We start from the raw sequence: 417,500 nt of genomic DNA, 5'->3' as shown, positions 1-417,500 counted from the left end.
TGAGTATGCAGATAAAGTATTACTCCTAAAGAAAACAGACATAATTGACATCATCCTATGTTGTTAGATAAGGTCTGCCAATGAACACGGTGTGTTGAAACCTGGAGGCGTTATCAAGTGGAAGCTGTGTGTGTGTGTGTGTGTGTGTGTGTGTGCGCGCGGATGTGCATGTGTGTGTGTGTGTGTGTGTGTGTGTGTGTGTGTGTGTGTGTGTGTATGTGTGTGTGTGTGTGTGTGTGTGTGTGAGTGTGGTTGGAGGGGGGGGGTTGGTTGCTGAAAGGTTCCCATTGCTAATTCCCAGAGTTTTCCATCTCTGCTCCATGTTCCCTGTCGTTGTCTTTATCTCAGGTCATGATATTAGCAGCTCCCTGGAGCCAGCCAACATCGACACCAGTATCCTGGAGGAGTACATCAGCAAGGAAGACGACAGCACAGACATGTGAGTGGGGACTCTGAACTACTGTTTCATCAAAACAACAAACGGCAACCACATCAGTTACAGAGGAGTTTGTATTCCTGATAAGACTAATCCCATATATCAAAACTCCATTCTCCCCAGCTGTTTTTCAGAGGTCCACAGCGCCCCGGTACCCAATTACTCATCTCCCCAGGCGGGACTGTCCTCCTCCGGGGGCCTGGTGTGTGGCGTGAGCCCCCCCATCCCGCTGCGCCAGGGAGTCCCACCGCCTGGGCCCCCTAACTGTCAGAACAGCTACTCCCCGGGGCCGCCTCTGGGTCTCCTCCGACACAACTACCCCTGCCTGGGGCAACAGCAGCAACATCAGCAGCAGCAGCAGCAGCAACAGCAGCAACAGCAACAACAGCAGCAACAGCAGCAACAGCAGCAACAGCAGCAACAGCAGCAGCAACAGCAGCAGGAACAGCAGCAGCAACAGCAGCAGCAACAGCAACAGCAGGCTCACGTCAAGCCTGAGCATAGGGGCCACTACGCGCCAGGGTGAGCACTCCGTAGGAGAGAGAGGAGGGAGAGGAGGGAGACGGAGAGAAGAGGCGCTCAGAGTAATAGGCCGGGTGTCGTAAGAGCGATAAAAATAAATAACACTGAAGCAGATATTGTGAAATACATGACTAGTTGAGCTTGTCTGTGATTTATCATGGAGCTGTGCTTGTGCTTCCCTGAATACATGCGATATATGAGCGACTTGTGGAAGTGTTCATTTGCGGGGGGGCCTTTCGCTGGAAACGCGGCACCAGGCAGAAGTGTTCTAGGTGACGCAGCAGTTCTTCTTGATCACTCATCGAAACCAGACACACACCCTACTTCATGTCTGTTATGCAATCGAGGCTTGATTAAACTTCACTTGGACAAATAAAGATCTGCTGGGCAGGAGGGGAGGGAGAGTGATATCAGAGGGGGGAAAAGGGTCAAATTACTTCTAGTAAAGGGTCATCTGCTTCCTTTACTATGATGGTAACTGTGTGGAGTTAATTGGGGGGGGGGGGTGACTTAGGTTGGATTATTGAGTTCAGCATGGTACAGTTTCAAGATTTCTGGAAGAATTCTATCATTTGTTACTTGATGAGTGAATTATCATTCTTTCACTTTCCATTTCTTTCAGGGCGCTACCGGAGTCTCCTCCAGACTCCAGCTCAGAGCCTTACTCCCCCAGCAGGTGAATGGTAAGTCACCTCTCCTACTTCTCCCTATAGAGATAGATAGAGAGGGAGAGAGGGAGGGAGAGAGAGAGAGAGAGAGAGGAGAGGAGAGAGAGAGAGCGAGAGAGAGCGAGAGAGAGAGAGAGAGAGAGAGAGAGAGAGAGAGAGAGAGAGAGAGAGAGAGAGAGAGAGAGAGAGAGAGAGAGAGAGAGAGAGAGAGAGATGGAATGCAACATAGAAATGGTTGCAGCAGTGCCTCCTAGACCGCAAGCTCAGTCAGACATTGAGTCAGAGAAGCCATATCGCAGCCATATCTGGGTCAGGGCAGGCAGACAGGCACAGAGATGGATGATTATTGATTATAGTATACAGTATATACATTAAACGGCACAGGAGGGGCTTGAGCTGAAGACAGTCACGGATGGAGAATCCTCATACAGGTAGGTGTGCCGTGGACTCTGTCCAGACTTCCATCCTGCTCAAATCAATATCTGTTACTAATCTCTGGGATATTTGAATTAATTGAGACCAGGTCCAATGAAGTTGGTGAACAAATGTGTGAACAAATCAATACGGTCAGTACACTAGACTTCATCTTAAGTTTCCATTGTATTCTACCTGGAAGCTGAATTTCATTAAATTGATTCAAAAAAGAAGATTTTCTCCAAATGTCTCTGTCTCAGTTTTATTTCTCTTGTGTGCACAATACATGGCTGACTGTATGTCTTGGCTTGTCTCGACATTCCAACACAACCTGAGCACGGTCGTCAAAGTCACAGTGTACTGTCCCTGCCGTTCACTCACCTCTCACACCTGTGTTGGTCTTGTCCATTAGTGAGAAAGGTGTGGGATCATCTTATCTGATTGGCGTCCCTCCAGTTTGAAACAATGGAGAGAGAGCTCCATTAGCCAAGGGTGGAGGAAACTGGGACATATATACTGGAGTCTGAAATAATGAAATGCAAATGTGTTAAGATTGATATACCATACTGTACTGTAGGTCCCGAGGAGGAAGAGACGTTCTGTGTTGGATTAAATGTGACTGCAAGCAAAACAAATACTTTTATATTGACCATATTCTCACGGCGGCCATTTTGCTCTTATGTCATGCTCAGGTTGGTATTTGCTCTTATGTCATGCTCAGGTTGGGATTTTGGAATCCAACCTTACATCACATGAGAGCGAAATGACTACTGTGTGAATATGGTCAATGGTTTAGCACAGTATCCACTGTTTGTAAACACGATCCGTTCATAGTGTTTCCATCATATGTTCCAGACCCTCACATGCTCCGGACCATGACACCAGAGAACATGTGTCACATGACTCCCCCGCCACCCCTCCCGCCGCACGGACACTATCCCACCATGCACCGGGACATGTACCTGAAGCCAGAGCCCATGATCTCGCAGTACACCATCGGTCCGACCACGAGTGCGAGCGGAGACATGCAGCAGAACCAGATGCTCCATCAGCTGCTGCAGCTTCCTCAAGGACAGGAGTGAGTGATATACAGGGATGAGGGGAGGAGGAGGAGAGAGGGAGGAGGGGAGAGAGAGGAGAGAGAAGAGGAGAGGGAGGGAGGAGGAGAGAGGGAGGAGGGGAGGAGGAGAGGGAGGAGGGGAGAGAGAGAGGAGGGGAGAGAGAGAAGAGAAGAGGGAGGGACGGACAGCATCCTCAGGTACAGGAGTGAGTGATATACAGGGATGAGGGGAGGAGGGGAGGGAGGGAGGAGGGAGAGAGAGAAGAGGGGAGAGAGAGAGAGAGAGAGAGAAGAGGGGAGGGAGGGACGGACAGCATCCTCAGGCACAGGAGTGAGTGATATACAGGGATGAGGGGAGGAGGGGAGGGAGGGAGGAGGGGAGAGAGAGAGAAGAGCACAGGAGTGCGTGACAGAGATACAGGGAGGGAGGAGGAGAGAGGGAGGAGGAGGATAGAGGGGAGAGAGGGAGGGGGAGAGAGGGAGGAGGAGAGAGGGAGGAGGGGAGAGAGGGAAGAGGAGAGAGGAGAGGAAGGGAGGGACGGACAGAAGAATGGAAAGTGGTTTATGGGGAAAGACTAAAGGATCAGAAAATGAAGAGAGCATAATTGTAGGGTGTGAACTTGAAATTATAAATGTTAAATTATAAAAGAGGATGAAACTTCTTTATATCACTGGGAGACAAATGGCCTGGTAAGAAGTAGCTATAGCATTGTCTCCCAGTCCTATGTGACAATGTTGGGGCTGTGACCAAACTGCTTGTTATAATTCTAGGTGTAAACAAGGAAGTAGCCTTACTCTACCCCCCCCCCCCCCCCCCCCCCCCCCCCCAAGGCGTATCCCTGGAGCACTCCCAGATGCAGATATGATGTTTTCTCCCATGTGAATGTTTGCAGCCTGTTGTGTGCTAATGTGTGTGTGTGTGTGTGTGTGTGTGTGTGTGTGTGTGTGTGTGTGTGTGTGTGTGTGTGTGTGTGTGTGTGTGTGTGTGTGTGTGTGTGTGTGTGTGTGTGTGTGTGTGTGTGTGTGTGTGTGTGTGTGTGTGTGTGTGTGTGTGTGTGTGTGTGTGCTCGTACGTGCAGTGGATCCGCTGCCCACCAGGCCAAGAAGAGGAAGCACTCCGACTCTCCAAACGGCTCCCTCAATTCCCAAATCCTCACAGGTATCATCAAACAAGAACCAGGTAGGAAGGCATCCTTCCTCTCGCTTCACTGACTCTCTCCCTCTCTGTTGTCTTCTCCTACCTTCCTTTAACAAGGAATTCGACCCCAAAACTCACCTTTTTATTTTGGTTGTTGTTTTTGGTCGTCATGTTGGTCATTTCCGTAAAAAACGTTTTTTAAGATCTTTTTTCCACCCTTTCGTTTTTTTAGTGATGAGCTCTCAAGATCGAGAAAAAAACAATCAGGCATCATGGATTGCATTGTCTTATAAGGTTGAAAGAATGCTTTACGAGCAGTCATGTTCCTGTAACCATATTAAAGACCTACACCCCCACGTAATTCAAAATGCACACTATTGACCATATATATTGTGAATATGATCAATAGGTTCAGGAAAGATGACTGTCCATAATATTTTCTCTCAACCATCTTAATCCAGTACATTTCAGTGATGTAATATGATTGCAGTATCTCTGATGCTCAAAAAGGAAGGGAAAAAACTTCAAAAACTTGATAGAAGAGGGGAATTCCTCAAGGCCTCAAATGAACAGCTCCCAGAACTCCCTCGCTTAAGTAGAACACGGATTGTGGCCATAGGCCTAGGATTACTGAACGCAATCTCTCTCTTTGTTCCAGGTATAATGCAGGATGCAGACAACAGCTACTTGGACCCCAACTACCAGTGTATAAAGTGGCAGCCCCACCAGCAGAACAAGTGGACTCCCATTTACGATGTCAACTGCAAAGAGCTGTGAGTGGAGGAAATCATTTTTGGCACATCGGTAGATCACGGACGTTGGGCGGTGAAGGGGGACTCTCAAAAGAGAGTCTGGGTGCTAAGCGGAGGAGAACAGGGCCATAATAGGGATGGTTTCGGGCCACAGGAGGAGTGGTAAGAGGAACAGAGGATTGCGGAGGTCTTCAAATTCCTCCGAGGTGAGCGATGTGGGGGAGTGAGCGAGCGCCGGGTTTCGGTTTGGAAAGAGAACACAGGGAGGAGGAGGAGGAGGAGGTACAGGGAGAAACGGCCCGACGCCTCCTCCATGCTACCGCCGTGCCAAAGTGTAAAGTAGGGAGAGAGGGTTGAAAATAAACTCAGGAGATCTTATTAAGACCTGTAGTTTGTTTTCATCACCCGTTTGTTGTTCCTCATGACTCACCGCACCCAGTGAAGGAGTCAGGTGGCTCAGTTGCACACCTTTTCCATCGACCCCTGAAGTGGGGTCTTCAGAAGGTCCTGATGCTAAGTGTAGCAGAGTCTCCCCCTGGTGGTGAATAGTGAAACTGTGTGATCATGACATTTTGGATCAGTTTGGCTTGCCCATGTACTTTACTGTGGGAGTGTGTGTGATGCACAAACAAATCTCCCCTTCGTCTAACCTCTATGTCCCCCGTCTTCAGGCCAATGCCCACCTACCGTGTTGATGCCGACAAGGGCTTCAACTTCTCCCTGGCCGACGACGCCTTTGTCTGTCAGAAGAAGAACCATTTCCAGGTCACGGTGTACATAGGCATGCTGGGAGATCCCAAGTACATCAAGACCAATGAGGGCTTACAGCCCATCGACTGCTTCTATCTCAAACTCAACGGAGTCAAGGTGGGGGAAGGGGGAGGTATTCAGACGGGTACAGCCTCAGCTCATTACTGTATTCACCTGTCTGAGTGACCACAGTTCAATCTTCAAGCATACTAGGACCGCTACTCTTCCTAATTTATGCAAATGACATGTCGTCAGCCTGTGACTGCAACTTGTTCCTGTTTGCGGACGACTCAGCCCTGCTGGTCTCTGACAAGAACAAGTTGCAGGTTGAAAAAACCCTCAGCTCTGAACTAGGCAAAATCTGCATATGGCTCGCTGATAACAAACTATCATTACACCTGGGCAAAACAGAGTCCATTCTCTTCGGTTCAAATAACAAACTCAGCAAGACCGACGGCTTCTCAGTTGCAGTGGGTGACAATATTGTCACAAGGAAAGACGAAATTACCTACCTGGGTTCCATCCTAGAGGCAAATCTTTCCTGTGACAAAATGGCATCCAATGTAATAAAAAAAGTCAACCAACGAACTAGATTCTTGTACCGGATCTCCTCTCTGGTAAACAAGAATACCCTTATAATGCAGGACCTGTTCAGAGGTCTTTAATTGGCATGCAATTATCCTCAACGTTTAGCGATTAGCACACACGGTTAGCACACACACACACACCTGAATACCTGAAGACTCTGGCAGGAGCACTCATTCAAGGGTACTACGACTATGCATGCACCTCATGGTACCAAAGCACCTCAAAGGCGCTTAAAACAAAATTACAAACATCACAAAACAAACTGGTCAGACTACTACTTGACCTTACCCCCAGAACCCACCTCACCCCTGCCCACTTTGACAACCTAGGATGGCTTAGAGTAGACGACAGAGTACAGCAACTTGCAATGGGCCTGGTCTACAAGATACACTATACGACTAAGGTACCCATGTACATGTCAAAATACTTCCCAAAGGTCAGTGAATACCACAACCACTACACCAGAGGAAGCTCAACAAATCACGTCAAACCCAGATTCGGCTCAAACAAGGGACTAAATACGTTTCGCAATCATGCCACATCAATGTGGAATGCCCTACCTAAAGCTGTAAAGGAATGTGAATCCCTACCCACATTCAAAACCGCTCTTAAAGAGCACCTACGGGAGGCTGCAATTTGAAACTGGCCACCGTAAATGCCCAAAACCCCCACCACCTCCTAATAGACAGTCTCCTCCCCACCGCATGTATATATTCCCTCCCCGCCGTATGTATATTTCTCTCCCACCCACCCACCCCCTCCTAATGTACAGTCCCCTCCCCATAATATGTATATACTCTGTCAGGATCTAGGGGTAACTGTACTGTATATTTGAATACCGTTTATGTCACAAATGTATCAGTACTAAATACCTATATGTCCCTATGCCATAAATGTCATGTATGTTGTGTATGTCATAAATGTCTATATGAATTGAAAATGGGGGACCCTGATGGAAACAAGACAAACGTCTTTCTCAGGTCTGCATCCCCTTAACAATTGTGTGTATAGAGCCGTACTGTATTGTACCCATTCTGCAATCTGTTAAATAAAGTTTTCATTCATTCATTCATTCATTCATTCATTCATTCATTCATTCATTCATTCATTCATTCACCTGCGGTCTGCCTTGTCTTCCAGCTGGAGGCCATGAACCAGTCCATCAATGTGGAGCAGTCCCAGTCTGACCGCAGCAAGAGACCATTCAAACCAGTATTGTAAGTCAGCAAGAGACCATTCAAACCAGTATTGTAAGTCAGCAAGAGACCATTCAAACCAGTATTGTAAGTCAGCAAGAGACCATTCAAACCAGTATTGTAAGTCAGCAAGAGACCATTCAAAACAGTATTGTAAGTCTGGAAGCCCCCACAGTGGTGCATAATACAGTGATACTTGCTAGTCCTATGCACTGCATGCGAATACTGTGTGTGTGTGTGTGTGTGTGTGTGTGTGTGTGTGTGTGTGTGTGTGTGTGTGTGTGTGTGTGTGTGTGTGTGTGTGTGTGTGTGTGTGTGTGTGTGTGTGTGTGTGTGTGTGTGTGTGTGTGTGTGTGTGTGTGTGTGTGTGTGTGTGTGTGTGTGTGTGTGTGTGTGTGTGAGTGTGTAATGTGAAACTCCACTTGGTGTTGATTATGTCTTTGCACTATTGACAAAATCCCTGTACATTCACTGAATAAAGTGTTTCTGCTTCCAATTGTGATTCTTCAGTGAGGCTAGAGATGCCATACTGCCTTGAAATGGAGATTTATACACGACAGAGACAAGTATGTGTGATTTTGTGTATTGGGGAGACAGTGGCTCAGGAGGAGGTAGAGACGATCGTCTGGTAATCGGAAGGATTCCGGCTCTTCTCTGTATTCGTGTTGAAGTGTCCTTGAGGAAGACACTTAACCCCTTGGCACCTTACATGGTTGTCTCCGCCGTCGGTGTGTGCATGTGTGAGTAAATGGGTGAATGTGAGGTTGTGACGTGCTCTTGGATGAAACCGCTATATAAATGCAGTCCCTTTGTGTTTCCCAGGGTGACCCTGCCCCCTGAGCAGGTTACCAAGGTGACAGTGGGACGGCTCCACTTCAGCGAGACCACGGCTAATAACATGAGGAAGAAGGGCAAGCCCAACCCAGACCAGAGGTAGAACACACACCGTAATCCTACTTTCGCACAGGACTTCGTACTTTCATCAAGCCATCAGACTCATGAACACTATTTAGTCATTCCGATCTTATTGTATGTATTTATGTAATTGAGTATTTTAAAAGTACTTTACGTAGATTATTTTTTTATCACATTTTATTTTCATTTGACAACATCAACATCAACAACAACAACAACAACAACAACAACAACAACAACAACAACAACAACAACAACAACAACAACGTCAACAATAACAATAATAATAATAATGACAAGATAATAAGAAATAATAAATACAGACCAAAACTTAACTAATAAATACAAAATACAAGATACCAAGTAAAAAATAAAAACACCACAAACAACACAAAAGACATTAGACGATAGACATTAGACACCCCCCCCCCCGATCCCCCAGGACCAACACCCCACCCCCACTCCGCCGCTACATTGTGCCCTTGACCACCTCGGCCGCCGCGGTCCACAATTCAATACCTGCCTGTCCCACCCCAACCACACAAGCAGTCGAGATCTCCAAATAAATAACATCCAGCAATGTCAGGGACCAGTTAATTACTCTGAGTTTCTCAGGTTCTTTCCATCTCATAGTGATAAGCTTTTTGCTGTAACGCCTGCCAGAATAATTATTTTCTGTTGTATGGATGTTGGTAGTAAAGATATATCGTTTAGAAGTAATGTTGCTGTCGTGAGTGGAATTGATATATTACAGATGCTTGAGAGTTTAGTTGCTATAGATTTCCAAAAATGGGCCACTGGTGGGCAATCCTAGACCATTATGCACATACAAAGTGCACCGGGAGTTGGCCACCAGTCCCACAGCAAACAGTCTCCTAGGTGTGAGATATGTCCCACGAACATAATCAAAATGAACTTGCTGGTGATTAGGGCTGCGGTAGGCTAATATAGCATTTGTCCAAACGTCGTCCCAGTCAAACTCAGGGTCTAACCTGGTCGTCCCCTCGCCAGACTGTATCTAATGTAAATCTTTTATATGTGGATTTGATTAAACGTGTATACAAATCTGAGACAAACCCTCTTGTGGTTGTCCTGTCACCGATAAGCCCGACAAAAGGGTGTGGGTGCAACGCCTGAGCCCACGGTACACCGTGGGCCTTGAGCGCTGGCCTTAGTTGTAGGTAAAGGAAGAATGATTCGCCAGGTATATCATAAAACTATTTTAGGTCCTTTATCATATATATCTTCCAGAGTATGAACTCCCCTCCTCTCCCATTAAGGAATATTAACAGGTTTGTGCCCAACAAGTAGTTGCTGGTTATGAAAAATTGGAGAGTCGAGGTGCCACAGGCATTTAACCGCACAGGACCTCTCTACATTACACCACGTTTGAATCACGTGGGATATGATTGGTCCATATCTTAGCTGGCATTTTTATATAGGAATAGTGGAGTATACTACATCCTGTAGTCTTTGTGGTGAGACCGCTGCTGCTTCTAAGGAGCGCCATGACACAGCAATTTCAGGGTCCAGACAGTTTATCAGGGGCCTCAGCGAGAAGGACCAGAAATATAACTTAAAATCGGGGATTGCCAAGCCCCCATTGTCTTTTTGTGTATTGTATTGTTCTATTGTGTATTTTATTGCCATGCTGTAGGTCGAGGGGGCAAGACCCAAGAATCTTGCTCTTTTTTTGTATGAGAAATATGACAAAGATGCAACAATAAAGCTGAATCTGAATCTGAATAATCACACACACAGGTCTCTGTGGTCTGTGTCACATCTACTATACATCTACATACTGATGCCTGTGTCTCCTCCCAGGTACTTCATGCTGGTGGTGGCGCTGCAGGCTCAGGCCCACAGTCAGAGCTACACGCTGGCGGCTCAGGTGTCTGAGAGGATCATCGTCAGGGTAACCTCTGTCAGTCTGGCCATGTCTGTCTGACCCTCCCCCTCCTCCAATCATATCCCTTGTGAATGTGATGTCTGTGTGTGCATTTGTCCTGGAACAGCACCTGGACCCACTGACAACCACTCTGTATTGATCTGTTTATCACCCCCCCAACCTCTTCATTGTCTATCATTTCACTCTGTATTGATCGGTTTACGCCCCCCCCCCCCCCCCCCCCCCCTCACCTCCGCCTCCTCTTCCTCTCTTCAGTGTCTATCATTTCACTATGTTTCACTTGTTGAGCTGGTGATCGTTAACACAAAACCGATAAAAAAATTTATTAGGACTCTTACCCCCAAGCCAGTTCAGGAGAATTGCAATAGCTGCGAAATTAAGTGGATTCAGTACAATTATATACATATAGGGCAGTAGAAAATGCAGCTTGTGTAGAGGACAGTTTATTGCGTAACTAGACATAGTGCTTGTTGTCTCTCTCTCTCTCTCTCTCTCTCTCTCTCTCTCTCTCTCTCTCTCTCTCTCTCTCTCTCTCTCTCTCTCTCTCTCGAATTAGCTCAGAGCTGACCTTGTTGTAAATCATTTCAGTAACTTATACTTATATTTATTATTGATTTCAGTCACTTACTTAAATCTCTCCTATAATCTCTATTAGAATGCAAATCATAATAGACCATGTTTGTGTTAAGACGTTGATTTGAATTGTATATATTACAGCTCTCCTCACATCATAGTGCATCTAATATCTGTCCGTCTAAATGTCTGTGTGTCTGTGCATCCTGTCCCTTGTCCCCTGTGTTCCAGGCGTCTAACCCGGGTCAGTTTGAGAGCGACAGCGAGGTGCTGTGGCAGCGCGGCCAGCTGCCGGACTCGGTCTACCACCATGGCAGGGTGGGCATCAACACTGACCGGCCGGACGAGGCCCTGGTCATCCACGGCAACGTCAAGATCATGGGCTCTCTGGTGCACCCCTCTGACATCAGAGCCAAGGAGAACGTATACGAGGTCAGTACCAGGCTCAGTGTGTGTGTGTGTGTGTGTGTGTGTGTGTGTGTGTGTGTGTGTGTGTGTGTGTGTGTGTGTGTGTGTGTGTCTGCCTGTTTGTTTGCATGATTGTGCATGCTTGTCATCACGAGTCACGACTCATCCAGAATATTCCTATTCATTGTTTCTGTGGATTGTGTGACGTCAAGTGATTCAAGGACCTATTCAAAGTGTGTGTCTGTCCATCCCCCCGCGGTCCGTACATTTCCACCCATCACATGAGTGTCACGTCCCCACATCTGCATGATGTCACTGTCATCCTGTCTGTGTAGGTGGACACCACAGACAATTTGAAACGGATCTCTCAGATGAGGCTGGTGCATTATCAGTTCAAGCCTGAGTTCGCTGCCACCGTGGGCATAGAGACTACAGCCGAGACGGGTAACATATATATGTAGTGCAACCTCATAAATAATCCTTCCATCCTCCCATTCATTTGTGACTCTGTTTAGAGAATATCTGTAAATAATAATAAAATAATTTGATCTGTTGTGTATAGATGCATGCTTATGTAACACTTATGTTATGTATTCATGGACCACTTCTCTTGATGCTTGTGTGTCTGCCCTACCTGTATAGGAGTGATCGCCCAGGAGGTCCAGAAGATCCTGCCAGAGGCGGTGAGGGAGGGAGGAGATATCATCTGCATTAACGGGGAAATAATTCCCAAGCTGTTGGTCGTCAACAAGGTAATGGAACCACTCGTCTTTCAGATAATCTGTGGTTGATGCTGTGTTCCTGTGACACACATTTAAACCATGTCTTGATATGCATGTCCTCATAGATTATATACTCAGACCTTTCAGTTAAGTATGCACTCAATTGACTTGATCAGGTTTGAGTGTACAACACAATTAGCCATGTTTAGCCATTTGCCATCTGAACTATTTAAAAAAAAATGAGGAAAATAATAATAATCCTCAAAAACTGTGGAAGTCTTTAAAAACACTGGGTCACAATAATAGACTCAAGACTAAAACCACAAATCTCAACCTGAAAATAGATAACACGATCATCTCTGACAAATTGAGTGTGGCAAATTGTTTAAACACCTTTTTCACAACTGTTGCTACCACTTTGGTGAACAAACTGCCGATCCACTCTGGCCAATATGGCATAGAGCACATCCAGGCCTTTTATAAGGAACTGGGTGTAGATGAAAATGATTTTAAATTGACTGAAGTAACTACTGAAGAGGTTATGAAAAAGCTCAATATGCTGCAGCCAACAAAAGCCACAGGCCATGACAATATTCCCACCAGATTTCTCAGAGACTCTGCTTCCATCATAGCTCCCATTGTAGCCCATATCACCAACCTCTCCATCAACCAGGGTCACATCCCGCAAGAACTCAAGCTTGCTAGGGTAACCCCTCTATTTAAAAAAGGAAGCAAACTGGATCCAGGTAACTACCGCCCCGTTTCTATCCTTTGTTCCATATCAAAGGTAATTGAGAGGCTGGTATATGAGCAGATAGACAACTACCTGACTGAACGATATATTAGTATTGGCTGAGCATCCCGCTCTGAGCCTTACGAGATACCTCCCATCTCCTGGGATACCTATTGTATCTCCCACGAACAAATTACATGCACCCCACCTGTATGGGGCCCCGCCCCTTATGGTGGCACAGCCCATATAACCATGACTCTGGTCATGAAACACCCTTCCTCGCCAAAACCCGTCCCAGGAAAAGATCCCTCAAGAGGGAACTCAAGGCCGCGCAGAGCGGGACGCTCAGCCAATACTAATATAACTAGGTTATCTACATAACCTATCGTTATATAACGTATTTGCTTTCGCGTCCCGCTCTGAGCCTTACGAGATAATGGGGAAGAGCGGGCGCGAGACCCAACAGATGTACCCCCTGAGGACCCGTAAGCCCACATCAAGGGGTGCGGGGAGCCCCGTCACCCCATCCTTCCTAACGAAGGGGGGGCGCAGTCAACTCCACCTGAATGCGAACAAGAGGGAACTAGAACCCCTTGAACACACCGTACAGGCGGAACCACGTGTGACTCAACACACTGGCCCATACCCATACACTCCTGCTACCCGACCAAAGGACGGGAAGCAGAAAAGGCCACAGACCCCAGAACCGCCTGGGAGACAGAACCCCCGGTCATGTCCATGAGGTAAAACCTTACAAAGGGGCCCGGTGAGGACCACGAAGCTGCAGCACAGATGTCCTCCACCGAAGCCCCACCCAGGAGAGCGGCAGAGGCAGCCACCCCACGAGTGGAGTGCGCCCTGACGCCCCCAGGGGGATCCTGCCCAGCCAACGTGTAGCAGAGAGGAGGATTCAAAGGGCATTCCCGTCGCCATATGTGAATATAATCCCACAGCGCCCCCGCCGTCAACTGACGCTGGGCCGCAAGGAACAGCAGATAATTGGCCCGGTCCCCCCCGTCGTGCAAAGCACCCAAGGGGGGACCCCGACAGAAAGGGCCGGTTTGATACGGGAGGAGCGGTCATCAAACTTGTGGACACACACTCACCCCCTGAACACCCCTCCAGCACACGCTGAGGAGTTGTTCCGCAGCCAGACACGCAAGGCCTGAGGACCCCATGGGCTCCTACACGCCGAAGCCCTGCAGTGATATTGCTATCACTCAAATCACGCTCGCCTCTCCTTTGCAGACCACTGCCGGTTTGACGGGAGTGGGAGGCAACAGCGCGACACCCCGCCTGGCGAGGGCGAAGCCGGGGTAACCCCTGCTGAGCATTCAACAGAAGAGGCACCGAGTCCCCCTGCTGACCACTGGAGCTAGTGGCAGCTGTAACACCAGGTTCCACCCACCCACAACCTGCGGTGTAGGAACCACGCGACGACGGAACATTCTCACGGACAGACCCAGGCTCAGCCATCAACTGGGTGTCAGCCCCTGTCTCCATGAGAAGCGAAGAATGGGGCCGCATACGCTTCAATGAAGGTTTGCGGCCCGCAGCCAAAAGAGAACGCTCAGAGCCCCGCTTCTGGGGGTACCAGAGAGAGGATTGAACGGGGAGCGGGCTGCTCGCGGCAAAATGACGACGGGTTGGTTTACCAAACCCGAAATCACCCAAAATGGCCGATCCCTCGGCCGCCAAGACTGTCGGCCTTGCGATACCCTGTCGATTCTCCAACCAGGGCACCACTGGCGGGGGAAACATGGCCGCCTGTCGAGGATCTCGCCACAGTCGTTGACGAGACCGTGCTCCCACCCCTGGCTGCACAGCGTGAGGCGGTGTAGGACCCGGATCAATAACCGCCTGCGCCTCCACAGAACGCCCAAAAAGACTATCTGTGGAAAAAGGAGTCGTGAGGAGAGAAAACCTATCCTCTTCCCCAAGAGGAGACTGCTCCAACCAAACATGCCTAACAACCAAAGTCGATAGCATCCGAATCCTCCCCGCAGTTATAGCTTGCGACTGAGTCAAGATCTCTATAACACCACAAACATGAAACACGTTCATAGTGTCGGTTGGACCCAAAGACCTACAACCCGACGCCATCTTGGATAGGAAAGTAGCCAGCTGAGCCAAAACACTGGCCGCCGCTAAATGCCATCCTGCAGCAGTATACCACTCATTCGTCCATACTGCCACCCTCCGAGCCGACATGCTATCAAGCAACGGCCGGGCGGAACGTCGTTCATCCCCGCCTGGGCACAAAAAAGAAGCTACCTGGCTACTTAGCCAAGGTACCCCCGGCCTGCACCCCGTCGTCAGCCCCTTCACCCGCAAAAAAGGTAAATAGAGCTCAGCGAACCCCCCCACATCCACCACCGACTGACCTTCATCAATGAAGCTGGCAAGAGGAGGGAAAAGCGGAATCCCGCGGCGGGGATTATTAGACATTCCAGCGTCAACATCAGCGTCAGCAGAAAAAACAGCAGTAGCATTAGCGTTAACAGCATGTTCCAGGATCGCCAGGACATCGCCCACTACAGTGGAACGATCGCCAAGCCGCCCCGGCCCTGGTGCCGAAACATACTCCACAGCACGACCAACACCGACATTGATGCCTACTGACACAGACCTCACCTTTGTACAAGCCGACCCGTTAGCCAAACCTTGTACGCTGCCCCTCGGTCCGTCGCCGTCAGCCGAGGAACCACCAGCACAGATCTCATGTGTCGCCGAAACAAGCTCCGGAGAATCCAGGGAAAAACAACTCTCCGGTAAGCCCTACGAATTACGAATCTTCCTTAATCTTTTCATTCCGCTAGTCTCGTATGGTGCACGCATCCAATACGCTGGGACGAAAATAGAGGAAGGGTGTTTCATGACCAGAGTCATGGTTATATGGGCTGTGCCACCATAAGGGGCGGGGCCCCATACAGGTGGGGTGCATGTAATTTGTTCGTGGGAGATACAATAGGTATCCCAGGAGATGGGAGGTATCTCGTAAGGCTCAGAGCGGGACGCGAAAGCAAATACGTTATATAACATAGACTGCTGTACCAGTTCCAATCAGGTTTCAAAAATCACACTCCACTGACACCTGTTTACTGTACCTGACCGATTATATAAAACGTGAGATGGACAAGGGGAACTACTGCGGGATGGTAATGTTGGACCTGCAAAAGGCGTTTGACACGGTCAACCACTCCATCCTACTAGAAAAATTGAGAGCGATAGGCTTTGATAGCAAGTCAGCCAAATGGGTCAAGTCCTACCTGGAGGGAAGAGAGGTAATAGACATCAATGGCACCTTGTCCTCGTCCCTTCCAGTGACATGTGGGGTCCCCCAAGGAAGCATTTTGGGGCCTCAACTGTTTTTAATATATATTAATGATATGAAATCGGCATGCGATTGCAACCTGTTCCTGTTTGCACTCCTGGTCTCTGACAGGGATAAGTCTAAAGTGGAAAGTGTCCTGAGCAGTGAAATGAAAAAGATCTGCTCTTGGCTCAGTGACAATAAATTGTCTCTACATCTGGGAAAAACAGAGGCCATACTCTTTGGGTCAAACGCCAACCTAAAGAAATATCAGGGTTTTAAAATTAGAGTAGGTGAAAACATTATTGAGGATAAAGCCCTACCTGGGCTTTATTTTAAATAACAAACTTAACGAAAAAATGGCACAAAAAGTGATTACTATGGTCAATCAAAAAACCACATTTTTATTTAGAATTTCCTCGTTCATAAATAGGAACGCTCTGAGGACCCTAGCTGGAGCCCTCATCCAATGTCACTTTGACTATGCTTGCACTTCATGGTACAACAACATATCCAAACAAATGAAGACAAAGCTCCAGACCTCCCAAAACAAACTAGTGAGACTCCTGCAGAACCTTCACTTTAGGACTCACCTAACGCCAGCCCACTTTAGCAGTCTGGGATGGCTTAGGGTTGAGGAAAGGGTAAAATGCTACTGGTTTTTAAAGTACTGAAAGAAACGGTCCCCAAGTACCTAGTAAATTATTTTAATAAAGTAGGAGATGTCCACAAACACGCCACAAGAGGGAGCCCCACGGACCTGGTCCCGCCGAGAGTCACTCAGGACATGCATGGGGAAAGATGCATTTTTTTAGGGATGCTCGATATTGGCTTTTTTACCGATACCGATATACCGATATTGTCCAACTCTTAATTTCCGATACCGATATCAACCGATATCAACCGATAACGATATATGCAGGGTTTCCCCCCCCCAAAAAATTTAATAACTTCAGGTAATTAACATTACATATCTCTTCTTGTGGAATTACCACAGCATTATGTGTCAGAATGCAGGTAGGTGAATTCCAATGGGTGAAGGCAATCACAGAGTGTTTACTCTTGAACAGGTTCGACTTTAATAGTAAGAACACAGAGTAAATTCTAAGAGAGAACAAGTGCTAATAGCACAAGTGTAAAATAAGGTAAATGGGAGCTTATTGGAGGTCCAGAGTAGAACCGTCCGCGTTATCCCCGAACGCAATTAGTGAAGACCTGACAATGGACAAGCAGAAGAGAGGTATGTTACATAGAGACAAAATACCAACATTCCACACACACCCCTGTGACAGCCAATCAGGAACCACCCCTAAGTGACAGCACTAATTGACAGGGAAATGACAGGTGACAAGCCCAGTGACATATGCCAGGAATGTGGGTGGTCACCGACCGAGGTCGGTGTCCAGAACGTAACAGTACCCTCCCCCGACGAACGGCACCAGACGTTCACCTAGGAGCCTCGGGATTCAGCCGCCGGAAATCAACGATCAGGCTGGGATCTAAAATATCCCTTTGAGGCACCCAAGAACGCTCTTCTATCCCGTACCCCTCCCAATCCACCAAGAACTGAAACCCCCTACCCCTCCGCCTACAACCCAGTATCCTCCGCACCGTGTAAATGGGTTGACCGCCAATAAACCGGGGCGGAGGAACCACAGGCAGTGGCGGGGCCAAGGGCGATGAGAGGAATGGCTTCAACAGGGACACATGAAACGTCGGATGAACCCTCATAGAGCTCGGAAGTCGTAGCTTGTAAGCCACTGGATTAACCCGATGAATCACTTTAAATGGTCCTATAAAGCGAGGAGCCAGCTTCTTGGACTCCACCCGGAGAGGGAGATCCCGGGTGGAAAGCCAAACCCGCTGCCCTGGACGGTAAACTGGAGCCGGACGACGCTTACGGTTAGCCTGCCGTTGGGTACTAACCGAAACCTTCTGTAGCGCCTTCCGAACCTGTTTCCACGTCCTGCGACAGCGAGCCACATGTGCCTGGGCCGAGGGCACCTCCGCCTCCTGCTCCTGCTCGGGAAACAGAGGAGGTTGAAAACCATACTGGCACTGAAAGGGAGACATACCGGTAGAAGAGGAGAGAAGGGTATTATGCGCGTACTCAGCCCAAGCCAACCTCCTACTCCACGTTGCCGGACTACCGGCAACGTAACACCTCAAGACCCCCTCCAAATCCTGGTTGACCCTCTCCGTCTGCCCGTTCGACTGTGGATGGAACGACAGACTGACAGAGGCGCCGAGGCCGGCGGCAAACGCCTTCCAGAACCTGGAGGCAAACTGAGGACCCCGGTCCGACACGATATCTACTGGCAGCCCGTGGACCCGAAAGACATGCTGTATAATTAAATCAGCAGTCTCCCGGGCAGAAGGAAGCTTGGGGAGAGGGACAAAGTGAGCCGCCTTAGAGAACCGATCCACCACCACCAAGATGGTGGTGAATCCGTCCGAAAGGGGAAGACCAGAAATAAAGTCCAGAGATATGTGTGACCAGGGTCGTTTAGGAATAGGAAGTGGTCGGAGGAGACCCGCCGGTGCCCGTCGAGAGGTCTTACTACGTGCGCACACCGGACAGGCCGCCACAAAGGAACGCGTATCCCCCTCCACTGTCGGCCACCAGAACCTCCTACGGATAAATTCCAGGGTCCTGGTTGCCCCTGGGTGGCTGGTGAGGGATGACGCATGTGCCCACTGTAGCAAGCGTGAGTGCGCCACCTTGGGAACATACGACCGTCCCGGAGGACCCCCACCAGGATCGGGCTCCCGCGTTAGCGCCGACCTTACCACCTTTTCTATGCCCCAAGACACGGGTGCCAAAATCAAGGCCGGTGGAATAATGGGATGGGGCTGCTCCTCCCGCCCAGGAAGATCAAACTGGCGCGACAACGCGTCAGGTTTGATATTCTTGGAGCCGGGTCTATAGGAGATGGTATATCGAAATCGTGTGAAGAACAACGTCCACCTGGCCTGGCGAGCGTTAAGGCGTTTAGCCCCTTGGATGTAAGCCAAGTTCTTATGATCAGTCCAAATAATGAAAGGATGTGCCGCCCCCTCCAACCAATGTCTCCACTCCTCCAGTGCCAATTTGATCGCCAATAACTCCCGATTACCCACGTCGTAATTACGCTCGGCTGGTGACAGACGGCGAGAAAAAAAAGCACACGGGTGCACTTTCCCATCCTTTAAGCATCTCTGAGAGAGCACCCCCCCCACCGCGACGTCAGAGGCATCCACCTCCACAATGAACGGAACCTCCGCGTCATGGCGGATCAATACAGGAGCGGATGTAAAACGACGTTTAAGATCGCAGAAGGCTGACTCAGCCCTAGGCGACCATTCAAAGCCAGGGAGAGAGGCCTTAGTGAGAGCTGTTAAGGGATTGGCTAAGGCGCTAAAATTGCGAATAAAGCGCCTGTAAAAATTTGCAAAGCCCAAAAACCGTTGTAACCCCTTGAGCGACGAAGGCCGTGGCCAGTCCAAAACTGCACTCACCTTGGCTGGATCCATGCGCAGATCGCCCTTCGTCAACACAAAGCCCAGGAAGGACACGGTGTCCGTGTGAAACACACACTTCTCAGCCTTAACGAATAGTTGATGCTTGAGGAGACGGTCTAGCACCTCCCGAACGTGCATTTGGTGTTGCACCATATCGCGAGAAAAAATCAGGATATCATCTAAGTAGACAAACACCGACACCCCAATCAAGTCTCGCAGCACGTCGTTAACCAGGGCTTGGAAGACTGCCGGAGCATTAGCCAAACCAAAGGGCATGACCAAATACTCATAGTGCCCATTGGGTGTGTTAAATGCAGTCTTCCACTCGTCTCCCTCTCTAATCCTGACCAGGTTGTATGCATTACGTAAGTCAAGTTTAGAAAAGACCTGTGCCCCCTGTAAGCACTCAAAGGCCGTGTCCATGAGGGGTAAAGGATATCGGTTCTTGATGGAAACGTCATTCAATCCCCTATAATCAATGCATGGGCGCTGATCCCCATCCTTTTTATCAACAAAGAAGAAGCCAGCGCCGGCAGGGGAAGTGGAAGGGCGTATGTGCCCCGCAAGCAATGCCTCCTCTATGTAGGTGTTCATGGCCAAGGTTTCGGGGCGTGAGAGAGAGAACATTCGCCCGCGAGGCGGGGAGGTACCGGGTAGAAGATTAATGGGACAGTCGTATGATCTATGAGGCGGAAGTGCTTTAGCACGCGTCTTGCTAAAAACGTCCGCCAGGTCCCAATAGATCTCAGGCACCCCTATTAAATCGGGATTAGAGGGTAGATCAGAATCTGCCACGCTCCCCACCATCCTGGAGAAAGAGGGAGGAGACAAAAGAGAAGAGGGGGGGGGGGACAAGGGTTTGGGCAAACTCCCGCTGACGATCGACTTGACGTCGGCCGCCGTTGAGAGTTCGCCCGTGCTCCAATTAATGACACGAACACATGACGACAACCAGGGATGACCCAACACCATGACAGAATAGGGGGAAAAGATGACAAAGAATGTAACCCATTCCCACTCCCCACCCTCCACCCGGATGTGTAAGGGAACTGTGCGCTGGGTGACGCTCCCACTGCCCAGAGGCCAGGGCATAAACTGGTAAGGGAACCCCTAAATCCTCCACTGGGGTTCCCCACTCCTTCACCAATCCCACGTGAATAAAATTGCCCGCCGCCCCTGAGTCAATGAGAGCCTTAGTTCCCCTAATGTCACCCCCACAGTTGATCGCCACCTCAAAAAATGTACGAGAATCCGTGGTTTTGGCAGGAATGAGCCCACCTGCTGGCGCCTTTTCGAAGCCCGACGGCGCACCTTCCATCCCCGATTGGCGCCGAGCCGATACAGCCTGGACCCGACAGCTGCCGAAGCGGTGACCGGTGCGGCCGCACCGGAAGCAGCGTCGCTCTTTGATGAAGCGCTGCCTCTCGTCGTCCGAGAGCGACAGCGCTCCAAGCTGCATGGATTCATCACCCAGTGGCCCACTCGTGTAATGCATGGAATTATCAACACCAGGAGAAGAGGGAAAACATACCTGGGGCTGGGTGTTGTTGACATGCTCCTTCTCCCTCTCCCGGTGCCGATTATCCATCTTGATGGTGGTGTTGATCAGCACTTCCAGCTGCTCGGGGATCTCACGCGCGGAGAGAGCATCTCGCATCCGCGCTGAGAGTCCCCTGACGAACAGAACCACGCAGACGTTCTCCGCCCAAGCTGTCTCCCGAGCCAAGATCCGAAAATTGATAGCATAAGCTGCGACCGTGCGGAGGCCCTGCCGGCAGTCGAGAAGACGACCACCAGCCTCGAAGATCGAGAGTACCCGGGAAGTATCGAATACTCTTCTCAATTCCCGGGTAAATGCGTCCAGACTGTCGCAGATTATCGCCCGTGCCTCTAATTCCGCCGTAGCCCAGGAGAGAGCTTGACCGGTGAGCAGTGTGATAATATACGCTACCTGCGCTGTCTCCGATGGAAATGGTCGTGGTTGCAGCCGGAAAACGAGTAGACACTGGGTGATGAATTCCCGACAACCATCCGGTGATCCGTCATAGCGAGCGGGCGCCTGCAGATGTGGTTCGCGGGACCGCTCCTGGACCCCGAACACCCCCCGACTCTCCTCTGCGTGGAGCGCTGCTTCTCCCGCCGCCGACTGAACACCAGCCACTCCTTCTTGGGTTTGTCGGGCTGTGGCCAACGCCGACTGCGCCACCGCTTGGGATGATCCGACGACCCCATTGAGTCGGATTAACTCGGCACTGACCAGCTGCTGATGTTCCTCCATCCGTGTCTGGGCTGCTCCCTGCGTCCGGAGCATCTCCATGATGGCCTCCATGGAATTCTGATGGTCAGGTCTTCTGTCAGAATGCAGGTAGGTGAATTCCAATGGGTGAAGGCAATCACAGAGACAGAGAGTGTTTACTCTTGAACAGGTTCGACTTTAATAGTAAGAACACAGAGTAAATTCTAAGAGAGAACAAGTGCTAATAGCACAAGTGTAAAATAAGGTAAATGGGAGCTTATTGGAGGTCCAGAGTAGAACCGTCCGCGTTATCCCCGAACGCAATTAGTGAAGACCTGACAATGGACAAGCAGAAGAGAGGTATGTTACATAGAGACAAAATACCAACATTCCACACACACCCCTGTGACAGCCAATCAGGAACCACCCCTAAGTGACAGCACTAATTGACAGGGAAATGACAGGTGACAAGCCCAGTGACATATGCCAGGAATGTGGGTGGTCACCGACCGAGGTCGGTGTCCAGAACGTAACAATTATGCATACTTTTGACAATAAATCAAATCAGAATTTGTTCTTACTTGCTTGCCTGGGTAAATAAAGGTTATAGAAATGTAAAAAAAAGAATAGAAAAAAAGAATTGAAAACCGATACCGATATTTTCCGATATCACATTTTAATGCTGATATCGGCCGATAATATCGGACATCCCTAATTTTTTTACTCGGCTACGGTAATGTGGAATGCCCTGCCAACATTCATAAAACTCCTGATCTCCCCTCTCGGATTTAAATCCGCCCTAAAAACATGGCTCAGTCAGCAGCAACTCAAATTGGTCTTAATATGTTTTTTAACTTGGTTTATTTCTTTTATCATGAGTTGCTTTTAAGGGTTTGCGGATTTTCTTTTAACATTAGTTGACTGTATGAGTTGTCAGGTTAGGTGTTTTTGTAAAAAACTTTAGGATGTGTCCTGTCTAGTGTACATGTCCATTTGTGTTTTTGTGCCTTTTTATGTTCCATGTATGGACCACAATGGAAACAAGCCTTGGCTTTATTGTGTTTTATCCATTTTTGACCAGCGTGTTGACACTGTTATTGTTTTGTCTTTTAAATGTTTTGTCCTACGATTGTGTCAAAATAAAGTATTCAATCAATCAATCAATGCCATTTACAATTAGGCAGATAGCACAATAACCTACAGTTGCACAGTTTCCCTTTGATTTAAAATATATATATACTTTCCTGGCAATTTTGGACTATGAGGATATAATATACAGCTGCCTCCACATTCAGACCCTTAGATTCTGGTTACCACTCAGCCCTGAGGTTTATTACATTTACAATTACATTTACATTTAGTTGACTCTTTTATCCAAAGCGACTTACAAATTGTGTACAACAAGTCAGCAGGAAGGGTACAACTCTGGCAGCAAAGGGTCAGTGGCATTGTTTGTCTAGCAGTGCCGAGTTTGAATGTTACACTTTGAGTGCGTTGACATAATATTATTAGCATAGTAGGTAGTTTATAGTAGCATCGTACGTAGTATAGACATAGTAGTAGTATAGACATCATAGAAAACAAACCCAGAGAGCTTTGGAAATTACTCAACAACCAACTAGGCTGCAGTAAGAAACTGAAAACCAGATTTACAAACATCAACATTAAGACAGAAAACACTCTCATCACAAACAAGCTGGATATGGCCAATTACTTAAACATATTCTTTACAAACATAGCCACAACACTGGTTAATAAACTACCCTCCCACTCTGGGCATTTTGGAGTAGAACACATCCTAGCCTACTACAAAAACCTAGGGGTTCGCAAAGATTACTTCAAACTCGAAATGGTAACAACGGATGAGGTGTTCAAAAGACTGAGCGCCCTCCAACCTAACAAGGCCACTGGCCATGACAATATCCCGTCCAAATTCCTCAGAGACTCAGCAGCCACCATCACCTCAGTCATCACCCACATAATAAACCTCTCCATAAAACAGGGACAGGGAAATTGTGAGAGTGACCCCCCTGCACAAAAAAGGCAGCAAATTAGACCCAGGCAACTACCGCCCTGTTTCTATTCTTACCTCCATCTCGAAAGCTATGGGGAAAAAATTCTATGAAGAGGTAGAAAAGTACATTGCGGAAAAAAAGCTAATCTACGAATCTGGCTTCAGAACATCCCATTCCACTGACACATGCCTTCTCTATTTGAACGGCCACATCAAACACGAGGTGGACGCGGGCAAATACTGTGGCATGGTCATGCTGGACCTCCAAAAGGCTTTCGACACTGTCAATCACTACATTCTGATTGATAAGCTAAAAGCAATTGGTTTTGATAGTTCATCAGTGAGCTGGATGCAATCCTACCTGGAGGGGAGAGAACAGATGGTGGAGGTGAACGGTACACTGTCCCCCCCCCCCCTCCCAGTGAGCTGTGGTGTTCCACAAGGAAGCATACTAGGACCGCTACTGTTCCTAATTTATGCAAATTACATGTCATCAGCTTGTGACTGCAACTTGTTCCTGTTCGCGCACGACTCAGCCCTGCTGGACGCTGACAGGGACAAGTTGCAGGTTGAAAAAACCCTCAGCTCTGAACTCTGCAGAATCTGCACCTGGCTTGCTGATAACAAACTATCATTACACCTGGGTAAAACAGAATCCATTCTCTTTGGCTTCTCTGTTACAGTGGGTGACATTATTGTCACAAGGAAAGATGAAATTACCTACCTGGGTTCCATCCTAGAGGCAAATCTTTCCTGTGACAAAATGGCAACCAATGTAATCAAAAAAGTCAACCAACGAACAAGATTCTTGTACCGGATCTCCTCTCTGGTAAACAAGAATACCTTGAAGACTCTAACAGGAGCACTCATTCAAGGGTACTACGAGTATGCTTGCACCTCATGGTACCAAAGCACCTCAAATGCCCTAAAAACAAGACTAGAAACATCACAAAACAAACTGGTCAGACTACTGCTTGGCCTTACTCATAAAACCCATCATGATCTCACCCCTGCCCATTTTGACAACCTAGGATGGCTTAGAGTAGACGACAGAGTACAGCAACTTGCAATGGGCCTGGTCTACAAGATACACTACACCACTGGGATACCCATGTACATGTCGAAATACTTCCCAAAGGTCAGTGAATTCCACGACCACAACACCAGAGGGAGTTCCACAAATCATGTTCAACCCAGATTCGTCTCAAACAAGGGACTAAACACATTTCGCAATTATGCCACAATAATGTGGAACGCCCTACCCACAACCGTGAAGGAATGTGAATCCCTACCCTCCTTCAAAACCGCTCTCAAAGAGCACCTACGGGTGGCTGCAATTAGAAACTGACCCCCCCCCCCCCCCCCCCCCACCAATGTACAGTTTCTTCCCCTTCGGATGTATATATTTTTTATGATCTCTTTTTACTACACAGTTCTGTATATCTGTATGTCTTGTATGTCATACAAGAATACATTTGTCCTGATGAATTGAAAATGGGGGACCCCGATGTAAACAAGACGAAAGTCTTTTTCTGGTCTGCATCCTCTTAGCAGTTGTTTTGTATTGAGCCGTACTGTATTGTACCCATTCTGCAATCTGTTAATAAAGTTTTCAATCGATCAATCAATCAATCAATCAATAAGGTTGGTTGGTCTTCTCTGTCTGTCTGATAGGTGCAGTAATCATTGGTATCTGTATTTATAAAGCCCTACTCAGTACGTTACTACCTCATATCTCATCTATGCTGCTCTGGAACACCGGTGCGCTCTGCTCATTGTATAGTTCTTCAGGTACCTCATGCTAGAATTAACCTTAGAAGGACTGCTTTTTATATTGATGCAGCGGAATCATGGAATCTCCTACAAAGTGCCCTAAGCCCTAACTCTTTTTAGATTTTTAAATAATAACCATCCTACGTCAACTTGTAATTGTCTCTGATGTGCTATTGCATATGACCTGTATTTATTTATGTATTTATGCTTTTTTTCTTTTTTCTTTTTCATTCATTCATGTATTTATTTATTTATGTATTTATTCATTTATTTATTTATTTATTTATGTAATTAATGAATATTATGACTGTGTGTTGGTGATTGATTTATTGTATGTTTTAAATTGATTGTGTGTGTTTTGTAAACTCAAATGCCATGTACACTCTGCACCACTGAAAATGAGGGTCTCCCTCAAAGAGGTTAAAGGAAGTATAAATAGATATTCCCACAGACAGTGACAGTGACTCGTCCCCTCAGGACCGTATCTTCATGGAGAACGTGGGGGCTGTGAAGGAGCTGTGTAAGCTGACAGACAACCTGGAGAATCGCATCGACGAGCTGGAGCGCTGGAGCCGCAAGCTGGCCAAGCTCCGCCGTCTGGACAGCATGAAGAGCACCGTGAGCGGGGGCACCATCAGGTGGGACTGGAGGAGTTAGTGATGCAGTAGTCGTCAGGTGGGAGGAGTTAGTGATGTGGTAGCCTTCAGGTGGGAGGAGTTAGTGATGCAGTAGCTGTCAGGTGTGAGGAGTTAGTGATGCAGTAGCCGTCAGGTGGGAGGAGTTAGTGATGCAGTAGCCATCAGGTTGGAGGAGTTAGTGATGCAGTAGCCGTCAGGTTGGAGGAGTTAGTGATGTGGTAGCCTTCAGGTGGGAGGAGTTAGTGATGCAGTAGCCGTCAGGTGTGAGGAGTTAGTGATGCAGTAGCCGTCAGGTGGGAGGAGTTAGTGATGCAGTAGCCGTCAGGTTGGAGGAGTTAGTGATGCAGTAGCCATCAGGTGGGAGGATTTAGTGATGCAGTAGCCTTCAGGTGGGAGGAGTTAGTGATGCAGTAGCCGTCAGGTGTGAGGAGTTAGTGATGCAGTAGCCGTCAGGTGGGAGGAGTTAGTGATGCAGTAGCCGTCAGGTGGGAGGAGTTTGTGATGCAGTAGCTAACTATCAGGTGGGAGGATTTAGTGATTCAGTAGCTAACTATCAGGTGGGAGGATTTAGTGATTCAGTAGCTAACTATCAGGTGGGAGGATTTAGTGATTCAGTAGCTAACTATCAGGTGGGAGGATTTAGTGATGCAGTAGCTAACTATCAGGTGGGAGGAGTTAGTGATATAGTAGCTAGCTAGCAGGTGGGAGGAGTTAGTGATACAGTAGCTAGCTATCAGGTGGGAGGAGTTAGTGATATAGTAGCTCGCTATCAGGTGGGAGGAGTTAGTGATACAGTAGCTAGCTATCAGGTGGGAGGAGTTAGTGATATAGTAGCTATCAGGTGGGAGGAGTTAGTGATACAGTAGTTATTAGGTGGGAGGAGTTAGTGATACAGTAGCTATTAGCTGGGAGGAGTTAGTGATACAGTAGCTAGCTATCAGGTGGGATGAGTTAGTGATACAGTAGCTATTAGGTGGGAGGAGTTAGTGATACAGTAGCTAGCTATCAGGTGGGAGGAGTTAGTGATATAGTAGCTATCAGGTGGGAGGAGTTAGTGATACAGTAGCTAGCTATCAGGTGGGAGGAGTTAGTGATACAGTAGCTATGATATTCCACAGAACAGCTGTGATGTATGTTGAAAAAGAGCACACTGCAAAGACCTCATTCTTAACCTCTTTAGCCCGTCGGACCGCAAATGACATCACGTCATAAATCAAGCTACAGACTGTCTGACAAAATTATCGTTTAATTTTTCAAACATATTCAAGTATAAACATCATAACCATGTCACAACAGCAGTTATAATGTATATTATCATCAATACGTTAGTTTACCAATAGGTTAAAGTGTTATTAGTTCGATTTTAGTTTTCGTTTTTCTGTTGTGATCGCAAAAGTCGGTCATTTTGAAAAAGTGACCATCGGTAATTGTAGTAATTCTGACGCCATTTTGAAGAGGACATCCAGAGCTTTCAATGAGCGTTGGATTTTTTTTTTAAATACACTTCACAGAGGCCTCTAGGTCAACAAAAAGCAAATGACTTCTGTATGAATTTTTTTTATATCTCTTATTACTCGGGAGTCGGGATAATATAGCACAAAACTGAACGTTATTGGCATATATTGTAGCGCAATTAGTTTGTCTCCCCTATTTTGAGCATTTAGCAACAATCAGATTTTAAATCAGTTTCAAAATGGCGCCACTCTGGCAAGAATAAGAAACCTACTGTACATACAATAGATTTCATTATCTGTTCTAATGCACGCCTGGTGATACTAAATCCAAATTTATTTGAAAGATAAGATTTGGCACAATCCATAAATGTGCGAATTGGCTATAATAAGGTAATTTATAAGCCTGCTATTCTATATTCTATAATAATATTTCAAATTGCATTGGTCCGGATGGGAGAATTCAGTACTGTATCTACAAAATGTTCTGTTTAATCATCTTCCCTTTATTCATTTCCTTAGATTTTTTGTACACGTGATATCAAGAAGGTACTGAACGAGCTCAGTGGCAGTTTTTCATGTCTGGTCATTTTTAGCATGGTGTTATTCACTATCAAAGATGCAAAGAAAAATCATAATTCATATTCTCCTTTGTTTCATCACAATTTAAGCAAGCCTATAGTAATAGACACAATATTTCTGACACTGGGAATACATTCACTGAGGTCCATAGATGTCCCTAGATACCAAGAACATGCAAATGGACCTTGTAGAAGTGGAGCAATATTCCATTTACTTAGGTATGTATTTTAGGCGGATTTTCAGAAAATAGGGCTCCGGGCTTAAGAGGTTAACAAGTAATTTATTCTTGTATTGAATCGTATGAAGTCGTATTTACTTAAAACAATCGGCCAATGCGGTGAGGTAATTTCACTTGTTCCAATACAAATTAGCTTGTTTGAAAGATGTTCAAATCAAGCCAAATCATCTTGAAACTGGGGTGACCTGCTACATTTTAAGATACAGTATTGTTGTCATTGTCATCAACACCACACAGCCATGTACAGTATAAGAGAATAATCAAGATGGGTTGAAAGTGTAGAACTTTGAGTAGAAGTGAATGAATGAATGAATGAATGACATTCATGATTCTTGTCCATCTAGCCAATCAGGAAGTCAGTTCAGCAGGACAGGAAGTGGCCCACTGAAGAAGAAGATGGTCAAATCTGGGAGCAAGGTCTGTGTTTAACCCTATCCAATTCAAGGACTATGTTATATACAGTATGTCGAACCAGTGTATGAGTATGAGTAGTATTTGTATTTCACCTGTGCATTTGTTGTCATTACAGAGCCCATCTCTAGACCAAGGCTGCATCAGCCAGAGGTTCATGCAGGGGACTATCCTAGCGCTGGTCATCGTCATGGCCTTCAGGTGAGAGAAGTCTGTTGGATGAAAATGAGACGAACACAGTCATGATATGGTGGTGGTTTTGTTGTTAGAGAGACGTATCAGGGGTGCATTGTCCTTTTTATTTGTGGAATAAAGTTTATCCACACTGTTTGTATTATTCTTGACGCCACTTATGCTAGGACTTGGCATGGAAAGACAGCATCATGGAATCGCTGGCAACATAAAAACTTGTTCCCTTGTCTCTCTTGGAAATTTTTCTCAATGGCCGTCTGTTAGGGTGGCGTCTAGTTTGGAACCCAAGAGCAGAACACAAGGCACAGGAGAATGAGGCGGTTTAGGGTATTTAGGTACCAGGCAGATGACAAGGCAGATAGTGAAATGTACAAAAGGGTGAGGAAGGTCACTCCATGTGACCCCAGGCAACGTCCAGTCTGGTGATGTCCACGGGTGAGGCGCAGGCCTGGGGTGTGCAATCCTACACACAGAAGAGCAAGGTTAGAGCAAGGCAGGTACAGAGACAGTGGAAGCATATGTATAGAGTCCTAGTACCATGGCAGGTGAAGCAACACTCGGACGAGGAGTGGCAGGAGTGCAGGCCTCATATCCAGGCTCGGTGATGACGTGATGAGTCTCAGGTGTGTAGGATGACCCAGGTAGACAGCGTGGTGATGAGGAGTCAGGAAGCAGCCCATATATGGGCGTGGGGACCTGCTGCCAGACAGGAGAGAGAGAGGCCCTGGCTGTGGTTGTAACAGTCCACTGTCGACCTGTTTTGCTTGATTCTGTTCTATTGTATATGCTGCTACTACTGTATTTATATTTTTCTTCGGCTGTAGAACTTCTCTTTGTTAACTGTTTTTTTGTGTGTGTGTGTGTATGTTTGGATTTGTTGATGCCATCTTGTAAACTCTGCATTATTGAAAATGAGGGTCTTGAAAATGAGTTTAAATCAAATACAAAAAGAATATTGAATAATTTAATGAATGCATGCATTAATTATGCATTACATACAGTATATAGTAGTATCACACTGGTGTGTTTATTAGAAAATCAGAGTGGAATTGATGGTTTATAGCCAGTGTCTTATTGTATCACTACATCAGTATAACGGGGCATTGTCTCCCACAGCATCATCTCCATGTCCATCCTGTATGTGTTGACTCTCCACCATCGAGGAGATGCTTCTGAAAAAGCCGGGTATGTCTCCGTTTAGGAACACAAGAACTCAGCTTTCACCTTCCTCCTTTACTGTGTTTCCAACCTATCTTCACGTCTCCACTGTCCTTTCCAGCTATGTGTCCTCCTGCATCCTCTACGTCTCTTGGATGCCCTTCTTCTCTGCAACTGTCACTTTCTGTCCTCCAGTTTGTCCATGGTATGCTGTCTCTACTTCTGTCTCTGTTCTGTCCAGTTTTTGTTGTCGGTTTTTTTTGTCGGTTTTTTAAACCACGTCTTTGATCAGTTATTAGAGGTTCTCCCAGCTGCAAGAGAGGCTACAGAAAGAAAGAAACATTATTTCTAGCACCTTTCATAAGAATTGGCTTCAGTGACAAATGGCTTCACAGCAGTAAAATATACATCAAATGAGCATAGAATAGACAGAACTATAGCAATACAGACCATAAGAAAAATGGTAAAAGCAATGTGGGTAATAACAATACAAATATTGACTCACAGTTTAAAACCTGAGTCTTCCTCATTAGATGGTCATAAAAAAACACTTTAGTTTGAAGTTACTTGATAATTGATTGATGATTGATTATCCTGTCATTAATTTAGTGTGGCATACTGAACTGAACACCAGGGGAGGAGACATAGCTACAGACCCCAATAACACCCTTCGCTGCATGTGGTATAGAGTGGAACCAGAGCAGGTGGTGATCGGACCTGACTTGCAGGCAGCAGCAGCAAAGCAGTGGCACAACTGAATTATAATCAGCATACCTGTAGATACTATATCTATATCTGTACACATATCCCTACTCTTACTAGTTATACCGCTGGCCAGTATGACTTACTACCACAGTGTCTTTATACCTGTATCACTGTACATGATAATAGTATAACACTGTACATACATCTGATTAGCACTATTACTCAGTAGTACTCATACTTATATATTGTATATCCAGTTTAATCACCTGTACATTGTATATTACTAATGCACTTTACTGTTACATTTGCACTCAGGTTGGATGCCAAACTTATTTTCATTGTACTGTACTGCAATTTATGTATAGCCTGTTTTTTTTCAATATACTGTATATATTTTTTTTTCTTTTTACAAAAACATTCCAACATACTGTGGTTTCTTGCCAAAAGTATTTTTCAACAAGTTCAAGTTTCAAGTTTTGTTTTATTTGTCACATATAAGGTACATGTACATTATATTGAAATGCTGAAATTGTGCTTCATACAGTAAAGAGTAAAGGAGTAAGAGACCAAACACTATACAAAATATACAATATACAAAACAAAAGATTTACAAAAATGCTCAAATGCAACACAGTAAAACGGTTGATAATAAGTAATGTGTCATTATTTAAACCACCCACACCTCGTCCTCACAGGTCCAGATCCTACGAATCCTCAAACAAGGGCTCATACCTGCCTCAGTCCACCACCTCTGCGCCGCAAAGTGAGTGTCTGTCTTTACCAGAGCCGACCTGAAGGTCACACCTCACTGTTTGTTGTTTAAAATCACAGTAGCTCCGCCGGCTGATTCACTAGTGAATGTCTGTTCTGTTTAGACGCAGTGCCGTCCTCTCCTTCATTGTCCAATCTCGCAGATTGTTGTCCCCCCACAATTGCCACAAACAACCAATCAGCCACAGTTCTTTCACCAAGTACCAACCAATCCACTGCAGGTAAAACAAGAAAGAATGGCAGATTATGCATTGCACTGTTTCCACTTTATTATGACATTTATCCACAATACATTTCTGACAGACCAGTCTGATTTGCCACAAACATAGTATTTTCAGTCCATTCAAAGCACTAATGTTTGGTCTTTCAGATATTGAGCGTCAGGCTAAGAATGCTAGTGGAAGTCAATGAGGGGCATGAATCATACATTTTGCTCAGTAATATAATCCTCCATGCTCCCCATTGACTTCCACTAGCGTGTTTAGAATGATAATAACCAATGCAACAAGTTCAAGTTCAAATTCAAATTTTTTATTTGTCAAATACACAACAATACAGGGGCATTGCAGGTAAGCTCAGACTCAACATTGCACAATTGTTGAAAGTTGAGTTTTGGGTGGACTGAAAGGACAAATCATATGGACTTCTTAACAATTTGGACTGCCTGTCTATTAAAATTGCCCATATTCACACAGTGACCATTTTACTCTTATGTCACGCTCAGGTTGGCATGACATACGAGTAAAAATGGCCGCTGTGTGAATATGGTCCGTAGCTTCAACAGTCATTTAGCCTGGTTGCCAGATTGTCTAAAATTTCACATTCATTTCTGAAAATAAATATGAATGAGATCCAAAAAAACATATCTTTATTTCACGTCCTCCTCCAGATGTGAGCAGCCTGGTCCCCACGCAAGGCACCATGAGTAAGAAGGCCAAGTCAAGACCTATGGACAAGGACGGCCGTAATAGGAACCGCCTGAGTCACACTTCTTCACCCCTGTACTTCGCCAAGTCCAAGAGGCCCAACCCTTCAAACGTGGAGGGAGCTACCAACCGCCTCCCCGGGGGGCAGCAGCCGCTGCCGCGCAGACAGCGCAGCATACACACAGAGGGTAAGTGGACACATACTTTACCGTACACTTTACTCACATACAGTGTGCGATATGCAAACACATTGAAGCCCTTTGTTGACTAATCGACTGTGACTGAATGTCACAGTGTCGGCTCATACTGTAATTATTTTGTCACAGGAGAACGGTCAGCGCCCTCTCTGACTGGGCTGCACGTCCTGGAGACAGACCAGCAGATCACGGCACAGAGGTGTCCCACACCTGAGAGCTGCAGGTGGGAGCATACCTTGGTGTTCAGCTGAAATCAAGACGCTCTTTAGTGTTTCAACTTGTTTGAGTTCAATTGAATTAAATTGTTTTTCTCTTCATGTTGACTCTAGCTACACAGTATCCCTCCATGGAAACAAGAACTCCTCCATCTCACAGATAACCTTCTACATGACGTGAGTACACACAGCGGAACCTCCAGCACATGCCTGTCATGCAAACAAAAGGTTATGCGACTGCATTCACGTGTAACACTTGCTATAGACCCGTTTCTCTACCGAGACGTGATGTCATCTTTTTTTTTTGCTGATCTGCAGGTCCAGCTACAGCGTGTGGGTTCAACAGTGTGGAGCCACCAAAGGACGTTTATGTCCTGACCACACTGAGACAGAGCTCTATGGTGGACAGAGTACATCTACCAAGGTACATTACTAGTAGTCCATCCAGGGTAGGACACTAACAGGGGTTTGGGGCAGTTATTCCTCCAAGACATGAGAAAATGCTCCTAAATACTGAAAGATATCCCCCATAATGTGTTCACCAGAGGATAGACAACATAGTCATAACAATCATATCATCAAAACATATTTATCAAATGTCACATTATAGCCATTTATACTGAGCTCTCTCTCTCCCTCTCTCTCTCTCTCTCTCTCTCTCTCTCTCTCTCTCTCTCTCTCTCTCTCTCTCTCTCTCTCTCTCTCTCTCTCTCTCTCCCAGGGAACTCATCACCTTTGGTCAGTGCCAGTGCTATCTTTCCAGGACATCACCTATCACTTCCGTGTCTCTCTGTCTGTGAGTAAAGACAGTAGGATTGTCCTCCTTGACTAAAGGATTCTTAGTAGACTAATAGTCACTAGATTTAATTGATTTGTTGATTTAATCAGAACATCTGCAAACGTGTATTTCCCACATGCAATCACACAGAAGGTTTATCTTATCAGGTTTTGCAGGTTTTATCAGTTGTTATGCTCATTTTCAGGGAATAACCTTTTCAGCATGGGAAAAAAAGACAAATCAACGAACAAAGTCTAAGACCAAACCCATCAATGAATAAACTAATTTACTACAGGCTGTTCAGATTGATATAGTAAAGCATACATTTATTAAAAAACATTTGGTTTAATACAGTTTTTTTCGATTGCTTAAGCACGATTTTGAAAACAGGGCCCAGTGTTTCAAAACACTACAATTAGCACAACCACACACACAATTATCAGAACACCTCAGATCCTTTGCAAAATGAAACACTCTTGTGCTATACACTAATTTATAAAAACTAAATTTTGTTACCATATGAAACACACACGTTTAATATGACTTAATTCTGTTTTAACCAGTTACACACTGCTGTGCTTAACCTAAAACACATTTAGCAATTCTACTTCTCAGTGATTAGAGTACTGTAAGTGAAGTACACGTAGAATGTGCAAATATACAATACATTCAACAAACACTACACAAGACTAATGCTGTAGACTGATGAAAATATCATTTATTTATCTCCATATACCCAAATCAATGATGCAGACTGATGAAAATATACATTTTCTCTCCATATAACCAAATCAGTCAACATTTCAACATGGAGAATCACAACAAAACAGTTTTCATGCTACAGTGTGCATAACACTGTAAGCTCAGCAAATATCAGACAAACATAAAATACTGTATCCAGTACAGGTTAAAATTACAGTAAAACGGGCGGTCAGGTGGCGTAGCGGAGATTGCGTTTGTTACCAACGCTGGAGACGCTGGGTTTGCGTGTTCGAATCCAGCTCCCGGCGTTGTCACCAGCTTGGCTGGCCGTTCACACTAATATAATTGGCAGTATTAGGGGGTGGGGAAAGCTGGCGGGTGGGTCTTGGGCGTTGTGGACAGCAACCCCTACAGTTCGGTCGGGGCGCCTGCTCAGCGAGGGTAGGATCTGGAGAGAGGTAGTGCGGCCTCCCACACGTTACACTCTCCCAGTGAGAATCTGCGCGGCGCTGCACATGCGTCGGAGGAAAGCATGTGACAGTCTCCGGCCTCTCGGACCAACAGTAGGGGAAAGTGCGCAACAACCAGGAAGGGGGTTGGGAATTGGCATAACGACTAACGACAGGTTATGTATATAACCTAGTTATATGAGTACTGGCTAAGCGTCCCACTCTTAGCCATACCGAGATATACCTCATCTCATGTACCTATTGTACTCCATCAACGAATAAAAACCAAAATACACCCACCACCTGCCAGGCCCCGCCCCTTTAGGGCGTACTATAAAGTACTAGGCGTGGTCACCACTCACTCTTCCTCGGAAAAAATCGTTTCCAAGGGAACTCAGGGCACGCTAAGAGCGGGACGCTTAGCCAGTACTCATATAACTAGGTTATATACATAACCTGTCGTTATATTTCGTATTGGCATCGCGTCCCGCTCTTAAGCCATACCGAGATATGGGGATATGGGGCCCGACAGATGCACCCCCTGAGGACCCGTAAGCCCACATCAAGGGGGAGGGGAGTCCCGTCACCCCATCCTTCCTAATGAAGAGGGGGCGCAGTCAACTCCACCCGAGTGTGAACAAGAGGGAACTAGAACCCCTTGAACACACAGCACAGGCGGAACCACGTGTGACACAACACACTGTGGCCCATACCCACACACCCCTGCTACCCCACCAAAGGACGGGAAGCAGGAGAGGCCACAGACCTCAGAACCGCCTGGGAGACAGAACCCCCGGTCATGTCCATGAGGTAAAACCTTACGAAGGGACCCGGGGAGGACCATGAAGCTGCAGCACAGATGTCCTCCACCAAGGCCCCACCCAGCAGAGCGGCAGAGGCTGCCACCCCACGAGTGGAGTGCGCCCTGACGCCCCCAGGGGGAGCCAGCCCGGCCAACGTGTAGCAAAGGGCAATGCCCTCGCACAACCAATGGGACAGTCGCTGTTTCGATAGTGCCTTACCAGCACGAGAACCACCGTAACAGACAAAAAGCTGATCGGTAGCCCTGAGGCCCTGAGTACGGTTGAGGTAAATCCCCAAAGCCCGGACCGGACATGACAGGTGAAGGCCCGCCTCCAACTCACTAGCGTGAGGAGGTGGATGAAACACCTGAACCACAATATCCCTGGAGCGGAAGGAACTCCGGATATTTTTAGGCACGATTAGGCCGCAGAGTGGCACCGCAATCGGAACGAAAAGACAGACACTCTGGTCGTACCGAGAGAGCACAAAGCTCACCCACGCGTTTAGCGGAGGTGACGGCCAGCAAGAACGCGGTCAACGACAGCTGTTCCAATGGCGCTTGCTCAAGAGGCTCAAACGGGGCCAAGGACAACCGACCGAGGACCAATTGAAGATCCCAACTCGGAGCCAAAGAGCGTTTTACCGGCTTAACGCGTCGAGCGCCAAGCAGGAAACGCTTCACAAGAGGGTGGCTGAACAAAACATCACCCTCAAATCCCTCATGATAAGAGGATATAGCTGCTGCATATACCCTCACTGTCGAAGCCGACAGTCTATCAAGGAGAGACTGGAGGTAAACAAGGACAGCATCCAGAGGGCAGGACACCGGGTCCCTGCCCCCCGCCTTACACCACTCTTGGAACATACGCCATCTGCCCGCGTAAAGCGTGACAGTGGAGGGAGCATGCGCATTCCGGATGGTATCAACCACAGAAGGGTCCATCCTCTCCAGATGTACCCTCTCACCAGCCACACCATCAGATGTTGGCCCAACACCGGGTACTGAAACAGCGACCCGTGTGCTTGAGAGAGGGCCGTCGCCGACCAAGGAATAAGCCATGGCGGAGCTACCAGTAGCTGGATCAGGACCGGGAACCACACTGCCGTGCCCCGGTCCGGCGCGACCAGGATCACCGTCCTGCGCTCCCTCCGTATCCGCTCCAACAGCTGACCCAACAGATGTAGAGGAGGAAAGGCGTACAGAAGGCCGGGCGGCAATGGAAACATCGAGAAGGCATCCACCCCCAAGGGGGGATGATCTGCCCGACTGACCGAGAACCACAAGGGGCACTTGTGAGAGCGTCGGCTCGCAAACAGATCCACTGAAGCCTCCCCAAAGCGATCCCAGATCTGCCTGACTATATCGTGGCGCAGTTCCCACTCGTCGCAACGAGGACCGCCCTGAGACATCATATCCGCGCCCACATTCTCCATACCAGGGATGTGGAGCGCCCTCAGACTGCGCAGCCTGCGAGATGCTCATAGCCAGAGTTCGACCGCCGCCCGGTGCAGGGGGATGGATCGAGTCCCACCCTGCCTGTTGATATACGCCGCTGCCGTCATACTGTCCGTTCTGACCAGAACGTGCTCGCCTACCACCAGGTGGACGAACCGTTTGAGGACCAGGAGGACCGCCCTCAATTCCAACACATTGATGTGCAGGGTAGACCGGGCAGCATGGACCGTCCAGCTGCCCCCGACTGCGTTGGTCCGACACGTTCCTCCCCAACCCGTGAGAGAAGCGTCGGTGAAGACCGTGACTTGTGAGCGCCTGCTGCCCATGGGGACCCCAATGGTGAGGATACCAGGCCTCCTCCAATGGGCGAGATCTCCCCATATCGACAAAGGAACCGTCAACCGTTTCCATTTGTCCCTCACCGAGTCTATTCCCATACTGAAGAACCACCTTTGTATCCTCCTCATGAAGAGGAGGCCAAGAGGAACCACCGTGTGAGCAGATGCCATCATACCGAGCAGGCGCATCACTTGCAACGCTGTGACCGTCTTTCCAAGACGGAAACCCCCGAGCGTGTGTAGGATAGACACCCTCCGCTGCTCCGAGAGGGTTACAATCATGGGCCTCAACCTCAACGTCAAGCCCAAGTACTCCACCTGTTGACTGGGAAGAGGCGTACTCTTCTTCCAGTTCACAGCAAAACCCAGCCTGGTGAGGAATTCCACCACCAGCCTGGTATGAGACCTGGCAACCTCCTCCGATCGGCTGAGGAGTAGAATGTCGTCGAGATAGAATAGAATCCGTATTCCCCGACGACGTAGAGGCTCCAGCGCAGTCACTACGCACTTGGTGAATGTGCGGGGAGCCAGAGAATAGCCGAACGGCAACCTCTGGTACTCGTACGCTACGCCCTGAAACAGGAACCGTAGGAACTTCTTGTGAGGAGGGAAAAACGGGATGTGAAAATACGCATCCTTCAGGTCTATGGAGGTGAACCAGTCTCCCCTTCTGACAGCAAGCAGCAGGAGTTTGACGGTCAACATTCTGAATGGTCTCGCCACAATCAGACGATTGAACGCGGACAGATCCAGTATAGGTCTGACCCCTCCCGTTTTTTTGGGCACCAGAAAATAACGGGAGTAGACGCCTGACATCGCGTCCTCTCTCGGGACCACGACTATAGCCTGCTTCGCCAACAGAGATTGAATCTCGTCGGCCAGGGCTGTCACTGCTTCTGACCCTGACAATAGGGTCTGCACCAAACCTGAAAACGGAGGGTGGGGTTGTGCGAACTGCAAAACAAGCCCCTCCCTCAAAGTTCTCTCTATCCACCCCTCCAAACGGCATTCTTGTCGCCATATGTGATAAAAATCCCACAGCGCACCCGCCATCAACTGACGCTGGGCCGCAAGGAACAGTAGATAGGTGGCCCGATCCCTCCCGCTGTGCGACGCACCCAAGGGGGGACCCCGACAGAAAGGGCCGGTTCGATACGGGAGAAGCTGCCGTCAAACTGGTTGACACACACTCCCCCCCTGAACACCCCTCTAGCGCATGCTGAGGAGTTGTTCTACAGCTAGACATGCAAGGCGTGAGGACCCCATGGGCTCCTACACACCGTAGCCCTGCAGTGATATTGCTATCACCCAAATCACGCGCGCCTCTTCTTTGCAGACCACTGCCGCTCTCACGGGAGTGGGAGGCATCAGCATGATACCCCGCCTGGCGAAGGCGAGGCCGGGGTAACCCTTGCTGAGCATTCAACCGAAGAGGCCTCGAGTCCCCCTGCTGACCACTGTAAATAGTGGCAGCCGTAACACCAGGCTCACCCATCACACAACGTGTGGTGCAGGAGCCACGCGACAGCACAACATTCTCACGGACAGACCCAGGCTCAGCCATCAACTGGGTGTCAGCCCCTGTCCCCATGAGAAGCGAAAAGTGGGGCCGCATGCACTTCAAAGAAGGTTCGCGGCCCGCAGCCAAAGGAAAACGATCAGAGCCCCGCTTCCGTGGGTAAAGGCGCTCCCATAGTCCAGCAGACTGTACACAGAGCAGACTCCGCGGAGGTCCGCGCGGCTCTTTGAGCTTTGATCTCAGCGGACAGCAGACCCACAGGTGCGAAGCTACTATTTTCTGACGCGCGGACATCCGCGCCGCTGACTTGGTGTCACACAAAACGCTGCTCAGCGTTTTGGTTGACATCGAACTGCATTTAATGTGACGCCGATCTGCATTTTACTCTGAACACTCGCTCCGTGCCAAGAGAGATGTTTGAATGGCTTTTCTAAATGAAGTGTGTAAAATTGCCAGTTTTATTTCGAAATATTGGAAACGGAGATAACATAACATAACATAGAATGTTATCTCCGTTTCCAATATTTTGAAATAAAACTGGTGCTTTTATTTCATGCAATGCGTGTCTTTTCAGCACCACGCGCTGTCCACCTCAAGCCTATACGGTACATTGCATCTCGCTGCCTATATACCTGTTATTCAAGTGCGTAAAACTGCCCGAAACGGAGATAACATACTCTTTATTTTGACATCGGATGACGACGACATGACAGAAGTTGAACAGCGTGGGGACAATTGTGTAAACTGGCGCGTGACATCTAGGAAATTGGTCCACGGAGGTCCGCTCGACTATGGAGGCTCAAAGAGTCCGCGCGGACCTCCGCGGAGTCTGCTCTGTGTACAGTCTGCTGGACTATGGGAGCGCCTTAACGGAGAGAGGAGTGAACGGGGAGCGGGCTGTTCGTGGCAGAATGACGACGGCTTGTATTTCCCAAGCCGAGTACACCCAAAATGGCCGATCCCTCGGCCGCCAAGGCTGTCGGCCTTGTGGGCCCCTGTTGACTCTCCGCCCAGGGTACCACTGGCGGGGGAAACATGGCCGCCTGTCGAGGGCCTCGCCACAGTCGCTGACGAGGCCGTGCTCCAACCTCTGGCTGCATAGCGTGAGGCGGTGTGGGACCCAGATCAACAACCGCCTGCGCCTCCGCAGAACGACCAAAAAGTCCTTCTGTGGAAAAAGGAGCCGTGAGGAGAGAAAACCTATCTTCTTCCCCAAGAGGAGATTGCTCCAACCAGATATTAACAAACGTTGATAGCATCCTAATCCTCCCCGCAGTTATAGCTTGCGACTGAGTCAAGATCTCTATAACACCACAAACATGCAAAATGTTTTCATCGTCGGCTGGTCCCGTAGCCCCACTACCCAACGCTAATGTGGACAGGAAAATAGTCAGCTGAGCCATAACACTGGCCGCCGCTAAATACCATCCTGCAGCAGTATAGCTCTCATCCGTCCATACTGCCACCCACCGAGCCGATTCGCTCTCAAGCATCGGCCGGGTGGGACACCGTTCCACACATTAGCTACCGACTGACCTTCATTAATGAACCGGTTGAGAGGAGGGAAAAGCGGCAACATCCCACGGCGGGGAACATTAGAACAGTGACCCATTTCAGCATTAGCATTAGCAGTAGCATTAGTGTTAGCAGCATGCTCCAGGATCGCCCGGAACCCGTCCACTTCAGGAGAACGTTCACCAAGCCATCCCGCCCCCGGCGCCGACACACACTTCACAGCATTACTAACACTAGCATCAATGCCTGATGACACAGGGCCTACCTGTGTGCAAGCCGGCTCGATAGCCAAACCTTGCACGCTGCCCCTCAATCTGCTGCCACAAGATGAGGAAACATCAGAATAGGCCCGACGTGTCGTTGAAACATGCCCCGAAGATTCCAGGGGTAAGCAAACCTCCGGTAAGCATTCAATATTACGCAATTTCTCTAATCTTTTCATAACAACTAGTTGCATAGGGCGTCTTGCATCCGCTATGATGGAAACGAAAATAGAGGAAGAGTGAGTGGTGACCACACCTAGTACTTTATAGTACGCCCTAAAGGGGCGGGGCCTGGCAGGTGGTGGGTGTATTTTGGTTTTTATTCGTTGATGGAGTACAATAGGTACATGAGATGAGGTATATCTCGGTATGGCTAAGAGCGGGACGCGATGCCAATACGAAATATAACAGTGGGATGGGAGAAGAATCGGAAAAAGGAGGGGGAAAAAAGATAATCAAAAAAACAAAACAAAATTACAGTAAAACAAAAACAAATAGAAAAAATGTAAATAGAGTACAGAAAATACTAGACATTATCTCTTTACCTAGCTGGTGTATCTACAATTAAGCAATCATGTGTTTGTGCATCTGATGGCTGTGTTTAACCAATTGGCTCATATATATGTGGTAATTTGACATTCTGTGTCTAATGTAATGCAAGTGTGTTTAGTGTTTTGCAAATCACTGTGTGTATTGTTTTTCAAAAAGTGTGAGGCTGACATTGTGCTTATAGTGGTGCAAATCTGGGCCTATGTTTTGCTCCTTGAGTGTAAGGTTTTGATAATTGTGTAATACTTTTGATTTTAGTGTTTATGCAATTGAAATAATATAGTAGTTGCTGACTGGACTTCATAGTTAGCCACCTTTTTATTTGTGGTTTATTTGTGACACAGGTGTGTTTGTTTGTGACATGGTGTGTTTGTTTGTGACATGTTGTGTTTGTTTGTGACATGGTGTGTTTGTTTGTGACACGGTGTGTTTGTTTGTGACATGGTGTGTTTGTTTGTGACACGGTGTGTTTGTTTGTGACACGGTGTGTTTGTTTGTGACACGGTGTGTTTGTTTGTGACGCGGTATGTTTGTGACACGGTGTGTTTGTTTGTGACATGGTGTGTTTGTTTGTGACACGGTATGTTTGTTTGTGACACGGTGTGTTTGTTTGTGACATGGTGTGTTTGTTTGTGACACGGTATGTTTGTTTGTGACACGGTGTGTTTGCTTGTGACATGGTGTGTTTGTTTGTGACATGGTGTGTTTGCTTGTGACACGGTGTGTTTGTTTGTGACATGGTGTGTTTGCTTGTGACATAGGTGGAGGGAGAAAACACTTTCAGTAAGTTTGTTTTCCACACTTTTTCCACAGAGTGAAGTGAGTTGTGCCCCTGAGGAACAGAACGAAACGGCCCTGTCATTCTCTGACTACCATTTCCTCATTCAGAGCAGCTGTATGTGAGGAAAAAGAGGAGGAGGAAGAGGAGGGTGACCTGCACCCAGTACCTTTTAAAACAAACCCCCATTTCTTCTCCACAGCTCAAGTTTGTCCCACTCTGTTGTGACGGGAATGGATAGTGTCCATCACTCGAACTTGAATTTTATTTTTGAATTTTATAGAAAACTATCCACCACAACTCCTTCCTCACGTACTCATGTGTATGAAAATTCAGACAGCTCGTTTTGATGCAAGGTTCACCGGGCTTTGAACACACTATCTTTAAGTCTTATTTGTTTTGTATCTGTATCACTGTATGGCTTCTCACTGGACGCCAGTCGAAGTCGTTGTAAATGACAACTGTAGTATCTCACTATTAACTACTATTGCAAGCATATAATGTCCCATGGCTATATACTGTAACTTGCTTTATCGCTGATCTCACAAAGTCTTCCGTACTTAACACACGTTTTTCTTCCTTTCTATTATTCTATAAACTGTACCGTTTGTAGGCTACACTGAAACTAGTATCAGCAGAAATTTCAAAAAACTTTTATACACTGGAAAGAAGATCTTGTGGCTTCTACTGACGGCCTCAGTGAATGCATTGCCTACCTATATTCATAATATACCTCAAAGGTGCACACTTTATTATCGTTCCCGGCTGTTGTAGCCTGTTAGTTAGACTGAATATCTCACTGTCTCCTTAAAAGGCTCCTAACTATACACTAAACAGAAGAGAGAATACTCTGTGGTATTTAAATATCAAATACAACATGGTACATAAAATTGATTAAATAAAACTGGCAAGCATATACATATTGGTATGCTAAAACCCCCAGTTTAGAGGTAATTCTGAAAGACGTAATCTTAATTTTAGTAGCAGTTTCACTGGAAGACATGGAAAGACTGGATACAGAACCTAATAGTTACTGGAAGCAACGCACAGAAGTGTAGAAACACTGCAAGCGTCTGTTAATGGAATTATATGTCCAACACTGGCAATATTTCAAGAACACTGGAAAGCTTACACTGTATCTTGCCAACTGGATGGACTGCTGGTATAAGCAGATAGCATATCATTTCAGGTGCATGCATGGCCAATCATTTCTCCTTACAACAAGATGTCTGGGCGCAGCAGAGGCGACTCAAATACTGCTCAGGCCTCCACTATGGAGAGTACAGTTTATGACTCTGTCATACACTCTGCAGATATGAATGATCTTATACACTGGACTATTTCATTTATTTCTCTGGATATTTCAAACTACTTGTCTGCACCAACACAAAAAAAGAGTATGTTTCGTTGATATAACAATTTGAACTGTGTATAGTAGCCTATTCTTTTTGATGATCTTTCCTTATTGTTTACCAAGTGATACTCCTTCTGTGCGTCCACCTACCATGCAAATGTTTAGCGTGTTTTGTTTAATGTTGTTGAGGTGTGACGCGAGTGTTGATATTAAGAGTTGATGTTTGGATTCAGAATGAAAGCTCCCCTCGTATCAAATATCACTCATACTGTACATCAAAATTTCATTTGGTGAAAAAAAGGCCATTAGCCTCACCTATTTGTATTGAATTGGTCAGAAATAAAAATGTTAACATTGTACAATGCTTTCAGTACGATAGTTATAACTTTCATGGGTAATGTAGGTACTGTTTTAGCTTATTTATAATGCACCAGCTAGCATAGTGAAACCAGCATAGCACTTTTTGCACTGTATATATGAACTTCTTTAGCTCTTACCAGTGGATCCAACTGGTTTCAAACACTCTGGTAGAAAAATGCATTAAATGTTACTGTATAGCTTAATTTTGTAACAGTCAGTGCTCATTTTTACGTCATGTGTTTTATCATATTATTTTTATTGTTCATACTTTTGTTGTGTTATCAATAATATGTCATGTTAATATGGAAGCCAGTTTCAATCAGAAATGACTAATAGGCACTTAATTGTGTCACACGTTACGCAAACACACACTTTCCCCCCTGAACGTACGATTTTTTTTCTCATTACAAACCTTTGCCAAGTGAAACACTAAAATATGTTGATAATTTTGATAAACTCACTAGCACCATTACATTAATCTATTGTTCTTACTCGTTCCCCGACACCATTCACATCCCTGCTTGATTGTGTTTTTAATTAGCACATGATCATTACATTTTCGACGTTTTTTGTTGTTGTGAAGAACATGCTGTCATAATATGAATACATGTAGTAAATAAATTTTTGATTGAATAACGTGTGCATGTGTTTGTGTGTTGATTATCTGGAGGATTCTAGCAGTGAGGGTAAGGACGATTTTTTATTTGATTTTATTTTATTAAGGATCCCCATTAGCTGGTGCCATAGCAACCCGCTAGTCTTCCTGGGGTCCACACAAAAAAACATACAAAAACAATTATTGTTGCAAAACAAAATTATTAAATGTCAGTATCAACACACAATGCATAATGAAGCTAACAAATAAGATAGCTAAAATTACACGTGAGCAAAGAAACAAAACTAAACAAAAATACTTTACAGTGTTAAATACAATTTAAGATTTTTTTTAAAGTTAAATTATGTAAATGCAGCAGGTTTTGATACAGGTTATTCCAAAGAGTCAATGATCTAAAAATAAAAGATCTCCTTAAAGCGTTGGGTTTTGGACCTGGTAATTCAAGCTGCCCATTACTGGAACCTCAGTGTAATGATCATGTACAGTAAGTATTACAATCTGTTTATGTATAAAAACATGAGTTTTACTGCTCATGACCAACTTGAACAGCACAAGTGTATTAAAAGACAACCTATTATCAACTTTAAGCCAAGAGAGGCAGGCATGCATACGGCTCACATTAGACCTTAGTGAGCAGTACCAACCGTGCTGCCCTGTTCTGGACAACCTGGAGCTTCCAATCCTGAGGTCACTACTGGCAGCAGATGACCACATCGTAGAGCAATAGTCAAGATGACATAAAACTAAACTTTGAACTATCTGACATAAAAGGGGGACAGGCAAGAGCGGCTAGGTGGTGTAGTGGGCAAGGCACTCGCCAGTCGCCACCAGTGTGGAGACGCTAGGATTCGCGTGTTCGAATCCAGCTCTCCACATTGTTTTCAGTTTAGCTGGTCGTCCGCAGTAATACACATTGGCCGTATTACGGGGAGGGAAAACTGAAGGGTGGGGATCGAACGTCGTGAACAAGCGACTCCTACAAGTCGGTTGGTGCGCCTGCGCAGTAGAATCAGGAAGTGTCGGGGGCAGCGTGAGCCTCCCACGCGTTACTCCTCGACACTGAGAGATCGAGCTGCGCAGGTGAAAAGATGCGACTGCTGTTACCTCAAGTACCGGAGGGGACTTGTGCTATGTATGACTTAGTCCACATTGCAGCCGGCTTGTGGGAGGCAAGAAACAGCGTTCGTGACAGGGGAGGGTTGAATTGGATGATACGAAATTGGGATGGGAGAAAATATAGAAAAATGGGAGAAAAAGTGGATAAAAAAAAAGGGGGACGGGCAACAAAAGAAGCACATTTCCTGGAAATATCAATTGCTCTTCCCATTTTCAAAACAATATCAAATCAAATCAAATTTATTTATAGGGCCCGACAACACACGTTAATGTCCCCATGGGCCGTACAGGTCTTCTTTAAACAAGTCAAGAAGACAACATAACAATAAGTCAAGAACAGAACAAGAACACCATAAGGTCCAAACATTTTTTAGATGAATGCAAATAAATGAAAGAATGCAAGCACTCCCAGACATACCCCACGCGAAGGTAAGGAAAAACTCACTAAAACCTAACAATAGGGAAAAAAGCTCCACAGGCAGTGTGGAGGAGAGAAACCTTAGAAGGGCCATTCAAGGGGGGATCTCCCTTCTTAGATGTTGGTGATAGTAGTGTTGCAGACGGACATATAATATAATTAATATGGTGAGACCAAGACAGAGTGCAATCCAGCATCACTCCAAGGAGTTTAGTACTTTCAACTTGTTGAACTGCCGAATTACACAAGTTTAAATGAAGTTTTGGATTTGTAGATAACCTGTGCCTTGTTCCCAGCACAATACATTTAGTCTTGGAGGATGTTAAGGACAAGTCTATTACATACTAGTACCCAGTCATGCACAACTTTAAGTTCTCTGCTCAAAACTTCATTAAGTATATTGCATGATGGTGCAGACGACAAGTCTGAGTGACTGTCATGATTAGATTAGATTATTAGATTTTTATATCTGTATACCTGTGTGTATGTTGTGTATGCCATATGAATTGAAAATGGGGGACCCTGGTGTAAACAAGACGAAAGTATTTTCTCTGGTCTGCATCCCCTTAACAATTGTGTGTATTGAGCTGTACTGTACTGTACCGATTCTGCAATCTGTTCATTAAAATGTTCAATCAATCAATCAACCAATCAATCAATCAATCAATCAATCACGTAAAGCTCTTCTACAGTAAGTAGGTGTGTGGTATTCTAGTTGCTGAATGTGTCCACTAGATGGGAGCAAAGCAGTAGTATTTTATTATACCATTATACCAGTATTTGATCAGAACACATGACCAATTAACAACCTAAAATATACCAAAATTGTGAAAACGCGTACAGATGCAATTTAATTTGTTATAAAAAACTATAATTGACAGAAACATTGGAACAAAGATAAAACCAGCAAAATAGGGGACGATTTCAATAGTATCCAATTGCAGAGCCGCAGAGCCAGCGGCGCTCTCAGGTCCGGCGGTCTGGGGACCGCTCAGCAGCGCCACCCACCCAATGGCTGAATTGCCAATGGCTGAATTGGGTATTGCACTGTGCGGGCACAGCTGTGAGATCCATTGGGTGATTCAAGATATCTGCCGCTGGCTCTGCCGCTCTGCAGATGGATGCTTCTCGCCGATTTAGGGAGATGCATCCAGCTGCAGAACCACAGCACCAGCAGGCTGGGGTCCCGCAGGCTGAGGTCCCGCAGGCTGAGGTCCCACACGCTTCCATTGGCTGATTTGGGTCACGTGACCGTCCCATCCAATGGCTGAATTGGAGTGTTGCACTGCAGTCATTGGCTGATTTGGGTCACGTTGCACTGCGGGATTGATTGATTGATTGATTGAAAACTTTATTAACAGATTGCAGAATGGGTACAGTGACCGATTGATTGATTGTTTGATTGATTGATTGATTGATTGATTGATTGATTGATTGATTGATTGAAAACTTTATTAACAGATTGCAGAATGGGTACAGTGACCGTGACAGGCCCGGATTGATTGATTGATTGATTGATTGATTGATTGAAAACTTTATTAACAGATTGCAGAATGGGTACAGTGACGTCACAGGCCCGGATTGATTGATTGATTGATTGATTGATTGATTGATTGATTGAAAACTTTATTAACAGATTGCAGAATGGGTACAGTGACGTCACAGGCCCGGATTGATTGATTGATTGATTGATTGATTGAAAACTTTATTAACAGATTGCAGAATGGGTATAGAGGTGTGATAGGTGTGATAGGTGTGATAGGTGTGATAGGTGTGAGAGGTGTGATAGGTGTGAGAGGTGTGATAGGTGTGATAGGTGTGATAGGTGGGATCGGTGTGATAGGTGTGATAGGTGTGAGAGGTGGGATAGGTGTGATAGGTGTGAGAGGTGTGATAGGTGTGATAGGTGGGATCGGTGTGATAGGTGTGATAGGTGTGAGAGGTGTGATAGGTGTGATCGGTGTGAGAGGTGTGATAGGTGTGATAGGTGTGAGAGGTGTGATAGGTGTGATAGGTGGGATAGGTGGGATCGGTGTGATAGGTGTGATATGTGTGAGAGGTGTGATAGGTGTGAGAGGTGTGATAGGTGTGATAGGTGGGATCGGTGTGAGAGGTGTGATAGGTGTGAGAGGTGTGATAGGTGTGAGAGGTGTGATAGGTGTGAGAGGTGTGATAGGTGTGAGAGGTGTGAGAGGTGTGATAGGTGTGAGAGGTGTGAGAGGTGTGATAGGTGTGAGAGGTGTGAGAGGTGTGATAGGTGTGATAGGTGTGAGAGGTGGGATCTGTGTGAGAGGTGTGATAGGTGTGATAGGTGGGATAGGTGTGATAGGTGTGAGAGGTGTGATAGGTGTGAGAGGTGTGATAGGTGTGAGAGGTGTGATAGGTGGGATAGGTGTGATAGGTGTGATAGGTGTGATACAGTGACCGTCACTGGCCCGGATTGATTGATTGATTGATTGATTGAAAACTTTATTAACAGATTGCATAATGCAGTACAGCTCAATACACACAATTGTTAAGGGGATGCAGACCATGCAGTACTGTTACATTTGTGACATACAGTAAATATATACAAGGGGGAGGGAACTGTACATTTATGATGAATTGAAAATGGGGGACCCTGATGCAAACAAGACGGAAGTCTTTCTCTGGTCAGCATCCCCTTAACAATTGTGTGTATTGAGCTGTACTGCAGATATATTTCAATTGCCTTACTTATTTACATAAGTATTATAGGCCTACAGCAGTATTGTACAGACAGTAACTATAGAGAGTGTGCTGACCTACGGTGTGTCTGTGTTCAAGTTCAAGTTCAAGTTTCTTTAATAGTTGTCATACAGAAGTACAGAATACTTTTATACAAAATGCTTCTTACTGTTACGCTCCAGAGACTGTGCAAGACAAGATAAGTATGAAATAAAATAACATAGTATAGCATGTAAATTAGAAGTAAAAAAAAATGAGGTTCTCCAGCTGCGCAAAGGCAGATCAAGAGGCTCTACAGAGGGTGGTGAAGGCGGCAGGCAGGATCGTCGGGACTCCTCTACCAAACATCACCTCCGTCTTCATCTCCCGTTGCCTCCACCACTCCAAGTGTATCATCAAGGACCAGTCTCACCCAGCACATCACCTCTTTCAGCTCCTTCCCCCAGGGAGGAGATACCGGTCCATACATGCCAAGAGTTCAAGATTTAAGAACATCTTTTTCCCCCAAGCAGTCAGACTGTTAAACGCTCATTGACTGTCCCCTCACGTGCACCATGCACTTACCTGGACTTGATAATCACTGTTACCACTCATCATGCACTTTATTTAAAATATTCTGTTATGTACAGTGTTATATGTGTTGTTCATGTATGTATTGTACTACAGTCTGTGGGAGCTCCCCTGAAATTTCGTTGTATACTGTGCAATGACAATTATTCTATTCTATCTTGAATGAATTAGTTTATTTATTTCGAACATAAATTGAAAATAAATAATAATAAAAAATAAGTAATAAACAGATGAAAAAAAACAAGCAGTTCATGTATAATATTGTAAAATAGCTTAGACATAGCCTACTTGCATATAATAGTCATGTATAATAATTCCGTATTTCATGGCGATCCATATTTATTAGGAAACTGGCACTAGGGCGCCATATGACCGATGACATGTACTGTGTGGTTTGTTTGGTAATTTAGATCCCCAGTATTTGGTGGCTTAGCCAACTGCTGCTCTCTGGGGTCAAACATAAGAAACATTTAATTGAGAATAGAATAAAAAGTGCAATAAAATAAAATAAGAATGTGCGGGTGACTTCAAAGATTTGTGAAGCCCCATCTACAGTGTGACATCACAACCCCCCAATTAATTAATAATAATGGTAGTTTTCTCAGAAAGGTTGTTCATCACTGGGTAGCTCATCTTCATTCTCATGCTTTTAGCAACCCAGCACAATATCCAGCCCAATAATAATAATAAATATTTGTATAGCACATTTCATACAAGAATTGCAGCTCAAAGTGATTCACAGCTGTGTAACGTTTATGAGATTTTAAATGTCTTTTAAATTTCTTTTAAATGTGTTTTATAGCTTTTTATGGGTTTTCTTGCTAAAGCTTGCTTGATATTGCCTTCAGTGATATACTGACTGGATTTAGTCTGGAAATCTGCTTGGATTACCTGCTTGGATAAACAAACAAGCCTGCTAGGAGCAGCCAGCTAACACCAGGCCAGGCCAGGCCCAGGCTCCAGCAGCAGCCAGCTACCACCAGGCCAGGCCCTGCAGCAGCTCAGGCCAACCGGGCTGCCTGTAGCTGTTCCGCAACCGTTCCTACTTCCGGGGTAGGCCTGATTGGCCCCGACAGGCACGTGACCCGCCGCGGCCACGCCCCGCGGCAGCCCCAGGAGCAAGCGCGCTACTGCTGGAGTTCGCTTCGCCTTTCACATCGCTGCCGTTGGCGAAAGCAGACAAATGAATGACTAATTCGGTCAGAAATAACGTAACTAATAACGTTAGTAAGCACTGCTTATATGCTTATTATGTCTGCGGGGTACAGTAAACGTTTCTCCCGGTACATTCTGAAGAGCACACCGCTGTATGTTGGAGAAGGAGTTTGCGGCGCCTTTCACTGTCATCAGTCATAATAATATCATCAGTCATCTCTAATAATATTAATCACTGTTCAATGTACTACCAGCCATCACCACCAGGCCAGGCCAGCCCCAGCCTACCAGCTACCAGCCACCAGGCCAGCCCCAGGCTACACCATCAGGCCAGGCCCAGGCATCACCAGCCCAGCTAACACCATCAGGCCAGGCCCAGGCTTCATCATCAGGCCAGGCCCAGACATCACCAGCCCAGCTACCACCATCAGGCCAGGCCCAGGCTTCACCATCAGGCCAGCCCAGGCTTCACTTACTTAACTGTGTAGAGGGGCATTTCTTGTACTGAAATACCGCACAGGGATAGCACACTGGATCCTTCTGAACAGCTGTTTCAGCTGGAGCATTTTATAGACAAACATTACGACAATATCAACATGTCGCAACAGAAGCCTGTGAAACTTAACATTCAGACAAAGTCACAGAAGATTACAGACTATATTAAGCCCAAACTGAGTAAAAGATCACGTTCTGACATTGAAGATGCAGAGGAAGCTTCATTGGAGGAAGCGCTGACAATAAGAGAGGTTGACATGAATCTAACATTACAGGCCATCAATAAGAGACTTGATAAACTGGATATGTTGGACTTGATGATGCAGGAAATTAAGAGCCTCAAAGAAAGCTTGGAGTTCAGTCAGAGACCAATTGATGAGCTGGTCAAGGATAATGCTGAGCTGAAAGGAAAGGTGGAATACATGGGAAACAAAGTAGACATAATTGAGATAGACAACAGGAAGTTGAAGGAATCTCTTCTGGATGTACAGTAGGTCTATGCAAGACAATCTGGTTTTTACAGGGATAGCAGAGAAGGAGAGCAAGGACTGTGAAACAGTCATAAGGGAGTTTATGTCAGACAAGCTAAGACTGCCTAGGGACACTGTTCAGAACATCACCTTCTCTAGAGTACACAGAATGGGAAACCCCTCAGGGGACAGACTACGGGCAATAGTGGCTCATTTTGAGCATCACCAGCAGAAGGAGCTTGTCAAGGGTATGGTGCAGGGAGTTAAAGAACACCACCTTTGGCATGAACGACCAATTTCCTCCCGAGATCAATGGAAGACGTAAGCTATTATATCCTATCATGAAAGAACATCGAAGCCTAAACAAACGTGTCGGTGGATAGACTATATATCAACAACCAACTGTTTAGGGACTTCAGTATCACTCCCTGGTTATTCTGAAACCCATTGAGACTATTGCTTTATGGTCGGTAGGCCTACTGATACTTCCTGTATTAAGCTAGGCTTGCATAAGGGTTTGGTTATAGCTCATATCAATGTGTGTAGCCTGAGAAATAAGTGCTATGAAATTGAATGTATGGTCAAAGCTAACTGGATTAATATCCTTGCCATCTCTGAAACGCACCTTGATGATTCCACCTCTCACACCTATCACACCTATCACACCGATCCCACCTATCACACCTCTCACACCTATCACACCTATCCCACCTATCACACCTCTCACACCTATCACACTTCTCACACCTCTCACACCTATCACACCTCTCACACCAATCCCACCTATCACACCTCTCACACCTATCACACCTATCCCACCTATCACACCTCTCACACCTATCCCACCTCTCACACCGATCCCACCTATCACACCTATCACACCTATCACACCTATCACACCTATCACACCTATCACACCTCTCACACCGATCACACCTGTGCGGGAGCTTAGAGGACTGTATATAATTATCACCTTAGGGGGTGTGGTAGGATGCCTTAACTCTTAAACTAATTGTACCAAATACACAACTGAGTGAATAACTTAAAATGGAGTCACCTAAACTAGAAAGAGCGAGGAAACTGTTTGAATCATAATGCTTTTATATAAGCAAAAAATGGGAAAAAAGATACATACAAAATATTGTTATCACGTTACACAATGCCTAATTAAATACTATTACTAAATTTAGATGGGCGCCCAAATAGTTCTATTAAAGTGTTCTGGCCAAACGTTGCCGCGGTTACCAATGTCAGAGGAACAATTCCCTCTGCAGGATGAGAGAGATGGAGAGAGTTAATAATCCTGGGGGTGAGAAAAGGACCCGGATGAGTTCTGTGATGAGGAGTAGTAGACCGCTGCGTGGTGATGAGGGCGGGAAGACGTTGCCCGGTCCAATAGGCGCCACCAGTCTGCTCCTGCAGACCAGATGCTCCGCTGTGGTGGATCCGAGTGTCTCGCTCCGCTCCGTGGTGCTGCACGGCGCACGCCGACAGCTGCTGCAGACACGCTGGTCCCCTCTGTACCACAGGCTACTGCTATGGCTACTTCTTAGGACTAGTTGTGTCCTTTTACAGCGACACAGACCCTATCTAAATGTTCTCTGGTCTGTGTTATATATCGACTGATATGTCCAGTATAGAGCAGCTATCGAAGCATGAGCCGAAGCTACTTTAGGTATTAGCGCCGAGCTAGCTAGCTTCGGCTAACTGGTAACGATAGATGGGGAATACTATAGTCCGCTGTAATATGCTAATCCCAGACGTTTACTAAACATCGAATTAGCTGGGTACTAAAACTCACTCTCTCTTGGTGGTATAATGTCCGCTTGGTAAGCCACTTTACATACTTGGTCACCGTCAAACTATAACGTTAACAAGAGCAACGCTGGGTGTACGTTTTCTCTCTAACGTGTCCGGTCAAGTTCAACGTCAACAAGCTCATAGAGGAAGTGACGTATTTACGAGGGAACACTAAACCACCTCTGGCCCACTAGATGGCAGCACCGTCATATAACCTGAGATGCCATAAGTAGGCACTAGGCAGACAGTGTAACATTATGTGGTAAATAATAACTTAACTCCCACATATTAACTTAAAGGGGGATTATTTTAGGTCTAATTTTACCTAATTGCAGACCCTTCAGCACAACACCTATCACACCTATCACACCTATCACACCTCTCACACCTATCACACCTCTCACACCTATCACACCTCTCACACCTATCACACCGATCCCACCTATCACACCTATCACACCTCTCACACCTATCACACCTCTCACACCTATCACACCTATCACACCGATCCCACCTATCACACCTATCACACCTCTCACACCTATCACACCTCTCACACCTATCCCACCTCTCACACCTATCACACCTATCACACCGATCCCACCTATCACACCTATCACACCTCTCACACCTATCACACCTATCACACCTCTCACACCTATCACACCTCTCACACCTATCACACCTCTATACCCATTCTGCAATATGTTAATAAAGTTTTCAATCAATCAATCAATCAATCAATCCGGTCCTGTGACGTCACTGTACCCATTCTGCAATCTGTTAATAAAGTTTTCAATCAATCAATCAATCAATCAATCCGGGCCTGTGACGTCACTGTACCCATTCTGCAATCTGTTAATAAAGTTTTCAATCAATCAATCAATCAATCAATCAATCCGGGCCTGTGATGTCACTGTACCCATTCTGCAATCTGTTAATAAAGTTTTCAATCAATCAATCAATCAATCACTCAATCAATCAATCAATCAATCCGGGCCTGTGACGTCACTGTACCCATTCTGCAATCTGTTAATAAAGTTTTCAATCAATCAATCAATCAATCAATCCGGGCCTGTCACGGTCACTGTACCCATTCTGCAATCTGTTAATAAAGTTTTCAATCAATCAATCAATCAATCAAACAATCAATCAATCGGTCACTGTACCCATTCTACAATCTGTTAATAAAGTTTTCAATCAATCAATCAGGGCCTGTGGCGGTCACGTGTATCCATTATGCAATCTGTTAATAAAGTTTTCAATCAATCAATCAATCAATCCCGCAGTGCAACGTGACCCAAATCAGCCAATGCCCGCAGTGCAACACTCCAATTCAGCCATTGGGTGGGACGGTCACGTGATCCAAATCAGCCAATGGAAGCGTGTGGGACATAAACGTCACGAACAAACCAGGAAATAGTAATCAGTACGTGGCCTTTTCCTCTTGGATTCATAGAAGCAGGAGCATCTCTGCATTACAAAATGGTATCGTAACAGAGTGATTTATTGTTTGTCTAACTACAAGACTAATATACCACCGCACGTCGTTTAGTTGTATACCGTTGTTTGTCTTTTCTTCACTAAAACGAGTTGTTGTGCAAAACTGTCAATTGTGTGGCTACGCAGGCCTACCCAAATTAGCTAGCATCCACCACACTCATTCATTGATCCACACTCATTCATTGATCCACACCAACACGAAACCAAACTTCCTTGCCAACTGTCAACGTTGTTGTTGGGTCAATTAGCTGACGTTCAATTATGTTTGAAACGACACTTGACAAGAGTAGGATTTAGGGTCCGTGTAAAATCAATGCATTGCAAGTAGTACGCTGGACCAATTTGCCTTTATTATGGGACACTCGCTCATTACACTACTCTACACACAACAGCTAACAACCACACCGTGTATGACGCTTATGGACGGTGCTGTGAAAATATTGTCTAGTATTATTACATGTAGTGTTATGTGTAGCTAACCGCCTGTAGTAGTTTGTACTGTACGTGATATCCTGTTGTCGTTGTCAGTGTGTACTTAGCCCCTTTCGTGACTGATGCACCGAGTGAATACACAGTCCCTCTCTGGTAAACAAGAATACCCTGAAGACTCTGGCAGGAGCACTCATTCAAGTGTACTACGACTATGCTTGCACCTCATGGTACCAAAGCACCTCAAAGACGCTAAAAACAAAATTACAAACATCTCAAAACAAACTGGTCAGACTACTGCTTGACCTTACTCCTAGAACCCACCTCACCCCTGTCCACTTTGACAACCTAGGATGGCTTAGAGTAGACGACAGAGTATAGCAACTTGCAATGGGCCTGGTCTACAAGATACACTACACGACCAAGGTACCCATGTACATGTCAAAATACTTCCCAAAGGTCAGTGAATACCACGATCACAACACCAGAGGGAGCTCCACAAATCATGTTAAACCCAGATTCGGCTCAAACAAGGGACTAAACACGTTTCGCAATTATGCCACATCAATGTGGAACGCCCTACCCAAAGCTGTAAAGGAATATTAATCACTACCCACTTTAAAAAAAACACCTACGGGAGACTGCAATTCGAAACTGGACCCTGTAAATGTCCTAACACAACCCCCTCCAATGTACAGTAAATGACCCAAGTATGGTCTTGTCAATATTCCAATGTACAGTTTTGCTTGTACAGTTGTACAGTGTCCCCCTCCTACCCAACCTCCCCCCCACCCACCCAACCACCTCCAATGTAGTCCCCCCCCCCCCCAAAGAACACCTACGGGAGACTGCAATTCAAAACTGGCCCCTACAAATGTCCTAACCCAGTTGTACAGTAAATGACCAAGTATGGCTTTGTCAGTATTCCAATGTACAGTGTCCCCCCCCCCCCCCCCCACCTCCAATGTACAGTTTCTACGTCAAATGTATATACACTCTTTTTCTGGACACTTTTTGTATCTCAAACGGTACTGTATTTGCAAATCTGATATGTCATAAATGTATAGATGTAGCAGTACTGTCTAGTCTATCTGTATTGTCATGTATGTTATGATGAATTGAAAATGAGGGACCCTGATGTAAACAAGACGAAAGTCTTTCTCTGGTCTGCATCCCCTTAACAATTGTATGTATTGAGCTGTACTGTACTGTACCCATTCTGCAATCTGTTAATAAAGTTTTCAATCAATCAATCCCTTATTCCTCCATAGGAAAATCCCACAATTAACTCTGAAGAACTGGTCCTCCGCGAAACGCTCGTAGTATCGCAGAGACATTTCAAAAGCTCAGCGTTGCTAATAAACTTTTTTTTTAAATTATTATAAACTGGTCAACACAGCTTTATTTCCGGAATTGGGTACCTGATGCACATACGCTGTGATCACCAGTTGACCAGTTTATAAAAAATATTTAAAATGTTTATTAGCAACGCCGAGCTTTCAAACCATTGCGTTTCTCTGTCCGAAACCCTCATGCAACTGTGAGTACCTTTGACATTTCTCTGCGATACTTGTACTAAATAAGAACGATATTCCATTTGTTCCATCCAGTTTAATAAGGGATGATGACAATATATAAACAAGTCTCGGACGACTGCAGGTGTATTTACAAATAGCGTCTCCGGTCTGTTCCGGTCACTGCGCTACTGTGCAGGGCCGTCTATTATAGATTATATTATATATTCTCTATGTACAACGAGCGTTTCGCGGAGGACCAGTTCTTCAGAGTTAATTATGGGATTTTGCTATGAAGGAATAAGGGACTGTGTATTCACTCGTCCAACACTTTTGGCGTGCATCAGTCACGAAAGGGGCTAGTGTGTACTGTATTGTCTACAAGTATTTACACAGTACCACCAAGACAAATGCTTGTACAGTGCATTGACAAGCAAAGATATTGTTTTGTTCTGTTGCAGGAACTGGAGGCCATGACCAGATATACCAGTCCGGTGAATCCGGCTGTGTTCCCTCACCTCACGGTGGTCCTTCTGGCTATTGGGATGTTTTTCACGGCATGGTTCTTTGTGTATCCTTCTAACTGTTATAGTGTAGCACTGGAGATAGCTAGGTTCCTCTTGTGCCATATCCTACCTACACTGTGACGTGACGTCTCTCCTGACCATATCAATTACTTCACATACTGTAGCAGAATATACACTCCTAACTGAATTTATGTTTATCAATATGCTCTATTTTTACAGTAAAAACATCTTGTATAGAGTCGGTAACAGTGTTTACTCCATAACAGCAGTCAAAACGGATTCTGTCTTCAGTGCTCCCATGGTGAGAATTCAGGCAAAGATTGTATGCCTCATAGCCATTTTGAGACCAAACGTTAGAACTTTTAAAGGATGAGGCAGACGAGGCTAAATGTGTCCAGGTATGGCAAACAAGCATTGCATAAAGATGACAGCATTCCTGCATAGCGCTCTTATATAATTATGAGAGGAAAATGTAAAATAAATCTAGCTATGCACATTGCCTATATGGGTGGAATAGAATTGCAGATCTGTTGGAGATTTACATTTTGATGCGGGATTCGATCCCACTGTCTCTGTGGTGGTAGACAGACGCTTAGTCCGCTGCACTACACGGCCGCCCTATTAACAAACATTTTAAAATGGCACTTCGTATCAAAAAGGTTGCTGACCAGAAGGATAGTATCCCGTTAGATATGCAACATATGCTTACATTACAGATGGAGGTTGGCATCATGTAAGCAAGAGGTGAAATATTTCTCCCATGCCATATGTACGTGTATATAGGCATTTAAAAAAAAATTAAGTATCGTTTAATTTCCATGTCTGTTTTTGTTATGTCTGTCTTAATTAATTTGTTTTGTATGTTTATAAGAAGAAAAGACAAATTGTTAAACTGTTTGATGGCACACTGTTGAAACATTTTAATAAATGTAAGATTTGTGCAAAATCATGAATTAAAAAAAAAGGTTGCTGACCCCTGGTCTATATCATGACTTTGATCATGTCTTATAATTTGTCCATGGTTTAATTAACTTGTTCTTCTCAAGGCAAAAGTTAAAATGTTTCATATCAGGGGCGGCTAAGTGGCGCAGTGGGCAAGGCGCTCGCCACTAACGCAGGATATGCTGGGTTCGAGCCCAGCTCTCGGCGTTGCTACCAGATTGGCTGGTCGTTCATACTAACACAATTCCTACTAACACAAACAACTCCTACAGTCGGTTTGTGCGCCTGTACAGCAGAATCAGGAAGCAACGGGGGCAGCGTGAGCCTCCCACGCGTTACTCCTCGCCACAGAGATAGCGCTGTACAGGTGAAAAGATGCGACGGCTGCCTCCTCGTGTACCGGAGGGGACACGTGATGCAAGGCTTCGTCCACATTGCAGCTGACCAGTGGGAGGCATGGTCTAGCAACGTTCGAGACAGGGGAGGGGAGAATTGGCGAGGCGAAATTGGGATGGGAGAAAAATAGAAGGAGAAAAAGTGGATACAAAAAATATATATATATTCATTTCACTAACTCACTGCACATATTGAAAAGGTGATGGCGGTCTACAATAACTGAATCCAAATATACAAATGAATGGATGGATTTCCATTCCACATCAATCCAACTCCCAAGTTTCCAAGTGCTGTGATGCATTGCTGTATTTTTTTTCTTCCAGAATTGAGTGTTAAGACCGGTACAAGTTAGTCTGCCCTGTATACACATACGTTTTGCCCTTAACGCTTTCTCAGCTATGAGGTAACTTCGACAAAATACACCAGAGACATTTACAAAGAGCTGTTGATCTCCCTGGTGGCTTCACTCTTCATGGGCTTTGGTGTGCTGTTCTTGCTGCTATGGGTCGGCATCTATGTATGAGGGTAAGATGGTGTAATAGTGTCGTTTCCATCCCTGGAACTATTTTGTAATTGTGACAAATTATTAATAAATTATCTGACTTTTTGTTTCTCCAGTTTCAGACGACTATGTAAACAAATGTGACAAAACATTCCAGTGGAACAGATGACATAACACACAACAGGAAGACTGCACTGACGAGGGTGGAATCATGTAGGCTGGGGTTTCTTTTCACCAGTAAAGAGGAATTTGTAAAACTTGTTGTCTGGCGTCTTTGCTTGGTTGAGCTTAATTGTGCCAGACATTTGTTCTGATTGATTGTGATAGCTGCAGTGGTTGCAAGTAAGTTTTTACTCGAGCACTGCACTTGAAGTAAAATTCAAAGGTACTTGTACTTTACTTGAGTATTTTCATTTTAGGGAACTTTGTACTTTTACTCCACTATATTTCAAAGGAAATGTACATTTTACTCTAATACATTTACCTGAACCCATCAGTTACTAGTTACTTTGAAGAAAATATTTTGCATAGACAACATGGCAAATCTATGGAAGATAATAATATACCTGCTTCAAATGTGAAGCCTGACAACTTCAAAGGACATAATCAGAGCAGCATAACTGGACCACATAACAACCTTTAGAGGTATGAATATTGAATGTGTACTTAAGTACATTTAATATCGAATACTTCCCAACTTTTACTTAAGTAGTCTTATCTGGGTATTTCCACTTTACTAAAGTAAATTAACTGTACTTCCACCACTGGGATATCTGTCTTGAATATTTTATTAGCTTTTGCATAGAGAACATGATCGGTTGTTACATGGGTAACAGCTATTTAGAGTATTTCACCAGTGGTGCTTTAAACCTCAATCCCAGATTAATCATTTGAGTTAAGAATAGATCAGTCCCTTCTATCTACATGACCACCTTGTCTCCAGGATAATACGCTTACCTACCATAGTAATGACAGGCAACACATGGTTGTTCGTAATGTTTATTTGATTTAAAAAATAAAATACAAAAATGGCTAATTATAGAATAAAAAGCAATTAGATTAACAAACTCAGAATTGTCATTAAAACAATGGCGTGAAAAAAGCACATACTAGCCTCACATAAGGCAAAGTGAATAAAACATGTTTTATGCGATAAAATAACTTAATTTATACACCTTTGACTACAGATTAAAGTAATTTATCACAATTTTTTGTAAAGACCTTGCATTCCATAGGTACAGTAGTAATGCCTGCCTTTTCAGACATTTATCCATGTGTCATTTATACAAGGTTATATCATCCAAGACTTGCCTCTATACCCACTGCCATGTGTCATTTATACAAGGTTATATCATCCAAGACTTGCCTCTATACCCACTGCCATGTGTCATTTATACAAGGTATATCATCCAAGACTGTTGCCTCTTTACCTGTTGTCAACATGTCGTTCAAGTTTGTTTGAATTTCCTTAAAGGCCACAGATTAACCTCGACTCAAGCCTGATCAATACAATACTACTACGCAAGCCACAGTTGGCTTACTCGCCACATAAACCACTTAACTGATTTCCCAGACACTCAACAGTGTCTTGTTGTGAAGGCATCGTAGCACAATGGTGTGTCTCTCCAAGTGTCCAATTTCTGTTCAAACCTTTTTTTCTCTCCTGTAGCTTATGGTCGTGGCCAGTGTCTTTTTGTCTAAAGGGCGGTTCTTGGTCTGACGCTCATTATGTCCATGTAAGGCTGTCCCTTCTTCCTGTACGCTCACTGCCGAGCCCTGGCAAAAGCCTCCCGCAACCAGAGAGAGTCCTCATAGAGCCTCGGGTCCCCCATGTGTTCGGCTGTGCGTTTGTAGAAGTAGTAGTACAACACAGCAGCTGGATACACAAGAGCAGTCAATGGTGAGATTGTGTCAGAGTAGATTAGAGACAATCTGTGTTGGATCATTTACCCTAAATAATAAGTACCTGTTCTCTGGAAAACAAAGAGGGATTGAAGGCCATCTGTCCAAACAAATCTGTTAGACTCACTCCACCGTAGGTTCTGCAGAGAAAAAAACATTAAAACACTGATTATTAGACATTACGCCTCTTTACGAATTAACACCCGATCTCAGATATCCACTTTCTCACTGCGACAACACAGCAGTTGTTGGCTTTTGTGGTGAACAGTGGTCTTCCATCATCCATTTGGAAGTAGTACTTTTGAATTAAATGTATTGTCGCAATAAGTGCACCAGAATAAGCTCAAGTGATTTCATTATCAACATGGCAAGGCAACTAAAAATGACAAGTGAAAAAGTTCTCATTAATGGCCATTTTCATACAGATATTTCACATGAATATGGCCTCTTTCTCGTAGATATTTTACAATACACATATTCCATATATGTTTTCTGGTCTTCCTTTACACAATCTGTTTCCTCCTGTCCATGTCTTGACACATACATTGCAAAACCTTGCCGTTGCAAGCCTATAATTCGTCCCAGTTATAGCACAGCTATCACACAACTTATTGTGTGACCGGTGGGTCGTACCATGATCCAGCAGTGGAAGCAGATGCTGAGCGTCAGGTAGAGGGCAGAGAACACCAGGAGGGCCCTGAAGCGCTCCAGCAGCGGGTCGACCAGCCCTACCTGGAACACGTAGGTGTTGAACATCATCAACAGGATGATGATCACGTTGAACAGGATGGCGATGTCCTGGATGCTTTCAAAAGTGAGAAAGAGAGGAGGTGACATTTAAAGGAACACGGCAACATTATGGGAAATGTGCTTACCATCTTCTCCAGAGTCAGACAAGAAGATGGATACCAATTTCCTCTCTGTGCGTTCAGTAGATGCAGATAGATACAAATACAGACCAATAGCCTAGCTGTTGGCCAAAGACATCTCTCCCAGTTTTAAGCTAGGCTAGTGGTCCGTATCTGCTCCATTCATTTGTGCTAAGCTAGGCTAGCTTGCAGCCAGATTGCGTTTAGGAGAAACCTATCTGGATTGGTATCCATCTTCTTGTCTGACTCTGGAGAAGATGGTAAGCACATTTCCCATAATGATAAGCAGAGCTGGACAGATGTAAACAACTGCTTAACAGCGCAAGTTTTCATCACAACAGCAGTAAAACTGAAAATGCAGAAACAAATAAAGACACTTCGATCACTTTCAGAATTTACTAAATTGGATTCCCGTAGAAACTTTTTTCTCTCTTGCAAATAATGATTGTGACCTTGTGTTTGTTTATGCCAAATAAAGAGAAAACTGAAAATAAGTACAATGTGTTAACTTATCACCCTCATTCAAGGGTACTACGACTATGCTTGCACCTCATGGTACCAAAGCACCTCAAAGGCGCTTAAAACAAAATTACAAACATCACAAAACAAACTGGTCAGACTACTACTTGACCTTACCCCCAGAACCCACCTCACCCCTGCCCACTTTGACAACCTAGGATGGCTTAGAGTAGACGACAGAGTACAGCAACTTGCAATGGGCCTGGTCTACAAGATACACTATACGACTAAGGTACCCATGTACATGTCAAAATACTTCCCAAAGGTCAGTGAATACCACAACCACTACACCAGAGGAAGCTCAACAAATCATGTTAAACCCAGATTCGGCTCAAACAAGGGACTAAACACGTTTCGCAATTATGCCACATCAATGTGGAACGCCCTACCCAAAGCTGTAAAGGAATGTGAATCCCTACCCACATTCAAAACCGCTCTTAAAGAGCACCTACGGGAGGCTGCAATTCGAAACTGGCCACCATAAATGCCCAAAACCCCCACCACCTCCTAATAGACAGTCTCCTCCCCACTGCATGTATATATTCCCTCCCCGCCGTATGTATATTTCTCTCCCACCCACCCCCTCCTAATGTACAGTCCCCTCCCCATCATATGTATATACTCTGTCAGGATCTAGGGGTAACAGTACTGTATATTTGAATACCGTTTAAGTCACAAATGTATCAGTACTAAATACCTATATGTCCCTATGCCATAAATGTCATGTATGTTGTGTATGTCATAAATGTCTATATGAATTGAAAATGGGGGACCCTGATGGAAACAAGACAAACGTCTTTCTCAGGTCTGCATCCCCTTAACAATTGTGTGTATTGAGCCGTACTGTATTGTACCCATTCTGCAATCTGTTAAATAAAGTTTTCATTCATTCATTCATTCACACACACCACTGGACAATGAAGTAGACCTCTCAACTATGAACCAGCCAAGACAGAACCCCCCCACACACACACCCTTACATTACATTTACATTTACATTTACATTAGTGACTTACATGAAAAGCACTAGCTGGATGACAGACGCTCCCCTCAGGAGTTCACTGAAGGAGTTGACAAAGAGGTCGAACGCCAGCAGTGCCAGCTGGATCAACAGAACCAATGAGTAGTTGCTTGTCTGGAGCATCGTTGGAGGCTGGTCAGGTGCTCGGTGGAGATACAGGTTCCTTAAGTGTCTATTTGCTCCTCAACGTTCCACGGGTTAAATGCAGACCCCACGCACTGTGGGGCTCTGACGACACAACCCCATTCACTTTATCAGATTGAAAGAACAAGCAAGTTCGTCCACTCCTAACCCTCGACACGTCCCAAAGGCTGTAAACTAATGTCCGACAGTTTACAGGCGCAGCAAAACGGTAGGCAAGGCACCCTGGTCTATAAATGCAGGCTTCAATCTATGTTGTTTAGTCTATCTGTTCAGTACTGCTCAGCACTGTTTCAAGATGCATGACATCATACTGTGACCTCACAAATGTTCTAGAATGTTTGATTATGACATCATACTGTGACATCACAAATGTTCTAGTTTCAATGTTTGCTTATGACATCATACTGTGACATCACAAATAAGACGGTTCAATGACTATCTAAATCCAATCAATATTCCTAATGCCGTTTCAATGTAAGGTTATAAAAATAAACATATAAACATTCATATAATACAATAACCTAAATATATAGCTTTGGCTCCTCAACAGTGTCCATTAAAACAAGTCTCGAGTCAGAATACTACATCTGCTAAGAAACTTCCGTTTTGTGTGTATTCTCAGGAAAACAGTATATTGGTCGTCATCAGGTAGGTATTCTTAGTATTTCCAAACGTGTCATGTTGACATCTCTCTGGAATACCTTCGTGTACATCCTGTGGGAGAAATGAGAAAGGTCACCAGTAAACAACAGAGGTCAATTTAGGCCAACAGTCCTACTCACAGCTGCGTGTATCATGTCTTCATTCCTTGTATCTCTGCTCCCAAAAGTAGCCTTCACCATAAATATGACTCTAAATATGTTATTCTGACCATGAGGAGTTGCGACTTGAGTTACCTTACCTGTGTGTGAGGCAGCTTGATTGATTGAAAACTTTATTAACAGATTGCAGAATGGGTACAATACAGTACAGCTCAATACTAACAACTGCTAAGAGTGAATGAATGAATGAATGATATGAATTAATGAATGAATTAATTACATAAGGCTTCTCCATTTTCAATTCATCAAGACATTTATGACATACAAATATACAGTACTGTGTAAGAAAAAGATATAAAAAAATATATACATCCGAAGGGGAGGGAACTGTACATTGCTAGCTATGTTAGCTAAAATAACACCACACATGTATGTAACGGGCTAATGCTGTTACACAGGCAGGCTTGGGAAAGCTAGGAGAGGATTAGAGATTAATTTCAATTAGGCATAACTACGCCACTCACTGTTTTGATGTTTTGTTGTTGTTGATAATAATAATGGTGATGGTGATGATCAGCAGCACGCACGATACACACGTCTAGCGTTAGCTATAAAGTCGTGACTGCGATGTACTCTGCCGTAGAAATAAGATCGCAGACAGTCCGGTATGTACCCAGCTATCGTTATCCACAAACATAATCACATCGCTGGCACGGACACAAGACACACAGTGGCTCGTTAATCGGATGCACACGGCAAGTCCAAGGAACTCACCACCATACCAGCCACGTTCGCTAGCGACTCTGTCTGAGCATACATTTATATATTTCCAAAAAAAAAACACCACGAAGCCAAGCGAGGACCCTCTATCAAGAAAATGAATACACTACTTCATGTAATTTACGTTACCTGGATTGCACAGGCCAGACGAGAAATTGTTAACATGTCTGATTCTGGTCGCTATATATGTTGGCCATATCCGTGGCATTTTTCATATAACGTAAGTTTCAGCGCTAACTTGAGCATTTCCATGGTAACACTGCTTTTGCCACATTACTCTTAATAGCAGAGCACGATCTCCCTATAACACATTGCATTTGCCAGGTTTAGCAATTGCGATGTATTGTAAATCTTCAATTACATCATGTATATATATATATCTAAACTGAGCTTAAAGCATCTCGTGTGTGAAAATAAATAAGCAAAATGAAAACTTTAGAATGACTGGCTACACTGCGCTTTACGGTAGCAGTAACAACAACGTGCCTGTACTGCCACCAAGCGGCACGAGTGAGTTTTGCACAGTGTAAACCGAGTTGAGTCAAAGTGACTGATGTCCAAAGGTGCGTCAGTTAGTGAGTTAGTTAGTTAGTGGCACCTGCTGTGTTGTGTCCCACGCTGCACCGCTGGTGAGTCGTTACAACTTTGGTTCGTTGACATTCATTCTGACAACATTAGTTATTTCGAAATAACGCATTTGTTGGTTGTTCTTCACGCTAGAAGAACGACAAAATAGCCCGTCTGTTGAGTTGCATGGGGTTCTCTTCAATAATGGATATAACTCTTGACTCTTCTTGAGAGTAACCTAGCTAATAATAATGTTACACTATATCTGTTGGATCTGGTTTGCAATGGCTAGATAGATTTATCCAATGCAAACTAATTAATATGTAGTCACTAGTCACTATAACTACTAACTTATATGTTCCGTCTTTGAATCATTCACTATTCACTCTTACAAGCATAACACGTCAAGGACATATTTTCAATTGCTGTTCTATATAGCCTTGCATGAGGCGTCCAAGCTTCTAACTCTACTGGTAACAGTACTACCTACCCGTACCTAAAAAATATGCTATCTCAGAATTACGTAATGGATTTCTAATGTTTGACCCATCACGATGTATAGTATTTGTTTAAATTACACTTTCCCTGTCTGTGCGAACCACCACACTTATTGCTGTGCACGGATCTTGCAGTATCACTTATCAGGTGTTCGCTAGATGCAGTTTTATTTTGTGGCAAATCCTCATACTTGGCTGTTGTTGGCTATCAGGGAGTCTGATTTGATACAGAATCTTTAACACATACGACGAATGTTTATACAATCCCTTATCTGGAATCTTGGCCTACTTCTTGACTTATCACATGGTTTGGGGAGATCAACAGACTACCACCACCAGTGTTATTTTATTGTAAACATTTGATTTATTGAGATTAACCATCATGTGTTATTCTGTAAGGTACTGTGTGTACCTCCAGAAATGGTTATATAGGCCTATACAAATATGTATTAAAGGGGCACATTACTGAAAAAACGACACCAGTTTTTTTCAACAGTCCTGTGATGCCATCAGAGGACACTGAAACCTTGTGTTGTTAATTACAGCTCAATGAAATGATGTAGATGAGAAAATAGAGATGGGGATTGCTATTTTTTATTTTTATTCATTGAGCTGTAATTAACACAACACAAGGATTCAGTGTCCTCTGATGACATCACAGTTGGAGATATTCAAACTCATTAACTAAATGAATGTGTGCAAAACAGTTTATAGCCTTGGGATATATGTGAGATTATGTGCAAAATCTGCATTGTTTTTCGGTGAAGTGCCCCTATGTCATAAATTGATTGATTGATTGATAACTTTATTAACATATTGCAGAATGGGTACAGTACAGCTCAATACATACAATTGTTAAGGGGATGCAGACAAGAGAAAGACTTTCGTCTTGTTTACATCAGGGTCCCCCATTTTCAATTCATCAGTCAGTGTACATCCATGCAGCGTCTGCTCCATGACAAATAACAGCCTGAAGTGAAATTGTTTGCAGTTGTTATAGTTATGTGAATGCAAACAATTGCAAATGCTGTATTTGCATCTCCTCTCCCCACAGCCATCCACCCTTCCATCCCGTGGCACACGAGGGCTCCCATCACATGACACCATCCTGTTGCTTAGCATCGACATCCTGGTGCAGAGTCAAGGCCACCGCTGGCAGCCCAGGAAGACACGCAAGGTATGTCCATCGCAATCACAATCACCACGGACCAAGTGTTCCCAGAGAAATTCCCCAAATGTCAAGATGACCGGTTGTGTTGGCAGTACTGGCTGGCTAAGCCTGGTCTAGGTTATCTGATCATATTACATTTGGAAATGTCTGTCTTTGGAATCGTTTGGGCCAAAAACTGTTCTATTTTGTGTTTAAATTCTTGTTAGAAGTGCTGGGTCTCTAATATTGGATTTCCCCAACAAGTTGTAACGTTTTCAAATGGTCTAGAAGTGGACTGCACCCGTTCACAGCAGCTGGAGATAATGTGTACAGTCACAGCTCAGTTTACTCTGTCTCGCTCTCTGTGTTTGACTAAGGAGGACTTGTACACTTGGCTTCACACAGTATCACACACACAATATTAAGAGCGTAAACACAAAGTGTCTTTTGATCTCCCAATTCATCCATAACCGGAGGGGGTGATTTCTCTCACAATTGGGGGACACTGTGGACCTTTTTTTTTTTTTTTTTTGCTGAGCAGGCTCTAGGAGTTATTTCCTAGTAGGAATGACTAACTTCAGATGAATGGGTATCTTTATTTAAACATTAAATGAACACACATAACCCCCCCCCCCCTACTGAAGTCAGTGAGGCTCACCACTAAAGAACAAATTAACAGTTAATTTGACTTTAGACTTTCACCATCACTGTCCACCCTCCACCCCCCTGCAGTAATGTCAATGTGGCTGAAGGACAGTGAGGTATTGGTGGGGCAGGGTAGCGCTGAGGCGTCTCCATGCACCCCCGGACAGAGACGCGTCCCGGCCGCTAGTCCCAGGCCTGGGCGAGGAAGACGTGGCGGTCTGGCGGCCTCGCCCACCAGTGCCACCACCAGGGAGGGAACATGTGGGACCGTGCAGCCAGAAACCATGGGCAAGGCCAGGGAGCTGTTTGTACTGTGTGACAAAGAGGGGAAGGGATTCATCACAAAGAGGGACATGCAGGTGAGCGGCTGGTGGACGAAGAATAACACACACTTAGGGTAAAGGATGTCTTAACTAGGGTTTTCTAGAAGTGCCTCTACATTGGCACACTAGTAAAAGTATGAAGGATCAGAGGAAAGCCTTTTGACACTTTTAGTCTAGCTTCAATTCCATTTCATAGATACTTTCAATTAGATTAGATACAATGTATTGCCATTATACAGCACAAGTACAGTGCAACAAAAATAAGTTTGGCATCCAACCATAGTGCAAATGTAACAGTAAAGTGCAATAGTAATATAGAATGTACAGGTGATTAAACTTGGTATAAAATATATACATTAGTACTACTGGGTGTAGTGCTAATCAGATGTATGTACAGATTTGTAATATTAATATGTAAGTGAGTGATACAGGTATAAAGACAGTATGGTAGTAGACTTGGTCACACTGGCCAGCAGTGTAACTAGTAGAGTAGGCAGGGGATATGTACAGATAGTATCTACAGATATGTATGGATTATTATGCAGGTATATATAGACAGGTGGATATATATATATATACAGTAAGAATATATATATATACACGGTATATACAGCATTATTGTACATGCTATTATACAGAGTTATATGGGTTATATGCAGGTATATAAGTAGGTATATAGGAGGATTATATGCAGGTATATTCAGACGGATATGGGTATATATATATATATATACCGGTATATATATATATGCAGTAATAATATATATATATATATATATATATATATATATATGTGGTATATACAGCACTGTTGTACATGCTATCATATAGAGTATATGGGTAGACTATAGTATGAGGTGGGTAGATACGATTATTATTATTACTATGATTACAGTATGATACTTCTGCCACAGATGGCCAATTGGCCACAGATCATTGTATGTCTAAATAGAAACAAGGGTTAACAATTAGCAAACAAAAACTCTAGAAAACAAAGTCATGGAAAGTAAATTATTAAAACAAGGAAAACAACACTACAACAACACTACCTACATAAATAATGCATCTGGGCAACATCATCAGGAAGTATGATGATACTTTGCAAACAGAAAATAACTGACTAAGGTCTCATCAGGTCTTTTATCAGTTCAGGTGTGTCTCGTTAGGTTGAGGCTCCGCCCATCCAGGACTGGGCAGGATTTTCTACACTAATTATTTTCACATGAACTATTGTTTATTTATGGAACAGACAGACAAGACAAGTAGGGCTAATTCTGAAACCTTTACCCCTCCATCTTATCTTATTTCCTTTCCTTTTTGTCGTTAGAGACTACAGGTGGAGATGCCTCTGTCCCCTGAGCAGCTGGAGGCAGTGTTTGAGAGTCTCGACAGGGAGAGTAACGGATTCCTCACCCCCGCTGAGTTTAACACAGGCCTCGGTGAGTATGAGCCTGGTTGATTTATGTCACAATATCCCATAATTTACTGTAGGCCTACTTTATTGACGACGCACCTCACAGTCTTCTAGGGCAAATGATTGGTTCGTGTTCCGTTTATTGCCACATAGCTACGCTGGTGGTGGGATTGATTTGAGCACACGGATGAAGATGACTGACATTTACAACGCCTGAAAGACGTTAGTGCAACAGTGAACATAAACGGAGTGATAGATAGGAAAGTAGATAAGAAAGTGCAACTGTGCTGTGGACATTATAGACATGTCCCTCCTCTCCCACTGGACCACCACAGGACTAGGGATGTCACCATATGAGTTTCTGACGGTATGATAACCTTCAACTAAAACTTGAGGGTTATCACGGTATAACGCATGTGTGATTTAGACCTAATTCGTTGAAACGAAATGATCCATTATGATATATATATAATTCAATTAACTTATGATCTGCACAGGTATAAGTAGAGTTGTTCCGATACCGATACCAGTATCGGAAATGCCGCCGATACTGCCTAAAATGCTGGTATCGGTATCGGCGAGTACCCTCTAATGTTGCGCTCCGATACCATATGACGTAATTTATCAACAACACTGCGGACGTTGGGCTCTGTAGATATACCCTACTCGCTGAGTGAGCATTATAAAACAAACGTGTGCTTAATCTACCGTGAATTAAAGTGCCAATTGCCATTTGTCATTTTAACAGCAGAGCAGATACTTTCTTAAAATGCCATCGTCCCGACAGAGCGCTGTTGACAGGGAGCTCTGATGAGTTCGCTTGGTGGCTGGTGTTATTAGCATTGAACAGCTAACCGAAAGCTAGCTTTGACGTTACCTTGGCTAAAGTTGGGGCTATTCATAATCCAGCAATAATGGCTGCAGACCTGCAAGCAAAGTACAGCAAGTTGGCAAAGGAGTATTCCAAGTTAAATCACAATGTCACCAGTAACGTTACAGTCTTCTATGGTCTTCCCATATACCGGTAGCTCATGCTAGCTAGCCTAGCTCACGGTAACGTCGTCATTGCACGTCGCGTACACAATTAATGACATGTTGCGGACAGCCATATCGGCGACAATGTTTAGCTTTTAGTGCCAAATGATAAGAGTCTGAGGCGGAGTCTCAAAAGAGAATGTTGAATATTTATTGTGCAAAAATCACAACAGTTCCTCTGCTACTTCAACGGAGCCTTGTAGACTGAGTAGGGTATATCTGCAGAGCCACTGGGTAGCGAGTGCAAAGCGAGTGGATCATTGGAGTAGGGTATATCTGCAGTGCTGCAGCCCCATACTCATTGATTAATGATACTAATACAAATCTATACAATCACCTGTTGAATAAATACCATTACTTTCTAGTTATTACTAAAAAACTGTATATATAAAACAGTATCTGTAAAAAAAATATATATATATATATATATAATTTATATACTTTTTTTTACTTTTTTTTTAATGTATGCACTGGTATCTGATAAGTATCGGTATCGGCCGATACCCAAAGCTTAGGTATCGGAATCGGATCGGAAAGGAAAAAATGGTATCGGAACATCTCTAGGTATAAGTACACATATTCTATAATGAAATATTAAGACACGTTTATATAGTTTAAAGCATAAACAATCGGTACTCAAACCTTTAACTGGTAGTATGAGTAAATGTGTAATTTATGGCACAAATCGAACGGGGTCAAAAGGTTATTTGTCTCTCGCCGTTGACTACTGTACGTATTCTTTCTGTGGAACAGTTTAAATTCTTGCATATCTTCCCGGACATTTTACATCTACATTGTACATTTTTACTGTACATTTTACTGTATATTACTGTATATATTTGGCTGTATATCTTAGAATGTATATACATATTTTAGAATGTATATATTTGACTATTTTTATTTTTATTCTTATTTAAAAAAATTTTACTACAAAAAGTCAACAAGAGTAAATGTTTATTGTGAGCAATCTGTGGTGCTGAATTTCCTTCAGGATAAATAAAGTTCTTCTATTCTATTGGTGATTAGCGGAAGGGGAGGGGCTTCACCTCTCTATGTTCCAGGTTCACAGGACAACTAGTCAACAGCTGCTAATTTACAAAGACCTGCTGTCCATTTCCTGTGTGTGTTTCTCACTGCCTGTGTCCCAGGTGAGTTGATGGGGGTTGAGGAGGCCCCAGAGCAGAGTCTGGAGGAGGCAGAGAGGTATGAGGGCCAGGTTGACTGGACCCAGGACCCCAGAGGAGTCAGATTTGTACAGACACTGATGGAGCTAGGTGCTGACAAACTCTTCAAAGAGTAAGACTACAGCTTGTGATACAATAGAGTACCATATCTAGCTATACCTATATCCAGCTGCACTATATCTATTATGTCCAATGAGGTATGAATATAACTAGATGTAAATTACATTGAGGATGCTTGTTGTACTAAACATCATCACTCTCCAGTCTCCACATTCTACTGCTACATAGTGTTATTGTGCTGTTATGAAAATGTTCTACTGCTACTTAGTGTTATTGTGCTGTTATGAACATTTCTTACTGCTACTTAGTGTTATTGTGCTGTTATGAACATGTCTTACTGCTACTTAGTGTTATTGTGCTGTTATGAACATGTCTTACTGCTATGTAGTGTTATTGTGCTGTTATGAACATGTCTTACTGCTATGTAGTGTTATTGTGCTGTTGTGAAAATATCTTACTGCTACTTAGTGTTATTGTGCTGTTGTGAAAATATCTTACTGCTACTTAGTGTTATTGTGCTGTTATGAAAATGTTCTACTGCTACTTAGTGTTATTGTGCTGTTATGAACATTTCTTACTGCTATGTAGTGTTATTGTGCTGTTATGAAAATGTTCGACTGCTACTTAGTTATTGTGCTGTTATGAAAATGTTCTACTGCTACTTAGTGTTATTGTGCTGTTATGAAAATGTTCTACTGCTACTTAGTGTTATTGTGCTGTTATGAAAATGTTCTACTGCTACTTAGTGTTATTGTGCTGTTATGCACAGTTGCCCTCAGTCACTCTGTCCGTTGTATTGTGTCGTGTTGTCGTACTGTGTTGTGTGTCAGTCATTGGGAGCTGTGTTCTCTGTGGTGTGAGCTCCAGAGGGACAGACCAGAGCTAATGATGGTCCTGGAGGATGTCCTGGCTCACTCCGTGTCCCAACTCCAGGACTCTCTAAAGGAGAGAGACAGCCTGGAACAGGCTCTACGCAGGTCTTTACCATCTCGTCTTGTGCATATCATGTCCAATATCAAAACCATGCAACATCTGCAAAGGGGTTTAAAATGGTTAACTGTTAGTATCTTCTTCTGCTTTGTGTTCCTGTCAGACGAGAGACTGAACACGATCAGGTGGTTCAATCCTTGTACGAGGAGATGGAGAGTCAGGTCCGAGAGGAGAGAGAGAAACGTCTGGCTCAGGTACAGATAACATGTAGAACTGCAGACGCTGTGCTGCCTCACAGCTGTTCTTCTAGACATGACATCTCCACTCATTCCTGTCAACTCAAGGACAGCATTCGACAGTGGGACAGACGGCTACAACTTCAGGAGGAACTTAAGAAGCGGGAGCAAGAGCTGGACAGTACATTAGACGGTACACTGGCCAAGCAGCGAGAGGTAGGCATCCCAATACAGTACTGACACGGGAAGTACTACATGCTGACCTTATGGAAGTGAGAATTACCTGCCTTGATGTGGACTTGATATTTGGGCAGGGCAATTTAACCGAGTTTCAATTTCAATTCCCGTCATGAAAACAAGATAATTGTCAATCAATTATCTTGTTTTCGTGACCGGAATTGAAATTGAAACTCTTGTGCCGCGTGCCTTGTTACTCTCATTTAGTCACTTGTCGTAAATGCAGCGCACCCTTCCTTCATAGCGGTACACTCTGCTCTTTCCCCTCGAGCCCAAACAGTAGTTGTAGGGCCAATTTGCCTATATCTACGCCAGGATACGTCTTGAACGTGCTCACAACACTTGGACTTGGGCTGTCTTGTTACTCACTGTTTGATGTTGTTGATTGTTGAGTCTTGATGGATTCGAACCGGTTGATTTTATGGAAGGAGTTGTGTAAAAGTTTCAAATAATAATGGGGGCAAACAACGAAACAAGAACAGGCTCCAGACTTGAACTAAAAGGTTTCAAAACAAACAGGCGCAGCAAAGGGGTTCAAATAAACTCAAAATGATTCTAAACAAAGTCTTTCATTCAATCTTTCGTTCAATCTGCGCTGTGTGTGGAGCCAGCGGTTGAAAATCTGTATCTCTTTTGACGTGCTTCCAAACACAGCTGTCGCCTAATTAATAGAGGACCATGGTGACCAGTGGGGGCGCCATTTAGTCGCCATTTAGTCAAAACTACGCGTAGCTTGTTAGCCAGCGCGAATGCCCGATGTAGAAGGCATCTCCTCCTTGTATACCCTTGTCCTCACAAGTATTCTGCCAGGGTACTTATGGACACGACAATAGTATTTATAAGGTGTTTGATCATTGTGTCGTTGTACATTGTGTATACACCGTTGCGTTAGAAGCTAACGATAGCTGCGAGCTAACTAGGCTACAAGCTCAAACACCCTACAACCCACCACTATTGTCGCGTCCACAAGCTCCCCCGGCAGAACACCCGCAAGGACAAAGGCACACAAAGAGGAGAGAACCACCCCAAATCGGGCACTCATGCCGGCCAACAAGCGACCTGCGTCTATGCCTTCTACATCGGGCATTCGCGCTGGCTAACAAGCTACGCCTCGGGATGTTGTTAGCACAACAATAGCTACCAGGCTAAGCTGCGTTAGCTTCTAACGGTGTATACACAATATGTACAACGACACAATGATTTACATTATTACATATGGTAACGTGGTTGTGGCTTTTACAAATAGTGGTTAGCTTTAGAGATGGATGGCTATGATCACGGAGCAATAGTGCTGTTAGGTGAAACAGATAGAGCTTCATTCATCACTCGGCTAGGCGTAGCAAGGCTCACTAGCTGTGTGTGACTCTCAGGCGTAAGCGGGGTAAGGCGGGCGTGCCAGCGTAGGGTCACGTGGGCTTAGTGGCCAATCAGGCCAACCCCGGAAAAAAAATCCGTTGCGGAAGTGGTACACGCGTCCGGGCGGAGAATTTAGACCAAGCCAAGTGAATCGCTTCATCCGACCACTTCGAAACGCGTTCAGCACACTTGAGGCATATCTTGTGCCACTTCATGTCAGGGACCAATACAGGATCAATACTGGAAATCGCGATCAGACAATTGGAATATTCTTTATGGGATACCTCCTAGTAAAGGTAAGGACTATAACATCAATCCTACTGTGATCCAACAATGATTTCATGTAACATACTCCAAAACGTATGCCGTTGCTGACGATCAAAGCATCAAAAAACTACCCCCCCCCCCCTTTCAGGCATTCATGATGAAACACAATGCCCATTATATACCTTTGAATTGGAAATAGTAGCGTGTCCAGGCGAACAACATGAACGCTTTTAGTAAAATTCACATATTGCTCCATAACAGTTACCAGGAATTAGGCAGGATCACTCTGAAACGATACAATATTCACCACGGTATAGCACGCGAACGTATACATTTTTTAATTCTTTTTCACATGTTGAAAGAGGGATAGTTGATGTCAAATGAGCCATAGTATTGTCTCCATAGCTATAATATAGACTATAGATATAGCCCTGCAAACACAGCGACGCACAGTGAAAATCCCTATCCATTACAGCGGTGGCACACTGAGTACAAAGATGGCTAGACCGGCTGGCGCCCAAAGTGTTAATTGTATTTGTTTGTTTGGTGTGTGTTTTATTATTAAACATTTTCTTTTTTCTTTTATTTCAAGAGGTCCTTTTGTCCTCCAGCCAGGCCGTGATTGTAAATAAGAATTTGTTCTTAATTGATCTGCCTAGATAAATAAAGGTTAAATACAATTAAAATAAACAACACATCGGTGAACATTCCCAGCAGGTAATTCTAGTCTAGTAAATAGGGCTGTTACCGAATGGTCCGTTAGTTCTAACCCTAACTAACCATACTGTCATGCACTTGTCCTAATAAACTAACCTACACTGTAGCACTCAACACTTTGATGAACATTGTTACTCAGCTGATAGAGTTGTGCTCTTCCTGATGGCTTGTCGTACAGAACTTGTAAGTCGCTTTGGATAAAAGCGTCAGCTAAATGACTAAATGTAAATGTAATGTAGTTCAATGAACGACACATCCTCTCTTTTTACGCTAAAGCTGGAGGCCAGGGTCCAGCAGCTGAACGGTGAGCAGGCTGACATCAAGGACCAGAACCAGCAGTTGCAGAAGCTCAACCTGAATTTCCAGGAGCAGCTGGAGACCAGTAGAGAGCAGCTCCAGTACGCCCTGACCCAGCTCAACTCCATCCAGTCCAGCTCCGCTCAGGACCACGTCGCCACGCAGAGGTACAAGGATGAGACGGGAACCATGATGGGGTGGACTGGTGTTGAAAACTAGCACTCGTGCTATAAACACGCAAACAACACATCTGGTCTGTCCACTGTAGGGCTGACCCCTATTAGTCGACTAATCGATCGAAAGGAGCCGTAGTCTACTGCCAACCTCTTAGTCGAATACAAATTATATATATATATTTTTTTAATTTCAAATTTTTTTATCATTCTTTCCAAAAGAAAAGAGGCCTAGAAGCGTGGCTAACGCTAATGGCACGCATACCAGAGGCTAACTGCCTAAGAAAACAGGCCCATCTAATGAACACACTAGACTCGACAAATATCAAGATGTATCCATCAGTGGACCAATTGCATGCTTTTGCAGAGGACAAGAAGCCTTCAGACATTAAGCACCCCCCACAGCTCAAATGGAATGATAAAAAAAAAAAATTATACTTTTTCTTTTCCAAAAAAAAGAAAGAATTTAATAGTCGACTATCGGCTAATTTCGGCCAATCATAGTCGACTATCCAAATCCTTAGTCGGGGACAGCCCTAGTCCACTGTGACTGGTCCAATGTAGCTCTGTGGTGTCCATTTTAAATACAAGTTTTCATTCATTCATTCATTAGCTGGTCTCCACTGCATTCAACTTATAATTTAAACTTTAACTTCAGTGTCCTCCATGTTTACGTCCATCATCATTATTGTTCATTTGCGCATGTGGGTCAGTTCAGGAGCGTGGCCAGTTCACACTGGAATCTGATAGTGGCCACATGTATTAAATATATATATATATATATATATATATATATATATATATATATATATATATATATATATATATATAATAATAATGTGAACAGCCATCAGTGAACATAGCCTTTGAGTTTGTTCTACACTTGGCTCTGGGTAAGAGAATGTGCTGAATGCCTAAAGTGATATGGAAAAAGAAATGAGATTCTATTTATCACAATGTTTATAGAATGCATACGGGTTAGATGCTGTACTCATCACCTGCGGAATCACGGGAACCTAATGAGTCTGGTCTCTTGCTCACTTTAGAAACGTGCAGAAGGTGTCTAGAAACATGCAGAAAGAGAAGGACAGCCTCCTGAGACAGCTGGAGTTATTGAGGTAAGTCTGGACACTGCACTGTACAGACAGGTCAGTACATCGTCTGATAAATCTGAAGGTTCTCTGTTCCATTCCGGCTCCTCCCCAGCAGTGTACCAAAGTGTCATTGAGCAAGACACTGAACCCCTAACTGCTCTCGACGCGCAGGTTGGCACTTTGCATGGTTGCCTCCGCCGTCGGTGTGGGTGATTGTGAGGTATAATTTCTAAAGCACTTTGAGTGGTCAGAGGACTAGAAAAGCTCTATAAATGTAGTCCATTTACCATGAAACACAAAGGGGTATCATCTATAATATATTTTCATCTATAATATAATTCACTTTTATTTACCAGGGTAGGTTCTCTGAGCACAAATGCTCTTTTTCAGCAATGCCCTGCTTCACACTTGCACAGTTCCATTCACACCTAGGAGCTGCCCAGTACAACCACAGTCTGACACTGTTGACCACTAGGAGCCACCCAGTACAACCACAGTCTGACACTGTTGATCACTAGGAGACGCCCAGTACAACTACAGTCTGACACTGTTGACTATTAGGAGCTGCCCAGTACAACCACAGTCTGACACTGTTGACCACTAGGAGCTGCCCAGTACAACCACAGTCTGACACTGTTGACCACTAGAAGCCACCCAGTACAACCACAGTCTGACACTGTTGACCACTAGGAGCCACCCAGTACAACCACAGTCTGACACTGTTGACCACTAGGAGTTGCCCAGTACAACCACAGTCTGACACTGTTGACTACTAGGAGCTGCCCAGTTCAACCACAGTCTGACACGGTTGACCACTAGGAGACGCCCAGTACAACTACAGTCTGACACTGTTGACTATTAGGAGCTGCCCAGTACAACCACAGTCTGACACTGTTGACCACTAGAAGCCACCCAGTACAACCACAGTCTGACACTGTTGACCACTAGGAGCCACCCAGTACAACCACAGTCTGACACTGTTGACCACTAGGAGTTGCCCAGTACAACCACAGTCTGACACTGTTGACTACTAGGAGCTGCCCAGTTCAACCACAGTCTGACACGGTTGACCACTACGAGCTGCCCAGTACAACCACAGTCTGACACTGTTGGCCACTGAGCAACTTGGGGCTTAAGTGCCTTGCTCAAGGGCACTTCAGTGGTTGGTATTGAAGGACGGGAGACAATTATTAATTCCGGGGGATGGAACCGGCAATGCTCCAGTCATAAACCCGCTGCTATAACCTTTCGTCCACTGCTGCCCTACAGGGAAGGCGGTTCTCAAGGAAGTCTCTCTTTTTCTCCCCTCAGGGATATGAACACAAGGCTGCGAGATGAGAAAGACGCCCACCAGCCTCAGACGAGGGTTAGTCACATCAGACACACTGTCCTCTGTCCTCTCCAGCTTCCTCTTTACCCCAACGGAGAGCCTAGCCCCCCCTGCTGGACACAGCCAGTTTACCCATACTACTGATGAGTCCTCCGATGACCTCTTCCATCATCAGGTCAAGCCTTGGCTTTGCATAGGCAGCTCTGTTTTGTTGCCGATAGTTGTTGTTGTTGTTGTTGTTGTTGTTGTTGTTGTTGTTGTTATTATTGTTTTGGATTGTAATTATGTTCTTGCCACTGTTCTGCCTCCTTTTGTAAGTGATTGCTTTGACATTATTTTGTGAAGCCGTGTTAACTCGGATGTGGTCCGTGAACTGAAATATTCTGCTGATGGGTCATTTGTTCTAAATCCTTGTCAACTTTTAACACATTAATTGCCAAGAACGAGCTAACTCGTGATTGCCTGCCAATCGAATATCGCCAACAACGAGTAAACTCGTTATTGTGATTGTTATTTCTTTTATTCGCTATTTCCATTCATAATTCATCCACCAAGGCTCTGGGAAACTCTGACACTCTGTCTGCGATTGCAACGGCCCGATACCGCCGCCTGGTGGATTTCGGCCGATGTTGCACTTACTTTTCTACAGGAAGTATGACTCTGTGCATCGGTGAATGTCGTCCCGGCGCAGTTTTCTTGTAACGTGAATCCAGATGAACAGTCGAGCGCATTGAATCGCCTTCGAGACGCAAGAATCATTATGCTGTTGGAGTTTATGGTGTCGGCCAAATGGATATACGATCTAGCAGATGGCAATCAAATAATTGGAATATTTTTCCTCCAGTATCATCAGCCAGAGGTAAGGGGAATCTAACGTTAATCCCAGCTCGATCTTCCATTTCTTTCATTGCAATCCATCTGATCAACGTATGATGTTGTACTAAAGAAAGCCGTTATTGACAATCAATTAATCAGAAACGACCCCCCCCCCCCCCATTTCCTTCATGCATGATGGAGCATAATATATACTGATCATAATATGCATTTGAAATTTTAATTGTAGCGTGTATAGGGACTAAATGCCAATCGATTAAGTATAATATGCATCGGGGCCTATAACTCACGTTCTAGGAATTACAGCAGACCACTCTAAAGACATACTTATATTGACGACGGTATTAAATGACAATGTATGAATGGAAAAATATAACGTTCCCACATCCTGAACGATGGATACCCGATGTCGAATGGGCCATAGTAATGCAGATATAGCTATACTATTTAAATAGTTATAGCCCTGCAAAGAAGGTGAGCGACTCCATAGGCTTACAGCGGTGGCGTCAGAGCTATAAGATGCTCATATTGTGTGGTGGGGATTGTGTTAAAGGTGCACAAAGGAAGATTTTTCAGTCATTCGTAAAGGGGGACCGTGTGTACACTTAAACACACCCATCTCAAACCCGGCCTCTTCTCTAGATCCTCCAATCGCAACTGTCTTTGTCCGAGGGAGGCGACAGTTGTGATTTGGAGGATCAAGAAGAGAGGGCGGGGCTTGAGACGGGTCAATTATGTGGAATAAGTACGTTGTTTAGTGGTCGACTGAGTCTACAAGGTCCTTGTTGTCGGCCCGATGGAATACGGACTGCCTAGACGCAGCCACTAAGTTGCATGTTGATTCCATGTAGTGCCTTGTCTCCATTAGCTTTGTTCAGCCTGGCTGGGGCTAGCCATGGTCTAGCATGGTATGGTATGGTTGGGTTTGTGTCTCCATTAGCTATGTTCAGCCTGGCTGGGGCTAGCCATGGTCTAACATGGTATGGTATGGTATGGTTGGGTTTGTGTCTTCATTGCGTTTCCTGTAAACTCTCCGGTTGCTAAGCAACCTTTCAGAATTCACACCACCAACTGTGGTACACAAGCTAAACCATGATAATACAACAGTCCCAGACGGCTTTGTCCAGGTCTGACCAGGTTGTGAAAGGTGGCTGTCTCAGTTGGGGTCCAGCCAGGTTTGGCAAAAGTTCTAAAGACAATGGAGAAGCTGGAGGGCGGCTGGGTGGCGTAGCGGAGATTGCGCTCGTTGACACCCATGTCGCAATTTTAGCGATGTTTGTAGACCCATCGTGTGTTCTGTATTATAGCTATGGAGGCAATAGTATGGCTCATTTGACAGGCATTGTTCATAGTCCATTACTGACTAATTAGTTAATTTCTACACACTGTAGTTTGTTACACGCTACACGCTAAACATTTCCCCATTTCCAGAATAATCCAGTCTTTTTCCATAGATCGCGAGATATGACACATTATATGCAATAAGCCCAAATCGTTCTGGTTGATCGCCTGAAGCTCCAAATACTCCAAAATCAAAGGTATATACCATGTACATATGGGCATTCACAAAATCATCAAGAGGGGGGGGGGGGGTCGTTTTTAACTCAAAACTGTGATTGTGTTTGTCGAGCATGTTTTACGTCCGGTAAAACACAAAACTGTGATCGTTACAAAAACATGTTTCAGGTTCAGTAAATTAAAAGTAAATTTAAATTCGCGATTACCAGTGTATATGTCTATACTCGTTTATATGGGAAATACGCTTCAGGCAACAAAATTGAGGCGATCGCTGTGTCTATCTGTTCAGGCAGGAGGAGGAGCCCTTGCCAAAAAAAGGTAAACGTGTATTCCACACCAAGCCATTCCAGTTCAAAGGTAGGCGATACTGCCACCTGGTGATATTTGATCGTCATTGCAATTCATATGAATCAGAGACACCTAGATGGCTCTGGCTGACAGTATAGAACGGGGATCAAAGGAAAAGAAGAAGGGACCAAGACCAGAGAAACGCATGGCGAGATAACCCGAGAAATCTATGGTATGGCAGAGAGAGTTAAAGCAAATAGTTCTGTATGATATCTAGTGATTTTAATTCATTCAGATCAACTTGTTTCGGTAACTGAACAAATCAGGGGTGTAAAGGTACATATATCTGTACCGAACCGTTTCAGTACTGGACCTTAGGTTCAGTACGGCTGTGTACCGAACAAATACAACGGTATGTTAACCACTAACGACCGCCCACCGGGGGCTGTTTTTTTTCACAATCTAATATAAATCTTTTTTTTATTATTATTAATTTCAATATAGAATATTCGTTGACAGCCCTACAAGTACAATTAATTGCTGCACACAACATAGTTTTTAGTTTTTTTTTGTATAAGGAAGTTGCATTGTTCATTTCAATACCTGTAATAGTACAGTAGTCCACACACGCATGCACATGTGTGCATTCAGTTAAATTGGAATATGACTGTAATACAAACAGTTCAGTTTATGGTCAGGTACATGCAACACAGATTACAGTGTCGACGCCTGTCTGCTTGAGAAAATCCCATTTTCTGCAATAAAAATGATTGAAGTGAGATGAACAGACTGAAAATATCATATCGTGAGGCCTCTTGTGATTCCCACCCCTAACACTACATCACCCCTGAGTGGAACATGGAAAGCCAAACTTTCCCGCACTGTACTGAAAACCCATACCGAACCTTGACTTCAAAACCGAGGTGCGTACCGTACCGTGGTTTTTGTGTACCGTTACACCCCTAGAACAAATGCATAATAGTCTTTTATTTATTAAGCCTCTCGGAGTATTCAGTGACTACAGTAGTTCCCCTTGACCTTCTCAGTCGTTTCAAGCTTGAGAAAATAGATATGTGAACTTTTGTTCAAAACGTTGTTATTGTAAGAAAGCCAAGTACTGCAGATATACTTGGTGCCTATAGACGGGTTCCTGATTTATAAACCTACCATGTTTGAGCCAATCAGTAATACCTGCTGAATCACGTGACTGAGTCATAGATGCGTGAGCTGCTGCACTAAAAAAGTACAACAGTGTAATGGAGCTCTATGGAGAAACCATGGCACTCTCCTGACTAAAAGTATAATGGAGCTCTATGACACTCCCCTGGAGAAACCATGGCACTCCCCTGACTTGTTTCAAACGAAGGGCTGGATGTCATTTAGCCAAATCAGCATGGTTGTAATTGTGTCTTTCACCTTTTACATATCTAGCTTTGGCATGGATTGATTTAGATCAGTAGCATGGCTAACAAATGCAAATGTGGTTTGCCCTGTTGTTCTGACCAGGATTATGTTAGTCTTTGCCTCCTTGATTTGCAGCACACTGAGTCTGACGTGGATGAGAAACTGTCTATAGGCCGATTTGTGGATTTGAACTTGCAAGAGTTCTTGAACAAGATACAAGGGAATTATACTGACCGTAACACCAAGTCCTGTTGTATAGAATTCATGTTCTGTTTTTGTTTTGCGATTTTCATTTGAGTGAAATTTCAAAGTGTATTGTTGATTGATGACTCGGCGACAAGTATGATGTTCAACTACTTTGCAGTAGAATAAAAGACATCAAGTGTGTGTTCTTTTTCTTTTATGCGTGCATACCCAATCGATTTAACAGACATGGAGCGATTCACATTCCTTCTGAGGGGCATTCCATATCGATTCATATTTCATACAAAATTATCATAGCACAGGCATTTATTGGAGACTATAAAAGAAATCTTTATTTATTTATATTTTCTCTGCCTCATTACCCCCCAAACCCTTTTCATCAGACGATTAATGTCACAAAGCCTTTGTAGAAGAAAGGGTCAATCATAGGTGACTACTTACTACAGGACAAGCCTATGAGGTCAGTATGATCAGTTACTTCTATACTGTATATACAGTACATACTGGAGGGTTTTGTGCCAGAAGAGGAAACTCATTTATCGTGTTATTGACTCAGAAGATGGCTGAGCTCATCCAGTCAGGTTTCAACCTCATTCACGAGGCACCAACCTTCAGCCGATAGTCAGGTGTGAAAAGGGTGAACAGACTCATATTCACCTGTACTGTCACTGTCGCATCAGAATGGACCAATTGCTGATGCTAGAAAGAGAGACCTTGTATTTCCAATGTAACAACATTTTCATGTTTTGACTTTAATTGAAAGGGTACATGGTTCTCTGTGTTGTGGGAGCAGGATTCACGATGGGTGTCAAATCTGGGTTTTCTTATTTCCAGAAAAGTGTACCCTTTCTGGAGAGATGAGGTTTTCACCCGACAACAGTGAAATATTGTTAACTTAGTTTGTTTGCATTCTGTAAAACCATGATGGGTCTCGGACTTATGAGATATATTGTTTGTGGTAATGGTTCTAAATTCTATAAAAGCTGAGATTAAAGAAAAGAAAAACAGCAGCAGCTGGTTTGGAAACAGCACGGCACAGGACAGGAAGGCACTCCAGAGAGTGGTGGGCTCAGCAGAGCGTACTACGGGTATTGCACTACCACCCCTGCAGGACTTGTATAACAGGAGGTGCAAATCCAGAGCCTGCAGAATTATGAAAGACCCTCACCACCCCAACAACAGCCTGTTTAAGCTGCTGCGGTCAGGCAAGTGCCTACGGTCACACGCTGCAAGAACAGAGAGACTCCGGCTCAGCTTCTTCCCCCAGGCCATCAGAACACTGAACTCTCCACTCACAAGTACACATGAGCACACACAGACACACACACACAACACTCATGCGGCAACCGCTAAAACAATCACTTTAAACAAAATGTCACTTTAAAAAATGGAAAGTCACTTTAAAGGAAGGGGGTACTGTATAGTATAGTTTAGATACATTAAGAGTTAAAATTGTATATTGTATAGTAGTGTACATAGGAACCAGTTTCTCAGGAACTTAGCATGTATTTTCTTATCATGCATATCTTGTGTCTTACCTTTTTTTTCTATGCCTATTTTTATTATTGTATTTTGCACAATCAATGCGGGCATGACCACCCGCATTTCACTGTATGCCCTGGTATGTATGTGACAAATAAACCTCTTGATTCTTGATTCTATAGTTGAATAACAGTAAACTGTAATATCCTGATTTTAGACCAGACTCGTCAGTTCCCAGCGGCTCTTCAAGGTGGTGTTCCTGGGTAACTCCGGGGTGGGCAAGACCTTCATAAAACGCTACTGCACAGGGACTCCAACACAGTGAGCACCACTGTCGGTAAGTAGCTCTCTAGTCAGGACCTCGGCACAATAATGAATAAGCCTTTAACGTGTATCTAAAGCAGTGGTCACCAACCTTTTTAAGCCCAAGATCACCTTTTTTTTTTGGTGAAGGCAAGATCTACCTATTGAAGCGTTGAGAGAAAAAGACAGCCAAGATTGTACTTTAAACTAAATTACTTTTATTTGCCTGTATTCTCATTACATGCAATGCTTTGGTCCAACATTAAAACGTCAAAGTAGAACTATTATGTACTTTCTCAGTCAGTGCTAAGTGCAGTCATCTTATGCAGCATCACTTTTCACATCAAAACAAAAGTAGAACTGTAATGTGGACTTTCTCATATTATTAACATTGACAAACATATTTACAATTAGCATTTTATAAAGTAGAACTGTAATGTGTACTTTCTCAGTCAGTGCTAAGTGCAGTCAGTGCTAAGTGCAGCATCAGTTTTCACATCGGAACAAAAGTAGAACTGTAATGTGGACTTTCTCATATTATTAACATTGACAAACATATTTACAATTAGCATTTTATAAAGTAGAACTGTAATGTATACTTTCTCAGTCAGTGCTAAGTGCAGCATCATTTTCACATCAAAACAAAAGTAGAACTGTATGTGTACTTTCTCAGTCAGTGCTAAGTGCAGCATCACTTTTCACATCAAAACAAAAGTAGAACTGTAATGTGGACTCTCGGGGTAAGATCTTAAAAAAAAAAAAAAAAAAAATCATGGAAAGATCTACAGGGACAGTCTCAAAGATCGACCAGTCGATCAAGATCGACGGGTTGGTGACCACTGATCTAAAGGCACTGATTCAGTACAAGACTTTTAAAGAAGACTGTCCTCTTCCAGGTATTGACTTCCAGATGAGGACGGTAGCTCTGGACGCCGGCTAAGTGCTTCAGCTCTGGGACACTGCAGGACAGGAGAGGTTTGACATCCTGAAAGTTATTCTCCGGCACAATGGCCGTCTGCTTTTGTCTTTACAGATACCACAGGACATCTGTAAGACTATCTCTGGTCTCTGTTCATTAACTATGATTTTATCTAATGGTGTAATGTTTTGTTTCTATCCTTTTGATTTTGTTCCAGGAACCCGTGTCTGAGATGTTTTTTGTTGTTGGATATGAATGTGCACATAATTACATTACTGTGTCCATACTGTAGGCAGGGAGATGACAATGGGGATATGAAAGCTGTGATCAGAATGGTCATTTTCAAACATTATCTCATTGTTCTAACTTCTGAATAAACTACTCATTTTACTGGGGACCTCCTGGTACTCTTTGAAGGACCCCAGGTGATCCTCTGCACACACACAAATAGCTTTCACTCATATCTACATTATTCCCAGTCATATCTATCTACACACACCCTCTCTCTCTGGTCTAAGCCATATTCTTATATTCTGTACATCATATCTATAACTCATTATGTCAATGCTCCACTTGTTTTCGTCACTTGTTCTCCGTGTTGCAACATGTCATTCTGTCAGTCAACTCTATACTGGGGACCTCTTGGTACTCTGAAGGACCACAGGGGGTCCCCAGACCTCACTTTAGGAGTCTCTTCTCACTTATGCCTAAAGATTCCGTAGTATGACCCAGCAGTACTACCGTAAGGCTGATGGATTGCTTGCCATGTATGACATCACCCACTCCCCCTCCTTCACAGCAGTGAGGGGGTGGCTGGACTGTGTGCAAGTAAGTGGGCGGAGTTGTCATGGAAGGTTTGGAACGCAAATAAAGGATTTGAAGCATTTTGCATACACTCCTATGATAAGGTGTGGGCAACAAACAACAGGAATATCTCTAGGCACTCATTAACACACTGGTTTGCAAGAAAACTAATTATTTTGTCATTCACAGTAGAGATTATAAATGGTAAATGGTGCATTTATATAGAGCTTTTATCCAAAGCACTTTACAATATTGTTCCTCACATTCACACCGATGGCGGAGGCAACCATGCAAAGTGCCAACCTGCACATCGGGAGCAATTAGGGGTTAACAGACGACTGCTCTACCTCCTGAGCCACTGTCTCCCCCTAGATTATATTATGTAGTATCAGATTGATGCAAGTTACATGGAAATGGTAATAGTATCTTTTTGAGGAAATAAAACAAAATAATATTCTGAAATAATATCCATAGTGTATTTTTCTTTAAATAATATATATATAGCTGATTATTAGCATTACTGGAATCAACTACATAGTGTGTGTGTGTATATATATATATGTTTGTGTGATTATTGGCATTACTGGAATCATTACTCGCCTTTATTTTATCACTGCATTACTGAACAGAACAGAATAATATATACATAATGATACTATAAAACTGTACACATCTGATTGCCACTATTACTCTGTAGTACTAAATTATATATTTTATATACGGTTTAATCACCTGTGATTGTATATTACTATTGTACTTTACTGTTACATTTCCACATGGTTAGATGCCAAACGGAGGGGTGGGTGGGGGACACTGTACAACTGTACAAGCAAAACTGTACATTGAAATATTGACAAAACCATACTTGGTAATTTACTGTACATTGGAGGGGGTTGGGTTAGGACATTTACAGGGGCCAGTTTCGAATTGCAGTCTCCCGTAGGTGTTCTTTGAGAGTGGAGGTGAGGTTCCATGTTTAAATCCCCCAGTGTGAGTTCTTCTGAATGTTATCATGTTGGTGTGGAACCGCTCTGTCATCTGAATGAAGTAGTGTCACTGTGTTCCATACTGCAGCAGCACCAGGCTGTGTTCCATGAATGCACCGCCAAGACTGGTTCCATCATGGAGGAGTTGATGACTCAGCTGGCAGGGTGTGTGCATCACTGTTTTACTATACAATTTACCTATCTCAAACCCCGCCCTCCTTTCTTGATCCTCCAATCACAGCAGACATACATCTCTCTTAACTCATTGGTGGCCAATAACAAGTAAACACGTTATTGCCCGCCAACGCTTGAGCGCCAATAACGAGTAAACTCGTTTTTGGATCCTTTGATAGTTTTCCTTTGATCCCCGTTCTAAACTATCATCCGGATCACTCTAGCCGTCCCTGGCTCATTTGCCTACGTTGGAATTGCAATGCCGATCGAATCTCACCAGGTGGCAGTATCGCCTACCTTTTTTTTTAATCCACTTTTTCTCATTTTAAATTTTTCTCCCATCCCAATTTCGTATTGCCAATTCTCCCCTCCCCTGTCTTGAACGTTGCTAGACTATGCCCCCCACTGGTCGGTTGTAGTGATAATAGAAGCCTTGCATCACGTGTCCCCTCCGGTACACGAGGCAGCCTGTCGCATCTTTTCACCAGACAGCGCGGACTCTCAGTGGCGAGGAGTAACACGTGGGAGGCTCACGCTGCCCCCGATACTTCCTGTCTCTGCTGTGCAGGCGTCACCCAACCGACCTGTACGAGTCGCTGTCCACAACGTCCAATCCCCACCCATCGACTTTCCACCCGCTGACTCTGCCAAATGAGCCAGTACGACGGCCGGCCCAAGTCAAAGGCAATGCTGAGACTGGGATTCGATACCGGAGTCTCTTGCATTGGTGACGAGCGCAATCTCCGCTATGCCACCCAGCCGCCCCCGTATCGCCTACCTTTTGAACTCTGATAGAAAGGGATCAGTATAGACAATGAATGAAGTGGACTATCAAGACTCGCTCTGAGGGGGAGGAGCTCTTGCAAAGCAATCGCTAGCAGATCTGCTCGCCTCAAAACCTATAGTTTCCCGTAAACACGTGTAATTACATATAAATGGGTAATCGCGATCGCAGATGGGATCATTGGAATTATTCTTTTTGGAGTACCTCCTGGCTAAGGTAAGGACCCCCTATGTCTATTTTACCGAACCTGAAACATGTTTCTGTAACGATCACAGTGTCTTACTTTACCGGACCAAAACCAAGCGTTTTCTAACGATCGCATTTTCGGGGTAAGACTACCTTTGGAAATGGGCAATGTTTAGCGTGTAATAAACTACAAACTACAGTGTGTAGAAACAAACTCTTTTTTACATGTTGGACTAGAAATAGTGTTCGTCAAATGAGCCATACTATTGTCTCCATAGCTATAATATAGAATACAATAGCTCCGCAAAGATCGTGAAATATCGTGAAAATGGTCAAGAAAAGCTGGCGCTAGTCAGTGCAGATGGGGAAAGGGGCGTGGCCGTCAATGAATAAAAAAACGGAAAAAAATGTATTACATGTATAATAAATGCAGGGGTATTGACAGGGAGATTGACCAACATACTTCTCTTTCTCTCTCTCTAACACACACACTATCTCTCCTCTCTCTCTCTTTCTCTCTCTCTCTCTCTCTCTCTCTCTCTCTCTCTCTCTATCATATGTGCACACACACACATGCACAATCGCATACACATAGCATTCACTCATATCTCTACATCATTCCCAGTCATACTGTTTCTATTTACACACACACTACTATGTACACACACAGCCTTCTATCTACACCATTCCCTTATACTCTGGCAAACTAACATTCTATAGAACTAGGCTATATATATAGGAGGTCTCTGTCAGTAAACTCTTATCTTGTCTGCCCCGTAAATAATATCTGGTCAAATTATTCCACATCAGGTATCAAAGAGGAACGTTTTTTCCCTCAATTCCTTAAAGGCCTAATCCATCATTTTCTTTACACCATACCAATGTGAGAATTGTTCACATACTTTCTTGAATAGTTTGATTTGTAGATGGAAAATTTGCTACTTGGAACTTTCTGAACACATTGCAAATAGGAATATAAATCAGTTTTACTGTATAAAACATTGGCATTACCAATGTAAACAAACAGTTTACAGCCACAAATACAGTGAATAGAATTATAGGATAAGGATAAAGTAATTATTACACCAATTAATTAATTATATATTATGACTGATAGGGCATACATACCCTCATCTGCACCGAATTGCCCCAAGGGGATCAATTAAGCAACATCTTATCTTATTTAGTTTTTCTTATTGTCAACATAGCCTATGGAAAGACCAAAACCTACAAAAGCATTTATTCTACTTACACGTACAGTCCGTCCAGCCAACACCAGATTATAGCTCGTATCCAGAAGTCATTGAACTTGTTGTCCAAAAATGTGTTAAAACAAATCACAGAGCCATATACTGTTAGATCGTACTGTGAGTAGAATAAATGCGTTGTTGGTTTTGGTATTTTCGTAGGCTATGTTGACAATAAGATACAAATAGACAATTTACATTATCTAGTGTTGCATCAATAGAACAGCCAAGCAACTAGAGACTGAAAACATGTCTCCATTCCGATTATTTTTGGTGGTGTATTTTTGGTCATAATGGCACAAGGAGTTCTTACTATTATGTACCTTACCACTATGTACTATGTTACTAGTATCCTTATACTACTACCTATCATGTTAATATGTCTATACTACTATCTACTATACTAGGTTACTATCCTTATACTACTACCTATCATGCTAATATGTCTACTACTATCTACTATGCTAATATGTCTATACTACTACCTACCACTCGGAGTGTAACGTTCATGTTTGACACAGTTTGACGAACAATATCACTGACCCTAGCCGCCAGAGGTGGACCCCTCCTGCTGACTTCTTGTTCACAATTCATAAGTCGCTTTGGATAAAAGTGTCAGCTAAATTACTAAATGTAAATGATGATGGCGTATATTCTAATCAATATCTAAGGTTATTCACAGTACAATGAGGTTGCTACCTGGAAAGGAAGAAGGATCATAATGATAGTAGAATGGTCTTCTCTACTGAGTAGATAAATAAACTGTGCAGCCCAGACAAAAGGAACTATAGTTCAACTCAACTGATTTATTTTGCCAAAGGGCTCAGAGTGAATTAGAAGGTCGTTGTTTACATACAAGGATTATTTCATATTACATCAAAACATGTTGTACAAAGGATTAATAAGGTTTGCACATCAAACCCAGTCTGTACATAAAACAGTAGTCATGTTAACATCAATGAAATAGAGAATCTTACTGAGCATTACACATGAGTAAATCTGGTCGACAGATAAGGGATCTGTATTACTCTAACCTAAACAACAATGGTTTTTCCCATGATTTACTCTCATGCAAGACAACAGCATTCTTCTGGATGGGCGGTGGTAGAGACGCAGACCCTCGGGGGTCTGGCCTGCTCTCTAACCATACGTTCTCATTTATACTCTGGCCTCAGCCAATAATAGCAGTCTAATATTTTAAAGTGGTCCAATCAGGTTTGTCTTCTGGGGGCTGGTCCGCCCCCTGTCTTCCTCCTTGTGTGGGCTGGTCTGTGGCTTCTTGATGAATGGACAGTTTAACACTAAAACCTTTTCTAATTTGTACCTTAAATGTAAGAAGTTACATATATATTCAGCATTAACCCAATGTGGAGTTTGTCTATATTTTAATACCAGATTTCCTATATAAAGTATCACAAGCCTGCTTTTTCCAGACTGAATTTATAGTTCTAAGGTTTAGGTTCTAGCAAGCTATACAACCAGAGTGAAATAGCACTATTATCTTCATAATTAGTTTGACATTTCTAAATGACATTCAAATACCTTTTATCATGATTTTGTCTTTGAGTGTTTACCTAGTAATCTGTGGATGATTTGAGTGTGGTCTGTTTTTGTCTATGTCTTTTGATTTCAGTGAGTGATTGGGGCTGTTGATAGCAGGTCATAAATAAACAAAGCGTTAGGTGAAATACAGTCGACTGTGGCCAGAAAACCGGCAGGTCGTAACACGATTCTGTTATCTGGTGAAGGCCTAACAATAGACAGGATGTTAGATCTTGTGTCAGGATCAAATACCAGCTGTGAGGACCAGCAGACCACATTTAGTATTTGTTAAATATATAGTAGGAATGTTGGCTTGTCTAACAGAATAAGAAGGATATCGAAACACTTGGTTTATAAAAAATAGAACTGGAATTATTATCGCTTATCATTTCATATAATTTGTTTGAATGAACGTTTATTTTGTTTCTTATTTTAAAGGGGGTGTGGTAATTTTGATTTTATTTTCTTTCATTTGATTTTATTTCTTTTGAATGTCTTAGAAGTTAAAGTCACTGCTTGAGAACTCAGTATACGTATGGATGATGTATTGATTTCTTTTCTTTCTAAGAGCTGAGTAGATGGGTTTTATGTTTGTTATTTTTATTCTGTTTAACGTTTTTAAATATGCGTGGATATTTCACAAGTGGGGATGCCACAACAAATTGGTGTGTGTGTGTTGAGATGTATGGCTTTGTTTAATTTCTTTTTTGTGTTCAACTATCTTTTCATGATCTGGGTGAGAGGGGAGAGTGCCATGAGGGCAGAAGCTGTGAGACGTCGAGAACAGGATGTCTGAATGAGCTAAGTAGTGCATTGCACATTTGTGTGGATTTGTCAAAATGGCTTCTCTTACAAATTGTTGAATTGTTGTGTAATTAGAATTTGCATATGTGCTTTTGTCTCCTCACAGCTCGGTAAGGGAGGGAATGCAGTACAACCCAGAGGACACATGATCAATACATTACATTAGAAATATGTGGCACGGTAAAGTGGGACTTCAGTTTGTTTCCTGAATCTTTTCAGTCCAATGGTGGTTAATTACCAAATTGTGGTGAGAGGATTCTTGTATACATTTGCCCCCGTCTCTACAAAACCCCTGAAGGGGGGCCAGGTTGAACTTATGTGAACAGATGTGGTTTGGAAAAAGTCCAGGCTAAAAGAACAGTCTGTGAGTCTGACGACAGGTTGTCATGGGATAAAAGATGACTAGACCGGAGTCATGTAACCTGGCCTGAAACATGGCTGCAGCTGTTAGCTGCCAAGCTAAGGAGGGGGCGGAGCCGGTCTGAGGGCTGAGCAGGATACGTGTGAGCAAGATCCTCTGGGAATTGTGAAATTTTGGTTGGGCTGTAGGAAACAGGGAAATAACTGAACGGAGCTACTGATGGTCTTTGTTTTGTGCACATTTGATTTGGTAGGACGCACAAACAAAGGGCGGATAGATTGAGACACAACGCAGGGATGAGAAATGACATACACATAGATTAGGGAGTTAAACGCTAGGAAGTAGTGTAAAAAAAATTTCGCCTTGGTTGTTTGTCTGCCTTTCCCTGCCCATGGAGCTGTGGGGACGAGGTGGTAATTGTATGACCAGGGTTGGTCATAAGGGGGGAGGATAGATGAGAAGCGCAATTGATGAATTATGCAAATGTGATTGTACTATTTTAAGAAAAATTATCAAGAATTTTTTTTTTTATCTAATACGTCAGTTTAATTAATATGATCTTGTTTGTGAATTAGTTTCCATATAGCTTAAGCTATTCTCAGAAGCAGTTTAGGTCTGTAATCAGACCTCTGTTTCTCTGCCTGTAATCTGCTCAGCTGTCTGCTGCTGAAATCTGCTCTCAGCTGGGTGTGACTTTTTCAGTTCCTTTGTTCTCGTGTTGAGTACATCTGTTTAGAGTGGGGGTGTGTTGATTGTCTCCTGAATACAGTTCAACAACATTCATTGTTTCATAGGGGCTCAAACTGTTCCTGTCACGCTAGTATCACCCCTTAGGGCACACCAGACTTTTGCATTATGGTTTTTCTAATTATACACACATTTATTATGAAATGCCAGTCAAGGATACCACAATGACATTATTGTTCTCCTCCAACCTCAGGTTGTTAGCTGCCCAGCAAGATCGACAATGTGAAGACACACTTGTACTGACTGAGACCACTACTAGAAGAGGCTGCTGTAAATAGACGAGAGAAGTCTTTTCCCCACTGAGACCGGCGGGAAGGATTTATAGCAGTAGGTTCCCAAACTTCAAGTTCAAGTTTCTTTATTAGTTGTCATACAGAAATACAGAATACTTTTGTATGAAATGCTTATTTCTGTTTTGCTCCTGAGAGTGTGCTAGATCAAATAAAAAGATAGTATAAAATAAGTATAATATAAGTATAATAGAAAGTCAAGTACGTAAACAAGTGTAATCAAAACAAAAATGTTCAATATACATATATACAGTATATACAATGTATACACAATGCAAGTAACTGAGTTACAACAATATACAATAGCTTAGCTTGTGGTGCCACCTTGTGGTGAGGTGCAATGAGATATGAGAGATGTGCAAATCTCTTATCAATAAATATAAAGTGTGTTAAGTGTCTAAGGTGAGTAAAGTGGGTGCTACAGTGAGTTGTTTATTTAAAGTGAGTGTGTACGTGTGGATGTGTGTGCTGTGGGTGAATTTGATGGTTTGTTACATAGTGTTATTGTTCATTGAGCATCCTGATGGCCTGGGGATAGAAGCTCCTTCTGAGTCTCTCTGTGCTTGCCATGAGACTCCGGTATCGCTTGCCTGACCGCAGCAGTTCAAAGAGGCAGTTGTTTGGGTGGCTAGAGTCTTTAAGCCTTAGTGGGAAGCCCACCTCCAATTGTGTGTTTGGCTGAACGGGCCACTCTCTGTAGTCTGCTACGGTCTTGTGCGGTGCTATTCCCAAACCAGGAGGTGATATTGCCAGTGAGGATGCTCTTTATTGTGCATGAGTAGAAGTTCTTAAGGATCTTCTGACTCACTTTGAACTTCCTTAGGCGCCTAAGGAAGTATAGGCGTTGCCGTGCATTCTTGATAACACTGTCAATGTGTGTGGTCCATGTCAGGTCCTCGGATATGTGGACTCCCTCGGTACTTAAAACTGTTCACTCTCTCAACCGGTGCCCCGTCGATGCTGAGGGGGCTGTAGTCCCTGACCCCCGTCCACAATCATCTCTTTTGTTTAGCTGACATTCAGGGAGAGGCTGTTCTCTTGACACCAGGTAGGCCCTCTTGTCGTTTGCAGAGATCAGGCCCACCACTACTGTGTCATCAGCTAATTTGATGATTGTGTTGTTGTTCCACTGTGCCACACAGTCATGTGTGTACAGGGAATAGAGGAGGGGACTCAGAACACAGCCCTGGGGGGCCCCTATGTTGAGAGTGATGGATGAGGAGGTGCAGTTGCCTGCTCTCACCACCTGGGGTCTGCCCGTCAGGAAGTCCAAGTCCAAACTTGGGGTTGTAGCCCTATAGGGGATCCTTTGACATGACCGTTGAGTCCCTAGCAAAATGTATAATAAAAAAATAGTGACTTTTATAACATCAGTCATTTTGAACTGGAAAACTACAGACTGCCAACAGCTCATGGACTGCTCTGAAGCTAGTGAGAGAGACATGCAGCTTTGCTAGCCAATACACAGACGTTGGCACTTAACCAGCTCACAACAGCTTCTGTCCTCCCGAGGAATGACTCCGTAGTACTACTATGTATAATTATCTGTAGTACAATGTGTACAACTCGTACACATTAGTACAACGTGTAACCGGTACATATTATTAGTACGATGTGTAAAAGAACAAGTTACAGGTTGAAAAAACCCTCAGCTCGGAACTAGGCAGAATCTGCATATGGCTCGCTGATAACAAACTATCATTACACATGGGCAAAACAGAGTCCATTCTCTTCGGTTCAAATAACAAACTCAGCAAGACCGACGGCTTCTCAGTTACAGTGGGTGACAATATTGTAACAAGGAAAGATGAAATTACCTACCTGGGTTCCATCCTAGAGGCTAATCTCTCCTGTGACAAAATGGCATCCAATGTAATAAAAAAAGTCAACCAACGAACTCGATTCTTGTACCGGATCTCCTCTCTGGTAAACAAGAATACCCTGAAGACTCTGGCAGGAGCACTCATTCAGGGGTACTACGACTATGCTTGCACCTCATGGTACCAAAGCACCTCAAAGGCGCTAAAAACAAAATTACAAGCATCTCAAAACAAACTGGTCAGACTACTGCTTGACCTTACTCCTAGAACCCACCTCACCCCTGCCCACTTTGACAACCTAGGATGGCTTAGAGTAGACGACAGAGTACAGCAACTTGCAATGGGCCTGGTCTACAAGATACACTACACGACCAAGGTACCCATGTACATGTCAAAATACTTCCCAAAGGTCAGTGAATACCACGATCACAACACCAGAGGGAGCTCCACAAATCATGTTAAACCCAGATTCGGCTCAAATAAGGGACTAAACACGTTTCGCAATTATGCCACATCAATGTGGAACGCCCTACCCAAAGCTGTAAAGGAATGTGGATCACTACCCACTTTCAAAACCTCTCTCAAGGGACACCTACGGGAGACTGCAATTCAACACTGGCCCCTGTAAATATCCTAACCCAACCCCCTCCAATGTACAGTCATTTACCTAGTATGGTTTTGTCAATAGTCCAATGTACAATTTTGTTTGTTTGTACAGTGTCTCCCCCCCCCCCCCAATGTACAGTTTTGCTTGTTTATACAGTGTGCCCCCCCCCCCCCCCCCAACCACCTCCAATGTAAATTACCCAGTATGGTTGTCAATATCCCAACGTACCCAACCCCCCCCACCCAACCTCCTCCAATGTACAGTTTCTACGTCAAATGTATATACTCCCTTTTCTTGACTCCTTCTGTATCACAAACAGTACTGTATTTGCAAATCTGGTATGTCATAAATGTATAGATGTAGCAGTACTGACTATCTGTATGTCATGTATGTCATATATGTCCTGATGAATTGAAAATGGGGGACCCTGATGTAAACAAGACGAAAGTCTTTCTCTGGTCTGCATCCCCTTAACAATTGTGTGTATTGAGCTGTACTGTATTGTACCCATTCTGCAATCTGTTAATAAAGTTTTCAATCAATCAATCAATCAATCAATGGTACAAATTATTGGTACAATGTGTAACTGGTACACATTATTAGTCAAATGTCTAACTGGTACACATTATTAGTAGGGATGTCCGATATCTCAACCGATACCGATTTATGCGGGGCCCCCCCCCCCCCACAGGCTTTTACTATAACGGTTGCAAACAAGGATACACGTTGAAACGGTTACAAACAAAAGCAAACTGTAAAACCCGGAAATAAAACTCAGCAGAGCTGGAAAAATGTGGACTAGGGATAAGGAACGGACTCACGGGAAAATACAGGAGTGAACAGAGTGAGTGACCGAACACAAGGTTGCAAAACAAAACAATGACAATGGCACGACAAAGAATGTGAGAAACGGGCAGGAATAAATACTGCCCGTGATTACTAATGAGTGCCATCTGGCTTAAGGCCAGGCATGGCCAAGACAGGTGAACACAAAATATTAGTAAAGAGAAATCTCACCCTATAAACAAAAGCATGTGTAAAGGAATTATCTTACTGGAAACATACATATAAAGAGATAACCTTTTCTGGAAACATATGTAAAGGATTAACCTTTTCTGGAAACATATGTAAAGGATGAACCCTTTCAGGAAACCTATGCAAAGGATAAACCTTTCAGGAAACATATGTAAATGATAAACCTTAATGGAAACATATGAAAAGATAAACCTTTTAAACACAAGCTAAAACGGGGAAACACAACATGAATAGAGGCAGCACAGCATTAATCATAGTATTAACACTTTAATCGCCGAAAACGCTGGAACTCGTCTTTCCCCGCCATGCTCATTCTGCCGAAGACGCCGTAACTCGTCTTTGATATCAATATTTTAAAAATCTGTGATCGAAATCATATTTCTCCTCCGGGAACCTGAGATATACTGCTGATCTCCACTCAACTCTAACGGTTCAAGAGCGCCATCTGGTGGCCGATCGGCAGATCGCCCAAACAGCAAACAGGAAACTGGTGCTCATCCAAATTCGGTCCGACCACTCGCTATAGCTCCCGGGACTCCATCTTGACACACTGGATAAGCGATCGCTCACCCTAACTCAATAAACAACATGATTTGGACGTATATACTATTATACGACCTGGAAATGGATCCGGTATTTCTCCATCCCATAATAGAAAAAATTCTGTTCCACGCTCATCCCCCAACGGCGCGAGGAAGCCACGGTGAGTTTCAGCGTTATTTTCTAACGTGTTCCATATAAACTGCTCTGATGATCATATGACCCACACTAGATGAATGATATAACGTTGCCCACGGAATTATAAACGACCCCCCGCCCATCCGGTCAACATCAGATGATACGTAGTAACTTCTAGAAGTACCTCCAGTTGAAATTTTTTATCTGGCACCGATTGCTACCAAACTGTATTTGATCATCAATATAATGCATTTGGGGCTATAAATCAAGTTCTGGAGAAAGCTGCAGAAAACGATAAAAACATACTTATACTTTAGACCATATTTTAGTATGAATATGTGAATGAAAAAGTATAACGTTGCTACACCCTGAACAATAGATATAGGACATTGAATGGGCCATAATAATGTCAATTTAGCAATAGAATTAAAAAAGTTATAGCCCTGCAAAGAAGTGGAACTTCTCCATAGACAAATAGAGCTGGCTAGGGATGGTAAATTATGAATTTAACCATGGCGATCAAAGTGTTAATAGTATCCAGCAAACCTAGGAGGTTAAGTATCTGGAGTTGCTGCGTTTGGCCACCAGAGGGCGGCAGAAAACCACTGTTCATATTGTTCAGGTAGGGTCCCTGGCTGGGACCATGACAATATCGGTAAAAAAGCCAATATCGAACATCCCTAATTATTAGTCAAATGTCTAACTGGTATTATTATTATTAGTACAATGTGGATGAACAATGTAAATGATAAATGGTGCATTTATATAGCGCTTTTATCCAAAGCGCTTTACAATTTGTTCCTCACATTTTACCCATTCACTCACACATTCACACACCGATGGCAGAAGCGACCATGCATGGTGCCAACCTGCACATCTGGAGCAATTAGGGGTCAAGTGTCTTGCTCAAGGACACTTCGACACGCTGCCCGGGAGGAGTGGGAATCGAACCGGGAACCTCCGGATTCCCAGACGACTGCTCTACCTCCTTCTTCTTCTTTCGTGTAACGTCAGAGGTTTGTGTAATTGTTCAGTCTTCATCAATGTTTTTAAATTAAAAGCCCAATCCTCCATCACAAAGCAAACAGGCAGCCCCACTACTGAAAACCAATATATGGTAATGAAGGAATTCTCCAAATCATTTGAAGGCGCTCTTGATACAAGGGGATGGGTTACAAAAATTCCAAAAAAAGGAAAATTCCCATCTACAAGTCAAAGTCGTCAAGGGAATGTGTAACGTGCTACATAATAAAAAAGAAAATAATAATAAACACCTGTCATACAAGAATTGCAGCCCAAAGTGCTTCACAGCAGTAAAATAGACATAGATATAAAATTTGCATTTTATTCTTGACAGAATAAAAGCAATACAGAGAGTAGGAAAAAAGTTAAAGAAATGCATGTAATAACAATACATTATGGTTAATGAATTAACAGAATATCATCTACACCTGTGGACTAGATTAGCAATTTATTCACAACCAATCCTGATTGGATACTTATACGTTGATACATATACCCTACATTTATTTGATTATTTGAATCTGATTCAGATTGTTCTTTTTTGGAAATCACGTCATGTGCGTGGGAGGCCAGCTGGTGGCAGCCATGCTCTTTATATAGCTGATGCCGTGGCTCTGCTAAAAGGGGACCAGGAGGCTCTGGGTCTGTCAGCTGAGAGGCTCTCACTTCTCACTGTGGCTCATAACCTTCAAGGAGAGCAGCACATAGAGTTACAGGTTACTGGGTTTACTCTTGGAACTCTTCACTCTCATAAACTACATCCATCAGGATCTGGCAGGGCAGGTATGAGTCTTTTACTTATAGGGATGAGGAGGGGGAGGATTTGTTTTTTGTATGACTGTGCTTTAAAAATAACAATTTATAAATATGAGCTTGTGAAGAGACTTTGTTTTGATTGACTGTCACATTCATGCATGGCAGTGCTGTATGTAATCATGAAGCGCTGCGTCATGATTATTATATCTTATTACCTGAAATGTAAAACCACCGTATTGTCATGATGGTGAAAGTCATAACTTTTTCTGTGCACTGGAGCTGAAGAGAGATCAGGGGGTTAGGTGAAATCAGCTGTGACTAAATGGTGAGGTTAAGACAGAAATCTTGAACTGTATTCCTCCCATGTTGTTTCGACATGTACGAAGACCAGGTTGAGTTACCGGGACGGCAGACATTTATAACCGTCTCCAGGCTGGCATGTGAGACAAGTAGTAAAGTATTTTCCCCACAACGTATTTTATTTCATGAGTACTAGTAGGCTCTGTCTTCATTGCTCTGTGCCAGGGGGGAGCTCGGTGCAAAAAAGCCCTCAAAAAGTAACACCCCTGAAATAGTGATAACAGGTGCTTTTAGATGTCCCTGGAAAAAAACATGACAAAATGGATGGGTGTCATTATTTTATAGTGAAAGTATCATAATTCTCACATTGTGAGATTGCCTCTTTTTAAACGAGGCTTTAGAAGAAACAATGAGAAATATCTTAATCCCAATGACAAGAAAGCCCCCTGTAGAGAAAGGGGGCCATGCCAACTATTTAGACTTTTAGGAATGCACCAAATTGTCTCCTCTTCCAATCAGAAAAAGAACATACTTTCTAGAGTATACCATGTCTATGTCAGACACTTACACTTCCCATAAATCACTTGTTCACACCACTCGAGCATAGCTAGTGCGCATGAAACTAAAACAGAATGTTTCTCTGCTTACAACCTGACTTCATAGCGACGAGGAATAACTTGCATGACCGTTCCCAGTCAGGATGGAGCTGTTAATAGGCTTAACGCACTGTCCTGCAAGCATGGAGGGAGGAAGTCATGCGATGATAATCTGCAGTCTATATGACAGTCTATATGAGTGTTGGAGGATATCTGGGCAGCTGTGAGGACATTATGTGCTCACTTCCCAGACTAGGAGTCAGTATATGGCATCTGTGCATACAAATTTTTGATTGTTTTTTACTGATATAGTCCCCTCCAAACTCATAGCCAAGCTCAGGGACCTGGGCTTGAACTATGACCTCTGCCAGTGGGTCTTGGACTTCCTGACGGGCAGACCCCAGGTGGTGAGAGCAGGCAACTGCACCTCCTCATCCTTCACTCTCAACATAGGGGCCCCCCAGGGCTGTGTCCTGAGTCCCCTCCTCTACTCCCTGTACACACATGACTGCGTGGCACAGCGGAACAACAACACAATCATCAAATTTGCTGACGACACAGTAGTGGTGGGCCTGATCTCTGCAAACGACGAGAGGGCCTACCTGGAGGAGGTTAAGGTTCTAGCGGGATGGTGTCAAGAGAACTGCCTCTCCCTGAACGTCAGCAAAACAAAGGAGATGATTGTGGACTTTAGGAGGTTGGGGGTCAGGGACTACACCCCCTCAGCATCGATGGGGCACCGGTTGAGAGAGTGAACAGTTTTAAGTACCTCAGAGTCCACATATCCGAGGACTTGACATGGACCACACACATTGACAGTGTTATCAAGAAGGCACGACAACGCCTCTACTTCCTTAGGCGCTTAAGGAAGTTCAACGTGAGTCAGAAGATCCTCAAGAACTTCTACTCATGCACAATAGAGAGCATCCTGACTGGCAATATCACCTCCTGGTTTGGGAATAGCACTGCACAAGACCGCAGCAGACTACAGAGAGTGGCCCGTTCAGCCGAACGCACAATTGGAGGGGGGCTTCCCACTTTCCAAGGCATTTACAACAAGCGGTGCATGGGCAAGGCGAAGAGAATAATCAAAGACTCCAGCCACCCAAACAACTGCCTCTTTGAACTGCTGCGGTCAGGCAAGCGATACCGGAGTCTCATGGCATGCACAGAGAGACTCAGAAGGAGCTTCTATCCCCAGGCCATCAGGATGCTCAATGAACAATGATTGCTCAATGAACAAGATTCGAACAATGAACAATCGTAACAACCATCAAATGCACTCACAGCACACACATCCACACGCACACACTCACTTTAAACAAACGACTCACTGCTGCACCCACTTTACCCACTTTAGAACACCTAAACACACTTTATATTTATTGGCAAAGAATTTGCACTACAACCCATACCTCATTACACCTTACTGTAAATTGTACCTAAATTGTACCTCATCCCATTTCTGCATTGTACTGTATAGTATATAGTATATTGTTTTCTTTTATCCACTTTTTCTCCCATTTTCTATATTTTCTCCCATCCCAATTTTGTAACATCCAATTCAACCCTCCCCTGTCACGAACGCTGTTTCTTGCCTCCCACAAGCCGGCTGCAATGTGGACTAAGTCATACATAGCACAAGTCCCCTCCGGTACTTGAGGTAACAGCAGTCGCATCTTTTCACCTGCGCAGCTCGATCTCTCAGTGGCGAAGAGTAACGAGTGGGAGGCTCACGCTGCCCCCGACACTTCCTGATTCTACTGCGCAGGCGCACCAACCGACCTGTAGGAGTCGCTGTCCACAACGCCCGATCCCCACCCATCAGTTTCCCACCCCCTAATACGGCCAATGTGTATTAGTACGGACGACCAGCTAAACTGAAAGCAAATGTGGAGCGCTGGGCTCGAACAGGCAAGCCCAGCGTCTCCAGATCTCGTGGCGAGCGCCTTGCCCACTACGCCACGTAGCCGCCCTAGTATATAGTATATTGTATTGTAACTCAGTTACTTTCTACTCTGCATTGTATATATGTATATATTGAACACTTTTTGTCTACGTACTATTTTATACTTTTTATACTATTTTATACTATTTTTTTTTATCTAGCACAATCTCTGGAGCAAAACAGAAAGAAGCATTTTATATAAAATATTCTGTACTTCTGTATGACAACTAATAAAGAAACTTGAACTTGAACTTGATACTGTGTCTTGTGTATAGAACCCGATGATGCAAATTAGTCATGTGCTCTGACAATGTAAACTGTGAATTTGTCTTTTACAGAATGGACACGCGTGGTGAAAAAACAAACAGTTGTGGGACAATTTGTCTGAAATATCTACTTTTTGTCTTTAATGTCCTTTTCTGGGTAAGTACATTTTTAATACTATTAGGGAGATTGTCCTCCTGACATGAGGAATCATGGTGATTATGAAAATGATTCAGATGATGAATGTTTCATTCTGGAATTAAACTCTTCAATGTTCTCCTTTGCTCAAGGCGTAATTACAATGTTAATGATCATTGATGGGGAATAATCCTGTTAAACCTAAACAGATGGGCCCATTGGCCAAATTTCTTATTCAACCAATTGTTGAAACTGAAGCCAGCTGAAGGAGGAGGACCAAAGCATCACACATTTTCTCAAGGGTAGAAATTATACTAGTTATCATCAGAGTTGTCTGGGAGTAGGGTAACACAGCCCTCTGTCAAGACTATCAAGAGACATTTCCTGCTTTCGCAGTAGTCTATGTTATTTGTCATTACTAGCTAAGAGATTAAATCCCTTAATTGTTTTGTTTGCAAACCCTGACATGGTATTGGTAATACTGTCAATGTGGTCAGCTAGACGGGTCCTACACCCCATTTCTCTCCCAATGATGCCCTCCAATGATATGATTACCAATGATATGATCCCCAAGGATACCCTCCAATGATATGATTCCCAATGATATGATTCCCAAGGATACCTTCCAATTATATGATTCCCAAGGATATCCTCCAATGATATGATTCACGGTTATTGAACTCAGCCATTCCTCTCTAATTTCTTCTGGGGGCCTTGCTGTCTTGTAAGAAGATGAGTATGGAGCTTGTAGGGCTGAATAGCAACACCCTGTCCAATAAGTGGGTGAGTAATAGAAAAAATAAAAACTAGTAGAAGAGATGAGAGATGAAGGTGTTGTGAGAGACCGTGTCATTTGATCCATCAGGGTTAGTGAACACTTTATTTTGTATGGAAAGGTAAGGCTTACAAGCAGAGTGGCCCATGAATGTATCGGGGTTCTGTCAGAAACGGTTGGCAGGCAACATGGTGGGGTAAACATACTGCACACGTGCAGGAAAAGAGGTGGACCGAGGCGGGGATTGAAAATCCTTGGTGTAAGTACTGCTAAAAGGTAGGGGGAGAACCTACAGCTGTGATTGTTCCTAAGGAGTTGACAAAAGGCGGTTGGATCTTTTGGTTCTCTGGTGGTGCGGTGTCGTGAACAGTGGACCCACTCTTGTTATCCTTCAGGTTTAATTGCTGTTCTGGTTGTCAGCAGGACCTGATGGGGTCGTGTCCTTAGGGGTTAAAGAGACTTTGTGCAGTGATTTGAGCATTACATCTGGGTAGAAGGGATGCATCAGATGGTTATGGCAGTGAGGAAGTTACTCTGTGATAGTGCTTCCTTAGAACTTCAGCATCTAGCTACATGAGTAGAGCTCCGGACTCATGATTGGAAGATCACCGGTTCGAGCCCCGGTTAAGGCTGTTGTCGGAAAGTGGTGTTGTTGTCCAGCAGGGGGCACTCTGTCCTCCTCTGGACTAGTCAGTAACAATGCCCCTGTTACGGTGATAGGGACACCGTATAGCTGCGCGTGCCGTCCTTCGGATGAGACTCTAAACCGAGGTCCAGACTGAATCTCGTCGTTAAAGAACCCAGGACGCCTATCGCAAAGAGTAGGGGGTTCCCCAACGTTCCTGGCCAAATTCCCAATCGGGTCTCTGACATCAAGGCCACCTAATCATCCCTTCCCCTTAATTGGCTAATATCAATCCCTGTCTCCTGAGCCGTTCAGCCATTGTGATGTTTGCCTGGTGCCAGTGTATGGCAGCCATTGAGCCTGCGTAGCCCAAGGTTGGGTACTACCAGTGGTGGTGAAAAAAGGCAATTTCCACCCTACATTGTGGGGAGCGCTTTGAGTGTCTAGAAAAGCCCTATATAAATGTAATTAATTATTATCTACAGTAGTCTTATCACGTATGTAGATCAGTGCTGTTTTTAGCTACAGTCATTGGTGCTGTTGTTGCTACTGACATGCTTCTTCCCATATGCCATGTGGCGAGAGTTCTGTGGTTGCATTTGGGCCACTTATCACAGCAACAAGCACTAAGGGGAGTGGATCAGGCCACTTGAGGACTGATTCTGAATATGTTTACGTTTGTTTCACTTTGAGTTTGTCATTCATCTATTCTACCTGACCACTAGCTTCTGGGTTATAAAAGGTACATGTAGTTGCCTATTGATCCCTAAAACCTTTGAGAGCTGTTTCACTATGTCAGCTGTGAAATGTGTTCCTCTGAATTTGGGGTATTCAATATCGAGGAATCGCATATTTTCACGAGTGTCTTCCCAACTGTGGCTGCATGGCCATGTACTGTACATGTTTGTCTGTGTTCTTCTTGTTATGTATGTTTGCTGTGTTTTTTTGGAGCTCCTATTTATCTGCTGTAACATGAATTGCCCAGTTTGCGACATACTAATAAACTGTGAGCAGTGTTTGGTGGGGAAAGCTTCAACCCACTTTGAAAACAACGATAATGAGTACCACACTAACCTCCCATCAGGGTGTTGATTGATTGATTGATTGAAAACTTTATTAACAGATTGCAGAATGGGTACAGTACAGTACAGCTCAATACATACAATTGTTAAGGGGATGCAGAACAGAGAGACTTTCGTCTTGTTTACATCAGGGTCCCCCATTTTCAATTCATCATAGTCACGTGTCACGTTGAGTTTTAGGGTGTGTTGTAAGGTTCTGAGTCAGTTAGTTCCTGGCCTTCCTAGATTTAAAGTGCAATTTTGAGGCACTTGAGTATTTAAATTTTAGGGCACTTTATACACTTCGACATGCTGCCCGGGAGGAGCGGGAATCGAACCGTGAACCTCCGGATTATCAAACGACTGCACTACCTCCTAAGCCACTGTCGCCCCCAGCTGACAAAACCCCATGATGTGTGATGACAACATGTTATGTTGCCCTAATGAAATAAAGAGCCCAAATATTAAATATATATACATTTACTATGCTATGTTTAAAAGTTAGCCTGTATCAAAGCGGACAGAATCCATTCTAGCATGCATGCACACAAAGCATGTGCTTGGAGGTTTGGAAGTGATCTTCTGTGCATCTGATAAAAGACCTCTTGAACCTGAAGCGGGGTATAAGGGCTGCGTTCGTGGCTCCAGTGTTTCGGCAGTGCCAGGTGCTCCGTGGTACTAATGTGTTCTGGTGCCTCCTCTGTACAGTCATCATCTGGTTTGAGTTGATCTGATAACGGCGTGTTCCTCCCAGCTGGCAGGCGGGGCTGTGCTGGCGGTGGGAGTGTGGACCGTGGTGGAGAAGAGTCAGTATATCAGTCTGCTCAGCTCCAGCCACTACTCAGCCTCAGCGTACATCCTGATAGTCGCCGGGGCCATCGTGGTGCTGACGGGTATCATCGGATGCTGCGCCACTCTGAAGGAGCTGAGGAGTCTTCTGATAGTGGTGAGAGAGGTCATCTGCATTTACACAAGCACCCCCCCTCCCCCTGTCATGACTTCAAAATAGCCTGTAGTAAGTTGTCCTGTGGCTATGTGAAGTGATGAGACCAAAGTAACAGATAATATTAAGATAAGATGTTGAATAAGATGAGATGTTCCTTTATTAATCCCTGTGGCGAAATCCAGGGATCATAGCAGCACGAGGGAGGGGGAGGGGAGGTACAGGCAGGGTAATAGAAAAAAAAAAAAAACATGAGAATATAAAATATAAGCATAAAAGGTAAAGAACAAGATGAATGAATAGTTTATTTCAATCAATAAAATTATCAAGAAATAACAATGAAATAAATACAAAGATAGTTTTCTGTGAAAGATAAATAATAATGTAAGATAATATCACAAACAAACACACCAGTATCTTATGCTTATCAGATCCTACCCTGTATTGCAATAAACCCTTAACGGGTTTGTATTTCATTTTGAACTGTATGACTTTAAAATATTTTGGATGTTGCCAGGAAGTCAATTGTTTCTTGCTTTGTACATTATTTGTGCTGTTTTAAAATCAACCAAGTCCATGAATGTGGGAGCATATGGATTTAGAAGCAGTGCATTGGTGTGCTCATGATAACCTACACTAAATACTGCCCTTATTGCTTTTTTTGAAGTGTGCATATTGTTTGTAGGGTGCTTCTGTAGGTGGTTCCCCACACCTCCATACAATTATTCAGATATGGTAACATGAGAGGACAGTACAAATTGTATAATGTTTTATGGTTCAGAATGTGTCTTATTTTATCTAAAACCTTTACCTTGTCAACTTAGAACATAATATATGTCATTTATATGTGGTTTTCAGCAGAAATGGTGGTAATATCACTCCAAAAGAAATATTCTCATAAACTCTTTCTAACATAAAATGTCAATCATCACATCCGGGCCGGCGAGCACAATGGATTCTTCAGTTGGCCTTGACGGAAAAGTAAAATGAGGAAACTGCCCCCCCCCCCCCCCCCCCCCCCCTTCGTCAGTCTAAAGTAATGGGGTGCAGATACACAGGGAGAGACGATAGGGGGCGGTATCTTCCCAATTGAGCTCAGAGAGAGTCTGCAACACTAGCGTGAGGCTCGATTGATGAAATATGAATTAAAATCGCCAATAAAAAAAAATACGACAAACAAACGCTATATAGCGTTGGCGGGCACTCAAAGGTCGGCATGAACTAACGACAAAAAGCGTGGCTGGCATTCAAAGTGTTAAAAGGGACAATAAGTAAATCAGAACCAATACCAATAATGGCCCTGTAGATCAGAACATACCAGTGATGAGTCAACGTGCACATAAGGCCAGTTCACTTTTAAATATAAAACACAATGGTGAGTAAGAGATCCACGGTTTGTAATAGAGCCCCAGAGCCCCATGATACACGCTATCCAGCATGTGGAGACAGTGAGCAGAGGCGTTCATGTATAACACATCACCATAATCACTCACAGGTAGAAAGGTAGACTCCACCAGTTTCCGTTTCACACCAAAAGAAAAGCAAGACTTGTTTCTAAAGTCAAATCCTATAAAAGCTTCAGGTTCTTTGTAACATAATGAATATGTGCCTTAAAAGACAAGTGGTCATCTATTAGAAACCCTAGGTATTTAAAAGTAGATACCAACTAAATTTGTTGACTATTGCTGGTGACAATTTTCTTGGACAATGTTGAACTTACTGTTTTAGAATTTGAGAAAAACACAAGTTTAATTGACGGAGCTGTGGTTGTATTTTATCAAATGCATACTGAATGAATGAATGAATGAATGAATGAATGAATGAATGAAGTTTATTTTTCGGTCTTGTTTACAGACAAATCAAACACACCCGTGTGGACTTGCAAAAAAAAGAAAGAAAAAAGAAAGAAAATCACAAATGTACATATTCAAGGCAAGCTCACACAAAATCCAAAATCAACGACCGAAAAAAAGGAATAGGCTGAAGCACATGCTTATTTTTGCCTATCCTTTACAAATTCTTAAAAACGAAGTATATTTTGATATAAGAAAGAAAAACGTATAATATGCTGCAAGATATAATCTTTTAAAGAAAAAAACAAATGTTTGATGTTTTACTCAAAACTGTACTCCTGAATTATTTTATCCTTTAAGGCTTTTTTAAATCACCCCTGAGAAGTACACAACTTCAACCCGTCACTAAGGCTATTCCATAATTTTACTCCCAAAATTTAAACACATCTAGCTTTTACATTAGTTCTTACCTTTTTACATGTTTTAAGAATATACATAACCCTCTTAAATGATACTTTCCTTCTCTTGGTTGAAAGAGACATTGAATACAAACTGGTAGGCTTTTACTCTTAGCACGAACAATTATTTCCAATGTTTTTATGTACACCATATCTAAAAAAAATTATGTGCAGGACTTTATGAATAATGGATTTGTCGATTCAAGGTAACTAGCTTTGTTTATTATTCTAATAGCTCTTTTCTGTAGTTTAATAATAGGATCTATATTTGTTTTATAAACATTCCCCCAGACCTCAACACAATATGACATGTATGGCACAACAAGTGAAAAATACAATAGGTATGCAAACATTTCTGATTTAACAGCTCCCTTATTTTGTACAGAATGCCAACAGATTTGGCTAATTTACCTTTGATATATTGTATATGTGGCTTCCAACAGAGTTGGAAGAGTTGAAGATACACAAAAGCTTTAGCAGGAGTAGGTGTAAAGCAGTAGATGACGGTATCATCAGCATAGAAATTAAAGACTGCGTTTGGAGTATTCTGTCCAACATGATTTATATAGAGTAAAGAATTACAGACTCAGAACAGAGTGCCTAATTAAATACATTGAACAGTTTCGAGCATTATACAAGTGGGGTACTCATCTGTTTAGAGACTAAACCAACCATAAATCCATTTCTCTAGAAGAAAAAACAAAAGAGAAAAGACAACATTAGTGATAAGAGCTTGTGTTTATATACACACAACCTTGTTTGAGTTTTCCAGTGTATTAAAGGCTCAGCCAGGGTGACCTTTTTGAATCCTTGTTGATCCTACAGCCTGCGCTATGTTTTCTACTGTATCTCATTATGTCAGAAATATACGACATATATATACATGTGTCAGACAGACATGATGGACAGAGTAATGCAGAGTGTATCTTTAAGAGGTTACATTTGGAGAATGCGTCATGCCAGAGGAATGAGAGGCATTGCAGGCGTGTGCCTCGACTCCAGAGTGTGAGTGAGACAGACGGATAGAGAGAATATCCTAGAGGCGGTAGTGTATAGACATAAGCTCTGTGAATGTTATTTCAATCTGCATATTCCCATTGAATGTTGTCAGGAATAACATGCCTCTTCAGTGACTCCCTTGTTTGTGTCAGTACAACTGAAGTACATTTCTAATGCTTATTTTGAATGTCATATTTAAAGGTGCTATAAATAACATCTTTATGTAAAGAAAACATCCACAGAGAAATGTGCTGAATAAAAGTATTGATTTTCCCCCAAAATGATTATTGATGAATGAATTTATCATTTAAACTTTTTTGGCGGGTCCAAAATTAATGTTGTTGTTTACATGTTCCCTCCCTATTTCCCATTTCCCCACGTGGAATGCATCTGATTGGATAAATGACATATGGTGCCCTAGTGCAATATTTTGTGGCTGAATGTTACTTATAGCACCTTTAAGTATATTAATATTCTGAAATACTATAACCGGGAATATCTATATAACATTGAGATTCATGTTTTCAATGTCGGCTCATTCAAATCTGTCTTCTGCTTTTTAGTTTTTTGTTTCGTTTAAATATCCCCACAGTACTTGATCCTGTTGTTGTGTATTTTCCTGCTGGAGGTCATCGCTGGAGTGCTGGCCTACATTAAATACCAGGAGGTAAGGTTTTTGGGTGCACAAAAATTACAGTTTTGGATGCCAAGAGATACTGTAGATAAACAAAATTACAGTTTTGGATGCCAAGAGATACTGTAGATAAACAAAATTACAGTTTTGGATGCCAAGAGATAGATAGACTGGTACTTTGTTAATCCCTTGGGAGGGAATTTGTGGCACAAACGCACAGAGAACTATAGATCTACAGTATGTAAAGCTACAAAGAACAATCAAGATATATGTCAAAACAAAAACAAAAAGATACATATTTATATAACAATGACAAATGGTTCAAGATTGCCCATTCACATAATGAATTGACTGATTCTTGGATGTTTGTACATATTTTCAACTTCATGGCGAACAGAAAAGCACAAAAGTGAGACTCCCACCTCTTTGGCAGATGTACAGATTATGTTAAAAGAAAAAAGAATTACAAACCAAGGCCAAGATGTGCAACGATTCTGATCTCATTCCACATTCTTTGTTTTGCACCTGTTAGAAATGTTAAACACCATTCCCGGATGATCTCAGTCAAACACCCTCCCTATTTATGGGTCAATATACACATATCCTTTAACATTTTTTTTTATTTCAGCTAAAAGTGGTGTGGGATTGTATTAGAGACATTATAGACTTTTTACAATCCTGCCTCAAGACCCATATTTTCTCCATTGCCTTCTCTTAGCCCCTCCCCCCATCCATCCTTGTGTGTTTGTGTTATGCTTGTCTGTTGTTTGTCTCTCTACCGCCACCCCTTAGTGTAAAGCGACCGTTCACACTGTAAGCCTTAGTGCTCAATTCTGATTTATTGCTCAAATCTGGTTTGGCTGTTCACATTATTTTTTAAATATGGTCAAGATTCCAGTGTGAACTGGTCACACTCCTGAACTGACCCACATGCACAAATTAACAATAACAAAGATGGATTTAAACATGGAGGACACTGAAGTAACAGTTTATAATTTCATTTATGAGTTGATGCATGCAGTGGAGCTAATTCATGAGCAGATGATAATGGGGGCGAGGAGGAGATGAATGAGAGCCATTTCTTCTTTCAATTTGCTTTCAAACATATACTGGTTATCACAGTATACATACATCCCCTCAAGCTTGTACAGAAGTGTCACCCCAAATACTTCAATCGACTTATAAGGTAAACACTGTCCCTCCACTGATTACCTCCATCACAGCTGTCTTCCTTGTTTGTATTCATCAAATTACTCACACCAGCACAGAATTGTGATTTATTGTTATTATTATTATTACTACTAGTGTGGTGAACTTCTTCTCACATGCATGTCTTGCATGCTCTTCACTTGTCTGTTTTTCACCCTTTTCACACCTGTCTTTCTTCCCCCTTGTCCCACTCCAGTGTTTCCCTTTCTGCTCTCAGGTAATTTCCTTTCACCTGCCTCCTCTCTTGCTCTGGTTTTGTATTCATTAAAGGATGTTGATGCCTGACAGCATGGACATTTACATTTACATTTACATTTAGTCATTTAGCTGACGCTTTTATCCAAAGCGACTTACAAGTTCTGTACGACAAGCCATCAGGAAGGGCACAACTCTATCAGCTGAGTAACAATGTTCATCAAAGTGTTGAGTGCTACAGTGTAGGTTAGTTTATTAGGACAAGTGCATGACAGTATGGTTAGTTAGGGTTAGATAATTTTTCTTTTTTTTATTTAATTTATTTTGAGGTTGAGATGTGGCATGTCCTGGTATTCTGAGTTTTATATAGACACTGAACATGTCCTGGTATATTCTGATAATTATATATAGACACTGAACATGTCCTGGTATATTCTGATAATTATATATAGACACTGAACATGTCCTGGTATATTTTGATAATTATATATAGACACTGAACATGTCCTGGTGTATTCTGAATTTTATATAGACACTGTACATGTCCTGGTATATTCTGATAGTTATATATAGACACACTGAACATGTCCTGGTATATTCTGATAGTTATATATAGACACTGAACATGTCCTAGTATATTCTGAATTTTATATAGACACTGAACATGTCCTGGTATATTCTGAATTTTATACAGACACTGAACATGTCCTGGTATATTCTGATAGTTATATATAGACACACTGAACATGTCCTGGTATATTCTGATAGTTATATATAGACACTGAACATGTCCTAGTATATTCTGAATTTTATATAGACACTGAACATGTCCTGGTATATTCTGAATTTTATACAGACACTGAACATGTCCTGGTATATTCAGAGTTATATATAGACACTGAACATGTCCTGGTATATTCTGATAGTTATATATAGACACTGAACATGTCCTGGTATATTCAGAGTTTTATACAGACATTGAACATGTCCTGGTATAATCTCAATTTTATATAGACACTGAACATGTCCTGGTATATTCTGAATTGTATACAGACACTGAACGAAGGTTATCCGATAACCCTAGTTATATGATTGGCGTAGCTTTTCTGCTTCGCCTATGGGATGTTCTTGTGTGCCTATTGTGCATCAACTGAAACTTTTCACATGCACCTTCCATCTGTCCGACCACGCCCACCTCCGGCCAGCTTATAGCCCAGGTGTGGCGCTCAACTCCCCCTTCCGAGTCTGAATTTCAACGAAACACAGCCAAGGGTCTTCAGGGCTGCGTGTAAAGCAGAAAAGCTAAGCCAATCATATAACTAGGGTTATCGGATAACCTTCGTTATATTTCATTGGCTACGCTTTTCTGCTTCGCCTATGGGACAATGGGCGAAGCAGGGCTTGTAGCCCTGACAAATGCACCCCCTGAGGTCCCCTTCAAGACCATCAGAAAAAACATGGGGTGGGGTCCCGGCCCCCTCGCCCCTCCTAACGAGGTGCGGGGGGTAGGACTCCGGCCATGCGTAGTGGGGCGCAGTTACCCCAAAACGCACAAGGTGAGTAGATCATGCGGAAAATCGCTGTCTACCTCACCATGCACCCCGCCAGCCACCCGGCAGCGGGATGCAGAAGGGGTTCCAGCTCCAATGGCCGCACCTCTTCTTTTCAGAGGCGGGGCCCCCGGCCACGGCCGCGAGACAGAACCCCCCCAAAGGTTCCGATGAGGACCAAGGCCCTCTCCCGGATGTATGACAGCGTCCTACCTCCCCCCCCCAGGGCCACTGCGCTACCTATCAAGCCGAGCGCCGAGAGAGGGAGTGCGCACGTGCTTGACCGACGAGTCACAGAGGGTGCCATGGGGGCCAGCTGTCCAAAACAGCTCCGCCGCGGCCTAACCCCCGGGTGGACCCCCCCCCCTGTGACGGCAAACCTGCCCCACCCATTCCCACACCGGAAGCTCCGAGGCAGCCGCCAGTGAGCCTCCTGGAATGCTGGGGCCTACAGGTGACCAGTACAGCAGAGCATGGCTGACACCTGGTGGACACTAGGTTAAGACCGACCCCACCCGGCGCGGCCAGGATGAGTCCTGTGTCCCCTAACGCAGCTGCCCCCCGCAAAAACAGACAGGGGGTGTGCGTTTTGGCCATAAGTCACAGGGGCGCTAGAGGGACTGACCGCCCGAGAGCAGCATTCCACTGGCCCACCCACTGGCCTGCCCCATTACCCTCCCTTGGGGGTCCCTGGCTGCATCTAACCAGACGAGCCCTCTCACAGAGCCCCCCATGGGTTACAGGGACCTACAGGCTGACCAATACCTTAGTAAGACCAGAGCTCGATTGTCTGCCTGGAAAGAGGGAAACCTATTTAAAAAAAAAACTTCCCCATCTGTACGCATAGAAAACGCCGTTTCATGCCGTTCCGACAGATCTGGGGGCGTGCCCGGTTCCCAGCGGCAGTGTTGACAAACACCCGGAACCCGGAAGCACTGACTTGCAACTACCAACACGTCAAGCTGTAGGGGGGCAGAAATAGGCCCACTACCCCCCACCGTATTGGCCCGGCACCCCACGTTCAAGGGGAGTCTGCGAAGTCCGCTGCGTGAGATGTGACACAACCCAGTGGCCGAGGTCCCACATCAATGATTGACCCCAATTGAAAATAACTTTTCCATTCTAACTTAACAGATTGGAGAACGGGTACCACACCACACACTCAATACACACAACTGTTAAGAACGATCAGAGATGTGGAACTCAGTCTAAAAACTCTACTCGCCATCCAACCATACATGAGTCGGGGGGAAAACACAGCACAGTATCACTGTGCGTTCTTCCACCCCATATTTGGATGACAAGCAGGGCCACAGTGAGGGCAGACGTCATCCCCCTTTTCAGCAGGAGGGGGGGCTGTCTAACAGCCCACACCGAGGATGGGAACCTTCACCATGTCTCCTCTTAAAATCAACCGATCGGGAGACACGTGTGGTACGGGTCTGAACCTCCCCCAGACCCTCTAACCCAGGGGTCAGCAACCTTTTTGACATGGAGTGCCTGTTTGAAATATAGTTGTAACTAGTGTGCCTCAACAATATTCCATGCATCGTAATTTTTTTCCCTCATAATCAGGTCTTTTTAATGATAATTTTTACATTATTACATCATTATTGTTATTATTAACAATATTATTATGATGGTTGTATCAACCCTAAATCTGAGTTGGGGGGGGGAATGCAATGCAGACAAACAGCTGCATACAGTGCGACCATTTCACTCACATTTGCCCATTCATTTTTGGACACATCACACACCATCGGTGTGTGTACTGTACGTTTACATTTACATTTTACATTTAGTCATTTAGCTGACGCTTTTATCCAAAGCGACTTACAAGTTCTGTGCGACAAGACAGCAAGAAGGGTATAACTCTATCAGCTGAGTAACAATGTTCATCAAAGTGTTGCGTGTTACAGTGTAGGTTAGTTTATTAGGACAAGTGCATGACATTAAGGTTAGTCGGGGTTAGATTTTTTTTTTTTTTTTTTTTTTTTTTTTCTTTATCATTTCAGATAATGGTTGAAGAAGTGAGTCTTTAGTCGACGGCGAAAGATTGGACGGGATTCGGCTGTCCTAACTGGGATGGGTAGTTCATTCCACCATTGTGGGGCAAGGACTGAGAATAGGCGGCTTCTCTTTGATGACCCTCCGGGAGCTTGGATAGGAGTAGATCTGAGGCGGCCAGAAGACGCAGAGCGTAGGGGTCTTGAGGGTGTGTAGTTAGAGACCATTGACCGGAGGTAGGCGGGAGCGGTTCCCTTTGCCGCACGGTATGCTAGGTCGAGGGCCTTGAAGCGGATACGTGCAGCAATGGGGAGCCAGTGCAGGTCCCTAAGAAGTGGGGTGACATGGGCTGACTTCGGTAGGTTTGAGATCAGGCGGGCCGCTGCATTTTGAATGAGTTGAAGAGGCTTGGTGGCAGTGGCCGGGAGGCCAGCTAGCAGTGCGTTGCAGTAGTCGAGGCGGGAGATGACTGTTGATTGGACGAGGAGTTGGGTGGCTTCTTTTGTCAGGAAGGGGCGTATCCTTCTGACGTTGCTCAGGAGGAATCTGCAGGTTCTGGTTGTCGCTGCGATGTGAGCAGAGAAGTTCAACTGGTCGTCGAGGACAACACCAAGGTTCTTGGCGGTCGGCGACGCGGTCACAGCTGCATTCTCGACTGTGATGGAGAGGTCGGTCAGGGGGGAGGATTTGGCCAGCAGGTGGAGCAATTCTGTTTTGCTTAGGTTCAGTTTGAGGTGGTTGGTCGTCATCCAGGCGGAGATGTCGGACAGACAGGCCGAGATCCGCTCAGAGACGTGGATATCTGAGGGAGGGAAGGAGAGGAAGAGTTGAGTATCATCGGCATAACAATGATATGAGAAGCCATGAGATGTGATAATGTTACCCAGTGATTTAGTGTAGAGGGAGAAGAGAAGGGGTCCTAGGACCGAGCCCTGGGGGACACCCGTCCGGAGGGGGCGGGTGGCCGACAGAGTCCCTCTCCATGACACTTGGTAGGAGCGGTCATTGAGGTATGATGTCAGCCATGTCAGCGCAGATCCAGCCACTCCCATTCCTGCGAGGGCCGCGAGGAGGATCTGATGGTTGACTGTGTCGAAGGCTGCAGATAGATCTAGGAGAATCAGGACAGAGGAGAGGCCTTTCGCTTTTGCTAAGTGAAGTGCCTCTGTGACCGCAATGAGGGCCGTTTCTGTGGAGTGGCCAGTCCGGAAGCCAGACTGATTGGGGTCTAGGAGGTCATTCTGTAAGAGATAAGCAGTAAGTTGGTTGGATACAGCACGTTCAAGTGTTTTAGAAAGGAAGGAGAGAAGAGAGACAGGGCGATAGTTGGCTATGACGGTGGGGTTCAGGGTTGGTTTTTTTATGAGGGGCGTGACTCTGGCTTGTTTTAGGGAGGTGGGGACCACCCCCGAGTTGAGTGAGGAGTTGATGGTTGCAGTTAGGAATGGGAGGATGTCCGGTGCTATGGTCTGGAGGAGTGGGGAGGGTAGCTGGTCCAGCTGGCATGTAGTCGGACGGTTCGACGTTACCAGTGTCAGGGTCTCGGCTTCTGTAATGGGAGAGAAAGATGACAGAGTGAAGGATGAGGTTCTCGATTCAGCGTTTGGAATGGGTGGGGGTTGGGAGAAGGAGCTGCGGATGTTCTCCACTTTTTCCTCAAAGAAGATCGCAAAGTCTTCGGCAGAAAAAGATGAGGGAGGAGGAGGTGGGGGGGGAGTGAGGAGGGAGGACATGGTAGCATGCAGTTTGCGAAGATTCTTGGCAGAGGCCTCGATCCTATGGTGAAAGAAAGAAGCTTTGGCATTAGTAATGGTTTTGGAGAATGTTAACAAGAGGTTGTGATATGTGTCGATGTCAGCAGTGAGGCGTGACTTTCTATACTTCCTCTCAGCCGCTCTCAGGACCTGTCTTTGTTCTCTCACTGCATCCGTCAGCCATGGACTGGGTGGGGAACGGCGGGCAGGTTTCTCAACGAGGGGACAGAGCTTGTCGAAGGAGGTTGCAAGGGCTGAGAGGAGGGTGGAGGTTGCCATCTCTGTGGGGAGAGCAGAGAAGGTGTCACTCAAAGGTAGAGCGGATATTATGTCAGAGGAGAGGGTGGAGGGGGATAGGGAGGGCAGGTTGCGTCTGAGTGAGACGGTTTGAGTTGGGGTGAAGACTTTTCGGTTAAGCATGAGAGTTAGTGAGAAGGATATGAAGGAATGGTCAGATACATGTAGGGGAGTTACCGTGGTGTTAATGATGCTGGAGTTACGGGAAAATATGAGATCCAAGGAGTTGCCTGCTTTGTGGGTGGGAGGCATGGCAGTGGGAGTCAGGTCAAATTGTTGTAGGAGGGAGACCACTGGGACCGACTGAGATGAGTCAGGCAGGTTGAAGTCGCCCAATAGAAGGAGCGGGGTACCATCTTCCGGTAAGGAGCTTAGAAGCATGTCCAGCTCATCTGTGAAGTGATCGAGGGGACCTGGAGGGCGATAGAGTGTAACAATGGTGAGATTGAAAGGATTAGAGACAGATACTGCATGATATTCGAGGGAGGAGAGTGACAGTTCTGGGAGTTGCGTTAGGTTTGTAGCCCATGAAGGAGATGTCATGAGGCCAGTGCCTCCACCCCGTCTGGAGGGTCGAGGTGTGTGAGTGAAGTTATAGTTTGTAGATAATGCTGCAGGTGTTGACGAGTTATTGGGGGTTATCCAGGTCTCAGTTAGAGCCAGGAGCTGCAGATTTAGACTATGGGCGTAGGCAGTAATGAAGTCAGCTTTCTTGACTGCTGATTGACAATTCCATAAGCCTCCCTGTACTGTGACAGGTGTATTAGTGGCTGTAGGAGGGTAGGAGAGATTAGCCGGGTTGCTAGCAAACTGGCGTGGATGGGTTGATTCTGTTCTTGAGGAGCAGATTGTGGATATAGGTATGAGGCACATTGTGGTGTCAAGAGTGGTAGGAGGAGGTTGAAGGGGCTAGGGAGGAAGCGAGATAGTAGGGAAATAGCAGAGTGGGACGGGAATATGGGATTATGGTGTACTTAGCACTGGGTGGATCGGTGGATCCCTCTGCGGTGAACTCCAGGAAAACTCCTCCTCTTTGTCCCTCTTCGTTTCTCGACGCTTCGCTGACGCTATGCCAGCAAGTCTTTAAATCACTATCACTAATTACTGATGAGTGACACCTGCAGCAAAAGGCCACACCTCCAGTTTCTGTCAGCTGGGTGAAACTAATTACAAACAATTTCCACAACACAATTTAGTCACACACTTCAAAATGATGTACACAGTATTCAGTTAAAAGAGCCTACCCTCTCTGCTGTTGTCCTCAGAATGAATCCAACAGAGAAAAAGCTGGTATTTAAGCAGAAAAACTGTCACAAGTGCCCACTTAACTACATGCACAAAGGCCACACCTCCAGTTTCTGTCAGCTGGGTGAAACTAATTACAAACAATTTCCACAACACAATTTAGTCACACACTTCAAAATGATGTACACAGTATTCAGTTAAAAGAGCCTACCCTCTCTGCTGTTGTCCTCAGAATGAATCCAACAGAGAAAAAGCTGGTATTTAAGCAGAAAAACTGTCACAAGTGCCCACTTAACTACATGCACAAAGGCCACACCTCCAGTTTCTGTCAGCTGGGTGAAACTAATTACAAACAATTTCCACAACACAATTTAGTCACACACTTCAAAATGATGTACACAGTATTCAGTTAAAAGAGCCTACCCTCTCTGCTGTTGTCCTCAGAATGAATCCAACAGAGAAAAAGCTGGTATTTAAGCAGAAAAACTGTCACAAGTGCCCACTTAACTACATGCACAAAGGCCACACCTCCAGTTTCTGTCAGCTGGGTGAAACTAATTACAAACAATTTCCACAACACAATTTAGTCACACACTTCAAAATGATGTACACAGTATTCAGTTAAAAGAGCCTACCCTCTCTGCTGTTGTCCTCAGAATGAATCCAACAGAGAAAAAGCTGGTATTTAAGCAGAAAAACTGTCACAAGTGCCCACTTAACTACATGCACAAAGGCCACACCTCCAGTTTCTGTCAGCTGGGTGAAACTAATTACAAACAATTTCCACAACACAATTTAGTCACACACTTCAAAATGATGTACACAGTATTCAGTTAAAAGAGCCTACCCTCTCTGCTGTTGTCCTCAGTACAGCGCACTGTACGTGTGCTGTCATAGCTCCACCTACAGGCCTAATGGAGAACACCAGGAGAACACCAGGATGTGAATGGAGGGTTAATGTGAGGTATATCGTGTAAATAAGTTTTGATTGATCGCAAGACTACACTGTAAAAAATAAAATAATAATAAGTTACCAGAACTTACAAATATTGAGTTCAGTTACTGTGCATTAAGGTTTTCAGTTTTCAATCCATAATAAGTTAACAGAAAAATAAGTACACAACCACATTATTTCAACCTAATACAACTATGTTTATTGTCATTGTTTTAAGAACACAAGTTGACTTGGTAATACTCACACATTTTGAGTAAAAAAAATGGCTTTTAACATGTGCAATGTTCAATGAAATAGAAAAATAAATAATCAAATTTGTTGATTAATCCCACTGGTCACAATGGTGACCGTAATAATGTTTTTGTTATAAGGCTCTGCAAATGTTACTGAATGATGTAGCAATGTATTTCCAGCTAAATTGAAATAATAAACAAATAAAGGGTCTCAATTAAATATGTGGTAGTAAAAAGAACCTGTGGGAGGATTTCAACAAGATAAATGCGACAACAGCGCAAAATATTTCACTATAATATTTCAAAGCAAAAAAAAAAATGCGATTTTTTTTTATAATTTTTTCTTATGCTGCCCCCTGTGCCTATGGAAATGCCCCCGCGTGCCTATGCAGGCACGCGTGCCTAGGGTTGCCTACCCTAACCAGTTCCCATTACTGGGACCGGAAAATTTACCTATTTTGCCAACAAAATTCAGAATGAAACCGATTTTGCTTGGCCGTCGCAGCTGCGACACCTGCTTCATCATAGCAGAGCCAGAAACAGCGCGAGACAAAAAAGAGCCTTGAGTAAAAAACTCGAAACCGGGGAAGTGCGCACGCAACTCCCCTGGTTGCTAATGCCAGGGCTAGCAAGGGTCCCCATATATCCGCCGACGGATAGCGGGGAACCCCCTTTATGCAAGAAACAGATATGTAAATACAGATATGTAAATACAGCCCAGGCGCCAAACACGGCGGCAGGCCATCCTGCCTGGGTGGGACTTCTACGTACACGTCACTACGTGAGGAACGTAGCGACGTCCCTCCCCAGTTTAACATACAAGTGACACCTGAGTTACACTTGCCACCATGTTTAAAAACGCGAGGCTCTGCCACGCCGAAAGAGAAAACACCCCCTTAGAGAGCTTTCTCTTCCCAGACAGTATCATATCACAATATGTACGAACAGACTCAGGCGGTTAAAACCCCGCTGAGTCGAGAGACATACAATACGTCACCACCTACCTCCTCCCAGTGGGAGCGGCAACGCGACGTCCCGCTTGGCTCATCACATCAGGGCCCTATTCCCTGTACCTGGTTCAACTAAGTCGATCAACAGTCCCATTATCCAGATTCAATTAACCCGATGTTTGAATCCAGGCTTTCCCTGTTCCTCGAACGCTGATTCAGTCTCGTTAATTCGAACCAGACTTGATACTCAGGATAATTGCTCGCGGCCGCCTCACCTGAAAAGACAGCAGGTGTCGATCGCAGAAATCCTGATTTTCTAACTGCATTGATTGATTGAAAACTTTATTAACAGATTGCAGAATGGGTACAATACAGTACGGCTCAATAGCCTCGCCGACAAGTTAAATGCATAATCTATAGGCAAATTTTAAGTCCCTCATTACCCCAATCAATCAGATTATATTTCTTTAAATGTGCCTGCTGGCAGTAGGCTTAATGGAATGAATAATCAAATGAGATCTTGCTAGCGAAAAAAATAATTAGTTAAACTCTTTCAGAATAAGTAGACAAAAACAAGCCCAAAGAGTATCTAATTGATACGAATGAATAGATACTTATGAGGATATCTGTACTGTATGTGCTTAGGTATCATGTAAATACATGGTTCCCAAAGTTTTCAAGGCGCGACCCCCGAAATAACGTGTCAGAGAGGCTTGGAGGCTATACAGTTTCACTATTAATCAGGTTTTAATCTGTTTCGGACATCAGCCATACATGCATTGAATTGATTAACCTTTGGTTTATACCAGTGACACCAGTCATGTTAATCACCTACTTGTTCATCATCAGATAACACTAACAGTGCTTGAACAGAAATGCATTTTCTCAAATGCATTCATCAAAACGTCAAAGGCTTGCAATTGCTGATTCATTTTCTCAAGTCACATCCACTTCATCAAATCCGTCAAACAGCGCATCTCCTCAAACATTTTAATCCCAGTTACAATATCACAATAACGTGTGAGTGACACAATTCAACAATCCACATATTCAGATTCGTCGTAATTCATATCCACAATCCACGCATGAAGACGCTTCAATTTATGCTTGAATGAAACACAATCCGGCCGCAAATACATCCACAGCCGAGAATATGAAACTAATCAGAGCCAAGCGCCTGTAATGGGAAATATTAAAGGACTAAACGATGAGCCGTTTACAAATCATTCTGAGTCATTATTAATAATAATAAGAACGTTTATTTCACCGTGGCCACAAATGAAAGGACAGTTTATAGTCAGAGACAATATGTTAACACATTAGCGTCTGGCCATAGACTGACCCAGAGCGCTGTTCAGACATATGTTAAATACACAGTTGTCAGACATAACATAATATCAGATATGATTATGAAGATAAACAAAAATGGTTCTCAGTCACTGGGAGCAACAACAAAGAAGTTATGGCTGGGGAGATGTCGGAGTCTTGTTAAAGAGACATACACACATTAACCAGTCAAGCTGGTCACACTGAAAGTCACGCTGTATAACATGATGTCTCAACACAGATCTATAAGGACATGATAATATATTCCACGACAACTCCCCCGTTTGATAATTAATCACAATCATTATCACTTCATAAAGACAACAAAAAATATTATCATCGTTAAACCAAAAATAACACAAATTATAATAACTCAGCACAAACTATTTTATTATCTAAAAACAAAAGGTCCTCTGGATTGACCCTGTCACGTGCAGAAGAGAAGTTGCCATAACAGCCAACCATCATTAGTGTCTCTTTGCAAATGTCCAGACGGTGGTCGAAGGACTCAACAATACAATGTCCAATCCTGGGTCTGTCAAGGCCGGAACAGCTGCACCATATTTCCTCTAACCACCAAGCTGAAAAATAGAATCACAAAAAAAAACCAGGAGAGTATCTCGCCAAAAAGAGCATTTTCCATACAAACTTATTCAAAACAAACAATTCCCATAAAACTCTTTCAGTAGCGAAGAACAGATAACAGCAAGAAACAAAAACAAAATGTGCAGACTCTTCACAAAGAATGAAATATAATCTCAGGGAAGTCACACATAACCCAAGTTTACCATTGCAATGTACAGCACATTCAAAAACATCTTCATTCTGAACCAAGTTCAGTACATTATTACCTAATATCTTTTAGGATGATCCGTAATATCTGTATGTGTTTGGTTCAAACTTGCCTCATTTATCATCTGTGACGAATCCCGGAATGGTCTCTCCTCCTCCCTCTGCCCGCAGTCCAAACACCCCCCCTCTGCAGTCCATGGCTCTGATGCAAGGAGCGGCCCGGTGAATGGCCCAGACCGGCTGGCTTAGATCTTTGTCATCAGCTGATGCCCAATGAGTCTGGTCGAAAGCCTGATGGAAGCCGTCTCTTAGATCTCTATCTCTGGACCACCGATAATATCAGGCTGGGGTCAGCTGTCAGTTGATGTTCTTAGCGTCCCATCAGCTGGGTGTATGCGTTCACCAGCCGATAGGCCTAGTTCTGCAGCAGACTGGGACAGCTTACTTTCTCAGAAATCAGTTCAGTAGAATAGCTGTCTCCCCGTGCTAGAGCAGTGGGCCTCAGCTTCCTCTCAGTGGTCAGCTGGCCCAGCACATGCCCCCGGTCCGAACCGTGGGCCTCAGCCTCCTTTCTCAGTGGTCAGCTGTCAGCAGTGTCCTAGCTGCGTCCCATCAGCTGGGTGGGCATTTGGACCGGCACAGGAGACTGAAGAGAGACACGCCCAGCGAGAACTCACAAAAGAAAAGAGAGAGAGAGAGAGAGAGAGAGAGAGAGAGAGAGAGAGAGAGAGAGAGAGAGAAATAAAAATAAAAAAAACTGTCCGGTAACCTTTCAACTCAGCTCCAATGAGCAGGGCAGTTTCCCAAGTCATGACAACAAAAACAAATGTCCCCTAGAGCCTCGTTGGCCAAAAAACAAACCATATATATATAATATTGAACCATGACACATTCCCAGTGACTCGATGTGGCCCGACAGTGGGTAATGTACAAGTTAACATCTTTTGCAGTTAACATATTTTGCTTTGAAATCAAATAACAATCTCACAATGCAATGTCCCCTCTACAAATATATTTGCTTTTCCTCAAGACTTATCTAATTGCATTAGTGACAACTTCTCCTCTCCCTTAAAGCGTGCAAAAAATAAAAATAAAAAATGTTGCTCGTTATCACATTTCTTTCCTCCAAATCATACAGTGCAGCAATGTTGCTCTGAAACGTTGCCAAACAGTTCAAAAGCCATCTCGACCCGTGTATGGTATCCCAGTAAAAAAAAAAACATGACAGTCTTAAAACCTGACAGCCTTGAACATGTACAAAAACAATAGATCAGAGGACTCTTATTGAAGATCGTCTGGTGTATTAATCAACCTGACTGTTCGTGTGAGTGTCATACTCCTAATATATCCAAAACAAAAATTCAACAGGTTTTAAGTAGTCGGCCATACTATTGTTGGAATACGCCTAAGGCAAGAAAGCAACCCCTGGTACTCTATTTAATTAACCTGTATATCAATATTATTATTATAATAGATCCACCCGAATCCCCTGGTAGATTCTAGACTTTAATCACTCCCCCACTCTGCCACTAGATGGTAGTACAGACCTATCTTCAAAAATGTGCATGCATTATCCCACTGTCCCCCCTAGATGGTGGCAAACTCAGTCTAGAGTATTTTAGCTGACGTCACTCTCCGACTCTAATCCGTTAGCCTCCTCGTGGTTCTGCGGCCATCTTGTCTTGGTGCAAATTTGTTGACATTTCCTCTCATCTTATCTCATCCTCCTCGTGGCTCCTTGCAGCCATCTTGTCTCGCTCATAATCTAATGGCTACTCTTTCTTGGAAGAGTGTTGTTTATATCGAATGGTGTTCTGGCTAGGAATGTAAATATTCTGCCCTGCTAACACGGACTTCAAAACAAACACTCTGCCTGCCTCTCACTGTCTCCTCTCGCCATAGCAACGACAGGCCCCTCCTGGTTGTCATGTGCTGCTGCCATGACAACAGCCTTAACCTTTACCCACATTAAAACGCAGTTTCTACTGTCCAACCCCTCTGCGCGCTGCTGTCTCTGCCTAGCTTATCTCTTGTCGATGTGCTAGGGAATTCAAAACATTCTGGTACTCACACTAACACCCTGCTCGCTCCGAAACCACAGTCTATCACCGTTTGCTAAGGCAAACACATGCACATTTCGATCTCTCTAGATGCTCTCATCTCCCCCCAATCTATACATCACATACATTGAAAAACACCATTTTCTCTCATTCGTTAGCCTCCTGACCAGATAAGGTGTGGTGCAGTTCCCTTTCTATTGAAGAATAATGCTAGTTCTCCACATTTTGATGCAGTTCCCTTCCTCACAATGAAAAAGAGTTGGGGCCTCCTTTATCATTTATCTTGGAAAAGAAACAATCACAAAAGAGCTCAAGTCCTCCCATCTGTCTGTCACATGTTTTGACAGGCATATGTGAGGGCAGGGCTCTGACATGCTGTAAATCTCCCTCTGCCCCAGAGTAAGCTCCACCTCCATTATGCACCTCTGATTATCATTTATCTTTCACCGCTCAAACGGTCATCTCCCCCATATATATATATATATATATATATATATATATATATATATACATACATACATACATACATACATACATACATAGGGGGTACCAGGACACAGTATAGGGCCAATACAGGAAGTAGAGTGGTCACCTTCCAATGACTGTTTTGTAAAGCTTAGTTGATATAACACAAGCAAATTGTCCTGTAATTTATGTGGCTTCTTGTTTTCATTCCTGTGTCTGATAAGATAGGCTCCCTCACTTAAACAAATGAAAAATAGAATTTAACCCTTAAAACACTGCATTTCTTCACCGGCCCACAAACTGCCTCTCTTTGTCAGTGTTCCCTCTCGCCTTTTTAAAAGAGGTTTTTGATTTTAAGTCAGATGGCTTTTTTATTTTTGTTTTGGTGCATGCTTGTTTAAGTTTCAGGAATTTTTCCAACTTCTTTTAAACACGCTAATACAGCCGCTAATTCTGGTGATAGCTACCTCATATCAATTCTGGTGATACTGGTACTGGTAATCATACTGCTTAGTATAAGTACATGGGGTTACTATTAAATATACTGCTTAGTATAAGTACATGGGGTTACTATTAAATACACGGCAAACTGTATTTTAGGACCCTTTCTCGCTTCTTTTCAAGCCCCCTCCTCTGAACTGAACAACTACATGATGCCTCTCATGTATGAGTTCTCCTGTGTTTCTTCAGACCCCCATTCTGACTGAACCCTTTACCACAAACTGAACAACTAGATGTTCTCTCCCCTGTATGAGTTCTTGTGTGTGCCTTCAGATTTCCACGTATGATTCATTCATAACTAAACCTCTTTACCCCCTAGATGGTGGCAAACTCAGTCTAGATACAAGAGGGTGCACCACTAATACTTTGAGTACTTGCTGATACAGAGTGTCACTATGAGTTTGAGACCCCTGGTCCATCCCTCCAAAAAACAATGTACTTTTACTTTCCAGCACTTAAGTACACTTAAAAGTAGGACCTCTTGACTTTTACTCACAAGTGTGTTTTTTTCCCTTCCCAGCTACCTTGTACCCACCTATACACCTGCATACCACTGTATGATAGCACGCACAATAACGTCTGTACACACCCGCACATAATTCTCCCTTACATATCTGTAGATACTATATCTATCCCTGTACATATCCTTTACCTACTCTTACTAGTTATGCTATTCTGGCCAGTATCACTGTACATGTTAATACTATACTCTGTACATACATCTGACCAGCACCATTACTCAGTAGTATCCTGTACATATCCAGTGGGTCTTTTTAGACCTAGTGTTATCTCATGGCTTGAGTGTCTGTATAAAAGAAATATGTGATACGTGCTTGTATCTCTGATCATATGCCTGTTTTATTTTCTGCTGTTGTCCCATGCTCTGTAGCTGCTATTCGTCCTCCTGCACACCGTTTCCGTGCTCTAAATACAGACCCTGCGCTGAATCTCCACACAGCTTTTAATGACTTTGTGCTTTCTAGTGTGAACGGGTATAATGCCCTAAATGTAGAGGAGCTTGTTGCACTTTTCTTTTACATAATAATATCCCCATTTACTCACTTGTTACACTGTATATTGTCAATGTACTTTACTGTTACCTTTCACTCTGACACACTGCACTTTACTATTACATCTACACTCTGTTTGCCACATTTATTCCCACTGTACTGTATTTGTGCTGTATAATGACAACACATTTGACTCTAATCTAATATCACCAACCTACACCCAGGTTTCCCCTTCTGTTAGACTTCGTCATAGTACTGAGACTGCTCTTTTTTTTAAATGTCCAATGACATTATTTTAACTGTGGACTCTGGGTGTGATGCCATCATGGCAACACTGGATTTTTGACTGCTTTCTCAGATTTTGAGACGGTACCCATACTTTCACTTAAGTATAATTTCTGGGTACTTTTACACCCCAGGTAGGATAGTTCTATGAATTGATCACAGACATGTAGGATAGTTCTATGTAATGATTACAGACATGTAGGATAGTTCTATGTATTGATCACAGACATGTAGGATAGTTCTATGTATTGATCACAGACATGTGGATAGGTCTATGTATTGATCACAGACATAAGTGTTAATTTATGTAAAGAGAAATGTCCATCGTCACTAATTTCTGAGTACTTTACACCCCCACTAAGAACTCCTACAGAAATATTGATGAGTATTTTGGTGGCCGGTACAATGTGATGATGAGCAAAAAAAAACAGTCCAGCTCTTTAGTTCAATAACAAGATACTAGAATGATGTAAATTCACCCATGCCAATGTCATCACATACTAATGATGCAGATAAAATAGCTAGAATTGTTTATCCCTTTTCATAGCGTGCATGCATGTAAACATGTGTGTGTGTCATATACTCTGCCTGCTACATCATGTCCTCCGGTCGATGCCTCCCCGCAGTGCCGTCCAGTCAATGCGCTGCTGGCTTTGTCCCGCCTTGCAACTCTGCCCTCCACTGCGCCTTCTTCCGCTCAAAATCCTTTTTATAGGCACAGTCTTTATACCAGTGATCGTTCTGGCCGCATATAAAACAAACACCAGCAGGTTTGCGCTGCCTCTTTCTCTTTCGTCTCGGGATGCTCTGCCCAACTGAGTCGTCCTTTGCAAGCTGTGAGACAGTTCTGACCAGGGCTAACTGTGATTGTCCGACCGTTTTTATCAGTGACAATTGTGACCGCTCCATCAGCTGTTGAGCATGCAGACTCAGCTTCCCTAATTGCCTGGCCATTTCATCTGCTGCTATTGATCCAGCCCCATGTGTGGCCGTTGACACAGGCCAGACCGTTGCGGGTGGTGGTGGTATACAAGGCCTATCTCCTCGCTTCGGAGTTGATGGTCGTCGGCGAGGCAGTTGACGTGGCGGGACTGCCGGTAACACACGGAAAGGCACCGAGCCCAGAGTCCACTGGAAGCCCCGGACACACCGCCGTGGGGGAAGAGAAAGAAAACAAAATGTTATCCTCTGCACCGTCTGCAGGCAAAAGTTTCATCGCCCTCTTTCCCTCTCTCCTCTCTGCCTCTCTCTTCCATAGCACTAAACAAGCTTCCTGCTTCTCTAAATCCTCTATAACTTCTATCTTAACACGCTTCTTTTCCCTCAACCGACTTCTCACTTCCTTCAATGCTTCATCTAGCTCTTTCAATTTTCCCAACGAGAAAGAACCCCCCATCGGAAAATTGTTCTCCTTTACCCACAAGTCTACATAGGCCACAGAATCTGAGCCATAAGTGCTTCTCATATACTTCACTTTTCCACTCTCCTCCTCCTGTGGCCCCGCCAACCTGCTCCTACCTCTACCCATAGCGCAAATAAAATAAAATAAAAATATAACAAAACAAACCAAATAAACAAACCCAAAATAAAACTAAACAAAAAATAAAAAATAAAAACCACAATAAAATATGTGGCAGACAAATAGTTTCCTCTAAACACTTTGGAGAAAAAAGCTCTGTGAACAGCGTACTAACAACGCCCCTATCTTATTTCTATTCAGAAAAACTGCAGTTTGACCAGATAAGGTGGTAGAAACTAATCATACAACAAAGCACCTGTCTCCTATCTCTTGGTATTCCCCACGCACGGTCAACTTCCCGCCTGTCTGTGAAAGAAAAACAACCAATAAAAACAGAATCAGTGCCTAAAAGATATTAAACCCACGCCATAATTTCGGGACTATTGCATGAACTAAAGTAATTTCCACCATACCCACAGTACCCTTTGCAACCCCACCTTAATTTCGGATACAAATGTAATTCTCGCCTAATTATCGGAACGTACCTTTTAATTCCAAGTGTTCAGAGGAAAACAAGAGGGTACCCACAAAAAACAATACTATGTTCCAGTCCTAGACAACATCTGGACTCAGAGACCCAAAATAACTTCAAACTCCCGCACGCATCCACATGGGTTTACCTGCCAGAGTTGACAAGACAGTCGGTAGACAGGCGTCCCCCTTCTCCTTGACTTTCCCGGAGGATTGAGGCAAGGGATAATAGTTCTCCCCTGGATTGCTCGTCGGCAATGCACCACTCTGTGTCATTCGCTGTCTGGTCACCCTAATCTAATTGTAACATAACTACTTTATAGATTCAAAAACAAAAACGCTTTAAACAGAATGCCAACAGCTCACCGAATGTTCCCCACGCGTTCCCAAGGTTCAAGCCGGAGGTAACAGCCAAACGGACGGCGCAGACTGTACTCTCCCCCCCCCAGTGCGCGGAGGAGGTCGAGACAGGGCAGCGCTTCCCTGGAATCCCAAGATTCACCCTGTCTGCAGAATCCGTCCCGCGGCCACCTCGACACCCATCGCTTTAAAATCTAATAAACTAGTTAAAAAAAATCCCATAATTTCACTCGTCGCCATCTGTAATGGGAAATATTAAAGGACTAAATGATGAGCCGTTAGTCATTATTAATAATAATAAGAGTTTATTTCACCGTGGCCACAAATGAAAGGACCGTTTATAGTCGGAGACAATATGTTAACACATTAGCGTCTGGCCATAGACTGACCCAGAGCGCTGTTCAGACATATGTTAAATACACAGTTGTCAGACATAACATAATATCAGATATGATGATGAAGGTAAACAAAAATGGTTCTCAGTCACTGGGAGCAACAACAAAGAAGTTATGGCTGGGGAGATGTCGGAGTCTTCTTAAAGAGACATACACACATTAACCAGTCAAGCTGGTCACACTGAAAGTCACGCTGTATAACATGATGTCTCAACACAGATCTATAAGGACATGATAATATATTCCACGACATGCCCTAGAACAAAGTAAATCCATAGGCTGAATATGATTTATTATCAGCATTTTAGGTTTTATTATTATTTTACATTTCAAAAGCCCCCTCTAGAAAAACGAAGCACAAAAACATAATTCAGAATGGTATAATGGGATCTAGACTGAGAATTATTTCAGGAAGCGAGCTGCATTTCTTTGCAATCTTTTTGATCTGTTGCCATAGTGATTTAGAAAATCGTACGTCGGGGAACCGAAAGGTCTAGTTTAAGTCAAGTTATCCTGAAAATTATCCGGCTAACTCAGTTTGCCAGGTACGAGGAACAGGGCCCAGGCCTTCTCCCGAGGGAGAGGACTGAACCGTCATATAACATATGAATAGATTGTAAAGGACCCCCTTTAGGCATAACGCTGGTCCCAATTTGAAAAAATGGGACCAGGCACTGCCCGCCTGCCTCCGGGCTGAGCGCCACCGGAAACAGCGGCTTCAATGTCATTATAAATAATACAGACCGCGGGGTCACTGAACAATCTAGTACATCAGACACAGTCAGAAAAAAGACCCATTGATGAAAAAAGGCACAGGACATGCTACCATTGTACCTCCCCATAGGGGGGGTAAAATGTCGTTAAGCTGTCGGGAACCATACCAGGTATATACTCATGGGGAATATGACTAAGATGACATATCACAACACACACATGATTAGGTTCAGGGACCCATTTTTCTTTTCCGAAAAAGGACCCGCTGACGGAAAAGGCACGCCACCATTTTACCTCCCCCAGGAGAGGTAACATGGCGCCAAGATGTCTAGCATCATATCAAATCAAATCAAATCAAATGTATTTGTAAGGCCCGACAACACACGTTAATGTCCCCATGGGCCGTACACGTCTTCTTTAAACAAGTCAAGAAGAAACATAACAATAAGTCAAGAACAGAACAAGAACACCATAAGGTCCAACAAATTTAAAATACATGCAAATAAATGAAAGAATGCAAGCACTCCCAGACATACCCCACGTGAAGGTAAGGAAAAACTCTCCACAGGCAGTGTGGAGGAGAGAAACCTTAGAAGGGCCATTCAAGGGGGGATCTCCCTTCTTAGATGTCGGTGATAGTAGTGTTGCAGACTAACAGTTGGTAAGCATGCACTCAAGTGTGTAGTGAAACACAGATGAGTGCATGCAATAGCAACTGAACATTTTGAAAGATTAAAGATAGAGCTGATAGCGATAGCAACTGAACATTTTGAAAGATTAAAGATAGAGCTGATAGCAAATCTATTTGAGGCACAGGGGCGGCACAAAGAGGGTCGCGTCCTCCCCGTCTTAATCACGGGACATTCAACACTCCGGTCATTGCTCCGAGACAGCCGGAGACAGGGAGATAGGGGGCGGCGCAGAGAGGGTCGCAACCTCCCCGACATCATCGCGGGACGTCCAGCACTCCGGTCACCACTACGAGACCGCCGGAGACAGGGAGACAGGAGGGCACGCAGAGAGGGTCGCATCCTCCCGGCCTTCATCACGGGACGTCCGACACTCCGGTCAGCACTCCAGGACAGCAACTCACAGGGAGACGGGACAGGCGTTAGACAGCTTGCGTGATTGTAGTGGACGGACATAGCAATAGATACAAGTGGTAAGCATATATGAGAATAGAGTAGATATATGAAGTAAGCATATTATGTGAATAGAATAGAAGTACTTAACCCAGCAATGAAACCGCATTGACAGGCCAGTTGACAGACCACGGACAGACCACGGTAAGTAGCTGATCCATGGCCTCGTGGTGCATGTAGAGCAGTCACTGCAATCTTGGCCAAGACCCAGAGGCATCCATCACCTTAGTCAGCACTAGGAGACAGGCACTCAGAGAGATGGGGGAGGGGGGGGGAGGAGTTAGAGAGTTCCCATGTTTGTGGTGCTGCAAAAAAGCAGACATGGGGGAAAATAGACATCCTAACTAAACTAGACAGATTAATCTAAAGGTCAGTCCCCGACCAGGTGAGATCAGGGTAGGTTGAAGGAGAGAGAGAAAAGATGGGTCTTAAGCAGGGATTTAAAAGCTTCGACAGAGCAGGCGCCCCTGATGACGGCAGGTCATTTGTTCCACAGGTAGCATATCAAGCATATTCCCATGGGGGATATGACTAAAACCCATTGTCTGGCACCACATCAGACATGGTAAACGGTTTTCAATCTACCATATATATATATATATATATATATATATATATATATATATATATATATATATATATATGGGGTGCCCCAGTGGCGAACATAACACGCTGAGTCGCGGCACGGCCGACCCGGGTTCGATTCCCGGACCTGTCTTCCCCCCACTCTGTCTCCCGTTCCTCCTCTCTCTCTCTCTACTGGACTGCCCAGTAGTAAAAAGCGATAAACGCTAAAAAATGTATCTTTAAAGAAATATATATATTAGTGCTGTCAGGCGATTAAAAAAATGTATCTAATTAATTACAGGATTTGTAATTAATTAATCTAATTAATCGCATTTTAATCGCATAACAATTTTATGCCTGATATTCTATATTCTATAATCATATTTCAAATTGCATGTGTCCGGAAGGCAGAATTCAGTACTGTATCTACAAAACCTTCTGTTTAATCATCTTCCATCTATAAAGAGGATGAGAGAGAGAGAGAGAGAGAGAGAGAGAGAGAGAGAGAGAGAGAGAGAGAGAGAGAGAGAGAGAGAGAGAGAGAGAGAGAGAGGAGAGAGAGAGAGAGAGAGAGAGAGAGAGAGAGAGAGAGAGAGAGAGAGAGAGAGAGAGAGAGAGAGAGAGAGAGAGAGAGAGAGAGAGAGAGAGAGAGAGAGAGAGAGAGGAGAGAGAGAGAGAGAGAGAGAGAGAGAGAGAGAGAGAGGAGAGAGAGAGAGAGAGAGAGAGAGAGAGAGAGAGAGAGAGAGAGAGATGAGAGAGAGAGAGAGAGAGAGAGAGAGAGAGAGAGAGAGAGAGAGAGAGAGAGAGAGAGAGAGAGAGAGAGAGAGAGAGAGAGAGAGAGAGAGAGAGAGAAAACACACACCACAGGGTTATACAAGCATGCACACACCTGGGGCTGTTGATGTACACCTGCCGCTGGTCACGCGCCTCTTTTTCCTTGAATGAAGGCGCCAAGCTCTTCGGACGGTTCTCCACAAAACACGTACAAATGACACACGTCCAGCGGCGGTGTCAGGCTGTCGGCGCCGATGTTTACACGTAGAGATGCCCGGTCAGAGCACACACGCGTTTCTGTCTCCATGTCGCGTGCTGTTCTCTCTGTACATGGCGAGGGCGGGGCCCAGGGAAATCCCCCTGTGTCCGGGATTCCCTCTGACGCGCCTCTCTTGAAGACGCGTTCCACCACGTCCAGCCTGCAATTAACCCTAGCACGCCGTGCAGGGGTAAAAAAGCATTCGGAGGGCAGCACACCAGGGCTCGAAACCCTTCCACCGACCGCGCCATAGCATACCAGCAGTCCCCGACGAGGAATTGCCGGTCTGCCAGGAAAACTCCATAACGAGCAGCGGTACCCAAGCACTTCGTTTTCCGAACACGCCGGGGGAAGTCCTGAAAAAGGACTTCGGTGGAAATTCCTTACATCTCCTACCTAACTAACTAACTAAAATTCTGTTGCAAAACTGCCGAAGGCCTGTGAGCACAACGTTTCGTTGAAACAATGAGGTAGGGGGAGTGTGACCGCCACACCTGGGCTATAAGCTGGCCGGAGGTGGGCGTGGTCGGACAGATGGAAGGTGCATGTGAAAAGTTTCAGTTGACACGCAATAGGCGCACGAGGACATCCCATAGGCGAAGCAGAAAAACGTAGCCAATGAAATATAACATATCCTGGTATATTCTGAATTCTATATATAGACACTGAACATACCCTGGTATATTCTGAATTGTATACAGACACTGAACATGTCCTGGTACTGTATATATTTTTTGTTTTATATAGACACTGAACATGTCCTGGTATATTCAGAGTTTTATATAGACACTGAACATGTCCTGGTATATTCTGTGAGTTTTATATAGACACCAAACATGTCCTGGTATATTCTGATAGTTATATATTAGGGGTGGAACGGTTCACAAAATCGACGGTTCGGTTCATATCACGGTTTTAGGTTTACGGTTCGGTATATGTTTTTATTTTTTTTTAACACTCAAAATACCATACATCAACATAAGATATATAGCCTAAAAATAATCCAACTTTTCAGTTATTCTCAAGGACGTAGTCATGCAAAAACTGAAAGAATGAGGCCATTTGACATCAGGCACATTATTTTGACAGTGACGGTTAGAGCTAGGAGAGATTTTGGTACAGCAAAGATAAGAGATAAGATAAGATATTCCTTTATTGATCCCCTTGGGGAAATTCAGGCATCATAGCAGCATGGGGGGAGGGGGGGGGTACAGGTAGTAAAACAACACAGTATACAGGTAGTAAAAAAACAACACAGGCAGTGTAAACAATTTGATCAATATGGTCAATATAATTTACTATCTGACTAGCTGAGGAATATTCACATTATTCACAGTGTCACATAAGGTGCAGTATGCATGAGGTAGTGTTATAATTTACTATCTACTGAGTATACATTATTCACAGTATCACGGTATCCACTGAAATATACATTATTCACAGTATCACAGTATCCACATAGGGTGCAGTAAGCCTAGGGTAGTGTAGGTTGTCCTCCTTGGGTTCCTATAAGTCCCAGGTCAATGTCTGGTAGCAGTCGCTGTCGCTGCCCCCTGTTGTGGAGCCTGGAGGCTGCTAGTCGCTGCCCACTGTTGTGGAGCCTGATGGCCGCTGGTATGAAGGACTGTCCGAGGCGGTTAGTTGAGTGTCGGGGGGGAATGAGTCTGTGGCTGAACGAGCTTCTCATCTTGACTAGCTCGTCGTAGAGGGGGTGGTAGGGGTTCTCCATGATGGCAGCCAGCTTCCTTATCATTCCCCTCTCTACCATCACCTCAAGTCTAGGTAGCTCGGCTCCCACCACGGAGCTAGCCTTCCTCACCAGCTTGTTGAGCTTGTTGGTGTCCCTTGAGTTGATGTAGCCTCCCCAGCATGCCACAGCATAGAAGAGGATGCTGGCCACAACAGACTGGTAAAAAGACTGCAGCAGTTTGTTGCACACATTGAAGGACCTGAGTCTCCTCAGGAAGAACAGCCTGCTCTGTCCCTTCCTGTAGAGGGCCTCTGTGTTGTCCGACCAGTCCAGTTTATTGTTCAGGTGTACCCCAAGGAACTTGTATGAGTCCACCATCTCCACATCCACCCCTCGGATGGAGATGGGAATCGGGGGGGGCCTCTTCTTGCCCCTCCGGAAGTCCACCACCAGCTCCTTGGTCTTACTGGTGTTGAGTTGTAGGTGGTTGCTGTCGCTCCACCCCACGAAGCTCTCCACCAGGGCTCTGTACTCCTCCTCATCATCGTCAGTGATGTAGCTTACGATGGAGGAGTCGTCTGAGAACTTCTGCAGGAGGCACCCGCTTGAGTTGCAGCAGAAGTCTGAGGTGTAGAGGGTGAAGAGGAAGGGTGACAGCACAGTTCCTTGGGGGGCGCCGGTGTTGCTCACCAGTACGTCAGACTGACTGTCCTTTAGTCTGACATACTGTGGCCTCTCAGTGAGATAGTCCTTGATCCAGGCCACCAAGCCGTGCTCCAGCTGCATTGCGGAGAGCTTCTCCGCTAGCAGTGACGGCTGGATGGTGTTGAAGGCGCTGGAGAAATCAAAGAACATAATCCTCACTGAGCTGCGCGGCTTCTCCAGGTGCGTGTACGCTCTGTGGAGCATGTAGATGATGGCATCCTCCACCCCGATGTTTGCCTGGTATGCAAACTGCAGGGGGTCGAGGGAGTCACGCACCAGGGGCTTGAGGTGTTGCAGGACCAGTCTCTCAAACGTCTTCATGACGTGTGACGTCAGAGCGACTGGCCTGTAGTCGTTGAGGGTGCTGGGACGTCCCTTCTTGGGCACCGGGACAATGCAGGAGGTCTTCCAGAGAGGGGAGGCATTGCTGATTTAAACATGCTTCTCATTTATTTGGTAAAAAAAAAGGTTTACCTTTAATAATGTTTGGCACACAAAGACCGAACTGACTGAAAAATATAGGCAACATTTGTCAAAGTATTAACTCGTCAATATACCCCCCTTCCCCACTAATCGAACTGGTGTCGTGGAGTCACTTCTCTGTGAGCGTTTCCACGGTTAGCTTGCGGCTAACATTAGTTAGCTTGTGGCTAAAGTTAGTTAGCTCGTAGCTAACGTAACTTTATAACCGAACAATACACACATGCCCCGAATGCGTACCGTTCGGTACGACCTCCACGGTTCGGGGCATGTGTGTATTGTTCGGTACACGGTTCGAATGCATACCGTTCCACCCCTATTATATATAGACACTGAACATGTCCTGGTATATTCTGATAGTTATATATAGACACTGAACATGTCCTGGTATATTCAGATAGTTATATATAGACACTGAACATGTCCTGGTATATTCTGTGAGTTACAGTATATATAGACATGGAACATGTCCTGGTATATTCTGTGAGTTATATATAGACACTGAACATGTCCTGGTATATTCTGTGAGTTATATATTATAGACATTGAACATGTCCTGATATATGTGCAGATAATTCTGCAAGAAAAGGAGGGGGGAAACGTATCCATGTGCTACATTTCAGTATCTTAATAAATAAATTCGAATGAAAACATACAGTAGTGCATATGATCACCAGTCTTCTCCTAAGTGCTCATTCCAAGTCCTGCTCTTGTCTCCAAGTTGGATGAGGACCTCCAGCAGAACCTGAGGGACACCATGGTGCAAAAGTACCAACAGCCAGGGGAGGACAGCATCACACAGGCTGTGGACCAGCTGCAACAGGAGGTATCGGAACGGGCTATTCGCCAGTTACAACAGGGACCATCTATTCAACCTTACTTAAAAGTAGTCGAACTGTTTCAAGAGATTAACCAAAGCCTGTAGAGGAATGACCATGAGCCCATCTTGATCTAAAAAAATAATGTAGTTACTAATATACTTGCATTGCACTTGCATAGTACTGTATATCACTCAAACTTAATCTGAAAGTGCACAATTTCTGCTGTCTAACTATGAATGCATGGGGGACTTTAATGTAGACCTAGTTTTTGGTAAATGGTTATTTAAGGATTCGGTGTGAGAAAATAGCAATGACTTTAAAGGGACACTTCACCAAAAAAACAACGCTAATTCATAAAATTAAATGTCCCCGATGACATCACTGGTGATGGCCATATTCAAACCAATTTACTCTCAATAACTGTCAAACTAAATGAACGTGTGCAAAACTGTTTAGAGGTTTGCTAAATAAATCGGCATTGACCCTTCAATAGGATCGGAGCAAGCTACAGATTACTCTTAATATAATATAAGTAAATGTACCCTATTAGGCAGCAAATAAGCAACTAATCAATCAATGTTGCACTGAATATCTGCCCCATCTGTCATCTCTGCTCTTTCTTCTGTGTTGCCAACTGTTTCTCAGTTTAAGTGCTGTGGCAGTAACAGCTCCTCAGACTGGTCGGAGAGCGCGTGGATCCAGTCAGAGAATGACAGGCTGGTTCCCGATAGCTGCTGCAAAACTCCCAGTGACCTCTGTGGCCGCAGGGACCATCCCTCCAATATCTACAAGAACGAGGTATGCTACTCAACAGAGCAAGGAGAGAATCTGTGTGTATTTGACAAAAAAGAATAGAGTAGACTCAGGGGAAATTCATACCACAAATGCGCAAAGGAAAGCAATAGGATTCGGATGAGGATGCGCACAATCATTCTCATGGAATGGAAATCCAACAACCCCCCCCCCCCTTCAGGAGATGGATACAGGAGGTGCTGTCTTTGCTGCAACTTGAAAAAATAAGACATATGCTGAATGGGTCCTATGACCAAAATATGTTCACCAAAATATGATCCCCCCTTTTTTTTTTTTTTTTTTTTTTTTGATATTTTTGCACAAATCTTACAAATATTCAAAGATATATTTCAACAGCATAATATGCAAATTCCAAGATTTTTTTTTTCTTTTTCGTATAGACATATAAAACATACAAAAGACTTATACAGACATACCAAAAACAGACATGGAAATTATAAAAAATACTTACAAAAAAAAACATTACTATATGTGCATATATAACCAAGATGCATATACGTTAATGCATATACATACATAATACAATATAAAGTATAGGTACCATCAGGTCAGATCCAATTTTTCACCTTCATCATTGATAATACTGAAACCCCACCTTAATCATTCATCCCCAGACCGTTCAGTCAGGTGTAGAAAACTGTCCCATACCTTAGCGAAGATATCCTCTCTTCCTGCGACTCTATATGTCACCCTTTCATATGATGCTGTCCGGAACATTAGTTCCATCCATTCTTTAAAAGTAATATCAACAGGTGATTTCCAATGTCGTAATGCAATTCTACATCCTGATATCATGGCCATTCTATACCACATTCCCCGGTATTTAGGCAGTTTAATCCCTTTCTGTACTATACCCAAAACACATTTATTTATCTTCACATTCAGAACCTTACTTAGGAATATCACAATTTGATCCCACATTTTCCGGACCTTCTCACATTCGTATAGCATGTGTAGTAAAGTGCCTGTCTCCTTCTCACATCTCCAGCAGATGTCACTGTCCCTTAATTTCAATCTGGCCAGTTTACTAGGCGTCCAATAGCTTCTGTTCAACACTTTGTAAAAAATAAGTTGTGATTGCGCCTCCCGAGAGAATTCACCCCATTTGGACACCAGCTTCTCCCACATTTCCTCAGTAATATCCTCACGTACATCGTTCTCCCAGCTCAGCCTCAGACCCGCCAACTTGGGTGCATTGTATTCTCTTATAACATAATAGAATCTTGACGCACCGCCTTTCCTACGCCATCCTTTATAAAATATTTCTTGAATTGCAGTAATCGGGCCACACTTTGGCCCTCCCATTGATGATGATATACAATGTCTAATCTGTAGGAATTTATAGAAGTTTTTATTATCTATACCAAAATCCTCTTTAATATCCTCAAAAGGTAAAACCCCATCTTCCCCGATATCACCTAGTACATGTATCCCCCTTTTAATCCAGTCGTCCCATATGACTGATTTCTTACCAATCTTTAGTTTTTTATTATACCATATAGAGGCTCTTGTAGTCAGATATGGGCTATCACCAGTCAGCCTGTGCGACTGATTCCAAGTTTCCCTGGCAAACGCCATTAGAGGGTTCTTAAGAGGTATAGGTCTGTCTGATTGTGTCAGAAAGGATTCCAGAGACGAGGGATACACCATTTCCTCCTCTATCTTGACCCAAGCAGGTGCCTCCTCAGTCGAGTGATTCAATTTGGAGAGCTGGGAGAGCGAGAACGTATAGTGATACCAGTCTAGCTTAGGCAGGGATAAGCCGCCATTTTCCTTTGCTGCATACATTTTGGCCCGACCAAATAGTGGCCTTTTGCCCCCCCCACAAATATACATTAATGACTTTGTCATACTGTTTGAGTAACTGGGTCGGGAGAGTCAGCGGCAGCATATATAGGATATAATTTAATTTGGGAGCCAATATCATTTTTACTAAGTTTATCTTCCCCAGGAGGGACATATTCATCTTGGCCCAATTCTGGGTCAGAGCACTAATGTGTTCGATTATAGGGGCAATATTGGCTTGCATTAACTCTTTCAGACCTGGGATCAGCTTTATTCCTAGGTATATCAACCCTGACGGCATCCATCTGTATTGCCAACCCCTCCTGATAGCAGGGGGACAACATTTAGAGAGAGGCATTGCTTCTGACTTGCTCCAGTTGATTGTGTATCCAGATATTTCGGAGAAGGACTCGATAATAGTTCCAATGACCCCAGCTGCTGTTTGGGGATTGCTGGATATCAATAAGATATCGCCCGCATATAAAAATAATTTATGTTCTACCTGCCCCGCTATTACCCCTTTGATGTCTTGATTAGTCCTTAGTGCGATAGCAAGTGGTTCGAGGAAGAGCGCAAACATTTGGGGAGAAAGCGGAGAACCTTGCCTCGTCCCCCGCCCTAGATTAAAGGGCGAGGATACGATCCCGCTGGTCAATACTGATGCCATCGGATTTGTGTATAACAGTTTTACCCACCCAGTAAACGATGGTCCGAACCCGAAGCGCTCTATCGTGTGAAATAAGAATGCAAATTCCACCTTATCAAAGGCCTTTTCGGCATCCAATGAGAAGGCCACTGTAGGTTCTGTATCATTCCTGACCTTCCACATTATGTGTAGGAGTCTGCGGATATTATCAGCTGAGTTTCTCCCCTTCACAAAGCCCACTTGATCTGAATGCACCAAAGTTGGTAGTACATCTTCTATTCTATTCGCAAGTATCTTTGCCAATACTTTTTCTTCCAAATTGCTCAGGGATATAGGCCTATAGTTTCCACAGTATTGAGGGTCTTTGCCCTTTTTCTGTAGTAACGTAATAGTGGCCGATCTCAAGCTAGTGGGCAATCCCCCTTTTAACAATGAATCTTGATATACTTTTAATAGTCTCGGAGCGATTATATAACTGAATTGTTTGTAGAAATCGGGAGTAAACCCGTCGTCTCCTGGTGCTTTACCCAATTTAAGGCTGTTGATTGCCGCGTGTATTTCCTCTATCGAAACCCCCCCCTCCATTGATTTTACTTGTTGTTTCGATAACGACGGTAATTTGATTTTGTCGAAGAACGCGTCCAGTTTTACCTGATCCACCGCCTTCTGTGGGGTATATAAATCCTGGTAGAAGCACCTGAAAACATTATTAATTTCCTTTTTGTCTGTAATAATCTTGTCATCTTTATTACGAATTGAGGATATAATATTTTGATTTTGCATTTGTTTAACCCGATTCGCTAGTATTTTACCCGCTCTCTCCCCTTGTTCATAATATCTTTGGTTGGTCCTAAATAACGCATATTCAGCCTTCTTTTGATATATGTTGTTCAATTCGTATTTGGATTTGTTTAGGTTTCTCCACGTTTCTGGGTCTGGTCTCTGACTGTGCTGTTTCGAGAGTATTTTAATTTCCTCATCTAACGCTGTCATTTTTTGTTTCTCTGCCCTTTTTAGTATTGCACCGTATTGTATGAGTCGTCCTCTCATGTAAGCTTTACATGTGTCCCACATTATGCCACTATCATCTATTGACCCTTCATTAAGTTCCCAGAATTCCTTAAATATAGTTCTAATGTATGCACACGATCCTTCATCATTTAACATCAGGTTATTGAATCGCCATCTCCGAGATCGTTGCCCTTCCTCCATGGATGTGATCACTAAATCAACCGGAGCATGGTCAGATATTACAATGTTCCCTATCCCAGTATCTGCTACTTGTTCTACCAGTGCGCTAGAGATCAGGAAATAATCTATTCTAGAGTATGAGGAATGCGGGTGAGAGTAAAACGTGTAGTCTCTTTCCTGTGGGTTCATAACCCTCCAAATATCCACTAGACCCAATTCCTCCATCAGTACACCAACCGCCAGTCTCCCTGCGTTGTCAGCGGTCCTGGGTTGATACGATTTGTCCATTAAGGTGTTTCCAACCAGGTTGAAGTCCCCCCCTATGATTACGTTGCTATTCCCTATTTTTCTGATCACCTCACATACTTCATGGAAAAAGTCTGAGGACGACCCGTTGGGCGCATATATATTAGCTAAGGTAGTCCTCTGTCCCTCTAAATCAGCATCCAGTATAACCCATCTTCCCTCATCATGTGAGAAACTATTGTGCACCTTTATGTCTATGTTTTTTCTCACCAATATTGCCACCCCCCTCTTCCTAGAAGAGAATGTACTATAGAATATTTGTCCCACCCAATCCCTCTTAAGCTTGGCCGACTCCTCCTCATCCAGGTGCGATTCCTGAATTAGTGCAATATCCGTCTTTTTTTGTTTCAAGAACGTCAGTATCTTTTTTCTCTTAATGGGATGATGACATCTGTCTATATTCCACGATACTATTTTAATCAGCCCCATATTCCTCGTAATGTATCTCCCCTGTGCAATCCAGGACGTAGTACCTCTATGTCTGGGGCGCAATCTCCCACATTTCTATATCTAGAACCTGAAGAAGATATATATACAATAGTATAGTACACAATGAAATAAAAAAGAACATATAAAAACATAAATACATTCCCCCCCCCCACATTTACCCAAGCTACGTTCGATAGGACCCCAGATAGAACAATTGTACCGAGGGTGAGATCGATACTCACCCGTGCACCTTGGTCCCCCTCGACTAACAGAGGAGTGCATATGGCACAAGGCAGGTTGCCCAAAACTGTGCCCCTACTATTTTGTATACCCTGATGTAACGTATGGCTCACACTGTAATCTATATACAGTGCGATCAATTCAACTGAACTTGTCAAAACGGTAACGTTCCCCCCCCCCCCCCCCCTCTTCCAACAATTAACATTTGTATACCTCTTAGATATATATTGGTACATTGTAACTTCTATGACATAGCCATAATGGACTGTGGTTCATTTCGTTATACTTTTTCTTTATCCATCCGGGATATTTCCCCTCCCACATTTTTAGCATACTCTCCATTCATTGCCCTCTATTCTCATTTCACATCTTTCTTTTCTTTATCATTATTTTTTTTTTTTCTTTCATATACATATTGGCATTTTGTGATGTTATTTATTCTATGACGATGCCCCTGTGACTTATCTGTATCTATGCGCTTCATGAACTTTATCTTAATTGTCCGCCTCCGACTGTCCCCGTCTGAATCCCTGTAGTTTCTCCCGGTATCCGTGATGTCCATTGCCCTGCTGTGCGGGGCCTTCAGTCCCCGTCGCCTGCATGTCGTCCCCCGGTCCCCGTTTTCTTCCCACTGTCTGCCAGGTAGACAGCCGCAGTATCTCCTCTCGATCCGGGTCGGTAGTCGGGTTCACCGCGGTGATCTTGAATCCACGTTTTGCCATATCCGCCGTCGCCTCCGCTGCGCTCTGGTACAGGCGGGTGCCATCCTCGTAGAATACCCTCATCTTCGCTGGATACGGTGTCTGGAACTTGAGATTCTTCTCCTTCATTATTCTCTTGGCCTCGGCATATTCTCCTCGCTTCTTCAGTATTTCAGTGGGGAAGTCATGGTCGACATAGAAGCGTTCGTTGTCACATGAGACGTTTTTCTTCTGCCACGTTCGGCGTATTATCTCTTCCTTCATTTTGTAACTCCCAAACTTAACCACGATTGACCGTGGCTTCAGCTGCGGGTTGTTAGGCCTTGGGGCCAATGCCCGGTGTGCTCGTTCGATACGAAGGTCCATGTCATGAGGCAGGCCGAGTGCGTCCTTAAACAGGCCGTCTAGAAATCCATGCATGTCCTTTCCCTCTTTCTCCTCTGGGATACCATACACCCGCAGGTTCTCTCTCCTCGTTCTGCCCTCTTGGTCGAGCAGTTTAGCCTCCATGTCGGCCTGCCTCTGTATCAGTTTCTTGATTAAAACCGTCGCCGCATCAAGCACATTTTCATTTTCTCCGATTCTCCCCTCCGTTTCACCGAGCCTGTCGTTCATTCTGTTCATATCATTCTTTATTTCCCGAAATTGACGCTCATTGTCTTTTCTGAAGTCTTTGAGCTCCTTGTATATGTTCAACAGCGTGGCCTCTCGTTCACAGTCATCGTCGCCATCTTTTCCTCCCGTTATGTCGTCATTCTCTGCCATTCCGTCGTCCTTTTCAGTTGTAATCGTGTTCGCCCTACGTCTCGTGATAGCCCCTTCTTTCATCCCTATTAAATATATACCCTGGTGCTGTTAATAAATGTTTTCCGGGGCTATATCATTTTGCTGTCGGGGAGCTCGCGAGTTAAGCAGCCATGTTCTTCCGCGGTCAAACCGGAAGTCCAATATGATCCCCTTTTAACACTTTGATCGCCATGGTTAAATTCATAATTTACCATCCCTAGCCAGCTCTATTTGTCTATGGAGAAGTTCCCCTTCTTTGCAGGGCTATAACTTTTTAAATTCTATTGCTAAATTGACATTATTATGGCCCATTCAATGTCCTATATCCATTGTTCAGGGTGTAGCAACGTTATACTTTTTCATTCACATATTCATACTAAAATATGGTCTAAAGTATAAGTATGTTTTTATCGTTTTCTGCAGCTTTCTCCAGAACTTGATTTATAGCCCCAAATGCATTATATTGATGATCAAATACAGTTTGGTAGCGATCGGTGCCAGATAAATAATTTCAACTGGAGGTACTTCTAGAAGTTACTACGTATGATCTGATGATGACCGGATGGGCGGGGGGTCGTTTATAATTCCGTGGGCAACGTTATATCATTCACCTAGTGTGGGTCATATGATCATCAGAGCAGTTTATATGGAACACGTTAGAAAATAACGCTGGATCTTACCGTATCTTCCTCGCGCCGTTGGACGATCAGCTTGGAGTAGACAGTTTTCGATTATGGGATGTTGATCTAGATGAACCATTTCCAGGTTGTATAATACTATATACGTCCAAATAACGTTGTTTATTGAGTTAGGGCGAGCGATTGATTATCCAGTGTGTCGAGATGGAGTCCGGCTAACGATCGCGAGTGCCCGGATGAAATATTTCATTTCAAACCTTTATTTATACTCGTGAAAGCACTGAGGTTTCCCTCATTTACAGTGATGACGAGTTAACAAAGGACACAAATATCATAACAGTTAATAATTACAATGAATTACAATTACTACAATGATGGATTAAAAACAATTACATGATTCAGTACATAGGTCAAGTGCAATGCCTTTAAACTCCATGAATGACGGGAATGTTCCGAGCTTTAGAGTCTTTTGCAGGGTATTCCATGTGTACGGAGCATCGTAGGAGAAGGCAGACTTTCCAAGCTCAGACCGAACTCGAGGCACCCTGAGCACAAGCCGATCATTCGAACGAGTTTGGTAGGTGACAGCACTCCAGACCAACAAAGATGTAATATAAGGTGGAAGTTTGCCAATAATTGCTTTGTAGATAAAAAGATACCCATGATAACTACGTCGCAACGAGAGAGATGGCCAGCCTACCCTCTCATACAAAAGACAATGGTGAGTATCATATTTGTCACCCGTAATAAATCTTAGCGCGGAGTGGTAGGCAGAATCCAAAGGCCTTAATGTAGACACAGACGCATGCCTGTAAATGACATCACCATAGTCCAATATTGACAAAAAAACAGCCTGTACAATTCTTTTCCTACAGAACATAGGAAAACTAGCGCGGTTACGGTACAAGAAACCAATCTTTTGCCGTAATTTTGTAGCTAGGTTATCTATATGGAATTTAAAAGAAAGTTTATCATCCAGCCATATACCAAGATATTTATACTCACTAACTCTTTCAATATAAATCAAATCAAATCAAATTTATTTATAGGGCCCGACAACACACGTTAATGTCCCCATGGGCCGTACAGGTCTTCTTTAAACAAGTCAAGAAGACAACATAACAATAAGTCAAGAACAGAACAAGAACACCATAGGGTCCAAACATTTTTTAGATGAATGCAAATAAATGAAAGAATGCAAGCACTCCCAGACATACCCCACGCGAAGGTAAGGAAAAACTCACTAAAACCTAACAATAGGGAAAAAAAAGCTCCACAGGCAATGTGGAGGAGAGAAACCTTAGAAGGGCCGTTCAAGGGGGGATCTCCCTTCTTAGATGTCGGTGATAGTAGTGTTGCAGACGGACAGTTGGTAAGCATGCACTCATGTGTGTGGTGAAACACAGATGAGTGCATGCAATAGCAACTGTACATTTTGAAAAATTAAAGATAGAGCTAATAGCGATAGCAATTGAACATTTTGAAAGATTAAAGATAGAGTTGATAGCGGATCTATTTGAAGCACAGGGGCAGCGCAAGAGGGTCACGTCCTCCCCGTCTTAGTCACGGGACATTCAACACTCCGGTCGTTGCTCAGGGACAGCCAGAGACAGGGGGAAGGGGGGTGGCGCAGAGAGGGTCGCGAACTCCCCGACATCATCGCGGGACATCCGGCACTCCGGTCACCACTACGAGACCTCCGAAGACAGGGGGGCACGCAGAGGGGGTCGCAATCTCCCGGCCTTCGTCACGGGACGTCCAACACTCCGGTCAACACTCCAGGACAGCAGGTCATAGGAAGACAGGGAGACGGGACAGGCGTTAGACAGCTCATGAGATTGTAGTAGGCGGACATAGCAATAGATACAAGTGGTAGGCATATATGTGAATGGAGTAGATATATGAAGTAAGCGTATTATGTGAATAGAATAGAAGTACTTAACCCAGCAATGAAACCGCGTTGACTGTTAATCTGTTAACAGTCTGTTAATCAGTTGACAGGACCACGGACAGACGGCGGTGAATAAAAAAAGAAAACCATTTGCTGTTGTTAGGTGTAGCATGTCATAATCTATAACCCTGGCTCTAGAAAACATCATAGATGGATGAGCACTTCCTGCTTGGCGCGTCACTTCCTGTTGGCCGATCTGCCGAACGGCCACCAGATGGCGCTCTTGAACCGTTAGAGAGTTGAGTGGAGATCAGCAGTATATCTCAGGTCCCCGGAGGAGAAATATGATTTCGATCACAGATTTTTGAAATATTGATATCAAAGACGTGTTACGGCGTCTTCGGCAGAATGAGCATGGCAGGCAATGACGAGTTACGGCGTTTCCGGCGATTAAAGTGTTAATAATAATAATAATAATCTTCATTTATATAGCACCTTTCATACACGGAGTGCAACTCAAAGTGCTTAACAGAGACACGTCTTCTTTAAACAAGTCAAGAAGAAACAACACAATAAGTCAAGAAAAAACAAGAATACCATAAGGTCCAAAAGATTATAATAAACTCAAAATAAATAAATGAATGAATGCATGCATGCAACACTCCCAGACATACCCCACGCGAAGGTAAGGGAAAAACTCACTCAAATCTAACAATAGGAATGAATATGTAAAGGGTTTAACTTTTTGATATAATATCAAACCTGACTGATGGTTTTATTCGGTTCACAACTGATGCCAATATTACGGATCCCCTTTCTGTGTGTGTATACATATATATATATATATATATATTGTGGCAGATATCCCCCGTCCCATGGCTATGTGAAGGATGGGAGATACTATTGCCACGGGAGGAGGATAATCAATTAGGCAGCTGATTAGGACTGATAGAACACACCTGTGCACCATGAGATCACCCACACCCCACACACACACACACACCAGACACCCATAACATAAAATACTAGGACAGACAGAGTATTGTTGAGCGGAGGTGAGGTAGGAGCGGAGTACAGAGAGAGAGATTGAGATACGGAGTTTTGTAAGGTGAGAGGTTGTTGAGAGGTGAAGGCGAGAAGGTGTTTGTAGTATATTTCTACAGAATCCTACAATAATCTAAGGTTATTGTACAGTACAACGAGATTGCTATCTGGGAGGAGGAGAAAGGGATCATACGTGATAGAATTGTTGGCCTCCTCATCTGACTTAAGCAGATGAAGAATAAACGTGTACGCCAGACAACCAGAACTGTAGTTCAACTCAACTGATTTATTTGAGCCAGGGCCAAGAGTGAATAAAAGGTTGCCTTTCACATACAAGGATTATCAGAAAACATTAACATGGCTGCTGTGTACAGGAATAAACAAGGTTTGCATCTCAAACCCCAACAGGTACATAAAACAGTCACTCGTTAACATAATTTGAACATACATTGACAATACTGTAAGCCCTTTTTGTATATAAGTAAGCCTGGTTTCTAAGCTAAGTTACATTCTATTCTAACCAAACATCGTGGTTCCATCCGGCTTACTTACATAAAAACAGCTCAGTCGTATCTCTGGTGGGGAGGGGTGGAGCCGCAGACCCCTGGGGTTGGTTTGGTCTGGGCTCCAGAATAACACTATGTTCGCCCTTATATACTATAATTTCTGGACAATAATAGCACATTTTACTAATATAGTTGGTCCAATCCGGCGTCTTCTGTGGGGGGTTGGTGCTTGTCCCCGGGTGGGTGGGTGTCGTCTTCCCTCAGTGATCAGAAGGGGGGGTCTTGATGGCCCCCGTCATGGTCTTCCTGTTGGGGACAGAAGGGGGGTCTTGATGACCCCCCCCCCCTCCTTGGTGTGGCCAAATCTCCTCTAAATGAATCTATATGGCTACAGATGTCTAATATCATCCAAGTACAGTCAGTGCTTTCTCAGACTGATAAAAGACATCCTATGAAACCCCACAACCTTTATTCACCAGACTGACACGCTGTCTATCTGTGATAGATATACCAGGCTTCCATAACAAGAGTGTAATACCCCTTGTTTCTCTGCTATTTAAAGTGGGCCTGTTTACTGTGGGGTGTGACTTCCCCTGTGGCCTTTTATGACCGGCAACTGTCGTTCTCTCCACTCCAGTCTAGAAGGGGGGGTTTGTTTGGACTGCACTTTTGGCTAAGCCCTGTTTTTACATTATGGATTAATTTCTTTTATTCACACATATTAGTTATGGAATTCAAGGTCAATATTTACCACATTTCCCCACTTTGACAATTCACATTGTCATATACTGTATATTGACTTGATTTTCTATACATACTAACCATACAATATAATAATAAAAATAATTTTTTCAGATTTCTCAATTTTTTCTTTTTTCTTTGGTACATATCATCAATGAGTTTTTTCTTCTTGAGGCTCATTAGCCAGAGGCCCACCTTTTAAACAACAACTTTTGGGTTTGTTGAAAACAATAAAACAATTCAATCTAATCATTATATCTTAAAATAAAACACATTTTTAAAAAAAAAACCATTTATCTCAAGTTACAGCACTTTTGATTCCACATTCTTTTATAAGATCTGGGGGAGACAACATCCATTAGTATTCATTTTTACATTCATTTGTTTTTTCTCCTGTTAATTCCTTTTCTAAGACAGCACAATCACATCTGCATAATCTTTCAATTGGTCTTCTCATCTATCCACACCCCCCTTATGACCATATTATGGTCATAAAACCTTACCACCTCGTCGTCACAGCACAGTCGGGCAGGGAAGGCGGAGAACCACTCAAGGAGAAAAAAATAATAATTACACCACCTTACTTTGGCCATAACCTACATCTAATATTCTACCTATGTGAATGCGTCTAGTCTTCTTACCCCGCGTTGTGTCTTACTCTATATCAGTTGCTACCGTTCAGTTACCTCCCGTCCTCCATACCAATCAAATATCACATTCCACAGAGGCCCTCGCTCATCTTTCTTGCACAGTCCCCGACCGGCTTCGCCTCCCCCTTCTCCCCATGTTGGCCAGCCTCAGCTGTAGCCACTGTTCGTAGGCCTATGATCCTGTCATATTCTGACCTATGACCTTCCTTCCTTGGATTTACAGACGACTCTCTCAGTCTGGACGTTTTCCCAAACCTGCGTCTGTTTTGGCCTGTGTCCTCGGGGCTATGATGAAGGAGGGGCTAGCGTCCACAAGCGACCTCTTTTCACAACCTAATAATTTCCCACAGGAGACAACTGAACAGGTTCACTCCTCTGTGTCGTAATCTAATGAAATGTATTTCTACCCATCATCTATGACTCCTCTACACGTGACGGTCCGCCTCCCCCCTCGACTGAATCTGCGAGGGAAAAAACACAAATCAAATCCTTTTCACATAATATGTCAAATATTTTCAAGAGAAGCCAAATGTTAATCATATGCAAACGTGATAGGCCACTTAGCTTTTGTTGACATTCCGCCCTGACGCCACTTCCTTCAGCCACCAGCTCTCTCCATTCACCATTCACACCCAGACCATAAGATGAGAAATAAGAAACAAAAGGCAAATAATTAAAAAAATATCCCAATAGACCACACCTTTCAACCACTTGTTCTGCACCATCTACATGTGAAATTACCATTCATACCTAAAACAGTAAATCAATAAAAACAACAAGCTCCAAACTTCACCTCAAAGGTTATTAGAAAGGAAAGAAAAACCAAAAATACACCAAACACTCCCTCCTCACACAACTGTTCCATTCAAACACATTCAGTCCACACAATCAAAAATTAAAATAGACATATGTACCGACAAACCAAATATCTCACAGTTTCACAACACATTCAATCCTGAACATTAGAGTCCTCAGAAAAGAAAGAAAAACAAAACCCAATCAAACATCACAATTCAACCTCATCCATACATTCAGATCATACCACAGTGGCTGTTAACCTAAAAAAACAACTCTTCCATTCAAATGATATGCACTGAAATCAAAATGACACAGCCAAACCCAACAGCATCCCATTGAAATCAAGACACCCAGACATGCACTCACACGCCACTCAAACCATCCTCACATTATCAGGTAACCATTCAAAGACACAGCCATTCACGCTTGCCCCACACATGCATACCACCTGGCACACAACCATCCACAGTCACTCTGATCATTTGAACCACCATCTTTTCCCAACATACATCACTCATATCATAAACAAACACTTTCACGCTTCCTCTCATCCAACTCGTTAATCAACCAACATCCTTAACAAACAATGTTAGTTTGTTCCTCCCTCTTCTGCTCTCACTTCAGGCTACCACAGTCTATACTCACATCTGCCCCTCTTCCCTCACTTCAAAGACGGACTGGAATCCACCTTTAATTCAGACCTATCCATGCCTTCCAGTGCACAGACAGACCCAAATATTCCCTTACCAAAACAGTTATCATTCATAAGTCATAACCCCAAATGAATGCCTACTTTGATTTCCTACGCTCACTCTCCAACTGTTCCCTGACAAGCCGCCAACTGTCTCACCTTTCTGTCACTTCCTGTTGTAAAAATAACTGTCAACTGTTATCTCACTTTGCAACTGTTCTCTGCAATCTTCACCTCTGACCTGTCTTCCTATTGCATCTAATCTTACCAGGCCTGCTTCGTCATCCTGTCATAAAAAAAACAACAGCCATTGTAACAGCTGCCCATCTCGACCCCCCTTGGGCCTTGTGACCTTTTCTAAATAGCTTTACCACCCCCGACCCTCCTGAAATTCAACAAAGGGTTAACCATCACACACAAATCATTTATAATAACTGCAAAAACAGTCTTATATCAAAGCAGCATCTTAACAAGTCCCCTGTCACTAAATTATCCTATTGTGACCCCAGGACTTGCAATCAATCTTAATATAAAACATCAGCCTACGTAATCCAATGGCATTAAAGAAAAACAATCTCTTCAACTCCTGTACTCACAATCATAACCATTAAATCGTTTTCTAACACAGACAGCAAGCCTCCACCAATAAATTATAATCTCCTACAAGTCTGAGGCTTGTGTCAACATATTAACAGTGTATTAATGATTTACCTCCTACAAGCATAAACACTCTCAAAATAATTATCATTCTATACAGATATTTCCTATACAGATTTTAAAATCACATATTTGTACAACACTAATCATGCACAACACAAATATAAGCATTTCTATCACAAATATAAGCATTTCTATCAACCACCACTCATTAGAAATTAAACATTATTATTAGTTAAGTTCCAATCATGCTAAGACTCAAAACTGTAAACAGGATATTCTGGGAACGTTAGCCCTGTATATATGTGACATGTGATTATAATGTAGATGTATTAATCAAATATGACTCAAGCGATATGTCTTTTTCAGTGTAGAGCGCTCTCCCAACTCAGCCCTCAAACTCCACTTGGTCAAGACTCCCCTTGTGTACCATATATTGCCCATTGTTACAAGTACAATGTGTATCTGGTTTATGAATCCCAGTTTAGTTATGGGCATGTATATTAAATCATCTACTCTTTGTTTGATAGTCACACTGCATTGTTTGCAGTCCAAGTAAACCTCTCCTTGACTATCATCCCCTGTCTAATCATCACATGCTGCACCTAAAACACCCTATTTTGCCACACAAACTTGTAGTAACACACCCAAAACCACTCCCAGAACATTGTTTACAACCCACAGAATGCACAACATACAAACACAACCATTTTACATAATGCAAAATATTCCCTTACCCGTTATTCATCCTCTGAGCGAACTAATATGAATGCATTGATCCGCGTTGTGCCGCGCCTGCGCAGTAGCGCAAACGGCGCACACAGAACGATGTATCGCGACAAAGCATAACTAATATCATAAAACACTCCGTTTCAACTCAACACAATGCCACGACAACCACTGCGTCCTTTAACCCTTCCTGTAACTGAGGGGTACAATTCCCTGACTGTATTAATCAAGTATTGGTATCATTAAACCACTACCGTATTATGTACATTACTGGCCAATACCGTACACAGGTATATGATGAGAACTTCTCCACAATAACACGGTTTCCACACAAATACTCGTTTAGAATATTTATTACAGCAAGAATATGATATTACATTACTTTGGTCACTTTAGATGCGCTTATAAGGCAAAGAATGTGCAGGCAAATCAATAATGAATGTTAGGAATTAGATCTAGGGATATTCTGGGAAGGGGGGTGTACTACCGGTTGTAAGCCAGCAGGGGGGGGCAATGCTCTATGCAAGTCAATGGTTCCAAAGGGAGCTTCAATAGGCACCTGGAGACGGTATATTGCTCCCTGAGTCAGCGGGGAAAGGCAGTGGTAATCCCAGGGTGCGCGCCGCGCAGATGAAGCCGTGGAGTCTCTGCTCCGACAGAGACGGGCTCGAGTGATGTCCTCACGGGCATATGTAGATCCCACAGCAGTGGGTGTAGACGGTTCTCTGCTCCAGCAGCTTGGTGAAGAATGAAGAATAATACTAGTAATCCTGCCGGAAAGTGGCTCTGCAATCACCGGTGTAGGTATCCTCCGTGGTGCGCGGTGGTTCACAATTGAACTTGACGTTACTATCCTATTAGCACGCGGCAATAAGTGCTCTATGTAGACACACAATTACACACTTCACGTGGTCTTTGACTCGTAATGAAGGCTTTTACTATTAAGGAGCAAACGATACGTTAAACAAACGTAGTAGGATAAACACGACTCTATTTGAGGCAATACGAGCCTACTCTACCGCACGTTGCATGGTGGGTGAGACGTCGCTTGGATAACTGGAACTGAACGAGACTGAACGGGACAAGGGACTAAGAGGAATTCTACATTTCTTGCGCCATATTTATATACACGGTGGACAAATAGTGCCGCTCTGCTTTCGGTAGCCGTATTCCTGCGCGGAGCCGGGGCTAGTAACGACATGTTCGTCGGCACCATTGAACTTGACTCAAGGGGGCCTGTCTGCTGGCGCCAGGTCCTGGTCCAATGAGAGAATGAACTATTATGGGCTATAGTAACTACTAGGTTAAAGGGACATTCCGTGTATATGTACAAAGAATATACAAGGGATATCAAACGATATACAAATACTATGCAATATATATCAATCAATAAATACATATATTCGGTTTAATCTGACCCTTTGTAACAGCCGCCCCCTAATTAGTCCCACCTAATTAGCTAAGCAGAGACAGATTAACCGCACTGTCCACTACTCAATGTCCGTTGTGAGGGGTCGGTCAGTTCACAAAGTCAGGGGTCATGGTCGTCATTAAGCGAGTCGGGGAGCCTTGGCGACTCTATCAGCCTCACCACGGGTCGGTTGTAGGTCCGCCCTTGGCCGAGCACTTCTGCCACTCTGACCTTTCCGTCGGCACCAGTGGTCACTTTGCTTACGCGGCCGGCCGGCCACGCAGCTCGGGGTAGTGACTGGTCTATGGTCATGACGACTGGACGGGATGAAGGGGGGCTTAGGAGGAAGCGGGCCTGAGACTGCTTTGATCTGTGCTTGGCTGTGCTTTCTCCTCCTCCGTCTGTTTCTCTTGTTTGCTCTGTACCCCATCTGAGGAGGGGCCGGTCCCGGCCGCCCCGTCAAGGAGTCGCTTGGGGTGCTGGGTTCGAGGTCAGCTACGTCTGGAGCGCAGCTGAGGGGGGTGGAGTTCCGAACTCCCTCTGGTACCCACGGTTCTCTCACGGGCCTCTCGCTTAATGTCAATAGCCTCTGCTGTACAGGGGAGAGGCCGGTGTCGCTCGCCTCTGTGTGTAGGCAGCGTGTGGACGTGGGTTGACTGTCAAGTCCGTAGAGGGGGCCCTGGAGCGTCCATCCCAGTCGGGTCTGAACCGCGACTGGGCATCCTTTGGGTCCGACGTGGGCCGCCTCAATTGGGAGAATGAGGTCCGCGTGGTCGGAGCCGATGAGCAGGGTCGGTGTGGCGCCGTCGATAAGCGGTATAGGTAGTTGACAAAGGTGCACATACTTAGCCATCAGCTGTGGGATGGGGTAGGTGTACTGAGACAGGCCTATGTCGTGGCTGGTGAAGACGTTGCTTATACTATACTGCTTCTCGGGCTGGTCCACCGCTGCTATCTCGAAGGAGACCTTTTCACCTTTTATGGTCTTCTGGTCCCTTCTGATGGTGCGTATGGTCATTGTATCTTTGACACCTCGCAGGCCCAACTGGGCTGCTGCGGAAGCGAGGAGGAGAGTCTTTTCAGACCCATCGTCCAGGACGGCGTAAGTGTCCAGGACCTTGTCCTCGTAGCTCAGGAGCACTCTGACCACTTTGAGGAGCACACGGGGGGTCCCGCTATGCTGGTCAATGTGGAGCACTCCTGTGGGTGGTGACGTAGAATCTAGATGGTGCGAGTCGCACCGTGGCTCCCAGTGTCTGCCGTAGCAGTCGGGACACCAGGGAGCGGTCTGGTGGAACTTTGGTGCTGGTGCCACCGCCTCGGCATGGTACATTACCGCGACGGGCCCACTCTGTTGTCCTGGCTGACGCCTATTGATGTCATGCAGGACCTCCAGGTGGGTGCCACCGCACCTGCTGCACTTCTTCTTCAAGCGGCACTCAGCTGCCAGGTGGCTGCGCGCGCAGCGGAAGCAGCGGCGGTGGTCCTTGACCCACTGACTCACATCATCCGTGGTCAGCTTCTTGAAATCTTCGCACTGATACAGCCGATGTTCTCCCTCACAGTACTGGCACTCAATCTTCCACTGGTCCTCTTTCGTCGAGGGGGTGTTGTGGTTCTTGTGTGGTACTGATTCGGCTTGGTGCATAACGGTCACCAACCGGCGGTTATCCGTTTGTCCCCGAGGTCCGAGTCTTGGGCTTGGTCCACTCCATACGAACGTGTCGAGTCGTAGGCTACTGACCTCCCTGGCGAGGAACTCAGATAGGTCTAGGAGGGATGCCTCTGGACCGTTGGGGTCGCGGTAGTCTCTCTGCCGCCTGAAGCGCTCTTGTCGGGCGGGAGGGAGCTTCTCTAATATCCTCTCTACGTTGGAGTTAGCGTACAGTTCGTAGATACCCTTTTCCTTTTGGGACCCCAGCATCCCTACCAGGGACTGTACCTTGATAGACAGGTCATCTAATGCTCTGTTGTCTCTGGCTGGGGGGAGACGGTCAATGTCTCTTATCTCCTGTATCACGTAGTCCCATACGCGTCCATACCGTTGGTCGAGTGCTGCTAGAGCCGCTGTGTATGGGGTAGTAGAGTTGGCATAGGCCAGCGCTATATTGTGCGCTCGGGGCACCTTGAGGTGCTTCAATAGGGTAGCATACTTGTGGCGTTCATCAGCTACATCAACCATCATTGTCTCTAAGCACATCCGTAGCTCCGTGTACTGTGCTCGGTTCTCATGGGTGAAGTCTGGAAACGTCGGTGCGCCAAGGTACGATGTCATGGATGACTGGCACATCGGTGAGCGTTGGGGAAGAGGCCTCCTAGGCAAGTCTCCCCGTGCGTGTCGTCTTGGGCTGGTACTTGGTGGGTACCGAAGGTCGGGTACCCAGGTGCTGTCCCTCGGGGCTGGCGGTGCGTCAAACTCACCCGTGAGTTGAGTCGGGGGTTTGTAGCGCAGGGCCTCGGGGCTGACTTCTGGGCTGTACTGGACCTCCTGGTCCAGAGTACGTTGCTGCTGGTCGGGGCTGTACTGGGCCTCCTGGGCCAGAGTACGTTGCTGCTGGTCGGGGCTGTACTGGGCCTCCTGGGCCAGAGTACGTTGCTGCTGGTCGGCTTGACATTCCTCCTCTTCCTCCTCCTCTCCCTCTGCTAGGACCTGGAGTCTTCTGTTCAGTCTCTCGGCGTGGTCCGATTCTTCCCGGTTGCTGGGTCTCGTATGGACCGGCTGGGAAGGGGGTTCGGAGACGTGGACAGGATCCTCCTGTTGGCGGAGTCCCGGGTCGCTTTGTCGGGTAGGGGAATGTGTCCTAGACCCATGTCTTGACGATCTCTGAGAGCTCCGTGCGGAGTGAGGGGGTGTCGCCATGGCAACCAGTTTGTCCATCAGCTCCGCCTGCAGCCGGTCGCGCTCTGCCTCGCGCTGGGCATGGGCTGCGTCGCGCGCTGCTTCGCGCTGGGCATTGGCGGCGTCGCGCTGCGCATTGGCGCTGGCCTGGGCGGCGTCGCGCTGTGCGTTGGCGGCGTCGCGCTGGGCATTGGCGCTGGCATGGGCGGCGTGGAGCTGTGCATTTGCGACGTCGCGCTGTGCATTGGCGGCGGCGTGCTGTGCATCGGCGCGACTTCTCTCAATGTTCTCTTCTGTCTGGAGGCGTCTGGTCTCCAGTCTTATGCGGTCGTCTTCACTCCTTTGTTGCGCCTGGAAGCGCTCTCGCTCGCCTGCAAACTGTTCGCGCTCGCGCGTCTGTTGCGCTTGAAGTCGATCGCGTTCGGTGGAGGCTGCCAGGGTGGCGATGAGTGCTTGCGCCAGCATCTTGTCCGCCGCGCTGGGGGAAGACGCCGTTCGGGGCGATCGGCTCCCGGCAGTACTTGTTGGAGACCCGTTCTCCTGTTGCGTACCGAGGAGATCCATCTCCTGGGTGCGCGTCTCTTCTTGTGGTGGGTCGGGTTCCATCCCGGGAGGGCTTTCTTTATCCTGGAGCGCTCCGGGGACTACCTCGTCGGCGTTGTCAGGGGATAAAGTCGTGTCAGTTCCCTCCTGGTCCCCACCGTGAGCTTGGTCAGTTACATTAGAACCCACTAGGGCCTCTGTTGGCGGGGTAGCCTGGTTGGTAGGGTCGGACATAATTTTACTATCCGCTTTAGTTATTTTATCCGTATCTAATTTCCCTTTAAAGCTAGGTATTGGACTGACAGCGTATGCCTCTAGATAGGGAGGTGGCTGTCGTCTGCGCTGCGGGCGATCTAGCTTAGGAGAACCGTTTGTGGAGTGTTCGTCATCGGCCATGTCAATATTAATATTATATTAATATTACGCTAATTATTATATCCGGGGCTCGAAGGACCAATTGTAACTGAGGGGTACAATTCCCTGACTGTATTAATCAAGTATTGGTATCATTAAACCACTACCGTATTATGTACATTACTGGCCAATACCGTACACAGGTATATGATGAGAACTTCTCCACAATAACACGGTTTCCACACAAATACTCGTTTAGAATATTTATTACAGCAAGAATATGATATTACATTACTTTGGTCACTTTAGATGCGCTTATAAGTCAAAGAATGTGCAGGCAAATCAATAATGAATGTTAAGAATTAGATCTAGGGATATTCTGGGAAGGGGGGTGTACTACCGGTTGTAAGCCAGCAGGGGGGGGCAATGCTCTATGCAAGTCAATGGTTCCAAAGGGAGCTTCAATAGGCACCTGGAGACGGTATATTGCTCCCTGAGTCAGCGGGGAAAGGCAGTGGTAATCCCAGGGTGCGCGCCGCGCAGATGAAGCCGTGGAGTCTCTGCTCCGACAGAGACGGGCTCGAGTGATGTCCTCACGGGCATATGTAGATCCCACAGCAGTGGGTGTAGACGGTTCTCTGCTCCAGCAGCTTGGTGAAGAATGAAGAATAATACTAGTAATCCTGCCGGAAAGTGGCTCTGCAATCACCGGTGTAGGTATCCTCCGTGGTGCGCGGTGGTTCACAATTGAACTTGACGTTACTATCCTATTAGCACGCGGCAATAAGTGCTCTATGTAGACACACAATTACACACTTCACGTGGTCTTTGACTCGTAATGAAGGCTTTTACTATTAAGGAGCGAACGATACGTTAAACAAACGTAGTAGGATAAACACGACTCTATTTGAGGCAATACGAGCCTACTCTACCGCACGTTGCATGGTGGGTGAGACGTCGCTTGGATAACTGGAACTGAACGAGACTGAACGGGACAAGGGACTAAGAGGAATTCTACATTTCTTGCGCCATATTTATATACACGGTGGACAAATAGTGCCGCTCTGCTTTCGGTAGCCGTATTCCTGCGCGGAGCCGGGGCTAGTAACGACATGTTCGTCGGCACCATTGAACTTGACTCAAGGGGGCCTGTCTGCTGGCGCCAGGTCCTGGTCCAATGAGAGAATGAACTATTATGGGCTATAGTAACTACTAGGTTAAAGGGACATTCCGTGTATATGTACAAAGAATATACAAGGGATATCAAACGATATACAAATACTATGCAATATATATCAATCAATAAATACATATATTCGGTTTAATCTGACCCTTTGTAACACTTCCTAAACATCATTTTCAAAACTCGAATCATACCATACGTCGCCCGCAAACTCACAAAACAACCGCACGCAAGCTAACTAGCCTAGCCAGCCCCGACGCCACGTCCAATGTGCCACCGGGCTCCGCGCTTTACGTGCTGTTCGAGATCCGTACATTCATTCAATCCGCTCAGTACCAATCTAACTCCAAACAACTTACACATGTCTAAACAACCACCTACTTTAAAAGAAAAGAATCTTTAAAACATTCTCACATACCAACGCCGCATACACAGGTCAACACGAATCATTTCTCCTACCCTTTCTCCGCCCGGCTCCGTACACAGTGGACGTTTCACACTCCCCATTCAACTTCCATGACGTCATCAAACAGCGACTTCTTCCTCCACCACAATACCTTACACAATTGTTACCGCATTAAATATAACCCTCAAAACGGCCACAATCTCCTAAACTTACGCCTCGATTCGCTTCTTAACAACAATTACCGCCACAGTTTTTCGTCAATTTTTCTCACATCGTCGCCGTAACGTCCCTAGATTTACCGCGGCTCTTCCACAGAGCTAAGCTAGTTAGCCCCAACTCCAATATGATTCGCTCCAGACCCATGGTTGTTGGTCATTAAAATTTCATAATAATACAACAATAAGCTCTTACGTTTCGTCAATCATTCCTAACCATAGCCATCGTTCAAACATACCTCGCGCGACTATTAAAAACGAGATCAAGTGCAATCGTACACTTTAACTATACTGAATGTTTAAAATTACAACCAGACTTTCAACCGAATTGCTACCAAGTACTATATCAGTCTTTCAACCGAATTGCTATCAAGTACCATTGTTCGCCCTTTATTACAGCGGACGCGCCTCATAATATGTCCTGGAGTGTGTACGTACTAAAAAGGATCGCCTTTGACTTTCGGGTTTTTGTAATCCACAAGCTCAATTTGTCGACAACCCTGCTCGCCATCCTGATCCGTTCGAATATGTCCTAAAGCGGGCATTTTTTCTTCATTTAGTTCGGTCGATATTTAACGCAGATACCACGCTTCGTCGAATTTGACGTCACAACGCTTATCCCAGAAAAATATGTTACAACCTCGTCCCACCAGCTAGCCCTCGCTCACATTAATTAACTCGTTTCATTCCTGTAATCGCATAACGTGTCCCCTATTTATCACACTGATCTATTTCGCTCTTAGTCATTCTGATTTACATGATCCAAATAATGTTGAATTTGTGTATTAACGACCCCATACCTCGTCGATGGACCAGTCTCCACGCCGGTTCGCCGTTTGAGTCACGGTACCAGGCCCAGATCCTGCTCCATCAACCTAGTATAGACACATAATTCACTCATCGCCTCGATATGTAAAAGAATTGCCACCTCATCCGCGCCCAGTTCTAGGTCAAAATGAAATAGGTGTTTTCACTACCCAAAATGCGCCCAGTCGAACTTGCCACTCCAGATATACCGCGTTCACGATTCAATAAACGTTTCATCTACTGCAGTTCAACGCTTTGATCATGCTGTTAAAACAGTTGTTATGCCCCCACTGCTTCTTCATATTACTACATGAGGTATTATCTTGTCAACCCCCTTGGTCGAATAGGCCGGGAACGGCCTCCTGTGTCTGAATAAACATACAAACATCAAAAGCACATGTTTGTATGTTTACTGCACAACAAGCGCGATCCCTATACCTTTGGTTGTTCTAACCTAAACTAACCTAAACACCACTCCCCCAATCCTGTACGCAAAAGGCCATATTCACCGTGGGTCCCAACTAGTGGCGTACACAACCAGCCTTCATCCTGTCATTCTGTCCTCCATCCAGACAGCAAACCCCTGCCCTGCAACTATCCTTATTAAAACGCAACAACCCCCGGCTCTTTCCCTGTACGTCCCCAACATACAAGCAAGGTCCTGGCTCTGAGCAGCCAGCCACATAGACCTTACCGCACATCTTCAGGAGGGGGGCACAACAGGGCGGGTGGACCGGCACCACTTCTGTAGTATATTTCTACAGAATCCTACAATAATCTAAGGTTATTGTACAGTACAACGAGATTGCTATCTGGGAGGAGGAGAAAGGGATCATACGTGATAGAATTGTTGGCCTCCTCATCTGACTTAAGCAGATGAAGAATAAACGTGTACGCCAGACAACCAGAACTGTAGTTCAACTCAATTGATTTATTTGAGCCAGGGCCGAGAGTGAATAAAAGGTTGCCTTTCACATACAAGGATTATCAGAAAACATTAACATGGCTGCTGTGTACAGGAATCAACAAGGTTTGCATCTCAAACCCCAACAGGTACATAAAACAGTCACTCGTTAACATAATTTGAACATACATTGACAATACTGTAAGCCCTTTTTGTATATAAGTAAGCCTGGTTTCTAAGCTAAGTTACATTCTATTCTAACCAAACATCGTGGTTCCATCCGGCTTACTTACATAAAAACAGCTCAGTCGTATCTCTGGTGGGGAGGGGTGGAGCCGCAGACCCCTGGGGTTGGTTTGGTCTGGGCTCCAGAATAACACTATGTTCGCCCTTATATACTATAATTTCTGGCCAATAATAGCACATTTTACTAATATAGTTGGTCCAATCCGGCGTCTTCTGTGGGGGGTTGGTGCTTGTCCCCGGGTGGGTGGGTGTCGTCTTCCCTCAGTGATCAGAAGGGGGGGTCTTGATGGCCCCCGTCATGGTCTTCCTGTTGGGGACAGAAGGGGGGTCTTGATGACCCCCCCCCCCTCCTTGGTGTGGCCAAATCTCCTCTAAATGAATCTATATGGCTACAGATGTCTAATATCATCCAAGTACAGTCAGTGCTTTCTCAGACTGATAAAAGACATCCTATGAAACCCCACAACCTTTATTCACCAGACTGACACGCTGTCTATCTGTGATAGATATACCAGGCTTCCATAACAAGAGTGTAATACCCCTTGTTTCTCTGCTATTTAAAGTGGGCCTGTTTACTGTGGGGTGTGACTTCCCCTGTGGCCTTTTATGACCGGCAACTGTCGTTCTCTCCACTCCAGTCTAGAAGGGGGGGTTTGTTTGGACTGCACTTTTGGCTAAGCCCTGTTTTTACATTATGGATTCATTTCTTTTATTCACACATATTAGTTATGGAATTCAAGGTCAATATTTACCACATGTTCATTGTGTACTGGACCCTAGACTGGCTGAGAAACCCCCTTGTGTCCTGACCCTGGACCGGAAGACAAACTCTGAGTATTGAACAATCCCTTTTTTGTACGAGAGCCTGTTTTTTGACCTTGGACTGTATTACGACTACTCTAATTGCCCATTGGACTGGATTTGCCTTATTCAATAAATATCTTTTATTGATTGAAATTGTGCTTGTGTGGACAGTTGAATTTGTTTGTTTTTGAACCGTAACGAGTCTGAACACCACCAGGCTCGTCACAATATGTATGTGTATATATATATGGATATGTACCGTTCACTTTTTTATGAGTAACTAGTATGAATACTTTTTAATTTTTTGCTCTCTCCATTTCCTCTTCTCTGAGTGTGCTCTTGATCCCAGGGGTGGTATGGAGGGATAAGGGGTGGGTACAGCAGGTCATCGTCCATGTGTCTTCACTGTACATTTGTGTCTCCGAATAATTTTTACATGTCTTTATATTTTATATGCCTGTTAGAATAATTGGGTGTCTACATTTATGTCTGTACATGTATGTTAGTTTGAATAATTGAGTGTCTCTAATTTGACTATATGTATGTTTGTTCAAATAATTGAAAAATCTTACAAATAAAGGTGTACATTTTTCTTTTCTTTTCATCTTTTTCCTCCGATTTTCTCCCATCCCAATGTTAGTCGTTATGCCAATTCCCAATCCCCTTCCTGGTCGCTGCGCACTTACCCCCCACAGTCGGTCTGGGAGAGTGGAGGCTATCACGTGCTTCCTCCGAGACACGTCTAGCCAATCAACCGCTTCTTTTCACCGCGCTGAGCAGGCGCCCCGACCGAACTGTAGGAGTCGCTGTTTACAACGACCCGGACCCACCCCGCCAGCTTTCCCACCCTCTAATACTGCCAATTGTATTAGTGTGAACGGCCAGCCAAGCTGGTGACAACCCCGGAGCTGGGAGCTGGATTCGAACAGGCGAATCCAGCGTCTCCGGCGTTGGTGACGAACGCAATCTCCGCTACGCCACCTGACCGCCCTTAAAAATTTTTTTAATAAAGAGTATACTAACACCAGCTCAGTGTGCATTTTACTAAAAGAGTACAGTAGACAAACGCAAGCTGTGTATATCTCACTATATAATATTAGACTAACCCCAGATCAGTGTGTATTTGGTTTCAAATGTACCCTTACAGTCAAATATGCATAGATTTGTGTTGGTAATGTATGCAGTCCAGTTGAGTATCTCTGGATTGCAACAATTCATCAATCTCTCCTCCTTTTGTTGTTTTAAGGGTTGCATTATGAAGCTAGGAGACTACATGCAGAGTCAGCTGCATATCCTCGGTGCAGTGGGCATTGGGATCGCCTTTCTCCAGGTAAAGACCTACCTGGATTAACCACTGAGTGAAAGAAGTGTTTGAAATGTTGCAAACTTCTAAATCACAAGCAGTCTCTTCTGTGCAGTGTGGCATTATTACCATGTTTCTGATGTCTCTCTTTCAGCTCGTGGGGATGATGTTTACTTGCTGCCTTTATCGAAACTTGGAAGATGAGCCTTACTGAGTTCGGAGCTTCTTCTCAAATCGAAATGCATCATATCCAAATATTTCATCATTTTGCTATCCCCGACATGCACATTTATAGAATGGACATTTGTGAAGTGATCATTTTAAAGACAGTGACAAGTTTTACTACAAGTCTAGTATGCAGCCGTGCTGCTGGACAGCGCTGCTTTGTTCTGTACGATATTCCATTGCATGCCTTCTTCGTTGTTTTCTCTCTTTATTGCACATCTAAGGCTGTCTTCAAGATGATGTTAAGATGATATTGTAGACTGGTGCCAAATGATCTCGTCTAAAGAGAAGGGTAGATTCATATTCTTCTTCAAAGTCCAGTTTAATATTTGCCCATGTTTTATTTTAATTCAAGAAGAGTATACATTGTAGGCCTATCTTACTTACATTTTAAGATCATCATATGTTTGTTTTTCTCATTTCAAATATACATATTTTGAAATATATTTAATGCCAAATAAATACATTAAAAAAAATCACTGTAGCCCATTTATATTATTTACGATGGCTTCCATCGAACTATTATTTTGAAAAACTCCAGCGGATGTTGTCAGCTGACGGTACTTCCTTTTTCTTTCATACTTGGAAACGTTTCTTTGATTTCAACCAACAAACGAAACGACACCAATATTGTATCTGAAGGTAACGGAGATTTAGATGAAATGTCTGCGAAACCGACTTGCTTGATAGTGGCAAGTGCTGCTCCACAAGGTAGGTTTAATTACTTCCAGCAGCAGTTACACGATTAACCTATGCTAGTGTCAATGACCAAACCAATTACAACTGTCATAAACTGGCAGTTGCTCCACTTTTCAGTATTTCATCACCCAGACGGCTCAGCTGTATTTCAAAGGAAACCACAGCACCGTGTCGGCACATAATAACGTTAGCCCAATTTGGTTCCACATACAACGTTAGTTAGGCTAATTTATTTGACATCTTTTGAGAGATCAGGAAATGTTCTTATTGTAGTTGCTCAGCTCTAGTACATAGCTACGTTATAACTTAGCTAACTTGATCATGCATTTTGTATTAAAGGGGTGTCAGCGAGGTCATTCCATCAAGCCTTCAGTCTTTGCAGTTCAGTGTTCAACCTGCAAACAGCTACACCAGGGGTGAGCCTATATTTTCCCTCAGGCTCTCGCCTGTGTTCTAGATTAGATTAGATTCAAATGTATTGTCATTATATACAGCACAACGAAAATAATTTTGGCATCCAACCAGAGTGCAAATGTAACAGTAAAGTGCAATACTAATATACAATGTACATTAAACTGGATATAAAATATATAAATTGGTACTAGTACGGAGTAATAGTGCTAATCAGGTGTATGTACAAGGTTGTTGTGATGATAATAATAATAATAATAATAATAATAATAATAATAATAATAAGTAATAGATATAAAGACATTATGGTAATAAGTCATGTTGGAATTCCTGTCACAGCTCATTTTAAAGTAATTATTAACATTTGCATTGCAGGGGAAGTCCATTGACTTTGTTGGGGTTGATGAGAGTACTGCCAGATGGGTGCAGGACTTCAATGTGAAACCGTATGCAACTCCAGCCAAACTTGAATCTATTGATGGTGAGAGAACAACCTAAAATATCAACCGACTTCATGCCTGTTTAGTTAGAATGTGTTTTGCGGTTGTTCTGTGAGGATTCAAGGTCATGTCGTGATGATCTGTTTCAGGTGCCAGGTACCAAGCACTGCTCATACCGGACTGTCCCGGGGCGCTGAGTGACCTGGCTCACAGTGGCTCTCTGCACCGAATCCTCACGCACTTCATCTCTCAGCAAAGTGAGTCTGGATCTGGAACACACACACACTCAGTAATACTGAACCAGTAATATTACATATTTAACCATCCACCAAAGTATACTTACCATATAGCCTATATATTTATACACATGTCTGTATATACCTGCATATAATCCTTTTTACATACCTGTATACTCTATCTATATATGTACATCCCCTACCTACTCTTACTAGTTATACAGTCTTTATACCTGTACATATTAATACTATAAAACTGTACATACATCTGACTAGCACTATTACTCAGTAGTACTAATTTATATATTTTTATATCCAGTTTAATCACCTGTACATTGTATATTACTATTGCACTTTACTGTTACATTTGCACTCTGGTTGGATGCCAAACCTCTTTTCATTGTACTGTACTTATGCTGTATAATGGCAACAAGTTCATGTCTGGTGCAGATATATCAATCAGTCGATGATGCGAGATGTCTTGTATCTTGTGTCCAGAGCCGGTCTGTGCAGTGGGACAGGGAGTGTCTGCTTTATGCTGTGCTACTGAGGGACAGACGTGGATCTTCAGTGGCTACAGTTTAACAGGGGTTAGTATCTGTGGCTACGTTCACACTGCAAGCCTTAGTGCTCAATTCTGATGTATTGCTCTACATATGAAAGTGGCCCAAAATCTGAATTGAAAAGATCAGATTCCATGTGTAATAACCGATACTTACCGTGCTCTGTCACAGCCGTCTGTGTTTGAGCTGGTACGGAGCCCGGACTTTGCTAACCTGCCGCTGGTGGTGGAAGACTTTGTGAAAGACAGCGGCGGCTCGTACACAGGTGCGCTTGAAAAAACATCTGGGACATTTAATCCAACTGTGTTAATTACAGAATTGGGGAATAATGTAGATGAAAAAATAGATATACCTTGTTTTATAGGGACTGCTACCTTATCATTTCATTGACCTATAATTAACACAACACAAGGATTCAATGTCCTCGATCACTGGTGGCCGTATTCAAACTCATTTAGTCTAAAATAAATGTCAAACTAAATGAATGTGTGCAAATCTGTTTTAAGAGTTTTGGGATGTGTGAGATTATGTGCAAAATAAATTAGCATTGTTTATTTGGTGAAGTGCCCCAACAATCTATTTGACATTTGCTCTTTTTCCCCCCCAGCGAGCCAAGAGGACGCCATGCATGTAGTCATAGACAGACACTTAGTAACCGGTCAGAACATTCAGTCCACGTCAGTTGCTGTTAATAATCTAATTTTGCTCTGTAATAGCAAGTAAAACTGCTATACACCAAGTTTACAGCCACTGCACTCCAAATGAAGAGAACACTGACCTGTGGAGCATCAGGGAAACTATTAGGAAGAACACAGTCAGTAGTTTGGCAACATTGTAAATTAGTTAATTGTCGAGGTCATACTTACAGAACTGATAAAAAGTTATTTAATGCACTCATTCATGATTGAAAAACTTGGCACGTCAGAATCAGACACAATCTGAGGGTCCTCACAACAAGACAGAAAACGGAGGCTCGAAGACATCCATCCTGAGTGAAAATGAGTGCAAGATGAACCCTCAAAGCAAGCCAAACTAAAAGAAAAAAAGCAGTAAATGGGCAGCTGTGAACATCTCGACAGAACGATTCCACTGATCCCAGTTCAGTAATAGGGACCAATAAGGAGGTGAGGTGATGGATTACAAGGCATATGGACTAAAATGCACATTTGTCATTTAAAGCATTTTTTTTTTATTATTATTCTTGCCTTGATCATGCAGGTATTATTATGTAAAAGTGAAATGTGTGACACTTATCATTATAAAACAATGTGAATGAATGATGTTTTGAGCCTCGTCAATGAGAAAGAATAAATCAATACTTCAAAGGATCTCTGGTTTGTTGCCAGTGTCTCTCTCCCAAAGCAACAATACCTGTTTTATTCATGTGGTCGGTAATTACTCATTTTTACGTGACCTTCTGAAAAGCCCCTGGCCAGCAGATGCACAGGTTGAGTATTAACTACCCCAGTCAGTGGTTGGTTCCAGAGTTCAGTTGAGTAATTCAAAAAAGATTTTTGGCATGCCACATTTTGGATTTTAGAGGTTGGGTGAATAGACAATTGGAAATCCCAATGCTGGTGTTGGAAGGGTCCACAGTGGCCATGAACTGGTCCTGTTGTTTCTCCTCATAGAAGATCATAGAAATAATCCAGTCCTTGTCCCAATTCCCACATGGAAACTCCTGTTCCCAGTTCTGTAGCTAAAGAGAGCCGTAGGTGGATCGACTGGAAAGGAATTGAAAAAAGGTTTAATCTCACTGTGAAACTCTCACTTTGCATAGGCATTTCAGTGGTGTTGAGGTACAAAAAAAAATCGTACAAGTCTATACATATGAACAATTTATAGCATTTTAAGTTAAGAATAGATTAACCATTTGATTGCATTACTCTAACAATATGTAGTTGCATTATTCAGCAAGTTAATGTGTGTGTCCACCAAAAAGCTGAACGCAAATATGAGGGCTTTACCTTCAGTGTTGGGTAGTACACTACATGCTTGATGCCATTATTCCTAAAATGTAAGAGAAACAGTGAATGCAGTTAATTTGTTAATTGATATTTAAGGTTGTCTGTTATAGTCTGTTCTCCAAAGTAACAGTCACTACCTCCTGTAACTGAAGTAGTGCTCCCCAGAATATTCATCCCAAAGAAGTTTTGGCCTCAGTTCCCGCAGAATCTCAACGTAACTGCAGAGGATAAAGGGTGAGATGTGAAAGACTTAATAGTACAGTATACTGCAAGGATGTAACAATACACACATTTTAAGATTCTATACAAATTCTGATTTCGAGGTCACTTCGATTTGATTTTCAGTTTATGCATCAGACAAATCTTTTAAGGCTAATTTACTTTATTAAATAAATTTCTCCATTTCTACAAGGCGTATATTTGCATATTCTTGGTATCTAGGGACATCTATGGACCTCAGTGAATGTATTCCCACCCAGTGTCAGAAATATTGTGTCTTACTAGGCTTGCTTAAATTGTGATGAAACAAAGGAGAATATGAATTATGATTTTTCTTTGCATCTTTGACAGTGAATAACACCATGCTAAAAATGACCAGACATGAAAAAGTTCAGTACCTTCTTGAGATCGTGTGTACAAAAGGAAATCTGTATTATGGCAGCGGTAATACGCATACGTCTGTCTCAAAGAGTCCTGCATGTATAACAAATGCGCATGTTGGTGAATTTATGACTGTGTGCCATTATTACTATCAATGTAATAATTGTGGAATATTACTATAATGAGCTGTATGTGTATGAACCAAGCATCCTTTGTGAAGCACTTTGGTTGACAAGTGTCATGTTTAAATGTGCTATATATATAAATAAATTTGATTGATTGATAGATGGGAAGATGATTAAACAGAAGGTTTTGTAGATACAGTACTGAATTCTCATCCAGACCAATGCAATTTGAAATATTATTATAGAATATAGAATAGCAGGCTTATAAATTACCTTATTATAGCCAATCCGCACATTTATGGATTGTGCCAAATCTTATATTTCAAATGCCAGAGTTCAATTTGGATTTAGTATCACCAGGCATGCATAAGAACAGATAATGAAATTACTGTATGTACAGTAGCTTTTTTATTTTTATCAGGGTGCCACCATTTTGAAACTAATTTCAAATCTAATTGTTGCTACATGCTAAAAATAGGGAAGAGAAACTAACTGCGCTTCAATATATGTCAATAACGTTAAGTTGTGTGGTTTATTATCCCGAATAATAAGATATTAAAGAAATTCATACAGAAGTAATTTGCTTGAAACCTCAGAGGCTTTTGGAAGTTTTGGGAAGTGTCGTTAGGAAAAATTCCAACACATAAAAAAAAACTACAATTCCCGAAATAGTCTACTTTCGCGAACTATACAAAACAAGCGTAAATGAAAATCTATCTAATAACACTTGAACCTGTTGGTAAACTAACGTATTGATGATAATATACATTATAAATGCTGTTGTGACATGGTTATGATGTTTATACTTGAATACATTTGAAAAATAAAACAATACTTGTCAAACTGTCTGGAGAGATTGATTTATGACGTGATGTCATTTGCGATCCGCCGATGGACCGCACAGGTGGAAGAGGGACTTTAAATATTCATTATTTCACAAGAAAAAAAATACATTTATACCAAAGGTTAACATAATGTATGTATATCTTCTCGTGACCCCCTTGAGGGTCCCAACCTCCCGGTTGACTACCACTGGGGGGGAAAGAGGTAGGGAAGAGAATGAGAGCAGGAGTATTGACAATACAGTTTGAATTTTTAATGCACTGTATTGAACGTACAGCGCATTGAAGATTCTTTTTTTTGTGACCAACTTTTTATTTGATCTTTTTATTTTTATTTAAACAAGTTCAGAGGAAAGAGACATTTACATTCACAGTTCATACAAATTCCCAATGGCATACAAAAAGTGTCTTTTCAGTATATAGATTGTCCCTCAGTATAGTCATGTACTGTATAGCCCAAAAATAATTTATTAAACCACATATTGAAGCAGAGGGGTTTGTGATCATGGTTTTATATAGTCTCTATAGGATAGTGGAGTATTGCATTTTAGCGTGTGTAGGTGCCGTAATGGAGGTCTCTTTATTATGATTCAGTATTCTAGTTTTGTTGTATTATTAGTTGTACTGTCACTTTAGGTGGTGGGCGTGCTCACAGGGGTGTGGCGCTAATGGGAGCGTCTTATGGAATTTCATTCACCTTTTCACGTTGACAGTTCACAGAGGTTGACAGCTCACGGAGAGAGGGGGTGAGAGTTAGGAGAGCATATTATCTTTTGACCGCAATACCGCAAAGTGCAAATCGTATTTTGTTTGTCTCATGATGAAGCGAAAGAATAAATGCCTTAAAAGTATTTCCTGGACGTGGAACGGAGTTATTTCATGTCGCGCGTCAATTGTTTGAACTCCATCGCTCAGCCCCTCGGCACTATCTGTCTATGACAGTCTACTGCCGCAACAGCGTGTGTTGAAGATCATTCCAAAAAGCTGGTGCATTAAAACAAAAGGCTGAGATTTCCAAATTCAGTCTGGAGACCTTAAGCATAAACTAGTAATTTGAGCAGGTCAGATAGGGTCCATAATTACAATCTAACAACATTGTGATATAAGGTGGTCATTTTCTGGCAATGGCCTTAAAGATGAACTGATATACCAATGTTTATTTCGCCTCTCTGCCAAAGACGACCAATCCAATTTATCATACAGGATGCAATTGCCGGGTTTGAGTAGGAGCTAGTAATTGGGTCTAAATAATGTTTTATTTGGCTTGTCTAAATGACTGCATGAGTGGAAAGGACCTCCTGAGTGTCTGTCATGACACCAGGCACTGTTCGTTTCTTTAAGCAAAGCTGACAACTTGTGTGAGAACCAGGGTGTTATGGTCTTTTATTCTTATTTTTTTTAAACTTAAATTTTTATTAACACTTATAGACAAACAGCACTTACAAAAAAAAGAAACTAACAACACAATAAAAACAAACAAAAAAACAGTGCACATAAATGGTTACATGGGTATCATGGTTAGTTGTCTGGTTCCACTACAGTTGTTTTCCAGGTACTTAATACAAAGGCTGATTGTGTACCTCCCTTAAACAGGTATAAAAATATAATTCCTACTCAAAGATATTAAATACTGACTAAGGCATGCATGTGTGATATGGGTCCAGAGACCCTCCTTGAGCTTCTTTCTTCCCTTATCCTTCGTCTTTTTTTTTTTTATATTAACTTTCACTTTGCCTTTTGATTCACCCATACACAAACCACATCATCCCTGAATATTAATATAACACTGTTAAACAGACATAAATAATAAAGTATAAAAACATAAAACAATTGTAATACCCCAAAAAAAATAGAAAATACTAACTAAAGCATAGGTGTGTGACATGGGTTCAGAGACCCTCCTTGAACTTCTTTCCTCCTTTACCCTTCGCCCTCTTGTGTTGCATTTGGTTCTTCCTCTGTGATGTCGTTTTCGTTCCCTTTATAATCCTCCCACTTTCCCCATCTTTCCCCAAATTTCTCTTCCTGTAACCTCAGCATGTGTGTTATCCTCTCCATATCCTGTATTTCTTCCACTATTCCTACCCATTGTGCTATTGTCGGTGGGTCTTCCTTGTACCACAGTCTCGTTATTGCTTTTCTGGCCGCTATCAACATTATCTTTATTAAATATTTGTCCCCCCCTTGTATTCCCTCGTGTCAGGTCTCCTAAGTAAAGCACCAGTCCTGTTTGTGGTAACCCGTATCCTAATATTCTGATCATTGCCTCCCCTATCTCCTCCCAATACCCCTTCAGCTTCTGACATCCCCAGAATATGTGCGTGTGATTTGCCCCCTCCTTCCCACACATCCTCCAGCATGCTCTTTGTGTTGGTGCATATTTTCCCTTCAGCTCTGGGGTTATAAAGAATCTGATTATGTTTTTCCATCCAAACTCTTTCCATATCCTCGATCCTGTTGTTGAATGTTGCACCTCGCATATGTTCCCCCATTCCTTCCCTGTTATTCCCATCTCTAGTTCCCTCTCCCATTTCTCCCTTATATAATCGGTTGTGTGTCCCTTGCTGGTCATTATAGCCCGGTACAGTGCTGATATTACCCTTCCTTTCCCTCCTTCGTATGCCCTTACTATCATCCTAATTATTCCATTCTGTTCTTCTTCCTCTAATCTGTAGATATCTGAAGTGGTCCTTGTTTTCTAGTCCAAATTTCTCCTTTAATTTTTGTAGTGTTTGCATTTCCCCCTTCTCTATCATTTTGCATATCGCTGTTGCCCCCCCCCCCCCTCTCCCACCTTCTGAATCCATGGTCTAACCTCCCTGGTTTGAATCTCTTGTCATGTGCTAGTGCTACCCATCTCAGGACCCCTGACTGCTTCTCCAATTTGTGTGTTTTTACTACTCTGTTCCATATGGTCAAGGTGCATTTGGTGATTGGATCTAATAGTCCCTCTTTTTCTTTAAATAGTTCCCTATCTCCCACCAGAGCTTGTACCTTGTATCCCTCCCCTTCTTTTTCAATGTCTTTCCATCTTGCCTCATATCTGTCGTTACACCAGCACGTCACTGCTCTCAGTTGTGCTGCATAGTAATAATCTTGTAGGCTGGGTACTGCCATCCCTCCCTCTTCCTTTGGTAGTTGTAGTGTTTTATATCTGACCCGTGGTCTTCTCCCCGCCCATATGAATCTCGATATCAGTCTGTCCCACTCCCTGAATTGATTCTGTGGTATTTGTATCGGTAGTGACTGGAATAGGTACAGCAACCTTGATAGTTCATTTTAATGACCTCTATTCTTGAATTGAAGTCCAAGGGTATTACTGTCCATCTCTCTAAGTCTCTCTTGATGTTCTGTTTTATCTGTGTATAGTTCGCCTTAAACAGTTTCTCCAACCCTCTCGTGATGTTCACCCCTAAGTATTTAATCTTGTCCATGTCCCATCTTATCCCGTACTGTTCTCTAATTTCCGTCGTTGGGGTATAGTTCCATGCTAAGGTCTGTGTCTTTGTCACGTTTAGTTTGTATCCTGAGTAGTGGCCATATTCCTTCAGTAGATCCATCAGTGCCGGGAAGCTCTTGCCTGGTTGCCTCATGTATACTATCACGTCGTCTGCAAATAGGCCTAGTTTATATTCCGTTCCCTTTATCCTTACTCCCTTAATGTCCTCGGTCTGTCTGATCAGTTGTGCCAGTGGTTCTATGAAAACGGCGAAGAGCGTCGGTGAGAGACAGCATCCCTGTCTGGTAGCCCTCTCTAATCTGATTCTATCCGTCAAGCTGCCATTCACCTTAACCCTCGCTGTCGGTTCTTGATATAGCGCCTTGATCATCTTCATCGCCCTCCCGTTCAGTCCGAACCTCATCAATGTTTTATATAAAAATGTCCAGCTCACACTGTCGAATGCTTTTTCTGCATCTAGGCTAATCAGTACCGCGCTACCCCCTTGTTTTTGTATCTCCTCTACTATGTGTAATGTCTTTCTCACGTTGTCCTGTGTCTGTCTCCCTTTAATAAATCCAGTTTGATCTTCATCTATAATGTCTGGCATAAACGTCTCAAATCTCTTTGATATTATCGATGTATACATCTTGTAATCCACGTTGAGTATGGACACAGGTCTGAAACTACTACATAATTCCCTATCCCTCCCTTCCTTCGGTATCGTGGTGATTATGGCTTCCTTCCACGAGGGGGGCATTTTCCCCTCTTCCATCGTGTGTCTGAACGCCGCCCCTAACATGGGTGCTAATTCAGTTCTAAATGTCTTGTAGAATTCCGATGGGAATCCGTCGCTCCCCGGAGACTTGTTGTTTTTAGCTCTACTAATTGCCTCTTCCAGTTCTTGTTCCGTAATTATTTTATTTAATTCTTCATTCTGTTCTTTCCCTATCGATGGTAACTCTAGCTTCTCCAGATATGCTTCTATTTCCTCTTCTCCCGCTGCTTTTGGCTGTGTGTATAATTTCTCATAGTATTCTCTAAATGTCCTCTCTATTTCAGCTGGGTCCCTCAATATTTCATTAGTCTTTGTATCCCTTATTGTGTGTATCGTGTTCAACTTCTGTTGCGTCCTAATTCTCCTAGCCAACAGTCTGGTCGCTTTTGGTCCCCCTTCATAGTACGTTTGTTTCATGAACCTCGCTTTCTTTTCTATCTCCGTCAATAATTCCCTATTTATCCTGGCCTTTACTTCTTTGATTTCTCCGAGCGTTTCCTGTTCTTTTGATATCTGGTGTCTCCCCTCTAGCTTCTTCAGCTTCCCTATCAGATTGTGATATGTCTCCGTTCTGGCCTTCTTCAGCATTGCTGTCTTCTCCATCAATTTCCCCCTTATCACCACCTTCAGTGTGTCCCATAGAATGTTCGGATCTACCGCCCGTTGTCATTTTCTTCCTTATATCTGGCTATCTCCTCCTTGATCTGACTCACCACCCCCTTGTTATTTAATATTCCTACATTTAGTCTCCAGATCGTGTTCCTCCGTCTCCCTTCTAGATCTACTGTCAGATATATGGCACTGTGATCCGATATGTCCGCTACTCCTATTCTGCTCTCCCGTGCCCTGTAACTGTCCCCCGTCGTCATCAAAAAGTAGTCTATTCTCGCATATGTCACGTGCGGGTGTGAGTAATGTGTGTATTCCCTGTCCATGGCGTGCATCCCCCTCCAAACATCTGTAATTCCCATTTCCGTCATCTGAATATTCATATATCTACTGATGGGTGCTCGTCCTTTTCTAGTACTCGTGGTGTCTAGGTCGTGATTCAGTACTACGTTAAAATCTCCCGCGCATACCAATATCCCTTCTAGTTCCATCACTATCATATCAAAAATGGTCTCATATAAATCCCTCTCACTCTCTGGGGGTGCATAAACATTCACTAACGTAACCATTTGGCCCTCCATTTTCCCCTTCACCAGAACAAACCTTCCCTCCTTGTCTCTTACTTCCTTGATCAATTCAAATTTGACTGTTTTTGATTAACGTGATTACTCCTCTCCTCGGGTTCCGTTTAAAGGAACTATAGTATGCATTTTCATATCCAAATCTCTTCAGTTTCTCATGATCCTGTGCTACCAAATGTGTCTCCTGCAGAAAAATCACTTCCATCTCACTTTTTTTACATTTCAACATCACTTTGCTCCTCTTTATCGCATTATTCATTCCATTAACGTTTAACGACATCATTTTTATACCTTTAACCATTGTCATCTTTCGTCTGTCAGTCCCCCCCATGTCACATTCATTCCCCCCTCCGGTTGGAGCCTCTGCTCTCTTCACCGAATACATATAATGATTAACATAAATAAAAAACATAAACTTTACATAAAGTGCTCCCAAGGCGTTCGGGGGGTCCCTGTGTCCCCCCCTGTCCCCTGCTGGTGGGTGAGGGGTAATTGCTCTCCTAGCGAGAGGCCCCCTCCTGACGGCTTGGGGGTTTGAAACCCTTACCCCCAATCGCTCGTCATATTTGTCCAGCTTTCTTACTGTTTTTTTTTTGCTGTCGAGCTCCTGGTCAAAAGCGCTCTGTCCTTCCTTCTGACCAAAGACCCTCTTTTCCTAGGTCCCTCTCAATGTGTCTCATATGTTTCAATGTCCCTCCTTCCTCCCAAACCTGTGTGTGGTGTCTCCTGTGTACCCCTTTTTACTTTCTTTTCCTCCCCTCTATTTTCTATGTGATGTCCATTTATCCCCTTAATCCCTTCCAACTGTTACTCGCAGCGTGTGTCTATGTATTTGTTTCAGTATGTTCTGTGTCTCGTCTATCATACCTAGTTATATTTCCATTTATTTCCTCCATCAGCATGTGTATTATGTGTCCATGTATACGTTATGTTCATTTCTATATCCTGCCTCTACCTGGGAATGTGTGTTTATGTATATGTTATTTCAGTTTCTATATTTTGTCTCTATTTGGATAGTTTTTTCAATCTCTTGTGCGTGTACTCATCCGTTCGCCTCCTCCCGCCTCCTCTCCCCTCCTTCTCCGTCTCTGGCCTCCTCGTCCGTCTCCACCCTCTGTCTGTCACGTTTCACCTCGGCCTTCTCCTCTCTCCTCCCTCCTCTCCCTGGTTTCGGTCTCCTACTCTGGTCCATCTGCGTGCCCCCTCCAATCTCTGCTGCAGGCTCCGCGTCTGGTCCTCCTGTCTCTTTCCTTCTCCGTCCTCCGCCATCTGCATCCCCCGTCGTCTCATCTCCTGCGCCGCCTCCCGTGCCGTCGCGTACGTCACCGTCCCTTCCTCCCAGTGAATCCTTAGCGAGGTCATGGGTGATTGGAATCTCATTCCGTTTTCTTTCAGAATTCTCTTCAGTCCCGCATAGGACCTGCGTGTTATTGCTACCGCTGTCGAGTAATCGTGATCAAACGATAGTCTTTTCCCTTCGATTTCAATCTTCTTGGTCCACGCGGTTCTGAGTATCAATTCCTTAATCTCAAATCTCAGAAAGTTAATAATCACCGCTCTCGGAGGTCTGTCCGGTTTCGGTCTCGGAGCCAACGCCCTGTGGGCCCTCTGAATCTCCATTTTTTCCAGTCCCGTCTCCTTCAATTGCTCCTTGATAAGCTTTTCTACATAATTGGTCACCGATTCCCCTTCGACTCCTTCTTTCAATCCCCATATTCGGATGTTATTTCTCCGTGACCTCCCCTCCATGTCTGACATCTTTGTCTCCATCTGTTCTTGTTTCTGAATCGCACATGTTAATACCTCGTGTATCTCTGTGTTCCATTCCTCCGCTTGCGCCGTTCTAGTCTGTAACTCGGTCACGTTTCTGTCCTGTTCCGCCATCTTCTCCTCCACCCTTTTGAGTTCTGTATTCATTTCACCTCTGAAGTCTTCCTGTTCCTTCCTCAATTCCTCCCGTAGCTTCCCAATATCCTTCCTTATCGTGTCCGTGTTCAGTTTTATCGCCGCTGTTATGTTCTCCAATATCCCGGCCTGCATGACCACGGCCCATCCTGGCATTCCCGTGTCTCAGCGGGACCTCCCCCTTCTTCCGCCTGTCTCTTCTCGGCTTCGCTTCGGGGATTCTGTTTCTTCAAATTCTCCTCTTCTCGTGTGTTCTCCATTTCTCTTTCCTTCACAATCGTTGTCTCTTCCTTACTTCTCGTGTGCATTTTCATTTTTAATCACTTTTCGGGTCCTTTTTTATCCGTTTTTTCGCTCATTTGACCAGGAGCTCTATCGCACGTGTGTTACCCGTCTGCTCTCATACCGGAAGTCCTCCTTTTATTCTACTTTTTATATATATATATATAAATGGTGCGTGTTTATCAATAACTAAAATAAAGAAATGTCCAGTTAAAATGTCAGTTAAAAAGCTTGATCACTAAAATGTCTAAGATTTCTAAAGATTTAGTCTTCTTTAATTGCCTATTTCTGACACAGTGATCACTAAATCCTAGCTCAAAGACACCGCAGGTAATGATTTTGTCAACCCTATTGGAGAATATAAGATAAATTAGAGTAGGCCTAGATTAGAACAATGTCTCAAATTTGGTCTAGTGCAGTGGTTCTCAAACTACGGGTCGTGACCCAAATTGGGGTCGCAGGTAGGTGACAGCACATTGGTGTGGGGTCCCCAAAAAAATCCTAAATAAAATGGGGTTGCGGTATGAAAAAGGTTGAGAACCCCTGGTCTAGTGGGTACTGTTATCTACCAGCTACCACTAACGTTAAGATAATTGGATGCATCATTTAGCCAATTCAGGTTAAAGTCACCCACAACAATCAAATCAACCTCAGAATACTGAGAAATTAGATCCGCTATTGCGTTAATGGGACCTAACGTAAATCTAACCTCCCCTCCCAACTCTACATACGGGTCATTGACACTTTTCTTTTAGCCAAGATTCACTCAAGACCGACATTAGGATCAGTCTATAGAACTAAAACATTAATATGATTCAATTTCTGGAGTAAGTTTCTAATATTTAATTTAATTATTCCTAGACAGTTTATTTTTAAAGGTAGATGGGTTAAATGGAGATTATGGTGTAGTGATAGAAGGCTGTAGGGGGATAGTCATTAAATTAGAGACGATAGCGGCACAATTAGAATAATGAAAAGGATATCTAGTTGTGATTCTAGTACAATTTGAATGAAAATGGTATCTAGTAGTGATTCTAGTATCATTTGAATAATGAAAAGGGTATCTAGTAGTGATTCTAGTACAATTTGAATTAAACAGGTATCTAGTAGTGATTCTAGTATCATTTCAATAATGAAAGGGGTATCTAGTGATTCTAGTATGATTTGAATAATGAAAAGGGTATCTAGTAGTGATTCTAGTATCATTTGAATAATGAAAAGGGTATCTAGTGATTCTCTAGTAGTGATTCTAGTACAATTTGAATAATGAAAAGGGTATCTAATAATCTAGTAGTGATTCCAGTAGGAATGATCGGAGGAGTGGGACATAGCTCAACGATGTGGTGTAATAAAAAGAGAAAATTCATATTCAAACAGCCCATCCCTGGGCTGTGGGTTGAAGGTCTGAACAGGTTCTGAAATCTGATAGACTGGGAGGCTTGGACTTTAATTACATCAAATAGAGGGCATATTGGTGGCTGGCTCGCACACGAGTGTGTGTAGTGTTTGTAGCATGTTTGAGGAAAGTAAATTGGCTCCATCCATATTTAAATTAATCCCATCCCCTTTAAAACAGTGCTTGTCTGTTGCAAAACTGCCATTACATACAGTAACCCTTCAGCAGAGGCAGCTAAACTTCATACCTCCACGTTTATCAGAAAAGGGCAGTGGACGTGAGATAATGATGTACTTACCAGTGTCCCTGAGAGTGTCAAATAGTGGGCAGAGATCATTACACCCCTAGCAATTACAGCCTAATGTTATCACATAATCATACCTGCCCCCCAGGATCGGTTCTGCTCCTTGACTCGAGAAGTCTAGACCATACAGGTTGAGTCCCAGCAGGATTTTCTGTCTCCATTGGGTGTCTGGTGATAGCTGGAGCACACAGTCCCTCACCCAGGACAGAGGGGAGCTGGGGCCCGGTCTACTAAAAAAAAGACAGAAACATCCTACTACTTTGTACGCCAAAGGAAACCTCAGACTTTAGTCTTGATGACCACTTAGTCATGTGTGCCTAAATGCCATGCCATTCCAACCAAAATATTGGTCTGTGAGAGAGTCTCACCTTCCAGAGTTGGAGTAGTCGTACGTCATGAGACTGAATCCGTCTACCGCTGGGGCCAGCTCTTCAAACTCCTCCCTTCCAAACATACCTGGCTGGCCTGAACTGATCATAATGGAAAGACAAACAAAGAGAATGGTCAAAAGAAGTCAGCATTACTGTCCGTTCAGTCAGTAGCATTTTATTAGTTCAAAGTAAACATTCCATTCACCTCGTCACAGCAGGTGGAATGACGAGCACACAGTCTAGTTTCTTGGCCTTTAAAGTCTCACATATGTGTTTCACCAGGTGAACCAGCTCCCTGCATGGAAAGGAGTTAATCAGTGTTAGGATGTTTGTGTTGTACATTTGATACCGCCGGAGGAAAGACTGGCAAAAATAAAATTTGTTTTATAACTCACTTCCTCTTGTTTCCTCCTAGTTGGCTCCACAACTCCAATGTAAAGCCATCAAAGCCTTCTGTCTGTAAGGCCAAAGCTGAATTAGATGTAAATATATTGTATCTTAGGAATATAAATTATACAGTAGCTGTGTTTGCTAAGGGTGGGGAAAAAATAATGATACAGCAATATATTGCGATATTTGAAGTACAGCAAGTATCGATATAAAAAAATATATATATATAATTTCTTTTAGCCTGAAAATCCCTTTTTACTGCAATAAGAATGGAATGAGGTGAACAGACAGAAAACCTTATCTTAATAGATAAAACAGATGATGTTTATAAATATTTATTGCAGATGTTAACAAGGTTTTCCATTAGGGACATACATTTGCAGTTGAAAAAAGATAATGAATCGCAATATAGTGATATTACAATATCGTGACTAGTATCGTGATAATAACGTATCGTGGGGCCTCTGGTGATTCCCACCCCTAGTGTCTGCCTGCAATGAATTACCTTTGCAACATCCACCAGCTCGCTTCCTAGCTCTTCAATTTCATCCTCGCTATCGAGCACGCTCATATAGTCCTGATAAGACCATCCATCGAATAACAGGCGAGGCACTAAGAGAAAGGGAGATGGAACACTTGAGCGCTCGACTCAGAATGATCAACAATACAGGCTCAGGCTGATCTTACTGACACTGAGCCAAATTAGCGGTGTCAAGTGGATTTGTAGTCACTGAGGATAAAGATATCTACTCACCCATCCTAATCTTTCTGTTCGACTTCCGCAGAGCCTTGACCCAGCCTGCAAAGAGAAAGGTATAAGTGCCTCACAGATTAATTTACCTGACGAGATGTGTTTCTCTTAAGATTCATAATTTCAAGAATTCACACAATATCCCCCCCCAGGACATGTCAGTCCATATGTGTGAACTGAACATGCATCTCAAAAGCTAGAAATCACAGAGAGAACCCTTCAGTTTGTGTCGTCAGACTGATGACCTGGGGCTCCTCCTATCAACAAGAAACGGGGAACTTGAGCCAATGAAATGTTTGTATGACTTGCGGTCCCAAATGACGTTTCAATTCTGGTTCAGATCAAGTACTAGAATATTAAAGTGAGAACCCAAACGTGACATTTTATGGCTCTATAAACGACAGTCATTACCTATGAAGCGGCCCCAGAATTAACATCCATCACAAGCTCAAGGGTCTTCTCTTCGTTTGTTTTATAAATTTAGAAGACAGTGGTGCAATGTTCATGTTCACAAAATCTGACTAGACCAGTGGCGGCCGGCCGATAGAGGGCACTCAGGCGCCGCCCCCCCTGGTGAGGAGAGAAGGAGAAGAAAAAATTGTGTTTTTTGATTTTAGATTTTTGGACCCCTAAAAAGAAACTAAACATGTTTAAAATGAATAATAATAACTCATTTTAAGTATGTTTGTGTTTCAAATGCACAATAACGTCAACACTGAGTGCCAGCAGGGGGCGCACGATTTAGCGCTTGAGTGCCACCACCCACTTCAATGATAGCGCTCTCATATTTGCGAACGCATAAACTACATCTTAAATTATGGCTATGTGTCTAATCTGGCCGTCGCTTATCAATGACTTGTTTGCAGTCAACAGTCGAAACAGATTTTTTTTTTAATCTGTTCATTTCCGTTTTATACCATTTTGAAAAACTCGTTTTTTGAAAGTTTCAGGAAAATATAAAGATTCTGTGATAAATGCACTTTACTAGAATATTCTGGAATACACAAAAAACTGTCATTTTTCGGCCTATTTATGAATCGTTTTCAAATAAACGCTAGATTATCGATAGTATATGTGTACTTATACACGCTATAGAAGCGGGCTGAAAAATCTATTATCTCATTTCCTGATCAGCACACACACATAGGGCACACGTTGATATCTCTGTGGAAAAAAGCTCTGATTATCCTAAGACTGGTCAAATAGATTCCTTACCTCAGATCAGATGTTCTCCAAAAAGATTATTCCAATTCCTGATCGCCATTCCAAATATCAATCGCGTTTATTGATCAAACGCTGGGTACTGGAAATATGTATTCCACGCTGTTCTGGGGCTCTGCAATGAATCCGATCGTCTCGGGTGACTTGCCTGAGAAGTAAATGAGGAAGCAGGATTTCCCCCCCCCCCATGCGTTTCATTCAATCCATTCCAAAGGGGTGCAGTACCACAGGGAGAGACGATAGGGGGCGGTATTTTCCCAATGGAGCTCAGAGAGAGTTTGCAGCACTAACGTGAGGCTAGATTGATGAAATATGAATTCAAATCGCTAATAAAAAAAAGAGAAAGAAAACGAGATTTCTCGTCCGTGGCACTCAACGGTCGGCATGAAATAACGAGAATTCTCGTCCGTGGCACTCAAAGTGATATATCAAATATAAATCATCGATTTGTACGTGATTCACGTCACTCTCTCTCTCCTGATAGAGAGTACCTCCAAAGCTGGGCGCATAGACGTAACACGCACACTGTATCATTGCAGCTAGGCCTGCCACGATAACACATTTTGCTGGGCGATTAATTGCCCCCGAAAATATCGCGATAAGCGATATTATTGCGACCGGTTAGAGAATTTTTTTTTTGGAGAAATTTATTTCCCAAAACTTTTATTTTGAAGCCCACCGCTCCGTCTTTTCCGGTGTTTTAGACTTTTATTTTGAAGCCCACCGACCGGACCGGAAGTATTGTTGCGATTATCAGGTACTTTGGGTACCAGAAAAGTCACGTGAAACACTGCAGACCACTGATTGGTCAGAATAGAGACGCGTCTCTAGGATTTCATAAGCATTATGTTTGCAGCAGGCACAAGTGCAATAAACAAAGGATACAGTCACTGTGTATTCTGCCTCATTTATTGATTAAACAAAACCGACATCAACACAATTTGCCACCGAGCGGAGAGTTTAGTCTCGCAAAAAGATCGCTGACTTGTTAAGGCTTGTTGTTAGGTTAGGTGCTAATGTTGTGCTAGCGCTTTAGCATGGCTATCGTACATAGCGTGATCAATATAACTCGCTATTGATTGTTTGTATGAGTAACGTTAATGCTAGTAGAATAGACACAACGTGAGGTAATCACCATCCATTTTAAACCGGTTATTACCTAATGCTAACGTTAGCAAATAGACGCGACTGGTAACGTTACAGCTAACGTTAACGCTTGTAGAATAGACACAATGAGAGGTAACGTTAGCGTTAGCAGAATAGACACAACGAGGGTCTCGTTAATGTTGTTATTGATTGATTGATTGAAAACTGTGTTTACTCTGTTTGTATGAGTAACGTTAATGCTAGTAGAATAGAAAGCCAGCGGCCCGCCTCCCAACACGGACAGTGACTGACAAGGGGCACTGGGTCCGCCTCATTAAAACAAACGCGCAAATAGCAATTAATCGCGCCCGTCAAAATCATTGCATTCATTTTAATTATCGCGGCAATTAATCGATTTATTGCTTATCGCGGCAGGCCTAATTGCAGCCAATGTAAATAGAAGAAGCAAATACATTTCGCCTATCAGGGTCTTCAAATATGATGTCTCGGGCGCGTTTTCTAGCGCTCGAAGCAAGCTCTGCGCCACTGTACTCGTCACATCGTCAGTCATCAGACAGAAAATAATGCTTGGAGGAGGAGCCAGTAGTATTTTCATTTCAGATTGTGAGTTAGCTTAGCTAGGCTTGTGGTTTGGTAATAAGAAGTGTATTCTCAGGAGTTGGAGAGATCATCACGAGATACTGTACATTCAGACAGTGTTGGATCTAACAAAAGGATTTATATGGACACTTTTTATGATGGAAAGTTCAAGCCCGGACCACAAAAGCTTCTCGAAGGGTTAACGAGACAGCTCGAGGCTTGTTCCAACCTGATGCAACAAAACAACAAGTGTAGACTTTAATATTTTTTTTTTTATCTAACCCTAACTAACCTTACTGTCATGCACTTGTCCTAATAAACTAACCTACACTGTAACACGCAACACTTTGATGAATATTGTTACTCAGCTGATAGAGTTGTATCCTTCCTGATGACCTGTCGTACAGGACTTGTAAGTCGCTTTGGATAAAAGCGTCAGCTAAATGACTAAATGTAAATGTAAATGATATGGTCTGTTCTGTAGTTACTGAAACTGATTGAATATGGCAAGATTCAAGAGGTTTATTTGTCACATACATACACAAGGCGTGCAGTGAAATGAGGGTGGGCTGGCCTCTCTCTCTCTCTCTCTCTCTCACTCACCAAAAGTGACTATTGCACAATTTATTTGACAAAAAAATCTAGGCAGATTCAACTAAGTGATGGGATTTTCTTTTACCTGGGTCGTGGTCATGGAGCCCAGTGACATCAAAGCTCTCCGCTCCCCTTCGGCGAAGCTGGAGCCACACTGGAGACACTGACGTTAGCTTGCTACCAAATGTCTTGGCTATGTCATAGCCATGGGAGTTCCACTGCAGGGTGGAAGAAAAAACAAGACATGTGGATATTGTGTCATTGCCATAGTCAACATATCTATGTAGGACATTGTTGTTTTATTCATAAAATGACTCACTGGCATGTTGGACAACAGAAACACAATATGTAGTAGATCATTGTTTGATGTGTACTCACTGGTGTTATATATCCAAGCACCTGTCCTTGGAATGTTCGTTTCACATGAGTGCAGTATCTCTTTTCTTCCTTCACTATGTCTTTCCATTGTGGGTCTGACACAACCAGGCCTCTCTCCAACACAGGCAACTCTGTGACAGATGTCTTAACGGTACAAATAACATTATGTTTAAGACAGATTAGTCCACTCCATTGACATTTCTATATTATGACTGTTTCATGATAACGTTATCCACATACACTGATGGTATCAGTGTGGCTGGCAATAACAGTATGGCAAAAGTCATATTTGATCATCATATCAATCATGGGTAGAAGCTGAAGCTGGAAGTGGGTCACTGGGACTCACCTCAGTCTCGGCGGCCACAGTTTTGTGCGACTTCTTTGCGTCCGTTTTTGACAGCGTGGCACTGACCATCAAACAGGACGAGATGGTGTGCAGCAAGATTAACGTGGTTTTCATTTCCATTCAGTCCAACAGTGTAACCGTGAAGCGTCAAATAAATAAAACCGGCTTCTCCAGTTCGATGCAAGCGACTTCTTCCTGATTTGAGTTGAAGCGGGTGAACTTGGAAGAAGAATAAGCATGTGGGCACATCGAGTCACAATATAGACCTACAGGGTGGGTACGTTGACAATAGTCAACCTAGCGTTCTAGCCAACTGGTCCCCGAATGTAGCATGTTAAATTTAATACATTCTAAATCTATCTACATTACACTCTGGCAGTATATACTGCATGCTCTGTTGTTTTGACAGCACTGTTCCATTCAACTGGTTTACGCACCAACGAAGAAGATTATTTCATAGTTCTGTGTCTTTCAAACATTATGCTTTCAAAATAAAAGTTGTGACTGTAGCTGCTAGCTTCAGATGCGCCCTCTAGTGTCTGGTCCGAGAAAGTTGCACGCTTCAGGAAGTCATCTGAGTAACTACAGATAGATGGCAGTGTGGTTTCCTTTTTCCGTCATTCACGCCGTAGCATTGCCAACTGAAGAAGAGAAGAGTAGCTACTAGCTAGCCTAGGTACAGTAACAAGCTAGCTATTAGCCATATTAATATTAAAATAATCACCATACACTCACTGCTATAAATGTAGCTAACTAATTGCCACACCTCTAACGTTAGACAACTATTCCTGTAATCTCCCATTTAGGTAAGTGTAAGGTAAGGTAATGTAATGTGTGTAAGTGTTTCTTTAATTTGCTAGATTTGCTAACGTTCGCTAACTTTGGTAACGTTAGTTTGCACCGGCTAATGTTACACACTAACGTACTGACATCAAATTATTTCATGGTGTAAATGTCAAGTTAGCTTTGCCATACCACCACCAGGCTATAGATAACAGCCATCTGGCTAAATTGATCTGTGTCCATGTGTGTACTAATCTTGAAGTGAGACTGTCGAGCTGGACTGTATTTTGACTGTTAGTGTTATTGTTTTTAGTGAGTGATGGAAATTGAACAATTTGTGTCCAAGACACTTGAGCTTCTGCAGGAGGAGAGAGAGGCTGAGATAGAGGAAGTCAGGTACTGTATGAGTGCCCATCACACAAGTAACTTTAAAAAGAAAGAAAGAAAGAAAGAAAGAAAGAGAGCCATTCACCCATACATGCATACATCCATCCATCCATACATACATTCACTATGAATTGAAAATGGGGGACCCTGATGTAAACAAGACAAACGTCTTTCTCTGGTCTGCATGCCCTTGAATGAATGAAAACTTTATTTAACAGATTGCAGAATGGGTACAATACAGTACGGCTCAATACATACAATTGTTAAGGGGATGCAGACCTGAGAAAGACGTTTGTCTTGTTTCCATCAGGGTCCCCTTAACAATTGTGTGTATTGAGCCGTACTGTATTGTACCCATTCTGCAATCTGTTAAATAAAGTTTTCATTCATTCATTCATGTTTTGTTTCAGCCTATGGGTCACTGATTTTACAGAAAGATTTCTGCTATATGTTCATTGTTTAGATTTGATTTACAAAGTAGTCCAAAGTAGTTTTTATTTTCTTCTCTTTCTTGGGGGGATATGTGAGAGATTGTGCATATATAAAGCAGCGTTCGTTTTGAGAGAGTTGCCCCTTTTAACTTTTGACATTTTACCAAAGAGAAATTATGTTTGTTATCAAATAAATACACCTAACCTTTCCCAACAATATAGTAAATGACAAAGAATACACCAGTATTATTGTGTTTGATATCTGTCACTTCAGTGTAATGTTGATATCTGACATGTGTTTTGTTTCTCCAGGGTATGGCAGGAGAACGTCTCTCTGAAGGACCTCCAGAGCAAAGGAGTATGTCTGCTGAAGCTTCAGGTAGCAAGTCAGTCCACTGGAATGTATGGGCGGACACTAGTCATTCTAGAGCCAAGGAAATACCTTGGATTTTCAGTTCTTCCAAGCAACAACTTTGGACCTGGTAAGCAAGCTGAATATATACTACATCTCTCATTAAACCAGACCTCAATGGTCACATCCAGCCACATATGAAAGGGTAACACTTTATACAGCAGTAATGCATTATAATGTGTTGTAACATTGTTTGAGTTATTAGAGGCTCTTCTTAACTCGCTAATAACTTGAAATGTCTCTTTATGTAGAAAAAGGAAACAGAAGATGCCCCATCATGGCTATAATTAAGTCTAGGTATTGATGAAGGGAGATACAAGCCATTACACGTGTTGATAGCTACATTATAATGCATTTAAAGTAGTTATGAGTGTGGTTATATGACCTTATAGATATTTGTGTTAAAGGGGCACATCACCAAAAACAATGCTGATTTATTTTGCACATAGTCTCACACACATCCAAAAACTCTAAACAGTTTTGCACACATTAATTTAGTTTGACAGTAAATTGAGAGTAAATTTGTTTGGATATGGCCACCAGTGATATCATCAGAGACATTGAATCCTTGTGTTGTGTTAATTATGTGTGTGAAATGATGTGCAAAATAAAGCAGTATTGTTTTTTGGTGAAGTTCCCCTTAAGTAGTGTAACCTATAAGTAGTATAAGCTAGTAAATTACTGCCCTTTCTGTACAGGGGACATAGTGGGTTTGTATGATGTTGGTGGATGCAGTGGAGCCTCCCAGCTTGGCACAGGAATAGTGACACGGCTCAAACAGGCGTCTATAACTGTGGCATTTGAGGACACGCAGGATGGTCTCAGCATTGACTCTGATTCCCTCTACAACCTCATGAAGTTGGCTAACGATGTCACCTACAAACGAATGAAACGGTCAGTAAAATCTTAAGATATAGCACGCCGCTCTGCATGTTCTGTATCGGTCAAAGTGTAACAAAACTATTACCCTGCCTGGGCACAGACCAAAAACCATAGCATGAATAAAGCGGAAGGTCTACACTTAATACGCTGACGTGTTCATTCTACTGAATTTGAATTATAATGTACAAAGCTTAAAAACAGAGGAGGAACATAAACAAACCATACAGACATATTACAAGGATACATGTAAGCAGACATTGCAGATGTTACTGCACATCTACACATTTAGGCTATAACCTCACTCATGTGTGTATTCTGTTAATTGCTATGCCTTACTGAATAAACAGAAAATGCCTCTCTCCTCTTGTGTGGATTCAAATCAGATTTGAGTGTTACCACAACATTGGGTGAGCCAGCCTCTCTCATAGCCATCTTGGATATAGTGTTCAGACTTGCCACAACAATGGCACAAAAGTTATTTATCTATTATTTATTAGCCTTTTTTTCTGAAATGGGGTCCCATGGTGGTCCAGCGGAAGGGGGGAATTTGTCTCTATTAGATCTTCAATAATTCTTTAGCAGGTCCCCCCCTCTCCATGTGAAGGACGATAAAGTAAACTGTTGGCTTGTCAGGTCATCATCAGTGCTTGTTGGATACCTCTTCACTTGAATAAAATAATTCTTGGAAGAACTATCTACCTCATTGCAAAGCTCCTACCTCTATTCATATACAAAAGGTACAATTGAACTATGAAAACCTTGAAACAACATGTTCTTTTGCCTCCAGTGCCTTGAATGCTCTGAATGGATATGGCAACGGACCGGCCTCCAGTCTGATAGGCGTTCTCTTTGGATCCTCAGAACCTGCCGCTCACTCGCAGCCAAGTAAGTTGGCTGTGATTTTACAAACCTCTCATCCTTTTGGAAACCAGACCTCTGGTCATTTCAAATTCCAGGATGTGGCAATTAATAAACAGACTAGAATATAGCATACTTTAAATTATGGACCTGGATAGACCACCGCACACCCGGAGGAAGCTTAAATAAGGTGTTTAAGATCGTCAATGCATGAGAGAACTTCACACACTTACTCCACTGCAAATGTCACTTTATTACATAGGCTTATCAGGCTACTGAGCTTTTGGAAAGACGCCTTCACATCTACACATGTCTCTTTTGTGTCGTTCAGATGCTGTAGCTTTCTTTAACGTGGGCCTGGATGAGTCTCAGAGGGAAGCCGTGTCCTTCGCTCTGTCTCAGAGGGAGGTGGCTGTGATCCATGGGCCACCGGGTACTGGGAAGACAACTACAGTGGTGGAGGTCGTCCTGCAGGCCGTCCAACAAGGTCAAAAGGTACCTACATACCAGTCTAACGCCCCTCATGACGAGAGTACGTGTCTGTCTCAGCAGAATGTGGGTCACGTGCTGGTTAGTTTATATGGATTATGTGTAAAACTAAGTCATAAGTAAGTCATACAATTATTTCACTGAATACTAAACTCCTTAGTCATACCGCTGGCCAGTATGACTTATTATTACCATAGTGTCTTTATACCTGTAATCACTGTACATAATAATACTATAACATTGCATGTACATCTGATTAGCACTATTACTCTGTAGCACTCATTTATATATTTTATATTTAGTTCAATCACCTGTACATTGTATATTGCTATTGCACTTACTGTTACATTTACATTTACACTCTGGTTGGATGCCAAACGGGGGCGACAGTGGCACGGGCGGTAGAGCAGTCGTCTGGTAATCCAGAGGTTCCCGGTTCGATTCCTGCACCTCCCGGGCAGCGTATCGAAGTGTCCTTGAGCAAGACACTTAACCCCTAATTGCTCCCGTTTAGCAGTTTGGCACCTTGCATGGTTGCCTCCGCCGTCGGTGTGTGAATGGGTAAATGTGAGGAACAAATTGTAAAGCCATTTAGATAAAAGCACTATATAAATGCAGCCATTTACCATTTTTCGTTGTACTGTACTTGTGCTGTATGACGACAATACATTTTAATCTTATCTTTTATCCTGTCTTGTTAGTGTCACTGGTATCAATGTTTTTGTGTGTTTGTGTAGATCCTGTGCTGTGCGTCCTCCAACGTGGCAGTGGATAACCTGGTGGAGCGGCTGGCCAGGGGGAAGGCCAAGGTCCTGAGACTCGGTCATCCCGCCAGACTACTGGAGTCCATACAGAAGCATTCACTGGATGCTGTCCTTGCCCACAGTGACAACACCAACATCATCGCGGACATCCGCAAGGATATCGATAAAGCTTTGGTAAGTGTGTTGTAGGGCTGGGCGATATGGAAAAAAATCATATCGCGATAACGATATGATAATGTTATCATATTTCTCGATATCGATAATTAGCGAATTGTTATACGTATTAATTTTTTAATTTCTTTTTTTTAAACAGATGTATGTTTATTTTGCAGCAATTCTTTGTCATTGCCGCCATCTTTAGTGTTACATCCCCTCACACTCCAGTTCTCAGGCTGCAGCTGGTTTAAAAGCTAAAGTAAACCGGCTTCTCTGCTGGCTGTGGCTCCAGGGGAGTTGAACAGTTCTGGCTCTGCTCGTTTATTTTCGATCTTTTGGCGCTTTTTTGGTGGACAAACCACCGCACATGTGCACCGTGACTCGTGACTGGAGTCTAGTTCTGCTAGCACACATAGCCTACTGTGTACAGACGGTTTCAAACTGTATTTTAAATTAGAAAGCAAACAAAATAAATGGACAAGAGAAAAATAAATCTCAATTTGGTCAGTATTGTCATTTGGACAAGCAAAGCCATTACTTTAAGTTGCAGGCAAGAAAGACAAGTCTGTCCACCACCTCTGGTTTTAAAACTGCCCTGTTGCAGGTCAAAAAAAAAACGATTTTTCGATTTTTTTTTAATTTCGATATTCGATATCGATTATTAAAATATATCGCGATATTTATCGTTATCGTTATATCGCCCAGCCCTAGTGTGTTGGATGAATGTGTGTTCACAGTAGGACAGAAACCGCACACCTGGGTTAACGGGGCACTCGCCACAGATAATGTATAGAAAATGTTTCAAACCTTTCATTTCAAACCTTTATTTCAACTCGCAAGATACTGAGGTTACCCTAATTTACTGTGACGATGAGCTTACAAAACAAAGACCCAGTTTATCAGCAAATTCATTCATATAGGCACAACTAATAAGAATAAACAATACAAATCTGCTACAACGCATTGACACGCATTATTCTCATTTTCAATGAAAAATATATAAAAAAAATTAAATGACCATGGTGGGATTTTTGTGCGGATCTGTACCAAAGAAAAATTTTTTCTGTAGAATATGATATGTAGGCCGGGACAGATGGACAACACTTCCTTTCGAATGGTATTTTGATAAAATCTTTGTCATTTGCAATTTGGATATTGCACTTTGGCCATATTTTGATACAATCTTCGATGAATTGTTCTGCCCTGGTGCAGGTTTGCACTGTTTGTAATGTTTCTCAAATGTTTTGTAAAAGATCAAAATGAAGAAGGGGGACAAAGGGGACCGGTTCAACTTCAAGCGGGAAGTAGGAGAGCTACGAAAGGAGCTGAGAACCAGGGAAGCCACGGCCATCTCTCAGATCCTGAAGAGCGCTGACGTCGTCTTATCCACTAACACGGGTCAGTGACGGTCCCTCTGGTCTAGTGCACTGGTTCTCAACCTTTTTTGGGTCAATGCCCCCCTATCTGATGTCCATTTTCCATAACACCCCCCCCCCTATCTGATGTCCCTTTTCTATAACGTCCCCCTGTCTGACATCCATGTTCCATAAAGCTCCCCTATCTGACGTCCATGTTCCATAATTCCCCCCTATCTGACGTCCATTTTCCATAACGCCCCCCTATCTGATGTCCATGTTCCATAACACCTCCCTATCTGAAATCAAAGTTCCATATGGCCCCCCTATCTGTCATCCATGTTCCATACCGCCCCCCTCAACCTCCTATACCCAATGGGAATATAATTTGGCTCTCAATTATGATTATTTTCATTAGTTTATCATGGGTATCTATGATTATATAAAAGGCCATTAATGTTTCAATTTGGCTCAGTGTGTTGTGTCAAATGAAGGTTTCTAACAATGGGACCAAATAAAATCTTCATTATTATACTTTTTTTTATTTTTATTTTTACTTATTATACTTTTTACTACCATGTGTGTATACTTTTTTTTAAATGTATATTCTTTTACTAAAAACTGACACTTTCCCTGTTTCTAAAGTAGGGGTTTGTATTTTGGTTGTGCTCACTGCATGTAGGCTCCTCTCTGGTCCCATTCAAGTTGTTAAAACAATGATAAATAAATATATAAATAAAATAAACTAGCAGCCCTTTGAACAACCCCCCCCCCCCCCCCTCTCTCAACAATTCTGCACCCAGCGACCCCCCCACCCACCTCAATGTTCTCTGAACGCCCGTTGAAAAACTCTAGTCTCACGGATGTTGTTTATAGCGGTGGTTATGTTAACTCTCCTCTCCCCAGGTGCTAGTGACGACGGGCCTCTGAGGCACCTACCGGCGGACCACTTCGACTGGGTGGTGATAGACGAGTGTGCCCAGGCCCTGGAGAGCAGCTGCTGGATCCCCCTGCTCAAAGCGCGCAAGTGCATCCTTGCCGGAGATTACAAGCAGTTACCACCTACAATCAAATCACGAACGTAAACGCCTCCCTTTTTCCCCCTCTCATTTGAATAGATGAGAAAAATGTACTGTCATGTTTGTGTTATTCATTCATTCATTTGTGTTATTACTTATTAATCATAGTTTATTGAGTATAAGTTGATGAAAAATTATTAAAGGAACACGCCAACATTATGGGAAATGCGCTTACCATCTTCTCCAGAGTCGGACAAGAAGATAGATACCGATTTCCTCTCTGTGCATTCAGTAGAAGGCTATCCGGCTGCAAGCTAGCCTAGCTTAGCACAAATTAATGGAAGTGGATATGGACCAGCTAGCCTAGCTGTTGGCCAAAAACACCTCTCCTGACCTTTTAAGCTAGCCTAGTGCAGCTGGATAGCATTCTCCTGAACGCACAGGAAGAGAAGAGAAAATGTTTATCTATCTTCTTGTGTGACTGCAAGACGGTAAGCACATTTCCCATAATGTTGCAATGTTCCTTTTTAACTTCCCTGCTTGTTACATGCTTATGATAGCTAGTTCTGTTTTGTTCTCTTGGGTTCTGTGTCGTACAGGGCTGCATCAAAAGGCTTGTCTGTGAGTCTCATGGAGAGGCTCATTCAGAAGTACGGGGACTCCGTGGTCCGGATGCTAACGGTACAGTACCGCATGAACAGCGCCATTATGGACTGGGCCTCCGAACAGATGTACCAGGGGAGACTGACCGCACACAGCTCTGTGGAGAAGCACTTGCTAAAGTGAGAACTAGTTGTTATTGGTTATGAAAATGTCTCACTGAAGATATGTTCAATAAACTAAGAGCTTAAATAACATAAGCGTTCCCCTCTGGGCAGAGATCTCCCAGGAGTAGCCTGTGTTGACGAGACCAGTACCCCCCTACTTCTCATCGACACAGCAGGCTGTGGGCTGAGTGAGATGGAGGTCACGGACGAGCAGTCCAAAGGGAATCAAGGTTAGTCCAGTTGTGTTAATGATTAGATTTAACATTGATTCATTTTTATTCTGATTGTTTAGGGAAAGATTCAACTCAACATAAATATCTTCCATTTGATCACAGTACGATTAAGTGTTATTTGATTAATTTAGGTGTTCTTTAAAAAGTATAATGGACAAATGTTATTAGACTGATCCAGTCTGCAATAGGCTAATTGAATATGCAAATACATGAATACTGCTCATCAAGTCACAGCATTATGTCCATAAAGTTAAAACACACATTCATTTTCATTATCAACTTTACGAATCAATTTCATTGGATCCCCACAATCAAATTGATGCGTTGATGATTATTTACCTACTTGCATGCTTTATGCCTACAGGCATGTAGGGCAGCAACAGATCATCTCCACGCTGTCCGTTCAGGGTGAACATTGGATGGCCTCTTCCTCGAAAAACCGGCTTGTTTTTACTTGAGTTTGTCTAGTAGAGTCTAGTAGACAAACTCAAGTAAAAACAAGCAGGTTTTTCGAGGAAGAGGCCATCCAAATGTGCACCCTAAACGGACAGCGTGGAGATGATCTGAGCTTCTTTTAATGATTACCTTTGCAAGAATCTTGCTTGGTATTGACAAAAGGGTGATTCCACGGCAGTTGTCACATTACCATGTATCATTAGACGGCCTTTCTGATATCTGTCCCTTCCGTTTGGGGGAGCTTGTGGATGTCACAGTGACACGGTTGTAGGTGGTACAGAGTTATTTTTTTTTTACTATCTTTTTTCCCCCTCCTCTTTTTCGGATTTTTCTCCCATCCCACTGTTAGTCGTTATGCCAATTCCCAACTCCCTTCCTGGTTGTTGCGCACCCCCCCTACTGTTGGTCCGGGAGGCCGGAGACTATCACATGCTATCCTCCGACACATGCGCAGCCAGCCGGCACCCAGCCGGCAGCCAGCCTGGCAGCGCAGATTCTCACTGGGAGAGTGTAACGTGTGGAAGGTCACACTACCTCCCTCCAGATCCTTCCTTCGCTGAGCAGGCGCCCCGACCGAACTGTAGGAGTATTTTTCTGTTTACAACGCCCAGGACCCACCCATCAGCTTTCCCACCCTCTAATACTGCCAATTGTATTAGTACGGACGACCAGCCAAACTGAAAACAATGTGGAGAGCTGGGATCGAACACGCGAACCCAGCGTCTCCAGCATTAGTGGTGAGTGCCTTGCCCACTGCACCACCTGGCCGCCCTAGGTGGTACAGAGTTATAACAGCCTCTCTCCATTTTCATTCATGATGCCCACTGCTCCTAACTAGTTGAGATGTGGCAAATGCAGAGGTCTGATTTCCCCACAGGGACTAATAAAGGTTCAGATTTAGACTCGATATAGCTCTTGATATGATATGATACATTTATTTATATTGCGCCCCTCAACCAATAGTTACATCGGCCCGGGGGGGCAGCCCGGGAAAAAAGAAAGACAGGAACAATAGGGGACATTTTTTTTAAAAATACATGCAGGCCAACCAAGCAGATAGAGAACGGATGGACATAATACACCAGTCATACTACAATACAAAACTAGCTCATGGATTTTTTATTTTTTTTTATCAATTTTTTTTTTGGTAGATACACAGAAAGGCCTGGGAGATACCCCACCTGGGTACCTGGCAACGCGGAAACCTGGTCCCCAAGCGGGAATCGAACCCTGGACCTTCTTGCTGTGAGGCGACACCACCATGCCTCTTTATGTAGGCTCTTGGGATCATTGAGGCACGCAAGCCCCCCGACCACCACAAGGTGGCAGTGCTTCAAGGTGGATGATTATTTACCTTACTATTGTCATTTCAACAAGGACACACAGTCTCATAGATGTGAAGCATTCTTGTATAGATTGAACTGGTCTTAGACAGAATGCCATGCCGGTGAGTTGCCACTAGGGGCAGAGTGGCCAAGTGTGAGTGAGATGAAGAACTCTCGAGTTTCTCAGAACTTAACAAACTGTTATATTGTATCCCCCCAGGTGAAGTAGACATCGTTGAACTACACATAAAGGCATTGACTGAGGCTGGACTGAGAGCTAAAGACATAGCTGTTATCGCCCCTTACAATTTACAGGTAAGCCATTTGATTAATTTGAAGAAGTGCATCATATCAATTTCAGCTACATAGAAGTATTAAGATACTATAATATTATCATATTATAATGATGGAAACACCAGTTTAAACACAGGATTCCTATTTACATTCAAACATGCAGTATGTACAGCAGTATACAGATATCTACATATATGTTCAGTTATGTACACTAACACTACACAATGACCAGCAGTGAATCCTATTTAAATTTACAACAGTGCAGTTGAACAGAGATATTATATTTGTACTGAAAATGTGGAGTATATAGAAATATATGCTATGACTAATCTAGTCATCTTGACTAATCTTACAAAAGTTAAATCATGAAAACATTATTTAAAAGAAGGAAGATGAAAAGCGCAAAGAAGATGTAAAACTATAATTCAGAAACGTATATAAACACATTTTGGTGAATTAATTAAGACAGATTTTAGCTAAGCTTTATCTTCTCAGAACTGATTTCTCCCAAAACCAAGGGTCCTGGATGGGAAAGGCCCTCTGAGCTGGAGACTAATGCCTGTTTGTTTTCATCTCTACAAAAGGTGCATCTTCTGCGTGAGAGGCTTTCTGCCAGGCATCCAGAATTAGAGATTAAATCTGTGGACGGTTTCCAGGGCAGAGAGAAGGAAGCTGTGGTGTTGACATTAGTTCGATCCAACAGAAAAGGTAATTTTATTTTATTTGATTCACACACGTAAAAATATACAATACAATATTCATAAAGTGGATGTGCAGGTGAGGTAAGAAACCCGTCAGGGCTTAAGTTAAAACCTCACCACAATTTAACAATTAAAACGTAAGAAAAAGGGGGGGGGGGGTAAAGACAAAACAAATACATTTATAAATTAAAAAAGAAACAAATAAAAAGTAAAGTAAAACACTATAATATAATTGATACTATAACTATAATACTACGTGGGGTTAAGAGATGGTCACTGAGCAGCTGCCCAGTAGAACCAGTGTCTTGTACCGCTGGTCACTGAGCAGCTGCCCAGTAGAACCAGTATACCAAGAGCATCTCTATGGTAGCTGCTGAGGGAGAATAACACTCATTCACTTCCTACACACAGGTTTTCTTAGCTAGTGCAGAGATTAAAACCATCTCTTAACCCCACGTTGAGATGCTCAAAGGGGGCGCTAGTTTATTTGATTTATTTATCGTTTTAATATCAGGACAACAACTTGACTGGAACCAGAGAGGAGCCTACATGTAGTGAGCACAATCAAACCCGTTTTGATTGTGCTCACCACTTTTAAAAAAAAGTTTACTTATAATGTTTCATTTATACACACTTGGTAGTAAAACCTGCATTTCATTGTATACCTGTATGCCGTGACAATTAAAACTCTTGACTTGACTTGACTTGATAATATAATTGATAATAAATCAGATAAAAGAAACAGCAAAAATTATTCATTTTTTAATTCTTTTAAATAAATTTTTTAGGGCATTTTTTTAAGTGCTTTTATTGACAGGACAGATACATTGGGAGAGAGATGGGGAGGACATGCAACACGGATTCGAACCCAGGACATTGCGATTATGCTGCAAGTGTAGTTACGTGGTGCGCCACCAAGGCGCCCAGCAATAATTATTGATAGAAGGCACCATAAACTGCAATGACCATTACATTTTTTGTTATAAGATACGATATTCATTTATTGATCCCCTTGTGGAAATTTGGGGCGTCATAGCAGCATGGGGGGGGGGGCTACAGGTATGGGCAGGGTAATAGAAAAAAATACATAAATATAGGCAATAAAATGTAATCTGAACATAGAAATATGAGAATAATAAACTGTAAACAATCAAATGAAATCTGAATATAACAATACAGTGTAAACAATATAATTAAATCTGAATATATATATCTGAATATATTTTATTTTATGTATTTAACACACTTATTTAGAGCTACATACAGTATATGTTGGATATCATATGATGCTGGGAGCTGCCCAGTAGAACCAGTGTCTTGTACCGCTGGTCACTGAGCAGCTGCCGAGTAGAACCAGTGTCTTGTACCGCTGGTCACTGAGCAGCTGCCCAGTAGAACCAGTGTCTTGTACCGCTGGTCACTGAGCAGCTGCCCAGTAGAACCAGTGTCTTGTACCGCTGGTCACTGAGCAGCTGCCCAGTAGAACCAGTGTCTTGTACCGCTGGTCACTGAGCAGCTGCCCAGTAGAACCAGTATACCAAGAGCATCTCTATGGTAGCTGCTGAGGGAGAATAACACTCATTCACTTCCTACACACAGGTTTTCTTAGCTAGTGCAGAGATTAAAACCATCTCTTAACCCCACGTTGAGATGCTCAAAGGGGGCGCTAGTTTATTTGATTTATTTATCGTTTTAATATCAGGACAACAACTTGACTGGAACCAGAGAGGAGCCTACATGTAGTGAGCACAATCAAACCCGTTTTGATTGTGCTCACCACTTTTAAAAAAAAGTTTACTTATAATGTTTCATTTATACACACTTGGTAGTAAAAAATATAAGTACAAATCTGAATCCAGAAAAAACACCTGACAGGCTTAACTGACCCAACAAACTGAGACAAATAAACATTCTTTTGAGAATTAATCTAGAATCTGATAATTTCATAGATACCAGAAAAGAATCATAAGCATCAACATTGAGAACCGAAAATGTAATTCCCATTGGGTGTAGGAGGCTGAGGAGGACGTTATAGGACCTGGACGTCAGACATGGGGGGCGTTGACCCAGAAAAGGTTGAGAACCACTGCTCTCGGCCTTCATCTCTCACCACAACCTGTTCCTCAATTTACAGTGTTTTTATTTTTTTACGTTTAAGGTGAAGTTGGATTCCTCTCTGAGGACAGGAGGATTAATGTGGCCGTCACCCGTGCCAGACGCCACCTTGCTGTGGTGTGTGACACACAGACGGTCCAGACCCACGCTTTCCTGAAATCCCTCATCAAGCACATGACCGAGCGGGGAGAGGTGCGCACGGCCTTTGAATACCTCCAGGACATCGTGCCCCAGAACTACACCCGTGACCACCGAGACACCAAGGCTACTGCTGCTACTGCCAACAGCTGCTCCTCTAGCAAACACAAGGTCAAAGGTCAACCTGCAGACAAGGCAGAACCAGGACAGAAGAAACCCACGGGGAGTAAGGGAGATAATGGCCACACTTCGGCGTCTTCAGCGATCACAGAGGAGGAGCAGACAAAGAAGAAAGAGGCTGAGATCAGGGAGAAGGTGGAGAGATTTCTGAAGGACCCAAACCGGACCGAACTCCAGTTCCCATCACACTTCAACTCCCACGACCGCCTGCTGGTCCACCAGATATCTGAGGAGCTGGGCCTGGAGCACGAGAGCCGAGGGGAGGGGAGAGACCGGTGCATCTGTGTGTCCAGACCGCTCCGCTCAGGACCCACTCAGGAGGCTACAGCCGAGACGCCCACAGAACCAGCGGAGGAGAGGGTCCTAGAGCCTCCGGAAAGGCCTACAGTAGACTTAAAGAATGTACATTTGGAGCGAATGAAGAGGGAGCAACAAAAGAGGGAAGAAAATGCCCGGCTGAAAAAGCAACAAGATGGCGTTCGCCCTGGGCAGGCCCAGTCTGCTAACAAGACCAAAGCTGCTAAAGGTTAGCATTAACACTACTGTTCCTTTTATAGTTTATACAAGGAATTTACAAAGGGACAACTGCTCTCTATATTAGATAATAATAATAATAATGGATTGGATTTATATAGCGCTCTTTTGTGACGAGACCCCAGAGCGCTTACAGAGTCCATTATTCGTTCATACACAGTCATACCGGTGGTGGTAAGCTACAATTGCAGCCAGAGCTGCCCTGAGGCAGACTCACGGAAGCGTGGCGAATAATCAACGCCTACGGCCCCTCCGACCACCACCAACATTCATTCACATGCATACACATTCATACGAGGCAAGTAGGTTAAGTGTCTTGCCCAAGGACACAACGGCAGTGGGATGTACATGGGCTTGAGCGGGATTCGAACCACCAACCCTTCGATCATTGGACGACCCGCTCTACCCCTGAGCCACGCCGCCCCAGATAGATGATACACTAGGCAAAAGCTCACTTATACCAAAGATACTGCTTATACCGACTTTAGCACAGTCCGTGTCTCGGTTGTCTTGGTTACGCGGTCGTTTCAGGTACTACAACCACACAGTCAGAGCTTCAGAGCTGTGAGAATTGGTGTTAGCATTAGCTACGTAGCCTGAGTAGCGCAAGTTACTTCATAGATCATGATAAATGTGGGACCTTTGCATCACTGGAACATGATTAAATTCTCCATTTAATAGAAGCAGGTCTGATGCTTATCCTGTGTCTGGATCCATCAGACATGTGTTGCTTTTCTGTACTTGGTACACAATCATTGTGACTGTACCCTAATTTCTTTCACAATCATTGTGACTGTAATTTCTTTCACAATCATTGTCTCTATAATTTATTTCACAATCATTGTGTCCATCATTTCTTTCACAATCATTGTGTCTATCATTTCTTTCACAATAATTTTCTTTGTGTCTATCATTTCTCTCTCAGGAAAGAGTCGCACCAAAGCAGGCGCCTGTGACATTGCTGCCGCCGCAACTGTGGACGATGACTTTGACACTCTCATAAACGCTGTGGTGAAAGCCGAGCGCGTGTGCAGTTTCATCAAATGCAAAGCGTCCGTGTTAATGATGGGCCAACTCTGCCTTTTCTGCAACAGGCAGTATTGTCTAGGTCACCACATACCTGAGGTAAGATAGCTATGCTGTCGTGCAAGGAAGCAGCTTCATTCTAATGCCCCTTCATAATAACAAAGAAATTGTTGTGTTCGCCTTTCCAAAATCATGTGTTTTTGCTTGTTAGGTTCACGGCTGTGGAGACCAAGCCAAGGCACACGCACGCATGAGGATCAGCAGGGAGGGTGTTCTCTATGCCGGCAGTGGGAAGAAGGACAAGTCCATGGACCCAAACAAAAAGGCCTACCTGCAAAGAAAACTGGACTCCAGACTCAAAGATATGGCTTCTCAGAGGAAAACAAAAAGCAAGGAGAATGATAATTAATGCTTCTATTATATTTTTGGAATGAATACGAAATTAGGAATGTTCTATTGTTGGAACGAGATTAAATAACCTATTGATCAGTGACTGCATTTTGAAGCCTTGTGCAATAAAGTAGAAGGCTCATTAATACACTTGTTTTCCTTGACGTACAGTTTGTGTTGGATGTCATAATATGCTGTAGGTCGTTACTGAATACAACATGGAATAATTACGATGCAACCTAGAAACCTTCACTCGCTTCTTTTTTGAACTATTTTTCTATCTGTGTAAATTTGATGGCCTTTTAAAAGGGGAATATCACCTGAATTAAGAATTTGGATGTGTTATTTCCATGGCCTAGGAAAGTTAAATAATTATTTGTGAACATGAGCTATTATCTCCCAAAGCCAGAAACCAGAGAAATAAGAATCAAACCTGTGATGTCATCAGGTATAATGTCTGGAGCTGCTCCACTGACTATGAATGGGAGACCCACATAATCTTTGTTTAAATGTCTATACTGAAACTAGCTTTATTCTATGGTAGTGTTTTCCTGAAACAGAAAATGTATCTGTATATACACACAACATCCCCCTGGGTGCTCTCAGTATAACCTTTACCATCTTACCCAATTCACTGTCTGGAGCAGCTTAAGACTTTATACTGGATGACATCACAATGTGATGTCATCCGGTTTTAGCACTCTAGTTATTGGATTAGGGAGAGAGTTTGTCCTATCTTTGGACTGTCTTAGACCATAGGAATCATTTGTATGATTTCTTAAATTGGGTGTAGTTCCTCTTAAGTTAACAAACACAGAGGAACCAATAGCCTCACCCAACTATTGGACTACTTGCCAGTTTAACTCTCTTGTACCTTTATAGATATCGTCAGTGGACAAATGGCCAGTGGGCAGTGGTTCATACCAGGGGCAAAGTAGGGGAACATCCTCTCTGTGAACCTGTCTTTGAACGTATGTATTGGTGTTGAGTCGACGGTGTTGATGAACGCCACCTTCCCCTTCTCATAGTCCAGCTCCACTGTGATCCTCTGGGGCTTCCTCTTCACCGCTAGCTTGGTGCGAGGGGAGGTCTGGGCCCAGTAGGTGTCCCCGTTACACAAGCCTATTACCCAGAAGCCCTCTGCCGGGTTGAGGAAGATTGTAGTCTTCCTCTTGATGGACTCCCGCGCCACACCGACGTACCAGTCCCTGCCGTGTCCCACCTCAACGACCCACCTGTGCTTCCCGGAGACGAACCCGGTGGCCCCCAGCACGCAGATCCGGCTGTTGCAGCGCTCTGCGTTATCGGGGAGAAGCCGTCTACTGCCGTACTGCACGCTGGTCAGTTCATCGGAGAGGATCAAGTTGGATTGGGCCGTGTTTGGGTCCAGAGTGAAGGGAACTGCAAGCACAAGTTACAGTAAGTTCAGTGGGTTGAAAATGTCTATATATAGTGAACTGGTGACTGTAGACCAATCGTGTTTAGTATTTGTACTAAACTCACCACACTGAACAAGTTCAACCATCTTCCTCCAGATTCTGAAATTGAGCAATCCCAGATGGTGGGCGGAGTCTATCAGAATGTCTCTGATGTACTCTGGCTCGTTGAAGTCACACGTGGACCTGGAATGGATCATGTTGAAATCATGAATAGGTAGGTTTTTCTTTCTCCAAGTAGGCTATGAACGCCTCATTCCCGTTCCTTGATCCTCCAATCGCAACTATCACTTTCCTCAGGAGAAACACGAGGGGTTTGAGATAGGTAAATTGGTTACACACATACCTGTTTTTGATCCGCTTGTATTCCTGTGGAGAAGCAGTTAGATTAATGTCGGCAATAAATAGAACAAACATATGGCAGTTTTATATATAACTTCAAATGTCTGCGTGTGAATAATGGTTCTTGGCAAACCTGTAAGAGTGTCTCATCGCCTCTGCTGATGGAGCTTTCCATGTCACTGATGATGGAGGAGAGGGTTTTGATCTTCTCCTCAATGAGCTCCAGCTTGACACTCATCAGCTGGGTCCGCTGTTTTTCTTCCTGTCGAAGCTCTGTCACCCTGACCCTCTCCTCCTCCCATAGGAACTGGTGTAACCTCTTGAACTCCTCCTTCATCACCTTTTCATTTTCATCAGCTTGGGTCTGTGATTGAGGCGTGAGCATACATTAAAGGAACACGCTAACGTTATGGGAAATGCACTTGCCGTCTTCTCCAGAGTCGGACAAGAAAAAGCTATCGGCTGCAAGCTAGCCTAGCTTAGCACCAATGAATGGAAGCGGATATGAACCAGCTAGCCTAGCTGTTGGCCAAAAACACCTCTCCCATAGTTTTAAACTAGGCTAGTGGTCCGTATCGGCTTCCATTAATTTGTGCTAAGCTAGGCTATAGCTTGCAGCCAGATAGAAGTCTACTGAACGCACAGAGGGGAAATTGGTATCTATCTTCTTGTCTGACTCTGGAGAAGACGGTAAGTGCATTTCGAATGATGTTGGTGTGTTCCTTTTAATATATAAATATACATTTTCAATATATGCATGCAGTGTAATGAATAGTTGTGATTTATTTTTACCTTTACATAGTTTTTGGTTTCCGCCCATTGCTCTTTTGTCCTGGTCAGTATTTTCATCTGTTTCTGCAAGGACCTTAGCTCATCTGAGATTTCTATCTGAAATATTGAGTGACGATGTATGAAAGTGTTTAATATTGCACCTCGCCATTATTGTGTGTATGTGTTGCCTTTTCATGGATCTCATGTAACCTTATCTAACATGTTTTATACACTGAACAAAAATATATAACATTTCGTTTTTGTTCCAGAGTTGAAATCAAAGATCTTATCTAAGACTATGTATACAAAAGGCCTATTTCTCTCAGAATTAGTTCACAAACTTAAATCTGTGTTAGTGAGCACTTCTTTGCCGAGATAATACATCCACCTGACAGGTGTGGCATACCAAGATGCTGATTAGACAACATGATTATTGCACAGGTGTGCCTTAGGCTGGTCACAATAAAAGTTGTGAGGCCGGTTCGATGTACCAGTGGAGGTTATTCCATGATGACACGTGAAACACAAATTCACTCATAATTATTAGTAATTTACATATATATATATATTTTTTTTTTCTTTTAATTATTATTATTATTATTATTATTTTTTTTCAAAAATGGTCAAGCTCTCTGAGCTCTCTGATCAGGCCTGCAGTGCTCACATAACTGCAGTAATGCAAGCTGTCAATCACTCAAGTGCAACTGTCCCTGCACGGGTTGATCTTTTTATTCTATTCAATCAAAATAGGCAATTTGAGTCATCTAAGCCCCGCCCGTGCAACTTTGCGCACGCTACTCACGAACGCGGGTTGAATGATTGACAGCCCTCAACGGTCTGAGACTCAATCAGAGAGGAGCTGCGCGACATGGCATAGACCACTGCACTTCCGCGTTACATGGAGCTCATGAGGAGGAGGGGGGCGGGGGGATGAGAGCGTGAGGAATCAAATGAATGCGCTGCCTTCCCCCCCGAACCTCCCATGAGCTCAAAATACCGGAAGTTTACACTTTCCATGGGATAAAAGAACGTGTCTCGACTCGAGTCGGACTTATCACGATGGAGAAGGTGCAATATTCAATGGAAGATGAGATCGGTCACTGCTTTGGCTGTTGTGTGGTATTGAGTGGATTTAAAATATATATATATATATTTTACAGTGATTATGAATTCATTGGCCCGCTGTGGCCTTGCGTGTGTAATACACCAACACGGTTCCCGCGGGCACCAGGTAGCCCCCAAGGACCACATGAGTCGCCCGCGGCAAGCCTTGCTTGCGTTTCTAATCAAATATTAATATCGCTGCGGGGAGGGGGGGGGGCATAATCCCACGGGACAATGCATTGGGATCTTGTGTCCCCAACACTCCTCCTCTCCCTCTCCCTCTCCTCTCCTCTCTTAGGTATGAATTGAAAATGGGGGACCCTGATTAAAACAAGACGAAAGTCTTTCTCTGGTCTGCATCCCCTTAACAATTATGTGTATTGAGCCGTACTGTATTGTACCCATTCTGCAATCTGTTAAATAAAGTTTTCATTCATTCATTCATTCATTCATTGTCCTTGTGTTACATAAAACCCATCTGTGGCCTCGTGCAGAGGAAGGTGGTAAATACATGTTAGATATTCCAATGTACAGTTTTGCTGTACCATTGACTCAGAATGGTCTGTTTTATTGAAATCGTCACAGCAGTAGTTTGTTTATACTTCAGAAGTATGATATTTTTTTAAATCTTTTTTTTAATTTCTTTATTACAGGAAAAAAAATATTGAACATTTACAGTTGTAGATATTGTACATTTTCCATCTTTTTTCTTTTTTTCCCCTCTCATTTCCCCTTCCCCTCCCTCATTCCCACCCCATCCCCCCCACACTGAGGTTGTTGACAAACACATCTGCAAAACATACAAACACATAGCATAGATGTTGCTGGGAAAGAAGAAGTATGATATTTAAACATGGTCCCCAAAATGAATGGAAGCGAATGAGGAGCCTGACACCTGGGAGGAATGGGGGTGTTGCAGCGTTGGGGATGTTTAAAAAATATAATTTAATATATAATATAATGTAATAATTTTGTGCTTCACCAAGAAATTTGGTCAGCAGCCACCACTGCGATGTACTGCCAAATGATCAGAAACAAATTTGTTTTGAGACGGCTTATTGTAGAGAAATGAACATTCATTGCCAATAGAGAGGTGTAGTGGTTACGTCATTGTTGTTTCCGGCCGGTCCACCTCGCTTGAAATGGCTATGTATTTCCAATGGACACATTTCTAAATCATCTACCCGTAATTCCTCTAATAGTAACCCCGGCTTGTATTTGTTTCAACTGTAGCGGATACCAGGCTTGTATTAGGAGGAGGCATGTATAAGAGAGAGGCCTATATTTCTAATTTTCAAACGGATCATAATGAATAAATCAACATTTTGTGTCAGTTTGAACCCAGTAAAATGTACTGGGTTCATTTATTGAAACAAAGTACTGTATGAAATACGGTAGTAAACAGTGCAATTACAGGTGGTCAAAAAAAGTAAAATAAATTAAAATAGTGCAATCACAATACTGGTATAATAATAATAATAATAATAACTTCGTTTTATACAATTCTGAGGTAGGCTTACTCTCTTGGTAAACATTAACACCATATGGTATTTACTGCACAGCCAGGCCAGCATATAACAACAATAACAAAATATATTGCCTATGGTAAATCCGTTGAGGGAAATACCGTAATTCCTCTAATATACATGAAACCCGGCTTGTATTAGGAGGCCGGCTTATAATTGCTTAGCTCAACAGCGCACCCGGTCATTAATAGAGACCCGGTTTTTAATTGAATACCGGTTACTATTAGAGGAATTACGGTAGTTTAAAACAAATAAAGCATGAACATTGGCATGGTGTACCTTTCTGTGTGTATTCATCCACAATCTATAGCTCAACATGAAACAATTCGCAATTAATCGTAAAATAATTGCGTATAATTTAATTTCAACCAAAAATGCCTGTTAAGCCGTAAGGTCCCCCAATTGGGGGACCCTGCTTTTCTTTATCATAAATCGATCAATAGAGACCGTATTAGATCCCCAATTATCATATCATGGGGTATCATTGGAAAGCCACACTCATTTGCTACAACCCTGTCCAAAAATATTCAAGATCGCCAAATGATTGACGGAGCTAGAGCCCCCGGAGGTCGGGGGTGGTAATGTGTACTTTGGCGCACGCCTCACATATCGGCATGTAACTCGAGAACCGCTGAACGGATTTTGTCACCTGAAAGGGCAATTGACAGGCAACAAATAGGGCTTTAATTATATCTATATATTGTATTAAAAGAAATGCACACCCGAGCCGCTAGAGGTCGGCAAAGTGGCGCATCGCGAATCGTCCTCATGAGGGCCCACATGTGGGCCCTTGGATGTTAAGGTTTATTTTATTTTTTATAAAAAAAATTAGCCAAGAGTAAAGACCATAACCCTATCAACAGCAGTCAAAGTGTCGGAAAATGCTAATTATATCTCTTTTATCGTAAAACCGTGAGGAAATGACTAAATCCAGATTTAACCCTGTCATTGGAAAGATGAGCCTTTTCCCTATCCAATAAGGTCAAGTTCAAGGTCAAATATGAATTTATAATTAAAATCGATTATCATTTATTACTGTATCTACAAATCCTTCTATTTAATCATCTTCCCTTTATTAATTTGCTTAGATTTTGTACACTTTATCTCAATAAGGTGGTGAATGAGCTCATGGAGCGAAATCTCTTTGTTACAATTGTAACATGGTGTTATTCACCGGCACAGATGCAAAAAAACAGCATAATTTATATTCTCCTTTTTTTCATTACAATTTACTCAAGGCTAGTAACAGACACAATATTTCTGACACTGGGAATACATACCCCCAGGTCCCTAGATGTTCCTAGATACCAAGAACATGCAAATTGACCTTGTAGAAGTCGAGCAATCTTCCATTTACTTAGGCATGTACCTTTAGGCGAAATTTCTGAAAATAGGGCTACAGCTTAACGGGTTCTTAAACAATAATGTTAGTGATAGAAGGAAACTCATTCTTTTTTTTTTATGGAAATTAAGCTTTCCAATGTTCATGAGGCAGAATTATTACAATAGCCGATAATATATTTTCCCAATGATAAAATTATGTCAGACTACACCTCCCTAATCACGCTCGCTCAAAACTAGTTTGAGAGTAGGTGCGAAAATGTGACTATAGCTCGGTTGAGAAAGTGCAGATCGTCTTGGGATTGGTCACCGTGTTCAGGAGACTCATGTGTATAAAAGTATATTGGATTATGTCTCCAGCACCCCCACAGCTGTATAGCTACAACCACTTAATGTCAAGGCTCTCATCCACATTCATTCATTTCCTCCCCCCACTCTCTCCATGAGCTCAATGTTACTGGAAGTGCAGTGGTTTCGGGTCTCAAGATACAAGACGAAATATCCAGTGAGTGTCATTTGACAAGCCGTTCGGTTGTGACCAGGCAGTCACCGCTGATGCCAAAAATGATTGACCACCTTGTAGCCAAAAGGGGCAGAAGAAGACCAACAAGTTCTGTTTCGACTCGCACGTCTGAATGAATGGCAGCGGACCAGCCAAACCAGCAAGCTCTCACGCCTATAGACCACCGCAACACTTCCGGGATTCTGAAATCACGGAGGAGATAGCGGGGGGAGCAAATTAATGAATGTAGATGAGAGCCTTGATGTACAGTAAGTGGTTGCAGCTACAGCTGTGGGGGTGCTAGAGACATGATCAAATTGACTTTTATGCGCCTGAGTCTCCTGAACACGGCGCGACCCATTCCAAATCGATCGGAACTTAATCGGCCGAGATAAAGTCCCTTTTTCAGCACCTACTCCCATACGCATGCGCAGATTGCCAACGTATTCTGACGGCACGCAGCGCGAAACCGGGTTAAGACGTTCCATCAGAGGGGGGAGCTTGTGCCTGCTTTGGTGGCCAGTGCAAGATATACCCTACTCGGCCAGTGTCCTTTCAGCGAACAGGATAATGGAAAAATGATCCCACTCAATGGCCAGACGCGTCTTATGGCGACATCTACAATTACCTCATTGAGTCTCCAGGTGGATGGATGGAACTGATGGAACATTCTAACCCGGTTTCGCGCCGTGTCGCGTTCCGTCAGAATACGTTGGCAATCTGCGCATGCGTATGGGGAGTAGGTGCTGAAAAAGGGACTTTATCTCTGCCGATTAAGTTCCGATCGATTTGGAATGGGTCGCGTCGTGTTCAGGAGATTCAGGCGCATAAAAGTCTATTCGATCATGTCTCTAGCACCCCCACAGCCGTAGCTGCAACCACTTACATCAAGGCTCTCATCCACATTCATTAATTTGCTCCCCTCGCTATTTTAATTGAGAGGCTTGACTCTTATTTTAGTCTCCCACACCAGCTTCTCATGCTGATTTTAAATGTCCTCACTGAGAGGGTCCAGCAGGTCTTTGTCAATGGGCAGATGTCCAACATGTCGATTTCCAACACTGGCTCCCCCCAAGGTTGCGTTTTGTCTCCCCTTTTATTTATTATGTACACGGACAGCTGCAGATCGCTTCATGACCAAAGACATCTGGTTATCTTTTCAGATGACACTGTCCTTGTATCCCTACTGCAGCGCTCCGAAACTGATCATGGACCTGTACTTCACGACTTTGTGAAATGGTGTGATGAGAATTACTTGGACCACAATGTCTCTAAGACTAAGGACATGATAATTGACTTCAGACACAACCCTGATCATCAAGCCAGTGTAGCTAGTGTAATTCACGATGAGGACGTCCAGATTGTTGAATCATACAAATACCTGGGAACTGTGTTTGATTGGAAACTGAAGTTCAACTTAAATACAGAGTCCATTGTCAAAAAAGGTCAGCAGAGGATCTACCTGCTGAGAAAGCTGAACTCTTTTAATGTTAGTGCGAAGATCCTGAGCACTTTTTATAGTTATTTTATTGAAAGCCTCCTAACTTTTTCTTTTATCTGCTGGTTCAGTGGCCTGTATATTAAAGATAGGAACAGCCTACAGTACATTGTGAAAGTGTGCTCCAAAATAATTGGAGTAAAACAGAGAGACCTATGTTCTCTCTGGACGGACCAGGTGGTCAAGAAGGGGACGAGCATCACTAATCAACCTCTCCACGCTCTGTCTCAGCGGTTTTCACTGTTGCCTTCTGGCCGCCGTTATGACGTTCCACCAAGTAGGACCAACCGTTACGCCAAATCTTTTGTCCCCTCGGCTATCAGACTTTTAAACACAGACAGTAGTCATTTTTAAGTAGCCTTTTACACTTAGTTGTCTGTTTTTACTTTGACTGGATTGTGTATTACATGGAATGTTGTTTTTGCCGTGCTGTCATTGAGATGTTTTGTTTTGTTTGTTGTTTTTGTTACTTGTTACGTGTGAAGCTACAAATATGAATTGCCCCTTGTCAATAAAGTTGTCTGACTCTGAATCTCCTCCGTAATTTCAATGTAACGCGGAAGTGCAGTGGTCTATAGGGCCACATAAAATGACGTGGCGGGCCACATTTGTTTTCGGTTTCAGAAATGAAAACACTAAGAATAAAGCTTTCTCTATATTTTCTAATTTCTCTATAAAGAAAAAAAAAATAATTTTTTTTGTATCCACTTTTTCTCCTTATTTTCTATTTTTCTCCCATCCCAATTTCGTATTTCCAATTCTTCCCTCCCCTGTCTTGAACGTTGCTAGACTATGCCTCCCACTGGTCGGCTGTAGTGAGGATAGAAGCCTTGCATCACGTGTCCCCTCCGGTACACGAGGAGGCAGCCTGTCGCATCTTTTCACCGCAACAGCTCGAACTCTCAGTAGCGAGGAGTAACGCGTGGGAGGCTCACGCTGCCCCCGATACTTTCTGTTTCTGCTGTACAGGCGTCACCCAACCGACCTGTAGGAGTCGCTGTCCACAACGTCCAATCCCCACCCACCGGCTTTCCCACCCTCTAACACTGCCAATCCGGTAGCAACGCCTAGAGCTGGGCTCGATACCAGCATCTCCTGCGTTAGTGGCGAGCGCCTTGCCCACTGCGCCAGGTAAACATTCTATGTTTCTCTGAAACTAAACTGGATTCATCAATAACAGACCCGGAAATAGAATTGGAGAACTATTCAATAGGCCGTAATGACAGGAACAGGCATGGAGGTGGTGTCTGTATGTATATTCATAAAGACACAAAATTCATCAACCGTACGGACCTAGATCATGAGGCTATTGAAACTGTATTTGTATAAATTCAATTTGAAAGGGCTAAATCTGTTCTAGTCGGCACAATTTACAGACCGCCAGACCAAAATGGCTTTTATGATGTGTTGGATGCGTGCTTAGCTGGAGCTGAGGATGCAGAAAATATTCGTATTGGGGATTGGAACACGGATATGCAACAAAAAGATGCACCGTCTTCAAACCTTCATTAGGTTTTGTGATCTGCACGGCCTCAGCCAGCTAATCACCCAACCCACACGTGTATGTGAGTCAACTCAGACTACCATTGACCATTGACCTCTGACAAGTCCAAGATCTCCAATAAAGGGGTTATAGCATGCGGGTTAAGCCCTTCTTAAAAATGCATGAACATTCACTGATAATTGGTCTAGTGGAGTCTACAAGATCTACATTGCCGGACCATGTAGAATCCGGACCTTGTAGACTGACATAATTCTGTGCATAGTTTAGTCTACACAGGCCATATTTCAAATAATCAAAATCTTACTTCATTCATCTTAAACATTATTGATTTGGGGGATTGGTAGTTCCCATGAAATCTGAAGTTGTTCAAACAACAACAGCGATCCACCTTGAATTAAATCACACAGCCGCGTGAAACCTTGTTGGCTGCGTCACAGTCACGAAAGGGGCTACTTAATTAATTAATCCAATCCACTTTATTTATAGAGCACATTTAAAAACAACTAAGTTTACCAAAGTGCTGTACAAGTCCCACAACATAAGATAAAAAAAAAAAATAATTATAATTATTAAAAAAAAAAATTAATAAATTTTTTTCGAAGCTTCGAATTAAAATCGAAGCTCGGCCCCGAAGCTTCGATTGCCAAAAAAAGCTTCGAAGGTCAGCCCTACGATGATGGTATCAAAGCACCTCAAAGGCGCTAAAAACAAAATTACAAACATCTCAAAACAAACTGGTCAGACTACTGCTTGACCTTACTCCTAGAACCCACCTCACCCCTGCCCACTTTGACAACCTAGGATGGCTTAGAGTAGACGACAGAGTACAGCAACTTGCAATGGGCCTGGTCTACAAGATACACTACACGACCAAGGTACCCATGTACATGTCAAAATACTTCCCAAAGGTCAGTGAATACCACGATCACAACACCAGAGGGAGCTCCACAAATCATGTTAAACCCAGATTCGGCTCAAACAAAGGACTAAACACGTTTCGCAATTATGCCACATCAATGTGGAACGCCCTACCCAAAGCTGTAAAGGAATGTGAATCACTACCCACTTTCAAAAACACTCTCAAAAAACACCTACGGGAGACTGCAATTTGAAACTGGCCCCTGTAAATGTCCTAACACAACCCCCTCCAATGTACAGTAAATTACCAAGTATGCTCTTGTCAATATTCCAATGTACAGTTTTGCTTGTACAGTTGTACAGTGTCCCCCTCCTAGTTTTAAATCAATCAATCAAACCACTCAGCCGCCTGAAAAAAAAAAAATTCTGTGGGTCCACCAAATCAAGACTCATTCATTGTCAATGAAGCAGCTCCAGACTTGATACCCAATGACATCACACGTTTCAATCTTATTCCTCAGAGAGAGAGAGAGAGAGAGAGAGAGAGAGAGAGACATGTCTTACCCTCTTCTCCAAAGCTGCCTCCTCAATCGGACAACAGTCATGAGTTTTATGCTGCCTTGACGTTTGACAGACGATACAGATTGGCATCTCGTCGTCCCGACAAAAAAGCTTAAATTTCTCGTTGTGTAGAAAGCATTGTTCTTCTCTCTCCTCGCACATCCTTTGCTCTCGGAAACAGTCCGCGGCTATCTTTAGTGCCAGATCAATCGGGGGCTTCTCAGAGGTGGACCGTGTGTGACACACGGGACACGCTCGAGATCCCCCACGTTTCCAGAGTTTCTCTAAACAAACTTTGCACGAGTTATGGCCACATTTCAAGCGGACCGGGAGGTTATAAACGTTACAGCATATGGGACAGCGCAGGTCCTCCTCGGACAGTGAAGTGTTGGCTGCCATCGGATCAGGTCCCAGACTCCCAGGTGTTCCCGTCACTTCTCTCTCAAGACCACGGTTTACGCGTTGTTACCTGTGTACAGTAAATCCCGTCACTTCTCTCTCAAGACCACGGTTTACGCGTTGTTACCTGTGTACAGTAAATCCCGTCACTTCTCTCTCAAGACCACGGTTTACGCGTTGTGACCTGTGTACAGTAAATCCTGTCACTTCTCTCTCAAGACCACGGTTTACAGTAAATGTCGGCAGACTAGTTGAACCGGTTGAGCACACATGACAGTAGGAAGTATTGCTTCGATAGTAGTACCTACCATCATAGTACCAACACATTACTGTATATACTACCATGTTGTAATGTAAACAAAAATTACTTGAATAACATGTTATATTGAATACAATTATTTATTTTACCAATCCATAGAAATATGCATGTACAGCAAGTACACAGTATTTGCAGGGTTTTGATCAATTCACTTCCAATTCAAATTTTAAATCATGAACCGCTTTTTACTTCCTTATGACTTGTCAAATGAGTTGGTTAATACAACCATGTCACGCTAAAGGTTTTCCAGTATAGGTGAATTTTGAATAAAATCCAAAGTGAATTGATCCCTCAAGCTTGGTTTCACAATTTCATTTTCCAAGATAACATTTATTTTATACTTAAGGTTAAACTTGACTCAGATGCACGGATAAAGATTAATGCATTAAGCCTACAGTCAATTTATCCTTTTCCTTAAGGATTATGTTTCAACATGTTTTTTTTTTTTTTTTATATAGAAATCCCACAATTATATAAGGACTTAATTAATCTTGTATATTTACTGCATAAATCCTCTGAAGAGGGAAGACTCGGAGGAGAAAAATTAAATGAGCAGAGGTAGTTTAAACCATTCAAATGATCGGCGATAGCAAACATATCAGGTGGAAAGTTTGTCACATTAACAGATAGAAAGTAAGTTATAGTAAAACATTCTAAACGTGATTCTCTACAAACAAAACCGTTATCTATACCGTATTAGTATCAGTAAATAGGTGGTACATTTCAATCATAATTGGGGTAAAAACAAACATAATTTTTTTTAATGAGTACTGACGGCCCAACAGGCAAAGTGCTGCGGTTTAAAATAGAGCATGAAGTTGCGTTCTACTGTCAACAATATAAGTGCTTGTGCAGTATAAGCAAATGTATTGGTCTCTTTGCTCACGCTGTCAACAGTGCAGTATGTCACACGTGTTGTATGGACAGTGGAAGAAGACAACGTTGTATTACATTGAGGTTTCATGATCTTCTAATACGTCCTATTTTTATAGTTTTTCCTGTGATGAAATTAGTTATTCTGTGTGAAATTGTACAATTGGATGAAAGGGGTTTGCTCCTGCAGTACTGAGCGTTTAGCCTGCTTTCACCATATCAATGTATCGATATTTCACATTGACATTAAGAACGCTTAAAAATATTAAATGGTCACCACTCTTTCCTTAAAAAAGTTTAGCAAGCAGTTTTGCATTTTCTTTAAGGGAATTTCTGGCAAACTCCCATCTAATCCTATCGACTCAGTCTTACATTGACTGAAGAGGCCTGTAGTGGGAAAATAAACAACACAAAGTATACTGGATGATTGAGTGATGAAAGTTATTTACATGGTAATAACAATTTTGAATATTGAGATCAATAATATACCATTAATCTATACAGTTAGTGATCATCAACATCAATTGGCGTAATCTATCGCTGAACATTGCAAATAGAAAAGAAATATGGTATTTCAGTTCCTTTCCTATGTTGCTCCTAAATAAACTCAAATTCCACTGCCACCCAACCTCCCAAGAAATAACCTACATTTTACCACTGAGATTTAACCTCAATCATATTTACATTTACATACAACAAATGTCAAAGCACCACAGAAACACATGAGAAAAATAAATATCTCTTGCAGTTAATTATTTGACATGCAAATAATTGGTCAGATAAAATCATTACCCAATAATGCATAAGGCTTCCCTTCTCAACAACCTTTTGACTTAAGTTAAAAGAACACGCCAACATTTTGGGAAATTAGCTTGCAGTCTTCTCCAGAGAGAGACAAGAAGATATAGCTTTCTACTGAATGCACAGAGAGGAAACGGGTATCTATCTTGTCTCTCTGGAGAAGACGGTAAGCTAATTTCCCAAAATGCTGGTGTGTTCCTAGACGCCAACTTTTTGGTAAATCAGCTTATTTGCCATCTACCCTGGAGTTAGACAAGCAGATACATACCCTTTTCTTCTCTGTGCATGCATTAGACTTAGGGAACAGCCGCACCGTTAGCCTAGCTTAGCGTCATTCACTGGAAGTAGGTGTGCCAGTGTAGCCTAGTTCCCAACAGTCACGAAATACACTCTAAATACAACTCAAACGTTCCTGTAAACATGTTGTGACCTGTGAATTTACCACGTGGAGAAATATATATATATATTTTGACATTTTCTAAGCAGATATATACTTGGATTTGAACTATTTTTTGCTGAACCACTGCTGCCTGGGTGCAGTGATTTCATCACCTCAAAAGCCCTGTTTTTTTTTTTTAAAGTGGGCTTTTGAGGTGATATCACTGCGCCCAGGCAGCAGTGGTTCGGCAAAAAAAGTCAGAGTATATATCTGCTTAGAAAACGAAAATGTCTAATTCTTTATTTCTCCATGTGGTAAATACACAGGTCACAACATGTTTACAGGAACATTTGAGTTGTATTTGGAGTGTATTTTGTGACTTTTGGGAACTAGGCTACACTGGCACACCTACTTCCAGTGAATGACGTTAAGCTAGGCTAACAGTGCGGCTGTTCCCTAAGCCTAATGCATGCACAGAGAAGAAAAGGGTATCTGCTTGTCTAACTCCAGGGTATATGGCAAATAAGCTAATTTCCCAAAAAGTTGGCGTGTTCCTTTAAGTCACAACAAATGATTCGGTTAAATGTCAGACTTCAAGGAAAATATTTCCAGAAATAAACGCTGAATAAAATAGGAATTTATATGAATAACACAATGTGTGTTGAACTGTTCCTTAATCACTAAGAATAAGGAAAAGACTGCGGAACCCCTGCTTAGTAAAGACGTGTTAGTAGGTTTGTTAAGATTTTAGTTAGTTTCATAGGTTTATAAAACTCTTAAATTAATCAAACCATTAAAATGACTTAACATTAGAATAGTATGTACATGAATCTCTTTATAATAATAAATACACAATATCTGAAGATAATGAAATGCCTTGATGGCAGCAGTGTATATTACATACCCTGAAATGACAGTACTTCCAACAGTTAGTTAGAACCTTTTGATAAGAGAACTGTTCCTGTTCAAAGAATTTCAGACTCACAGTTGCAGAACATTCAAAATCCACAATGTGTATCTGGTCGTGGTACGTGTGGTGAAAAGCAAATGTTGACGTTTCAATAACGAACTCTGTGGCTAGAAGATCATTGAAATGATAAAATTATTTAAAAATATATATATTTTCATGACATGCTTCCACTGAAATCCTACTGTTCATATCAGCAAATAGACAAGTTATAAAATATCCTTTGACGGATTCACATCCAACTTTCAACTAAGCATGTTGCAAAACAGATGGTCAGTCACAAAGTAGAGACCAGGTAGAGTTTCTTCTTCAGCTTATACTGAGGTGTCCCAGACACACCTTCCTGAACTGTCCCTTACAGATGGACATCTGCGTGGGGGGTGAGTCTGTCCTCAAGAGAGCTTCACCCTCTGGGGGCACCTTCTGCTCTAGTTCAGTCCCGTCCGTCAATGTTCTCTGAGCAGAGGACTGAGTTAGTAGACTCTTTAGTCCCAGCCAGCGCATCTAGAAGAGGCAGCCTGCTTCTCTGAGGTCAGTCCAGAGTCTTATGTGGTTGAGGTTGGAGGGCATCCCGCTGGGTCCTGCAGATCTCAACGCAGCAGGAACGTGACCTCACACAAAGCCAGGCTTCAGGGAGGACTGGCGACATTTAGGACAGCCCCTCGTCCCGTTTGTCTGCAGACACCTGCGGGGACATGGAACAGAAATATTTTAATGATAAGATTCTATAGGTTTTCTGCCTTACATTATGAAAGCCAGGTGTGAAAAGTTACCTGTATTATTATTATTACATGACACTGTTCACATCTCTTGCACAATACTGCACAGCTCTGTTACATATTCTATTCTACTGTATTTACATTTGTTCTAATTTGTTATTCTACTACCATCCTGCAAAATGTTACAGCCCTGTCCTATATTATATAGCATTTTATTCTAATTTAGTTTATATATTCCATTTTATTTGATTCTACTTTAATTGTCTGTTAATGTTGATGCACCAAATGACCAAGAGGAATTCCTTGTATGTGCAAGCTTACTTGGCAATAAAGACTTTTCTGATTCTGAAGTGGCCGTGGCTCAGTTGCATATAAATTAGGTTTTATTTTCTAAATCAGATCTTTTGGATTTTAAGAAAATAAGTCTTTGCTCTCGTAATTGTTAAATAATGCCAAATACACGAGACAATGACTACTTTTTAAGCTTGTAATAGTAGAATGACAATCTTTGAAGCCCTGTCCCCCCCCAAAAAGCTTGGTGATAGCCAAATCACCAGCTAGAAAGCTAAGAATCTATCTTTTCCAGTAGTGTTATGATTCTCAAAGGCTACGTTCACACTGCAAGCCTTAGTGTGAACATTACTCAAATCAGATTTTTTTTTGTTTGTTTCACATTCTTTTTTAAATGTGGCCAATATCAGATTCCAGTGTGAACTGGTCACACTCCTGAACTGACCCGCATGTGCAAATGAACAATAACGAAGATGGACGTAAACATGGAGGACTAACATGAAGTCACAGTTTATGGTGTAATTTATATGTTGATGTGCAGTGGAGGCCAGCTCATTTGTGAGCAGATGATAACTAGGGGGTGAGGAGGAGGCGAAAGAGACATTTCTTCTTTCAATATGCTTTCAAACAGACTGGTTACGATACTGTACATCCCCTCAAGTTTTGCATCACCCCAAACCACCTCACTGTCCCTCCACTGACCACCTCCATCACAGCCGTCTTCCATGTTTGTATTCATCGAGTGACTCCCCAGCCAGCACAGAATTGGGATGAATGTCAATCTAGAGTGACATAAATTTAGCATGAATTTTTTTTTTATCTACTTTTTTTTCTCCTTTTTCTGTGATTTTTCTCCCCATCCCAATTTACCTCTCGTGCCAATTCTCCCTCCCCTGTCCTGATCGTTGCTCGCATATGCCCCCCACTGGCCGGTTGTAGGGAGGATAGAAGCCTTGCATCACATGTCCCCTCCGGTACATGTGGAGGCAGCCTGTCACCTGCCAGCGTGGACTCTCATTTTGGCGAGGAGTAACGTGTAGGAGGCTCACATTCCCCCTGCCATTTTCCTGACTTTGCTGTGCAGGCGCCCCAACTGACCTGTAGGAGTCGCTGTTCACAACGACCAGACTACCACCCTTTGACTTCCCACCCGCTAACTCTGCCAATTGAGTTAGTATGACGGCCGGCCCAAGCCGGAGGCAACGCCGACAGCCGGATTCGAACCCGGTGTCTCTTGCATTTGTGACGAGCGCAATGTCCGCTGCGCCACCCAGCCGCCTAATTTAGCATGAATTCTGATATGACTGTTCAGACTGAGGTCACATTGCAAAAAATCTGACCTGTATCTGATTTAGGACCACATATGAAAGTGGCCCAAATCAGAATAGAAAAGATCAGATTCAATGTGATGCTGTGCTGTTCACAGCGTCTTAAAAAAAATATTATAATTCTGATTTGGGCTCCTTTTGCCTGCAGTCTGAACGTAGCCGAAGTTAGTTTCTGGGTCAACATGAGTGAAAATGACAGCTGGCTCATGTGTTGAGCGTAGAGCACCCACTTGAGGTGAAAGATGTGGGAGCAGGGCAGCGCCTGGAGCTGCTGGTCCCTCTCCCCGATGGACTCGCCACACATCCCACAGTACAGCTCCAGCTCCTCCACGCACTGCAGGAACTTCACCACCTGCTCCCTGAGCTCCTCCTGCTGCTCCCGACTCCGGTAGATCCCCTCCTTCAGGCAGTGCACCTTCAGTGAGCACAGCTAGGAGGAGCACACAGGAGGAGTCACACAGGAGGAGAGTCACACAGGAGGAGAGAGTCACACAGGAGGAGAGAGTCACACAGGAGAGAGTCACGCAGGAGGAGAGAGTCACGCAGGAGGAGAGAGTCACACAGGAGGAGAGTCACACAGGAGGAGAGAGTCACGCAGGAGGAGAGAGTCACACAGGAGGAGAGTCACACAGGAGGAGAGTCACACAGGAGGAGAGAGTCACACACAGGAGAGTCACACAGGAGGAGAGAGTCACACAGGAGGAGAGAGTCACACAGGAGGAGAGAGTCACACAGGAGGAGAGAGTCACACAGGAGGAGAGTCACACAGGAGGAGAGAGTCACGCAGGAGGAGAGAGTCACACAGGAGGAGAGTCACACAGGAGGAGAGAGTCACACACAGGAGAGTCACACAGGAGGAGAGTCACACAGGAGGAGAGAGTCACACACAGGAGAGTCACACAGGAGGAGAGAGTCACGCAGGAGGAGAGAGTCACACAGGAGGAGAGAGTCACAGGAGGAGAGAGTCACACAGGAGGAGAGAGTCACGCAGGAGGAGAGAGTCACACAGGAGGAGAGAGACAGACAGGAGGAGAGAGTCACACAGGAGGAGAGAGTCACACAGGAGGAGAGAGACAGACAGGAGGAGAGAGTCACACAGGAGGAGAGAGTCACACAGGAGGAGAGAGTCACACAGGAGGAGAGAGTCACACAGGAGGAGAGAGTCACACAGGAGGAGAGAGACAGACAGGAGGAGAGAGTCACACAGGAGAGAGTCAGACAGGAGGAGAGAGTCACACAGGAGGAGAGAGTCACACAGGAGGAGAGAGTCACACAGGAGGAGAGAGTCACACAGGAGGAGAGAGTCACGCAGGAGGAGAGAGTCACGCAGGAGGAGAGAGTCACAGGAGGAGACACACAGGAGGAGACACACAGGAGGAGAGAGACACACAGGAGGAGACACACAGGAGGAGAGAGTCACACAGACAGGAGGAGAGAGTCACGCAGACAGGAGGAGAGAGTCACACAGACAGGAGGAGAGAGTCACACAGGAGGAGAGAGTCACACAGGAGGAGAGAGTCACACAGGAGGAGAGACACACAGGGATGCTAGTCCCATTATGATCATAGGCTACTACTGAACGTCAACAATACACCTGTAACATTTCATAGAGGGCTTAAAATACCTTGTTTCCTAAACCCTCTGCCAACTCCTCCGCTCGCAGCAAAGAGTCAATCGACTGGGAAACAGGGAAGCATAGACAGAACATTATGAAATGCACAATAGTAACTGTTTTGCATAGTATATATAGTATAATATTTTGCCATATTCAATTGTGTGGCTAAAATGTTTATATTGTGGTATAAGAACCTTGTCATATTCTTTCTGGAAAAGCCAGCACTTTCCAACTCCCAGATAGATCTGTGCTTGTCCAACACGATTTCCAATCTCTGTCATGATACACATTGCGGATTCATAGCGAGGGAATGCTTTCTGGACAGAAGAAGAAAGACATTCGATTAAATCAGAGACAGCTTTCCATACTTTTGTTAAAGGGGCACTTCACAAAAACAATAATGCTGATTTATTTTGCACATAATCTCACACAAATCCCAAAACTCTACAAGACTATTACAGCTCAATTAAATTAAATGATTAGATAGCATTCCCTATAATACAAGATTGGCTATTGCCCAATTTCATGGAGCTGTAATTAACACAACACAATGATTCAATGTCCCTGATGACATCACTGGTGGCCATATTCAAACTCATTAACTGCCAAACTAAATTAATGAGTTTTTAGATGCGTGTGAGATTATGTGCAAAATAAATCACCATTATTGTTTGTGAAGTGCCAATCATTGTTACTTTAACTGGGTAACAATGTTGCCAAAGACATTTCTTTATATTAGATGACATTTTTTTATTCAAAATGTATATTTTGACCAAGAGGGAACCAATGGGATTATGAATGAAATGCAAATAAAATATGTAGATGTAAACGCAAATACTGTGAACCTAGATGAGCTTGTGGGAACAGTGGCACCTTACATCAACGTCGTTCCGGCAGCGGTGAATATCTGCAAAGTTCAGTAAGCACAGCGCCTGAAGAGGCCGGTCACCATGCTGCAGAGCTATCTTCATGGATTCCTGGTGGAGACATGAAGTTATGGCTACAGCATCAGCTAAGCCAGTATTTCTAACTAGCAAGGTACATTCTTGATTTATCCAAACGTTTTAAGGCTTTGAAATGTGTTATCCATATGCCCTACGACAGTTTGGGTTGTATTTTTTGAACATTCACAACTGTATTCAATACATCTAGTAATTTAGCTGATGCTTTTATCCAAAGCAACAAATTGTGAACAAGTTAGCATGAAGGTTACAACTCTGGCAGCTAAGGGTAAGTAAGATTGTTCATCAAACAGTATCGAACTTGAGTGCTACACTCTTGAGTGCATAGTAGTATAGACATATTAGCATAGTAGGTATTAGTACAAGGATAGTAACATAGTACATAGTAGGTAGTAGTATAAGGATAGTAACAGTACTGTACATAGTAGATAGTAGTATACATATATTAGCATATGTAGTATTAGCATAGTAGATAGCAGTAGAGACATTAGCACAATAGGTAGTATAAGTATAGTAAAATAGACAATAGTAGATAGTAGTATAGACATTAGCATGATAGGTAGTAGTATAACGATAGTAACATAGTAGATAACAGTAGAAACATTAGCATGATAGGTAGTAGTATAAGGATAGTAGATAGTAGTATAGACATATTAGCATGATTGGTAGTAGTTTAAGGATAGTAACATAGTAGAGGGTAGATAGTATAGACATTAGCATGATAGGTAGTAGTATAAGGATAGTAACATAGTATATAGTAGATAGTGGTAAAGTACATAATAGCAAGAAAAAAGCTAGAGGAGTTTTCCCAGTTCCACACCCCTTATCTGATGTCATGCTGATGTACAGCAAATAGGAAACAATGGGAAACATGTCTGACAGTGGAATTTCTGGGGACACTTCTGGTTCACAACTGTTAGTTCCACCATAATATAGCACTAACATGATGATATAATGCCCTTTGTGTGTAAATGTCAGGCAAATAATGCAAGAGTAGCCCACCACAAGATCCGCCTCCTATTCATACCCAGTAGCGGAGCTCCATGTGTCATAGATCAATCATAGATTACCGTCTTGCTTCTCCCGTCTCTTTGGACTATTTTTCACAATCATATAGACTGTCTATATGGACTATTACATGAATTCTTAAAGGAGTTACTGGTCTATAAAAGCTTCCATTAATTTGAGCCTGCAGTGCAGCCATATAGCTTTCTACTGAATACACAGAGGAAATTGGTATCCATCTTCTTGTCCGACTCTGGAGAAGACAGTAAGCGCATTTCCTATAATGTTGGCATGCCCCTTTAAATGTAATGGTATTCCTCTTTAAAACTATAATATACCAATATTTCACTTGTGCCTTTGAGAATTTTTAAGGTATATATACAATACAATACAGTGGTAACACTGCTTGCAGCATTCTAGAGAACCGTAGTATGGCTGCTTGCAGCATTCTTGAGAACCGTGGTATGGCTGCTTGCAGCGTTCTTGAGAACTGTGGTATGGTTTTTCCTAAACCTGGTTAGTTGTTAAAGTGGAACCACGATAACAGTCTGCCTCTGACTCGGGGGTGGTGGGGGCAGGAGGCCATTCCAGCTAAGACATATCTCCTACACAAGGTTATAGGATTTCCTCATAGGACTGAGGTTAAAGTTGCCGGGCAACCAGGGACGACGTCACAACAATCGATACGAAAAAAGGGGTCTCTCTTCTAGGGGATAGGTGAGGTTGCTAGGCGACTTCAGATAGTGGGGCCGGTCACGTAGCAACATAGAGCTACATTCCTTAAAAGATAAGTGACAGAAAAGGGAGTTGTAGATCGTTCATTATGTTCAGTTTTTTCTTGCTACTGGAACAGACAAACACAGAAAGAAGGGGAAAGAGTGAACCACGAGGAGAGAGCGGCCTAGGAAGGAGATAGGCCACACAACCAAGAGATAGAACGGAGCCTTATCAATCTAGTTTGTTTTCTTAAACCTTTTAAAAGACTTTCAATTCATTCATGCTGTATGAGAACCTTTGTTTATGGTGAATAAACTATCCTTTTGATATGAATGGATGACTCAAGTGGGGCGGCTACGTGGCGTAGTGGGCAAGGCGCTCGCCACGAATGACGGAGACGCTGGGCTTGCCTGTTCGAGCCCAGCGCTCCACATTGCTTTCAGTTTAGCTGGCCGTCCATACTAATACACATTGGCCGTATTAGGGGGTGGGAAACTGATGGGTGGGGATCGGGCGTTGTGGACAGCGACTCCTACAGGTCGGTTGGTGCGCCTGCGCAGTAGAATCAGGAAGTATCGGGGGCAGCGTGAGCCTCCCACGCGTTACTCCTCGCCACTGAGAGATCGAGCTGCGCAGGTGAAAAGATGCGACTGCTGTTACCTCAAGTACCGGAGGGGACTTGTGCTATGTATGACTTAGTCCACATTGCAGCCGGCTTGTGGGAGGCAAGAAACAGCGTTCGTGACAGGGGAGGGTTGAATTGGATGATACGAAATTGGGATGGGAGAAAAAGTGGATAAAAAAAAAAAATGAATGGATGACTCAAGTTACGTTTGTTTACGAATGCAACGGGGGAGAAGAGATAGGTGTTTTAGCCAGTAAGATGTGGGAGGACAGAATTCCACCGAACGATTGCCTCCATGAAACAAACAATACACAACGCAGAGATGGCCAGGAGAGGCGATGAAGGCTGATAACGATCGACGACCAAGCTGAAACGACCGTAATCATACAGCTGCTTGAAGCGTTCTCGAGAACTGTGGTATGGCTGCTTGCAACCGCTCATCTGATCAACTTCACACTCGACACTGCACTCCCTTGGGTCCTCAACAATAGTAAGTTCATCGGACCATCAGCCAGCAGTTTGATCCCACCCCCTACATCCACAAATAGGCAGAACACACACAACCCCCTGTCCACAACCCCCCCCCCCCCCCCCCCCCCCTCTAAACACACATACACACGGCACTTTGTTCCCTGTTCCCATCCCCCCAAGCAAAACAATATTTTCCCTTAAGTTACAGGCCAAAACATAAAGTTTGTTGTTATAGCGCCACTATTTGGCCAAATGGCACCATATTCGACACTCCACCTTGGGTCCTCAGCAATACACCGGCCAAGTGTGAAGTCGATTGGATGACCGGTTCTTAAGATATGCATAAAGTTTGTTGTTATAGCGCCACTATTTGGCCAAATGCCACCACTCAATACTGCACCCGCCTGGGTCCTCAGCAATACACGTGCCAAGCATGAAGTTGATCGGATGAGATATGCGAAGGACAGGAGAGACACGCACGCAGACAAGAGATTCCTCCCTTTATAGTTATATGACAGGATGAATAAATTGTTTGCCCAAACACATTTCGCACAAGTGATAACTCTGGCGCTCCGAAACGATGACATCCAAGTTATTTCTCTCCGCCCGGTACATAATTAGACCAGAGTGAAGACTAAAAAGAAACCCTCTTCATTAACACGTTTTAAACCAGCACCTCCGTGGGCATATTTGTGTCAGGGGTCTGAGGCCCGGTACAACAGAGCAGCTGGCATCTGCACCTGTCAGCAGCACAGTGGGAAATCTGCAAGCTCCCGCACACAAACGCAGGGTCGGAACACCAAGGGTGGGATAGGAAACTCAACTGGTTACATATGAGCTCCATTACAGCCTATATACTGATATAGCCTTGTCTTTGAGGTCCGGTCTTATCTGTGGGACAATAAAACCATACCTCACAGCATTCCATGGCGTCCGGCAGGCGCCCGAGCTTCCTGTAGGCCACAGACATGTGGTACTGGCTCATGGCGCGGTACTTCAGGCTCCAGATCTTGCCGTAGTCGTTGACCAGCTCAGCTGCCTTGCAGGGGAAGAACAGGGCTTTCTCGTAGTCCTGTTGGTGCAGTCATTTGAGTGAGACCTTTGATGTCACATTCTTCCAACCCACACTATATAGTTTTGGGAGGGGACATTCTGATTGATTGATTGATTGATTGAAAAGTTTATTAACAGATTGCAGAATGGGTACAGTACAGTACAGCTCAATACATACAATTGTTAAGGGGATGCAGACCAGAGAAAGACTTTCGTCTTGTTTACATCAGGGTCCCCCATTTTCAATTCATCATAACATATATGACATACATGACATACAGATAGACAGTACTGCTACATCTATACATTTATGACATATCAGATTTGCAAATACAGTACTGTGTGTGATACAAAAGTGTCCAATTTGTCGTAGAAACTGTACATTGGAGGAGGTTGGGTGGGTGGGGTGGGGTTGGGTGGGGTGGGTGGGTGAGGGCTGTACATTGGAGGTGGGGGGGGGGGGGGGGTTGGGTAGGGGACACACACACATTTTACACTGTACATTGGAATACTGACAAAGCCTTACTTGGTCATTTACTGTACAACTAGGTTAGGACATTTGTAGGGGCCAGTTTCGAATTGCAGTCTCACGTAGGTGTTTTTTGAGAGTGTTTTTGAAAGTGGGTAGTGATTCACATTCCTTTACAGCTTTAGGTAGGGCGTTCCACATTGATGTGGCATAATTGCGAAAAGTGTTTAGTCCCTTGTTTGAGCCGAATCTGGGTTTTACATGATTTGTGGAGCTCCCTCTGGTGTTGTGATCGTGGTATTCATTGACCTTTGGGAAGTATTTTGACATGTACATGGGTACCTTGGTCGCGTAGTGTATCTTGTAGACCAGGCCCATTGCAAGTTGCTGTACTCTGTCGTCTACTCTAAGCCATCCTAGGTTGTCAAAGTGGGCAGGGGTGAGGTGGGTTCTAGGAGTCAGGTCAAGCAGTAGTCTGACTAGCTTGTTTTGAGATGTTTGTAATTTGTTTTTTAGTGCCTTTGAGGTGCTTTGGTACCATGAGGTGCAAGCATAGTCGTAGTACCCTTGAATGAGTGCTCCTGCTAGGGTCTTCAGGGTATTCTTGTTTACCAGAGAGGAGATCCGGTACAAGAATCGCGTTCGTTGGTTGACTTTTTTTTATTACATTGGATGCCATTTTGTCACAGGAAAGATTAGCCTCTAGGATGGAACCCAGGTAGGTAATTTCATCTTTCCTTGTGATAATATTGTCACCCACTGTAACCGAGAAGCCGTCGGTCTTGCTGAGTTTGTTATTTGAACCGAAGAGAATGGACTCTGTTTTGCCCATGTGTAATGATAGTTTGTTGTCGGCGAGCCATATGCAGATTTTGCCTAGTTCCGAGCTGAGGGCTTTTTCAACCTGTAACTTGTTCTTGTCAGAGACCAGCAGGGCTGAGTCGTCCGCAAACAGGAACAAGTTGCAGTCACAAGCTGACGACATGTCATTTGCATAAATTAGGAATAGTAGCGGTCCTAGTATGCTTCCTTGTGGAACACCACAGCTCACTGTGAGGGGGGGGGATAGGGTACCGTTTACCTCCACCATCTGTTCCCTCCCCTCCAGGTAGGATTGTATCCAGCTCACTGATAAACTATCAAAACCAATTGCTTTTAGCTTGTCAATCAGAATGGTGTGATTGACAGTGTCGAAGGCCTTTTGTAGGTCCAGCATGACCATGCCGCAGTATTTGCCCGCGTCCACCTCTTGTTTGATGTGGTCGTTCAAGTAGAGAAGGCATGTGTCAGTGGAGTGGGATGTTCTGAAGCCAGATTGGAATTCGTAGATTAGATTTTTTTCCGCGAGGTACTTTTCGATCTGTTCGTATACTATTTTTTCCATGACTTTCGAGATGGATGTAAGGATAGAAACAGGGCGGTAGTTGCCCGGGTCTAATTTGCTGCCCTTTTTGTGCAGGGGTGTTACTCTCGCAATTTTGAAGTCCTTGGGGACGTGTCCCTGTTTTATGGAGAGGTTTATTATGTGTGTGATGACTGGGGTGATGGCTGCTGCTGAGTCTCTGAGGAATTTGGAGGGGATGTTGTCATGGCCAGTGGCCTTGTTTGGTTGGAGGGCGCTCAGTTTTTTGAGTACCTCATCTGTAGTTACCATTTCCAGTTTGAAGTCGTCTTTGTGGACGCCTAGGTTCTTGTAGTATGCTACTATGTGTTCTACCCCATACTGCCCTGAGTGGGAGGGTAGTTTGTTTACCAGTGTTGTGGCTATGTTTGTGAAGAAAGTGTTTAAGTAATTGGCTACATCCAGCTTGTCTGTGATGAGCGTGTTGTCCGTCTTTATGTTTATGTTTGAGAACCTGGTTTTAAGTTTTTTACTGCAGCCTAGTTGATTGTTGAGTAATTTCCAAAGTTCACGTGGTTTATTTTTGTTTTCCTCGGTTTTGTCATTGATGAATTTTTTTTAGCAGTTTTGATCATGGAGTTTACGTCATTTCTTAGTCTGTTTCTTTCTAGTTTGAGTTCAGTCACGTGGTCTTGGAGTTCACTGCTCGTGCTTTTGGTAAGCTTTGACTGGCTTTTACGAAACTCAGAGCATTTTTTGTCTCTGGCTTTCATAGCGGTCAGTATTTCAGTGTGCATCCATGGCTCAGCGCGATTTTTTACCCTGGTGGTTCTTAGGGGGGCCATGTTGTTTATTATTGATGAAAATTTGGTTTTGAAGCCAAGCCAAGTTTCTTCAACCAGTGTACCATTGAGTTCATCTGACCAGTCCAGACTCTCCAGTTCAAGGTTAAAGGCCTCGCTAGAGTAGGTTTTGAGGTCTCTAGATGTGACTGTTTTGTGACAGCCAGCCTTTTCAAGTTATTCTAACTTGAAAAAGATGGTATTTCAGAATTTAATCATCCATCGTCAGAGGAAAATTAGAGGAACACTGTTTGACACAAGAAGACCCACTTTCAGCCATATTGTTCATCAGGCATCATACGGATTTATTCTACACAGAATCTTGTCATTTGGACCACAAGTGAGCAGGTTGTGTTTTCCTGGGTTCTCAGGTTGGCTACAGCTACTCAATCCAAAGCACAACAGTCAGAAATGTCGTCAAACGCAGCCAAAAATGCCTTTTAACTCCGACATGACTCTAAAGCATATGTTTTGTATTTTTTTGTAACATTCTTTGTTTGTTGTCCCTGACAGCCAATTCAAGCAACCAGAAAAACATGAGTCGCTCATTCATCGTCCAACTTGCACAAATTCATGGAGTCATTGAGAGTTTGTTTTCATGTGATGTCAAACAATGACACTGGACGTGTTAAATATAGTTCAATGAAAGGATAACAGTCTAAAAATAGTTTTGCAATTTAGTAACTTGTATATTAATGAGTACCTAACTATAGACCACAGCAATATTCTTTCTTAGAAACCCAACTACACTGATGACTGGGGTGTATATGTTATACACCTTTAAAAAGGGGCACTTCACCAAAAAACAATGCTGATTTATTTTGCACATGATCTCACACACATCCAAAAACGCAGTTTTACACGCTTTCATTTAGTTTGACAGTTATTGATAGTAAATGAGTTTGAATATGGCCACCAGTGATGTCGTCGAGGACATTGAACCCTTGTGTTGTGTTAATTACAGTTCAATGAAATGATAAGATAGCAGTCCCTCCCTACAAACAAGGTATTGCACATCTTTCACTACATCATTTACATAATTAATACAACACAAGGATTCGAATGTTCACTGGTGGCAAACACTCTCGATAACTGTCAAACTAAATTAATATGCAAAACTGTTTCGAGTTTTTGGATGCGTGTGAGATTATGAGCAAAATAAATCATTTTTTTTTTTTTTTTTTTTAGTGCCCCTTTAACTGACTTGATGACATGTAATGCGCCTCCCGTCCCTTTTAACCTTAGCTGTTCATACAGAAGAAAATGGTTCATGAGGTACCAGTGAGCGTTTGTATAACTGGGTGCCTATTAGGGTCTTGTGCGCATTCTATTTTTTGTTTCACAAAGTAACGTGACATACGAGTGCATTCTTTGAACACCACCTCATCACAATTCCATTGAAAGCAATCCTCCCTGGGAAGCCAGGGGATTACTCTTACAAATCTCTGGTGTCAAGGGTACCCCACTGGCCATGCCAGGCAGACTACCTTACTCAATCAGCCTTAGTGTAACAATACATATTGTGTGCGCTAGCTGTTGATGATATTAGCTTGGATGCTCTGCGGCGTTATCATACTGGTGCGCCCGGTGACATGCATTTCGATTAACTTATTGACTCACACAGGGGCATTGACACATTCTCTCAAAGCAACTAGCGCGGCAAAAACCTAAACAAAAAAATAAAGGTTTTTGTGACTGTTTCCATGTAAACCCATGTTTGGATTATTTTCAATAAAATAAAATTCCATATTTTCAATAAAATAAAATCAGTCAAATATAATGCAGAGCATTGATGACACACCCTGAATACATAACAGAAGCCAGGGGGCCCTCATCAAATAAAAGTGATTGAATAAAAGATTATCTAATCTCTCCTCACACACAACGACCGGTACAGTACGTGGTCTCAGATGCGACGGTACCTTGAGCTGGATGTAGAAGTTTCCCAGACTGCAGCAGACTCTACACTCCAGCATCTTGTCGTCATTGTTGTGTGCGTAGCGGAGGGCCTTCTCGTAGCTCTCCAGGGCTTTCTGGAAGACACTGAGGCCCAGGAAGGCGTTGCCCATGCTGAGGCACACCTGGCCGTTGAGCTGCAGACTGACCGTGGTGCCCTGCATGTCCAGGCAGGTCTTACAGTAGGACACTGTGCGCTGGAAGTCACATAACTTCTCGTTGCTGCGTGCCAGGTTCAGGTAGCCCTCGGTCAGGTAGTCAGGGTCCTCCATCTCCCTGGCCGTGTCAATCTGAGCTAGGGCATACTGCAGGCAGAGGGCAAGGGAGAACATGGCGAAGATGGCAAGATACAGGAAAATAACAGTAGGCCTATACTCAGTAAATGCTACTCTTGCATCTAATACAGTATGGAATGAAACTTGAATAATGGATGAATTAATTTGATCAAAATTGGGAGTCAATTAAAGTATCATTCAACATCTTGGTAATCGCAGAGCGACCGTAGCCAGTTTGGGTTCATGGTAACTTGTTAATGAAGTCTTCACTAAACTACGGGTTGGGGAGACTGTGGGTGCTGGGCGAGTAAGGAGGATTATGTCAACAAGACGCCTCACAAACGAAGCTCGGATTGCAAGGCGCTCATTTTATCCCACATCCTGTGGAAGCCACAAATTAACCCATGGTCGTCTGAGGGAGACCAAGAGGTGACCTTTGAACTCCCCCTATTCTCATTTGGATTTTGCTGAAAGGCCTCCGTCTGTAAAGTGACGGGATGAATCGTGGCTCTCTGGTAAGCATTATGACTTCCCTATGATTAGTAGAAAGAGTTGTTGAAGCAGTGTTCCTATCTGTTTTGGATTACGGAGATGTGATTTATAGACATGCAGCGGCTTCCACTCTTAAGCCCTTAGACTCTGTTTATCATTCAGCCATTAGATTTATCACCGGTGATAGTTATGGTACTCACCATTGTATCCTATATAATAAGGTTGGGTGGGCCTCTCTGGCAGAGAGACGTAAGTTGCATTGCAATCTTTTTATTTATAAAGCCATAATTAGAGATTGTCCAAATTATATTAGTTCTTTATTGGAATGGACCACTGGACCCTGTCGTACACAATCCAGTTTTTGGCTTACACTTAGAGTGCCTAGAGTTTGTACTGAACTTGGTAGATGTGCTTTTGGTTTTTTTGCCCCTACATCATGGAATACCCTGCAGGAAACACTGAAACTAGACACTCTAGTGTCTATGGGTCGGTTTAGAACCTTAATGACCAATCAGGTCACCACAATATGGAATTGTTTTTAAATTATTACCTCTTGTTTTAATTTTTAGCTATTTTATTCTTTTAAAACGATTTTTTTATTTTATTTTTTTAATGTATTTTAAAGTGTGCTCTTAATTATTCCGATTGTCTGATGTCTTTATATTTATGAACACACTGACACTTGTGTATGTAACATCTCGACGGCACTGTAAATGAGTTTAATTACTCAGTGTATTATCGAGTATAAATAAAGATTGAATTGAATGATGTACGTCATTAACGAGCTACAGTAGATAACTAGGCTGCCTTGTACACAACCTCAGACACAACCCCACTGCAAACTGGATTTGCTGGATGCCAAGTGAAAACGTATCGTATGCTTCCAATTGTAAGTCATGCGATATGATCACACAATAGTCAAAGATAAAGATACCGTATATGAATAATAACTCAGTTATTATCACCATATCATTACCACTGTTCAATGGAATCGTGCTGCTTGTACACAAAACCTCACCATGTTCATCACTTCCATACAGTCAACAGGAACATACATTCATGACATACTGTGTGAAGTGCACTGGTCTGGACACTAACCTTGAGCATCTCTTTATATTTCCCCATCTCCGAGTGAGCCGTGATCAGACATCCCAAAACCCGAAACTTGCCCCCGGGGTCCGAGGTCTTCTCCAGCACCCGGGTCCAGACGTGCATGGCTTTGTCCGTCTGGTTGGACTGGTAAAGCTTTAGGCCCTTCTCTATCTGCTGCTTGGTTTGGTCCTGGCCCATCTCTGCTACAAGGCGCCTCATAAAAATATTCATTCGTTTAGGTGGAGCGATTTCAGCTAGGGAGCGGTACAGTGGGCCTCCAAAAGACGATCCTCCTAAAAACGTTTCCCCCCCCCCCCCCCACGAAGACGATCCTCTGAGAACTCAGTGCCAGGAGGCCTCCCAGATCCAGCCCTGCTCAGCTCCGGCCGTGAAGAGATGGAAAGGAAACCGGATCCTCCGCGGTAGGAGAGCAACAAACTGGGAGCATTATCACCGACACGCTCGAGGGGGAAGGAGAACAGCTTCCTCCCGTCGCCCAACAATGACCCCCTCCGTCACCTGTTAACCGTTCACAACTTCTCCCTCAGATTTCCCCTTGAAAAACACCAAAGAAACATGTCTCCCCCCTGGCAGTGATATCCGAGAATATCTCCTCGCTCCACACCCCAGCAAATGGAATTCTCAGCACCCCCTGTGTCCAACCAACCCCCCCCCCCCCCCCCTCCCAGTGCTGGCGCTACAGCAGTTGGCCTTGTCACTCCAGACCATGTGTCCCTGCAGGAATTCTGTTCTGCTCCGGGTAAGCAGGCCCAAGGTCACAATAGCCTCTTAAAACAAACACTCACACAAAAACCACAACTCCTCAGACAAACACAGGACCAAATCACATCACAGCCCTTTGACACGGAGAGGGGGAGGGAGAGAGAGCGAGGGAAAGAAATCAACATCTACAAGTGGATCTGTCCTGATGGGTGTTGCTCATGCAAGACAGCGAACTGCAAGAAGGAGTCTATAAACAGAGTTATTTCACAACATTGTGGGGACGGCACGGTGCTCGTAGTGGTAGCCTGGTCCTATTGGTGGTCCTTATGGAGGCGCATATGTTCCCCTCACAACCCCCACCAGCCCCCTCACCTCGATGCTTAGAATAGTTCCCAAAGTCCAGCATGTTACAGGGCTTGGGTTTCATCTACACAGACTCCTGCCACACATCAATGGGATCAGAGCTGGTAGTGTAGCTTTCCTCTCCTCTAGTCCGCCCCCTTACCCTGCCCAAGGATACAAACAGGCCTGTTTAAAACCTCTCCATTCACAAGACAGGTTACCTTACCTCAATACAAATCCCTTAACCCTTTCACTACCACACTACAGAAGGTTAACCCTTTACTATCACACTACAGACGGTTCAGTCTGTAGTGTGATAGTAAAGGGTTAACCTTCTGTAGTGTGGTAGTGAAATGGTTAACTCTTTGTCGTGTGGCAGTGAAAGGGTTAACCTTCTGTAATGTCGCAGTGAAAGGGTTAAGGTTAAAGGTTGCGCCTGTCTTGCGTCACAATCGGAGATTCTTGATGTCGAATCCAAGTGTTGTATCGTTAAGAAAACACTTATAAAAACATCACCCCACTTTGATAGAACATTAGTAATAAATGCGGGAATATAAGAGAAAGGAAATCTTCACAATCTATGCCAGAAACCACAGCTATCAAAACAAGGGCCCTTTCCTGTGATATAATTATGATCACATTCAATAATATTATGGTTACATAATCAACATTTTGATAGTAGTTTAATTTTATTTTAAAGGTACATGAACACCTGTACAGCAGCAGGAAAATACAATCTTAGAACAAGAATTCATGAAAAGTTAGTAACAAAAAGGGTTAGAAAACATCCTCAATTATCATGTATATATATGCACAACATATTATATTTTACGCCTGAAGACAATAAGCTACACCATCATGATATGTTTATTCACAATAATAACTAGGCCTATACAAAAAGACGGATGTTTTGTGTTAAGGGTACCTTGCCATATTGAAGCTGTTCATGAGTGTCAGAAACTACTACGGACCACACAGAACACAGTGATGATTCATTCAGTTCTGGGTTATGGCATTGCCGCCAAATGGGTTCGACTGTAACTCTATCCTTAGGGAGTAAAATTAAGACACATTGTAATACAAGCCAGTGAGACAATGCTGTTCTTATGAGGACGAGGATGGAGTGTGAAATCCACAAGTCAGCCAAGTTGATCCATTCATGGGATAAGCCATTACACAGAATGTCAGACGTGTTCAGTAACAGTTTGCAATGCAATCTGTGATTTACAAGAGTATGTGGATGCGTCTCAACTGCACCAGACAATGTAAATAAAACTATAACAGTACTAATCGACTGCAGGAAAAAAGGTACATAATGTATGTTACGTTATAGCCGTACGTAATATATTTACTTATTGTATCTGCAAAAGAGTTTAACCAACAGTCATCAGTCACAGGGCGAGTACTCTCATCGCTATCCAATCCAACTTTATTTGTATAGCACGTTTAACCCTTTCACTACCACACTACAGAAGGTTAACCCTTTACTATCACACTACAGACGGTTAACCATCTGTAGTGTGATAGTAAAGGGTTAACCTTCTGTAATGTGGCAGTGAAAGGGTTAACCCTTTGTCGTGGCAGTGAAAGGGTTAACCATTTGGTAGTGTGGTAATGAAAGGGTTAAAAACAACATGGTTGACAAAAGTGCTTCACAGTAAAAACCATAATATAGTAAAAAAAACACAAACACAATACAAAGTACACAGAACTACAAACAAAATTACAGCAGCAGACAATTTTTTTTTAAAGCTAGGGAGAACAAATGTGTTTTAAGATAGGACTTAAACACTGGGAGCGTTGGGGCCAGCCTAATGTGGGGGGGCAACTCGTTCCAGTTTGGGGGCTGCAACCACAAATGCACGGTCCCCCCTTTTTTTTTTTTGCCTGGATTTAGGGACACCAAGGAGGGACTGGTCAGCAGACCTCAGAGACCGTAATGGGGTGTAGGGGTGCAGGATCTCGGTAGGTATGATGGGGTAGGATGGGGCCAGACCATTCATTGCTTTATAAGCAAACAGCAGGATCTTAAAATGTACCCTAAACTGCACAGGCAGCCAATGAAGGGAGACGAGGATAGGAGTGATGTGCTCCCGTTTGCATGTCCCTGTCAACAGCCGAGCAGCAGCGTTTTGGACCAGCTGAAGACGCGACAGCGAGGCCTGGCCAACGCCAATGTAGAGCGCATTACAGTAATCCAGCCACGTTGTCACAAAGGCATGCATAACTCTCTCAAAGTCCTTAAAAGAGAGAGAAGAGGCTTGACCTTGGAGAGTTGCTTCAGCTGGAAGAAGCTGAACCTAACTACAGAGGTAATTTGTTTGTCCATTTTTAAATCATTGTCTATTTTCAACCCCATGTTGGTGACTATGGGTTTGACACATGAGTCAAGGGGGCCCATGTCTGGAGGTGCGGTACCAGGCCCAGGCTTGGTCCAAACATAATGACCTCAGTTTTCTTTTCCATTAAAATCTAGTTAACATTAAAGTTCAGAGCCAGCCAAGCTTTAATGTCACTGAGACAGTCTAACAGGGGTTTTAGAGTGTTGGGGTCGTCACGCTTTAAAGGCAGGTATAATTGTAGGTCATCTGCATAAAAATGGAATGAGATGCCATGGTTCTTGATAATAGACCTAAATAGGGGAGCAGAACTATTATTTTAGTTAAGGTAAAGACATAAAGTTAAGATTAAGGTTAGGGTTCGATCCCCCAGCAGGGGAACTTAAAGGTTCTCTGAAAACGTAAAAAGTACTCATTGCATTATTTGACCTAACACCGGAGAGTATCGCTATATCTACTGGGCAATCTAATGCCATGGCCTTCACTTCGCTCATTGCTAGACGCCTCATTCTAAGGTAGCCACTCGCCCCCCACATTTGCATTGGATGTTATGTCTTTTACACAGACAATTTGATTCACAACACGAGGCCACACAGATAATCTTTCAAAATATGGCAGACCTTCCTACTTTCAAAACTCATATGACTTAAGTCTCCCCCTCCTTCCAACCCCCTGATCCCATGGCCCACTTCCTCCATTTACCTTTCTGGTATTTCTTGACCATGCATGGCTGAAGAAATGGCATAATGTGATGGTTTTACTACCGCTGAGGGTGTTAATTAAACTTTTTATTTGATTATTATTTGGAAAACATACTATTAGAATAGAATGTACTATTTCTTATTTAATTTGATTATTATTATGATTTATTTATTTTTTGTTTGTATATATGTATGTGTGTAATATGTATGTGTATACATTTGTTGCATTTGTTGCCACTCATGGGTGGCGCTTTATTTTAAACAAATTAATAACACGTCAACTTTATAAGGAATAGCAAAGGGGACAAAAATAAATGAGAATAGTTCATTCATTGACAACTTGTTGCTATTTGTGAACACATTTCATAATATTGACCCTCATGTCGCAACTTGTTGTAATTTGATGTTACCAATAAAAAGATTATAAAAAGTTTATATAAAAAAAAAAAAATTATATGCAATATATTCACTTATTTGTAATGCATACACGTGTTACATTTGACACAATACGTAAATATATTACTTATGGCTATAACATAACGTACATTGCGTACCTTGTTTTCTGTGGTCGATTAGTACTTTATTTACATATTTTAATGAGATCAGGCTGGCCTCAGAGTCCCAACGCCCCATAGTCTTTAGGCCAATACAAATTGCCAGTTAGTGAGGAGGATTTTGATACCCCTTATGACCGAGACCACAGACGTGGCAGGGTTAAACTTTAACGTGTTGGCGTCTCCTTTTTTGCACTTGTCCCTGAAGACGTATATGCAGCCGTTGCAGCTGGCCACCTTCCAGAGGGACGGGACGCAGCTCCACACCTCTGGGAAGCGTAGGCGGGTGAAGCTCTCCAGCAGGGGGTTGTAGCACACCAGGGAGTCGCCCTCGGCCACCACGAAGATCACGTCCATGTGGGCGGCGGCGTGCATGCACCCGGCAAACGGCAGCATGTAGGGCTTGATCTGGCACCTCTGAGCGGCCGTGTCGAAGCACTGGATGAGGCGTGATGGCTTAGTGAAGAAGTCCATGTCGTTCTCCTCCCCCCCAAGCAGGTAGATGGTCCCTCCCAGGTTGACCCCCGCAGCCCCGGACACCGCCGTGTCCAGTTGGCTAGTTTCCGTCCACATGTTGTCCTTGACCGTGTAGTAGATGACGGCGTTGGACAGGGTGTCTTGCAGGGTCTTGCCACCGAGCGAGTAGATGGCGTCCTCACCAGGGACGGACACCATGGTGTGGTGGAGGCGGTCCCGGGGCAGTGGGGCGCAGCGCTCCCAGTCCATGGTGTGCATGTTGCACTTCCACATCCTGCGGGGGATGGAGCCGCCCACCACGTACAGGTCGCCCCCGTGCTTGCAGGCCGCCGTGATCTGGTGACACAGGCTGTTCTGGCCACTCACGCTGATGGCGTCGTCCTCGTCGCAGTGTAGGGACACCGCTAGAGAGTGGGTCCGTGTCTCCTCCTTCCCTATCAGGTAGATGTGGACGTTCTCACCGATTTCCTTAAAAAGAATTATAGACAGAAAGAAGACATTAACACAATGCCGGAGCTATATGGCGAATATAGGTCTAGATGGCCACCACTTTAATCAATGGGAGGACGGGGGGTTTGCGAGTGCTTAAAATATATCTTAAATTATGGCTATGGGTCTAATACACCAGTCGCTTATCAATGAGTTGCTTGCAGTCAACATGTACAAAACGGATTGTTTTTTTCATCGGTACATTTCCGTTTTATACTGTTTTGAATAAGAGTATAGTTTGTGATTTCTAGTAATTCAGAGAAAGACGCGATAATAGCCCTTTAGTGGAATACACAAAACATGTAGTAATTTTTCGGCTGATTTATGAATAGTTTTCAAATGAATGCTAGATTATCGATAGCATTATGTGTCCTCATGCACGATACAGAAGCGGGCTGAAAAATCGCTTATCCGTGCCTTGGTCGGCGCCAACGGCACGCACACACACACGTTGTGATCGCTGTGAAAGAAACATCTGATCAACCCAAGATTGGTAACAGAGTCCTTACCTCACATCTGATGTCCTGCAAAAAGATTAATCCAATTCCTGATCGCCATTCCTAATATTGATCACGTTTATTGATCCAACGTTATATATCCAAAACACAATCCATGCTGCTCGCCGAGTGTCCCCAGTCAATGTGGTATAACGATACTGCATGCCCGAGAAGGAAAACCTGGACAGAATTTTTTTTCCCCCAGCCAATCCAATCCAATGATGTGCAATACCATCTGGGAGACAATAGGCAGCGGTATTTGCCCTTTTGCGAGCTCAGACCCATTCCCAACGATAACATCAGGTTGGATGGATGAAAATGAATGGATATCGCTAATAAAAGAAATAACGATTAAAACCCGACTATACTCGTGATTGGCGCTCAAGCGTCGGCGAGTTAACCCGACTATACTCGGGTCTGGCGTCCAATGTGTTAAGAGACAAAGAATACAAACAGATCACTGCAGCAGGCACATTATGAGAGCAGCCTCCTCATAACATTAACCACAACCTCCTCTTAACCTCCTCATAACGAAGGTTATCCTATAACCCTAGTTATATTAATACTGGCAGAGCGTCTCGCTCTGCCATATTGAGATATCATCTCCATGCACATATTGTGCATGTGAAAAAGTTGACACATGCATGTCACTTGCACGTGACCACGCCTACTCCTGTGTTTCCCTACAAAACACAGGAAGTGGTCACGCTTACACCCTTCCAAGTCTGAATTTCATGCGTGAAAAACATCCAAGGGTCCTCAGGGCGCTGAAGAGCGAGACGCTCTGCCAGTATTCATATAACTAGGGTTATAGGATAACCTTCGTTATATTACATCTGGCTCTCGTCTCGCTCTGCCATATTGAGATCAAAAGGGGCAGAGCGGACGAGTGGCCACGTCAAATGCACCCCCTGAGGGCCCATAAGCCCCTGACCAGGGGGGAGGGGAGTCCCGTCCACCCGCCCGTCCTAACGAGGGGGGGGGAGGCAGTCAACTACAACCAACGTGCGAAAAAGGGACCAGTCACCCTAGAACGCACAGTGCAAGTGGGACCGCGTGTGACAGAGCACTCCGCGGTCCACACCTGCTAGCCCACCTGATGGCGGGGTGCAGGAGAGGTCCCGGCCCTCAGGACTGCCTGGGAGACAGTAAAACCTAACAAAAGGACCCGGGGAGGACCAGGAGGCCGCAGCACAGATGTCCTCCACCAAGGCCCCCCCCAAGCAGGGCAGCTGAGGCCGCCACTCCACGAGTGGAGTGTGCCCTGACGCCTGCAGGGGGAACCTGTCTGGCCAAAGTGTAGCAGAGGGCAATGCCCTCGCATAACCAATGTGACAGACGTTGCTTGGACAGCGCCTTACCCGTGTGGGAGCCACCGTAACAAACAAACAGTTGATCGGTAGCCCCGATATCCTGCGTGTGGCTAAGGTAAACCATCAGCGCATGGACAGGACACAACAGGTGAAGGCTCGCCTCCAACTCACTAGCGTGAGGAGGAGGGTGAAACGCCTGGAGCACAATATCCCTGGAGCGATAAGAGCTCCGGATATTCTTTGGCACAAAGGCCGGATTAGGCCTCAGAGTCACACTGTTATCAGCCTGAATACAGGCACTCGGACTGCCCCAAGAGAGCACACAGCTCACCCACGCGTTTAGCGGAGGTGATGGCCAGAAAGAACGCGGTCTTGAAAGACAGTCGATCCAATGGCGCCTGCTCAAGAGGCTCAAACGGGGCCCCCAACAGCCTTTCCAGGACCAGTTGGAGGTCACAGCTCGGAGACAGATCACGTTCCACAGGCTTGAGACGCTGTGCACCAATCAGGAAACGTCTCACGAGAGGGTGGCTGAACAGCGTTCTGCCCTCAAAGCCCACATGCCAAGACGATATAGCTGCGGCGTATACCTTCACTGTTGAGGCCGACAGCCTATCCAGGATAGACTGGAGGAAGGACAGAACAGAGTTCAGGGGGCACGACACGGGGTCCAGGCCCCCAACCTCACACCACTCTCGAAACATATGCCACTTCCCTGCGTAAACCGTGGTAGTGGACGGAGCGCGCGCGTTCTGGATGGTGTTAACCACAGTAGAGTTAAGATGCATCCCCTCCAGATTCACCCTTTCAGCAGCCAAGCCATTAGAGGCTGCCCCAGAATAGGAGGCAGAAACAGTGTTCTGCGTGCCTGAGAGAGGGCCTGCGGTGACCACGGAAGAGGCCACGGCGGGGCCACCAAGAGCTGAATCAGGGCCGGGAACCACACCGATGTGCCCCGGTGCGGCGCGACCAGGATCAAAGTCCTGTGCTCCTGACGTACCCGCTCCAACAGCTGAGCTATCAGGTGTATGGGGGGAACGCATACAGAATCCCGGGGGCGGCCACGGGTACATCGAGAAGGCATCCACTCCCAGAGAGGGGTTGTCCTTCCGACTGACCGAGAACCACAGAGGGCACTGGTAGGACTGACTACTTGCAAACAGGTCCACCGCGGCCTCCCCGAATCGGTCCCAGACCTGTCTGACTGTCTGGACGTAGTCCCCACTCGTCTGGGTGGGGACCGCCCCGTGACATCACGTCTGCACCCACATTCTCCCTGCCGGGGATGTGGAGAGCCCTCAGGCTGTGCAGATTGAGAGACGCCCATAGCCAGAGTTCGACCGCCGCCTGGTGGAGACGGGGGGAGCGTACTCCTCCCTGTCTGTTGATATACGACCAGTGGTGCAGTCGTAATATGGGAACTGGTTACACGCCACGCGCATACATGTTCCCTCAGTTGCGCACAGAACAGATGATTATTATGCATAACAATGGAGATCAAGCAGCCCCCGACCTTCTCGTAGGTTCCTATTATTATGCAAAGTCTAGGTAAGAAGTGCCGGCCGCCGGCCGGGTAGCTTTCTACAACGGCCGGGTACTTATCATTGCACGCACTTCTGCCCTGAGTGACCTACTAATAACACGCCGTGTAACCGCGTGTGTGCACGACTGCACCCCTGTATACGACGCCGACATCGTGCTGTCCGTCCTGATCAGAACATGCTTGCCCACCACATGATGGCCAAGCTGTTTGAGGACTAGAAGCACTGCCTTCAATTCCAACACATTGATATGTAGTGCAGACCGGGCAGGCCAGCTGCCCCCTACTGCGTCGGTCCGACACGTCCCCCCCCCCCCATCCCGTGAGGGAGGCATGGGTGAAGACCGTGACGTGTGATAGCCTGCTGCCCATGGGGACCCTGCAGGTGAGGGCCCCAGGCCCCCCCCCAGTGGGCGAGGTCCCCCAGTACTGACGTGGAGACCTTCAGTCGCTTCCACTTGCCTCTCAGGGTCTATTTTCATACTGAAAAAAGACCTCTGTATCCTCCTCATGAAGAGGAGGCCAAGAGGGACCACAGTTTGAGCAGATGCCATCATACCACAGACCTTGAGCTTAGAATTAAGCCCAAGTACTCCACCTGTTGACTGGGAAGAGGAGTACTCTTCTTCCAGTTCACAGCAAAACCCAGGCTGGTGAGGTGTTCCACCACCTGCCTGGTATGAGACCTGGCGATCTCCTCTGACCGGCTGAGGACCAGAATGTCGTCTAGGTAGAATAAAATTCGTATCCCCTGACGATAAGAGGTCCCAGCGCGGTCTCCACACACTTGGTGAAGGTGCGAGGAGCCAGAGAGTAGCCGAACGGCAGGTACTCGTACGCTATTCCCTGAAACAGGAAGCGTAGGAATTTCCTGTGAGGAGGGAAGATCGGGATGTGAAAATACGCATCCTCAGGTCTATGGAGGTGAACCAGTCTCCCACTCTGACAGCGCATAACAGGTGTTTGACGGTCAACATTCTGAACCTTCTCGCCACAATCAACCGATTGAACGCGGACAGGTCCAGTATGGGTCCGACACCCCCCGATTTCTTGGGCACCAGAAAATATCGGGAGTAAACGCCACTCATCGCGTCCTCCCATGGGACCACGACAATGGCCTGCTTCGCCAACAGAGAACAGATCTCGTCAGCCAGAGCTGTCACTGCCGCGGACTCTGACAATAGAGTCTGTATCAAACCCAAAAACGGAGGGTGGGGGTGTGCAAACTGTAACACAAGCGCCGCCCTCAGCGTTCTCTCCATCCACACCGACATGGCACTTCTGTAGCCATACGTGGTAAAAATCCCAAAGCGCCCACGCTGCCAACTGGCGCTGGCCCGCTAAGAATCGTAGATAAGTGGCCCGGTCCCTCCCGCTGTGCATTGCAAACCCTGGTTTCGCCAACCGCACGAGCAAGGTATCTCGCAGAGTCGGGATTTCGTACCTTGACTCTACCAACGAGGCAATTGCACCCAAGGGGGGACCCCGACAGAAAGGGGCGGTCTGACACGGGGGGAACGACAGTCAACACTCCTGGTGAATGAGGTAGTTCCCCCACTGAGCATTGTCCCGTTTTTGCACAGAAATTAACTTGCTGGACATGGCCTGCTCTGCGGCTGGACATGCATGGTGTGTGGTCCTCACGCTGTCTAGGGTGAGCCCCTACACACCGTAGCCCTGTAGTGATATTACTACCACCCAAATTACGAGTGCCTGCCCGCTGCTAGGATTGGAAGTCCGGACGGGGGAGGCACTAACGTAATACCCGGCCTGGCGAGGGCGGGGCTGGGGGAACCCACGCTGCGACCTCCTGGGCCTAGGGTTCCCACTCTGACAAAAAAAATTAGATACAGGGAACCCTGCTCCATCGTCGCATACAACACCAGGCTCACCAAACGCACATGCAGGACGTGTGGTGCGGGAGCCTACCGACAGTACAGCATTCTCAATAGACAGACCCAGGCCTAGCTAGCAGCTGGGTGTCAGCCCGTCTCCATGAGAAGCGATATGTGGGGCCGCTTGCGCTTCACTGGAAGAACGCGGCCCGCAGCCAGAGGGGACACAACAGAGCCCTGAATCCCGTAGTGTAGTGGGGGGAATGAACGGAGAGCGTGCTAAACACAGCTAGATGGCGACGGTTACTCCTCGCGGAAGCGTGCCCATCTAATTCAGCCATCTAATTCAGCCGATCCCTCGGCCGCCGAGGGCTGTCGGCACCGTGATAGCCTGTCTCTTCGTTTCCAGGTTATCTCAGGCGGGGGACACATGGCCACCGGTGGGGGGTCTCGCAGCAGCCGCTGGCGAGACCGTGCTCTCACCTCTGGCCGCACGGTGTGGGGCGGTGTGGCGCCTCCGTTGACAAACCAAAAAGTCCATCCACGGAGAGGGGGGCCCTGAGGAGGAGAATTCTCCTCTCCTCCGCCAGGGGAGACTGCTCAAACCACAGATGTCTGTGAATAAGAGTCGACAGCATCCTAACCCTCCCTGCGGTTATAGCTTACGGCTGGGTCAAAAGCTGAATAACCTCAAAACCCCACGCAATGGTTGACGTCGGCTGGCCCTAAGACCCCATCACCCGACACCATTTGACAGAAAAGCAGCCAATTGAGCAATGTTATTAGTTGCTGCTAAATTCTGTACTGCGGCGATATAAGCCTCATCAGCCCACTCAGCCACCTGCCGGCCAGCTTCCGGGCAGGATACCGCTCTACCGTGTCAGGGCAAAGGACCGATGCCACCTGCTTCTCTAAGCACGGCACACCTGTCCTGAGCCCCGTCGTCAGACCGTCCACCCATGTAAAGGATAGATAAGCCTCAGCCAAACCCTCAACATTAGACACCGTTTGACCTTCAGTAATGTAATGGTTAAGCGGGGGGAAAACTGGACAGTCCCGGCGAGACACATGGGAGCGGCGTCCCGAAAGCAATAGAATTAGCAGTAGCTGCGCGCGCCATGATAATTGGAAAAACATTTAACAACATTTCATGTTGACCACATTCATCTAAATACACAGCCCCCCGCGCTATCACACCGCCCGGTCGTCTCACGGGACAACGAGCAGTAGTGAAAACGCTAGTACTATGAATTGCCGATGACGGCCCTACCCGTGCGCGGCGTGGCTCGACCGCTGAACGCCGCGCGAAGTCCATCGGTCCACTGTCAGGAATCGAGGAAAGTTCAGTATAGGGCCGCCATCCGTCTGGACACGCCGAAGAGGATCCGGGGGCTGGGGAAACTCTGGCGAAAGTCCAACATTCTTCAATTTCTCCCTTCGCTTCATAATAACGTTCCACTGGTTGAGAGTGCATATGAACAAGCTCACGCATGGAAAAAGATAAGGAAGGGTGTAAGCGGTGCAAGTGACGTGCATGCGTCAACTTTTTCACATGCACAATATGTGCATGGAGATGATATCTCAATATGGCAGAGCGAGACGCGAGCCAGAAGTAATATTTTTTTTTGATTCACTTTTTCTCCCCATTTTCTATTTTTCTCCCATCCCAATTTCGTATTATACAAATCATCCCTCCCCTGTCTTGAACGTTGCTAGACTATGCCTCCCACAAGTCGGTTGTAGTGAGGACAGAAGCCTTGCATCACGTGTCCCCTCCGGTACACGAGGAGGCAGCCCGTCGCATCTTTTCACCACAGCAGCTCGAGCTCTGTGGCGAGGAGTAACGCGTGGGAGGTAGGGGTGGACGGTATACGGTATAAACTGTATGAATTTGAGCTACAGTATGGATTTTGACTATACCTTGTAACCGGTAGAGCAGCTCTAAAATAGCAATGACGTCATGTAACCACAGCGCGACTATTTCACTCGTATTTGCCCCTAAAAATAGATCAAATTAGTCATAGATAATAGATATGTGCGAACTGGAAAAAGTAATTTAGGAGCACAGCGGCTTCGCGCAGTGGGCGTGTCAACACACAATTGTCATTTCATAATAAACACAGAAGCACACTAGCTCTTCCGCCCTGCGTTTGAAGGCTGTGTGACAACTTCTCTCGCAAGTCGAGCAGTTTCTATGTGTAATGTAAACTCTGCGACGAGTCCAATGGTCTAACATGCTTTGCATCCCCGCCATTCTGGAATGCCCACGTCGCGCTAAAACCTTATGTAATGTTAACTGTCGATGTACTAGTAGCCTCAGCAAGCTAACGTTAGCTGGCTCCAGTCCACTAGCAGCATGTCGATGTACTAGTAGCATCAGCAAGCTAACGTTAGCTGGCTCCAGTCCACTAGTAGCATCAGCAAGCTAACGTTAGCTGGCTCCAGTCCACTAGTAGCATCAGCAAGCTAACGTTAGCTGGCTCCAGTCCACTAGTAGCATCAGCAAGCTAACGTTAGCTGGCTCCAGTCCACTAGTAGCATCAGCAAGCTAACGTTAGCTGGCTCCAGTCCACTAGCAGCATGTCAATGTACTAGTAGCATCAGCAAGCTAACGTTAGCTGGCTCCAGTCCACTAGCAGCATGTCGATGTACTAGTAGCATCAGCAAGCTAACGTTAGCTGGCTCCAGTCCACTAGTAGCATCAGCAAGCTAACGTTAGCTGGCTCCAGTCCACTAGCAGCATGTCGATGTACTAGTAGCCTCAGCAAGCTAACGTTAGCTGGCTCCAGTCCACTAGCAGCATGTCGATGTACTAGTAGCATCAGCAAGCTAACGTTAGCTGGCTCCAGTCCACTAGCAGCATGTCGATGTACTAGTAGCCTCAGCAAGCTAACGTTAGCTGGCTCCAGTAGCAGCCTCCTCCCTCAGTCTCTCTCTCTCTCTGCTAACAATCCTGATTCTATTCTTGAACCTATTTAATTAAAAAGGAAGATATTGATGGACATTAGCTATAGTATAGCTCAGCAGCTGTAACAGAATAACAACTGCCATACCAGTGTTTTACCCCTTCAGAAGCATATAGACATTTTAATATAAGTTAATATACCGTGATATATACCGTTACCGTCTATGCTTCAAATTATACCATGATATACATTTTAGACCATACCGTCCAGCCCTAGTGGGAGGCTCACGCTGCCCCCGCTACTTCCTGCTTCCGTCGCACCGGCGTCACCAAACCGACCTGTAGGAGTCGCTGTCCACAACGTCAAATCCCCACCCACCGGCTGCTTTCCCACCCTCTAACACTTGCCAATTGTGTTAGTATGAACGACGTCATAAATGTATAGATGTAGCAGTACTGAATATCTGTATGTCATGTATGTCATATATGTCCTGATGAATTGAAAATGGGGGACCCTGATGTAAACAAGACGAAAGTCTTTCTCTGGTCTGCATCCCCTTAACAATTGTGTGTATTGAGCTGTACTGTATTGTACCCATTCTGCAATCTGTTAATAAAGTTTTCAATCAATCAATCAATCAATCAATCAATTTTCAATCAATCAAAACCGGCCAGCCGGTAGCAACGCCGAGAGCTGGGCTCAAACCCAGCGTCTCCTGCGTTAGAGGCGACGCTCCTGCGCCAATCAGCCGCCCGAGCCAGATGTAATATAACCTTAACCTCGTCATAACCTCTTTAACACATTGCCCGCCGGGGGTTATGCACATCTCATGCCCCTCTCTGCCAGCGCTGTAAGCCTCTGGAGATGTTTACCTTCTTTGCAGGGCTATAACTTTTTAAATTGTATTGCTATATTGACATTACTATAGCCCATTCAACATCGATTATCTATCGTTCAGGATGTGGGAACGTTATACTTTTTCATTCATACATTGTTGTGTTAATACCTTCTAGAATATAAGTGTTTTTAATCTTTTCTGCTGTAATTCCAAAAACGCTAGTTATAGGCCCAAACACATTATATAGATTATCGATTGCCGTTTCCCCCCCCCCATACACGCTACACCAAAAAACTCAAATGTATATGATCGGTATACATTATGCCTCATCTTGCGCGGAGGAAAGGTGGGGGGTAACTGCTTTATGTAGGTTGGGTGGATATATTGATCAGATGGTTTGCAAACAAGGAAATGCACAATCGGGTTGAAAATAACGTTATATTCCTCTTACCGTGGGCCAATGAGACTGGCGGTGAAAGATCCCAATTATACGACGCCGATCGCCTAGGTCCATTTCCGGTTTGTATGGCGCAATAAACGCCGAAATCATATCGATTATTACGTTTAGAAAGCGATCCATTGTGTACATAGTGTCTGTCGGGAGTCCCGTAACGAGATGTGACTGCTGGATGATTTTCATCGATGCACTGATGGCACATCCTGTTTGCGAGTGTAACTCGCCCGACCATCAACCAGGCGGCGGTATTGAGCCATCGTTGAAGTCACATCTAAGGTCCATCTGCAGGACCGGGGGTGGGTATATGAATTATAAATGCCATAGCGAAAAAATTAAATATTGATCTCAAAAACACTGTACAGCGATCCTGGCAGACAACGCATGGCGGCCATGTGTTAACCTCCTCATAACCACTTAACTTCCTCCTAACCCCTTAACTCCTCCTAACCTCTAACATTTACCTTAAGGTTTTCCTGGAGGTCACAAGAGAACTCCTCTCTCTCCACCTTATTGTGATTTATCCATGACTCAATAGCCACTGTTGGATTCTGGGAGCTCGGAACACCATCTGCAGTATAAATCACAAAGTCAAGCATGCCCAGTGTGCATTGTGACATGAAATCTATATCCATGTATGTATTTATGTGTGTACTGAGAAATAAACTGCTTCTGCACCAATGTCAAAGATAAATTATGACTAAATAAATAGTTATTTAATTATCACTAATAATTATGATAAATTATTTATTGCAATTAGTAAAAGACGTGTTTCTGATTCTGATTCATGCCAACAGAAGTACACCTTGGTACCTGGATATACAATCATATATACATATATATATCTTTATCCTACAGTCTCTATATTGAATAAGCTACCTTTGACTATATCCATGAGCAGGCGATAGGGCAGGTTGAGGAATTCTTCTGTCTGATGCAGCTGGACAAGGTGAATTTTAGCACAATGCTTGGCGGCAGTGTACAACTCCTGATCGCTGTGTCTGTCAGCAAGCCACATCACCTGGACAAAAAGAAGTTATGACAACTAACACCACATAATTAGCATTGAATAATAGATATTGCCAGAACTGTGAAGCTTAAAGAAACATGGCAACATTATAGGAATTACTCATCATCCTGTCCAGAGATAGATACCAATTTCACTAGAAAACTATCCGGCTGCAAGCTCCAAACTAATGGAAGCGGATATGGACCAGCTAGCCTAGCTGTTGGCCAAAAACACCAAGTTTAAGCTTGGCTAGCTGGTGAGAGGAAATTGGTGTCCATCTTCTTGACTCTGGACAAAACGGTACAGACACATAATGTTGGCGTGTTCCTTTAAAATCAGTAAATCACCTGCAGGCAATTCTTGACCTCCACTGTCCGTGAAAGGAAGCGAGAGCATTCCTCGAACAAGGCAGTCAACTGGTACATGTCTGCCATCTCATACGTGTCCTGGAGGTCTTCCACCCTCAGTTTAATGGTCCCATGGTAAATGTAGTTGACAAGCAACTGGAAGACCGTGGCGCCAACATCCTTCAGCTGAATGCAGCGGTTGTGCGACTCCTTGAGGTTGGAGGTGAACATGGAGCGGAAGTAGCTGCTCTGAGCAGAGAGCACCAGGCGGTGCAGGTGGAACTCTTTGCCGTCCACGGTGATGGTGACGTCTGCAAACAGACTGTCCTCCAGGCACAGGTCCATGATGCTCTTCACCACCCGACTGGAGTGGGAGTGGTCGGTGAAGGTGTATCCCAGGAAGTAGTTCTCCTCTCCCACAGAGCCCCCCTCCTTGCTAGACTCCATCTCTACTGTTTGCCTGAGAATCATCAATAAGCACAGTATTCGTTTAAGGCTATAGCTAAACAAAAAACGCTGGTGAAAAGCCGTAAGGAAATGTATAAGAACAGCTTGATGACAAGACTCGACCAATATCATTTTTCAGAATAGACTATGTGGTGTAATTTAAAACCCAAGCATTGCATCAGATACTTGATTGATGTACTGAAGCTATAGCCTACGTTAGAGTTTCGGCAATTATACAAGTGATCCTAAATGACTGCTGACTGGTCAGTGACTAATTACGATTGCCAGCTGTTAACGATAGTGCGTTGTATGTTTTGTGATCATACATAATATGTATGAGTAATACAGGCTTAGGCTAGTTAATCTATGCTACATTAACATCGCTATCGTTAGCTAAGCACGTTAGCATTTCGCCATTATAGCAGCATATTGTTACGGCAGTTAATCACTATTCGGTGTAATAATTCACCTGGACGGTAGAATAGTCATGTTTAACAAAACAACCAATAAACTATCTGATGGCTTACCTTTCCTCCACTATTTTATCATGCAGAGATGGACTGGAACAATTCTCCGGATGTAAATAAACTTCTTCCTCTTCTGGTTTGATGGCGGTCGACGTACAAAATGTTGCACTACTGCCCACTACTGGATTTTTACTTTATTACATCATTCTTCAAATGTCAAATATCTAGATTCAGCAAAGGAGAATATACTGTAAGAATTACAGGATGGGTTACTTGCACCAATAAGGATACATTTTTAAACTGGATTAAATCGGGTTATAATTTAATTCAAAACTAAGTTTGAATTAAAACTAAGTTAGTTTTGAACTATATTGTTTACACTGCCTTTTTTTTTTTTTTTTTACTTTTCTACTGTACTATAATTGTATTGCCTGTATTTATGTCTTCTACTATTACCACAACCATACCTGTACCCCCTCCCCATGCTGCTATGATGCCTGCATTTCCCAAGGGGATCAATAAAGTAATATCTTATCTTAATTGAATTTTGTTAACAATTAAGCAGCACTGAATCTAAGCCTCTTTACAACTGTTTACTTTTTACGTAGATTCATCTTAATGCTGTTGATCCAGAAATGTAAAGTCCAATTTAAAGGATGCCAGTGTAAACCTTTTTCTTCTTCTTCTTGTCTGGATGTAACAGTACTGTATATCTGTATATTGTGTGTCATAAATGTCATGATAATTTAAAATGGGGGACCCTGATGTAAACAACACTAAAGTCTTTCTCTGGTCTGCATCCCCTTAACAATTGTGTATTGAGCCGTACTGTATTGTACCCATTCTGCAATCTGTTAAAGTTTTCAATCAATCAATAGTAATTTAATGATTATGAATCAATACTAGTTACAACATGTCAAGTTTTGTTTCAGCTTCAATTAGCACCTGGACAGGGTTTTACATTGATCAATCTTTTGTTTGTTTGTGTGTGTGTGAGTTTTATGAAGTGTTAAACCCACCCAGGTTCTGCCTACTGTGGACATACGTAATAAGAAGAAAACTGCCTTTAGAGCCAACTGGCGTTTGCTCCTTTTTTCCAAGAGGGAAAAATGCATGGCATTCAGTCTGGGTTGCCGTTGTCTGGATTTTCAAAGGTTGCTGAGGCAAAGCAGAGAGAGGGATACTGCTGCAATATCTGGGAATCGCAATTAAATAACAGAATAAGAGAAAAAATTGACATCAAATTTCCACTTCATATCCTCCTCAAGATCCTTCTAGGGCTGTGTTTTCAGCATGTATTTAAGGGTGAGTTGAGATTGCAGGCCTAATAATACTAGTGATTAGGAAGCAGTTGGATGCTGATTTGACAACATGCATGTGCATCGACAAGGTGTTCTATAAAGAGTCTGTATTAGTCTCATTATGATCTCTGTAATCTTCTCCTACAAAGTAACTGTCAGTTTGATCCTATCGCAGATGCGGCAGCAGCTGTGTACGACGGCCCGGATTCCCAGATGATCAGCCCTTCAGTCCATGATGCAAACCTGATGTTTGAGGTATGTTCTTCCTCAGGTATTGGAAGAACACTAGTTCTTCCTCTAGTGTTGTCATGAAAAGCTGCGGCTCTCTGGCCATGGTCGTTTAATGATAATCACCTGTTACTCGATTACAATCACCTGTTTGCCAACCACGATGCCGGGTGCACTGCAGATGCATTGCACACGGTATCTTCCGAGATTTTACTTGTCTAAGTTGAACCTTTATTAATCCCCTTCGGGAAATTCATCCTCTGCATTGCCATCCTAACTATTTACATTTAGTAATTTAGCTGACTTACAAGTTCTATTCTATTTAGGAGCAGTGGGCAGCCACTCAGTGTGGCACCCAGGGACCAACTCCAGTTGTAATGACCATGCCTTGGTCAAGGGCACTGGCAGGAAATACCAAGCATGCATGTCTTATGGTGAGGGAGGAAACCCACGCAAACATGGGGAGAACATGCAAACTCCACACAGAAAGCCCCCTGCTGCAAGCGGGCAGAAAAGTGGCAATTCTTTAACTTGACTGCATACTTTTTTTGCAAACCAAAACATACTTTATACTTATAGCACATGCATGAGCCTCACTTTTAGTGCTAATGTAATAGAGTAACATAGGTCTGAACTTTAGTTGTAAAAAAAACTTGTTACTCAAGTTTTTCTGTAGTAGTTAGTAGTCCAGAGGTAGTATTTCCCCAGAAGGTGGTATGGCTTACAAATCCAGACGGAGCCATAGCCTGAAGCCTTATGTAGTACATATCCAAATTTCATAAAGATCCATTCAGAAAAGAGTGATTAGGAGTGATTTTGGTAAACTGTGTACAAAGAAAAACAGTTTTCTCATAGACTTCAATTCATTCGGCTGTTTTGCTCTTCCCGTTTGTTTCTTCGTTTTTTTTTTAATTTTATTTAGATCCCCATGTGGGGTATCATTGGAAAGCCACACTCATTGGTTACAACGATCCACGATCATTTTCGAGATCGGATCTAGATTGACGGAACTACTGCAGCCTGAATTGGGAGTGGTATTTTGCGCAATATGTGTACTTTGCACAAGCCTCAAATACCGGCATGTAACTCGAGAACCGCTGAACAGATTGTCGCTATCGACAGGCAACAAATAAGCCTTCAATTCGATATATATATTGTATTACAAAATATGCACACCCAAGCCACTAGGGGTCGCCAAAGTGCCAGTTGCAAAAAATCCGAAAAACGTCCCATATGAGGGACGTTGCAGTTTAAGATTAAACCCAGGACCTTCTTGCTGTGAGGCAACAGTGCTAACCACTGTGCCACCACACCGCCCTGCTAAATGACAGGCGTTTTTCTTTACTTGTGTGTGCAGTTCTTGCTGGGTGGGGTCGACATCGACCGGGACAACAACATCATCTTGCTCGACAAGGAGATGGCGTCTTTGAGGCAGGGACGGGCTTTCCTGGCTCGGGCAAATGACAACATTCCCAAAACCCTGCCCTCCATGGAACAGATGCTGGCCGCACTGGAGGGTCAGAAGAAGCCTCTTTCTCAGAGCCAGTTCCAGAGTGTGGTCCTGAGCTCAGTCTATTGTGCACAGCAGACCCGCCGGCAGGAGCGAGAGAAGGCGGCCTGGGGCGGGGTGCTGCTCCGACTGACCAATGTCACCGTCAAGGACCTGCGCGGACAATATCTCATCTCTTATGATTAATAACTTGATTTTTCAAATCTGTATGAGATCATTAAACATCCAATAAATCCTGTAATGAGCTTTCATTGAATGTGGATTCATAATCTCTTTTCACACACACGCTCATAATTCTGTTTATGAATAAATACTTTTAAAGATTTTTAATAGTTTCCAAGTCATATCCCACCATGTGATGTGAATGAAATCCAATCAAATTGTTGGGTCCATTTAAGGAAACAGGAGTTCTACCTATTGCCTACATTAATGTCTTTCTTCTATTCCATTACTTCTATACCTGTACCTGCCCTCCCCCCTCCCGCCATGCTATGATGCCCGAATTTCCCCAAGGGGATCAATAAAGGAATATCTTATCTTTATTTTTCGAGAGCAATAAAAGGGTCACAATATGTTACAAGTAGCAGGTCTATAAAACAGCTTCTGAAAACATGCTGACATTTTGCACAATGCTTCCATTAGAGTACCTGAACTTGGAAGCATTGAAATTATCACAGAGGTAAGAAAAGAAATTGCTCAAAATATACACATCTTCCGCCTAAGGCTTACAAGTATATACATACATAATATATAATATCCCAAAGGCTCAGTTCCAGGCCCCACTGTTACTCCTCTGATCCTACGGAACCTGAAACCGGCTGCCCACGCGGCGCGCCTGGCACTGCACGCTTACAAAACCAACTGGGTCCCTTCGCCAGGGATTTATCAATACGCAGGCATTAAAGCGTTCCGTCTCCAGACGGATTTCCGTCCATTTGATTCGGAGTTCCGTCAATTTGATTCAGAGTCTGACGGAATTGGCTACCTGGTATAATATGATTTGTAGATGCATACAGATTGAAACTAACTTTTTTCATATATTTTTATTTTGGAAGAAAGGCACAGGTACAGGCATACAATGCACATAAAACATAATTTAAATTATTTGCCAATTACACGCATTGGCTTGCCCCTTGCCTCATTTAAAATAAAAAAGCCTACCCCCTAACCCCTGCACCACCCACTGTTGACAAAAAATATAATAATAATAATCCCCCCCCCCCCCCATAGGCCTGAGAAGAAAAAGAATTGAGCAAAGATTTCAACAAAGACCAAAAAAAAATAAAGGGAATTATACAGATATAATTAGTTATGTCCTGCTAGTTATATAGTAGAGGTCCTAACTTGATAGAGAATATGGTTCCAGCTATCTATTGTTTGATAGTTTGCACCATTTAATCTAGCTGTAGAAAGCTCCATTGTTACAACATCAGCTAATAACTTTCCAGTGATTAAAGGGCAGAGAATGTGGAGCTTGCCATCGCAGCGCCAATTTGTTTTGCAGCAGTACTTCCTGCCAGCCAAAATTGTCTCTGAACAATACTTAAAGCTAAAGAATCATCATCATTAAGGAGCAGTAATTTGGGACAACAGGGAATATGTTTTTGTAATACTTTAGATAAATAATTAGTTATATCTGTTCCCAGAAACGTTTGACTGTGGGGCATTCCCACATCATATGTGTAAAAGTACCAGTAGTATTTAGAGAACAAAGTGTACAGTTTGGTGAAATAGCACGTCTCATTCTATAAGCTTTCTGGGGGGTTAAATATGTTTTATGGACAAAATTGAAATTGAATTGAATTGAGAGCCAATCAGAGGCGTCAAATATCATGAAAAAGGGATTTTTTTTCTATCGTGGCGCGGCCGCGCCAAGCAGTCATTGGCGAGCTGCGGAGCAATAATGGCAGGACTCAGCGACTCGAGAGACAAGATTACGCTAATAGTTCGTCGTCGGAAATGTATAATAATCGCAGTGTTGGATCTAAATAAATGGATTTATGGACACATTTATGCCCGGACCACAAAGCTTATTGAAGGCACAATTGAGGCGCGACGGCTCTACCGGAGCCCATCAGCCTGTTATATGAAAATGTAATTGTGCCGTCAGACCCAGATACGGGTTGTCTTTTCCTTTTAGCTAACGCTATTAAATATAAATATACAGTGGAGGTTAAAATAAGAATGACTTTGCCTGGGGAAAAAAAAAGTTTAGTCAGGAGATGTTTTGAGATGACGCACCCCTGCGGGAATCTACTTTACCATAAATCATAGGCTGATATAATACACTACATTCTCTTTAAACATAAATGTTACAGGACAAAAGTAATAGATTTAATCACTTTTATTCTTTTAAACATGGTCTGACCGACCTTCAGCATAGACCATGAACAGGCAGTAGAAACGCATGTCAGAAAACACTGAGTCTTACGCCTCGCGTGTCAAAATCTCTCTCCTTGTTTACCAACGTCACATCCACCACCTGCTTATGTACCTGCTTGCACTTAACGTTATGCACGCCTGCTATACCGATTAGCTAACGTTGGCATAATAACGTTAATGGAAGGAGTAAGCCGGCCACTAAAAAGAAAACCCACCGCGGTGTTCAGACGAAAAGGATAAGCGGCACCACCTAATAAAAGAAAGTTTCAAGAGTAAGTTTGAAGAGACTGGCTAGGGCCTAGGCTACTGGGGGCTGTCTGTAGTGGTGAGTTGTTAACTTGTTCCGTGTGCCGCAACTATGTCAAAAAGAAAAACAGAAACAACACATTTGTCATTGTCGTGTTACTTCACAGTACAAATACGTGAGTCCTCTGCTGTGGTTGTTGTGAGTATCCTTTATTAGCTTAACTCTGTAGCAATATCACACAGGTGTATCTGTAGACAGTCTCCTCCCCACCGTATGTATATTTTTTCTCCCCACCGTATGTATATTTTTTCTCGCACCCACCCCCTCCTAATGTACAGTCTCCTCCCCATCATATGTATAATCTCTGTTAGGATCTATAGGTAACAGTACTGTATATTTGCATATCGTATATGTCACAAATGTAACATTACTATATACCTGTAGTATGTCATGTATGTCCCTATGCCATAAATGTTGTGTATGTCATAAATGTCACTATGAATTGAAAATGGGGGACCCTGATGTAAACAAGACAAACGTCTTTCTCTGGTCTGCATCCCCTTAACAAGTGTGTATTGAGCTGTACTGTATTGTACCCATTCTGCAATCTGTTAAATATTGATTGATTGATTGTTATTAACAGATTGCAGAATGGGTACAATACAGTACAGCTCAATACACACAATTGTTAAGGGGATGCAGACCAGAGAAAGACTTTCATCTTGTTTACATCAGGGTCCCCCATTTTCAATTCATCATAACATATGACACACATGACATACAGATAGACAATACTGCTACATCTATACATTTATGACATACCAGATTTACAAATACAATATTGTTTGTGATACAATAAGAGTCTAAAAAAGAGTGTATTTACATTTGACGAAGAAACTGTACATTGGAGGAGGTTGGGTAGGTTGGGTGGAAGGGGAACTGTACATTGGAGGTGGTTGGGTGGTAACTGTACATTGGATTATCGACGAAACCGAAACAAGTAGGCTCCCTTAAAACGCCGTTAAGCCTTAAGGTCCCCCTATAGGACCCCCTGCTTTTCTTTATCATAAATCGATCAATAGAGACCGTATTAGATCCCCAATTATCATATCATGGGATATCATTGGAAAGCCACACTCATTGGCTACAACCCTGTGAAAAGATTTTCGAGATCGCCAAATGATTGACTGAACTAGAGCCCCGGGAGTGGTAATGTGTACTTTTGCGTACTTTGGGGCACGCCTCACATATCGGCATGTAACTCGAGAACCGATCAACGGATTTTGTCACCTGAAAGGGCAATCAACAGGCAACAAATAGGGCTTTAATTCTATCTATATATTGTATTAAAAGAATTGCACACCGAGCCACTAGAGGTCGGCAAAGAATCGTCCACATGTGGGCCCTTGGATGTTAAGGGGTTAATGTTTTTAAATATTTTTTTTGTAGCAAAGAGTAAAGACCATAACCCTATCAAAAACAGTAGTCAAAGTGTATATTTTCATTTTACCGATGTTTTATATGATTTATCGGAAATACGAATTTATCGGAAAATGCTAATTATCGTAAAAACCGCAAAGAAATGACTAAATCCAGATTTAACCCTGCCATTGGAAAGAGGAGCATTTTCCCTATCCATAGATGTATGATTTGGCCATAAGGTCAAGTTCAAGGTCAAATATGAATTTATAATTAAAATCGATTATCATTCATTACTGTATCTACAAATCCTTCTGTTTAATCATCTTCCATTTATTCATTTGCTTAGATGTTTTGTACACATGATCTCAATAAGGTGGTGAATGAGCTCAGTGAGCATTTTCTCCTACCCATATAAATTTTTTATCAAAGATGCAAAAATCATAAATCATAATATTTTCTCCTTTTCTTCATTACAATTTACTCAGCCTAGTAACAGACACAATATTTGTGACACTGGAAATACATACCCCCAGGTCCCTAGATGTTGCTAGATACCAATAACATGCAAATTGACCTTGCTGAAGTGGAGCAATCTTCCATTTACTTAGGCATGTACCTTTAGGCGAAAACGGTCTACAGATTAACAGGTTAAACAAAAAATACAGTGGAGGTTAAAATAAGAATATGACTTTGCCTGAAAAAAAGTTCAGTCAGGAGATATTTTTTTACTTTAATCCCTGAATACGGGATGCAGAGACAACTGCAGGTAGATCCTGTATTACCACAGCCTCATGTCACAGGGACCCGCCTCCCCTCCCCTGTGGCGACCTTAGTTACACTGACTCCTACCATGGCGAAGTCGGACCCGCCCGGCCGCGTGTATCGCTTCCGCAACGGAATTCGGTTTCCGGGTTCCTCTGATTGGCCGCGACCCCCACGTGACCCGCCCCCCTATCCACCGCTCTGCCGCTGCAGCGCGATTGTTTACATCAGGGTCCCCCATTTTCAATTCATATAGAACGACTACGCCGTAACAAATCATTAAAAAAATATACCGTTAACTGGAATATGTTGTGCCTTTACACATATGTTGGATTATGTAATTGGTTTGTCATGACAAACAAATAAAAAAAATCGCGATTTACCAGCTGGCTACAACATGTGTGTTGATGTTGTAGCCACCTCCTCCGCGGCAGGAATACTAAGCTCCCCCTTAAGCTCCAGGAGAGAGGGGAGAGGCTGAAAACCTGCAGTTCTTGCCCGCCTGATGGGAGCCGAATCCCCGCATCCGATTTGTCTGATGAATACCCCCAAACATGGAGGTCCCGAATGCATGGAAATATTGATTGCGCCCTAACAAATGATTAAAAAAAGATACTGTTAACTGGAATATGTTGTGCCTTTACACATATGTTGGATTATGTAATTGGTTTGTCATGACAAATAAATAAAATATCGCATCCGCCGGCTGTCTCTGGCTTGCTCCAGCGGACACCAGAGCTCAGCTCTGGCTCTGACTACATGCAGTCACTGAGTGTTGTGTTGCTGTAGCCAGCGGGTAAATCGCGATTTTTTTTATTTGTTTGTCATGACAAACCAATTACATAATCCAACATATGTGTAAAGGCACAACATATTCCAGTTAACGGTATATTTTTTTAATGATTTGTTACGGCGTAGTCGTTCTATATGAATTGAAAATGGGGGACCCTGATGTAAACAAGACAAACGTCTTTCTCAGGTCTGCATCCCCTTAACAATTGTGTGTATTGAGCCGTACTGTATTGTACCCATTCTGCAATCTGTTAAATAAAGTTCTCATTCATTCAGTCAATACTTCCATGCGTATAAATTGAGGAAGCGAGCGCGTCCGCTCGCTCTGCCGACTGCCGCGCGTGGCAGCGGCAGAGCGGTGGGCGGGTCACGTGGGGGTCGCGGCCAATCAGAGGAACCCGGAAACCGAATTCCGTTGCGGAAGCGATACACGCCGCCCGGCCTTCCCCGGGCCACGTACCCCCTCCGACCCCAACCGCGGGCCAAAGGTTGCAGCCGAAAGCCGCAGTGGGGATCCGGACACCAGTCGGGACAGAATCCTAGGTAGACTCGTTTGGGACTAGTTTTCGGACTCACCTGGGCTTCCGACGACTCGGTTGAACCAAAAGTCGCAGTAAGGGGATCCAGACACTGGTCGGGTCAGGGTCCTGGGACTAAGTGTTTTCGGACTCGCCCGGTATTCCGGGCCGGGTACCCCCTATGACCCCGACCGCGGCCCGAAGGTCGCAGCCGTGAGCCGCAGTGGGGATCCGGACACCAGTCGGGACAGGGTCCTAGTACTAGGTTTCGCGAGACTTCAAGTCTATATTTAAGGAGAGGCACCAACGTGACTTTTTTTTATACTCATACCTTGACCTTTGACCCCCCCTCCCATTTGGTGTTGGATGTTATTTTTAGCACAAACCACACTACTGACATTTTGGATTAGATGTTATTTTAGACGTTTCTGGGTATTTTAGATGTTTCTGTTCAAATAAAATCTTATGTCCAAAAAATTCATGCAGTTACATTGTCCAATTACCTATATTTATTACTTTTTGGGTGGGGGCGCGAGCGCTGGGATTTTTGGCTGGTGAAAATGCTGAGTGGCTAGTGACTTTGGAAAACCACTAGCCACAGTGGCTGGTGAGCCAAAAAGTTAATGTCAAGCCCTGCATACATACATACTGTACATACAGATATATACCAATATTCATACCAGGGTTCGAAATTAACGCGGGCTTGGGGCAAAATGCCCGTGAAAATGGACAAAATGCCCTCGAAAATCAGATAAGGGGGGCACAAAATGCCCCAGACAGTTGACTAATTATATATATATATTCTGTTGAAGTCCGACATATTTAAATATCTCCGGTCATAATGTCCTGTGAGAATGATTCCCTCGCGACCTGTGTTTTGCTGATGAGAATGGCGGTGCGGCAGCTTGGTGCTGGATTAGCGAGAGGCGTGCAGCTGCGGAGCCGCAGAGCTCACAGTTGTGCCCGCACAGTGCAGTACTCCAATTCAGCCATTGGCAATTCAGCCATTGGGTGGGTGGCGCTGCTGAGCGGTCCCCAGACCGGACCTGATAGCGCTGCTGGCTCTGCAGTTGCATACTATTGGGATGAGTTTATCGCTTCGTTGGGAGGCGGAGGTTGTCGTTGGTTTCAGCAATCACGCAGCGTTGGACCCCGCGATAATGTTGCCGTCTCCCTCTGCCAAATTTCTCAGTTCTTCGCTTGATATAATTAATACAAATGTCCAATATAACGGAATTCGTTAGCTCATAAAAATGTGATTATAACAGACTGCTGTTAATGTCGGGCCGACTGCCCACAGATACCCATTTGATTTCAAGTCAGGAGCAGCACGGAGGGATTTATTTATTTGGAATATATTAATGACTGTATATACGCAAAAGTAAAAAGTATAAAAATATTATAAATCAGGGGCGCCCCAGTGGCGAACCACATAGCGCGCTCAGCCGCGACACGGCCGACCCGGGTTCGACTTCCGAACCCGTCATTATTTGCCGAATGTCTTCCCCCCACTCTGTCTCCCATTCCTCCTCTTTATTGCTACTGGACTGCCCAGTAGCAATAAATCGATAAAACGCCAAAAAATACATCTTTAAAAAAAAAATATTATAAATCTACATGCCTTGAGGATGTCATTCTTTATATAGCCTGCCTATCAATTGTTTTTAAGCTCAATAAACTGACCGGAATTTCTCACATTTGTCCGGGAGATTGAAATCTTCCAGGACACGGAGACCGGCCCCAGTATTTTCTAACGGAAACCCTGATGGAGACATTAACATTACGTTTTGTTTAATTTATGTGAATAGTTTATTTACAAGTGAACCAAACTTCTCCTCCATTGCAAACACTGCAACGCTCCCAGCTGTGACACAATGTCACCCGTGCGCACTGACAGCTATGCATTCTCGGCTTCCCTCATGTTAAGGGGGGCCGGGGGGGACAAAAAGCCCCAGACAGTTTACTAATGATATATATATATATGGAGACATTATTAATGTCATTAACATTACGTTATCAAACATATACAAATTTATATTACTATTTATTTAACTGACGAGTGAAAGACATGATTTATTAAATCTGTAGTATAAAAATGAATATTACTATTTATTTAACTGACGAGTGAAAGACATGATTTATTAAATCTGTTTTGATCAGACGCCGATGTCAACGTCACTCTCCCCACCCTCTCACATTAGCAGGTGAGCAGCTCACCAGCATTTGATGGTAATTTGAAGACAGACAAGATGGAGCGTTTTTTATCAAATTATAAAAACACGAAGGAAAAAGAGTCTGAGAAGCAGATTCCCCAGGTCCTCAAATAAAAAAATGTAAAGCGGAGTACGATGGAGTCGTGGGGATTAGACTGGGTAGGGGTTGAGGAGGATGCTACCGGTCAACATATCATTTATTGCAAAGCTTGTCGTGAGACTCCGGCTGCAAACACGGCTAGTGTTCGAGGAGCTTGTGTGAATCTTTTTGTCCGCGGGACGAAGACTGTCAAAAAATGTGGATGTAAGGATGTTTATAACCGTTTATCATAAAAATTCAGTGCCCCCGAAATACAAAAAAAAATCCCCCGAAAATCAATTAAGAGGGGCAAAAAAAGCCCTTGAAAAAAATGTCTAACCCTGATTCATACTATCTACAGATCACTTCCTCTTGCGTTCAGTGCCCCTGTGTTCGGTCTTGGTCTTGCGTCCCCAGCAGGCCCTCTCCTGTCTCTGCCTCGCTGACCTCCTCTTCCCGCTCTGGACCCGTCTCCTCTGGCCTGCCTCGCTGACCTCCTCTTCCCACTCTGGACCCCGTCTCCTCCGGCATCCCTGCTTCCTGGCTCCAAATGAGTAGGTTGACCCCTGTGATCGAACAGCAAGAGGCTTTAGCAAAGATTAACAACACGGTCCATTTCACTCTCTCTCTCTCGTAGACATTATTCAAATGTGTATTAATCACAATCTAGGCTGGGCCCTAATCACATTATTTCTCCGAAATAAAAAAGGTGAAACTGTGTTGAGTCAGGTATTCGCAAACCAATCACTACAGCACATGTCCATTGGGTCAGCAAACCAAACCAATCACTACAGCACATGTCCATTGGGTCAGCAAACCAAACCAATCACTACAGCGCATGTTCATTGGGTCAGCAAACCAAACCAATCACTACAGCGCATGTCCATTGGGTCAGCAAACCAAACCAATCACTACAGCACATGTCCATTGGGTCAGCAAACCAAACCAATCACTACAGCGCATGTTCATTGGGTCAGCAAACCAAACCAATCACTACAGCGCATGTCCATTGGGTCAGCAAACCAAACCAATCACTACAGCACATGTCCATTGGGTCAAATTAAAACTAAATATCCAGCTTGCCAAATATTTTGATAACTCACCCATTCCAGATGCCAACACATCGCCCAGTGGGTTGAATTTGTTGACCTGAAAATACATTTGTGTCCAGGGATTAAAAACATGTTTCCATATCTTAGGTTTAGGTTAGGTTTACTTTATTTGATCAAGGGGGACAGCGTACATTAATAAAACATTTTACAAATGTAAATGCCCCAATTTTAGCCAAAAGGCTTATTTCGATTGGCAGTCCCCCTGCCAGAAGGTACAGGCTAAAATCCTGTGTGAAAAAGGGTTAGCAATAAAAACAGAATCAAATCAAGATAAATAACATTAGAATAAAAACACAACAAAAGCACAGACATACGATAGGGATACAGGTCACAATACAGTCATGGACACAAGGACAGAGCACATCATGACATATTAAAAGACCCAGACAAACGCACCATATCCACACACACACGCACACACCTCAGTGTTGACAATGCTGGTTTTCAATGAGCCATTCCCTAACCCTGCACTTGAATGAATGAATGATATGGACACTCTAATTGTTTGAGGTATTGAGTTCCATTGGTGGGATGCTCTATATGAAAAGACGGCCTGGCCAAATATATATATATTTTTTAAAGGGATTGTACAGTCCCCCCTTGCCGCACCTCTAGTGTTCCTGGTTGAGGCAGACTTGAGGTTGATGAAACCGGACAAAGGAGTCTTGAAGGTATTTATACAGTGTATGAAATGTACTCACAGGTATAATTCCAGGGGCATTTGGATCTTGCAGCTGACACACAAGCTCTTCAGAGTTGGAATCAAATATGTCAATGGTCCTCAGGTCATTGGGGCAAACCCTACTAGGGTAACGGCCAGCCACTATCAGATCATACACCGGGTGCCAGGTAGCCTATGGACAAGTGGATATTACACAATGTAACCCATTTGAGTTATGGCCTGGTAGAACACAGCTCCATCTGCAAAAGAATGACATCCATTCTGTGTGTAGAAACATCACTGACCTTGATGGGTGTGAGGTGCTGAAATTGCCTGTGTGGGTGTTTTATGATTTGCTGTAGCTTCGACCAATCAGGGGAGGAGTAGATACGAATCTGGTCACACTGATCTGTGGTAAGCAGCTTTGAGCAGTCTGATGGGTTGAAGTAAGCTGTGTGGAGAAGGTAACGGCATCATTAATTAAAGGTGCTGTAAGTGGTATAAGTCGTCTACATGTTAAAATAATAGCTCTACATTCTGATATGGAGTGTTTGGTCAGTAACATGAGTCTCCCAGTCCATCCACTCTGCAGTAAACAGAAAATAAATGTTCTGGTATAAGCAAATAATGTGCTTGAAACAAGTAAAACAATCTACCAGTGCAGTGGTATATTAATGTGAAAATCCTAATCTTCATAAGATTTCCTTTACCAGTCAGCACATGGTCGTATTCTATCTGTTTGAGAGTTTTCTGAAACCCCTGTCTTTTTCCAAAACACAGCCCAAAGCAGACATGTGGCTGCAAAAGAAACAACTCTATGTTTCGTAAAGACAGTCACCAGAGTAGACAGGTGTGTCGTGATACATTTCATGGAGGAAGCTCTTCTCGTCTTTGATGTTCCTAAGGTCCCACAGTCTGACAGTGTTGTCAAAAGATGCTGTCGCCAGCAGCCAGTCACAGCGAGCGTTGAATTCCACATGGGTTACTTTGTGTCTGTGCACCTTCTCGTCAAAGATCTACAATATAAAAAAGAGAAACACGTTAACCATTTCACTACAAAGGGTTAAAGGAACACGCTAACATTATGGGAAATATGCTTACCGTCTTCTCCAGAGTCAGAAGAGTGAAGAAGATCAATACCAATTTCCTCTGTGTGTTCAGTAGAAAGCTGTCCGGTTGCGAGATAGCCTAGCACAGCAATTAATGGAGGCGGATACGGACTCTGGAGAAGACGATAAGTGCATTTCCCAAAAAAAGATAAATCAACCTATCCACCAAGTTTGAGTCAAATCAGATATGACATGTGCAAATTATCTAGGCTCTGTTCTCTCTCTCTCTCTCTCTCTCTCTCTCTCTCTCTCTCTCTCTCTCTCTCACACACACCATAATTAGACAGATACAATTCCAGTCGTCTTTTTGTTACTGCAATCATTACGCATTGCTTATATTGTCATCGTCAACAACAGGGTTCCCACGCTCACCTTGAAAAATTTTTCCATGCTACCTCCTGATTTTCCAGGTACCATATTAAGTGATGATCTATAGGCCCCTGAAGCTTTCCGGCCCCATCCGCGCCCCCCTCCCCTCACACACAACCCCCTAGGACACCTGACTACTTACTTGATTTAAAAGATGTGCCAGTCAAGTCTACATTGTAAATGCTTAGAGATGATGTCTTATTGATAATATCAATGCATGAAATAATGCAACAGGCTGTAGATGAACACAATTTATTGAACTGGAACTTTGAAACACATGAGCACTGGGATTGATTATGTTCTCTCTTCCACTCCTCTCCCATCTCATCCTGTCCTCTTCTCTCCACACCTCCCCTCTTGTGTCTGCTCCTGTCTTCTCAACTACTCTCCACTCTTCTCCCCTTTCCTCTGTCATCCTCTACTCTCTTCTCCTCTTCTTCCTCTTTCATCTTCACCCCTCTTCTCTTCCTCCTCCCTCTTTCCTTTATTATTAGTCTTATTAGATTATGAGTCTTACATAGAAGGGGTAGTATGCCTACTCTTCTTTTGTAAATCAAACTAATGAACCTAAAAGGGAAAACATAAGGCTGGTTCCCCTGTGGTTCCTCAGTACAGCAACCCCACTAGTAAGCTTAGCTTAACAGTATAGATGTATAGAATCAGTCTAGGCATGATCAATGATTTTTCAAACATGTCTACTCTCACCCCAAATGTTCCTATTTAGTAGTATAATCGTTTTTAAGAAGAAAAAAACGAAAAATCACAAAATAGCTAAAAGTAGATATAAGATTGAATGTTACAAAATGTATCAAGACTAGACTATTCATGTCAACTAGTATAGAAGTAATGTCACAGCCTAATGTGAAAATGTATTGGTAGTTAGCTAGCAATGCAAGCTAGCCAACACTAGCTAGTAGCTAGTTAGTTAGCAAACTGAATGTTGGCTAGCAAGATTGCACTCAAGTTGCTAGCTAGTTAGCAAGATTGCACTGCTTACTAACTAATGTTGATAAACCCAGGTTTACCACACAGTTAAAACAGCTACAGTACTTACATTTGAGGATAAACTTGCATAAGAAGTTTCACTGTAGATGTCAAGGCTCCCGTGTTGGCTGGGAAATGCATGCATTTGACCCTTCTATTGAGATCACGAGTAACGTTATTATTCCTGAAGTCCACCAATCCGAAACTATACTTTTAAAGTCCATATCACCAAGTTGCCTGCATCAAATTCCAACATACCATATAGGATGCCAAGAACATGCTCTACAACATTTAATATTTCCCCCATCCTTTTTCCTGCGTTTTTCTCCCATCCCAATGTTAGTCGTTATGCCAATTCCCAATCCCCTTCCTGGTCGCTGCGCACCTACCCCCCACAGTCGGTCTGGGAGAGTGGAGGCTATCACATGCTTCCTCCGACACATGTGTAGCCAATCAACCGCTTCTTTTCACCTGGCAGCGCGGACTCTCACTGGGAGAGCGTAACGTGTGGAAGGATCACACTACCCCCCTTAGATCCTTTCCTCACTGAGCAGGCGCCCCGACCGAACTGTAGGAGTCACTGTTTACAACGACCAGGACCCACCGGCTTTCCCACCCTCTAATACAGCCAATTGTATTAGTGTGAACGGCCAGCCAAGCCGGAAGCAACGCAGAGAGCTGGGCTCGATACCAGTATCTCCTGCGTTGGTTGCGAGCGCCTTGCCCACTGCGCCACCCTTCACATGTAAAGGGTTTTTATAAACTCATCTTAATTTTGTGCTCAATAGTTTCATTTTATTACTATTTTACACATCATCCAATACAATTTTCCAGGACAACTGTTTCTATTTCCATGTAAGTGTTCACTTTTGCTCAGTTTCCATGACTTTTCCATACTGGAAAATGAAAAAATGTATTCCATGTTTTCCAGGTACCGTGGGAACCCTGAACAAGCCATTTCAGATGTATATGAAAATATGACTTTTGGAGTGAATCCATACCTACCGTACACTATTTTACTCTGTCTATTCTATAAATTGCCATAGAATCAAACTATAATAAAAGAGGCCTATTAAGATGTTAGATCCTAATATGAAAAACTATGAGTTAATGCTCTATTTCACTGCTATCCATTTTATGCTTGTTTTATAGGGGTGTACCGACTCGACCTCACAACGATTAGATTCGATTACGATTCTTCAGGCAACGATTCAATGAATCATGAAATCTCTTAATTTGACCACGATACGATTAAATTCATTTTCTATCAGTTAATTCCTCAAAATTGGAATACACAAATGTGGCTGGGGGCACTGATTCACTCAGCATGAATGGACTATAGGTCAATAAAAATATACAAAACCAATTGCTTTTAGCTTGTCAATCAGAATGGAGTGATTGACAGTGTCGAAGGCCTTTTGTAGGTCCAGCATGACCATGCCGCAGTATTTGCCCGCGTCCACCTCTTGTTTGATGTGGTCGTTCAAATAGAGAATGATGTGGTCGTTCAAATAGAGAAGGCATGTGTCAGTGGAGTGGGATGTTCTGAAGCCAGATTGGAATTCGTAGATTCGATTTTTTTCCGCAAGGTACTTTTCGACCTGTTCGTATACTCTTTTTTTCCATGACTTTCGAGATGGAGGTAAGAATAGAAACAGGGCGGTAGTTGCCTGGGTCTAATTTGCTGCCCTTTTTTGCAGGGGTGTTACTCTTGCAATTTTTAAGTTTTTGGGTACGTGTCCCTGTTTTATGGAGAGGTTTATTATGCGTGTGATGACTGGGGTGATGACGGCTGCTGAGTGAGGAATTTGGAGGGGATATTGTCATGGCCAGTGGCCTTGTTAGGTTGGAGGGCGCTCAGTTTCTTGAGTACCTCAGCTGTTGTTACCATTTCTACTTTGCGGACCCCTAGGTTATTGTAGTAGGCTATGATGTGTTCTACCCCAAAATGCCCTGAGTGATGAGAGGATAGTTTGTTTACCAGTGTTGTGGCTATGTTTGTGAAGAAAATGTTTAAAGGGGAACTCCAACATTTTGGGAAATTAGCTTATTTAACATCTTCCCTGGAGTTAGACAAGAAGATACATACCTTTTTTGTCTCTGTGCGTGCATTTAGCTTTGGGAATAGACGCTCCGTTAGCATAGCTTAGCTTCATCACTGGAAGTGAGGCAGATCCGTAGCCTTACAGTGCCTTACAGTGTATTGCAAGGTCTGACATTGACCAAACTTGATATGCATGACCTTGGTGGGCTCTAGGTCAACTCCTGAAAAGGGGGTCAATGTCAGACTTTGCAATCAAAAGTTAGGGGGCTAATAACCCTTGCCATAATTTCAGTGCGCCCCCTAACTTTTGATTGCAAGGTCTGACATTGACCCCCTTTTCAGGAGTTGACCTAGAGCCCACCAAGGTCATGCATATCAAATTTGGTCAATGTCAGACCTTACAATACACTGTAAGGCACTGTAAGGCTACGGATCTGCCTCACTTCCAGTGATGAAGCTAAGCTATGCTAACGGCGCGTCTATTCCCAAAGCTAAATGCACGCACAGAGACAAAAAAGGTATGCATCTTCTTGTCTAACTCCAGGGAAGATGTTAAATAAGCTAATTTCCCAAAGTGTTGGAGTTCCCCTTTAAGTAATTGGCTACATCCAGCTTGTCTGTGATGAGCGTGTTGTCCGTCTTTATGTTTATGTTTGAAAATCTGGTTTTAAGTGTTTTACTGCAGCCTAGTTGATTGAGTAATTTCCAAAGTTCACATGGTTTATTGTTTTCCTCAGTTTTGTCATGGATTGTCTGATGAAATTCTTTTTTGCAGTTTTGATTCTTTCCAGTTCGAGTTCAGTCACGTGGGCTTGGAGTTCACTGCTCGAGCTTTTGGTAAGCTTTGACTGACTTTTACGGAACTCACGAGCATTTTTTTGTCTCTGGTTTTCATAGCGGTCAATATTTCGGAGTGCTAGGGGTGGGAATCGCAAGACCTCACGATACTTGCGTCACAATAGTATCTAAATATACTAAATATATCGCGATACGCTGAGTATTGCGAATATATATATATTTTTTTGATCAAATTTTATTTATTACCTTTTTTCAACTGCAAAGTAAAACTTGTTTTATCTAATAAAATAAAGTTCAGTCTGTTCATCTCACTTCAATAATTTTTATTGCAGAACATGGTATTTTCTCAAGCAGACAGATGTAAACACTGTAATCTGTGTTGCATGTACCTGACAAACTGAACGGTTTGTATTACAGTCATATTCCAACTTAACTGAATGCACATGTGTGTGTGGACTACTGTACTATTACACGTATTGAAATGAACAATGCAACTTCCTTACGACTAATTAAATATCGATACATGGCATCCCTGTATCGATACAGTATCGCCACGCAAAGTGATACTACTACGTATCGATTTCCCCCCCCACCCCTAGCATCCACGCCTCAGCACAATATTTTACCCTGGTGGTTCTTAGGGGGCCATGTCGTTTAGTATTGTTGAAAATTTGGTTTTGAAACCAAGCCATGTTTCTTCAACCAGTGTACCATTGAGCTCATTTGACCAGTCCAGGCTCTCCAGTTAAATTTTTTTTTTTTTTTTTTAAGCATTTTTTACAGCTTTATTGGTCACGCAGGACCGACAGAGGAGAGGGCGAACGGGAGGAGAGGCGGGGGAGACATGCGACAAATAACGACGGGAGCTGGGATCGAACCCGGGTCGGCCGCGTAGGTGCGCGAGGCACTATGGTATGCGCCACGAGGGCGCCCCCAGTTCAATGTTAAAGGCCTCGCTAGAGTAGGTTTTGAGGTCTCTAGATGTGACTGTTTTGTGATAGCCGGCCTTTTGTTTTAGCTTTTTGTGGGTACAGAATATCATATAATGATCACTTAACGGTTAACCCCTTTATTGGAGATCTTGGACTTGTCAAGAGGTCAGGATGAGGTCAATGGTAGTCTGAGTTTATTCACATATACGTGTGGGTTGGGTGATCAGCTGGCTGAGGCCGTGCAAATCACAAAACCTATTGAAGGATTTGAAGACGGTGCATCTTTTTGTTGCATATCCGTGTTCCAATCCCCAATAAGAATCTTTTCTGCATCCTCAGCTCCAGCTAAGCACACATCCAGCGTATCATAAAAGCCATTTTGATCTGGCGGTCTGTAAATTGTGCTGAATAGAACAGATTTAGCCCCTTCAAATAGAATTTCCACCCATACAGTTTCAATTGCCTCATGATATAGGTCAGTACGGTTAATGAATTTGGTGTCCTTATGAATGTACATGCAGACACTACCTCCATACTTGTTTCTATCATTTCGGACTATTGAATAATTCTCCAACTCTATTTTAGGGTCTGCTACTGATGAATCAAGTTTAGTTTCAGAGAAACATAGTATGTTTACCTTACCGCTAATAAACAGTTGTCTTATTTCAGCCAGCTTATGTCTTAGGCTGTTTACGTTCAGATGAAAAATATGTAGTCCGTTTTTACTTGATGTATTGTCGATGTCGTCGAGTTCAAGGTAGCTCTCTTCTGTTTTTCGGTCTGTGGTGAGGGGGCTCTGTGTTGTCCGGGGGGGAGTGGGGGATCCTTTGATGCGTCTCTACATTTCGTAGCCGCATTTCTGCAGACCCCTCTCTGATTGGCCGAGCAGAGCGCGCATGCGCATGAGCCGCGACAAGCTCATCTAGCCAGGAGTCAAAACTCTGTTAAGCTCCAGAGAGAGAGGCTGAAAACCCACAGTTCTTGCCCGACGGATGGGAGCCGAATCCCGGATCCGAGTTTTCTGATGAATAGCCCCAAAACATGGAGGTCGCGAACGCAATTTATACGCATGGAAGTATTGATTACGCCATAACGAATCATTAAAAAAATATACCGTTAACTGGAATATGTTGTGTGTGCCTTTACACATATGTTGGATAGGCTTATGTAATTGGTTTGTCATTAAAAACCAATAATAATCGCTCGCCGGCTTCGCTGACCAGAGCTCTCTCAGATTCAAAGTTTTAATTGCAGCCTGGAACATACATGTTTCGGAACTAATGTGTAACTAGACAGTTACAATATAACATTTATATTAATTAACCCAGTTAATGCCTTAAGAGAAAGAGTCTGGTGGTCAATTGCTACGGAAATGTTGTGTCTTACTAATAATAACTAATTCCTTGGTCAATAGAAGTCTGATACTTTCTGAATATGATTTGGGAACATCAAATGGGCAGGCCGCGAAATAACATAACGTTACAATGTACAGTTTCTGACAGCTGGCTGTGTTGTGAAATGTGCATAATGTTATGAATAAACCGCGAAGTCACACGAAATAACGTTATACGCAATTGATATGATAACATTACATCCGCCTTTTACTGCGTGACGAGCTAAACCAATCAGAGAGGGGCTTCGCTCAACCAATCAGAGAGGGGTCTGCAGAAATAGAGTTCAACCAATCAGAGAGGGGTCTGCAGAAATGCGGCTACGAAATGTAGAGACGCTCCTTTGATCAGGGTCGTTTGTCCTGCGACGGGGGGGGGGGTTATTATTTGGTCCGTGTGTGGGTAGGTTGGGGGTGGTCCTTTGTCCTGGGTCCTCTGCTAGCGTCCGTGTTCCTCGTTGGTGTGAAAGTCTGTGATGAGGGGGGGGGGGGGGGGTCAGGCTGGTTGTTGATTACAGATGCGTCTGGCGGTCTGGGTGGCGGAGGGGGGGTGATACTGCCTTGTATCCATGTTCATTGTGGGGGAGGGGGGGGGGGGTGGTTCTGTTCTTTGTCCTGGGCCGATTAGCCTAGCTAGCAGGCGATTTGACCGTGATGTTGTCAGGGTGCTTGCCATTTCATGTCGTCCTGGTCGGCTTTGAGTTCGTTGGCAGGGGCGTTAGGTAAGCGCCGGTTCTTCTGCTGCAACCGCTGGTTGCGTTGTTGATTTTGATCGCGACGGCAGTCGTCGCTATTTGTGGGAGCCTCTGATTCATCGCTTGCCGTTGTAGCCGTGTGATAACCGGGCCCGGGTTTAATTTAATATCTCCCGTGAGGAGTAGATAAAGGATGATTATCGTCCTTCGATCTAATTTTCCTGATCGGGGAATTTTCTTCCGCTCCGGATTTGCCATTAGGAACCTGTGGATAGCTGCAGTTCCAACGGATAGACGTTTATGCTCCGAGCCGTCGAGGCAGTAGAGCCATGCTTGGCCTTACTCCTAAAACCCACCTTACCCCTGCCCATTTTGACAATCTAGGATAGCTTAGAGTAGACTACAGAGTACAGCAACTTGCAATGGGCCTGGTCTACAAGATACACACACCACTAAGATACCCATGTACCTGTCAAAATACTTCCTAAAGTGAAGTCCATGACCACAACACCAGAGGGAGTTACACAAATCACGTTCAACCCAAATTCGGCACAAACAAGGGACTAAACATGTTTCTCTATTATGCCACAATATTCTGCAATCTATTAATAAAGTTTTCAATCAATCAATTGTCATTATTATTACCTTCTGACCATCCATGTCCATCAGCAGGAGGTTTCCCACATTGTCTCCGCTCACAAGCATCCGTCTGCTCAGCGACACGTCCAGACAGCACTGCCAGTAACTGTTGAAGAAAGCACACATGACCATGACCACTGGAAGATGAAAGATGTTATGTATCAAATAGCAGGAATACATAAAGAATTGTAGGGGTGGGGGGGAAAAATCGATACATAGTAGTATCGTGATACTTTGCGTGGCGATACTGTATCGATACAGGCAGGGCTGTACGCTAAGCTTTTTCACTAGAGGCACACTTGCCCCTAAATGAGAAATTTAGGGGCAAAGAATATTTTTTAGGGGCAAATTTTTAAATAACTATTTTACCATTATAGTAGGGCTGGGCGATATGGCCTCTAAATGATATCGCGATATTTTGACATTTCCTCTAAAGCACTTAAAAATGCTTGATTTAACCCTTTGATGCATACAGTCACGCCAATATGATGATTATAATAAGTCCCTGCAACATATGTTTGCATTATTAAACCATGAAGATGCTTTAAAAAATAATTTAATGAAAATGTACTAAGAGTAGTCTACTGACACACTAATAAAAAAAATTATTTACATCCAAGACAATTTATATAAAAACTCTTGGGTGCCTTTTACACAGTACTGTGTTTTCTATCCACTTTAGCCAAACACACACACACATATATATATATATATACACACACTACTGTGAGAAAATAATAATCACACAGACTTAATGATTTTAGAATATTTCAGATAATGAAATTAAATGTTTATATCATCAACTATCCAGTTAGTATTTATACTGTGTGTAACATTTGGCTACTTTAAATCATTGAATGTAGAGAGAGAGCGAGAGAGAGAGAGAGAGAGGGGGGGCGAGAACGAACAAGAGAGCCAGCCCCTCCCTTTGGGTTTTGTTCTAGGTTCGCGTTTTGATCGTCTAAGCCAGGGGTTCCCAAACTTTTCAGGCCGGGGCCCAGAAAATAAGGCGTCAGAGAGCCGCGGCCCAATGCACATCGTCTGGCTTTTTTTTCTCTTTTTTTTTTGTCAGGCGACCGATTTTTTAAGCCAAATATCACTTCAATCCTATTAAGTTAGTTCAAGTTAGTTATTCATTTATATGTGCTATTTATGAGAGGGCTAACTTGTTGCAAAATAATAATGATAATAATAATAGCCTCATTAAAATACTATTGTTGCTTCGGTTGTTTTCAGCGTTTTATGTGCATAATCTGTTATTTAGTTTGAAATGTTCGTTGAAATAAGTAGATTTTTCGTTTTTGTTTATTTATCAAGTTAATATAAAACCATATAGTCACATTTTAGAATACAATAGAATAGAATTTTAGAATACAACTAGAAACACTGTCCTGGCCTGCTTCTAAGTTCAGTGGCCTGACAAAAAAAAAGAAAAAAAAAAAAAAATGTAAATCATCTCGCGGCCCATCCGTGGCTGCTCGCGGCCCACCTTTGGGTCGCGACCCCGACTTTGGGAACCACTGGTCTAAGCTGCCGTAGGTGATGACGTCACACTCGAATGTAAACAGGAAGAGATGGAGACACACGGAGATCGAAATTGAATGATATACAGAAATGAATAACCAATAAATATGAAGTTATGTTTAAACTTCTGTTGTCAAGCGTTGTCAATATAACCCACCCCCTTTCCTCACGAATGGAACTAGTCTTGTGGAGTCCGCTTTGACCGTTTTCCAGGGTTAGCAGAGATCGCTAGTTAGCTTAGCATAATCCTAATGGATACCTTGGTTAGAAGCTACCGTTAGCTCATTGCTCGTGTCAATTAAATTGCATGTTATTAAAGGTCCGCGCTGGTCTGTCTAATGAAATGACAACCGCAACATTATATTGCACTGTACAGCCCTGGTTGTAGGCTAATGTTTTACTACAATTTGTATGGATTAATTTAGGAGTGAAATGCGAATGAAGGGTTGAAATCACCACTCGCAAGCTTGACCCCAGATATTATTTTAAACTCGCACGGACCAAATTAGGGGGCAATTTGCGATCATATCATCGCACTGTACAGCCCTGACAGGGACGCCAAGTATCGATATTTAATTATTTATCTATTAACTATCGTATCGTGACGCAAGTATCACGATAGTATCGTATCGTGATGTCTCTGGCGATTCCCACCCCTAAAGAATTGTATAGGACTAGGGATGCTCGATATTGGCTTTTTTACCGATATTTCCGATACCGATATCAACCGATACCGATATATGCAGGGTTTCCCCCCCCAAAAAACGGAATAATTTCAGGTAATTAACATTACATATCTCTTGTCGTGGAATTAACACAACATTATGCATACTTTTGACAATAAATAAAATCTGAATTAGTTCTTACTTGCTTGCCTGGGTAAATAAAGGTTAAATAAATGTAAAAAAATAAGAAAATAAAATAAATAAAATATTTGAAAACAGATACAGATCATTTCCGATATCAAATTTTAATGCCAATATCGGTAGGCCGATAATATCGGACATCCCTATATCAGGGTTTCCGTTAGAAAAAATTGTTGCCGGCCTCAGTGTCCGGTAGATTTCAATCTACCGGTCAAATGAGAGAAATTCCGGTCAGAGTTTATTGAGCTTAAAAACAATTGATAGACAAAAGAATGACAACAAAACAAAAGAATGACATCATCAAGGCATGTAGATTTATAATATTTTTACTTAAAACTAGGCTACTTTTGCGTATAAAGTCATTATATTCCAAATAAAATAAGTCCCGAGACTCGTGCTGCTGCCGACTTTAAATCAAATAGGTGTCTGTGGGCAGTCGCCCGACATTAATAAACAACAGTCTGTTATAATCACATTTTTATGAGCTAACGAATTCCGTTATATTGGACATTTGTATTAATCAAGCTAAGAACTGAGAAATTTGACAGAGAGACGGCAACATTATCGTGGGTTTGCGTGACGACTCTCTCTCTCTCCACCTCCCAATGACTTATTTGCGAGAGTATGTCGATGCAGAGCAGCAGATTCAGCTGTTATTGGCTCTTTTCTGGGGACCGCACAGCAGCGCCCCCCACCCAACATTGAATTGAAAATGGCTGAATTGGAGTACTGCTGGAGTACTGCATTGTGCTGCTGCTGCTCCGGCTCTGCAGCTTCACAAAAGTTCGCACACCCAGCACTAAGCTCTCGCTTTATTAGAAGCAACGATGAAACAAATGTAATGATTGTTTCGTTCATCGCATAGGCTATTTAATTTTAGACTATTTTAATACAATTCAAATAATCGAATTGTGCTTAGACTCAGGGAATTATTTTCACCGGACATTAAGACCGGAGAGATTAAATATGTCGGACTTCAACAGATTTTGCCGGTCAAATACCGGTAATTACCGGCTAAGGGAAACGCTGCCCTATATAGGACATTAATTGGATGGTGATGATTGATAATCTTGCTCATCAACACAACAATGACCCCTTTACTAAACGCAGCTGTAATCATAAGAACTCCACCCTATAATGCTACAGAGCATGGGACACATTACTGTATGTGCTATAAATCCTGTAATCCTACTAGGGATGCCCCGATCACATTTTTTGCCACCGATACCGATCACAGATAGTCTATGAGCCATATCGGCCGATACCAATCGTTTTTGATTTTATAAAAAAAATATTATATTGTTTAATAAAATATATATATTATTTTTTTTTTGATCAAATTTTTTATTGACATTCTCACGAAACAAGACAACACATTAACCACAATCACAATACATAGAACTTCACAAGAAAATAACAAAAACAATAATAATAATGACTAACAATTATACAGACAAAAGAAAAGAAACCAGAGTTCAACCTACTAAATTAATTCCAAGGGGTACTATCTAATAAATGGTCTTTCCCAGTGTTCAGTCCCGATTCCCGGCCGTGTGACCCCATATTAATAAAACGTACATCTCCAACCCACCACAAGGACCATTTTTTGGGGGAACACGACCTGAAACCAGAGCAATGAACCTTCATGAAAAAACAAAAACCTGTAGAGGTGTTCCATAGACTCACAGAGACCGTGTAAAAGTGGCCAAACAGTGAAGAAATAGTTAAATAGCTGCCCCCCCATAATATCCCCAGCTAAACTCAAGATGACAAGACAAAAGACAAGACAGACAAAACATTTCCTCCTCCCCCTCCCAAGAGACCGCCGGACTCACCCGAACACGCACCTCAACCCCGCTCAGCCGCACACTGCGGTCTTTACCTTCTCAGCTGTTGCGAACCATAGGTCAATTCCAGCCTGCCCCACCCCAATCACCCGGGCTGTGGATATCTCAAGATAAATCACATCCAATAGAGTTAGGGACCAGTTAATCATTGTAAGCTTCTCAGGCTCCTTCCATCTCATTGCTATTAGCTTCTTCGCTGCTGTGACGCCCGCTAGGACAACCCTTTTCAGTTGTACGGACGCGGGTAGTGTCGTTATATCGTTCAGGAGTAGCGTAACAGCTGAGAATGGGATAGTTAAGCCACACAGATCTGAAAGTTTGTCCGTTATTGACCTCCAGAAGCGGGCCACTGGTGGGCAATCCCAATACATATGCATATAAGTGCCAGTGGCCTTTTGAGAGCACAAAGTGCACCGAGAGTCGGTTATCAGTCCCATAGCAAATAGCTTCCTAGGTGTAAGATAGGTCCTATGAATATAATTAAAATTAATTTGCTGGTGATTGGGGTTGCGGGAAGATAATGCCACATTTGCCCAAACATCATCCCAGTCAAACTCGGGGTCCAACTCCGGGATATCCACACGCCAGATTGTATCCAATGATAAATTTTTATACGTGGATTGAATTAAGAGCGTATAAAAGTCGGAGACAAACCCTCTGGATGTCGTCCTGTCCACTATGAGCCTGAGGAAGGGGTGTGGGTGCAAGGCTTGAGCCCACGGTACGCCATGCGCCCTCAGTGCTGACCTTAGTTGAAGGTAAAGAAAGAAGGACTCGCCGGGAAGATCATAAAATTCTCTTAAGTCCTGAAACGCACGGAGGCCGTTCTTATCATAAATATCCTCCAGAGTATGCACTCCCCTCCTTTGCCATTGAGGAATATTAACCGGCTTGTGTCCAACAAGTAATTGCTGGTTATTAAAAATTGGAGAGTCCAGGTGCCAAGGGCATTTAACCCCACACGACCTCTGTACATTACGCCACGTTTGGATCACGTGAGTTATGATCGGTCCATACCTCAGCCGGCATTTCGCAATAGAGACAGTGGAGTACACTACATCCTGCAATCTTAGCGGAGACACCGCCGCCGCTTCTAAGGAGCGCCACGATACAGCCTCTACAGGGTCTAGCCAGCACATCAGAGGTCTCAGTGAAAAGGACCAGAAATAAAGTTTAAAATCAGGGATTGCGAGGCCCCCATCTTGTTTCCTACGTTGAGTAGTAGCCCTTTTGATTCTCGGGCGTTTGTTATTCCAGACAAACTTAGATACCATCGATTGTACCTTGCGCCAGTGGTCTATTGGAGGGGGCAGGGGGAGCATTGAGCTAATAAAATTTATCCTAGGCAGGATGTTCATTTTGATTATGGAAGCCCGGGCTTGTAAGGAGTTAGGAAGGGACGACCACCTGTCTAGATCCTGGCGTATTTTATCATAAGTACCCGTGAAGTTGTACTTAGTAGTTTGGTTCAGCGTGGGGAATATCTCTATGCCCAGGTATTTAAAATGTTCTACTATGGGGATATCAGCTGGTAGTCGTACCGCCTTGGCCAGTTCATTAAGAGGTAGGCAGGCTGATTTGTTCCAGTTAATCTTAAAACCTGACAATTTACCAAAGTCGTCGATTATCCTCAATAATTTTGTGGCCGACCGGGAGGGGTCGTCCATGAAAATCAGCAGGTCATCCGCATAGAGAGCAATTTTGTGTGGAGTATTGTTGACCATTATGGGGACGATGTCCTCCGATTGCCTAATAAATTGGGCCAAAGGTTCGAGGGAAAGCGCGAACAGTCCCGGGCTCAGAGGGCAACCCTGTCTAGAAGATCTGGAGACTGGAAAGAGTGTGGAACAGTTTTTGCCTGTCAGTATCATCGCAGACGGCGAGGCATACAGGACTTTAATCATATGAATAAAACTCTTTCCAAGACCCATGACCTCAAGTACCTTCCACAGGTATGACCACTCAAGTCTGTCAAACGCCTTCATGGCATCCAAAGACAGAACTGTGGATGGAGTTGTATTGTCTTTACTGTTATCGATTACATGCAACAGCCTCCTAAGATTATCTGCAGCCAGACGCCCCGGGATAAAACCAGTTTGATCGCAGTGTACCAATACAGGCATAAATCTCTGCAGGCGACGGGCCAGCACCTTGGCAAACACCTTTAAATCGGCCCCGAGAAGACTCAAGGGTCTATAGCTACCACAATCATTGGGATCTTTGTCCTTTTTGAGAAGTAAAGAAATCAACGCCATATTGACATCTCTTGAGAACTCCCCTTGTTCGATAGCGTAATTGATCATATCGAGCATCAATGGACCCAGTTGGTCCCAGAAAGCTAAATACACTTCGGGTGGAATACCATCCCAGCCTGGCGCCTTACCCCTCTGCATTTCAACAATAGTCTCCCTCAATTCTACGAGAGTAATCGGTCTCCCCAGTTCCTTGGCCTCTTCCTCAGAAATGTGGGGTATCTCAAGCCCGCCGATGAACGATTCAAATCTAGAGTCATCCAGATTACCCTCTGAGCTATATAACTGTGAGTAAAACTCTTTAAAAGTGTCATTGATCTTTTTCGAATCAGTAGTGACTGCACCCTGGCTCGTCCTAATCGAGGGGATATCTGAGAAATGATCATTTGAGCGTATTTTCATTGCCAATAGATGGCTAGGTCTGGAGCCGTGAAAATAGTAATTTTGTCTTGTCCTATGTATCAAAAACTCAGACTGTTGTTTAAGTATGGAGTTTATTTCTTTTTTGACTATCTTACGTTGTGTGTTTAGTCGTTCATTATAGTCAGTTTGCAAGGATGCGTATAGGTCCGCATATAATGATTCCAGTCCTTCTAGCTTTTTTGACCGGGATTTTCGCAAATTGGAGGCAAATAGTGTGACATGACCCCTGATGAATCCTTTCAATGCGTTCCACAGGACCCTAGGGTCTTCTACTGTGCCAACGTTGATCTGCAAAAATTCTGCTAGTTTACTCCTGAACTCAGAACAGAAGTCATCGTTCTTTAGCAAGGTCGAATTAAAACGCCATCTGGGAGCTCTTGCGGAGAGCCTGCCAAAGGTTGCCGTAAGGAAAATCCCCTTGTGGTCTGAGAGAGCCAAGGGAACCAATGAGACATCGAAACTATCAAACATATTAGGGGACGCGAATGCATAGTCAATTCGAGAGAAGCTTTTGTGTCTGGCTGACAGGTGAGAGTAATCTCTGAGGGTGGGGTTGCATAAGCGCCAGAGGTCTGAGAGCCCCGTGTCTTTGGCCCACATCCTGAGGGCCTTAGAGGCCCGTTTCTGGTCGCTCGTTTCAGAGGGCCCAGACCTATCCATCTCCGCATCCCAGCACGCATTAAAATCGCCACCCACAATGAGAGCGTATCCATTAAGTTCCAACATATTCTTCGTGATTGTATTATAGAACGCTGAATCAAATGTGTTAGGAGCATACAATGCTATTATAGCCATCTTCCTATGCAAGAATTCAACTTTTGCTATAGTAATCCTTCCCTCCGTGTCCGACCATACATCCAAGATTTTGATATCAAGGTTACGTCTTGTAACTATGACTACTCCTTTCGTCTTATCATCGGCTGAGGATGCGGAGATAACGTGATATTGCCGATTTGCCAGTCTTGACACGTCACCTACCATTAAATGCGTCTCACTAAGGAGAGCAAGGTCAATATTTCTCCTCTTCAATAGCCAAAGGACACTGGCACGCTTGTGTGGGGCGTTAAGCCCTCCTGCGTTCCAAATTAAAATATTCAATTTAGCCATGGTCGAGCTTGTATAAGTGCGTAGAGAACATACCCGTGCAGCCAGGCTGAGTACAGAGGTGCCGATCCCGGCGGGCCCGGACGGTCAATCCCAGGAGTTCAGAGGAGGAACACTTACACATATATAAGACAACAGTACATAGAACACATAAAAATACCACCCCAGCTACAGCCCCCCCCCCTTCTACTCTAAACCCTAACCCACCCGTCCTACTATAAGTTCCTCTATACCCACTCTCCAATCCCCACCCTATGCCCCACCCACTGAGGATGGTCATCTTCCTATCACTTCCCACTAGAGACATGGATCAATAAGACGCTTCCCACTCCCACCCCCCTCTAGTTAAACCCCTGAGTAAACCCCCACTAGTCCAATAAACACAAATAATAATAAAAATTAAATTCAATAAAGATATCGGTCGAAAACCACCTGAGCACTGGCCCTAACATAAGACAACCATAATGGTAAAAATAGCCATTATTAAATAATAACTCCACATCAACCTGCAACCATCTATTTCCGAATCTGCGCTTCAACGTCGCAATGTTATGGCCCAAATGGGTACAGGAAAATTCAAAACAAAATTAAATTAAAGCATCCCAGCCGATAGTCTAAGGCAGGATCGGGTCACAGGTTAATTGTGCAAAATTGTGTGAACAATGTCAATTAAACAATGACAAAAATAAGAAAGGGAAAAAAGGGGTTATGGTTAAAGTGCACCCCTGAAGCAGTCCCTCTGATCAGGCACAACGGCTGACATGACATAACCTATGTAAGAATCGACAATAATAGGAAAAGGAAAAAGAGGGTTATGGCTAAAGTGCAAGCAAAGTTAAACTTGACCCAGCCTGTTATCACATATTTATGTATATTCGTTCGAGAGCCAACATGAACCTTGGCCCTAACATGACAGCTATAATGGAAAAATTAGCCATTATTATATAATTACTCAGCATCAACCCTGTGACCAACTACCTCGTAGTCTGCATATTAATGTTGCAACATTATAGTATAAATGGAAAAAGGAAAATTCAAAACAAAATCAAAGCATATCAGCAGTTAGTCTAAGGTAGGATCGAATCACAGTTAAATTGCTCATTCAAATGCCATTAAAACAGCGACAATAATAGAAAAAGGAAAAAGAGGGTTATGGCTAAAGTGCAAGCAAAGCTAAACCTAAGCCAGCCTGTTATCACATATTTTATGTATATTCGGTCGAGAGCCAACGTGAGCCTTGGCCCTAACATGACAGCTATAATGGAAAAATTAGCCATTAATATATAATTACTCAGCATCAACCTGTAACCATCTACCCTGGAGTCTGCATATTAATGTATCAACGTTATAGCATAAGTGCCTCACGGAAAATTCAAAACAAAATTAAGGCGAGTCAGTAGTTAGTCCAAGGTAGAACCGGATCACATTTAAATTGCTCATTCAAATGCCATTAAAACATATAGGAAAATTCAATACAAAATTAAATTAAAGCATCCCAGCCGATAGTCCAAGGCAGGTTCGGGTCACAGGTTAATTGCTCATTCAATTGCCCTTAAAACAGCGACACTAATTATTATATAATTACTCAGCATCAACCTGTAACCATCTACCCTGGAGTCTGCATATTAATGTATCAACGTTATAGCATAAGTGCCTCACGGAAAATTCAAAACAAAATTAAGGCGAGTCAGTAGTTAGTCCAAGGTAGAACCGGATCACATTTAAATCGCGCATATAGATGACATAAAAACAGCGACAATAGGAAAGAAAACAAAAAAAAAAGGAAGAGAGGGTAATGGCTTGAGTGCAAGCCATATAACCATATAGCCATTAAGTGCAAGCCATACCCGACCCAACCTGTTATCAAATATTGTTTATGCATATTCAACCGACCTTGGCATCTACTTTGGATCACCAAAGCTCAAAACAACCTGGATATAAAAATAAAAAGCATACCAGAAGTTAGTTAGGGACTCGGTCACTCTTGAACTGTGCAAACCAATGTCCCTTTGAACAGCAACAGCAACCAAAATACGTAACCATTAACGAATGTCTCAGCGCAGACCATAGTCGAAGCCCGCTGGCTAGCCCGAGGCTAGCGCGTAAGCTAGTGACGAATCCGGATAGCACGTTAGCCTACTATGTACATTGTTCAGCTAGCTCGTTAGCTTCCAAAGAGGCGATACACAAGTACGACCATGAGGTCAGCTTTAGCAAGTAACAGAAGTCATTGGGAAGCCCCGCTAGTTGGATGGGCAGAGGACAGTTAGCATGTCTGGGCATGACAGCAAGTGTTTGTGAATAGTCGACCTAATCAATGTATATAGGCCCAAACCGCCAAGTCACTCACCCTCCATAGATATCAAGCAACAGACTCGGGTGTCTTCGCGAGATATTCCTTCGCTTTAGCCAACGACCAAAACAAACGCTGACCACCGACCTTCTCCAACACAGATAGTTTCGCGGGAGCGAATAACGTGGGCCTCAGGCCTAGTCTCCATAGCTTAGTCAGGACCACCTTGTACTCGGCTCTCTGAGCTTGAACCTCCGGTGTAAAGTCCTCGAAAATGGCCACTTTGTGATCGCCAAACCTCAGAGTACCCCTTCTGGTACGAGCCGACCGCATGATGATTTCTCTCTGTTGGAGTCTGTTCAGCTTGACTATGATGGGCCTCGGTTCTTTGTTCACGCCGGGAGAAAACCTGCCCGCTCTATAGGCCGACTCACAGATAGGAGGCGAGGGGAGGACGTCCGTCCCTAGTATCTTCTGCAGCAGTTCGGGCATGGTCTCAGAGAGACGGCCTTCACCGCTGGTCTCCGGTACTCCAACAATCCTGACGTTGTGGCGTCTATCCCGGGACTGCATCTCCTCCATCGCCGACTGTAGTTTGTTGACTTCAGCCTGCCTAGCCAGCAGGGCGGATTCAAGACCCGCCATCTTCTCACACTGTGATGATACCTCCGTCGTTAGCATGGCTAGTTCGTTAGCATTAGCCGATGAGGCAGCGTGAATCGTCTCCATCTTGTCTGTCAGCGGGACTACCGCCAGCCGTATTTCTTCTGATATCTCACGACGGAGGCTGATACAGAAATCCGCCAGCACTTGCTTCTGTGCTTCAGCGATGCGTGCCTCAGAGTCTGCGTGTACTTTCTTCTGTGCTTCAGCGATGCGTGTCTCAGAGTCTGCGTGTAGCTTGGTCATGACCAAGAGCACAGCTTCGCTTAACTCCCCGACAGCGGGAGACGGTACGGCCATGCTCGGCGGTGTCGGTGTCGTGCCTAATTCTTTCATGGCTCTGGTTTCCACCCCCGCCATCGTAGAAAGTCGAAAAGTTGATGAATGTATACTAAACACGACGACCTAGCAAACAGATAAAAAACAAATAAAAATAAAATAAAGACTAATGGGGAGAAACGTATATTCAGCACGGTAGAAGGGAGCTCATGTGAAAACACGTCTACTCCATGATCGCTCAGCTCCGCCCCCACCAAAATATATATATTATATAATTATACTTGTAGTTGTATTATCTGCGAGACATCGGCACCACGCAACAAGTCAAAATGCTCGCTATCTGCAAACAGCTCCACTGTCTTGTGTGTATACTCTGCTTTGGTCAAATCACATTCAGCATGCCCTCAGCAGGGTCTGCGGCTCTGCAGATATACCCTACTCCCTCAGCTAGCCCCTCACTGCGATGCAAGCCAGGGGCTCGAATACGCATCGAATCAAAGTTATAAGACATTGATATCAGGAGCTATCTGTAGCTACTGCTAGCCGGCTAGATAACGTTAAGACAACGCCTCAGTGAACTATTTAGTTTAATGGGACATTTCGTTTTGAACAGTGAGCTAAGGTGAGCTAACGTGAGCTAACGTGAGCTACCGAGCTAACGGAGGTATCATGCACTACTAGACTATTGCTGGAGCATTTGTTGATATCAGGAGCTATTAGTAGCTAGCCAGTTAGACAATGCATCATGTATTAAACTAAAGTGAATAATTGACTGTGTAGTTTACTTTTGTTTAAACAGTAACGTTAGCTCACAAGCGATTGGTAGTTAGCCAACTCTACCCAGCACTTGCGAAAACGAATGCCAAACTGTCACGTTGATATCAGGAGCCATCAGCAGCTATATAACATTAGACAACGCCTCATGTATTAAACAAAAGTGAATAGATGACTGGGCCATTTTGTTTAATCCTTGTTATGTTGAAAGAGGAGCTCTGCGGTGCTCATGCACTCGACTCGTCTTGCCGAGGGTTTGTTGACATGACACGGGTCTGGGAGGGGGAGGGGGAGGAGGAGGGGTAAGACGTGCAGCAGCAGAGTGTGGCTGTGAGAGAAGAGCGAGTGAGAACTCCGCTGAGAATTGGATCATGTTTTCCGTGTCATCGATCGGTTTTCACGATCGGCGAAAATAAAGCATTATCGGAATTCACCGATCTCATATTTATACTGAATATCGTCCGATACCGATCGCTGGCCGATCGATCGGGGCATCCCTAAATCCTACTTTTACCTTTACGATGATATATAAAAGGTTGAGACTGCAGCCACGCCTCCTCGGTTGAGGATCGGTTGAGGCACTAAAAACTCTGCATCCTCACCTAACATTACATTGGCCACAGGCTCGGGTTCCGGACAGGATGGTCGATGTACGATCCTCAAAGCTCTGCACGGTCAGCGTGCCGTCGTCGGAGGCCACGTAGACTTTGGACATGTCCGTTGGACAAAACTTCATCCCTCCGATTGAGTCTCCGGCTCCTTTCTGCGCAAGAAAAGACAAATGCAGGCCTATCACAGCAGGACAGCTACCAGCCTCTAGACCAGGGGTCAGCAACCTTTTTGACATGGAGTGCCTGTTTGAAATATAGTTGTAACTAGTGTGCCTCAACAATATTCCATGCATCGTAATTTTTTTCTTCTCATAATCAGGTCTTTTTAATGATAATTTTTACATTATTACATCATTATTGTTATTGTTATTATTATGATGGTTGTATCAACCCTAAATCTGAGTTGGGGGGGGGGGGGGGGGGAATGCAATGCAGACAAACAGCTGCATACAGTGCGACCATTTCACTCACATTTGCCCATTCATTTTTGGACACATCACACACCATTGGTGTGTGTACTGTACATGTGCTGTCATAGCTCCACCTACAGGCCTAATGGAGAACACCAGGATGTGAATGGAGGGTGAATGTGAGGTATATCGTGTAAATAAGTTTTGATTGATCGCAAGACTACACTGTAAAAAAAATATAATAATAAGTTACCAGAACTTAAAAATATTGAGTTCAGTTACTGTGCATTAAGGTTTTCAGTTTTCAATCCATAATAAGTTAACAGAAAAATAAGTACCGGTACACAACCACATTATTTCAACCTAATAAAACTATGTTTATTGTCATTGTTTTAAGAACACAAGTTGACTTGGTAATACTCACATTTTGAGTAAAAAAATTGCTTTTAACATGTGCAATGTTCAATGAAATAGAAAAATAAATAATACAATTTGTTGATTAATCCCACTGGTCACAATGGTGACCGTAATAATGTTTTTGTTATAAGGCTCTGCAAATGTTACTGAATGATGTAGCAATGTATTTCCAGCTAAATTGAAATAATAAACAAATAAAGGGTCTCAATTAAATATGTGGTAGTAAAAATAACCTGTGGGAGGATTTCAACAAGATAAATGAGACAACAGTGCAAAATATTTCACTATAATATTTAAAAAAAAAAAAAAAAATTATAATTTTTTTATTTTTATTTTTTATGCTGCCCCCTGTGCCTATACGCGTGCCTAGGGTTGCCTACCCCTGCTCTAGACCAATCACAGCACTAATTCGACGAATGCCATTCAATAGTAGGATTGATCGAGTAAACCTACGACCTCAGTTTTATGTGACCCTGGCTTTTGTCTTAAAGGGGACATGTCTCGCTATTCCTTTCACTATTTGGGCAACTTTACACAATTCCTGTGAGTCTATGGAACACATCTGTAAAGTTTCTCAAAAAAATTCATTGTTTTGTATTTCTAATAGAGTACCCTAAAGCAGCATTTTTCCACTTTTTTTGGGCTGGGCTCCGCCCATAAGCGCTTTGAGTGACAGTCACCCACAGTCTGCACTGCCAGACAGAGAAATATAGGAGGGGGATACTAATTAATTTTGCAGCGGGGGGCATACTCCCACGGGACAATGCATTGGTAACTTGTGTTGTGGAATATATTATCATGTCATTAGACAGCTTGACTGGTACACTTTTGACCAGCTATATAATGTGCTCAGATATGGCAGACACTACTGTCTCTTTAAATCTAATTTTCAGTTAGCAAGACTGTTTAACATTCCAGTTTGGAACATCACTGCCTAGCCAAGGTTGATTCTCCTAACTGGGCCATTTTCATCATCATAACTGATATTATGTTACGTCTGACAACTGTGTATTTAACATACGTGTGAACAGCGCTCTGGGTCAGTCTATGGCCAGACGCTAATGTGTTAACATGTTGTCTCTGACTGTAAACTGTCCCTTCATTGTGGCCACGGTGAAATAAACGTTCCTATTATTATTAACACTATGGTCGCCAAAACCGCCGTACGACGTCTTTCCTCGCCATGCTCATTCTGCCAAAGACGCCGTACCAAGTCTTTGATATCAATATTTCAAAAATCTGTGATCGAAATCATATTTCTCCCCCGGAGACTTGAGATCTACTGTTGAGCCCCTCTCAACTCTCCAACGGTTCAAGAGCGCCATCTGGTGGCCAATCGCCCAGGGCGGAAACAGGAAATGAAAGCTGGTGCTCATTTCAATTCGGTCCGATCACTCGGTAATAGTCTCAGGACTCGAGCTGATCACAACGGATAGCAATCCGTTACCAATAACTCGATAAACAACATGATTTGGACGTATATACTATTATACAACCTGGAAATGGATCGAATATTTCTACATCCCATAATAGGAATATTTCTGTTCCACGCTCATCGCCCAACGGCGCGAGGAAGCTACGGTAAGATTCAACGTTATTTTTCAAAGTGTTCGATACTAACTGCTCTAATGATCATATCACCCACACTAGATGAATCATCTAACGTTGGCCACGGAATTATAAACGACCCCCCCCCCCCATCCGGTCAACATCAGATCATACGTAGTAACTTCTAGAAGTACGTCCATTTGAAATTTTTTATCTCGCGCATATTCCTATCAAACTGTATTTCATCATCAATATAATGCATTTGGAGCTATAAATCACGTTCTGGAGAAAGCTGCAGAAAACGATAAAAACACTTATACTTTAGACCGTATTTTAGTATGAATTTGTGAATGAAAAAGTAGAACGTTGCTACACCCTGAACAATAGATATAGGACGTTGAATGGGACATAGTAATGTCAATTTAGCAATACAATTTAAAAAGTTATAGCCCTGCAAAGAAGGGGAACTTCTCCATGTTAAATAGGGCTGGCGAAGGATGGTAAATTATGAATTTAACCCTGGCGATCAAAGTGTTAATAATGACTCAGAATGATTTGTAAACGGCTCATCGTTTAGTCCTTTAATATTTCCCATTACACTTGTTTCAAATGACAATATATACCCCTGTGAATATTATTGCACGGATCGGAATACAGGCGCACGCGTGGGAGCATGCGCAAAGATATTTTGACAGTGATATGAGAGTGCTCCTGACTGCGAGGGAGAGAGATAGAGAGGGAGAGAGAGAGAGAGAGAGACACAAGCATTTACACACACAACCTCCCGACGTTAACATTCAAATTCTAAATTTGAATTTTTTATTTTTAATAAAAAGATTAAATCACTTTTATGTGTCTATTCATTCTGTTTAAACCAATGGGGTTTTTCTTCAGGGTTGCAGATAAAGATTAGGCTACACTAATATTATCGTATAAAAAAAACTGCTAAGTTATTCATTAAAGAAAGTTGATTTAATAAAAAAATAAACTAATTTAATCAGATTAATCACTTTATTCAAATTGAGGATTTAGTTTGAAAAAATGTAAAAAAGAAATAACATTTTCTTTTTTTTAATGAAGGTTCGAAGGTTCGTTCGAAAAACCCTGACGAAGTTCGAATCCCAAAAACAGGCTTCGGGGACAGCCTTAACTCGAGACTAGACTGATTAGTCAAAATGAGAATTAGGCTGCGGTTACATTAGGGCCAAAACTATTCGTTTCAGTTTCGTTTTTCAGAACGCTACGTAATGGCAGGCAAGTTAGATGTTGTTTTGTCTCCTGAGCACCGAGTGATGTATATACATTAGGCTTGGGCGGTATGACTTTTTTCATACCGTTATACCTTGATTACCTAATACCCCGGTATACGGTGTATGACGGTATGACTGTCATTATCATCAGCGGGGGGGGGGGGGGGGGGGGGGTGGCAACCCCTGTTAATAATAATAATAATAACTTTATTTGTATAGCACTTTTCATACAGAGGTTGCAGTTCAAAGTGCTTCACAACAGTAAAAAATAGAGGCATAAGCGAGCATAAAAAGATAGACAGGTAGAATCGCAGTGTTTCACATTAGGATCTAGCATCCCAATAGGCTCTCAGCTTACAGTTTTCAGTAACACAAATAGTAAAAATAGTTTAAAATGATTCAGTTTAAAAATAGTAAAAAAAATTATAAAATAGAACGGACATAAAAAATACAGGCATGAGCGAGCATAGCAAGATATGGCAAATCACAGTGTTTCACATTAGGATCTAGCATCCTAATAGGCTCTATTCAGTAATACTCCTGTAATTGCCAACATACTTCCCATTACATATTGCTGTAACTTTAGTGATATTAGATCACAGGGACACGAACCCACACTGTAACTTTAGTGATACTAGATCACAGGGACTCGAACCCACACTGTAACTTTAGTGATACTACCGTACTTTTCGGACTATAAGCCGCGGCTTTTTTCCCCATTTGTCGACCCTGCGGCTTATATAACGGTGCGGCTTATATGTGGACAAAACCAGAAAATCGAAATATTGCTTTTTTTACTGCATTGAAATGTTATTTATCTGTTCCCTTATTTGCTAAACTTAATACAACTTGTAAATGAGTTAATGTTATTTGTCCGACAGTATTGTGTCCCAATGGGAGTCATTCTCTGTAGAGGTGGGAACTTAAAGCTCAATATAAGAACGGCCATGCACCACCACTCACAGAATCGAGAAAGAGCAATCAATCTGTCAATCCTTTCCGTGTCCGGGCCGGGTGAGGTTTCCCGTGTTGAGTCAAATTAAGCTGCAGGCTCCACTCCTTACATATGGTAATTAAACATTAAAACACATGCGGCTTATAGTCCAGTGCGGCTTATATATGTACACATCATTCAATTTAGCTGCTGCGGCTTATAGTCAGGTGCGGCTTATAGTGCGAAAAGTACGGTAGATCACAGGGACTCGAACCCACACTGTAACTTTAGTAATACTAGATCACAGGGACTCGAACCCACACTGTAACTTTAGTGATACTAGATCACAGGGACTCGAACCCACACTGTAACTTTAGTGATACTAGATCACAGGGACTCGAACCCACACTGTAACTTTAGTGATATTAGATCACAGGGACTCGAACCCATACTAAATAGTGGGACCTATTGCATGAACAAATAATCACAGTGTTTCACATTTGGATCTAGCAAATAATAAAAATAGTTTAAAATGATTCAGTTTAAAAATAGTCATCAGTAAGAAGCAGTGTTGTGCTAGTTACTGAAAAATAGTAACTCAGTTACTTTACTAGTTACTTCATTTCAAAGTAACTTCGTTACTGTACTAGTTACTTACACCCAAAAGTAATGAGTTACTGTGAAAAGTAACTATTTAGTTATTTAAAAAAATAAATAAAAAAAAAAGATTGCTCCCGAGTCCCATGCCCCAGATAGTATTCAAAATCGGTTGATCAACTTGACAGTTTCCATTCACATCACCGAACTCTGCTAAGCAATGTGGTCTAGATACAAAGACAAATCTGACACAAACAAATGTTGTCCCGAGTCGATATAATAAGAAGTGCGGCGGTTGAAGGAACAGCCTTGATGTCGCCGGAGCGTTTCATTATAACCATTATAATTCAAGGGTACTTGAACTGTACTGCTGTACTGTACTGTACCCATTCTGCAATCTGTTAATAAAGTTTTCATTCATTCATTCATTCATACTACGACTATGCTTGCACCTCATGGTACCAAAGCACCTCAAAGGCGCTTAAAACAAAATTACAAACATCACAAAACAAACTGGTCAGACTACTACTTGACCTGAACCCACCTCACCCCTGCCCACTTTGACAACCTAGGATGGCTTAGAGTAGACGACAGAGTACAGCAACTTGCAATGGGCCTGGTCTACAAGATACACTATACGACCGGGGTACCCATGTACATGTCAAAATACTTCCCAAAGGTCAGTGAATACCACAACCACTACACCAGAGGGAGCTCCACAAATCATGTAAAACCCAGATTCGGCTCAAACAAGGGACTAAACACGTTTCGCAATTATGCCACAACAATGTGGAACGCCCTACGGGTAACAGTACTGTATATTTGAATACCGTTTATGTCACAAATGTATCAGTACTAAATACCTATATGTCCCTATGCCATAAATGTCATGTATGTTGAGTATGTCATAAATGTCTATATGAATTGAAAATGGGGGACCCTGATGGAAACAAGACAAACGTCTTTCTCAGGTCTGCATCCCCTTAACAATTGTATGTATTGAGCCGTACTGTATTGTACCCATTCTGCAATCTGTTAAATAAAGTTTTCATTCATTCATTCACCATCTTGCAAGTTGCAACGTTGTTTAAGATATCAATCAAAGCATTGCAACGTTAGAATAGTTAGGATATCAATTGTGCATGAAAGGACTATTTATATTGTTTGATTAGTATTATGAGATTCCCTGGCAGATTTCGTACAGTCAAAATCCGTTGATCAACTTGAGTTTCAGTTGCACTCACCAAAGTCTGCGGTGGTCGAGATGTAGTAACGTTACGTTAGTCGACTCCAGCAGCGCCTCAAACATGTTCTTTATCTCGTTTCCATGTTGTATATTAATTATCTCTCCAAGTAGTTGCTAAATGGTTTGTTAGTTTGTTACTGCGTTCTTTTTATGTGGATTAATAGCGAGCGTTTGTTTTGTTTACAATAGAGAGGGTCTATTTCTTTCCGTAGCCGCATCTGGTTTGCGCACTTCTGATTGGCCAGTGGCCAGACTCGCCTCGTATCATTCTACGCGTGCGGTGACGAATGCGGAAGCATTTTTGCACTGCTTGCTTGGCATTAACGTACAGGCGGTGGGGATGAGGATAATAATAATCACTACCGCTCGCTATCAATCTACGCCGTATATAACGCAAATAACGCAGTGACGAACCATTCAGTAACGTAAGTAGCGTTACTGAATTTCAAAAGTAATGCGTTAGAGTACTAGTTGCGGCAAAAAGTAACTTCGTTTCTGTAACGCGTTACTTTGTAACGCGTTAGTCCCAACACTGGTAAGAAGTAAAAAGTGCAATAACCGACACATTACTGTTACCAAGTAAACAAATCACGGAGATGGCCAGTCCTCCCGCAGCATCTAGTGCTAACGTTAAGCTCTCAGAATGGTAGCAGTCCTCCCGCAGCATCTAGTGCTAGTAACGTTAAGCTCTCAGAATGGTAGCAGTCCTCCCGCAGCATCTAGTGCTAGTAACGTTAAGCTCTCAGAATGGTAGCAGTTAGCCCGCAGCTCTAGTGCTAACGTTAAGCTCTCAGAATGGTAGCAGTTAGCCCGCAGCATCTAGTGCTAGTAATGTTAAGCTCTCAGAATGGTAGCAGCTCGCCCGCAGCATGCTAGTGCTAACGTTAAGCTAGGGCTGGGCGATATGGAAAAAAATCATATCGCGATAACGATATGTTAATTTTATTTTATTTCTCGATAATTATCGAATTGTTATAAGTATATATTTTTTTTTTTTTTTTTTTTTTTTTTACAACAGATGTATGTTTATTTTGCAGCAATTCTTTGTCATTGCCGCCATCTTTAGTGTTACATCCCCTCACACTCCAGTTCTCAGGCTGCAGCTGGTTTAAAAGCTAAAGTAAACCGGCTTCTCTGCTGGCTGTGGCTCCAGAGGAGTTGAACAGTTCTGGCTCTGCTAGTTTATTTTCGATCTTTTGGCGCTTTTTTGGTGGACAAACCACCGCACATGTGCACTGTGACTCGTGACTGGAGTCTAGTTCTGCTAGCACACATAGCCTACTGTGTACAGACTGTTTCAAAATGTATTTTAAATTAGAAAGCAAACAAAATAAATGGACAAGAGAAAAAGAAATCTGAATTTGGTCAGTATTGTCATTTGGACAAGCAAAGCCATTACTTTAAGTTGCAGGCAAGAAAGACAAGTCTGTCCACTGTCTCTGGTTTTAAAACTGCCCTGTTGCAGGTAAAAAAAAAAAAAAAAAAAAAAAAAAAATTTGATATTCGATATCGATTATTAAAATATATCGCGATATTTATCGTTATCGTTATATCGCCCAGCCCTACGTTAAGCTCTCAGAATGGTAGCAGCTCGCCCGCAGCATCCTAGTGCTAACGTTAAGCTCTCAGAATGGTAGCAGCTCGCCCGCAGCATGCTAGTGCTAACGTTAAGCTCTCAGAATGGTAGCAGCTCGCCCGCAGCATCCTACACACAACAACACACACTCGTTACCACAACGCTTTACGGTATTTTCACAGCACTGTCGCAACATTACCGTAAAGCGTGAACACCGTTGTGATCATACACAACACTACAGTTAGCTCTCAGAATAGCCAGTTAGCCCGCAGCACCAGCAACGGTAAGCGTGTCTCATTTAATTTCACTCACTGAAGCGGGGTTCCCCCTCCTCCTGTGTGTAGAAGACAACCAGCTCTGCATGGCTCGCCCCACTAGTGAGGACTAGTCTCGCCCTCTGCTGGCGCGTGTGTGCACTACAACAAAACTCTGTTTAGACGGTATTGATTTTCAATACCGTCGGTATTTCGAAATACCCCGGTATACCTTAATACCGTCATACCGCCCAAGCCTAATATACATGTAGTACAATGCCAAAGCAGTGGGTGGCGATGTAGTTCAAACATGAAGGCCATTTTCAACCAATCAGAAAGGTTGAACGCACCACTACACTTCCTGCTAAAAAATCTTTAAATACCTCACGTGAGCCATTTAGCAACGTAGCATTTATTTTTCAGCAAGAAACAAAGTGCAATAAACAAAAACGGATACATTCACTGTGTGTTCTGCCTCTCATTTGTTGATTAAACAAAACCATCATCAACACAATTTACCACCAAGAACGGATAGTTTAGTCTCACAAAAAGATCTCTGATGTTGTTAGCTACATGCTAATGTGAATGGCATTCTCCATGTATATAATTAGCATCGAGGCTATTAACACATTGGGCGCCAATAACGTCGTACAACGGGTTTCAAGGTCATGCGAATTCTGCCAAACCATGGCGTACAACGTTATTGATATCATATTTCATTTTTCCGCCATGGTATTCATAATTCCCTCACCCAGCCTCGGCTGATACAGTGGGAGCCTGCACAACTCTGCAACGCTTCAATACTGCCGCCTGGTGGATGATCGGGCGAGTTACAACCGGAAATGGATCTCTGGTGATCTCCGTGCATCTGGGAAATGCGTCCGGCACTCACATATTGTTGCAGGACTCTAGACACACATCCGTGTATATGGATCGCTGCCATAACTCAATAATCGATATGATTTGGGTGTTTATTATTATTATACAAACCGGAAATGGATCTAGTAGATCGCCGTCAAATAAGTGGGATCTTTTTCCTCCAGTCTCATCGGCGAACGGTAAGAGGACAGTAACGTTACTTTCAGCGTGTTTGTTTATTATTATTAATGCAAACTGCTCTGATCAATATATCACCCATACTACATAAAGCATTTACTGACTATCACAGAATTATAAACGACCCCCCCGTGCATGATGAGTCATAACGTTTAGGATCATGTACAGTTGAAATTTTTTATATAGCGTGTATCGGCAACAAACGGCAGTTGATAATCTATATATGCGTTTATGCCTATAACTCACGTTCTAGGAATTACTGCAGAAAACGATAAAAACATGTTTATATTCTAGACGGTATTTTCGTATGAATCTATGAATGAAAAAGTATAACCTTCCTAAATCCTGAACGATAGATAATCGATGTTGAATGGGCCATAGTAATGTCAATTTAGCAATACAATTTAAAAGGTTATAGCCCTGCAAAGAAGGTGAACATCTCCATAGGCTTAGAGTGGTGGCAGAGAGTGGTATGAGACGGGCAAACTCCGTGGCAGTTAATGTGTTAACGTAACGTTAACGCTAGTAGAATGGATGAAAACTGTCTATTGGACAGTGGAAATGTGTGTGTGGCTGCGAGCCTGTGTGTGCGCGCGTGCGTGTGTGTGTGTGTCTGTGTGTGGACTGCGAGCTCTGCGGAGGCGAGTTGTTCTATTGAAGCCGATTACCACCATCCTCTCGCTAAACAACTTGTACACCACGTTATATATATATAATAATAACAATATAATAAGCCGCGTTTTTTCTTCCTTCTTCCCAAGATAGATAGATAGATGCAGTGTGCTTGTTTTGCATTGAATGCTGAGAGCAGTGGCACTGGTAATAATAAGCACTTCCTATATTTGGTTCGTGTTTGGTCCGATGAAGCGAACCGAGACCTACGTTTTCAGGCGGACCAGAGTTCGCCTGTTTGGTCCGGCGGACCGAGTTCGACCGCATTCACACAAATCCGAAAAACCGGACTATCGAATTCTGGTCCGATAATCCGGACCAAACAGCCCCTGTGTGAAAGCGACCTTAGAGACAGTCACAGACCACATTGATATAAACCCCCATTGCTAGGAAACAATGCTAAACACTGGAAAAGGCCATTTATAAGACACCTTTAACACTTTCAATGCCCAAAACGTGATAAGACGTTTTATCAGCCCAATGCCTGAATGCCCACGATGACAATTATCGTTTTATTTTTTTATTAGCGATCTGAATTCATATTTCATCAACAGAGTCTCCCGTTGGTATGCAGCCCCTGTAGGAGCTCAGATGTGAAAAAACCACCCCCTATCGTCTCCCAGATGGTAATGCACCCTTTTGGAATGGACTCAATGAAAATGGACGAGAAAAGAAAAATCCGGAATCCACATTTAACTTTTCAGGCATGTAACCCGAGCCGATCAGATTCATTGTGGAGCCTCAGAACAATGTGGAATACATATGTACAGTATGTAGCGTTGGATCAATAAAAGCAATCGATTTTTGGAATGGCGATCAGGAATTGGAATGATCTTTTTGGAGAACATCTGATCTGAGGTAAGGAATCTATTTTACAAGTCTTGGGATAATCAGAGTTGTATTCGCTGAGATCTCAGCGTTCGCCCTATGTGTGTGTGTGTGGGCGATCGCTTTGAGGAAATCAGAGAATCGATTTTTCAGATCGCCTATATAGCGTGCATACGTACACATATACTATCGATAATCTAGCGTTTATTTGAAAACGATTCATAAACAGGCCGAAAAATTACAACGTTTTTTGTGTATTCTAGAATATTCCAGAAAAGGGCGATCATCATGGAATATTTATATTTTCCTTGAAAACGAGGGCTTTTCAAAATGCTATAAAATGAACAGATAAAAAACAATCTGCTTCGACAATGTTGACTGGAAAACGAGTCATTGATAAGCGACGGGCAGATTAGACACATAGCCATCATTTAAAACATAGATTAGGCGTTAACGGCTAACGCTAACATTGAAGTGGATGGTGGGCATTCAAGCGGTAAATCAAGATTAAGCTTGGGCTCTGAAAGTGTTAACAAAAGGACTTAATTTGACTCCAATGATTCTGTGTTGGCAAACACGTTAACATGTGGGGTGAACAGCTGATTGGGTTCAACTGGTTAAACCTCATGTCTGTAAGTGAGTCTCCAGCTCCCATCTGAATAGAGAACAAATATGAATGGGCAGTCGAGGACCCTGTACCAAGGTATCACAACACATCTAGGCTAACGTACACAACTTTCATCGATTCCCTAATGTTTTTTTTATCCACTTTTTCTTCTCCTGTCTTTTTCCTCCCATCCCAATTTAGTCGTTATGCCAATTCCCCCCTCCCCTTCCTGGTCATTGCGCGCATGTGCCCCCCCACTGGTCGGTCTAGGGAGCCCTGAAGTCCATCACATGCTTCCTCCGATACATAGGAGACAGCCAGCAGCTTCTTTTTCACCTGACAGCGAGGATTCTCATTGGTGAAGTGTAACGCGTGGGAGGTCACACTACCTCCACCATTTCCCTCCCTCGCTGTGCAGGCGCCCTGACCGACCTGTAGGAGTCGCTGTTTACAACGACCAGATTGTGAAACTAGTTGGCGACTCAGAGGATGGTGTTTTAGGAGATTGGGTTGTAGTTCAGGAGTGGCTGGAAGGTGAAGTAGGGAAAGTGAAAAAATTAGGATCACAAGGAGTGTCTGATAATTGCAGAGTGTGTGTCTTTGTGTCAGCAGAGACCGACCAGGAGATTGACAATACTAGGAGAATGTCAGCTCCAGTCTTCTTCCTGAGGGAGAAAGAGCCCCAGTGAAGGGTGTTATTTGTTCTATGCCAATCGATCGGGATGTCGAGAAGTGTTTTTCGTTAAGGGTAGTGGTGTTTGCGGAGTGAAATGTCTGACACTGTACAATAATGGACAGAGGGAGCAGAGCCTGTCAGTGTTGCCGAGTTCTGAATGGGATGAATTACCGAGAGAAATACCAGCGTGGAGGCCAGACGTGAAGGAAGAATTCAGACTCTTTGTGCCGCTGTGCTGCAGAAGATGCCAGACATTTGGACACAGGGCTTCAGTGTGTCGGGATGAAACGGTTAGTTTTTAATGATAACCGGGGTAGAATTCCCCGACTGTTAGTAATACCATTCAAATTTGTATTAGTTAAAACCGCGTTCGATTACAGTGTTTTGAAAAACTCACGGTAAATACTGTGCAGACTGTCCAGCATCAACCATAGACATTAGCAACAGTCTCCCAGACGCAGGCAGCATGCAACTGTATGAGTTTGTTTTGCAATGAAAACATGGCGGAATGTAGACAGAGCTCTAGAGATTTTACAGCCTCTGCAGAGGGAAACTTGATCGAAGATATATTTTTGTAAATTTTCAGCACATTTTAACAATACCGCAATAATACTGATAACCGTGATTATTTTGGTCACTATAATCGTGATATGACATTTTCATAGCGTTTACATCTCTACTTCAGTGTGTAGGAGATCTCTGTCGAGGTGTGTTAAGTGCAGCAAGATGGCATGCGATTCAGAGCTGTGTGAAGAACCAGTTAAATCAGGGGTTCGCAAACTTTTTCAGCTCGAGACCCAAAAGAGAAATTTGGTGTTTCCCCGGGACCCAAACTTACAAAAATAAATCATGAATTGCCATAACATACATTTATAAGGCGGCCGGGTAGTGCAGCGGACTAAGCGTCTGTCTACCACCACAGAGACAGTGGGATCTAATCCAGCTGTGTTGCTTCCGGGTTGGCCGACCGTCCATCCTAACACAATTGGCAGTGTTAGCGGGTGGGAAACCCGGCGAGGGTGGGTCCTGGTCATTGTAAACAGCGACTCCTACAGTTCGGTCGGGGCACCTGCACAGCAAGGGAAGGATCTGGGAGAGGTAGTGTGACCTTCCACACGTTACACTCCCCCAGTGAGTCCGCGCTGCCAGGTGAGAAGAAGCGGTGGGCTGGCTACACATGTGTCGGAGGAAGCATGCGATAGTCTCCGCCCTCCCGGACCGACGGTAGGGGGTAGAGTGCGCAACGACCAGAAAGGGGATTGGGAATTGGCATGACAACTAACATTGGGATGGGAGAAAAAACGGAAAAAGGGGGGAAAAGATAATAATAAAAAAAACATGAATTTCAAATGTATATGAAATGTATTTATTTAATTATAAAAGTACATCACAGCAATAATCAGAGTGTAATGTTAAGTTGCTCACCACCTCATAACATATGTACATACAATTTAACACTTTTAAAAACGTCTACTCTCCTTTCTATTTCTCACCCCTTTTTCAACTCTCCATTTCTTACCCCCTCCCTCAACCTTAAACCCCAACATTGAGCAACATTGTGATTCATTTGTACTGACTTATTTAAAAATTATATAATATAATATTTCATCTATGGCACAATGAAATCTAATGAGAGGTATGTGGCTGGTTGAAGTTTTCAACCAGCAGATCTATTCTGGGCTTGGTTTTTGAAAGTGCTATTCTGAGGTCATGCTGAGCATTTAGTATGTTTCTGTATTTGTTTTTCAGGTATGCTAGAGTAGAAAACCCAGATTCACATAAGTATGTGGTGCCAAACTGAATCAACACATCTACAGCTAACCAATAAAAACGGGTCAGCGACCCATTTTGGGTCGCGACCCAGAGTTTGGGAAACACTGAGTTAAATGAACCCAACAAAATCAGGGTAATTGATAATGTGTCATGTGCTGCTGAGGCAGTGAAGATGGTGGAGGACGGGGAGTCCAGGGGAACAAGAGGAATGTGGATCTGGATGGAGAAAAGGCAGCTCTTGGGATTTATAGCTATGTAGTGCGGTGGCTTAGCACCAGATTTGAGAAGGATGTGGACACGCCGGACAAAAGCACCAAATTTTCCCCACGTGTTCCTCATCATCATAGCTTTCATTTTGGGGTAGGGGCCACGTCATCATGATGGATTTCAAGATGGCCGCCATGTAAAATCTAGGGGTGGGACAATACATCGATCCAGATCGATATATCGATCTATTATCAATAATCAAATAGGATCGACGCAACGTAAAAAGATCGATTCATATTGCGATACTCTTATTTTGAAAATCCCCGCGAGTCATATCCGCCGGCGCCCAGTATTGTGAAACTCCGTGTAGAAATTACAGCAGTGTTTGCGTCTGCTGTAAAGCACTACAGAGCGTCTATTTTGCGAGCCGATATAAGTCTGTGCAGTTTTTTCCCCGCAACGGGTCAAATGCATATAACAGGCGTTGCATCGTCGCCATTCCTTTATGCCAACGTCGCGTTAAATATCTAAATGAAGGTCGCGTTGGCTGCTAAAAGCTAAGCAGCTAACCGTGAGAGAGAACAGGAGAGTGGAAAGGGGACTTGGAAGGAGGAGGGGTGGGGGCTGTGGGGGACTGTGTGTGTGTGTGTGTGTGTGTGTGTGTGTGTGTGTGTGTCTGTGTGTGTCTGTGTGTGTGTTAAAGCTCAATATATAAAAACAAAAGTGAACAGGAGGTCTATTTGTATTAAAAACAATAGATTGTTTTTCATTTAAATGTCTGGAAGAGCTCAAAAATAAATACATCAATTGATATTTCCGTAGCCTTTTTTTAGTTGATCTAAATGTGACTGATTGTGTTAAATGGGCACATAATATCGCCTCATATCGATCGCAGACACCTGAATTGAATCGTATCGTATCGTATCGTGGCAGACTTTGTGATATCGGCAAATATCGTATCGTTGTCCAAAGAATCGATATCGTATCGTATCGTGATGAAACTGATGATTCCCACCCCTAGTAAAATCAAGGTTCTGCCCATTAATAAATATCTTGGTCCATAGCGGGCTCAATATTTGAGCGAACACAAAGGTATTGGTATCCCTGTAAACTAGAGAAGCTAAGCTTTCTATATTGGTATCATTTTCATTAAGCCCAACTGTTGGGAAGGGGGTTTTAATAGGCAATGATTCAAAATTATGTAAAATTTTCGCCTAGAAAAAACTGCCATGCTCATCTTCCAAAAGGTCCCTTGGATATTCACATGAATATATCAGAGTGCACATTGGTTTTATAGGTACCCACAAGCCTCTTCTTTCCAGACATACCCACTTTGTCCAACTTGCATGCTATTTGGGGCAATAATCAAGCAGGTTTGTGCATGTGGTACAAATGTGTCGAACATTCTAACAACTGCCAAAAATGTGAATGTTGGGTTAGGGTTTGTCGTTAGAATGTTGAACATAGGTCAATTTTGGTGTCAAACTATACATTTTCTGGGTCAATAAATGTGTTAATGCTATTAAGAATGTCACCAGATGAATATTTGTACCATTCTAACAACATATTTACATAATTTACTTGTTTAACAGTCAGACATGCATGAATCGAATAGACATTTTATTAGGATCACTCGTTACATTTATTATTATTATCATAACTCTTTAGCCTGTATAGGCGCATTTAACTGTTATGGAGATATTTTCGCGGGTCTTGTGCAGTGGTCTCGTGCCCGCGAAAATATCAGAATGTTTCATAAAAGGTCCCGCGGTATACTGGCCAGCTCTCAGTGCGCGTCTCGTGACAGCTGTCGTGGACAGCGTGATAAGGGACATGTTTAAAAAGGCAAAACATAATATAACAGGTAAGTCAAGTGTCATTACTTTAGTTATCAAAGCTGGAATCTCTGGACATAAGCAATAGGGATGGGTACCGTTCACATTTGAACCGACACGGTACCGGTACCTGTGAATCGATACCGGTACCCAACGATACCCTTTTTCTGTACTTTAGTCTCTAAAAATGTAATCTACCTACCTCAGTCGGAAAAAAAATATTCAAACTTCAAATAACTACACTTTCGACCGTTTTCGGCTTGCCATTGCCCCGACTGCTTTGTTGTTGAATCAAGTCAAATCCTAGGTAAGTGTATTGTAGAGGAGCCAAAGCTATATATTTAGGTTATTGTATTATATGAATGTTTATATGTTTATTTTTATAACCGTACATTGAAACGGCATTAGGAATATTGATTGGATTTAGATAAAGTCATTGAACCGTATTATTTGTCATAATAGACCTTCTAGAACATTCGTGATGTCACAGTATGATGTCATAGTCAACCATTCTAGAACATTTGTGATGTCACAGTGTGCTGCCATAATGGAACATTCTAGAGCATTCTTGATGTCACAGTATGCTGTCATAATCAAACATTCTAGAACATTTGTGTATCTATATATATTCAAGTGTGGGCGAAGCAAGAATTGTGGAGGGCAGTAATACGCCACGATGCGTCTACACTGCCGGAAATTCAAATAAGAAGAAGAAGAAGAAGAAGGTCTCATTCGATTTAGAGACTGGTGGCGATGAGATGGAGGGTTCCCCCTCTTGGGGGGGGCCCTCCAAGAGCGGAGATGATGTTTGTATTGTGATTGTATGACAAGAGGAGCAGAGAAGAAGGAGACAGAGACGATAGAAATGTGTTTTGAAGATGAGAAGAAGAGGAGTGTAAACTTTCTCAAGTGTGGGCGAAGCAAGAATTGTGGAGGGCAGTAATACGCCACGATGCGTCTACACTGCCGGAAATTCAAATAAGAAGAAGAAGAAGAAGAAGAGCTCATTGTGCATCTTGAAACAGTGCTGAGCAGTACTGAACAGATAGACTAAACAACATAGATTGAAGCCTGCATCTCTCAACCAAGGTGCCTTGCCGACCGTTTTGCTGTGGAAAGAGCCGGCAAGTTGATTTACGGCTTTCAGGTGAGGAGGAATTTTCATGTGTCGAGTCGGCGGTGATTTTGGAGACGGGAAAATACAGTTTTCTTACCTTGTAGTGACGTGAATATTTAGGAAAATAGCTTTAGGATCACTTCTCTAAAACCCCCCTGTAAAACCCCCTTCCCAACAGTTGGGCTTAATGAAAATGGTACCAATGGAAAGCTTAGCTTCTCTAGTTTACAGGGATACCAATACCTTTGTGTTTGCTCAAATATTGAGCGCGCTATGGACCAAGATATTTATTAATGGGCAGAACCTTGATTTTACATGGCAGCCATCTTGGAATCCATCATGATGATGTGGCCCCTACCCCAAAATGAAAGCTATGGTGATGGGGAACACATGGAAAAAATTTGGTGCTTTTGTCCAGCGCGTCCACATTTTTTTGCTAAGCCACCGCACTAATGGTGATTAACTGCACTGGGGAAGTAACAAAGAACAGCCAGAAAATAGAAGCTCAAAAATATCTTAAAGTGAAGGACTTCTCAGCACAGCAAGGAGGAAATACTGAGATGATTTTCCGTGGCCGTTTTTGTTGCATTTGGTTCAGTTTTGTGCTCTTTTGTTCTGTTAATTATGGAATATTTGGGACTTTATTCATTGATAGGATTTAGATCATGAATTCCATATGAAATATAACACGACACAGTTGGTAGCGATAATGTATCTGCCTGGTTGCAATTTGACATTAAAACAGAAGAAGATGAAGAGGGGTACCATCTTTAAGGATAGGCTGCTGTTCATTAGGTATCTTATGCTATTCATTATGGGTGTAACGATCCACACATTTTCAAGTTCGATACAAATAAAAATGTTTGAGGTCATGCTTCAATTTGATTTTTTTTTAATTTAAATATATTCATACTTTTGTGTGCGTGTGTGAATAGTGTACCTCCCCTGTCCAACTCCACAGAACACGCAATTATAACATATATATATATATAGGGCAGCCGGGTAGCGCAGCGGACTAAGCGCCTGCCTACCACCGCATAGACCAGGGGTAGGCAACCCTAGGCACGCGTGCCTGCATAGGCACGCGGGGGCATTTGCATAGGCACAGGGGGCAGCAGTATAAAAAAAAAAAAAAAAAAAAAAAAAAAAATATATATATATATATATATATTTTTTTTTTTGCTCTGAAATATTATAGTGAAATATTTTGCACTGTTGTCGCATATATCTTGTTGAAATCCTCCCACAGGTTCTTTTTACTACCACATATTTAATTGAGACCCTTTATTTGTTTATTATTTCAATTTAGCTGGAAATACATTGCTACATCATTCAGTAACATTTGCAGAGCCTTATAACAAAAACATTATTACGGTCACCATTGTGACCAATGGGATTAATCAACAAATTTTATTATTTATTTTTCTATTTCATTGAACATTGCACATGTTAAAAGCCATTTCTTTACTAAAAATGTGAGTATTACCAAGTCAACTTGTGTTCTTAAAACAATGACAATAAACATAGTTTTATTAGGTTGAAATAATGTGGTTGTGTTCTTATTTTTCTGTTAACTTATTATGGATTGAAAACTGAAAACCTTAATGCACAGTAACTGAACTCAATATTTTTAAGTTCTGGTAACTTATTATTATTATTTTTTTTACAGTGTAGTCTTGCGATCAATCAAAACTTATTTACACGATATACCTCACATTCACCCTCCATTCACATCCTGGTGTTCTCCTGGTGTTCTCCATTAGGCCTGTAGGTGGAGCTATGACAGCACACGTACAGTACACACCGATGGTGTGTGATGTGTCCAAAAATGAATGGGCAAATGTGAGTGAATGTGAGTGAAACAGCTGAGTGTATGCAGCTGTTTGTCTGCATTGCATCCCCCCCCCCAACTCAGATTTAGGGTTGATACAACCATCATAATAATATTGTTAATAATAACAATAACAATAATGATGTAATAATGTAAAAAGTATCATTAAAAATACCTGATTATGAGAAAAAAAAATTACGATGCATGGAATATTGTTGAGGCACACTAGTTACAACTATATTTCAAACAGGCACTCCATGTCAAAAAGGTTGCTGACCCCTGGCATAGACACTGGTATCGAATCAAGCTGTCAGCGGTACCTCCGGCTTGGTCGGTCGTCCATACTAACACGATTGGCAGTGTTAGCGGGTGGGAATCCGGTGGGGTGTGTATCCTGGTCGTTGTAAACAGCGACACCTACAGGTCGGTCGGGGCGCCTGCTCAGCGAGGAAGGTAACTGGGGGATGTAGTGTGAGCCTCCCACGTGTTACGCTCCCCCAGTGAGAGTCCTCGCTGTCAGGTGAAAAGAAGCGGTTGGCTGACTCCACATGTATCGGAGGGGACATGTGATAGTATCTATCAACCCTCCCCAGACCAACAACGACCAGGAAGGGAGGGGGGAATTGGCATAACGACTAAATTGGGATGGGAGAAAAATACAGAAAAAGAGAAAAGTAGATAAAAAATAAAACCTTAGAAGATCTGTACTGCAGTCAAACAGCAACCCTGAGGCAAAAATGCCACTCTTGGTATTGAACTTTGTTTCCATTCTTTTGGTTTTGGTTCAGTAATAATTAATGTGGATCCTGCGGTGCGGTGCGTTGGTGACAAGTTCGAATCCCTTACATTTTTTATTTTTTTTAACATGCATTCTTTCGCCGGTTAAGTTTAGGCATTGTTTCGGAGTTGATTAAGGTTAGGGTTAAGGTTAGGCATTGTTTCGGAGTTGGTTAAGGTTAGAAGGGTTAAGTTTAGGCGCTGTTTCGGAGTTGGTTAAGGTTAGAGTTTGTCTTAGAGCATGGCAATATTCTTTCGGAGTTGGTTAAGGTTATGGTTAAGTTTAGGCATTGTTTCAGAGTTGGTTAAGGTTAGGGTTAAGGTTAGGCATTGTTTCGGAGTTGGTTAAGGTTAGAAGGGTTAAGTTTAGGCGCTGTTTCGGAGTTGGTTAAGGTTAGAGTTTGTCGCAGAGCATGGCAATAGAATGCAGCCTATTTCCGCACTCTCGCGCTGCCTCGGTCACATGGGCGCCGTGGCCAATCAGAGAAACGCTGAACACAAGTTGGTTGCCTAAAATATTGACGCGTTGGGGATAGTTAGGAGTGGGGATAGGGTCAGGGATGCGTTCTTCAAAGTTTTGTGAGCAGACAGGAATGCGCTTCACTCGCCAACTCGCTATAAGTACCCCACCTGGGCTACTTTGCATATCAATAGCACCGGTCGTCAGGTGTGTTAAAGACGTTCTCGGATACATTCACACAGAACTTGTGAATGAAGTGCGTTACATTCCATTCGTAGAGGCAATTAGGCATTGTCTTTAGTCTGTGCCAGAGCCTTATAATCTATGACTCTGGTCTGTGCTTAAGCGAGGGAACATTTATGCGCATGCGCCGGGGAGCATACGTGCACGTGGCGTCATTAGCGTGCGTGCAGCCAATGTTGATAAGAGGAACGCAACTCTGGATAGGGGGAGGGGTTGATGTTGGGGATAGTTGAGTGGGGATAGGGGGAGGGGTTGATGTTGGGGATAGTTGAGTGGGGGTAGGTTCTGCCAAGAGGTGTAGAGAAATTCACAGAATAATTAGTTACTATATATAGCAATAATATGGTATATATATATATATATATTATAGTGTTTCCCACAGGATTTTCAGAGACTATGGGGGGTGAACCTCCGACCCTCTAGGGGGGTCCGGGGCCATGCCCCCCCGGAACTTTTTTTGCGTGTACATTTTAAAGTTAAATGCATCAATCTGGTGCACTTCGAGAGCAAAATAAAGAGGCTAGATCTATGATGAACTTTGTGCTCAAAACACAAAATCGACTAGACTAATGCTTCCCAATCCTCTCCTCGAAGCACCCCAGCCCTTCAATGTAGTTGTTAAATTCCACCACCAGCACACCTGATTTAACTTAACTAGCCCTTTATTAGTTGAATCAAGGTGTGCTGGTGGTGGAATTTAACAAATACATGGAACGGCTGGGGTGTCTCGAGGAGAGGTTTGGGAACCACTGGACTAGAGCATACATTTGAGCCATCAAAGAAATTAAGCAAAAGTGGTTACCTGTGTTGAACTGGTTTATTTTTTAGAAAATTTAAAATATAGTAGATTACTATTACGACTACTACTGATACATCCCTATTGGCAAACTTTATATTTTAAAAAAAGTCTAGGTAATTAACACTATGATCGCCGATGACGAGTTAAGACATCATTCCTAGCCATGCTCATTCTGCCGAAGACGCCGTAACTCGTCTTTGATGTCAATATTTAAAAAATCTGTGACCGAAATCATATTTCCCCTCCGGAGCCCTGAGACACACTGCAAAGCTCCACTCAACTCTCTAGCGGTTCAAGAGCGCCATCTGGTGGCCGATCGGCAGATCGCCAACCGGAAATGAGCCTTTGAACCGGAAGTGCTCATCCGTATGTGGTCCGGGCACTCGCTATCGTTAGAGAGACTCCGTCTTGACACAGTGAACATCGATCGGCGCAAATAACTCGAAAAAACAACATGATTGGACATATATACTATTATACAACCTGGAAATGGATCAGGCATTTCTCCATCCCATAATAGAAAAAATTCTGTTCCACGCTCATCTGCCAGCGGCGCGAGGAAGCCACGGTAAGATTCAGCGTTATATTCTAACGTGTTCCATATAAACTGCTATGATGAACATATGACCCACTCTGGATGAATCATCTAACGCTGCCCACGGAATTATAAACGATCCCCCGCCCATCCGGTCATCATCAGATGACACGTAGTAACTTCTAGAACCACGTCCAGTTGACATTTTTTATCTCGCACCGATTGCTATCAAACTGTATTTCATCATCAATATAATGCATTTGGAGCTATAAATCAAGTTCTGGAGAAAGCTGCAGAAAACGATAAAAACATACTTATACTTTAGACCATATTTTAGTATGAATATGTGAATGAAAAAGTTTAACGTTGCTACACCCTGAACAATACATATAGGACATTGAATGGGCCATAATAATGGCAATTTAGCAATAGAATTTAAAAAGTTATAGCCCTGCAAAGAAGGGGAACTTCTCCATAGACAAATAGAGCTGGCGAGGGATGGTAAATTATGAATTTAACCCATGGCGATCAAAGTGTTAATGGGAAACCCTGATATATCATCATCTAATTATGTATGGGAGAATACACAAGGTGAGCAGTTATCGAAAAATAATGCAGGGCAAATTATCCCACAAGGTGTATCCAAGTCAGCATCTGTAGGTGAGTTCCAGATATTTTAGCTACTGTAGACCAGCTGATACAGAGGGCCCTGGTTGCCAGTGTACAAGCACATTCATTTTGAACTGCGATGCATCTCCAGCCATGTAGTATATCTGCAATTAATGAACACACCTCTAGCCAATCAGACTAGAGTATTCACGCTAGGCTTGGGCGGTATTACGGTATACCAGGGTATTTAGAAATCCCGCCGGTATTGGGCGGCTACGTGGCGTAGTGGGCAAGGCGCTCGCCACGAAATCTGGAGAGACGCTGGGCTCGCCTGTTCGAGCCCAGCGCTCCACGTTTGCTTTCAGTTTAGCTGGTCGTCCGTACTAATACACATTGGCCGTATTAGGGGGTGGGAAACTGATGGGTGGGGATCGAGCGTTGTGGACAGCGACTCCTACAGGTCGGTTGGTGCGCCTGCGCAGTGGAATCAGGAAGTGTCGGGGGCAGCGTGAGCCTCCCACGCGTTACTCCTCGCCACTGAGAGATCGAGCTGCGCAGGTGAAAAGATGCGACTGCTGTTACCTCAAGTACCGGAGGGGACTTGTGCTATGTATGACTTAGTCCACATTGCAGCCGGCTTGTGGGAGGCAAGAAACAGCGTTCGTGACAGGGGAGGGTTGAATTGGATGATACGAAATTGGGATGGGAGAAAAATATAGAAAATGGGAGAAAAAGTGAAAAAAAAAAAAAAAAAATCCCGACGGTATTGAAATACTGTCAAAATCACAGATGCGTTTCAGTTTCTATTACACTGAAACATAGTTTTGACAGGGACGGCATTGGTTGTAGTGCACACACAGCACGCGCCAGCAGAGGGCGAGACCAGTCCTCACTAGTGGAGCGAGCACACGCAGAGCTGGTCGTCTACACCAGCGTTTCCGTTAGAACATATTCGTGCCGGTCTGAGTGTCCTGCAAGATTTCTATCCCCGGACATATTCCTGAAATTCCGGTCAGAGTTTTAAACAGCAGTCTGTTATAATCACATTTTTATGAGCTAACGAATTCCGTTATATTGGACATTTGTATTAATTACATCAAGCGAAGAATGAGAAATTGATTTGCAGAATCAAATTACTATCTCTCGCTTCCCAAGTTAGTGCGATACGCTGATCCAGCATCAAGCTCCCGCGCCGCAGGCTCGCACTGCAGCAGCTGTCACACGCACCCCCAAATGAATCTCGAGTCGACATCGCTTCACCTCGTTGTATCAGACACGTCACGCATATCATAATGTTCAACTTCACACACAGCAAACTGTAGTTGATCATCACATTGCCTCGTTTGCATGCAGAGAGCGAGAGGACGAGCCACATGCTCGTAATGCGTTTGTTGATTTCATTATAGCCTACATTTAGTTATAATCAATTATATGCATTACTATGTGACACGGCAGTCAACCAACAGTTGCATTATGATTAAAAAATGTCAACACTTACTCACCCCATCTCGTTCTGCCTATCCGTTTTGTACCTGCGACTAGATCCCCATTGCATTGGAACAGTAGAGCCATATGAAATCCGTTTTATTTTTTTCCAAATTCCATTTTATTTTTTTCCAAATTCCGTTTTTTCCGTTTTAATATTTCAGAATTCTGTATTTTGCTTTGTACGCTCATTTTACCATCAGAAATAGTGTTTAATAAGTGGGAATGAATAAATGTCCACAATTTAATAAGATATAACAGTCCATTTAATAGGGCTGTCTTAAATACTTTGAAGCTTCAAAGCTTCGTTCGATGGGCATGGGATTCGAATATGAAAAAAAAATTTGATTAAAAAAAAAAAAAAAGTATATATATTTTTGCAAAATCAACTCTGCCTCTCTTTGTTAACTACAACAAGCAATGCTGTTTGTTATTTAAGATGAGGTTGGACTCGGCACTGACAGATTTGTGTTCATTGTGCTGCTTTTATAAAGCCTCAAATGACGGCTTACAATATTTCATGAAAGCAAAGTGTTTTGTTTGTCTAAGATTTTAAAAGGTTTAAACTTTACAGCACTGACAAAGTTGAACAAAGTGCTGTACAAGTCACACAACATATAAAAAAAAAAAAAAATAAAAAAAAAATATATATATATATATATTTTTTTTTTATTTTTTTTTTTTATAGTGGATTCCATTTTTATTGCTCAATTCCGCGATTCCGTGATCGCGGATTCCATATGGCTCTAGAACAGGTGGACTTCTGCGAGGCTCGCAACGGTAGCAGCAGACTGGGGATGCTCTTTGTGGTTCAATCAATAAAGTGTACTTTGTGTACGTTCAATCAATGTTATCTCTCGTACATCATAGACGCTAGACTACTAGACTATAATGTCGTACCTCAGCCAGGAGAATTTAACTTTCCACTCGGGCCGCCGCCTGAACGCTCGACATTTGTTTATTTTCCGCGGGAGCATCAGCGGTCTCTGTGACTTCAGAAGACTCATCTTCGTTGTCAATGTCATTATTATTAGACCTGCTTGTGCTTGGTTTCATGAAATATTTGTTAAGTTTAGCTTGTTTGGCCATCTCTCTCTCTCGCTCGTATAGCTGTTTGTCGTTATTATGGTGGCCAGACAGGCTCAAAAAAAGAAAAAAAAAGATTCACATCCGCGCGGCGCCATCCGCGCTTTATTAGAGCGAAGCACAATGAAACAAATGTAATGATTGTTTCGTTCATCGCATAGGCTATTTAATTTTAGCCTATTTTAATACAATTCAAATAATAAAATTGTGCTTAGAGGAATTATTTCCACCGGACATTATGACCGGAGATATTTAAATATTCGGACTTCAACATATTTTGCCGGTCAAATACCGGTAATTACCGGCTAACGGAAACGTATCTCATTTAATTTCCACCACTGAAGCGGGTTTTCCCCTATCGATTGCGTCCTCCTGTGTGTAGACTCCTGTGTGTAGACTCTACACACAGGAGGACGCAATCGATAGGGGAAAACCCGCTTCAGTGGTGGAAATTAAATGAGATACGCTTACCGTTGCTGGTGCTGCGGGCTAACTGGCTACCGTTCTGAGAGCTAACGTTACTAGTACTAGGGTGCTGCAGGCTAACTGGCTACCGTTCTGAGAGCTAACGTTACTAGTACTAGGATGCTGCGGGCTTCTGGCTACCGTTCTGAGAGCTAACGTTACTAGTACTGTCTAGGATGCATTGCTGCAGGCTTCTGGCTACCGTTCTGAGAGCTAACGATAGTAGCACTAGGATGCTGCAGGCTTCTGGCTACCGTTATGAGAGCTAACGATAGTAGCACTAGGCTGCTGCAGGCTTCTGGCTACCGTTCTGAGAGCTAACGATAGTAGCACTAGGATGCTGCAGGCTTCTGGCTACCGTTCTGAGAGCTAACGTTACTAGTAGTAGGATGCTGCAGGCTTCTGGCTACTGTTCTGAGAGCTAATGATAGTAGCACTAGGATGCTGCAGGCTTCTGGCTACCGTTCTGAGAGCTAACGATAGTAGCACTAGGATGCTGCAGGCTTCTGGCTACCGTTCTGAGAGATAACGATAGTAGCACTAGGATGCTGCAGGCTTCTGGCTACCGTTCTGAGAGCCAACGATAGTAGCACTAGGATGCTGCGGGCTTCTGGCTACCGTTCTGAGAGCTAACGATAGTAGCACTAGGATGTTGCAGGCTTCTGGCTACCGTTCTGAGAGCTAACGATAGTAGCACTAGGATGCTGCGGGCTTCTGGCTACCGTTCTGAGAGCTAACGATAGTAGCACTAGGATGCTGCGGGCTTCTGGCTACCGTTCTGAGAGCTAACGATAGTAGCACTAGGATGCTGCGGGCCTCTGGCTACCGTTCTGAGAGCTAACGATAGTAGCACTAGGATGCTGCGGGCTTCTGGCTAACGTTCTGAGAGCTAACGATAGTAGCACTAGGATGCTGCGGGCTTCTGGCTACCGTTCTGAGAGCTAACGTTACTAGCACTAGGATGCTGCGGGCTAACTGGCCATCGTTCCCCCCCCCCCCCCCCCGATGAAGAAAATGAAAGTCATACCGTCATATACCGTATACCGAGGTATTATGTCAGCATTGTATGACGGTATGAAAAAAATGATACCGCCCAAGCCTAATTCATGCAGGCCACGGTATAAAGATAGAGTTATACCCTTCTTGCTGTCTTGTCGCACAGAACTTGTAAGTCGCTTTGGATAAAAGCGTCAGCTAAATGACTAAATGTAAATGTAAAATGTAAAGATATATAATAACTTATACTGTGAATTTCTCCAGACCTCTCTTGGCAAAGCCTGAGGTGTGGCCAGCAGTAGCAATCCCTCCCTCATATCCCCACTAAACTCCAACATCAAACCAAAAGAAAAAGAAGATGTAAACAAGGTGGAGGAATAACATTGCAGAATGGTCTCTAACCTGAACAACTGGACCACAATAAACGCAAAGACAAAAGAGGAATAGAGAGCTCTTTCGTGTGTAGATGCACAGTCTGCAGCAACAAGGTATTATATTGAGCTCTTTGGCTGAAGGACGCATTACAGATTCTACCTTTAATTAAAAGACATTGTATAAATGCGTTAACTCACATTTGGGCGATGTAAGATATATCTCTGTTCTCACCCCTTGAATTAAAGTTGTCTTTTGGAGCCCATCAAAGTTCCAAAGAGCTATATCCCCACCCTTGGAGCCGACAGCCAGTGTGGTAGGGTGAGTGGGGTGCCATTCCAGACAGGTGACTCTGAGGTCGAAAGGGCTGGAGGCGCGATTGAGCTCGTAGTTGGACAGGGAGCGGAGGAAGGGTTCCTGGAGACACTGGGGTGAAAGCATTACATGTTAATATCTCTGGACATGGACTGCTACCATTTGCTGGAGAGCTTACAGCTGGTGAACTGTAAGGACTATCTGACTCAATAATAAACACTGCACCGACTCTGGTGTAGTGTGTTTAGAGCTGGGCGATATGGCCAAAAATGACATTGTGATAACAATATCATATCACTCGACATTGTTATAAGTATAAAAAATATATATTTTTTTTTTTAAACAACAGATGTATGTTTATTTCGCAGCCATTCTTTGTCGTTGCCGCCATCTTTAGTGTTACATCCCCTCACACTGCAGTTCTCAGGCTGCAGCTGGTTTGAAAGCGAAAGGGGAGTTGAACAGTTATGGCTCTGCTAGTTTCTTTTCCATCTTTTGGCGCTTTTTTGGTGGACAAACCACCGCACATGTGCACCGTGACTCGTGACTGGAGTCTAGCTCTGCTAGCACACATCTCAAATTGGTCAGTATCGTCATTTGGACAAGCAAAGCCATTACTTTAAGTTGCAGGCAAGAAAGACAAGTCTGTCCACCGTCTCTGGTTTTAAAACTGCCCTGTTGCAGGTCACACAAAAAAAGAAAAAGGATGCAATCTTTTTGTGTGTTGATATCGATTATTAAAATATATCGCGATAATTATCGTTATATCGCCCAGCCCTAAGTGTGTTACAACGGTTTGGACCATGTATACCATCATCACTATTACTACCGTCTGATTAAATCCTGCCACTCACTACTGTTCACTACTACTGTTATCATTACTACTTGCACTTTGTTCTATTATTATTAATACCTGTACCCCCCCCCCATGGTGCTATGACACTTGAATTTTATTTAATTAATAAATCCTTGACAGGACCGGCGTTGGCCAATAAGCTTACTTACCTGTCTCATTTGTGAATGGGAGCTTTGCCCCAGGGTGCTCTTGTAAGTGTAATGCACGATGCTCCTGTGACCTCTTCTCTTTTGGATTCCTGATGGTTTATAGAATTTGAGAAAAGGCCTCGAGAGTTAGTAAGTTATAGAAATCGAACCTAGTGCAGTCAGCTACCCTCGCATGCATCAATTTCACACACGTCCAACAACTTAATTTAGTTTGACAGTTATTGAAAGTAAATGAGTTTGAATGTGGCCACCAGTGATGTCACCGAGGACATTGAGTCTTTGTGTTAATTACAACTCAATTAAGTGACAATGTCAATCAGTCCCTATTTTCCCCATCTACATCATTTCATGGAGCTGTAATTAACACAACACAATAGATGCAATGTCTTCTGTTACCTTGTTGCTCCAGACTGGCATTCCTGGGCCCATAAGCGGAGTGCGTTGCGGTGGCGATTGAATTTAACTCAGTTGACACAGTTCATCTTTAGCCTCATAGGCATATTTATTTATCAGGCGAGAGAGATGCGGTCGTGCTGCCGCTATTTATATCAACAACAATCAAATAACAAATAATAAACCGGAACAGGTAATGCAAAGGTAACGTCAGTGACGTCACGTACTGGACATACTACATCACCCTCTGTACTAGAACACCAGGGTTTCCCATTAATTACCTAGACTGTGGCGGCCAAAAGAAAAAAAAGTTTTTTTTTACTATTTTTTTTATAAATATAAAGTTTGCCAATAGGGATGTATCAGTAGTATTGGCAGTGGTAGTAGTCGTAATAGTAATCCACTATATTTTTTTATTTTCAAAAAAATAAACTAGTTCAACACAGGTAACCGCTTTTGCTTCATTTCTTTGATGGCTCAAAATACATGCTCTAGTCCAGTGGTTCCCAAACCGCTCCTCGAGACACCCCAGCCGTTCCACCACCAGCACACCTGATTCAACTAATAAAGGGCTAGTTAAGTTGAATCAGGTGTGCTGGTGGGGGAATTTAACAAATACATTGAACGGCTGGGGTGCTTCGAGGAGAGGATTGGGAAGCACTAGTCTACTCTTAAGTCGATTTTGTGTTTTGAGCACCAAGTTCATCATAGATCTAGCCTCTTTATTTTGCTCTCAAAGTGCACCAGATTGATGCATTTAACTTTAAAATGTACACCAAAAAAAATAAAGTTCCGGGGGGGGGGGTGCTCCCGAACCCCCCTACAGGGTCGGAGGTTCACCCCCCATAGTCTCTGAAAATCCTGTGGGAAACACACACTATGAGTAAGGGCGCACATAATAATAATACATTTAATACCCGATGACATTACTGGTGAACACATTCAAACTCATGTAGTGCAGACCTTTTGACGTGTTCATGTCCATCTTTCCTCGTAGCATTTTGGATAAAGTCTGCCCAGAGTTATCTCCCATTATTCCTTCCGGGTTAACGCTAGCCTTTGATTTTGATTAATTTGCTTGTTTCTTCGTCCTCGTAATTTCTTTTCCTGCAAAGGTAACGACATGTTTGTTACAAAACATTACGGTGACGATATGCTGGTAACTGACTGGTCATTCAAGACTATTATTACTAGCAAGCGACACATGGAGCCACAGCTTCACAAGTCAAGTACATTTTATTTATATAGCACATTTCCAGGCAGCAGCAGCTGGCACCAAAGTGCTTCACAGGCAGGTTGATAAAAACAAAATAATGTGATGCAAGATATAAGATTAGTAAAGCAATTAAAGTAATAAACAGGTAGGACACAGTAAAACAAAGAGGATAGAAGGGCCAGGGGTCTAGTGGCGTAACGTTACCTGTGTGCGTCAGTGCTCCAAAAATGTCACTTCATCAGTTAAAGTTAATGACAATAGAAATCCTCGTATTGCATTGCATGTTATATATAAACCCATATATATATCTATGGGTTGGACGATGTTCGCATGCGACGGGTTGCGACCCGCCATTAAAGTAACCCCATAGAGGAGGAAGAAGGCGGGACGACGTCGAGGTGAGAGGCAGCAGCGTCCGGACGTCATTACGCTTGTTGTCGACGTGCAATGCTATTGGTTGATGTGGAGTATTTTTTGAAAAAGCCATTGGTTTGTTATCGAGGCAGAGGGAAGTTCAAACCGGAGAGCGACGCGAGACAGAGCCCGGAGTCGGACGAACGAACTACAAGCCACGATGAATAGACCTAACGTTACGTGAGTAACCTTAACAGTTGTATTATCATAATCGAACAAACAGTAAACGTTAAGTGGTTATTATGCCCTTAACGTTACTTTGTGTTGATATGGTTGCAACGGTTAACTAACGTAGGTTAGCTAGCTAACCGTAATCACAGTAAAGCTAAGCTAATGTTACATTGCTCTTGTAGTTTCGGTGGCGTTAGCTTCCTAGTTGGCGTTAGGATAACACGTTGGCTAGATGGAAAATAACTAATGCCAGTTTGCTAACTTTTACGGTACCGACTCGTATACATTGTTAGACTCGCTTGGATGCATTGTCATTGCACACGTAGAGTACAACAAAGTGGAGTTGGCGTCTAACCAGAGTGCAAGTAGCAGCAAAGTGCATTGTAGTGTAGTAACAGTATAGCATGTGGAGCATAATATGACGAAATCACGCATTATATTGTTAAGCTAATGTATGTATATTATTAGTATATACAGTGGTTTAAGTTAGCCCCTTTCGTGACTGATGCAAGCCCTGCTTGAATATGCAGTCACTGGTTCCCATGTTACTAGCCATGTTAATGTGCACCTCAAGCACTGCTTAAAAGCGAGCGGTGGGTCCAAAATATACCATACATTTCAAAGGTACTCACCGTTGCATTAGGGTTTCACACACACGCGCGGCGGGGTTTGAAAGCTCGGCGTTGCTAATAAACATTTTAAATATTTTTTATAAACTAGTCAACGCTGCTAAAAAAAAACTGCTGTATTTCCGTATTTGGCTGCCTGGTGCGCCTGCGCTGTGATCACAGAGCATGCGCATCATGCACCCAACGCCGGAAATAATGCAGTGTTGACCAGTTTATAAAATATTTAAAATGTTTATTAGCAACGCCGAGCTTTCAAACCATGCCGCGCGTATGTGTGAAACCCTAATGCAACGGTGAGTACCTTTGAATATGTCTGTGATATATTTTGGACCCACCGCTCGCTTTTAAGCAGTGCTTGAGGTGCACATTAACATGGCTAGTAACATGGGAACCAGTGACTGCATATTCAAGCAGGGCTTGCATCACAGTCACGAAGGGGGCTAGGTTAAGTGTGACTACAATGTGGTAATAAATCATACTAGATATTTAGTAGTAGGTATGGATATATACAGTACACATATAAACATCGAACAAATGGTTTGGAAATTTGTCTTTGGTAGATAATTTCTCTGTTGTAACGATGCTTCTCGGCGACGGCAATACTATTGTTATACCTTTGGACAGGCAGTTAAATGGTACCCCATTTGTTAGGAACATGCTTTTGTGGGATGAGCAGCAGATCTGAGTATGTGGGTTGCGCCTGCCCATAAAACTTCTTCAATCAATATCTGAAATGAAAGGGGAAAAAACCTTACTGTCATGCACCTAGTAATATACTAACCGGCACTGTAGCACTCAACACTTTGATGAACATTGTTACTCAGCTGATAGAGTTGTACCCTTCCTGCTGACTTGTACAAAACTTGTAAATCGCTTTGGATAAAAGCGTCGGCTTAATGAAAATGTAAAAAAAAAAGCCAAATCTTCAATGCGAATGGGTGCTTAACCTTAGAAGTCAACGGGGCCTATTGCTCCCGTGGGCGGAGAACAAAAGAATTAGAATCTCTCACAAATGCTCAGGAAGTCCCGTTTTTCAAACATCTGTAAAAATAGCACAAAGACAATTTCGAGTGCATAATAGTGTAATCTATATGTATCCTTACTTGCTAAACATAATACGACTTGTAAATATGTTTAATTCTTGCTCAATTGTATAGTTCTAAATATCCCTGTATTCCCCCGAAACTACAACGCGTCACGTACATGCACGCGCGCACACACACACAGCGCATAGGTGTTAATCACTGAGTGATCTAATATGCATATTCTTCAGCGCGAGAGGGGGGGGGGTTGTGTTTCTCACTGTCTGTCGTTGATAATAATAGTCCTGCAGTTCGCAGTTCATTCATTCACGGTGATGACAGCTCTCTAGTCTAGAGTAGAGAGGTGGCCTGTTACTGTTCCATGATTAAGGGAAATAAACAGGCTTTCCAACTGTATAAAATCAACTTTTTGTTTGATGTTTAGATAAATATATAGATAGTGTGATATGAATAGCAGACCTCCTAGCAGACCTTCTCACCCCCTATACCAACGCCAGGGCCCTCAGATCGGCTGATAAGGGTCTCCTAACCACTCGTAGGTCCAACTTCAAGTCTAGGGGGGGGACGTGCTTTTGCGGTCGCAGCCCCTGACCTCTGGAACAGCATCCCCATGTCCATCAAATCTGCCCCCTCCATCGAGTCTTTTAAATCAAAACTCAAAACCCACCTATATCGCCTGGCCTTCCCTGACTCACTTTGACTCTTGCCGTACTTGTTGACGTGTTGTTCTGTTTTTCCTTTGTCTATCCGTTGATTTTATTTTGTTTCTCTGTTTATTTTATACTTTTCTTTGTACTTAGCTTAGCCATGTGAAGCACTTTGGTTGACAAGCGTCATGTTTAAACGTGCTATACAAATACATTTGATTGATTGATTGAATAGACTATGGGTTGGATATACTGGTATAATGTGGGGATAGTAAAGGCTGGGCGATATGACGATATTATATAAATATCGGGTACAGTTCATTAACGATACACTTTTTCAACGTATCGTGGATATCGTGATGTTTTGACCAAGAGGATTGTGTTGCGTCAATCTGTCCACACGTTACTCGTTCATATCTCAGCCCGTGCTGAGATATGCCCATTCCGCGGTCTGTTAATAAAGTTTTCAATCAGACAGATGTATGGAAAGGCTTTTATTATAACATTCGTTGTAGTAAAATCATTATGCCTCATTTAGTCATCCTGTGGAGCACTGGTCTCCTACTCGACGGCCGCGGGAAGCCAATGTTGGTAGCTTTGTTGACGTTGTTCAGCACACAGGACATTCAGGAAGTCAAAAACTAGTAGCGCTTGCCGATTGGTGCTAAGAACAGCAGGGCGGGTGCACGCGCTGTGACGTAATTGGCAGACTCGACTGTCAATCAAAATAATTATGTTTCCGTCAGAATGAATGAGTGAAGACTTTGTTAAAGGGTTGCAGAATGGGTACAATACAGTACAGGAGGATGAAGACCAGAAAAAGACTTTCGACTTTTTTACATAAGGGTCCTCCATTTTCAATTCATCAAAACATTTAGAGACATACATATATACAGTAGTTTCATAAAAATGCTAAAATGCTATTGATTGATTGATTTAAAACTTTATTAACATATTGCAGAATGGGTACAGTACAGCTCAATACATACACTTGTTAAGGGGATGCAGACCAGAGAAAGACTTTCGTCTTGTTTACATCAGGGTCCCCCATTTTCAATTCATCATATTTCATATCTAAATCATATAATATCTCATTGCTAAATATATGCAATATATATCTAATATATAATATAAAAATGCTAAATGCATGGGTATTTTTATTTTGTCTTTAATGTTAGCTTGCAAAATCAAATACTGTCTTGGTAAGCCTCATAATGAATTGTTTGGGGTAAAAAAGAAAAACATTGTGATGTGTATCGTGTATCGCCGAAAGGTCAGAAAATATCGTGATATCATATTTAGGCCATATCGCCCAGCCCTTGTGAATTTGTCTGTTTTATAATTTCATTTATTTTCCAGGAAGGTTAAAACCCCCCGTAGACCAGCCAAGAAACCATCCAGCAACCAGAAAGATCCAGTTGGTGTGAGTATTAAGAACATGGAGCTGCTAACCTCACAACAAGGGAGGTTAACTAACATTGGACCGCATTACTCCTTTGTATTGCCTTATACAGCACAAGTATACAACGTATGTAACGCACGTTAGTGTGTTGTTGCTAATAAACTAGATTTATAATATGTTATTAAATATATAGCCTACATGAAAGGAATGGGTTGTGCTGAGTAGGGCTGGACGGTATGGTCTAAAATGTATATAACTATAATTTGAAGTATAGGCTATCACGGTATATTCATTTATCTTAAAATGTCTATATAAATGCTTCTGAAGGGGTAAAACACTGGTATGGCAGCTATTACTGTACTCTTGTATTACTAGGACATATTTCACACAGTACAGAGGTATTTTAAGAACATTTATTGTGCAAAACTGCAATAGAAAATGCAAAACTTTTGCTGAGGCTACATCAACAGTTAACATTACTTAAGATTTGGCGGCTGGGTGGCGCAGCGGACAAGGCACGCGTCACCAACGCAAGAGACACTGGTATCGAATCCAGCTGTCGGCGTTGCTTCCGGCTTGGCCGGCCGTCATACTGGCTCGATTGGCAGAGTCAGCGGGAGGGAAGCCGGTGGGTGGGTCTGGGTCGTTGTGGACAGCGACTCCTACAGTTTGGTCGGGGCGCCTGCACAGCGAGGGAAGGTTCTAAGAAAGGTAGTGTGACCTTCCACATGTTACACTCTCAGTGAGTCCGCGCTGCCAGGTGAAAAGAAGTGGTGGGCTGGGTACACATGTGTCGGAGGAAGCATGTGATAGTCTCCGCCCTCCCAGACCGACGGTAGGGGGTAGAGTGCGCAACCACCAGGAAGGGGATTCGGAATTGGCATAACGACTAACATTGGGGAGGGGGGAAAAACGGAAAAAGGAGGAAAAATTAAAAACATTACATAAGATTTTAGCGCGGCGTGGGCATTCCAGAATGGCGAGGATGCAAAGCATGTTAGACCATTGGAGCCGTCGCCGAGTTTACATTACACATAGAAACTGCGCGACTCACGAGAGAAGACGTTGGCGCACAGCTCGTTTACTTCTAGAATTGAAGGTCCGCTCTGTTCCATGTCTATGATATGACAATTGCGCGTTTACACGCCCACTATGCAAAGCCTTTGTGCTCCACACTGTGGTTACGTCATTGCTACTTTAGAGTTGCTCTACCGGTCACAAGGTATAGTCAAAATCCATACCGTAACACAACTTCAGACCGTTTATACCGTACACCCCTAGATGAGAGCAGAATCTAGATGTGTCCATTCTATATCTGCGTGATTATGTATTTATCATTTGCAGTGTTTGTGGGGCTTTTATTTATCCGAAAAGCTTGTAAGTGCAGTTACAATGAAATTAGCTCACAACTTTTCTCGTAAGTCCGTTGGTGAATGAGCACCATTATCCTTAAACCCCTTTCACACAGAAATCCCACAATGGATAATCTCCATTTTCTACCAGCTTTGGGTTGTTCACTTTGAACCAACCAAAGACGGCATAATGCTGCCATCGTGCGTTGGTGGTGTCTGTTTCAAAATACTACAGGAAGTGCATTTTTTTCGGCACCGAAAGGGCCCAAAAAGCCAATGATTTTTTTGTTTGTTGCCTTGCTGCAAAAGATTATAGGTTCAGAGAATCGAGACCTGACTGTAATCTTAAATTGTCCATGTGTTCTAATGAATGAACAACAAAAGTATCAAATATGTTCTATGTGGGGTCCACCAATATCGGTTCTAATGCACGCCAGGCATTATCCCTGCCGGCATTAAATGTTCTTTCACATAGCTTACATTTCCATGTCCCAAAAACCAAGTCCAGGACAGCCAGTTGATGTAACATTTTCTGTCTTCTCATGTTGCAGATTCTTTTAATTTGACATAAAACATGTAGCCTATCATTATATCATGTGCTCAGCCTTTGTTCTATCCCACCTTTAATGCGACAACTGATGGTTAGACGAAGCAATATTCTGCAGGTTGGTGGTGCAGGGCTAGTGTCATGGCAGCGCTCCACACATGATGGTTATGGTCATGAATGATATTTACCTACAAACTAACCACCACAGAATTAACCACATCATCAAAACATCACACCTCTGTCCCACAATGCCAGGTAGTCCCTTTCACATAGACTCTGGGGCGAACCCACCCTGGCAATTTCTCTATATACCCCAAGATGGCATACTGCTGCATCAAATTTGACCCCATTCTGTGTTCGTACCTTTCATACAGATCTGCATCGTGGAATAATTGATTAAACTACCCGGCTTGAACAGGCTGTGTGAAGGGGCTTCAACCAATCTGCACTAACAACTTCTGTTCAGGTTGCAGCTGACTGCGTTCTATCTTTTTCAAACCAGGTGTACTGCCGTGTACGACCTCTAGTTGTGGAAGATGAGGAGTGCTGCATTGAAGTGATCAGCAACACTATGATCCAGCTGCACGCCCCCGATGGCCTCAAAGCCAACCGGAATGGAGAGTTCAAAGAGGTATCTAAAGTTGGTTTAATAGAGGCCTTGCACTGAATGTTTGTATAGTTATTTTTCTTCCAGTATGGCTGCCTTTAACCATTGGTAACCATGTTCAAAGGAAAATGCCTAATTTCTGTGCAGTTGTAGAGTAGGTAAAACGCTGGTAAAGCACGATATTACTGTGACTTGTTTAGTAATAAATAAGACACCAAATTATTAGGGCTGTCTTAAATGCTTCGAAGCTTCGAACGTTCGATTCGATGGCACAAGCTTCGAACACTAAAAAAAAAATCGAAGTTTAAAAAAAAATCCCGTCGAATCTTTCGCCGTCGACTAAAGACTCACTTCTTCAACCATTATCTGAAATGATAAAAAAAAAAAAAAAAAAATCTAACCGTGACTAACCTTACTGTCATGCACTTGTCCTAATAAACTAACCTACACTGTAACACGCAACACTTTGATGAACATTGTTACTCAGCTGATAGAGTTGTACCCTTCTTGCTGTCTTGTCGTACAGAACTTGTAAGTCGCTTTGGATAAAAGCGTCAGCTAAATGACTAAATGTGTGTGTGTGTGTGTGTGTGCGCGCACCTTGTAGAATTCCACACATAAGAAAGAAAGATACTGGGATGAATAAACAAAATGGGAAATAAAATGTAGAAATGCATGCAATACATAAATAAATATGAATCTCCATATATGAAATATAACATTTAGATAAGGTGCTACTGAGATGTTTTGGTGAGTTCTTTGTATATATATAAGATATAAAAAAATAAATATTAAATTTTTTTTTTTATTTTTTTTTTTTTTTTTTTTCGAAGCTTCGAATTAAAATCGAAGCTCGGCCCCGAAGCTTCGATTGCCAAAAAAAGCTTCGAAGGTCAGCCCTACAAATTATGTTTTTGTTGATATATTTCTCATATCAACATGTAGCAGCAATATGTACAAAAGAAGAAAGAACTAACATCCAATGCAAGGTGTAGAGCTGGCTGATACTTGATGTTTTGGAGTTAATAATTTAAATATCGATATTCACATTTTTTGCAAGGATCCCTCAAATTTGGTTGTCAAATAGTTGTGATAAATATATTTACTGGAGACGGGATGTTTTACAGTGGAATACACTTTATTATAGTATGTTAGTCAGTGTTTTCCCTACCCTTGGCGGGGCGGCCCGCCCCCCCCAACGGGACGCCCCGCCATCCAGAAAAAAGTATATTCAAAAAAAATATATATATATATATTTTTTTGCTTTAATCACAGTAACGTTGGCGGGCTAGCTAAATTATACATGCATCGGTTTTCATATAAATCAATCTTCACTAAGACTTTAAAACTGTGGTGCGGCACGGTCTACGGAGACGCAGAAAAAAGCTACTAAATCCATTCTGAGACTGACTAGCATCGCGTGTAACAAGTATCAGTCTCTCTCTCTCCTTCAACTAGCCAAACGTTACACTATAAAAACGAACTGGATAGTTGATATAAGTTGATATATGAACTAGAGAGAGAGACTATTAAATGCAACAAGTTTCTTTAATAGTTGTCATACAGAATACTTTCATACAAAATGCTTCTTACTGTTACGCTCCACAGACTGTGCTAGACAAGATGGTATCAAATAACATAGTATAGCATGTAAATTAGAAGTAGAAAATGAGGTCACAGTGTTCAGTATAGACATGTACAATGTTCGATGCAGAATAGACGTAACTGAGTTACCATATACTATGCAGTGTACTAATGTACAATACTATATAGTGCAAAGCAGAAATGGGATGAGGTACAATTTACAGTAAGGTGTACGAGTTGTAGTGCAATCCTTCATCAATAAATATAAAGTGTGGGGAGTGGGTGCTACAGTGTTTGTTTAAAGTGAGTGTGTGCGTATGGATGTAGGGCTGCAACGATTAGTCGACATAATCGACGATGTCGATTATGAAAAATCGTCGACGAGATATTGTTGCGTCGATTAGTCATTAAAAACAATAACACTTAATAATAAGTAACTGCAATGCGCAAATGTAGCTACATTAGTTAGCCAACAACCAGCCAGGCAGCGCCGTTATCTCACGGGACGAGTAGCTACATTAGTTAGCCAACAACCAGCCAGGCAGCGCCGTTATCTCACGGGACGAGTAGCTACATTAGTTAGCCAACAACCAGCCAGGCAGCGCCGTTATCTCCCGGGACGAGTAGCTTCATTAGTTAGCCAGCAACCAGTCAAGCTAACGTTAGCTGGCTCCAGCAGCTTGTTGATGTCGTCGGGAGCATTTAGCCTGCTGGCTACCTAGCTCCACTTCAACCAGCATCGGGAGATCCAGCAGCTTGTCGATGTGCTAATAGCCTCAGCTAACGTTAGGTTGCTGAGGCTATTAGCACATCGACAAGCTGCTGGAGCTCCCGATGCTGGTTGAAGTGGAGCTAGGTAGCCAGCAGGCTAAATGCTCCCGACGCTGAACTGCATGCGCCGGTCTGTCTGTCTTGTGGAACGTCTGCATTGCATTTATTACAAATAGCAAGCGATCTTTTTACTCTGAAACTCCGAGTACCGACGCGGCCATCTTTGTTGTTAACGTTAACTTGCGTGGCCACGTCACAGCCAAGAAAGGGAGCGCTGGATTTGTGTAAAACGCCCTGTTCCTAAACCACACGCTGTCAGTCGTAGCACAGTACTGACAAAACGGGAGGAGACTTTAATCAAAACAAACGCACTTCATTCCAATTGCACTTGACTCAATGCACTGACTGACTGTATTGTTCTTGACTTCAACATTTCAAATACATTTCATTTAAAGTTGCAAGATCCAAATTCAAATGTTTCATGAGTCATTATTTTAATTTGCTATGGGATCATCATGTTATGATGTTGTTGTTTGGTCCTGACAAGAGTCTCAAAGTCTGGGGTGATGGTAGACAAGCAACTCTGAGGTCATGCTCAATGTCCAATCTGTTCCTCTGCTCTGTCTTCAGCTGGACCAGAGCTGAGAAGCCACTTTCACAAAGATAGGTAGTTAAAAAAGAAAAAAAAAAAAATATATATATATATCCTTGTGCACCCCTAGTCGCTTTTTCTACTTTTTTGAAATATTTTGTGTGTGTGAGCACAGCGGTGTCTGTGTTTATTATTATTTCATGAAATTGGGTAAATATCTTAATTTTACATATATGTTCATTGTGTGAAAAGCTTATAACATGAAACACTCTAGAAATAGTAGAGACAGATTTAGTGACTCGTTCACCCCTAGTTACTTTTTCTACTCCTATCCACTTCAACGTTAAAACGGCATTTTTAAGCATTTTTAAATCTGCTCTTATTCGTTCAATTCTCTCTATATCTTGCCATCCTTTACATATTCCACGAGATAAGGACCTTGCAATTGCTGGGATGTGCTGTTACCGATGTAAAACTCATGGTGGCGTCATTGCTCCACAGATAACTTTGCCACAATTCAGGGGGAGGTGAATTAGGCTGTGGCGGGCTGCTGGTGATTGAAACTCGGCACACTGTTTTTGTGGTGGTGGGGGGGCGGGGGGCGAGTGGATTTTCAAGACAGAACCAGAGGCGAATGGACCGCGCAGTCCGCAGCGCGCCACACGCCGAAAAACAAGACCCCCATAGCCGGCACGCGCCAACGAGGAAGTGTACTGCGCGGATCACCTCTGGTCCTTGTTTCACCAGCGAGCCGAGCCGAATATTCCGGCCGGGGCAGTACATCTAAGCGCCCGGAGCATAATGCAGGTCAGTCGACCACTTGGTAAAGTTTCGCCTCAACTCCGTTTCTGGTCGAACTAGTGAGCGAATCTTTAATATTATTTTTGATTCATATTCAGAGGTAATTCGTCGAGATATTTCTAATTGGTATTTATCAAAAATAAATATTAGAAATATGGTCAAACAACATTTCGAACCGCTGAGCGCTTCGTAACGTTCGCCTCAACGCCGTTTCTGGTCGAACTAATGAGCGAATCTTTAATATTTTTTTTGATTCGTATTCAGAGGTAATTCGTCGAGATATTTCTAATTGGTATTTATCAAAAATAAATATTAGAAATATGGTCAAAAACAACATGTATCCGTTTCTTTTGAACCGCACTCGCAGTTGACCACTTGGTAAAGTTTCGCCTCAACTCCGTTTCTGGTCGAACTAGTGAGCGAATCTTTAATATTTTTTTTGATTCGTATTCAGAGGTAATTCGTCGAGATATTTCTAATTGGTATTTATCAAAAATAAATATTAGAAATATGGTCAAAACAAACATTCATCCGTCTTTTTCGATGAAAAACTCTGTGGTGGTGGGGGGGATGACTCGGGGAGCGAGTGAATTTTCAAGACAGAACCTTCGCCTCAACTCCGTTTCTGGTCGAACTAGTGAGCGAATCTTTAATATTTTTTTTGATTCGTATTCAGAGGTAATTCGTTGAGATATTTCTAATTGGTATTTATCAAAAATAAATATTAGAAATATGGTCAAAACAAACATGTATCCGTCTTTTTCGATGAGAAAACATTTTTTTTTCAATAAAAACTGACGTGGTATCAAACAAACACTAATTTAAGTGGTTAAAATTCGAAAATATGTGTAATTTTTTACAGATATCTTGAGAATAGGCTATGAATGTTAAACATGGGTAAAAAAATGTTTTAAAAATAGTAAACAGTTAAAATTATATGGCTTTAAACATGATGTATCTTTTCCTCTCCCTTAAGCCCAGTGAGCTCCCTCATCGTTAGGACAGCACAAGGGTTAATTTTTTTTTTTTTTTTTTTTTTTTTTTTTTTTTTTTTTAACATTGGTTTTCGATTAGTCGACTAATCGAAAAAATTAGCGGCAGATTAGTCGACTACCAAAATAGTCATTAGTTGCAGCCCTATATGGATGTGTGTGCTATGTGCGTTTGATGGTTGTTGTTGTGTAGTGTTCATTGTTCGTTGAGCAGCCTGATGGCCTGGGGATAGAAGCTTCTTCTGAGTCTCTGTGCTCGCCTTGAGACTCCGGTATCGCTTGCCTGACCGCAGCAGTTCAAAGAGGCAGTTGTTCGGGTGACTGGAGTCTTTAATGATTCTCTTAGGCCATGGTTAGACTAGTGTATTTGTGGTGTTTTTTTATACGTTTTTGAATACGTTTCATGTCCCTATTACACAGAAATGCGTTTTTTTGTGGATACGGCTGAAACGCAAAATTGTGTTTGCGTTTTGGAGAAACGCTAAAAAACACGCAGACAACAGCGTGTAGTCTGCATGAGCCGTTGTTGCGAAAACGCCCATGCGCAGTAGATACCATCTGCGTGCCCTTCCGGTGACAGAGAGCTGTCCCAAACCAAATAGCTGCAGCTACTATGTGTTGTCAAGTTATTGTTATAAGGACCCCAGTCCAAGCTACAACAGTCTGCATTCCCTTAACAATTGTTTGTATTGAGCCGTATTGTATTGTACCCATATGCAATATGTTAAAGAAAGTTTACATCCATTCATTCTGCTAGCATTACCGATTGGCACTGCCACTGGATAACATGAGCTAGTGTTAGCTATCAAACCCTGTTAGCTCAAAGCTCCTCTTTCAACTTAACAAGCATTAAACAAAATGGCCCAGTCATCTATTCACCTTTGTTTAATACACACAGCGTTGTCTCTAATGTTATCTAACCACTGATAGCTCCCGATATCATCAGTTTGGTGCTGGCTAAGTAGCGTGAGCTAACCTTAGCTTCTAGCCACAATGCTATACTGTTATAATGGCAAATTCCATTGACGTTAGCATGCAGCTAACAATGCTACCGATCGTTTTTTAGACTAAACTATCCGCTCTTGGTGGTCACTTGTGTTGATGTTAGTTTTGTTTCATCAACAAATGACAGGCAGAACACACAGTGAATGTATCCGTTTTGTTTATTGCACTTTTATTAGGCTTTGCTGAAAAAGAATTGCTGCATTGAGTAAATAGGCAAGATGGTGGCGCGGCATAGGCGCCTGCCTTATTGACATTTTCTTTGCTGGAGCTTCCAGTAAGTGTATTGGCACATTCAAGTTCTGATTGGTTGAAATTGCCTTCATGTTTGCCACCTACTGCCACCTACTGCTTTGGCAGTGTACTACATCAGTGTGCTCGGGTGACAAAAACGAAGAAAAAAAACGAAAGTGTGACTCGAGGCGCACGACGTCGCGGCGAAACGCATATGACAATGATACGAAAATGAAACGAAAGGTGTAACCGCACCCTTAGCCTTGCCCCTGCACCGCTTGTTGTAAATGTTCTGGAGGGTGGGGAGCCCCCCTCCAATTGTGCGTTCGGCTGAACGTGTCACTCTTTGTAGTCTGCTTCGGTCTTGTGCAGTGCTATTCCCAAACCAGGAGGTGATGTTGCCAGTCAGGATGCTCTCTATTGTACATGAGTAGAAGTTCTTAAGTTCAACAAGGTCATAGACAGATATTTCACAGCGAGAACCATGGATAGTAGGACGACCGGTTACGGCCGCAGCGGCACCCCCTCCAGCGGATTCCGATCTCAGTCCTGGTCCCGGACAAGCCCTGGCTCCACGATGACCACCTCTTACAAGAGCCACCACCGCCTGGGAAAATGCGTATTGCACACCTGGTATTAGAAGAAAAAAAAAATATCCCCCCCCCCCGCGACGTCACTGACCATGCCCCCTAATCTGTCCCCCGCACCACTAGCAACAGAGTTACGCCACTGAGTGGATACATCACTCTCTCCCTCACCACTGGGATTTTCTTCACTGTCGCTCATTTCTTTCTTTAGCTTGAAAATGTTTTGTCTTGCTCGTTCGACACGTGCCGTGTTATGTGTGAGCTCAGCTGTTTACTCAGGCCCCGTCCACACGAGTGCTGGATTTAATATAACCATGATTGTATGTGCGCAGTTGCACTGTTCGGCCACACACAACCGGGGATTTGCTACACTACAACCGCGGTCTTGAAAACCGGTGGCCAGGGTGAAGTTTTGCCGTTGCGTGTGGGTAGCAACCGAGGTTATTCCCAGTGTTTACAGCAGAGCTGTCGCAATTATTTCCCATGTTCATGGCAGACCGCGGGGTAGAGAGATTAGAGTAGAGCCAGCTACACCAGTGTTTACAGCAGAGCTGTCCCAAGTAGCGTTATATGAAAATGATTGTAACAAACTTTTGTTCGAAACGTATCGTCTGTGTTGAAGAGTGTTGTGATCGACTGATGTCTGTTGTCGCATTCCTGACCTGATGCTCAGAGTAAACGTGTAGCTGCGGCTAAACTAAACTCATGTGTTAAGTTATTGTTATAAGGAACCCAGTCCAGACTGCATCCCCTTAACAATTGTTTGTATTGAGCCGTATTGTATTGTACCCATTCTGCAATGTGTTAAATAACATTTTGCATCCATTCATAGCGGTAACGTTACCACATTACGTTAGCATTTAAGCTATATACTATACATATAGCCATTCACATTAGCATGTAGCTAACAACACCGGCGGTCTTTTGTGAGACTAAACTATCCGCTCTTGGTGGTAAATTGTGTTGCTGATGGTTTTTTTTTCATCAAATGAGAGGCAGAACACAGTGAATGTATCCGTTTGTTTATTGCACTTTTATTTGCAGTTTCTTTCTTTGCTGAAAAATATATCCTCCGTTGGCAAAATGACATTTAAAGATGGCGGCAAAACAGGAAGTGTAGTGAGCGTTCAACCTTTTTCTGATTGGTTGAAATGGCCTTCATGTCTGAACAACATCGCCGCCTACTGCTTTGGCATTGTATTACATTGTACTACATGTATCGGTTGCTGATTTCCCAGCCTGCCGTGAGTATGCAGTTATACACGGTTGTTCACCTGTGTGGACAGAGTTTTATTTTTTTTCAAACTTCGGTTATATTAAATCCAGCGCTCGTGTGGACAGGGCTTCAGCTGAGTAGCCTGGGGGGAGGGCAATTGTGGGGAGGGCAGTGAGCGCTGTGAGTGAGGAAGAGAGAATAATAGGAGTGTTTTTAATGCAATTGATCTCCATTTTGACGCAACGACATCAGAATCGCAGTCATTTAGAAATGAGATCGCATAGGTCTATGAATCGAGATCACTGTCTTTTTATGATTAATCGCGCAGCCCTAGGCTGGCTACACATGTGTCGGAGGAAGCATGTGATAGTCTCCGCCCTCCCAGACCGAGGGTAGGGGGTAGAGTGCACAACGACCAGGAAGGGGATTGGGAATTGGTATACCGACTAACATTGGGATGGGAGAAACTGAAAAAGGAGGGGGGAAAGATAATGCAAAAAATATATATATATATCTGAGAAATCCGAAAACGGGGAAATTAAAAACGGAAAAATCCGAAAACGGGAAAAGATAAAAATGGATTTCATAGGGCCCTAGTTAAGGTGAGTTAATGCATTCGCTCTGATAAACTGACTCTTTGGTCAGAGCGTCAGTGTGCACTCTGAGCCCTCAGAATCTCCAAATCCGTGACACGCGAGCCCTGTGAAAACACTAGTAGTTTTGGGGGCCTACCACCCCCCCCCCTGAGCAATCCTAGGGGAAACACTGTTAGTAATATAATAGTACTGCATGGTGTGGGTCTAAATCTTCACAGAACTGGTATAATGGCTGTATATAGGAGACTTGTGTGGTTTTATTCAAACAAATAGTAGGTGAGAGGTCATGTCCATTTCCATTCCCCCACATCAACATGTTGATCTTTGTTGATGAGCTAGCATGACATGGCTTGTATCTATGGATTCTCCCGAGATATCTGGTTTCATATGATGGCACTATCATAGCTTAAAAAATATATACTGTAAAGGGCGGCTAATCAATCAACGGCATATCGGTAACACTCCAATACTGATATAGTGGTGATAAGCCAATACTGGCCGACCTCTAGTGGTTTATTTAGATTTTATAGATTGCCAAACCTGAATAGCCTAATCTAATATGTTATTTCCTTTCCTTCACAGTTGCAGTATACCTTCCATAAGGTTTTTGGAGTTGCAACGTCTCAGATTGAATTGTTTGAGGAAGTTGCCAAACCTATTGTGGACGACCTCATCCATGGTAAAAATGGTAAGATAAAACGGCCTGGCAAGATATTCAAGGCGTCGGTTACACAGAGGGTGTTTTTCGTTTCGTTTTCAAAATGAGTTTCGCTTTCCCGGTCGCACCGTAGTGGCAGCCGAGTTAGACATTCGTTTTGCAACCTGAGCACTTTCGTTTTGCCTCCTGGGCACAGTGATGTAGTACAATGCCAAAGCAGTAGGTGGCGAACATGAAGGCAATTTTCAACCAATCAGAACTTGAATGTGCCAATACACTTCCTGCAAAAAAATATCAACAAGCCGCCATCTTTAAATGCCTTCATGAGCTATTTAGCCACTGTAGCACTTATTTTTCAGCAATTAAAGTGCAATAAACAAAACGGATACATTCACTGTTCTGCCTCATTTGTTGATGAAACAAAACTAACATCAACACAATTGACCACCAAGAGCGGAGTTTAGTCTCATCTGCGCTGATTTTGTTAGCTTACATGCTAACGCGATAGGAATATGCCATTATAACAGTATAGCATTGTGGCTAGCAGCTAACGTTAGCCAGCCAGCACCAACTGATATCAGGAGCTGAGCTATCAGTAGCTAGATAACATTAGACAACGCCTCATGCATTAAACAAAGTTGAATAGATGACTGGGCCATTTTGTTTAATGCTTGTTAAGATTGAAAGAGGAGCTCTGAGCTAACAGGGTCTGATAGCTAACGTTAGCCAGCTGCTAATGCAATCGTTAATGCTAGCAGAATGAATGGATGTAAACTTTATTTAACATATTGCAGAATGGGTACAATACGGCTCAATACAAACAATTGTTAAGGGAATGCAGACTGTTGTAGCTTGGACTGGGGTCCTTATAACAATAACTTGACAACACATGGTAGCTGCAGCTATTTGGGACAGCTGTGTCGTCACTGGACGTTGGTGAGGGCACGCAGATGTCGGTATCTACTGCGCATGGGCGTTGAGCAACAACGGCTCCGTGCCGATTACATGACACGTTGTCGACGAGTTTTGGCGTTTTTCCAAAACGGAAACACAATTTCAGCGTTGTCAGTAGGGCAACGCGTTTTCCTGCCAAACGGCATTTCTATTTAACAGGGACAGCAAACATATTCATTCAGCAACAAAACAAAAACACCTAGTCTAACCATGGCCTCAGTTCTATATCAATCTGCTTGACTGGTTTCTAGTGGTGCACGATATATCGGGCGCCGATATAACATTTATTTATCATGTTTTGGTCTTAAATTGTTTCAAAATATCAGTAATTTCTTAGAAATTATGAAAGTAAAAAAAATAATAATAATGCATTTTGGAAAATAGCTCTTTATTTGATTATTATAAAAGTGTTTTCTATACAGAGATATCGACATCTGTAAATATCGTTATCGGCCACAATTTTCACATCGGTGCATCACTACTGGTTTCCATACCCAGGCTTATGCAGCAGATTTCCCCCCCCTGGTAGATCCTAAATCCCATGGGGTGGAAGAAAATGTTGACATTTATTTAAAATCTTTAGGTAATGAGAGTGGTTAAAGGAATACGCCAACATTATTTGAAATAAGCCTGCTGTTTTCTCCAGAGTCTGACAAGAAGATGGATACCAATTTCCTCTCTGTTCATTCAGTAGAAAGCTATCCGTCTGCAAGCTAGTCTAGCTTAGCACAAAAAAATCTAAGCAGATACAGACCATTAGCCTAGCTTAAAACTCCAGGAGGTGTTTTTGGCCAACAGCTAGGCTAGCTGATCTGTATCTGCTTCCAATTTGTGCTAAGCTAGGCGTACATATAATCTTTTGATATTGGATACATGCAGGGCTTGACGTTAACCTTTTGGCTCACTAGCCACTGTGGCTAGTGGTTTTCCAAAGTCACTAGCCACTCAGCATTTTCACCAGCCAAAAATCCCCACACACGCCGATCATAACCCAACAATGGTAATAATGTGATTATTAAAATTGTCATGTGAAAATGGGCTCCAGACTCACTTTTTTCACCACCATGATGAATGAGAGACTACCTCCAATGTACAGTTTATATGTCAAATGTATATACACTCTTTTCTGGACACTTTTTGTATCACAAACTACTGTATTTGCAAATCTGGTATGTCATAAATGTATAGATGTAGCAGTACTGTCTATCTGTATGTCGTGTGTGTCATATATGTTATGATGAATTGAAAATGGGGGACCCTGATGTAAACAAGACGAAAGTATTTCTCTGGTCTGCATCCCCTTAACAATTGTATGTATTCTGCAATCTGTTAATAAAGTTTTCAATCAGAGAGAGAGAGATCAAGGGCAGCTGTCCTTGGTGCTGAATATTTGCGATGGGCTGTGTTAGTCTGGAGCCCGTATGCTTCTTAATGTTAAATGAATGTGGCTAGCTAAGTTAATAAAACACCGTAATATTGGTTTAATAATACACGTTACATAATACATGTTAGTTTGTCTAATACTTACTCGCACATCCACAAATAGTCGGTGAAGGGTCTTCCTTTCTTCCCGATTGCGTGAACGGCAGAAAAGCAGCTTCAACTTGTCCATCTGAGCTGATTTCATTGAGACCAGGGATCTGACTGCAACACTCTCCTCTAACAGACCAGTCTTCGCCCGCTTGGTAGCTAGACTATGTATGTGACCGTTTGATATTTCATGATCCTTTATCGTTTCTAATTTTAAATTTGTTGTGCCAATAACAAACGACAAGCTTTTGGACTTGTCAGTGCCATACACACGATAATCAATGCAGAACATTAGGGCTGCAACGATTAGTCGTCGATTATAAAAAATCGTCGACGAGAAATTGTTGTATCGATTAGTCATAAAATATATATATATATATATATTTTTTTTTTTTTTTTTTTTTTGCTGCACACTACCTATCTTTGTGAAAGTGGCTTCTCGGCTCTGGAACAGGGTTCCAGACAACATCATAACATGATGATCCCATAGCAAATTTTGGATATTGAAAACATTGTTCCCCTGCAGCGGGCGGCTACGCGGCGTAGTGGGCAAGGCGCTCGCCACGAATACTGGAGACACTGGGCTCGCCTGTTCGAGCCCAGCGCTCCACATTGCTTTCAGTTTAGCTGGTCGTCCGTACTAATACAAATTGGCCGTATTAGGGGGTGGGAAACTGATGGGTGGGGATCGGGCGTTGTGGACAGCGACTCCTACAGGGCGGTTGGTGCGCCTGCACAGTAGAAAGTGTCGGGGGCAGCGTGAGCCTCCCACGCGTTACTCCTCGCCACTGAGAGATCGAGCTGCGCAGGTGAAAAGATGCGACTGCTGTTACCTCAAGTACCGGAGGGGACTTGTGCTATGTATGACTTAGTCCACATTGCAGCCGGCTTGTGGGAGGCAAGAAACAGCGTTCGTGACAGGGGAGGGTTGAATTGGATCATACGAAATTGGGATGGGAGAAAATATAGAAAATGGAGAAAGTGGATAAAAAAAAAAGACAACATTGTTCCCCTGCAGGAGATGATCAGACTAGACACAATACATTACACACGCACTTCTCTCACTCACACACAGCGATCAGAGTAATACACACACACACAAATTACACAGTACACACCTCACTCACACATTGATCAGAGTAAGACACACGCATACACAAATTACACAGTACACGCACTCCTCTCACTCACACAGCGATCAGAGTAAGACATACACACACACGGACTCCTCTCACACACAGCAAACAAAAGACCTAGAATCTGTCTGATCTGACTCATCCCCCTCTCCCCTTACAGCTGTTCCACGTCACCCTCCTGGTCCTGGACCAAGTTACAGCCCCATCAGCCACGGTGCTGGGGGCAGATGCTGCTAGTTATTTATTTTTTATAATTTTTTTTTAGTTATTTAAAGTACACTTCCACTTTAATTTGTATTATTTAATTTATTTATCTTATGAGTGATTGCTGTATTGTTCTTCAAATACATTTTCATTTAAAGTTGCTTAAGATCCAAATTCAAATGTTTCATGAGTCATTATTTTAATTTGCTATGGGATCATCATGTTATGATGTTGTTTGGTCCTGACAAGAGTCTCAAAGTCTGGGGTGATGGTAGACAAGCAACTCTGAGGTCATGCTCAATGTCCAATCTGTTCCTCTGCTCCGTCTTCAGCTGGACCAGAGCTGAGAAGCCACTTTCACAAAGATATTATAAAAAAATATATATATATTTTTTAAAATATATAATTGATTTTCGATTAGTCGACTAATCGAAACAATAATCGACAGATTAGTCGACTACCAAAATAGAACTTCTGCTGTGGATAATATCCTAGCCACTCACGACCTGAGCGCCACTTTTCAATGAACACCTGCTTTCTTTTATTCGCCTCCTCTACTTCACCGGGTCTTTTCACACCCACAATATACCGCCACATTGTAACGTTACGTTAGCTAACTGTCTGTATTGTAACCAGTTGAGCTATTAATGTTAACAGCATTAGTTCAGCTGCCAGACACACAACACGGAAGCAACACAACGTGTGCGATAGGGGCCGGGCGAAGTGGATGGGCCAATGAATGAGCACACTGTGCGCACCCAGTCCTGTGGGAGTTGTAGTATTATATAGTATGAGCTGGATTGACTTCATTATTCCAGATGCCCTTTGTAGACTACAATGTTTTTTTTTTCATAGAAAAAAAAACCACCCGCCCCATTGGCGGGAAGAATGACTCGGTTACCCGCCAATGACTAATTCTACCCGCATTGGGCGTGTGGGCAGGTGTCAATGTCAAGCCCTGGATACATGTGTAGTAGGGCTGGGCCATATGACTAAAAATAAAATCCCTGATTTTCTTTTTAAAATCCGATTTACGATTTGAATCTTCTCTTAAACTAAACGCCAAGGAAATCATTCGAATAACCTTTGTTTTATTTGACACAAAATAATTATCAAACTAAGATGAATTTCCCTATTGGGATTGAAGTGCAAACCTAACTTTCACCAATCTTCCCTTAAAAAAAATTATATATATATACCGTATATAAAAGGTTACTCTTGATCAAACAAAGATATATATGCCTATTGGAATTAATAGTGCAATAACTTGTGTTTTCGTCAAACTTCACTTAAAACAAATAAAAGGTGCCTCTTGATCATCAAACAAGAATGAATTTCTCTATTGGGATTGAAGTGCAAACCTAACTTTCACCAATCTTCCCTTAAAAAAAATATATATATATATATATACCGTATATTAAAGGTTACTCTTGATCAAACAAAGATATATATGCCTATTGGAATTAATAGTGCAATAACTTGTGTTTTCGCCAAACTTCACTTAAAACAAATAAAAGGTGCCTCTTGATCATCAAACAAGAATGAATTTCTCTATTGGGATTAATAAAGTGCAAATCTAACTTTCACCAAACATCACTTTTTGTAAAATAAAAGGTGACTTGGAAAAAATTATTTTTGAAAACCGATTAAAAATTTTCAAAATCGTCCTAAATCATTAATTCGATGTGTAGGCCTCTGGGCTCATGATTGGAAGGTTTAGGGTTCATTTATTTTGATCAAAATATGCTTTTAACATTTGTATTTTATTGCAGGGCTGCTCTTTACATATGGCGTCACAGGAAGTGGGAAGACTTTCACTATGACTGGCTTCCCAGGCCAAGGAGGACTTCTCCCTCGCTCCCTTGACATGGTCTTCAACAGCATAGGGCCTTACCAGGCCAAACGATATGTAAGAGTTCAACATTGCCTCAAATCTTTAATTCTTGTTATTAAAGGACCAGTATTCATTGTTTAGTGAATTGAGTCTCTTAACACGTTCCTGTTCTTTCTTCAGGTTTTCAAGACTGATGATAAAAATGGTTTGGAGGTACAGAACCATGTTGATGCTCTTTTGGAGCGGCAGCGACGAGAGAACCAGCAAGCTGTTCCCAAGACGCCATCCAAGTAGGTCTGAGTGATGTGATTTGATATGCTTTGAGTGATAAACCTGAGTGATATAAGCCTGAGTGATGTGATATGGTATGACTGAGTGGTGTGATATGATAAACTCGAATGATGTGATGTGCTGTGACTGAGTGATGTGCTATGACTGAGTGATTATGGTAAGAACCAGGATCAGAACCACAACATGTATGTGGCTGGATGCACTGAGGTGGAACGGAAGTCAAGTTGACCGAGGAGGCCTTTGAGGTTTTCTGAAGAGGTAAGCTGCTAAGATCTGCACCGACCCAAGCCAGTTGGAACACTGCCGTGATGAGTATAGACGTGACTGATTTGGCATTGCTGTCCTCTGGGACCGGCTCTGGCCAGGGAATGACTTCGGTTAATCTTCTCTCTGAGCAGGCCTGGTACAGGTTTAACTTGATATCAATACTAATATCGGTCAAATACGAGGCTAAATCTGAGAATTACCCTGATACTAAAATCTGATTCCATGAAACTAGTCTAACATGCCTGAAATCAAAAGTGACAGATTCTTTACACATTTATTATATCTCAAGTTCAAGTTTCTTTAATAGTTCATACAGAAGTACAGAATACTTTTATACAAAATGCTTCTTACTGTTACGCTCCAGAGACTGCAAGACAAGATAAGTATGAAATAGAATAACATAGTATAGCATGTAAATTAGAAGTAAAAAAAAAATGAGGTCTCAGTGTTCAGTATAGGCATATGTACAATGTTCGATGCAGAATAGACGTAACTGAGTTACCATATAATATACAATAATATGCGCTATGCGGTGTACTAATATACAATACTATATAGTGCAAAGCAGAAATGGGATGAGGTGCAATTTAGGTACAATTTACAGTAGGTGTACGAGTTGTAGTGCAATCTCAATCAAATTTGACATTTTAATCTATGTTCTGTCACTGCATCGATGCAGAATCGTCTACATCCGTATCACGATGCATCTTAAAATCGAGAAATGTCCACACCCCTACTGGATAGTTGATGATAATAAACATTAGCTGAAATATTCTAAAATCATTAAGCCATTCTCCCTTTCTGTGTGTTTGGAAAGACCAGATGAGGTCAGAGGAGTTTGATAGTATTTACTGAGGATGGCCAGATAATATTGATATTTAAACATAAAAAATATAATACATAATAAATGTATACGATCATGCAACAAACATGTTCCAAACATGTTTACTTAGTTATTTCAAGTTTAAAGCTCAATATATCAAAATGTGGCACTTTACAGTGAACAGGAGGTCTATTTGTATTAAAAACAATAGATTGTTTTTCATTTAAATGTCTGGAAGAGCTCAATTTTATTTTTCAAATGATATTTTGGTTGCCTTTTTTGAGTTGATCTAAATGTTACCGATTGTGTTAAATGGGCATATGATATCGTCTCATATCAATCGCAGGCACCTGCATCGTATCGTGGCAGACTGTGATATTGGCAAATATAGTATCGTTGTCCAAAGAATCGATATTGTATCGTGATGAAACCGGTGATTCCCACCCCAGTAGACTCCATACATCAAACACCAAATCCCATAATTCCTTACACGTAATGTGTCTGGCTGTGTGACAGCACCAGGATAGCTTAGCGCAATAGATGAACACAGACATTGTTGGTTTTAGGGTTTGGCACAAACAAATTTATTATTTACAAAAATATACAATAAGGACTATGGCCATACGATGCCTGGTCATATGGCATTATTCAATATACACCTATATTAAAACAACTACTAGCCACATCGTTACTAGAGAAACTACTATAACAAGTTGACGCTTGACGCAGCTGTCGGACATCAGGTGGAACAGGAAGTGAAGAAGTCACTGGCTCAGGTTAAATCAAATTAAACCTGTAGCTACATCGGGTACAAACAATGGAGCACCACTTAGTGACCAAACATGGCACTGCAATTAAATAACAACACAAATACAATAGGCACATTTGTGACTGTTACAAATATAACATGTTTTATACTTGTGCTACAAGATTTTGGCCTGTGCTACAAAACTATCAACCTCTGTAGCACCAGTGCTATGTGCAAAAAAGATAACGTACAGCCCTGTCCATGGTTTTTCGTTTGGAAAGTTTTAATGGTTTGTTGTTGGGACAATATCCTCTATGCTATGAGTGATGTTTATTTATTTATTTAATTCTTTATTTGGACAGAACAATGCAAAATTAATGAACGAGGCTAATTTCCATCAGTTGTCCCCAACTTAAAAACAGGACTCATAGAAACAGTAAGAAATGTACAAATTAGGGCTGGGCGATATAACGATAACGATAAATATCGCGATATATTTTAATCTATATCGAATATCGAAATAAAAAAATCGAAAAATCATTTTTTTTTTTTTTTTTTTTACCTGCAACAGGGCAGTTTTAAAACCAGAGACAGTGGACAGACTTGTCTTTCTTGCCTGCAACTTAAAGTAATGGCTTTGCTTGTCCAAATGACAATACTGACCAAATTCAGATTTCTTTTTCTCTTGTCCATTTATTTTGTTTGCTTTCTAATTTAAAATACATTTTGAAACAGTCTGTACACAGTAGGCTATGTGTGCTAGCAGAACTAGACTCCAGTCACGAGTCACGGTGCACATGTGCAGTGGTTTGTCCACCAAAAAAGCGCCAAAAGATCGAAAATAAACTAGCAGAGCCAGAACTGTTCAACTCCTCTGGAGCCACAGCCAGCAGAGAAGCCGGTTTACTTTAGCTTTTAAACCAGCTGCAGCCTGAGAACTGGAGTGTGAGGGGATGTAACACTAAAGATGGCGGCAATGACAAAGAATTGCTGCAAAATAAACATACATCTGTTGTTAAATTTTTTTTTTTTTTTTATACTTATAACAATTCGATAATTATCGATATCGAGAAATAAAATAAAATTATCATATCGTTATCGCGATATGATTTTTTTCCATATCGCCCAGCCCTAGTACAAATACATAAAAACAGGACACATAAAAACAGTAAAAGAATTTACAAATACATAACAGCATGTCACATGTGTTCTCATGACTGGTTGGTCTTCAGCCATTTTTTTTAGTTGGCCTCTAAGGTCGCTTTCACATATAGTTTTGGTGGACTCGGTGCGGTTCTGGGGGTGAAGTTCCAACATTGTTGCATTCTTCATTTGGTTCGCCTGCGTTCACATAGAGAAATCTGTCAGCGGACCGAGACCTTCTGAACAATGTCACGCGGTCGAAAAGGGCGCTTGTCTATTGGACAGTGGAAATGTGTGTGTGGCTGCAAGCCTGTGTGTGTGTGTGTGCGTTAGGGTGCATCAAAATACACATTTCCAGCGTATTGATTTGTCTGGGTGTTAAAAGTGTTACCATCCATGTAAAAACAATACATGCAAAATATTTTTGCAATACGAGGTGATTTAGAGGTGGAACGGTACATCAGTACATGCTGTCCTCCCCCAACATGGCCTGCTGTTAGTGTCTGTGTGTGTGTGCGCGCGTTAGTCTGTGTGTGTGTGTGTGTGTGTGTGTGTGAGTTGCAACATTGTTACATCTCGCACCTGAAATTTTTGGGGGGATGGGCGATGGGCCTATAAATAGCTTTGCCTGTGTGGCTCTGCATAGCAGTTTATTCAATTCTGGTCAGTTCTGGTCAGCAATTCATCAGTTTACTCAATCCCTCAACGGAGTCAACGCCACCATCACCCACCACAGGATCCAGCTCTCACAAGATGGCGTCGCCGCCCTTAGGCTCCCGCCAGAGCAGCCGCAGCCTGGTCTTAGGTCTGGGCGCCAGCATAACCAATGCAGATGCCGTCATCACTGGTGCCAAACTGCCAAGTGGTTGCCAGATCTTGCGGTGCATGCTGTACAACTGCGACACGCAACTGCATGCCAAGCGGCCAGGTTTGACCGGAGCCTTGTCACGGTTCCATGCGGCTAAGGACGTTTTGGAGCAGGTGCGGCCATTTTATGGAAAGGCCAATATTCCAATGGTGAGTGATCGTCGAGCATGCGTCAAGATGGTAGCGCTTGTCGATGCTAGCAACAAGCTGCGGCACATTCCAAAGGCCAGGCGCTCCAGTGAGGCTACAGCTCGACTGGTGGACGCAATGGAGCACAAGCTGGATGCCACATTCCCGCTGTGATCTCCAAATGCAGAGGAGCTGATCTGTGATCCAGAGGACATTGCTTTCCTGGCCAGCATGAAGGGCGACAGAGTGGCCACATTTGGAGCATTGGATGCCAATCTGCAATCCAAGTTGAAGCGGCGACAGGAGCGTGAAGCAGCGCAGCAGGCATGCTTTACCAAGGAGCAGCAGGAGATGACTGCGAGGTCCAGCATGGCGGTGGTGTTGGAAAGCGAAAGTGATGAAGACAGCAATGCAGATGAAACAGCTGCTCCACCGGCTGAGAACACACCCACCCGTGAGCGTAAGAAGACTGGCACCACAGCCTTCATTCCATCAGACATTCTCAGCCGGCCGAGTCTTGTGTCACTGGCTACACGGTTGAAGATCGCAGCAGGCTGCCTTCACGCGCGGTCTGATCGAGGAATCCGGTGGCAATTCGGCAAAGGTCTCCACATCCTACGCAACAGCAGACCGAGCGCACCGCCACGTGTTGCAGGCCATCAGTGAGGACCAGCAAGAACAGTGGACACCACCTCCCATGTGCACCTTGCACTGGGACAGTAAGTTGACGCCAATGCTCAACAATGTGCGCCGGTTGGAGGAGCGTCTGACAGTGGTGATCGGAGACGCGGAGCGGCTCAAACTGCTTGGTCTGCCAGCATACATGAAGGGGACTGATGAGGCATGTGGAACAATCATTGCCCGGCTGACATGCAAGCTGCTGCAGGACTGGTGCTGCACCGATCAGGTTGTCAACATGGCATTTGACACCACCGCGTCAAACACTGGCCATCTCACGGCAGCCTGCATTGCCATCCAGCTCTCACTGGGTCGACCACTGCTCTGGTCCGGGTGCCGGCACCACATCGGCGAGGTGCTCCTCAGCCACATCTTCACTGACCTCAAGGTGGAGACGTCACGCTCGCCAGAGGTTACATTGTTTACACGTCTGCGTGACAACTGGAACCTGTTGCCACACAAGGACAGCGGCCCATTGGCCCGCTACATTCCTGGCGATGCCGAACCACCGTTCTTGGGCAAGTTGCGTGCTGAACTAATTGTGTGCGCTGCAGGAGTGCTCGACTACAAGCGAGGCGACTATCGCGAGTTCGTGCAGCTATGTCTTGTGTATCTGAGTGCAGACAGTGCAGAGCACACTCCAGTTAACTTCCAACAACCGGGAGCACTGCACAAGGCGCGGTGGATGGCTAAGCTGCTCTACACTCTCAAGCTGGCCTTGATGGAGCAGCACATTACCTTGCTTCCTCAGGGGACCATCACTACACAGCAGCAGGTGCTGAAGATTCTGGCGTTTGCCAACTTCATCACGCACATCTACGCAACGTGGTGGTTGACCTGCGACACGGCCGTAGATGCGGCATGAAATGACCTTACACTCTACCACAACCTGTACGCATACAAGTCTGTTGACGAGGGCATCGCAGCATCAGCGATTAAGGCGCTGGAGCGGCACCTTTGGTACCTGTCAGGCGAGATGCTGCCCCTGGCACTCTTCAGCACCAAGGTGCCAGTTGGCGAGCGGCGCGCACTTGCAGATGCTATATTGGAGCACAAGCCGGCTGATATATCCATGCAAGCCCCACAGCTCCGCTTTGGCACTGGCTTCGGCAAGCCAAAGTTTCCAACCCTCTCGCCGACCACCAGCTTGGCTGACCTTGCCAACCGAGACTGCTGGTTCGGCATGCACCTGCTGCACATCGATCCCGCGTTTCTTTCACTGGATGTAGAGGATTGGGTTACCAGTACAACATTTCAGATGGGTGCAGTGAATGTACGTACCATCAATGTTGTGAATGACTGTGCCGAGCGTGGCGTCAAACTGACGTCAGACTTTGTGGCAGCAGCCAGGAGCGAGGAGCACCTGCAGAATGTGCTACAGGCAGTTGAGCATGACCGCTCAACACGGTCAAACCTTCGCTGCTGCAAGCGCAAGCTGGACCAGGTCTAGGACTCTAGGATGCTTGAGACATGTTTGAAAGACTATTTCAATGTTGTTATCAAACATTTTGTTCTTAAATGTTAGGGTTAATAAATGTTCTGAAAAACTATTTCTTGCCGTTTTTGAAATTGCCTTGTCATGTTATCTAGTAAAACGCCCAAAAAGGCCCATTTTCATATATTTCACATGCTGTGTGCTACCTCTAAATCTCAACGAATCTTTCCCAAACTTTGCACAAATCATTTTTATGTTTGTCCGAACAAAATGCAACCCCAGATAGATTGATATGTTGAGATACAATTTTTGCATTGCAATTTGATGCACCCTAGTGTGCGTGCGTGCGTGCGCGCGCGCGTGTGTGTGTCTGTGCTGTCTGCGAGTCCTCCAGATCAGCTGAGCGAGTTTTGACATGGCATTGTTCTATTGAAGCACATTACCACCATCCTCTCGCTAAACAACTTGTAGACCAATAATAATAATATAATAATAATAATAGTATTGACGTGGCATTGATCCATTATTAATGCCGTGCGCCTCGGTAATAATAATAAGCCGCGTGTTTCTTCCTTCTTCCCAAGATGCACAGTTAGATAGATAGATAGATAGATAGAGAGATTAGATGCAGTGTGCTTGTTTTGCAGTGAGTGCTGCAAGCAGTGGTAATAATAATCACTTCCTATATTTGGTTCGCATTTGGTCCGCTGAAGCCGAACCGAGACCTACGTTTTCAGGCGGACTAGAGTTCGCCTGCTTGGTCCGCGGACCGAGTTCGACGCGCATTCACACAGACCAGAAAAACCGGACTATCGAATTCTGGTCCGAAAGTCCGGACCAAACGGCCCCTGTGTGAAAGCGACCTAAAAGAAGCAAGGGTGGGGCTTTCCCTTATGTAAATGGAGAGACTGTTCCATGTTTGACTGCCTTTTATGGATAGGACGTTTTGGCCAAACGTGGTCAGTCTACGTTGGACCATGCAGTCACCTCTGGTGTCTGACCTGGTGCAGAGTCCAGTGTTTCTTTTTTTGTAGATGAATTCCTGTACAGGAGGGGGAGCTAGTCCATGTAGGCATTTGTAGATGAAACGAGAGCTTTTTAAGACTTTGAAATTTTCAAAGCTCAAAAAGCTATATTGTTTCAAAATAGTGCAATGGTGGTATGCCAATGGTTTCCTGGCAAATACCTTGATGGCTCTATGATAAAGCTGTTCGATGTGTTTCATGACGGTGACACCAGCAAATGACCAGTTTGTGAAGCAGTATTCAATGTGAGAATATCATGCAATGAAAAGTTTTTGCAGCATCAACTGTTAAAAAAGGCCGGATTTGTCTAAAATTAACTAAATTAAAATGAATTGGCATGTGATATGACATGACTGAGTGATGTGATATGCCAGCGTCCTGTTGCAAAACGTTTGATAAGCGCCTCTTTCTTTTCATCCTTCTACCTGTGCTAATTCACGACTGACTTTTATATTTTCAGACAAAAACCTGACCCAGAGTTTGCCGACATGATCAGTCCTGAGGAGGCCTGGAAGGCGGAGGGCGTGGATGAGGACAGTAGCTACAGCGTCTTCGTCTCCTACATAGAAATCTACAACAACTACATCTACGACCTGCTCGAGGAAACTCCTTATGACCCAATCAAACCCAAGTGAGTTCACTGCATCGTAATCTCGAGGAATTTCCCCACGCGTGCCGAAATGATGCAACAAGCTGCATTCAGTTTTGCAGGTTTTGTCCAATAGTGAAGAATTTGTGTTCTTTGTGTAGCAATGTTGATATTAGTTTTGTGTCTGGTAGTGTTAGATGTCAGATAAATGTTTTGTGTTTTGTTGCTAGGTGGAATGGTGGCACACCTGTGCGGCAGAACACTGAGTTTGTGTACGTGACTGACCACTGCATCCCCACAGCTCGGCAGTAGTGTCTGTAGATTGTAGATCCCCATACTAGCTGTATGCATCACAGCATTGCTTTGGAAAATATAAATAAACTGAAAACACTCGTCACTGCCAGAGACGTCCTCAAAGTTATAGTATTAAAGGTGCTATAGATAACATGTTTACGTAGAGTAATCATTTATATAAAATAAAGCATCCGGTGTGAAAAATATTGCCCCCCCCCCCCCCCCCCCCCCCCCAAGAATGATTGATGCATTTAAAAATGGTTATTTAAAAGATTTTTGCGGGGGGGAAATGAATGTTGTTTACATATTGTGTGCATGTATCCCCCTTCTTCCCATTTCAATGGATAAATCACTGGATAAAGGCTGGTGCTCTCTAGTGTGACATCTAGTGGCTGAATGTTATCTATATCACCTTTTAACTGTGCAGCCTTCTCTTGGAAAAAGAACATGTTAAGGTAGTACATCAATTGGATCACTTTTTCTTCTCTTGCATATAGGGATGTGAAAGAAATGTGAGTACAACAATTTGACAATGATGTATTACATTGTTAATCAATCAATCAACAAGCATGTCTCAGGTGATGATGGGTGTTTCTTGAGTCCAGAAATCCTTAATCTTCCCCTGCTGCTTGTGGCCTGTGTCGTGGCAGAGCCCCAGAATGTCTTTGTATCTGTGTTGCTGTGTGTTGTGCTTTATGATTGTGGCTGATCTACTTGCTTGTCATGGCTTGAATCCGGCAATGCAAACGTTCCCCACTCCCATCCAAATGTTTTGTCGTTCCTCGTCCTGATATTTACCGTCTCTTCAAAGCTGTGCGTTTTCTGACTTGATTATTATTTTTTCAATCTAGACCACCTCAGTCTAAAATTCTCAGAGAGGATCAGAACCACAACATGTATGTGGCCGGATGCACGGAGGTGGAAGTCAAGTCGACCGAGGAGGCCTTTGAGGTTTTCTGGAGAGGTAAGCTGCTAAGATCTGCACCGACCCAAGCCAGGGTCCCGTTGGAACACTGCCGTGATGAGTATAGACGTGACTGACCTGGCATTGCTGTCCTCTGGGACCGGCTCTGGCCAGGGAATGACTTCAGTTAATCTTCTCTCTGAGCAGGCCTGGGACAGGTTAGAAAGACCATTTTAACTTGTATTGCATCGTGGTGCAAAAATATCATTGACAAACGCTCACATTTGTGTGACGTTGTTGGTAGTAAACCACCAATGTTGGCTGCTCCTCGTCTTGCCTTCTTGAACGGGACGATGCCAAACTCTGGTGAATCCCAGGAACTGGCATGGTCAGACAGAATTGCCTCTTAAATTTGAATTAGGGATGCACCGATACTGGTATCGGATATCTGTCCAATACGAGGCAAAATCTGAGAATGTCCCTGATACTAAAATCTGATTCCATGAAACACGTCTAACATGACTGAAATCAAAGCAAAGTGACTTACCGTATTTGCTAAATTTGACAGGTTAACTCTAATGGAGAAAAACGTATTACATTTTTGAAGTCTATACTGTTCATTAAAAGTAATGAATCCGATCTGTACTCTGTATCGACTTATATCGGACTGAAAAAGTTGGTACATCCCTAGTTTAAATTTGTAGATTTTATTTTATTTTATTTACAGTCTAGCAAATGTGAAGCTACGCAAGCTAAATGTACGACATCACTACGGATAACTGAGATGGCCAGTGCTGGGTTGTAACTAGGGATGGGCATTTAAAAAAATCCAGATCAATTGATCGCATGCTATACTCTATTGATCGTGTATTACTCGAAGTGTTTTTTTTTTTTTTTTTCTTTTTTTTTTTTTTATAATTATATATACTTTTGTTCATTTACGTATATATGTTTAAGGAAACCAACAAACTGTTATAATTTTACGCATACATGTGAAAAGATATGTTAAAAAAAAATCATAAACATTTATAATTTTGATTTTTTTCTCATAGCTACGAGTCACGCCCATCCCTAGTTGTAACTCATAGGGTGCTTATGCATGTTAACTGTTACTAGCAATGTGCCAGTATAGTTTTCTGGGCCAATATCCCATTATTTTCCTACCCATGTTGGCAGATACTGATTGAAGAGAGTGGTGGTATTTTTTTGGGCACTCTTATAAAAATAAAGGAACACGCCAACATTATGCGATGTGCTTACCGTTTTCTCCAGAGTCGGACCAGATGATGGATACCAATTTCCTCTCTGTGGTTCAGTAGAAAGTTATGTAGCTGCTAGCATAGCTTAGCACAAATGAATGGATGTGGATATGGACCTGCTAGCCTAGCTGTGGGCTTGTTGCCGGATAGCTTTCTACTGAACACACAGAGGAAATTGGATCGATATTGATGGTGATGAACAAAGTTTGTCAGAGGGAAGCAACAGTTGTGATTGGAGGATGAAGAAGGCAGGGTTTGAGGTGTGTCAATACTGATTGTCTGCCGATATATATCGATGCATCCTGTAAACCTTCTACATGTCCAGTGTCATTGTAACATGCTTTAAGTAAAGTTTGGGTAATGTTCTTCCAGGCCAGAAGAAGAGGAGGATCGCCAACACTCAGCTGAACCGGGAGTCTAGTCGCTCCCACAGTGTTTTCATCGTCAAACTGGCGCAGGCTCCCCTGGATGCGGATGGTGACAACATCCTTCAGGTCTGTTGAACATGGATGGGCTGTAGAGTTCAGGGGCAATTCCTTCTGGTCTCAGAGCTGGCTGTACCATTCAGAACAGTCAGGAATGTGTGCGGCACGTGGTGTAGTGGTTAATACTGTCTCCTCACAACTAGAAGGTCCTGGGCGCAATTCCCACTTGGGGACAAGGTTGCCAGTTACCCAGGTGGGGTATCTCCTCTGCCTTTCTGTGTGGAGTTTGCATGTTCTCCCAGTGCTTGCAAGGGTTTCCCCTCCTGATGAGAGAAACCCAATGGAAAAACATGCTGAACAGATCGTTAACGCTGTCGCGTCCCTGACTCGGTGCATGACACTGCAGTGATGAGTATAGATGTGACTGACCTGGCATTGCTGTCCTCTGGGACCAGCTCTGGCCAGGGAATGACTTTGGTTAATCTTCTCTCTGAGCAGGCCTGGGACAGGTTAGAAAGACCCATTTAACTTGTATTGCATCGTGGTGCAAAAATATCATTGTCAAACGCTCACATTTGTGTAACTTTGTTGGTAGTAAACCACCAACGTTAGCTGCTCCTCGTCTTGCCTTGAACGGGACAATGCCAAACTCTGGACGAATCGCAGGAACTGGCATTGTCAGACAGAATGGCCTCTTAAGTTTTAATTAGGGATGCACCGTAGGGCTGAGCCCGAACGTTCTGACCTTTGTTCGTTACGTTGGCATTCGAATTCTAAATCAACATTCGAATTTTTAATAAGACATTTTTAATAAAAGACATATATATTTTTTCTGTCTATTCATTCTGTTTAAACCAATCGGGGGTTTCTTCACAGTTGCAGATAAAGATTAGGCTACACTAATATTATAGTATACGACTCATCATAAAAATTGAAATAAAACATTTATCATATCTGCATCCGCTTGGCACTCGGCACTCCATCAAGACGTCACCATCACTTTCGTACAAACTGTGCCATTATTGGATTATTTATGTTGACGAAACTGAAGCGTTATATTCATTAAAGAAAGTTAATTTAATAAAAAAAAATACTATTCAAATTGAGGATTTAGTTGGAGGATATAAAAAAAAAAAGTATTATATATATATATATATATATATAAATAAAAACGAAGGTTCGAACATCCTTTCGAAAAACCCTGACGAAGTTTGAATCCCAAAAACGGGCTTCGGGGACAGCCCTAATGCACCGATACTGGTATCGGATATCGGTCCAATATGAGGCTAAATCTGAGAATTTCCCTGATGCTAAAATCCGATACCATGAAACACGTCTAACATGCCTGTTCTCCCAATGCTCGCAAAGGTTTCCCCATGCAGAACGGATGACTAAGATGGGCCGGAGCACTTGGATTGGTCCCCATGTCTGCTCCGGCTGACATTTAATTGGCGACTCTGTGCATGCGTGTGTGTGTTCCTGTGGGTTGCCCATCTTGTGTGTGTGTGTTAATCTGCATGACAAATAAAGACTTCTGTTATGGATTCAGCAGCATGGAAAACAAGCACATAAAAGGCCAAATTGATCAATTATAAAAATACATGACATGTTGTGTCCATAATGGTATGCCCTCCAGGATAAGAGCCAGGTGAACGTCAGTCAGCTGTGCTTGGTGGACCTGGCAGGAAGCGAGCGGAACAGTCGGACCGGGGCGGAGGGCAGCCGTCTGCGTGAGGCTGGTCAGTCTCTCACCAACCAGGGACTTTCTTTTAATTGAGACTTTTGTGTTGCTCAGAATCATTCACATTTTCATTCAACTATTTAATTGCAGGCAACATCAACCAGTCCTTGATGACCCTGCGAACCTGCATGGAGGTTCTTCGAGAGAACCAGATGTATGGCACAAACAAGGTTTGTATATTTTATATATATTTTAAGCAAATGGCACAGTCATAATATTCACTGAAGCAACAAAGTTCAGTCAGCTGTGCAGAATGTTTAGTGGCACCAGGCGGCCGGGTAGCACAGCGGACTAAGCGTCTGTCTACCACCGCAGAGACGCTGGTATCGAATCCGGCTGTCAGCGGTGCCTCCGGCTTGGCCGGTCGTCATACTGACACAATTGGCAGTGTCAGCGGGTGGAAAGCCGGTGGGTGGTATCCTGGTCGTTGTAAACAGCAACTCCTACAGGTCGTTCAGGGCGCCTGCACAGCAAGGGAAGGAACTGGTGAAGGTAGTGTGACCCTCCCACGCGTTACACTTCACCAATGAGAGTCTGCGCTGTCGGGTGAAAAGAGGCTGCTGGCTGTCTCCTATGTATCGGAGGAAGCATCTGATAGACTTCAGTGCTCCCTAGACCGTCCAGTGGGGGGCACATGCGTGCAACGACCAGGAAGGGGACGGGGGAATTGGCATAATGACTAAATTGGGATGGGGGAAAAATACAGAAATAGGAGGAGAAAAGTAAAAATAAATAAATAAAGAGTTGGCACCGCCCACTGCTGCTTTGGCGTTACAGTGTGTTTTGTTTGTTCTGTGCTATATCTGTGTCCTGTCTGACTTCCTACACAAAAGAAGATCTTCTGCACATCGGGTGTTCAAACCCACCGGGCACTTTCCCAACACTACTCACCCGTTCCATGGATTTATTGGATATTCTGGTTAGGGCGACCGTGTTCTTCGCCAGTGCTGTGCGTTGGATCAGAAGGCAACAGGGAAGGAGAGGTGGCTGTCTGGTTCGCCTCCGCCGGCGCCCTACACCCCCGCTTCTCCCCCCACCCCCTCTCTCTGTCTCAATGACCGGCTGTTTGCGAATCCCCAGAAGGTGGCCGGCCCGGACTCTGTCTCCCCCTTCTGTCCTGAAGCATTGTGCTGACCAGCTCGCCCCGGTGTTTAATGCCTAGCTGGGGCTGTGTCACGCCCCAGTGTGCTTCAAGTCCTCAACCATCATTCCCGTAAGGCTGTCCCCGAACCCTGTTTTTAGGGTTCGAACGTTCGCCAGGGTTTCGAACGGACGTTCGAAAGTTTTTTTATTAATACATTTTATTATTATAGATTTTACGGGGGGGGGGGGGGGGGGGGGCGGCATTGCATAGTCTATCAGTGATTTTTGTTTTGTTTACAGTGGTGGCTGTTCATGTAAACAAAGCACTCAGAAGAACATAAAGGGAAAAGACTGCAGTCAAACATAATATCATATAACTCACTCACTTTTTGTTGGGTATGCCATACGCGCCAGCCACTTCACCCAGGCGTTGCGCGATGTTTACTCCAGAATGTTTTATCTCCAGTTCTTTTGTTTCCAAGCCATATCCCAGTAGTTCCCACTCGTTGGAAATAAAATGACAGGTGACTGCCATGTACGCCTCCATCGCCACTGACATCCAAGCGTCTGTTGTGAATGCCACAGCGGCATGGTCAATGTAAAAGGAGACTTTCTCCCGCACGGCCCCGTACTTGTTGTTGGAAACGGTGGATCTTTTGGGCATGGTGTAACCTGGCGCCATCATTCTTAAATGAGCAGCCATGTTGGATGTGCCACCGTGGAATGCCAAGTGCTTGTCGCACATTTGACACACAGCCTTTGCCTTATCCTCCGTTAATTTAAAGTGTTTCCACACCGGTGACGTCTTCCCACTTCTTGCAGCTGCCATGATTGAATAATTGAGCGAGCGCCGCGGGGACGCGCCTCCTCACCTCGACTCAACCCTGTGCGCCTCTTTTTTTTTTTACGTTCGAACCCATTAATTAAAATCCGAATGCCAGCGTAACGTTCGGGCTCAGCCTTACATCCCCGTCCCCAAGAAGGCCAAGGTCACAGGCCTTAATGACTACAGACCCGTCGCCCTGACCTCTGGTGATGAAGGTCCTGGAGCGCCTTGTCCACTCCTGGCCCACCTGAAGCTCATTACAGATCCTGTGCTGGACCTGCTGCAGTTTACATACAGAGCCAACAGATCCACGGAGGCACTGTGAACATGGCTCTGCACTACACGCTGGAACATCTGGACTATGCAGGCAACTACGTCAGGATCCTGTATGTTGACTTCAGCTCGGCCTTTAACACCATCCTTCCACCCATCCTGGAGCACCAGCTATCCCTGCTGCAGGTGCCAGCCTCCACTCAGGTGGATTACGGACTTCCTGTCCAACAGGTCTTGGTGGGTGAAGCTGGGGAAGAGCATTTCCAGCTCTAGGTCCATCAGCATCGGTTCCCCGCAGGGCTGCGTCTTGTCCCCACACAAACAGCTGCGTTTCTCTCCACCCCTCGGTCAAGCTCCTAAAATTTGCAGACTACACCACCCTGGTGGGCCTCATCTCCAGGGGGGGGACGAGTCTGCCTACAGGAGGGAGATTGAGAGGCTGCAGAGCTGGTGCAGCTGCAACAACAACATTGAGCTCAATGCTCTAAAAACAGTGGAGATGGTGGTGGATTTCAGGAGGAAAGCAGCCCCGCCCCTTCCCATCATGCTGGGAGGCACCCAGGTGGCCTCCGTGGAGTCATGCAGCTTTCTGGGCATGACCAATCTCCCCGTATCTGAAGTGGGAGCTTAACACCATGGCCCTGTTGAAAAAGGCCCAGAAGAGGATGTTCTTCCTCTGGCAGCTGAAGAAGTTCAGACTGCCGAGGACCATGATGGTCCAATTCTACACAGCCATCATTGAATCCATCCTCACTCACTCCATCTCCTGGTTCCCTGTCACAGCGGCAAAGGATCTCGCCAAGCTGCAGCGGGTGATTCACTCTGCGGAGAGGGTGATTGGCTGTCCCATGCCCTCCCTCATGTCCCTCCACGACTCCAGGGTGCTGAAGAGAGCAAGGAAGATCATGGCCGACCCCGGCCACGGCTCCCGAAGGCTGCGGCTACCGAAGGCTGTGAAAGCCTGACACAGACTGAGCTTTTTCCCCTCAGCCGCCAGGCTGATCAATGACTCAGGCCCCCCACCCCCGAGTGACACTGGCAAAATGCTGCACTGGTCTAACTGGAACTCTGCACTTTACACTTTATATATATTTATTTATATTATTAATCTTCCACTGCACTGTTTTTGTCCTGTGTTGTTGTGATTTTTTTGTAATAATAATGCATGCACTGTAATGCCGCTGCAACAATTACCTGTTTAACTTCATATTCCTTTATTTAGTAATTTGTGTAAAGGGGACATGCATTGCTATTCCTAGCACTATTTGGGCAACTTTACACAATTCCTGTGATCTATTGAAGACATCTGTAAGCTTTTATTCAAAAAAATTCATGGTTTTATATTTCTAATCAAATTCTCAAAAGCCACATTTTGGATTGTTGGCCTGGCGCCGCCCATAAGCACTATGCAAATGAGTGTGCTACTGCGTCACCGCGCGAGGTCCAGCCCAGGTGGTGTGTAAATGAGCATGTATTTATAATGCATGTCCCCTTTAAATATGAATATGCGTTTTTCCCCACAGATGGTCCCTTACAGAGATTCTAAAGTGACTCATCTCTTCAAGAACTACTTTGATGGAGAGGGGAAAGTCCGAATGGTTGTGTGTGTCAATCCCAAGGCTGATGACTATGAAGAAAGTCTGGTGAGTCCATCTCTCATCATCTAGAAAGTCTGCAGCTTTTTAAGGTATGGGGAAATATGAGCTACGGATGGGGGTGGCAGGATGACTTAGTGGTGGAGAGGCCGACCACAAGGTTGCCGGTTCAATCCATGGCACCAACAGGAGGCTGTATTCTAATTGTGATCCAAGGGTGGCCCGTACTATGATGCTCCATCTATCCATCTATGCCAAAGAGCCCTTGAGCAATGGCACTGACTGAACCCCAAACTGCTCTAGGGTCACTGTAGCGTCCCTGACGCGTCTATTCGAAAGGCAACCGGTTTATGCGTTGCGAATATGATTGGCCACTGACGTTTCTGGTCATGTGACATGTGCGCCCAATCGTGTGACGCGCCCATTTCCGCCTCGACCAGCAGCAAACTACCTAACGCCTAGTTTATCACTGGTTAAGCTTAGGCGACTCTTTCGAAGTTGGTTAAGGTTAGAGTTTGGAATCAGGGCTGGCGTTCTATCGCCCTGCTCTAAGACGAACTCTAACCTTAACCAACTTAGAAAGAGTGCCTAAGCTTAACCAGTGAAAGAACTTGCCGTCACACGATTGGTGCGACCAGAAACGGCAGTGGCCAATCGGAGCGCAGAATGCGAACGCGGAAGCATAAATCTGTTGCCTTCGAATAGACGCACCTCTGAAGAAATGTTGTATGTGACTAGGGCTGTCCCCGACTAAGGATTTGTGTAGTCTACTTTTAGTCGCAAAAATTTGCTGATAGTAGACTATGAAAAAAATAATTTTAACTTTTTTTTATATTTATTTTTTTATTCCATTTGGGCTGTGGGGGTGTGTAATGTCTGAAGGAGTTGATGGAAGGCAAGAAGCCTCTGTGAAAGCATGCAATTGGTCCACTGATGGATACATCTTGATATTTGTCTAGTCTTGTGTGTTCATTAGATGGGTGAAATACTCTTTCAGTGCCTCTGTGCCTGTTTTCTTAGGCAGTTAGCCTCTGGAATGCGTGCCATTAGCGTTAGCCACGTTTCTAGGCCTCTTTTCTTTTGGAAAGAATGATAAAAAAATATATTAGTGCTGTCAGGCGATTAAAAAATTAATCGCATAACCATTTTATGCCTAATATTCTATAATCCTATTTCAAATTTCATGTGTCCGGATGGCAGAATTCAGTACTGTATCTACAAAACCTTCTGTTTAATCATCTTCCATCTAGGTCTGGTAAATTTGAGCATAGTGTTATTCAGTCAAAGATAAAAGAAGAAAAATTATTGGTATTCTCATTTGGTTCATTACAATTTACTCAAGCCTAGTAACAGACATAGTATTTCTGACACTGGGAATACATTCCCTGAGATCCATAGATGTCCCTAGAATCGGATACCAAGAACATGCAAATGGCCCATATAAAAAGAAAATTCTGTAAATGTGTATTCTACGTTCTTAAGGAAAGAATGAGATTTAAAAGAAATATTTAAAAATAAAAAGGCTTTTTTTGTAATTAATTTTCATAACGCGATAATTTGCTGTGTATCTAATTAACGCGATAAACTGACAGCCCTAAAATATATATATAATATACCGTTATATAAAAAAAAAATTGCATTCGACTAAGAGGTTGGCAGTCTACTACGGCTCCGACTAATAGGGGTCATCCCTATATGTGACACAAACTATGTGTATCAATTTCTTTGTGTAATTTAATGTTGTTCTTTGTGAGGAATGTCTGAGTACAACATGTTCTGTCTGTCCAGCTGGTGATGCGCTTTGCAGAAATGACCCAGGAGGTGGAGGTGGCTCGGCCGGTGGACAGGCCTATCTGTGGGTTCGCTGCGGGCCGGCGGCAGAGAAACCAGATCTTCAAGGAAGAACTGTCTCGCAAGCTGGACGAGCGTGGTGGACCTATAGGTACGACTGGTATGTGTAAAAGGTTAGGGTTCAAAATGGAACAAATCAACCCAACATAATGGTAACATTTAAACTAGTGATGGGTATCAATTATATTTATTAAAAAAAAAAAGTTTATGCAACTATCGTTTAGTCTTAAAATAATATATTTTCCCTTGTTTTTACCAGCACCTACACTGTGTAGTGTATTGAGAGGGACCCCTATTAACTACTGAACGGTATGCTGGGTACAGCTCGCTAGCTAGCCAAGTAGCATAACAGTCTATTAACAGCTGGGAGAATAGAAAAGAAAGATGAACGAGAGACTGAGGATGTTACATTGTTCACACATTTCAAGCATCGGTGATGTAACTTTCGGAATGAATGCTTTGTTCCCGGAAATATTGGGCCTCATTCACCAATTCTCTTATTATTTTTCTTTTTTCTCTTAAGAAAAATGATAAACGCCACCCCATTCATCAACCCGTTCTTAACGTCCAAATCTGTTCTTACCCAGGTGTGTTGAATGATTAATCATTATTTTTTTTTATCAATTTTTTTTCTCCCATTTTCTATTTTTCTCTCATCCCAATTTTCGTATCATCCTATTCAACCCTCCCCTGTCTTTGAACGCTGTTTCATGCCTCTCACAAGCCGGCTGCAATGTGGACTAAGTCATACATAGCACGAGTCCTAGGGATGGGTACCTTTCACATTTGAACCGGTACCTGTGAATCGATACCGGTACCCAACGGTACCTTTTTCCGGTACTTTAGTCTCTAAAAATGGTATCTACCTACCTCGGTTGTAAAAAAAATAAAATCCAAACTTAATATTTTAATAAATAATGTATTATTATTACTTTATTATTATTTACATCTTACTAATGTAAAGTATTTTACAACTGATTAAACAAACAATCTAGCAGCAATGAACTACTTTGCTGCTGATTGAGTATTCTAGCAGTTCTTTTTGCTCCACCCCCGCTTGGAGAAGACCCGCTCTGCTGCGGTGTGTGTGGCTTGTTTACCGACGTCGCATCCTCTACTCATCTGTCCCGAGTTGTGCCGGCTTGCACGCGTCTCTACAATTCGTAGCCGCATTTCTGCAGACCCCTCTCTGATTGGTTGAGCTCCATTTCTGCAGACCCCTCTCTGATTGGTTGAGCGAAGCCCCTCTCTGATTGGAAATGTACTACCAGATTCGCGTATAACGTTATTTCGCGTGACTTCGCGGTTTATTCATAACGTTATGCACATTTCACAACACAGCCAGCTGTCAGAAACTGTACATTGTAACGTTATTTCGCGGCCTGCCCATTTGATGTTCCCAAATCATATTCAGAAAGTATCACAGACTTCTATTGACCAAGGAATTAGTTATTATTAGTAAGACACAACATTTCCGTAGCAATTGAACACCAGACTCTTTCTCTTAAGGCATTAACTGGGTTAATTAATATAAATGTTATATTGTAACTGTCTAGTTACACATTGGTTCCGAAACATGCATGTTCCAGGCTGCAATTAAAACTTTGAATCTGAGAGAGCTCTGGTCAGCGAAGCCGGCGAGCGATTATTATTGGTTTTTAATGACAAACCAATTACATAATCCTATCCAACATGTGTGTAAAGGCACACGCAACATATTCCAGTTAACGCTATATTTTTTTAATGAATCGTTATGGCGTAATCAATACTTCCATGCGTATAAATTGCGTTCGCAACCTCTATATTTTGGGGCTATTCATCAGAAAACTCGGATCCGGGATTCGGCTCCCATCCGTCGGGCAACAACTGTGGGTTTTCAGCCTCTCTCTCTGGAGCTTAACGGAGTTTCGACTCCTGGCTAGAGGAGCTTGTCGCGGCGCATGCGCGCGCTCCGCCAATCGGAGAGGGGTCTGCAGAAATGCGGCTATGAATTGTAGAGACGCGGCTTGCACTGTAGCCCTAGGAGCTAACGTTATGTCCGACGGTTAGCTTAGCTAACGTCGGCTTAAGAATGTTAAACGGGTTACAAATATGTGAAACTATGGAAGGAGTAAGCCGACCGCTAAAAATAAAACCCACGTGGCAGCGCGAGCACATGGCAAAAGAACGCTTGGAGATGGTGGTGTTTCAAGAGACTGGCTACAGTAATATGATGCTGGGCTGTAGTGATCAGTTGTTCCGTGTGGCGCAAGTATGTAAAAAAAGAAACGGAAACAACACGTTTGTCATCTGTAGTAAATAAATTAAGCTGGAATCCATTCGTGACCATGAACAGAGCCAGTGTCTCATTGTGTCCCGGATTCAATCTCCTCTCCTCTAAAGACTCTCCGTGGCTAGGCTAACAGCCATGTCAGACAGAGCAGATGTGGAAACTGAGTTACACTTTCTAACAACCTGCCCACTACCAAGATAGATATCAGAGACATATACTCCCCAGTCCCCATGAATTGCAAACACCCAAAGAGAGTTTGACAACATGTATTGTGCCTTAACGTGCGGTTTCGTTTTTGCGGTCAACAAAACGTGACGTCATCGGATTTTTTTTTCTTTTTTCGCATAGTACCGAAAGTTGGCACCGGTGGATCTCACGTGAATCGATACTCTAGTACCGACGTGTTTCGTTAGGTACCTTTTTAAAAGTACCGAATTCGGTACCCGTCCCTAACGAGTCCCCTCCGATACTCAAGGTAACAGCAGTCGCATCTTTCCACCTGCGCGGCTCGATCTGTCGGGGCTTTGGAGGGGCCCCGTCGCTTCCTGATTCTACTGCGCAGGCGCACCAACCGACCTGTAGGAGTCGCTGTCTACAACGCCCGATCCCCACCCATCAGTTTCCCTCCCCCTAATACTGCCAATAGGGATGGGTACCGAATTCGGTTCTTTCGAGGTACCGAACCGAAACACGTCGGTACTACAGAGTATCGATTCAAGTGAGATACTTTTTTTTTTTTTTATTATTATTATACTTTTTTACCTTTTTTTTTTTTCTTCACGTCAACGTTCACACGCACAATATATGCTTACCTAGGATTTGACTTGATTCAACAACAAAGCAGTTGGAGCAATGGCAAGCCGAAAACGGTCGAAATTGAAGTTAGGATTATTTTTAGGTAGGTAAATAAATTTTTTTTAGACTAAAGTACCGAAAAAAAGGTACCGTTGGGTACCGGTACCGTATCGGTTCAAATGTGAAAGGTACCCATCCCTAACTGCCAATGTGTATTAGTGCGGACGACCAGCTAAACTGAAAGCAATGTGGAGCGCTGGGCTCGAACAGGAAGGCGTACCTGTTCGAGCCCAGTCTCCAGTATTAGTGGTGAGCGCCTTGCCCACTGCACCACGTAGCCGCCCCTTCTCATTTTTCAATTTTTTCTCCAATCCCAATTTCGTGTTTCCAATTCTCCCCTGTCTTGAACGTCGCTCGCATATGCCCCCCACTGGTCGGTTGTAGGGAGGATAGAAGTAGTGATGCACGATATATCGGCCGCCGATATAATATCGGCTGATATGGCAGTTTTTTGTACACATCAGTATCGGTCCGATATCAAGATGGGGCCGATATAATTTACATGTTTGGCCTTAAATAGTTTCAAAATATCATTTCTGAAAATAAGTTACAAAAGTTTAAAAAAAATTGTTTTGGAAAATAGCTCTTTATTTGATGATCATAAAAGTGTTTTCTATACAGAGATATCGACATCAGTAAGTATCGGCCAGAACAGCAATATTGTTATCGGTATCGGCCACAATTTTCTAGGGATGCACCGGAAATTCGGCTAGGAGAGGCCTTTCGCTTTTGCTAAGTGAAGTGCCTCTGTGACCGCAATGAGGGCTGTCTCTGTGGAGTGACCAGTCCTGAAGCCTGACTGAATAAAAAAAAATATATCTAACCCTAACTAACCGTACTGTCATGCACTTGTCCTAATAAACTAACCTACACTGTAGCACTCAACACTTTGATGAACATTGTTGCTCAGCTGATAGAGTTGTGCCCTTCCTGATGGCTTGTCGTACAGAACTTGTAAGTCGCTTTGGATAAAAGCGTCAGCTAAATGACTAAATGTAGTTCTGTTGCATTTCCAATTTATTTATTTAAATTATAAATTGATCAGGTATCGATAAGGGAATCGATAAAGAATCGAATCGATAAGCAGAATCGATAATGGAATCGTATCGATAAAATCCTATCAATTCCCATCCCTAATGACGAGTTCATACTACACTACACGTATGAACTTGACATAACGTTAACGTTACTCCGTTTAAATGAAGTGTTTAATTAGCAGCAATCTGTTGTTGAAAATGTATTATCGTTAAACCGGAAATGGAAATGCGAGGACAGGAAGTCGTCATCAATCGTTGTAGTCTTTTAGTCTTAAGGGGAGACACTGCAGGTGAATAGGGTAAAAAAATTAACTAATAGATATCACAATGAAACTTCCCCAGTTGATTACTTATATTCAGGGTGTCCGCGGATCCTTAAAAAGTCTTAAAAGGTCTTAAATTTGTTTATCAATAATTAAGGCCTTAGTTTGTCTTAAAATGTCTTAAATCCATTTTCAGAGGTCTTAAAAATGTCATAGAAAGGAAAGATAAAATGCCATATCATATGTTTTATTATGAAATCTGGGGGAAAACGGTTAACGGGAGATAAAGTTTGACTTTTCATTGACCGTGTTGTAGAATCACGCAGACCGGAATGGGGCGGAACCAACACAACTCCTTGTGTAATGTGTTGGCCGGGGAACCATTTCAGCAACGGAGTCTAGCTAACGTTAGCAAGGCGAAGCGATAACGCTAACGTTACGTTTAGTTTAGTTTAGCATTTGCACTCGTTAATATGGGAAAGTGCCAATTTAACGAGAACTGGCTCGACAATCCACTGTTTGCGCAATGGTTGGTCCCAGTCAAATACCATTACAAGCCCCGCTGCAACAAAAAAAAAGAGCAGTCGCGTCGCACATGCTGAGCGCTCTGCAAAAACCGCCTGCAAACTACTATTTCGCATTTATTTTCGGCCCCGCCTGCCTCCACACCAGCTGCGCCATCTCAGGTAGGACTATAACATCTGCACCAACAGAAGTCCGGATAACATTCGGCTCCACGCCAAAGCTTGAAGCTGAGGTCTTAACTTGAAAATAATCTATTCACGGATGTAAACAAGGACACGTTTGTGTTTATGTTCGATGAGAGCTTCACCCACTATGTATTTCTTCCTCCCACCCACCCCTCCTAATGTACAGTATCCTCCCATGTATGTTAGGATCTATGGGTAACAGTACTGTATATTTGCATATCGTATATGTCACAAATGTAACTGTACAGTACTATATACCTGTATGTCCCTATGCCATAAATGTCATGTATGTTGAGTGTGTCATAAATGTCACTATGAATTGAAAATGGGGGACCCTGATGTAAACAAGACAAACGTCTTTCTCTGGTCTGCATCCCCTTAACAATTGTGTGTATTGAGCCGTACTGTATTGTACCCATTCTGCAATCTGTTAAACAAAGTATTCATTCATTCAACCAAAACCACAAAAACAAAACGACTGAATGAATGAATGCAGAATGGGTACAGTACGGCTCAATACACACAATTGTTAAGGGGATGCAGACCAGAGAAAGACGTGTGTCTTGTTTACATCAGGGTCCCCCATTTTCAATTATAGTGACATGACATTTATGACATACTCAACATACATGACATCATGACATTTATGGCATAGGGACATACATGACATACAGGTATACTATATAGTACTGTAGTGTTACAATTGTGACATATACGATATGCAAATATACAGTACTGTTACCCAGAGATCCTAACAGAAAATATATACATATGATGGGGAGGAGACTGTACATTAGAAGAGGGGGGGGGGGGGGGGTTGGACATTTACAGTGCCCAGTTTCTAATTGCAGCCTCCCGTAGGTGCTCTTTAAGAGCGGTTTTGAATGTGGGCAGGGGTAAAGTGGGTTTTAGGAGTGAGGTTAAGTAGTAGTCTGACCAGTTTGTTTTGTGATGTTTGTAATCTTGTTTTTAGTGCCTTTGAGGTGCTTTGGTACCATGAGGTGCAAGCATAGTCGTAGTACCCTTGAATGAGTGCTCCTGTTAGAGTCTTCAGGGTATTCTTGTTTACCAGTGAGGAGATCCGGTACAAGAATCTTGTTTGTTGGTTGACTTTTTTGATACCCTGGGGAGGGTGGTAATAGTTATGTGTTCTGACAGTGGCTGTTGCACTTGCTGCTTGGCCCCTGGTATATTTTGTATAGCTATATTTGCTATTTATGTTTGGTCACCCCTTTGTTGAAATTCATCCAATCCAATTACTCCTTTAAGTTCAAGATTTTTAAGTTTCCAAGTTATGTTTTAATAAACATCTTTGGACCAATGTGTCCCTAAACTTAAACTAATTGGTGTCGTTGCATGATTTTTGTTATTGTGAAATTGGTATTAAATTTAATTCTGAGTGGCATTAAAAAGTCTTAAAAAGCATTCAATCTGACTGGGCTAAACCTGCAGATACCCTGATATTAAGACAAGACTTTTTTGTATTACAAGTTTTCTGAAATTGTATGTTTAAATATGCAAATGAGGCATGATCTACTTAAATATGCACTAATTTGCATATACTTCCAGGACAGAAATCTGAACATTGGATAAAGCCATTTTCAAAATTATAGTTTCATTTTGTTAACATATTAGAGCCAAAGGTTATTACAGAGGGAATTTTGGATATCTCTTTTTATCACTACATAAATCAGAAAATACTCCATTCAGTCCATTTTTATGGTAAAATTCCATATTTCGCCATGTTTTTAGGAATAAAATGTGATATAAATCAGGGTATGAATGCGATATCAACAAACCCTTCTGTAAATACCTTCAGAACATAGATATGAATAGAACTGGAAGGTTTGGTGTATGTGAGTGCTACTGAAGTGGAGATTTCTGGCTCAGAGTATGAGGAAAAACTCTTAAAACTCATTTTTGGGAAAACGCCTTCAAAGTTCTGTATTGTAAAATGCCATACTTTTTTTTTTAAACTGATATTTACAAACACAATACCTAATCAAACCATTAGTAATACACAACCTAAACACATGCCTGATAACTGAATAATAATAATAATGATGTTATTGAACTGAACAGAACTACACACAGGCTACAAACAGTGTAGTACAGTGTAGTACCCCCTAATAGGCAAAACATATTTGAATAGATATCACTATGAAACTTTCCCAATTTGTTATGTACATATAAACTAAGAAAAAATATATTGAAAGTTTTCTGAAATGTATGTTTATATATGCAAATGAGGCACTTCCCCATTAAATATGTGCACATTTATGGATGCAATAAGGCAAAATGATGTAAAATAAACAACTAAATGTGTGTTGATGTTTTATTGTCACTAGTTTCATAGAAGACATGTTTAGGAAGCAAAATATAACAATCTCAAAATCAACAAAAAAAGTATATTTGACTATTCACCTGCAGTGTCTCGCCTTAAAGGGGAACTCCAACATTTTGGGAAATTAGCTTATTTAACATCTTCCCTGGAGTTAGACAAGAAGATGCATACCTTTTTTTGTCTCTGTGCGTGCATTTAGCTTTGGGAATAGACGCTCCGTTAGCATAGCTTAGCTTCATCACTGGAAGTGAGGCAGATCCGTAGCCTTACAGTGCCTTACAGTGTATTGTAAGGTCTGACATTGATCAAATTTGATATGCATGACTTTGGTGGGCTCTAGGTCAACTCCTGAAAAGGGGGTCAATGTCAGACCTTGCAATCAAAAGTTAGGGGGCGCACTGAAATTATGTCAAGGGTTATTAGCCTCCTAACTTTTGATTGCAAAGTCTGACATTGACCCCCTTTTCAGGAGTTGACCTAGAGCCCACCAAGGTCATGCATATCAAGGTTGGTCAATGTCAGACCTTGCAATACACTGTAAGGCACTGTAAGGCTACGGATCTGCCTCACTTCCAGTGATGAAGCTAAGCTATGCTAACGGAGCGTCTATTCCCAAAGCTAAATGCACGCACAGAGACAAAATCCCTACAAATCCCTACAATTTTCACATCAGTGCATCACTAGATAGAAGCCTTGCATCATTGTACAGCACAAGTACAATACACCATCCAAACAGAGTGGATAAATCCTCCATGAATAAATACATATAAATAAACGGCTTAGCGAGGCAGTCTCGGCGCACGACGAGTGCACACGCATACACGTATTGTAAAATGCTTTGCTGGAACGATTCATTTCTCCATCACCTCAAATCCGCCCCTCAATTAATATTGCCGTGGGGTGCATAATCCCACAGGACAATGCATTGGGAACCTGTGTCCCACGACGAGATCTACTCCCGTGAATATTATTGCGTGGATCTTCCCACATTGCGCCCTGACCTTTTCCAGACGTTTTTTTCGCTGATGGAAGTGCCTTGAGAAGTCGTGCCCCCCGTCGAGATCTACCACGGGAGAAATCTCTCATCGATCCACTCACTGACGCGAGCATGGGAGCTCACGCAAAATCACGCAAATGTTTCCACGTCGTGCATCGCGGAACTTTGCTCTTGTCTCACTGACTCAGAGTTGCAGTGTCAGGTGAGGTTACACACCAGATTACAATACACTGAAACAGTTAAGCAGCCACTCATCTGGCTCTGCAAATCTAGACTATCTTTAATATGCGTACGGCCTCGGCGGCCAGAGCATCTAACTGTTCTAACGGCAATAATCCATTTCAGAAGCACGCAATAAGTTACTATAATACCGGTAATAATAATTATTAAAGTCATATTTGGGGGCAATTGACCAATGGTAGCCTTTTTTCTTTTTTTATAAATGTAAATTTATATTAAGTTTCTTATCTGGGTAAGAGTGCTCTCGACCACTCTTAGAATTTGGTCTTGCCTAAGGGAAAAGCAAAAATAAGAACATTTCTGAATCCCAGGTAAGAACAAAATAAGAAGAAATGTTAGTTAAGAACAAAATAATAGGAAATCTGTTCTCATATCGCTTCGTGAATGAGGCCCACTGTTAGCCTGGTCCGCTAGTGTTAGCTATTAGCAATGACAGCAGCCAGCTAGCTATCTTGTTGGATTATCTCCCGTTCGGCTGGTATTGCACTCACTGGGAATGGTATCGTTTTTTTTCTGGGACGATCCAAGCCGTGCGGGCGTGGTTTAAATAATCAGGCGAGGTAACCTGATTTCAAGGATGGATCTGCGAGGCTCTGACCTCCACGCCCAGTACTTATAATGGCGATCAGATAATTGGATTATTTCTTTTGCATTACATCAGATACAAGGTAAGAACATTATATATAAATTTTATCAGATATGTATTTCTACCCGATCGATGCTGTATGTGTGGCTGTTTTCCGTTGGGTGGGAGGAGGGGGGGGATTGGCGCGCCGGTAAACAACATTGCATGCGTGCACGAGGAAGGATAATAATTATGATCTAGCGTTGATTTCAGGAAGATTCGATAATCAGCCGAAAAATGACCGTGTTTTGTGTATTCCACTAAAGGGCTATTATCGTGTTTCTCTGGAATGACTAGAAATCACAAACTATACTCGTATTCAAAACGGAAATGTACTGATGAAAAAAACGATCCGTTTTGTACATGTTGACTGCAAGCAACTCACTGATAAGCGACGAGTGTATTAGACCCATAGCCATAATTTAAGATATTTTAAGCACTCAAATCTCCCACTCCTCTCATTGATTAAAGAGGTGGCCATCTAGACCTATATCGGGCATATAGCTCCGGCGCTGAATGAGTTAAGTAAAAACAACCATACGTTAACATCAAAGCTCAGACATTTCAAGCATCAACAATGTACTTTCGGAATGACTACTTTTGTTCATGGAAATAAAGCTAGCTTGCTGCGTCCCCTAAATATCTAGCGGTTTGTTTGATTATCTCACATTCGCTATTAAGTGAAAACAAATGTGGGTAGTTTATCTTCAATTAGTAGTTCCCAGTGAATATCGAATAGCAATTGTGAGTTTTGCCAATCTTTGAACATGGATGCTGTCAATCTTGCATCTGTGGTAACCCTAAGGTAAACTAATTTACTACAGCATAGCTCTGCATGCCAAGTAAAGCATATTCACACATTCTATTTAGAAGCACTCATGGAAAAGTGCCACAGACTGAGGACTGAAGTGTGTTCCCCTTCCATTCTTTCGCTTCCCAAAGACATTAAGTTTAGAGAGGCCAGTTCTACACAATGCAGCCAAAGCGCTCTCACTGTTAACGTGCCATTAGAGCAGGGTTTCTCATAAAACGACTCTATTTATTTAAGATTTCTTTTGGTGACCCCACACTTGATGTATTGCGTAATTTCAATGTGAAAATAAGGAATATCAAAATAAAAGCCCACGTTGAACTTGATCATGCATATTTATTAGAAAATGAAATTACAGCACTGTTATCAATGAAATTAATGAATATTATCAACAAAAGCAACGGAATTGTTTCTGTATACACATTTATAAAACTAGGCATATTTAGCCCAAATATGTTGCCAGAACATAAAAAAAGAAAATGCGTTCACATGCGCTTTTTCAAGAATAAAAAAAAAACTAGACTTAATGGGACGGTTGTGCTTGTACATTTGAACAGTTCCATAATACGTGGCTCCCTTGTGCTGAGAGAGGCGCAGATCCGCTTCTACTCTGAGGCGCGATCTGTCTTTTTATATATGTCTGCTGAAAATCTGGCCTGTCCAGTGAACTTTACTTTCTTGACACACGAAAGATCAATTTGCGCCTCCTGCTCAGCAGTGGGTGGCCCAGGGTTTCCGTTAGTCGATAATTACCGGTATTTGACCGGCAAAATCTGTTGAAGTCCGAATATTTAAATCTCTCCGGTCATAATGTCCGGTGAAAATAATTCCCTCTAAGCACAATTTGATTATTTGAATTGTATTAAAATAGGCTAAAATTAAATGGCCGATGCGATGAACGAAACAATCATTACATTTGTTCCATTGATGCTTCACCAAGCAGGTCTAATAATGACAACGATGTTGTCAGCGGGAGCTTGGTGCTGGATTTGCGAGAGCATGCAGCTGCAGAGCCGCAGTACCCACAGAGCTGTGCCCGCACAGTGCAGTACTCTAATTCAGCCATTGGCAATTCAGCTGTTGGGTGGGGGGCGCTGCTGAGCGGTCCCCAGACCGGACCTGAAAACACAGCTGGCTCTGCGGCTCTGCAGCTGCATGCTCTCGCAAATCCAGCACTGAAGTCGTTGGGAGGTGGATATAGTCATCACGCAAACTCACTATAATGTTGCCGTCTCTCTGCCAAATTTCTCAGTTCTTCACTTGATATAATTAATACAAATGTCCAATATAACGGAATTCGTTAGCTCATAAAAATGTGATTATAACAGACTGCTGTTTATTAATGTCGGGCATACTGCCCACCGACACTTTAAGTCGGCAGCAGCACGAAGTCTCGGGACTTATTTTATTTGGAATATATTAATGACTGTATATACGCAAAAGTAGCCTAGTTTTAAGTTAAAATATTATAAATGCCTTGAGGATGTCATTCTTTATATAGCCTGCCTATCAATTGTTTTTAAGCTCAATAAACTCTGACCGGAATTGATCCCATTTGTCCGGTAGATTGAAATCTACCGACCGGCAACAATTTTTTCTAACTGAAACCCTGGGGAGGCCTGTTGCGTAATGAACCGATCTAGGATCCAGTTGTCCAAATTGTCCGTGCTCTCCGTGTAATAGTTCAGAAATTGTTCAATGAGCCCTTCTATGTGGCTACAGATGATGGTCTTCAAAATAATTTTTTGCAACATTCGGTTCCTCCAAAAAGCCATCAAGTTGAGTAAATGCCCCCAAATCTCCCTTTGTGGCACTCCAGGACAATCAGCAGAGTTCTGAGTCCAAACAGGTCTGTCTCCTGACCTTGTAGTCCCAGATTCAACGCATTGGGGCAGGAAAATCTGCGCTGCTTCTCTCTCCACGCTTCTGACAACAAACCTATCCATTGCGAGTGTCAGGGTTACACACAAGATGAGATGTGGTCTCTGCCATTATATATGCTCAGGATGTAGTGAGATGTGTATTTGAATACTGTGTCGGCCTCCATTGATGAAGGGACGAGACATGACAAATACAAACAGCTGCCAGGTGGGCGCGTTGTTTTTTTTCTCTTATTTCATTCACCTACCCGCGACCCCACTTTGTGTCGTGACCCGTAGTTTGAGAACCGCTGCATTAGAGGCTAATTCAGAAAACTCCACCTGTTTTCTACCCAGAGGACAACGCTGCTGCTTCCTCATTTGTGATGGTTGGAATGCTGAACTTTATGCGTTACTGCCACTTATGGCCACAGTATACTTGCTTATAATGATGTGTATGAGTAGACAAGCGACTGTGCAGTGAAAGGCATACTTGCCTGCGTATCTTGCAGGTACCTGGAGGTTTTTAAAGTCTATCCACTAGGGGGCAGATCAGGGCCCAATCCTCTCTGGCCAGCATGTAGAATTTTATATATAAGAAAATCTTGTGAACAATCAACTGTCCAGATTTGTAAGGCAAACATAAAACATGGCGACACTCGAGAGTCTCTGATCTGTTTTCATTTATTTTCGCAGAGTTTTACACATCCACACTGCCCCCACTGTTGACACAATTCATCACACCTTGGGGACACGGCGTACATTTCTGAGGACATGTACAAAGTACGCTCCAAAGGAATGCAGGATACGTGGCTCCGCCCTCTTGCGCATGCAAACCCACGTGTAAAAGCAAATGTACCGTGGAAATAGTGATGGGATCACTAACCTCATTACAGAATAAATCTGCCTCTAGGTGGCAGTATACAGTCAGTTTCCCCTCCACACATTGTAGAAGATCATCTGAACATACACATGTGAAATGGTGTCATTTATGCATGTTCTCTTCCTAGACAACTCCGCTGCTATACACCAGCTGCTGTTCAGCTTGCCCACGCTGCCCTCCTGTGAGCTGAGGGACCCTCACGATGACATCACTCTGCCCAGGATCATCGAAGTGCTGGAGGAGAGGCAGAGAATCAGGCAGATGGTCATTGAAGACTACAACAAAACAGGTTGAATACATAGCGTTGTTATCTTTCATGGTTTCCATTCGTGTTTTTTTATTTTATTTTTTTTAAAGCTAAATCTGTTGCTGGTTGACGTATTTACCTCTTAAGCCCGGAGCCCTATTTTCTGAAAATCCGCCTAAAATACAAAGTAAATGGAATATTGCTCCACTTCTACAAGGTCCATTTGCATGTTATTGGTATCTAGGGACATCTATGGACATCAGTGAATGTATTCCCAGTGTCAGAAATATTGTGTCTATTACTAGGCTTGCTTAAATTGTGATGAAACGAAGGAGAATATGAATTATGATTTTTCTTTGCATCTTTGACAGTGAATAACACCATGCTAAAAATGACCAGACATGAAAAACGGCCACTGATCTCGTTCAGTACCTTCTTGAGATCACGTGTACAAATATTCTGAAATTAATAAAGGGAAGATGATTAAACGGAAGGTTTTGTAGATGCAGTACTTAATTCTCCCATCCGCACCAATGCAATTTGAAATAATATAGAATAGCAGGCCTATAAATGACTATTATAGCCAATTTGCATATTTATGGATTCGGCAAAATCTTCTTTCAAATGGCAGAGTTCAATTGGGATTTAGTATCACCAGGCGTGCATAAAGAACAGATAATGAAATCTAATGTATGTACAGTAGGTTTTTTTTATTCTTGCAAGAGCTCTGCCATTTTGAAACGGATTTCAAATCTGATGGTTGCTAAATGCTCAAAATAGGGGAGACAAACTGAATGTTATTGGCATATATTGGAGCACAGTTAGTTTTGTGGTATATAATCCAGAGTAAGAGAAATTAATTGCAGAAAGCTAGAAGCTGTTGGGAAGTGTAGTTTAAAAAAAAAATCCAACGCTCATTGAAAGCTCTGGATGTCCTCTTCTCAAAATGATTCAAAATGCATGCATTAAAACGTTCCGTCTTGAGATGGATTTCAGTCAATTTGATTCGGAGTCTGACGGATTTCCCGTCAATTGGCTACCTGGTTATAATATGATTTGTAGATGCATACAGATTGAAACTAAATTGAGCCAATCAGAGGCGTCAAATATCATGAAAAAGGGCATTTATTTTCTGCCGCGCCAAGCATAGTCATTGGCGAGTAATAATGGCAGGACGCAACGACTCGAGAGACAGGATTGTGCTAATAGTTCGTCGTCGGAAATGAATAATAATCGCAAGATGCATTCAGACAGTTGGATCTAACTAAATGGATTTATGGACACATATGCCCGGACCACAAAGCTTATTGAAGGGTTAGCCTGTTATATGAAAATGTAATTGTAGTGCTGTCAGACCCTGATACGGGGTGTCTTTTCCTTTTTAGCTAACGCTATTAAATAAAAAGATACAGTGGAGGTCAAAATAAGAATATGACTTTGCCCGTAAAAAAAGTCAGGAGATGTTTTTTTATATGACACACCCCCGCGGGATTGACTTTACCATAAATCATAGGCTGATATACGCTACATTATCTTTAAACATATACAGGACAAACGTGATATATTTAATCACTTTTATTCTTTTAAACTTGGTTTGATCGACCTTCAGCATACATAGACAATGGAACAGGCAGGTAGATCCAGTAGAAGAAACGCATTCACACCATTAGGCTATGTCAGAAAATGTGCACAAATCCTGCATTAGGCCTACTTTAGCGGACAAAACTCAAACAAAACTAATTTCTCACGCGTTGATCTACCTCTGATACTCATCGGAGCCCATATGAGCGTGGAAACTTGATTTCCGTTTAGCTAGTAATGCTATAAGCATGGACGTGTGCATACTAAAAAAAGGCACATCGTAGGTAGAATGCGTGAGAAATAAATGGAGATGGGCTTGTCTCTACGAAATTGGGTATGATAACAAGCCTTTTAGTTCATGGTGCAAAAAACTAAAAGCCAGGTGTGTTTTTGCAACGTATGCCACAGGAAATTACATTATGGCAGTAATGGGAAAAGGGTGCTAGCTCGCCATCAATCAGAAGCTAGCCACAAGACTTGCATTCACGCTCTCCAGCACACAGCCTCCCTGCCTGGCGTGACAACTACAACGGTAGGGTCACAGTCAGGACAGTAGGCTCTACAACACAGTGGTCTGTAGTCACAGTCAGCACAGTAGGCTACAACACAGTGGTCTGTCTGTAGTCACAGTCAGGACCGTAGATGCTACAACAGTGGTCTGTCTGTAGTCACAGTCAGGACCGTAGATGCTACAACACTGGTCTATAGTCCAAAGACTAGAAGAACCTCTGGATGCAGAAGACTTGTGGATTAAGTACAAGATGCATACATTTTAAATCTATATTTTATGTTATGCGTGCATAAAACCCTGACAGTCAGTCAACCCTTGTAAAGTATCAGTTTTATTTAATGAATTGAAAACTGAATTGATATTACGTAAAAGCAAACTGTCAATAGAATAGATGTTCAAAATAATCTAGTTCTCTTAAAACGCTAACGCTATTAAAAACATATATACAGTGGAGGTTAAAATAAGAATATGACTGTCGGGAGATTTTTTTTTGCTTTAATCCCTGTCAAAATTACTACATTCACCGACGGCCGGTAATTCAAAATGGCTGATTTCCACGACCACAACAACAAACATTTTTAAACTAAAATCTCACTAATAACACTTTACCCTATTTGTAAACAAACGTATTGATGAAAATATACATTATAACTGCTGTTGTGACATGGTTATGTTTATTCTTGAATATATATATATATATATATATATATATATATATATATATTTTTTTTTTTAATCTCAGACAGTCTGGAGAGCTTGATTTATGACGTGATGTAATTTGCGGTCCGGCACCGGACCGCACAGGCGGAAGAGGTTAAATCTCTCCGGTCATAATGTCCTGTGAAAATCTGTCCCCCTTATTTTGGATGCCAAGTCATTTATGTCTACTAAAAGTGGTTGTTTTTAACACTGAAACAAATCGAGCACAAGCGGAAGTCTGGTTCTGAAATCCCTTGAGGCATGTGTGCGTTTAGCTTAACCTCTTAAGCCCTGGCCATATTTTCAGTAAATGGAAGATTACTCTACTTCCACAAGGTCCATTAGCATGTTCTTGGTATCTAGGGACATCTATTCTAGGAACTGGTCAGGGAATGTATTCCCAGTGTCAGAAATATTGTGTCTGTTACTAGGCTTGAGTATTTTGTAATGAACCAAAGGATAATATAAATGTTTATTGTTTAAATTTATTTAAAACTATATATATATATATTTTTAATCATCTTTGACAGTGAATAACACCATGCTAAAATTGCCACTGAGCTCATTCAGCACCTTCTTGAGATCACGTGTACAAAAGATTGAAGCAAATGAATAAAGGGCAGATGATTAACAGGAGGTTTTGTAGATGCAGTACTGAATTTGAAATATGATTATAGAATATCAGGCCTATAAATTACCTTATTATGGCCAAGTCACGCATTTATGGATCGTGCCAAATCCCTTTCCAATGGCAGAGTTCAATCTGGATTTAGTACCACCAGGTGCAGGGGTGCAGTGGTAATTTCAGAAGTGCCTCTACTCCGTTTATAATGACGTCACGTGCACGCGCGCTCCCGCGTGCATGCGCATACATGTTCCCTCGCATGCGCACAGAACAGATGATGATTATGCATAAATAGTAGGAAACATTTTATTTAATTTATTAGTTTATATAGGAAATTACTAGTTTTATGTAAATATTGCCTTGAAATAGAGAAGCTGAAAAAGGTAGCAGGATGTAACATTCAATATAAAGAAATGATATTGTCAACATGCAGATATGGTTGAAAAACGAACAATGTTTTAAATGTAATTGTAGATACAATATTGTAGTTACAATTTATTTAATTGAATTAACTTAAACTAGAAAAGTAAATTTAAACTAAATTAACAATGTAACTTACAGTTTACAGAAGGACGGTTTCCTTCTGAGGCACAACTTAAGAAATGTCTCATCCTTCCAGTCGGGACCATTGTAGCTTAGCGCTACAAGTCAGATGATTGACAGGGGCTGGCGTGACCTGGGAAGTCTAGTTATTTTATTTTTTTTATTCGAAAGCCCTGGGTCTCTTCTCTCAAAAGACTACACTCAAGTTAGGTTGCGCCAAGTCCTCACGTCAATAAGCGCCTTTTTCTGACTTGATGTGCTGAGATTTCTTTTTTTTTATCCACTTTTTCTCCCATTTTCTATATTTTCTCCCATCCCAATTTCGTATCATCCAATTCAACCCTCCCCTGTCACGAACGCTGTTTCTTGCCTCCCACAAGCCGGCTGCAATGTGGACTAAGTCATACATTGCACAAGTCCTTTCCGGTACTTGAGGTAACAGCAGTCGCATCTTTTCACCTGCGCAGCTCGATCTCTCAGTGGCGAGGAGTAACGCGTGGGAGGCTCACGCTGCCCCCGACACTTCCTGATTCTACTGCGCAGGCGCACCAACCGACCTGTAGGAGTCGCTGTCCACAACGCCCGATCCCCACCCATCAGTTTCCCACCCCCTAATACGGCCAATGTGTATTAGTATGAACGACCAGCTAAACTGAAAGCAATGTGGAGCGCTGGGCTCGAACAGGCGAGCCCAGCGTCTCCGCATTCATGGCGAGCGCCTTGCCCACTACGCCACGTAGCCGCCCTTTGTGCTGAGATTTCTATAAACTGGGTTTGCGTGACTACTCTCTCTCTCCACCTCCCAATGACTTATTTGCGAGAGTATGCCCCACCCAACAGCTGAATTGCCAATGGCTGAATTGGAGTACTGCACTGTGCCGCTGCTGCTCCGGCTCTGCAGCTGCACATGCACTCGCAAACCCAGCACTAAGCTCTCGCTGACAACGTCGTTGTCATTATTAGAAGCAACGATGAAGCAAATGTAATGATTGTTTCGTTCATCGCATAGGCTATTTAATTTTAGCCTATTTTAATACAATTCAAATAATCAAATTGTGCTTAGAGGGAATCATTTTCACCGGACATTAAGACGGGAAAGATTAAATGTCTGACTTCAACAGATTTTGCCGGTCAAATACCGGTAATTACCGGCTAACGAAAACGCTGTTTCCCCCCCAAAAAAATGGAAGGTTATAGAAATGTAAAAAGACTAAGACTGAACAGAATGGGTCTTAAACAAGACTCCAAATGCTCCTTATGTACAAATGGGGACGAGGGGACATTTATGCACAATGTATTGGGACTGCCCACCAGTTAAGATATTCTGGGAAGAAGTGACCCAGCAATTATCAAATCTCTTAATTCTGAATATACCTGTACACCCCTCTATATTACTGCTGAATGATGTTTTTGAATATGCAGTACCTATACAACAAAAGAGATTGGTTTTATCTGGTATTACAGTGGCTAAAAAACTGATAGCATCACAATGGTTTCAACCGGAAAAAATTTGCCGAAAGGTCTGGATTCTTACATATCTCGATGTGATTTATCTAGAAATATCTACAGCTAGAATTTTGGGTCTCAATGAATCCAAATTGACAATGTGGTTAGAAGTGGTGGAGAGAATAAAAACTAGCATTTAATCGTAGTGTTTGGTTGGGAGCGAAGGATAATGGATGGATTATCCATGGGGGGGTCCAGGGCGGGGGGTGCGAGCAAGAGCATACGTGTGTAGGGGAATAGATAGCAGGTATTAGGGGTATATCTTGTATAAGACATTTATCCAAACGATGAGTTAACTGATGTACACTGTTTTACAATGCTTGTATATCTAATCGTGTGTCGTCATGTTTGTTTATGTGTTTGTTTAAAAAATAATACAAAAAAAATTTAAAAAAAAGAGAAATTGAAAACCGATACCGATATTTTCCGATATCACATTTTAATGCCGATATCAGCCGATAATATCGGACATCCCTACTAATGACACATAAAATCATTGGTATTTTACAACTTGGATTATATATATTTATTTTTTTATGATGAATGTTGACACTGATATGCAAACATTAACTAAATGGGTTGTTTCTATATTTATTTTAAAATAATGATAATTTGCTATGGCAAGTAATGTACTCTGTGGATGCCTGAACACCGGTATTGTGACAAGCCTAGCGGAAACCCTTTTACTTTGCTCACCCAGAGCAGGAAACTAACAACTTACAATGTCAAAAATGTCCCTAGCATTTGGCTGGTTATAACTTCCAACCCTGATCATACCTCTCTTCCCTTCCTTACTCTTTTCACAGCAAACATGATGAAATCCCTGCTGCAGGAACTGGACAACAATCTTGTCGGCAAAGAGAACTACATTCACCAACAGAACGGCAAACTGGTTGAGAAGGACAAGATGATTCAGCATCTGAAGACTGAGGTCGACCGCATCGAGAAGAAGACCAAGATGCAGGAATGCAAGGTAAGAACCCAGAAGAAAAGGAGCTAAGACGGTTGGTTTACGGACCTTTAACTATCCAGTAAACTTAAAACTGCTTTCTAGAATATCAAAGTACATTGGGAGATGATAAATAATTTATTTCCAGAACTTTAACAGTCCTGCAAATTTTGCATAAAACGCCTGTTGATTGCATACTGAAAGAAAATTGGACAGTATTCTGGAACCACTTGTAGCGGATGCACAAGTCTGGCCTCTTTTGAAAGGAAACGCTGATTTATTTTTTATTTTTAGATTTTTTTTTCTAAACTGATGCCTGCAGATCTATCTACTCGCTGAAAACACTGCCGGGCCATAGCCTGAAGTCGATAACAATATCACAGAAAACGAGTGTTTTACACATTTCACTTTATGTAATGGTATGTTTAGGCGTTTTTCCAAAAAGGAGTGATGAGTCAACACTACCTCAGTCCCCTCTCCCCACTAATCTCTTGTCACATACCCCACCCCTTCCCTACACATACACAAACCCTCAACCCCCAGAGGAGCGACGACAATAGATCAGTGCAACTTGTGCTCCGGAGAGAGAGGCGTACATTCATACTCTTGCTTACGGTGCTCTTTTACTGCTTCTCGGTCTTAGAAAACCAACTCAAGTAAGATGTCATTCTTTTCAGAATTTCATTGGCTACACAAACGGTCAATCATTTTTAGCGTCAGTGGTGATTTGTCCGGTCATTGAGAGGCGTAACCAAGGGTGGTCAGTTTTTTTTAAACTGCCGCTAGTTGGCTGTTTGGTCTTATAACCCAAGATTGGAAGCACGTAATAGGCCAAGCGGTGTGTCAAACAGTGGCCATTTTGTGACTGTCTGGATGTTGTTGGCTTCGATGTTTTGCGTTGAGTGATGAACTTACGAAAATGAAAATCATACTCTTGTCTGTGTCAAATCTCTTTGACGTGGCTTTTTTTGTTTCTGTCAGATCGACGTCCTACAGAAGACTACCAACATTTACGAGGAGGACAAGCGCTCTCTGCGGCAGGAGCTGGAGACCCGGGAGCAGCGTCTGCAGAGGGAGATGATTGAGAAGAAACGCATGGAGCAGCGCATGCAGGGCATCGTCTCCGACACCCAGTACAAGTGGGAGAAGGAATGCGTGAGTAGCTCTACTTCTTCTGCATACTATCCATGTTTTATACTTTGTGACCCAACAACCTGTTCAAACAATGGAGACTAGGATATTTAGCAAAAAAATAGTCAATTATTCCGTTATGAAATTCAGGTCATAGCAGCATGGGGGTACAGGTAAAGTAGGTAGTAATAATTATATCAATATCATCATTATTACTTTGCACTTTGTTATAAGTAGAGTGGCAGGATTCAATCAGACAGTAGTGATGATGGTATACATGGTCCAAACCTTAAAGGGGACATGCATTATAAATAGCCTTTTCCAGTGTTTAGCATGTTTTCCTAGCAATTGGGGATTATATCAATGTGGTCTGTCGTTAATTATCTTATTGACTCATCAGCAGTGATGCCACAGAATACTTGTAAAAGTAATCTGATTACTGATTACTCCTTTAAAAAGTAATCTTAGTTACTTTACTGATTACTTGATTATCATAGTAACTTAGTTACTTTGAAAGTAACTAGGTTACGAAGTCGTCGTCCCTGCTGCTGCCACAACATAAGAATGACAAAAAAAATGTAGTCAAATGTACTCAGTTTGAGTAAAATGTACTAATGGGGCAGGTAGGCCTATCTATAGATCTATAGATTTCACAAAAGATAAATGGTCAATAACACCACATGTAGGCTGATATGTAGCCTACCTTTGAGGCCTGCCCCATTCAGATATGGTTCTAATGTTCCTAGTGAAACAGGGGAGAGGGGTGAGTAAACCAGTGATTATATCTCAGTAACAGAATCTTCTCAAACCTCTTGTCAGAAAGTCTGTTCCTTCTAGGCGTGAGCACCAACCCTCCCAGACTAAAAAGCCGTTCCACAGGAGCACTTGATGGGTTGGAGTGTTATACTTCAAGAAAATGTTCTTTATGTTTGAAGGTCTATCCAGTATCTGAAGCTCATGCTCTTAAAAAAACAGTCTATTAAACGGTACTGCTCCTCCTATGCTATTATTTATTATTGTGTGCTACTGACAACCTACATACTGCAGTATGGTGTTCCATGTTCATGAATAGTGCAATGCAAAAGATGTTTAACTCAAAGGTGGAACATACTGTTTGGCTGGTGCACCTCCGAGTCCTGTAGAAGTCGATGGTCGTGCTGTGCTGTATATTCCATATGCGGTAGACAGTATTTTGTTTCCTCCGCAAAGTGAATGTTTTTTTCACCCGGCTTAGCTGACACAAACGTTAAGTAGACTAGTGAACTTCCAGTGCAAGAAAGCGTTACCAGCGCAAGCGTCTCCCTGCTAGCTCGCAGTTTAGGTCAGCCTGATAATAACAATAACAGCCGTGCCCACCAGCATGGATCAACACGCGAAGTTGCGTGCTGTGACGTCACTCCCCAATACAAGGAAAAGCTCTCCAAACGTATATGACTGTCGAAAATGAAAGAAAATACTGCATTCCGCCTGCATTATGATGAGATAGTAACGAAAGAGTAACGCACAGCCACTTGGACAAGTAACTGCAATCAGATTACTGGCTTGTAAAGATTAACGCGTTAGATTACTATTTTCGGGGAAAAGTAATCAGATTACAATAACGCGTTACTTAGTAACTCGTTAGTGGCATCACTGCTCATCAGTCTAGTCTCGAGTTCACGAGATCCTCCCTCACTCAACTAAGCTGTTCTGATTTGACGGTATTGCTGAGGTGAATAGGGTACTGATTTGCATAACCAACCAAGGCACGAAATTAACTTTTTGACTCACCGGCCAGTGGCGGGTAGATGGGAAAATTCTACCCGCCAAGCATATTTCTTACCGGCCAAAAAAAATACGCATTTTTGTGTCTCGTATCAAAAAAATTCAGTACATTTCAAGTAGATAAGCTATTACGTTGAAGAATAGACACTTAAAGAGGCCAGAGTTAAATTTGTTCTCTCTCTCTGAAGTGACTTCTCGCTATCTGCAAACAGCTCCACTGTCTGTGTGTATACTTGGGGCCCTTTCTCACTCACTGCTCTGTGTCGAATCAGACCCGGCTCGCATCAGAAAAGGGTGTCTGTCTGAGTGAGAACGCTGTCCCCCGCCCCCCGCTGATTCGTCCTCGGGGGTGCTGAACCTGGACCGCTGAAATAGGTGGTCTCAGGTGCGCGCTAGTGGGGGCGGTTAGGCCTGGCAATTTTGTTTGCCATTGCTATGTCTATACATTGTTCGAATGCATTTATTTCTATTAGACCAGTGGTGCCCAACCAGTCGGCCGTGGTCGACCAGTAGATCAATGACATTCAATATAATGCATATAATCGATGCAGCAATGTTACTAGTAAAGGCTAAGCTAACTAGCGTTTAGCCGTTAGCTTAGCGCTATCGTTAAAACGCTCAAAAGCGGACTCTACAACACCATCCATTCGTGATAAAATAGGGTGGGTTATATTGACAAGGCTTGACAACAGAGGTTCAAATATAACTTCATATTTATTGGCAATTTGTTCATTTATATCATCATCCAGTCTCCGCAGTAGTGTTAAGACACTTCCTGTTTACATTTTCGAGGGGGGGGGGGGGGGGGGGGGGGCAGTTCGCATCAGATTCGCAACGGGGCCAGAACGGAACGGAATAGAAACGAATAGGTGAGTGAGAAAGGGCCCTTAGTAGCCTCCAGATGCAGCCAGGAGTCTCCGGCGCTGCAGCTGGACCCTATTGGTATACTGTGCTTTGGTCAAATCACATTCAGCATGCCCTCAGCTCGAATACGCATCGAATCAATGTTATAAGACATTGATATCAGGCAGTGGTGTCAAGTGTGCTCCTCTGCGCCGCTGTCTGTTGGGGTGGTAATACCACGGCCAGGGATACCAGACGGCTGGATAAGCTGGTCAAGAAGGCTGGCTCAGTGGTGGGGAGGAGACTGGACCCACTGGGGACCGTGGTGGAGAGCCGCATGCAGAGCAAGCTGCTGGCCATCATGGGCAATACCAACCACCCTCTCCACCACACCCTGGTGGGGCAGAGTAGCAGTCGCAGCGGACGGCTCATCTCCCTGCACTCACGGACTGAGCGGCACAGGAGGTCCTTTGTCCCCACAGCCATCAGACTGTACCACAGCGTATTATAGTGCGGGGGACATGACCTCTGACCCACACACCTGTTTTTACACCTGTTTTTATACACTGTTTTATACACCTGCTTTTATCTAATCACGCTCCTATTAATATTGATGGGTATGATTTAATTGAATTTTATCATGTACTTATTTTTAATTCATGATGCAGACATAACGTGTAATAACTGTATGGGAACGGTCAATGTCTGTATACTGTTGTGAGCTGCGAGATACCCTGAATTTCCCCAAGGGGATTAATAAAGTATCTATCTATCTATATCGGGAGCTATCTGTAGCTACTGCTAGCCGGCTAGATAACGTTAAGACAATGCCTCGGTGAACTATTTAGTTTACTGGGACATATAGAGCTAACGTTGCCTACCGAGCGAACGGAGGTATCAGTAGCTAGCCAGCTAGATACCGTTAGACAATGCCTCATGTATTAAACTAAAAGTGAATAGTTGACTGTCATTGTTTAAACGGTAACGTTAGCTCACGGAGGTCCGCACTAGACTAGAGCCTCTGTGTTGATACGAGCAGAAGCACGGACTGGGGCGGATATGACTCGTTGCCACAGGTTTTTTTCAAAATAAAAGTATCATATGAACCGAACGTTGCTAACTGCCGGAGCCATCGATATTATGACTGGAGCTGCGCTTGGGGCGGAAATGAGACCCGCACAGGATTTTCAAAATACCGTACTTTTCGGACTATAAGCCGCAGCTTTTTCCCCCATTTTTCTACCCTGCGGCTTATATAACGGTGCGGCTTATATGTGGACAAAACCCGAAAATCGAAATATTGCTTTTTTTACTGCATTGAAATGTTATTTATCTGTTCCCTTATTTGCTAAACTTAATACAACTTGTAAATGAGTTAATGTTATTTGTCCGACAGTATTGTGTCCCAATGGGAGTCATTCTCTGTAGAGGTGGGAATTTAAAGCTCAATATAAGAACGGCCATGCACCACCACTCACAGAATCGAGAAAGAGCAATCAATCTGTCAATCCTTTCCGTGTCCGGGCCGGGTGAGGTTTCCCGTGTTGAGTCAAATTAAGCCGCAGGCTCCACTCCTTACATATGGTAATTAAACATTAAAACACATGCAGCTTATAGTCCAGTGCGGCTTATATATGTACACATCATTCAATTTAGCTGCTGCGGCTTATAGTCAGATGCGGCTTATAGTGCGAAAAGTACGGTAAGTATCGATATGAACTACACGCCAGGTGGCGGGCAGACCTCTCATTGTCACTCGCCAAACCGAAAATCTGCCCGCCAATGGCGGGTGGCGGGCTCCAATTTCATGCCCTGTAACCAACACCCCCTCTATGGTTGACAGCGACAGCAGAGCGAGTGGAAATGTTCTGATACCATTTTTTCCTTCCCGATTCCGATAAATCGGCCGATACTGATCCGATACCAGTGCATACATTAAAAATATATATATATATAAATTGTACTTTTTTTATTATATATATATACAGATACTGTTTTATATATACTGTTTTTTTAGTAATAACTTGAAAGTAATGCTATTTATTCAACAACAGGTGATTGTATAGATTAGTATCATTAATCAATGAGTATGGGGCTGCTGCACTGCAGATATACCATACTCCAATGATCCGCACGGACGTTAGACGGTGTTGCACTCGCTACCCAGTCTGTTAGTAGCAGAGGCTCTGGCTAGTATTAACGTTCATGTTGTGATTTTCGATGCAAAATAAATATTCAACATTCTCTTTTGAGACTCCGCCTCAGACTCTTATCCTTTGGCACTTGGAACTTGCTGTACTTTGCTTGCAGGTCTGCAGCCATTATTGCTGGATTATGAATAGCACCAACCTTAGCCACGGTACCGTTATCATGCTAAGCTAGCTGACCTAGCTCGTCTTCCCCGCATTGGCATTTGATGACGTTAGTCAGCTAACGCTAGTCAGTAGCTACTTGACTTAAATACGATTCACCGTGGGTGCATTATTGTTGATAGACGGACAGTGTCAGGTCCTGGAGAAAGACAGGCGATCATCTGATTTGATGTAACGTTAAAGCGGATGTTGTTCCAACTAGCTAGCTTTTCAGCTAATGCTATCATAACACCAGCAAGCAAAACGCATCCCGTCCGAGCTCCCCGTCACACCGCACTGTCGGGGACAATGGAATTTGCTGTTAAAATGACAAACGGCATCACACTTTAAAACACGTTAATTTTATAATCCTCACTCTCCGCAGGAGATAAATGATGTCATGGGATCGGAGGCTAGAATTTACGTGTACTCTCCGATACCAGCATTCTAGGCAGTATCGGCAGCATTTCCGATACTGGTATCGGTATCGGAACAACTCTTTCACTTCCTCAAACAGAGCGAGGCAGAGAGAGGGGCTGCGGTGCAGGAGTGTGTGAAACACAAACACACACGCATTTGACGCACACGGCTTCTCCCTGGTAGAGAGAACGGTACCGCGGTGCAGGAGTGTGTGAAACACGCACGCATTTGACGCGCAGGGCTTCTCCCTGGTAGAGCGAGAGAGGGGGACCGCGGTGCAGGAGTGTGTGAAACACAAACGCACACGCATTTTACACACAACCTGGACCGCGCGGGGGAAGCAGTGGAGAGAACTTTATGCTCTGTGTCCCTCTCTCCCCCCCCTCTCTCTGTCTGCCAGTCGCAGACTGTGGGTGACTCTCACTCAAAGCGCTTATGGGCGGAGCCCATCCAATAACAGCCTGAAATCCTGAGGCTGGAAAATGAGGATTTTTTTTAGTACTTCATTAGAAATATAAAACGATGCATTTTTTTATTTTTTAACTTTCTGACGTGTTCAATAGACTCACAGGAATTGTGTAAAGTTAGTATAGTGCTAGCAATACGTGCATGTCCCCTTTAACACACTGCACCAGAGTCTGTGCAGTCTTAACAGTTCTTAAGTTGGCTCTCCAGCAATTGGCCGCAGTCCATGCCCACGGTTGTGGAGCCTGGCTACTGGCTCGTAAGACTGGCCGAGGTGGCTTGTGGTGTGTCATCGAGGGATATGTCTATGGCTGAACCAACATGCTACTCATCTTGGCTAGCTCCTCATAGAGGGGGTGGGAGGGGTTTTGCAGTATAGCGTACAGCTTTTTCCTTGTCCAAAAAGAAGAACAACATAGTTCTACATGTTTTTCCAAGAAACACACGAGTAGTTTAGTTACTCTACAAACTACAACCTGCAGCCATGTGGCAATGTCATGTACATCATTGCTAGGTAGCTAGCCAACCTTCATGCTAACAGTCTACTGGAGCCTAGCTTGGTGTTAACTAAAAGTATCAACAACTAAAAATAAGCTAACTTAGCTAGCGGTTAGTTGTTAATACTTGAAGGAGTTAACAACCTCTTGGGAAATGTAGTCTATTGGTAAACGTGTCGAACTTTCAGCCTTAAATTAATACAGGATTATCATTATGGGCAGCAGTTGTATTTACATTTAAAAGATAATACTTACTGTAGGAAGAAAGGTATTGCACAATGTTAAATTGAAGGTATTTTAAACCAGGGTGTTGTATTTTAACAATGTTGCCCAGTACATTGTTCTCTTCTCTTTGTACAGTTTATTTTATTCAGTCACCAAATGAAAGCCTTGCGCAACTATTTGTACCGTACGACTTCATTCAAACATAAGTAAACCAGCCTTGCATTGCACATTATGTCACACAAGCACACTGTGACCAAAGCCGATCGAGCACCGTCTCCACAACGGGTCAACCTTAAAAAGCCGACCCAGGTTGTCATCGTTGGCCCGTCTCTCAACCTGGGTCGTTGGCCCGGGTCAGTCATGATTGGACGACTCATCTATACTGACTGCTGACTCATGTTACTCCTGGCATTGCATCGGTGTAAAAGATTAGGTGGCAGTTTTTAGATCTGATTTTCTCAGACTGAATGTGATTTAAACTCAAATGTTGTGTGTCTGCTTGAATGTCATTAAGATAAGTGTGTATATATATATATATGTTATTAATTCTGATTATGTGTTTGGTGCAGGAGAGGCGTGTCAATGCGAAGCAGCTGGAGATGCAGAACAAGCTGTGGGTGAAGGACGAGAAGCTGAAGCAGCTGAAAGCCATCGTGACGGTGACTGACAGCAAGCAGTCGGACCGCCCAGAGGTCCCCCAGCGTCAGACGCAGCCTCAGACGCAGCCTCGGGCCCAGCCTCAGACCCAGCCTCAGACCCAGCCTCAGACGCAACCTCGGTCCCAGCCTCAGACCCAGCCTCGGACCCAGCCTCAGAGACCCTCCAGGGAGAAGGAGCGCGTTCCTGCCAAAAGATCTGCATCCCCCTCACCTATGCCTGTATGTAGGGTCGATGGGCACTTTTCCTACCGAGTTCTGACTGAGGGGACATGACCATGAGGTTTCAGTGATGTCATGCTGTCCATGTTGATTGACTGTTTGATCTGTATATCTTAACAATCCCTTGGCAATGCATGTTCCTCATCTCTGCTGTGATGTTTGTCTACTTTGCATGCATGTGTGCGTGAATGTGCATGTAACACTGTGTGCAGATTCCCCAGAGTCTGCAGGTCAGACCAGGGTCAGTGTGGCCACACGCCCCAGAGACTAGGCAGGGCTCCCCCACCCCTAGTACCTGTAGCTCCATCTCTGTGTCTTCCTGCGTCTCTGACTGGGAACACTGGGCCCGGCGCAGCAGGCAGGCTCACCAGTTCCCCAGTGAGACCACTAGTTCCCGCTTGGAGAGAAGGAGAGGTCGGTGCAGGGCTAGGGAGGAGGAGGTCCGGCCCCCCTCTCCTACCTCTGATGTAGACGAGGGAGCTTACAGGGTCAGTGCTGCTGCTCCAGCTGTGCAGGTGGCGTGTATATTTTCCCTAACGCAATTTCACTTCCGCGTTCGGGATGCGCGATCTGATTGGCCACTGACGTTTCTCTCAGCACCAATCGCGTTACTCCTAACAATCGCGCCTAACTTTCAGTTCCACAGCCCAAGTCCTTCAGTTCCACAGCCCAAGTCAGTATATTGACCTAACTAGCTATTCATATCAATCGAAATAACGTATTGTTTTCATCTCTCTATATTAACGTGATTCCATCAACGCAACATAAATGTTCACGATTTCATTATTGCACGTCCTACGTCCACCCACCCTCGTGCTGGAAGATGGAGGATCACTGCTATTCAGCCAAGCTAAAATAAATGCCCAGTCTTGTGCTTTGTCGCCACCTGTCAATCTGTTCCGTTATTAGCCTACACCAAGGTCCATGATGGATATAAGTTGATATAGACTTTATTCTGTCAACCTTGACAATGTATGGTTAATGCTATTGATGTAGACTCATCAAAGTATTTTTAAATGCTTTATGTCTAATAAACTAGACTAAATATAGCCTATAGAACAGATTTGTACAGCCTAATCTAAAACAGATTTTTTTTACACATTGGTTCAAACATGATCTCACGGAAGGTGACAACCCTAACATGTCAACAGAATGAGTAGGTGAGTGTTAGGCCTACAGAAAGTGTAATCTTTTGATCGACTTGCATGACCTAGTCAATTCGGTAGAAGAGTCTGGTGGGCGAGATTATGCATGACCAGCCTGTGATCTAAAGACTCCTGCCTGTGGCTGAATAATGAAGCCCAAATTCGCGTCACATGCAAGAGCATATTACCTACAAATAGAATGCTCATGCTCAACGTAAACGGAGCAGAGAAGTTTCAAATCACTGCAAGATCGTGCAATAATGAAGTTGTGTTTTGAACATTTATGTTGTGTTGATGGAATCACGTTAACACTTTGAGTGCCGACGACATGAATTGTCGTTTTTCTTTTATTAGCGATCTGAATTCATATTTCATCAACAGAGTCTCCCGTTGGTACAGCAGACCCTCTGAGCTCAGATGGGAAAATACCGCCCCTATTGTCTATCCCTGTGTAACTGCAGGCCATTCGATTATACTGGTGGATCCCTGTGGGGGGAGCCAACTGGCTCCATTATGCTGGCGAGGGATCTGATGAGGGAAGTGATTGCGAGTTGGAAAGCGGTGTGGAATATATATTTACAGCAGCCAATAATCAATCAATAAACGTGATCGATATTTGGAATGGCGATCAGATCAGATGTTCTCCAAAAAGATTATTCCAATTCCTAAGGTAAGGAGTCTGTTACCAGTTTTAGGATAATCGGAGCTGTATTCACTGCGATAACAGCGTGTCCCGTATATGTACACGTATACTATCGATAATCTAGCGTTTATTTGAAAACTATTCATAAATAGGCCGACAAATGACAACGTGTCATTCCAACGGCATATTCCAATAAATGCCGTTATGGGGGAATCTTTCTATTTTCCGGAAATTTTCGAGAGAACGATAGCTTTTCGAAATGCTATAAAAAGGATCTGAACCGATTATTAAAATAAAAAATAAAAATCCGTTTCGACAATGTTGACCTCAAACAAGTCATTGATAAGCGACGGGCTGATTAGACACATAGCCATAATTTAAAACATGGATTATGCGTTTTTAACGCTAACATTGAAGTGGGTGGCGGCATTCAAGGGGGTAAAAAGGAAAACACGGCCGGCACCGACGAGTGTTAATATAGAGAGATGAAAACAATACGTTATTTCGATTGATATGAATAGCTAGTTAGTATATTGATGTGATGTCGGACTTGGGCTGTGGAACTGAAAGTTAGGCGCGGTTGTTAAGGGGTCCCCACACGGCGAGCGATTTTAGCCAGGTGACCGATTTTTTTAGCGAGCCAACCGACAGAATTGTATCGCCTCCATTGTTATGAATGAGAGAACACACACGGCAGGGGATTTTTAAGCGACGGTCGTCAAGCTATTTCTGTCGCCTCGCTAAATATCGCCTCAATCCTATTTTTTGAGGCGACGGCACATGGACAATGAGGAAATAACATGACTTCTACAGTAGAAGTATTGCAGAAGTTTTACTGGTGTATCATTTGTACACCTTTAATGTATCAATACATTGATCAATAACCTACGTATTATTACCATGCTACTTATGTTCATTATTATTAACGGGAACAATTTAAATAAATAACGTTAGTTTGAGAAGCTATAGTGGCCGCTTGTCATTAACTAATAAATGAACAATGCGCCACGATGCACCTACTAGTGTTTTAATACTCGGGTAACGAAAGAAGTTGTGGATGTTGATGAGAGTTTAATGTCCAGGCTGCAGCTGATGTAGTTTGTAAGGTTTATTGTCCAAAGAAAATGATGGTTGAGAACAAAACAGTTTGCGTCTTCCGTGAAAAAAAACATTCTCTTTCAGCAGCTGCATAACAATACTTGTCCAATCGGTGATAATGAACGTATCGTAGCGATCAGGCATGCAGTAATGTCAGGAATAATGAGAGGTATTCGTATAGTGGTTTAATTCCAGCTCAATATGGGTTTTACAGGTTAATACTCCCTCGTAACGCACAACACAGCTACCTGCTATTAAATACGCTCGCTTCACAACAACATTATTATAATAATAATAATGCAGGACCTGTTCAGAGGTCTTTAATTGGCATGCAATTATCCTCAATGTTCAGCGGTTAGCACACACGGTTAGCACACACACACCGGAACACACGTATGCATTGTCTTTTGTAGGATCGCCGATGCGATTCATCTCTGCGATAAACCCATCCCGTCGTCATTCCCCCCAAGGGCAGCCGGGAGCAGACAGGCGTCTGCGAGGGCCGCGCCAGGGGACCAATCCAAGTGCTCCTGCCCGTCTTCGTCAAGGACGCCACAGCGTTAGCGATCTGTTTGTTGTGCATGTTTTTCCATTGGGTTTATTTTATCGGGGGGGAAACCCTTGCGAGCACGGGGAGAACATGCAAACTCCACACAGAAAGGCCTGGGAGATACCCCACCTGGGTACCTGGCATCATGGAAACCTGGTCCCCAAGCGGGAATCGAACCCTGGACCTTCTTGCTGTGAGGCGACAGTGTTAACCACTACACCACCGTGCCGCTACTTACGGGTCAGTCCTCCTATATCTCCCGGGGGTAAGCAAATAACCACACCCCCAGCTAGACAGAGCGACGGTCGCCCCTGGTGTGGAGGGGCAAGCGATTGTCTTTGAGCAACAGGCGATCGCATCGCCAGGCGGGCGATGTGCAGACCACTTTAGGAGTAACGCGATTGGCGCTGAGAGAAACGTCAGTGGCCAATCAGATCGCGCATCCCGAACGCGGAAGTGAAATTGCGTTAGGGAAAATATACACGTGTGCAGGTGTTATAGAGCTGTAAGAAAAGGTTCATGAAGGGCAGCTGGGTGGCGCAGCGGACATTGCATTCGTCACCAACGCAAGAGACACCGGTTTTGACTCCGGCTGTCGGCGCTGCCTCCGGCTTGGGCCAGCCGTCATACTAATTCAATTGGCAGAATTAGCGGGTGGAAGTCGATGGGTGGTAATCTGGACGTTGTGGACAGCGACTCCTACAGGTCGGTTGGGGACGCCTGCACAGCAGAGACAGGAAATGGCGGGGGTAGTGTGAGCCTCCCTCACGTTACACCTCGCCAATGAGAGTCCGTGCTGGCAGGTGAAAAGATGTGACAGGCTGTCTCCTCGTGTACCGGTGGGGACACGTGATGCAAGGCTTCTATCCTCCCTACAACCGGCCAGTGGGGGGCATATGCGACCAACGTTCAAGACAGGGGACTCGAGGGAGGGAAGAATTGGCACATTGGAATTGGGATGGGATAAAAATTGAAAAAGTGGATTAAAAAAAGAAAAAAGGTGTCTCACTGTGAATACTTGTTGTTCTGCTGGCGGCCATAGTTTCAATCGGGTGGTAATGTGTTCTGTGTCGGATGTGCCCACATCCCCGTTCTTCACTTCGTACTAAAATATTTTCTTACTCCAATCATCTTGCTTTTTATCGCATGACTTTATCAAAGCAACGCAAAGATTACGCTTGCTATGTTTTGTTTCTACAGTATTTTCATTTTTGTCAATCAAACTGCTAAATCAATCATTTTCACGAAGTTTGAATGTAATATCATTGGAAGCCGTACATGTTTTGATCACTATTGGCACATAATTTACTTCATGTATATCAAAGTTGTTTTCCTTCCCCTCTCCTGTCTGGACCGTGCAGACCATGACACCCGTGCGGCAGATGCACCGCCGGTCCCACTCCGCCGGCGGGGAGAGGTGGGTGGACCACAAGCCGGCCACCAACATAGAGCTGGACACAGTGATGCAGCCCAACATCCCCAAGTCGTCCATCAAGGTGTCCGCCCCCACTGAGAAGGCCCTGTCCAAGTGTGACAAGTACATGCTGACTCACCAGGAGGTTGCCTCTGACGGGGAGATCCGGACCAAGCTGATCAAGGTAGAAGCACGCTGTGCCATGTGGCCATTCAGGATCACACGAGTAGTCCTGCACGGAATCTGTTTTTAAAAGAGCACTATCTTTAAACGCTATCCGCCCTTCTTAGACTACGGTCAATCTTCTAGTATTAAAGCGAGGATGTGTAATTGTGGCGCCCGCTGGCTGGGAGTGGTACTGCCGCCTTGGTGCTTACAATACATTTCCCTTGACAGGGCTCCAGACTAACTTTTTACATTGGTTGCACCAGTGTGCCTAACTTTTTCATTTAGGTGCACCCAAAATGTTTCACCGCGCCTTTTGCCGCTGCAATAATACATTTTAAGCATTACCTTTACCTTCCCATACACATTAGTAATTTCTTAAGATGTTATGTATAAAATAACATTGTATTACAGTTGGCTCACAAAGTCCAATCCTTCACTTTTTTATCTCTATTTTAACACATTCAGCTCAGCTCCAGTTAGAGCTGTCCCCAAGCCTGTTTTTGGGATTCGAACATTCGCCAGGGTTTTTCAAACGAATGTTCGAACAATCATTTTTAATCATGCAAACAATTTGCTCCTAAATAGGGAGGTGTACGATCAGGACAGGGGAGGGAGAATTGGCACGAATGGGATGGGAGAAAAATCACAGAAAAAGGGGGGAGGAAAAAAGTAGATAAAAAAAAGGTAATCGTCAACAGCGAGTGGGAAAGAAACGGCGACAAAAGGCCAAAGTAGACTGAAGAGAGCGTCATAAGTGTTAAGTTCATTAGCATTCATATCATATGTTATTACAATATTGTTATTAATGTATATAGTATACATACTTTTCCTTTGCACAAAGAAAATATCATCTTGTTCGTTCCAGGCATACGTCTGGTATCGCAAGAAGTCTGACCAAGCTGGTCCTGCCGGACCATTTGAGGCTATAGCTGAGAAAGTGGGCCGTGTGTTGAAGCACTGGTGGTCGCTAATAAATTTATAGAAAAGTTACACATTTTGCATTTTTTAAGTGATGTGAACAAAAATGTGCACATTAAGTTGGGCTCTCCACGAGAGTACACTGTACTATAGAACAGCTGTGGTGTTGGAGATCATTCAGGGCTGATTATCTGTATAAAGTTCCAAGTGTGATGTTTTTATACAACGGTTGTACTATAATGCTATTATCAAGTAACTTGTGAAAATAATTAAAGCAACAGACCAACATTATGGGAAATACGCTTAACGCCAGACAAGAAGATGGACACCAATTTCCCCTCTGCGTTCAGTAGAAAGCTAGCTAGCTTAGCACAGCACAAATTAATGGAAGCTAGCGGACCACTAGCCTGGCTTAAAACTCTGGGAGAGGTGTTTTTGGCCAATAGCTAGGCTAGCTGGTCTGTATCGGCTTCCATTAATTTGTGTTGAGCTAGGCTAGCTTGCAGCCGGATATCTTTCTACTGAATGCAGAGAGGAAATTGGTATCATGTTGGCGTGACATTCAATTAAGAAATATTGTTTTTAATTCAGATATATTTCTTGAAATGATCACATTGCTATGTAACAATAAACAAAACAAATAGTTGGCTACATGCAATGTATCAAATTGAATGTAACACCACAAATGCTATTCCATGGGGTCTTTTTAAACGGTGTAATAAAGAAGCCAGTGTTGTGAAGAGACATGCTGTCTAATCTAAAATAATCTATGCTCTTTCTTGTTTACAGGGAGAAGTGTTCAAAACTAGAGGTGGAGGACAGGCTGTCCAGTTCACTGACATAGAAACCCTTAAACAGGAGCTTCCCATGGGACAGAGGTTGGTGTCTGGAGACAAATCCATCACTTGCTGCAGCATAATGGTGTGTAGAGGACTGACCATATGTCTTGTTTTTTTTCTCTATGAAGCCGTAAGAGGAGGTCATCGGAGGGCAGCCCCAGCAAGAAGGACGCGCCTACGAGTGAAGACTGGACTGATGTGGAAACAAGGGTAAGAAGATCTAGCCTGGACCCAGACCCATGCAGCGCTCAAAACTCTTATAATAATTATATGATTTGGTTCAGGCGCTTCAGTGGTCTGGCTCTGCTCTCCTCTCCTCCAAGTCTCATTTCCTGACTTCAGATGTAATCTGCCACGGCAGTGCTCATACAGTGTATACATGGCAAAAGGCTAAAAAGGCAGCACTACCTTTCTTCACTTGTGAAAAGTACAGATTCATTAATTGAATGATCCATGAACCTTTAATGAACCTTTCAATGGTTTGAAAGACCTACTAATAACTAGGGGTGGGACGATACATCGATCCAGATCGATATATCTATCCATTATCAATGATCCAATAGGATCATGCAACGTAAAAAGATCGGTTCATATTGCGATACTCTTATTTTGAAAATCCCGTGGCGAGTATCCGCCCAACAGCACAGCAGTAGCGTCTGAAACTGAAGCGTCTATTTTGCGACCGAAGTAAATCCCTGCCGTTTTATTCCGCAACGGGTCAAATGCATCTAAAATGCTTTGCATCCTCGCCATTCCTTTGTGCCCACGTCGCGTTAAAGACCGAAATTAACGTTACTTTAGCGTAAGCTAACAAGCTAACCCTGATCAGAGCAGCAGAGGTCCATTAGTGAGGACTGGGGAATGGGGTGAGGGGCATTCTCCCTTTCTGTGTGTGCGTTTGGAAAGACCAAATTAAGTCAGGAGTATATTATATTGATAGTAAATTTACTGAGGATGGACAGATAATGTTGATATTTAAACATAAAAAATACAATACATAATAAATGTATTCATGATCATCATGCAACATAAAACAATTGTAGGAACGGTTTGGGAGAGGAAGGGGTTTTAGGTTGTGAGTTCCAAAAAAATTTACTTCAAGTTTAAAGCTCAATATATCAAAACGTGGCACTTTACAGTGAACAGGAGGTCTATTTGTATTAAAAACAATAAGATTGTTTTTCATTAAAATGTCTGGAAGAGCTAAAAAATGTCATGATATTTCCGTTGTGTTTTTTTGAGTTGATGTAAATGTTCTTAAATGGGCATATAATATTGTCTCCCATCGATCGCAGGCACCTGAATCGAATCGTATCGTGGCAGGCTTTGTTATATCGGCAAATATCATATCGTTGTCCAAAGAATCGATATCGTATCGTGATGAAACGGGTGATTCCCACCTGGCTAACTAGCGGACGGTGGTCAGTCAAGTTCTTTGAAGTGTGACGCTAACATTTCTAGCTTCATGCTGTGAATGAATTAGAGCCCTGTGGTATTGAATGTAAAAGATTAGTTTTCTGCTGATATCGAGTCCTCAAATGTAACGTTAATGTTGTTTTTTATGACTAACTTTTAGTCCTAGCAGGAGACTCTGGGTTCAAGCCCAGCTCTCTGCGTTGCTACCGGCTGGCCGGTCGTTCATACTAACACAATTGGCAAGTGTTAGAGGGTGGGAAAGCCGGTGGTTGGGGATTTGACGTTGTGGACAGCGACTCCTACAGGTCGGTTTGGTGACGCCGGTGCGACTGAATCAGGAAGTGACTGGGGCAGCGTGAGCCTCCCACGCGTTAACTCCTCGCCACAGAGTTTGAGTTGCTGCGGTGAAAAGATGCGACAGGCTGCCTCCTCGTGTACCGGAGGGGACACGTGATGCAAGGCTTCTGTCCTCACTACAACCGACCTGTGGGAGGCATAGTCTAGCAACGTTCAAGACAGGGGATGGAAGAATTCGATATACGAAATTGGGATGGGAGAAAAATGGAGAAAGTGGATTTAAAAAAAACTTGACCTGCCAACATTCCACCTGCTTAGTTCATACAATCTTCTTGTAATTAAGAGATTTGCTGGAAAGAATTATCGCTTTTGTGCATAGATCACTAGATTTATTGTCTGTTTGTTGTGCAGTCTCCAAATGAAATGCCATGAACATCAACATGGGCGGATGTGTGTAGTGTACAAGAAGATGAACACTAATTTCCCCTCTGTGCGTTCAGTAGAAAGTTAGCTAGCTTAGCACAGCACAAATTAATGGAAGCTAGCGGACTACTAGCCTGGCTTAAAACTCTGCGAGAGGTGTTTTTGGCCAATAGCTAGGCTAGCTGGTCCGTATCAGCTTCCATTAGGTGGTGGGGGTCGATGGCGTTCCATATCCGGTTCAGTATCATGCGATTGTACATCTTTGCAATGAGACACGTCAGACTTATGCCACGGTAATTGTCTGGCTTCAGAGATCTCCGGACTTAGGCACTGGGATGATGTTAGAGAGAGACCACATATCAGGCTGGTTGTTTGTCATCGGGGCGTGGTCGCAGAACTCCAGGATGATTTTGTCACAGTTCTTACAGACCTCTGGGGGAATGCCATGTGGCCCAGCAACTTTCCCTGCTTCAGTGTGGATTTCACTTTGGTAAACTCCCTGGCTGTGAAGGGACCATCGTCAATAGTGAAATTTGTGAGGTCGGGTATCATCTCCTCAGCTTCGTCCACTGTCGAGTGTGTTCCCAGGAGATTTCTGAAGTGAGTGAACCAGGAGGTCACACTCTCCTCTGGGCTGTTGCCCACCACCTGTCCCTGCTTCGACCTTTTCCTCCCACTCATCTCGTCGATGACCCTCCATGCCTCCCCGTACTGCTGTTCACCATGCGCTGCCTCCACTCTCTGCACCTTCTCCATCATCTCCTCCCCCCTTATCTTATCGTAGGTATCGAACAGAAGTCGTTTGGCCTTGTTCAGTACCTTGCGATTCTCTGCAGTCTGCTCGTGCCCGTAGCCTCGGCGTGCCGCCTCCACTCTCTCACACGCCACCATGACCTCCAGATGCCTGGACCTCCGGGAGACCCCATTCCTCTCCACCACTGGAACTGTTCACATCCTGGCCGCCTCTTCATTCGCAGCAATGAACCGCCTGTATTTGGTATTAGGCTCCTCTTCACCCAGCAGCTGAAAGCGATTCCTCATTTCCACTGCATACCTGGTTTGAAGGCCAGGGTTGACTGAGGGGCCTTTCTCACTCACCCATTCGGTTCCATTCCGTTCTAATCCGTTCCGAGATCTGATGCGAACTCCCCCCCCCCCCCCCCTCTCCCCCCTCTAGTTTGTGTACACACTCAGTCTTGGTGCGCTCTGGGTTTTGTTTACGGTTTGTGTTTTGAGCTTGTAAGCTTGCTGTAGGCGATGATGTCACGCTCTAAAATGTAAACAGGAAGACACGGTGGAGACTGGATGCTGATATAAAATAAAACAAATAACCAATAAATATGAAGTTATATTTGAACCTCTGTCAAGCCTTGTCAATATAACCCACCCCCTTTTCTCACGAATGGATGGTGTTGTAGAGTTCGCTTTTGAGCGTTTCCCAGGGCTAAGCTAACGGCTAACGCTAGTTAGCTTAGCCTAGTACTTATTTTTCAGCAAAGAACGTGCAATAAACAAAACGGATACATTCACCGTGTTCTGCCTCATTTGTTGATGAAACAAAACTAACATCAACACAATTGAACACAAAGTGGAGTTTAGTCTCATAGGTGCTGATTTTGTTAGCTTACATGCTAACGTGAATGGAATATGCCAGTATAATAGTATAGCATTGTGGCAAACGCTAAGCTAACGGCTAACGCTAGTTAGCTTAGCCTGTTCAGAAGCTAACATTATCCCATCGCTCGTGGCAATTATATTGCATGTCATTGATCTACTGGTCGACCACGGCCGACTGGTTGGGCACCACTGGTCTAATAGAAATAAATGCATTTGAACATTGTCCAGTTGTTGCTGTTTTATCTGCCCAAAATTCAAGCAAGCATGAAGCATGACCGTAACGACGCTGTGTGTCGGCACGTTGATACAGAAGCCTCCCGTGTTTTGGTACAAGCTTGTACACCACGCCCCCCGCTCCCACCGGCGCGCACTCGAAACCACCTATTTCAAGCGTCCCAGCTTCACCGCCCCCGGGGACGAATCAGCGGGGACGGGGGTGAGCGTTCCCACTCAGACAGACGCACCCCTTTTGGGCGCGACCCGGCGCTCATTCGGCCCAGAGTAGTGAGTGAGAAAGGCCCCTGAGAGTGCCTTCCAGTGATACAAGATCTTCAGGCTGATCACCGCAAGACCGCAGTTTCTAAAAAAAATTTGTTTATTGTTTAGGCTTGTTGCCACACAGGGGGTTATGTGTGGTGCACCAGGTTATGAGGCTGTACCTACCTAGGCTACACGCTGAATAAATCCCATACCCAGTTTGGTAGAAATAATTATAACTGTTGTCTTCATCTGTATATAAGGACATACTAAAACATGGTGCGGTAGTGAACCTAGCCAGCGAAGTATCGTGAGCAGCAACAGTTCAGCGGAAGGGAAGAGATACATACTAGCATACGTTTCCCGCGACATGGAAGGAATAAGACCACCACAAACGTTGTGCCTGGACTCAAGTAATCTTTCACGGACATGGAAGACATGGAGGGACGAGTTTGTGCTAGGGCTGCACGATTTTGGGAAATAATCTAATTGAGATTTTTCTGACAGATATTGCGATTGCGATTAAATTAGTGATATTTTTTTAAAGCAGCCCCACAGAGGTTTATTGTAAAATGCGGCTTGCATCTGGCCTACGCGGTGGGTCTTTTCGGGACGCCGAGCCTGAAAATGTTTCTTTTTACCTGGGAATCGATACCGGTACCCAACCGTACCTTTTTTTTCTGTACTTTACTCTCCCTCTCTGAAGTCTAAACTTCACAACACACAATCTAAAACCCCTTACCTCCCTCTCCCAAACCAATTTTGTATCTCAATGGGACTTCCTGGTTAAATAAATTTAAAAAAAGAATAATTGCGATTTAAATTTTTTTATTTGCTAATTGCATCATTCCAAATTTCGATTTAAAATCGATTTAATCGTTCAGCCCTAGTTTGTGCTCTGTGGATTTATCAGTTGGCGGTGAGTGGTGACCGAGTGCAACTTTTCTGCTATCTGGCTGGCGAGAGTGGCTACGCTGATGGGTGATACCTGGAAGTTAGCTGACATTATCAAACTGTTTGATAAACACTGCAATCTCGCCATTAATGAGACTGGAACGTTATCGTTTCTTTACAAGGGACCATGGTGCCAGTGAAAATATGGACAGCTATGTCACGGAACTTAAATTGTTGGCGAAGACATGCAATTTTAACACATCCAGCGCCGGAAACGCTTTCCAGCGCTATTTCCCGCCATGCGTTGTCTGCCAAGATCGCTGTACAGCGTTTTTTAGATCAATATTAAAAAAAAAATGCCACGGCATTCATAATTCATCCAGCCAACCCCCGATGCCCTAGCTGGACCCTAGGTGTGACTGCAACGGCTCAATACCGCTGCCTGGTGGATGGTCGGGCAAGTTACACTCTCGCAAAAACCGGAAGTGCCATCGGTGCATCGATGAAATTCCTCCGGCAGTCACATCTCGCTACGGGACTCCTGTACATATGGATTGCTTTCTAAACTTAATAATCTATATGATTTCGGCGTTTATTGCACCATACAAACCGGAAAGGGACCTAGCTGATCGGCGTTGAATAATTGGGATCTTTCACCGCCAGTCTCATCGGCCCACGGTAAGGGGAATATAACGTTATTTTCAGCCCGATTGTTTATTCATTTCACTGCAAACCATCTGATCAATATATCACCCATACTACATAAAGCCGTTACTGATGATCAATGAATTATAAACGACCCCCCCCCCCCTTTCCTTCACGCATGATGAAGCATAATGTATGCCGATCATATCCATTTGAATTTTTTAATATAGCGTGTATGGGAAAGAAACGGCAATCTATAATCTATCATATGCGTTTGGGCCTATGACTAGCGTTTTTGGAATTACAGCAGAAAAGATTAAAAACATACTTATATTCTCGAAGGTATTAACACAACAATGTATGAATGAAAAAGTATAACGTTCCCACATCCTGAACGATGGATAATTGATGTTGAATGGGCCATAGTAATGTCAATATAGCAATACAATTTAAAAAGTTATAGCCCTGCAAAGAAGGTAAACATCTCCATAGGCTTTTAACGGTGGCAGAGAGGGGTATGAGATGGGCACAATGCCTGGCGGTCAATGTGTTAAGAGACGCACTCATTATTTAACTTCCATCGGACGGCGTGGCGGCGGTTAATATGTCTAGGCCTCTACGTTTCTATATTAATATGCTATGCATGAATGTTGTGATGGCTGCCGCGGTATTGATTTTTTCCTTACCGCACAAATTTGCAAAATATTTCCTACTGCCGCGGTTGCCGCAAAAAAGAGTTTGAATGCATTTTTTATTTTTAGTGGTCTACTCTTTATAGCATATAGCCTGCCTCTAGTCTAAATGTCAATCTTAGAGGATGACTTTGCAGCATGAATATTGTTTGGGATTCGGCAAGCACGCATTCGTTATTGAAAGTGAAACACTGATTCGAAGTCTCCCCTCTGGTCGTGCGCCGTTCACTCGGTGTTGCGGGCAGCGGTGGTACCCCCCCCCCCCCCCCCCCCCGACCCTTTCTTCTTATTATTATAAAGTTACTACTTATGATTAACAAAGGCATTCGATGTGTGTTCTATTATGATGTGTGTAGTGTTCTGATAACGACTATTGGTGAAGCGATGTCGAGATTCATTTGGTTTGGCAGCGGGAGCTAGATTTGCGAGAAGCATGCAAGTGCAGAGCCGCAAGAGCTGACAGTTGTGCGCGCACAGTGCAATACTCCAATTCAGCCATTGGCAATTCAGCTGTTGGGTGGGTGGTGCTGCTGAGCGGTCCCCAGACCGGACCTGAGAGCGCCGCTGGCTCTGCAGTTGCATACTATTGGTATGTTCTTCATTGGGAGGCGGAGATATAATAGTAATCACGCAACGTTTATATTTCACGATAATGTTGCCGTCTCTCTGCCAAATTTCTCAGTTCTTCGCTTGATATAATTAATACAAATGTCCAATATAACGGAATTTGTTAGCTCATAAAAATGTGATTATAATTATAATGTCGGGCCGACTGCCGCGCATTGCTTTGGTTGAGAGTATTATTATAAAAAAACAGCGGTGATGCGGTATTCAGCTAAACTCTGCGGTGGGCGTGATGTAACAGCGATACCGCGGTAACCGCGGCAGCTCTAGTTGTGAGCGTGTTTGAATGCAATATGTTGCTGCTGTATAAATAAACCCTTTGAGCAAACTAATGCATTTGTTGTTTGGTACATTTGGTATTTTTTGTTGCACACACAAAATATGAGCATATAAAAATCTCCACGCATTGCACCGGAAAACAGACGATTTAGACGCGAGAAGAAGCACTCGTAAAATTGTGTCTTAAGAAAGAGGAGACCCAGGGCTTTCGGTCGACGTAGACATTTTATAAAACTACACTACCCAAGCTCACACCAGCCGCATTAAACATTTTTGTGATTATATCTCACAGGTCGAACAAACCTGAACGTTATTGCCATAAAATACAACGTATATTGTTTTTTTTTTTTTACCTTTCTGTGAACGTCTAGAAAAAAACACGCCACAATCCGGTAAAAAATGGCAGAGCTATGGACAACTGTGCTTACAGTCGATTCCATTCGCGGTCTTTGCTGCCTTCTAACGGGCGCCTGGTGGTACTAAATCCAGATTTAACTATTCCATTGGAAAGAGGAGATTTGGCCCAATCCATAGATGTATGACTTGGCCATAATAAGGTCCGGATGGCAAAATTCAGTACTGTATCTTTTGGTTCATGTTAGCATTTACGACGCTGGGAATACATTCCTTGAGGTCCATAGATGGTATGTACTTTTAGGCAAATTTTCTGAAAATATGGCTAGGGCTTAAGTGGTTTTAACTACTGATTAGTCAGTGAAGAGGATACAGCCCTCCTAATAGACCCTTTAGTGGTTGTAAGCAATGGTGATGTTTTAGCTCTGGAAGTCTCCACAGCCGGTCCGGATGAAACTATGAAACGTCCGACCTGTGTGTTTGGTTACCTGCGCCTTGTCAAATGATGTCATCCAGAATGTCCCTTAGGTTTTTCCTGTGACAGCAGAGTGCAATAATTGTCTGGTATGCACAGGCATTAAATGCCAAAGATCCTGAGCCAGCTTTAAGGCTGTGATCACATTGGGCACTTTTTTTTAATTTTTTTTGATCAAATCTTTTATTTGGCACATTTTTGAACGCACCTGCGCCTTTAAAAAAAATTTAAAATGTATTATTGCTTTCAATGGTTGTCGAAACTACTCTCCTCACGTTTTTGAAGCAGCACTTTTTCGGTTCCCTCAGTTGAAAACGTTTAAACTTTAGCCATGAAGCGCACCAACATCAGTGTCACCTTCTTGTCGACGACCAATCAAATCAACTGAGGCTAGGGATTATAAATCTGAGCTAAATCGGCAAATAAAAACAATCTATAATGGAGGACAAGCTCATTTTGGCAGTTTCCAATAAACCTTGTTTGTACGACCAGGTCTTACCACGACTGAGGTATGAACAGCAACACCTGGAGGGCTGCTAGTAGTAATGTATGTAATATTAATGGTAATCGGTGGTATCGCTCACTTTCGATTTTCTATGTACCGGTACACCACCATGCCTCGCCAGGCCTAATGTTCACCACAGCAGAGAATGAGTCGTGGCGACATGTGCCCATTTCCTGTTTTGAGAGCCAATTCTATGATTTCAACTTTCATTTTGGACACTGAGGCAGAGTTTTGCCTATACCATGTTGAGGAGAAAAGGGCCCATTCATAGGTGTACGTGTGTTACCATCGGTCCTAAACCTCTCTCTTGTCCCCAGTGCTCTGTGGCTCTTGAAATGAGGGCCGGATCAAAGATGGATCCTGCCTACCAGCACCATGGATTCACCAAGTAAGTTGCATTCTTCTCCTGCAGCTCTGTGAATCGACAGATCTCAAAATGTCACATATCGGCCAAATTAATCTGTTGACCACTATTAAACTCGGATGGGCACATGAAGTAGCCGAGTTGACCTTTTTTGTCTAATAGGTTGGGTGTTTAGTAACTTATCATAGTGTGAATTTCTCCAGACCTTTCCTGGCAGAGTCTGAAGTGTGGCCAGCAGTAGCAAGTAGCAACCCCTCCCCCTATCCTCACTCAACCCCTCCCCCTATCCTCAACTCTAACATCTTACCAAAACTAAAAATGTAAACAAAGTGCAATTTCAAGAGGGACTCTTTTTGCCTAGAGGGCACCGTTTTGACGACATCACAGATTATTTTTAAGTGCAGGGTTTGATTGACTTGCGTTGTGTCTTCCAGGCGCAGGAAGCCCTGAGTAGGAGCTGACATCTGCTCCAGTCATCACTCCCTGCTCTCCTCACATCGGCTGTGAGCTGACATCTGCTCCAGTCATCACTCCCTGCTCTCCTCACATCGGCTGTTGTGCAATCAGAAACACTCTGGATTTTATATATCTAGCTCTAGAATGACTATTTAAATATTTTATCTTTTTATAATGCATATTTTGTATGTGTGTGTGTGTGTGTGTGTATATATATATATATATGGTTCACCAAAGCTGTTGTGTAAAATATTTTCTATCTTGTTATAATTCTAAAAGCAAACTGTTTCTTACCTAGCCAAAGAGAAGGCAAACACTGGTTCACTTGGCCGTGCTGTGGTTCACTTGGCCCTGCTGTGGACCATACTGTTCTGCCTTTGGGGGATTTGATCACATTTAGTTTCTTGGCACATTGTAGGATACCATGTTAAAGGGATGGTCTCTGTTTTAGAAGCCTGTCAGATCTGTCTGAAAAGACAAAAGATATGTTAGCGATGCTAGTGGATGGTAAAACTCCATAAGTCATTGACCATATTCACACAGTGGCCATTTTGCTCTTATGTCATGCCCGGATTGGGATTTCTTTCCCATCCTGAAAGTAATCTCAATCGTGAGCCAATCGTGAGCATGACATAAAAGCAAAATGGCCACCATGTGAATATGGTAAATTCCCCTATCGACTTCCACTAGCATTGCAGACGAATGCTAACATTTTCCTCAAATATCTCGGAAACAAAAATCATGTTTGGATTAACTGCAAGGACGGTTTGTGACGAATCATATAGGTTTCTTAAACATTTTGACTCCATACTGTCTTATTTTCATAACTTGTGTAGTGGCATATAATTAAGAGCTTTGCGCTCTGATTTTGAGTTAGCAGGTGTTTTGTTTTTATATATGCATATTTTGCTGCTCGTGTGAAGAATTGCTTCTGGCTCTTAACAAACCTGAGCACTGCACTGTAAAAGCTCCAAAATAAAACGCCTCTGAAGCAACACTTGGACATGTTTTCTTCTATAAATTATAATTCCTATGCAACAACTTTCCTTATTTTTATATAAATCATGAGAATCATAGTTTTTGGGAAAGGCCTAGCAATTCACCATTATACCTTGCTCTTCAGTTAGACTGCCACTAATAACCAAAATTAAGATCTGGAAAAGTATGAGCTTGTTAAATGGAGAACATGTATGAATGGGGTAGGGCTGCAGGAAATTATTCTTTTGATAGATGATACTATTGCAGAGAGTTGTTTCACGATATTGGAGCGAAAATTAAAGTGATTTGTTTGTTGTTGCAGGGATCTGTATTAACATGTAACCCTAGTGGAGCTGCCGACAGGTCCAGTTGATTAGCTGTCTTTCACTGGCTTTAGTGGCTTGGTTTTTAAGCTGGAAGGTAGTATCGTATGAAACCATAGATCTTGAGAAATCCATAGATGCCAGCCGTGTCATGCTAGACCTCACCAGAAAAGGGCTTAATATTGCTCCAAATCTGAGCACAAATTTGACGGGATGATTTTCCAGTGACCTCAATATTATGTGAATGAAAATTGGTGCAGTGGAACCACAGTCTCCCCTTTATGCCAAGTGTATGGTAGTTTTGTGCTGAGTGTTTTTTTTTCTTCTTACATGACAATCTTAGTCACCTCACCAGTTAAAATATCATGATATTTATTCACAGAGATGGTGATAATATTCCCACACAATTCATGTGTGGTACTCTTGATACTGCTACTTGTGTTTAACCCTTTATCGGTCACTTCTTGAAATACCTGGAAATTCACAATTTCAACTCTAGAATGTTATTTTGGTGCTATTTCAAAAGTTATCTACAATTTTGAAATAAAATAATTATTTTCCCCCTGTAAATTAAGGTTACCCTAAAAATTTGCATCTTCTATGAAACTTGGCAGGCTGATTCATAACGTAAAATAAATAAGAATGTATTGCGAGTTTTCTTGAATTTGCGTTGCCATGGCAACAGTAGCCGATAAAGGCCCAAAGAAGAATAGCGGACAACTATACTGTAACTACAGGGTACTACCAAGGCCAAATTAAGAATTCAGAGTCCTCTGGGCCAGACTCTTGTGGAGGCCCCCACATACACGTGCATACACAGTGGTGTTTTTATATGTAAAACATTGGTGGGGCAGCCACTAACCAAGGCTACATAGCAGGCAAACTTCAGTAATCAAAATGACTAATCCTGTTACTGATGCGTTTTTAACACGTCAACAAACGGCTATCCATCGAGAGAAAGTATAGTTGAGGAAAATGTATTGTATTCCCTGTCTGCCAAAGTTATTGACAGGGTACCACACAATATATTATACTTTATTGTTCAGTTATTCTGTCAGTTTCATGATGGCTTTGTTTGAAAAGGTTAAATGCAGGAAAACACAACCAGAAAACTTTCATTTTTGATAATTTTAAAATTTCAACAACAAAGAAACAAAGAACAGTTCTGCAACAGTGCAATTGTCTTGTTTACATCAGGGTCCCCCATTTTCAATTCATAGTTTATTGATTGAATACTTTATTTTGACACAATCGTAGGACAAACATTTGAAAGACCAATAACAGTGTCAACACGCTAGTCAAAAATGGATCAAACACAATAAAGCCAAGGCTTGTTTCCATTGTGGTCCATACATGGAACATAAAGGGCACAAAAACACAAATGGACATGTACACTAGACAGGACACATCCTAAAAATGTGTACAATAACACCTAACCTCATACAGTCAACTAATGTTAAAATAAAATCTGCAAACCCTTAAAAGCAACATGATAAAGAGAAATAAAAGCAAGTTATGATAACAGATAAAAACCATATTAAGACTAATTTGAGTTGCTGCTGAGCCATGTTTTTAGGGTGGATTTAAATGTATGACTGACACAACATAATAACATTGTGACATTTATGGCATATAGGGACATACAGGTATATAGTACTGTTACATTTGTGACATATACAATATGCAAATATGACCTGACAGTGACCCCTGGACCTGGACGTCAGTGTCACGTTGACTCAACGTCTCTCACCCCCTCATTATCAAACAATCAATCATATTTTTATTTGCAATACAAAAAATTCAATAAAAATAGATAGAGATGAGATGATACTAGTAGTCACTATAGATGCTGTGAAAGTAAACGCTGGATCTGATTATATATATATATATTTTTTTACTAGTGTGTAGTGGAGGCCCCTAGTCACTAGGGCAGGGGTGTCAAACTCATTTTCACAGAGGGCCACATCAGCATTATGGTTGCCCTCAAAGGGCCAAAGACCGTATAAATGTTAATGTAATGTAAAATAAATGTAGCTACACATTTACATATTGTTAAACATGGTGTTTCTGTATTTATTACTTATTCAAGTTATACATATTGCATATTAATTTGCATAAATGTAAAAATATATGTTAGCTTATGTTATTTTAACAAATAATTTTAGTTTATCAGAACCCCATATTACTCCACCAATCAATGATCAAACCATTCAAGTAAATAACAAAGAAGAATATCATCAAATACAAGAACCTTGCAGAGGCCATACATCCAACTAATGGAAGATAGTTTAATTAACTTTAATTAACAGATTGCAGAATGGGTACAGTACAGTACAGCTCAATACACACAATTGTTAAGGGGATGCAGACCAGAGAAAGACTTTCGACTTGTTTACATCAGGGTCCCCCATTTTCAATTCGTAATGAAATTGCAATTATGTGTCTGCATGAACACACAACTGTAACTGTACTCAAAAATAACAAAATAAGGGTTGTCTCAGTTCACAACTATATTGGTCAAGTTTTGGGTGGGACTTGTTTGCGTCCCTACAGCTTCTTATTCAATTGAGCGAGATGCTCGGTTATGTCACACAGCCAGTTTGCATCTGACAGTTCAGACAATATTTCTTCAACCCTTTGTTACCTATTCCGCCTGGATCTTTTTTGTATTTTGGGCTGTAAAATTGTCAAAGAATGTCTGAGGAGTAAGTGCTTTTGGCTTTTTTCCTTTGTTACCTCAGATGTTCAACATACATGTATGTGTAAGAATGTGTAATAACTAAGGCTGTCAAAGTTAAAGCTTTATTAACGCATTAACCCACAATTATTTTAACACTGCTATTTTTTAACCCAATATTAATGTAAAATTTTTTTTTTTTTTTTTTTACCTGAGCTCTTGGGGGGCCACATCAAATGACGTGGCGGGCCGGATTTGGCCCGCGGGCCGTGAGTTTGACACCTATGCACTAGGGGGAGCTCGAGGATATCCGCTATCAGCACCGGCGGGTCTATGCTCTCTGTCATGATCCCAATCTGCCTCATTCGTGTCAGGGCTGGGATGTGGAGATGCGGGCGGACGCCTGATTACTTTTACCAACGGATTTCCAGTTCCGCGTTCTGCGATCTGATTGGCCACTGACGTTTCTGGGCGTGTGACATCTGCGCCTATCGTGTGACGCCTGTTTCTATCACCGGTTAAGCTTAGGCACTCTTTCGAAGTTGGTTAAGGTTAGAGTTTGTCTTAGAGCAGGGCGATAGAACACCAGCCCTGATTCCAAACTCTAACCTTAACCAACTTCGAAAGAGTCGCCTAAGCTTAACCAGTGATAAACTAGGCGTTAGGTAGTTTGCAGGCTGTTGGAGGCAGAAATGGGCGCGTCACGCGATTGGGCGCACATGTCACATGACCAGAAACGTCAGTGGCCAATCAGATTGCACCAGAAACGTCAGTGGCCAATCAGATTGCAGAACGCGAACTGGAAATCCGTTGGTAAAAAAATAGACGCAGGTGTGACAGAAGACTCTACGTCTAGTCTTCTTCTTCTTCTTCTTCTTCTTGTATATTTCTGGCGGACTACGCGTCTAGGCGTATTGCCGCCCTCCACAGGACAGAGGGCGCACTATACACAGCCCTCCCTATACGTCTAGTCCAGGGGTCAGCAACCTTTACTATCAAAAGAGCCACTTTTCCCCCCTCCCACAAAATAAAATGCTCAGTGAGCCGCACAACCTATTTACCCTTAAAATGAAGATAACACAGTGTATAACGTTTTATATATCCCAAAGCATACCTCACATTTAGCATAAAACGCCTGACCAAAGTATACCCAAAGTAATTTGCGATTTATTATACTTTATACTTATTGCATTAATGGAATTATAAAGCAACAAAAAAAAAGTTTTTGACTTTTTATTGCTGTTTTTACCTGTTATAACAAAGGAAAACCTCAAACTCTTATGAAGAGGAGAAAAAATACTGGCTGTGTAGACCTATTTTTAAATAAAACACAGAAGAGGAGACAAAACACTGGTGTCTGTAGACCGACTTTGAAATAAAACCCTGAACTATTCAGGTATATTTGAGTCCTTCCCTTATTTGTGGAACATTTATAAAATAAAAAGTAGTCCACTTTAAAAAAAGACTACCATGTGTAGACCTACTTTGAAATAAAACACAGAAAAGGAAAAAAAAAAACACTGGCATCTGTAGACCTACTTTGAAATAAAACCCTGAACTATGCAGCTCTATTTGAGTCCTTTCCTTATTTGTGGAAAATCTATCAAAAAAAAAGTAAATTTTTCGTTGTTCGCAAATTTCGCACCACATATCAGGCATAGGCTACAGGTAAGCCGGCATTGTTAGTCGTGAAAGCAAATTAATCTGTCCACGCTGAATTAAACCCTCTATTTTCCTCAGACTTTCCTTTTCTTGGATTTATCCATGGTTAGCTTACTGGGGGGTCGGAAACTAAAGATTAGCCACTTGCAGACGGCAGGGAGAGGCACGGGGTGTGACGTAGTACTGTATATTTTAGTTGATGAAATATTTGTGTTGACTAAATATTTTAGTTGATGAAATATTTTTTCATTTCAGTGTCACAATATGACATCGATCTCCAAAATAAGAAAAAAATTATAATAATGTTGGAGGCCCCTCGTCACTAGAGGCCCACGGGCCGCGGCCCAAACGGCCCGGTGTTCTGCAAAATTCTACTACTTCCTCGAAAACTGCTGCCGTAGCGCACCTGTTGTTAATCCGGCCCTGGGTACTACATGATACTACATGGCACTACAGGGTAATACATGGTGCTACTACAGGGTACTACATGGCAATACATGGTACTACAGGGACCAGGGTACTACATAATACATGGTACTACAGGGACCAGGGTACTACATGGCAATACCCTAAGTGTGACTGACTAGATGCATTTGGTATTATGTCTAAAAATGGACACTATTATGGCTTCACCACTTTTTTTTTTTTTTTTTATAGATTTCTTTTTTATTATCTTTTTCCCCCTCCTTTTTCAGATTTTTCTCCCATCCCACTGTTAGTCGTTATGCCAATTCCCAACCCCCTTCCTGGTTGTTGCGCACTTTCCCCTACTGTTGGTCCGAGAGGCCGGAGACTGTCACATGCTTTCCTCCGATGCATGTGCAGCCAGCCGGCAGCCAGCCTGGCCGCGCAGATTCTCACTGGGAGAGTGTAACGTGTGGGAGGCCGCACTACCTCTCTCCAGATCCTACCCTCGCTGAGCAGGCGCCCCGACCAAACTGTAGGGGTCGCTGTCCACAACGCCCAGGACCCACCCGACAGCTTTTCCCACCCCCTAATACTGCCAATTGTATTAGTGTGAACGGCCAGCCAAGCTGGTGACAACGGCGGGAGCTGGATTCGAACACACGTGAACCCAGCGTCTCCAGCGTTGGTGACAAACGCAATCTCCGCTACGCCACCTGACCGCCGGGCTTCACCACTTTTTAGCTAACAACAAATCATGATTTCACTAATCCTGTGCAAAAAACACCTATCCCATCCTTTACAATGATTGTTCAACTGCAAAAATTAGTAAATATGATCAATTGACCATGACTTGTTAAGGAAATAATGGATTTTGAAGAGTAGAAGCAGGTGCAAAAATTAAAAAAGAATTGCTCTGGTGAAAAGAAGGAAGTTGCAGATCCCCAGGGTCTATCCTGATTGGTCAGATGGGATGGTGACAATATCTGTGTCATAGCCTGACCTGTGCTGATTGGCTGGAAGACGTTTTTTTTCATAGATTAAAGATCCCACCTGAAATGGCCAAAAATGGTTACTTGGCCGTTAAAGGGTTAATAAGCTCAAATGTTCTAACGTATTTATTTATTTATTTATTTATTTATATGTAATACCATAATAGCCACGAGAAGTAAAGTGAAAAATATTATAGGCTACATATTGTGAGTCGTAAATATGTGTTGAAAACTTGTGATATGAAGCTTTTGCCATAGGCCTATCTTCCGCCAATTTTCTGTTTGCTAACCTAAAAGTCCCCCAAATCACAAGTTGCACTTGCATTGCAGGTAAATGTATTGTATTGACACAATGTACTGAAAGAGTAGATTCCACTTGAGGCTGGATAAGGTGCACTATACTGTAGTTCAAAAAAATCACAACTGAATAAACAAAACGGGGGGGGGGGGCTTGGCTCCCTGGCCTTGAACACCGTTTGAAGTTAGAAAGTTAGGTTTATTTTTTAACGGTGGTAGGGCCCAACATTTTTATTTCAGACATTTACTATTCAAAGTATCTCCTATAGGCTTACATTTGCATCATGGTGCCTCAAAAATAATTTTGTTTTGCGTCAAATGTTATTTATTTCCTTACTTGAACACTAGATGGAGACAGAGGACTGCAGTGTAATATCAGTTTTGAATTAAAAGTGCTTCAGTTTGACCAGGGGAGCTGCTGAGAAACATCAGTTGTTGCTGCATTTTCTATATAGCTTGGCACTGCCTGCTTGCAGTTATTACGGAAGGTTGCACAGACAGGAATTTAGTGCAGGGTAAACAAACCTAAACTCAGTTTATCCATCTTGTTATAATGTAGTTAAATGTACTTCAACCACCTTAAGCTGATTTAAATCTTTGATTGATATTCATAGTATCAATCAGATTGATGCAAGATACATTCATATAGGGAAATACAAAATAATAAATATATATATATATATGATACGATATTCCCTTGGGAAAATTCTGGCATCATAGCAGCATGGGGGAGGTGATGTACAGGTAGTAAAAAAGCAGTGTATGAATGAATGAATGAATGAATGAATGAATGAATGAATGAATGAATGAAAACTTTATTTAACAGATTGCAGAATGGGTACAATACAGTACGGCTCAATACACACAATTGTTAAGGGGATGCAGACCTGAGAAAGACGTTTGTCTTGTTTCCATCAGGGTCCCCCATTTTCAATTCATATAGACATTTATGACATACACAACATACATGACATTTATGGCATAAGGACATATAGGTATTTAGTACTGATACATTTGTGACATAAACGGTATTCAAATATACAGTACTGTTACCCCTAGATCCTGACAGAGTATATACATATGATGGGGAGGGGACTGTACATTAGGAGGGGGTGGGTGGGTGGGAGATATACATACGGCGGGGATTGATTGATTGATTGAAACGTTTATTAACAGATTGCAGAATGGGTACAGTACAGTACAGCTCAATACATACAATTGTTAAGGGGATGCAGACCAGAGAAAGACTTTCGTCTTGTTTACATCAGGGTCCCCCATTTTCAATTCATCATAACATATATGACATACATGACATACAGATAGACATCTGCTACATCTATACATTTATGACATATCAGATTTGCAAATACAGTACTGTTTGTGATACAAAAGTGTCCAGAAAAAGAGTGTATATACATTTGACATAGAAACTGTACATTGTAGGAGGTTGGGTGGGTGGGGTGGGGTTGGGTGGGTGGGTAAGGGCTGTACATTGGAGGTGGGGGGGGGGGGGGGTTGGGTAGGGGACACACACACATTTTACACTGTACATTGGAATACTGACAAAGCCTTACTTGGTCATTTACTGTACAACTAGGTTAGGACATTTGTAGGGGAGGGAGGGAATATATACATGCGGTGGGGAGGAGACTGTCTATTAGGAGGTGGTGGGTGTAAACTAACAAATCAATATAATTAACTCTGCACATGTGCATATGGGCAACAAGGTGCGAGATGAGGGTATGTATTCCCTCTCAGTTATATAATCACATTACTGTTATCAACTAAGGTCCCTCATTTAATCAGCTTTTATTTTACCACTAAATCACTGAGTAAACATAGGGAAAGTGTGAGCTTTTGTGCAGACTAGTAATAAATCTGCAGAGTTGGAAGGCATGACTGGGTACAGAGACTTGACCGTGTATTAACAGATGAACACTAAATCACAGTATATTGGTGGCGAAATCCTGAAGAGAGTATTATTACCCATTCAGAATGTTGCTTGAGCAGATATGTTTAATGTTGAGCAAGAGCTCCAGGCTACTCCTAGGCTGTGCCAAGAGTTTAGCAATATTCTTTGTCATATAAACAGTCTGCTTTCAATTACTTTGGTGAAATTGCTTTACAGTGTTCATGCTTGATTAGATATTCATTATGTTAAACAAGGCACTTCGTATATAAATCCATATTAAATCTGACTGGCTGGCCGCCTCTGGGGCAAGTCAGCTGGGTTCCTGGCATTAAAAGCCCAAGTCGCTGTGTCTGGTTCTGAAGTCACGGCAGCGGCAGCTTGTGGATATGCTAGACTTCTTATTGTTTTGACATTGGAAACCGCTCGGAGAGGGAGGAGGGATGTCGCCATTTGTTCTGTTGCTACTTTCAGTTATCGCAAAGAACCCGTTAATGTTATTATACATTATGGGTTGAACAATGGGAAATTGGCCTGTATTCCAATCCACTGTATACATGCGGTGAGAATGAGGTCCTTTTTAAAAGCTCTTTGCTTGACATATTTACCAGCAAAAACAGGACCTATCTTCACTATCTCCTGCCTTACATGTCAATACAACCACATCAGCAGTGGCCGGCGGTACATTCATCCAAGCTTGAGTAGATCGTTGAAATCTCATCTACTACCAGTCTGACTGGGTTTCAATTGGAAATCACTGGAGAGTGACTAACATGGAGCCTCTTGGAGAGGGTCAAGAGCCCAGAGCAGCCAGCAGCCATTAAAACTCACTCCTATGAGATATTGAGTGCTTCGCTTTTTGACTGGGCTCTGTTTTATGTGCAACACAGCACACACTATTATCTCCTGCTCACCAGCATCGAGCAGCGACAGCATTACAGCTGCTGATTACCTCATCAACTCCTGATGAACAGTACCTGTTGCACAGATGCATCCATACAACTATTGGGGGGGATAAAAGATAAGCAATTCCCTTGCTGTAAATGTATGTACACAGGCCTACAATGTGCCTATATACAACTTTGCATGAATTCGTTTTCAAAATGTCCCAAGGTTAGAATAGTAGTGCTTCCTGTCATTTTTAAGCCAGATATACTTATTTGGACATTTTGAAGAATGCATTCTCACACGCAGAATGGCCACAATCTGGAACTTGACTGGCAAATACACCTTCCCCCAGTTTAAATTATGCAAACAGCCTGAGTGGAGAAATTCCCGTGGTTGTGCAACGGATGGTACCGCGAAGCGCAGTCACGATGGACTTCAGATGTTGTGAAGTGACTGGGGCGAGTAGCGGTACTATGGGTTAAACTCACTCTCACCCTTGAAAGACACATAGACACGTTGCAAAGCAGTGAGTTCACCTCTTGGTATTGTAAGATCCTGATCAAACTGGCCAGTATCACGTCTTCATCTGTTTTGGCTCTCCATCCAATTCCTCTGCGTTGTGTCATTTTAATGGTCCTGACGTCTCCGATACTGGCAGATAAGATCCTTATCTCCCCCGTTAGTGCAATCCATAAACCATACTAATTCTCCACCTCCGTAAGAATTCGACACTTCGACTCCGTGAAATACCTTATGAGGAGAAGCGTTGTTTTATTGCTATAAACAGAACCTCATAATCAGATGTTATCAGATGTTATCAAATTGTATCGTCCTTGAAGGGTCTATTCTAATGATCTTTCGGTGTGTTCGTCTATCGTCCTTTTGTTATTCAGTCCAATAGTGGTCAGGCCTGGTCGTTAGCCTGAACCCTCCTCGTGTTAGCCGAAGCTAATGATGATATGGCATTCTTCCCCCCCCCCCCCCCCCCCCCCACTCTCTGTGAGAGGAGAGAGTGTCTTTTGTATGATCTCAGTCCTACTCGCTCTTGGTCTGATTCTAGTCTGCCCTCCACCCGGAAACACCGTTCGACTTATAGATGTTCGTCGTCGCAACGACGGCCCCGCCTTCTGGTTGTCATGCGACGTGTTGTCATGACAACTGCTAACCTTTCACACATTAAACGTTTCATTCACTGTTGCATTAAAATAAACCCCTCTCCCTCGCTCTGGGCCTACAGTACACTCTTATCAGTTTGTTCCTGCAAGGAATGCAAAACATTGGGCTGGCTGCTAAACATTCTGCAGTGCTGGCTACTGCCTCTTCTTCTATCACCGTTTTCTAAAGCGAACCATGCACATTTCGTTACCACCGTTTTAGCTGTGGTCATCTCTCCCCAATCTATACATCACATACATTGAAAAAGCACCCCAAATCCTTCAGTATAGAGGTCTGTGCTGTAGCCCGCGGTGCGGCAGACCGCGGGTTCGAAACTCCCTCGGGGCATAGACGTTTGAGGTGACGATATGACTACCGTTACATTGGTGCCGAATGACCCGGATGCCTTGGGTGGAGTGAGTGTAACGGATGGTACCGCGAAGCGCAGTCACAATGGACTTCAGATGTTGTGAAGTGACTAGGGCAAGTAGTGGTACTATGGGTTAAACCAGACCTGGGCATTGTACGGCCTGCGGGATGATTCTGACCGGCCCGCGAAAGATTACATTGTTTTTTTTAATATTTTTTTTTTTTTTTTTTTTTTACTTTTTTCTTTTCATGTCAACGTTCACACGCACAATATACGCTTAGGAGACAGGCTCAGAAGATGTTGGTTCTCTTTGGATCCACCTATGTGAACAGACATTCTCAGTCATGACGTTTACCAAGTCCAGGTACAGATCCTCTCTCACTGATGAACATCTGGCAGCTGTGCTTCGCATCTCCACCTCAGACATGCAACCTGACTTTGATTGACTTGTTAAAGCTCAACAGAGACTGGATTTCTCACACTGAATGAAAAAAAAAATAACTGAAGAACACTAAAATGTGGAAATATAACAAGTGAAATGGGACACTTGATTTTTTTTTTCTTTTTTTTGCACAGTTCTGAAAACATTAAATGATTATTATACAACGGCATGCAAATTTCTCGATTCTGATTGGCTGAAACAGTCCATTTACACGTATGTATTGCGAACAGTCCACGCTTGCTGGCCCAGGACCAGCCCACAACCGAATCACATCACATCAATCCGCCGGATCACAAGATGGCGCACAATAATCTTTAACAATGATAGCGTCCTAACGACTAAATATGAAGAGATTCTGTCACAGCGAATGTCTTAGTCCTTTAAACAATGTTGGATGATGTAATTGATGGGTCATGAGTCAATACAGAACAAAAGAAAAATCGCGGATTGATTGATTAATTAGCGATTTTCTTTTTCAATTTTTTTCCCCTTCTCTCTGACTGCAGCCCTCACTCTCACACTGTCCGACGCTGGCTCAGTCTCCACCCACCCCCCCCCCCCCCCCCCCCCCCACACACACACACACACACACACACACACACACACACACACACACTCCTGTCTGCAACGCGGGGGATAGTCAGACTGAGAGAGAGCTGGGTGCTGCGCTGTTCTAAGTGAGCATGGCCTATTGAGTTGATTGATTGATTGCTAATTTTATTACTGTACGCTTGGTTTCCAACTGGTTAAGTTTAGGCCCTCTACAGTAGGTTTAAAAAAATAAATAAAAAAACAGGGCGAAAACTTTTTTTTCCTATAGGGCAAAGAAAACTTTTTAATTTGTTTTACCTACTTTCTATAGAAGCATCTAAGAATGAAGTTCTATAGAAAGTAGGTCTGCATCCCCTTAACAATTGTGTGTATTGAGCCGTACTGTATTGTACCCATTCTGCATCTGGTAATACAATTTTCAATCAATCATTCCAATAATACACAGTTGGATGTGTTAGTTGGTTGGATGCACTTCTGAGCTGCTTCCACATGAGGCAACTTCTCTCAATCATTCCAATAATACACAGTTGGATGTGTTAGTTGGTTGGATGCACTTCCGAGCTGCTTCCACATGGAGGCAAATTGTCTTTTTTGTAGTTGTGGGAACAACTTTTTCTGGCAGATGGTTTTTTCAATAAATCTTCGATTAATGTGTGTTTATTGTATAGCAATACGGTTGGATGAATGTGGCAGTTGTATAAAAGCTTTACACCACTTGCAGTCGTGATTTTTGAACAATAAACCATGCCTAGGGGGGTCTAACGACCCTCGGCTGCGCCTCGGGCCTAACAACCACCCCTAGGCATGGTTTATTGTTCACAAACCACTCCTGCGCGTGATGTAATGCTTAAATATAGGCATGTAAAGTAAAAAAGGCTACAAAACTGGGACACTTTTCTTGTCTTGTTTATTTTTGCTATAAGATGATGTGATGTCTTTAGAAAGCTAAGAAAATCATTGTTTCAATAGTATATGAAACTCAAAATGCCCTTTGTTATTAATGTTTCACATTTTGTTATCATTTTGGAAATAAATTCTATTTGAATAAATGATATTTTTGAAAGCTAACCTCACCTTTTAATTGCCAAATAATAACATACACTCTTACCAGGGGTCAAAACAATGCCATTTACTGCTTTTTATATAGAAATAAAATGTATATTATGCATAATTGAGTTTGGAATTTTGGCCCGGCCCCCCAACATATTTTCAGTTGCTCATTCGGCCCCCTGGGAAAAATAATTGCCCACCCCTGGGTTAAACTCACTCTCACCCTTAAAAGACATATAGACATGTTCCGTCTATACGGTCTGTGCTGTTGCCCGTGGTATGGGAGACCACAGGTTCGAAACTCCCTTGGGGCATCGAAGTTTAAGGTGACGATGTCACAACCATTACAGCTGGATCAAATGCCAAACATTTAGCTGACTGGAAGGATTTCAGTTGGTTAGGGAGGAGTGCCAGTCAAAATCAAACTGGAGCTGTCCTGAAACTAGCTGCTTAAACAATCACTGTAACTAGCTGCTTAAACAATCACTGTAACTAGCTACTTAAACAATCACTGTAACTAGCTGCTTAAACAATCACCAACTAGCTGCTTAAACAATCACTAACTAGCTGTTTAAACAATCACTGTAACTAGCTGCTTAAACAATAACTAACTGGCTGCTTAACCAAACACTAATTAGCTGCTTAAACAATCACTAACTAGCTGCACAATCACTGTAACTAGCTGCTTAAACAATCACTGTAACTAGCTGCTTAAACAATCACTGTAACTAGCTGCTTAAACAATCACTAACTAGCTGCTTAAACAAGAACTAACTAGCTGCTTAACCAAACACCAACTAGCTGCTTAAACAACCACTGTAACTAGCTGCTTAAACAATCACTGTAACTAGCTGCTTAAACAATCACTGTAACTAGCTGCTTAAACAATCACTGTAACTAGCTGCTTAAACAATCACTAACTAGCTGCTTAAACAAGAACTAACTAGCTGCTTAACCAAACACCAACTAGCTGCTTAAACAACCACTAACTAGTGGCTTAAACAATAACTAACCAGCTGCTTAAACAATCACTGTAACTAGCTGCTTAAACAATCACTAACTACAGGGCGGCTACATGGCGTAGTGGGCAAGGCGCTCACCATGAATGACGGAGACGCTGGGCTTGCCTGTTCGAGCCCAGCGCTCCACATTGCTTTCAGTTTAGCTGGTCGTTCATACTAATACACATTGGCCGTATTAGGGGGTGGGAAACTGATGGGTGGGGATCGGGCGTTGTGGACAGCGACTCCTACAGGTCGGTTGGTGCGCCTGCGCAGTAGAATCAGGAAGTGTCGGGGGCAGCGTGAGCCTCCCACGCGTTACTCCTTGACACTGAGAGATCGAGCTGCGCAGGTGAAAAGATGCGACTGCTGTTACCTCAAGTACCGGAGGGGAGTTGTGCTATGTATGACTTAGTCCACATTGCAGCCGGCTTGTGGGAGGCAAGAAACAGCGTTCGTGACAGGGGAGGGTTGAATTGGATGATACGAAATTGGGATGGGAGAAAAAATATAGAAAATGGGAGAAAAAGTGGATAAAAAAAAAACAATCACTAACTACAGTAGCTGCTTAAACAATAACTAACTGGCTTCTTAACCAAACACTAACTAGCTGCTTAAACAACCACTAACTAGCTGCTTAAACAATCACTAACTAGCTCCTTAACACTTTGGACGCCAGCGGTGTAAGCCATCCTTGTACTCAATGGGCCACCGCTTTAAAAGATAGGGATGCGTGGCGGTGTTTGCAGGGCTATATCTATATTCTATATTATAGCTATGGAGACAATACTATGGCTCCTTTGACATCAACTATCCATCGTTCAACATGTGAAAAAGAATACATTTTCGCGTGTTATACCATGGTGAATATTGTATAGTTTCAGAGTGATCCTGGCTAATTCCTGAAAATGGAGCTATGGAGCAATACGTGAATTGTGCTAAAAGCGTTGGCATTGTTCGCCTGGACACGCTATTATTTCCAATTCAAAGGTATATAATAGGTATTATGTTTCATCATGAATGCATGAAAGGGGGGGGGGGGGGCGTTTTTTGATGCTTTGGTCATCAACAACGGCATACGTTTTGGAGTATGTTACATATGATCGTTGCGATCAATGTGAAATCATGGTTGGATCAAAGTAGGATTGATGTCATATAGTCCTTACCTTTTCTAGGAGGTATCCCAAAAAGAATATTCCAATTGTCTGATCGCGATTTCCAGTATTGGTGTCCATTGGGTCCCCGACATAATCCGGCACAACACATGCATCGAGGGGCATTGGACACATTTCAATGTGATCGGGTGAACCGCTAGACTTGCCTGAACCAAAATGCTGTGCCCGGAGGGGTTTAGATGTAACACACGGTGTGCAATAAGGTTTCAAAGGGTGGGCGATACTGCCATCTAGCAGGATGCAGCCGGTATTGCACTTTAGCAATCTCAGAATGATTTCCTATGGTAACACTGAGGTCCGTGAACCTGAAATGAATAAAAAAATCGAATAAAATAAATAACGATGAAAACCCAACTATACTCGGGAATGGCGCTCAACCGCTGGCGAGTTAACCCGACTATCCTCGGGTCTGGCGCTGAAAGTATTAAACAATCACTGTAACTAGCTGTTTAAACAATCACTAACTAGCTGCTTAAACAATAACTAACTGGCTGCTTAAACAATCACTAACTAGCTGCTTAAACAATAACTAAGTGGCTGCTTAAACAATCACTAACTAGCTGCTTAAACAATCACTAACTAGCTGCTTAAACATTAACTAACTGGCTGCTTAAACAATCTCTAACTAGCTGCTTAAACAATCACTAACTAGCTCCTTAAACACTCACTGTAACTAGCTGTTTAAACAATCACTGTAACTAGCTGCTTAAACAATCACTAACTAGCTCCTTAAACACTCACTGTAACTAGCTGTTTAAACAATCACTGTAACTAGCTGCTTAAACAATCACTAACTAGCTGTTTAAACAATCACTGTAACTAGCTGTTTAAACAATCACTAACTAGCTGCTTAAACAATCACTAACTAGCTCCTTAACCAAACACTAATTAGCTGCTTAAACAATCACTGTAACTAGCTGCTTAAACGGGGTCAGCCCTATGTTCCATTTACATTTTTACATTTAGTAATTTCGCTGACGCTTTTATCCAAAGCGACTTACAGGTTCTGTACGACAATCATCAGGAAGGGCACAACTATCAGCTGAGTAACTAACAATGTTCATCAAAGTGTTGCGTGCTACAGTGTAGGTTAGTTTATTAGGACAAGTGCATGACAGTAAGGTTAGTTAGGGTTAGATTTTTTTCAATTCTTTTTTATTTCAGATAATGGTTGAAGTGCGTCTTTAGTCGACGGCGAAATATTGGACGGGTTTCGGCTGTCCTAACTGGGGTGGGTAGTTCATTCCACCATTGTGGGGCAAGGACTGAGAAAAGGCAGCTTCTCCTTGATGACCCTCCCGGAGCTCGGATAGGAGTGGGTCTGAGACGGCCAGAAGATGCAGAGCGTAGGGGTCTTGAGGGTGTGTAGTTAGAGACCATTGACCGGAGGTAGGCGGGAGCAGTTCCCTTTGCCGCACGGTATGCCAGGTCGAGGGCCTTGAAGCGGATTTGTGTTTTTTGATGCTTTGGTCATCAACAACGGCATACGTTTTGGAGTATGTTACATATGATCGTTGCGATCAATGTGAAATCATGGTTGGATCAAAGTAGGATTGATGTCATATAGTCCTTACCTTTTCTAGGAGGTATCCCAAAAAGAATATTCCAATTGTCTGATCGCGATTTCCAGTATTGGTGTCCATTGGGTCCCCGACATAATCCGGCACAACACATGCATCGAGGGGCATTGGACACATTTCAATGTGATCGGGTGAACCGCTAGACTTGCCTGAACCAAAATGCTGTGCCCGGAGGGGTTTAGATGTAACACACGGTGTGCAATAAGGTTTCAAAGGGTGGGCGATACTGCCATCTAGCAGGATGCAGCCGGTATTGCACTTTAGCAATCTCAGAATGATTTCCTATGGTAACACTGAGGTCCGTGAACCTGAAATGAATAAAAAAATCGAATAAAATAAATAACGATGAAAACCCAACTATACTCGGGAATGGCGCTCAACCGCTGGCGAGTTAACCCGACTATCCTCGGGTCTGGCGCTGAAAGTGTTAAACAATCACTGTAACTAGCTGTTTAAACAATCACTAACTAGCTGCTTAAACAATAACTAACTGGCTGCTTAAACAATCACTAACTAGCTGCTTAAACAATAACTAAGTGGCTGCTTAAACAATCACTAACTAGCTGCTTAAACAATCACTAACTAGCTGCTTAAACATTAACTAACTGGCTGCTTAAACAATCTCTAACTAGCTGCTTAAACAATCACTAACTAGCTCCTTAAACACTCACTGTAACTAGCTGTTTAAACAATCACTGTAACTAGCTGCTTAAACAATCACTAACTAGCTCCTTAAACACTCACTGTAACTAGCTGTTTAAACAATCACTGTAACTAGCTGCTTAAACAATCACTAACTAGCTGTTTAAACAATCACTGTAACTAGCTGTTTAAACAATCACTAACTAGCTGCTTAAACAATCACTAACTAGCTCCTTAACCAAACACTAATTAGCTGCTTAAACAATCACTGTAACTAGCTGCTTAAACGGGGTCAGCCCTATGTTCCATTTACATTTTTACATTTAGTAATTTCGCTGACGCTTTTATCCAAAGCGACTTACAGGTTCTGTACGACAATCATCAGGAAGGGCACAACTATCAGCTGAGTAACTAACAATGTTCATCAAAGTGTTGCGTGCTACAGTGTAGGTTAGTTTATTAGGACAAGTGCATGACAGTAAGGTTAGTTAGGGTTAGATTTTTTTCAATTCTTTTTTATTTCAGATAATGGTTGAAGTGCGTCTTTAGTCGACGGCGAAATATTGGACGGGTTTCGGCTGTCCTAACTGGGGTGGGTAGTTCATTCCACCATTGTGGGGCAAGGACTGAGAAAAGGCAGCTTCTCCTTGATGACCCTCCCGGAGCTCGGATAGGAGTGGGTCTGAGACGGCCAGAAGATGCAGAGCGTAGGGGTCTTGAGGGTGTGTAGTTAGAGACCATTGACCGGAGGTAGGCGGGAGCAGTTCCCTTTGCCGCACGGTATGCCAGGTCGAGGGCCTTGAAGCGGATTTGTGCGGCAATGGGGAGCCAGTGCAGGTCCCTAAGAAGTGGGGTGACATGGGCCGACTTCGGTAGGTTTGAGATCAGGCGGGCCGCTGCGTTCTGAATGAGTTGAAGAGGTTTGGTGGCAGTGGCAGTAGTCGAGGCAGGAGATGACTGTTGATTGGACGAGGAGTTGGGTGGCTTCTTTTGTCAGGAAGGGTCGGATCCTTCAGATGTTGCTCGGGAGGAATCTGCAGGTTCTGTTTGTCGCTGCGATGTGAGCGGAGAAGTTCAACTGGTCGTCGAGGACAACACCAAGGTTCTTGGCGGTCGGGGACGCGGTCACAGCTGCATTCTCGACGTTGATGGAAAGGTCGGTCAAGGGGGAGGATTTGCCAATCAGCTGCGGCTCCCTGCCCCCCCCCCCCCCCCCCAAAAAAGGCCAAACTGTAACTATCTGCTTAAACAATCACTAACTAGATGCTTAAACAATCACTGTAACTAGCTGCTTAAACCAGGGGTTCCCAAAGTCGGGGTCGCGACCCACAGGAGGGTCGCGAGCCGCCGCGCGGGGGGGGGGGGGGGGGGGGGGGGGGTCGCCAAATGATTTCCAAAAAAAAAAGCATAATTATTATTATTATTATTATTTTTTTGCAGTCAGGCCACTGAACTTAGAAGCAGGCTAGGACAGTGTTTCTAGTTGCAGCAGCGCAATAGTTAGATAACCTAGGTGGGGAACAACCAGGAGATCACTGCAACTCACACAAGTTAGAGAACTATCTCTCTCTCTCTTGCTCTCACACACACACACAAAAGGAGCCGCATGTGATTGGTGGAGGCGGGACCCTTACAAAAAACTGTTGTTGCTAATCATTGACACATGCTAGCCTGTAATAATCCCCCCCAGAAAAATCTACTTTGCATTTGATATATTGCAAATATATGCCATCACACACACTGGCATTTAAAGGGTTAGAATTATAAAATTAATATGTGGTGTTATGATCAGGGCTGAAGTTGAATAAAAGATTGTATTATTTTTAATCTGACATTACAAAAAAAACGAAAATCCATCAAAAGCGGTGTTGTTGCTAATCATACATATGCTAGCCTGTTTTTTAACAATAATTTGTGATGCCATCACAAACACTGGCATTTAAAGGGTACAAATAAAAAAATGCCTGCACCAGAATGCAGGAAATGAAGTCTTTGTAACAAGAAATGTCCTGGTGGGGGACCCCCAGACCCCCTGCTTAAAAAGTGGCCTGACTGGGGCTATATTTTGCACTATATTTCCTGGCCTGAATGATTTCCCCAGTCCGGCCCTGGTTAAAAGCCTCCAATGCTTATTAGTGTGTGTGCGTTTGAATGTGTGCATGTTTCAACCATACATTTCCATTTATTAAAAAAAAATAATAATAATAAAAAATCTCTAACTAGCTGCTTAAACAATCACTAACTAGCTCCTTAAACACTCACTGTAACTAGCTGTTTAAACAATCACTGTAACTAGCTTCTTAAACAATCACTAACTAGCTGCTTAAACAATCACTGTAACTAGCTGCTTAAACAATCACTGTAACTAGCTGCTTCCTTAAACAATCACTATAACTAGCTGCTTAAACAATCACTGTAACTAGCTGCTTAAACAATCACTAACTAGCTGCTTAAACAATCCGCTACCTGTTTAAACAATCACTGTAACTAGCTGCTTAAACAATCACTAACTAGCTTTTTAAACAATCACTAACTAGCTGCTTAAACAATCACTGTAACAAGCTGCTTAAACAATCACTGTAACTAGCTGCTTAAACAATCACTAACTAGCTGCTAAAAAATCACTAACTAGCTGCTTAAACAATCACTGTAACTAGCTGCTTAAACAATCACCAACTAGCTGCTTAAACAATCACTAACTAGCTGCTTAAACAATCACTAACTAGCTTTTTAAACAATCACTAACTAGCTGCTTAAACAATCACTAACTAGCTGCTTAAACAATCACTGTAACTAGCTGCTTAAACAATCACTGTACCTAGCTGCTTAACCAAACACTAACTAGCTGCTTAACCAATCACTGTAACTAGCTGCTTAAACAATCACTGTAACTAGCTGCTTAACCAAACACTAACTAGCTGCGTAACCAATGACTAACTAGCTGCTTAAACAATCCCTGTAACTAGCTGCTTAAACAATCACTGTAACTAGCTGCTTAACCAAACACTAACTAGCTGCTTAAACAATCACTGTAACTAGCTGCTTAACCAATGACTAACTAGCTGCTTAAACAATCCCTGTAACTAGCTGCTTAAACTATCACTGTAACTAGCTGCTTAACCAAACACTAACTAGCTGCTTAAACAATCTCTGTAACTAGCTACTTAACTAATCACTAACAAGCTGATTAAACAATCACTGTAACTAGCTGATTAAACAATCACTGTAACTAGCTGATTAAACACAATAAAATGTCCTTTCTACATGAAATGGCCTTTGATGAAATACCTATCAATATAGGTGAATTTGAA

The 417,500-nt window shown here is 43.2% G+C and overlaps 14 protein-coding genes across 20 annotated transcripts in view; 8 read left to right on the top strand and 6 right to left on the bottom strand.

Annotated features, from left to right (window-relative positions):
* myrf (myelin regulatory factor) overlaps positions 1-42,381 on the top strand; it is a gene marked incomplete at both ends in the record, with an annotated part of 46,798 nt that extends 4,417 nt beyond the window's left edge. Inside the window, 27 exon segments of the mRNA XM_084335205.1 lie at positions 349-439; positions 560-958; positions 1,581-1,621; positions 1,624-1,641; positions 2,896-3,118; positions 4,180-4,280; positions 4,897-5,011; positions 5,662-5,857; positions 7,469-7,545; positions 8,347-8,457; positions 10,264-10,354; positions 11,153-11,353; positions 11,665-11,773; positions 11,972-12,081; positions 26,099-26,259; positions 28,875-28,947; positions 29,060-29,142; positions 30,250-30,318; positions 30,413-30,496; positions 31,692-31,759; positions 31,878-31,988; positions 32,657-32,881; positions 33,020-33,113; positions 33,220-33,282; positions 33,424-33,529; positions 33,827-33,901; positions 42,292-42,381. Coding sequence (XP_084191331.1) covers positions 349-439; positions 560-958; positions 1,581-1,621; positions 1,624-1,641; positions 2,896-3,118; positions 4,180-4,280; positions 4,897-5,011; positions 5,662-5,857; positions 7,469-7,545; positions 8,347-8,457; positions 10,264-10,354; positions 11,153-11,353; positions 11,665-11,773; positions 11,972-12,081; positions 26,099-26,259; positions 28,875-28,947; positions 29,060-29,142; positions 30,250-30,318; positions 30,413-30,496; positions 31,692-31,759; positions 31,878-31,988; positions 32,657-32,881; positions 33,020-33,113; positions 33,220-33,282; positions 33,424-33,529; positions 33,827-33,901; positions 42,292-42,381 — 3,185 coding nt within the window.
* Positions 42,382-54,722: 12,341 nt separating this feature from the next.
* On the top strand, positions 54,723-59,386 carry tmem258 (transmembrane protein 258). Its single transcript, XM_084334846.1, has 4 exons — positions 54,723-54,804; positions 57,224-57,333; positions 59,024-59,152; positions 59,246-59,386. Exons 1-3 carry the CDS (start codon positions 54,802-54,804, stop codon positions 59,148-59,150), a joined length of 240 nt encoding a protein of 79 aa, XP_084190972.1. The 5' UTR covers positions 54,723-54,801; the 3' UTR covers positions 59,151-59,152; positions 59,246-59,386.
* Positions 59,387-60,112: 726 nt separating this feature from the next.
* On the bottom strand, positions 60,113-65,363 carry tmem138 (transmembrane protein 138). 2 transcript variants are annotated; one of them, XM_084334781.1, is made up of 5 exons: positions 65,255-65,363; positions 63,436-64,298; positions 61,665-61,836; positions 61,096-61,171; positions 60,113-61,005 (listed from the first exon to the last, which is right to left on the bottom strand). In XM_084334781.1, exons 2-5 carry the CDS (start codon positions 63,561-63,563, stop codon positions 60,893-60,895), a joined length of 489 nt encoding a protein of 162 aa, XP_084190907.1. In that variant the 5' UTR covers positions 63,564-64,298; positions 65,255-65,363; the 3' UTR covers positions 60,113-60,892. The 2 variants fall into 2 exon arrangements, with proteins under 2 accessions (XP_084190907.1, XP_084190908.1); XM_084334782.1 differs by lacking the exon at positions 65,255-65,363 and adding an exon at positions 64,870-64,981.
* Positions 65,364-67,259: 1,896 nt separating this feature from the next.
* Positions 67,260-78,796, top strand: cracr2b (calcium release activated channel regulator 2B). Its single transcript, XM_084335204.1, has 10 exons — positions 67,260-67,366; positions 68,072-68,343; positions 69,635-69,746; positions 71,905-72,052; positions 72,831-72,977; positions 73,094-73,184; positions 73,275-73,382; positions 76,020-76,207; positions 77,260-77,331; positions 78,619-78,796. The coding sequence occupies exons 2-10, from the start codon at positions 68,074-68,076 to the stop codon at positions 78,779-78,781; spliced, it is 1,299 nt and encodes a 432-aa protein (XP_084191330.1). The 5' UTR covers positions 67,260-67,366; positions 68,072-68,073; the 3' UTR covers positions 78,782-78,796.
* Positions 78,797-99,359: 20,563 nt separating this feature from the next.
* On the top strand, positions 99,360-163,351 carry cd151 (CD151 molecule). Its single transcript, XM_084334989.1, has 9 exons — positions 99,360-99,460; positions 102,616-102,700; positions 105,895-106,086; positions 109,926-110,000; positions 111,373-111,393; positions 136,599-136,703; positions 137,344-137,496; positions 162,899-162,982; positions 163,110-163,351. The coding sequence occupies exons 2-9, from the start codon at positions 102,617-102,619 to the stop codon at positions 163,167-163,169; spliced, it is 774 nt and encodes a 257-aa protein (XP_084191115.1). The 5' UTR covers positions 99,360-99,460; position 102,616; the 3' UTR covers positions 163,170-163,351.
* Positions 163,352-163,766: 415 nt separating this feature from the next.
* gatd1 (glutamine amidotransferase class 1 domain containing 1) lies at positions 163,767-166,272 on the top strand. The gene is made up of 7 exons (XM_084334937.1): positions 163,767-163,891; positions 164,219-164,295; positions 164,666-164,771; positions 164,880-164,987; positions 165,465-165,556; positions 165,701-165,794; positions 166,137-166,272. Exons 1-7 carry the CDS (start codon positions 163,843-163,845, stop codon positions 166,250-166,252), a joined length of 642 nt encoding a protein of 213 aa, XP_084191063.1. The 5' UTR covers positions 163,767-163,842; the 3' UTR covers positions 166,253-166,272.
* An 843-nt stretch (positions 166,273-167,115) lies between these two features.
* On the bottom strand, positions 167,116-184,502 carry chid1 (chitinase domain containing 1). Of its 2 annotated transcripts, none has more exons than XM_084334935.1 (12): positions 184,098-184,502; positions 183,749-183,892; positions 183,456-183,588; positions 179,873-179,917; positions 179,624-179,730; positions 179,124-179,185; positions 178,934-179,023; positions 178,726-178,827; positions 178,435-178,587; positions 167,634-167,714; positions 167,497-167,539; positions 167,116-167,253 (listed from the first exon to the last, which is right to left on the bottom strand). In XM_084334935.1, the coding sequence occupies exons 1-12, from the start codon at positions 184,215-184,217 to the stop codon at positions 167,155-167,157; spliced, it is 1,179 nt and encodes a 392-aa protein (XP_084191061.1). In that variant the 5' UTR covers positions 184,218-184,502; the 3' UTR covers positions 167,116-167,154. The 2 variants fall into 2 exon arrangements, with proteins under 2 accessions (XP_084191061.1, XP_084191062.1); XM_084334936.1 differs by having other exon boundaries at positions 178,435-178,584.
* A 257-nt stretch (positions 184,503-184,759) lies between these two features.
* Positions 184,760-199,938, top strand: ighmbp2 (immunoglobulin mu DNA binding protein 2). The gene is made up of 16 exons (XM_084335535.1): positions 184,760-184,903; positions 185,194-185,276; positions 186,011-186,180; positions 186,809-187,004; positions 187,780-187,877; positions 188,182-188,345; positions 189,077-189,277; positions 190,513-190,657; positions 191,521-191,695; positions 192,233-192,415; positions 192,512-192,630; positions 194,635-194,729; positions 195,293-195,416; positions 197,568-198,368; positions 199,302-199,501; positions 199,614-199,938. The coding sequence occupies exons 2-16, from the start codon at positions 185,200-185,202 to the stop codon at positions 199,809-199,811; spliced, it is 2,946 nt and encodes a 981-aa protein (XP_084191661.1). The 5' UTR covers positions 184,760-184,903; positions 185,194-185,199; the 3' UTR covers positions 199,812-199,938.
* A 133-nt stretch (positions 199,939-200,071) lies between these two features.
* Positions 200,072-211,768, bottom strand: LOC311245626 (zinc-binding protein A33-like). The gene is made up of 6 exons (XM_084335536.1): positions 211,239-211,768; positions 202,363-202,458; positions 201,704-201,934; positions 201,575-201,597; positions 201,296-201,414; positions 200,072-201,193 (listed from the first exon to the last, which is right to left on the bottom strand). Exons 1-6 carry the CDS (start codon positions 211,632-211,634, stop codon positions 200,652-200,654), a joined length of 1,407 nt encoding a protein of 468 aa, XP_084191662.1. The 5' UTR covers positions 211,635-211,768; the 3' UTR covers positions 200,072-200,651.
* A 3,817-nt stretch (positions 211,769-215,585) lies between these two features.
* rapsn (receptor-associated protein of the synapse, 43kD) lies at positions 215,586-230,458 on the bottom strand (the record flags this gene model as incomplete). 2 transcript variants are annotated; one of them, XM_084334997.1, is made up of 8 exons in its annotated part: positions 215,586-215,658; positions 217,542-217,741; positions 218,936-218,989; positions 219,121-219,243; positions 219,805-219,903; positions 223,620-223,778; positions 228,335-228,673; positions 230,234-230,458. In XM_084334997.1, the coding sequence occupies 8 exons, from the start codon at positions 230,456-230,458 to the stop codon at positions 215,586-215,588; spliced, it is 1,272 nt and encodes a 423-aa protein (XP_084191123.1). The 2 variants fall into 2 exon arrangements, with proteins under 2 accessions (XP_084191123.1, XP_084191124.1); XM_084334998.1 differs by lacking the exons at positions 218,936-218,989; positions 219,121-219,243 and having other exon boundaries at positions 230,234-230,425.
* Positions 230,459-231,974: 1,516 nt separating this feature from the next.
* Positions 231,975-247,605, bottom strand: kbtbd4 (kelch repeat and BTB (POZ) domain containing 4). The gene is made up of 5 exons (XM_084334728.1): positions 247,566-247,605; positions 246,592-247,051; positions 246,115-246,256; positions 245,700-245,806; positions 231,975-235,831 (listed from the first exon to the last, which is right to left on the bottom strand). Exons 2-5 carry the CDS (start codon positions 247,036-247,038, stop codon positions 234,971-234,973), a joined length of 1,557 nt encoding a protein of 518 aa, XP_084190854.1. The 5' UTR covers positions 247,039-247,051; positions 247,566-247,605; the 3' UTR covers positions 231,975-234,970.
* A 1,104-nt stretch (positions 247,606-248,709) lies between these two features.
* Positions 248,710-250,730, top strand: LOC311245360 (protein FAM180A; the record flags this gene model as incomplete). Its single annotated transcript, XM_084335203.1, has 3 exons — positions 248,710-248,810; positions 248,982-249,061; positions 250,392-250,730. Exons 2-3 carry the CDS (start codon positions 249,020-249,022, stop codon positions 250,728-250,730), a joined length of 381 nt encoding a protein of 126 aa, XP_084191329.1. The 5' UTR covers positions 248,710-248,810; positions 248,982-249,019.
* Positions 250,731-256,280: 5,550 nt separating this feature from the next.
* ddb2 (damage-specific DNA binding protein 2) lies at positions 256,281-312,271 on the bottom strand. Its single transcript, XM_084334907.1, has 11 exons — positions 312,123-312,271; positions 311,666-311,809; positions 310,310-310,398; positions 309,224-309,415; positions 282,320-282,480; positions 269,699-269,798; positions 261,571-261,748; positions 261,038-261,183; positions 260,773-260,925; positions 260,063-260,108; positions 256,281-259,525 (listed from the first exon to the last, which is right to left on the bottom strand). Exons 2-11 carry the CDS (start codon positions 311,733-311,735, stop codon positions 259,338-259,340), a joined length of 1,323 nt encoding a protein of 440 aa, XP_084191033.1. The 5' UTR covers positions 311,736-311,809; positions 312,123-312,271; the 3' UTR covers positions 256,281-259,337.
* Positions 312,272-312,424: 153 nt separating this feature from the next.
* On the top strand, positions 312,425-397,080 carry kif23 (kinesin family member 23). Of its 4 annotated transcripts, none has more exons than XM_084334872.1 (23): positions 312,425-312,512; positions 316,182-316,245; positions 318,626-318,754; positions 327,688-327,793; positions 333,360-333,496; positions 333,602-333,711; positions 341,288-341,458; positions 342,208-342,222; positions 342,562-342,674; positions 344,246-344,367; positions 345,935-346,037; positions 346,130-346,209; positions 349,745-349,864; positions 351,605-351,767; positions 364,691-364,852; positions 371,082-371,248; positions 372,206-372,379; positions 379,490-379,798; positions 384,596-384,832; positions 386,524-386,612; positions 386,702-386,783; positions 395,589-395,659; positions 396,070-397,080. In XM_084334872.1, exons 1-23 carry the CDS (start codon positions 312,493-312,495, stop codon positions 396,083-396,085), a joined length of 2,760 nt encoding a protein of 919 aa, XP_084190998.1. In that variant the 5' UTR covers positions 312,425-312,492; the 3' UTR covers positions 396,086-397,080. The 4 variants fall into 4 exon arrangements, with proteins under 4 accessions (XP_084190998.1, XP_084190997.1, XP_084190996.1 ...); XM_084334871.1 differs by lacking the exon at positions 342,208-342,222 and adding an exon at positions 341,647-341,688 and having other exon boundaries at positions 351,605-351,758; XM_084334870.1 differs by lacking the exon at positions 342,208-342,222 and adding an exon at positions 341,647-341,688.
* The last annotated feature ends 20,420 nt before the right edge of the window (positions 397,081-417,500 follow it).

Source organism: Notolepis coatsorum, assembly GCF_963971535.1.
Source record: "Notolepis coatsorum genome assembly, chromosome: 18".
Taxonomy (NCBI): Eukaryota; Metazoa; Chordata; class Actinopteri; order Aulopiformes; family Paralepididae; genus Notolepis; species Notolepis coatsorum.
This window is presented reverse-complemented; position numbering and strand designations above follow the sequence as displayed.

What these genes read in the sequence shown, in the direction of transcription:
- chid1 (XM_084334935.1), bottom strand. Translation starts at nt 184,217, where the DNA reads ATGGAAATGAAAACCACGTTAATCTTGCTGCACACCATCTCGTCCTGT. An exon ending in TGCTTGGATATATAACACCA is followed by an intron (nt 183,589 to 183,748) that starts GTGAGTACACAT and finishes TCCACCCTGCAG; the next exon opens with TGGAACTCCCATGGCTATGA. An exon ending in CACTACTTCAGTTACAGGAG is followed by an intron (nt 167,540 to 167,633) that starts GTAGTGACTGTT and finishes CTTACATTTTAG; the next exon opens with GAATAATGGCATCAAGCATG.
- kbtbd4 (XM_084334728.1), bottom strand. Translation starts at nt 247,038, where the DNA reads ATGGAGTCTAGCAAGGAGGGGGGCTCTGTGGGAGAGGAGAACTACTTC. An exon ending in AGGTCAAGAATTGCCTGCAG is followed by an intron (nt 246,257 to 246,591) that starts GTGATTTACTGA and finishes CTTTTTGTCCAG; the next exon opens with GTGATGTGGCTTGCTGACAG. An exon ending in ACCTCCAGGAAAACCTTAAG is followed by an intron (nt 235,832 to 245,699) that starts GTAAATGTTAGA and finishes ATTCTTTTTAAG; the next exon opens with GAAATCGGTGAGAACGTCCA.
- kif23 (XM_084334870.1), top strand. Translation starts at nt 312,493, where the DNA reads ATGAATAGACCTAACGTTAC. An exon ending in ATGAATAGACCTAACGTTAC is followed by an intron (nt 312,513 to 316,181) that starts GTGAGTAACCTT and finishes TTTATTTTCCAG; the next exon opens with GAAGGTTAAAACCCCCCGTA. An exon ending in GAGCTTCCCATGGGACAGAG is followed by an intron (nt 386,613 to 386,701) that starts GTTGGTGTCTGG and finishes TTCTCTATGAAG; the next exon opens with CCGTAAGAGGAGGTCATCGG.
- cd151 (XM_084334989.1), top strand. Translation starts at nt 102,617, where the DNA reads ATGGACACGCGTGGTGAAAAAACAAACAGTTGTGGGACAATTTGTCTG. An exon ending in TCTTTAATGTCCTTTTCTGG is followed by an intron (nt 102,701 to 105,894) that starts GTAAGTACATTT and finishes TGTTCCTCCCAG; the next exon opens with CTGGCAGGCGGGGCTGTGCT. An exon ending in TGGACCAGCTGCAACAGGAG is followed by an intron (nt 136,704 to 137,343) that starts GTATCGGAACGG and finishes ACTGTTTCTCAG; the next exon opens with TTTAAGTGCTGTGGCAGTAA.
- gatd1 (XM_084334937.1), top strand. Translation starts at nt 163,843, where the DNA reads ATGTCTGCGAAACCGACTTGCTTGATAGTGGCAAGTGCTGCTCCACAA. An exon ending in GGCAAGTGCTGCTCCACAAG is followed by an intron (nt 163,892 to 164,218) that starts GTAGGTTTAATT and finishes TTTGTATTAAAG; the next exon opens with GGGTGTCAGCGAGGTCATTC. An exon ending in GCACTTCATCTCTCAGCAAA is followed by an intron (nt 164,988 to 165,464) that starts GTGAGTCTGGAT and finishes TCTTGTGTCCAG; the next exon opens with AGCCGGTCTGTGCAGTGGGA.
- ighmbp2 (XM_084335535.1), top strand. Translation starts at nt 185,200, where the DNA reads ATGGAAATTGAACAATTTGTGTCCAAGACACTTGAGCTTCTGCAGGAG. An exon ending in ACCTACAAACGAATGAAACG is followed by an intron (nt 187,005 to 187,779) that starts GTCAGTAAAATC and finishes TTTTGCCTCCAG; the next exon opens with TGCCTTGAATGCTCTGAATG. An exon ending in CGTCTTATCCACTAACACGG is followed by an intron (nt 190,658 to 191,520) that starts GTCAGTGACGGT and finishes TCCTCTCCCCAG; the next exon opens with GTGCTAGTGACGACGGGCCT.
- tmem258 (XM_084334846.1), top strand. An exon ending in TTCACGGCATGGTTCTTTGT is followed by an intron (nt 57,334 to 59,023) that starts GTATCCTTCTAA and finishes ACGCTTTCTCAG; the next exon opens with CTATGAGGTAACTTCGACAA.
- LOC311245626 (XM_084335536.1), bottom strand. Translation starts at nt 211,634, where the DNA reads ATGGCAGCCAACACTTCACTGTCCGAGGAGGACCTGCGCTGTCCCATA. An exon ending in AGGCAGCTTTGGAGAAGAGG is followed by an intron (nt 202,459 to 211,238) that starts GTAAGACATGTC and finishes TCAATATTTCAG; the next exon opens with ATAGAAATCTCAGATGAGCT. An exon ending in TACAAGCGGATCAAAAACAG is followed by an intron (nt 201,415 to 201,574) that starts GTATGTGTGTAA and finishes GATCCATTCCAG; the next exon opens with GTCCACGTGTGACTTCAACG.
- tmem138 (XM_084334781.1), bottom strand. Translation starts at nt 63,563, where the DNA reads ATGCTCCAGACAAGCAACTACTCATTGGTTCTGTTGATCCAGCTGGCA. An exon ending in GCTTCCACTGCTGGATCATG is followed by an intron (nt 61,172 to 61,664) that starts GTACGACCCACC and finishes TTTTCTCTGCAG; the next exon opens with AACCTACGGTGGAGTGAGTC. An exon ending in CTTTGTTTTCCAGAGAACAG is followed by an intron (nt 61,006 to 61,095) that starts GTACTTATTATT and finishes TTGTGTATCCAG; the next exon opens with CTGCTGTGTTGTACTACTAC.
- cracr2b (XM_084335204.1), top strand. Translation starts at nt 68,074, where the DNA reads ATGTCAATGTGGCTGAAGGACAGTGAGGTATTGGTGGGGCAGGGTAGC. An exon ending in CTGGAACAGGCTCTACGCAG is followed by an intron (nt 72,978 to 73,093) that starts GTCTTTACCATC and finishes TGTTCCTGTCAG; the next exon opens with ACGAGAGACTGAACACGATC. An exon ending in AGACAGCTGGAGTTATTGAG is followed by an intron (nt 77,332 to 78,618) that starts GTAAGTCTGGAC and finishes TTCTCCCCTCAG; the next exon opens with GGATATGAACACAAGGCTGC.
- ddb2 (XM_084334907.1), bottom strand. Translation starts at nt 311,735, where the DNA reads ATGGGAGATAACTCTGGGCAGACTTTATCCAAAATGCTACGAGGAAAG. An exon ending in AGACAACTTTAATTCAAGGG is followed by an intron (nt 282,481 to 309,223) that starts GTGAGAACAGAG and finishes TTTCTTGCGCAG; the next exon opens with AAAGGAGCCGGAGACTCAAT. An exon ending in TGTGGCCAATGTAATGTTAG is followed by an intron (nt 269,799 to 282,319) that starts GTGAGGATGCAG and finishes TTTCTTCAACAG; the next exon opens with TTACTGGCAGTGCTGTCTGG.